General features: G+C 40.7%; 1 protein-coding gene across 3 annotated transcripts; it reads right to left on the reverse strand.

The window, feature by feature from the left end:
* Positions 1-46,009: 46,009 nt before the first annotated feature.
* UST (uronyl 2-sulfotransferase) lies at positions 46,010-328,277 on the reverse strand. 3 transcript variants are annotated; one of them, XM_036906918.2, is made up of 9 exons: positions 327,549-328,277; positions 217,140-217,183; positions 173,538-173,693; positions 162,427-162,506; positions 153,364-153,517; positions 112,629-112,726; positions 110,482-110,639; positions 60,112-60,391; positions 57,473-58,584 (listed from the first exon to the last, which is right to left on the reverse strand). In XM_036906918.2, exons 1-9 carry the CDS (start codon positions 327,790-327,792, stop codon positions 58,485-58,487), a joined length of 1,314 nt encoding a protein of 437 aa, XP_036762813.1. In that variant the 5' UTR covers positions 327,793-328,277; the 3' UTR covers positions 57,473-58,484. The 3 variants fall into 3 exon arrangements, with proteins under 3 accessions (XP_036762817.1, XP_036762813.1, XP_036762814.1); XM_036906922.2 differs by lacking the exons at positions 57,473-58,584; positions 60,112-60,391 and adding an exon at positions 46,010-46,156; XM_036906919.2 differs by having other exon boundaries at positions 57,473-60,391; positions 327,549-328,251.
* Between the last annotated feature and the right edge of the window lie 132,794 nt (positions 328,278-461,071).

A 461,071-nucleotide genomic window follows, 5' to 3' on the forward strand; every position in this document is an offset into this window, starting at 1 on the left:
ATTTACAAGCAGAATTCAAACACTTATAAAAACAAATTCTTAACTTATAGCCTTAATAAATTGAATACCAATTTTAAGGCCTGCTGCAGAAAGTCTTTCTAGACACAAAATCTCTGACTTTTAGATACTCAGTTGATCGTTGCCATTGTGGTCTCAGAGACATAGAGTAACAGAAGGCTTGAGATGGAAAAAGCTCAGGGAAAACCTTAAAGTAGTTTGTCCTTAACTTTAAAAATCCCTCTCTGATTTCCAGGTTAATGGCATCTCATTCCATCTTTGTAATCCTCATGTTGAAGAGTGCTTAGAATTCATCTTTGCTCCCTTCTCCTTGAGGATGCCACTGGAGGGCGGGCATAAGTACAGGATTTCATTTCCCTAGCTGTCTTCTGAAGAGGAATTAATTGCAAACATGTCTATTCCTTGGCCTCTTGTATTGGCTTTTCTAACCTCACTATTCGCCTTCTGCAACCATGACTGTGAAGCAAGTCACTGGTACACAATTTCTTATGGTTCATGAAAAGGTACCCACAAGCAAATAGGTGTATCCCAGAGGCCCACATTAGGGGGACATGAGATGGAGGAGGCATTTGTGCATTTGCAGCTCCTAAATCGATTAAGTTGTTTCTTGTCTCCATGATGGCTATGTTCTTTCTTCTCTTTGTCTAACTCTCTCCTTTTTCAAAATCTCATCTTTCTTTGGTTACTTGAATATGTTTTTCAGGACTTATTTTTCCCTCCTCAACATTACTGGGGCTCATTTATGAGGCAGTACATAGCTACTTGGTATTCTTTTCTATGAATATATCACGTTTTATGTTCATTTCACTGTTGATGGAAATTTTAGGTTGTTTTCAGTCTTTTTTCCTTGCTACAAACAATGCTGTTAAAAATAATCTTATACTTGTCTCCTGGTGTATATGTACAAGAATTTTGCTAGTGTCTAAAAGTATGTAGGAGTAGAATTGGTGGGTCAACTTTAATAGGTGATGTCCAAGGTTGTACTGATTTCTGTTGCATTGTAGTGCATGAAACATTGTGTTGCTCCCCATCTTTGTGAACACTTTTTGAAAGTTGAGATGTAATTGACATGACATTATATTAATTTCAGGTATACAGCATAATGATTCAGTATTTGTGTATACTGCAAAATGACCATCACAGTACGTCTAGTTAACATCTGTAGCCATACATAGTTACACAATTTTTTCTTATTATGGTAACTTTCAAGACCTACTCTTGTAGCAACTTTCAAATATGCAATATTATTAACCATCATCACCATGCTGTACATGTGAACACTTGGTATAGTCCAGATTTTTAATATGAGTTGAGCATATTTAAATGTTTATTAATGTTTGGTCTCTTTTTTTGGGAAATACGTGTTTACTTTTTTGGCCTATTTTTACCATTGTGTTGTTTATTTATTTATTGTTTTGAAATAGAGCTTAGAACATAGGAAAATAAATAAATGTTAGCATATATATATCATAAGATATATGTATTTAGGTATTTATGATCTTATTCCTCTGTCGGTTTTGTGTGTGGCAAATAAATTAATATATGTCAGTTGATGGCTTGTATTTTTCACTCTCTTTATGGTATCTTTTAATGAACAGATATTGTTTAATTTATTTTTTCAGTATTTTCCTTTATGATTTTCACCTTTTAAGTTGTGCTCAAGAGTGGCTTTTGACCCCCAGGTGCTAAAGATTGTCTCATATCTTCTTCTAAAAGTTTTTGTAAAATTAAAAACAAAAACAACCTTTTTATTTTGAAATAGCTTCAAGCTTAGAGATAAATTGAAGTGCTAAAAATAGTACAAAGGACACCGTACAGCCTTTAGCAGATTCACATATTGTTTACATTTTACTTCCATTTCCTTTTGCATTCTCCCTCTCACTTTTTTTCTCTTGCTCTTGCTCTCCTGAAATATTTAAAAGGTAAATAAATCATGACTTTATCCCTCAAATACTTTAGTGTGTATTTCCTAAGAATAGGGATATTATTCTAAAAGTTAAAATTTTGCTTTCTCCCTTTAAATCCTTGATCCTTCAGGAATTAATTTTTGAGTAAGTTATGAGCAGGAGATCCAAGACTCGGAGAATAGTTCAAGCTTCCTCTGTATTGTCACTTCCAAGTCAGTTTTTACATATGTGTGGGTCTGAGTTTGGGTCCATCAGTCTGTCCCATTGCTCTGTTTATCTTATCTTATTAGACAGACCATACTATCTTAATTACTATAGCATTGTAGTGAGCCTGGCTGTCTGGTTGAGAACACTCTCTTTTGGTACTGGCACAAGAACAGACCCATAGACCAATGGAACAGACTGGAGAGCCCAGATATAAACTCAACCATATATGGTCAATTAATATATGATAAAGGAGCCATGGATGTACAATGGGGAAATGACAGCCTCTTCAACAACTGGTGTTGGCAAAACTGGACAGCTACATGCAAAAGAATGAAAATGGATTGTTGTCTAACCCCATATACAAAAGTTTTTCAAGAGTGTTTTGACTATAATAAGCTCTTTGCCCTTTCATATAAATTTTAGAATTAGATTGTCACCTTCTAAGAAAAATCATTTGGGGGATTTTGATTGGAATTTCATTAAATCTATAAAACACTGTTCTAAGAACTGACATCTTTGCAAAATTGTGCCTTCTGATCTACAAAGTTACTATTTTCCTCTATGTATGTAGGTAAATGTCTTTTAAATACATTTATGGAACTTTTTTGCCGAAAGTTATTGCATATATTTTTTGGATTAATTCCCTAGTAGTTCATATATTTCTTGATTTGCAAAGAAATCTTCATAAAATATAACACTTAATATTTGTTATTAGTATAGAGAAGACAATTGGCTCTTACAAATTGGTATTTTATCTAATAACCTTGCCAGATGCTCTAGTGTTAATAATTTGTACTTTTTTTCAGGTTTTCTTTGCAGATAATCATATGATCTGCATACAGTAATAATTTTATTTCTTCCTTCCCAATCTTTGTATCTTTTATTTCTTTTTCTTGCTTAGCTAAGATGGCTAGGACCTCTAGAACAAGATTAGAACAGGAGTAGAAGTGAGAATGGATGTCCTTGAATTATACCTAATGTCAAAGGATATACTTTTTAATATCTCAACATTTAATAAGATACTAATTCATTTTTACGGGTACCTTTGAACAGATTAAGGATGTTCTTTTCTGTTCTTAGTCTGCTACATGTTGAATTTCACTGAATGCTTTTTCTGAATCAATTAAGATGATCATATCTCCTCTTCCCTTTGATCTGTTATGTCAGTTATATTAGATTTTCTGAGTTTGAACTAACCTTGCATCTCCAGAATAAACCTAACTTGATTCTGATGGAGTGTATAAGAATTCAGTTTATCAGGATTTTGTTTAGGATTTCTGCTTCTGTTTTCATGTGTGAATTTTTTTTTTCTTCTGCTTTTGGAAAAAAAATTATACTAACTTTGTAAAAACAAGTTGAGGTAATGTTTCCTCTTTTCTGCTTTCTGAAAGAGTTTGGTAAGATTGAAAGTATCTGTTCCTGAGTTGTGGGAGAACTCACCTGTAAAACATTGAGGCCTGGAGTTTTATTGTGGGAAGATTTTTAACTACTGATTTAATTTTTATTTATAGTTATCAAACCATTCAAATTTTCTATTCCTGCTTGAGCGATTTTTGGTAGTTTATATTTTTCTAGCTATTTGCCCATTTCATCCAAGTTTTCAATTTATTTTTATAAACTTGCTCATAATATTCTTTTAAAAAATATTTGTAATCTCTGCCACATCTGTGGCTTGGCCCCTTTTTAACCCTCGGTCCTAATATTGTTTATTTATACCTTCTCTCTTTTTTCTTGACCAGTTTTGCTAGATGGGTATCCACTTACTAATCTTTTTAAAAGTCCAGCTTTTGGTATTTCTACCCTCTTTACTTTTTTCCTATTTCATTAATGTCTGCTCTGTCTTTATTCTTTCCTTTTCCCCCCCTCTCTCTGGGCGGATTATGTTGTGTTTTTCATAGGTAACTTCTTAAACTGAATTCTTAGCTCAGTAATTTTCTATTTTTCTTTCATTTTTATATATATTTCAGTGTCCCTGCTATTATTGTCAATTATTTAATTCTGTCTTGTTTAACTTCCCAATCTTCACAAATTAGACATTGTCATCTCTAAGTTACTGCTGATAGTAATATCATCACCAGTTTGAGCCCCAAGTTAATTGTTTCACGTCCTAAGCCAGCCAGCCCACTGACCTACATTGGCTCTCATAGCCCTAAAAAGTGTGGACTTTTAGTCCAGGCCTGGAGGATACCACAGACATTTAAAAATTCAGATTCATGAAATGATTGCTATTTCTGAGAAGTGTTTGTCTCAGACAAATTTCCCCTTGATTGAGATGATCAAACAACGGCTACTCTCTCACCCTTTCCTGTTTTCATGCCCTGACACATACCGCACTTTCTTTCTAATGAACCAACTCTAGGGGAATTTTCTAGTACCCTTGAAAGCCTGATTTAAAAAATGTAACTAATAAAAGATTTCCCTTTTCCTGGGTTTCCACTAATTTCCACCGGTTCCCCTTTCCTTTGCCTGTGGCTGAAGTCTTGAATCTTTATTGGCAAATAGAGGATTTGGGTGAGGCCTGAGATATTTGATCCGTGGAAACAAAGAGCCTCAGTAAACAGTGGAAACGTGGGTTTGACTTGTCAGGGTGCAGTTCATGTGCTTCCTAAGTAAACATTTCAGAAAAACTCTAAGACAACAGACTCTAATGGGACAGCACACACATAAAGGGCCAAGGAAAACCTTAGATAAGAGCAAATTAGGAGTATTCTCTCTAAAAAGAAAGCTGTATTTCAGAAATGGCCTCTGGAGGGCCAGAGCAATTTGCTTCTTTGTCCTTCCAGTACTGCTGTCAGTGAAGAAATGCTTATTTTCAGAATGACCTCTCGCTGTCCCGCTCTTGAGCCTGCGGCCTGATTCAAATGACCCCTTTTCTGGTTCCCTAATAAACCGCTTTAGGCTCTTGATGTTGGTCTGTCTCAAAGTTAATTGCATGTTAAATTCATAACAGGTCTGGAAAAAAAAAATAGAAAAAGCCCATCTGTGACTCCATGAGGAGACAATGCAAATGTCACCTGGATGTGACGGCAGAGGACCATCATCAAGCCCCACTGCGGACGCAGCGTGCTTCCAGGCAGAAGTCCCGGGACCGAAGACGACAGGGCTCTGGAAGACAGCTCTGCAAAGCTGAGCCACAAAGTGACAGTGAGGACTTCTGATTGAGGAAAAGAAAACTGGGGCAAAAGTTCATACGTGGGCAAGGAATTCTGTTTGCAAAATCTACATTCAAAATAGTCTTTTTGGCTTTTTAGAATCCTTAAAATGAGTTTTTCTAAGGTAAACATTCATCTCTTTGTTCAATAATGGGGAGATTTCTTCCATGAATCTGCAATAATAGGGGATTTTTTTTCCCTTTCTGAGAGTTCACTGCTTATAGTATCTTCAAATCTCAACCTCTGAACATGAGCGATATTAAGATATTTTGCTTCACCCTTGAGTGTTGCTTTTCCCTTCTTGAATGGGACCTGCCTTGTCTACCCTCTGGTTCTGGTATCTGTCAGATGGAGGTTTGGGGCCTCACTTGCATAAGCCTTTCCAGAATCCTTTTAGATTTCATCTTTCTTAAGACTGAGGGCTGCTGTCTTTAACACATTTTTCTTTCTTGGTCTCAAGTAGAAAATTCATGTTAATTTCCAAATGAATACAAGCTATGCTTTTTGAGAGCAGACATTTTTGCTTTCTTCATAATAATCAGTTCAAAATATTCAAGTGTTTCATGAGAATAAAAATGTTATAATATTACATTTAGACGTATGTTCATGTATGTCCTTTATTTTAAATTATATTAATATTTGTCCAATGCTGACTATGTTCTGGGCAGTGTGCTTTACATATAGTAACTTATTTTATCCTCACAGAAGCCCCATGGATATGCACTGTCAATTTCCATTTTACTTGTGAGGAAGCTCCGGCACAGAGAGTTTAAGTGATTTGCCCCAGGTTGCACAGCTCGTAATGCTGGACCCAGGCTTTAACCCCTGGCAGTCTGCCTCATCTGCACATTCTCCTCATCCTTTGCTGCATGATACTTCTCCAGCCAGATGCGCTCTTTATTTAACCTGTTCCCAGGCTCAGACACGTGGAAGCTGCATTAAGTTCTAAAAACCACTGGCACATCATACTGAGCCAAGGAAGCCAGACACAGACACTGTGTGATTCCACTTATATAAGTAAGGTCCCAAGAGCCATCAGATTCATAGAGGCAGAAATTACCAGGGGCTGGGGAGGAGGGGAGAACAGGGACTTGTTCAGAGGGCACAGAGTTTCAGTTTTGTAAGACGAAAGTTTTGGGGATGGATGGTGGTGATGGTTGCAACACATGTGAATGTACTGAATGCCACCACCGGTGCCCTTAGAAATAGTTACAATGTTAAATTTTATGTTACGCACATTTTACCACAACAAAACATGCAAAACAAAAGCAAAACAAAACATCAAAATAAAAAAACCAAAACACTCCTTCAAGGGCCAGTGTTTTCAGTGAACACAAAGTATCTACTTGTCATTTGGAATGCCAGGTAATGCAAAAATTGTCTTCTTTAAGCACCTGAGAAGAAGCCAGTAGAATATATTCTTGAATGTTCCGCTTTCACTGCAGTAGTGTAACAATAAATTCTGTTTTATCAAGCAGCACTGTCCACACACAAGCATGTTTACTCTTCACAGCAAGCCCTCTGGCACAGTGCCAGTACTGTGGGCAGATGGGGAAGATGAGGAAGGTGGGCAGATGAGGAAGTTCCCTCCAATTTCCCCAGAGGAAAACAGGCCCCTGAACACACCCTCTCATAGTGCCCCTCATCGGATGCACAGCATTCTCGTCAATGTGCATCTAGGGATTTGGGTCAATTAATGTCTAGCTCCCCTGTTAGACAGTCAGCTGCATCCCTCTTTTGTTCCCAAAATTATTCCAGCAAGAAGCACAGTGCTAGGTATATATTAGGCATTTCACAAACATTTGTAGAATGAAAAAATGAGTCCAAGGTTACATTGCTAATATGCAACATGTTGAAGAATAGGATCCAAATTAAACCTGTAACACAGTTCTTCCTTGTGCCCTATGTTATAAAAATTATATGCACACACTCACATACACATATGAAATTTTAAACAGTAGAGCATAATGAAGAGAAAAGGACAAGGCCAGGGACACCTGCATTCCCCTAAGGGAGGAAACACATGGGGGCAGGGCACTGATCCTTCACGGGTTATCATCCCTCAGTGATGGACAGATGGCTAACAGGCTCGGTTCCAGGGCCTGGCTTCTGGCCGCGGCAGCAGAGGCCCTGGGGCTGGCAGCCTCCTTTCCAGGGCAGGGCTATGTCCAGAGTCAGGTGGAACTATTTTCACCTATCGAGTCGTGCCTAGTGCACCGTGCTCAGCTCTGCTGTTACACTGACGAGCCCACAGCGGCCACTGCTTGCCGCACCTGTGTTACCCACCCCAACACTAATGCACAACCCACACATTTCATGCACACTCAGATGTGACACACATGCACGAAGACATACTCACACACATCCACACCCACACATTTATACACACGCAGACACACACACACACATATATATATGCTCTCACATGCACCTCCCACTCACATCAAGGCATGCACACCCACACAGTCACACATACTTGCACATGTGTGAATCTGCAAAGGTTATTTATTGTGCTTTTGGAGGCTTCCCAACACCTGTGGAGTTAGATTCCAACTTCTTGGCTTGGCATCTGGGGCCTGCCACACGGAATCCCAGCTTGTCTTTCCAGCCTTTTCTCTTCCTACATCTCTTTCTTTCTAACCTCCATGAGGAGTCTGGCATGTGACAGCCGGGACCGTGCTGGTTGGCAGGAGACTGTGAGGCGGGAGCCGGATGCTGGGATCCTTCTTTCCTTCTTTCCACCATCTAGGCTCCCATCATGGGCACATCCCCGAGGACTTTTTAAGGGACTTGCCCCCTGTCAGGACCCTTCCCATTTTGGCTTGGACTTTTTTTGTTTGCGCTAATCCTCCTGACCTACCTTGTGAAATCTGATCTTTTTTCAAAACACAAAGGCATTATTTTGGGCATCTATCCCCAGTCCTTCCACCCAGCAAGAACCTTTCTCAATCCTGCCCTTGTGCCACATACCAGCCTTGCATCAAAGTCACCCGGCTTACTGCCCTCAGTATGTCTTAAATCCTTGGAGACAGAATGGTGAAGTATTGCATTTGTGTGGTTTCAAAGACTTTACCTTGTACAGGATACTTGCACAAATTAGGTGCTCTAAAAACTCATTTACTCCTCTAAGTTATAAAAAGCTACTACATTATTTTAGTCAGTACATTTTTTCATAGTTATTTAGCTAAATTTATGGCAATTATGTGTTGAATGCATTAAGGCAACCATTTCAACCTAAGTATTATCTGATAGGGGTAAAACACTAAACCAAAACCTCCTTCCTGTGTTGGTTGATGCGAGGACCCCTTTCCTGGGCAGGTCCCAGGAGAACAAAGTCTGGGGAGATGGGATATTGGGAGATGGAGCATCATGATCAGGGTAGGACACTGGTCCTTGGTAGGAAGCCGGAAGACGTAGCTAAGTTACAAGATTAATGTGAGAAAGTCCTAGAAAAACAAATGCACAGAAGGAAGGGAACAGAAAGATACAAGGGTTTAAAAGATCATTTCTCTTAATTAAGTTTTTTTGCCTAGGCTCAGCATGCTAAGCTGAGGGTCAAAACTGAACTAAGATGTTTATACAGAAGGATTCCCATCACCCTTTCTATGTACTGAAGCACAAATGTACTCATTTGAACATTCGGCAGCTGGTACTTCTGTGTCTATTATTATTAAAATGAATAGCATATCAGCCTCATAAAAGCTACCATGGGTTATGGGCTTGTGAGAGGAAAATGTCCATCCAAGTGAAAAAACTATTGTTATTGCTACTTTATTACTTTCAAATTCAGCTGTAGCTCCGTGTTGGGGCCATTGGGACATCTTACATGCATGGCTTTGATCTCTACATTATTTATTTCCAAATCAGCATGAGTTTTTTTTCCAGGGGAATCTCTGGTTTCTGGCTCAGGAATTCTTTGGCAGCATAGATGCTGCGTCAAGAGTGGGGCCCTGGGATTTGCCATTTCAGCTCAACATGTAGATTTACCTTCGAAGGCTTAAAAAACTGTCCAAACGGGGAGGTTGGGGAGGAAAAGAGTTATTTTTTTTCCTCCTACCTCCGCATCCAATTACCTAATAAAGATTCATCATTCCTTTTGTCTGAGGAGCTCTGTGACCTAATTTTGCTCCTTGTCTTATTTCAGATATCACAACCCATTTTTATGCATTCAGTTTTCCTAATGAAATCCACATGGCTTAAATCAATAAAGCCATTGTTTAGCTTCCTTCTCCTTTTCTCCCATGCCTTTAGCCTGGGCTATCATGTTTGCATTCTTGTTTGCAGGAAATATGCTCTTTATCCAGATTCTCCCCATCCCCTCTCTTTTTTGGGGGTCATTTTCTTATCTTTCCTTTTAGTGACTATCAGTTCATTGGTTTGCAGCTATTAAATGTACAGCTCTTTAATGGGCTGGTGTAAAGAAAATTTTGTTTATGCAGGTTTTCTTTTGTGTTAGTTGTTTTAGATAGGTTAAGAAATCAATGGCGGAAAACTCCACATCTTTGTTCAGTAACTTTCTATGCATGTGGGATGTAAAAGCCTCCCTTATAAACTTCAGAAACTCAGCTTTTATTGCCTGTCAGAAGCCCTAGAAGCCCCAGTCTGTCCCTACTTCCACTCAAGAGCCAAGCATTACTGAGAATGTAGATCTTTTTAGTCTTGAGGCCCCCAGATCACGTAAAGACGCTCTTTGGTGGCTTTCTGCTCCTAGTGAACTGTAAACCCATGCAAGTTGCCCAATGGATGATGGTCAGGCTACTTTGATAAGCAGCATTTTACTTACTTGGAGATCCAGGACTTCAAAATAGAACACTACCCACATCCCCAGAGATTGTACTGAAGGATATTATCTTCGTGAGCAGCTCTTTCTGAGTCTCCCCTTAAATTCTAAGTGTTCTCCATCCTATCAATGAGCTTCAAGAGTCAGGCAAGGACCAGCCAGCTGCATCTCCTGTGATTTCTCCAGGACTCCTTTTCTCATTTCTCACCGTCTCATGTGGGCCATGTGAGCAAGCAGGCCCTTGAATACAGAAGCCTGATGGGGATGGTGGGTCACCAGTTTCCATTCAGTAGTTAAGTCACTAGTGTTTGATCATTTTTCGCCAAGATCTCTTAAATTCAACCTTGCCAAATAGGAAAGAGAGAAGAGGAATAAATAAATGGAGAATTTAATGTTCAGACATCCTCCACGCTCTTGCTGTTTTCATATTTTGTGGTCTTTCTTGGCCTGTTTGCCAGTTCCTGCTTAGGCCTCCTTTTTTTCTCTTTCAGCACCTTGCCAGAATCATGGCAGTTTTTCTCTTCCCACATCACCTCCTTTTTATCTGCAGTTTTATTTAAATCATATCCTAAGTATGAAAAAGTCTCCCCCCGCCCCCTAGAAAAGCTCTATTGTTACCATTCTGGACTTCACTGAGAAGGTGAACTTGGAATTAAATCTCCAGAATGTAGCATATATAGAGCTAGCTAGCCACTTAGAAAAACACAAAGGAAAATTCAAACCCACCCACCATGGCTTTATTGGTATCTTTCCTTGAGGGGAAAGAGTTGGAAGGGAAAGCACTGAACACACACTGTTCTGCTTTGTGCCCTTGAGAAAGATCGCCAGCTTGCCAGTTTCCTCTGAGGAAGACAGAGAGAGAATCTTTCTGTGTCTGCTGAAACCAAGGGTGGATGCCAACCCCTTTTTCTGTCTTCTACCTTCTCTCCCTTCAGACTTCAGAAACATTTCCCCTTCAAGGTCTAGATTACATCTCAGTCACTTTTGCAAACTTATCCTGCGAACCAGTTTCCAGCTCTTTTGATATGCAAACATTTCCTGTGGGCGGGCACTCTTTGGCTCTTGAGACTTATTTCCCTTCCTTGAGTGGGAAGGTGAGAAGAGAGAGAGGGGTGACTGGAAAGCCGCGAGCTGGTTTCACTGGCGCTGAATTATAAAGAGGACACTGTATTTGAAAAGGTGGGCGAGTTCCCTGGAGCAGGGCCCCGGATGTTCTGCCCCTGGCTGGTGACAAGCTCCCTAGGCTGGTTTGTGGGCTGGAATAAGGTGGGGAAAGTGCTCACAGAGGCTCGCCCCTCTCCCAGCCTGGGGTCTGAGTAGCACCCAATACCAGCCTGAGGCCAAAGGCCCCCACCCTCTCTCCAGCACCCTCTTGTCTTCACATGGGTGTTTGTGGGTACTCCTGTCAGTAGTTGGCACAGGCTGCAAAAAGGGGTGTTCTTTGCTAAGCGATTCTGAGTGTTATCCTGGGATGCCCAAGGATTGAAGAAGGGTCGCAGAGGCTGCAGGGCTGTGTGTGACCAGCTGCTCTCGCCTTTATTGACATCGTGATTAGCTGAGTAGGTCCTTCTGCTAGATGCTGTTATGCCTGAGTTATAAGCGGGTTTGAGATGCTTTAAAAGAAAGGCTGTGTGTCAAGTCAGGAGTAACGAGAAAGCCTCATTTTGCTTGCCAGTTCCAGTGCTGTGCTGACAGAGATCTGGAGGCTTTGTTCTGGCTCAGTGAGAAAGCGGGGGAGCTCTGTGGTGGGCACGGGAGGGAGAAGGGGCAGCAAGAGTCTTGGCCCTTTGGACCTTAAGATTCCTTCTGCTACCAGAGAGGGACGCAAATGGAAGGCCAAGGGCATTGCCTTCCCTTATGCTTCCCAGAGTCGAGCTGGTCTAAGCCTCACGTGTTTTTCCTAGGCTCCTCTGGTGCTTCTCAAGCATGATGGATCTCACCCCAAAGCTCAGCGGAAAAAAAGAGTGAAGAGAGAACCAAAGAAATGATTTGAGAAAGGCAAGAGAGACTCATTGGCACATCCCTGGGAAGTTTAGTGACTGCATGTCCAGCTGGCCGGAGACTGAATGATCTCTAACCTCTTGGTATAAATTTCATCACAGTTTTCTAGGGTGGAGATAATGCATTGTTGTGAGGATTAAATGAGATAACAGAAAAAGCATTTGGGATATTTTCCTGGCCTGTGCTAAGTTCTCCATACATGTCAGTTATTAGTAAATTATATATAAGCTCTTCACATTCCATTTCCTGCTCAAATGTTCCATTCCTTCCATGGTGGCTCCATACCATGTACCACTAATGATCACATTTTATCCTTATCCATATCAGGCCCCCCCCACCCCTTGAGACTCTGAACTTCTCTTGAAGACAGAGTGTGTAGCTTTTTGGGAAATAGAGGTATCCCAGAATCAGAAAATGATATGTCTAGAAAGAATCTTGACAACCGTCTAATTCCTACATTATGTAGAAATCCCTAACATGCAACCAGAGATGGGCAGAGGATTTTAGTGTTCCTCAGCAGTTGTATGGGATGACAGAAATTTCAATAAGTCACGAAGATGAGGAGTGATTTTGGGGTCTTCCTGCTTCCCTTTTACCCTTTCTGACCTCATCAGCACCCTTTCTTTCTGGTACCTAGGGCCCAGCTCAGCGTGTGGACCGGGAGGGACCCAGGCCTTTTCTCCTGAGTTCATTGAGCCTTCCTTCCCTGGGAGCGGCATCGTGCTGGGGTTGTAGTGGGTTTTCTAATTCTGCTGCTTTGCACCGTGAGGAACGGCTGATAGATATGACCACTTGACAGTATTTACATCTTAAAAGAGTTATTAACCAAGATCATGGGAATGTGTGGTATTTATTTTTTTGGTGGTGGGGTGTCCTGTGGGTCTTTCATTCTCTACCAATACTTCAAGAACTCAGGAGTTAGTAAATAAGTACCCCCCTCTTTGGGGATGTTGGCTGCAAATCGCTGATTCAGAGAGAGCTTTCGCCCCCTCAGCCCATGTTGAGGTTTTTAAAAAAGAAATTCAGAGAAGAGTGTTCTACATTTCTCCACAAAGCTCTCCCCAACTGTCCCATAATTCTTATTGTCAAGATGTTTTCTCTTGTATCTAAGCTGAATCCTGCTGTGCTGTTTGATCCATTTTATTTCCTCCTGTTCTGTCCTCAGTGGAAACAGAAAACAGCGGGTGACAGTCCCTTGCCCACAACAAAGGATTCTGGCTTCTAAGGTATTTCATTAAAAGGTAACTTGTTAGAGCAGGCACCCTAACACAGATCTCTCGGGCTCTAACTCAGAGGGCTGGGCTAGGGTCTTGCACTTCAGAAGAAACGAGGGCACCTTCATACACCAGTTTTAGATCGTTGCTGTGTGTGTGTGACAAATCCTGTGTTTAACTTGGGTGAGCTTCAGAAGGTTCTCACCGCACCACATTCCAATTAAGAGCCTGCCACAAAAAGCCCGGTTCAAAAAAAAATTTGAGCCCTGTTAACATTCTCCACAGCCTTTCACATTTCCCGAATATAGCCAACAAAGTAACCACTGTGGAAGACATGCAGAGGGCCACTATTGTCAAAATGTAGAATTTATCCATTTATTAGAAAGGGGGAGTGTAGAAAGTGTTGACACACAAAATTGCAGGACCCAAACTCTGTGAATTCTCATTTATGTTACTCAGTATTTTATGGAGCACAAAGCCTTTGCCAACTTGGTGGTAGATGGAGACAGTTCTCGTCATAGAAAGGATTCAGAGCTCTCGTATCAAAGTGGGTGTGGGACCAGTCTATGCCCATTCCTGCCAACACAACAAAAATGTATTGTTGCATCTTTGAATTCACTATCCTGAAATAGCAATCATTTTTCAGGTTTTTTTTTCACCTTGCAAGTCTTTATCTACTGCTTTTCAAGTGGGATATATGTACTAGTGTGAAATGCCAGAGAGTAACTCATAAGGATAAAAATTAACATCTATTGAACATGTATGCTGAGTATTTGATGCTTATTAACTCTTTGAACCCTCCCAACAGTGTATAATGTAGGCATTGTTATCTTCATTATATAAATGAGGAAACCAGGGCATAAAAAGATGAGGAACTTGACCAAGGTCATCCAGTTAGCAAGAGGCATGGGTGGAATTCAGGCAGTTTGTTTCTAGAGCCCAGACCCTCAGCCACAGCATGACATGACTCTGTACCCAAGGCCATGAGCTGAGCATGAGCGTCTCTTTGAGAGGTCAGGTTGCTTGATGGTGAGTAATTCACCATGTCATTTTTTACAATGATAAAACAGATACAGTATGGAGTCTTATGCAAATACACAACTTCAGAGAACTTTTTATTTTGTAGTGTATTCCCTCAAGCTGTACCATGGGATCCCCTTGAGGGTATGGACTTCCTCTCCTCTATGTCTGGGGCACGAAATTTGGTGAATAAGAGGTACTCCGGTGCATCTTATCTCTTCCTGGTTTCAGTTATTTTGCCCTGAAGCCATAGGCCAAAGATCAGACGTTCCTCGCTGATAATAGAATCTCTCAACATTTTCCTTAGACCTTTGCTCTATCTCATTCTCTATTGGCAATGTCAAGGGTAGGGAGTGGAAGAGGTAGGTTGTGCCAGTGGTCTCACCTGCAGGGTGAGAAAGGACCATTTCCTTAGATGTTGGTGCCATGTTCCAGGGCTGAGTAAAGTCACTGACCAGTCAGTCCCTCTGCCCTTCCTGGGGTAGTGTCCTGATGCCCCACCCCCTGGGCGGGTACGGAGGAGGAGCTCTTCTGCACCTGGGCTTGCCTCTGCCCCATCTGCCTGCTGATGATGCCGTGAAACTGGACAGAAGTCAAAGATGAGCTCCTTTCACCATTTCAAGAAGCAAAGATGGACCCAATGTTTCGACAGAGACTGAAGGAGAGTCTTTTCAGACCGTGAGATATGTCTGCCATTCTTGCCTCCTCTCTGGGAATCAGCAGAGAAAAACAGGACCTTTATTGTATGTTTATGAGGAGATGCCACAGAGGTGGTAGGGCATCTTCTGGATAGACTTTGAGAGCCACCGAAAGCTGCACTCCATTTCTTATTGAAGGATTAGTTGAGGAGCAAGTTTATGTTAACAAAATTAATTTGCTCTGCTGGTGTCGTCTTTTTATTCCTTTCTCTTCCATGCTGGATTTTACAAACTAAACTCTAAGAAAGGTTATGTTCATAAATGTACCAGGATCACAAAGAATATGCTGAACCAGAGTCTATTTTGAGAAGATTTTCCTTGTACAGTTTGTATGACCTTTTTCTCACTTGTGCGTTTTTTTCAATTAAGGTTTTTATTTGGAAATAACTGCAGATTCACATGCAGTTGTAAGAAACAGTAGAGATCCCGTGACCCTCACTCAGTTTCTCCCAAAGGTAACATTCTGCAAAACTATAGTACTTACTAAAGTCAGGATATTGACATTAATGTGATCAAGGTACAGAACATTCCCATCCTACAAAGATCCCTCATGTTGACGTTTGATAGTGAAATCCACTTCCCTCCCTCCTGACCCACTGTCAACCATTAATCTGTTCTCAGTTTCTATAATTTTGTTATTTCAATAATAATGCTATCTGTGGAATCATATACAGGATTGGCTTTTTTCCCTCAGCTTAATTCCCTAGAGATATTGTTATGTGTATCAATAGTTCATTCCTTCTTATTACTGAGAAGTATTCCATGGTAAGCATGTGCCACAGTTGTTTGACCATTCACCCATGAAGGTGTCTCGGTTGTTTCCAGTTTGGGTCTATTCTGAATAGAGCTGCTATAAAAATTTGTGGCCAGGCTTTTGTGTGAACGTAAGTTTAATTTCTCTGGGATAAATGCCCAGGAATGCAATTGCTGGGTCACATAGTAGTTTCAGGTTTGTTTTGTATTTTAAAGAAACTGCCAAACTATTTTCCAAAGTGGCTGTACCATTTTACATTCTCATCAGCAATATATACAAGTGATATGATTTCTTAGCATCCTTTGCTGTCCTATTAGGTGTGTAGTGATATCTCATTGTGGTTTTAATTTGCATTTCCCTGGTGGCCAAGGATGTGGAACATCTTTTTGTGTGCCTGTAATCTGTGTATCTCTTCTGTGAAACATCTCTTCATACCTTTGGCCCATTTTCTGGTGAGGCTTTTGTTTTTAGCTGTTGAAATTTGAAAATACTTAAGTATTCTAGATACCAGTCCTTCGTTAGATATGTGGTTTTCAAATATTTTCCCATGATCTGTAGCTTGTCTCTTCATCCTCTTAACCTGGCCTTTGGTAGTACAAAATTTTAAATTTGGGTGAAGTCAAATTTATCCATTTTTTTTTTATGGATTGTGCATTTGGTGTCAACTCTCAGGCATCTTTGCCTAGCTCTAGATCTTGAAGATTTTCTATTTTTTTCCTAAAAGTTTGATATTTTTACATTTATATCTGTGGTCCATCTTGACTTTAGTTTTGTAGATGTGAGGCTGAGGTCCAAGTTCATTTTTTGTCTGTGGATATCAAATTCTTCCAGTTCCATTTGTTGTAAATAGCTACCATTACTCTTTTTAATTGTCTTTCCATAATTGTCACAAGTCAATTGTTCATAGTTGTGTGAGTCTATTTTTGGGTCCCCCATTCTATTCTTTCATTGATGGATCTATCCCCCTGCCAGTATCACCAGTTTTGGTTACTTATTGTATAATATTACTTTTTACATAATAAGTCTTGAAATCAGATTCCTCCTTTATTTATTCTTCTTTTTCAAATTTTTTTTAAAGGTCTGTCAACTTCCTTAGCCATTTCCTACACATTTTGCAATAATATTTAGTTTAGACCTAAAAGAAAATCCTCTGGGGTTTTGATAGAAATTGCATTACACCTATATACCAATTTGGAAAGAACTGATATCTTTACTATGTTGAGTCTTTCAATCCATCTACAATGTATGTCACTCCATTTAGTTAGTACAAATGGTATTGCATGTTTAATTTCAGTGTCCACATATTCACTGCTAGTATATAGATATGCCCTTCCCTTCCCTTTTCTTGCTTTCCTGCTCTGGCTAGTACCTGTAGCACTATGTTGACTCAGAGTAGTGGGTGTGGACGTCCTTGCCTTATCCCTGATCTCAGGTGGAAGGCATTCAGTGCATGTAAATGGCCCAAATATACCAATTAAAAAGCAGAGAAAGGCAGAGTGAATTAACAAACATGACCCAACTACATGCTGTTTACAAGAAACCCACTTCAAACATAATGTTATAGGCAGGTTGGAAGTAAAAAATAGAAAAAGATATATCCTGCAAACATTAATCAAAGGAAAGTTGGAATAGCTATATTAATATCAGATAAAGTAGACTTCAAAGTAAAGGAAATTGCCAAAGACAGATAAGGAGATTATTTAATAATTGAAGGGTAATCCCCTAAGAGGACACAGCAGATATTGTTTTATTTCCAAGAGTCTGGAGACTTTTCCCCTATCTTTCTGTTGTTGTTTTCTAGTTTGATTCCATTATGGTCAGAGAACATGTGCTGTATCATTCAATTTTTAAAAATTTATTGAGTCTTTTTTTTTTTAATGGCCCAAGATATGGCCCATCTTCATATCTATTCTGTACACACTTGTAAAAAATATGCATTCTGCTGCTGCTGGGTGATGTTTAATACTACCCAGTGGGGTGAAATCCCGACTCCCTACTCAGCTTTTTCTGATATGACCGCTGTGCAGGATAGGGGAGGGAATGCGGTAGGGGTACCTCCTTGCAGCCTATAAATATGAAAGTCTAGGCTTCCTGCTTGGCCTTTCCTGGCATGGGTAGTTCCGCAGTTTTTTCTGCAGTGTTTGACTGGAGTAGGACAGTTATTGTCTAAAATGACATGTCTTACTAGGTTCCCCTTCCCTGGCCTTTTGGCTAGAGAGCAGGCTTTTTCTGGCAATTACTTTTATCCGTCCCTTGGTGATTCCCAGTTGCTACTTCAGCTCCATGTCTGGGAAACATGAGGCAGAAAGAAAACCCATGAGCTCACTGCTGTGTCCTGTGGGTCCCAAGTTCTCTAGCCCATGTCCCTTCTTCTTTCCACCTTTCATGGTTTGTACACCGCATCCAGCAAGAGCAACAGGGAAAATGACATTTCCCCCGCTGCCTGGAGTAGAAGTCAGTCCCTCATGATTCTGACAATGTTAACATGAAAAACACAGCTCTTTGTGGCTCTAGATCTCACCTGCTCCATCACCCACTTCTCTCCTTTTTTTGAAAATAGTTCCTAAATCTGGCAGGACAATCTCATCTCTTCGGAAAAGGCCTGAACTAAGGAGGCTGAGATGTTGCTGAGTCACTGAGAATTTGTTAAACTCCGATCCTCTACCTTTTCTCTTTTCCCTCTTTCAGAAAATGGGGCTTGGGCTCCCTGTGTTTGTCTAAAGTGGCTTGTTCTTGGAGTGTGTCCTGGATCCAGAATGCCAAGTATCTTCTGGAACTGAGACCTGGACGCAGATTAAGGACAAAGTTAAGGCTCCTTAGGTGAAGAAGCCACAGTTGGCCAGAGGCAAGAGAAGGGACGTGCTTCATCCCAACCAGGGGAAGAACCTGTCTTTGCTCAGCCTGCCAGAGCAAAGCACCGCACACCAGGTGGTTTAAACAATGGAAATTGATTTCCTCACAGTTTTGGAGGCTAAAGGCTGAGATCAAGCTGTCTGCAGAGTGGTTCCCTCTGAAGCCTCCCTTCTTGGCAGGCAGGCGGCCGTCTTCTCCCTGTGTCTTCACATGGTCTCTCCTGTGTGTGTGTCCATGTCCTGATCTCCTCTTCTTCTCAGGACACCTTTAAAGACCCTATTTCCAAATACAGTCATGTGGGGGAGGAGGGTTAAGGCTTCAACACAGGAATTTTGAGTTTTGACACAATTCAGCCCATAACAAGCTGAAAATATGAAAGCGGAGGGCAGAAAGGGTAGCGGGAGCCCCGTGCTGAGACTTCAGAATGGGCCACGTCAGCAGAGGCAGTGTCCACCCGCTCCACTCAGTGGGCTTTCCAGCTGATCCTGTTCTGATGTTCAGTCCCTGCTCCCCTCCCAAAGGGTCCTGGCCTTGCCTGGTTCACCTTCTAGCCTTTTTTTTAAAAGCACAAGGGAAAGTTAGATCACTAGGGGGATTTTCCTAGGCACTACCTACATGTCAGATCTATTTTTCTTTTTTATTACAATGTAATACACATGAAGGAAAGTGCATAGAATGTCCAAACTGAAGTGTGCTGCTCAGTGTTAAATATGTGTTTACCTTCATAGCCACCACTTAGATCAAGACATAGAACATGCCTGGCACATGTGTCCAGAAGGTTTCTTGTTCTCTTTCCTCTCAATCCCTGGCTCCCCACCTGGAGGTAACCACTACAGGTAACTCTTCATAAATGTCATATAAGTGAAGTCAGACAATACACAGTCTTTTGCCTTTGGCTTTTGTTGCTCATCATAATTGTGTGAGGTTCATCCATGTTTTTGAGTGTGTAACCATTATTGCTAAGTAGTATCCTATATATGGATATAGCACAATTTATTTATCTATTTTCTTGTTGATGGACATATGGGTTGTTTCCAGTTCAGGATTATTATGAACAAAGCTGCTATAAACATTCTTGTATATGTCTTTTGGCTATTCCATGCACAAATTGCTCTTGGGTATATAAATCTAGGAGTAGGACTTCTGGGTCATATCAAAACCACTTATTAAATTAAATTTGATAAACAGATATAAGCAAGTTTAGATCACTTCTTTCTTTTGTTAGGTTATTTTTAGTAGTGGTTCTATGGACTGCAGTCAGGGATATCATATATCTTTATGATATCTAGTTATACCATAAATTTAATTGGAGGTACAATCAATTATTAAAAATATGTCCACTTAAAAATGTATAGATCCACATTTTACATTATAACTGAGATGTGCAAGGTGGGATCGTCCACAATAAAATGGAAGATAAATCCTGAGACCTTTTGGTTGGTTTGTCTCATTTCACAATAAAGCAGCTTTCTTCCAAAGAGTTCATGGAAGGAAGAGATAATGTTCGAAATGCCCAGTAACATTATGAGTCAGAGACAAATTCTCTTCCTTCATATGCCTTCTCTACTGCACTGTTGACATTCTGGTTATTTGAGAAAAACATAATTGATAATGTACCATCAAAATGACCCTTGCTCAAGGTCAGGAGATGGGTATTCCTCAGGGATTGGACTCAGGGGGGTCGGTTCTAGGCTCAGAGAAGGGAGATTTAGAAGGTTGTCTCAGACCTCACGTAATTGTGTTGGTTCCTGGGCTGCTCGAGGGAGAAATGCCTACATCAGTCGCAGTGGCGGTGAGCTCCCCTGCCTTTTCATCAGCCCATTCTTTTGACTAGTTCACGGTCCGCAGTGGCATGCTCAGACTTTGGCCCCTCAGTTCTTGGGGTGGGTGGGGTCTGGGGCTTCCAGAGCTTCCTGGTCTGTTGCTTCTGGCTCTGAGCGGCCAGTCCTCTTTACCTTGTCCCTCAGTCTGGGGCTCAAACATGATCCTGTTCTCTGTGTACTGTGACAGCAAAGAGGATGGGGAGCTCCGTACTGGACTGTATTCCCTCAAAACTCTTTTTGAAGAGCTTATGTTTAAAGTGTCTAGGACAGAGCCTGGCACACAGTAAGCTTTCCGAAATGTCACCCTCTCATGTCACAGTTTTTCTGTGCCCTCATTTTCTGGAGAATGAGGAGAAAAGAGAGAGAGAACAAATGAGGGGGTGTTGGGGTTCTACTCAGCTCAGGACTGACCCAGAACCCTCATCCTGAGCCATTGGCAAGTGGAGTAGACTCCTGGGGAGGCTCCAGAGAGGCCCGGGTATAGCCTGAACCCAGCTGGAGGGAACACAAACACAGGGACCAGCAACAGCCAGCAGCCTAACTAAGTGGCCCTAGGAAGGTGAATAATAACCCAGAGGTCCAGGCCAGTGTTAGTGACCTCCTGTCTAAGTAAGCAATTTACTTCCTGATAGGATCAACATTTTCACTTGAAAATCCTTTCAGCTCCTTGAAAACACTCGAGTAACATAACATTTGGATAACACCACACATTTCAATCCTTTTGGTGAAATATTAAAGTACAAAATTTTAAACAAGTAAACAACCAGCTAGGGACAGTGCACACCAGCAGGTCAATAAGCAAGTATACCAGAGGACCCAAGATTCTTTGGCAAAGGACCTAATAATATCTTGTCATTGTGTCCCAGTGGTCAGTGGTCCCAGGACCGTGGCTGCTTGTCACAGACAGGGAGAAGCTGGGCTGTAAGGCAGGTAGCAAGGGAATCAGGTAGCAAGGATGTGCAGTGAGGAATTAGGAGATCCTTGGGGAATTCTTCAACTCCTTGCAGCTCTGAACATGTCGGGGAACCTCATGTCCCACTTGCTGTGATTATAGCCTCATCTTCTGCTTCTGCTGATGATTCCTGGGGGCCCTTGCTGACCTCCTCATAGACTCACTTCTTAACTTTCCTCTCCTGTTCCTGGGCGGAGGAAGGGCTGTGTCGACGGCCTTGTTCTGACTATAGCAGTGCTTACAGTGCTGAAACTGGGATTGTGTGTGCTTAACCAGTTCTTAGAACATAGCTGGAGTCTATATTGAATTAAAACCCTTTGAAATGCTTCAGATTATACGAAAAAAAATCTTCAAGGAGACCTTCTAAAGTTAACATGGACTAAACAATAACAACACCAAACTCTATTTTCAAATCATGGTAGAAAAGCCAAACAGAAAACTGTTTTCAAATGTTTTATGTTAAAATGCACAAAATTGACATTTAGAAGTGGTCATGGAAATCTTGGTAATGAGTTGAGGCTACTCCCTCACAGAAGGAAAGAAGTTCCTACTCTTTGAGGTGGAAAGATGGAGTCTCCCAATTTCCTGGTCTGTAGGGGAAGCCCCTGCCCTGGGGGAGGGCTCAGAAAGGCCTCTCTTAACTTCAGGCTCATGCCATCAACAGAGAAGAGGTTTGTCACAAGTGAGGCACGTGTTGTCCGCCCGCTTCCATCAAGAAGGCTCTGCAGCCTGGTCACAGCAGGAGGGGTTCCAGAAATGGAGGCAGTGGGGGTCCAAGTAAGGGAGTTCAAAGGCCTTTGAGTGTCCGCTTAGAAGTCACATCCCCTGAAGGATCTTGTTTGGTCCTTCAAACTGAATGCACCTCCTTTGGGTTGCTATAGCACTATTTGCCCCTGCAGAAACACACACCACATGCTTCTTTTCTGGAGTAAAGTATTTTTAAGAAAGTGAAAATTTCAAATAAACCCACATGGGCATGCACACACACAGGGAGACACACACACACACACACACACACACACACACACACACACACTCACTCTTGCCAGCATGACAGGGCACCTCTCAGCCTGGATCCCCTTCCAGGGCCTCTCATGACAATACCACTGGCCTGGTCAAGAGTGTGAGCCTTGTTCTGTGAATTCATGTTTCTGGAGCATTTTTACACTATTGAGTGAATGTATAACCAGGAAATACCAGTGAACATTGCATGCAGGCTCCCAGATTAAGAAGTAGTGAAAAACAATCCTGACAGGAGTCAGTAAAAGTTTTCAGCTGCTTTGAAAAAGGCAAAGGGTTATGACATTGCCCACATAGTTCATTTTGTTGAAATACTCCATGGGGTAAAAGTACTGGGCTTGGAAGAGCACTGAATCGTCTGCATACACATACACATTCCACTAACAAAGACGATGGAAAACAACACAGCCACTGGTTGAAGAATGATCTGCAATATGATCAGACATTGTTAGTGAATTCTGATGCTTGTTTTATAAATGAGCCTTTTCAATATGCACATTTCCCACAACTGGTTTATTTGCTATTATGATAATGTGATGACCAAGTGCACACCCAATACTTTTCAACCTACTAAAGCATCTCTCGAGCCCTTTGTTAATTTCTTAGGATGAAAGAATTTCAGTTTAAATCTTTGTAAACTACCTGACACTTCTCTGGATCCCAAACCTGTAAATCTGAACCCAGAGTATTGTAACTATTTGTGTGCGTGCATCTCCCCAGTGGGCAGCAAGGTCCTCCAGGCCAGTGGGTGGGCCACTCACTGCTTCTGCCCAAAGCTTCACACAGTCTCTGGCATGTGGCTGGCCTTGGAAATTCCTGGTAATTGGAAGAGAAACTCCAATACTCTATGGGGAAGCTGGTTCTCTCAAAGGATGGCACAAATTTGTGCTCTTGTTGGCAGTTGTCTACAACTATCTTAGCTTGATGCTATTTTCCCATGAAGGTCTTCTTATTGAATTTATGTGAGTCAGCAATGGGTCCAGTGAAAAAACTAATTCCCAGCCTCACTTTCAGCTGGGGTAGCCTTGAAACTCAGCAGTTTCAAGTGAGAAACTGACCAGTGAGAACATGAGTCAGTTGGAGATTTCCAGACTTTTGCTTTCCAAACACAGGTATTGTCCCTTCCTCTTTGGTGCTTCCTGCTCTCTCTGCTCAGAATATAAATATGATAACAGGCTGCAGCAAAAATTGGCAGTGATCTCAGCCTCTCCTCCCTAAGTCTCTCCACCAGCACTAGCAATGGTGCCAATAAGGAAAATGAAGCCTCCTGACTTGTTCAAACCATTGTTTAGTCAAGTTTCTATTACCCGAAGTTAAAAACTGACCCAGAATGGGGTGATGATGAAGGAAGTCCTAGAAATCAAGGAGCAAAACCAATCAAGTACCCAGGTGATGAGAATGAGTGGGTTGGGGGAGGTGGAACAGGTGGCCATCTGCATTTTGGGGGATACAGAGATTTTATGACCATCCAGAGTTCTTCTGCATAAGTGCTCAAGCCAGATGGGTGTCTCAGGGGGAGAGAGGTCACAAGCAGTCTGATTGACTGGGCAGTTTTATTCCTCCAAGTGAATGAGCACTGTGTCTTTGGGTTTATCAGTCCATAGCTAATGAATTTAGTTTGCCTGAGGCCTCACCCAGGCTTGGACACACCTAGAGACATTTAGGATTGCCAGTTTCCTAATATAATCTACTTTTAAACATATTACTATCACTCTGAATGTAACAATATGCTCTTAGTTTTATTTCCACAGTGTCCTGGCTGGGCTCCGCTCACTGGAACTGAGCCCCAGTTGGGCAGTAGAAAACCAAGACTTGGAACCACACCCACCCACTTCATGCAGCTCCCCAGCTAAGCAGCTCAAGACCTGGACCAAGCCACTGAAACACTCTAAGCTTTAGGTTCCTCATCTGTCAAAAGACGACAGTAACCCTGACTTCACTGGACTGGTAGCAAAGAGCCACGGTGTGTTATGTATTTCCTGCATCCCCCAGCAACCCTTTCTCATGCTAACTGACTTTGAGCCTTTTCTGCTCTTTTCAGTCCAACACCAAATCAGGAATGACCACTTTGAAACTCTTCCAGATGTAGTCTCTGGCCATGCCAGAACCTGAGATTGACTTCTCACACATCAAGTGATTGAGTTTGGCCCCCTTCCTTTGCGCTCCCTGGGTCCTCTGGGCTATTGCTTATCTAGCTGGCATGTAACAATTGTTATGGGTCAGCGTCCCCCCATATGCTGAGGAGCTCTTGGGCTTAGGACACTTTCTGTTTATCATTCTATCAGCCCTTAGAACATTTCTTGGCCCATAATAAATGCTCACAGATTTGTGAAATAAATAAGTGAATGAGCTCCTTGAGCTCTATAGACAGCGTCGTAAAACACAAGGGTCCTAATAAAGTGCTTTGTGCAGGCAAATGCTCCCATGTGTGTGGAATGAAAACATTCCAGCCCTGACTTCCCAGCTTTTGGAAATGCTCTCTAGTTGCTATCAAATAAATCCTTATCACTTCCGTCTCTCAGTGTTTTGTAACTAGGGCAGCACAGGAGCCCCTACAGCTGTACAACCCTGTAACTAGGTTTTAGAATAGTTCTCTGTTCTTTCACAAATCTTCATATACCTGTTCCCTCTGCCTACTCTAGGCAGGGAAACTGGGACCCTCATCAAAGTAGAACTGGCTAGTCTACTGAATGGTCCTGGCTCATCAAGGTGAGCATAGCAAGTTGTACATTTAAGAGATTATCATGAAACCATGCCATCACACTTTCTAATAATGATAACGGCCATCAAGACTGACATTAACAAATACAACTATGTGCCAGGCACTGTTTCAAGCATTTCACTCAAGTCTTCTACCTTATGAGGTAGGTAAGATAATTATTCCCATTTTACAGATGAGGAAACTGAGATACAAAGAGATTAAGATACTTGCCTCAAGTTATTGGTAACTGGTGAAATTGGGATTTGAGTCAGGGCAGTCTGATCCAGAGCTGGAACTCTTGACCACTGAGCTATGCTACAATTTATTATTTTAGTGAAAGAAATTGTTGACATTGATCTGATCTAAAGGACTCCCACTTTTTGACTTACTGGATGAAACTCCTGAAAAGACAACTTCATATACATGTCACTCCTCCCTGTCCCAGTTGGATCTCAGAGGTAATATCAAAGCAAATTTCCACATTGGCTTGCCTAGTCTTTTTACGCCCTCGTCGGTATTTTTTTGTTTTATTCAGAAGAACCTGTAATGTGGGTTCCACTCTCCCTTCTTTGCATATTTCACAGAATGCATCTTGTTTGCAGAGAGACCCACCCACACCAGTCCCTATAGTGCTGTGTGCACAGTTGGGCCAGGAATGAAAATAACTCCACCACAGTAACAATCTGTCATTCTGTCTATCTGCCGTCCTAGCCCTAGAGGGCTCTTAAAATAGTACCAATTCACCTTTAAAATCCACTGCTCTATGAAGGGCTTGTAACACGTGGCGGCCTGAGAAGCCTGCCTGAGAAACAGGACTGCTATTCGGACTACTGGGGTCCAGCTGTAAGCCCGTTCAGAGGGAAACAAGCCATCCATTCATTGGGCCTTGTGAAATTTCCCTTCCCCACCAGCCATCCAGACGAGGAGGAGAATACCTGGAGGTATAGCATTCTGGAATTTTGTTCTTCCTAACGTGGGGCTTGATTTTTTATTTTATCTATTTTATTTTTCCTGCTTAACCCTCTTGTGCTCCCGATCCCCACCCCCACAACTTTCTCCTTCTTTTAGCTTTCCTTTCTTCAGCCCTAAAGCTGGTGGATTGGCATGGGTTGATGTTTAAAATCTAGAAACTTAAAATCAGTTAGCGGGGTGACTATTTAGAATGTATCACCCAAACCTGGACACTTTTGGGAATGAAAGAAAGTGCTATTAATAATTAGGGGAGGAGTACTGGAGTAAATGAGGACCTTCTTGGGCAAGCCCGGACATGTCACCCCCGGTCTAGCTCTGGCTCCATTGCATGGAACCAAAAGAACGTGTATGTGTGCACCACGCATCACCTGGAGAGAAGAGCGTGACCCTTTCTTGGCCTTTGGCTCTAGTGCCTCATTATGTTCTGGTCTTGAACAGAACATGGTCAGAGGGGATTAAGACACAACAGATAGTTCTTTTTTGCTTTCTGCACCTTTAGTCCAGATTCTTTTTTGTTCTAGTTTCTGCATTTTTCAAAAAGGTCACATTCTCAATATTCAAGGAGTTTAGTCTATTAGGTCTCTAGTTTGAATTTGAAAGTTACATTGTAAAATTTCAATCTCAAGCAGGATTTTTTCCCCAATTTAAATCTATTTTGGCTTTGAAATCTGCTTTAAAATAAACTTACAGTAATTCTAAGTATTCTTTGGGATGGCCACTTTCAGATCAAGAATATCTCGTGTGTAAAGTTTTGTATATTGGTGTATATTCTCATTTGGTATCCATACCAAGGCTGTGAGGCAGGAGGCAGAATTTAATCTTACCTTGAACACAGAATATACCACCTGGAGTTGGAATCAAATTAGGGCGGTAGGAACAAAGGGGACGTGGAGAATCAACACCATCAAAGTCCAACTGTATAATCTGTGCACACTTCTAGTTAAGGTATAAACATTTAGATAGATAATTCTAAAGCTACCATTTGCTCTTGGTTTTGTTTGTTTTTTATTAGTGAATAATCGTGACACAGTGAGTGGCAAACAGTTTTAAAACCTTATGGGTTTCGCATAAGTTTTAAAAATCTTAAGACTATTGCAGCCAATAGTCACCTTCCTTCCACATCCTTGCCAGCAGAGCCCACTGCTATTAATAATGAAAGGACTGGCTTTCCCACCTGTCATGGGCACCTAATTAAAACTTGGCGAAGTAAACCAGAAAGAAAGTTTTTCCTTGGAGCTTCTGGATAAAAGAGACTTGCAAGGGAAAATTAATGCTCTTCCTTTTGGATACAAACTGAGTAGCTGTGGTCTTCTTGCAACCGGGAAGGCACAAGCCCGAGGACAAATGCCAACACACTGCAGGTGGCAGACAGAAAGACAGAGATCACCTGGGTTCTTTTCCATCTCATGAAGCCACTATACCAATGGTGGAAACTATCTACCTCTGGGCTTCTTTTTATATGAAAACACTGCCATTATGTTATTTTTAAGCCACATTTATCATGCTGTTATTTGCAGTTAAGAGCATCCTTAATGATTCACCATTTAAATGGTATTTCCACAGTTCATCAACAGCCTTAGCCCCTTTTTGTAGTAATTTTGTTACATTTCTTTCATTCTCTTGAAGTTAAATGGATAATATAACATATGTATGTATGTATGTATGTATGTACGTATATAATTAAAAAATCAATCACATGCCCTTCCTGTAATATAAAAGAGAAATATTAAAAAGAACTTTGAGGAAGAATATGCATTTAAGTGTGTAAATGCTCAGGCACAGCTTTACTAGAAGCCATGATGTAGTATAACTTGCAGGTCTACGTAGAATTGCCACGAATATAATAGTTGTCCTGTGTGGCCTGCTGTGGTGTGCTGTGCTGCTGACTCCAATCCTATCAGAGGTTTAGACATTGGTGTTGTGATTTTTCAGGAGGTAAACAACTCTTGGTAAAGTTCCAAACCAAACAATGGACAATCTTGCATTGGCTTAAGTGGTGCTGCATTCTAAGAAAATTCAGGGTAAACCATGCATGAAATTAGTTTGTGATGATATGTAACATGGAGCTAAGATATGGGGTCACAGGATTATAAATATATTTTTACCTACATGAATATCTGATGGCACATTTGGAGGTCAGGTGGGGTTTTGGACAATCCTTTGCTATGTAAAATTTTCCTGCGCATTGCAAAATGTCTGGTGTCTCCCCCAGTAAATATTGATGGTGATCCACAACCAAAAAGTACCCCCATAAGGTTTTTTTTTTTTTTTTTTTTTAATAATTATTTTTTATTGAAGGGTAGTTGACACACAGTATTACATTACATGAGTTTCAAGTGTACAACACAGTGGTAGAACATTTATATACATAATTCTAGGTTCCAGCTATCACCCTACCAAGCTGTTACAATATCTTGACTATATTCCTTATGCTATACATTACATCCTGGTTACTAATTTATTTTACCATTGGAAGTCTGTCCTTTTTTTTTTTTTTTTTTTTTTTTTTTGTGAGGGCATCTCTCATATTTATTGATCAAATGGTTGTTAACGACAATAAAATTCTGTATAGGGGAGTCAATGCTCAATGCACAATCATTATTCCACCCCAAGCCTAATTTTTGTCAGTCTCCAATCTTCTGAGGCATAACAAACAAGTTTTTACATGTAGAACAAATTCTTACATAATGAATAAGTTACATAGTGAACAGTACAAGGGCAGTCATCACAGAAACTTTCGGTTTTGCTCATGCATTATGAACTATAAACAGTCAGTTCAAATATGAATACTCATTTGGTTTTTATACTTGATTTATATGTGGATACCACATTTCTCTCTTTATTATTATTATTTTTAATAAAATGCTGAAGTGGTAGGTAGATACAAGATAAAGGTAGAAAACATAGTTTAGTGTTGTAAGAGAGCACATGTAGATGATCAGGTGTGTGCCTGTAGACTATGTGTTAATCCAAGCTAGACCAGGGCAATAAAACATCCACGTATGCAGAAGATTTCTCTCAGAACGGGGGGGTGAGGTTCTAAGCCTCACCTCTGTTGATCCCCAATTTCTCACCTGATGGCCCCCCTGCGACTGTGCCTGTCTTAGGTTGTTCCTCCCTTGAGGAATCTTACCCGTCTCTGGCTAACCAGTCATCTTCCGGGGCCATACAGGGAAATGTGAAGTTGGTAAGTGAGAGAGAAGCCTTATTGTTTGAAAAAGTTAGCTTTTTACTTCTTTGCATATTTATGCCCTGTGGCTTCTATGCCCAGCATTTGTCTTGAGGTATCTTTACCACTTGGAAGAATTATGATACTCGGTAAATTTGATATGAGGCACGAATTCTATTTAAGGGTTGTAATTAGGAAGGAAGAAGAAAAGCTATAGAAGTAGCAGGCGGAAGAAAACATGGGAAGATTGATTATTTCTTTGATATATCTTCTTGTAGAGTAACTTCAGCATGTATAGGTTTTAAGCTACTACGTAAATTGCACACACACCTTAACATAATAGGAGTATAGTTACATAACCAAAGCATATCTGTAATTACCAGCCATCTGCAGTGAAACCAAGAAAACCAGTTAGGCACCTTAGGCATTTGTGAAAACTTATCTATGATATGGTGGATATTGTCCAACTGAACTAGAACAGTCTGAGAGAAATCAGACAAATTAAAACAACCCATTCCTGGGGACTGTTCACATGCCATATGTTCTTTTAACAGTAAATAGTTTTTAGTTGTAAGACTTTGGAGCGCTACAATTTGCACTTCTCCAAATTCTTGGTTGAGTTCCAACAGTATAGATCCAGTCCAATTTTGTTGTTTTACTGTATGCACAGGCCAGCTTAGATATCTCCTTCCTCATTCCCATGGCAAGTCCAGGAACTGGTGGGATGAGTGCATCTACAGCTGTAGCAGTGCGTGGATCTTTGTTGGGGTTTTTTGATGATCATCTTCTGGCATGAGTCTTCCAGAGAGTGCAGATGTTGGAAGTTCTTTTTCATATCGTATCTTAGTTCATTTTCGGGGTAGCCGAATTAGGCTTTGATCCTCTGTGTAAACACAAACAGACCCTTTGCCTACACTTTTATATGCCCTTTATACCCTTGTGTAGAACTCGTTGGAGGTTACCACACAGGAACTGCCCTTTTTTTTTTTTTTTTTTTTTTGCTATCACTAATCTACACTTACATGACGAATATTATGTTTACTAGGCTCTCCCCTATACCAGGTCTCCCCTATAAACCCCTTTACAGTCACTGTCCATCAGCATAGCAAAATGTTGTAGAATCACTACTTGCCTTCTCTGTGTTGTACAGCCCTCCCTTTTCTCCTACCCCCCCATGCATGTTAATCTTAATACCCCCCTACTTCTCCCCCCCTTATCCCTCCCTACCCACCCATCCTCCCCAGTCCCTTTCCCTTTGGTACCTGTTAGTCCATTCTTGAGTTCTGTGATTCTGCTGCTGTTTTGTTCCTTCAGTTTTTCCTTTGTTCTTATATTCCACAGATAAGTGAAATCATTTGGTATTTCTCTTTCTCCGCTTGGCTTGTTTCACTGAGCATAATACCCTCCAGCTCCATCCATGTTGCTGCAAATGATTGGATTTGCCCTTTTCTTATAGCTGAGTAGTATTCCATTGTGTATATGTACCACATCTTCTTTATCCATTCATCTATTGATGGACATTTAGGTTGCTTCCAATTCTTGGCTATTGTAAATAGTGCTGCAATAAACATAGGGGTGCATCTGTCTTTCTCAAACTTGATTGCTGCATTCTTAGGGTAAATTCCTAGGAGTGGAATTCCTGGGTCAAATGGTAAGTCTGTTTTGAGCATTTTGATGTACCTCCATACTGCTTTCCACAATGGTTGAACTAACTTACATTCCCACCAGCAGTGTAGGAGGGTTCCCCTTTCTCCACAGCCTCGCCAACATTTGTTGTTGTTTGTCTTTTGGATGGCAGCCATCCTTACTGGTGTGAGGTGATACCTCATTGTAGTTTTAATTTGCATTTCTCTGATAATTAGCGATGTGGAGCATCTTTTCATGTGTCTGTTGGCCATCTGTATTTCTTTTTTGGAGAACTGTCTGTTCAGTTCCTCTGCCCATTTTTTAATTGGGTTATTTGTTTTTTGTTTGTTGAGGCGTGAGAGCTCCTTATATATTCTGGACGTCAAGCCTTTATCGGATGTGTCATTTTCAAATATATTCTCCCATACTGTAGGGATCCTTCTTGTTCTATTGATGGTGTCTTTTGCTGTACAGAAGCTTTTCAGCTTAATATAGTCCCACTTACTCATTTTTGCTGTTGTTTTCCTTGCCCGGGGAGATATGTTCAAGAAGAGGTCACTCATGTTTATGTCTAAGAGGTTTTCGCCTATGTTTTCTTCCAAGAGTTTAATGGTTTCATGGCTTACATTCAGGTCTTTGATCCATTTTGAGTTTACTTTTGTATATGGGGTTAGACAATGGTCCAGTTTCATTCTCCTACATGTAGCTGTCCAGTTTTGCCAGCACCACCTGTTGAAGAGACTGTCATTTCGCCATTGTATGTCCATGGCTCCTTTATCAAATATTAATTGACCATATATGTCTGGGTTAATGTCTGGATTCTCTAGTCTGTTCCATTGGTCTGTGGCTCTGCTCTTGTGCCAGTACCAAATTGTCTTGATTACTATGGCTTTATAGTAGAGCTTGAAGTTGGGGAGTGAGATCCCCCCTACTTTATTCTTCTTTCTCAGGATTGCTTTGGCTATTCGGGGTCTTTGGTGTTTCCATATGAATTTTTGAATTGTTTGTTCCAGTTCATTGAAGAATGTTGCTGGTAGTTTCATAGGGATTGCATCAAATCTGTATATTGCTTTGGGCAGGATGGCCATTTTAACGATATTAATTCTTCCTAGCCACGAGCATGGGATGAGTTTCCATCTGTTAGTGTCCCCTTTAATTTCTCTTAAGAGTGACTTGTAGTTTTCAGAGTATAAGTCTTTCACTTCTTTGGTTAGGTTTATTCCTAGGTATTTTATTTTTTTTGATGCAATTGTGAATGGAGTTGTTTTCCTGATTTCTCTCTCTGTTGGTTCATTGTTAGTATACAGGAAAGCCACAGATTTCTGTGTGTTGATTTTGTATCCTGCAACTTTGCTGTATTCCGATATCAGTTCTAGTAGTTTTGGGGTGGAGTCTTTAGGGTTTTTTATGTACAGTATCATGTCATCTGCAAATAGTGACAGTTTAACTTCTTCTTTACCAATCTGGATTCCTTGTATTTCTTTATTTTGTCTGATTGCCGTGGCTAGGACCTCCAGCACTATGTTAAATAACAGTGGAGAGAGTGGGCATCCCTGTCTAGTTCCCGATCTCAGAGGAAATGCTTTCAGCTTCTCGCTGTTCAATATAATGTTGGCTGTGGGTTTATCATAGATGGCCTTTATTATGTTGAGGTACTTGCCCTCTATTCCCATTTTGCTGAGAGTTTTTAACATGAATGGATGTTGAACTTTGTCAAATGCTTTTTCAGCATCTATGGAGATGATCATGTGGTTTTTGTCTTTCTTTTTGTTGATGTGGTGGATGATGTTGATGGACTTTCGAATGTTGTACCATCCTTGCATCCCTGGAATGAATCCCACTTGGTCGTGGTGTATGATCCTTTTGATGTATTTTTGAATTCGGTTTGCTAATATTTTGTTGAGTATTTTTGCATCTACGTTCATCAGGGATATTGGTCTGTAGTTTTCTTTTTTGGTGGGGTCTTTGCCTGGTTTTGGTATTAGGGTGATGTTAGCTTCATAGAATGAGTTTGGGAGTATCCCCTCCTCCTCTATTTTTTGGAAGACTTTAAGGAGAATGGGTATTATGTCTTCCCTGTATGTCTGATAAAATTCCGAGGTAAATCCATCTGGCCCGGGGGTTTTGTTCTTTGGTAGTTTTTTGATTACCTCTTCAATTTCATTGCTGGTAATTGGTCTGTTTAGATTTTCTGTTTCTTCCTGGGTCAATCTTGGAAGGTTATATTTTTCTAGGAAGTTGTCCATTTCTCCTAGGTTTCCCAGCTTGTTAGCATATAGGTTTTCATAGTATTCTCCAATAATTCTTTGCATTTCCGTGGGGTCCGTCGTGATTTTTCCTTTCTCGTTTCTGATACTGTTGATTTGTGTTGACTCTCTTTTCTTCTTAATAAGTCTGGCTAGAGGCTTATCTATTTTGTTTATTTTCTCGAAGAACCAGCTCTTGGTTTCATTGATTTTTGCAATTGTTTTATTCTTCTCAATTTTATTTATTTCTTCTCTGATCTTTATTATGTCCCTCCTTCTGCTGACCTTAGGCCTCATCTGTTCTTCTTTTTCCAATTTCGATAATTGTGACATTAGACCATTCATTTGTGATTGCTCTTCCTTTTTTAAATATGCTTGGATTGCTATATACTTTCCTCTTAAGACTGCTTTTGCTGTGTCCCACAGAAGTTGGGGCTTAGTGTTGTTGTTGTCATTTGTTTCCATATATTGCTGGATCTCCATTTTGATTTGGTCATTGATCCATTGATTATTTAGGAGCGTGTTGTTAAGCCTCCATGTGTTCGTGAGCCTCTTTGCTTTCTTTGTACAGTTTATTTCTAGTTTTATGCCTTTGTGGTCTGAAAAGTTGGTTGGTAGGATTTCAATCTTTTGGAATTTTCTGAGGCTCTTTTTGTGGCCTAGTATGTGGTCTATTCTGGAGAATGTTCCATGTGCACTTGAGAAGAATGTATATCCCGCTGCTTTTGGATGTAGAGTTCTATAGATGTCTATTAGGTCCATCTGCTCTACTGTGTTGTTCAGTGCTTCCGTGTCCTTACTTATTTTCTGCCCAGTGGATCTATCCTTTGGGGTGAGTGGTGTGTTGAAGTCTCCTAGAATGAATGCATTGCAGTCTATATCCCCCTTTAGTTCTGTTAGTATTTGTTTCACATATGCTGGTGCTCCTGTGTTGGGTGCATATATATTTAGAATGGTTATATCCTCTTGTTTGACTGAGCCCTTTATCATTATGTAGTGTCCTTCTTTATCTCTTGTTACTTTCTTTGTTTTGAAGTCTATTTTGTCTGATATTAGTACTGCAACCCCTGCTTTCTTCTCACTGTTGTTTGCTTGAAATATGTTTTTCCATCCCTTGACTTTTAGTCTGTACATGTCTTTGGGTTTGAGGTGAGTTTCTTGTAAGCAGCATATAGATGGGTCTTGCTTTTTTATCCATTCTGTTACTCTGTGTCTTTTGATTGGTGCATTCAACCCATTAACATTTAGGGTGACTATTGAAAGATATGTACTTATTGCCATTGCAGGCTTTAAATTCGTGGTTACCAACCCCATAAGGTTTTAAAGCAACCCCTGAGTCAGTCCTGCAATCCTCCCCCTCACCGCAGAGGACAGAGTACTGAGGGCAAACTGGTCCAGGGCCAGTGCCCTGGGCCACTCACTCTGCACAGGTCTCAGGAGCTCTCCCTGTTCCTATTCTACAAATCGCAGGGATGCTCCCATTTCTTTGTGGGCATGTGGACAGGGGGAGAGAAATCACAGAAGCTAATGGTGCAGCATTTAGGATAACTGCTCTTGCTGCGTCTGGAGAGTCAATGGCTCACCCTTTTCAGTACTTGTGTATTTTTTCTTTAATCATCTCATTAATTACTTATTGAGCCCCTACTAAGTACAAAGAACCGTGATCACTAGACATGGGGCTGACCAAGATTCCCTTCCTGCCCTCAGAGAGGTATAAATCTAAAGCAGACATGGAGAAAAGTATCCAATTAAGATGGAGCAGAATCCCAGGAATGTATTTGAATGGATCCTTTGATCTCTTGAGATCACAGCAAAATTGCATGTGTATCTGTGTGTGTGTGTGTGTGTGTGTGTGTACTTTTGTCTATGTGAAGTGTGTGCTATCAATTTAATCACATTCTCAAAGAACTCCAGAACTATAAAATTCACAGAATATGCACAAGGCTGGCCCAGTGAGTAGGTGCTATCCTATATGATAGGTTTTCACAAGTTGTCTCTGCTCTAAATCTCTCTTTTACTCAGATACTCTGAAATTCTACCAGTGGAGAATGAAGGGATCATTAGCATAAGTCTCTGTTGGCACCATCTTTCTAAAAACATTCAGGAAATGTTTCCTGAGTTTCTACTGTGTGCCAGGCACAGAATGGAGCATGAGAGATGTAGGGAATGGAATAGGGCTCTCAGTCCCATGGAGGATGTGTCCTGGAAGAAGGATGCCAGCACGGTGGGGGTGCAGTCTTTCGGGAACACATGGACTAACCTCACCCACTCCAGGTCAGCAGAGGATTTCTCAGGAGGAGATACTAAGCCATCATAGGCTGCTAACCCCTGCACAGATGTGGAAGTGTGTATCAGCCTGCTGGCTGGTGGGAACAGAAGGTCCTGGTCCATGAGCACACTGCCTTGAGTCTACAGACATGGGGAGGAGGGTGGTAGATGGCTTCTGCCAGTGTCAGGCCTCAGCTGTCTCACCCAGGCCCTGGGTGACCAAGTCAGACCTTGGAGGATGACTCTGATAACATAACCTGCATTTTGGTGCATTTTTAAAATTCCAATTTCTAGGGGCTATTGCTATTTATTGCAAGAGTATGTTTGGAAAGCAGACTGTGGACTATCTGGGATTGAGTGTGAGAGGGAGGGTGGTTTATAACTGGGAAACTATGTGCTGACTATAACCGTGGTGAAAAGCACTGTAGTTTCTATGGGGTTCGATCGGGAACTAGTACATGTCACTTTTCCTCCTAGAACAAGGCCTTTGCCAAAGAAGAAAACATACCTTGGTCATTAAAATGCAAATACACTCTCCTTCTGCAGCTCCAAGCAGTTCTCTACACTTGAGGGCTAACTTGTCCTAAGGCCATCTTGTCTTTGGAAACTCCGAAGTAGCAAAACACAGATCTTTTTATGCCTTCCCCTCCTTTACTGAGGAGGACCAGGAATAATCGCCAATTCAGTAGGCTCCTTGCTCTTTTGTGCATTTTAAAGGCATTTGTTGTTTGAGACTTGGAATAAAATCATGAGAAATGAGAATCTCTCCCTGTCTTGGCTGGAAGCAGGCTCATTGTTTGCAGAGGGAGCTGGTTTCCATGGTTTTGGACTGTAGACAGCTGTGTTTTTTTCAAGAGTAGTTTTCTACTTGCAGTTGGAGCTCATAAACAGGCAAAGTAGTCAGTCTTCAACAGCAAAAGTTCTTGAGGTTATTTGAAAACACTCCAGCATGTTATCATTCACCACCAAGTGTGCCCGTGTTTCAGTTGTTAAAAGTCACTTATATTTTGTTGGCTAGGCTCTATTTGGTCCCAATTTCTGCTTCATAAGGTCAGCCAATCAGGTTTCAGGCTCAGTGTCCTACCCTTAAAAGTAAACACATTCCTGTCCTCAAACTACAGGAGGCTCAGGGGATGGTCTGGGAGAAAAGAGCAGGGCAGTCTCTGAAGCCTGAACAATAGCCATGGGAGTGGCCCTTTAAGTTGGCTCTTCACAGCTGTAGGGCACCACACGGCTCCCCTTCCTCCTCTACAGGAGCAGGGCCTGCCTTCCTGGGACTTTCTGTCACTAAAACAAGACACATTTTTGCTTCCTTTTTCCATGACATATAAAGAGCAAGTGTGGTAAAATGAAAAAAAAAAAAAAGCATTTTTTCTTTTTGTCTTACTGTGACATTAGCTTGGAATTAAGGAGAATCAGTAATGAATTTAACAATTTCCATGATCGGTAGCTGTAGTAGAGCAATGTAGTGTCTGCAGCATCTCTAGCGGCAGGCTCAGCTCAGCGGATTGAACCTGAAGCCTGGGTCTTACCACCATGGTTGCCCTATGGCCCTTTAGCAAAACTACTACTTTCTTTAAACAAGGGTGAATTATGTGGCTGCCATCAAAACTGCTAATACCACCATCAATTTTTTTTGTAGGATATTATGGTCTTTTCTCACTTTCCTGCATGTATGTGGTTGTTTTGGGTCATTTTCATTTCGTTGGCTTTCTTGATATTTGATCCTTACATTGCTATTTGATTCTTTTCTGTTTAGATCTTACCTTCCCAACTGGAGTGTCAGTTCCTTAGGAGCAGAGACTGCTGGGCCTTTTAGTTTTCCTATATATTCTGTTTCCCCACCTAGTTTTCCACAGTAAACTAACCGGGTCCATGTTGGATGTTCAAATGACATTTTAGTCAAGTAAAACTAGAGATGACTCTTTCCCACGTCCCCACCTCTTTTCTAAACATCGTGGTTGCTGAGGGTTAGGGGTTTTTTGAGGGTCACTGAAACAGAGTTGTTACCACCAAATGTATAAAATGTAGAACAGGATCCATTGGATAGATAAGCTAAAATTAGACTAATGGTAATTTAGAGTGGAGTTTAGGAAGTTAAAGGAAGGGATTATACTTTAATCTGTGATGTTAGCATTACAACGTCTTGTTTTCTGTAGCCACTTCTCATCCCCTTGGCAAGAAGAAGATTTTTCCCCAATGTAGCTTCATGCTTTCGCTCTTAATTGAAAAAAACTTTGGCTCAGGAACCATTATTTCTCTTCCTTGGGGACCAGCCTGAGAATACTACTACTAAATGAGCACTGCTGTTCAAGTAACAGAGCAGCAAAGCTTTCAGGGCCGGGCAGATACGGTCAGAGAAGTCTGATATCCTTGGAAGAGTCAAGAATGTGTCCTCCAGGGCACGTGCCCCAGAGACCCCAGGCCCAAGGCCCACCTCACCTCCCTCCCAACCTTTGTAGCTTGGTGGACAAATGGGGATCAACATCAGGAGCATTGCTCCTAACTCAGTTCTACCTTATAAAATGATAGAAAGCCAGTTTCTCAAGTGCACTTTCAGGTAATTATAAAAAAGTAGTTGCAAATTCTGCAGTAACACTCTTAAAGGAGTTGGTTTCAGTGTTGCTTTCACAAGGAGACTTCCAATTATCAGGAACCTAAATAGCTGTTATGGCAAGATAAAACGTTTCCCTCTGTGGCCTACAGATGTGCTTAAAAGAAGCATGCAGTTGGAGGAGGGGACAGGAGGGCAGGAAGCAAAAGGAGAGAGCGGGCCGGGAGAGACACCGTGAATGGACAAGTCTGCATACGGGACTGTTAGGAAGCAGCTCCACAATGTGCTTTGAGATGAGAATTGATTTTGTTCAACTCCCTCGCTGTAATAGTGTTGTCTTCTGTACTTAAGGACGATAGGTTAGAAGGAAGAATGGTGAGAGGGATTTAGAATCAGAAAACTTGGATTTGAATCTCAACTCTGCTTGTTGGTAAGCAATGTGAGTTCAGGTAATTTATTTCACCTCCTGAACCTGGATGTGCACATGTGTAAAATGAAGATAGTGTCTTACCCTTAGAATTGCTGCAAGGACTCAACTAGGTAGTGCATATTGCAAACATTGGAAAATGCTAGTTAATATCACATCTAGATTTGGAGCTCTTAAGACTCCTGTTGCTTTTTAAAAACTTAACCTGCATCCAACATAAATAACTGACACAGAATAGACACTTCCATTGCATGAAAAACTGTATAAAGTTTAATATCTTGAAATAATTTGAAAGAACAAAGATAATATTTTGAAATTTTTAATCACTAATGGCATTGCTGTAAGGTGTGAAAAAAATTAATTTATTCATTTAGTATGTATTTACCTAATGTCAGGCACTGAATACCCACTGGGAAGAGCAGGGAAGAAATGTGTCTAACAGGAGCTCATGGGATCGTTGGGGAAACCAAACATGAGTGCAGATTCTGAGAGCAATGTTAAGAGGGCTGAGTAGGCAGCTATTGAAATGAATAGACAAGTAGCCAGAATGCTTCTTTTTTTAATCATTTGGGATGAATGGGGGTTTATGATTTGTGATTCTTGAGCTTCTCATACTGAAGATGGATAAAAACACCAGATTTGAGATCCCCAGTTAAACAGCACATAGCTGAGTACACAGTGGTCAGAAATCCTCAGAATCTCCTTTGCATTTTCACTTTTAAGTACTTACTTCCTAAGATCTCAAAGGGAGAAATGTGTAACTTCAGGTCATTTTTCAGGCTGAACATTAGTCTTGCTGAGCTCCGGGCAGTGTTGAGGCTTGTTTCAGATGACTTCAACCAGGGCACCAGCCCCATGGCAGTTACAGTAGTGGGATGTTGACCTCTTTCCAGGAATTGCTCAAAAAGTACACAAAAGGTAGAGTGAATTGAGCAAATCGGTTGAAAGAAAGTATTTTTCAACTGAAATACATTCCTGCTTAACTATTGAGGATATCTAGATTTCCAGTCATAAAATGCCTGGTGACTTTCAGAAGTATACTCTCTTCCCCCGTGGGTAGTAACACTGTATTTGCTGAAGTTGAAGTACACAGGTATTTACTTGCTGTGTGACCACTGTAAGTGCTTGGGCTTGTTCTGTGGTCTAAGGCGGAAAGTTGTTTTTTTAAAAACCTCTGAAGAAGCTCTGCTGTTGAGTTATGATTTTACCTTTCACATGCCGTTCCTATCACACCCACTGCTTCCCTCTAGAAATAAATCTATGTGGAAGCCGCTGATATTTTTATCAAGGAAGATCAACTGAGATTCTAGAGGATTCGTACTTAGTCCCAATGTCAGTTAGCCTTTTCTTTTGCGGAATAGTTTATCACCTTGGTAGCTAAACATACTGGGTTTATCTTTAGTTTAACAATGTTTCCAACAAAGCCACTAATTAACAATTCAGTGGGTTCGCCAGAGCTGCCCCAACCATGACACGGTTGAAAGACAGCTTCCAACTCATGCAGGTGTCTTTCATACTTTGAGTTCTTGAAAAGCTCTACAGGCATCTCCTTTTCCTTTTCCTTTTTCATTCATTCATTCATTCATTCATTCATGTATGTGTTGTGTCAGATTTTGCTGCTGGGGGTTTTATGATAAATGTCACTTACAGGTTCTAATGTGTCCAATTTGCTCCAGGTTGAAGGTTAGTCATTTTTCTCAAGATGAGTGAATTCAGCATTCTTTCCTTTGTTCCTCCCCTGGGTGCCAGCCTACTGTCTCTGAAGGGAAATCAAGGTTTCACTTGGCTTTTCACACCTCCCACTATCCTTCATCCACACCACAAGTCCAAGGTTATGACTACTAGGAGGATTTTTTTGCTGGCAGTGACACAGACATGTGGGTGGGGGAACCTCTAATTCAAATAAATTACCAGACTTTGTTGTTCCTGTCAAATTTACCAAGAAGGGACAAGAGAAGAAGGTAGACATGCCCAAGAAGGGAGAGATGGGGAAGCCAAGAGCGGCGCCACGGGGGCGGGAAAGGTGAAGTTCAGCCTTTCTGCCCTGGAGGGATGCACTGGGCTCTAGGAGACAGGTTCCTTTTAGGGCCCACCTGCTAAGGGGCCAAAATTTCACGTTCAGATTGGGAGTCTGGCCCGCACTCTGCTTGGCTGCTTGGATCTAGCTCCCTTCTTTGGGCAAATGTAATTTATGTCCACTAAATGAATGCTTGCGTTTTCTCCCCACCCTTTGGAATATTACCAAAGCCAGAAAAGAAAATCCTATAAACCTTTGCTCATTGAGATCTTGTTCTCACAAGAGGCCCAGCACTAGTGTTTCATCAGCGGCACGACCTTCTCCGACTCCTCCAGCCCACACTGACTTCTCCCTTGGAGCCCCTACAGATTTGAGGCCTGAACCATGATATCCAGCCATTAATTATTGTCCACCACAGAGGAGCCGTGGCCCGGGGATATCTCAGGACACCTGGAGGCCAGAATACCCAAAAGGCAGGGTCCTGGGCTGACTCTGCTCCCGTTGGTCAACTTTCCAGTGTCCATTTTCACCTCTGCATTGTTAAAAACACAGGCTAAACATCTGTACGTGTTGCTCTAAGACATCAAGTTCATATATTGCCTTCTCACTGTTGCTGGCTTCAAGACAGAAGAGCAGAAATTTTGTTTTATATTGTTTCTTCTTCCTCTTCATATAGTATCAGAGAGCTGGGCATGCAGTGCTTTGCCTATTCATCTATTTGATAAGCATTTATTGCAACCTGCCGATACGCCAGGCACCATGCCGGGCACTGTATAACTAGTGAGGGACACAGACACACCAGTTGTCCTTAGAGCCGCCGGTGATTCACACAATCAAGCCAGCATCAGAGTCTCCCGGAGGCTCTTAAAACCCTGATCACTGGGGTGCCCCCTCAGAGTTTCTGGTTTAATAGCTCTGCAGCCCCCACATCTGTATTTCTAACAAGTTGCCAGGTGATGCTGATGGAGAGAACCATGTTTGGAGAAGGGGTTTGTTCCCACGGCAGTCGGTGACAGCGCAGTTCCAGCCCGGTGTGAATATCTTCACAGCTGGCCTCTGAATGCCTCTTCCTGAAGATTCACTCTGAAAAGATGCCCGGATGAACCAGCCAGGATGGGGTGAGACCCTTTGGATGTCAGCCAGCACCAAGATATCAGGGAGGGGAAGTCACTCTTCAGGAGATAATGCGAGGGGTTTGTGGGGGTTTGCACCTGAAGGGCAGGCGGGAGCAGGGCCGGGACAGAGGGCAGGAGAAAAGGGCCAGGTGAGGTGTGGCGCCAGCCATTCCTTTGAGGGCTTTTGTGTTGTGTGCTGTGCTGTAAAGCTTGGCTCTGTTCCCTGTCTCTAACCCTCCCACCCTCCCCAAATCTTCACCACCAAGAAGAGGAACCCAGGGGAGAAGAAACCCTGAGAAGATAAGGCTCTCTGGGGAGCAGAGAATTCCACAGGGGTCTAGGGATTCCACGGGCTGCAAAGCCGGGATTGGTGGTGAGCTCAGAGCCCACGCTGCCTGGCGTTTCCAGGGGCCCAAGATCCTCCAGGGCTTCTGGGTTAAGCCATGGTGGAAAGCCAAGTGTTCTGTGAGGTCTCGTAGACCTAGACAGGCATTTATTTTATTCAGTGTGGTTTAATTTTAAACCCTAGGCCTTTAAAGAAAGAATGAAGCTGAAAGTCCATTAATATTGCTGTAATCACAATAACACCGCATGGTATTAGTGCTATCAACTTTTTCAGATTTACTATGTTTCTTGGATCTTAACCATGATCTTGTCAGAGAGAAAGGGCTGGTACTCATCTTAGGCCCCTTCTGGGAAACTGAGGCAGAAAGAGAGGAACAGTAAAGCCACAGTTTATAGTCAGCTCTCCTGACAGCTGGCCACAGAGTTTTCCCCAAGGTTTCTTTGGGAAGAAACTTTGTTCTTAGTTCTTTGTTTTCCTCTCAAATGAGGTGGTTGCACCTCATTAGTTCAGTTCTAATGCTGAGCAAATCAACATTTAGAACAGTGCTTCAGAATATCCCAGTGAGGAGGTTAAATAGTTTTGTCTTGAACTTAGCATCTGACTCTCAAATCCAGAGCCTTAGCTTTTTCCTTTGAAATCTGCAGGTCATTTGTCTGCAGGAGGGAAGCAAGGGGAGTGTAATCATACCTTACTCTCTTTACCTTTTACAGCCACAAGTTACACTCTGATATAAATCTTGTAGCTAAAAAGGCCTATAGACTATAAGAACCAGCCAAGGCCACATCCTCTATGTTTTGGCAACACTTGCTCCATCTGTCTTTATAGCCGACAAACAAATTAATTTTATTCTAAATCAAAATGATGGCTTTCCTGGCAGGCTCTGGGGCTTCCAGCACTGGTCCTGGAGAATTCCGGGATGGACAGGACCCAGAGGCCCCTCCCACTGAGCTGGTCTCCGCAAGTTATCATCTTTGTTAGGCGAGATGGAGTTTAAATGAGAATCTAAGAGGGAAGAGGACAAGGGCCCACAAATCTAGGGAGGGAGGTTAGTGGCCCCAAAGAGGGGCAGTTCTTATTGGGGGCTGGGGTACCAAGAGGACCTTTCCTCTACCCTTGGCCTCAATCCCAACAAATACATATACTCACGCTTGGTCTTAGAGATAAAGGCGGGCCAAAATGATACGCCCAAGAATAACAGCAGCCACCATGTGTCAAGCCCTAACGTGCTGGATTCATTTCCTTCTCACAACTGCCCACAAGTCCATGTCCCAAAGAGAGAGCTTAAGGCTCAGGACTTGAAGCCACTTGCCCTAGTTACCAGGTGGTAGGATAGGTGTTTGAACCATGTTGCTTCAAAGCCCATATTCCATGCTAGTCTGCCGGTGAGAGAAGTGAGTGACTTTTTCCATAAATATTAATTCTTATCTTTTTAATTCAGAAATGATGTTCTTAGTGTTTTTGGTATTAAACTATTCATTTTTTTCTCAAAATCATGGTGATGGTTGATGGTAGTTCTCTTCTCCCCACCCCTTCCTCTTCCTCCTTCTTTTTTTCATGCTTTTATTTGACCAAGATAAAAAGAAAAACCCTGGCGATCATATTTTGGCTCCATGTTTCCATTAAGGTTTTTTTCTTGTTCCATAAGTTCCAGAAATCTGGGGCCTCTGCTCTATACAAAGTAACTCATCATCATTTAAGAACAGCACAGCTCTGGAATCCATGGCCAGGTAATATGCTGAAAATTTGATTTAGGATTCACTAACATAGTGCACTGCACTCAAGTTTGGGGATAAACTTCATAGAGCTACTAGGGACATCTTAGTAAGCAGAAGACTCTTATTCCTTTAAGATTGCCATTTTCTGCCCCAGATTCTCTGGATATCTGGTTTCTGGAATGGATAGAATATGCAAGTAGGCTAAGAGTCTTCCAAAATCATTTTTATCCTGTTTTATACAGTTATTTCCTTGTATGTGGTTATGTACATGAATGTGTACGCCTGAACATGCTTTTTCTCCATTCCAAGTACTCTGCTGATTTTTACAACAGTATGAAATTGTATTAGGCTGGATAAAATGTGACAGCCCCCTTACACTTACACAAAGCTGTGCAAATCAGAAACCAGCTGAGCAAACCCGCACCTTGATCAGCAACCTCCTCTTGCTGACTTCACATCCCACTGTGTTAATCAACTGTGGGACAAAACTGCTGGTGACTCCCCTGTTTCTTTGAAAAACGCTGTCACTCTGGGCAGTGCGAGCTGTCCACTCCCTCAGCCCTGTCTTCTAACACAGCCCTGACTGGGCCACCCCAGTTTCTGGCCTCTGGAGTGTCTTTCAGCAAGTCCTTACATTTCATTTATGAGTGTAGTAAATCATTCTACATGCTACGAAGCAGAGGCAAAGCTGGATTTATTAGATCTACCTGTCTGGTTCTTTTGGAGTAAGAATCCCATAGTGAATGATTTTCTCTCTTCAAATTATTTCTTCATATATGTTTTTTAAATGTTTAAATAAAATACCCATGGCATATTCTTTAGAAGCTGACTGGGGACTTGCAGGCCTATCACGGCCCTAATGATGGTTTCCAACAGGTGACAATGTCACTTTCTTTCTCTCTTCATCTCTCCTGGTCATTCCTCCTTCCTCTTTCTCATTGCATCTCCCCACCTCCCTTTGCTCAGCAGAAAAGGAATAGTTCACCTCACCCACTCACCCATTCATTCCGGGTGCTGTGCTAGGTGCTCCAGAACAGCAGTGAGCAAGGTGGGCAAGGTCCCTGTCCTCACAGAAGGTGTGGTTTAGAGGCAAAGAGAGTGGTTCCATGGAAGCTTACTATGTAGTGTTACAACGAATGTGACACCAGGAAGGGGCACCAAGGGGCCTAACGCAGCCTTGGCCAGGGCCAGGCCCAGCCTTCAGAAGGTTCCTGATAAGCTGAAGGCTGAGTCCTGGGCATTGAGGAGTGAGCCAGGCACCCAGGCAAATGCTGATTTAGATGGCCCTCTGAAATTATCTTGCTCTGCTTATGGGCTGTAAGTTTTATGTTCGGTGACTTTAAATTGTGGTTATCTGACCATGACAGAGAACTTGGTGGCAGATGTGACAGGTGGAGGAAACATGGTCTGAGCAGAAGCTGGGAAACAAAAATTGAACACTACCAGCTCCCTGGTTTTCATGTAATCAAATAAGCCAAAATGCAATGGCAATTTGAGCGTGCATGTGTATTTTGTGTTGTGTGTTCTCATATGTGTGTGCCTATATTGCTCACTTTCTGTTTCTTGTAACTAATGAATCCAGTTTTATCCAAATTAATCGTGAGAATTCTAAGCATCACCCAACTGAGCCAAGATGTTCCCAAAAACCAAAAAGAAAGTAATTGATTAAGGGTTTAAGAATTTAGGATTCTTTGGTTTCTAAATCAAGACCAACAATATCTCTTAACTCTTTGGTTTTTCTTTTTTCTTGAGGGGAACATTTTGGTATATTTTTGCCGTTGAGTGTTGATGAAAGACATCTAGAAGAAACCATTTGCCTTAATGTGTTAATTAAAGCATTAACTGTGATCAGACTGGCTTTGTTTTATACTCTCTACTCCTTGCATCCATTTTCATGTTTAGGAAATACACGGATTTCCAAAACAGGCTAAAATGAGACTTAGAAGGAAGTAGATGAGCATTCCATGTTCTACTTTAGGTATCTCTTCCCCATGGTTTAGACTTATTGTAGTGAGGCAATTGTAGTGAGGCAGCTGGGACTTCGTTTTCCTGCCTGCTGAGTTAGAAAGTGACCACGCATCCTTTAGTAGCTGCTCTGATTGTTAGCATCAATACAATTAAATTCCTAGATCATTTTCTTTAATCTCCAAAAGGGAGTGAAGATTGCCAATTGGTTCATCCAGTTAAATTATGGAAAGCAACTTAAAGATGCTTTTCAGTTGTTAGAAATTAGTGATTAAAAATCTAAACAAAAACCAACTTTAAATACTCTTTCTGGCTCCTGGAATAGTTTACTTGAAATTCATCCTGAAATTATAAGAATAGTTTAAACAAACTAATTAGCTTACCCACAAACTAAAGCTATCCCAATCCAATGTCATGTCACCCTGTTTTTCTTTATAATGTTTATATTATCAAATTAGCTTGCTTGTTTATTAGTTTACTTTGTCCAGGAAAGAAATGGAATCCAGGAAGGAAAGTGGAAATTGATTACCTTTCCCCCCTATGGCAGCTTGAGATCAGAGATTTTATCTTAGTCATGGGCGAGTCTTCAGCTTCAGCACAGTGCTTGACACATAGTAGGGCCTTCATAAGTATATGCTGAATAAATGAATGAATGAATATTTTCATCTGTAATAACTTTCCCAGCTGAATTATATTTTCTTGCTATTATACAGTCAAGATTGCCTAAATAATTATGGTTGGTGATGGGCAAAAAAGAAAAAATTAAGTATAATACGTCTAGGGATCAGGAACCCAGAACATGGTGACAACATTTATATGTAAGTTTTTGGCTAGAGACATTGGATTGAACTTAATGTCATTTTTGTATGAAAATGTGACTAGCTTTTGTGACATACTGATAGTTCTTGAGGGTTTTTATTAAATACAAGGCTATTGTTTGTGAGATTATCTATATTAGGCCTGAAAATATCCAGTTACTGAATAAATAAAACAGAAGCAAGTAGGAAGTTTGACATAAAATAGGCAACTTAATTTATAGAAATGGAATTAAGTGACATTTGAGGGCTTTAAAAAAATCACTAGTAACTATTTTGCAAGTGGATTCATCTTACTCAAACCCAGATTACTATACAGAATATTTCTTTAACTCAGTTCTAGGGTAAGAGACATTTTATTCATTATATATGCTTTGTGGAACTGAAAGTTATTTCAGCAGTGTGCTCTCACTTGATATTCGGTCATTTTCTTTGGAAAAACTCAAGCACTTTACCAACAGGATTTCAGAATCACTCTTCACATCTCAATGAGGAGATAGCAAAATTGTACCATCCAAAAAATGAGAAACTGAGGCCCAGGGGAAACTCTCCAAGTCAGGATGGAGTTATGAGGGGTCATTGAAATATAACACGGGCCTTAGAATTCCCTGCTGTCCCATAGGGTTTTCTCCGTTGTTTGGCTTATTTGCCTCCTGCCTGGCTAACAACCTATTTAGTCAATATGGTTTTTCACTCTTCAGAGTAAACTCCCCATTCTACTTCACATGTGCTGGGAATGGGGATCAAGCAATAAAAGGTAGGGTGTGAGTTTAGCTTTGAGAAACTTAAGAGAATTTTTTAATCGAGAAGTGGATCTTCACATTTCTGAGGAAAATGACTGTGATGAGCACCTAACATGACAGCAAATCAGACAATGGATTTGAATGGTGGAGGCGTTGACAGGAGGAGCGTTGGACAGACTCGATGACACAAAGCAGGTGGAAAGGTAATGGGTGCGCCTGAGAACATGACGTTAAAGAGGCAACTTGTGTTAGTTCACGCTCAACCTGAGCCCCCTGGGCTGGCACAGAATGGCAGACCCAAGCAGATCTAAAGAGACACTGTAGTGGATACTCTAGATAATTTGCTCAGTTTAGATGATTTACCAGTCTCTGGGATCATGGATCATGTGACCTATGCCATGGGAACTTTCCTCCTGGCCTTCTGATTGGTTGTGGGGTGGGCCCTGACTCAACTAACCAATCAGAGTCTTTCCCCAAGAGTTTTCCTGAACTGTAGTTAGCAAGGGAGCCAGTTCCTCTGTGGTGACAGTGAGTGAGGTCTGGCAGCTATGCCGTGGGGTAGGGGGACACAGTTCCTTCTGGACTGTAATGAGAAAGAGAGAGAGAGATGGAGACAGAGAGACACCAGTTAGCTCCTGGCTCCAGTTGACCTTGAACCCAGCTGCTCCTTAGTCCTTACATTTTGGTTTTTCAATTCTTCCTTTGATGTTATACCTTTCACTCTTCCAACAAATTTCCTTTCTGTCTGAACTAGTTAGATTTCTGACATCTGAAACCAACAAGCCCACACAGGTAACAGAAGTATATTTATAAGTACTCAAAAATAAAATTTGACCCAAGTTGTGAAATAAATGAAATCAACAATATTTCTTGACACAGAAGACAGCTGGCTTTGGGTGTCCGGCTCTGTGTAGAGCAGAGGGAGTTCAAACAACAAGGACAAATCGAGATTATTGGTTCAGATCCTTAGGTCATTCTGTTCATTTGGGAGGCAGAACTTATCTTGACTGTATGTAGGAACAAACAATAATGAGATTGTTCAAACTCTGGTTGTGACTGCAAAAATTGCAAGTCTCTTCTTTCACTTAGGAACGTGAAGCTTGGGATAACTAATTTACAAGTGAATGAAAGATAAATATTTTTGAATTCAATGATCCAGAAAATAATCCTTGCATTAATTTGGCAACCTGACTATATCTGAGCCCTTGCTAAAGAGTAAATCTCAGCAAACTGGTAGATACTCTATAAGAACAATCAATTTACATGTGGGTTTGTGGTCTCCATGGCCAATTCCATTTCAACGAATGTGTAACTCTAATGAAAGTTGTTAGAAATACTAGGACATGGCTTAATTATTCTAGGAATATTTGACATAGTGAAATTTTAGAATGACCTTCTTAATTAAAATATACCTCATCCAAGCAAAACACTCCAATTTCACATCCAGTCATATCTGTATCCCCACTGAAAATATGGAAATTTCTATTTTCTATTAGCAAATGAGTTCAGAAATGGCCTGCCCAGGATAATGTGGTAAGCAGGCCCTGATTCCACCTTTGGAGGCTGGTTAGAACGGCACAGCCAGAAGGAGTTTTGGGTTTACATCCAGACTGACTATAAAATAATGAATCAAACCTAGATTTAAAAAAAATCAACATACTGTAATTTACATACTTTAATTCAAGTAAAAACTATGTTCACATTTCTTGGAGGTTGAGTGATATCAGTACCACAGTATTTTAGATTGAGACTGAGTTATTTTAATTTATATGCCGACATCTTCAGATGATTCCAGATTTTGGATTTGATGCTATAGCTATGAAATCAGCAGGCAGGGCTTTCAAATTAGTTAGAACCTCAGTGTTCACATTGTTGTGGGTTTTGATACGAATTACTATATTATTTTTCAAAAATGACCCAGTTTTACTTCCATCATCAGAATATTTCATCATGCCCTTTGCTCATCTTGGGTATTAGCACACTTAAATATATATTTGTCATTAAAGTATCAACCGTGGTGTCACATTGTTTCAATTCAAATTTCTTTGATTATTCATAAGGATAAACATGTATATTCAAGTTTCTTAGTTTTTTGCTGAGCTAAGTTCTGAGAACTAATATGTCCTTTGTACAAAGTTTACTCCTTTCATTGATTTATGTAAATCTTTGTTGTAATTTCAATGTTTTATCTGCCATTCCTGTTACAAATACTTGCTCAGGTTGACGTTTACTTTTTTATTGTGATTCTTTTTTTTTCTGAACCTGATTCTAAAACTTTTTTCTTTGTAATTCCTCCTGTTGCGTCTATGTTTAAAGTCCTGCCCCATTCGCAAATCAGATTTCTCTGACTCATGTGCACCTGCATGGTATGACATAAATCCTGTCAGTTCACTGGAGCAAGGGAGTATATTTGGGGTAATAAGGTAAAATCACTTAAGTTTTAAATAGTATTTTTTATCTATGCTATTTTAAAAAAGACAAGGAGAGAAGCTGTAATAGGAGGGTGAGCATCTGAAGTCCCTGAGATCCGAGAGGGTTTGTTGGATGGATCTGAGTCTCTGTGTGGAAGGGGAGGCCAGCAGTGACTTGCCTCTGCCCTGGAAATGCTCTGGGTTTCAGGTTAGTCTTCTGGACAGTTAGAAATATAGCTAGAAGCTTGGATTTGCTAACAACAGCCCAGTGCAATGTAGAATGAAAACACAGATCTCTCCTCTCTCACCTGACCTTCACAGGGATTAAGTGCCTGGAAATCCAGGACCGAAATGAAGGGAAGTGCTTTTGGGGAGGGAGGTGAGTGGGGGGCAGAGGTGCTGGGAAGCCTGATTCCTGACATTTTGGGCTCTCCCCACCTCCTTCCTTCCTCTTATGCCCTGCCACCAAGTCCTGGGCACTGATTTGTAAGGAATAGAAAAAGAGGACATTTCAGGATTTCCTCTCAACCAAGTTTATGTCTTAATCCCACCTCACTGCTGGTTTTCCTCTTTATTTCCTTAAAACTGAAATTTGTGCTAAAAGTGATAGGTGAAACATACAAGAGGTCAAGCCAGGTACAATATAGGTCTTATTCCAGGAGGCCCTCCCCATGAAGGGCTTGTAAATCAATTTGCCTCTTGGAGGCTCAGTTTCCTAACCCATATATCTGTCTACACTTGGGGTGGATATAACATGTTTGAAAGCATTTTAAAACATGATATGGAACTACACAGATGTGTAACATATTATGTTCAACTGAAAGAAAATCTTACCTGACTCCCAAACTGTCCAATCAAATAAACTATCTTTTGTATTTTTTGATTTATGAATTCTAAAAATTCATTTAAAACTTTCAATTTTATGTAAAATAAATAAGTGACCAGGATGTAATGTATAGCATAAGGAATATAGTCAAAATATTGTAACAGCTTGGTATGGTGATAGCTGGTACCTAGAATTGTCATGTATATAAATGTTGAATCACTATGTTGTACACCTGAAACTAATGTAATGTAATACTGTGTGTCAACTACCCTTCAATAAAAAATGATTATCTACAAAAAAAAAAAAAAACTTTCAATTTCAGCATATAGATATTTCAATGCCAAATATTACACATAAAACCCTCTTTTAGGATGAATATCAAACTAGACATCAATCAGGATTTAGCTGGTCAACACTAAACATTTGTAAGCAGGGAAATCCTTTACCTTTTAGTCATTCAGTAGGAGACTCTAGATGTGCAGGTTAATGATCTTCAGCATGAGATCAGTAATAAGTGTCTGATTCTTATTTTTCTTGGAATATATGGTTGGGCAGTTTTATTGAGGCTGGTGCTCATAAGCCTGAAGTCAGAGATTTGCTTTTAGGTCAATTAGATTTACCATGTTCTCCGCCAAATAGGTCTGAAGCTGTCTAAGATGTGTAGATTTCTAATCCATCATCTGTGCTGGAAAAATTAAACAGGCCACCTTATTGATGATGAATCAGTGCTCTGATGTCTATACATGCTTACCTTGAAGTCCAGTGATAATTGGTTTAAAAGAAAAGTAGTTGCAGGACCTGGAAAGAAAAAATTTGCTCAAAGGAAAAATTCAAAAGAAAATACTCTGTGTATTTTAGGTAGAGTAAATTAGAGCTGGGCTTCCCAGCTTTTTTCATATTACGGCACACCTAGAATATGGTTGGATTTGTATAGCACACTGGCGTCCACTGGAGGGGATTGGGGACCGAGTCCCAAGTGCTTGTGTCCACGCAGAGGGCTGAGCTGATTGATGTGACCCCCATGGGGAGTCCTGCATGTAAGGACAATGAAACTGAGGAAGGAATGAGCAAGCTTGCTGAACTCAACATATCCACATGTCTCAAATGGAACTCCTCTGACCACGAGGTAGCTTTCTCTCCCTGTTGTCTCACTTGCATCTCTAGCCAAGCTGGAAATATCTGAGTTAATGCTGTATTTTCCTTTAGCTCCTTCTGGTGCATTCACCTCAACAAATATTTCCTGAGTATCTTTGTGCAGTGCACTATTTCCCATTGATTGAAATCAGTCATGCAGCTCTTCAAGTTCTGGCCCCTGCCTTTCTTTTTCTCCAGTCTCCTGGCCAGCCCTGGTCTATCCCCCAGGTGCACACAGGGACGACAAGAGAATATTGCCTTGCATTCCTTCAGCCATTATATAGTCAGAGGCAGAATTCCACTCAGATGTTTCCCATCACCCGTGTGCCACCCATTGGCCAAACCCAACTAAGAGGAAGCAGGCAGGGAGCTCAGGTCATACAATTCAGAGGCTCAACGTCTTAAGAAACAGAGCCTGTGGAGAAGAGTAGCGAATAGAAGAGAGGGGAGGGCAAAGGGAGAATAATCAGCTCACCTGTTAATTAATTTAGAAAAGGAAAAATGATTTCCTCACATTTCTTGCCTATTCTGAAATGTCTAAGGGCTCCTCATTGTCCCTACGATGAAATAAAAATTTCTTCCAAAATCCATGCAGAGTCTCAGTTTAATTTTGCCTTTGCTGATATGCATTCTGGCCCTGCCACCATGAGCTCATTGCTTAACTTCATGGGCTCTTTATTTCTTATGATACAAATGGTGCAGAATACCTTTCTTGCAGATCCACTGAAAGGGCAGAGTAATCTTCTTTGTGTTTTAAATCTGCTCTAGTTTTTCTGCAAATTCCACTATCCCTGGAGTGAGAGAAATCCCCAGGACATCTCTTCCCTATCTCTCTCCTTCTTCATGTTTAGCCCCTATGTGTGCCAATAAATTTGTGCACATTAAAAATATTTGAACTGACAGTTATCTGAATCTTTTCCTAGTTTGGACTGCCTTGATGACAGGGCAATGTGGCATTCTTAACTTCTTTCTACATCCTTGTTGGTTCCATTGTGCTTTCTATTCACCTTGATAGCTGTATGTCTTGAGGGTTATCATGACCATCAAGTCATCATATGAGTCACCTCTTGATTACTGAACCGGAGTTTCTATCACATTGTAATTATACAACACACCCAGGAAAGATGATCTGATAAAGCCTGATTTTAAAAATACTATACTAATTTCAAAATACTAGCAACAAAAGTAGACCACACAACCTGGGAAAGATAATAACTTATTATTGATCAATTGACAGTATGTCTGTTGTGTTTTAAATACACTAATCATGACTTCCTTCTGGACTATAATACTCTAAAGCATTGAAAATAAGCAGGTATGAGAAACCAGGTTTGGATAGACCTTGGGATTTCTTGAGTAAATTGTAATGGTTCCAGCTCCCCCTAGTGTACTGAGCAACACTAGTACCCCAGTGCACAAAAACTGAATTCAATCTCTAATCGCCAACCTTACCAGACAACATGACATCTCTATTTTGCCACTGTCTGCCTTCCTACTGCACAACCAACCGCAGCTCAGCAAAGAAATGGGACAGGCATCCTTTATCCATTTTATGGTGAGCACCAGTTGTCATGGAAGTAGTGAATTGATTTGAAGCACCCAAAATAACACTAAAAAGTATTTTCAAAAGTCCACTTTAAAAAGAGTTTCTATTTTCTTATGAGGCAGGGGAATGTAATTAGGGAGAACAAGCAAAATTGAAAGATGATGCCTTGTTAATTATTTTACTAAAAATGTCATTACCCCATCTTCTGTTTATCAAAATGTTAATCATCTGTAAGTATTGTTTCCTCAAGCAGGACACATGGACCGTTTGGAAGACCAAAGACTGAACCATAACAGAAAGAAAGGAACTGTTCCAATGGGGAAAAAAATGACTTACTAAAGTAATGTTTCTCAAAGTGTCATCTCTAGACATTAGTTCTACAGCTGCTAATGGGTCTTACTCAATTAGGGTTTCATGACAAATAGTTTTGAAAAATGTGGAGTTCAGCAAAGATAAACTGATTTTTTAAATCTGCACTCCTATTCCAAGCCCTTAGTATTCTCTTAAGATACCATGTACCGTGTAACACTACATTTTCACTGCAGCATTTCCCAAATTTTTTAACACATATATTTTTTTCATGCCTATCTCAGACACCTGATTTCTGTATTATCCTTTGGGCATAGGTATTGGATTAGAATTTCATTAAAGAATTTCAATCAAAGATGAAGAACAAACAGAAACATGTGTCAAAGGAGGAAAGAAAAGAGTAAATTCAATACAGGCAGCAAATAGGATGTTTGTGCGCTGTAGGAAGTTTGTGGGCAATGTTGTAACTCTCTCTTGCATGTGAAATTAGTAAGGCAACATATTAAAGACTATAATGGTGGAGCTGGAAGGCTTGGGCATGCTGGACACGTCACCAGCCCACAGAATCATGACCAGATTTCTCCCACAACGTCACGGCACTGACGCCACATCCAAAATGAAACACGACTCCAAGAAGCACAGAACCCCATCCTACCAGGTTTCCAACTTTTATTAAAACTCTTTCTTGTGCACAACCTGGACTGATTCACATGGATGTTTAGGCTCCTTATTATTAATGCATCACAGATTCACAGAGTCCTTTAAAGACGTTGGAGGAAGTCCGTATTGAGCAGAAGCTGTGCTTTCAAGAGGATTCCTCTAACTCACAGTTAGACAAACTCCTCCCAAAGAGAGTGTTGGAGAAAAATGGAATCCACAGTGCGGTTTATATTGGATGACAGTGTAGGTAAGAATTCTGACTCATGTCCAGCAGAACGTGCCTCTTCCTACTGGCTCCATTTACATTTCACAAGTGCTGCTTTCCGTGGACTCATTGGTACGTTGGTCAACAAAACTTGCAGACAAGAGGGGTTGGGGGCATCAGTGGACCTGGAATCATGTGTAATTCTATGCTTTCTTGCTGGAGACACAGCATTTTGTGGAGGAAACCCCAGCCCCAGAAGGACTGTGGCTCTTAGTCTCTTAGTAGATGGGGTGGAGGGTGGGACAAGGTTCTTCCCAGAAGCAGTTCTTGTTTTCAGTGGACCTCCTATTTTCTTCCTAATGCTTCCCAGCTGGGTTGACTTCAGGCAGGGGGCAGTCAAGTGATTTACTCAAGCGCCCAGTGAAATAGACCAGCTGGGACTTGAACTCAGGGACTACACTGGTGCACAGTCCTTGCCCTGGTAAGTCAACAGCTCTGCTTCCTGGTTTCAGCTGCTTCTCTAGTTGCACCACCCAGCCAGCATGCTGTGTCTGGCACGGCCCGTCCTCCCGGCTGTCTCTGCTCATGACTGGAATTAAGAGGCGTGTTACAGGTCAAGTCTGAACATTCTGGCAGTGCCGTGGAAGACAGATCGCTCCGTGCGTGCTCCAAACCTACAGTGTCTGGCGAAAGCCAGACTGAAGATAGCTAAACTCAAATGCCAAGATTCCAAAGGAAAAACTTAGGTCACATTTTTCCTTCGCATGGTGATTTTCCTTCCCCTCCTTTTCTTTTCTTTCTTTTTCTTTCAAAAGGGAATCCCCATGTTTATAAATTGAAATCCAAAATGCACAAGTAGTCAGTTCACAATTCTGTGACCCATGAACATCTGTGGGCCTGGCCATTCCTTGGGAATCCACAGTGTTGGGAGCTGGGAGCCAAGCCTGCCTCCGCAGAAAGGAATTCTCAAGTGAGAGAAACAGGGAACGAGGAGGCTGGTGGGAGCCCCAGCTATCCCCTAGGTCTGGGTTTCTGGGGCATGTCTGCACTCAACTTCAACTAGTTTTGAGGAGCTGCATGTGACTTTATGTTTAAGGGTAGGTCCACCTGAAACTCCTTACAGGAAGTAGCACATGAATCTTCATTTTGCATTAAAAAAAATAAAACTCTATGATCTGCAATGGGCAAATATAGCCCCGGTCTGTTTATCCAGAAACAGGAATCTGTATCCTTTGACTAGAGAGAAAAACCTAAAATAAAACATTTATTTTGACATCTGTCTCTCAGGACTTCAATGACTGACAATCAACAGGGTCTCCCTCTGTAGAAGGGGGTCCCACAGTCCCCATTTCTGGGGGAGTCACAGAGGGAGGCAGCTTTAGTGTGACAGGTGGTCCTGGGTGCTGCTGAATGTGGCTCATCAGCTCCCATCCGGATTCCAGGTCAGTAGATGGACTTCAGCTATATCATCATTTTAAAGTTTTAATTTGGTTGATACTCAAAAGTTAATCGAACACTCCTGGAAAATAAGTTCACATGTGCTGTGTTTGCATCTCCTGTCTGGACCTTTGGTGACTCATGCATAAAATGGAGGAATGGGTCAGATGACGGCTGAGCCCCATTGCAGCTCTATGGGTAAGGGACCTTAAGCTTGTCACCTCCCCAGGGGGTGTTTAATCCTCTGCTCTAACTTTTCTGCTGTGATCTGGGTGCTCTGGGATGACTTTTGGGGAGACACAGTTCATATGCTGAAGTCTTAACTCTCAGGACCTCAGAATGTGAATGCTACTGTATTTGGAGACAGGGTCTTTACAGAGGTAAACACATTAAAACGAGGTCAGTAGGGTGGGCCCTCATCCAGGATGAGTGGCGTCCATATGAAAAGAGGAAATGTGGACACAGATGTGAGCACAAATGGAGGGAAGACTGTGTGAAGACACAGGGAGGAGATGGCCACGCACCAGCCAAGGAGAGAGACCTCAGGAGAAACAGCTCTGCTGACACCTTCACCTCACCCCCAGAAGAGCAAGAAAATGAATTTGTGTCGCTTTAGCTACTCAGCCTGTGCAACCCTGACGTGAGAGCTTCAGCAAACGATCACACTGGGTTCCACCACAGCGACTTTTCTGAACTGTGGAAGAAGTTCCATTTATTTTTCTTAACAGACTCTTAATACTGGTTTTAGCCTAAAATAGGCTTTTTGGGGGGGAGGGGCTAGGATAGTCAAAATATGTAAAAATCAGTTCTTTCATCAGATGTGAAATAAGTCATTTTAGTAAAATAAATCTTCTGTATTTTTACTTGAAGAGAATTTCATAATGTTGACCTACAGAACTATTTCTCTGAATGGTTATGGATCATCATTCTGTCTTTTTAAAAATATCACCATTATCTATAAAATTCATTTAAAGCCGTATTTGGATATTCTCATTGGGTAAACTTGTAGGTAACAACAGTGCATTTATAAGGAATGTCACACTAAAGAAGCAACTCCAGATGGGGCGTAGTTCAAGTTTTGATGAGTACTTTTGTGCTTAAAGTCTGCTCAGAGTCAAACATCACGGGCCCAGGTTACAGCACACATGCCACAGTACAGAAAGGTAACCACTTGTCACTTTGCTGTTTAAGACTCTCTGATTCTTATTTGAAGTAGAGCATGTTTTTACCAAAAGGGATTTTTCTTTCATAATCAAGATCCATATTGTTTTCTTTTACAAAAGTTACATGTAGTTGGAACGTGGTGTCCAGTATCTAGAAACTCCCTCTCTCTCTCTGTAAGTTCCATTTGATGCAGCAGTGAAATTTCTCAGGGAGAGCATTTCTGGATAAAAATTGCTCATTTGGGAGGTAAGGATCAGCCAGCTTTCGAGGCTGTACATATCTGAGAAAGAGACCAGGGTTCATACTAAGCGATGTGACATTCTTCCTTTTCTACGTAATTGCAGACATGCAGAGTAGCTACCCACCAGCAGGGGTTGATGATTTCAGTAAATTATCCCAACACCAAGTTAACCGGTGGACAAGGCAATAAAGTTAGCTGTTTAGTGTTTTATATGCACAACTAGATGAACGAATGAGTAGCTCATTTTGTTCCAGCCAGCTTTTTTGATGTCATCTAATTACAAGAATGAGAACTTAAAGATTTTAAAAAGTACATCTTTCCAAAAATCACATGTTGAGAAATAAAGCTTGGCCAATTAAAAAGGCTGAGGGGGCTGATCAATAGAGTGGAAAAAAATTTCAAGTTATTTATTATATTCATTTATTTACATGGGTGATGAATAAGTTAAGGAGCACTTCATCTCAAACACAGATTGCTTTTATTTTAGCTAAGCTAATGTTTCAGTTCCATATATGTTTTTGAATTTCCATCAATGTCAAACACTATTTTTTTCTTTCTTCTTAAAAAAGAAAAGATTTACAAGCATTTTTACGGCACTCAAGGAAAGTAGGCTGAAGGTTCATAATAATAATTTTCCTTTTAAAAAACATCCATCAGACCAAAATAAAATCATTTTAATTAACTCCTTCCTGAGTAACTAAAACCTTGGAATGTGCTGAAAGGTTATAATAAATAAGGCAGTCAAAGATCAACCAGCTTAAAATGTATTTTTTAAATTAAACTATGTAAAATGTACAATATATTTCATGAAGTACAAACTGTGTTGGGCTCAGGGCCAAAGAAATGTTGTCATGTGTGCCAAATAAACTGATGAAGTGCATTGACTATTAGGACTTAGAAGCTATTTGTTGGGACAAAAAAACATTAAGGCCCTACAAATGGATCAGTTGGCATTTTTTGTTATGATGTTCCTATGATCATTGCTGACAATAAATGCCTTTGTACAGGCGGGTAGAATTGCTCATGTGAACTTCCACTAAGATGCAGTTTTAAAAATGATCAATTGTCCTGATATTCTGACAACAGCAGAGAACACTTAAGCAATTCAACTTAATTTTCAGACGGGGAGATTGTACAGTGTGTAAATTAATTATTATTCTTATACACAATTTCATAGAAATGACTCACAATGTACCAGGCATCCATTCTTGTCTTTGTTTTGAATATGGTAGCTGTTTTCTGGGTGACTTTTTAAGGTATACCTAATGGTAGGGCCCTGGTTTCTCTAAACAGGACAAAGGATATTTCCTCTTCTAAGAACATTTCCCTTAATCACTTCCCTGCCCCAGTTCTCTGAGGCAGAAAGGAGGCCCACCAGTGGCCAAATGCTGGACTTTGTATCTCTGTGGTGCCAGCCTTCACTGGACTCCTGCCGGGTGGAGCCTTCTTAATACATCTCATGATAAAGTAGCTTTAGTGCACACTCGACAGGTTCCAAATGACTTGCTTTATGTCTTGGCTACTGTCCAATTTTAGTGAACGAAGAAAAAACTCTAGAGAGACTTGTTGTTTTCTGAAAAGCAGAAAATGTGTAGCTTGTGTAAAGTCAGAGTCTTATTTACTATGAAGTATTCCCAACTCACACTTTGCTAGTGCTCTTGAAGGGCAAGCTCTAGGGGGAAAACCACAGAGGAGACAAAGTTTGTCACACATCCTGCCTGCCACCAGAACCTGCACCCTTGCTTAGCTAGCTCTATATTATCCACCCAGGAATAGATGTATTTATTTTCAGGGGTGGGAGGTGGTAGTTAAAGATTAAAACATTTCAGAATCCAAAGAACCAAGGCATCATGGGTAGGTGGGAGATGATGGGGCAAAGAGATATTTGGAACAATGGAACTGCCCAACACCTGCTGAAATCATGCTGGGGGCAGGCACTGCTCATAAAGCCAGCCAAGCAGTCTCTTACCCAGAAGCTCTTGCTTCTTCTCTTCTTGATGTCCTAGTAAGTATTCTCAGGAGTCAACTGCTCCCTTAGGAAATGCGATGGTTGTATCACTCCTGCCTGCACAGAGCTCAGTACTTCTTTTACCAAAACCAGGTATCACTTAAGGGACTAGAAGGTGAAAGATACCAGATACTTGGCCAGCGATGTGCCTGACAGATTATGCACTGTCTGTATGCAGGCTTAGAACTCTGCTGCAGGAGCCAAATGCCAGAGCTGTATTGGCTCTTGAGTCTCCAGTTAAAGCAATGCTGGGGAGAGAGGTGTTTCATATTGGAGGTAAATAACATGACTACGCCATTTTCCTGATGTCACGTGACCTCCAGAGTTGTGGAGTCTGTCTTGCCTAAATTCTTCCTTACACAGCAAACAAATTCTTTTCCCTGCTATGCTACTTCGATATCTGTCAGAAGGTGCTTGGAAATGGAATATCACAATGGAGCTTGCCATGCCCTTTGACCTTGAAAGGTACTCAAGGCTCTGCGGTGGTTGGGGGTGTGGCAACCCCCCCTCTTTCAGAGGTAAGTATGCTGCTCTTAGTCAAAGAGCCCTCCGAAATAGACTGGAGGCAGAATTCTACCCATTTGGGTAGAAACCATTCATCCAGGGACATCCTCCCTTTTGATATTCTTATCTGTTTTATCTTTTCCTCTTAGATCCTTCTAGAATAGATACCCTGCTCTCTGATGTGATTTTGTATTTTTACCAAAATATGCAAGTCGGGTTGTTTCCTACCACTGAGGTAATATTTTTACAAGTCATTTTACAAATGATAAGTTATTGGTCTATGGGCTGTATTTCTCCCCTTTCCTCATTATACTAGAGGGAAAAAGCTATTTTATGATGAGATGCCTTATGATAGAGCCATCTGGTACACCTGGGCAGGACCCAAAGAGCCAGGAAAAACACAGAATAAAACTAAAGAAAACCCGCAAAACCGGGCATCTCCCAACAACCCCAACATGTGGGAATGTTTTGTTCTTTTTAATGCAGCTGAGCATTAATTTAGTCCCTTAAGGATTTTTCTTCCCCAAATAAAAAACTTTCTGGAAAATGGAGATAAAGCCATTGGAGGTAACACGGTGTTGGCATCACCTCTTATAAATATCTTCTAGCCACTTCTCGTCATCTTGTTCCTCATCATCAATGGGCTCCTCTGTTTCCAGTGGTGTGGGAACAAAGAACTGGGGTCTCAGAGGGGGCTTGCTGACATGGGACTTCAATCCAAACTTGCGCTTCAGAAGGTGGAACTGCTCTTTGACGTAGTGGTAGAACTCGTACTCATATCTCATTCGCTGGTAGAGAATCTGCACAGCCTCGGGAGAGGGGACAGTCTTCTTGATGGTCACAGTCATATTTCCAAGTTTCCTATGCTCTGAAAAACAATCAGAGTTGCACATAAGCAACTGTCTACTGCTTGAGCTGAAAAGGAGTGACAGTGAGGCCCTGTATTAGCTGCATGACCCTGGAAGCTCCTAAAGAGAGAAACTCGACACCCAAGGAATAGAAGGGGAGAATGGGTTTCCAGCAACATGTGGCAAGACTTCATCATATTCTAGGTGTTCCGATCAACTTCACTTGACTAAACACAAACTATCTGACGTTCTTTTCATGGGATGTGAACTATGCAATTTGACCACAATTCAATTAACTGTCTAAGTTACATATTTTTTTGAAACAGCAAAAACTCCCCGTTTTTCCTCTTATTTTCTTGTTACATGTGTAAAGGCCTTTATTTTCTGGAGGAAGCACAGAAAGAAAGCTCTCATCACTTTCTAATCATCTTGCTTTTTTCTTCAAAAATACTCATATTTATTATTGCTAGTTTCATGTGTTATAAAATCTAATTGCATACCATTATTTCAACAAGGCGTCTGCCAACAAAAATAAAGGTTGTTAGACTCCTTAAATATAATTTTAACTGTTGTGCATTTAGAATGGTTATTTTTTCTATTGTGGTAAATTACAACTAAAATCTGCTTAATTTTATATTTTTATTAATTTTGTGTTAATGATTAATAACACATTATCGTATGTTTTATATTTAATGTTTAGTAACAAAATGTTACCTGTATCACAAAGTTTTAACTATTTTAAAGCACACATTTCAGTGAAATGAATTACATTCATACTGTTCGACTATCACCACTATTTGCAAAAGTCTTCCATCACTCCAAAGAGAAACTCTGTACCCATTAAACAACAACTCCCTATATTCTTCCTCTATCCACCCTTTCCCTCCCCAGGTAACCTCTAATCTACTTTCTGTCTATGAATTTGCCTATTCTAGGTACCTCAGATAAGTGGAAGCACACAATACTTATCTTTTTGTGTCTTGCTTTTCGTACTTGGGGTAATGTTTTCAGGGTTCATCCATATTGTGTATGTATCAGTTCTTCATTGCTTTTTATGGTTGAATGTTCCTTTGTGTGGATATGCCACTATTCATTTATCCGTTTATCCACTGATGGATATTTGGGTTGTTCGGACCTTTTGGCTATGAACATTTGTGTAAAATCTTTTGTTTGATTTCCTGTTTTCAATTCTTTTGGGTATATACCTAGGAATGGAATTGCTGGCTTATATGGTAATTCTGTATTTAACTTTTTGAGGAACCCAAAACTGTTTTCCTCAGCAACTGAATCACTTTACATTCTTGCCAGCAATGTGTAAAGGTTCCAATTTCTCCAAATCCTCTTCTACAATTGTTGTCTTCCTTTGTTTCAAAAAAAAAAAAATCATACCCATCCTAGTAAGTGTGTAGGCATATCTCATTGTGGTTTTGATTTTCATTTCACTAATGACTAATGATACATAGCATCTTTTCATGAGCATGTTGGCCATTTGTATATCCTCTTTGCAGAAATGTCTACTCAAGTCCTTTGCCTACTCCTCACATTACCTGGAGAGTACAGACTTGTAATAGATCTTGCAGGAAACAAGCAGAAATTTTAGAGGGAATGGCGAGTGGGTTCATAATTTGGAGGAAGGAAAAGGTTGATTTAAAAAAGAAAGTTGGACTAGGCCATTTCTGGGTCCTATCAGAAGGCTGATACCCAGTGTCAGTAGTGAAAACCAACACAACCATCACTATTTGAGACTTTCTCAGTTCCAGGAAGTGTTTTCCTGGGCTTTATTTAGCTTGAACTTACGTGTTTCTAGTAGGAAACATTTTTCAGAAACCCAGGCAGAAGTTGGCCTAAATCTATAGAGTTTTGGAAAAGTGCAATGACTGGTGTCTAAACTTGGTGTTCTCCATCAAGTGAGCCCTGGCCATCACACTTGGATCCCCTTACACTGACCTATTTCATCCAAATTTTACAACACACAGAAGTATCTCTAATAAAACTTATATTTGCTAAGATCCCAAGTGGCCTTTCCAACCAAAATTTAATCATACATCACCTCATTATCCTCATGAAAGCATTTGGCTATTTAGTAATACTAGTCAGAACAAACAAAAACAGACTGAATCCTTTGTTTGCTAGAAAACTCTACAGGTAAGACAGTCTTTTACTCTACAGGTAAGAGTAAAACAAAAATGTTCATTTGTGGCTGCAAGACAAGGTTTTGAGAGGTCCTTTTTTGGATAGCAACGGATCTCCAAGTGCGTTTTTGTTAGTTCAGTCCTCCTTACTTTTCTAAGCTCCTTCCCTAACACCCCCTGTCTAAACATGAGGGTCACTGACAGCTAGTTCAGAGGATGCTTGTGAGAGCTAACTTTTTACTAAGCTTTGGTTTTGCATTAATATCCAATTCTTGCTTCACCCATATTCCTTCTCACTTTCTCTCTCACTCTATTTAACTTCTCCCTCCTTCATTGTCAACCTTTCCTCAACTGGCTCCTTCCCACCAAAATTCAAATGTGCTCAAATCTCTCCCTTCTTAAAGAAAAGCCTTGTCTCCAGGTTCACCTCCATCTTTTATCTTCCTTTCTCCTGTCTATCATAGCCAAACTTCTTATAGAGCTGTCTGAATTTGTTATCATCAAATTTTCAACTTACACATATGATTGAAGTCATTAAAACCTGGTTCATAGCCTCTTAATGCTCCATTCAAATTACTCTTGCTTCCTCATTGATAACTCAGTGGGCATTTTTCAAGCCTTCCATGACTTCTTAGCATGACCCACAGCACTGCTGACAACACATTCCATATGGAAACACTGTCTTCCTGTGGCATCCATACAGCTTTTCCCTGGCTGTCCTGGCCTCCTGGTTGCTCCCCTTCAGCTCCCTACACCCCGTTCTCTTTCTCTGTTCTTTAAATGTCAGGGCCCTCAGGCTTCTGGGTTAGTCTTCCCTTCTCCCTTCCTTATTCTTTGATGACATAATCCAGCCCTCTACCCTTTACTTTTCATACCAGTGGACACAAAACCAAAAGTTTATATGAAATGATTACAACTTTCTTTTGTCTTTTTGTTTTACACAGAGCTGCCAAATTTAATAGGAAGGTTAATGATATGGCCAGAGGGTTATGCCATGGTCAGAAATAGGAGTGCTATTTTGTGACAGGAGAAGAGTATTCAGATTCAACCAACATTGATAGTGAACTATACCTACTACGGGCTTGCATGACTCCCATACATAGGTTATGTTATTTAATATAACAAATAATCCTGTGAGGTGTCATTACCCCTATTTTACAGACAGGGAGATAAAAGCTCTAGGAGATTAAATGACTTACTCAGAATCCCACAGCTAGTAAGGAAGTGACAGAGCTGGAATTTGAGACTGGATCTCCATTTGCGCTGAACTTTTCACTAAGTACTGGGCCATAACCAGTGGAGCTTTTGCGTGTCTGTAGAAAATTATCACCTTCATATGGAAAGACTAGAGGGCACTTGGAAAAGTACAAGACTATAACACAGGCCTTGTATAATTAGCAGGGAATTTTTAAAATCACCATTCAAAGACATATGGTTATGTGTCTTGCTGTACAATAATCAGTGCTATGGAAAAGTCATTCTATTGCTAAGTGTTCCACATTTTATAAAACGCCAGACTTTCCTTCCAAACAAAACAAGGCTACATGAACTACGGAATCAGCCTCTCTCCAGATTGCCATAACAGCAGTTATGGAGGAAGTTGTTAGGAGTTTTTGAAGACTGTTGTTATTTCAGCCACAAAACAATCATGCTTTAAAAATCTATACTTACTAGCAGCCTTTGGGAAGTGAAGTAGCCCTTGTTAGGTGGGCATATACTGTAGAACAATCAAGAAGTGAAGACCTAACCCCATTTCTCTTGAGCTCCTATTGAAACTCTCAGGGACTGATGTCTTTCAGAGGCCCATGTCTCGTACCCACTGGCGAACATTTCAAAAGGAAGAGACAGTACAGAGCTCCTTCCAGTAAGGCAGGGATGGCAGCAGGCAGCCTGAGATCTGACTGTCCGGCTATGTGTTATTTGGCCCATGGGGTATTTCTTTTTTTTTTTTTAGAAATTGACTTAGTTGTTGTAAGACTTGGTCTGTTTCACATGGAAGTCTGGATTTCTGGCTTCTTCCAAATGAAGCGATGTTCTTCTAGAGCTGAGTATGGCTGTCCCCCTGAGAGCAGTCAGTACTCTCCATTTTGCCCTAGACCCTAAATGCCAGCTCATTCTTTTATGTTACCTGATTGACTGCTATAGAAATGGGAGTTTCATGCTTTGCTTTTGATGTTTTGAGACCCTGGGTTTCATCAACTTGGGAAGCAAGTACTTTGTGTCAAAATTAAGGCTTCAGTTAGGCTTAGGCCTCATTCACCTTCCTTTCTTTTTTCTGCAAATATTTATGGAATAACTTTTCTGTAGTGGGCATCGAGGTTAGAAGAAGTGAAGAGGACCTAAAGAGCAGAAGCGGCATGATCCTCATTGTTCTCAGCAGCAGCATCAATAGGTATTTTTGAGAGATTTCTCAGAGTAAGGACTGCGAGGTATCTAATGTGCATTTAATCCTTCCAAGCTCCCAGTGAGGTCGGCTCCCTTATAATCACGATTTTACAAATGTGACACTGGAACTTTGTAACTTGCCCAGCTTCACACAGCTGGTAAGTGGAGGTCAGAAGGTGGGTCTGGGATAGCCTGACTACCAAGCCCACGCTCTCAACCCTTCATTTGCTTATGGTTGCACGTGACTCACAGCTTATGGGGAGAATCAGTCCTCACAGGCCCAGCCCCCATAGGCGCGAATAGGGCATCTCTCTCTGGTTGGTCTGATGGCGTGAACATTCCCTCTCCCTGGTCAGAAATCCCTAGTGGAGACACCAAGCCTTGTCTTGTCTTCGACCCTGTATGGACTTGGGGTTTTCACAGCTACTATTTGACTATTTGATTACAAAGACCTGCTGTGTGTGCATGTCTGGGAGTAGTGTGTAGGTGTGTGTGCGTGTGTGTGTGTGTGTGCGTGTGTGTATTTCAACTGAAAGATGGAATTAGGACGCATCTGAGGCACTAGGAAACTTCTGAAAAATTTTCCCAGTTTTTTTCTTTTCTAACCTCCCACCAGCTTGATCTAGCTGTCCTCCTAATGAAGCTTGTTATGCTGAGAGTGGCCAGGATAGGGGTGACCCCCCATTTACTTTGTGCTTTCATAGCTCAGCACCTGGGGAAACACAGCACCCACTGTACATGCTCGTTGAGGGAATGGAAGAAACCCACAGAAGGAAGACGGTGTTGTCAGACCCGGAGAAGGTGTCGCTGTTCCTGTGAGTTGCAGACATAGCCAAGTGGGGACAAAGGCAATATCTGAATGTGCTTAATAGAAAATTACAGAGACGGGTGAATGCTGCGCCCTTAGCAGGAAGCAGCCCACCCTCACACCTGCGGTTTTTCAGCTCCCACCTGGGTCTGTAAATTCCAGTGTTTGGTTTTGTGGCTCAGTTGCCTTTCTGGAGTAAGTGCTGGCCATGTTGTGTTTTTCTGCCCTGTCCCTTAATTAATAAATACATTTTGGCAAAGAGAAGCTGTGGTTTCAGGATGCTTCTGGATTTTTTCAGTTTTCTTATTTACCTTTAGGGATTGGCCAAAGAATCCCCTTAATTATTTTCCTGATAATTACAGAAAATGTCCTCAAAGTAAGCACTGGTTTGAAATGAGCAGAAGGGCAAACAAACAAAAACCAACCTCAGACCTTTCTATTTGAATAGCAAAATAAATATTATTTTCTCGTATAGACATATCCAAAGTCAGCTGTAGAGGCAGGACTGTGTGGGCACAGACTCTACCAGGCTTCCAGATTCTTTACTGTCTTTGAGGAGTGGTGCCAGAGACTCCACAGAGTCACTGTGGCCCTGAATGGGGATCCTATGTATACTGTTGACCCCCAATAACATAAAAATCTGTAGTTGGTCATCCATTGTCAATAGAGAAAAAAAATAACAAGACTGTAATGAGGTCAGTAGGGCGACTGCTGAATTGACCTAGCTTTTTTCATTTTTAAAGATAGTTATAAATATCTCACCCCACCCCACCTACATCAGAATAGCACCCCCTTCATTTGCATACAGCTCTGAAGATTAATGTGCTTTGACATGGCCTCTCATTACCTCACACATTTCTGGCCGCAACCCATTTTACCTACAGATACAAAGGGCCTGGGAGGAGGCCATAAGGCTGGCTCAGGGTTGTATGTCCAGTTAAGTGTCCACCTGAGATTATAACACAGGTTTCCTGACTCCCAGCCCCTGATGTAGCACCCCTTTCTGCTACATCACTGGCTGTTAATTTCTAAATTGAGTGGAAATCTATAACCACCCACTTCTCCTTGCCCTGTGTGTATTCTGGCATTAAGGGGAGCGGTTGAAAAGAAGGACTTGAGTGTTCTAAGTCAAAGGGAATGCTTTGGTAACTCTGGGAGGATCTGGTGAAAAAAGTTGCAAGCCAGCAAAAATGTTTTCAGACTGAAAGGGACTGTGTCTTTTTCATTTTTAGCTCCCTCACACCTAGCTCCATGCCTGGCACAAAACGACCCTCAATAAAGGCTTGTTGATTTGAAAGTTGTCTGTTAAATCCATCAGTAAGACTGGATTAACCCAAAGGGCAACTTTTTGGTGTTGACTATACATATGTTGTTTTTGCTAAATTCTTTCCTTATTTGAGGGTCCTTCCTGAGCACATTTTCCATTTTTAGCTTACAAATTTCTTTAGGGCAGGCTGATACAGGAGTTTGGGATCACAGGTTGCTCTGGAGAGGTAGTTTATTTTCTTTTCTTAGCCACTTCATGGAAGAACACTATGCAATGGTGACAGATTGCTTATGTCTACTTAGCAAAGCTTAAGAAATACCGTGATAAGGGACATTGTCACAAACATAAATGCCTATGTAGAAACATGGAGTATATGCCACGACCTTTTAGCGAATGAATTTATGTCACATGTTTTATTTTCTATAGCCATTAACTATAGAAATCTAAACACTGTTGGGGCAACAGATCACCTATGTGACCTAGTTTTGCTACACTAATGCTGTTTCAAATACTTAATTTGTCATCCTTTTTGGTACTTTTTCATGCTGTTTCTCCACTAGCAAAAGAAAATGTTTCATGTAGAGGTAAATAATTCATTCGGTTCACATGCACGTGAGGCATGTGCAAAGGGCTTTGCTGTGGATGTAATTTAAACTGTGGCTCTTTAGCCAGGCTTGAATGCTCTCTAGTGAAAGAACTTAGGCCAGGCCATTGAGAGTACCCTCAGAAAGCTGGTGTCCCAGGGAAAGGACTGCAAAGGCCAGCTCTGCAGAAACACCTGTCCCCTCAGCACCCAGCACAGCCACCTGCACGGGACACACGTACCGGTGGAAGGCATGCAGGCCTGGTGCTACGACTCATTGCTCCTCCCAAGGCACTCCCAGGCGAACACCAGGGCTTCCGCTTTTGAATGCGATGATAAATATCATTTACCAGTGACCCATTTGTGTGCGAGGTCAAGTAGTGAAACACACAGTTTCCCAACGTGGCCTCAAGGTGAAGCCATGAACAGATTTTTGCTTTACTGTCCCCAAATCTGGACATTTTTGCAAAAGAGGTGGCTCTTTCTACCTCCTGCTGCTTTGCCACTATGTTTGGACTAGTTCATACTCTTCAGAACTCTCAGAAATCCCTTTAATGTAAATGAAAAGGAAATCACAGACCTGCCCCATGAAATCCCCCTTCCTACCTCTCTTTGGCTGTCAAATAGTCATAATGGAAAAACGATGTAGCCCTGGCTGTAGGCCAAAATAAACAATCTGGAAATACTGTGTAAACCCAGCTGCTGCCCTGGAGGACAGAGGCCTCGCTTCATGACCTCCAGGATGGTTAACCATATGCAAAGCAAAAAAACCTCACGTCGACTCTGGGCCGGCTTTGGCGTTCCTTCCCCCGGACTAAGTGAATGGACACGCCACACCCACCAAAGCCCCCTTTGCTCAGCAATCCGGGCTTGTCTGAACCTTGTCCAGAAAAGACTCTGTGCAAACAGTGAATACAAGTTGAACAACAACCAGAAGTAGGGCCACCTTTTACCATTGGAAAAAAAAAAAGCATTATCAAAATATAGGCATCAATTCTTCAGCTTCAGGGGAGCTGAACAGTGATTAACCAGGAGGCTCTGTCATTATAAGGAACACTGTCTAAAAACTGCGGTTTACCAATCTCAGGTTAGATTCCATCCAGAAATTTCCAGCACAGGAGGGATGAGGTGCATTTTCTCAAATGACAGGTGTGGTGAAGGTTGTGGTCAGGTGGAGTGTGGCTGGGGCAGTAGTGAGTGTGAGGAGCACATGGCCTGTATCCACCCCAGGGCTGCTCCTGCGAAGCCCCACAGCCTGGTGGCGGCTCCCGAAACCGTGTGAACACGATGTTTGTTACAGATAGAGTAAATTCATTTCCTGAATTACACAGGGAGGCCACACAGTTCAAACACATGCCGCTCCCCTGCAGCTGTCTGTACCGGAAAAAAATGTGTGTCACAGTGACTCCCAGAGATGGGCTGGGCTGAGAGGGCTGGTGTTTGATTTGCCATTTGGATGATGGATGGCATGTGAAGACCAGCTTCTTGGAGGTACAGCAATCAGGGCAGAGAAGAACAAAAAGGGCTTCATGACTGACTTGGGGGCTTGGGGTTGGTAAAGTAAACAGAGGGTCTTTTTTTAAATTAAAAAATTTTTTAAATTCTCCTTTCAGATCTGGAAATACAAATAATTAAAAAATAAATTGAGCTGACTTTGAATTTCAAGAGAAGCTTTACTCTATGTAGCCAAGTGAAAGGTACATGAATTCTTTTTTTTTTTTAAATACCTGAAAGTGCTGAGGTCCTTTGATGAAAGAGATTGAAGCTTTTATAATGCTTCCAAATTGCTTTGGATTTTGGAAGCAGGAGCACAACAAAAGGAACCAAGGAGAAAAAATAATTGGCCTGGGTGGGGTGAGGGCCACAGAGCCCAGTGCACTGGCCTCTTCAGGGAGGAAAACGGCGGCCAGGCCTGCCTGGGAGGAGGCGCGCATCTCCAGAACCACTGCACAGGCGGGCCTTAACCCCATCGCATCTGGGGGTGAGGGTGGCCCATCGGAGGGTCTTCCTGGTTATTTGCCTGCATGATTCAGCTCCACACTACTTACCCTCAGAATGTGCCCCAACTGCTGAGGGGTGGGGATGGTGATTAGTCATTTTCTTGCCTGGCCTCCATTTGCTCCTTCATTTAGGCATTGAGCACCTACTAAGCACAAAGCATGATTCCAGGGACTGAGAGAACTACCAAAACTGACAACGCAGGCTCCCTCCTTCAGGAGGAAGAGTAAGCAATATAGAGAAGAACAGGCACACCATCCTTCCATAACTGCCCCGGCAAGCTGAAAACCCCGCTCCTCCTGGGCAGAGAATCAGAGGAGGTTGGAGAATCGGGAGTGGACCAGGGGTGGGTGTTGAGGGCTTTGTGTCCTGTTGGGTCAGGTGAGCACCTTGCCAGACAAATTTAACTTGAAATGAATCACCTGGGGAGCCTAACACCCATGGAAACAGTGCAACAGGGTCTGTGGCAGGGCGCTTGGAACTGCATTTTTGATTAGCCCCCGGGGCTCATGATGGTGCAGGAGCTGTCCAACCACACTCAGGGCCCCAAGTGTAGAATAAACATCAGGGCTGTAAGAGGCACCTAGATTCATCCCTTCCTGTTCAGACACTCATGTGCTGGGGAACCAGTTGTGGGGCCCCCTCAGTGCCCCAGGGTCTGCTGTCTCCAGCTTACTCTCCTTGCAGCTCTGGGTCACTGTGCAAACTGGCAATCTGCTCCTGCTTCTTTTCTCCCACTCTTTAGCATCACAATCCAATCATTAAAAAGTTGAACTATTTCTTTGAGAGTTTATACCACCTTAATTACACATGCATGCTTTCCCAACACAGCATTTTGCTATGAAAATATGGGCTTATGCATGAGAATGCAATAATGGAAGGGTTTATTTTCACAGGAAAACCTGAAACAAACATTTCCATTTGATGATAGCTACTGAAAAAAAAAAAAACCTATTGGAAGACTTACTATGGCATTATTAGTAAAATGTATTTCTTTGTTGGAAAAATATTTTTTATTTGAAATTATTATTGAGAAATGCATTTTTGTTACTTTATTTGGAATCACATTAGGGAGGCCCTTATCGATGATGAGGAATCCTGATCAAATGGTTTATCTGAACAAAGGTGATCACACACATGCTCTGTTGACAAGGAAGAGGCCTTCTTCTGGAGTCACACTGCGCTGTCCAAATCAAGCCCTGAATGATGTTGAGTCGAGTGCTGACACCCAAGGTCACCCCGGGCTCTCCACAGTCGGTGACATGCCCACAGGACTGTTCTTTGTCTATTTTGCTATGTTGATCCATTATTTTTTCTCCAAGGTTTCATAAAGATGAAGCCACAGATCAATATAATTATGTATAGGGTCATCATAAAGATCCTGGGCAGTTTAAAGCTTTTAGCTTTAAATCTTAAATCTTAGAAAAGTAACTTGAGGAGGGGCCGAAGATGGCGGCGTGAGTAGAGCAGTGGAAATCTCCTCCCCAAACCACATATATCTATGAAAATGTAACAAAGACAACCCTTCCTAGAATAAAGACCAGAGGACACAGGACAATATCCAGACCACATCCGCACCTGAGAGAACCCAGCGCCTAGCGAAGGGGGTAAGATACAAGCCCTGGCCCGGCGGGAGCCGAGTGCCCATCCCCCCAGCTCCCGGCGGGAGAAGAGCAGGCAGAGTGGGAGGGAGACGGAGCCCAGGGCTGCCGAACACCCAGCCCCAGCCATCCGGGCCAGAGTGCAGGGCGCTCGATACTAGGAAAACAGGGCAGCAAGAACAGTGAGCAGGCACTGGAGGCTGGGCGACAGAGGACACCAGAAAAGCGAGAGACCATTTTTTTTTTTTTTTTTTGCTGTTTTGTTTTGGCGAGCGCTTTTTGGAAGTCTTAAAGGGACAGGGACCCAAATACTAGGGAAATAGGGCAGCAAGACAGGTGAGCAGATGCCTGAGGCTGGCGCCGGAGAATAAAGAAAAACGAGCGGCCACCTTTTTTTTTTTTTTTAATTTAAATTTTTTTTTTTTTTTTTTTTGTGGTCGTTGTTTTGTTTTGGCGGGTGCTTTTTGGAAGTCTTAAAGGGACAGGGCGGGACACTTAATCCAGAGGTAGGGAATCCGGGGATCTCTGGGCACCCTAACCCCTGGGCTGCAGGGAGCAGGGAGGCCCCTTACCGAGATAAATAGCCTCCAGGCCACTCCCCCTCCAATGCGACTCCACCACTTTGGAGCAGCAGCCCGAGCCAGGCCACGCCCACAGCAACAGCGGAGATTAACTCCATAGCAGCCAGGCAGGAAGCAGAAGCCCTGTCTGTGCGCAGCTGCCCAGCACAAGCCACTAGAGGTCGCTGTTCTCCCAGGAGAGGAGGGCCACAAACCAACAAGAGGGAAGTTCTTCCAGCCGTCACTCGTCCCACCCAGCTCTGCAAACTATTCCTATCACCATGAAAAGGCAAAGCTATAGGCAGACAAAGATCACAGAGACAACACCAGAGAAGGAGACAGACCTAACCAGTCTTCCTGAAAAAGAATTCAAAATAAGAATCATAAACATGCTGACAGAGATGCAGAGAAATACGCAAGAGAAATGGGATGAAGTTTGGAGGGAGATCACAGATGCCAGAAAGGAGATCACAGAAATGAAACAAACTCTGGAAGGGTTTATAAGCAGAATGAATAGGATGCAAGAGGCCATTGAGGTAATTGAAACCAGAGAACAGGAACGCATAGAAGCTGACATAGAGAGAGACAAAAGGATCTCCAGGAATGAAACAATGTTAAGAGAACTGTGTGACCAATCCAAAAGGAACAATATCTGTATTATAGGGGTCCCAGAAGAAGAAGAGAGAGGAAAAGAGATGGAAAGTATCTTAGAAGAAATAATTGCTGAAAACTTCCCCAAACTGGGGGAGGAAATAATCGAACAGACCACGGAAATACACAGAAGCCCCAACAGAAAGGATCCAAGGAGGACAACACCAAGACACATAATAATTAAAATGGCAAAGATCAAGGACAAAGAAAGAGTTTTAAAGGCAGCTAGAGAGAAAAAGGTCACCTATAAAGGAAAACCCATCAGGCTAACATCAGACTTCTCGACAGAAACCCTACAGGCCAGAAGAGAATGTCATGATATATTTAATACAATGAAACAGAAGGGCCTTGAACTAAGGATACTGTATCCAGCACGACTATCACTCAAATATGACGGTGGGATTAAACAATTCCCAGACAAACAAAAGCGGAGGGAATTTGCTTTCCACAAACCACCTCTACAGAACATCTTACAGGGACTGCTCTAAATGGGAGCACTCCTAGAAAGAGCACAGCACAAAACACCCAACATATGAAGAATCGAGGAGGAGGAACAAGAAGGGAGAGAAGAAAAGAATCTCCAGACAGTGTATACAACAGCTCAATAAGCGAGCTAAGTTAGGCAGTAAGATACTAAAGAGGCTAACCTTGAACCTTTGGTAACCACGAATTTAAAGGCTGCAATGGCAATGAGTACATATCTTTCAATAGTCACCCTAAATGTTAATGGGCTGAATGCACCAATCAAAAGACATAGAGTAATAGAATGGATAAAAAAGCAAGACCCATCTATATGCTGCTTACAAGAAACTCACCTCAAACCCAAAGACATGTACAGACTAAAAGTCAAGGGATGGAAAAACATATTTCAAGCAAACAACAGCGAGAAGAAAGCAGGGGTTGCAGTACTAATATCAGACAAAATAGACTTCAAAACAAAGAAGGTAACAAGAGATAAAGAAGGACACTACATAATGATAAAGGGCTCAGTCCAACAAGAGGATATAACCATTCTAAATATATATGCACCCAACACAGGAGCACCAGCATATGTGAAACAAATACTAACAGAACTAAAGGGGGAAATAGACTGCAATGCATTCATTCTAGGAGACTTCAACACACCACTCACCCCAAAGGATAGATCCACCAGGCAGAAAATAAGTAAGGACACGGAAGCACTGAACAACAGTAGAGCAGATGGACCTAATAGACATCTATAGAACTCTACATCCAAAAGCAACAGAATATACATTCTTCTCAAGTGCACATGCAACATTCTCCAGAATAGACCACATACTAGGCCACAAAAAGAGCCTCAGAAAATTCCAAAAGATTGAAATCCTACCAACCAACTTTTCAGACCACAAAGGCATAAAACTAGAAATAAACTGTACAAAGAAAGCAAAGAGGCTCACAAACACATGGAGGCTTAACAACACGCTCCTAAATAATCAATGGATCAATGACCAAATCAAAATGGAGATCCAGCAATATATGGAAACAAATGACAACAACAACACTAAGCCCCAACTTCTGTGGGACACAGCAAAAGCAGTCTTAAGAGGAAAGTATATAGCAATCCAAGCATATTTAAAAAAGGAAGAGCAATCCCAAATGAATGGTCTAATGTCACAATTATCGAAATTGGAAAAAGAAGAACAGATGAGGCCTAAGGTCAGCAGAAGGAGGGACATAATAAAGATCAGAGAAGAAATAAATAAAATTGAGAAGAATAAAACAATAGCAAAAATCAATGAAACCAAGAGCTGGTTCTTTGAGAAAATAAACAAAATAGATAAGCCTCTAGCCAGACTTATTAAGAAGAAAAGAGAGTCAACACAAATCAACAGTATCAGAAACGAGAAAGGAAAAATCACGACGGACCCCACAGAAATACAAAGAATTATTAGAGAATACTATGAAAAGCTATATGCTAACAAGCTGGGAAACCTAGGAGAAATGGACAACTTCCTAGAAAAATACAACCTTCCACGATTGACCCAGAAAGAAACAGAAAATCTAAACAGACCAATTACCAGCAACGAAATTGAAGCGGTAATCAAAAAACTACCAAAGAACAAAACCCCCGGGCCAGATGGATTTACCTCGGAATTTTATCAGACATACAGGGAAGACATAATACCCATTCTCCTTAGAGTTTTCCAAAAAATAGAGGAGGAGGGGATACTCCCAAACTCATTCTATGAAGCTAACATCACCCTAATACCAAAACCAGGCAAAGACCCCACCAAAAAAGAAAACTACAGACGAATATCCCTGATGAAAGTAGATGCAAAAATACTCAACAAAATATTAGCAAACCGAATTCAAAAATGCATCAAAAGGATCATACACCATGACCAAGTGGAAATCATCCCAGGGATGCAAGGATGGTACAACATTCGAAAGTCCATCAACATCATCCACCACATCAACAAAAAGAAAGACAAAAACCACATGATCATCTCCATAGATGCTGAAAAAGCATTTGACAAAGTTCAACATCCATTCATGATAAAAACTCTTAGCAAAATGGGAATAGAGGGCAAGTACCTCAACATAATAAAGGCCATATATGATAAACCCACAGCCAACATTATATTGAACAGCGAGAAACTGAAAGCATTTCCTCTGAGATCGGGAACTAGACAGGGATGCCCACTCTCTCCACTGTTATTTAACATGGTACTGGAGGTCCTAGCCACGGCAATCAGACAAAACAAAGAAATACAAGGAATCCAGATTGGTAAAGAAGAAGTTAAAGTGTCACTATTTGCAGATGACATGATACTGTACATAAAAATCCCTAAAGACTCCACCCCAAAACTACTAGAACTGATATCGGAATACAGCAAAGTTGCAGGATACAAAATCAACACACAGAAATCTGTGGCTTTCCTATACACTAACAATGAACCAACAGAAAGAGAAATCAGGAAAACAACTCCATTCACAACTGCATCAAAAAAATAACATACCTAGGAATAAACCTAACCAAGGAAGTGAAAGACTTATACTCTGAAAACTACAAGTCACTCTTAAAAGAAATTGAAGGGGACACTAACAGATGGAAACTCATCCCATGCTCGTGGCTAGGAAGAATTAATATCGTCAAAATGGCCATCCTGCCCAAAGCAATATACAGATTTGATGCAATCCCTATGAAACTACCAGCAACATTCTTCAATGAACTGGAACAAATAATTCAAAAATTCATATGGAAACACCAAAGACCCCGAATAGCCAAAGCAATCCTGAGAAAGAAGAATAAAGTAGGGGGGATCTCACTATATAAAGCTCTACTATAAAGCCATAGTAATCAAGACAATTTGGTACTGGCACAAGAGCAGAGCCACAGACCAATGGAACAGACTAGAGAATCCAGACATTAACCCAGACATATATGGTCAATTAATATTTGATAAAGGAGCCATGGACATACAATGGCGAAATGACAGTCTCTTCAACAGATGGTGCTGGCAAAACTGGACAGCTACATGTAGGAGAAGGAAACTGGACCATTGTCTAACCCCATATACAAAAGTAAACTCAAAATGGATCAAAGACCTGAATGTAAGTCATGAAACCATTAAACTCTTGGAAGAAAACATAGGCAAAAACCTCTTAGACATAAACATGAGTGACCTCTTCTTGAACATATCTCCCCAGGCAAGGAAAACAACAGCAAAAATGAATAAGTGGGACTATATTAAGCTGAAAAGCTTCTGTACAGCAAAAGACACCATCAATAGAACAAAAAGGAACCCTACAGTGTGGGAGAATATATTTGAAAATGACACATCCGATAAAGGCTTGACGTCCAGAATATATAAAGAGCTCACACGCCTCAACAAACAAAAAACAAATAACCCAATTAAAAAATGGGCAGAGGAACTGAACAGACAGTTCTCCAAAAAAGAAATACAGATGGCCAACAGACACATGAAAAGATGCTCCACATCGCTAATTATCAGAGAAATGCAAATTAAAACTACAATGAGGTGTCACCTCACACCAGTACGGATGGCTGCTATCCAAAAGACAAACAACAACAAATGTTGGCGAGGCTGTGGAGAAAGGGGAACCCTCCTACACTGCTGGTGGGAATGTAAGTTAGTTCAACCATTGTGGAAAGCAGTATGGAGGTACATCAAAATGCTCAAAACAGACCTACCATTTGACCCAGGAATTGCACTCCTAGGAATTTACCCTAAGAATGCAGCAATCAAGTATGAGAAAGATCAGTGCACCCCTATGTTTATCGCAGCACTATTTACAATAGCCAAGAATTGGAAGCAACCTAAATGTCCATTGGTAGATGAATGGATAAAGAAGATGTGGTACATATACATAATGGAATACTACTCAGATCCAACTATTTGTAGCAACATGGATGGAGCTGGAGGGTATTATGCTCAGTGAAACAAGCCAAGTGGAGAAAGAGAAATACCAAATGATTTCACTTATCTGTGGAATATAAGAACAAAGGAAAAACTGAAGGAACAAAACAGCAGCAGAATCACAGAACTCAAGAATGGACTAACAGGTACCAAAGGGAAAGGGACTGGGGAGGATGGGTGGGTAGGGAGGGATAAGGTGGGGGAGAAGCAGGGGGCTATTAAGATTAGCATGCATGTGGGGGTAGGAGAAAAGGGAGGGCTGTACAACACAGAGAAGGCAAGTAGTGATTCTACAACATTTTGCTATGCTGATGGACAGTGACTGTAAAGGGGTTTATAGGGGGGACCTGGTATAGGGGAGAGCCTAGTAAACATAATATTCGTTATGTAAGTGTAGATTAGTGATACCAAAAAAAAAAAAAAGGGGCAGTTCCTGTGTGGTAACCTCCGATGAGTTCTACACAAGAGTATAAAGGGCATATAAAAGTGTAGGCAAAGGGTCTGTTTGTGTTTATACAGAGGATCAAAGCCTAATTGGGCTACCCTGAAAATGAACTAAGATACGATATGAAAAAGAACTTCCAACATCAGCACTCTCTGGAAGACTCATGCCAGAAGATGATCATCAAAAAACCCCAACAAAGATCCACGCACTGCTACAGCTGTAGATGCACTCATCCCACCAGTTCCTGGACTTGCCATGGGAATGAGGAAGGAGATATCTAAGCTGGCCTGTGCATACAGTAAAACAACAAATTTGACTGGATCTATACTGTTGGAACTCAATCAAGAATTAGGAGAAGTGCAAATTGTAGCGCTCCAAAATCTTACAACTACAGACTATTCACTGTTAAAAGAACATAAGGGATGTGAACATTCCCCAGGAATGGGTTGTTTTAATTTGTCTGATTTCTCTGACTGTTCAAGTTCAGTTGGACAATATCCACCATATCATAGATAAGTTTTCACAAATGCCTAAGGTGCCTAACTGGTTTTCTTGGTTTCACTGGAGATGGCTGGTAATTACAGGTATGTTTTGGTTATGTAACTATACTCCTATTATGTTAATGTGTGTGCACAGTTTAAGTAGTAGCTTAAAACCTATACATGCTGAAGTTACTCTACAAGAAGACATGTCAAAGAAATAATCAATCTTCCCATGTTTTCTTCCACCTGCTACTTCTATAGCTTTTCTTCTTCCTTCCTAATTACAACCCTTAAATAGAATTCGTGCGTCATATCAAATTTACTGAGTATCATAATTCTTCCAAGTGGTAAAGATACCTCAAGACAAATGCTGGGCATAGAAGCTACAGGGCATAAATATGCAAAGAAATAAAAAGCTAACCATTTCAAACAAGAAGGCTTCTCTCTCACTTACCAATTCTACATTTCCTTGTATGGCCCCGGAAGATGACTGGTTAGCCAGAGACGGGTAAGATTCCTCAAGGGAGGAACAACCTAAGACAGGCACAGTCGCAGGGGGGCCATCAGGTGAGAAACTGGGGATCAACAGAGGTGAGGCTTAGAACCTCACCCCCCCCTTGTTCTGAGAGAAGTCTTCTGCATACGTGGATGTTTTATTGCCCTTGTCTAGCTTGGATTAACACATAGTCTACAGGCACACACCTGACCATCTACATTTGCTCTCTTACAACACTAAACTATGTTTTCTACCTTTATCTTGTATCTACCTACCACTTCAGCATTTTATTAAAAATAATAATAATAAAGAGAGAAATGTGGCATCCACATATAAATCAAGTATAAAAATCAAATGAGTATTCATATTTGAACTGACTGTTTATAGCTCATAATGCATGAGCAAAACCGAAGGTTTCTGTGATGGCTGCCCTGGTACTGTTCACCATGTAAGAACTTATTCACTATGTAAGAATTTGTTCTCCATGTAAGAACTTGTTCGTTATGCTTCAGAAGATTGGAGACTGATGAAAATTAGGCTTGGGGTGGATTAATGATTGTGCATTGAGCATTGACTCCCCTATACAGAATTTTATTGTTGTTAACAACCATTTGATCAATAAATATGAGAGATGCCCTCACAAAAAAAAAAAAAAAAAAAAAAAAGTATACACTTCCAATGGTAAAATAATAAGTAACCGGGATGTAATGAATATAGTCAAGATATTGTAACAGCTTGGTATGGTGATAGCTGGTACCTAGAATTGTCATGTATATAAATGTTGAATCACTACGTTGTACACCTGAAACTAATGTAATGTAATACTGTGTGTCAACTACCCTTCAATAATAAAAAAAAAAAAAGAGAAGTAACTTAATACGTAAAAATTTATTTTTTTCTTGTTATATATAGTATGTCCATCACGCACATGATGTACATGTAGACACACATATACAAAAGTACATACCACTATGCATGGTGAAGTTTTTAGAAGATTGAAAAGATAAAAGGATTATAAATCAAGCCACATATTTCACTGTAGTAATATATTTTCTTCCAGTGTTTTTCTTATTTATGCATGTGAATTACAAAATAGAACTCTGCTATACTGTTGATTCAGTTTTAGATTCTTTTAAAATTTAACTGTTCACAAGTAATTTGCCTCTAGCATTAATTATTTCAAGTACATATTTTGCAATGTGTTTTTATGTGTTCCATTTTATGAATGCCTCAAAGGTCATAAAACCAATTTGCTACTGTTAGATAATCAAGTTGTTTTTCAGTTTCTATGACTCTAAATAATATAAGTAAACAACCTTATTCATAAGTGATCATGTGCCTTATTGCTTGTCTCCCTAAGATAAATAGCAACTTTAGATTTGAGTGAGGGATTTTCTTCTCATAGTTTATAAGGTTTTCAGTCTGACAGCTTAAGATCTCTGGTGTCATGCCAAACACTGACCACTGTTTCTCAAGAAAGTCAATGGTGTCATTTACTTTCTTTTGTCAGAGATCCTGAAATTTACATATCACAATTTCTCTATATTTTCAGACATTTTCTTTAACGTTCCCTGATGTCAAACTATAACCTAACTTACTAAATCTTTAAAATGCACAAGGCTTTTTGAAGATCCTGTATCTACTATCTGTGAGAATAGAAAGTACTAGAGCACTGCACTTAAGATGGGGATATGGTTGCTTGCAAAACATTTAGTGCACAAGAAATCCTTAGTAAATCACACGGTGTGATGACTAAAATGGCAGTGGTTATATAATTCCTCATTCTTGGATTGTATGAATTGGGTATTCATATTGGGCTACCACAGAACCCAGTTTTTTCTTTTTCTTATAGTTCATTCTACATACATTTTCCTTAACAAAATACAGTCTTTTTCATTATTGTTGTTGTAACATTCAATTTATCACACTGATTAACCTTGATGAGTGAGCCAGTGGTGAGTCCCAAGAACCAACAACCTGGATGTTCTTTCTGGAATGCTAAACATGGTGAGGTTTTGATAAACCCTTGAAGGGCTTTGTATGAAGTAGCTGTTCATGGAGGCCAAACATATAGATAAGTGAGATATTTAATCTCTTGCCCAGGCATTAAGAAGTTAGGTTAATAAGAGGTGCTATTCAAAATAACCATTCCCAAGTCAGGAAAGTGTGAAATGAAGTTGCAAGGATGCTGTCAATTCCAATGGGAGAGTTTGCAGTGTTACTTTAAAATTAAGTTGACTTTATCTGGGCAACCTATAGCACACTAGTGGTACCTGGTCTTAGGAGGATGCAAATTAACAACCTTACCTCCTACTGCTTTCCCTGTGAAACATTAGATTTTCAAATGCATGCTCTATGAGATAGTGCATACATCTAAAAGCATGTCCAAATTGCTTTTGCTTTAAACAAAAACCCAAGAAAGAACAAGGAGATGAAATTGCAATCTGTCCATTTGTTTACTTAAGGAAAGTTTGAAACTGACAGGCCAATACCAGCAGGTACAGAGACCGATCTGGGAGCAAAATGCTTGGGTGCCATGACTACTACTTTAAGAAACAGTGGTCATTGTTTGGCATGAACATTTAAATATGATAAAAATGTTACAGACAACAAAATTTACAAATGTACTCAGGGAAGAAAAAAATACATTTTTTTCATGATACGGTTTTTGAAAGGCTTGTAGTATAAACTTGTGTTTGTAACTGTATCTGAACTTAACCTATAAAAGACAGTAGGCCATAGAAGTTGCAAGTCTCTAAGAGGAAATATTGAAATGATTAAAAGCCTTTGAGCAGCAGTTGCTCTTAGAAAGAGATGGTGGAGGAGGAGTGTTTTTATTCAGGTAGAATAGAAATTTAACCTCCTTTTGATGTGGAATATTAAGCTCTTTCATTCTTCTGATATTAAGAAAGAAAAAAGGGGGTGCACTGATGGGTGTTAGGTGTTAGATCAACAGTGGGTTAAAAAGAAGGTGGTCGGGGGTGATGTGTTGAGCTTTCATCGTCAGTGGCTGTGAGAAGCTGTAGAAACCTGTGATGTTAGTTGGAAGGGTGAGGACAGATTGCCAGGAAGATTTTGATGTGACATGACCTTGAAATTGTGTAGTTGTGCACCAGCCTTTATTTTAGATAAATTGGCTGAGCCAGAGAGGAATTAAAAAGAAACAGTCTACCAATTTTGGAAAGGCCATGCTATGGATAGAAGTATCCAAGAAAGAGGTACTAATGTTTTCAAAAAATGTGTTCGTAGATACCATTATGTTCTTGACAGGATTAGTTTACTTTAGAAACTGCTTTAAATACAGGTGGGGGAGACGACCGAAGAGGATAATTTGAATTACATTCAAGACATTCTTTAAAAATCTGTTCAAAGGATGGAAAACTGAAGATGTCTGAAGGCGAAAAATCAACAACAGAAAAGCTGTCACCAATTACTTCTTAGTTTTATTGGGGCATGAAATGGAGTTTCATGATATTCTAAAAACAACTACATAAAATTGAATAAGTGAATTGGCATTAAATCCATCTCATATTTTTATCTCATTTTGATGTAATTATTGAAACTGGTTTGTTATGTCACAGGCTTCTCCTTCAAATCATATACAGTTAATGAAATAGTTAAAGCATTTTTTAATTGTTCCTACATTCTAGCAAAACCATACATAGACAGGGTGGTTGATTTATGACTTTCCATTAACCTTTACTAATGCTTTTTACTGAATGATTTATTTACATGGTTTATGTTGAGGTAACCTCCTGGTTGGATTGTCTGTGATCCTTACAAGCTCAGAGGCTAAGGGATGAGTCCCCTCACTAACACATCTCTTGAATTTCTGAGTGGGCTGTGGGCTCCCATTCAGAGAAATTGTCTTGGGTTCAGTTTTATAATGCCCCTCATCCCCCTGTCATTTCTTTTTGGATAAAAGAGAAAATCATTGACAATCTCTGACCCACTGAATAATGTAAAGTGGCTGAAGTTCCATACCTCTGTGAAAGCTGGTTATTTCAAGTTGCTGCTAGCTCTATAGCTCCGCTTCACCTTTCTCTCGTTTTTACTGGCCAACTTCCTCTCTTAAATCACAGAACCAGTCTACTAAATGCCACCTAAAATAGTCTTAGAAATAAGACCTGTATGAAGTCTTTAGCTTTCCTGTGAAGTACTAGTGTTCCCCTGATCCCAGCAGGGAAGATGTTCAAGTATCTGAAATTGCAAGAGATTGTAAAGACAATGCCAGTGTGTGTATGACTTCCGTTAGCTATGAGCTCAAGGAGATGATGTGAACATCAATGATGTTAAGGAATTAACAGCAATTAACATGTCCTTAAAAAGTTTTACTCCATTTCTACCAAAAAAGATTAAGTTCTAATTTCATGCTATTTAACTCAATCATCACTTCTTGAGTTTGTCTTGTGACAATAAAATGAAGACTTGACATGTTGGCTAGAATAGAAGGTGGGGGAAAGCTCTTTGGCTTTTCTTTGGGTAGTTTAACCCCACCTCCCTTTTCTGAATGTTGCAAAACCCTCTGGTGCATAAGAATTTGTCTTTTCTCTCCTCGTTTTCTTCCACAAAGTCCAAAGCAGCAGAGGGTGGGGAGCTGCCAGGCCTGGTGGGAAAGGTGAAAACAGGATAGGGAAAATCACTCCTGCTCTCAAGGTTTGCTGGTGCCCTGGGCAGGGATGACTGATAGGCGAGCCACCATCCCTTCTCTTTCAAGCCCGGGGCAGGGATCACCGTTGAGCTCAGCCTGATGATCCTCATGCTTGTGTTTCTGGCTGCTGTGACCAAGTATTCAAAACTGGCACTAAACGTAAGCCCCAATTCTTGCACTTTCTGGCTGACAGACGCCTTGAAGGAACAGTACACTGATGATTCCTGAAGGCTGCTAGACATATGCCCTCTGTACATTTCCTGAGGTATTTAGATCCAACTCTTTGATAAGTTAATGGTTGCAACTGAGCACGTAATTCTTTGTATGCACTTAGAATGTTTATGGCAGAATTAGTTTCTAGTTCCACATAACACTGTTAGTTTATATCCTGATTGGATAGAGACTGAACAACTATTTTTTGATAACATGATAAATACATTGACATATACTATCAAAAAGCTGAAATCAGTTGACATCCAAACTTACGCCTTATAGCAGCAGAAAGTGAAAGCAGCATATCCATAATCGTCATGGAAAACCCACACACATGAACTGGGTTTATAGGCACAAAGGTCTACAGAGCAAATAGTAAAAATGCTACAATTTTAAGAGAAAAAAAATCCTGAACATTAGCATGAGATGTTTTCAAGCTTATTGATATTCCCAGCCTTTAATCATAACATCTCAATGATAGTCACAAGCCACAAAGGCTTTGTGAAAATGTCAGAGTCAATAATTCTTTTTAACAGACATGCAGACTAAATTAATATTAAATTGATTTCACTCTCTGGTAACTGTATTATTTCTGGTAGATTATATATTTTAATAAGTAACTTTAAAAATAGATGAAACTGAAAGTCAATTCACTATAATTTTTACAGCAAATACATCATAGAATATTCTTCTATCTAAACAGAATAATGATGAGAGGGTCCTAAAAAACATCTAAAGAGGTGCTCATTAATCAATCACCTTTTTGTTCTGTATGGTAAATCATGTACTTTAAGAATTTTTAAGACTCCAACAGACATTTGCAGCAACTAGACTGGAAAGGATTCCCATTTTTGCTATTTTAGAAAAATAAGCGGTTTTCCCTGGATTGTTTGCTTTCTTAAATTCCATTCCCCGATTCATTAAAATCCTTATGAAAGCAAAAGTTGTTGACATGACTGAAACAAATGGCTTTACTGTTAACCTAATTGACTCTTTGCAAGTACTTTATCAAAGCAATTTTAGTAGTATCTACTATTAAAGTCTTTCTCCCAGAAAAAAATAGAAAGAGTAACATATCTAGAATGCCAATGAACATCATCTCAACACAACTTCTAAGCTTCCCAGAAAAACTGGGTTAAGAATGTAGCAGAATAAAATTTCCTCATCTCAGATCTGCATATTTCTGATTTTGTTCTTTACACGGAGAGGCAGTAGAGTGGTTAAGAGCAAAGGGTATTGAAATCACAGGCCTCAGTCTGAGTGGTGCCTTTGCCAATGACCAGGTCAGTGACCTCAGAAAATGACGAATCCTCTCTAATTTGCCAGTTTATCTGTAAAATGGGCATGACAACAGTATTTATCTCATAGGGCTGTTATTAGGATTAAATGAAATGATGTGTATAAAGGGCTTAAAAAGTGCCTGGGGCACAATAAAGTCCCAGGAAGTGTAAACTATAACAAAAATTACTATCATTATCTTTCTCAAAATCTATTGTCTTGGGACATCAGAATTCTGCCACTAAAATGGAAAAATGCTAATTTCCCCAATTGAAACAAAAGAATTTAAATTTGAATTTAAATGAAACTTAGTGGATAAATTATATTTCTTGCAATTACAGATATTAATACTTGAAGATGCTCTGCTCCTTCAAAAGTTTAAGAACTGGTAGTTCAGTGAAAGTAAAGATTCATATCCTGTACAGTATTGATGCACATTTGTAGATAGACTCTCCCCACCTCCATAGTCACTAGCTTTACACCTTTCTCAAAGTGCCTGTTGCTTACTAATACCACACAATCTGGATTTGATTATATAATGCTTTAAGTGTTACAGATATATTTTGGATGTTTCATGTATTTTTCTCTCCCCAAAGTTCCATTTGGGTAGGACTCTTTCTTTCCTATCCATTTTCTCTTCCATTGCATTTTGCCTGGGTTGAGCAAATAATAAACTTACAAAAAATAATTCATGACTGCAGAATCTGAAACACTTAAAAAAAAAAAAAAAGTTTTGTAAGAAACTGTCTCCAACCCATTGCTGGAATAGATAGGCAGTTTAGGGAAGTACCATGAAATTATACTCATTTCAGCAGGGCAGTGACTTGTCCTTTGTATTTCAACTAGTCAATCCTTTGCCCACTTCCCTGGGCTATGTCACTTGGCCCAAACCAATACAGACTAGCCTTCTTATGGTGTGACATTCTATTTAATGAAATAATGAAATATGGAGAGGATCAACTTGAGAGTGTGGGTCAGAAAACCTAACAGTAGCCATGAATTGGTGTTAGGAAAATCGGGTCCCTTCCCAAGCCCTTTCCTTTCCTGTGCTGGCTTTTCTATTTTTCCCAGAATACTAACCACTACTTGGTGGGAGCCCCCAAGGTATGTAGAGGGGCTGCCTGACTCCCTAGGTTTTTCCTGGTCTGCTGAATCCCCCACAGGGCTGACCACAGCATGGCTGAAGATAGTTTTGGAGTTCTCTATTTTTGAATGTAGGTGTTTCCACATGAATATGGCTGTAAAAGACCTATCACTAGTGTGAAACAGATTTCATTGACAATTAATTGAGAAGTTTCCTGGCTGCTCAGTCATCCCAGCTTATGGAATCAGGTTCTACCATAGAGACTTCTGGTCTGTGTTGGGGGGTAGCCCTTACTCTTACCATCATTCCCAACACCATGATCTTTCCCTAGGCTGCCTTCTTCATCTGTCTCCAGACTGCAGCCACCCGAGGTGCCCAGAGTTTGGGCTGCTCGCACCTCCCGTGCCAGCCGCCCCCCCGGCCTGGCTGAGCCACCCGCTCTGCTGTTTGCCCCGGCCCTGGCTCTGTGACTGGTTCTGGCAGGTGGGTCTTTACCAACACTCAAAACATAGTGGAAAAGACCTAGCAAGAGGTAGTCAAATAGTCACACAATAGTCTGACTCAAATGGGAGAAAAGGCACACCAGTTCACTTTCACATTCCATTTCCCACATCTCCAGATTCATCCATTTTGTACAATTAATCATTACTTTTATAAAAACTCAGAATTAATTTATATTAACCAGGGGTATGATGGTTATGGCTAATACACTTCCAAAGGGAAGTCCATAGCTTTTATTTGTGTCACTTGATTTTGAAGGATTTTTGAAAATACAATCTATGGAAAAATATCAACAAAGTCTGAACGTCACTCCTGAAAAATGCTGCTGTTTACCTCTCAGGAAGGATCCTCATCAGTCAAGAGGAAAGTAAACAAGCAAATGTCATTTTAACATTCCTTCAGTATTGTGCTAGGGAATGTGAGCGAGGCTGAACCGAATTTAGAATGTCCACACCTCCCAGACCTAATAAATCAATGACCTCAGGATATCATAGCATGAAGACTTTATTAGGTGCCATCTGTAATCACTCAATTAAAAACAAATAAAGCATGCATATTCAAACTTCTGTCCATGACATGAAAAAAAGTTATTCAGTTCACATATGGTTTGGTTAAACTGTGATGCTGACCTTTAATCTTAATGCTATGGCCTTTGGGGAAGGCATGTCAGCTACTACAGGGTTAAGTCAATTTGTTTCCAGATTAGGGATGGTCATGCAGCAATAGAAAAGATCTGTGAGTTATCCTCAGGTGATTAAGCCATCATAAATAGCTGCATAGTGACTCCAGATGGTCAAGGATTCAGGCCTAAGAAGCCAATTCCTGCCCTTATGGTGTTTATACCATAATTCATACGGCAAAGCAAAAATTTCAAGAGTTAAGTACAGAGTCACAGTATTTTAGTATTTGAGGACTAGAAACCTTCACACAATTTCACAGTTCCAATACATACCCAGAAAGGGCTGTGTGTGCATATGTGTGTGTGTGTGTGTGTGTGTGTGTGTAACTAAAGGTGGATTTTTAAAAGACCACTGGTTAGAATCCAAAGGAGAGTTGCTCATAAGAGGTTGAGAGTCTTTAGGGAGAGAGGCTGGTGGAGTGACTGCCGGTGTTGCCTACCTACTCTTTCTTTGAGTGGAAGATGGGAGGTTTATTTTTATTAATTTTGTTTTCTTTGAAATTCAAAATTTCGTAAGCAGAAAAATGTAATTGGTAACAGGAAAATCCATATTTTATTATTTGAAAGGCAGTATAGCATGGTGGCCAGAGAACTAGATCAAGGTGGGAAAAGTGGGGTGGAGTTCTTTCTCAGGTGCTAACCAGTTATTCTTGGGAGGGTTGATTAATCTTCCCTAGTCTTTTTCATTTTTTAAAAATAAGTGGACTAAATAACAGAACTAAAATTTAAGGATTTTAAACTGGTTTTATGATAAAATTTTGCTCATCAAAATATAAAAAGAGTTAGTCCCAGGATTCCATCTGTAGGAATCTATGCTGCCCCCCTGGAGAACAATGTTCTTTATTTGCCCCTCCTTTGTCAATGTTGCTATGTGTACACAAAAGTACATGGAAGAGAGGGGGGATAAAAGTTCTGTGTAATACTAGCAATGCCCTAGTGAACTAATGGGCATGGCTTCTGCCTGCCTCTTTCACATGTAATTTTTATCTGATCATTCAATTATTTTTCTAAAATTAATATTCCTTTTCCAAACTTTAAAATTCTACATGCATATCATATAATAGTTAGGGAATAAAGAATCATTAGTAATCCCATGACCAAGAGATATGACTAATAACCAGGAACATTTAGAGATGTTTTTATTTAATTGTATTCCTGTGCTTTTATAGTTTTTCTAATAAAATCGATATCATGTTGTAAGTACTATTTGCTTTCCTTTTCTCCCCCATTTCATGTTCCATCATATTTTGAGCCATTGTTTATGCCATTAAATGTTTTTGAAAGCATGATTTTAGTAGTTTAGTATGTGATGTCTTTCAAACTGATGTCTCTAAATTTAACCATTCTCTTGTTTTTTAGATAAAGTCCATTTTTGTTTTGCAATTGTAAACTATACAATGAAGAACATCCTTGTAATAGTTTTTATGCACCTGTCTGATTTTATTTTTTAGAATTAGAATGACTAGATCAAAGGCTATAGGTTTTTTTCCCCTTCCAGAAATCAGAGATAACTTAGATTTAATAAACACATCTGTTTAAATGAGTCTTGACAGTTACATCTACATGAAACCACTGCCATACTTAAGACACAGGATATTTCTCAGTCCCCTAGCAGGGTGTGCATGATGAAGGGCTCTTAATATGTATTATTAAATTACTTTTTACTCCAGGTTGTACCAATTTCCCTTCCCTCTAGAAATCTCCTAAAATGGCATTTTTCTGCATTATCCCCATTATTAGGAACTCTCATATTGGTTAGTGTTTGTTCATTTAATAGACAATAATAATTTAATAGAAAATAAGGTCCCATTGTAATGTGCATTTCCTAGATTATTAGTGAGTCTGGGCTTCTTTTATAATATATTTATTCACCACTGTCTTTCTTTTTCTCCATTTTTTTTCTGTTGGTGTTTTCCTTAGGGATTTATAGAAACTCTTTATATATTAATGATAATATATTAATCATATGATATTTTATCATTGTTGCAAATAGTTTTGCCCACTTAAGTATATTTTAAACATGTTTACTTTCAAGTTTTAGCCAAGTATATATATTCTTTGCTTTTTGTCTATGTACAGTAGCCCTGTCTTATCTGCAGTTCCACTTTCCTTGGTCAACCTGGGTCCAGACACAGATGACAGCATGTCAGCAGGGCAATTGCTAATACCTAATGCTAAGTAACAATGCCTCACTTCATCTCATCTCATTCACGTAACATTTATTACAGTATATTTTTATGATTGTTCTATTTTATTAATACTTATTGTTGTTAATCTCCTACTGTGCTTAACTTATAAATTAAACTTTATCATAGTATGCACATATATAGAAAGAAACATAGTGTATATAGGATTTGATACCTGTGGTTTTGGGTATCCACTCGGGTTGGCGGGGGGGTCTTGGAATGTATCCCCATGGAGAAAGGGGAACTACTGTAGGTGTTTTATTGCTTTTATGCTTAGTAAATCCTTAGCAAAACACTGCCATCACAAAAATGTTCACCTATATTTTCTTCTATTTCTTTTGTTTTCATTAAAAAAAATACTCTCTAGACCATCTGGAGTTTCTTAGGGGCCACGGTATAATGTGAGATTCTATTTTTTCCCTAAACATTTAACCAACTATTTTACACCTTTATTCTTTCTTCATTATTTGCAATGATCTTTACCATATAGCATGTCACTTTTTTTATACAAGCATCTGTTTCCGTTCCATTGACTTGTCTGCCTGAGCTTGTGCCTTTACATCATTGTATTCAAACCAGGAGCTTTATAATATCTTAGAACCTTGAAGGGCAAATTTCCTTTCATTTCTTTTAAAATAAAAATGCACTAGTTATCTCGCATGTTTATTTTTCCAGATGAGCTTGAGAGTCACTTTCAGATTAAAAAAAAATTATCTCCAAATTATATGCTAATTTGAGAAAAATGGTATTTTTACAATATTCCACACTTTCATGCATGAATGTGGAATGCCTTCTTGTTTCGCATTCCTGGGGTGGTGGCTGTTCCCTAAGTAAAGCTTGGTGCCCACATTTCAAGCAGAAATTCTGGGGTCTCTTAAGGTCTAGAACTATTGATGAAGAGTTCTGAGCTCAATAAAGGCACACTATAAAAATAGCGTACGGGTGGGACAGCTCAAAGGATTAGATTCCAGAAAGCCAAGAGGACTTCTACATCTTGAACTGCTTCATAAACTGGTTATGAAAATCTGTATCCATGACAGTGCCTAATGAGCCTTGGTGTTAAAAATCCTCGTTCTAGAACATGAAAGAAATAAGGGCCATGATCACAGCACCCTTCTGTAACATTCCTTAACTCTTCTTAAAAACTTGCTGTGAATTTGGCATTAGCAACTACTAGTAGAATACACCGAAGTATTAGCACCATTTTATTTTTGCCATTAGCTTAACTTGCACCATTTCACAGATAGGCAGAAACGAAGCCTGGCTTCAATTTGCAAGTGAGATGGGGTGTGCATGTATTTTTACTCTTGGTTTATATTAAAAATAAACTTAGAAGAGCAAGTGGGAATGTGCCACAGGATGTGGTCAGCCAACTTCATGTGGCCTCATCATTTGCATTAGAAAACAAGTCTAACGATTAACTTCCAAGGTAATTTTCAAAATACTGCAGAAGGAAAATAATTCCTCCCTAGTTCCAAACAGATACCTCCAAGAAGTCAAGGGCCCAGGTCAGTAGGTGCTGACTGAGCAGGTCATCTGCCCCAACAAAAGCTGAAGCCTGCAGAGACCTCAGGCCCCACCCCGCAGGAACCACACTGCAGACACTGGAACTTGGCGTTCTGACAAATAGGCTTTGCCTTTTTTTTGGGTTGGTGTCTCCTTTGCTGAAAGCCCCGCCCTATTAGAGACTGAAAGTGAGGAATCAAATGAGATGATCAGAAAAGTGCCTTGGGAATCATACATTCGTGCATGAGTACATCATCTCCAATTAATCCACAGAACAACTCTGGAAGGTTACCATCCTCTTCCTGCAAGCAAATTGAAGCTCGGAGAGGTTAAGAAACTGCCCAGGATTAAACAGCTGCTACCAATAAGGGTTGATTTCACACTCAAGTTTATTGACTCCGAAGCCCATGACTGTGACTTGTGTACTATACTGCTTCCTCATCTCAGGAAAGGAGAAAACCTTACTAATAAGAGAAGCCTTTTGTGCAAGAGCAGCTGTTAGCTTCCTAATAGACTGTTGAGGACAAGATCAAGTGAACCAGGCTCCCAGAGGCTCAGCCAACCCCTTGGCCAGCTAAAGGCAGTGATATCCTAAGCCGTGGTGAGTAGACTGGCTGAGGGACCAACCTATAACACCAACAGTGTGTGGTCTGTACAATCCTGACCAAAAGAGGCCTCTGGCCCTACTTTTCTTAAACTTTCAGGATAGGGCAGAAGCCCCTGCTGCTGACCAGTAGATTTTGTCCACCAAGTAAAACTCCAGGCTCCACAAACAGAGCTGCAATGATGCACTTCAGCCACATGCCTATTCTAAGTGCATTAAAGCTCTGCATGGATTTAAGAGGAAAATCTCTTTCCAGTTCTCTATTGAATATTTCTTGACTGTGGCCTGCAGAAAACAATAGTAATTGAGAGACACATGTCTGGTGCCCAGCAGTCTGGCATCTGTGCTTTTCTATGGTGAGATGGGAAAATTTCCATTATGTTCCCAAGAGGAATTTCTGGGGGATGGTTCTTTTTAGGTATAATTGAAAGGACTTCAGGCATCCAAATTGGGGTGGCTGGTAAAATGGTTGAGCTGTGAGATAATCTATCTTTCTCTAAACAAATAAAACAAGAAATCCCACAAAGGTAATTTTAAAAAATCACAGAACTGGAAGGGGTTGCCTCGCTTCTGAAGATTCTCAACCCTTGGAGAGAGCTGCTCAATGTATGAGGTGGCGGCACTGTGTTAGAGTCATTTGGGGCTTTAAGGCTGGCCCCTCCTATCCGCCTTCTTCTGCCCCACCCACACCCCCTTTCCCCCACAAACAAAAGACTCATGTGTCTTTTGTCCTCATGTGTCCATCAGTGCCCCTGGGGACCCTCACACAAACTATGAAACCCTTACTGGTGAGTCCTTCCTGCACCTAGCAGGGCTGGGCACGTAGCAGGTGCTCAAAAACACGTTTGTTGCACTGAATTGAGCTTGTGGACCAAAGAAATCCTTTGCCTATATTTCTCTGTAGGACTGCATCTTTAGAAAAAAGATGAAATTTACTAAAAAAAAAAAAAAAAATGAAGAAAAGCATATGAAAAAATAAGGAACATAGAAGCATCCCTCAAAAGAAACCAGTTTCATAAGAGAAAGATGGACTTTACATACACAGGTCTCAGAGCCCAAAATAGCTAATGATATCCCTTAATAGCCACAAAAGCCTGTCCGCACATCCACAACTCTATCTAAAGACTTTGCCCTGGGACTCAGCCTCAGAACTCCTAAGTCTCTCTGAATCTGAAAACAGTACCACATTAGTTCTACTCCTAATGAAGAATGGTACTTCCCAGCCTACAGAATTTGGCCCAAAATTGTTGTTGAGACATTGATTACCTCAGCAATGTGTACTCACTACAGGGTAAGATTCTTTCCCATTTTATAAAACAAAACAAAACATGAGGCCTTTGAGGCTGGACTGTTGGCTGTTTCTTTCGGGTGGATTCCTTCTCACAAGTGTTTCCTGCCCCACATTAATCTGATACCCAAAGCACGTGTCACTGGAAGAAGTTTTCGCTATTTGTGCCCACAGCATCAGACGACTGAGCACGTTATTAAGCAAACTTGGAAACAACTTGGATCTTTCTTAGGAGTTCGCCAGATGCATCAATGCCTTTCCGTGGAGCCCAGCATTCCTGTTTCGGGTGCTATTAAGCTGGAACCACAGGCACGTAGCAGATGCCATTTCACCAATAAATCCTATGGTTGAATGAGACGTGGATGGCATCTGTCATACTTAATATTAAGTTCAACCTATAGATGTGGAATTCTAAATAGCACTCCTCCCCACTCCCATCCCCTTCAGAAAACAAAATGTAGAAGTGTCAGAATGTACGGATTCAATTGGTACTTGAACACTGTGTTTCCTCACTGATAATAAGGAAAAAGGGAGTGGAAAATGGGAAAGAGCAACCACAATACCATAATTAAGGCTGCAAATAAGCTACTGTATGTCAACAGAAGTCAGATACTGACAACAGAATTTTTTTAAAGTGGAAAAACATTGGCATTTTAAAAGAATATGCTAGTATTTCTTAATGGTTAGGAACTAGTAGAAATCTCAGGCTAACCAGAGGGAACTGTTTAGCAGAACCCTCATGAAATTGACTTAAGTTTTACGAGGAATTAAGTTACAGTTTTTGACTGGGGACCATTAAAACCAATGATTCAGCCAAAAATGTATTTGGGATTTAACATTTTCTTTTGGAAAAACATCTTAAAAGTGACGTACCCCGGTCACTTTAAGCTGTGAAACTCTATTTTAACAATATGATGGGGCCCACTTTCTACCAAAGCAAAGTTAATAATAATATGGTCTAAGATCAAGACTAATAACATATGTGGTTTGGTATCTACTTATAGACACTCGGGGAGTTGTGTGGTCTTTCTTGATAGTCATCGGGGCTGACTCTGGGTTGGTGAAAGTAAGCTAATCTTCCATGGCCAATGCCAGGAACCAACTCACATGCCCTATTATACTTTGGCAAACAATATCCTGTGCTATAATGTGGAAACCTAGAGTGTGACAGAGCCAAAATTCCACCCTGAACAAACACAAGACTTCATCACCATTGGAGCGTCAGCTCCATATTCTGGCTCTAAAATAGATGGCAGACCGCAGCCCATCAGGCTGGTTGCTCCTCTGACTGAGCATTGGCTTGGGAGCCCTCCTGGTCTTCACCAGGCCAGGCCTGTCTGTGTCAAGGCTCACACCCACAGGGCTCACTTGTCTGTGGAAGGGCTCACAGTCCAGCTGAACAGGCATGTTGTCAGTGGGCAGGCTCTCCCAGAGCCCAGCCCTTGCGGCAACAAGTGTGACAAACCTAAAGAGCCGGACTTAAATGCAGACTATGATTCTCACCATGCCAGGGGTTGGGAACCCCTGTACAAATCCGAAATGGCTTTGCTTCCCAGAAACAAGCAGGCGCACAAAATATTTTCATGTAAAATGAAAGGGGATGGGGCAGTTTAAGGATTCCCTGAAAACCTCCTGGTGGCCTTCAGGTTAAGAATTTTGCTGTGGGCAAAACAGATAGTTGTATAAATGGTGTGGTTTTATGGGAGGAGGAACAGTGCTGTGAAAACCCAGCCCTCAGCAAAAGCTCTTGCTCTTAATAACATGGTCCATGCCTGGATTTCCACCATTAACCATTTTTTCCCTTGGAGTATCACACCTCAGGAGGACCCCACTGAGCCACAGGTGGCAGGTTGTGCAGTGGCTATGCCTGGGTCCAAATCCCTGTGCCGTATGGCCACAAGCAGGCTATTGGGATAAAGAGCCTATTACCATACCCCAGGGCAGCCAAGATTTCACTGTTGGTCCTTGGTACTTGCAGCTACTGCGATGAATGGAAATGCCAAAGATGTAAAATAATTAACTGGCTTAATGGCCGATGGAGGTTCATATTACCTCCCTGTATTTCTAACACACTACATTTAGATGAAAATAAAGCAATCCATTTTCTCCTAAAAAGCTCTTTAAAATCATTTCAGCACACATATAATAAAAAGGATTAAAAATGATTCTTTTCTTTCTAAGAAATCACCTTATGAAATGGCGATGTGTCATATATACTTCTTTAGACTTCAGTTTACTCACTTATAAAAGGAAGTACCTAGGTCATTGAGTTGTTCTGAGGATTAAATTAGGAAGTCCACATAAAATGCTTCTAAAATGCTTTCAATGTCAATTCAACAAATTTTTGTTGATATTCACAATGTGTAAAGCACTGTTCTAGGTGTTACTATTATTATCATTTCTAGAAATTGCTTGGGCAGGACAGATTGTGCTACTGTCATGTTAATACCTTTGTACTTCCAGAATTATCTACTAGGTCTGTAAGGCAGTGGGCCACAAGAAAGCTAAATTTTGGGAGAAGATGGCTCAGGTGCCAAGGCTGTTAGCAGGTAGAGGGTGTTTTAGGGTGTGGGAATGGCGTCCAGGGATACTGCAAGTCGGGAGGCAGGCACAAAGTGGGAGAGATCTATTTAGAAAGATGGAGTTGGAAGATGCAAAAGAAAAACTTACTAGGAGGACAGTCCATTCTGGTCATGGGCAAAGCAAGGCTGAGAGGGGGACTTAGGTCCCTAATTAGGGGAGAAAACAAACATCAAAGAGCCATCTAAACCATGGAGTGTGCAGTTTGCAATGGTCCATAGTCTCTATCATCCCGGAAAAGCCTCCGGGACTGGACTGAAGGCTGGTGCGGTGGAGCTCCCTGGGAAGAGGGGGACACACTCCAGAAGAGCAAGGAGCTTGGACCAGGGCCATAAGGCAGGACTGCCCAGCTCTACTCTTTCCCTTGGCTTAGAGCTGCTAAGCCACACTACCTAGGTTTATGCACCTGTCTCTGTGCCCTTTCCTCTGTGCTCCCGTGGGACATTTCAGGTCTACCTCCCTGGGCTGGGCTGGAGCTCTAAGAGGAAGCTACTTTGCATTCTATTGAACCGGCTGGGTAAGCCCCTCCCGGAGGGGAGCACAGGGGCCCTGAGGCAAGGACAAGGTCAGCAAGAGGGATAAGTCTCATGGCCATTAAATGGGTGAATATCTATAACGTGCTCACACAATGCCCATAATAAGTACAATATCAGTGTTTGTTAAATAAGTGACTAAGTTGCCTTTCCTAGCAGAAAATGTCATTCCTGGGAAGGATGAGCTTTACTTATGTTTAGCAAGGAAGGTGACATTTCTGTACAACTGATATCCACCCAGGCTCTTGGAGGAACACCACCACCTGTACCTCAGAGCAAGGAGGAACATCGTGCACAATTCAATCCCTGGGCCAAAGAATGTCTCCACTACAACATATTAGTAATACTGCTCACAAAACGTTCTCAGATCATGAAAACAGATTCCAGCGAGAAGAAGCCTCGGGTATCTTTCAAAGATGCGTCTGAGCCCTTAAAAAAGCTGTGCTTAAAAAGGAGTTGAGATTGTCAGGACCCAGAGAAATGGCATGCCTTCTTAATGGGGATGCATGCCAGGAAAGACCGAAATGAAGGCCTTTCACTGAATGAACTAGATAAAAAACAAGATTTTATTTTTACAATGCTCATCTGATAGTATCTGGAGATATTTTTCAGGAAAAAATACAAATAAAAATCAGATCAAAATAATGGAAACAAGAATCAGACAAATGAGAATTAAAATTCTATAATGAAACTATATGATATGTGAATGGAATAAAACTACTTTCAAACTCTATTTAAAAAGCAACTTAGGTCTATATAGCTAAGGTTTGAGTTGCTTAAAGTGGAAAGGTTCAGGGCTACACACAAAAAAGAGGGCAGTAGCAAATTCTTTTTCTTGCACTAACTAGCCTTCAGATTTGAGGATTGGAGGAATAGGACACCTGGTCACCCAGGTAGGCCCTTCCAGGTATTTGTCCCAGAAATGCTCAGTGAGTAGCTCTGCTTTCCAAGGTGTCCCCCAAACTCTGCCAGGAGAGGGCATCAGAAAGGATGGAAGGATGGGAGAAGGATCATCAGGTATGCCATCTAACGAATAGCAGTTCCCAAGGGCCATCAGGAAAGTAGCAGCCACGGCCTCTGTCTTCAAGAAGCCTCTGCAGACTTCATGGCCAGAAAGGATGACTCCTCTATCTCATGCAAATGACTAAGGATGAGCAAGCCCTGTCCCAAGGGGCCCACACTGAGAGTTTCTTGTTTCATCTCTGCTCAATTGCCCCCTTTCCCACTATCCTCTTTTCTTCATCTTGAAAGTGGAAGATGCCGCAAAGCTGGTGGAAAGCACACAGGGTTTGGAGCCTGACAGGCTCAGCCTCTTGCCAGCTGTGAGATCTCAGATGTAGTCCCTAGACTGCATGGTGTTTTCTCCTCTGTGGGTGGGGATCATCCTATGTAGCTTGTCGTGCCCCTGTGACAATTAGGAATATGCATGTAGAGCACAGAACATAGAGCCTGGGCATGGCTGAGGCTGATACACTGTGGCTATCTGTGATACGTATTTACTACACTAAAGGTAGACAATACAGAAAAGTCTACAGGGGAAAATTAAAACGCTCCAGAATCCATAAGCACAATGAACAACTGCTATTCTGTTGGTGTTTTTTTTCTTTCTGGTTTGTTCTTCTAAGCATGTTGTGTGTGTACTATAACCATGGATAGATACTATATAATATAAACTAATAGTATGTTTGATCTTTCATTAATTGTTTCTGAGTATTTTCCAGTGTCATTAAAAATTCTTCAAATGGCCTTGTAATATTTCATTGTATTACTGTAAAGTCACTTAATTTAATCTTTCCCCAAATTTTATATTCCCCCCACCTCAATTCCTTCCTTCAACAAAGAGAGGCAATCTGGCCTAGAGGACAGCACTCATCTTTGTTCAAAGCCAGGATCTGCTACTTGTTAGCTGCTTAGAACGTGGGCAGATCTCATTATCACTGAGCCTCCAGATCCTCATCTGAAAATGGGGGTGAACAGGATTTCCACCCAGTTTAGTTTCCTAGGGCTGCCAAAAATTGCCCTAAACTGGGTGGCTTAAAACAGCCCGAATGTATTCCTTCACTGTTCAGGAGGTTTGAAGTCTAAAATCAAGGTGTCAGTAGGGCCATGCTCCCTCTGAAGACTGTAGGGGAGCCTCTTTCTGCTTTCTTCTGTTTCTGACCATCCTATGGACAGTCTTTGGTCTTCTTTGGCTCGTGGCAGCATAATTCCCATCTTTACCTCTTTCTTCACCCGGCTTTCTTCCCTGTGTCTCTGAATCTCCCTCTCCTTACATGGACACCAGTCATTGGATTTAGAGTCCTGCTAATCCAATATGATCACATCTTAATGTTACTATATCTGCAAAGACCCAAACAAGGTCACATTCATAGATATAGCAGGTAACGTAGATCTGTGACATATCAAAAATGTATCTTTTTGGAGGACACAATGTAACAACAAAACTACCTAACAGAGTGGTGAGAAAGAAGTGAGCCAATGTACATTTAAGGTTCTTTGCTAATTGTAAAAGTGCTATCCTAGTATGAATTGCTACTATTAAAGATTTTAGGTAAAAAAGGCATCAGGTTCAGGAAGGCAGAGTTTCAAAGTACCCCATCTCTTTGAGTTTAGGTGTTTGATCATTGTTACGGGGCAGCAGTTTGAGCTTTGAAGCCAAGAAGGCAAAACTGCAGAGGAATCCTGGTGCTTCCTCGGCCCCAGATGCCTGGGGTGTGGTCTTTCCCACTGGATGGCCTTCCAACTCACTGACCCAGGAAGCTCAAGCCGGTAGGAGAATCTACAGCAGTGCTTTTCAAACAAGCTCTAATTTTTTTCCTTCCATAATCCATCACAGATTGATACTTTAGTAAACTATAATAAAAGTGAGTTTTTAGAAAAATGATCCTAGTTATGGCAAATTACCATTAGAGTTTTTAAAGGCTTAGTCTCCATTCCTGCCCTTATCCCATCATGGGCTGGTAGCAAGCAGCTTGTGGTCTGGCACCGGTCCCCAGACCACACTTTGAGAAGCACTGCTCGGCCATGGCCAGGCCCACAGAAGACCCAGGGGCCCCGCCAGAGCAGGGTCCCAAGTCCCAGGCCTCTGAGGAGAGGGGGTAACTGATTCCCAACCTCCAGCCCCATTCCAGGGGGCATGCCTGGCTGGGGAAAACAAACACCTCCCACACCTTAGTCTCAGTGTTTTCTTTGAGTTTGTTTTCCCACTGACTTACTTCCCTTTCAGTCTGAGCTTTAAAAACAGCTTTCTGAGTGAATGCAGAGATCCCAGCAGTCCAAACACCACGGCTCATATGGAATGCATTTACAGAGGAGGGAAAACTCGAACAGAGTGGTTATATGATTCTGAACTGGCTTGGACATGGCGTAGATGGAATTTCAGAGCTGGCTTTTGTTTGCGTTTGTCATGAAACATTTGTTATATGAAATGCTGCTACTGCTTCTAAAGCAGCTGCCGCCGAGAAACCTCAATGGCTGCTGCTTCTTCTGGACACTAACTGACAACGTTCCCAGCTGAGGGCCTTGACGTTCCCGCCTGCATGCCTTTCCCACTACCCTTGCATCAGTTACGGAAGACATTGCCCCGAAGTGACACGTGACAGCACACGAAACCAAGACTCATGTTTCTGCCAGGTTACATGAAAAGGGTGTCTCAGGAATGGCTGTGTGCTCTGCTTCTGGACATGAGGCTGTTTTTTCATCAGTTCTTATCATTTACTTTCTCTCCCCTTAAAGACATCTCCAAAAGGGCCCTGATTTGTCCTCCGGGTACTTTTTGAAACATAGTTTGGAGCTTCATCATAGCAACACCATTCGGTAAAAGCCCAATGGGGTTTAATTAATAAATTACCATGAAGGGATCTTGTTCTCATCTGTTCTCCTTTTGAAATTTCACCAGTACTATAATCCCAGGGTGCAGACACTGAAGGCAGTGCTCTGGTAGCTCCACTCACATCATAGCTATGCAGCTATCACATGAAGGAAACGTGTGTAGCAGATGTAGCTTAGGGCCCATAAACACAAAACCGGTAGCAGAATCTTAAAGTTCAGGCAGTTAGAACATTCTCAGCTAAATGTAGTAGGCTGATTACATGCCTTCAACTCCTTTCCTTTGAAAATTTAAAATGGCAGTACAGGATAATAATTTTATAAAAGACTGCAAGATCACAAGGAGATTTGTAAAAGGATGTCAGAACTGGAGGATGTCAGTGGAAAACAGCCCTCACCAACTTTCTGGAAGGTGAAAGCCATTAGAGTTATGCATTCAACATAGCAGAGCAGAGGAAGCCCATTTGAAGTGGTGGAAGTGAGGACATATATCAAGAGTGCCAACTCACCCTGCTGAGTCCCTGAAAAACAGAGTGGCAACTCCAGGGATCCCAGAGGGAAAGCTGAGCATGCAGGCAGTCCGGATAGGAGGTACTTGGGTCCCACATTCCCTCCACAGATGCATGTAGCCAGGTCTTTTGCAATGCTTCTCCCCCATTCTCTAGGAGGCGGGGGATTCTCCTTTGCCCAGCAGCAGGCAATCTTAGGATTAGCTTCCAGGGAATTTGGACAGAAGCTCCAGACTGATTTGCTAACCCAGAGGAGAGAAACAAGAGGCACGGGCTAAAATAAGAACAATCAGGTGGATGGTGTGTTGAATGTGGACCTTGAGAGTGGGGGACCCACATCAGCCACCAGATGTTTGCCCCACTCTCCTACCCCTGCCTCACTTCTCATCCAGCAAGCAGATGTTTGTAGAATTCTTCAGTTCAGAAACTGAACAAACTCCAGAGAAAAAAGACCTATAATCACGAACAAATGTTTCCCCAGCAAAACCTCTATTGCTGTTTGATTATCCCAAGTGGAGTCCATTAGTTGATAAGCCTCTTTGCAGAGCACTTTCAATGAGCTCTTTATTGTCTCACCCTTCAATGTAAATTCTGACAAAGATTAACTGAGGAAGCCTTAAGACTGAAAAAGAGAGGCCCAACCCAACCCAGACAGTAAAAAGGAATCCAGAGCAAATAGAGATAATGCAGTGAGTAGATTAAAACATTTTTAAAAGTCTCTATAATTTTGAGACATTTGAGGTGGTATTGCAGCCAATAAATATGAACAAGATATTATGTAAGAAGAAATAAAAAAAGATTTAAAGAGAGTTCTTTGAGAATAGAAAATTCAACAGAATGATTGGAATACAAACTGAGAAGCTCTTCTTCCAAAGCGAAAAAATTGAAGAGATAGAAATTATGAGAGGAAAAAATAATAAAGCACATAGAAAGGATGATTCTAGGGGTGAAATGCAAAAAAGGATGAATCAAAGGATGAAATGCAAAAGAGAAAATGGTGGCAATAAAATCATGAAAGAAATAAGATAAGAAAAATCCTCAGAAATGAAAGACATGAATTTTAAGCTTCAAAATAATTACTGAATACTCAGCACACTGAGGCATATTATTGTAAAATTTCATACAAGAAATAAAGGGAAGTCCCCAGGAGTGGGGAGGAGGGGGAACATTGAGAAAGCCAGATAAAAGGAAGTGGGAAATGGAATGTATGTATGAAGAAACCCAGAACCCAGCCAAACTGGCAAGCAAGAGAGGAGAGAGAATATTGAGCTTTTCAGACATTCAGTGACCCAGTGAATTTACCTTCCATGAGCCTTTTATCAGGAAGCAACTTGGGAATATCTTGGAGCAAAATAAATTATTAAATCAAGAGATAAGATCTGTGGGATCCAAGAGACCCAGGATTCAAAACAGAAATATGGTAAAGGGGAATTGCATGACAGCTGTACAGGCAGCCTCTGAGTAATCAGTTCAGACTGAAGTGGCGTGTTAGAGAGCTCTGCATGGGAAGGAGGGGGAAGGGGGGAAACTCATAATAATATTTTAAAAAATCAAAGGTAATACTGATGAAACAGATCTAATTGCACATAAGAACATTCTGATAGTTACAAATAAATTTAAGCAAATTTAAAAAACCCCAAGGCAATAATTAATTCCAGGAAAAACAGTAAGTTGTATAAGAAATGAAACAAAATCACATTGTACCACTGCTTGGATCAGAAGCAATCAAATGTATACAGTCATGGTAATGTAAACATCTAATGACTATGCATCTAAAATGTGCATACAACCATATTAGGAGGATCGAGAGGGGGAAAAGGAAGTAGAGGTGAGGGTGATAGAATAAGAACATGTCTCAAATAAATAAATCAAGAGATAGCAGCCTACTATTAGTAGCAGCCTACTTTAACCTACTAGTATGCTGCATACTATTTACAAATACCATGGTGATTATCAGAAGAAACAGCCAACTGTGCTCAAAGTGTTTGCCTCTGCAAAATCAGACTTTGTGATGGGAAGATTAGAATAGGAAAATGCGGTTTTTCATTATACATCTTTTTGTACTATTTGATTTTTTTAATTCTATACATGCATTACTTTAATAAATGAAATATGGTTAAAAAACAGGGAGGTAAAAGTTCTAGGGATACAAGTTTTGAAAAAGAACTCCAGTGGTGTCTGGCTGTGACCATACAGCAGAAGTCCCTAAGAGCACATGGTACTCACTGAGGAGGTAAGACTTTCCACAGTATCTGAAACTTCCCCTTAACAAGTAAAACTTTCCTATTCTCGTCGGTGGGGAATTATGCTGGCTTTCTCTATGGACTTGTGGACAATGAAATGCATGTGTTTAATTTAGCCCACAAAGAACTGCAAAAAAACCCCAGCCATGTTCTGTGCACAGGTATGTTTGTAGTTCTTCACTGTATTCCTTCACAGGCCCATATCCTGTGCAAGATTTGAAAAGCTAGGACATTGTATGTTGATAAAAATGTCTGAGACATTAAAAAAATACAGATCAGGAAATGGTATTTTTATTTGAAAAATATTTAGTTGAACAAAAATAGAAACTTCCATTATAAAATGTTGAGTCATGCAAAAATGGGTAAGGATTGCACTCCACCCCACTGGGGGTGCATTTAAAATGAAGAAAGTCTGAGAGGCAAAACCATGAGCCAAGGACACAGAGACAGCTCTGAAATGCTCTGTCCAGTCCTCTTTCCACATCACCACCTTAATTCATGTGGCAGACATTCACAGTTGGGCATGAAAGAGCAGGAAGATCACAGGGTGTGTTACAAAGACCAACTATCACCCCCTGGGGTCAGGTCCTTCTTAAACTTTCTTTGCTCAGGCTTTAGAAGCATTTCAGCTTTGTGGAGGTATCAGGAAAGTCCAAAAGTTGAAATTTGTGGTGACTAATTCCACCCCTTAGTAATACTCTTACTCAATGCAAAGCATATTCCTGTCAAGCTCAACTAAAAACTGCTCAAAGTAGAAGTGATCAAATTCTAAAGTAGAAGATATTCACCTCTAAACACAGAAGAATGCCAGTACCTCCACCACACACCGAGATATTATTAGCCAGCTTTTTGTTGGGGAAATGAATCATAACAGAGAAAACTGTACATCCCCATGCCTGGCTGCACTGTGGGGGGCATCTGGGGTTCTCCACAGGATGAGGTTGGGACCCAAGGAGATGAGCTTCTCAGGGTATGTGTGAGGGAGGCAGGGCTGGAGGATCTGCTCTGCCAAGGACTCCCAAGGAGGGGGGCCAGGAAGATGAGAGGCAGCGTCGGGGGACACGGCCAGCTCAGGCCTGGGTCAGGGAGTGACTCATAACAGACAGGGAGCCGACGCTGGTGGGCAAGGGGTGAGTCAGGTTGGTGAGGCAGGGCAGTGGTGGTGTCTGGAGGTGTATGGTGGGACCCCCAGGACTGTGCAAGGCACACAGGGCCCAGAGGAGCCGATGGCGGCTGGGTCTCAGGCACAGAGACAGGGAAGAAAGGAAGGAGGAACACTAGCGTTAGGAACTTGAGGATCTGGCAGGATCCCTGACCATCCTGAAGGAGGGGAGGATCCTTGGGTGGTGGTCAGGCTTGGTAGAGGGGAGGGAAACTGGAGTGGGGCTAGGGGAGTGACACATGGCCCTCTGGCAACTGTGGCTTGGACACTGGGTCTGAGATTGGCATGAATGACTCCATTCCAGGTTGTACCGCGTAGAGCGCAGAGCCTGCTGATACTTTTCCTGCCTTGGGAAGCATGTCTTAGCAGCGGGTTGCGTGAGCTGTGGGGAATTAAGGCACCCAGCTCCTAGTGGCGGGGTCAGCAGGCAAGGGCTGAGGGGGCCTCTTGCTGCCCTCACTGGGCACTTCTGTGCTTTTGCACCTCCCAGCCTACACTCGTGTCATTTTTATTTTTTTCCTGCCTAAAATGCCTTCTTCCATGTCCCCCGGGTGAATGCATATACACCCTTCATGGCCTGGCACAAACGTCTCCACGAGGAAATGCTCCCCAGCCCTGTCTGAGGGCTTTCAAGCTAGACACCGTTTTCAAGACCGTTCTACTGCCCTTCCCCCACACTGGCAAACTGCGCGTGCAAACCCCCACTGCATGTGTTACTTGAATTTTTCTGGCATGTTCAGATTATACCCGCATCTTAAATATTGGTTTTCACAGAAAAGAGATAATTTTGGAAAGTTGTTACTAGAAAAATAATGTCTGTAAATTGAGTTGTAGTTTCCTGTTTTTCTTAAAAAACAAAACTGGAGATGTCTGCCTGAAAGAATGCTGGTCCCAAGGCAAATTCATGAGCAAGTGAAAAATACATTTAAAAATAATAAAATTCAAGGCAATTATTATTTCCAGTAAAACAAACAATTATAGTTGAAATAGGTCAAAGTATATATATGTATATGTACTTTTAATTTGTATTACATATATAGGTATGTATATACATATGTACATATATAAATATTAAAGTACATAAAATGCTGCAATTTAAGCTTCCGTAAAATCAATTAAATGTGTCTAGAGGCTGAAACCTTGTGGGAAAGTGATTTTTCTGTAAATTGACTAAAGCTATCAGTCTGTAGTCCCCTCAGAAACATGCTCACTGAAAAACCCTAAGAATTTAGGAGTTAATTTAAAGGGGTGTTCTCATTATATGTTAATTTTAGCTATTAACTCAATAGCTATAGTTGAAAGATTTACATGCTTTCAGTTTTAATTTTTAGACACTATTTTAAACGTCTAGCACTACTGTTCCTATTCCCCAGCCCCTGGCCCCCAAAAAGGCATCAGGTGCTGCCAAATGGATGCATTTCAGAAGTATTTTCTTCTGTGTGGATTACTGCACACTGGTTTAAGCTAACACCTTAGTGATCCATGATGATTTTCTAACTCACATTCCTTAGTGAACAGACCATATATTGAATAGAGATAATCTATAGATTTTATTTTTAAGCTCTTCCCTTCGACTGCAATATATACTATGAATGCTTAATACCCACTAATCTCTGAATCAGTGATTAAATGGGAAGAATTTTTAGAGGGTCACAGGTTTATGGTATTTACGGTGGTTTCTGGGGACAGAAGCTTGAATGTCTGTGGTTACTTAGGACTTGGGACTGTGGCAAGTTGTTCAACTTTGAATCTCTTTGAATCTCAGCCTCCTTGTTAAGAAAATGAGACACAGACTGTCTTCCTCTACTTCAGAGGATTTGCATGAGAACCAAATGAGGTAGATTATCTATATCAAAGTGCTTTATGAACTGCTACTGTTATGCAAATTATTATTACTTAGGAACTGTTATTGTTTTCTGATACAAGGCTATTCACTCAGATATGACTGCTGTACAATAAGGGATTTAGTGGTGTGAACATGAATGGATGTACATATACAATGCAATGCCAACATGGTTAAAATCTGAGCCTAGGACATGGCTGGTGAAAAACTCTTCCCTTCAACTGCAATATATACTATGAAATCTTTATGGAGAATATTGATGCCAGAAGAACCAACAGCAAAGTGGAGTTCTGTTTTATGACTTATAATTGGCTTCCTGAAATAACTTCATTGGTCTCCATAGTTGGATGGTCTGAATTTTTCCTGTCAGTTGCATCTCTGTGAGGTTCCAGAATGTTTTTGAATTTTGTTGTAGCCCCAAAACAATAGGATATGGGAAATTAAAATGAAATTAAAAGGTGCATCTTTTTAATCTAGACATTGTAGAATGATGGGTCATTTTTATGTAGTTTTTAACCCCCTGAACTTATTTGATGGTAAAACTCTGTCCACATGCCCAACCCATTGGCCCTCATAAATAAAGCAGTTTGGACTGTTGCAATCAGTTTTACTTGGAATCCTTTTGATAATCAGGAACCCACCGTTAGGCCCCAAATTAGGCATAATTATATGTGTTCAAGCATTATGTAAACTGTCTGCAGATGCAAACTATTAGGAAAAGAGACAGGATTCCTTGAGAAAATGGAGAAACATTGCCACCTGTTGGACAAAATTTAACACAGTAACAGCTTTCAGAAGTACTAATTCTCATATGGAAAATAAACTAAAGGTTTTTCAAGAACTAAATCCTAGGATCTTACTAAGTCCACTAAATCTTTGGACACTCATCCTATATCTACTAGACAACATGATATATAACAGAAAAATTCAACACGCAGCACAAATTAATGGTAATTGGCTCCAATCACATCTCAATAGTGGGTTTCATTTAAAGTTGAACTCTAAACTCCCTGACATTTCTGGTAAGAATTCAGGCATAAAAACAGATAATTAAACATAAAAACCCTCAGTAATTTTTATGATGTGTGTTTCTGGGCCCTGAAAGTGTCACTAGAGTACTATTTCCAGTAAACATTCCCTATGATTGTTTCAGGAATAGGGTATTGGCCAGAATATAATTGTCCCCCTCCTCTTGAGTCAGAAATAGTATTTCCTAAAGGAACATGATTTAATAGTCTCAGGTCAGCTGTAACTGATAAAATAAGTCAAGGTTTATCATTACTTATTTATCTGTCTCTCTTTCTTTTTTCGTATAAAACTTACAAAGAGAAGCTCTACTGAAGCCGTAGTTTCTCATAGAGCGAGAAGCCACGTCTCTCTCCCATGAGGTGGATGGCAAGCTAGTTATTGAACACACATCATACATTAAGCTCTGGATCCGATCCATGGATTTACATGGATTCAAGCAGGCAACAATCTTGTGAAGTAGATGGTACTGCGTCTTTTACAGATGGGGAAACAAAGGTTAGAGGGGTTGTCTTGTCTCTGGCTATCTAGCCGGTAAGCAGAAGAGCAGCTACAGGTACCCAGACCGTTTGCTCCGGAGTCTGTGTTCTGGTCGTCCTGATAGCCTGCCTTCTCCCAGAAATGCATATGGTATGGAGTGGAAGGGATGGGCATTGTGACCAGAGAGTCTGAGTTGGAATCCCTGGCTTGATCAGCATCATCACCAGCTATAGGGAAGAGCGGCTCCTGAACTCATCACCCTCCAGCCAGGTTTCTACTGTGTCCTCTAGGTGGCAATAGCCACCAGAACTACACTTGGGAATTACTAAGGCAATGAGGACTGTCCAAGGACTGCTTTTTTGGGGGTTGGAGAAAGAGCACCCCCTAATTGTGCTAACCACCAAAAAGTAGAACAAACAGCTTTAAAACATTACGCTTGATACTTTAGAAGCATAATAATGCTGACCTTGGCGTTCAGCTACTCAAAGCTGAATTTGCCCTGGGTCACAGAGAGAACCACAGCAGAAAGAGGACTAGAAGTCTCTTCTAACTCCCAACTCACTGTTCTTTCCTTAAACAATGTTCATGCTTTATGATACATAGGCCAGGATTTAATCACTTAGTATTGGTTTTAACTCAGTCTGATATTTTTATTGATAGAGGGATGAAAACTAAAATATTTTCTGCAGCATACTATAGTAAATTTTCTCATTTACATATATGCTATCATTTTTTATGTAAATGTCCTCAGATGTGAATACTGCAATGCAAAAGAACTCAGAGAGTACAGTACTACACTTCTACTGGGAGATCTAGTTATGCATGGACAATACAAAATTTAAATTTGTACTCCATCATTTATAAAAATATTTAAGTAAAAATAAAAAGAACCAAAGTATCCAATTTGTGAATGAGCTTAAATCCTCAGAGTTAGTATGCAAATAATTTATTTGGAATTACGCATTTTCCTTTTGTAATAGTTGGTGTCCAGATTCTCAAGGCAGCCCTTTGAAGTCTAGTATATTCCCTTCCATGGCTCCAATGTTTACATTTGTAATGGAACTAGTTTAAAATGAATACTCATGTAATGCTAGTAATGGAAAGTATTTGAAATACAGGGAAAAGGGCTGGACACCTGAGCTTTCAAGTCCTCAGAAAGGAGGAAGGTAAGGGTTAATACTGATCATATAGTTCGAGATCTGGACACTAGGTGGTGCTATTGAACTAGAACAGCTCTGTTTGCCAAGTCAAGGGTTTATCATGAGAAATGTTCATCTAAGGACCGTTCCTATCACAGATATTTATATATGCTCTGTCATTTTTTGCTTACTTATTTTGGCCTTTAACACTATTGTTATTTTAGCTCCTAAAGAGATTATGACTAAGAAAAATAGTGAGAGCTCACAGCATGTTAGCTTCTAAGAGCTTCCAGCCCCTGAAGGTGTCCTACAATACTATTTCCAGTAAACATTCCCTGCGGAAAAAGCATTCATTACTCTCATGGCTCAGAAACAGGTGAGTTCTGCCCCTTCTTTCCCATTTCAGTGGATGCTTGTAAGTCAGTCTTTCTGCTTCTCTGGGTTGGCTCCAGTTGCTCATTTTTCAAAGGTAAGTAATGAGCAAATTGAGATTAATCACTAAAAAATGAGACTGTATTGGTTAAACCAGTGAGGTTGCTCTTAAGTAGTAAGTCTGTTTGTGGCTTGTTCTCCTAATTCAAACTCATACCCAGGGTGGTGGAGTTACTGACTGCTCCCCTAGGGTACTTGCCTCAGTACCAGCAGTTGTGCCCCTCCAGCTGGGAAGAAATAGCTGAGACTGTTCTCTTGGTTATCCAATCATGCTAAAGCCTTAATTTTTATTTCATTTTGAGTACTTATATCCTAAACTTTTTCTGAGATATTCTAGTGGGGTCTCCAAAGAATGCAAATGTTAATGTAAGATAGCTTTAATTAAAAAAAAAACTTCTAAAGACTAAATTTCTCAAATATTTTTGGTAGGAAACAAATTTACTTGTCAGCACACCTTCCTAAAGAAATAAATGCAGGTGGGAGAATGTGGGGGCAAACAATCAAGCTGTTATTTAGGGAAGTTGTCAACTTCCCAAAGTGGTAGATTATTGGAACAAGTAATACTGATTGGACACAATTAGTGAACAACATTCTAATCCAGAATAAGGGACAACCCATTGGCTAACAGACATCACTATTTTCCTAGCTCTTCAAAAAGTTAATGGTGCTTTTTCTTCAGTAATGAGACAGGTGTAAATGTTTTTCACATTGCTGGAAGGGGATTTCTAAAACTCAGCACACACCTGCATTTCTTTAAATAACAAGAGAAGCACTGGAGAAAAGCAGCCAGTGGAGTGTTTGCATGTTAATCCAGCTCCTCTCAGCTCCAAGTCAGTCAATCTACAAAGATTTAAGTTTCACTACATCCCTTTGTGTCTTTGATTTTAACGTCTCTAGGCTACTCAGTTATACAGATCTTTTATAAAAAGCAAGAGCAATGATTTTAGTGTACCATAATCAGTGAATCTGTACTAAAAAGGCACTGTCAAGGTGGTTCTGGTGTGAAATGACTACAGTGATTTGCTGCTATTCTTCCTTGAGCCAATCTGACACCAGCTTGCTGGTTTGTGGCAACAAGAAAACAGTACAGGTGCTAGTCTTTGCAGAGGCTAAAATATATTGAGAAGCTGGCCAGGAGCAGATGTTCATCTCCTATCTTCTGCCTCGAGGGGCATGGAAACTCTTCTGGACAGAGCACCTGTGGAGTTTCACCTTCAATATTACTGTAGAAGAATCTCTCACGAAGATGCCCCAGAGGCCAAAGAACATGGTGGAAGTTACTGAAGAATCACACGTGTGTGCAATACCACACGATAAAGGCCAAGAGTGGAAATAACAGTGAATAGTCTACACCTTTTCTTCAAAGGAGTCTAATTTAGGATAAGACCCCTCCGTGAACAAAGAACACAGTTAATGTTGTCTTGTAGGGCTAAAAAATGGGTCACAGCATGACTCCTTAAACTGCCTGTTGTTGAATGGGGAAAGGAAGGTCTAGTTTCAAAAACCGACTAGGGCTTATTATGGTTCTAGCAATTCACACCACATTTCCTGTTGAGGAGACACCGCTGCAGTGCACACCGTCGGGCTCTCAGTTCTGTTCTGCATGTAAGTACCTAGGATTTCTCTCTGAGTGACAGAGTTGGGGGACTGAGGCAGAATCCACCAGCCAGCCAGCTTCCTCTTGCAAGTCATCAGCGGTGGCAAGGACACCTATGTAACATGATCCAGGGCTCCCCTAGGCAAACACCAGTTTACCTGGGCACTGGTACCTGCCGAGGATGCAGGTGTGGTGCAGTGGAATGTGGAATGTGCAGCAGCGGTGACCTTTTTATCTGCTCCTTATTTCTCCAAAGAAGAACATTGGCTCCTGTTTCAGGATGACCAAACGAGATGATAACAGGTTAGTGAATAAGTAGGCAAAAGGCTTATTGTGGCAGCAGTAGGATATGGAGAACAGGAAAGAAACAAACAACCTTGTTTGTCTCTCAGGATAAAATAATGGGAAAAGTAAGTGATGGATTTCTGAAAGAAATTATATTTGCAGGGATCCTATGGGCAAACTCTGTAATCGCTCTGCTGTATTCTCTTTCTTGCTTCTATTGGGAAACCACTCCATTTGTTAGAAGAAAATCAGTTTGCTCATTTCAGTTTGCTCCTATTCTACTGCCAGGGTTTGGTATGCCAGAGTGTTTTTGTCACATGAAAGTCAGGACAGAGATATTCCATCACATGAAGGCTCCTTCACACACCCATGTTCCCATCCGTGAGCTCTGACCAGCATGTGCCTGGTCACTGGTCACCCTGGCAACGCTTGTCTGCAACACTTTCCAAAGGGAACCATCAAACCTTTAAATCATGGCAGTTTGAGTCTGGACTTGAAGCCCAAGATTTTGGCATGTGAATCTTGTGGTTCTAACCTTCCTTTGCCAGACAGGGGAGCTTCCCTTCATGCACACAAGAGGTAATTTCACGCCTCTGTTGCCTGGGCCCTTTGCAAAGTGAGTAACCCTTGAAACAGAGAGGAGTTGAGTTACCTGGGTCTTTGTAGATGCTGAGCACACCCTTGAAGTAATGAGGTAAAAATCTTTCCAGTAAAAGCAGCACATCTTCCAGCTCCTCAAGAATCCCCACGAGCAGGAAGTTCTCATTCACGTTCAGCTTCGCTCGCTCAAGGGCCCACTCACCAGGCTCCCTTTACGGACACAAAGATGATTTTAAAATCAAATATTCATTTTCAAAATGCAGTGACAACATGCTGAAAATCTCTCTCTCTGTCCACCCGCCACCACCTGCGTCAGTCCACATCCCATTCCTGCAGGACCAGCTTGCATGCGGCTGCCTCCAGCTGGCCTTCCGACCGGCCTTGCCCTCCACGGCTCTCACCGCAGCCACGTCTACCTGTGCGCAAGGCCTCACCCAAGGCCTTGCACTCAGTCTGCCTGAATGTTCATTTGGAAGAAGAATACAGGCATCAAGGGATGATTAGAATGGCTTTTTAATTGGAGGACCAAACCCCATTTACAAAATTATAAGTTTGAAATATGAAACTTACTGACATGGTATTTCTGGAGAAATCAAAATAGGTATCAGATCATGTTGGGTAATCCTCTTAGTCTTTTAAAGAGTTCAAAGACAAATCTTCTTTTTTTTTTTTAATTACAGAAGGAAAACAGCCTAATCTCCTTTGTAAGGCAGCTTGCTGAGCCGACAACAGTTACGTGACTGGGAAATTCTGATGGGGATCATAGGGGCTGGGCTCCAGGCCTGGCTGGCATTTACCATTCAGAGGAATTTGGGCAAGCCAGGGTTCTCTTTTGTAAAATGGTAATAATAAGCTTTACCTAGCTCAACTAATTATTGTCAAGGTGGAGCAATGTAACCATTTGAAAGAGGTTTGAAAATGATCATATGTGAACTGAGATAAGGCACCATGATACTCTCCCCAAGGGTAGAAAGTATATAATTTAAAAAAAAACAAACAAACACTTGAAGGAGTTAGAATCATGTTTCTTGGAACAAGTATCTTCATTGTGCCAGAAAGTGAGTCATCCGGCCCGAATCTTCCCAGTATCTGAAGCAGTAACCACCGTGAACCAGGAGGCATTTGTTACGGGGGTGAGGGTGGTGGGGACTCTTGAACCCAGGACGTTTATGACGAAGCACAAACCCAATACTTCTCGGTCCAGAATAATGACTGTAAACAAAGCCTTGTATTGTGGTAAGCTCAGCAGAGCAGCGATAACAACAACACCTGGAATCATTCAGCAGCAATTGGCCCCGAACAAAAACATTCAAGGAGTGTACTGGGATTTAGAAACAGGTGTCTCCCGTCGTTCTCAGGAACACAACCGACCTTCTGATCAACGTTCCCTTTGGGAAAAAATGTCTCTTCTGGGAGCAGGCTTTATTTTTCTCCAAGCAAAGATAATATCCCTCATCACTACCATTTCTTCTCGAGGCTACACCTTTGTCTAGTACAATGGATTTCAACTGTAGCTAGACCAGATCCCTGAAGGGGTGGTTTCAAATGCCTGTGCCCACCTCTGGGACTGCGATTAGGTGTGTGTGGGGGGGCTCCTGACTAGTACCCCAGGGACGCTGCGCAGGAGGTGGGCAGACCGCACTTCCAGGGCCTTACTATCAGAGCGAGTCATTTTCTAAATAAGGTCTTGCTTCCAAGGAAGCCTGAGGGGTAAGCATGAGCAAGCACTCTCCTCTTTTTCTACTGTGTCTCCTAAGAGAGACAGTACGGGATTTGGGGTGTGAGCGCCCAGTGCCTCAGACCCAGCTGGACATGCCGTGCAGGCCAGCACAGTTGTTGCTGAAGCCCAGTCCCTGTGGACGAAGGCTGGGCGCTTGCCCCGGGCTTCACTCTCTCAGGAGCCGCGGAGGGACAACCACGAGTCAAGCGCACACACAAAAAAAGTGTTTGGTTGGTATTCCAGCTACAAAGCTTTATGGGGTGGTCCCACATCCTCTATCAGAGCCTAATCTGTTAATTTCTTTGCTTATAGGACATCCAGAATCTCAAATGCGAACCTTAAAGATTAACCGCAAATATTAACTGAATTCCAGAAGGTTGAGAGATGAGAGATTCCAAAGACACTGGCCAGTGTCAGCTGGTGGGTTTTCTGCCTTTGCTCTCCACATTAGCATGCTGTGAGCCTGTTGTAGTCTTTACCTGCATCTGGGATGCTGTCCACAGAAATACGGGATGATGTAAAATAATCTGGGGTTGGAACACTCAGGATAGTTTTCAAGAATACACTCATTGATATCCTAGAAGAGAAAACACGGCAGTCAGATGTCTTGCCGTCTCTGTGGTGCTTTGTCAAATGCTGCAGAGTGGTAAGTATAATTGGTGCTTAAATCACATGGGCAAGCCTTGAGGAGATGCAGAGAATTCATGGATTTCATGAGTAGACTCCCTTTTTGCCTCACACCATTCTGTTCCACTGGCCACATGTGGTTAGGGCATTTCTGAGAGGGCCTATTTTGCTGAGTAAACTGCATTTCTGCATTTCCCAGTGGCCTGAAGTCTTTAGCTGGGTCACAGGCACCTTGAGAGAACTTCTACCCAGTGCAGTTTGTTGAGCCCCAGAAGTTACCAGTCAACTGGTATACAGCTGGCACCGAACAGACATTTGTTGAATGGATTCAATGTGATGTAATCCTTAATAATTCTGAATTAATCAGAGATCCTTGTATGAGCAACCCTGTAGAAATGTGTTTCCCTGTGTATCCATGCATCCTACAAATAATTGTAAGTACCTACAGTGGTCACTTAAAGGATCTGTAGGCTTTGGAGGGGCTATAAAAGCATTACTAATGTTATATTGGATTTGAAAGTGACAGCATGTTTGTGTACGGACATTTCCCCACTTTCAAAGCCACAATTGTAATTTCCAGATTTTCTATTTCTCTTCTATGAGGTTGTACATTGTGTTTCTGTTCATATCACAAGGGCTTACACTGGCTTGGTGGGGCCTAACAGTCAACTTCTATCAAGGCAGATGACACTGGATACCCCAGATAAGACATGCCTGGTACTTAAATATTTCTAAGGAGAAAAGATAACTCAATGTATAAACAAACTGAACAGCTCTGGGATGTTTTTCCAGAGACAATACTGACAAGGCAGAAAAAGACGGGATGGTACTTGCAAACATGGTCACATAGTCAATGGTGTTTATAAGGCAGTTGAAGCCACTATATCTGATATGACTGGGGTAGGTGATTAGTTCAAATTGGGAATCACAAAAATATATCTCAAAAAAATTTTTTTACAACTTTTCTTTTCCCTTCATACTTCTTTGGTTTATATCCCAATTACATGAATTATACAATTACAAGGACATATTCAACTGGAATTAACAAATTCAGCAACAAACACACTCTAGCTAAGCACGGGAGTCTACTGTGGGAAGCAGAGGTACACACTATACAGAGAGGAATATACTAGAAGCAGAGTATACTACAGTAGCCATCCAGCCATCCAGCCATGCGCTAAGTGAAGGGTGACTAAGAGCACCTCATTGTGTATGAAAACCATTAAAAATGCATGACGTTAGACCCCAAATACCTTTCTAAGCATTTGATACAGAGAGATGTATGTTCAGATCTTCCTCAACTTACAAGGGGGTTCCATCCTGATAAACCCATCTTAAGTTTTGAAAATATTGTACGTCAGAGTGCATTTAAGTACACCTAATGTACTGAACATCACAGTTCAGCCCAGGGTAGGCTACCTCAAATGTGCTCAGAACACTTACCTTACCCTACAGTTGGGCAAAATCATCTAATACAAAGCCTATTTTATAATAAAGTGTTGAATACGGCATGGTAATTTATTGAATACTGGACTGAAAGTGAACAATGGAATGGTTGCATGGGGACAGAATGGTTGTAGGTGTACTGGTTGTTGACCCTCGTGATCCTCAGGTGACTGGGAACTGCCACTGTCATAGATGATTGTCCTGCATATCGCTAGCCTGGGTACAGATCAAAATTCAACACCTGAATTACAATTTCTACTGAATGTTTATTGCTCTCACATCACTGTAAAGTTGAAAAACCATCAAGTCAAACCATCATAAGTTGAGACTCTCTCTATAAGGATATCTATCCATTGCCACAAGATCATTGCAACAAAATATGGCAGAACTTAAATGTTCATGAATGGGGGCTTGATTCACAGAGAACTTAAGCTACATTCCTACAATGAAATACTGGGAAGGATAAAGAGGATCTACGTTTACAATCTTGAAAAGTGTCTGTGATGACATTTTCAAATAAAAAAGTCAATTATGGGAAAATATGAGCATATAGAACAGGTACTGTCCTGAAAAGTGTCCACGATGAATTTTCAAATGAAAAAAAATCCAGTTATAGGACAGACAGTATGAACATGAAAGACAATATAAAAATAAACAAATATATTTACATAAACACAAACATCTGGAAGGATCAATACCAAACTGCTCAAAGTAGGTATTTCTGGCAATAGATGTAAAGGAAGATGGGAATACATTGAAATTTCACTTTATACATTTTTGAAATGTTAGTTTTTATTATAATGTATGTATTTTACTTTATCATCAGAAAACTGTAAGATGATACCAAAGTTTGTGTGGAAGATGAGCGGGCTTTGACGTGAGGATGCTCTGTCCGCCCTTCCTGCCCACACTCTGGCAGTGTCCTCAGGCAGTTGACCTCCTGCAGGGACCTGAGGGTTGTCAGATGGACCCAGCAACTGGGCTGTAGTCAGAGGAAGGAGCGAAGAGTGCAGGGGAACTCCACCCGGGCGCGTGTGGTCAGAGGCACAGGTTCTGTTGGTTGGAGTGGAGATTTCACACTAAAGGGTGCAGTAAAATGACTGTGGCTTAGAGGGTGTCCAAGGTCTGTTCCATACACAGGCAGCCCCCCAGAGGCCTGCATGAACAGGAAGGGTGGGGCAGCAGAGTTCACCAAAGCCTTCCACAGAGACTCCACAGCACCTGCGCTTCTGCAGGATTCATTTTTAATAAGAACCTGTGTCAGTATTTGTTTGGGTGGTGATTCTGTGAGAGCATAGACTGTCTGTTCAGTGTGTCTCCACTGCTTAGCACCCTGCCTAGGAAAAGCTGAGGTGAGATCAATATTCAGTGAATGAATGAACAAATGGCAGAAGAAAAACGCCAAGACACATGGCCATGAGTCTGTCCCCAGTGTTCCTAGGCGGGAGCTTGCAGGAGTGGCAGAGGACATCACTGGTGGGGGAGGGCCAGAGGGTGCAGTGACCCAAGCAGGCCATCTCCTTTCTGGGATCCACAAATAACCTCACAAGGTCAATTCATGGGAAAACATCAATTCCTAGTTTTAGAAGTGCCGTTAACAATTTTTTTTTCTTATAGATCAAGGCATGCTTTGGGGGATTTCAAAGATTTGAGCCCTCTTAGGTTGATGAGTGCTGTTGGTCACAACCATCTAGAGTGAAAACACTCTAGGAGAACATAAATAAAAGATGATGCAGGTGTAAGGTCAAGCAGAAGCAGAAAAAACGCTCTGAAGACCCACATACTTAGCTGCCTATGGCTTAGCCACAGGGAGCAGTGACGCTGCTTCCCACAGCTCTGGGATGAGGGGCCTCAGGAAACTCCTGGCCACTCACACAGTCCACAATTATTGGAACTGAGACCTTCAGTGAGTGACCTTTCAGTTTCCTGGGAAACTGAATGAGACACGTGTCAACACCACTGTTCCTACAGTGTCCTGCTCTGACACGTGTCATTGATTCTCGAGGACCATCTGCTTCTCCTGGTGTTAATGGTTTTATCATTGGTATAAGGCTTCATGATCCTGTGTTGTTTTATAGTCATCTTTTTATTCTGAAGTTCTCTTCACACACATATATTTTTAGACGGTTATGCAACTTCATTTTTTTCTTCCCATGCAGAGCATCTAGGATAAACTTGCTTTAATCCGGGCTTTAAGCTTTGCTCTAAGATTGTCATGATAGTGATGACTTTAGCTAAGCTGACTGGCTTCCCAGCCCCTGATGTGACTTGCTCGCTGGCCCCTGGATCTTGGTATATACTGTGGGCACCTGCAGAGCTCCATGCCACACGAGCCTTCTTTTAGGAGTGGGTCTGACCATAAGACCCTGTTCTGCTCATATTCTCACATTAATAGGGAAATGAGATATTCTCAAAAAAAGAACTTTCCAGGTAATTAAGAGATGCCTTTTAACTGCCAAAACTACAGAGAAAATTAAAGCATTTTTGTTGAAATTTATTCTAAGCTATTTAAAAGTACTATTTAAAAAAGTACTCCCACCTTCTTGGTTGTCTTTGTGGGTTCGTCTTCCCCTTTGGTCTTACAGCAAAATCATCTTTTGTGGATGTGCTCCTGGTGACATTTTCAGATGACGGATCGTGATGAACAGCACTCACCTTTCAAGCACCAAAGGGCCCACTGGATGCAGGGGAATCCCTGGTCACTACAGCCAGGCCTCCGGAGTCACCTGATGCCTCTCTCACTGTTCCCCTCCAGTCCACTCGAGTGCCTGGCCCTGCCATTTGACCCCCACTGTCTTCTAGCCTGCATTCTCCTCGCCATCCCACCACGGCCTCTGTTCTGCTGCCCTCCAGTGAGTTAGTAGCTTCCTCCCACCTCTTCTCCCCGAATGCATCTCCACATAGTTGCCCTGTGCAAATACATCCATGTCATCTCCGTTTTCAAAAATATGAAGGATTCTTATTGACAATGCAGTGGGCAGAACAATCCGTTAGGGGCCCTGTTAAAAATGCTAATTCAGAACCCAAGAATGGACTAATGGTTACCAAAGGGAAAGGGACTAGGCAGGAGGGGTGAGAAGGGAGGGATAAGGGCGGGGAAAAAGAAAGAGGGCCTTACGATTAGCATGTATAATGTGGGGGGGGGCATAGGGAGGGATGTGCAACACAGAGAAGACAAGTAGTGAGTCTACAGCATCTTACTACGCTGATGGACAGTGAGTGTAATGGGGTTTGTGGGGGGGACTTGGTGAAGGGGGGAGTCTAGTAACCATAATGTTTTCCATGTAACTGTAGATTAGTGATAATAAAATGAATTTTAAAAATGCTAATTCCCCAGCCCTACTTGTGGAGTGTTTGATATCCTAGGTTTGTCTGGAACAAGGCTAGGAATCTGCATTTTAAAGAAGAACTTCTGGCTCTTTTGAGAAGATGGTCACTCTTCAGGACTGTCAATACTGTGCCATGAGGTAATTCCAGCATTTGCTCATCTGCCTCCCATGCCTGGAATTTCCTTCTGCCTCCTCCCCTGGTCCCAAGAGCAGGCCCATGTTTTGGAGCCATTCCTGGCAGGATGAGTGTTAGCGTGCTTCAGTCCACCTGGGCTTGTGGCTCAGGGCATGGGCATTGGGGCAGCTTTGACTACACTGCCAGCCACATCCACAAGGTGTGGTCCTGGGATGGGCCTACAATGCCCCTCACTGCACATCCTCTTTACTGTATAAGGAGGGCTATCAGATTACAAGCTTAATGGGTTAGTCAGTTTAGGTAAATGGGATGGATGTGGAGTAAGCTGACTTTTATTGTATCACACACTTTTAGCCTTTCTCAAGATTTACCAAAAAAATTTGGGCCAGAACCAAGAGAGTCAAGTGACACACTTCAGTGAGGCTTAATGGACTTGGAAGTGGCAGACAGCCAGATTCCATCATTTTCCCATTCCACGCTCATGGCAGTCATGAATCATTGATGAAACACTCTTTCTAGTGGAGATGGGAAGTGTCCTTCAGAATCCTTCTCAACACAGCCCTCTAGGAAGTACCACGATCAAGCAGAGCAGCATTGTGTTCTCCCTGTTACGAGCACAGTGCATAATATTGGATAGATAACATCTGGGGCGTCTATTTTGGTGGCTTTGTGGCCCTCTGTACCACTTCTGAAAATATGGCTGTGTGTTTAATTGCAGCATGGCAAAAAGGACTGCTGGGTCAGTATCAGTCTACATCTATTTCAGCCACCATCCTTACTCCTGGGGGCTCTAGTCCAGCAGAGCTCTTAAATCCTCAAACTGAAGCACTTAAGGACACAGAGACAAATTATTTTGTTGAAGTCCTTCATTTGGATTTCAAGATTGTGAATTTCAAGTTTCTATTGCATTAAACTAAAGAAAAAGAAGCAGCCACAGTTTTATCCTGAAATGTTTTAAGATGAGGATCAATCCACCATCTAATTCAGTTTTCATAAGAGTTTTCATGAAAGGAGGCCCTTTCAGTAACTTGCAACAAACTTTACTGAGCATTCACATAACTGTATGCAGGGTCCTGTGCAGGCTATAAATGCTGCTCCCCAGAAATGTCCTTGCATTTTTTTCTACACAAAGTGTTTCTAAAACAAGGAACCATAGTCTTTGAGGTCAAGGGGTTTTGGTGCTTATCAGAAATGTGGGGACCATAACTACAGTGATTTCATAGCCTGGAAAACCTGGGAAATCTAACCAAGTAAAATTAGCAACAGTTAAATGGAGACAGGCTGTCAGACAAATGTTACTTCTACTTTTATAGCAAAATATTTACCACAGTATTATTTAAAAGGTCAAAAAATTATAGACACTTCAATTATAGAATTTAGATAAGCTGTAATATATCTAATTGTAAAATACTTGCAGTCATCTAAAAAGTTTGCAAAGGATATGTAACTGTAAGAAAAGTGGTTATGTGAGAAAATAAGGGTACTATATATGCAGTATGACCACACTCCTGTTTTTTCTTAAAAGAAAACCCTATATTTAAAAAATAAAAAATATAGACTAAACATTTTAACAATGGTTTGGTTTGAGATGGTGAAGTTCCGGATTCCCCCCCAATTTTTCTTTATTAGTCTCAAAATCTAATTTAGGGTACCTGTGTGTGCTACTTAAAAAAACATTTTTTAAAGTTTTTGTCAAAGTAATACATGCATGTTGTCAAAAAATGTTATAAAAAGGGTTATAATGAAAAACAACTGTCTCTTGTTCTACCCTTCTCTGCCTCCCAGTTGTGCTCACCAGAGCTAACATACCACTTAACTAGATTCTATGTTCTACTATAACCTTGTTTTGCTGGAGCACCTCCTCAAGTAACATTTTGCTCTGTTTTCTCGTTTACAGTGCTGCTGATAAGGAACTTGTCACCAGTAACATTCTCAATAGTTTGTAGGTGATGTGTGTGTGTGTACGTGTGTGTGCATTTGAACATCAGAGGAGACGTGTACTTTAACATTTTTCTCTTTACCCTCAGTGTTCTGAAATTTCACTATGGACCTAGCATTGTGCTGAGCACTTAGTAGGCCCTTTTAATGAGCTTCATGCCTTTCAGGCTTGAGATGTACTTTTGTAGTGTGTGTGTGTGTATTTAATGGTTTTCTCTTTGTTTCCTCAGTTCTTTAATTCTAGATTTCTTTGTAGTTGTTATTTTGGAGCTTGATCGATCTTTTGTCACTCTTATTCTTTCACCTTTTCCTATTCTTTATCTTTTTGTTCTTCAAAGAAATTTCCTTTACTTTATCTTTCATATCCTTGTGTTGAATTTCTTATCCTAACAATTATATTTTAATGCATAAGAATTCTTTCTTGATACATGCTGATTTCTTTTTTTATAGCATTCTGTTCTTTTTATGGATATAATATTTTCTCGAATCTCTCAGAGGAAACTAAATAGCACTCCATTTTAAAGCTTTCTTCTTTTCCCTGAAGTTTCTGTTTCCCTTAGAATTATTGTTTCTGTTAGCTTTTCTTAGCTTATCTCTTTCAAGGTATTGTCTTTTTTTCAAATATCTACGTAGTTTTGCTTGTCTGTGCATATTTAATAATGAGTCAGTAGAAACAGATGGAGAACTCTGCTGACATTGGAAGGGTTTATTTCCCAGTGGGCTTCACCATTTTGCTGGGATTACTTAATTGCCAGACAGGGAGCAGGGGTCTTTTCTCAGAGGACATTTTCATTCTTTGGGAAAGAACCAATGTTTCACCTGGGTCCCAGCTGCTGTACTTTCCCAGGTGGGAATGGTTAAAGGACTGCTTTTCCACATAGAGATCTCCAGTCAACCCCTTTGTGTCTGGCGTTTCAGCATAAGCCCACCCAGCACTCCGGCAGACTGGATTCTTATCCAGCTGTATTTTCTCCTGCAAATGCTCTCAGTGCTGTGGCCTTACTCCCACTTTGTCAGATCCAAATATTCCATTCCCTCTCCCGGTTCAAGTGTTTCAACCTTTTGTTCTCCTCATTGCTGTGTATCTGCTCTTTTAAAAGTCCTTTTCCATTATCTTAGTGAGGTCTTAGGAGAGAATTAAATGCTGTGATCCACTTGCTTCTTGAACTGAAAACTGCCCAACAAGGGCTGGTTTTCCCAGCCCACAAGCACACATTTATTGATATAAAGATGAAGAAAGTGAAATAAAATAGATAGCAAAAGAACACTCAACTGCAGATATCTAGGACCTCCGAAATACCCATTTCAAGTCCCCATTACTTAAAAATACTGTATTTCAAATCAGATACTAATGTAACATTTTTACATGTTAAAATGTCTATAAATATTAAGTATGTTTTATTTTTGCAACACAAATTCCTGCCTTAGTGGGAGATTTCTCCTTTTCTCCCTCAAGCCTATGGCAAATAGACAGAAAAACTTCTCACTAAATAAGTCGACTAAATAAGTGCACAGCAAGGCAGCCTAACCAGCAGAAACTACACTGCACCAACAGTGTACATTATCTCTGAAAGAAATTAGGAGGCAAATTTAAACAGATGTTGGCAAGTAAGGGCAGCACAGGAAATCACAGACTCAGTAAATGGCTCTGGGTGCTCCAGGTGCCTTAAAAAGGGAAATTGCATGTCATAAAGTAAGAAAGCAGCGAGGGACCACCTGGCCTCTCAGCCTTGCGGGCTCCTTTGCTCTTTAGGGCTGGAGACAGGTTGCCATTTCTCTGACAGCCAAGGAAAACCTTCCTGTCTCAAATGTGAAGTTGGGAATGGCTTCCCGACCACTTTTTGAGATGTTTAAAAAAACACCAGTTGAACACATGAAGTTAACCTTCACTTTGTGGTAGAACTCCAGGTAGGAGGAATAATTCATTCATTCTCTCTGCGGGGGTCGGAGTTCTTAATGGTCACTTAGAGAAAGCTGTAGGGTAATATTCAAAGGGACTACTGTGGACAGGAGGCAGCTCAGGGACTGCTTGTGCTGTGTACAGACAGAAGACGGTGTCAACTCCATAGCTATGGAATGTGGGGAAGATGCAGGATGGAGAACCAGGGTGTATTTATGGCACAGGATTAGCATCAGATTGCTGTGAGTAGACCACAGGCACTGGCGCTGACTAGTTGTTTTCAGTTGGTTACAAGGATCTCATGGGCCATGGTGGAGATACTGGTTGAGGCCATTCTCTCAGGTTTGTGGCAGTGATCAGGTTCAGCCAGGGAATGGAGCCATGCACAATGTCACAGAGGGTCAAGCCACCCTCAGGTTTGCCCTCCCCTCCTAATATGCCACTTGACTGGGTGTGGTCATGTATCTGAGGAACTTGTCATTGCTGTCAGCTGCTCAAGGGCCTGCCATCTCTCCGTGGGCACCCAGTGCTCTCACAGTGTCTCTGCTTCCTCCCATGACCCTACCCATCAAAACCAGCTCTCAGCTTGGTGTCTAGTGGAAATGATCTAAAAATTTAATGCATGCAGAGATATAAATAAGTGATCAAGCTTAATGTGCTTCCCAGATATATTTACATTTTAATAAGGAACAGACCTTTAACCCAAAGAAGGAAGGTTCTAGCAATGGGGAAAGGAGGAGGCGAGGAGAAGCAAGGAAACTAACATTTGTTGAACATCTACCACTTTATTCAATGAAGGGATATGGAATGAATAAGAAATACACTGGAGAAAACATATTTTACCTTATCAAAAGAACAAACTGCACAGACAACTGTCACCTTGGTGAGAGGTAGGAAGATTGGGGATTTTTTTTTTAAATGAGAACTATGTCCACTGAGGATGCCATAAACCACACTGTGTAAACCATGTGTCTACACAGAAGGATCACCAGAGGTCACCTTGAACTTGCTGTCAGATCCTGAATTCTTCTCCAGGCTCTGGAGCCTTCTTTCCTTTATAGTCAGGGTCACTCAACCCTCACCAATCCTATGGTTAATCCTGGGACTGGTAGTTGGGAGTTAAGGAAAAGTTGAGGCACACACAGGGTACATGGGGTATGTGTGTGTGTCAGATGGGTAGGGCTCCAGGACCCCCAGCCCTACAGACACCAGAAGAGCTATGCTTCACTTAGGTTGATCTATTGGATTCTGTATAAGATCTCATTTGATAAGAAAGTTCTAAACCTGAAATTCATGCAGAGGCTCAACATACTGGAACAACTAGCTTGACCCTATACCTGGGCAGCCGTCTGTTTCCAAGGTGCTGGCCCACTCTGCTGTCTGCTTCTGCTAACTGAAGCCGTGTTTTGCTGCTTGTGTCTGTGCCTCTGTCCTAGCAGCTTCCTTAGCACGCTTGGTTCTTCTCACTTCTAGAAGAGGATGCTCCAACATGCTTACCCTCAGTAGCTCATCCTAGGGCATAGCTTATTTTGCTTCTGAATATCAGGTCTGTCACCAGGCTTTGTTATGCATGTGAGCTTTTAATGTTGTCTATTCCCAAATTCTGGGCCATCTATGGGGGCCTTACTGGTATTCCATCGTGTCACCATTTTTTCAATTTGCCACTGCCACTTTATGTTCTTTTTGTTGGACTGGTTATGCTCCATCAAGGTCCCGCACCCTACTCCATGACACCGCTCCTCCCTTGCCCTCTATGAGCAGATGATTCTGATTGTAGGTCCAGGAAGTCTGATCGTACTAACTGGGTCATGACTGCTTGGGCCCTACAATTTAAAGAGCACCTTGTGGGAAAAACAGAAATATGAGAAAATATTTTTCCTCTTTCTCTCCTTCCTAAGGTCCAAGCTGTTGAGAATTCTATTCTTTCCTCAACCTTACTCTTTAAGGGAAAAGAAAGCTACCAAACTCATGTTAACAAGGGTAAGTGTGGGTATTTTTAATGTGTACAGTAGTGTTAAATACTTTGTAATATCTATATTCTAAATATGAAAAATATCATTTAAAGCACATGGTGTCTTATTTAAAAAGAAAGTTAATCTGCTGTAATTTTGGTCTATAGTGTCAATATCAAGCATTTCCAGCAAAGTACGTCAATTTCTTGATTATTTTGGTTTTCATTGTCCATTGTGAATGAATAGAGACCCTTTGAGCCTACAAAAAGCTGAGACATCAACCTGGCCTTCAGGAAGGCACATTGCACACAGGTGGGGTACTGGGCAGGCTTCCTGAATTCAACTCTCCGAACCTCCTAAAAGCCACATCTGCTGGGTCCAGCACTGTTCCAGGCTCCAGGGCATGAAGGGCTGCCAAGTATGCAGAATTTTGCCAGATTGTGTGGTTATTTTATTAGGCGGATAAATGTCTACAGATTTTAGTGTAAAAACAGTGGGTCCAACCCAGTTTTGTACAAACACTTTCAAAAGTAGAAGTGGAATACATTATCAGTCACTAGTTCTCATAATTACAGTTTTTTTGGCTAACAATCATTTTTCCTCCTTCCACATACAATGTCTGGAATGTTTGCACAAAGACTGTCTTTAAGCAGAGGTTAGCTTCAGTGGGAGTTATGTAAGAAACCACTGGACAACCTACATTTATGCAAGTGGGACACATGTGTCTATCTTGACAATTTTGGGCATAAATTTTATGGAATCATAAATTATGAGGACTGAATTCAGTGATTAGTTGAAGGAACACTGAAGAAAAAGAGGTAGAAGAGGGTGATCATTTTTTTAAATGCTATTGATTATAAATGAAACACAAGGTAAACTTCATCTGGGATTCTAAATTTTCAACTAGAATTTTCTTATATAGTTTACATCTATGATGCCATTATATGGTCTAATGCAATTTTATTTCAGAGAATCTTAATATGGGGTAGCTCAAAATTGGTTGCTTATTGTTTTTAAATAATTCAAGCTGAAATATTCAACAAACTAATGCCAAAATTCTTCAATTACTAATGAATTAAGGCATCTACTGTACATAAAGTACCTTGCTAACTACCTCGTCCCAATTAGCTGACAAATGATTGTGTGTCTTCCTTTATTTGTAGTTTATAATTTGTAATCTCAATAATTTTTATATAGGATATCTTCTTGGTAGCTGGTTCCCTTTATTTGTATGTGGTATCCCTTTTTATCGATGCTCTTGCCTTATATTAAATTTTATCTATGAACTTACTTCTAGTATTTAAATGGTGATCTTTCCTCATGACACTATTTTCAGTCTTCTATTTTCAATAGATGACCCCCTCTGTTTTTGATAGATGAATTGAATAATTTATCTCTACTGTGTTTATTAATATATTTAGATTTATTTCTGCATCTGACTTTGTGTTTTCTGTTTATTTTTTCTTTTCATGTCTTCTGTGGGTTTAATAAAGTTTTTAATTATACCCCCTCTCTATTGTCTACTGTTTTAGAATCCAAAGGTTACATTTTTACTATTATCCTTTTTTAACATTCTAAGAATTTTTTTCAAATATATAGTTCTGAGAGTGTAAAAAATACAAATAATAACAATAAGGTTTAAAATACTTTCACTATTTGGGAAGTTTTGGGTAGGTGTGCAATATTTTTAAAATTCTTTTATAAGTGGATGGTGAGAAAGATGAGCACATGCAAAGCCACTTATATATTTTTAATATTCAAATTTGACTACATTTTTTCTAATAAAGCATGAAGTAATTTGGTTTTCCAGTACTCTTCCCAAATCTTGATGATCTTAGTACTTTTAATTTTGCACTAACCACCAACCACCCCATCTTGTCAATGTTGTTCAATTTTAATCTTCTTTAACATAAAAAGACCTTCTCACACTCAATATTCAACTAATTTTTATCAACATCTTTTAATCAATAATTATGTTGACTATTGCTTCTTGTACCCTCTACCCTACTTTTCTTCACAATCCATCTGTTAATAGTGCTTTTAGTAAAGTCAGTAAGTGGTAAACTCTCTCTTTGCCTGCAAAAGTTTATGCAGTGATTGTTTAGCAGGATATAAAAATTCTAGGTTGATCATTATTGTCACTTAGCACTTTGAAGATATTACTCTACTGTCATGTGGTGTCTATTGTTACTGATCTGAAATCTGCTATTAGCCTAATTGTGGTTCCTTCACTGGTCATCTGCTTTTCTTCCTTTTCCTTAATATCCTACAGTTTCACTTGAACTTATTTCGGTGGAAATTTAACTTTGTTTATACTCTTCAGTACTCATGGTACATTTTTAGTATGAAGAATCACATCTCTAATTTTAGAATATTCTATCCTTTAATTTCTTCAAATATTGCTTCACTACCATGTTACCATTCTCTTTTTCTGGAACTCCTATTGAATGACTATTGGAATCTTCCAATCCTTTTCCATATCCCTTAACTGCTTTATCTATCTGTCTATCTATCTATCTATCATCTATCTATCTATCTATCTATCTATCTATCTATCTATCTATCTATCTATCTATCCATCTATCATCTATCTATCTATCATTTAATTTTTATCTCTCTGATTGCATTTTTGGTCAATTCCTCATACCTACTTTCTGATTCATAAACTTTCTGTTTAACTTTACTCAGTTTAGAGTTTATTCCATTTCTTAATTTTTTATTTTAATGATGATATTTTGTGTTTTTAAGATTTCTAATTAATTATTTTTTACTATCTTCATGTTCTTATTTCATGCTTTTGTTTTATAATTTCCTGTTCTTTTTTGATGGAAACTATTCATCCTTGTAACTTTTCAAACATTGAGGCATACTTTAAAGTTTTTGTTATATTGTTCTGTAAAACCATCTGGAGTGAATTTGTGTTCCAATTGTAGATTTCAATGCTGTCTTTCTTGGTATTAGATTTTTTTTCATGTGCTTAGAATGTTTGGCCTATAGGCTCATTTTGAGTGGGAGATTGTCTTACTCTTTCTGCCCCTCATCCCTTCCTCCTCTGCCCATGTCTCTTCCTTCCTCCCACCCTACTTCTGTCTTTCCCTGGTGGTTTTGTGGTTACTACCTTCTGAACTCCTGTGTACTTAGTCATATTTGAAGTTCCCATCCAATGGGAACAATGGGGATATTACAATTCTTGTTGCAAGTGGCAAGAATTTGGTTTACTTTCTACCTGTGGTGCTGTGGCTTTGTTTTCCCACCTTCAGGACTATAGACTATGGTTCCAGTAACAAGCTAGCAAGTCACTTTGTTCAGCTTCCTTTGCCTGGAGTGAGAGCAAGTGTGGCTCCCCACCCCAGGCTCTGGTTTAAAGCACTGAGCCTGGTTCTGGTCCCCATCTTGACAGGGAGTACATTTAGCCCCATTTACATTGCAGGGACCTAATTCCTGGCTGCCACTGCCTGATCTGTACCAGAGACCATCAGGCCTGTAGCTTTACCACTACACATCACTCTGGTATTGTTCTACGCATGGGGATGATATTCTTCTTTTTTAACTGGATAGGTCCTTTGGACTTCCTTTTTAAAAATAATCTACCATTGTTAAATGTTTGGGGCAAAGGGAATGTGAAATCATCACACTATCTTGACTGAGGATCCGTATGGACTATTCATGCTTTTTCTCTACAGGTCTACCAGAAGGGATACTCAGTACAGGTACAGGGGTGTGGGCAAACTAGAGTATGGAAATTGCAACTTGCTCAGTTGGAGGAAAGAAGCTTGGTAAAATGGCAAGTCTGCACCAAAGGTCAGATGTTTATTAAGATATGATAATAATTTCTGCTTCACTAGTATGTCAGAAAGCACAAGGCCAATGCTGTTAGGGTAGACATCAGTGTGTTCCCTGAGGATTCTTCTTGCAGACCTTGCAAGACATTAATATATTGTAGTAATGACTTTACTGTCATGCTGCTCTGAATCTTTCAATCACTTCAAATGTGTTGCCAAAATTTCCAATATTCAAAGCACACTATGAATACACAAAGGATATTACCTTTGCTCTACATATTCTTTATTAGTAATACAGAGACTAAACTTTTGGAAAAAAAGATTCACATCTCCTCTCTGTACTACGGTACTCACCCAGGACCAGGCAGGTGCTTCTTAGAGCTCATAAAAATAGCCTTTGAAGATGATGAAACTATAACTTCAATTGTGCTATGCCTAGCAAATCACAAGGGAATCTGATACAAGCTTTCAGAAAACAGTACTTTCAGAAAACTGTCTTTCAATAAGCAATGTCATAAAAAATTCACCAGCAGAGTGAAATCCAGAATGCAAGTACTGGTACGTCTTAAACAAAAAGTACTTAAATGATATTGTAGGTAAAGATACATCATTATGGATACTTTCTTTTAGTAGATATCTGCATGACTGAAATGTCATAAATGACCTATAATCCATTTCCTGACAGAAAAGGTGCATTCCAGGTGTGGGTTTCACTTAAAGGAATAATGAGGGGATTTTGTGATTTTGTGATTCTAATATCTGAGGCCCAGGAAAAGCCACGTGGCCAGACCTGTGCTATGAGCAGCTCTGCTGTGAGCTGTGAAAGTGCTGTCTTGGTTAACCAGGCGCACACCAGCCCCCTAGCTCAGGGCTCTTCTGTCCTGGTGTATTTAGTCAGTGCATGGATGGCAGCTGCCTTTGCAGGAATGGGCTATGTTGATTATATTTAGAAGCATACAGTTAATGGGACTGGCTATCCTTCTAATATGACTAATATTGAGATGCTGATCAAACCCTTAAATTAAGCAGGAAGTCAGGTTTATGGGAAGGCCTATCCCCTCCCTCCTACTTCGTCACATGGTAAACAGATAGGTAACCATTCCGTGGGCTTTCTGGAAGAGTGATAGTGTGAAAGCATTTGAATGACTTGCCATTGAATCCTATGGGGTCTACACTTTCACCATTTCTAGATCTTAACATAAACATGGAAATGCATTTTGACTTTTGACTGCTGTCTATATAATACCAGAAGGAAAGATGTTGGTAAAATCTTAGGCCAGAGATCAGAAGGACGACTACAGGTTGTATTTTAAAGGTGAATTATGAAGTGGAAAGAAACAAATTATCCACCCCAAATATGTTCATTTCGCCTGTTTAAAAGAAGCCCAAGAGGTAGGCCAAGTCCCAACACAGTTTAGTATTTCCTGGAGGCACTACTGAGCAGAAAAATCAGGTTCAAACAGATCTTCTCAACCAACACTACACTTTGTGAGTGTGAGAATGGCAGGAATTCCTGGGAAACCAAGTAAGTTCTTTAAGGGTTTTAGACCATAAAATTTATTTATGACCCATTTGGGCCACACAAGTTTCTAAAAAAGCCACAGAAACTGTCTTAGCCTTATAGAATTTTGATGATTTTGTCTTCCCAGCTGAATTCCTTTTTCTTTCTTTCATATTCAATAGTCTTAACAGTTTTGACCTACAAGGCCAAAACAACCCACAGAAGTTACACTTTCAACTTCTGGTTATCCAGGCTATAAACAGCATGTTTGTGGATTTTATTTTTAGGCCCAAAACCTCTCCTTTCTGTGGCCCCACAGTCCCAACTTAGAAGGTCACAAAGGATCCATACTAGGTTCAATAAAGAAAAGTTGAAACTTAATAGTCATAACGATTATTTAAATTAACTAGGAATTTCAGTTTCTTAAGACCTTATTTTTATGACTGACTAAAGTTTATCTGTATGATGGAGATTCACTGGACTATTCTCTTTTATGAAAAATTTCCATTTTGTATAGTAAAAAGCAAACAAAAAATGACCCCCACCCCAAATAGTACAAGTATAGTTGTATCTGCAGCCACATGCCTCTATTTTTTTTTTTGCCTTCTTTGACCCTGGGCCTCTTTTTCTGTAGTTCATTTGTTTCTTCATTCATTCATTCATTCATCCTTCCCTCCATCCATCCATCCATCCATCCAGTCACACTCAATCTTGCTCTCACCACTTCAAGGTTTCTAGGACTGTTTTCCAGTGGGTAAGGTAGGCTTTATGAATCCTCAGACATTCTCTTTTAAAACTTTCCATCTTAAGTTTGTCTAGAGACTTTGTTTCTGACCCTACCCTTGGCTCTGCTTCCTGAATTCTTCTGCTCTAGAATGAAATACAACTACACAGAATCAAGGGAGAAAAGAGCTACTAAGTCAGCCTCTTTATTATGCTGGTTCTTGGGATTTCTCTCTTAGCTTCCTTAGAGGATGTTCTCTCATATTTTTAATATGTGTAGCCGTGTTTAAAGGTATGACATTTATCAAGCCAATGTCAACCCAAAGGCTTATCCTTTAAAGGCTGTGTTAAATACTTCGTCGTTTATTACTTTTTTCTTTCTCTTTTTGATGTTCCCTTCATTGCCACGTGGAATTTGTGCCAGGGTTGTCCAACCTCCTGATTTTTCAAGAGAAGCTAGAAATCTGGGTTTTTGTGCACAAAATTTGGGGGTTTGAGTAAAACAGGGTTATTACCTGCCCATGGATCAGAGGAAGACTCTATAAGTAATGAAAAAAAATTCAAATCACCATAATAATTTCTACATACCTAAGTATAGCATTTATTGAAATGAACTACTAAAACAGTGTTTCATGGATCTTTTTTACTGTAAGTCTCTCAAATTGAGAACCAAAGGCAAAGAAAAGAGCAGGTTTTTTATATTGAAAAGCTCAATTTAAAATAAATGAGAGCTGCATCAATGATTCCATAACCTAAATGTATAAACACGTTTATCATTTAGATAAACACATGAAATAATCTATAGGAGGAAAAGCACTGTCTTCCTAGTGAAAAACTAATTAAACATATTTGGAAGGGGACATTTCTCTCTCTCTTTCACTCTCACCATGAACAATCTATTAAGCCACAGTCAACTTAATAAGTTTGGGGGGGAAAACTGACTCTTTGTAATGATCGGTATAAACACTTCCAACACTTAATGTCTTAACCCTCAATACATGTGACAAGCTCCACAGCAGTCATTCAACATTGCCCTCAACAGGCTGCCAATATATGCCGGGCACTGAGTTATGCACAGCCCGTTCCCTGCCCCACACCCCAGGAAGTCATGTTCTCACACACCAATGCCGGCAAGTGCCTGTCAGGTAACACGAACACAGAATGGGGCCCTGTGCCTGCAGACACTGTCTGAGTGGACAAGCCCGGAGCAGACTGGGAAAGCACATTCCCTGTCACTGGGGGCCAGTGCCGCTCAGCTCAAGCCCATCATTGCCACCTGGAATTTGTGCCAGGGTTGTCCGACCTGATTTTTCAAGAGAAGCTAGAAATCTGGGTTTTTGTGCACAAAATTTGGGGGTTTGAGTAAAACAGGGCAAATATGACCCACAGGCAAACAGGTCATGTGCCACTGTTTTTGACTACAGCCATCAAATTTGGGTATCCTCTGAAAAAGGACAAGATCTTATAATTTGCTGTACTGTGTCTGACAAGAATGACATTGATACATGAAGGACAAGTGGGCGTTGTAACGAGACTAGACCAGGCAAGAGCTGTGGGATAAAGAAGAAAACACTGGGTTGGTCATCAGATGACCTGGGTTTGAGTCTTGGTCTCTTGTTAAGTGGCTGGATTCCATGGACCCAACATTTCACCTTTTTGAGCATCAGTCTCCTCAGCAGTAGCACAAGGACAGTAGTACTTCTTTCATAGATAGTTGTGGAGATTAAAGAAAATCTATTTGAAAATGCTCTATAAACTACAGAGAGAATTCAAGGAGCGGGCAGGCAGTTTGAGTTCTGAACACATTGGTTAAGGCTTATGAAGGATTCAGCAACATTGGATAAAGTGGTCGTGGTAAGACAAGGGCTTGATCATTCACTTCACCCCTAGAAAGAAAACTACGCAGTGAGAAATACAAAGAAAGCAGGGTGAAAACTTAAAAAGCCCGGTAGCAGGGACAGGAAAGAGAGCTGTGGTTTATAGGGAGCATGGCTTCCTTCATGAGAAAACCTACTAGGACTATAAAGTCCACAATGAAACCCTTGACTAACAGAGAGGTGAATACCCACCTGGTGGGTTATCTGTGGCAAATTTAAAATCACAGTCTGGCTTCCTACTCTTGGGACATTTTCAAACCACCAACTTACTCTCCACCCTTAAGTCAAAGAAAAAAAATTCATTTCAATATTAGCCCAAGAACAACATAACCAGAGGAGATTATGATGCTGGACTCTTTCATTAATTCCACGACTAACTATAGATGCTTTTTGGGTTATCGGCTACTTTCTATGATTAGCACCAAACATTCTTTCCTATGAAAGGGAATAAACAAGTCATTTTTCAATAATTCACAAAACTTTCACCAGGAGAGTGGAAAATTTCACTACGGAGTTATTATTGGTTTGATTATTTAGATAACTGCACAACTCTAAATTCTTTGCTTCTTAACTTTAAGCACTAAGGGTAAAATCTTAAAACACTTAAAATCTTGGGTAAAACTTTCAATTTAAAGAATTGGAGAGCAGACTAGAGACACCAACAAAGTTTTTATGCAAATAGAGTCTTCTGAGTGATTCCAGTGCCTAAAATAATGTTCATACTTGTCACTTAATCTAGCACAGTGGCTCTCAAAGTGTGGCCTGCAGATCCCTGGTGGGACTCTGAGACCCTTTTGGGGATCCATAGGATCAAAACTGTTTTCATAATAATACTAAGTCTTTTTGATGGTGTCAACATTCGCATCGATGGTACAAAACTGGTGGTAAATGACTGGCTCATTGATGTCAATTAAGATAATGGACCATACCGTATTAGACACAACGGTACATTTCACCACCACAAACACTTGCAATAAAAATATATTTTCACTTAAGAATGGGTGGATCAGAAAAAAATAATTAATTGTACCAAATTTCAGCCCTTTAGTACACATCTCCTTAAATTTTGTGAAGAGGTTCAGGAAGTTTGCAAAAAGCACTTCCGTTGGCCTCTTGGCAGTTTGGGGTAGTCTAAGGACTCACTGCTCAGGTCAGCGTGCTTAAGTGTACAAAATAAAACAGATAGGGTTAGAGAGGAGACCAAACATATTGAATTACTTATGAAAATGCAAAAAATTTACGGTTAAGTTATATTTGTGCTAGCGTAATGTATTAAATAATAAGACTTCTCAGTAGGTCTAACACTTATCATAATACTGATCCAAATATTACCGTAAATGATTATTTTGTTATAGTTTCAATAATAGTAATAGATATAAAATATCTATGAATTCTTTGGTGACATTTTAGGTATTGTTAGAACCCAAGGGTTATGTGTCTGTCTCTCCCTTTTAGACTGATTTCCTGAGGGCAGAATCTACCTGGTTTCCACAGTGACAATGCCCGACTGGCTGAATGAACACGTTTGATGAATGAACACGTACACATGTGATGAAGACCAAGAGGGCTGGAGCAAGGGACGGAATCGAATGCAAGCTCCACTGCAGGAGCAATATTTGTTCCACTCACCGAGGTTCCTTAAGTGCTAAGAAAAGGGCCCGGCCCATAGTAGGCACTAAAGAAAGTATTTTTCAACTATATTAATACAGAAGAGGCATTTTCAGAAGTGGTGTACGAGTGATATTTTACAGATTCTTTTGCAATGTCAAAAGATTTCAAAGAGCTTTGCTGGAAGGCAAGGGCTGCTTTCATGAGAGATCTGCTTTTTCATCTGGAAGCAGGCTTCATGGCATTAGCTCCTTCTGTAGCTTGTTCATGTGCACTAGAAATATTTTTAGTAGCTCACATGTTATGCAGTTTGAAGTGACCCCAAGCCCGAACCTTCTGACTTCCTGAGGTCACTTAGGGCACATTATTTTCTACAGTGGCTGGAGTCCCCTGAGCAGCTTCTTTCCATCCTGATCTTTCTAGGGCTGTTCTCTGGAGATGCTGCACTCTCAGACACTGTGGTGCATGACACAGTGAGAGAAGAGTCCAGGACTCTGAAAGTTCCTGCGTGCCTCCCTGCTTCCAGGCAGCATGTGTATTTTATTTCCTAGACTGGAGAGTGCAGAGGTAGGAGGATAAATGATTTCACAACAAGATGCCAGTGGCCAGGCAGGCAGGTAATTAATCTAACTCCCCGTTTGTGGGTGGGAGTAGGCAGGAAGTGTATCAAACACATCACTGGGTTGTAATGGCTGTTACAGTCCTCCTAAAAGGTCATCTTGAGGTTGAAACACACTTTCCAGTAGTGGCTGCCTTTACAAATGTAAGATTCAGGAATTAGAGTGGTGACAGACACAACTATGTGGAGCACCACATTTCATATTATTTCATGGATGTCACCGATCTCTAATCATCAATATAGGTGTGTACGTGTATCAGCATCAACTTTGACAGAAGTACTTCTTAAGTGGTGTGGTCGTGTGGAGGGGCTAGGAATACAGGATGTGTAAGACAATCTCTCTCCCTGTTCTGGAGAGATTTTCTGCCTGGGTGTGTGACAGGACACACAAGGGTGACAATGGAATGCAGGGAAGGGCAAAACATGGGGCGTGACAACCTCTGCTGCAGGAACTCAGAGGAAGTGGGGACGCTTAAAGAATGCTCTGTATCAGAAATGCATCGGGGAATCATTCAACCAGTTGCATGTAGCAAGAGGTTGGGGGGGCTGCTCTGGAGTCATTTGATCAGGTTCAAATCAGTGGTGCACTCATAAATGTATAACAAACGTCTTTCAAAAAAAAAATCAAAAGTCCTGGTTTGTGGATTTGCATGGTGTAAATACTCCTACCATGGCCAGAGTCAAGCTACTATCCTGATGACAACTGAATAGCACAATTCCTGAAAACCTAATGATTGCTTGGAGCCAGCTCCAGCAGTCCACTGGTTGGAATATAGGCTCTGCTCTTTTACTAGTGTAATTTAGGCACGTTACTTACCTTCTGTAATCCTTGGTAATCATCTGTGAAATGGACATAATTATATTAATAAGGATTAAATGAGATAATGTACATGTGATAGCCATGAACTTCTGCTGCAAGAAGAGTAGTTGGCCACTGGTCCCAGATGCTTTGCTCTGAATCTGTCATCTCATTTGTGCTGAGGCCATGCTTCCCATGGGCTGCTCTCAGCCTTTGGTAGGTGGTAGGCCCATCCCTGCAAGACACAGGACTCCTCTGACAAGCGACTCTGGCTTGAAAACTCCCCACTTGTCTGGCCAAAACTTTCTTAGAACTTCATGGTAGTCTGAGCTTCTGTCTACACAGTTCTTCCTTCCCTGCTTTTCACAGGGTCAGACCTACAGCAAGTCTGATGGCTCTTCCCGACTCCTTTTTCCCTCATAGGTATTTCTCCCAGTAAATCTCGGCATGTCCAATCTCATCTTGACATCTGCTTCTTGGAGGACCTGGGCATGCTAATCACTTTGGAGTCTATGTAGTAGGAAGTGCTCAGTAAGTACTTTTTATCAAGAGGAGTGACGTGGAGTTCCCTTACCTCTTAGTATTTGAGGACCACCTCTTCCCTGGGTAAGCAGTCCTGAAAGAGAACATCCTCTTCGGGAGGGGCAATGGCTGCCAAGCTGGGCCATGCAGACCAGCTCTTCCCACCACTATCTCCATTTTTCCCATGTCTTTCTTGCCCTCAACTCAAGTTCATCTGGTCCCTACCCTTATCCCTGAATGGAAATTATTCTTGCCATGCTGTTAAATCCAAGATGGCCACATTTTTCTAGTTTTTATTTTACTTGCCCTTTCTAGAAACTTTCAACAATGATGAACAATCCTCCCTTCTTAAAACTGTTGTTCTCTGATTCTGAGATGTCATACCTCTTCTTGAGACTTTTACTTAGTTTCCTTTGCTTCCAACTCAAGGGTGGGTACTAAAAAATGGGTGATCATAGGCTCTTTTATCCTCATTGTTGATTTGATTTCACCCCATTGGCTTTAATTCAACAACTTTGAACAAATAAGTACTAAGCACAAATACTGTTCCAGACATGATTTCCCCTCTCATGGAATATGTATTTTATTAGGTTAATTACCCTTTCTCTGGACACTGATAACTTCCAATTCCATATATCCAGCCTGGCTCTCTCTTCTGCCTGCTGGATGTCTCTACTAACATATATTTCAGGCCTCTGAAATTCAGCATATTCAAAGCAGAACTTTTTTCCTCTCTGTCCCTTCATTCCCCATCCTCAGCAGTATCAACCACTGAATTGCTCCAACCAGAAACCTGGAAACTTCCTTTTCTCCTCTTCCTCCTTTCAGCTCCAGGTCCAATCACTCATAAGCAATTGTTGATTTTATCTCATAGATGTGTCTTAATCTATTCATTTCTCTCGGTATCCTCTACCATGGCAACCGTATTCCAAACCAAAATAACTTATCTTGTTCTACTCCAATTACCTTTCCCTTGAAAAAGATTTCAAATGCAAATCCGGCATGTCATTGCCTCCACTCCCCACTCAACCACAATTCAATCTATAACTTTTCATTACCTTCTGCATAAAGCACTACAATCTTCAGAATATTTTTTAAGGCCTTTGATGATCCAGCCCCTGCCCACCTTTCCATCTTCATATCATACCCTCATACTCTGCTTTCTATAATCCATCCATAAGAGAGTCTTGCAGTACCTGGGACTCTTGACCTACATACATACATACTGTTTCTACAACTGGATTGTCTCTCCCAGTTACTTGTTCAATGTCTGTTTCCTGTGATAGACTGTATGCTCCATGAGGGATGGACCCACATCTGTACTTTTCATTACTGTGTTCTCAGTCTCTGCCAAAGCACTGGCTGCAGAGTATGGTTGAATATTTGTTGAAAGAATGAATGAATGAGTGAACCACATCAGAATATAAATAGTCCAAATATCTATGCACATGATGTACATAATCAGTTGTGGGTAGGTAGGTTCATGAAAAAAAATAATATTAGTAACAAAGTGCCAGGTCCACCAGGTTTATTTGTAATTAAAAAAAAAAAAACTCAAGAAGAGGGGTTCAATTTTAAAAATAAAAAAGCTTTACATTGCAGTCACCGTGAGTATGAGAGTAAGCATGTGTGTGTTTGTGGGGTTAACAGGTGTCCTCCCAGGATAATCCGATCATCTTGAGGTGAGTGTCCCCCCTCCCTGGGCAGGTGTAAGACTGAAGGTGAGGTGTGCTGGTGTAGTAAAGACAGTGGTGAACAACAGATTGGAATAATTTAGGAGATAGCCATCACTTCCTGGCTTTATAATTTTGTTTCAGAACTTAATGTACACCCTTTTAGAACATCCTGCAGTTCATAAATTTGTTCCTGACATTGTATTTTCTAAATTCACTTTCTCTCATAAACACTCGATTTGGCTCGGCCTTTGCAGCCAACAGCAGCGTGATGAGGGCCGACTCCACGTGGCTGTCCTGATCTTCACACTCCCAGACTACTCAGATGAGTGGTCAAGATAAGATCACTCTGTGCTTCTTTCCTGCCTTGAAGTACTATGACTAACTGAAGTCGGGGCTTTGTTCCTTTTCCTTCTTCTCAGCTCCCTGGGCTCCCATGTTAAAAGGGCCCTGGTGACAAATCCTGCTCTTATATTTGGCTTCCTCCTTGCTGATGACTTCCCCTCCTGTTTGGTTTTTGGCCTTTTCTTCTAATTTACCAATGATAGTTTGATCATAAGTCAAGGCCCTACCCAGTATGACTCCATTCCAATAAGCCCTGGTAAAGATATTTCACCGCTTCTCACCACAATGTTGTCATTTGCAAAATGGGACTAATCAGGCTATTTTGGAGGACAGCACATTTTTGGAAGACTGTAAACTGAACGGGGTGCTCTGAATTTCTCTAAAGAATAGCCCTTTGAAAACTTGGTGTTATTCAGCCCTTGATGTAATGTCATTTATTTTGTCTGAATTTTAGAAGTCTCACTGCTAAATGTGGCTTTGCAAATAAATTAAATACCTACTATGCTCTGCAGAAGCCTGAATAACTTCCACTTAATAACATTTAGAGAGAGTTACATGAGGTATCTTGTTATCTAAAACTCTAAAATTGACATTGGATGCAAAGTGGAGACCAAAGTAGTTTTCAGGCCTAGGGTATGAAATAATGCTTTCCTCCAGTTTAGAAGAGCTTTTTCATGGAGAAGAAACATTTCTGAAAATTTAATTTCGAAGATTTGTCAGACTAATGATACCATTTTACTTACTTATAAATAAGCAAGTGCTATAGACCTCAAGTTTGAAAGTACTGTTAGGTGGCTACCCCTAACAGAAGTGTCTCTTTCTGTTTTTGATAATAAAATAGTAGTTTAATTAAATTGGTGAACTTAATTTAATTAGCTCTAACAGATGAACTCTGAAACCCTTTAGATCTGTAGAGACAATAACTAACTTAGCTAAGAACAACTAAGGATCTATTTTATCTAGGAAAAAGCCCACTTAATCACCAATCACCAAAGATGGCCTGGAGGCAACTGAGAGACTTATACATAAAATACAGATGTGAAAATTTACATAATGGGAAAACTTGAAAAGAATGCATTGACAAGACTGTATATTTGTCAAACTATGCATCAAATATTCATTTAGTCATTTATTCAACAAATAATCTTCGAGCAGTTATTATGTGCCAGGCCCTGTTTTAATTAAAATTAAAAAAAATTTTTTTAAGTACTGGAAAAACTACTAGGGAGTAAGACAGTTAAGTTCCCTGCCCTCATGCAGTGAATTCTATTAAGACCTTCTTATGGGATGGTCTCCAGGGAAGTGATGAATGGAATGCATACATATATAAGGAGGATGACACAGGTCCTTCAGGAGCTGACAGTCATTCTGGGGAATGACTAAGGAAAAATTAGTCACACAGGTCAAAGAGAGGCAGTTTTAGCATAGTGATTAGAAACATGGCCTCTGAAGCCAGACCACCTGAGTTTGAATTCTAGTTTTAACACTTAAGGGATATAACTTAACTCTGGGCAAGCTACTTGACCAACCTCTGAGTCTCAGGCTTCTCATCCCTAAAATGTGATCATAATAATATAATAATAATCTCATAAGACTGTGTTGTGATGATCATATTAAGTATTCAAGTGCTAAACAGTACCTGGAATAGAGTGTGAATTCAAGAGTAATATACACGGCAGAGCACACAAGTCACTGGAATTCTAGAAAAGGGGCAGCACCCCAAAAGCTGGGATTAAGATGAACTGGACATACGATTTTGAAGGATGGATGGGATAAGGATGGAAAGAAAAAAGAGAAGAAGGCTTTCTAGCTTGGGGTAGCAACATAAGGAAAGAATAGAAACAGAGATGAACCTGTTGGGGAAGAGGATGTGGGAAGTGTGGTTTGGTTAGTGTTTATTGGGAAAGCAGTAAGTCAAGGCTGGCAGGATAGGTCTTCATTACTGAGAGTTTTGAAGGCCAGAGAAAGGACTTCAGAATTCATCATGGAAGGCAGGAGTCACCCACCTTCTTGAACAAGAAATTAAATGACGTGATGTGAAGTGCGGCTTTGGAAAACTGGCCTAGCAGCTCCACGCAAGGTGAAAGAGGAGCAGGTTGGCTGGAATCAGAGAAGAGCCATTAGGAGACTGTTGCAGAGTTGAAACCACTAATGACTGTGGTGTTGGCAAATGGAACGGTGGAAATGCAGGGTGAGGAAATCTGGGAGACATTGTAAAGGACAAATAAAAATGGTTCCAATGCAGATTGGACTGAATGAATAAAGAACTTAAAAAAAATCAGGATAATGGTATATTGGTGAGGTATGCATATTTTTAAAAAGCTTGAAATAATGTAAGTGATCAGATTGGGCAAAAATGGGATAGGAAGATGTATAAACCTGACTACATCACACTCTTATAGGATACGCAAGGCAGACTGAACATTTGTTCCTGATAAAGATACGGGTCAAAGGATTTATGGGAAGACAGAAATACTGTGAGGCAGGAGGAGCCCATCTGTGAAGGGCCAGAATGGACCCACCCCACAAAATCAATAAAGACTTTCTCAGGCTTTCACATCTGGGTTTGGACATAAAGGTAAAAGGCATATACTAATTTATGATGTTAATGATCTGAATTTAATGAAGGGAGCAGCTGGAAATGACAATGTTAAGGTCTCAGATACATACTAAGTCAAAACAATTCAAGTGAGGGGGGTTATTCCCTCACTTCACCTAAGTCTCCAAAAGTCAAGGAGAAATAAGAGTCTCAGTCATCGGCAAGCTTGGGCTAAGACACCCATGGCTAAGGGCCATCACGGCAAGAAGCGTGAGCCACTGAGGTTCTCCCACAAAGCCTCTCAAGTCCAAAACATCCCTGAGAAACACCACCCAAGTCAAATGTCCACAGCCAAGGTTCCCCTCAAGGATCTTGGCTTATTTGCTTCCATGTTTGTATTCAAGTGGATTGAAAACTGCTCAAAGTACAGGGTCCTAATCAAAACATCCTTGTGTTTCTAATGTCAGGTGTACTCAGGTTCATGTCAAAAGCTTTTCTGGTCCTTTTGTAGCAGCCCCACAGTAAGTCAAAGAAGACCATACAACATAAATGGGGGAGACATGTGGTTGCAGTGTCAGAGACGATTTCTCGATGTGGAAACACTTCCTTTTTACATTTGTTCATAATTCAAAGCAAAGTGAAATGTGTACCTAATGCCACCTTCAGCTGCCAGCTGTTTTCCATCTTTCCTTTGTATTGCAAAATTGTGAATGATGACTCTACTCTGCGTTTATTACAGTTTGTTAAATGTCATCACTGAGGACCTGATTTCCAAGGAAATCCTGCCCACGGAAAAAGAAAGAAGATGACATCCAATCCAGAGACCTCCGGAAAGGGCTCTAACATCGAAGGTCCCACCAGCATGGCGTTTTCCCTTCACAGATCTGAAGAACAGGCTGTTGAGAAATCAGCCACGCTGGAGTTGGTGGTTATCCACACCGGCAGCTAAGTGACATGCAGGTGGTGGTGGAGGGCTAGCAAGACAGTCTCTGTCTTTTCCTGAGGCTTTTCTGTCATCAGACATGGAGATTTATGCTGTTTATCTTCTCCCTGAAATGAAATTCCAGATAGTCTGCATCCTAAACATTACAGTCTAGCAGAAAAAGGGGGAAATCAACAAAAGGTGACAATTAGTGATTTAATTTTTCTTCGATTACCTGGCTTCTATAAGAAACCAGTTTTTATCACCATTATATTTAACCCTATTCAAGAGATGCCAACAAAAATAGTTGGGTAAGATTCATAAAAATTGGGAAAAAGAAAGAAAAAAATTATCATTATTAGCTGGGGATATAATTTTATCTGGTAAACTGGAAAGAATTTCCTGCAAATCTATTAACAAACAGAGAACTGAGTAAGTTGGTGGAGTTAAAAATAGTATACAGAAGTTAATAATAGTAATAATACAACAAGAACTACAACAAAAAAGATAAAATGCTTAGAAATAAACTTAAGAACTGTGTAAGATCTAAAGAAAGAAAACTTTAAAACACTCTTAAGGGATATAACAGAAGCTTGAATAAATGGAAAGGCAAAAGATACTCTCAAATAAGACTCAACATAAAAATGTCAATTCTCTCTATGCACATTTAAAATGGAATGTAAACCCAATAAATAATAATAGGATTTTTTGGGTATGCACATGGGGAGGTGGCTTTCAAGATTCTTACTAATCTGGACCTATCCTGCCAGCCTTGACTTACTGCTTTTCCCCCAAAAATGCTGATCAAAGCACACTTCGAGCATCCTCTTTCCAGAACTGGCTCTTTCCCATTTCCATTTTTCCTACATTGTGTATTAATTAACTTATTTCTTCTCTATTGGTTTATGATGCCTTTTTTGCATTAAAGATTTATTGAGATAATTGTAGATTCACATGTAGTTGTGAAGTTCTTTGGTTACACAATAATGATAATATGATAGTAATATTGATAGCTAACATGACATCTAGGAAGCAGAAAGACATAGAAGAGTTTTAAGCAGGAGAACGACAATGTCAGCACTGCACGTAGATGCTGTGACTTTGACAGATGAACTGGAGACAGGTTTGGCTCTGAGGCTTTCTCCGATAACCAGGTGAAAAATGATGAGGGCTTTATGGACAACCACTGATGGGGACTGATCTGAGAGAAGGCAAGGAGGAAGAACCAACAGGCTTGGCAGCCGGACTGGACACGCTTGTGCCCTGCCGTCCTCCTGGCCACCTTTTATCCTAGGCATTGTTGCAGCCACAAGATTTGTGCGGAAGTGGCCTGAGAGCAACCTCAGAGCTTGACACATCCCTTGGGTTTGCTCCTGTGCTATACCTGAGAGCCCGCCTGGTACCCATGTGCGCACAGCCCCGATGTGAGGGAGTTAAGGTTTCACGGGGCAAATGTGACAACAAAGGATGAAACGGGTGGTAAAGGCTCCCCTCTTCCTTTCCTCAGGCAGCAAAATTCTAGGGTAAGTTCTACTATCGTCGGAGATCCCAGCAGGCCTGAGCCTTGGTTTCCATGGGAGCAACCAGTGTGAGGACATGCCCTCGTACTGGCCTGCCCTCCTTCCGTTTTCTCTCTCCAATCCCTCATTCTTGCTCTTGGCATCACCATCCAAGTTCTCACAGCATTTGCCTAAGCCCTTGCCTCAGGATCATTTTCAGGATTCTTGCTAAGTTGGAGACTGGCTGAATATGGGTTGGGGGTTAGGGACAGAAAGCAGGCAGAGATGACTCCAGAGTTTCTTGTCTGGTGACTGAACAGATGTGAGGATCACTCACTAATAAGGGAATACAGGAGGCGATGGTCTGTTTGGGTGTTGTAGAGGCAAGAAGTAGGAACATACGCCCATCTTGCCAGAGCTACTGCCATTCAGTGCTTGGCACATTGTGAGTGGTCAACATGTATTGAAGTTGCACAGGGAAGTGAAGGAAAGAGGCAAACACATGGGTACTCTGGACATACTTGCATCTGTTTATTAAGTATGTACTGAAAGGTGGGCTGGGTGTTTGCCCAGGAAGCTGTCGTGGGTGCTAAAATGAAAAGGAAAGTATATCTTATCATTTGAGAGAGTTACGTTTCAGTTCAAAATATAAAACTCATACAAACATGAACAAATTTGAAGGATTTAAGAAGCAATACATACTAGCAAGTGAGAAAAAAATACGTTAGTTATATTAGCAAGTAAAAAATAAATACAATCGATACTGAGTAATTATTCACTTGGAGCAATAAAGATTAGCAGTAATCAAAGCCAGTTGAGGCTAATCTTATTGACTTGGTTTAGAGCACTTTTCTGAAACTTAGAGGCATTTGATTAGTAGTGATCAGATATGGAATACCATAATTGTTGTGATTTGTTATCATCAAAGCTTTTCCATTTATTATTGAACTTGTAACCTTCCTTTATACACCTGCTAATTCTTTCTACAAGTCTAACCCAAGAGGCCAATTTATTTCAAAAACTGGAAATGAAGGTTTAAAATTCTGTAGGGTGGCAAAGGGGCAGTCATCTTACTATAAAAGCCATACCACTGTGACCTTCCCTTTTAATGCAAAAGGAAATGACTATAGAAAGGTTTAGCTGAATGCTGATACAATTCCAATGTGTTTTGGCTTTGTAATATGAAATGCAGAGCCATTTTAAAAAAGCTTTATTTGTCATGAAATTGAGAGGGCTTTGGTTAAAATTCTTTCACTCAACCATGAATAATATCTGCATGTGTTTAGGGTCAGAGAAAAAGTGGTCTGTGCCTAGAGATTTTATAGCCAGCTCATCCCCTACCTGTCCCATTCATTCCTGGCTCCTTTCCCAGAAGATCAACGAAAATGTCATGTGGGATAAGATCAAACTTCCTACTAAACTCCTAAAACCACATTTGCTGGTATCATTTCTACCCTGTCTGTGACACTCATTAGTCAGTCATAAAAGGGAACTGAAGTGGTTTGTTAAGTGTGTTCTGCAAAACTAATTATAGCTAAGATCATCACAATTTCCAGACTTGATTATTTATTCTATAACTTTCCCAAGCATTTAAATTTTTTGATATTTTAAAGTAAGTTTGATCTTCCAGCTGCATTTCAGGAGATCTCTGTGATCTGTTTCTGCTGAAGACAGACTCTTCCTAGAGTCCAGAAGCCCCAAGGCCCTCCTTAGCAAGCTTTTGGCTCCCCATCCCTCAGCCCCATCTACCCGCTCCCTTGTAAGAATACGCTCATGCAAATATCCTTATTGTGCCCCATGCTTTGGGAAGAGGCCTTTGATGAGGCACCAAATGGTCAGCCATTCTCACTTAGTTTCTATCCTCCTTGCAGGCAAAAGTACTTGATCACACTTCAATTTCCAGCCATTAGAGAGCAAGGTGCAAAGAACAGATTCTAAGACTTTTGAGAAAGCCTGAGCAAAGCAAGCATTTTTCCAATTACACACTATCTAATTCAATTTACATTTATTAGAAAAACCACCAGCTATTTCATGTTAATATTGACATTTTCATAAGTACTTGCAATTAGAATTCAAGCTGAGATTCTACTAAATCTTTTAGATGTTTTGCACTTACTTTTCCTGTCTTCAGACTTTGCAAAATATTTTTAAGAACATGTTTGGAGGTCATTCTGTCTTTGGGAAACTTACACTGTGTATGTAAAACAGTTGGGCAGAGAAAAAATATTACACTTTGGCAAAGTAAATTGAGGAGAACTACAGAGGTATGCCAGGTTCAGAAAAACAAGTGTAAGGTATGAAATTCAAATTTTTAAACAGATAAATTGAGCCATTAATTTTTCCCTTGACATGAAACTTCACCCCATAACTTCTTTGAATAGTAAGATCCCTGACTGCATTTAAAAAATATTATTTTAAAGAACATTTCCTGACTGGATTTAGTGTAGTTTTATTCACCTATGTCTTTTTATTTATAAGTATTTGTATGAACTGGCCTGCACTTAAAGAGTGACACGTGTCTTTGAAGAGATGGTAATGGAGTCCAAATGCCTCATTGACCAAATAAAAACCTGTCTTCATGCTAAAATATTTCATTCATTAAAGTGCTTACTCTCTGCTTTATTGTCTAAAGCATGGCTTCTTAAAGGGAGATCTTAAATATACAGTATAATATACTCTTTGGTTTCTATACAATAAACATTACCCACTTCAATTTAGAAGAAAGTCTGACTTAAGACATGTATAGAGTATTCATAAATACAATAAATCTTGTACTTCTTTAATTACACTTAATTATTAGTGACATTTATCTGTACATGCCAATAAAAGCCTTACAAATTGAAACATTTCTGAAGAGAATGACAGCTTTTTCCAAATGGGCAGGGGGTTCAGAAAGAAAGTCTCCAGAAGATATTGAGGAGGTGTGTCTCTCAGTGACAGCAGTTCCTGCTGACACAGAGAAGGGTGGATGTGCTGTTATTCCTCAGTGGTTACCAACCTCAGCTAGATGGTAGCCTCACTTTGGGAGTTTTTAAAAGAAGTCCCAAAGCCCAGGCAACAACCCTGACCAATTAAACCAGAATCACTGGCTGTGCAGACAGGGCCCCCAGGTGATTCCAGGGATCACCAGGCTGAGAACTGCACCTTCGTAAACACGAGCCACCTGTCCCAGCAGGGAAGCAGGGCTGGACTCTCAGTGAGAGGACAGCTGCAGCTGGGCTGCTGACTCACAGTGAGGGGTGAGGGGCGGAGCAGATGAGCTCAGCTGACAGGTGGCCAGGGGGATGCACCTGGCGGTGCCCTGGCAGCCCTAAGGTCTAATGGGACCATCCCGGGAGTGAGCAGGCTAAGCAAACCTGATTCAGCAGCCAGTGGAGCAGCTCTGCTTCCCCTCCGTGGGGACATCGGGAGAATAGCTTGACTGTCCCAAAGCTCCTTGCTTCCCTAAACCGTCTGCTCCAGCCAGGCTCTGCAGTTTACCATAGAGCCAGCTTCTGGCTTTCAGGCTTTTGCAGAAGTACTTGCCTCTGTGTCCTCCTGATCCTCACCCCCACCTTAATCTGCCTATAAACTGAGCTCCCACCCTCTCTGGGAAGCCTCCCCCAGGGATTCTGACTCTTACTGAATTCTTTCTTCACTTGCATCCTCAGGTTGTAAGGGTTGGCATCATTTTTTTGTTAATTAAACATAGCCCAGCCAATGACAATTCCTGTGCTGCTGAGCTATTACCTCTCTCCTTATCGGTGTTGGGCTTTTCCAGTTTCAATAGTTACTGAATGGATGGATGGATGGATGAGTCACTAGTAGAAGGAACAAAACCAGAACATACGCCTGGCCACTTGGTTTGCAGACCAGGGAGAGGAAAGCCATAGTTTGGTGCCACTGCAGGTGGCATACCACAGTGGAAAGCAGATGTGGGCTCCCCACTGGTGGGTGGGACAGGCCAAGTTTCAAAATGCCTGTCATGCTCACATCAGCTCCACAGTACCCTCAGCACCTGCAGCCCTTAGCGACACTGTGGTAGATGTCACACTGTGAAGACATGCACACCCTTAACCCTGGTCAGTGTATATGGTACCTCACATGGCAAAAGGGATTCTGCAGATGAGTCTAAGGTCACAGTCCTGGAGATGGGGAGACTGTTCTAGGTCACCTGGGTGGGCCCACTCCAGTCACATAAACCCTTAACCGTGGAGAACCCTTCTCCACTGGGCTAGAGGAATGAGATGGAAGAAGGACAAGAGATTTGAAGCATGAGAGGGACTTGACCCACCACTGGTTGTTTTGAAGATGGGGGGAAGGGCCACATTTTAAGGAATGTAGATGCCTCTTGGAAATGGGAATGGCATTCATCTGACCACCAGCAAGAAAATGGGACCTCAGTCCTACAACAACAGGATGTGGATTCTGCCAACCGGAATGAACAAGGAAACGGGAGCCTTCAAAATGGAATGCACTTGTGCCAACACCTTGATTTCAGCCCAGTGTCAGACTTCTGAGCTACAGAACTGGTGTAGAGACCAGAAATTTCTGTTGTTTAAGCCATGAAGCATGAGGTAAACTGCCGCAGCAGCAACAGGAAACTAACACAGGCACCATACACACAGGAGGCTCCTTCCTGGCCCGTCCATCCGACCACCCCCTCTGCTGCAGCAGGGCTGGGGGCTGCTGGACAGAGTGACCAGCTGGGTGGATCAGAGTCACTCTCAGGACCTCAAGTGGAGAGAAACCCCAGGCAGCATCATGGGAACAGACGGGGAGGCTGCTGACAGAGTGGAGAGGAGAGCGAGTGGCTGACGGGCCAAGGGCAGAATCACAGCAGAGGGAGCTGGGGCCCCTGGGCAGCCTGGACGCCAGCATGACCTGGTCGCTTGCCCCGGCTCCAGTTCTGACCCACTTCTGGTCTCCTCCCAGGGCAGTGGGTTGCCCTCTGCTCTTTGCTCTTCCCATGTGGCCTGGCTCTGTGTGGTACTCCCTGGTCTTTGTGGGCAGGTGTGGTCCTTCTGTCCTGATTACCAGACACACCCCTCTAACTACTGCCACATTTCTCCTCCTCATGACCCATTACCTGAGGTGCCCTGAGTGGATCCGAGCTCCCTGTAATGAAGGCAGCCCAATCGAAGATCCTCGTGTCCGAGGTTTGATCTTGTCCCCCTAGCCTCTCTGAGCTTGCCTTCCTAGCCTACAGAAGGGGGGTGAGGGGTGGGTGCTAAAGCCTACACCAGGCCAGGTGAGGATGAACGAGCTAACACAAGGAGAGCTACGCCTGCCCGCGACACACCACACACTGGCTGCACCACTGGTGGCAGCTCAGGTGGTGGCTGGCAGCCTTCTGTCCCCTCACCAGGTTCCAAGCTGGCCACCCTCTCAAGGCTCCTCCTTTTCTCCAAGGTCCCTTTGTGTTTTCCTGCCCCCTCCTGTGCCATCATCTTCTCTGTCCACTGGAAGCCCCAAGAGGCTCTTCCAGGTATTGCTAAACCTCAGAAGTGGCCTTTGGTTCTAAAAACAGCTGTGACCCCTGCTTCCAATACACCTCAGGACAAATGGGTTTCCCAGATATTTCTCTCACATGGGGACTCCTCCTTGGTGCCCTGTACCTCTGCACGGCTCACACAGTGGTCAGGGCGCTTCAGCCCTGGTGCACCTTTCCTCGCCACCCCTTGGGGGTGACAGTGTGCCACTCTGTGACTTCACAACCCCGTGCCTACTCCACCGCAGGCTTCCAAGTAAATAAACACTGGACAAATGTATGCAAGCGGGCTGGGATCAAAATGTGTCTCCAGCCCTTGGGAGCACAAAGAGAAACAGTTTCCTCAGAAATGAATCCCCAGGGATAGGGGTCTAGTGGGGCCATTTGCGATCTTTGCAGGGGCGGACCTGACAGTTCAGGACACGGCTCCGGGGGGCCTGAGCCGCATGAGAACAGCAGTCCCTGCTGGCTCCCCACAGCACAGAAGCCCCTGTCTGGAGGGAAAACGGTCTCTTTAGGTCACCTGGAGCCACTGACAGAGCCAGGGATAAAAGCATCAATGCTGTGTCATACTTTGGAGTGTTTTAGCTTTCAAAGCATTTCTGTGTAGAGTGTTCAATTCATTCTCCAACCATGCTGTGATATAAGCAAGGTAGGTAATATATTCCCATTGTATAGGTGAGCAAAGTAGGGTTCCAAGAGGTAAATCACTGGCTGATTCACCCAGCGAGGGCAGCTGAGAATGGAGAATAAGTACACCATGTCCTTGGCTGCTATCTCAGACTGCAACCAGAAGTCAAATCTGAACTAGTTGGAGGCAAACAGCATTACTTTCTTACCTTCAAAGATTTGGAAAACAGCTATTTACTGAAACACTTAAAAAAGCAGGTCATCCAAATCCCTTACTCATTTCTTTCATTAAAGTTATGGTTTAGGTACAGGCAAAGCCTGACGTTTCATTCCCAGGACAGCCTCCGATGGTCAGGACAGAGTGGAAATTTCCAGGACAGAACATAAATTTCATATATACAATTTCCAAAGCTAAAGGATTTCAGAGTCCAAAACTTTCAAGCAGATTGAAATGCACAGCTTTCTGAGGACCTTTGCTGACGCTGGCCAGTTTTCAGACTTACCCAGAATCCAACAGGGCCAATATGATTCACTGAATTCTTTATGAATTAAGAAGCTGTAAATTACGCATCTTTTCTTTTAAACATGCATTGCTTTCCTCGCCTTGTAGCCAAGCCAAATAAGCAGCATCACACAGGCAGGCTTTTTTCCTGGGAAAGTTTCCCCCTCCCTCTTCCTACTCCATCAAATGGAGGATCATCTACCCAGGTTGCAGTAAGTTTGGGTGAGGAGCCCAACTTGACATTTTTTGGAGTTTGAAAGTGCCAAGTGGTTTCTCTGCAGGAGATTTCCCCATGAAACATCCTAAGGCCAGGTTTTAGGCAAAAGCAAGCACAAATCACACATGTGTGATTGACAGAGAGGAAATGGCAACACAAGAAATCCATTTTCGGGCAAACTCAGTGGCTGGAAAAGGGAGTGGTTTCAGCAGGAATGAGATGTTCTCCCTTGCTGTAAATCACAACAGTTGCTTCTCATTAGCAATCATTCAGTCTTTCATTAGCTGTGCTTTGGGTGCCAGGTATTTCCCTGCCCTGGAAATAAAGGAGGCCAGACTCCAGCTAGAGATGAGTCTCATGGGCTGGGACATACCCAGTGCCTGGGCTCAGATCTGCCCCAATTTACGATGCTAACACCAAGAAAGGAGGCAGCCACCTGTGTAAGGGGGAGCAGAGTTTCTGGCTCTGGACAAAGAGAAATGAGCCTAAGAGAACTGCCTTTCACAGTGTGGCTTGCTATAAGTTGATTACTTTTCAAGCAATAATTTACTTTAAAATTATTTTCTGGTAAATACAGAAGAATGGTTTGGAAAGAAATGGAAATTTTTAGAAAATCTAATTGTTTCCAGAAAATATGGGAAGTAGAAGATGCTTGAATACATATATTTTTTGATTGTTATAACAGCTCTGTCTTTGTAAAGATATGTCGGATTTTGCCCAAAAAGCATGGAAACTGGCACCTAGTCTTCTTCTCCATTTACCATTCGGGAAGTAAAACATAAAGTCCAAGTGACAGAACAACGCAGCTGTGGAGTCCGGAGGCCTGGCTTCTACCCCTGGCGGGGCCCCTAACTCGCCCGTAGACCCAGGTCCTGCTCTTGCACCTGTGAAAGGGGAGTTTCCTCCTGACCTCAGGGGACCCTGCAAATCCTACATCCCTTTCCTCTTTTCTGCTTTCCTCCAAACCACCCAGCACCACACGATGATATTATTTCACCCCATGGCAGGCTCAGAGGCCCAGGCCCCTCTCAGCTGTATGCTAAGCAGTTCTGCAAGGCTCAGGGCCAGGAGCAGAGCTGCCTGATTTTTGGCAACTGGATAAAGCAAGTGGCTTCAGAGTGCTGCGACGTGGAGTAACGTGAGCACATCAGTAGGCCCTCTGTGAGCCAGCACCCGTGACTCTGTGTGCGTGCAGTGTGTAGGGAGAGGCCTCCTGGCCGCACGGGCTCTGAGGGGGTGGCCTGCCTTGCCTACCTCCCCAGGCGCGGGGTCCCCTCTCAGGCCCTCAGCCCCAGGCAGAGCCTCACTGAGGGGACACTGGTGTCCTCACAGCTGCCCCATATCCCACCAAGACAGAAACAACACCCTCTTTTAAGTCAAACAACTGACCACCCAGGCTTGCCAAAATAAGGACAGGCTCTGAAAGTGGGCAGTTTTATATCAAGGGTCTAATGGGACCAAGGAGATGGAATAAAAAGTTCCAGCTATCAAAAAAAAAAAAAAGGGCAAGAGAATATCTTCTTCCGAATAAACAAACATCCTTTGAACAAGGAAACAGCCTTTTAACTGGAACAGGCTGGGGCTGGAGCATGAAGGCATCACGTGTCCCTTGCCCATCCCCCTTCCTGCTCCCCCAATTCCTCCCTCTGCTGTTTTGGAGATGCAGCGCTCTCCGGCTGGGGCCTGCCAGGGAAGAGCTGAGCTGTCCTGACCCAGGCCCTTCCCAGGACACAGCTCTTACAAATGGAGAGGGGGCCCCCGCAGATCTCGGAGGGTAGAATTTCAGGCAGGGAAATTTCTCCGGAATCTCTCAAATCACACCATAAAGTCAGCTGCCAACTTTCAAAAATATAACTTGCCTGCACTACCAACTTCCAACATTTTAGGGTTTTTTTAAAAAAAAATCTAAACTGTGTTTTTTTTCTCTCATGTTTACAAATGATTGCAACTTATTGTTTGTGTGAATATATGAAGACTATGTTATGTGAAACGTTTTACAAGATGGCAAAACTTTGACAGGGTAGAAAACCCAGACAATTTCCCCCTCAAGTCCTATATTAATATTTTATTGTTGTTTATTTTATTGTATTGTATTAAATAGCTACTTTATAAAATAAAGAAGCACTCTATTTTGTTAATTAGAGTGCTGCTGAGGTTCCAGTATTTCAGCCTTTTTTCTAGGTATCAGGGACATAGATCGGACTGTAATCCTATATTGTCCCCCAAGAGCTTATGAGCTGTTCAGAGAAGAGTGAAGTTAAGACACTATGCCACCCAGAGAAATGACATAACCAGCACAGAACTTGGTGGAAGCACAGAAAACATTAGGAGCCCCGTGCAACAGCTGTGTAGGTTGTGCACTGCACAACTCTAGGGTCACCATCCCACAGACTCCATTTGCAGTAGAGGCTCCCCCTGCCCCTGGAAATTGTGAGTGTGAGGACCCTTGTGAGACTTCCAGGACAGGCATCTAAGGCTCAGCCAGACACGGCTCTAGAGGAGGGAGAGTCCTGACTCCTCTGAAGAGAGGAGAATTGCTGAATGTGTTTGAAGGCCAGTGGGATGACACATCCCCTGCTGGGTGAAGGGCTCAGATTTCTGGGGGCATTCAGGAATAAGAATCACTGATGAAAGGGTTTTCAAGTTGGGGTCATTTATGTTACTTCCCCCCAACTCAGACTAATTGCAGGATTCACACGGCCTTATATGATCTGTTGCCTCCAACCCTTACGTCTCTGAACTCACTTCCTGCCATATCCCTGTCCCCACCCCTCAGCCCAATACCACCCAAACTGTCCTCCCTGCTGATCTTTGAGTGAGCTGAGCACGCATCTGCTGCAGGGCTTTGTCCGGCTGCTCCCTCCCCTTGGAGCTGCGTTCCCCCAGTTACCACCTGACCATCTTCACCTCTCATTCTAATTGTTGCTATTTGCTAAATCCTCATTGCCTTCCCTGACCCCCTGATTAACACTGCAGCCTGTCCCCACTCCCTCAGGCATTCTGGGTCCTCAGGGGACAGCCCCTCCACTTTCTTGCTTTTCCAAATCACCTTTCACCTTCATAGAAGGCTATGAATTTACTTATTATCTACATTAATATTTGATGAGCAGGACTCATCAAGCTTGTTTCCTTATCTTTGGTTTTTCAACATCTTCTGCTAATAACTGGGCTTTAATTTTCTTAGTGTCAGGATTGAGACAGACACCTGTAATAGGTTTTGATGAAATGGAATTTGTTCTATGTTTTTAAAAGAAAAAATAAATGCTAATCAAGGTCTAATACAAACTATAAAGGCAATCCAAGTAGATATTATTCCTCTAGTTAGTGGGTCTATACTCTGAATACATACTTGTCACTGAATAAAAACTGTAGAGTTATATTCATAACACATAGTTTAAAGAAAAAGACCACATATTTGTCATCAAAAACTCAAAAAAAAAAAAAAGTAAAAGCCACTTAAAAAATATCCCATCAAAATATTTTATTAAACCATAGGTAGCTGAGCAAACACTGAACGGTGAGGCAAAACCCCTGGTTTCTGGTCTTGGTTCATCCCTAGACCAGTTGCACAGCTGCGGATAAGACACTTCATTTCCCTGCACCTCGGTTTTCCCAAGTCTAATCATGGATTTTAAGAAATGAAAGTGACATCATCCCCAAATGCTCCCATCTTCCAGCACATGCTTTTGTTACATTTTAAAAAATTAAATGAAGAAACAGAAATGTTGGTGTTGTGCTGGAGATGCGATTAATGATACTTTCCTTTAGCTACAAGGGTGCTGCTGAGGAGCAGTGGGCGTGGGCTCTGCCTTAGAGGCCAGTGGTGGGACTAGCTGGGCACTGGTCCCTAACGAGTTTCTTCTCTTTCTGCTTGTGTGTGACAGCCCAGGGTAGGTCTGGTGACCTGAGTGGGCTCGCTCAGACACAGAGACCAGATTTCAGCCTCACAGGCTCTCAGCTACTCAGCAAGCTTTTGCTCGCAAAGAGTGAGAAATCTATCTTCTATTCTGGTGCTGGCAGCCAGATGCATTGCTCTGCAACCCCCCCACCCACTTTTGTTACTAATTCCACATTGTGGGAACAATTACTGGGGTCAAAATCAGCAAGGTCCAGAAAAAGCGAACAGTTTCAGCCGAGATGGCCTGATTCTGTTGTGCTGTGCAGGAAAGAACCCTGAACCTGGAGTCAGAGGACCGTGAAGGGAATCCAGGGCCATGGCAGTGCCCACACCCTTTCGGAATCTTGGGGTCCTCATCTGAAAACCCCTCCCTCACAGGACTGCAGGGCAATTGAGTGGGATGAGGTTTGGGAAAGCACTTTGTGACCCTCTAAGAGACAGTCCCTAACACATCCAACCGACAGTAGTGCTGGTTAGGATTCCCTGGGAAAGGTGCTTTCTTCTCTGGGACCTAAAACCTAGCACCGAAGACAGACTGAGGGAAACAAGACTAGAAAGTCATTTGAGAAAATGTTCATTAGGACCTGAGTCATCTGGAACAATTAGTTTTTCACTGGCAAAAACTCCCTCCCTGAGGAAGTGACCATGCCCCGTGGAGCCCCGTGGAGATGCCACAGGAAGGGAGGTGGTTGGGGGATGGTGGAGGGGAGCTGCTCCCAGGGCAGGGGAGGGACCTTCTCGTGGATCCGACGGGACTTACCAGGTAGCGCTCTTCCTGCCTCATGCTGGGGGTGCGGATCATGTGATTCTGTTCCCCTCTCCAGTCTCCAAATCGACGGAAAAAATAGTTAGATAAAAACCGGTTGACGGGGTCTCTAATGATGTTGATGTAGACAGGCTGGTCTCCTCCAAACCTAACACACGCACACAAACACGGAGCTGGTTACAACCCATCGCTTCTGGAGGAAACAAGCCTAGGGAGATACCGCCTCCCCTCTAGGTTAACACACTGTCATCGGATCGCCCTGACTGCTGAGGTCCCAGCGAACAATTTAATCAGCAAGCAGTGTTTCTGGATGGACATTTATTATTGTACAGGAAGTATCCGTCCAGGTACATGTGAGAGGCTGGGAAGACTAGTCTGCAGAACTATACAAACAACGGTATTTGTTGATGTGAAGATAAAGATATCTTTTTTCTTATTAGTAGGTGAGCACTGCCATGCTACCGTGGGTTTTGTATTCCTTGACCCACTGTACTAGCATGTGGTTGGTCCTCAGGGAATGTTGAACTGATTGGTAAATTCTGATTGCTTCACTGGGTGAAATGGTACTTATCCTACATCCTGATTTGAAGTGTGTCAGGTTACGGTGCTCTGTGGGAAGTGGGAAGTAATAGCCAACATTTATTAAATGCTTGCTGCTCACCTTGATGTAAATATTTTTGTGATCAACTTGCCAAAGCCTCATAACGCCTCAGGGGAGTAGAAACCATTATTATCCCCACTTACACCTAGGAAAACTGAGGCAGGGAGGGAGGGAGTAACTTGTGGCTGAGCCAGGATATGAACCCAGGTGGTCTGGCACCACAATCTGTGCTCTGAACCATGGAAAGAAGATTTCAGAGTTGAGAAGAGTAACAATGTAAAGGATACCATGAGTGCAACAGAAATCAATACAATCATCCTCAAATGATGGCAAGTGGGTTTCAATAAAAATAAAACAAATATCTAGCTGTTCCATTTTAATTCCTTCCAGAAGGGGATTAGACAACGCACTGATGTTGGCCCAAGAGCACGGCCTTCCCAAAACAAAATGATTCGGTTGGCTGAGTTTTTCTTAAGGATTCCTCCCCTTTCTCTTTGAACTGCCTGAGCGCAGTGCGCATGAAGAAGCCGGGAGGATGCTCCAGGCTCTGCAGAGGTCTGGCTCTGGGGACCTCCTGAAGGACCCATAGGCTTCTCTCACCCCGTGACCCCATGACCTTCTGATGCAGATGCCCAGACATTCTGTCAGGGATCAGAAAGAGCTCAGAGAAAACAAACTGACGTGGCTCTGCCCCTCCTGCTGGCAGACTCTGTTCACCTTCCAAACCCAGCCCAGAATCACAGTTACATCCTTCAGCTATGAAGTCCTGTCCTCATGTCAAGCCCTCACTCAGCTGTGTACTGTGTGTACATGTGTGCCTCTCCCATCAGACTGTGTGCCTCCTGACACCAGGAACGATGTCATTAGCGCTGTGCACAGCACACAGTAGGTGCTCAACCAATGAAGACATGAATGCCTGGGTGTAGGCTTCTAATTTTGTAAGTGTCTGCCAATATCCCAGGCTCTGCTGGAGAGGAAGGTAGACGTAACAAGCCACCCATTCTTTTTGTGTATTAATTCATATAATGCTGTCCCCAGTTCATTTGCATTTTAAAACAGAATCTTCAGAGAGAATAATCCAAAGGAGTGAAAAAGAATAACTTTCCAATTGTGGAATTTCAGGCACCAGGATGTGCAAATGATATTCTGGGCTCAAATATACCACATAGATTACACACTGCTCGTGAATAAGGTTAGCTGTGGCAATATGAATCTTGTCAGTTCCCAGATGTACACAAGGTGACATTCATCAAGCTGGATGAAAAACTAACTAGTCCCAGATGTCAGCTGCTCCACTGACCAGCTAACCACCATCACCCTGGATGTATCTTCCACTTTTTAATTAAATCGGGTTTCATATCTATGCTAAACAGCAACTCAAGTAATGTTAGGATTAGGAAGACAAAGCATGTATACCAGATGTAAATGAAATTGAACCCTCAGAAATTGCACCATGCTTTTAAAAAGATCAACTGTACTTCTATTGTCAGGTGAAGAATGGCTACTATTGCTCATTCACAGAAGCGGCCAATCATGTGAATCAATGCACAGCTCCCCGCTAGGAGACGGTTCTCAGCATGGCCACTCCCAGCTTCCACAGAAAGCTGTACATGTGAGGACTGACAAGGCTTTGCTGAGTGTGGGTGACTTGCTCTTATTTGCACATTGTAACCCAATGCAAGATTTCTAGATAATTTTCCAGAACAGAATTTTTAGATGGTTTAGAAATTTACTGTCAATATCAGATAATATAGTAGCACCTCTCTAGAAGTTTCTGAATATGAGAGGTGTCTCCTCTTACCTCCTCCTTTCCAGAAAATGACAGTAATAATGGTTTCAGGCCACCAAGCCCCATCCTTTTCCTAGGACACACAGCTCCCTCCCAATCTGCAAGATCTGGGGTGGCATGTCAGTTATATATAATATGCCAGAATACCACCCACGTGTCCCAGTGCCTGAGAAGGGACACACTTCCTATCCTCATCCCATCCTCTCTCCAGAACAGTTTCTCTTCTCTCAGTAATTTCTAAATTCTAATTAGAATTCCTGGTCACCCTTAGGTCTCCGGGTCACCTGAATTTACCGTCTGCAGATTATTCCTTTCTAGAGTGAGAATGCTTTGTACCACCACCCAATACATGTGGCACAAAACTGCCTTACTTTTAAAACCTTTGAGAGAAGACTTCCATGAAGTCCATCCTCTCAGTCAGCCTCGCAGTTGAGGAGTCTTTGGTCAACCCAGCCAAATCCCTAATCTTCCTTCTATGTACATTTCCTTCTACCTGATCCACTCAACATAAAGGATTCACTTCTCCTCGTATGTTTTTTTTTACAACTGTAAGCCTTTCAAGTTCAATTTTAATTCAACTTCTTTTTGCACGTGTTTCTTTTTGAAATTCCTTTAGCGTTTGTCTTGAGACTCTTTTCCCTTAATGTGATAATTACAGCTCTAATTTGGCCTTTATCAAGCCCTAAAAACATTGCAGCGAGCAATGCTGATGACAGGTTCTGTGTGGGGGACACACTAGTGAGCCAGGCCATATTTTGCTTTTCACTGAATACACCCTTGTCCCTTGGTCCTCACAATATGATGGCATATTTGAATCTCTCTGTTAAGTCATCCTAAAAGAGCAGGTATTTCCAATTTCTTTGACATTTGTTCAAAGGTCAGATTTATCAAGTCTTTCCTCCCCACTGTGAGTCTCCTTCTGACCTTCTGCAAAGTTATTGTATTTTTTAAAATTTTTTGTCTTTCTGATGAGAAGATGAAGATCCAAAGGAGGGTATAATTCTCTAGGAAAAACACCTGCACGGTCCTCACTTTCTCATGCATTCCTAGTATCTCATTCCGAGGATTTTCTTCAATGTCTGCCTCAAGCTGTTACCTGAGTCAACAACCCATCAATACTGGTCACCCCTCCAGTAGCTACAGAAAGTGCTGGGGTAAAAATGTCAAGTACACTTTCAGCAAATAGCTGGCAATATTCCTCCTGGAATATTTTTGTATGTATTAAATAATAAGTCTTAAGACCAAAATTATTCTAGGGAATTAAGACTGTCTTATCCTCCTACTATAGTGTAGTTTTCTATGACTGGAAACACTCAGAAAGCATATCCTTTTTTTTTTAAGTTATGGTAAAGTATACATAACATAAAATTTACCTTTTTCACCATTTTTAAGTGTAAAGTTGAGTGGCATTAAGTACATTCACACTGGTACAACCATCACCACCATCCATCTCCAGAACATTCTCATTACCGCAAACAAACTCTGTGCCTATTAAACAATAAATCCCTTGCTCAACTTCTCCTAGTCCTAGGAAATTTCCATTCTACTGAAAGATTATCTTCTTTTTTCACCTCTGGCTTAAAAGTAGAGGTCATTGTCACACTGTCACATTAAAAGATAAGAAGTGCCCCAAGGCTAGGCCCACACTTTGGTTCCCCCGTTTGTGACAGAGGAGCTTCTGTGAAGAGAAAGAAAGTCCATGAGGAAAAAGGATGGGATTGTTTGGGGGCAGGGTGAGGAGCTGCCTGCAGGAGGTAGGCAGAGAATTATTTAATTGTCCTTTGCAGGAGTGGGTGGAAGGGCCCCATCCATCCTCACAGCCTCACAATGCGCAGTGAACACATCTGTCCTTGGCTGCCCAGGACAGGGAGTCCCAACCCAAAACACAGGCAGAGGAGGCTGAGCTGCTCTCTCTCTGCTCTCTGGAGCATCTTGAGGGAAGCATCTGCCAAGGGGGAAGTGGAGACAGAGGGGGTAAGGACAGGGGGCAGCTGGGCCACCGGAGTTAGGGACCCTGCTGGGACAGCAAGGTGATGTGACAAGGAGGCAGTAAGTAGGTGACAAGAGAGGGATTCTTCATGGTGAGGTGGCTCCTGCGGCAGCAGATCTCCTCACCATAGAGTAACAAGAGGGATGTGAGGAACAGAGCGCCGTTCTCGGGGTATCAGTCCAGCAGTGCTTAAATAAGGTAAACAGAGAGAGCTCTTGTTTTTAAAATCAAACTTCTGGGCTACATTTAAGGCAGTAAAGAAAATATTCAAGAACACTAACATGATTTTTTATTTTGATGTTCTCTCCAAAGTTTGAGTCTTCTTTCACTGTTACAAAGGATTTGCAGGGCCCAGAATTAAAATGACTGACCTCGCTAAGGAGAATAAAAACAAAGTCAATATTTAGAAATAGGATGTGGGAACCCAGCTGAATTATGGAATTAGCTAGATCTGATTTGTTTTGTTAAATAGTGCCATCAGAGGGCAGACTTTGCTCACATCAGTAATTAAGACTTTACTTTTAAGAGGAGAAAAGTGTCCGTGCCCCTCCCCAGCCTGCTTCTCCAGGGATTGATTTATATTTAATGTTTTGTTTTTGCAAGTTAGTGTTGCCCTGGAACCACCATCTGAGATCAATGAGGAAATAGAAGCAGGAGCAAAGGAGGGTGAAAGGGTCATGGGTGAGAAAGGCGGAATGACATGAAAACAGGTGAAGAGAAATGTTGGTTTGCAATTATTTTGCTTCATGATATGTCATATAATTAGCGTGGGCTATTTTGATAGCACTGTGTTCTGACCCAAAACACCAGTTTTCCCTGAGAGACCCAAGCTGGGAGTTGAGGAGGACTGGAAATTAGAAAAAGATTACTGCCACCCCCCGTGCACCTCTCCCTGCAAAAAAAAAAAAAAAAAAAAAAAAAAAAACTGCTTAGAAAACAAACAATGGGGGCAGGGGGCACAAATTGTCTGTCTCAGCCTTTCCAGTGCGTGGATCTGAGACATAAAGAGATACGGTTGGTGTTAGGAAGTTGAACTTTTGAAGTGGACAATAGAACAGACACACAAAACCATGCAAATATTGAAAATCCTACTTCAACATCTCAACAGAGAGTAGCATCTTTTAGGTGAAGGTAATTCAGACTCAGTTCTCTAGGTAGTCCAGGTGAAAAACATTTATCTGGCCTGAGTTTTCGGGCAGTTCAAGCACTGTTAAAGAGCGTTACAGTGAAAAACCTGAGGAATCCCAGGTGGCCTGGACTTGCTGCGGAGTTAGCAGTGTTTATCTCCTCTGGCAGGAAGCCTTCCTTGAGGCAACTATAAAAACATCAGTTGGGTCTGGTACTATTACTTTCCATGGTTGAATGAATAAAGCTGGATATAGCAAAATAGCTCCTGTTACATCTGAAAATAGGGAAAAGAAGGAACAGAGCAAGATACCTAGATGAGGAATAAATGAAGTAAGTCAACTGTCAAATCTCCAAAAGCTCATGTGATAACATTTTGCATCATTCAGAGAATCTGAATTTCAAGATAAGAATGCTGTACTTAATGGAAATAAAAGAAATAAAGGGCGATCTGTTTGAGTATAATGCCACACACGTCAAAAAAACTCCAGAATTTTTATGTGCAAGAGGAAGTATAGGCTTTCCTTCCCAGTTTCTGCTTGCCAGCAAGTATCTTCCTGCACACTAAGAATGGAAGGAAGATCAGAAATAAAATCCCAACAAAGAATATTAGATTGTAGTATCAATTCTTCTCCTAATTATCTCATTATCTTGAAACAAGCCACTAGATGCCCATCAGCAATGATCAGGGTAGGTTTCTTAAGAGCAGCTTAGTTAACCCATGCCTTATAATTCAGAATAGAGAACTCATTTTAAAAAGTATGTGAAAGCCCTTTTAACAAGCCTCAACTTAGCTGTCTTTCTCTTTTAATTGCATATTTGGGGGCATTCTTTGTATGCCCGCAGTGTGCCATTTATAGCTAAGAAATTTTCCTTAAATAAAGCTTCTTTTGAAAACAAAAAGCTGATGTTTAGCTTCCCATGTTCAACAAGTATAACATAATCTTGTAATGTATTCATGTTCAATTTGTCATTCTGAATAGAATGTTAATGGAGCTCTTGTACCCAAAGCCCCAGGCCTTGTGTTTCGTGGGATGGGAAAGAGGGTAAACTGCCCATGGATTGGCATGAGTATTTTAAAGGAGCTGATCATGCTGGTCTCTACTTCTTTCTGCCTCAAACTCCTGACTGCCATCCCATTCCTGCTGTGTCCACCCTGGAGGCCTCTGTTTCCAGGACTCCTTTCCTTCCCCTCTTTGCTGGGCTTTGGCTTACGCTGGTCCCTGTGTGGCCACTGCCCCTCCTCTTGGTCTAAAATGGGCCCCCCCTCACATCCCAGCAGCAAGGGCTCCCACTCCACGGGCCTTCTGGACTTCGCCGTCAGGGCAGGGATGGCCGTGCCCCTGCTTCCCCTTGGGGAAGACCCTGTGTTGCTTTCTCCTAAAGCTCTTCATACTTTGCTGTCACTTCCTCTTCAGTGGGAGAACTTACACCTCCCCAAAGGCAAGGGAAACATTTCTTGTTCATTGTGGAAGCTCCAGTGCTGGTGCAGTGTGCAGATGATGTGGGGGCCTCAATAAATATGTGCTTAATTGAACAAAATGGGCTGGAGGGATGAGAAACCAGCCAGAGCAGGGCCCTGATCAAGGCACCACAATAGAGCCACTTCCAGGCCATGTGAGGACGGGAGCTAACCTGCAGGCTGAGACTGTGGCTTCTCCAGAAATGCCTTTTAAATGCCGTTTTGAATATATGTAAAATCCTCTCAAAGAACTTGAAGGGTTTTCCTTCATGGATTGAGCATTCCTACAAGCATCTAAAAAACATCCCTGTTTTATAGCTGGAAAAAGAGAGACCTCCCTACCCCCAGAGGTGAAATTGCCGGCCCAGAAGCATGGTCGGTGGGAAGGTCTGACACCTGAAGGCCCTAAAAGCCAGACCAACACTGTTTTCTCAAGATGCGGTGTCTTCTAGAAACTATCCTTTTTTTTTTTCAGAATTAAATCAATTAAGATTCAACTCTTGGATATGCATCTGAAAGTGGAGGCCGTGATATAATATGGTCACCAAGCTGTGCCCAGCTCTGCTGATTCAGTTAAGATACTGGCTTTGGCTTGTCATTAGTTACACTGTCCTGAGCTAATTATTAAAATTTATTGCATTGCAATTTGTTTTGGTTGTAGAGATTTGACCTACGAAGGGGGAAGAGTTGAATGAATGGGGTTTGAGGAATACCGGGGTGATACAGAAGGGAGCTCATGAAAAAAGCAAGATATGGAGGGGCTGCGCTCTGCTCTCTGCAAGTCATAAAACTCAATGCTTGAAATAACAAGTAAGTCTTCATAATCTAATTATGTCTGATCATCTTTTCTTGGCCTACTGGAAGTGGGAGGCAGGACACATACCCTAGGCAATCCAATAACAAGCCACTTTATACATGCGGTTGGAAGCACACTCCAGCTCCTGGGTGCCATGGCCCTGCGTCACTGAGGATGGTTTGCAGGTGTCCTATTCACATATTCACCACCCGGGGAACTCTGGTTATCAGGCAGGCAGAGGAAACATCATGGGAAGCTTTTAAAGATAAGGCAGCAACTTCTCTTTGCTGCTTAATAACTTGCTTTTCTGAATCTCATTCTCTTTGTACTTAATTTGCACAGGGCCTGTTGCACAGCAGGGAAGTCCTTTGAAGGCTAAAACCTTCTCCCAGGCATGCTAGTAGGACATTCTGGTGCTTGCCTGTTGACCCATGAGGTCCTATTATCCGCATGGGAAAAACAGAGAGGAAAGTGGGTCAGATGGCTGGTTGGGAAGACCTGGGGTTGTGGGCTGTTCAGCAGATCTGCCCCTGGACCCAGTGCTCGGTCAGCTGAGGCCAACTGTGAGTGCAGGCACGTGCCAGTCTGAGGAGATGGGCAACTGACTAATTTACAATAAAGCACAGAGACAGGGAGCTATGCTAATGCATCCTTGGGGAAGAGAAGGCCCAGAACTTGAAGTCAGCAACTTAACAGATCAAAGATCTAAAAATGTAAGTTTGAAGATTTGCATTATTATCAGAAGGTCCCTGCAGCAGAAGAAAAAACATATTTGTAAAATACCCCATCAACATCAAACGTGCAAGGCTTAGAACAATCAAATGGAGTATTAAAAAGTAAGCAGAGAGGCTGGCACTGGTATTTCAGATCCTATAAAATATACCTCACTCCACTACTAAGTTATTCTCAGCATCCTCTGCAAATTCAAACTGTACAACAATGTGCAATGGAATTTTTCTGTTAAAAATACTCATTTCTTGACTCCTGATTTATTTGTTTCAATACAAATGTGATTTTTTTTTTTTAAGAGAACTATCAGGTCAAATGACATTGTATTAAAAATAATTCCAACTTTTCAAATGATTTAAGATTAGTATTCTAGAAATAAATGAAGCTCCTGTCAGATATTTCAAATTTTGATTCCTCCACAGCAAAAATAATGGTTTAAAAACGTCTTTTCAAGGGTAATTACACTACCCTGAAAATTAAGGTAGATTTTAAAGTAATTGTTCATTAGAAGGAGTTTCAGTACTAAAAAGAAATGAAATCATCATTAAACTGGAAAATCTCTTACCTTGAGAAGTTGAGGAAATGAACATGTCGAGTGAATAAATAGGGCTGTTCTGCAGTACTTATATTTTTAATCAGTTCCATCTATTAAAAAAAGTACAAAATTAGCATATATAGGGTCTAATTTCCCAAGCTATATTAAGCAAAAGGTTATCTCCCCAATGCCTTTTATCCTTACTTATTACCTCTTAGACCAGAGCCAAACAGCTGTGTTTCGTGCAACATTTACGAACTTGACATAAGGTTTCTTTCTGAATGAAAGAGTGCTATCCAAATTTATAGCCCTGCATTTAATTTAGTTGATTGCTACCATAAAAACAATGTGACAGATTAAGTAATTTTAACTGGAGAAGTCATTGTTTTGCTGTATTGAAATGTAAGTAAGAAAAATGCCTTTAATCCCCTCTTTTAAAGTCAAATCAAGACAAAAGGTTAAACATTATTTTACTTTTCTGTAACGATATTTCTGGGATATACAGAAATATTTGACACTGGCTCTGCAGAATTCAAAAGTGGGACTAAAATGAGACAAAACCTTATGGTATTTCTCTTTGATTATAAAAAGTTACAAAGCAAATAATTCTTAGGAAACATACAAATCCCCCCAAATTCTTGGTTTTTTGGTGGGTGGTCATCTGAAGTATTTATTTGCAGTTATCAGCAAGGCAAAAAGGAGTTTATATTTGCATAAACTAACATTTATGGTCTTCTGGAACGTGTCATGATACAGAAAACGTTTCGTAAAATCTGTTAGAAATTCCAAGCATTCTTATGACTCTCTGACTTCCTGAATTCCATTTTTTTAAGATTTTCTAATCGGCCCCATCAAAACCGACACACTGTGGAATTTTTTAAAAGCACATTGAAAATAACTACTTTGGATGTACATCGGAAGGGCAGCATTTCATATTTTATGAAACAGTTCAAGTGGAAAACTGGAAACAAAAACTGGTCACTCACATGTTAACCAGAGTAGCAGAGGCAACAATAAAATCAGTTTGGAGCTCAGGGACCATCTCGAGCAGGACAGAAATTCTGGGTCGGCCTCATCCCCTCACGCCTAGCACACATCGAGCACATTCCTAAATGCTCAATGAATATTTATTGAATGAATTAACTCTAACTAGTGTGGGCTTTATAGACTGTTATGCTAGGATCTCAGTGTCTAAGCCCTTTAATTAGATGTTCACACTCACTGTGATTGTTTGAAGAAATGAAATTGAATTTTAAAAGTAAACGACTTGCAGTTCATAACCCTGTGTTCCTGTTCATCAGTGACAGGCACGGGTAAATAATGGCCTGCCTGTCCCCAAGCTTGAGCATAAAAGGAAATTGAATCCTACCTCTTTATCTACTGTTTATCCTCTATATCCCCGCTACATGCCCCAGTGCTGGTTTTTGGTAATAAAACTTCCTGCTCGGTCACACTGTAAATTTTGATTGTTGATGGATCGGACAATAGAATTACTGATTTGGAAGCACAAGCCAAGGTGACTGACCTCTGAGGATGTCTGCATAGAAACATAACTCTTCACTGTGTGGATGTTTAATATAAAGACCACTTAATGCTTTAATCTGTAGATGATTTTTATTCTGTTATTTCTCTGCAAACATAGGAGTAATATGAGAAAGCCCCTACCCCCAGTATTGTACAAGAAGACTTGAAGAACAGGTCAGAAGGAAAACCATTTTCTTTCCCATATTCCACATTACATTACATTCTCTAAACACATGTCAATGTGTTAAATTTAATGGAAGAACAGTAGTGGTTAGGTTTTGAGAATAGTGTCATAATAGTCATAAAGCTGTCTATTTCACAAGGAAAAATGGATTAGCGGTGACAGTGCATAACTCTTTCTAGACATATCTTTAAACACAGAACAAAAGTACTAATGCTCATGTTTATTGCATTAGAGCAGTGAAGTCCAAGAGCACAGTTCAGATTTCATACATTCTGCCATTGCACACCAAACGGTAAAGCCACTTACGACATACCATGGGCACAGACTTAAGGCATTATGTTCAAGGTGTCATTTGATCATCTTCACAAATGCTGACTTTCCCCATTTCTCGTGACAAGCAATGGTCTCCTGAACCCCTCTATCCATCCCCTGAATTTCCTTTCCCTGTCCTCCCGTGGTTGCTAGCAACCTCCCTTTTCTCTGACCTGAGCCTTATCTGCATGGGTGGCATCATGGGGGACAATGGTACTACTAGAAATCATCACAGAATCCACCTTTCCTTCATTCCCTGGGCTCATTCGGGACCACTGCTGGTCATTATTCTAATTCCTCTGCAAACATTTATTCAACATTCGTGCATTTATTGAGCACTTACTAGACCCTGAAGAACAAAACATGAGTAAGATGAGTGGGAAGACACATCAAGGCAAAGCAGTGGAATGTGCCCCCCAAATCCACCTTGACCAAAACTACACTCCAATCCTCATTCACCTTCATGCCTCATCCAGTTTATTCCATCTCTGGAGAGTCTGGTCTTGGTTACGTACTCCCTATGTTCTCGCATTTATTTGATCCAGGTCTTTTCTGACTCCCCTATTTAACCAGTAGCTAAGCCATGTTAATTCCATCTTTAGTATCTTTTAAAGGTAGAATCAACTGACCCTCAAGTGTCTTGCGGCCAGCCAGATTCGATCCCTCCTTGGTCCTTCCCCACACCACGTTCAGCTCAGGCTCAAGCTTCTTCTTCTGGAATGTTCTTCTCTCTGCATGTCCAAATTCTAACCACTCTTATGTCTGGCCGAAATGCCTACCTCCTTCAAGTAGCCTTCCTGGATCTTCCTTTTCTAGCCTGTGGTAGACTTGTAGGCAAGGTGGACTAGCAGGCAGGTACCAGCACGTGATAACCATTATGGGGTAGAAGGCACAGATGTGAGGCACCTGTGCCTGCCTGCAGATGGAGAGGTAATGTTTTCCCAAGGAGTGGTTTGCAAGAACTTACAGGAATTAGCAAGCAAAGAAAGGGACTCGCAGTATTTCAGACAGTGTACAGCAAATGCAAAGGACAAAATACGAAATGACATGGATATCAAAACTGCCAGGAGTTCTGTGTGCCAGAGGTCAGATGTGGTATCAGCAAGACAGCCAATAAGACTAGAGAGGAAGGTGGGAGCCAGGTAACTGAGGGGTCTGCAGATCATGTGAGGTATTTTGACATTTTTCCTCTGGGCAATCCATAGCCAGACAGGACTTTTTTTTTTTCCCCAGATCTGAGATCAGGATGGAGAATGTGAAGAGTAAGGGTCAGAGACAGAAAGCTGAGCTAGGAAGACAGGGCAATAATCCCAAGAAACGATGAGGTGATGGACCAAGACAGCACCTCTCAGTGTGGTCCCCATACCAGCAGTACCTGCGTTGACTGAAAGCTTGTTAGAAATGCAAATTCTCAGGCCCCACCCAGACCTACTGAATTAGAACAAACTCCGGAGGTGTGGCCTGTCAATCTGTGTGTCAACAAGCCCTGCAGGAGATGCTAAGGCATGGGAGTTTGAGAACCACGAAATAAAGTCAATGGAAATAAAGAAAGATGGGGACTTTAGGGACATTATGGTGGGGGAATCTGCTACCTTGTGGCCAGGTGACAGCGAAGGGAAGGAGAGCAAGCGGTCAAGAGAGCTTCCTTCTCAGCCCTGGCTTGGATCTGAACTCACGGCGATCCTCATCCGTGGGTGGAGATGGCGAGCGCTACAGGAGGAACATCTGGCTGCAGAAGTTGAGTGGAAGTGGGTTTGGTTTTGAAGTGGGTTTGGGTTTGGCTAGAAATGGTGACTTCCCATGGCACTTCGAGGATTTTCCAGGACATGCACTTTCTATGTTACTTTGTAGTTGTGTATGCCAGCTTCAAACCGGACTATAAGCTCCTTGAGGGTAGTAGTCAGGCTTTATTTATCTTCCAGAAAGCCAATCCTGGGTATCTGCCAGAACATGTACCCCCATGATTGTTTATGCAATGAAGATACCCCCTACCTTGAGAAAATTTTTCTGGAGTCAAGAAATGTATATAGTTCACTATGACAGAATTGCCACTCAGGCAATGAATTTAGCCTTTCTGGGACAGACCTGTGCATTCATAACTGTGAGGTCACATGGAGTTAAGTATCATTACCTACACTGTATGGGCTAAGAAACCATGCACAGAAAGCCTGCATAGATTGCTTAAGATCTCACCATTAGAGAAAGGGAGAGCCAGGATTAAAATCCAAGTCTGCCTGACACTGAAAATCCTTTACCACTGAGCTGTTAACTCCTCGCCATTCCCACTGCTTTTTGATCCATACAGAATCTCTTAAAATGGGAGGAAGGGGTTGGTTAGCAAAATAACTCCAGAGACCAAAGAGGGTTTTATGGAGATATAAATCTTCTACCTTTCATGTGATATGCCGGAAAAAAATAAAAGAAAGTTCTAACAGGTGCAAAAGCATGAAAAATAATACAAAATAAAAGCATTACCAGAAAGAATATATTTTTTAAAGTTCTAGGTGGGAAAACAGTATATAATAACAAGGAATGCATCTAAAGAAAGAAGTTAAATCACAGTGCATCTCAGAATAAGATAGAATTGAGTTAAAATAAAAGGCAAGAATCAAATAGAATTTATAAGGCAGAGGATATGCCAGGCAGTGGTTTTTAATCTTTTGCTTTCAACCTGTCTGGGATGGTAGAGCAGAAAATCTGTACCTGCAGTTCTACAAACACAGCTAGTTACTCAAAAATTTTGCTCCTGACTTCTTTAGGAAATGCAGTAATTGACAGAATATTGACCCTACTCTGGTCTGAATTCTTATATCACTTGTGAATTTACAATTTTGCAAAACATCTGTCATGAAAGAAAACACATGCTTTTAACATATCAAAGCCAAATAAAGAGTAGCTTAAACTCTATTATCTCTTTAACTTTCAAGGCTGGGAGAATGGCTGTAGGCCCAGCATATCTTTCCCTCTTCTTGCCGCCGGGGGAAGCCCTGCTAGCAGGAGGCAGGATTACATTTAGCTCAGGGCTGCTCAGTCAGTGTGAACATATGCCTGCAAAGCAGAACAAGCCCACCAGGGGGAGCAATGGCACGTGCAAGGCAAAGAGGCTCTATTACAGCTGGGTGGAGAGGAGAAAAATATTTAATTTTTCAAGCCTTGTTATTTCTTCCACTTTTTTCCCTTTTCTTTCCACCCAGCTTCCATTAGTGGACTTATCTTTCGTCTGTAAGACTCCAAGATAAGCCCTTGTTTGCAGAGCAGGGTGGGCTCACCCCTCTGGAGCTTGGAGAGGAACTCACTAAGCCTTTTTAGTTTGGTCCCAAGGTCTGGACTGATGCCTGTGGACACGGACCCTCCTACTATCAATTCAGGAAACTCTGAGGATCATTTGAAGGAGAATTTTCCAAAAGGTCTCAAGCAAGGGTAACGTTCCTGGGATAAAATCTATAGGCTCCTGAGAGACACCACTCAATAAGATTTCAGGGGAAACATGATGTATTCAGAGGTTGGAGGGGTTCTCAGGTGAAGAAGGAATTTTTTTTGCTTAGTGGAGGTTTTGCTTTAACAAAAGGAAAGTTTTCTAATAATTAGAGCCTTTTGTGTGATGATTCTTCAGTGCAGTTGTGCACGAGGACCTCCTCAGTTTTTTTTCTCCAAAAAAGAACAGATACTTGGGCTCCACTTTAAAAAGTCTAACTCAGAAATGTGCAGCAGGACTAAGAAGCAGGTGTTGTGAGAAAGTTCCCGAGAAGATCCTGATGCCCATCAAGTTGAGAACCGTTTTTTTTAATGGCTCCCCAGGTGCCCACTGGATAAGATTCCAGCTCCATAGCCTGGCATTCTCCAGGATTTGACCCAATTCACTTCCAAGTCTAATTTGCCCATGTTTTTCTTGAACTCTCGTTCTTCCCTATAAAATGGGGTGATATATTGTCCTGATAATGTTACTTAAAGGAATAGAACTGAGGTGCACAAACATATAGCATGCTGTCTGGTGCTCAATATACAGCCTGAATATAGTAGGTCTTGGTAACAGTCATTAAAATGAAGAAACAAAGGAGAGGCCTGCTTCCAAAATGAATGCGTGAACCTTTGTTACTCAGCAGAGGCCAGATGACCCTGGCTTAGAGACACCTAGGAGGAATCCCCATGGCTTCTATAGACATTTGCCAAATCTAGAAGGGTTTTCTTTAGGTGAGTTTTCATTTTGAGAGTCACTGCTTTATCATCACAGTCAAACTTAGGACTTACTAAGTTTGACACTGGCTCTGCAGAATTTAAAAGTGGGTCTCAGTGGTGAGAAGGGAATAGGAAAGGGAAGCTAAAAACAAGAGGCTAAAGCAATCTAGAGTGCACGGGCATAGCATCTCTGTCTCCTCCACCCTTTGAATACTTTTCAAGGTTTTAATAATTTGAATAACTGTTGACTAGAGTCAGAGCAGATGTAAAGTTTATAGTGTAATAGAAGCTTTTACTGGTATGACTGACGGAAGAGTATAGGCTAGTCCAGCACTTTCCAAACTGTGAACCGGAGTTCTGTGGGATTCAGATGAGAGCCACAGACACTCAGAAATGTTCCCTGGCCAACTGAGACTGGGAAACACTTGGTGAAAGCGAGTTAAACATATTTTTCATTTTGTTTTTAATTGAAAGAACTCTCAGTCTTTAAAATGTGAACAATTACTGTGAATCTCCTAGAGGGAGATAGGAGGCAGCATTTCCCAAATTTATTTAACCATGGTATTTTCTTTTATTTTCCGGTGCCTTAGGGGACTAGGATTCTCAGGAACACACTTTGGGAAATGCTGGTATAATGGTTTTGACTGGCATTCTTAACCTTGTCTATACTGTAGGATCTCTTATGTCATATCACTTAAAGAAATAAAAAACGTTTTCTGAATTCCCGCCACCCCAGAATCTCCAGAAGAGCCATTGCAACCATGTGGTTCAAAAGGCTCTGCTGGAGTCTTCTGTGCAGCCAGAGTGGATCACCACTGCATTAGGAGAATGGCTTTTGGATCTGAGAAATGGCCTATATTCAAGACCAGGTGCCGCAGACTCATTCTATTATATTATGTTTGGAAAGTGACTTAACCTGGTTGTCTTGGTGTTCTCATCCATAAAAGAGGTACTCACAAGCACTCACTGGTACAGCTTTAGGTCCAAAAGAGTTAAATGAAATAATGAAGTAAGACAATTAGCATGTGGTATGTGCTCTTTCCAATTTGCAATCCTCAGTATCTTCAAATTAAATAAAAATAGTAAAATTATTTGCTTTCTCAATTTTTAAGGCTCATATGTCAACAATTTTTGCCTCTTTCCAACAGAATGAAATAATATTGAATTCTTATGTCTGTGACATGCCTGTGGCCCTTTGATCCTTATTGTATTTAGAGCAATGTTCTGCAAGATAGCAGCAGACCATTAGCAAAGACAGTTACAGGTGTTTTGGCAATCACACCCATGTCTTCTGCAAAATTGTTCCCTCTCCTTCACATTGCATGTAATCTCCATTTTCAAAGAGATTATCAACGCCAGCCCAAGAAACTGAAATCTGGTTTCAGAGCATAAATGAAATGATATCATCACCGACTTGCATTACATGCCCTGAAAAGGTCCTACATTTGACCAGCAGCAGCTGTCCACACTCTTCCACTGGGAGAGCTTTTAAAATATAAACTTCAAAGGTATTTCTATTTCCATAGGAGCAGATGTAATGGGATTTTTAAAGGCTTTATAACATTTGGTGGCTTCATGCTCGTTTCCTTTTTAATAATCCCTTCAGTGTCTTATTCCATTAGATTTAAAAAATATAGTACTGTGTGTGTGTGTGTGTGTGTGTGTGTGTGTGTGTAATAATACGTACCCTCCAGGGAGAAATCTATGCATGAATTTAACTCTGGCTTAAAGAGGTACCTCTGTATATGAATGAAATGGTATAGATAATTCCAGTCTTATAGTGGATATTATTCCAAAGTTCATTTGTAAGTCAGTAGTTTGGAACATATTTTCTCGTAAAAACAATGTTCTACATGGTGGAGAGAGTCCAGCCCAGGCCACATGAGCCTGCTGAACTCATACTGCACCTGAACTAGAACTGTTATTAACTGGAGAGAACAGTGTTTCCATGGGAACACATTTTCAGAGTTCTACTGTTTAAGGTTGAGAACCACGGACTATAAAAGTTTAGCTCTTCTTCTAAATCGCTTCCTCCTTTTTCCTTTAATAAATAATCAAGCAGAGGCATTATTCATACCACAAATTATTTCTTGCATACATTAGGTTAAAATAATATTTTTTTCTCTGCTTGTTTTATGCACCTCGGAAGTTTAGTAAAAAGGATACCTATAACAAGGAAAAGGGTTCCTTTAAACACTCTTGAACTTCTAACTTGTGTCTTGTCATGACGTTGCCTGGCTCTCTGTGTGTGTCACAGCCTGGTCAGCAAACTGCAGAGAAGTAACTGTCACCGTTCCATTTATTTTTACATCCAAACTGTTTGTTTTCTTCTACCTTATCTTTTCCTGAAGTATTTAAAACTTGCCTTATAATTGAATAGGAATCTGGAATAACTAAGTAATGAAATTTATTCTAGGTCACACTGACCACAGGAATCAGAAACGTTTCAACTACACTATACACAGATTATGCTAGAAGTTGTATAAATATATCACAGAATCACAGGGCTAGAAAGAACCTTAAAAGATTGTCTAGTCTGTTCCCTGGCTTCCAGACAAGCCAATCATTCCAAACAGATGAGAGCTAACCTCTGTTTTAGACGGGATGGATGACTTGGTCTTTAACCCTTTCTAGACGTAGCAATTTATGCACCATTAGTAAATTCTTAGGAAGTTATTGTTAATATTTAATCTAAATCCTTCCCTCCCCAGTTACAACTGTATTTTACTTTCTCATGTTTGCTTCTCACAGGAAACAAAGTAGATTTATCTGTGTAAAATCCCAGTATATTCAAATTATTAACTTTGTGCTCCGTCTTCCAGGGCTTTCTTGAACATCTCAGGGTCTAGTTACCTTTGTCCTGTTCTCTCTGGGTTGTTTGCACCTTTCAGCAGTGGGAACTCAATGGAGCTGCTGTGAATTGAGCATAGTTTCCACACATAGGAATATTTAAGTATAATCTGATAAGCAGACCCTAAGACTCAGACTCAAAGGGAAACCAAATTTAATAATTATAATAATATTGCACTAACATAGGGATTTATTTATAGTCACTTTCAGGTAGTAAAAAGGGTATAACCAGCCTAATCATATTAGCTTCAATCAGATAAGGACACCAAAGAGAATCTACCCCATTATAGCTATTCATAAATGTGATCTTTTTAAATCTCATTAAATATAACTTTTTTATTGAGAGCCTACTATAGGACCTACAAGGGGTGGTCTCCAAATATTCTTTGCTGATTAGTAATGACTACTTACATTTGAGACTCAGAGGTTCTGTAATGAAGGTTTCAAAGGGTTCGGCATTTTGGTCTCTATGTTGCGGAATACGCTAAACAGACTGGCTCTATAGCAAGTGCTCTTGGCTCTGTTACTGTCTTCAAACAGTCCTACTATCTATCCCACACAATAAAACAGAAAGACAGGCTGTTGTAAATTATTAATGAGATTTCTCCTATTTTCGAGGTTTTTAAATGTCTCAAAGATGAGGATTATGTCAGAAATAAGTGGACATGCATGGAAATTTCCATAATTATGGTCTCAACCTGAGAGTAAAGCATGTGCTTTACTTACGCCCCAAATATACATACTCACTGGGTGGTTTAATTCCATGTGTCACCTTGACTGGCCACAGGACATACAGGTTAAGCAGTATTTCCATGTCTGTGAGGGTGTTTCCAGATGGGATTAGCATCTGAAGCAGTGGACTCAGTAAAGTACATTGCCCTCCCTAGCGTGGGTGGGCATCATCCAATCTCTAAGGACTGAATAGAACAAAATGCCGAAAAAGGAGAATTTGCCCTGTTTTTCCTGCCTCCCTGATCAGCTGGAACATCTTATTTTCTCTTCCCCTGCCCTTGGACTGGAATTTACACCATCAGCTCCCCTGGTTTTCAGGGCTTTGCACTTGGACTGGGACTGAATTACACCAGGGGCTTCCCTAGGTGTCCAGGTTGCAGATGGGTGGGTCATGGGACTTCTCAGCCTCAATATTACATGAGCCAATTCCTCATAATAAATCTTTTATGTTATCTATCTATCAGTCTATCAATCTACCTAGCTACCTAGCTACCTACCTACCTACCCACCTGCATCCTACTGGTTTTGTTCTCTAGAGAACCCTGATGATACTGGTGGCTACTCATCCATCCTAAGCATCCAAGGGACAGGAGCAACTTTTTGAGACCAGGCTAACAAACTTGACCCTGCAAAATAGCTGTGAGAGCATTGGGCCTACCTTTTCTACATTAGCAAAGCACCTCGATGGAGGTTGTTGACCTTACTTTTGTATAAACGTACAAAAGTAGAATCTGTCTTCATAGCTTTCTGGCAGAGTAAAACACTCCTTCTTTACCCTGCAGCATGTCTACTTGTATGGTTCAGCTATCTCAGGGAGGAATTATTCCTGGGGAATGGGGTAATTCTTTGGCTACCACTGAATATGCCAAATGCTGCTTTGGAAGCTCAAGATTTCCTGAGCTCACCATAGCAGGAAGCTCATATTCCCAGAGACCCATAAGATTCCTGGCCCAAAGAGGGTTTTCTCTATTAAAACCACAAAGTTTCAGGAGCAAATGCAGAGGAAGAAATATTAAAATAAGTTTTCTTATTTTTGCTGTCAGGGTGTCAACATTTTTTTATAGCTCAATGGTATATCTATTCGAGATTTATGCATTCCTAATTTTAGCTGAATAGGTAGTGATGAGGGTACACTGTCCTTCACTGGTCTTAATAAAAGTATCCCTTCAGGGAAACTTCCTGCTTAAAGATTTTTGTTAGAATCTTTAACTTAAATTTCCTTCCACACCCTGGCAAAAATACAGTAAGAAATTGCCACCCTGGTATTCATTTGTGAGGGGCTTGAAGGATGTCTTGTAAGGTATCCACTAATTACACAAATGAATTGATGTGAAGAATTGAACCAGAGGCAAAGACAACTTACTTGTTCATTTTTAGTAAGCCTGGTTTTGTTGTGAATGTCTGACGTGACCAAATTGAATCCGTGCTTCTCTGATAAGATTCTCAGGAGCAAGACCACAGTCCGGCTCCCACACTTGCCCACTCTGTTGTACACCACCTGGCTTGGGAAAGGCAGCACCTGGGAAAGAACAACAGAGCAAATATGAGACTTTGGGCTTAAAATACTTAGGAGTCTTCTCTCAGTTTCAGAACAATAAATGTCTGATCAATCTAAAGAAAAGGGTTCATATCAAGTTAATGAGAGAGCCAAAGTGATAGACTCAGGTTTATCTTCAAGGTTAACTCGAGAGAAATGTTAGATGTCTCTCTCTCTCTCTGCACTGATATTTAAAACTGGTAAAATTTCATGCCAGTTATAAGATTGATTATGAAGTCCATTTCGTTTCTTCTTAGTATCAGAATATATAAATATGTGCTTTATGGATAATATTCTTTTGCAGATTATATTATGCTTTATTAGAACTTGCTATGTAGAGTGCTCAAGGAAAAATACAGTAATCTTAAAAATTGAGGCATAATTTACATATGATACAATTCACCCTTTTAAACAGTACAATATGGTGGGGTTTTCTATATCAACAAAGTTGTGCAAACATCACCACCATCTAATTCCAGAATAATTTTCATCACTCCCCAAAGAAACTCCATACCCATTAGTCACTTTCCATTTCCTTCACTATCTTGGTGCCTTGAGACCATTTATTTACTTTTTGTCTCTATGGTTTGGCCTATAGCATTCTGGACATCTCACATAAATGGAATCACAAAATACATGACCTTTTTTGCCTGGCTCCTCCTTTACTTAGCATAATGTTTTCAAGATTCATCTCTGTTGCAGTATGGATCGGTGCTTCATTCCTTTACACGGCTGAATAATAATATTACACTGAATGGACATACCACATTTTGTTTATACATTCATCAGTTGATGGACATTTGGACTGTTTCCACTTTTTGGCTCTATGAATAATGCTGCTATGAACATTTGTGTGTAAGATTTTGTGAGAACACATGTTTTCGATTTACCTTTTGTATATCCTAGGAGTGGAATTGCTGGATCATATGGTAACTCTATGCTTAATTTTTTGAAGAGCTGCCAAACTGTTTTCAAAACAGGTACCCCATTTTATCTTCCCACTAGCAATGTATGAGAGTTCCAATTTCTCCACATCCTTTCCAGCACTTGTTATTGCCTTTATAATAATAATAATAATAATAATAGTTATTATTATTATTATTATAGCCATCCTAATGGGTGTGAAGTAGCATCTCATTGTGGTTTTTGACTTGCATCTCCCCAATGACTATTGTTATTCAGTGTATTTCTTATGCTTATTAGACATTTGTATATTTTCTTTGGAGAACTGTCTACCCAAAGACTTTACTCATTTTAAAATCAGCCTATTTGTCTTTTCATTATTGGATTTTAAGAGTTCTGTATTTATTCTGGATTTGCAAATATATGACCTGCCGATATATTCTCCCATTCTGTGGGTTTTCTTTTTACTTTCTTATAGGGTCCATTGAAGCACAAATGTTTTTAATTTTGATGAAGTTAAATTTATTTAATTTTTCTTTGGTGGTTTGGGTTTTGGGTATCATATCTAAGACCCATTGCCTAATAGACAGTCACAAAGACATACACCTATATTTTCTCTTAAGAGTTTTATAGTTTCAGTGCTAATGTTTAGGTCATTGATTCATTTTGAGTTAATTTAGTGTATGGTGTGTGCTAGTGATTTAACTATATTCTTTTGCATGTGGATATCCATTTATCCGAGCACCATTTGTTGAAAAGAATACCTTTTCTCCATTTAACTGTTTCACACTCTTGTTGAAAATCCACTAATCATAAATGTATGGGTTTATTTCTGGACTCTCAATTCCACCCCATTAATCTATGTATGTTTACTCTTATGCTAGTACCACAGAGGCTTAATTAATATTGCTTTAAATTTTGAAATTGAGAAGGATGAGTCCCTCCAACTTTATCCTTCTTTTTCAAGATTGTTTTAGTTAGTCTGGGTCCTTGCATCCCATATGAATTTTAGCTTGTCAATTTCTGAAAAAAGCACAGTTGAAATTTTGATAGGGATTATATTGAATCTGTAGATCAGTCTGGGGACTATTGCCTTGTTTATATGAAATTTTTCAAGCCATGAACATGGAATGTCTTTCTACTGATTTAGTTTACCTTTGATTTGTTTCATTGATGTTTCGTAGTTTCAGTGTATCAGCCTTACATTCCTTTTATTCTTTCTGATGCTATTATAAATGGAATTGTTTTCTTAATTTCACTTTTAGATTGATTGCTTACTGACAGACATACAGTTGATTTTTGTGTATCAATCTTATGTTCTGCAATCTTGCTGAATTCATTTATTAGCTCTATTAGTTTTTCTGTGTGTGGCTTATTTAGGATTTTCTATATACAACACCATGTCATCTGCAAACAGAGATAGTTCTACTTTTTCCTTTCCAATAGGATGACATTTACTTTTTTTCCTTCCTAATTGCCTTTACAATGATTTTGACAGAGTAAGAAGCTATTATGAAGAGCATCTGATTAAGTATTTATATTCCCAGTAAAGATATTTGCATTTCGAATGCTCAGCACTGAGAAACAACTGACAGATGATAATCAAAAGGTTCCCTCCTTCAGCACATACCCATAACAGAAGGCCATAAAAGAGCCTAGAGCTAAAGACTATAGTACAATATGAACATAAATGTAACCCCAATTTGCCTATGGTATCTAAAATGAATTTTTGCCTTGAAATAATAGGTTTCTTTATTTTCCTAGAATATTTTATATGCAGAGTAACATGTCATAAATCCAGAGCTTAAGGCCTAATTGTCACTGGAGTAAAGTATACTATCTTTATTACTGACTTGGCACCCAGCCATATACCATTTTGATATAATTCTCCCAGCACATTTTTTTAATGAGCAATAACTTGTTTCTTTAGGGTCACTCAGTATCTTCTATTAGGTATCTTCACAGTGCCTAGAACATGCCTTTTACACAGAGGGGGCCTCAACAGACCCAGCTGGTACTCGGCTGTTCCGAGGGATCTAAGGTGCTGTTTACCAGTAATTAACATGAGTCTGCTGAAATGTGAGACCAGGAGAATCTTCAAATACAGCTGATCTTTCTGATCAAATACTAATCAAAGGCATCAGAGTAAAAAAGACAGTCATTATAATAGGTTATTTTACTTATGGTTTAATCAGTGAGTACCCCCAAAAGCCTGTTTGCTGGTGACAATTGCAGAAGTCCAGATATTCTGATAAACCATTTATGTTCCAAATTATGAGGTTATGACCCAGGGAGGCTGAACTGTATGGATTATGAGGCTGGAGTATGGATTATGGTTGTGACAGAGCTGCCAACATAAACATAAATTTTAATTTCTTTGGAGACATTAAACTGCTCAAGAATTGGGGTGAATGTGCTTTTCCTTGTCTTTCAGCACAGCACAGAGCAGTAAAGGAGAGCTGTTTGTTACATCTGAACTAATGACTTACAAGATGTTAGTTACCACATATGTAAATACTTCATTCATTCCAAGAGGGCAGATTTATCTTGGAAGATTTAAATAAAGACTTGAGTATTTAAATAAATACTACACCATCAAATGGTGAAAATGATTTGTAGTGTGACTTCTGCAACAGATATACTATTTCCTTTTTTTATGTCTTGAATGAGTCCAACCTCATTAAATGCTATTTTTCAACACCCAGTTATTACAACCAGCATCACCAACCATTTCTCATCCATTACATAGAAATCCTAGGTGAAAAGACTTCTTTTCTCCTGAATTCTTGGGTAATCACATAATAGCAGGCATAGTATCTGTTTATTCCCTTTTGCTGATAACTAAAAATATTATTTGCCTTTACCTTTAGGCTACTGTTAGTTTAAAAAAAATGTTCATTCCACTTCTTTCATTATTCTTTATGTGAAGCTCCCAAATTATGGTCATAAATATTTGTTATTTAAAAAGAACACTTTCCTTGTGACAAGAAAAAAACTTTTTAAACTATGTACAGTGATGGATGTTAATGACACTTACTGTGGTGATCATTTTACAAAACATACACATCATATCATTATGTTGCACACCTGAGACTAACATGTTATATGTCAATCATACCACAATAAAAAACTTGTGTAAAACAAAAATCCCTGCATCATTCCTGCATCTGTATCTACAATAATATTTAAAAAGAAAAGAAAGCTTAACATCCCCACTGTGACTCCATTTTTAACATTTATTTAAACACCAGTGTACAGTTACAGCGGATGAACTTAGAGCTAGGAAATGCATTTTCAGATAAAGCTTCTGGAATCAGTCCTGTGACTTTTAAAGACACAGCACACACCATCACAAACAAAAACCTCTCTCAAAGTTAGGATGGGGCTTTTAAATCATTTTATTGAAGAACTCATGTAAGGCACTGAAAATTGAAAAATTTAGGCAGGCTGAAGCAATGTGTTGATGTTGGGTAAGGTGTTAAAATTAACAGCAGCAACAAGTTGATTCATCCCTGCTTTGGTAGAGCTATAGGTTGGCTCTTGATGAACTGCTCTAAAAATCACTGTCGTTTTAACTTGAAGTGAACAAAATTTTAGGAAAGATGGTGAAAAAAGGGACTGATTTTTAGGGAGGGCTGGCCCTCACCCTGTTCTAGGCTCTGAGCTATATAAACCCTTTTAATCCTCGTTAACAATACTAAATCAAATAGCATAATTGTCTTCACTCTAGTTGTACATTTCTCCAGAAATTTAAATTATCAAATTTAAAGCATCCCTAGTAGTACCTAAGTGACTCCCCTGTGTGTCCCCCTCTTCTCCATAGATCATAGATTCACAGAACAATTCTAGAGCAATTTAGAATAATCCATTCATTCGGACCTCCTTTGCACCCCTGCGCTACTGCCTTCCATTGTTTGGCTATGGCTTTCTTTCATGTCTTTTTCGTCTTCTTAAGTACCCTGAGAGGCAGATAGTATTACTATTTTAGATGAGTAAACTGGACCAGAGACATCATTTGGCATTTTCAAGGTCACAAAGCTATAAAGTGGCATGTAACAGCTAAAGCCCCCTCACAGCTCTCCTGACCCTGAAGAGAATACTCTAACATAGTACACCATCAAATGGTGAAAATGAATTTTAGTGTGACTTCTGCAGCAGAGATGCTATTTCCTTTTTTATGCCTTGAATGTGTCCAACCTCATTAAATGCTATTTTTCAACAGCCAGTTATTACAACCCGGCATCACCAACCATTTCTCATCCATTACCCAAGTCCCTAGGAGGATCAGGTGGAACCCACATGAGTTGATTAGCCTCTTTCTCCTTCCTGAGGGCACATCTAGAAGCTACTATAAGCCCAGGGTTTTTTCCCCTTCACTCCTCCTAATCTATAGAAGGCAATCACAGCTGCCTCAGATATTGTGAGCTGCTTCCACTGGGAAAGAAAAGAACAGGAGGCAGTAAGTCATAGTAAAACATATATGAAATCCTAAATACCCTTGAAATGTTTATCAGGACAAGCAAATGCCCTCAAATGACAAACTTAATGACCATGAAAGACTTATAAAAATCTCTTCCGGTCAACCTCAAAATCCCCATTTTCTTCAACAGATATCTGCTGACAGCAGAAAACTACATCTCAACTTTAACATTCCTATTTATCATTTGCATACAAATTTCAGATACTTACTTGTTCTTTGGAGGTCCTATAAGGAAGTACACACTAGAAGCCCTCATCTCCCCACCCCCAAGTGATTCTTCATTCTTGGCAACTATGGTTATATGAATGTTATGTCTGTGGTTTCTATTTTATGGCCAATTTGTAAAAGTGAAGGGAGCTCCAAAATATTTCACTTGATGAATTATATATTTTTATGTTGCCTGCCTTGTAAGTTCTGCAAATGCCACAAATCCCCGGGGGCTGACAGGCTGTGTGGAGCATGCCAAATAAACAGAAGTCTTTCCAAAATCCTGAGCACAACAGTAAGTACCACCAGATGACGTCCACAATTTCAATAGCTTATCCCTGGTTTGAAATGGGGGAGGGGGAAAGAAGACCTTCTAGGTAAAAAGCAAACTTGGTCTGGACCAAGACTTTCATAGTTTATGATTATAGGACTCTGGGGACTGGTCTTATTGTTAGAATTAACATCAACCCTGCTTTAAAGTCTTTGCAAAATGACATGTAGTATAGTATAATACAAGCTGTGTTTCCCAAATGGTTGTATTTTCGAATTACCTATGGAGCTTAAAAACTGAAGATTACCTATGGAACTTTAAAACCACTCTAATGCTAACCACAACAGAAAGTCTAGGTTGAGGTTCAGGAGTCCAGCTCTAAAAACGTCTCCTGGTTCCTCTGTTACCACTAGGTCTGGTTTCAAGGAACCATTATTACAGAGGACTCCTAGCCTTCTGTGTTAAGCTGCTGGGAGGTTCCAGGCAGCCCCAGGAGGGACAAAGTTTGGGGAGAGGGTTGCCTGCATGACACTGGAGAGAAGTTGAGGTAAAAGGCAGCATTGCATCTTCCTTGGGTCTCCCTGAAGTGCAGATGGCCTCCAACCCCTAGTTAACAGTCATGATTAACGTGACAAATATGCTCACACTATAAAAAATGCCCACTCACCCAGAATGGTTAGAGAACAGGTGTGCTGGTTAATTGACTGTGCAGGTTAATTGACATTTACATGAAACATGGTCAAAGAATTAGCCCCTTTGTGCCAATATTATACTGAAGAGGAGATGACTTTCTTTGATGAGTGAAATTACACTTTGTGATTTAAAAGCACCCCCATTCCATGGTCACGTGTCCCAAACAAGGGAAAAGTCATGGCCAGGGCTTTGTGAGGCCTGATTCAGGGACATGTCTGCTACTCACAGTCCTTATGATTTTGAGCTGTGTGAATCCATTCAGTGAATGCTCATTTTAAAGTTTCCTAGGACACTGTGGTGCTAGGAGCCAGTTGTGTCACACCTCAGCTTCCTCGCCTGCAAAAGGGTTGCAGCTGGGTTCTAGCCCAATCGGTGGTCCTCTCTTCTTCAGCTACTGAATTATTAATTTTAATCTGTATTGTAATCAAGATAAAACCTGGAAATGCCTTAAAAATTAAAACTAGATTCTAACATTTTTTCCTCATCAAATAAATTCATAAAAGAAATAGAAAAACAAAAGTTGCAGTAGCATGTGCACAACATGGATTCCAGCTCTAGAGTGTTTACGGTTCTCTTTTGGGAGCTTTAGCATTTCTGTCTATGTCCCACTCTTGTTTGGGCTTGTCATGTAGTAAATCCACCTTTATGTTGCTGCCAGGTTTCTCTCTTTTCCACAGTTTTAATCACTTTAAGTTCTCTGATTTTTTAAGACCTTCATCAAACACCAAAGCCTACCCCGGGCTTCAGGCGTCTAGCCATCAAGCCATTCTAGGGCTTCTGACAAATGCATCTCCCTTTGCTAATCACCATTAACTCTGCGGACCCCTGGGCTCATTTCCTCTGTTCTAAAGGAAGAAACATACAGGACCCATTTAAGAACTCTATTTCCCCTCATTGCTGTGCCTCCTGAATAGAAAGCTCTTTCTACCCAGAACTCTCAAATAATAGTCCTATATCTTCTAATTATTCATGACCTATCTTTTCCCAGAGGCCTTGCTAAATATGAACCTTATGCTTTCTCCTTTTCTCTGACTTGACACAGTTCATTCTCTAATGTTGTCTACAGAAAGACAAATAGCTATAAATCCATTATAAACCCACCTGTTTTATTCCTGTAATAGACTGTTATAGGCATAGTGGATAATTAATAAATATCTGTCTATGAAATAGATGGATTGTTGGGATGAAAATGCTATTAAATGTTGTTTTAGAACCAGTGCTTCATATCTGTCATTATAAAGGATGCTCTTTTGGTTGTCTCTACAATTGTAAGGGAAATCTGTCAATTTTCCTTAACACATTTTGAAATATTCTTGTTTGCTATATTACATAAGAAAAAGTCTGGTGAAGTGGAAAAGTTTCCTGGACTAGAAGTCATGAAACTTTGGCTTTCTTTTTGGCTAAATTAGCTGACTGACCTTCAACAAGTGACCCTGAACAACTTCTCTGGGTCAAAGTTTCCTCAAGTGTCAAGTAGGGGTATTGAAGCTGGTGATTTCACGAATCATGAACTTCCTGTTCATGTCTCACTGATGTTAAGTCAGGATTGCACAATACTTATGTTCTGGGGGTTATCTGAAGGGCAGCCTGCACTTCTAAATATTCATTCCTTTTCAGTCTATCTAATGTCCTTATCTCAACATGTACAACATCATTACACTATTTTCAGGAATCTAATACCCTGCACACTGTAACAGAATCCTCACACAAAGAAGCAATTTTCACAAGGAGCCAGAAGTAATTTTTGGATGTGATGATTAAATTATTATAGTTGGAACTTTGACATATTCTTCAGAAAATGACTTCCAACTTGTTCAAAACCTCAAATTTCAGGTGACCTGGGGAGAATGTCATAAATGCCATGGACAAGAAGATGAATGCTTTCAAACTTTAACCTGACAGATGTTTAGAAAATATACATATTAACAAAAGGCAAATTTTGCTTTTAATTCTGTGGCATTCTTCATACTTCTGTCTCTGCTCAGTATACAAATCATGGGCAAGAATTTTTAAGTCCATAATCTGGGTCTCTTCTTACTACAGTATGTCACAGTTTCTAAAATTCAAACCTCAGTTTAGGCTATAGAAAACTGAGTCTGTGGAATACTTGAACATTTGATCGAAAAGAGAAATGAAGTCCACCTGCCCCATATATGAAACATGAGCAGAATGAGGCAGGTGCAAAAGCCCTGGAGGCTTAACTATCCTAAAGGAATTTTCCCAAGTGTTTACACGGGACTTGGTCTTGCTCCCGGATATGTAAGGTAACCCTACTGCACGTGTGCTTGGAACCTCTGTCCACTCTTCAAACCTTTCTCTATGGCTTTTATAATCAAAATGAAATGGAGAAACTCAGGAGGTAGGCATTTGACATTTCTATTTAACCCTCATCTTCCTGTGTACATGTGTGTGTATGCGTGTGTATATATGCTTTGTGTGTTTTGTTAAGCTGAAAGACATTATAAGTGATACTGTTGTAGTAAATCTGAGCCAGTTTCAGCCATTTCTGACACTTCCTTATAAGCTGCATATTCAGGGATCCAAAAGTCCATATTAAACAAACTCTGGGAATGGGAGTCACAGGTTTCCTGGTAAAAACAGAGAAGGGCTCAGGATCCTCAAATTACTTCTAAGTCTGGAGTTGTTTCATTTGTAGTATTAATCAATTCAATTGACTTTTTACATTACCTTTTGGACCAGAATATGGAGGTATGTAGATGCCTTTGGATAGATAATAAAAAAAAGACCCCATGCTTAGTTCAATTCTCCATTCAGATCTAGAACACATTTCTCTCTTAATCACATGCATCTTCAAATAAAACATGCATAGACATTTTAGATTTTATGGGCTTTTAAGATTTAAGAGTCTTCTCTAAAGTTAAGCTTTATTTCTTTATACCTATCCTTTTTTTGAGTTAAGTATTTATACTCTGAACCCAATCTAAAAACTCCTTTGTTATGATTCAATAAATGGAGAAGTATCGATTATTGATTTAAGTGTCATAATATAGAGCAGGTATTGCTGGCATGGGTCAATCAGTCAATTTAGAATGGCCTCCTCTGGATGTTGGGGTAGTGGAGTCAATCATTTTCATTACAAACTTCACAAGAGAAGACTGCCCTCACTGTAAACAGTACAAAGGCAGAGGAACAGGCACACTTGGCTGCCAATACTCTCTCATCAAAGCACTGTGTAAAGATTTTTAGACCAAAGGCTCATATCCACTGTTCATTGTGAACCATATCATTATTTTCCATTTAAAATGTCTGAGTCAAGTTTTGTCTTGAGTGTGAATTTGTAGCAAGAAACTTACTCTTGGATTCAAATGGTTATTGTTAAAATTCCTTGGATTCTGACTTTAAGGTTTTTATAACATAACCCACAATTTAAAACAGTGTGGCAGGTTGGTACAGGAATGTCTCCCAACTAATCCCACTTCCCTTATCCATGCAGAGTGTAACCTCTTTCCACATAGATCTTGGGCCTGGAAACGCAACTTGCTTTGGCCAATGAGACATTCGCAAGCACAATGCAAGCAGAGGCTTGAAAAGAGCTTGCACACCTTACTTTCCTCTGTAAGTCTTTCCCCCAGAACCTAGCCTAACCTCCAGGAGGGTAAGAGACCCTGTGGAATATTGAAAATTCTGTGGCTGAATTCAACAGATACTTACTGAGTTCCTATGAAGGCCCATCATTTGGTTTTGGCAAGAAATGAATTGATTACAGTGATGATATGATTGTCTCTGAGTAGAGTCAGACTTCCATGACTGTAGGGACCTATCTGCTCTTCCTTACTATTGTATCTTCAGTACCCATCTCAATGCCTGGTACATAATAGATACTCAATAAATAGTTGTCACATGAGTGAACACAACAAAGGCTACGCTAAGTCCCCTGCCCTGTATGAACTCACAATTTAACAAGAGAACCAAACACTGGTTCTTCTTGTTTTGATATCTTGCAGCAAGTGACCCACTAGGGATACAAATACAGTAGTGAGAGAACAAGATGAAGGTGGGATGAACTTGGCCTGGGGGACTAGGGAAAGTGTGCCACAGAGAGCATGACATACGAGGTGGGCTTTGGTTTCTCTAGAAATTGTATGGCCTCAATTTAGTCATTCTTCCTTTGCCAAAATCCACTCAATTCTTGTTGGTTTGAATTAATAAGGAACTTTCTAGCTCTCCATGCTTGATTTGGCTAGTGGAGCTCCCTTGTTGGCATTTTTCACATTTGGTGAGTGTGTATATATGTGTGTCTGTGCACCATGGACTATTCATCAGCTCTCCGAGCTAGGGTTGCCTCTCATGCCCACTGGATTTAGAGAGACAGGCCATGAAAACTGAGGAGCTGCAGCATCTGAAAACAACTGGCTTAAACATGGCTGAAGCATCTCCGTGACTGCTTTATGTCATAGCTCCCTATATCATGGAGGGTACTTTTGTCTGCAGGTAACAGAAAATCCGACCCAAGTTAAACAATGAAGAAAATGTATTCTCTTTCAAAACAGAAGTTGTTAGGTATGGAGGATTTAGGATCCATTTGATATTTGTATTGTATTTTTCTCTGCCATTGTAGAATGTCAGTATTGTCCTTACACTAGCATTCCTCATACTGCATGGTGGCTACTGCAGTTCCAGCCTACACATGCAGAATGACAAAGTCCATGGAAAGAAGGACCATCTTTCTTGGATGTTTCCTTTAAGGTCTAAAAACATTACCTAAAAGACCCTGAGAAAATTTTTCCTCATGTTTCCTTGAATAGGTCTAAGCTACCAGCCACATCTCAGCTAACCATTAGCAGATGAAAAGAGACAAACATCACAGGCTTAAATTACTTAGGATTCACCTTGAGCTGGGGATAGGATTACTAGCTTCCTCATAGGGTATAATTTGAGCAAAGTGAGATTTCTGCTAAAAAGCAAAAGACTGTGGGAAAATGGTAGGCAACTCCATGAGTGAACACAACAAAGGCTACACTAAGTCCCCTGCCCTGTATGAACTCACAGTTTATCAAGAGAACCAAACACTGGTTCTTCTTGTTTTGATACCTTGCAGCAAGTGCCCCACTAGGGATACAAATACAGTGGTGAGAGAATAGGGTATGCTGTATTAGATACTCAAAAGAGAATAGGGTATGCTATATTAGGTACTCAAAAGAGAATAGGGTATGCTATAGTAGGTACTCAAAAGCTCTATTATTCTTGATTCTTCAAACATCCATTCATGAGAACTCCATTCCTCAGTGGCAGAAAAGAGAGAAAGAGTGGCAGACACAAAGAACATTCCTCAACAACAGCAGGTAGTGTCTTATATATACCACCAGACACAAAACTGCTCATAGCTGGAGAACGGGAGAGACAAAATGCATTCCCTTTCTACATAAAATGTCATCAACACCCTCCAATACACACACACACACACCACACACACACACACACACACACACACACACACACTGAAATGAGATGGAGAATTAGCAACAAGGTGAACTTGAGCTGGAAGATTAACTCTACAAAAGGATCTAGAATTCACAAGGTATTTTTAGCTAGAGATGGTAATAAGATATTTAAATTGCTCTCAGATGAAGAATGTCATACTGCCTACATGTTGGAGGATTTTCACAAGTACATCTTTTTCATAAATGAATTAATTTTGAGCAAGCGCGGCATGTAATATAGACCAAATCCACAAGCGTGGATATGATCAGCGAGAGTGTCTCCACAGGTTCTGAGGCTGGTTTTCATTTGTTTTCATTCCCTACTTGGAGCTGAGGAAACAGATTTTCAGAAATTTCCACCAAGCCAGATGAAGTATCCCATTTCCCATAGGGAACTATTATAATCAGGCTATCAAACATGGTTAAATAAAAGGGATCATTATTCCCAAAGAAAATTTTAAAAGAAACAGCACATATATTCACCATCAGGGTTTTATTATCTTATAGAAAGAGGAAATGAGGAAGATAATTCAGAGAGTGACACCATCTTTATAGCTAGAGGGACCCCATTGGATGTCAAACGTCTGATTTTTCCCCATAATTGCCAAGAAGTTAGGCCTGAGTAAGCAGTAAGAAAATCTTTAGCACAGTTTATCTTGAGAGAGATAAATGTGGTAAAATAAAGGAAACGGAAGTAAGGAGAGGAGCTGCAGGTTTTAAGAGCCCACTGCTGATTCTCAGTCTAGAGCTGTCCTGGAGCAGTGGGGTAAAATCCAGTCCTAGCCAACAGGATGACCATCCTCCTAGACCAGAGTGTCAGTTAGGCGTGATGTGATCTCCTTGAACAGAGAACCACCCCAGCATGTCAGAAGGCTGGCTGAAGGACATGATATATATGGAAGCCTGTTTGGAGGACCTCTTCTCTGTACACTCTGGATATTTAGTCCTGGACCAATCTAGGCCATTGACAAAGCTGTCTACTGGGCCATAATTTCTTGGCCCTATCTAGAGATGCCCTAGTGATATTTTGTCATGTCCTTGAGAGTCATCAAGGGACACTACAAGATAAAACATTACACAATCGAGTTTTGTGTTTGTGATGGGATGTAATTGACCACACTTTCTTCTCTCCTAACTTCCTCATTTCTTTCTCAGGGCTCTTATTTGTTGGTACCTTACATGCAATTATCTCACTTAATTTTTAAACAACCTGATATCATGAGTACTAGTTCTCCCATATTAAAGATGGAAAAGCTGAGAGTTAGACGGCTTAAGTAAGTTGTCCAAGGTCAATTGCAGAGCTGGTACTCAAGTCAAAACTCATCCTTTTTAATCCACTATACTATCTGAAAAACGAATATTTTTCTGTTCCATGGAAAATGAGAACTACATGACTCCTTGTGGCCCCATTTTTCCTTTGGCTACCAGGAAATTCAGAGTAAAGGTTGTCCAACTACAGCAATCTTTTTGGAACTTATGGCCTGTCTGTATACCAGCTTCTGTTTTAATTTATATTTTCCATGGCCTTGATATGGTTTCATTTATATTTTATCACTTTCTTTTACATTTTCTACAAATGGCTTCAAATTGTTTGAAGAATGAGAAAAGTATTAAATAAATCCACTAATAAACAAATAAATGTTTTCCCATTATTTTGTTGCCTATTAAAACATTGGTTTGTGGTTTATCTTTCTTTGCCTATGGTTATACCCACAAGCTCATGGTAGACTAGCTGCCAGTCTGACTTAGTTAAGAGTCATTTATTATAATTAACGACAATTGCAAATTTTCCTTCTTCATCTGGTAACAGCGTCTCTATTTTCTTTTAGAGAATTACCTTCTCCCTTGCTCTGTCCATGGGATCGTGGAGGGCTGCCTTCAACCCCTGCTTCACAGGAGGCTGCTTGAACTGGGCATGATTAACCAGCACGTTCCATCCATTACACATGGTGACCAGTTAACAGATGGGCACCTGACTCTCGTTTGTCCAGTGAGACTCCAGTTCAGGATTTCGCAGGCCTATTGAAAGTCAAGCTCTTTTTTCTACTATAATTGCTGAGTGGAATGAAAGCCTGGGCCTGCACACAACAACCATTTAACCAAAAGAGTGGACCTACCTAAAAGTTAGACTGCCCAAGAACTGGGACATTAAAAATAGATTGGGCCCCTGGATCCAGCCATACCTGATTGAGATGCTTTAGCTATGTGGGTAAATATATTATCCCTCCCCAAGAAGATAACCCCATATATGTACATGTACACACACACATTTTTGTGTTTAAGCAGTCTCAGTTGCGCTTTTATCATTTATAATCTGAAGACCTAACATTCTAAGAAACTGGCAAACAAGCCTGTGTTGAACATCTTCCATAATGTCTCTCATCTCTGAACTAAAATTCAAATAGAGTCTACCCCTAGTGACTCATCCCTTAGTTAGACACATGATGATTTGTATAATTCTTTAATTGGCCTTATGACCAGTTATGCCAGCCTGATGCACTCACTAGACTGTAAGGCTTTGGGAAGGATAAGACCAAAATATATTGCTGTGATTCTCTTTCCCCTTTCTCCCTCCCTTCTTCTCTCTCTTCTCTTTTTTCTTTTTTTGTTTTCCCATGGTATCTAACCCAGTACATAACAGTGATGCCATAGCTATTATTTGATTAATCAATTATTATTGTATTCCAGCATTAGTGTCTTCAGTGAATATTTTATTTGTAGGGTAAATATATACCATTTTTTTATTGTTGGTTGTTTTCTTTTAGCCCCAGTCTCCTTACATTTAATATGGAAGATCAGTTTTTCCAAACCTATTACCAACTATATAAAATGTTTTGAAATGATGACCATCTCTGTGGTAGGTTCTGCTTGTTTCCTACTCAATGTCTATGCTTCCTCTCATCCTAACAGAACCATGGTTTCATTCTAAGTAGAAATATACCCAACTAAATATATTCACCTTCTTAGATTCATCTAAAGCTGTAGGTGACTGAGTGATCAAATTCTGGCTGTTTATTCAACAAATGAATGAGATATAAATGGGTGCTGCCAAAGCAGCCTTCTGGGAAATGTTTTACCAATAGACAGACTCATCTGGCATTCTTTTTCAATCTTTTCCTTGACATTAAATTCCTTTCCCCTTCCTGGAATGCAAATACCATGCCTAGAGAAACAGCAGCCATCTTGTGACCATAAGGAAACAAGCATGAGGACCATCCCACAAACTAAGAGCTACATGCTGATGAGGACAGTGAAAGAAAAGAGATGTATCCCCAGTGACATCATGGTGGCATTTTACCAGACTGAACTGCTTATTGCCTGACATAAATAAGCCCCATCATCTGTTTAGGCCACTGTAGTTCGGTTTTGTGTTGCTTTCCACCAAATGTGAACCTTTCCCTTTTAAATTTTTTGATGATTTCATTAATTTTAAGAAATGGCATTATTATCCTCTGAGGAATTCAATAGCACACATGGTGTAAAGAGTTCCAGGTCTCAAAATATTCCTCTGGGGTCTGAGATACACCAACATTGCAGAGGAGCAGCACCATTAGCTTAAAAATTCTCTATCTGTGATCAAATTATGCCACTGGAATGTTCTTTTTTTCTTTCTTCAAGTACTTTAGCATCAAAAGTCCTTCGTATAAGATGGGGCTCTTTTTTCTGGGGTAGTTTACAAAACTGTTATTGTTGGAAGTTAAAGGTAGCTGGATAGGGAGACACATTCGTGTGGATGTCATCTGCACCAGCAGGTGTCCCTCACTGCAGTGTTTCATCTGCTTGGTTACCATAACGACTCCCTCCTGAAGATGTATAAGGTTTACTTAAAAAAAAATACACATGGATGAATCTAGAGGGTATTATGTTCAGTGAAATAAGCCAGATGGAGAAAGACAAATACCATATTAGTTCACTTACTTGTGGAGTATAAAAATAAAGCAAAACAGAAGAAACAAAATAGCAGCAGACTCACAGACTCTGAGAAGGGACTAGTGGTTACCAAGGGGGAGAGGGATGAAGGGGCACAACAATTCATAATCATAATATAAGTTGGTCACAGGGATGGTAGTACAGCATGGAGAAGATAGTCAATGATTCTGTAACATCTTACTGTGTTGATAGATAGTAACCACAGGAGAGAGGGTGAAGATTTAATAATATGGACAACTGCTGAACTGCTGTGTTGTATATTTGAAACCAACATAAGATTGTATATCAAGATATTTTAATAAAAAAATGGAGGAAGCATAAACTGATACACTCTATTGCCACTTCATATAAATTTGAACTTGATCATGATCTACAGCTTAGCAATTTTTCTCCAGTGTCCATCGAATTTATTGTGCTTTTGAACTTGGAAACTGATCCAAGATTACTAAGTGCTGTATTTTTAATAAGAATAAAAATTAAACTTGAAAAAGCCCAATGACTCTAACCATTGGAATGGGGGAGTAACTAGCATTTGTGAAGTAACATTGCAAAGAACCAACCAAAAGTCACCTGAATGTAATTTCATTAGTACTCATTTATTGAAAGGTCAAAGCAGGCAAAACTAAAAGAACACCTCTTAGGGAAAAGAACAGATGGTGAAGGTGTGAAGACTAACTAAAGAATCAAGACCGAGGTCACATATGGTGCAGGAGGGAGATGAGTTGGAGATGAACATAAGGAGACTCGAACCACCACCCAAGACCCACTTATGAATCTTGAGGATCCCGAAGACGTTTATATTGTTATACTTATTACATTTCCAGCAAAAAAAAAAAAATAGAATACACTCAAACAAACAAACCACAGCTAAGGAGTCCTTCAGCCCGCTCATCCCCCCACTGCCTTCAGGGTGAGTGCATAAAGTGTATACTTTGCATACCTTGCACCTGGAAAATCATGTGGTCAATAAACAACTCTTGACCTAGTTCTGTGAGTTGCTCTCCAGGCCAAACTATGTTCTCCAATCTGCCAGGGAGAGTGATCTCATCCAGAGGATCCCTTGCCTCCAAGAGAGGAAATGCAATTTTATTTTTCTGGAATTTATAAACAATTCCTTTAAAGCATCAGAGGAGTAATACTTGGTAAGCTTTGACATAAATAGTTTAGAATTGTGACTTGGCCATCTTTCCCTACTCTTTCCACTGATCGGTCTGTTTGCAAACAACCTACACAACACAAACCTTTGGAGAAAAACCTGCTCTACACTAGAGTGATTTCTTCTTTCTTTCTTTTTTTTTGGCAGAAAGTTAGCAAATCATTGTGAGCGGCAAATCCTTCATTTGCGTTTGTCATTTTCCTTTTAAAAAAATGTTTCCTTACCTGTTGAAAAAGTCTGTGCCTGTTTTTGCACAAGAGTTGTAAACTGCTCAATTCAGATTCCTGAAAGTGCCTTGAACATCTATTCCCTCAGACATGGGCCCTTCCGGTCTCTTTTTAGGGGACAAGTATTTAGGGTACAAATCAATCTCTTGTTTTCTCTCACATGGACAGAGCTCAAATTCACAGAATTAAAATTTTAAAATCATGTTCAGTATGTAAGAAACCAAAAAATGAAGGCATATCATGTCAACACAGTTTGTGTGGCTAATTCCATAAAACTGCATGAAAGCTCAGTGGGAAAATGCAAAGCCTCTATTTCTGCCTGAAGAATTTAACATAAGTGGGAATATTAGAAAATAAGCAGAGATTTAAGAAATTCTTTTGAAGGCCCCCAAGGTAATAGAAACAAGCAGGCAGAGTCACGTCTGCCTCTCTTATTTATACTCAAAAAACACTTGGTGTACCTTCTTTCAGTTCAGCTCTGTCCAAGATAGTGCATATCCTGAATTCATGAGGCCTAGCAGAAGGCCCCTTCTTCCTGGGAGTGGCAAAGGACTATGGGATTTGGGCCCACTACCCACAGGCCAAGCTCCCTTTCCAAAAGGAAATTGTGAATTACGGAGAAATGTGTTTCTGGGAAGCCCACCCCATGTAAGATGGCCAAAGGGAAATTCAGAATGTCTGTACACTAACATACTGGGCAGTTTGCATCATATTTGGGATAAAATTGGGGCCAAAGGTGTTGCTCAGCTAAAACAAAAAGCATAGGCGGACAGTCAAACTCAGAGGCCATCATTTTCTCACATCAGGACTTAGGCATCACTGTGAAGTTAAGAAAAATGGTCCTTCAGTGTCTCTGGTCCTCACTCTCATTTCTTTCCTTAAATTAATTTTATTAACTTCCTACGATGTGCCAAGGGATTTAGGGATAAAGAAGTTTCCTGACAGTCTTGCAAGGGATTCTGTGTGAAACAACAAAGACAGAGACAGCAAGCAGAGGGAGTCCTGAGTAGGAACATCTAGTCTGGCGTGGGGGTGGGCAGGTGGGAGGAATGGGGGCTGTCAGAGAAGGTTCTATGACAGGGAACAGTAAACTTCATGTACAGGGCCAGATAGGAAATATTTTGGGAAATGCTTTAGGCCATAGAGGGCATATTATCCATTCACATATTTTTCTTTGCTTCACAGCCCTTTACAAATGTGAAAGCCATTCTTAGCCTGTGAGAGGTATAATATTAGGCTGAGTTGGCCCAGGGGCCATAGGGTGTTGACCTGTCTTCTGGAAGAAATAATACCTGTACTGAGTGGCTACGGACAAGACATAAAATTAACTTCTGTTAGTAAGCACTTTAATTTTTCAGGTCCTGGACTAGGTGCTGTACAAAGCTGATTTCATTTCACCATTGTAATACCATAAGAGGGTTCTGTTATGATCACTATTGTCTACCAGCAAGGAAACTGAGAACAGGGACAATAATTTACTTGTCCAAAGTCACAGCCCCAGAGTCTAGTTGAGTCTGGAGCCCAGGTCTATCGGCTTTAAAGTGGCCAAGTGCCAGCTACATATGGTTGTGTGGGTCATGCCCTGGACGAAGGCACCCACAGAAGAGATGAGAGGGGCTAAAACCTACCCAGCATCTCACTGGCCAAGCTGTGAGTCTGGGTCAGGAGCTATGTCCAGCCTAAGGAAGGGAAAGGGTAGGTGCCTTCTTCACACCGAGGTGCCAGCTACTCACCAAGCCATGTGAGGCTTATGAGGTTGTGTAGGTGAAGGCTTGGGAGAGTACCTATTCCTAACCATCCCAAAGACTATCATTCTTAGGACTGTAACTAGGAGTAGCTAGGAAGGGACACTAGGGTTTTGCCTAGATCCCTCAAATACAGAACATACCAACATCTTAAAAAATAACTTGAAAAATATTATATAATCACAAGAGATAAAACTTCATATCCACTAGAGTAGCTATAATTAGTAAGTTGGACAATCACAAGTGTTGACAAGGATGTGATGAAATTGGAGCCCTCATACATTGTTGGTGGAATATAAAATAGTGCAGCCATTCTGGAAAACAGTTTGGCAGCTCCTCAAAAGGTTAAACATAGAATTACCATGTGGCTCTGAACTTCCACTCCTGGCTATAAACACACAAGATATATTCCACAAAGTCTTGTACATCAATATTTATAGGGGCATTATTCATAATCACCAAAAGTGGAAAGAGCCCAAATGTCCACTAAATGATGATGAAATTTTTAAAAATGTGATATATCTATACAGTACAAATAGTATTCTGCTCTATAAAGTACTGATATATGCTGCAACATGAATGAACCTTAAAAACATACAGTAATTGAAAAAAAAACAGATACAAAGGGCCACATATTGTATCATTCTATTTATGTGAAATGCGCGGAATAGACTAAACCATAGGAAACAGTAGATTAGGGGCTGCCAGAGGCTTGGGGTCAGGGGGAAGTAAGAAGTGAATGACAATGGGTACAGAGATTCTTTTGAGGGTGATGAGAAATGCTCTGTGATTGGATAGTGGTGGCATTGTGTAACTTTGTGTCTATACTAAAAACCACAGAATTGTACACTTTAAAAGCAAGAATGTTATGGCATATGAATAATATCTCAATTTAGACGCTGTGTACATTATATTTCTCTTCCCCCGCCATGAGGCTTTCGCGATCTCTCTTTCTCACTCCCTTTATGTTTGCTGGGTCAGGTGTCCAAGTCACTGGCTCTGGCTCTGCCGATGCTGGGTGCAGAAGGAGAGCAAATGGTGCTGGGCCACAGTTTGGGCATAGGCAGCGGGCAGCATTAGGAAACATAACCTGGGGAGGCTGGAGCACAGAGAAGCGTAGGGGTGCTGGGGACAGTGAGGCATAAGGAGATGGGGTGGCACAGGGGCAGGCTACAGACTCTGGTGGGTGAAACTCCATGACTAGGCTGGACGCTGAAGGTCCTCTGTCCTCTTCTATGCTTCTGCCACCCACAAGGCTGCCCCAGACCCCTCCCATTCGGAAAGCTTCCACCCTGGAGCGCTGGGTGTCAGTGGGGTCCCTCTCCTCGGGGGCTGTCTTTTCCAAAAGAGGACTCAAGAGAGAGCAGTGCTTCACTCTAACACAACACCTTGTTCATGGTAGAAGGCCAGGCCCCAAGCCCCTCTTGGAGAGGGAGAATCTTTGCAGGTGGAGTCCCAGCCAGGATAGACCACTGGGGTTGAGCGTTTTTTCACAAGAGACCCACAAAATACTGTGTGTACTGTATGGCTATAAAATCACTGGGAAAAGCAAATTGTCATTTGTGATTCGTGCTCGATCCAAACACATCTTCTCCAGCTTTGGGCATTTTCCTGTCCACTCACAGTTCTGATGATCACTAGGACCGAGTCAGGCACTAAGTTATTTTTGACTCCTCAATCTACATGTATTTGATCTTCCCCCAATCAACTGCAGGCTCCCAGAGGCAGTAGCTCTGTCTTGGGGACTGTTTTCCCTTCAGGAAAGATGATGATACTCAGCCTGGAGCTCTTCATTCTGCCTGGCTGCCACCAGCAATTGGCTGTTAACTGATGGTATTTAAACCTTCCTTGTTAGAAATAATTAATAGATTCATCTTGTGTACAATCAAGAAAATACCTCTGTGACTTCTGCAAGTAACTGCATCTAATTAACTCTCAAGCTGTCTATTTTAGGTACGAGGAATGCCTAATGAGGAAGCTTCCAGAGAAGTGTGTAACACCGGCCTGGTGTGGGGTCAGGTGGCTGTTGTCTGTCCATTTGACACACTTGATGGGAATCCAGCCAAGGTACTCATGGAAATTTGATAAAAATAGCCCAGACAAGTCTCCAATCACTTTCTCTTAAAGAGTCTCACTTTAAAAGAACAGGCGATAAATCAGTGTGTTATTAAAAAACAAAAGCAAACAGAACCCCAGGGCAGGGAGAGGGGTTAGGAATGAGGGTGGGGAGAGCCTCAGGTCCTTCTGGCTTCTCAGTCTTTGTCCCAAGGAGAGTCAGAATAGACTGAAGCAGGGGGTGGCTGGAGCACAGTTAGGCCATGGCATTCAGTGTGTGGAGAATGGGCAGAAGTCGGAGAGAGCTGGTGCCAAGATCTGCAAGATCTTCCTCAAAACAGAAGAGCAATTGAGAACAAGAGGCTCACAGTGCTAATATGTCCACTAAACATCAACAAAGAGCATAAAATCCCTAAAAAGTAAGCAGTCTACCATATATTGAAGCACTGGATGTTGCTCTCTGTTAAATGTGTGAGATAAAGCTTCCTCAGGAGATTCCAAGATGATGTGTTTGGAGGCTGAGGGGTGTGTGAGGAAGCCCCAGGGGTTGGTACATGGCAGGACTGTGCTATGCACCTATGCGCCTGCTCTCACACCTCATCCCAGCTCTATAAGGTAAGGGCTATTGTTACTGAAATTTAGGGATGAAGGAAACCTTGGAGAAGTTAATTACTCACCAAATTCACATTGCTAGTAAATACAGAGCTGGCCTTTAAACCCTTGTCTGCCTGACCCTGGGCCTTAAACTCGGTCTTAGCCATTTTCAGACATAACAGTGGTCTGAAGTCACCTACAAACATGCTAAAGCTAAAGGTCTAACAGCCTTAACTGACACCAAAGCTGTAAAAACTGAAATGCACTTAAAACATAATGGCCATAGATTACTTGCTTCATCAATGATGATGAAACATATAGAAGAAACACCCCAAGAAAAAATTGGAACTTAGTAACTCTTCAAAAGACAGACTATTTTGAAAATGTATGGGTCCTGCATTTTGCCATACCCACCACGATACTTGAGGGAAGATATTATTAGCCTGATTCTCTCATTATGTAGGAAAACTGCATATAAACTTCCTCCCTACTAGACTGAACTCACTACGGTAACAGATGTAGGTATTCACTGTCCCCTCTCTGCAGCCTCTGCCACCAGAAGTGTCCTCACACATACGTACACTGACACACAGCACACAGTCCTGCCCAGAGACCACTGTGGAGGGAGGGGGGAGTTCCCGGAACTCCGAGGTAACTCAGACATTTCCCTTTGCTGGGCTGGAGCCACTTTGGGGCAGCAAGAACTACGGCATTGTTAGCTGGTGAGGTCTTTGGCAGTGGCAGCCATGCCCAGTGACACTGAGGAGTCAGTCGGCCAACAGCATCTTTGGAAAGGACGTGGGGTCACCCCCTGGTGGTAGGGCTGTTGGGAGGAGAAAGACCCATACTGACTGAGCTGGGGGAGGCATTTGAATGTGGGGGATATTTGCGATTTGGAGACTGGAGTTCATCTCTCTCGGAGAGATCACTTTGGAGGGCACACAGGCCTACAACAATATCCTCGCAAAAATAATGCTGGGAGTCAAAATGAATGAAAAGTTGACATAGCAGGAGCCATCTGTCTGAGCCTAATCATAAAATAGTTAGGAAATATGAACTCAATCACACACATTTTCTGTGATACTTTAATCATCATATGAAAGCAAGTTAAGAATAATAAAAAGGAGGGTATTTTTCTTGACAAAGAATTGACAAAGAGAAGAAGATGGCCCTATAAAATTTATATCAAAAGCACTGTGAAGGCCAATTTTTAAAAAGCACTCTGCAGACAAATTCAGGTGTTGCCTGATTAAGATTCACTGCAGAATGGGAGTCATTAGGTACTATATTAAATGAAATGACTCTGTAATAGTTGAAAGTGACAGAGAAAAGTTGGAAAAAAACCTATTAATTTTTATAACGTATGTAAGGCAGGAAAAAAATTCTTTCCAAGCACGCTTTCAAAGAAAACAAGTCTTTATAAGCTTTTGACATGGAAATGCTGTCTTAAAATTCACTTAAGGGCATTAAATGATTCTGAATGGGAAACCAAAGTTCAATTGATTTGGGAGTAGTTCCAGATTAGTATTCAATTCATAAAGCAATGCTTGTTTTCCTTACAGATTATTTTGCAGCAAATGCTAAAGCCGCTCTGGAATTTGAACTGCCTGAGGACTCAGTTTCCATTCTTAAGGATGGGGTATCCCAGTCACAAAGGGACCCCCTTTGGTGTGTGCCCCAGGAGGCTTGTGGCCACCAGGAAGCCACAGTTAGCAATGTATGGAGTGGGCCATTATCAGAAAGAGCGAGAACTGCTTAGGCTGTTTCTCAAAGTGAGTTCCACAGCCTACCTTCTTTAGAACCACTGTGAGCACATGTTAAAAATTCAAATCCCCGAGCTCCACTCTGTCTGCCCCTGAAGGGGGCTCTCTTGGGTGGAGACTGAGAATCCGTATTTTTCACAAGCTCCCAGGTAACTGTTCTGTCCATGAATGTCCAAGCAGCCTTGCTGTGGGATACCATGGGGCTTGGTTGTTCATAGCAGTCAGGGGTTTATGTCCAGTCAGGATGTGACTGTGATAGTAAGTAGTGAATTTTACTCATTAAATATTTATTGAGGGCCTGCTAAGTGCAGGACGCTGTTCACTAGGCATGGCGGCAAATGCAGATGTTAAGGTGAATAAGACGGTCTCAGAGGGGCCGGGGAGAGAGTGGCAGATTCTCCAGAAAACTGACATGGGCTGGGGCAGAAAAAGCCAGAAGGGGCTGTTGCCTTCCACTTATAAGCAGTCTTTCCTCCCAAGCCAGTGTTTCAATCTGGAGCCCAGAAGGTGAGAGGTGCCACTCCAGAGCCCTGCCAGGACCCCTCTCCTCCTCCAACCTCCCTCCACTCCCCTCTCCTCTTTGCACACCACACGAGGCTGGACCACATGGTCAGATCAGAGGAGCACAGGGATGGGGACATCATGGGAATCGGGAAGGAAGAAAGGAGGGAAGGAGAGTGTGAGAGATTGACCAAGCTGTGCGACTTGATCAGCAAAGAAGGAAGACCTTTCCTCTGCTCTGGTCACTATTTTCAGCCAAGGTTGGGTCCTGCTAAATAGCTGTTAGAATTATTTATCACTGAATCTCAGTGCAAATCATAGGCCGAATACAAATCATAACGTACACAAAACCTGAGTGAGGTCTGCCAGATCTAGGCAGTGGTGTGCTCAAATGCAAGGTGCTGGGTGTGTTGTGAGGTGAGCCCCGGGGCTGGGGGGGCGCTACTGCATCTCCTGGCAAGTGTGTAACTGTCAAGACAGATCTCAGAGGTGGAGGAAATGAAGACGCAATGCTGGAGAGGATAGAGAGCTTAGAGGGATGACACAAGCTGTAGAGTCTTAAGATCTCCTACTGACCTTACTTGGCTAACAGCCACCAGAGGGAGTGCCCTCCTCCCAGCATGCCTAACGGGCCATCTAGGACCCAGAACTACGTTCGCATGTTTGTATATGTTTAAAATTTCCTATAATTTAAAGGAAATACTTATAGATAATATTCAACACAATTGTATTCTTTAGTAGATTTTTTGTAATATGGCAGATTCTTCTTTGTAGAATCAATAATTAACAGAATCAGAAGCTTAATGAATAACTAATAGAATCAGAACTGGCACAGGAAAGCCATAGCATTAGAATCAGGGTTTCATGTTAAGGAATCAAAATCCTCAGAGATGTATAAACTACTCACTGTTATGGCTTTCCACTGAAATTCCTTGTTATCATGTGTTTAAACCTTCCAGGGCCATTCATCATTGACAATGAAATGATCTGTTGATGAATCAGCGTAAGTACATCTAATCCATTCTAGTTGGTTTTTTGGGTCACCCCAGTCCTCACAGACGATTTTTGGTCCCTATCATGAGACTGGACAATGGCAGAAATTGCTTGCTCATATACATACAAGATTTTATATAGTCCTGGCAGGGAGTCCTGCATCCTGGAGGTGCAGAGAATCTAGAATAAAGGCCTTCTTTAAGTAACCCTTCCAACAGGCAGGTCAGAACGTCAGAACCAATTCAGGATGGACCTTTACAGAGGTGCTGCTCCAGCCCGCGGCAGAGCATTTACAGATTATCCTCGCTTAAGCTCTTCATTTCCTATTGGGTGATTTCTTTAATGACTGACGGAAGCTGCGGGGCCCATAAAAGCCACTGGCATTGCAAGTCCTCACTGGCTCCACTAATTCAATAAGGAATGTCTGCACAAAGCTATTTGAGACTGTAAGTTTCTCTAAACCGTTGCTGTATAAAGTGAAAACCAGGCACCAAGAGCAGTTTTTAATGTAACTTGGGAACATGTCAGAAAATACAGAATCTTGGACTCAGACCTACAACACCCTAACAAGATTCCCATCGGTTGATAGGCATACTATTGTTCGATAACTGATCCTTTAAATAACAACCTAGCTGCCCCTCTCCACTCTATAATAATTAAGTGAACAGTTCATAGTGAAATGATCACCAAGCAAGCATTCTTTAACAGTATTAAATACTTATTTTCCAAAGAGATATATATTTTTTAAAGTGCTATCCTCTGGGTTTATTTGCGGGTGATTCATCACAAGATAAAAATAAACACAAACTCCCAGGGATAATCCACCACACCTGATGACTCTTTATCTTTATTTCTTGCCAAACAATCTATGAACAGGCTCTGATTGGCCAGTGAGGAATTTTTCCAATTGCTCGTTTCTTCCTGTGGATGAATTATGGAAGCCATTACAAGCAAAGACAATGCCAATAAAAGAGTTCCATCTCCTTGATCCTGGTGTTCTCTTAAATTATACACTGCGGGGTTAGAGTTATTGATTAACAACAGCAAGGCCTGAAATTCCCCGAAGTACAGCATTTAATGAAACGTAGCTCAGGACTGATGCAGTGATACTGGCCTTGTCTCCCTTTGTCCTTTCCTTTTATTCTGGTTATGTGTTGTTATATGTCACCTGATAAGCAGCCTTGAGATGAAAAGAAGTAACTCATGAGCTGAAACTTTCATTGGGGCATTTTCTGGTGAATTACATGACCTCAGGAAATGCACCCAAGATGCCACAAAAGAGACCTTAGGTGGGGCATTTGAATCTATTTTTAAATTATAATCTCTGCTGCCAAAAAGGACTTGAGGCAGTATACCACTGTCTTCTCCAGCCCCCTAGTCCTCTAAAAAAACACAGAACCAATAAAACAACTAAAACAAGAACAAAAGACAACAGGTAAGAAAAAAGGAAGGGAGACAATATAGAAAAAGAAGATGATTTATTTTGAACCTGATTATTTTCTCTGATGATTTCTTTTTATGTTTCCCTTTTGAGTTTCTATGTTTTCAGTTGTGACTTTCTAGAAAAGCTATTTGTTTCAAAAGCTTAATTTTTCCAAAGCCAAGTGATTTGGAATTCTAAAAGCTCAAAAGGAAAGTGTGAAGGAAGAAGACATCAAGTTTATCAACTAATCAATGACTGGTAAAAGAATAAAAAAGAGCTAGCTGCTTCCCAATAAAGGTTTAGTTTGGGTAGGATGAAGATGAAGAGGGACAGGACTAAATCTTAGAAGCTGCCTGGGTCCCTAAGAAAAGGTTTAGTGCTGTGCCCCCTGGGCCAAGGATGAGGACTGGAGCAGGTTAATAGAAAGCCTAGATCATTTGCTGGGAATCCCAGAGAACAAGGGGCAGAGGGCCGGGACTCTAGGCCATATAGAAAGGCCTCACTTCTACCAGAGCTTGAGATTCAGGGCGCTGATGGCTGAGGGAGCTACTCAAACACAGGGTCCTGGGGAAGTTCACTCTGAGAAGTCTGGAATTTTTCTTAAGCTATGAGACAGGGCCAGAGGGAGCTGGGGTAAGGACAAGGAGGGTAAGGACAAGCAGCATCTGTGGGCTTGTTGAGCAGAGGCCATGATGGGACCAGGGTTACAGGAAAAACAGGCTGACACCCAAGACCCAGCCTGGTGACCTGGGACCATCCTCAGCAGAGGAGAGCATCTGGACAAGGTACCACTCCCCTAGCGACACAGAACCCCCAGGGAAACAGATCAGCCACAAGGAGAAAGGATGAATGGAAAGGGAGAGGGAGAGCCCTGAGAAGCTGATTTAAACTGAAAAAAACCTGAAATACCTTGCTACCATCTGTGGAAATGGGGATTTCTGTGCTAGGTTTATTTATATTAAGGAAAAATCTAAAATGTTACATTTTTGCACACCCAACCTCATCCCTTTTGCAATTGTATATGTATATGTATATGTATATGTATATGTATATATCCTTAAATACTAGAAAGTTGAACTATAATGGAGAGATTGGGAAAGAGAGGCTCATCTAACAGTTCTGAGTGAATTTTCTTAACTTCCTTTAAGATTGTGAGCCTGTGGAGAGAGAGAGAGCTCAAACTGTCCTTCACACCTAGAACAGAGCTCTGGAGGAAGGGAAGGGCATTAGGTAAGAGATGTGTCAAAAATGCATTCAAGGTTACCTTAGAAGGTTTAAGTAACTTACTTTGATTGTGAAATTTATCTGTGCTTCCCCAAGGCAAAGAAACAAACCCAGGGCTCCATTAACTGGAAACCGAATTCCAAATCATTTAATAAACAGCAGATAACCCCACCCACAAATAAAGCAGAACAGCAGCCTATTGCTTTTCCTCAGTAAGATTTGTTAGTTCTTTCTACATTTGTATAATTAAGGCAGTTGTTCTTAACATAACACACCCCATTTATCCTGTGAAAATGGAAACTTGCTTCTTTAGTCCACCGAGCACATCTGCCATCATTTTTGATGGTAGCAAAAGTACTTAAGGAATTTCTATCTAGCAAAAGATTAATCTTCTTGCCAGATACTTTGACCATAGCAAAGCAATCACTTTGAAGACAGGAGCACAGGCTGGCAGTTTTCTAAGTGAAAATGGAGGTGGTCTGCCAGCACACGTCCCCTCTGCTAACACGCAGTCCCACGGACAGCACCACTAAACAACACTGCAAGGATAATGTAGGTTCTGAGGGCTTCTGGGCCCCTAGGGACTGTGGGTTCCACTGAAAAAAAAAGCAACAAAACAGACTGCCCAAAGCGCCTCCAAAATGGGAATATTATTAGAGCCTTTTTAGAGAAAGATGGAGAATTTCTATCTTTTTCTGTGTAATATATATGGAAGAACCTTAAATCACATACTTAAAAAAAAATCAATCACCTATTTTTAGTGCCATTAGCATAATTAGGGAACCATTTAATTTTCTCTTTCTTATCTGGTGACTTCTGAGAAATAGGAAAAGAGTTTTTCTCTAAGCTGATGGTAGAACTTTTGAAACTCTGTTGTTCAGCCAATTAAAGCTAAAAGCAGATGGCACTCTCCAATTACATACTTTAGCATCCATCACAATTAGAGCATTTTAAATTAAAAAAAGTTGAATTACTTTCCATCAAATTTGAGTTTCAGACCAAAAAAAAAAGAGAAATTTCACTAAACTTACTCTCAAAAAGAACATTGTAAGATAAATATAATTTCCAATAAAGTAATATTTGAATCAGTATATTATTATAACATTTCAAGTAAGTTTTATGAAATGATAATTCTAAGCTTTAAAAATTATGAAATATAGGATACATGCAAAAGAGTGTATGAGAACTCATCCTTACAATCCTTAATTTTGAATGAATTATAGCTTTCAGCCATAGCTCAGACATTTGAGGATCTTATAACCACAGTATCAAGTGTAAATAATAAGAATATTAAGAGTCAACTACTGAAAATACTTTTGAAAAAGTTGAAGAACAACCTAATCATGGGTAAAAATATCAGAATAGAAAAAAAATAAACTGATCTGGGCTTGTCATCTTTCCATTTAACAGACAACTTAATGAAGGTTATCCAGGAAACATTTCTAACATTTCAAAATTTGTTGAGATAGTCATTGAGGCCATCATGGAGATGAACAGTGAGGAAAAATATCTTAACATGATTAACTTTGTCATATAGTAGATGAGAGTTCAGCTTCTAGAGCTTAGTGAACCTGCATTCAGATAAAGACTTCTAACTGTGTGACCTGGAACAGATTTCTGAATATCTGTTATCCCCAGTTTCCTCATCTGGATAATAGAGACAGAATTCCTTACTTGATAGATTTGTTGAGAGGATTAATTGAAAGAAACCATATAAAATGCTTAGCACAGCCCCACAAATTTCATTACTGAAGTTATATGTTCTACTGCCACTAACTGATGAATTGTGTTTTACTGGGTCCTGATCTGAAATGTTAATATTTGTAGCTATTATTTTAACAACTGTCCATTTATAATATCTGCCAAGGCCTTTCAGAGTAAATGTTTCAAATAAATCTGATTGCATATGTTTTTCTGGCATGTGGTTCAAGCCAGATCAGTTTGTTTTAGCCAAGTTTTTTTCTTCCTAGCAATAATGTGTTTTTGTTACTAACCATTTACTTACCGCACTAGTTATATGCAAGATAAAGCTGTAGCACAGAATCAAATTCTAAATCAAGAAGCTTGAAATCTTCATGAAACTACACTCTGCACATTTCCCTTAATGCCCTGATATACATCTTCAGGGGCATATTCTTTTTGGTCAGCACAGAGGGGGCATCTAATTTTGAAGAAGGAGGAAAAAACTGGGAGACGCATGAGAATCAAAGTTGGGGAAAGAAGTGAGTCCAGGCAGGAAGCATCCCCCTTTCCAGGACACCTCTTACTGTCTGTGTTCTACAGCACAATGCTAAACAAGAAATGCATCATGGAATCACACTGGCTATAGCTTACATAACTGACCAGCCTGTTTTGGATGCCTGTGATGCCAGATGAAAGGATTCCTCTAGGTACGTATCATTAGTACATGTCCATTAAGCCAAAAAAGATGTATAAGACACTTTCCAAGCCCTTAAGGAATTCTAATAACGTAGTTGGTGAGATCAAAATATTTATATACAGGTGACATTGCAATGTCTAATGATATGTGCCAACTATTGTTATAGTATTATAAGATCCTAAGTAACACTTTCAGTGTTTTAGCTTTTCACACCATCACCTCTGCCTGGAGCTCAAGGTTACCTTCTTGGTGGAGGAGGGGTCCTTACAGTCACATATTCCTCAAGCACAAAATTAGGCCATGATGGCAAGAAACAGTGCCCTCAAGGTGTGGTACAAAGGTTTTTAAAGCTGTTTTCCACTTGGTTCCCTTTCTTAGTCTCTTCCTGTTGTTGGCCTGCCTCACATTGCTCATCTATCTTATATGTCCCACATAACTAGTGCAATAAGCAAATGGTTTCCAATTTCCCTCTACTGGGGAGGAAGAAAGCCAGGATGGAGTCTGGGTAGGCCACAGGGAAAGGCTGTAAAGAGAGTCAGATGATTCTGCTCTGCTTTGGGTCCTAAGAAGAGAGAGACCTGCCCCTTCTCACCTTCAGGTGTAATAAAAGTTCAAGACTGAGATGAGAGTTTCAGCCTGGAAGAGAATTGTCAGGATTTCACTCAGCCTGCCTTTCGCTAGCCTTTAGAGGCAAAAGGAACCTTATAGCTCCACATAGTCAAACCAGCTCGCCAGAGCTGCAGGCCACTCTGGGGTTCATTTGCAGGGTGTCCCTCAGGAACCAGGGAAGAGAGAGGCAGCTCCCTGAGGACTCAGAGGTTTGGACAACAGGCCATTCCCATCTTTACCCATCAGTAACAGGGCCTTATAGATCCAAAAGCACTTTTACAAACATTAATTGATTTCTTCTTCACAAAAGTGCAAACGTGAAGAATACAGAGAAATCATTATTACTTTCCATTTTATAAATGAGAAAAACAAAACTCAGAAAGAGTAGTTCGCTTTTTCCAGGTCTAAGAACTAGTAAGATTTGCAGCAAGGGCTGTATTAGGATCTTCAAATTCCTAGTTCTAAAGTCTTCATGCAATTGAGCTTCCAGCTAAGTCAGCCACGGAAGGTGCAGGATTTAGGCAGAGCCCTGCAAGACGGGTAATCTGCACGGTAGCACTTCAGTGAATGATTTGGAGATAAGCATCAATAATTACTAAATTGTAAGGAAGAGTCAATAATTACGAAATAATATTCCTATTGGGAAAAAGAAAACATTCATTTTCTATTACATATAAAATAAGAATGTTTTACTGGATTCAAGAACATCAACACTGAAACATTAGGCTGTCCCTCCCAACAACCTTGTTCTCTTCCTAATCCATTGTGGATTTGTCATCCATGAATAAGCTTTGATGGGGACAGTTTTATAGTTTTGGCCTGCACTGTCTTCATTTGGGCAAATGAAACTCAGTTGTTTACTATCCACCATAAGCAACAGAATACCCTTCAGTGTGCCTTTGATAAACCTGATCTAAGATTTGAGTGTTATAGCTTCTACTTACTTCAGACCAGAGATGTGTTTGAGGCCTTGGTGAACAGTTTTGTGTTTGCCTTAAACTTATTCCTTGTGTCTTAATAGACTGATCATTTTCCCGAGCCAATGCTTTCCCGACAAGAATCATCATCGGTTCAGTCTTTTCTTCCACCGTCCATGATCATTCTAGTTACTACATTCTGGATGTTCTCCAGCTGAATTATGCCTCTTTTGATCTTTGTTGACTAAAACTGAGTATGATCTTTCAGGTGGGGATTGTAGCTTTTAGGGGGCACAGTTGTATTGTTTGCTGGAGGACATCCAGTTTTTGGTAGCCTCTTTGGGTTGCAGTATTACATCGGGTGGAAGCTCCTGGGTGACAGCTGATTATGATACTAGGCTTCGTAGATAGCCCTGTGGTGTATATTACTCTCCCATCCCCCAAAATGACTACAGTCACTTGAAAACTCAGAGATTTTTCTGAGCATTTCCTCTTCCAAGTCACCGGTAAATTTGTTAAGACAAATCAAACACTGATAAAAAATGATTAATACCTCTCAACCTATTTGTCCCCATTAGTTTTAAAATTAAGTGATTAAATTAATTTAATTCAACACACTTGTTGCTAAGGGCAAGATCACAATTCACAAAGGAAACATGATTCTCTCAAATAATTGTATGCTTTCAGAAAATTAAGACTATTTCACTAACATGATAGAGAGTACCTACCTTAAACTAAATAGCAAATTATACTGAGTGATAAAACACTTATAGTATTATCATTAAAACTTCAGATAGAATAAGGATGCTGTCTATAACCACCATTCATTCATTTGACAAGTATTTAGTGAGTGCTAGTATGTGCCAGGTACATGTTCTAAATGTAGGTGTCGTGGTGGTAACACATACTCCCCCACAATGGGCTTTACTTAATATTATCCTAGATAATGCTATAAAACTTGAAACAGAACTATATAGGAGGAGATAAAATGAATGTGATTTGTCAGTTATGTGATTTCCCATTAAGGAATAAAATTAAAATAAATAAAGAATTGAAATTAAGTTTAATAACATGAGTTATATATATAATGCATACAATCAATAACTTTTTAATATTACAACTTTAAATCATTACAACTTTAATATTACAATTTTAAATCAGTTTAAAATATAATGGGAAAAATGCACCCAGAATAGCAACCACAAAATAATAAAATATCTAGGAATAACACTTTGTAAGAAACATAAAGGCCCTACATAGACCCAAAGAATACTATAATAAAGAATACTCAGAGAACAATAACAACAAAAATCTCTTAGAAATTAAAAATGTGAGAAAAATGAGGAAGAAACTCAATAAAAAGATTGTAAGACAAAGTTGAAAAACTATTCCAAATAGTGGAGCAAAAGACAAAGAAAAGGGATCAAAAATAAGAAATACAGAAAACTATATGGAGGTTCAACATCCAAATAAGAGGAGATCCAGAAAGACAGAAAAGGAAAATTCAGAGAAAGAAATCATCAGTGAAAAAAGTCAAGTAAATATCTTAAAACAGGATATAAATTTCCAGAACAAAAGATGCACTGAGTGTTTCCAGAATTGTGCCTGAAAACTGACACCCAGTAGGCACAAAACTGTAAAACTTTAGAACACTAGGAAAAAGAAGCTTCTGTAGGGACAGATTAGATTTTCTCATGAAGGGTCAAGATTCAGTCTTCTTAACAGAAATACTGGAAGCTAGAAGATGGTGGAGAAGGGCCTAACATTCTCACAGGAAATGATTTTGTGGCAGACACTTAATGTTCATGTTACCCATGTGCCCGATTTCCCAGACCCCTTAAGTTGAGCAGGGCCTTGTGACCATTCTGGCCAAAAGACTGCTCACAGAAGTGACATGTGTCACTTCCAGGCTGAAGGAATGAAAAGTCTCTACCTACCCCTCCAGCTTCTCTCTTTCTTGAGATTTTATATTACCCTGACCTATCCTGATTGACATAGATTACTAATCTGGAATTTTATATCCTGTCAAACTATCCATCAAGGCAAGAATAGGCACTTTTCAGAAATGCAAAATAGTTCAGAAAACTTCCATATAATGCACCTTCTCTCAAGAAGCTACTGGAGCCTGAGAGAAGAGAAAGATACACATGGAAGGCAGAATAAGGCACTTCCCCAGGAAAAAAAAAAAGATGTTCTAGAACTAATCTCTAGAATCTGTGAATATGTTACTTTATGTGGCAAAAGGAATTTTGAGATGGGGAGATTATCCTGAATTACTCTGCAGACCCAACATAATCACCAGGGTCCTTATAAATGGAGGAAGGAGAGAGGAGAGTCAGAGTCAGAGATTTGAAGATGCTGCAATGCTGGCTTTGAAGTCAGAAAAAGGGCCCACGAGCCAAAGAATGCAGGTAGCCTCTAGAAGCTGGAAAGCTCCCTTAGAGCTCCCAAAAGGATTGCAGCCCTGCTGACTCCTTGTTTCTAGCCCCATGAGACTCATGTCAGACTTCTGACCTCCGGAACTCTGAGATAATAAATCTGTGTGGTTTTAACCACCAGGTGTGTAGTGATTTGTTACAGCAGTGATAGGACACTTAGTACAAGGGATGCAGGAAATGGGACTGAGGCCGAGCAGAGGGAAGGAGCTCCCGAGCAGCAGGCTGGTGCCGCCAGCCCAGGTGCGAGCAGAGGAGGCCAAGCAGAGACTCCACCGACTCACCACTGACAAAATAACTAACGTGTTTGGAGGCACTGAGAGGAGATCTGTGCAACTGAAGAAGGGTTTGAGAATAACTTGGAGACCATAGAAAAGTATGAAAATACATTTGCCAAAGGACAATTCCTTCTTACAAACAAAACAAAATGTTGAAGAGGAAAGGAAACATTATCATAACGGTGTAGCTGCTGCTATTATTTACTGGTGTCAACAAAAACACTGAGTACCGAGGTAGCCTGAATAACACACACCCTGCTCAGGCAGATGAGGGATGGGAAGGGGCTTGTGTGTAGGAGGCGGGTGGCCTGCTGTGGAAGAACTAAATCCTCCTAGTCCAACGGAAGAATTACAGACTCTGGTCAAAGAGTTTAAATAATTGTTTCTGAAGAGCAGAAAGTAATGGCATACTTCTGCATAGTCGGGACTATTTTCATAAGAAGTTAACGAGTCATTTGGAGCTTTAAACTCTGTGTATTATGCACATGCATGCCATCGATTAAATATAAAAACTGCACACAACAGCTGGAAAAATATTTACGACAATGATACATAGGCTTTAATATTCTCGGTATACTATGAAGACTGGACAGATAGTGAAAAACTCTTCATCAGGATTGCCTCTGAATGGTGATATTATGGATGCTTATATTTCTTGCTACTCTATGGTTTTCTGTACTTTCCAAATCAGAACAAAAATAGGAGCATGTATAATTTTTAAAACAAAGAAACCAAAATGGTCAAGGAAGAAATAGAACAAACAAAAAGAATTAGGTAACTATATTGGGAGCTGCTAAAATGATTAAGTTACCACAATTTTGAAAACCCTGAGGCAACTGCTACCCTGCCAAGGAATAGTGGCATGAGTTTTCTCAAAGTACTGAAGTAATTTCTTGATTAAATATGCTTTTCAACAACAATTTGCAATTTAAAAATTTTATGCTTTCTTTAAAGCCCTTCATTTCTGTTAAAGGCAGTGCAAACCCAACAACCATTGGATCAGTGATTGTAACTGGTGCCGGTTTGGATAAGGTTTATAGAACATCTTATCAAGATAACTGGCCCTTGGGCTCTGGGGAGTAGGGTGGGAAAAAGGCTAAGAGAACAATTACATAAGCCCCATATTTTTAGACCTGTGGCTTCACAGAATTACTTTTAATAATGAAAAAAATAAAAAAAGACAAGTGGAAGATGTGCTTAACAGCACTAAACATTTGTTGAAAAAATGGATTCATTATGTTCTTGGGAAAGAGCGGACACATTACACGCTCATAAAATCGATAAACTTAGAAGTACTGTTTCTGAACTTGGATGCTGATCTCCACGGAAAGTTGAAATCTCAGGGGGCCGCTAGCTGGGCCGAAGACTTCCATGTTAATGGTTATGAACTGTGATGAGTGCAAAGAAGAGTGAAGCAAGAATACAGGTGACTTCAGGATAAGAACAACAGCCCTATTATGTAAGGCTGATTTGTTCCCTTTTTTGCAATTTCTTTTTTTTTTACCTTCTGAACTATGAATCATAAAAGAGCAAAATCAAACAAAATACCAAAGCATAAAGTTCTTCAGTGCACCCACTGAGCTCAGATGCTCTCAGAGTTGTTTAAAAATAAAATATTCAAGTCATTAATTTCCCTATCATTTGCAATGATCAAAAAAATGAGAGGGTGGAAGGGTCCCCTTCAAGGTCATGCTCATCTGGGTGAAACTGATTCCTGACTCCCTACCTCATTCTTTCCTGCTAGTTCCCTCTTCCTCTAAATCTAATGCATTTATCATGAATCATTAAACACAAGCCTATTACCCAGTGCAATTGATTCTCCCATAAATTGAAAAGCAGCTTCACTTTTGTAGTGCTTTTTTCAGAAAGGAGTTTGGGTAAAGTCAGGTGTGAATACAGAGAACAATATATGCTTAAGAAAAGCTAAATGCTAAGGAGTTGTGGAAGGCCTTGCTTAGAGTTTTCAACTAGCCCAAGTAATAAAAACAGGGGTGGTCACAGGACCTGAAAATTCTTGTTAAGTCAGGAGATGGTATCTGGTATGCCAATGGATATGTAATTAGTTGCTTTTTAAAGTCCAAAGAAAATAGGATTGCAGGGTTGGAAGCCAGGCAAGTTATAGCAAATTGAGTTATCAGAATCTGTCAAAGGCTGTGTAAAGGAAATACCTATAGTGCTAAGAACCACTGCTCTGGGAGCTAACATGTGCCTGGCTAAGAGCTTTCCATTTATCTATCACATTTAAGGCTCACAACTCCAGGTGGGTCTCTATCTTTTAGAAATTGAAGCTCAAAGAGGTATAGTATTTATTCGAGAGCAGCTAGTCACATAACTAGGATTTGGACTCAAATCTGGTTCCCAAATCCATGCTTGTTAGCTTCCTAACCAACAACAGTAAATATGAAAGCAAGAGGGAAGATTGGTTAGTTAAAAAATAGTAACGTTTTAAATCTAAGGGGTGGGTACCTTGGGTATATTAGGGGCATGAGGTGCATCTTAGTTGTCTAATTGTGTTTGGAATATTTCATAATTTAAGCTTACCTATAAAGAAACTTCATTGTTTCCACCTTAGATAAAAAATAAGAAAGAAGATAGAAACTTCTCAAGAACGCCATTTTTTTCTCCAAATAAAATCCGACAGCGTGGGTCTTCACCACATCTGATGTTATTTACAGCGATGAAAGGGAGATAAAATCAGGAGGTTCTCTGATCAGCGGCAACGGCTTCAGTAATTGTTGGGTTGGAAGCAGCTAGACAAGGTGGGCCTGGCACACAAGCCAGTTCTGTGCCAGGATTTATTTGTTTCTTGCAGGTCCTCACAGACAAGAGGAAAACAAAGTAGACGGTCATGTCTGTATCCTGAAAAATTGTTTCTAAGGTTTTGGAGGATAAAAACAAGAAATGCTTTTGGACCTCAGCCTTACTCTTCTAAGGAAAAAGTTATTTTCACCAAGGAGACCGTGTGTGCACATAAAACTCAGCAATCCCGCCCTAAGGGAAAAGGAGAATTTTGGAACCAGAAACCCTCTCCAAGCTGACCGATGCTTGGTCAAGACATGTGAAAGTCATTGTATGCCTGGTATCTCCTGGAAGAGTCACTTACCTACTATGACTATTCAATATGTGGGTTTCCCTCTTTCAGCTCCATGCACAGAATGTAAACCATGGTTTCTTTACTAGAGAATATTAAAAAATCTCCTTTCATCTAATGTTTAAAGGAGTTACTGAAAGGGAAAATCAAACAGAAAAAATAGTCTTTCTTAGAGACTCAGGGATAGTGGTGTTAAATGGCAGGCGAACATACATCCTATAGAAATAGGGACATATTATTTAAAGGGCAACAGATTTTTTTTATTGTTTTTCTTTGTCCCAGGTTCTGTGAAAATAGAAAGTTCCCTTTAAGTAACTTTCTCTTTAATGAACTGTCACTGAGGTCCTTTTAAGAAAAACATATAATGCAATACATAATACAACTTGAGTATATTAAAAACAGTTGAACAGTAGAAATGAATTTCAAATGAAGAAAGCTGGAGAGAATATTGGGGCTAATAAAATAGTTAAAGACATGAGATCCAATGGGAAAAAAAGAATTGCAAAGAAAAGTGAAGAGGGAGTGTTGGGGGGAAAACTTGAGTGGGTAGTATTGAAGTGCACTTACATTTTCCTAATGATAGACTTCTAAGGATGGTTTCAATGTTTATTAAATCAAAGCAAATAATGCCTAGCAGGGCTGAATACTCAATGCTATCCTGGTAATTGAAGACATTAAACTCAGCCCATTTGGATGACTTTCCAGGGCTGCTGTAACAAAGTATCAGAAACCCGGTTTTAAAACAACAGAAATGTATTCTCTCACAGTTCAGGACCGGCCACAAGTCCGCAGTCAAGGTGTCAGCAGAATTACTTCCTTCTTTGGGGGCTCAGGGAAAGAATCTGCTCCATGCTTCTGTCCTTGAGTCTGGTGGTTGCCAGCAACCCTTGGTGTCCCTTGGCTTGTGGGCAGCATCACTCCAGTCTCTGCCTCCACTCTCACACAGCACTCTCCCTGCATGTCTCTGTCCCTGTGTCTAGACTTCCCTCTTCTCCTAGGGATATCAGTCATGCTGGGTTTAGAGCCCATCCCCCTCCAGTAAGACCTCATCGTAACTTCATTGTGTCTGCAAAGAGCCTATTTCCAAATCAGATTGCATTCACAGATTCTGCTGGTTAGGACTTTGACATATCTTTTGAGGGGATACATTTAATCCATAATACCATTCAGAATGGAATTTGTGACTTGTCACTCACTCCCTTCCTCCTGTTCAATTTTTTTCCGCTATAGAATGCTGCTGACATGGTTCCCATCGCCTAGAACAGAATGTTCTGCTCTGTGCTGCCCAATACCGTACCACATACGGCCATAGAGAATTTGATAGGTGGCTAGTGCAACTGAGAAACTGAATTTTTGTTTCTTGAATTTCAAAAATTTAAATTTAAATAGCTACATGAGCCAAATGGTTACTGTCCTGAATAGCACAGGCCTGTGAGATCGACTCATTGTCATTTCTGTCTCACTCTTCCTATTTTATGTGTTGCCCAAAGTATTGTATCATCTTTCAAAAGATACAGAACACTGGAGACACCGTTTGTGTAGTTTGCTTTTAACTTTTTTGACTAGAGGGGGAATTCAGAATTTTTCACCTTGCCTATAACAACAAAGAGAAGAATGTTTACAGAAGGGGTTTCTTAAGCAGTAGAGGAATCATAGGTAAATGCTGAGTTAGACAGACGGCAGCACTCAAGACTGATGATGATGATGAAATTGATCATGAAAGTGAGACCTTAGACTATGAATCTTGAGATGATGATATTCTCGATTAATTCTCTCAAACTCAAGAGTCAATGAGAGAACAATATAATTCTAAGGACTGAAAGAAAATATGGTATTCTCACACAGTTAGTCATCAAGAGAAAGGACTTCATCAAACTCTTTTGTGACGATGAACCTGGGCCACCCCATTTTGCTAAATGAACATGGGACAGTATTCTTTCATCTTTTATGATGTTTGTACACCAAAATTCACTCTATATACAATTTGTAGATGGACAAATGTTGAAGGTAAGTATGTATGCAAAGTGGACTGAAAGGGAAAAGATGAGGCAGAAATGAAAAACATTCACTGGATTGATAAGAAAAAAATAAATTAGAAGTGTCTAAGAGCTATAGCGTAAATAGTGATGACTTTTTTTTTCTGGTATACTAAGAATTAAAACTTGTTTATTGTACTAGTCAAGGCACCAGATAGCTTATATAAAAGAGTAGATCTCCAGAAATAAGGTAAAGAAATTATTGTATTTCTGCCTAAATTAGTTATCTTGAAATGGTGAAAGCATGGACGCGGATCTTCACAGCCCTGGGCTGGAATCTCAAGTCCAGCACTTAGTGCATGACCTTTGGCAGTTATTCAGCCTCTCTAGATCCAGTTCCCTCATCTGTAAAATAAGGATTAAAAAATTACTTCCCCTTTCATAGAGTTTTATGGAGACTAAACTTGCATACAGAGCACTTAGCAGAGTGCTCAGCAGATGGGAAATGACAGACATCAGCTATGGACGGTGATCTTCTCCTTGAATGGCTTAGACCGGCTCTCCTCATCTATCAGATCTGGGAACCCAACGTCTATGAAATGATAACTGTGTCTATCCTGTTTGCATATCTCAGCAGTGAGTACTGCCGATGCCTGCTGCTCACATCAGGGACCCAAGGTCCAGGCAAAGGGGAGCCAGGAGGAGAAGACGTCAACCTCCAGAGGTCAGGCTGCTCTGGGGTGTCAGCAGACCTGCAGAAGCTGCTGCAGAAGCCAGAGCACGGCAGGCTGTCAGCCTGAATTTAATCTCCATAAGAACTTTTCCCCCTGATTTTCACATTTGAGCAGGCATTAACTTGATGAACTCATACTATATAGAAATATATAAGGGAAAGATTAAAAATCACCTGAAATCTCACCATAACTGATGAACTTATACTATACAGAAATGTTAAGGGGAAGATTAAAAGTCTCCTGACATCCGACCATCCAGAGAAAACACCATTATCCTGCCAGGCTTGTCTCTGCACACACTCATACACATGTACACAGTTTTATAAGAAGTTTGATCACACTATACTTGCTGTTTCAAGTCTGTTTTTGCTCTCAATAATATCTTTCTAACTTGTTCAATCGAGATCTACACGCTCATTCTTATTAGGGCTCTAACCTTAAACCACTGAGTTCTGTGCACGAAGTGGTAGTAAAAAGTGGTTTACACAAGGAAATATTAACATCTGCCCTTAAATAATGACTTAGATCAAAAGTGAGGTGAGCTGTGAGGTTAAAGTACATTTGAAAACCAAGTAAATATCAGAGGCACTGGGTTCTTCCTTATGAAAATACTGGAGAGAAGGATGACCTGGGCTCTTTCTGTATGTGCTGTGTGGCACACGCCCCATTCCCTGAATGGCTATTACTTCTGGAATGTGAAATTTGTGGAACTGAACTTTTAATAAAATGAGAACTCGCCTATAAACCTCAGTACATTTTCAGGCTTTAAAAATCTTATTTTATCTAGATCACAGCTCTTTCGATCTTGGCACCAAAAAGTTATTTCTGAGTACTCAGCAAATATGAAAACTGTGGGTCTGGACTGCATCCTGTTTTCCCCTGCCAGGCCGGGGGTTCACTCCAGAGGCCACACATGTGTGAGTCCTTATCCTCTGGATGCCACCAGGTCCCTGGGGATACCAGTGATCAGTAGACCTAAATAACTGAGACCCACACTCAAGGGTCCTTTTCTGAAAGTCTGACCTCACTCATCACTGCTGGGATTCATTTCTACCACACCAGAAGTAATAAGCATGGATGAAAAGATGTTAACATACCAATATTATTTTTACTCATTTTAATATTCTTCTTCTTATTTTGGCTACTGCTTAGAAAGTCAAGAGTGTTTTTGCTACCCCACTCCTAGATAATGAAAATACAGTTACAGTGAAAGATTAAAACTTCTGCTGGGTAAAAGAGGTTATATTCACAATTTTCAAACTTGGAATAGAGTTTATAAAACTGGATTTACTCTGAAAGTGGTCTAAAATGGTCTGCTATGAACTGATCATTTTTATGTATCACAGGGAACCTTAGCTGGGGCAGGGGGATGCACGGCTGGGGAAAACCCTGCAGGGGCAGGGAGAGAGAGCCCAGCAAACACAGCACCCAGACCCCAAGGACGCTAACAAAGAGGCAGGCAGGATGGCCACCTCAGCAAGAGCGGCGCTCCAGGCAGACTGAAGGGGTGGCCCCAGGCTAGTCACCCAAGCCTGAATTCAAGGAGACAAGTTTATACGAAGTGGGCCTGGGGCTTGTGACCAGGTAGAGCCCCATTTATCAAACCTGGAACGCAAGGTAATGTCCTAACGCACTACTGAGGGAAACAGCTGATGGGTCCCACAGGCTGAGCCACCCAGCCCCCCGTCCTGCAGAGCTGAGGGGTTGGGGGAGGGGGTTCATTCACACTTGGAAATAAGTACAGTTAGTGCAGAAGGAAACTCCCACTTATTTTCCCTTCTAGGCAAGTTCATGACCAAGGAAAATATGTTTTTACTACAAGGAAAGTTATAATAGTGAGTCATCATTATATTAATAAATAGCCTTTATATAATAAGCCTCTATCACTCTCTCTAGGCTATTAGCAATAAAAACAACACAGAAAATGTCCAAGAAAATGGTTTTCTTTTACTCACAGCCTTTAGAGCAGTGGTGCTCTAATGTGGTCCTAAGGCCAGCAGCATCAGGTCACCTGGGAGTTTGTTGGAAATGGTCCCTAGACCTGCAGAATCAGACACTCCGAGGTCTGGGCCCAGCAATCTGTGTTTTAACAAGTCTCCTGATGCAAGGTAACATTCGTGAACACTGGCCCAGTGCAAAGAAGCTGGGATGAGACTCAGGGGACCTAATTCAGCCTCCAGCTCTGGATTCCATGGTCCAATTCAGTGCAATGTCGTGAACAGTCAGTTCTGATGCAAGGACGTGAGGATACCAATGTGAGCTAGGCATGGTGTTATCCACGAACCCTCTATATTCCTTTCTTCTCCAGGGAAGGGGCTATTTTGTTGTGGTTGCCCTTTTTTTGTTTCCTATTTGTATCACAGGCACCCAATATATATGCAGTGGGCCAAGCAGTAGAGCCATTCACCACTGTGATAAATACTACTGAACCGTTCATCAATAATCTTAATGTTACTCCAGTCTGGTTAACACTAGCCACCATTTATTTAATGCTTATCGCATGCCAGGTGCCGAGTGCTTGTCATAAATCAGCTTGTTTAATCCTTTTAGATGTCCTGTTCTATAGGTGATATTTTTAACCCCATTTTGAGCATCAGAAAATGGAGGCTCAAAATGTTAAATAATTTATCCAATGTTATACACTGAAAGTAGCAGAGCCAGTGATGAACCCAGAAATACCTTATGTCAAAGCTCAGGTCTTAAATGTGGTAGAGTTCTTTAAATCCCACAAACTCCAAAGCCGACTTTGGGGTGAATTCCCAGACTCCAAAGTTAGTGATTATCACCTCACTATATATACTTACAACTGTACTTTGTAGGCATCTCCCTTAAGTGGTCAAAGCCTGTCTTTATTTGTCTCATTTTTTGTTTAACAGGTTGACATTTGGCTTTCATTGAGCTCTAGGAAGTAGGTAGTGGTGGGGAACTACATTAATACCTTCCTGGACTATTCTGACCCTTTAAAGTCAGGCCAGGACGACTTCTACAAAGAATAAAAGTGGGTACATAGGCCAGGTCTGGGCAGCTTGGAACAACAAAGGGGTTGGGCAGAGGTGGGTCTAGTCCCAAGGCCCTGAGGCAGGGGGAGGCCAGGGTATGGGCAGCAGCTCACAGGCCAGAATGGATGCCGACAAACGAGGCAGCGAACCGGGGAAGCTGCTGACAATTCAAGTCAGCCTAAGGGCCGGTGCTGGGGACAATCACAGCTGTGACAGTAGCTCCCTTACCACGCTGGCTCTCCTCATGCGCTTTCCTTCCTGTAAGTCACGGATGAATTTGGTATCTGGCATATACTATTTTCTTGTGCCCAATTCAGGGCCAGGACAATTCTGGTTGGGGACGTTGAAAGCTGTAGGTACTAAGACTAGGAAAAGGGATTTAGAGCACAAGCAACGACCTTACCTTACTAGGAGGTGGCCCATGGTCATCCAAGTAAGTGGAATTTCCTAGAAAAAAAAAAAAAAGAAGAAGAAAGTGGCTGAATAATAATTTTAAACCCAAAATGAATTTAGTGCAAAGTCACTGAAAATAAGCATTGTAGACAGATTTCTATTCAGACAATTGTACCAAAGAAAAATGGGTAACTAATTGCCAGTTTGGTGGCATTTTGCTGATACTACATGCTTGGTTAATAGTTTCAGCAGTTATAAACATCCTGTATATGTGGGTATGCACATGGACATACACATGCAGAAACATGCACTGTTATTCCTAACCCAGCATCCACTGAGTTTATTTTTGACCATGGTTCTCAGACTTTAATGTGCATCAGAATTACCTGCATGGCTTGCTACACACAGCAGATTGCCTGGCCTACTTGCAGAGTTCAGTAGCTCTGAGAATCTGCACGTCTACCAAGCTCCCAAGTGACACTGATGCTGCAGGTCCAGGGACCACACTTTGAGAACCACTGCACTGTTTTCCACATCATCTTGATTGTCAAGTTCCCTTGGTCTTTTCAGTCTAGCTTGCTTCCGAAGTTTGATTTGTCTTCACTAATAGCCACTTACTGGCTTGTATGTTTTCAGAGTGCCTCGTTATTATTTCCTGGTGAATAAACACTCAGAGGGGGCCAGATGGGAACTAAAGGGTATAGAGTTCCTTTTGGGTGCCAGGGATTCTGCTCAGTGCTTTACAGGTATTCATTCTCAATGCAAGTATTAGAGGTGGGTTATAATTATTCCCAAATACAGAGAAAACACTAGAGGCCAGGAGAAATCCAGTGATTTGCTCATGGTTGCACAGTGTTAAACTGCAGAGAGGAGAGAAAATTGTTCTTTTTTTTCCCAGAAGCTGCTTTGGCATCTGAAAAAGCCTACCTAGAGTGTTGCCACCTCCAGCTTTTGCACAGCCCAGGCACTGCAACGTCACCACCTGGCAACTCCTTTGATAGAGTTGGGCAGCCAAAGATGTGGCCAGTATGATCAGGAGGCTCCTCTCCAAGGGGGTGGCACTTGTTGGTCTAGGGGGAATCATCTCCACAAAGGGTGAAGATGGCCAGACTGTCCAACAGAACAACATGTAGAAAATACTGGAAACACAAAGATACTTAGCGAAAACAGTAGCTTAGGGAATAAGATAAAAGTTCAGTTGGAGTAGAAGAAAGGTGCTTTTTCAGGAGAGAAAAAAGTGACTTAAGTTGGAATAAAAAAGGGAAGTGACCTTAAGCCAGGGATATTTCCAGTGAGGAGACTTATCCAAACATATGAGTGGGTTTGGCTTAAAGGGCTTTTTCTCCCCATACTGAGGCATCATCCCCTTTTCTTTGTAGTCCTCTGATTTATCACCCACCTGATGTCCACACTGACTGTACGACTGTACTCTGACTGGCTAGTTGTTCATGGCAAAGGACAACAGGCCCAATTCTCATGTATAAAATGCTCATATGCACACTCCTTGGCATGCTCGTGATGGGGTTATTTTCAGGACCTTTTAAAACGTGCACACAATTAACAATTTGTTAGATCTTAATCCTGTGTGACCCTCCACTGGGAACATACATAAGTAGGAAGTGAGATCTATATTTGACTTAGGAGGAGGATGGGCATAAGAGAATTCAAAAATAGTTATCTATGTCTAGAGAAATTGAGAACTATTGTGCCACCATGCCATGCGCATAGCTGCAGAGGGTTCCTATCTCCTCATAAGATGAAGGAATATTCTCCAGCAGGGATGGGAAAAATTCCAACACATGCCATCCAGCATGTTCTGCAGGCAACACTTTCAGGGGTCAAAGAGGGCTCACACAACTAAATGTCCCTAAAACATCTGAAGTTTCCACAAGAATCAAAGTTCCAAAAAATGAATGACTTCAGTGCCCAAAAGCAATTTCAAACTTCAGACCCAGCTACCCTACTGATTCCTTGGCACCTGGGACAGGAGGTCTATAGGCATCTCACACTTTGCCTGTCCAAACAGAACTCTATTTGCCCAAATTCTACCCCTCAGATTGTTGCCTTCCTTTTCTTCCTAACTGGTTACAAGGCACATCCCTTTCCCCATGGGCTCCAAAGCCCAAAAGTCATCGTTGGTCCACCTCTTTGCTTTACCCCATCTGTGCCAACCCACTCCAAGTCCCATTGGCTCAGCCTTCAAAATACCACTCAAGTCCAACCACTTCTCACCAGCCCCTCTGGGCCACCCGGGAGCCCGTTTGTCTCTTCGTTAATTACCAACTTTCTCCCCCACCCACAGAGCACCCAAAGGGATCTGTTAAGCTTATCAATCAGGCCATGCTAGCCTTCTACTTAAAATCAATTTCTCTAAGAACAAAATCAACTCCTTGCCATGGTGCATACCCTTACATGGCCAAGGTCCTGCCTCCTGCCACCGGCCGCCAGAGCCTTCCCTCTGCTCTAGAACACACCAACCTCTTGTCAGCAGGGGACGTTTCAAACTAGGTCTTTGCGCTCCCAGTAAAAGTTCTTCCCCACCCATTCATTCGGGATCAGCCCAAATGTCCTCCCTCTGTCTCCCTCCCTCCCTTAAAGAAGGCTTCCCTTCCTTCCGCACAAATAAAGGAGCAGGGTTGAGCAGTGCTGGCACTTGTGCCATGGACCCCATTGTTACTTCCACCGGCAGCTCCCTGAGCTCCGGCCCATAGTGATGCTCCTGCAGTTTATTAGAACACAGAGGCTGTAAATGCTTGTGACAAAGATACCGAAGGGGAAAGAAAAGCTACCGAATTTCTTAAGCTGGAGAGAGACAGCAAGTTTTCATTTTCCTAGGGTATAATCATGATTATTCGGTACCTAGGTCGACTTTTCGTCCTAGGATCTTGTGCTTTCATAGTGCAAAGTAAACAAAACTGTCAGAATTTTCAAACCAAAGTTGGTAACGTGTTGGCTGTGAAGATAAAAGGATGAGCAGAACTATCAAAACAGGTTCCCCTGAATGGCTCTGGGCATCAAAGAAGCTTTTGGGTGCCCTACCTTGTAGCAGATTTTACGGAGGGTGTCAAGTGGTGGGAAAGGAAGATCAGACCCAAGCCTTCCAGGCCTTTGGGTTTGGAGCTCAAGACATAAATTTGGGAAGAAAAGGTGGAGGAAGGCTGACGAAGGATCTGGAGCCAGACTGGAGGACCAGTGCGTACTTGCCAGCCCCACCGCTCATCCTGGGAATGTCCACTCTTCATACCCCAGTTTCTGACCCCAGGTCACAGCTCCCTGTGAGGCAGCACCTCTTATTTTTGGAGGATTATAGGGGCATATCACTTCATTTCTTTCTAGAAAGTACCCACATCTATAGAGCACTGACTCATGTCTCAAGCCCTTACTTTGAGAATCAAGGATTACAGTATCTTGTTAAGCTATAAAAAAAGGAAAGGCATACACCCCACATGTTTCCATTCCTACCATCAGTCAAACTTTCAGAAGGGTCTATCTTTAAGTTGCTTGGGCTGGCATCGAGCTAAACCTCCTGCAAAAAGTCAAGTTTGCCCAGGCTGCCTAGGTAAGTGGAGAGACAGGTGGCCACTATCTGTAGCAATGCTCCAGCCCTCCTAACTCTATGCAGCTGGTCTATATCCTGATGGTGTTGGTGGTTACATGGCTCTATATGTGGGTTAAAATGTATGGAACAACACATCAAAACCATCAACAACATGGTTTAATGGTTTTTAAAGCCCTGACTAGAAAGCAAGTGATCTCAGGCTTTGCAATCAGCTCAATTACATTACGTTCTAAATCTCACTTGACCTGTCTAGCCCTTCATGATAGAGCTCTCCCAGGGAGGTCATAAATATAACACAAGAGATCATGTGGAAATGCACCAAGTAAATCTAAGTTCTTAGGAGTTACAGTTTGCACACTAACTAGGGCATATATGTATTACCAGAGTCTTTGCAGGGCACTAGGTTACCAATGTCCATCTACTTCACCCATCAGAGGAACTATCTGCAGCAAAGGTGCATTTCAGGAAACTCATGTGACTCCTAACATTAGGAGGCTAGGACTGTGAGTTAGGCACAGAACTTACCCCTTAAACTACATGGGTTGCCCAAACCTTTCTGGGACTCCACAAATCTTTTCAAGATTAATTTTCAGGGCTTATATTTTCAGAATGATTGTTCCTGCAAATGATGCTTAGCATGTGCTGATCTGTTGAACCTCTGGTTTTCAAAGTAAAAGGGGAGGTGTAAGCATGATGGCCCATCTGCCCAGTTTCCCTGACCCCAATTGATTTAAATAACCAGGGGGTATTCCATTAGTCCTGGGGACACTCATATTTGATCCCTACACACACCTTCAGGGCCCACAAAGATCTGAAAGGAAAAAGCCTCTAGAAAATCTGAAGCAAAGACGCTGTCTAGCCCCAGCCCAGTGAGGCCCCCTTCTTTCCAGGCTGTGGGCCTGGACTGGACAGGAGGTCAGGGAACCTGGTCAACACTGAGGAGCCCACTGCTGTGTCCATGGAACTCCAACAAAGACCAACAGCTGGATAAAGAAGAAACTGCTAGAAGCACTAGTGGTGTGAATGCAGAAGGCCTAGAGAACAGAATTAACAGGGAGCCATGCACTTAAAGTGGCAAGAGTTGCTCTTAGGTAAAAGGGAGAGTGGACTGGAGCCCCAGAGGAATCATTTAAAGGATTCAGGAGGATATCGCTAATAGAATTCGCTGTCCCTGGTGACAAAGGGCAGCCCAGGGGTGACAGAGGGAATGCTGCAGGCTGCAGAACAGAAGACCTGGTTCAAGTCTCAGTCTTATCTCTGACTAGTTGAGTGAACTTGGAAATATTACCTAATTTTTCCCTGAGGTTTAATGTCCCCATTTGCAACATGGGGACATTAATAATAGCAGCTAAGTGACAGGGTTGTCACTGAAAATGAAATAAGACAGGCATAAGGCGCTTAGTATACCACCTGCCTGGCACATAGTAAGTGCTTAATGAGTGCTAACTACTTCCTCATCTTATGTACTATCCAATTTTATCATTTATCATATTTAGTCAATGTTACAATTTTATTTATTATTGAGATATCAAAAAGAATTATGAGGCCAGGGGAGTAGTTTATCATATTAAAGATGAATATTAATATAATTATCTGACATTTTCTATTGCTTTCTCATAGTGTCTTTGATATGTCTTCAAAAATACACACAAAAATTTTTTCCAATTGTTTGAAATACCTTTAGCAATGTGCAAATGAACTTACAAACCTTCAGGGGATATAATTTATTCTTGACTCTTAAGTTGTGCATTAGCAGATCTATTTTTGTCTGAATTGGTCCCTGGAGAATAAAAATGTTTTAATTCTAATTCCTCTTATAGAAACCATCATATGCATTCGTGTCAATGTCATAAAAGCCACCTCTACACTGTGTTAATTTTTATCGAACACCAGCAATTCTTTTCCGAGTCTTTCTTCAGGCCCCTTTTAAAATCAGAATCACTTCAGGCAACTGAAATCCTGTCCTTTGTGTCCCAAAGCCATTTCACACATGGCTCTGGTTACCTACCACACAATCATAGGGCTGCATCTCCCCTTCTGGAGTCCGAGTCTCCGATATACCGTTTATCAAGGAGTCACTGTTGAAAGCAACACCGAAGCCCCAGCTCTGTCCTTGCCAAAAAACTATGCTAATGCCACACTTTCCACCCTTAACCATGGGTTACATTTCTCTAAGAGGCAGCTGTCAGCACACCCCAGCCAGTGCTTCACAATGAGGAGTCTGTGTGCTGAGTAAACATTCCCAATAGCTCTATTTATTGTAATTAACGCAGCCCCAAAGACACTGCAATGAAGGAAAAATTACTTGCCCAGCTTTATTTAAGCTTAAATAAAATTATTTTCCACTGCATTAAAACTAATGGCTTTCTTAAATATATTTACAAAAATATATCAATTCTTAAATAAATTTGCACAATATACAGCTCTTAAAAAAATCAATTCTTAAATGTTTACAAAAATAACTTAAAAAAAATTGACTGCTTACTTAGCCAGCTAACAAAGGCAGAAAGATCCTGAAAGATCCTTTCTTGATCCTAAATGATAAAAATAAGCATTCAAGACATTGCAAAAAAATATCCAAATTAATTGTTATCAATCATGATTTAGAAGGCAGCTTCCATTTCTAATAAATTTGAAAAACAAATTAATGTTCTTCTCTTTGTATTTCAGGCTCAAAAACACTAACATGTTTCATAATCTCTCTTTTTTCTCCATTAAGTCTGAACATACATTTTAGGATGTCAAGGGTACATTTGTAGAAGGAAATTACTTTTGGAATCAAATGATCAGTGCACTACTGCTACAATAACAATCTAAATATAAAAATGAATTATTGCCAGACTCGCTCGGGAATTCATCATGTTACAAGATCTCATGCAGGTAGGAATGGAGTATCAAAGAGAGATGGAATCACTTAGGTTTCTGTTTCATTCCATTAGACTTGCCTCCCAGAATAATTACTACAGTCAGCTAATCCCACCTGCGTAACTGCGATACACCCATTAACAGAGCAGCCCCAGGGCCTGCGCTCCCCAAGGCTCTGACCTGCAGCCATGTAAGTCCTCGTCCTCTCTCAGGGCGTAGCCACCATGAGAACTGACACTTCCCATCTCATGCTTACCACATGAAACACTCCCACTAACTTTCGTAGAATATAGGCATGATGAAGACAGTAGGAATCAACCCTGGGGGAAACAAGCCCAGGCCAAAAATATCCGCACCTGCAGGGTCATCATCGATGGTTAGCATGGATGCTGATCTAAGCTGTGCTAAGCAGACCTCACCTGTTGTGTTTCTGCAACAGCCATCCTGGTATCCCCATTTTACAACACAGGAAGCTGAGGTGACCTGCACCATGTTGGACAGCTAACCAGCAGCAGCTTCTGGATTTGACCACACCTGCCCAACTCCCTGCCTCACCCAGAGTCCAGCCTGGAAGCCACCATGTGCACCGAGATACTGAGCCCTTAGCTCTCAGGGCACCTTGGGGATGGTTGAAGCAGAGTGGGGTCTGAGCTCTGAGCAACATCCTGCCCTCACTAGCTAGACAGGACCTTGGGGAGAGAGTCACCCACCCTCAGAGACAAGGGGCCTATGGCCTATGGGTGCTGAAGAACCTAATATACACAAAGTCCAAGGAGCCAGCCCAGCACTAGAGGGGTAAAGGGGGTGGGGGTCAAACGGACAAGTTAGGTGGGGCCCAAATCCCAGTTATCCTCTGCTACCTTGGGTCCATTTTTCTAGCTGATGGTCTGTTTTAGTGGGTCCCAGTTAGCTAGAGGATGACTATTCTGTGAGTGCATGCCCTCTCTGCAGTCATCATTATTTTGAAATACTTGCTATAAAGAGTTAGTTTGGATTAAAAATCCATTCGCATTGTTGCAAGATATTTCAACATTACATCTGTCAACTATAGAAATGGAAACTGTTTGATTCTTTAAATAGAACTTCAGTTGATTCCATTTTTGAAGGTTAATGGCCCCACAATGCTGTCCACATCCTAGTCCCTGGGACCTGTGAATATGTGGTCTTGCATGGCAAGGGGACTCTGTGGATGTGATTAAGTTAGGAATCTTGGGATGGGAGGATTATCTGTGAGTATTGGGGTGCTCAGCATAATCACAAGGGTCCTTATAAAAGGGAGGCAGGAGCATCAGTCAAGAGACGTGATGACAAAGAAGAGGTTGGTGTGGCGTACTTTGAAGATGGAGGGACAGGTCATGAGTCCAGGAATGCTGTCTGCTTCTGGAAGCTGGAAAAGGCAAGGAACAGATTTTCCCCTAGAATCTCCAGAAGGAACTCAGCCTTCCAGAATGGGACTTGAACCCACTAAAACCCACTGCAGACAAACTGTAAGATAATGAATTTCTGTTGCTTTAAGCCACTAAATTTGTGGTAAATCGATAACAGTGGCAACAGGAAATAAACACACTTGTGAAAATGTTTTTCACATTTTTTAAATCACCTCTTTCTATAAACAACTTTTCTCGTCAGTGGTCACTCCTAAGAATTTGAAGAAATCTTCATCAAAAAGGCTTACAGAGAATTGGATGAAGTCTGAAAAAATCTCATCACTATGATACATTTGAAATGTTTTTATTTGTAAGTTTTCTACAACTTCAAATTTTGGTATTTTCCCTAACATTTTGTATCTTGTTTTTCTAACAATTACATAATAAAAACAAAGTGTGATGAATGTCTTCATCAAGCCTCATGCAGATGACCCCCCACCCTTACCAGTTTACGTCAGTGTGCCGTAAAAATGTCATCCTTTTCGAAGTATTATGTGATTGGAAAAGTTTCAATGCATTGCTATACTTGACAAACACAGGACATCCATCAAATGCAGTGCTGTCTTTGAAAAAGGGCTTTAGTCCAACCAAACTGCCATTTTCTAAGTCTGGAATTTTTCTTTGGCTTTGCTATCAGAGCCATTATGGGTCACACCCCATCACACACACACACACACACACACACACACACACACACACACACACACTCACACATTCACCCCATATGATTTCAGAATTTCAGAACAGGAAAATAAAACCACAGATATCATATAGTCCAACCTTCAACTTACAAAGGAAACAACTGAATAAAAAAAGAGGTCAAGAAATTAGGCCAACACATATGGCTGGTTAGTTGCAAAGATTAAAAAAAAGAATAAACCTAGGTCACAGGTGCTCATCCCACAACCTAACAATCTTACTATATGGCATTTTTTCCCCCAATTGGTATTTTCAAGCTTGATCACTTTGCTTCCTGTCCAACCTTGAACTGGAATGACTTTGGGTTATCTTACATCATCAAATTCTTTCTCTAAGGATAAACATATATCATCATTGAGAGAATTAAAAAAATACATATGCTTCAAATGCTGAAGACAATTCCCAAGGAGAATATTTTTGGAGCCTGGTAGTCAGCATAGCTGAGTTCTGGTGGAGACCCTCCTCCTGACTTGGGGATGGCTGTTATCTTGCTATATCCTCACATGGCAGAGAGCTCTGGTATCTTCTTCTTATAAGGACACTACTCCCATCATGCAGACCCCATTCTATGACCTCATCTGAATCTGATCGCCTCCCAAAGGCCCCACCATGAAATGCCATCACATTCGGGGGCAGGGCTTCAACCCTTTAATTTTAGGGGAACATGGATGTTCCATCCATAGCACTGGGTCTCTGAAATTTGCAGTAAAAGGGGATGACAGATATTACACAAATGATTATAAACCAAGTATTTAGCTGGGATTGTGATGAGTCATATAAGAAATAAGTTCAGGGTGGCATGAGAAGGAACAGAAGCTCCTAAGGAAGAGAAGTCATAGCATTTCAGGCAGAGGGAGGGCAGCCCGTGTTGAGGCCCCAGGTAAGGGAGGAACCAAGAGAAGACTGGACTAGATGCATCTCGTAACACAGTCAGGCACAGCTCCATGTAGAGGGGGTCTCCCAGCTGTGGCAAAGAAAAGGGGCAGGTGCCTCTGGCCAGGGCACAGGAGCCTGCACTGCACTGGACGTGTGATACTCAGAGGCGGGCATATCCCTGCAGGGTGGCGAATCCAAGTTAGAGATGTCCTTGTGAGCTTGAAATCAACGTCAGAAGTTAAAGAAACATTTGAGAGGCAAGGGGAAGGTTTTGCAAAGATGCCAAGGGCTTTGGGGCACATCTGAAATGAGCGTACATGAGTATGGAGCTCTGATGTTCCCGGGCATCGTCTCAGCAGGTTCCCAGCCGCCCCCCAACCCCACCCTCAATCAACCCTGGGAGATGAGCAGGGCAGAACAAAGATACCCTCTTAACCTGGAAGGAAGCTGAGCCCAAGGTCACATGGCTGGGAGGTGTCAGAGGTGGATGTGGACTTGGGCCAACCTCGTGGGAACCCCAGCCTGCACCACCTCGGAGCTCTGCGCTCGGCGGGCCAGTGGGCCCCGCTGTAGTCGCCGTGTGTGCTGAATCATCACTGCTGTGACTCTGGAAGAAGGCTGAACCCAGGACCTGGGTGGAGGAAGTCTGTGAGGACTAAGCGGGAAAACACTACGGAGAGTGATCAGCAGGCATCGCTGGTCTCCTATGAGTGAGATAACTCTCGCTGGCTTACGGACCATCATTTGCTTGAAGATTGGTGTCAAAGCATATATATTTTTAAATGAACAAAATAGATTTTGTATTTATAGCTCTGTCTTCTGCCTGATGGGTGTTTGGGCCTTGGCCTGAGGCCATTGGTAAATGAGCGTCTGTGTCTTCTGTATTGTAAATCAAACAGTCATATGTTTGACAGAAAAACTACTTGTCACTTGACAATTCTTTTCATGTTTTAGGGAAATGAATTTGAAGGAACATTCTACAGGGTATTTCAAATAAACTGCACTAAAATGATATGCATGTGAACAAGAGATATAAAGAGTTCCTCGTAAACGCTGATGTTAATTTGGAAAGTGTGTGGATGCAATAGGTTTGATGGCAAAGTTGGTCTTGTACACATGTTGTGGTGCAGAGAGAACTGTCCCATCTGGGATTAGACTTTCATATAAACTTTCAAGTAACACAAGGAAGAGATCATAGTTTCTTCTTTATTAGGTCTTCAAATGTAAAAGAGGATTTTTAATAGAGCACAGAAATTATTGAAATCATTCAGAACAGTAATCCCCACAAAATTAACTAGCAATCTAACACATGAGCCTGGCGGTGTTTATGAAAAGAGAGTGGGTTTGAATAAATTCACCATCTCTCCTTTTTCTGTCATCTCTCTCGCTCTATTCGGTATCAGATTTAATAGGATTTAGGTGAGATTTTGTGGTTCATAGAACTATAATATTATACCTCCATATGTTACTCTGTTAATCTGTAGGCAAAGATAAACACCTCTGAATACAAAGAGGCTAAACAAATAATGCTGAAAAATCAGAAAATCCTTGCCAAAGATGAGCTGAAGGTACAGGGGAAAGAATGCAGGGGAAGGAAGGAATGTGGGATTTGCAGTGAAACAGTCTATGGTGGCAATCCACTTACTGGAAGCGACCTTTAGCAAGGTCTTAAAATTTCTGGGTTTTAGTTTCCCCATAGGTAAAACAGGAAGAATAAAATTTACCTCATAGGACTGTGAGGATTAGCATTACCATTTATAAACTGCATGGTGTGCATACAATGAAGTGTAGCTCTTATGATTATATTTAAAATAGAACCAATTTAAAGACATTGTGCATTAAATAAAACCTCTTCTAAGAGATGACATACATAAACATCAGTTCCAGCACTGAAATATGCATCCCTCATTATGTGCTGGAATGGCCTGTCACTCTCTTCCTCCACCTTTTTCAGGATTTATGATGGGAGGGTATACCTGGGCATGAATGAAATGTAATTTTTAAAACCCTTGCAGGATTTGGGTATTACTATACTTGTATTATTATTCTGAAAGATAAAGTGTACTGGAGGTCATAAGCACTCATTAACACATAGTAGATGAATTTCTTTTCTAGCAAGTCTTAATCCTGCCTTTCAACAAAATGAGTGGGGGAACTGTGCTTTCTCACACCCAGAAAGAGGAGTCCTCCCTAAAAGCCTGGCTGCCTTGAATTCACCGTAGATCTGGAAGAATAATGGTCTTTCAAAGCTGCAGTGAGCCACTCTTCTGAACCACTTAAAGACAGTCTGAGGGTGGAGGCAGATACAGGACTTGGGAGCAAAGGCCAGCATGAGATCAGCTGGAAGATAATTGGAGTTCATCTTTGCATTAAAACAGCTACTTTCCTGGTTTTCACACTCATGAATTCCTAATCTATTCAAGCCTACTTAATGCCACCTTGCTTATTAGAAAATGCTTCTTTAGAGAAAGTTTTCTCCAACAGCAGAAAACATCAATCAAACAAATCTATGCCTACCCAAAATAACTAAATTGTCGCAGTGCAAGAGGGATCATCAGCTCATCAAAAGACAGAGTTTTCAGTCTAAAGAGTTGTCTGAAGCGGCATGGGGCCTCTGAGCAGCATCCTCCTGCTGCCAGTGATGAAACCAGGCTGATCAGCGCTGGCCAGAGACATTAAGGAGAAGACCCCTTCACTGGGTGGGAGGAGATGCCTGGTGAACCTCCCAACCTTCTCTCCAGTTCTCAGATTCCCTGAAGACCCCTTATGGCAACAAGCAAATGAAACTGCTTATCTTTAAAAAATCACTTTATTTATCATGTAGATTTCAACGATACATCTAAGTGTGAATACTATCAAAAATAGGGATATCAACAATATCAAGAAGACATTTTAATATGGAAATGACTCTTTTTAGCATAGAATTTGACAAATGAAATGGTTCTATGAATAAAACTTCAGCACTGCCTTAAAGAAAGGTAGAAATGGGAAGGGAAAGCTGGATACTGCAGAATGAATTTCAGGAACAACTTCAGCCAGGCAAGGGACATAAGGATCATAGATTTTTCTCTGTTGTGAATACCAGGCAAACACATAAACATGTCTTGATTTATGCCCACTGCAGTGGTAGGAACTGGGATTGCATGAAGATGAGATAGTCTAATTTCAGGATACAAGGATGGAAGTTGGATTTAAATATAGAAGAGTCAAAGGGCTCTCATTAAGGATTTTGTAGCTAAGGTTTTAAGAGAGAAGCCATAGACCAGGCTGCAAGAACAAGACTCTGGTTGGTCTACAGGCCTGGAACACTTCAGACACATGCAAAGCCATTTCAAGCCTAAAAAAAAAAATTCATGCTCTGTGAGGGCCATAAAAAGATAAATCACAGAGGGGAATGTGCATGCTTTTATATGTAACCAAGAATAATTGAAGAAACCACTCAGCAATGGAGGAACTATATTTCATGATCGTGCACAGAAGCATTGGAGCAAAAATAACTTGCAAGGATTATAAAAATAATAATGTGGGGCTATAAATAATAGGAGAAATTGAATATGCTAATGAAACTGTGATGATGAAAGCTGGAAAGAGAGAATTGGGTTACACTAGCTAACAGAAATATGAAGCAGTGGAAAATGGATTTTAGGTGGGGAACCTTTGCTCTCTCTTCCCGAGGTTATGGGAAATAAGGGGAGGAATGAGCATTGTTACGGCAAATGGTGTAAAGCGTGAATCACGCATTAGGCAAAGCGTACAGAGCTCTCTTGTTCAGTCTTCGAGCAGATGTTGTTTTATCATTTTGCAGGTGAGGAAACAAACCCTCGGAGAGGTCAAAAGGCTTTACCATGAAGGGAGAGTGAGGCAAGGGCCGGACCAGGACAGACTGGGCACAATCTCCCTCCACAGCCCCCTGCAGATTGCCCTTATCACTCAGACCCACCACATACCCCTGGTGCTTCTGCCCATGTAACAGCAGGAATTTAATAATATCAGGGATTCTGAAGTCTTTCAAATCAGTGGAAAAAATAAGGTTTGGGGCCCATCCCATGTTTTTAAAAGTGTGTTATTTTATTTCTCATTTATGACATGCAATAACCAATATTAATGGTTGTAATGCAATAATAACCAATTCTTCCCAAGTAGGGAAGAATTTTGAAACTCTTTATATATACCATGCATATTCTAAAGTTATATAAATAATACATATAAAGCTGTGCATATATGTAAGAGATATTTGTCTAGGAAAGATATCTGTCTCAATTGAAAAGACTCATTCTATTTTCAAGTAAGATCCATGCATATTCCCAAGAACATTGGAGTCAAGTTTACAAAAGATGTTTTTTGCTGTTTCCTCACCGAGTGTTTTATCACCATTTTTCTACCATCTACATTTTAGCCATTCAAGCCCTATTTTACTTCTTTCCTTAAGTCTGTCTCGGAAAACTCTAAGCCACATTTACTTGTCTCCTGTCTGAATTTCCACTATTTAGAAAAACACACACATGCACATAGAGAGACCTCTTTTTAAAAATATATTTATTTATTTATTCTTTTTTCCACAAGGAGAGAAGGTTCTATATTACTACCAGCTAGTAATCAAATTTGATTGCTACATGTTCCATTTCACTTTGGCATAGGCCCAGCTGGTCTAACAACCAAGTGTTCTCTCTTTCTTTACATTCTCTACACTAAAAATAAAAAGTAAACAACTTTGAAAAGCCAAATAATTTAAGAACATCATCAACTTTCCCCTGCTGTACTTCTGATCACAGAATTAGATGCCATACTAAAAACTCAATGCTTGACTCATTTCCCTGGGGAATCATTCCAAAGCTTTAAATACGATGACCCTGTGCCCCGAAGGGCACTTGGAAGACAATTTCAAAAGTAGGTCCCACTGTAACTCATTTCCAGGGTTCATTTTGAGCATCTATTCCAATCACTAATGTTACAAAACCTACCTGAATCCCAGCAGAGAGGGCTGTATTTTAAGCCAAATTCTTCTACCAATAGTCATCCTTGAATGTGCCCCATCAAAGAAACAGTCATCCAAGCATTGTATGTATCACCTGTACTTTATCAACACATCCAGATGACATTTACAAGAGAGGCCGAATTAATTTTTTTAATGTTTGGACCACATGATGTTCACAATCATGACCCCTTCCAGACCTAAATACTGCAGAGTATAAAATGGCATTTTTAAAATTTAGCTTACCTAGATTTTAAATCTTTTATGAAGAAAACAATAATATGCATAATGTGAATCAAATTCATAAATATTTCTACTGGCACTTACATCAGCCTTTCGGAACACTGTTGGTTTGGAGTCTGGAAGCACTGCGAGTGAGGGAAAAGCAAGAGGAACCAGAGGAAAGAATCTGGACCCACCCACTGCTCAGTAACTGGACACAGAACCATCCTATTCGGTGGAGTTACAATTCTTTCCTTTGCTATGATTATTGATTCTGTCATTTTTAGAAATAGGTGAGGACAAGTACTAATTATTACATCATATAACCCTCCCACCCAGTTCTTGCCAAGCGCTGTCAGAGTCTCAGGCGTCAGTGCGTGAGTTTGCTTTATACAATATCATTTCATACTGTTGCCAGTAAACACTACTCTCTGCACTCAATATACGCTCAGATTTTTCCATTTCTTCACTGGTCCTGGATTCTCATCTGGTGAGCATCCTTGTCCACGTACAAGGAAACCACCATCCTGTGGTTTCTCAACCACTACCCAACCAGGCCTGGATCAGACAGAAAAAAGTAAACAAGGGTCGGGGAGACTCACTAGGCTTCTTCCTCTTACAACATCTGGGAAAGTTTGTAAAGGAGAAGAGCTCTTCAAGGACACCTGGAATCTGGGTGCCGGCTTCACCATCAACAGGTTGTGTAATATCAGGTCATTTGGCTTCACTGAGTCTCACCTTTTTCATATGCAAAATCAGGTTTCAGATGAATATAATCAGGCATCTAAAGCCATGGGGTAAACACTCTGTACTGTGAGCTCTGTCCTTCTGTCCTTCTGCATCTGACCTCTAGTTATACTTAGTAAGCTATGTTAATTCATTGTAAATTCAGAGGAAGAACTAGAGATCAAGGTCGGCAGAATTTACAGTGAACATAATACCTAAGCTGTGCCATCAAGAGTAGACATGATTCAACTCCCATGTGATACAGGGTAGGGCATTTCAGCTGGGGAACAGCACAAGTAATGGAAATGACAAGCAGCATCAGCTTGGCCTGTATGCGTCCTGGGGAGTCAGCGAACACACAAAGGAGAGAAAATTGTAAAGAAAAGACAGACATACTAGTGTCTGCAGCTCTTTTTTGAGCACTTGTACAATCTGTCGTGAACTTGTGGGTGAAAATTTACCCTTGAAGCCAAGTTCTGTTCACTGACTGTGTGCACCAATTTCAAGATATTCTTAATTAAGCTCATCATAAAAAATCAAAAGCCCCCCAAAACCTAACATGACAGATTACTACACCTACATCCCCTCCTTCAAATATGCAAAAGGCATATAGTATATAATATATATATGTAGCAGAAAGTTCTCATTGTGCGATTCTCTAATAATCTAATTATAAGAAATTATCCATTTAAAAATTTTACCTCTGGGGGTCAGAAAAGGAGGCAAAGGAGAAGTCAGGGATCTGACCACAGTAACGCAGTTTAGATTCCAATTCTCTGGTATGAAAACCAACCCGAAATGTAACTCAGCAAGTTTATACTTGTCACTCTTCTAATCAGTTCAAAGGCAGCACTCATGACCAAGTCAACTAGCTTATGCATAAATACTAGATTTACCTAAAAATTCCTGATATTACCAAAGGTGATGACATGGGGGAGTCCACCCCCCAACTCTCATCTCATCCCTTAAAAGAGGTAATGGGGCCTTGGTCACAGGCAATTATGTGACTAAAGGAAAAGGTACTGCTAAGGACATTTACATAAATAGCATCCTGAATATGCAGCTGAGCTGTGGCTGCTTCCCATGACTAGAACTTAATTTATACATAACCTTGATTATAATGCACAATGTTATGCTAATGAGTTTGGTTCTGGTTTAGTTTATTTGTTTAGCATGGATCATTTCTGTGCACATTTACAGTATTTATCTTATATAATAATAATCAAAAGTTATTTTTCAAAGTTGTAAGTAATTTTCCTAGGTCGTAGGAGGTTGACATTTTCCCCCAAACACAAAGGAAGAAATGTCGAAAGACTTTTTGTCAGCTCTCAGTGCTGCCCTAGTTGCTGCTGGTTCAGTGTGAATGGTTCGCACAGCACAACTATCGCCCAGCATTTGCCCCAGGACCCAGCCCACCCCAGGGACACACGTCTGGCTCAGCTTTCTAGCTCATTGCATTGTCTCTACGAGTCATCTTTTCTCCTCAAGTAATATGATCATTAGTGAACAAAACTCAGGTGAAAACACTATGTACAGATTTCTGTCTACGTGATGAATGTGCACTACAGATGCAACTGGCCTCTGCTTCCAGATACAAGTCCCCACCTGTCTCAGATTCCTCTTCATTCCATGGAAACTGCCACTTAGTGTCCTTAGTCACCTGGCACTCGGGCCTCAAATAGATCCTCTCCAAGTAAGCAGAAACCTTTCCAGACCGCGGCACATTCCTTCTGTCCTGCCTGTCCCGGCCAGCCTTCCCACCTGGCCTTCACAAGAAGTGGTTCCTTTCTGATTAGGACAATATTTTGCTGCCTTCTGGGCATGAATTCTTCCCTTGTGCAAAGCTGTGCTCTGGGACTCAGAGCAAATGGTTGGAGCGCTGTGAGAGAAGGTAAGGAACAAACCCATGGCAGGGCAGGTGGGCAGCAAAAGAGTGACTCCCTCCAAGCACACTGTGCAAAAAACTGGAAAGCCTACTCGTGGACAGTTATCCTTGGAATAGTTGATGTCAACCATGGTGCCAGAGTATTTGGACAATAGAGGTACTAATACATTTTTCTATGTCTAATTCTACACTCTCCACGCAAGGGTTGCACTGTGATCTATACCGTCCACATATTAACTTGAATTTATCAGGAGGCAGGACCTTTTCTCTCCCGCCAGTCTTGTTTCTTCTCTCCCCTAACATGTCTATTCCAGTATAACATTTGCCTAAAATGTGATTACCCTGACTTCTCCTAAAGCGTGGTAGTATTAAAATGAAGATTTGGTCCTTAATGAATAACCTTTTCCTAAAATGAAACACAAGGACACAATCAGTGTCATAACATGTCAGCCAGCATACCGCAGTGCTAGGAGCATAAACAACTCAGAGGAAAAGCACATTTAGATGAAGTTTAATTCTCAGTTCTGCAAAAGGAGAAGAGAAGGAGTAGGGAAGATCTCTCGAAGGAAGCAGAATAGACTTTCAGTAAGTGTGTAATTTACTGTCCTGAAATAGACTGGGCAAGTTCCTCCCCAACCGCACATTCACAATCATGTCCACCCGCCATGGGCTTGGAATGCCGAAGTTCATCCCCCCCAATTCAAGATTCTACAGAATGTGCTCAGCGGTACAGAGAAGGGAGCCGGGCTCCAAGCCAGAAAGCGACAGAGGGGCTGTACTTGGAATGCTCCCCACAGTGTTTTCAAGCCGTAGGTTCTCTAATTCTGACAATCTTACCTAAAGATGACAGGTTTGCTTTTGTTTTAAAAAATGTTTTTTTGATCAGTTACCTGCCATGAACTATCAGACTTAATCATGTATGATACCTGTTACGGAATAAAGATTATTTGTTACGTGATGCAAAAATTGCACATTTTTGTCCTACATATCCAGTGGAGTGTAAATCTCCAATGTCCCACCACAGTTTTGGGTGTGCATGGGGTGGGGAGGTGGCCCCGGGAGCAGGGAGTGCTGGGGACATGCAGCAGGCCTCTACTAAAGGCCAGATGCCCTTGAGAGGACAGGTGTCCTCATTCATTCGAGAGATGTTTGCTAAAAACACGTGGCAGGCACTGTTCCATGTGGCGTTCCTCTGATCCTCACAGACTAGAGGCCTGGCGAGGGGTGGAGACAGGTTGTGGGTAATTGTGACCAGGTGTGAGAAGCGGCAGGCTGGAGAAGCACAGGAGAGGAACAGCCCCCTCGGGCTAGGAGGGGGTCAGCAAGGGCTTTCTGGTGAAAGGGCCCCCTGCGCTTCAATGACAAGATAGACAGGAATTCAGAGATAAAGAAGGGGATGGTGAAAAGCAGCATTCTGGGCAAGGGGACAGAGGTTCACTAGGCAGCTCCCACGTTCCAGGTCCTGCAGGCAATTTCTTATGCTTCCAGCTGTTCTGAATATTATGGTATATTTCCTCACACAAATGGATGAAGAAAAAAATGGATTTGATTTACACAGTGACACACAGTAATATCTTTTTCAGTAAAATTCCCACGTTGGAAACCAGAAAGTCTGAGAATAGGAGCCTCAATGTAACATAAACAAAACCAGGCCCTTTCCCTGGACTCTCGTAGTTCAAGCATAGGTCCAGCTCCAGGCCGTGCACCACAGGCTTTGGCAGCTGGAGAGTAAACAAGAGATTAGCATTTAACCAAACACAACATGTGTTTTTAATAGATTCAGTATAATTTCTCTATTTACACAGACTGTCACTTTTTCCCAAAGGTAAAATCAGTGGTCTTTGTCCACGTTTGTTTCTAAACATTTTAAACACAATGGTCCTGACTCTGCTTTTGCTTTAGGCCCTTTCTTCATTACGATACTGGCATTTATCACCGATTCATACCAGGAGTACAGTTTAAAAGGCATCCTTCCTGGAGAGAGATGAAAGAATCTAGTTGCTGGTTTGCTCGATTCCTTTGGCTGCTTACTAAATCAGTACCAGCCATCGCCCTAGGACTCCTCGCCCCTTGTAGGAATGAGAGTAAAAAGTCATGGCTCCAAACCTTTCCCAGCCCCATGCAGCCTTCGCCTCACTCCCAGGGCCTCCTCGGGGCCAGCTCCAGGGTCAGCACCGCAGGGCGAACACCAACCCAGCGAGCCAGAGGCGCCCTCCCGGCTTTGCCTCTGTCCTGCAATACTTCTTCCTCCCTGCGTACCTGAAGGTCTCAAAGATGCTGGAAAATCTGCACAAACCCGGAAGTTTTAAGAATTCTATTCCTGCTGTCTCCTCACCCCAAGAATCCTAGTCACAATACTCTTCTTATTTCTGCTGGCAAAAATGATGATTTGGATCAACACTTACTGACCATGGAAGACTCCATACACCTTGCTGGGTGGGGCAGATTACCAACAGCCTTCTTAGGAAGGCTGAATTCTCATACCATAATCCGTGTATTATGTAGGTATGTATGCACAGAGATTTGCATGAAAGGCTTATTTAAAATGTTAATGTTCACTTTTTAGTAAATACAGCAATATCTGTGAGTGACTGGATTTCAGGGAACTTTTACCTTTCGTTTTTATAAATTTCTGTGATGTCTAGATTGTTTTTATAATGGGAATGTTTGATGTCAGTAAAAGCTAGAAATAAATACATATAAAAACTAAAAATGCACAGTTTTACATAAAATTTACATATTGATTTTATTTTAAAATAAATAATTATACATATTTAGTATATATAATTTTATAATATATAATATGTATTAATTTTATATAGTTTTTATAAAAATGATAAATTTGTATTATTAGACATATAAATAAATATGTGACTTTATGCATATATACTCATTTACTTATTTATAGGTTTTTTTAATATGTCTAGTAAACAGGGAGTTTACTATTTTGAAGGGCGTCTGGCTAGACTGTGCCCAGGCTGTGTTTCAGGGACAAATGCTGGTCTGCTTCGCAAGGATAAGTTCTGAAATGGCCATTTCAAGCCATTTTCATACAGTAGCCTTCAAAGACAGAAGCCTGCAGGTCCCCTGGCTCTAATCAACCTCCAGGAATGCCCCAGTGCCATGTAAGTTGCCCACAGAGTGTCCACGGATGCATCTAGAGGGACGTTGGCTGGCTTCCGACTCTGGTTGCGTCGAAGGCCTCTTCAGAGGAACTGTGGTGGGAGCAGGTGTTATGCAGAGATGGAGACACCAGCGAGGCCACACTATTCCTCAGCAACTGTTCATTTCTTCTCACTGTCTTCAATTTTTTAGCTCCTCTGTAATTCCATATGTCAACCTGGAGAGTCCACTTAAAGAGGCCCACTGAGATTTTTTGCAGAGCTCCAACCATTCCTGCAACTTTTGGTGTTGGTTTTTACTCCCTTCAGGAAGCATTTAATGTTGCCCTTCAGAATCATAACTAGCCATTATAAAATAATGAAATGTGAGCTTTCTTAGATTGGTTGTTCTAGCCCAGAAGCTTGGGCCTGGCTGGAATGAGGGTGCTTTTCTGGTGTATTTGTTTTCTTAAGGTCGGAATGCCCTGGTCTGTCTTAGATTCTTGTTGCTTCTGCTTTTTTAGTGTTGGTGAGGGTGCTTAGGGCTTATTGGCAAAGAGAAAACAAATTCCTCCAGACTGGGGATAGTGCGACAGGTAAGAGCAGAGACTCTGGTCCAGGCTGCTGGCGTTCAAAAGTGGGCTCCACTAGGGACTGGCTGTGACTCCCCGGACAAGCTCTCTCTGCCTCTCTTGCCTCTTCTATACACTGGGAATAATTATAGTATCTACATCAGAGGGTTTATACCAGACACAATTTTCAAAAAGTTAAAACACTACTCTCATTTAAGGATAAAGTGAGCAAGAATCTCAAATGTTTATTTCATTCATTAACAACAGAATCAGCAGGATGAGACCTCTGGTTCAAAAGAGAGTATGTGGGGCTGGTGTATATATTTTTCCAAGTTTGGGGATTTATTTTTAATAGGTGGTCATGTAGATTAAATTAGCATGTGTTTGTGTGTGTGTATATATATATGTGTATATATACTAACAATATGTGTATATACGTTATATCATACATATATTACTATATATGTATGATATACTATATATATACTGGGTAGAACAGTGCCTGGCACACAATAAGCACTATATAAGTCACTATTATTATTTTGAAACAAAAATAAATTGCTCTTTCAGTCTGCAACCATCAAATGAGGAAGTTTTTTTTTTGCTTTCACCGTAAATTGCCTAGAATGAATTTGAAATGTGGCAAAATCAGTTTTTAAATGTCTAGTAATACTGTCTTCCTTTTATCACTAGAATAGATAAATATATTATTTTCCATTTCCTTAAAATAATTCCTATATCTGAGGAAGTAGGTTATACAGCTCATTAAAGAGATGATTTAGAAACAAATGCTTTTTTAAGTCTAGCTATGTGACCTTTAGCTTCTCAAAGGTTTCTAAACTAGGAAAGGGTTATAACAATGTTTCCCAAAAGTCTGGAGATGCACATTGTGCTTGGTTTGAATGGGAAAAGACCTTTAGGGCACTAAAAATCCTCAAAAGTCATTAATGATAGGCAGAATAAATACCATGTGGTCAAGACTGGACAAAAGTCTGCTGTCTTCCTCAACTGTTTTAACCCACCAACGCTAAGGGTTAAAGTCTAAAGAACCCTCAGGTATTTTCTACTGAATAAAATATTTTGTTTGTTCCACTTTTTATACATGTGGCTTACTTTTTAAACTAAAAATATTCTCCCTGAAAGTATGGACAACTTAGTTTCACAGGACCCTCAGGTTTGTCTGAGGTTTGATCTGAGTTAATCATTTGATTCCAGTTAAGCAAACTCATTGCCAAAATGTCTGTCTTCTCACTTGGGCTACAGGGGTCACTCTGCCAGTCTCTCTACTTGTTTAATCCATGGCAAATTGCAGAGCAGAAGCTCTGAAATGATCTGAAAGCAGATCACAGAAGAGACTCAATTCATCTGCACTGAATGAACCCACTGAGAAGCATTTATCCAGAACACACGTCATGCTCTCCTATCAATCCCCTGTGCCAGTGGACATTAACTGCAGATAATTCATCCAGAACAGCGTCTCTGTGCTGGGGAAAAGTTGGAGCCTCTACACCTGCCTACTACACCTCTACTAGAACGGTAATAATGTAACACCCTCTTACAGTTGAAACAACTACTTTCCTCTTAATATCTGTATTTTAATTCACCATCTGTGGCAGATAAATGCCAAGATGGCTTCCCAATTATCCCCACCTCTTGGTATTCATATCCTTGTGTAATCCTCTCTCCTTGAATGTAGGTGATATCTGTGACTTGCTTGTAACCAAAAGAATATCAAAGGTGACAGGATGTCACTTCAGTTATTGTGTTAAATAATACTGTAACATCCACCTTGGCAGGCTATGCTCCCTTGCCAGCTTCGATGAAGCAAGTAGCTGCACTGTGGAGGCCCACACAGCAAGGAACATGGGTGGCTTGTGGCTAAAGCTCATAAGAAACTGAGGCCCTCAGTCCAAAAGCCCACATGGACCTGAGTCCAGCCAACAACTAACTGTCTGAGCTTGGAAGTGAATCCTTCCTCAGTCAAGCCTTGGGATGAGCCCACAACCCAGCCAATGCCTGGACGGCAGCCTTGTGAAGCAGAAGACCCATTCACACTGTGATGAGACTTCTGATCCACAGAAACTATGCAATAATAAATACATATTGTTTCAAGCTACTCAGTTTGTTGTAATGTTATTATGCAGCAACAGGTAACTAAAAAATTTTCCTAAAAATAGGACAGAGGTCAACCCTAGGCTTTCAGTGACATCCAAGTGGACTTCCCATGTCAGATGGGCCTATTGCTGGTGAACAGCCTCCTAGTAGGGGGGTTCACCAGGCCACCTCACTCAGGAGAGCCAGTTCGTGACTGGGTACTCACTTCCTCACTAGCGATCTCCAATCTGACACCTTCCTTTTGAAAGATTTCTACTCTCCGACAATGATTGTCCAAAGCTCTTTCAGTTTAAAACTGTCTGCATGCCACATGCCATGAGGTTAGATTTCTAGATTTTCATCGCTAGAAGGGACCTTGCCAACCATTTTTGCAATCCTCAAAATTAGTTTCATATGCATCATATTTGTACCAGACCCTGAGTTAAGCACGTAGATACAGAAATGAATGGCACCTACTTCCTGACCTTGAGAGGCTCACAATCAGGTAGCAAAGAGGGCATTTTAAAAGGTAGCATAAAACTTAAAAAGCCTGACAATATCAAGTGGCAGAGAAGATTCAGAGTAGAACTCTCATACATTGCTAATGAGAGTGTAAATGGAACAGCCACTTTGGAAAACTGGTAATTCCTTATGAAGTTAAATGTGTTTCCACTCTATGGCCCAGTGAATCCACAGTAGGTATTTGGCCAAGAAAGTGAAAACAAATGTCCTCAACAAGAATTTCACAGTAGCCTTATTCACAATAGTCAAAAACTGTAAAGGATTTAAATGTCAATCACTAGCAGTGGATACATAAATAGTGATACATTCATAAAATGAAATACTCCTCAGCAATAAAAATGTATCATTGATAGGATGGCTATCAGTACATATTCCAACATGGATGAATCTCAAAAACACTGTGTAGAATGAAAGAAATGATAGACCAAAAAAAAAAACAAAACCCAATACATACTCTCTAGTTCAATTTCTGTGAAGTTCAAGAACAAGCAGCCTGAATCTTGAGTGTCTGGACCTGACAGAGAAGGGGCATAAAGGGATTTTCTAGGCAGTGGAAATGTTTGATATCTTGACTGAGTAGGCACTTACACATACGTGTGCAGTTATCAAAACTCATCAAACTGCATACTTACGATATGTGCACTTCACTATAGGTAAATTCCTCAATTAAAAATAAAAGAACAAATTGAAAGCACAGGCTTAAGGATTCCGTTACATGAGGGTTCCTACTATGTCTCTGGAATTCACTGACTGTGACTGGGGATAAGTTATTTCATCCCTCTGAGGCTCACTTTCCTCACCTGGAATATAGGCTAATGGTGCTTATGGTTTGTTGTCCCCCAGCGTTGTTTTGAGGATTAAAAAGAGGTAATATTTATGGAGTATTTAGCTTAAATCCTGGCACAGTGTACAATAAATGAAGGTTGTCATTATTGTCTTACTTTAAGAAAATCTACATGACAGTATATATAATGTGATAAGTCACACACAGAAGAATAAGTTTTTCTTCCTCAATGACAAAGTGGGTCAGAGAAAGATACATAAATGAGATTATGATATGAATTAGTCCTTGAAATTGGATTTTAGCAGGTGGAAGAAAGGGTAGAGAGAATCCATGTCTGCCCCTTTTCCAATCAAAGTTACTCTGAGCTTTCTAAGTTAAGTAGCTTTCAAGGGGCTCAAGATACCTGAAAATAGATTGATTCAGCAAGTATTCATTAATTAGGTGCTCTTTACAGAACGTCATGCCAGATACTGTAAGCAGGAGAAATAACAAAACACAAAAATAAACCATAAATACCTGGATTCTACTGGAAGGGTGGTTAACGTCAGGTAAATGGAAACCTTAGCCAAATTACAAATGTATTTGAACCTGCTAGGCCCCTGTGACGTTGAATCATGGCTATTGAGATATTTAGGGGAGAGATATGTTGTTAAGCAGAAAAAGCTGGGTCTGGAATCTGGACTTGGCCACCTTCTTGCCATGTGGCCTTTTATAAATTACCTTGTCTCTTACAGCCTCAGTTTTCTTACCTGCAAAATCCGTAAGAAAGTTATCTGAGAGACTAATGAGATAACCCGAATAAAAGCATCTAGTACAGGAGATCTAGTATAAAATAGAGTATTTAGTATAGGAGAATCTTGAAAGACTTTCACTTACTTCTCATGGAAATGGCTACAGAAAAATTCAGACTTAAGTTAGAGTGTAACTGTGGGAGAAGGATGTCTGTTAACCACACACACTGTAATAGTATAGATTGGATCACTGTCACTAAAAATTAGCCTTTTTAAAAGATAATCTTACTTTAAGATTTTAAAGAGAGCAGTATTTTAAATATCACAGAACAATTCCACCATAATGATCAGTAACTCCTGAGCTGGCCAGAAGTCTGCCTATGGAAAAGATGGGACGTTGCATGGAGGGCTCCCTTTGCAGTCTAACATCATAGTAGATGGAGTCACTCAGAAGGAGATGTTTCTTGTGTGGGCACCTGTCTCATTCAACATCTGCAACCCATTTCTACTATGATTGGTCAAAATATCTTCAGAATATTTTATCTAAACAAGACACTTGATAGAGACGTTGCTTTCCTAAAAATTTCATCTGGGAAATGATGTTTGTTTATCTGCAGGATCTTCAGGTGCCTAGACCACACTCAAATTTAGGGCTTCAAAATTTCATTTCTGGCAATAATTACATACGTGTGTTCTTTATTTTATTTAGTATCTCTTTCCTGTGCTTTATTTAGCTTCCAGAACCACAGTGAGTATGTCATCACTGCGAAGAGTGGTTTTTAAACCATCTAAGTGCTACTCACCAGTGTCACCACAGACCAGCCCTGTTCTAAGAAACCTCTTAAAATACACAGGATAGGGCCACGCCGTATTCGCTACCCCCAAGGGTATGAATTAAGGCTAAGTGCAAGCATATGCCTACCAAGGAAATGGTCTTACACTTTTTAAACATATCAAACACTCCAGCAAAATAAGTACACGGGTTAAATAATATTCTCACTTTGTTAGGATAACCACAGGTGAAGGGATGTGCAGATAGGAACAAAACTAACAACCTTCCCTTAGGCGACTACTCACACCTTTGCAGGAATGACACCCTTCAGCTCCCTCCTGAGAGCCTTAATATTCTTAACAACCAACAGCCTGCAGGGCAACCAGAGATCATGACCTCTGTCTCCTTGCTCTTCTCATTTGAAACACAGAAAACTGAAACCATAGTCTTTGCAATGAGATCTGTCAAGTAGCTGTATCTTGTAAATAAAATCATGATTGGCATTACAGTAAATACATGTGAGCGACTGACTTTTCCTCAAAGCATAGATGAGGCAGGATGATTGAAAAGCAGGATGGTCTACACAACAAATTAACTGAGGCTTTTTTTTTTTTTTCTGGAAAGCAATGACAACAAATCTTCAGTATTTTACTGATATTTTCTGTACCCTAATGACAGCCTTTAAACACCCTAAGGATGACTTCAAAAGCATCAAGTAATGATCTGGGATGCCCTCAGGATTTTGAGTTGATGTGTGATTAACTCACTCACTGTTATCATAGCTTTTTGGTGGTAGTTAAATGTTAAGCCATTATTTTTATTTCTCATAGACTGTTATTTATTCTAGGTTGACCAAATGAAGTAATTCAGAAAAACTGCTCAGATACATACAGAACTAGGGCAGAGCTCTAGCAGGAAAGCTAGCAACAATACACTGTCTATTCAAACATACAATAAGCAAAATTAGGTCTCCTTGGGCAACTTATAAAGCACAGCTGGGAGAAAATGAAAAATCCTTTAAAACTTTTAAATAGCAATTATCAAGCAGTAATTCAATCACAATGGAACATGAAATAACAGAATCTATTAATTTATTGGGATTTTTCTCTCTCTCTAGTTCCAAAGAATAGAACTTCTCACAGATGGAAATTGGGAAAGGGTGAAATTCTGGCAGAAAAAAAAAATTTACTTCAATAATTTAATCATAAGAGAAGGAAATTTTGTAAATAAATGCAGGAATGGGAATTTGTTTTATGGATACAAATTAATTACTGACACCATAAGAAATTTTCCTACTTCATTTTTCAGTGTATGACTTAACAAAAGGTGAGCTTTCTCTATTTTTTAAAAAGATCTTTTTCATGAGTTGTAAGATACTTTATTTGCTTTTAAACCCTTTTAGTCTTTTATTTTAATGTACCAAGAAGAGCCATTATAATTTTATTGTTTTCTTTCCTTTCAAAAGTTGTGTCAATTCAATTGAGTTTCAGAAGGCAGGTTCCACTAACAAACACCAGCCAGGACACACACTGCATGATAGAGAAAGAGCAACCACAAAAGAGGTAGTAAACACAGAGTGAAGACGGGGAGCAGGATGTCCAGTTGCTGGGGTTCACCAGGTAGAAACCCTCTGCAAGGCAAGGGCCCAGGGGAAGAGGGTCAAGATCCAAATGCCAAAGAGCAACATCTGCTTCCGCTTGATGGTGACCACTAGGACATGAGCAATAGCTGCACGTTCCAGCGTCCAGAGCATCTATCACATTCTGTCCCATTCATCAGACACATTCTAGCAAATGAGGCCTTCAAATGGAACACCTAAGTCAAACCCACTGACAATCCTTTTCAAACGGGGCTTGGATTCAAGTGGGGATGGAGTTTCGGTGGGGCACAGGTCCAGCGGTTGCAGCATCTCTAGCAGCGCACACCAGATGCAGACTAGGAGTTCCCCACTGAGGACCATATTCCTGGTCCCAGGAATATCCCTTCTGTGGATAAAGTGAAGGTTCCTGTGGCCAGGATTCTCACCTGGCCCTGGTTGTTGGCTAGTTCACCACACAGGTGTGGGCAATATGTCATTATTGACTCTATATAAAGAGCTCTGCCCAGGGCTCTGGGTAGCACTGTGGCAAAGCTGCAGGAGAGTAGAGCTGAGACTGGAGTGGTGGCAGTGCCGAGGACAGAGACAGATGGCTGCAGGGGCAGAGAGGCACAGAGGCAGAGACAGTCTTGCTGCATGTAGGCTCGCTCTGAGTGGATGGGACTCTAGTGACTGACCTGCCACCGTGGGTATAAAGTTGGGAATAACCCTTTCACCCCAAGAACGTTCTATTGTCATTTCTTTGGTCTCAATGAATCCATAGTGAACTTGGCTGGGGATGAAACCCACTGGCAAGACACCTTCATTTTTTCCTTTGCCAACTGTCCCTTCCTCTAATGCACCCCTCACCCCCAGCACCATTGTAGCCAGTCTCCTGTATTAGAGACCCTCTGTTCAAAATATCTTGAGTTTCTGCTTCCTGATTGGACCGTGCCTTATACAATGTTCCCCTCAAGAGCTAAGCACAGTGAGTTTTGCCCCAAATAGGGCAGTAAGGAATAGCAGGGTGCTATGAAAAAAAGCACCAAATTTGCAGTTAGAAGAACTAGCTTGAGATCTCTGCTCTATCACTTACTGGCCACACACCCTTAGGTAAGTTAATTAGCCCCTGTTTACTTGCTCTGTGCAACAGGAACAATAGCCCTAGCTACCTCCCAGGGAAATGGGGTGAAAGTAACTCTGACAATCTCAGCCTTAAATACACATTGGCATCACTGGGGAACTCCTTTAAAAGAATCCATGTCTGGGCTTCTGCCCCAGAGTCTAATAATTCATCTTAAATGTGATCCAAATGTTGGAAGTTTTTATAGCTCCCCAGGTGACTCATCCTTGCAGCACAGTTTGAAAACCACTAACGCTGAGCTCAATGTGTGCTCTGCAGACTAGCTGCATCAACCTCACCAGGTGGAAAAGCAGACTGCCAGGCCCCACCTGAGACCTATTAAACCAGAGTCCACACCTTACAAGATCCCGAGGTGATTCCAATGTACATTACAGCTTGGGGAGCACAGATCTAGAATGTAGCAGGCACTCAGTGAACAGTGGTAGGACCTGAATATTATTAGCCTTATTAAAATACTCAATGATATTGTATATTTGGTTGCTTCATATTGGGGCACATACCCGTGTGGTGCCCTACTGGAATCTCAGTTCTGGAATCTCAGTTCTGGAACAGCATGCCTCAGCCACACCATCTCGAGTGTCTATGCCCCCTAACCTGCTACAGTAGCTTCTAGCTGCTCTCCCTGCTTCCACTCTTATTCGTCTGCAATTCATTCTCCACTCACCATAGGGCAAAGTGATCTTTTAAAACATGAATGAGAACTTGACAAAGTTGGGTCTGTAAACCAGCATTGACAGCATCACCAGGAAGCAGTTAAAAATGCAGAACCTCAGTTCCCAGCCCAGGCTTTTTGAGCCAGTCTTCATTTTCACAAGTTCTCCAGGTGGCTAGAATGTATTTGTATCAATATTCTAATGGCTTTCTATTCCATTAGGAGGAAGCCTCAAGCTCCTAGATGATCTGGCCCCATCCTTCCTCTCTGACTTCACATCTTAGCACTGCCACCCACATTCACTGTGCTCCAAGCACATTAGCCCTCCTTCGGCTCCTGTAGCCTACCAAGCCCATCCCTGCCACAGGCTCTTGGGACTGGCTGCTGCCTCTAATCTTTGTTCCCCAGGCCTTCACATGGCTGCCTCCTCAGCTCATCTATCACCTCCTGACAGTGGTCTTGCCTTTCTGCTCTATTTTGCGAGTTCCCCTTCCCTCAACCTACCCTCCATTGTTCTGTATCATATCTTCCAGTTTTAATTTTTTCAAGGCACTTATGAATACTTGAAATTATCTTATTCATATGTTTACTTATTTATTACCACCCCTCCCACCCAAGAATGTAAACTCCACAAGAGGGACCTTGTATGTCTTATTCTCTGCTCCCAGAGCAGAGCCCAGAAGAGTTCCTGGTAGGTGTTTAACAAATACTTGTTGACTATATACTTCTTCATATTTTTTTACCACAGTTCCCAATACAACAGGAGTTTGATGCTAATTGTTAGGAGGAGTCTCCTTTTTCCACACCTTGGGACTCCAAGTGAAGGAACTTCAGCCAGAGAACATTCCTGGTCTGACATGCCTTCCACCTCCTTCTAGTGTCTTGTTTAATGGATGAGTTTGGGAGAAAATAACTAGTTCTCTGCCATGAGGTTCTCTTAATGGGGTAGGCTTTGTCCCAGTAAAGTGGGGTCAGGGGTCAGGGGGCTAGTCCATAAGTTTAGGAGGATAAATTCAATTTAGAAGAGAGTTAGCAAGCTCATTTGGATGCAAATCTAAAGCCATTTTGATCTCATATTGCCTATTTCTAATGGTTTAAAATTGGTCTCAAATTCAGAAGTGGTCAAAGGGGTATTATTTATAAGCCACCTAAAATCCTAACACATATCACAAATCATATCAAGTATACTGATAAAATCCCTCAGTATAAATGAGTATCACTAGTGAGCTAAGTATCTTACTCAAATGCCCATGGAACTATCTAGAATTCTGTTTTCTCCTCCATTCTTTGCCCTCATGAGTTACCACCTGAGGAAAATGATCCTGATTCAAGTGGATTCCCAATACTTCTGAAGAGAATTGCTAATCTCTTCTTCATAGCACAGCAATCCAATCGATAAGATCTAAGTGCTTTTAACTGTTTTACCTGGAAAGTGTCCTGCTTTCTCACCCACCTTAGGGAGAAATTTCTGGGCTCCCCAGGGGGATCACCTGTGCACCCCTCAGACTGTCCACATTCCTATCTTGTATACTTGGTGGACCCAATGCCCCTGTTTTTGCAGTGTCTTTCAGTGTTTCCAAAGACACCCCAAATGATAACAAGTCCCTGCGAGTACAACCTTACCCTAAGAACAATTAGAGTATGTTCATTCACTCCAAAACCTCCAACTTCCATCAGCGTTAAATGGAATCTAGAGATTTTCTAATCCAATCCCTGTATCAAGAATCAAATGCTCAGCTAGAGTGCAGCAGGGCCTAGACACCGTTATCAGCTCAGGATGGTCCATCTTTACTATGAATTTCAATCAAGAAATTAGGTAGTTGTTTAAAACACTGCCAGATGCCAAGCAGGTTCTATGAAATTAATGTTTGTTTGGGTTTTTGTGAGATGGAGTTAACACACACTAACATGAGCCAGACATAAGAAAAATGATGCAATGCTGGCAAGTCATTACAGTACCAATAACAACTACTGCTAAGAAAAGTAACTCATTACTCAGAATAAATAATTTCCACACATGTTAAATTAGCACTGGCTTTGGCGAGAACATATTTGCGTGCACGTAGCTGCAGGGATTAGGTGAGGATGCCGTCAAGCAGAGGCTTCCCCCGTGTGTGCTTGGGACTGCTTCTCCTTTCCCACAAAATGTCATGAATGCTGACAGTTCAGATTAAAGAAAAAAAGGAAACTCTCAAAAGTTCTGCTTTCACTCAGGGCTACCAAGGCATGTAAATCTGCACTGCTCATTTTAGCAAGTTATTGGCTAGGCAACAAAAAAGGGTGGTTTCTTTTCGTCTTTACTGAAAATAATTGTGTGTCATCAGGGAAGGAAAATACATACTCATCTTCAAACCAAAGTTTCTAACATCCCTTTTTAAAAATAGCCATGAATTGAAAAGGAAAAATATTTTCCAAGGAAAACTGATTGCTCTGAACTTCCTGACGTATACACTCCCATATTTTTACACAAATGTCAAGACTTGAGATTCAGACATGAATCAAGCAGGCATCATCTTGGAAAACTGTAAAGGCCCCCAACTAAGCAATACTCTCTGGGGGCCAGGGAGCTGCTCAGTGCACAGAGGGGGCCCATTTTGCGACATGGCAAATGACAGACTGGAGATTCGGAAAATGATGGCATCTGAGCCTTTCACGACAAGACCGCTTCACCAATGAATCACTTAAGTCCTAACAAGCCAAGACAAGAGCTGAGTGGGTATCAGAGACAGGCTTCATTAAGGCACAGACTCTCTGAGAAAGCTTACTAAGTCATTACCTTTCTCCCGGCATGAAAAATAGAACTTCTGTGTATTGCAAAAGGACCACAAAAATTTTGTATTCCTCTTTATTTAATAAAAAGTCTTTGGGACTTTTTCCCATCCATTCCTGGGATGGAATTTAGAACTGGTAGCAACATACTGCCTTAAAGAGTAACTATTTATTTGTGCACTTTAGGTATGCATTTTGATAAGTCATGTTAAACGGTCATTTTCTATTAGCAAACTTCAGATGAAATTTATCTTTAAAGAATGTGAATTTCATGATAGCAGGATGTTTTACTCATTTAAGTACCCCTGCATATAGCATAACACCTAGCTCATAGCATGCCCTCAGTAACTGTTTAATAAACAATGGACTAAATGAATGAGTGGCTTGCTTCTCAGAATGCTGTTTCAGCAAAGAGAATGCTTTCTCAAAATGGTTTCTTAGGAAATCTAAAGGTTATCTACTAGCAAGGGTTTTCCTTTGAGAAGAGACTAAATGCTAATAAACTGTTTTTTTTTTTTAAGTTGGTCATAGTATGATTCCTTTGACATTGGGTGTTTTTATTCTTTGTTTCAATGTATTCAAGGTTAAAATGAAATGGATCATATAACTTAGGTGATTTTTTTTTCTCCTGTGTGTATCAGTACTGTTCTTTTGAGGTCTTTTTAAAGGCTATTCAACAATGAAAAACTATGGAGACAACAGATAGGAAAAATTACATGTTTGAGACAGACTCTTACCCATATTGTTTCAATAAGAGCATCAATTTCTCAATTGATTGATAAAAGGTCAAACAAGATTGATAAAAGGTCAAAAAGGTAACCGATCCTCTCAAAATCAGTCATTTTACAGAATGCTCATATTGATAAGAAAAAGACTTCATTCTTAAACCATGAGGATTTTATGACTCTGCTTAGATCTGGAAAAATATTTTTTCCTTTCACTTTTTTGATGAAATGACCGGTTTTAAAAGTATATTTTAAAAAATATTCAGATTTCTGCATGTTGAATTTCTGTCTACTTCTCTGAGCTAGAGATCTGTTCAGTGGACAACTCTGTGTAGTCTATAGGTGAGTGGCTGGCTGGAAAGGTGACATATTTCCAGCAAAGTTAGAACATCTATAGTTTATTTGTCCTCTACCTAAATTTCCTCAACCACAAGGTAACCTTTTCATTTGGGACACACACTTTTTCTACTGGGAACTTTTTCTGATTACACATAAAACTGGAGTTAAATCTTTCTTCTTTACATAGGCTCCACAGCCTATGTTTTTAAAAACCTGTGTTTGATGTTTCCTGTCATTGCAAATAACTGTTTTGTTATACCCTACCACTAATGTCTTGAATGAACCAGTGTGAGAAAATCTCCAAAGGTCTGGTGCTTTTTCTGGGGAGGAGAAGAGAGTCAGGAATGACTGCAGCAAATGACTGAATAAGAGAGCTCCTATAACTTCTTTTCTTGTTATTCAAGTCTAAAGATGAAGGCTCTTTCTCATCATTTCCCACGATTTGTTCTGACAGTTATGACAAAAAGAAGACAGAAACACAATACTGACTTGGAAGTGCTTGCTAAGTATAAGCAAGTTGAAAAACCCTCAAGGAATATAAATAGTTCAGAAGTTGTGAACCCTTGCCTAAATATGAAATAAAACTCACTCAACAGGGGTCTGATTATAAATTTACTATATTCCTCCACTCAGTATCCCAATTCTAGTAACGTCCAGGTTCTATTGATGCAGTTGGATTGGCATTTCTTGATTCATTTTTCTGGACACAAAAACTTTGACCTTTTTCCACCTGGAAATGCTCCTCAAAATCACTAAATCCCCATAAGGGTTATTACCAACTCACCACACAATAGTCTTGACTGCTCTACCGCTATGTTGCTGTCTGGGCGGAACAGATCTAGGGAGCTGCTATAAGTGGTCCTTTCACTCTCTTGGATGCTGATTACTTTTTAGGTGTCTCTGAGCCACATCTTTAAATGATCCTCAGGGTTTCATACTAAGACATGTAAATCACATCCATATGCAACATGCTCAGTTAATAGACTTTTTAAGGGCTAATATGCACACTGTTGTGGACTGAACATTTGTGTTCCCCTCAAGGTCATTTATTGAAGTCCTAATCCCCAGTGTGATAATATTTGCAAGTGGTGCGTTTGGGAGGTCATTAGAGTTAGATTAGGTCATGGCGGGATCCCTCATGATGGGAATAGTGCCTTTAAAAGAAGAGGAAGACAGATCTCCTTCTCTCTAGGTACACACACCAAGGTAAGACCAGGTGAGCGCACAGCAAGCAGGTGGGTGTCTACAAGCCAGGAAGAGGGTTCTTACCAGGAACTGAATGTGTAGGCATCTTGATCTTGGAGAAATAAATGTCTGGTATTGAAGCCACCCAGTCTGTGGCATTTTGTTAAAGCAGCCTGAGCTAAGACACACACTAAAACCTGGCATCCAATTTCAGCTGATTTCAATAAGGATTGAGCAATATCTTTTAGACAGATAATAATGTACCTATCTCTTGCATTATTGTAACAGTCATGTGAGTTACTATTTGGAAGGCACTAAGAACAATGCCTTGCTCCTAATAAGCACTATATGAATATCTGCTAAATGTAAACAGAAAATATTCCAATGCCAGGCACACAGAAGGGATTTTTCTAAATCTGAAACCAATAGTAATACAGCCTAAATAAAACAACACTAAAACTATAAAGCAAATTTCCTATAATAACGGGCCTGATATGATAGAAAGAATAGTCTTCCAGGAATCTTGAAATGACTCCCATTCACAAATATACCCTGTGGTATTTGGATAAGACACTTCCTCTCTGCACCTGAATTTTTTCATCTGCAAAATGAGAGATTTGTACTGTAGGAGTTTCCAGATGCAGGTGTGTGGTTGTGAGCCAGCCAGTACTGATCCAGTTGGTGACAAAAGGGGAAAATGAAGGATTTTGATGTGAACATTTCTTTTTTTTAGGAAACAGTGATAAAAATGGATGGTAGGTTTGTTTTTATTGTGGCAAAATATACATAACATAAAATTTACCTCTTTTAAGGGTACGGCCCAGTGGCATTAAGTACATTCTCACTGTTGCACAAACATCACCAGCCATCTTCATCACCATCATCGTCACACACTGAAACTCCATCCCCATTAAATGTTAACTCCCTATCCCCTCCTTCCCCCAGCCCTTTATCTCTATAGCCTCCTGAAGATGCATTAGAGCTTGTAGCCCTTGATGTGGCAGCTCATTAGACATATTTTAAATGTAGTATCTGGTGATTTTTTAAAATGTTTTGGAGATGATGTGCAAGTCTTTACATATGCTGCTAACGCCAGGATGTTCTGTACTTCAGGTCAGAAACTATGAAATTACTCAAAAAAAAAGAAAAGAAAAGAAAGAAAACCAGCTCCCAAAATAATATTCTGTAGGTCATACCAAAGTAAGTAGAGAAATACATAATGATGGGTGTTGTAAAATTGTTTCATTTTTGGAACTGAAGCTACGAGTCACTATTTGAAAGAAGAGGCATGCAGAAAAGAGTAAGAAAAAGTCTTAAAATAAATGTTTTTGAACTCACAAAAATTAGTCCCTCCCCCCAAATTAAAAACATTCAGAGGGTAAAAATAACTAGTGAAGACAAGGAGAACATGAGGGAAGGCTGGTACAGAGCCCAGCAAAGAGATGATAGACTGAAAAATGCCAGGTGGAGAGGCAGAGACTATAATAGAATTAGGCTGGGTCTGGAAGCAGATTGAACAGAACACAGCATAGTTAAAAATACTTGCACCTGGACTTTCACATAGGATACTGTCAGCCCCTGCACCCTCCCAGCTTCACTATGGTACCTGGACATGCGTGACTATAGGTGTATTGTCCAGACTGGGAACTTGGGCATGGAGAGAGTCACTAGAGCACAGGAGCCCTGCTCAGATGGCTGGGTGGGAAGGACAGAACAGGCAACATGCATATGTGGGTAAAGGGGACCTGGGGACAGAAGATGCACACACATATCAAGGCCTAAACTGGAATCTATTCCTCTACCACTGTTAAATGTGCCTGACTAGGGCTTCACTTGAAATATCCACTTTGTCCCTGGGCACCCTCAGCACAATCAGGGACACATCTCCTAAATGGATTTTCTACTTCTGACTTTAAGGAATTAGTGACATGGTGTTTCTGATAAACAGTGTATATTCTGAGTAACTTCTGCTTATTCCCTCCCTCCCAAATAAATAGTGTCTGTTCTCTAGTGCTTAAGAAAGAGGGAAATCTGTTTTTAGTTGACTTACTCAAATGGAGTACTAATAAAAAGTTAACCACAATGTACTACTGTTCATGAAATGTTATTGAAACATTAAATCATTTCTATTGTCAATTTGATTATTGATTTGTTAAGCCTCAAAAAGTGGCGGATACTTCACTATATACATTTGCCCTAAAGCTTAATGATAATAGCAATAATCATCAGCATAGCAAACACTTTTATATACTTAGTATGGATCAGGCATTTCTCCAAGTTCTGTATGTCTATAAATTTGTTTTGTTTTCCCCCTCATTTTAGAGATGAGGAAAATGAAACCAAATGGGGTAAAGGGCACAAAGCTAGCAAATGGCGGAGCCAAGGATTTCAACCCGGGCTGTCTGGTTCTAGAGTCTATGCTCTTAACATTACACTATCCTGTCCTTCTTAAGAAAATTATTTTTTTTTCAAATCTAAGGAGCATATGATCATTTAAGTGTATTCCCAAAATACTTTATTTCTATAACTAGCTTAACTTTTCTAACAATAACATAATGGCATGATTAGCTTAAGTTATTGCTCTTTCTGAGCTCTTGGCTATATATAATTCTTGACTTCAAATCTGGTACTACAATGAGAATCAAATTTCTAAATAGCACAGTTACAGTTTTCTTTACTTTAAAAAAGTTACATGGTCTAACAAAGTATTTCGGAGCATTAACCTGTTACACCCAGGTTGAACAAATAGGTGATTTAAAAGAAATCCAAACCTACAGCATTACCCAAAATCCAGGATAATTCATTTTTAAATGCATGGAAACAATTGACAACCTCTGTGAAAAGCCTTTTTTCCCCCAAATAACAAGTGAAAACAAATTGTAACAGTAAGAATTTCCCTGTCTTCTTCATCTAATCATTTCAAAAAAGGCATAGAAAACACAAAAACACCTTTAAAAATATATGTGTGAGGGTAAAAAGTCCCTATCACATATTTTAGAAAACCACATATGCTCATCTAAATATCATATCAAGTTTATTTTTTAATGAATACAGAGTAAACTCTTAATTTATGTTTACAACTAACTAGAATAATTTAAAAATTGAGAACATGGCAAGGTGACCAGGATCCTGATGAATATTCTTGCTGAGATAACCTCATTTGAAATTTAGACATTTGTTTTTCAATAGGAGGCCACATACTCATCTCTTAGAATAAAAGAACAAATCTTATATAATCTTTTATTCAGAATCTCGTTTCACTCTCTAAGCAGAATTAAATTAGTGAGCCTATTTTGATAATAACTGGATTGTCCAAAGGTCCATTTGCTAGGAAATCCTTACGTATGTCCTGTATATGAATTGTTCATAATGAAGAATAAGCAAGATGATCTGCATTTTAGTCATTATCAATAATGTCCTTATTCATTGGGAGGAAGAATAATGGCCCTCAATGGTGTCTGTGTCCTAATCCCTAGGACCTGTGACTATGTTATGTCACATGGCAAAAGGGACTTTGCAGAAGTGTTTAAATTGAGGACTTAGAGGTGGAAAGATTGTCCTGGATCATCAAGGTGGGCCCAATGTAATCACAGAGAAGGGCAGAAGAGAAAGTCAGAGATGTCATAACCAAAGCAAGGCCTCCCGATGCCATGGGAGAAGGCCCCAAGCTGACATTGCTGGCTTTGAAGATGGAGGAAGAGAGTTGGGGCCTGAGCCCAGGAACGCAGACCACCTCTGGATGCTGGAAAAAGCAAGAAAACGAGTTCTCTCCCAGAGTTTCAGAAAGGAACACGAGCCTGCCAAACTCCTCATTTTAGCCCCTGTAACCCTTTTTGGACTTCCTGCCTCCAGAATTTTAGGACAACAAATTTGAGTTGTTTGAAGCTACTGAACTTGCAGTAATTTGTTACAGCAGCATAGGAAACTAATACAGGTACATGAAGTTGAAAGTTATGTTCATGGCCAACAGTTTCATAGAGAATTGAAATGGCTCATGACATTTAGATATATAGGAGGCATACTGCTCAAAGAAGAGTGAAATTGTAGAAAATCCAATTTTAAAAGCACACATCCTTTTGGATATCCACAATGAAACGAACACTGCTACAATCTATGTAGGTAACCATTAAAAATCATGATGGATAGAAACAGATGCTCTTTGGCAGAACTCAGTTATCTAGTAGCACTCAAATCTATGCTCTTGTCACTGATTCCCAAGTCCCAATATCAGCTCACTCCATAAATGATACCTCTCAGGACATCCTAGCTGTTCTTAGTGTCTCTCGGTTATACCTCTTAAGAATTCTGTCTCCTTCCCACCTCTATTTCCACAACACCCTACTTCTCATAACACCCTATCTCAAACTCCTCTTCTCACAATCAGTGAAGGAGATACAATGGAAATCCACACTGAGCTTGCCCTTCCCTAACTACAGAGCCTTCCCCTTTTCGAGTATAAACATGAAGAAGATAGTCACTCTCTTCTGCATTTCATAAGCTAAGAATGCCTCCCTTCAACATAAAGGCTGTGAGTCAGCTTTTCTGAGAAGATGGTGAAGTTATGCCAGTGTCTTGCACTCTTGAGTGTCCAGCACATTTAGATACCAGCAGGTCAGTGGAAAGATGGATAGTTCCATGATACACCACCAGAACCCTTTCCTGGGACAATTTAAGACATTTTTTGAGTTCTAGGAGGTGCTTGACACTCAGGAAAGTGAAGAGAATAAATGATAAGTTATTTGAAGCCATGCCAAGGTACAGTCTTCAGCCTTTAGGCCCTAAGTGGCTCAAATCCTGTATTAGAAAAAAGTGTTTTGTATCTAATTTCAACTCTTTGGGCCAAACGAGCATCCATTGCTTAATCAACAATGTGTTCATACAAAGGGAATGTACATCAGACAAGTGGCCCCATACAGGCCATGATCAAAGCAAATGAGGAATTTCAAGATGGCTTGCCCAATAAAGTGACTTCAGATTCTAACTAGGGTGGCAGAATGAATGGGCCTACCATCAGGGGACGTATTAGTCAGACCAGCCTGCCAGCTCACATCTCTCCCACTCTCAGTCTCCCAGTAGTTGCCTTTCATATCTAGAAGGGATGCTGCATCCCCACATTCTGCCACAGTGAGTCCAGTGACCCAGGCAACTCTACTGACCAGTCCTGGTACTAAGAAAATGCTCTCTGTCCCCATCAAGACTGATCCAGAGATAGTGAAAAGAAATGAGGAGTGTACCTTCTAGCAAAAATCATCTCCTAGTATTTCATAGCCCCTTCAGTGTGTCAATGTTCTCTAGTGATGATGATAAATGGATGTTTCGAACTGGTACCCACCCCACCCATCCAATAGAGTATGCAGAAGTTGATCTTTGAAGTTCTTTATTAGTAGCCAGTTGTTTATACTGCACAATGTAAGCCTTCAAAGAAGGCTTGTGTTTGCTAATCAAGTAGAGTATGTTGCCCCTGAGTTTGCTGAGCAGGAGACCAAGGAATTGCCTCTTACTCTATCTGATGGCATAATCAACTAGTAGCTGGGGCACAAAACTTGGCCCAGTTAATTTTCTGTTCAGAGCCAGACAACAGCCAGCTTTATCCAACACATTCTTATGATTCAGCCCCAAAATCTAACTTCCCTGGACCATCTGCATGGTCTGGATACAGTTCATCAACCTACCTTGAACTTAGAACTCCAGAAATATGATCTGAAATTCATGAAGCTAAATGAGCTCAGATGTTCATAACAAGCCAAAGAGTTGAACTGTAGGTAAAAATACTCAGAACGGTAAGTACACCTTTAGATTCCCTGGTGCTGTTGGTCCTTCATTCTCATTTCCTACCTCAAAATTTCAGCTTCTCTCTGTTATCTCCTTGTATTAATCAAAACCATCCTCAGACTTACAAATCCACTTTTTAAACCTAACATGAATTCCTTTTTTGAGCATTTATAAGTAATAGGAAAATTGCTTTCAGGCAAATAGTGAAAGACTAGAAATCTACCTAGAAGAGTAAAAACATAAAACATGCCATATTGTCACCTATAGGTATATTTTCAGGTTTTTCTTTTTTCATCCATTCTGATTCTATTTTGTTTGATATCAGTGTAACTACCCCTGCTTCCTTTTGTTCTCCATTTGCATGAAATATCATTTTCCATTCCTTAATTTCAGCCTATATATATTTCTTGACAGTCAGCATATAGTTGGCTCTTATTTTTTTTAATCCATTCAGCCAACTCTGTGCCTTTTGATTGAATAATTTAATCCATTTACAGATAAAATAATTATTCCTATGTAAAGACTTATTATTGCCACCTTTTTCATTGTTTACTGGTTGGTCTGTAGTTCCTTTATTCCTCCCCTGCTATCTTCCTTTTTGAATGATGACTTTCCACAGTGGCATATTCTGATTCCCTTCTCTTATCTCTTGCCTGTCTACTATACATTTTTGATTTGTGGTTACCTTGAAGCTTACTTGAAACATCTTATAGATATAGCAGTCTATTTTAAGCAAATATCAGAACTCAGATCACATACAAAAAATTCTGTTTACTCCCCCCCATATTTTGTTTTTGATGTTATGATTTACACCTTTTTATACTGTATATCCATTCACATATTATTGTAGCTATAGTTATTTTTAATGCTTTTGTCCTTTAACCTTTATACTAGAATTACATAGGTAACACACCATCATATTATAGTACTAGAGTATTCTGAATCTGACTCTATACTTACCTTTATCAGTGTGTTGTATATTGTCATGTTACTAGTTAACATCCTTTTGTTGCAGGTTGAAGAACACCTCTCAGCATTTCTTGGAAGGCAGGGCTAGCCTAGTGGTGATGAACTCCCTCAGCTTTCATTTGTTAGGGAAAGTCTACCTCTCTTTCATTTCTGAAGGACAGCTTTACTGGATAAAGTGTTCTTGGATGGCAGGGTTTTCTATTTCAGCATTTTGAATGTATCATCCTACTCTCTTCTGGATTGCAAGGTTTCTCTCTTCTTCTCCACTGAGAAATCTGCTGATAGCCTATAGAGGTTCCTTTGTATAAGAGATTTAAATCTTTTCTGCTCTTAAAATTCTCCCTCCATCTGTGATTTTATATAGCTTTATTAGAATGTGTCTTGGAGAAGATTATTTAGATTGAAATGTTGCTGCAACCTATCAGCTTCAAGACCTTGCATATCTAACTCTCTTCCCAGGTTTGGAAAGCTCTCAGCCATTACTTCTTTCAATAAGCTTTACTACTTCTTTCCCCCTCTCTTCTCCTTCTGGGACTTCAATCCTGCGTAGACTGATTCTCTTAATAGTGTTCCCTAGATCCTGTAGGCCTTCTTTATTTCTTTTTATTTTTTGCTCATCTGACTGGATAATTTCAGGTGCTCTGTCTTCAAGCTCTTCCTTCTGTCGGCCCGGTTACTATTGAAGCTGTCTATTGAATTCTTCAGTTCAGTCATTGTATTCTTCAGCTTCAAATTTTGATTCTTGTCAATGTTTTCTTTTTTGTTGAACTTTTCATTTTGTTCTTCTTGTATTGCTTTCCCGATTTCACTAAATCTTGTTGTTCTCTCAGCATCTTTAGAATAATTCCTTTGAATTCTTTGCTGTGAGACTCCTGTATCTCAATTTATTTAGGTCAGTTACTGGAAGTTGACTATGTTCCCTTGGTGGAGTCATGTGTTTCCCTGATTCTCTGTGACCCCCATAGCCTTGTGGAGGTATATGTGCATTTGAAGACACAGTCACCTCTTCCAGACTTATGGACTGAATTTAATAAGGAAAACCTTCCCTCATGAAGGAGGGCATGCTGGAGCATGCTGTGACTCTGGTGGGGGATGTGGTAGCTCCAGGTTCAGGGGAATATGGTGACTTGTCACTTCAGGCTGGTAGTCTTCCCAGAAACCACAACTGCAGGGTCTTTGGTCTGTGAAGGTTGACAGGGCTGTGGGGATGGAGCTGAAGCTGGTCCTCCATGGGACGCCCTGAAAGGCTGGGGAAGCTGGTTGCTCATCCTGTTCTCCCTTTCCCTGCCACAGGAACTCTTCCTATTCCTACCTGAGAACTTCGCTCTTGGAGCTGAGTGCTGCTGGCTTAAGGAATGGGACTATACAGGCACAATGAAGCTATCCTTCCTTCCCTTTTTGTGTGGTTATTCTCAAGTTTATTGTTCTATTGTGTTGTTAAAGTTTCTTACGTGGACTACAGAGCTCTCCCAGAGCTGCTTTAGTTTTTCAATGGCTGGTAATTGCTGATCTCTGTGGTGTAATGGAGGCTGGGATCTCTAACTCCACCATCTTGGTGACGTCACTCCATTCTGAATTTAAAATTCTGTAAAAATCCCTCTCATCTCAGTCTACATACCCACAATAGAATCCATCAGAGAGCAAAGTTAACTGAAACTGTAAACATACAGGCTAATCTTTCTAATTAAAAAGACAGTTTTATGAAAGCTTTTATTTCTCATCCTTCCAAATTAAGGTGGATTGTTACCAATCCTAATACCACATTTCTTTTTCTGTGCTATCAATTGAGTGACGAAAAGGAAGTATGGGTAACAGGATAAGGCAGAACCCGGAGCTAATAATTTAAGGAAGAAAATATAATCCTCCTCTAAATTACGTCTATCACAAAGTGCATAATTCCTCTGTAGCTTAAAACACAGGAGGACAAGTGTTCTCTGTAGGCAATCAGATTATTATCGATTTCAAGAATTTCTGATACTAGCTGGAGACATAAAAGGCATTCATTGAGCAAAGGGCTGCAGTTGAATTCATAGGTCACTTTTTTCCAAGGGTAATTTTATATCATCAGTAATAAACTGTGTTTTACATTTTCTTTATTTAGATAAGAAAGCTTGCTAAATCATTCTTTTAGATTTTGTCATAAACTTCTACATAGTCTAAAAGAGCATGCAGTTATGCAAAGGAAAAAAAAAGACGCTCCAAAAATCAACATTTCATCTGACATTTAACATTTTCCAACTAAAAGAATGGTCTCTCCATATCTCCTCTTCTAAAACTGAAGTGAATGACCTATCCCTCTCTGGTGCTGTAGGCAGTTGTGGGGAAACTTACATGCGGGTACACACCCCCACCCCACCTACACAACTACAGATACCCACGAGTCACGGCAGAGCCATGAATACACTGTGTCAGCACTTTTTCATGGCCAGTTGATTTAATTAGCTTGTTACTAAAAACAATTAAAATATTACTTCTCTTTACAAAAATTTTTTTCCACTACCCATAATACTATAGTTCGCTTTTTCAAGTTCTTCCAGTAGGATTTTTACTCTCAATGCTGAAATAATATTTTAGGCTTATTTATTAATTTTTTACCTGAGACTACAAAGACTCTTAAAAGAAGGGTAATAATCAGTTTTGTTCACTTTTGTGTGTGTGTACAGTCATGAATTTTCTAGCTCTGTGATGACAGTACCCAGATCTTGGTTTTAATATACTATTCTCTGCTCAAAAAGAAACCAGATACAGATGAAGAAATGGTTGATTCCAGGGCAGGGGAAAGGCAAGGTGAGTCTGGGACATCTTTTTGGACCATGAAGTGCTCAAGAAATAATAGGGACATGTCCAAATGACGTAGGAGCTAATTTGAAGGAGCCCCTGCCAGGCCAAATCTAGGAAACTTTGATCATTAAAATAAATAATAATAGCAATGGATTACAATTCATTGAGTTAAAAAAGACTCCATGAATCTATATTTAAATAAATAAATAAACAAATAAGAAATGTGTGTCTTACAGTAAAGTGACAAGCAATAAAAACAGAAAGAATGAGAATGTAGAAAATCACCACTTGGCAACAATGTTTTGTATGTTTTTTTAAACATATTTGGTAATGATTGATTCTGTCAATAATCACCAATGGATGCTAAAATAAGTGGATGAGTCTGATGACCAACAGAATATTAACATAGCTTTCAATGTCTCCTCATACAACATTTATTAACTACTTATTAGTTATTAAGTACATAATACTTGCTACTTAAATTTATTTGTAGAAATCTGGCACATGCCATCTTAGCAGGGATAAAAGGCAACATCACCAGTGGTGAGACAGGTCAACATCACATATCCCCTAACATGATACACTGGAGATTCAGCATTGCTTCTCTGGTATTTATTCCTACTCTAAAAAGCATACCCTGAATCTAACCATGAGAAAATGTCAGACAACCTCAAATTAAGTGGCATTCTACAAAGTTATTGATGTGGACTTAAAAAAAATTGCTCCAGAAAGAGTCTAAAAAGAAATGGAAACTAAATGTAATACATAATTCTGGATCAGAACTTGGACCTATAAAAGATATTACTGGAAGAACTGATAATATTTGGATAGGTTCTGAGCATAACTAGGAGAATCATCTCTATATTAATATTCTGATTTTGATGGTTGTCCTGAGGTTATATAAGAGAGAATTTTTTATTTGTAGGAAACATATACTAAAGTTTTAAAGCATAACAGGGCACTATATTTAACCAATCTTCAAATAGTCCAGAAAATTAAATAGCATATAGAGAGAGAGAGGATATATGTATATGTATACACATACACACACATAGAAAGAAGAAAAGGATGAGAGAGAGAAAAGTAAGTATGGCTAACTGTTAATTTGGGGGGAATCTGAATGAAAGGTATGTAGGAATTTTTTCTTTTATTCTTGCAACTTTTCTGTATGTATGGAATTATTGCTAAGTAAGCATTTTTTAAAGGAAAATGATTGGGGATTTTAATATATCAATACTTTCAGGTGAATGGTGCTCCTAAGCACTTATTATGTGTCAAGCTCTGCAACACACTGGGGATGCACAAAAGAAGCAGCCCTAAGCTTGAGGCTCACACCTTAGAGGGACAACCTGGCATGTGCAGTATGATGTGAAACACCTAAGACTAAGCTGGTACCCAGAAGGGGAAGCTACCAGCCTGCATAAATGAGTTTTGTGGTATTCTAAAGAAATAACAGGATGTATAAAAAAAAGTCTGAAGGGTAGAAAAACCCAGAATAGTTGGGCATAAGAAGCAGAGTTTCATGGAAGTAGTGGATAACAAAGCTATTTTTAATTAAAGAACTTCAGTAAAAGATGCCTCTTTTTCCTTTTTTATTCACAGAAAGGTGTCTGGCAGGCTGCATTACATTTATAGCAATGAAAGAAGAGACTGTTATTGATTTGACCATCATGCTCATTATTGACAAACATAAGTTACTACAAATACAAATACAAAATAATGCTCTTCAACATCCACAACATATTGACTTTAAGAAACAATATGTGAAAGATACAATTCCAATTTTTAACTTATTTTTGAGCATGAAAATGCATTATTATGCTATTGGGACACATTCAATCAGAAAACGTACAAAACCTGTATAAATTGTCAGTAGGTAAGTAAGAGAAAGTAATGTAAGAGATTCCTAATATCTTTCTATCTCTAAGTCAATAGATTTTCCAGTCCAATTCGAGTCATAGTCTTGATTACTTTTGCAAATGTAAGAAGTATGAGGTATGAGGGCTTAGTTTTCTGACTCCAGGGTAACTACACTATGAACATTATGTCAAATCATACTTTGTTCTACTGAGTAATGGGAGAGAGTAAATCAAGAATCCACAGTGGTATCTTTACTGTCTCTTTTTAACAGTTAAACCATACTTGCTTTGCATTTCATTATTATCTCTGCTAACAGGGTCAGTGATTGAATTCAGACTATTTTTCAGGCTGAAAGCAACCTAAATTGAAATCTATTACATTCTGTTGCAAATCTGCTCTGTCTTTTGTGATGCGAGGTTCACTCACAGAACCCAGCGGGACTCTGCTTCAAATGTAGTCTCCTCGTGGAAGTGCAAATTAAATGAATGTACTAGCACTTTCTCAGTCTGATCTATTTCCCCCCAAAACAGTGGTCTTACATTAGAGCCCAGGTTTTGATTAGCCCCCAAAATAGCAAACCAGGGCTGGACATAAAGTACTATACGGACCTGAATGCCTTAGCAGTTAGGCACCAGAATGTGGGAAAAGAAGAACAAACCCCCTTCTTTCTCTCCTCCTCATTTCTTTTTTTGCTTTGAGATAATCCTCTGTACATGAAGCATAAGCACAAATACACATGTATCAGTATTTAGAAATATATAATTTGAAAGTACTCAGACGATGTTAATTTATCATCCCAATCACATTCAATGAACAATGATCCTATCCTCATATAATATAATGTTGCTTAGAGTAGTTCACATTTTTCTTAAAATTTGGCAAATACTCTTTGAACTTGGCGACCAGCCTAAAACCTCCTTACAGTCACAGAATTTGCCCTGGGGTTAAAAGCCAGCCACCCACGTTTGAAACATTTATGTCTGAACCTGCAATTTGTTGGCCACCCACACTTGCTCATTAAAATGTTGGAACCAAATTTGCTTTGCCAGCTTAATTATCAAAGCCAAGAAATCCATTTTCCACCACGTGAATTAGTGACAGCATTCCCTCTCAGTGTAAAAACGAAGACCTATGTGTTTGCCCCTTCTCGAGATTAGTTGACGCACCTGTCTGCTGCCAATGAAAACTGAGATTAGGACAAGTCTTGCGTACACACCGGTAGCCAAACCCAGCACGCGGCCAGGTGTGTCCCTCACCCCAAGTCACACTTTGGGAAATGAAACAAACCATTTATTTCGGTGGCCTGAGGCATATTTTCTCTTTCAAAATATATGCCACTTTAATCTTCTATTTTAAATTTACTCCATTCTGAGTCTTTCTAATTTTCATGGCTAATTGAAACAGACTGCTGTCTGTTTACATCAAATATCTAAATAGCTAAAGGTCAAAAGTCTTCTGGTGAAGGTCTTATTTGTTCTCAGGGAAATAAATGTAACATATCAGGTACGTGTTCATCCTTTACACAGTGGTTGGAAAACTTTTTTTGTAAAGAATCAGATGGTAAATATTTGTTTTTGCAAGGCTATGTGATCTCAGTCCCAACTGCTCAACCATGCCATTACAGTGCAAAAGCAGCCATACACAATACGTAACAAGCGAGCACGGCTGTGTGCCAATAAGGTTAGATTTACAAAAAAGGGGAAGAGGGCCAGATCTGGCCCATGGGCTCTGGTGTGTTGATCCCAGCTTTAATATTTCTTGGCTTTGCTGTCTAGTGAAAGTAAGCCTTTATACAGCAAAGAAAGACCACAGAAACACTAGAAGAGGGTGTCTGAAAGAGAAGTTCATACACCAACTACATTGAAATCTTCTAGCATTGTTGAAGACCATACATATTGTTAGGCTCCAACCTGATTTACTAAATCAGGACCCCCAGAAGTGGGGCCCAGGAATCTGCATGTTTACAAGCAGTTAACTCTTACAGAACCAAATTTAAGAGAATCAGGGTATTGACTTCAATATAAAATTCTGCATCTACTAGGGGTGATGTTTTTGGGGAAAACTCTATTATCCAAACCTTAAGCCCAAAAGAGAGATTCACCCTCACCTCAAGGACCACTTCTTATCCCACAGACGAGGTTAACAATTCAGCCGTTTATAAAAAACTTTTAATACAACAAACAGGAAATAAATACTCAGCTGTTCTCCATTTCTCCTATGTAATAGCCATTTAATCTCAGCTTTGGTTTCCTAATAGGTGAATAACTAGATGTAAACCTTAATTGTTTAATACTCTACAATCCATTCTTCATACATCTGTGTTCATGTACTTGATAGCACAGCTCTTTCATTCTGGTATCTCCAAAAACGTCTATTTCAACTGGAATCAGCTATACAGCATGCAGACAGGCTCACCCAACTCCATTAACTTCCTTTACACATTAGACTTTGTACAAAAGCCTCCACCAAGGGTGACAGGGACATTTCCTTTGTGCCCTATCTCTTCTTTGAGTAACACTCACTCTATTTGGAATTTATCTTCCTCTGCCAGAATGAGAAACAACTCTCAAGTGGGTGCCAGGGTGCCCTCTTTCCATCATCCACTTGTCTGTCTGGATGTCATAGTCACATTTCGTCTGAAACTTTGTGCTGATATCAGATGTTGTTCATTCTCCCCACACAGTGACTCTGTGGCTGGAATTCACTCTTTGGGACCAATCAGGGGACTCTGGCACATTACAAGCCGTGGCTTTTCTTGGTCTCTCCTGAGAATCTGAACTCAAGTGTGCAAATCTGGGTGAAAATAACACAGTACACAGTTTCAGTCACTCCATTTCAGCCAGTCCATCCCAAGGCACGCAGCAGGCCCCTGCACCACAGCGTCATGACGCCTTAGGGCGTTATTTAGGTCACAATCAAACCCTTCAAGAGCTTTCTCTGTTGGGTTGCTCATCAGGTCTGTCGCTTATGAACAATGAAATGTCCCAGGCAGGGAGATGGGGAGAAAGTGGGGAGTTTAAAGGAAAGACACGTGGACTCGGGACTCAGCCTGTCTTTAATTAAAAGTCTATAATCACCTAGTTAGCAATATAATTCTCTCGTTCTATAATTCCAGTTCCTATAATCAACTATTTATATCTGAAGACAGCGCTTTATATAGGAATGGGAAAACTGTTGAGAAACATTGATGAGAAGGTATTTCCAAACCCAAACTCATTTTCTCCTGAACAAGACAACTTTTCATTCTCAATTCCTTGTTCTGTTTTTGTTTTTCTTTCTGACCAAGATGACTGTCATATTGAGTGACTTTGGTTTTTAAGTATGTAGTATATACTTTAAAATAAAAGCAAAGGGTGGTTTTCCACATGGCACATATTTTTTCAGTTAATATTTATTAAAGATATGCCATGTGGCAGGCACCATGCACAGGGAATATAACAGTAAAAAAAAAAAGGTGGGAGAGGGCTTGATTCTCTGCCCTCTTAGAATTCACTTTGGTCTCAAGTCTCACTTCCACCAAAACTTGCTTTGTTTCCTTTTTTTTTTCTGTTTAATTTATTTGGTTCAAGAATCAGAAACACAGAAGGCTATACAGTGGACAGTATCCATCCTACTTCTGTCTTCCCTCCCTGGAAGAAACCAATATTATTATTAGCTTCTTATACAGCCTTCTAGAAAATGTTACACCACTCAAGCAAACAAGTATATACTCCTTCTTTAATTACAATAAATACATAATTTATATGCTCTGTTTTACTCCTTGCTTTTTATACTTGACAAGTTCTGCAGTTCATTCCCAAGTAGTACATCCTGTTTATAGCTGTATAGTATTCCACGGTGTGGATATAATTTCACAAGCACCACTGATAGACAGTTATGACACTTTAATCTTTTATTATTACAAACTATTATCATATTTGATCATTCACACACACACATAAATCTTAATATAAAAATCCATCCTTAAATGGAGTAACTTGGTTTAGTTTTATTTCTTGCACATGCAGGCAGTCTCCAACCCACAGCAGAAACAACACGGGCTGACCCTGTCCCTTCCACTCCCTACCACTCCTGAAGAGATATTTCAAAAAGAACATTTTGCCATTCAGATCTTGATGTGCTATGTATCCTGGAAAGTTTCCCTGTGAGAAGGGGAAAGTGAAGAAGCCAGTAGAGATTCTGGAAATCTGCGAATAACCATCTTGTTTTTAGGAGGTTTACAAACAACCACACAAACTGCACCAGGCCCTGGAGCAGCCAGAGGCTGACTGGAAGGGCTACAGGGTTAAGAGCTTGCAGAGCTGTAACCTGGGTGCCACAGACAGAGGTCAGGCACCGGGCGTCATGTAAGATTTTCTTGGCCAAAGGCCCTCTAGCCACAATTTTTATTTCAAAATGCTGTTAAATGTTCAGAGGTTTTCCTTCTCCCACCACGCAGCTGCAAACTGGGCTCACTTACATGCCCCTACAAGAAAACATGCCTGGAGTGTTTCCTTTTAAACCTTTTAAATCAAACACCTTCTATAGGTACTTTGGCACGTCTTCTAAGTCTTTAAAAGCAGAGGGGGCAGAGAGAGGACCACCCACACACAACTAGGTTTATTTACACAGCATAATCCACATGGCGGGTTTTAAGGGCACACTCCTCTTATAGGTGCTCCCCCTGCCCTTGGTAACTGGGACTTCATTATAAATGCAAACCTTGTCATTAGTATAAATGCCTAGAATCCTGTCCGTGCTACCCCATCATTTAACTTGGTAGTGGTAATTTATTGAGCGCCCACAACATGGAAGGTGCTATAAAATGTATTAAATTTTGAAATGACTGAAAATGCATCATGTAAATGAACCCAGATGGAAAAGCTGAAAAGATTTTTACAGACATGAAAATGAATCAGTTATATTTTATCTCCCATAAATGGCCAATGGAGGCAGTGTATGAACTCACAAAATGTATGTGTATTCATTTATAACAGATTAAATTAGTGCACAGGTCGTAATAAAGACTTTAAAAATCACCTGACATAGAACAGCCTTTCAGTACATTGGTCCAGAGCGTGTTTACTTTATACTGTCTCAACAATGCGAAAGACAGCAGAACTGTAACTTAGTATAAATGATGAAGGACATGTTCTCTCCATGTTCTCTGCCATGCAAAAGTAAGAAACAGTCTCTTTCCTCACCTTTGAACTTGTGCTTGATTTGTGGCCTGCTTTGGCCACCAGAATGTGACTGAAGTTGTGGAGTTTTAGTTCCAAGCTTAGGTCTCAAATGGCCTTCTGCCCTTCCACACTCTCAGTGCTTTGCCCCGCTGTAAGAACAAGGCTGGGTTAGCCTTCCAGAAGATGAAAGACCATGTGGAGGGGAGCCAAGTTGTTGCACATGTTCCCAGACCAACGAGGTTCCAGCTGACCCACCAGCTGTCTATGAACACATGAGTAAGCTCTCCACTTAAGACTGGAAGAACTGTCCAGCTGACCAATAGCACTAATAAATGTAACTTTTTGTATGCCAGTGAGCTTTTGTGGTTGTTTGTTACACAGCATTATAGAAGTAATAGAGAGCCGGTACAACAATCTCATAAAAGCAATGTTTTTGATAAAGTGATGTATCTTTTATACAACTTAAAAATGTCAGCTTGCAAAAGCTCAGTAATGTTACATTGCATATGTCAAAATGTCTTTTATGACTTAATGCAAACTAATTAGTATATATCACTCCCAACATTGGAGTAATGATTAGGAATTATGATGTAGCTTAACTGTAACTCACGATGATGTGCGTAAAGGGACATGAGTTTAAAAGAAGTAGTTTAATCCCAGAATTAGGATTACTGGGAAGGCACAATGCTAGCAGTAGCAATTTGGTGGGTTTGGGTTTTTTTTTTTAATTACTCTCCCTCTCTGGTGATACTTCCTATTGGAGTTTTTGGGGCTATAGAGAAAAGACAGAGTTAAGCTCATCCCCCAAAAGGCCAAGGTTGGACCTACCCTAGTACTTAATATGACCCTATATTGCTTAGCAGATAGGCAGTAAGGTTTAGACCTAAACAAATAGCAGGGTTGATTTTTACCCACACAATTTTCCTAATAATAGCCATGCAACAATTAGGTACCAGACTACTGTAGTGATCTATTTAGATAATAGAAATGGAGCTGTCTACCTACAATACTTAGTACTCATAGGAAAGACAAAGTTAAGTACTATTTACATCAATTCAGATAATGCATTACCACTAAAGCCAATAGTGAACCATATAATAAAGTGTCGAAAGGACAAGTTTTGAGCCATATTTAGGGCCTTTATTTTAATCCTGATCCATGGCAGCTTACCAAGAATTTCCAAAGTGCTATAATTCTAAGCAAACTAAAAATACATTGCTATTCGGTCTGCCCTCTTTCTAACCCTTTAACCCCAGTATGGTCAGCCATAATGTTCAATATTATGGTTAGAATTCAAAAGATTTAATGTTCAGCTTACTTTGGGCTACTGGGTTTTCTCTTCCAGCTACTAATTTAAACCCACCCTAAAATTGACCCTGGCAATACATTAAAAAATGCGGTCAAAACAGATAAGATGGCTCTGTCTCCTCCTTGACCTCCAGCAGGGAACATTCCTTCTCAAACTGATATCAAATGTTCTGTACATGATACTATTACAGATCTGATTCTAAGCATCTGATACACAGCAGCAAAGCTGGGGTGAGGATGGACATATAGGCACACTAGGCTGAACAATATAAGATTCAAATAAAAGGTCAAGACAATCGTTAGAAATATGCCACAGGGGTGTACATACTAATTTAAAAATAAAATATGGCACTGGATAAAGTGGCATTTATGGGCTCCTATAACCCTGAGCCTTGCTGATGAATATCCACACAGATGGTAAAGGAGTTTGGAAGCAGGAAAACTTACATCAGGCTGAGATGTTCAAGAAAAGCTAGACCTGCTAGAAACAATGATACTGCAGTGGCCATCAGCCTAGCTCTTCGCTTTTGTTTTCTAAATACCATTTCCCAGCTCTCTTTCTGCTAAGGATATAGACAGCTGCAAGAGGATGTTGCTCCCACCCAACCACAAGAAAAAGAAAAACATATAATCCAGAAAACCATAATTTCTGGAGCCTGTTAGAATGTTGGAGTCACAAGGCAACTAAGTGAACTGAATTCTCTAAGGGGAGAAAGGACACATAACTGCTTCACCTTTAATAAAGCCTGGGAGGAAGGGGCAGCAGCCAGAAAAACAGATAAGAAGGAAACCAACAAGATTTCAGCAAATTCTGTGTGGGTGGTGCAATAGCTTAGGACGGCTGGGTCCCTACAAGGGGAGTCTGGCCTCCACCTAAACGCTCATGAGAGACTCTGGGAACAAGGCCAAGCACTGAGAGAGCCCCGTCCATGCACAGACCTTGCTGAGGTCTGAGGGAGAAGCAGGGGTGTTGGGAGAGGCCCACGTGCACTCGGGCCTGGCATAAGCACGCAGCAGTGAGCAGTTGCAATTGAGGGAAAGGTCTGAGTCGGCTTGGCCCCCTATCATACACTGGTTGGCGTAAACAACAGACATTTATTCCTCACAGTCCTGGAGGCTGAGAAGTCCGAGATCAAGGGGCCAGCAGATAGAGTTCTTGGAGAGGGTATGTGTCCTGTCCACCTTCTCATGTGGTAGAGAGAGAAAGCATTCTGGTACTTCTTTCTCTTCTTACTGGGATACTAACTCTTCACGGGGGCCCCACCCTCATGATGTCACCTAAACCTGATTACCTCCTAAAGGGCCCACCTCGAATTCCACCATATTAGAGATCAGGGCTTCAACATTCACAGGGCATATGGATTGGACACAGATATTCAGTCCATAACAGACAGACACAAAACCTGCCCATGTCCCAACCCTTCTCTCTAATATCAAACAAAAGCAATCTGCTGCTATGGAGGGACAAGAAACTGCCCGGGTTCTAGAGTTGACTGTGTTCTAATGTGGGGCAAAAGCAGTCGCCGCAGGAGATGGGGCGGCACACCTTATCCCATCAGGGTAAGGATGGCTGCCTTGGAGGAGGGAGAGAGAGCCTCCCCCCTGACTGGGACTAGGCAGAAGCCATCTCCCCCTGGGTTCCTGCCCTGCTGCAAAACTGAAAGGAGAAGGAAAGGTAGGAAAAGGTTGGCCTGTGAGGGCGGAAGACTAGGGTGTCTGCATCCCCTGCTCTCTGCAAAGCCAGGGGACATGAGTGAGTGGGTAAGAGGACTCAGTGTCCCCAAGGAGACCCTGCTCGCCACAGACACTAGGTTTCCTCGAGACCTGCCTGGAACCCCCTTTCTGTGTGTTGATACCAGAGATTCAAGCACCACTAGCCCTTATGTCTATCTCCCTTCCAGCCCCTGGAACAAGGGTGCCTGCTCAGTGGAAATCAGCCTTAGTACTGATGGCTCTGACCCCACGCCAGCCCAGCCCTGCCTACCGCCCAGGCCTCCCCACCAGCTCCTGCTGTTGACTGCTCATGAGTTCATCCACCAGGACCCTGGTGTAGTGCTAGAAATCTGGTGTCTTCTCCCTGCTTGTTGGTTTCTTCTCAGCTGCAGAGTGAGTTCAGTAGGCCTACTCACACTCCAGTCTGATGTCTTTAAAACCACAACATTGCTTTCCATACCTGACATCTCCTTTTATAACAGTCATCTGGAGTGACCCTGTAATATCTGTCAGGCATATGATTGTGACCACAGGCTGCATCATCACAATTTTTCAATAGGAATAGATGGCTTTCCCCACCTGCTTCTTATCAATTCACCCAAACACCCCAGCTAAAGAAATCTGCAGCTATCTCTATGAGCATCCTGCATAGTAACTTGCCCTGAGTTCCCCTTGGCACAACTCATCTTACTGCTCCAGCCCTGTCTCCTCACTCCTGACCTGCCTACCTCTGGAAGAAAAGGAGCTAGCATTTACTGCACATGTCCTAGGCAACAGGTGCTTTCACACATATTCAATCCTCATGACCTCCTTATTATTCTCATTTTGCCCCCCAGAAAACAAAGGATCAGAAGCTATAAATGGCCAATGGCTGGGAAATAGAGATTTGTGATTGAAACCACTAACCCACGGCCCATATCTTTCCCTCCATTCCCTGAGGTCCCATTAGAAGGCCTACAGAGGTAAGGACAATGAGGGAAACATGGCATCTCTCCATCGCAGTCAGGCCATGCAGCAGAGGCTTCCTGGATGTTCTTCCAGCCACCTGCCAGAATCATCCACATCAACATACCTGCCAAGAGGTTAATACTGGTTAATACTTCTCACTCTGGGTAGCTGATGGAGGCACTGGCCAGACCCACAGAGAGGTACTTTCCAGGCCCAGGCTTTGACAAAGTGACTCTCCCTCATTCTGGAAGCCTTCCAATTGCTCCTCTACTTTACATCCTCAAGACTCCAATACTGAGCTATGTTCACTATGTAGACATTAACAAAGGAAAAAAGGGAAGTTAATCTAAAAGATATTGGGAAGGTAAATCCTTTTCCTTTTAATGTCAAGAATATACTTGGATAGCAATACCTTTTAAAATAATATAACCACTGGGTAAATATCTAAAGATTAGCTTAATTATGAGCCTACAATAGCCAATAGGTTAAACAAATTCAGGATTCTCCTCAAAATTCAATCCGAATAAACTCAGTTCAGATAATAAACAGTAAAGCTCCATTTTTTTCCAAATCAGCAATTCCATGCAAACACGGACAAGAGGAAACTGTCCCTTTGATTTCTCAAAAAATATGTTTAGGCTAACAAGGAAACTGTTCCCAGTTCCTATAAAATTGAGTCCCCATCGTCTTTTTTTCCTCCCTTGAATAAGCCCTGGAACTTCTATAAAGATAATGGAAAAAGAACAGGACTGCTTGAGCACCTAAAAGAGAATCCTGTAGTTGAAGTCTTCATTCACTGGCCCCATAAGGTTTTCTTGCAGAGATAAGAATGTAAGAAATGTTTTGAACTTATAAAATGTGTTTTAACCTCCTTCATCCTCTGAGTCTTCTGGATATTCACAGCTTTTCAAGATAAAACAGAATAAAGTTACAGTTTCCAAAGTGTTGACTGATTTGAAGGAATGTGAAAAGTTTAAGAAAATGTAACTTGAAAGCCTAAATTCTTAAGTGTTGGCAAAGTACATCACCTTTCAATTTCGTCTCCAGATGTGAAGAGCCTTAAGAAGAGATGTACTGTTTTCCAGGGACCGTAATGCAGAAATCCTTACCATGTTGTTGCTACTTTACAATTGTCACTTACAATTGAATGACTTTTAGTTCACTGAGTTTTTAAGAAAGAACTTTTTCTCCCTGTTTTCTCATGTATTTTCGATATACCTTTTAGAAGAAAAACAAAACAAAAGACTTCCACTGATTTTCCAATATCTTGGGTTTTTTGCAGTTGACTTTGGATGGATGATCATGGAATCAAATCTACAGGCAGATTATTCATTTCCTATTCTTTTTCTAATTAACATGATTTATGAACACTTCTACCTAACATAACAAATACTGAAATAATTCTTCTGCAGAATCCCTTGACGACATTTACAAAAACAACCAAATTGCATAATGACTTTGGGATATTGAAGAATATCTTTCAAAAGTGAAATAGGAAATAAAATTATTCAGGAGAACAATTTGAAACTCTTAGCTACATAAAATGGTCTGTTTTGTGCACAATTTACACAACCCTTCAGACGCAGTCTTTGTTCATGTGTAAATCTAAAAAATGAATACACACACACACACACACACACATACACTGGAAAAGTACTATAGTTTAAACAAAGAATTTCACATATTTGTAAGTATATTTTCTTTTGTGACTATTCAAAAAAATTTTCATCTTATGAATTGTAGATATGTATACATATAAAACAGCATACTGAAAAAACTATTAGTAATTATAATTTCATATATATCCTATTCAATATTTGTTTTATGAACCTGAACTCAGGTCTCAAAATAATATGAAATCACCTATATTTCAAATGTATTACACTCTCACACAAATCTTAAAGACAAATGCCTTTAACACTCATCAGAAAACAAATCATAAAATTCCAGCTAAGACTTCCCCTTTTGAAACACATTTCCAGAAAACCTTACCCAATTAGTGACTAAATGTAATAACGGCACAAAAAGCATGCAGGTTGGTTACAGGCACTCTTTGTTAATTGAGCCTTGTGAAAAAACAAGCAGGAGTACGAGGCCACTTCACCTTGTGTGTGGCTGGGCAGCCACAGCAGGTGAACAAGAGAAGCTCTGCTCCAGGGTAAGGAGTGGAAGCCTACACCCCCTGCCACACACACACCCAGTGCAGGAGGGCAGCAGAGGAACACGGAGCTGAGTGCTGAAGGGGGAATATTTGGAAGGGATCATCTTGCCTGGAAGGTTGATAAGCACCATCAGATTGTGTCTCCTAAATATGAAAAGGAGAAATTTCCCCTTCCCATCCCTGAGACTGAAGCACGGTCACTTGCAAAGCTCTGCATCAGCCACTCCCTCTGACACCTCCTGACATGAGAATGGCTCAGAGGTTCACAGAAGTCAACTTCATCTCTTGAGTTGCACAGGAGGAGTACCCAAGGCTGGATAAGTTGCCTTATTGCCTAGTTCCTGCATTTCCCTCATTTCCTTGACTTAATTTAACAAATACTGTGTCTTGTGTGTTAGACCCTTGTAGGCCCTGGAGATACAGTGGAGACCAAAAACAGATATCTTCTCTGGCTTCATGGACCATATAATCAACAGGGGGAGATGATGAGGAGCTACAAAAGCACATAATAGGACAATCTGATCCAGTCATGGATTCCAAGAGGGCTCTCCTGAGATCCAAAGGACAAGTAGGGGTTAAGCAATGTAATGGGACTTCCCTTCAGTGGGGAGTGCGTGTGCAAATGCCCTGTGGCAGGACAGAGCAAGGCAAAATCAAGAAGGCCAGTGTGCCCAGAGCCAGGACACCAAAGTAAGGAATGAAGTAGAAGCAGGAGAGGCAAGTAGAGATGCATGCCAGGGACTCATCTGCTCAGCTGTGCTGAAGGAGCTCTAAGCCATAGGAAGCCGTAGAAGGGCTTAGACAGGCTGGGGAATGGAGGTATTTTCTGATTGCCACTGTAAAAATTTCACTCTGGCTCAGAGTGGAGAACATTCATCATGGAATCTAAGTGGATATAGGAAAACTAGTTAGAAGACCACTACATAGTCTAGGGGAGAGAATTTTGTGGCTTACATTATGGTGTCAGAAGTAATAACACCAGAGGTATTTAAGAAGCAAAATCCACAGAGCTAATGATAGATTGTGTGTAAATTTTGTTAGAGATGAGTTCCAAACTTGAACATGGGTGCTGGCCAATATAGTTGACTCTTGAAAACACAGGGGTTAGCAGAACTAACCCCCACACACAGTCAAAAATCCATGTATAACTTTTGACTCCCCTTAACCTTAACTCCAAATAGCCTATTGTTGGCTGGAAGCCTTACTGATAACACAAGTCACTTAGCACATATTTTTGTATGTTACAGGTATGTGTGATATACCATATTCTTATAGTAAAGTAAGCTAGGGAAAAGAAAATGTTTTTTCAAACTGTCACAAATCTCCAAAAAGTTTTCCAATCTATTTATTGAAAAATACCTGCACCTACACGGGCCCACACAGCTTAAACCCAAGTCATTCAAGGACCAACTGTATATGGAGAAGGAGAACCATGGCAAGTTTCTCAGAATATTGCAGTAATGGTGAAGAATTAGGGACCAGGATCCTGCATTAAGTTTGATACCATAGCCAAAGTTTCCTTCTTTCTTTTTAAAGAAAGGAAGTAGAAGGGACAGGATGGAAGAATTCCATCTAGGAAGTACAGTCTTCCTTAGCAGAGAATTCTATTATCAGAAAAGCCAACACTTGAAACATCATCTTACTCCACAGACTTTGAAAACCGGAGCTCTAGCCCCAGACAGGACAATTTATCATGAAGACACAGTCTCTAATGATGAGGAAAACGACGACCATAAAATTTTTCATACCACGATCATCAATAATAAAAAGGAATTATCATTTATCGGGAGCCTCATAGCAGGCAATGGGACAGGAACGTTTAATCCTTCCAAAATAATTACCATATAATAGACACAGCAAACGAAATTCAGAGATATTGAATCAAGATCCGTCCTGGTAAAGGTTTGAAACAACCTCCTTCTGTGTCCCCCATCCTGCTCAGAACTCTAAGATCCCTCTCACAATTTTAGTTCTAGAATTCTTCTTGATCATTCGGGTAGAGAGCCATGTTCATTCCTCAGTGTACCTCGGTGTCTTTGAATTCCTCGGTACTCTCCAAGCACAGAATCTGGGACACCACATTAGCATTTCCTCCCACTCTGGCCCTCAGTACAGAGCAGTTACAAATGTGGCTGTGGTTTACAGCCAAGAGAGTGTATATAAAATTCTCCATAATTTATAAATGAGTTATAAAAGCTCCCTAGAAACAGAGTCTGAGATAGGAATTTGGGTGCAGTTCTCCAGAAAAGGAGCAGCTGTGAACCCGGGCAGTCCAAACCCATATTGAAGCTGGGGAATGGGGGGCACCAACGAGGACAGGGACCCGGGCAAGGCACCAACAGCATGCACGACAGGCTGTTTCTACAAGGGGAACCTGCTTTCTTATAAAACTTTTCAGCCTATGGAGGGCCCTGTGAGGGTATGATGCCCCTCTCCCTTTACAGGGAGAACACTGCAATTCAGAGGTGGAATCACACGTACAAAGCCAGAGAATCAGTTAGTAGAGCAGGTACTTTAACCAAATCTTCAAACTTCCCTTTCCATTTATCTGACCTGACAACCTGAAACTTTACCAGTATAAAATACTTAGAAATGTTGGATAAAATAGAATAAACATCATTTTACAAGCTTGGTTGAGCTCAAAGAGAGAACATGATCTGTTCCAATGCCAAAAAGAAAGAGGACATGGACTAGTAAGCAGGTGCTGGTGCTCAGGCAGCCCACTGGGGTGGGGGTGGGGAACTCAGGAATTTGGGTGTTAATGGCCACAGAAGATGGAGAGTTTAATCATGGACCCAGAAGTGGGGTACAATGAGAGCTGAGAACCCCATGAGGAGCTGAAAACTTCACAGGGCTACACGGAAAGCATGAACTAGAAATAGGCTACCCACTAGCATAATGAGATAGGAAAGAAACTCATCTCAGGGTGAGGTCCCAGTGGAAAAAAAAAAAAAAGAAAGAAAAAAGAAAAAATCTCCTTGAGAATTCATAATTGGGAGCTGACCTTCATTTGCCTTTGGAATCTATGCTGCCACTGAGTCTAGGGACCCTTGGAACAAGAGATTAACGTAAGTGATCTTGGTTGGTGATGTCCTGGAGCTCTAGTCAGAAGTAAACATAAAACCTCTCTGTATAGAAGGACCCTTAACCAGACCCCAAGGAATCCCACAGATAAAGTCCACTGAGGATGAGCCCACAAACACAAAATACCCAAGGGAGAAAAATCCACCATGACTACATCAACTCAACAGATACAATAAACTAGATCCTCATGATTTCAAAATTCAAGCGTTCTTCCTACCATGTAACTTCTAAGGGACTAAGCTGAAAAGGCAAATTTGCTCCTGAATATTATTCATGTAAATGCAAGCCATGCTCTATTTCATTAATTTGAAAGACCTATTCAGTTATTTGAAAAAGTTTCTCGTTGATTTTGGTTTTAAGGGAAAAATAGACGTGGCCTTCTAATTCTTAAACATTGAAGGACTTACCAATATCTTTCTCAGATAACTTAAAAATAGACCTAGCTAAAGGCAAGCAAGTAGAATAATTTTCTTCTTGAACTGCCCTAGAGTTTTAGAATTCTATGAGGATTGCTCTAGAGCCACGTGTCTCAATCAGCTTTCCAGAAAGAAAAGCAAAAATGTTATGCAATCATTGGCTGTAATCAAAAAGTGGGTGGACAAGGAGGCTGCATTCCAACCAAAACAGTAAATAGACTAGAAAACCCAACTCCTTTGTATGTGGCTATCTCTCTCATTGTGAATCACAGATTATACAAATATTCCCTGAAGAATTCAAAGTAGCCTATTGTAAATAAATATATAGTCATTCCTTATAACCATTAATGCAGACCACAGACAATAGCCAAAGTCTCAGAGTACAAGACAAGGACACTTTCCAGCTCAAGCTCAAAGCCAGCTCCTTAAACAAGTAAGAGGAAAGAGAGTTCTTTTCCTGCACTAAAAGATTATTTGACTGATTTTCAGTGGTTTGTTCTCATTAAGAACAAAAGATGGGAGAAGAAGAAAGTCAAAGTAAAAATATGGAGTTAGGACAGAAAGGGGGCTTTAAGTGCTGATTATGATACAGGTTCTGTGCTAATCTGCAAATATTAATTCATTGAATCCTCAAAAAATATCTGTGGCTTTTGAACCAATTTACAGACAAGAAAACTGGAGTGAGGGTGAGTAATTGCCCATAGTCACTGAGCCACTGAGTGGCAAGGCCTTAGCCAGGCCTTTCTGACTCAAAAGGCTAGAATTTTCAAGAGACTGGGTTCATGAAGTCCGTCTTCAAATCAAAGGCTCACAAAAGGTTCAGAAAGCTCTGATACTTGTTTCAGGAATTTCAATTTTAATGAACTATTTCTCATATTGGCTCCTGACAGGCTTGATAGCAGTAATATTACTGAAACATAAATGCTCCTTGACAAATTGGTATGGAAGGAGCATATCTCAACACAAAAAAAGGCCATATACAGCAAACCCATAGCTATCATCATACTCCATGGTGAAAGACTGAAATCTTTTTCTCTAAGTTCAGGAACAAATCAAGGGCACCCACTCTTACTACTCTACTCAACATAGTACTAGAAGTCCTAAGCAGAGCAATCAGATAAGATTTTTTTAAAAAGGCATCCAAATCAGAAAGGAAGAAGAAAAAATTGTCATTGTATGCAGAGGATATGATCTTACATATAGAAAATCCTACAGACTCAACCAAAAGATTATCGGAACCAATAAAAAATTCAGTGAAGTTGCAGGATAGAAAATCAACATACAGTAGCAGTTGCTTTTCTATACTCTGGTAATGACAGAATATCTGAAAAAGAAATAAAGGAAGCTATCCCATTCACAAAACATCAAAAGCAGTAAAATACTTAGGAATATAACCAAGGAAGTGAAAGGGCTATACAATGAAAACTACAAGACTTTAATGAAAGAAATTGAAGACTCAAATGGAAAGATATCTTGTATTCATGGATCAGAAGAATTAATATTATTAAAATATCATACCACTCATAGCAATCTACAGATCAGTGTAATCCCTATCAAAGTTCCAATGGCATTTTTCACAAAAATAGAAAAAACAATCCTAAAATTTGCACAGAACCACAGAGGACTCTAAATAGCCAAAACAAACCTGAAAAAGAAGAGCAAAGTCAGAGGCTTACTGATTTCAAACCATATTACAAATGTATAGAAATGAAAACCAGTATAGTGCTTACAGAGAAATAGACACATGGACCAGTGGAATAAAATCAAACAACTCAGAAATGAACCCCCATGTATATAGTCAACTAATTTTTTATAAAGGAGTCAAGAATATTCAGTGGAGAAAGGATAGTTTCCTCATTTAATGGTGTTGAGAAAACTAGATAACCACATGCAGAAAAATGAAACTGGACCCATATCTTACACCACTCACAGGCATTAATTTGAAATGGACTAAGAGCTTAAACATAAGACCTGATACCATAAAACTCTTAGAAGAAAACAGGGAATAAATTCCTTGACATTGTTCGTGCCAAAGATCCTTTGGATATGACCTCAAAAGCACAAGCAACAAAAGCAAAAATCAACATGTGGGACTACATCAAACTAAAATGCTTTAGCACAGTGACAGAAACAACCAACAAGATGGAAAGGCAACCTAGGGAACAGGAGAAAACATTTGCAAATCATATATCTGCTAAGAGATGAATATCCAAAATATATAAAGAACTCGTACAACTCAATAACAAAAAGAACAATCTAATTAAAAAATGGGCAGAGGAACTGAATAGACATTTCCCTAAAGAAGACATGCAATGGCCAACAGGTACACGAAAAGATGCTTGACATCACTAATCACCAGGGAAATACACATCAAAATACACACAAAAAAATCAGATATCACTTCACTCCTGTTAGAATGTCTATCAACAATAAGACAAGCGATAACAAGTGTTGGTGAGAATGAGGAGAAAAGGGAACCCTTATGCACTGTTGGTGGGATTGTAAATTGGTGCAGCCACTATGGAAAACAGTATGGAGGTTCCTCAAAAAATTAAAAATAGAATCACCATATAATCGAGCAATCCCACTTCTGGATATAAATCCAAAGGAAATCAAAACAGGATGTTGAAAAGATATCTGCACCACCATGCTCAACAGTAGCAGTATTTACCATAGCCAAGACATGGAAACAACCTAAATGTCTGTCAGTGGATGAATGGATAAAGAAGATGTGGTACATGTAATCAATGGAATATATTCACCATAAGAAAGAAGGCAATCCTACCATTTAAGACGACATGGATGGATCTTAAGAGCATTATGCCAAATGAAATAAGCCAGACAGAGAAAAACAAATATTCTATCACTTAAACGTGGAATCTAAAAAAGAAACAGAGAAACCTGTAAAACAGAGAGTAGAGTGGTGGTTACCAGGGGCTTGGGGAGGGGCGACTGGGGAGAGCTTGGTAAAGGGTACAAACTTGCAACTGGAGGATGAGTAGGTTCTAGAAAGCTAATACATAGCATAGTGATTATAGTAAAAAACACTGTATTATATACTTTGAAGTTGCTAAGAGGCTAGGGCTTAATTGTTCTCACCACAAAAAATTAATGACAATTATATGATGAGATAGAGGTGTTAGCTAAAGGTAAGGTGGTAATTATATTGCAATATATACACATATCAAATCAACACATTGTACTTACAAAAGGTTATATGTCAATTATACCTCACTTGTAAAAAAGCACTTACACAGTACTTGGTTCATGCCAGGCACTGTTATAAACACTTTACAATATTAACAAATTTAATCCTCAAAATACTCCAGGATAGAATAGCATCCCATTTTGCCAATGCAGAAACTAGACCCATAGAGATTATGTAACGAATTTAATCCTCAAAATACTCCAGGATAGAATAGCATCCCATTTTGCCAATGCAGAAACTAGACCCATAGAGATTATGTAACTTTGTGCAGGTCACACAGCTGACTGAACGGCAGAGACAGGATTGACACCGAGGCAGTGTGGCTCCTGAGTCCATGCCATGAAATGCTACTCTGTGATCACCTACAGAATAACAGACCCAAGAAGGCGGCTTTTAGTGAGAAGACACAGGCTGCTCAGTGGGCCATCATATGTGAGCCTTGCTGAAAGGATTGCTCACTGAAAAACTCCCAAATTCTTGTTTGATTCAGATTTGATAGAAAGCGATTCTGGTAAATAGGAAATAGGAAATTTCCCTTCACACCTTTGGGCATTCAAAAGTCCACTTGATGACTATACACACCCATCCTGAAGTTGTCTGAAGAAGGATAGTTCTCAACTGCGGATGGCATTTTAGATTCATTCTGAGAGCTGGTTAAAGTCCACAAACCTCGGTCTTCCTCTGACCCTGCCACCAAAAGCACACACACAGATTCTGATCTGTACTCCCAAGGATGTTTGGAAACACATATGTTTAAACAAACCAGCAAAAAACGTGTATGTGTGTGTGTGTATGTGTGAGAGAGACAGAGACAGAGAGAAAGGGAGGGAGAGAAATGCCCTGCTATCTTCTAGTTCTATTTCACATACAGGCCTGAGTGAGATCCCAAGTATTTCACACTGAGTGCTACTGCCAGTCAAAAGGATGCCACCTGTACTTTGCATATGAGCAAAAAGTTACCTACACATTTTGAGTTTTCTGGATACCTTCTGATAAGAAGAAATATACAAATAGAAATTGGGAGAAGAGGAAACAGATTAAAAATAAACCGGGAACAAAGAAAGAGGGAGGGTGGGCAGAGGGAAAGAGGAAAGGAGGAAGGAAGGGAAGAAAGAAGAGTGGAATGGAGAAAGGGAAAGAGAGAAAAGGAATGAGTCAAAGTGAAGATAAAAGAAGAGGTAAAATAGAACCAGTCTTTTCTTGGGTGTTTAAGTAGGGAGGCATGCAGATGAGTTCCCTGAACAAGAAGGAAGGCAGGAGAGGTGAGCTTTCCCACTCGTGTGACGTACCGCCAACCGCTCCCACTTATCAATCCTCTCGACTGGCATCTATCAACTGACCACTGTGGGCCAAAACCTGCACCACATGATTGACAGACACAAAGAAAAACAAACTACTGCCTGAGATTTTAGGGAGCTTAAGGTCAGTCTGGGAAGATTTGAGTTGTAAAACAAAAAACCACAGTACATGACAAAGAGTGGTAATGTTCTCATAGCAAAATGGATTAAGTGTTTCAGGTAGACAACAGGAAGGAGAGAGAGCCCCCAGTCTGAGGGAAGAGAAGGCAGGATGGGGATCAAAGAGGGCCTCACAAAAGAGATCAGACTGCAGAGGCCCTGAAGGTGGGGCTGGCCCTCGTTTCCTATGGGTCCCGAACACAGGTGTCCACTCCTGCTGGAGAAGTCTCCGCAGAAACCACCATCACTTTGTCACCGCCACAGCTGTGCTAAGTTGCTGCCTTGACCTGGGATGTCTGCACACCTTCCCTCCACATCCACGTTCTCTCTCTATTTTAAAGTCTTTACCTCAATCCCTTCTCCTCCTGCACTGCTTTTCCTGGCCACTCCAAGCCTCAGTCATGTCCCTCTCTTCTGCATTCCAAGGAGTCAGTAGTAATAAATGTTTACGGGCATTTACTCCACGCTAAGCACCACGCTAAAGCACCTTCTGCAGCATCTGGCCCTGGTGAGCACCCTTCTGCGAACTCCTCTACCCTGGTTTGCATAACGTCAGTGTCCTGCTGGCCTCTTACGATGATGTCCTTTTGAGGCTCCTCTTGCCTGGTTCGCCAATTAAATGTGGGTAGTCTCCAAGCATACATTCTTTGTCCTAGATATTCTCCTTCTCACTCTATACCTACATCCTAGGCTCCTTGGTCCATGTCCTCTAATTTAGAGGGCAGTCATATGCTGACGTCTCCCCATCAGTATCTCCAGGCCAGAGTATGCTCCCGAGCTCCTGATCCAGACCCAACCATCTATGATTCACTTCCTCTGAAATAAACTATACCTCAAAATCCACATTCCCCCAGAACTACCCATTAACCTCCCTGTCACTCCCTCCCCATTGCTAAGCCTGCTCCTCTTCATGTATTCATATCTTAGCAAATGGGGAAACAAACAAACAAACAAAATCCCATCTTTCTAAAAATCCCACTGTTCTGTCATCCTGGCTCTGAGGCAAGTTCAAGTGCAGCATGGACGAACCACCGTGCACACTCAATCCAGCGAGGCCAGTCGCCCTACTTCTCTGAGTCCCATTCTGTGCTGGCCAGTGTGCCTGCCCTGCCTCAGGCTCTTTCCTTCTCCCATCTGGATTATTCTTACATCTGCTCCCAGGCTCCATGGCAGCCTCTGTCAAACCACTCCCCACTGTGGGCTAATGGGGAACATTCTAGAAATTCAAATCTGCCCATGCTGACCCCCTACTTAAAATAGTTTGCCACCCTTCAGGATGGTGACCAGACCCCTACCTCCTCAGAGGAGTACACCGATGTGCTCTTTATGAACTGGCCACTGCTTATCTTTCCAGCCGCATCACTTGCCACCATGTCTATGCTCCCTGACACCCATCTCCTCATCCACTAGGCTCTGGGCAGAGTGAATGATGGGCCATCCCCTAAGATCATCACACTGGCCATGACACGTGTGCTCCTTCCATCTGACTGTCTTCCTTCCCTCCTTCACATGAGCAACTCCTCCTTGTCCTTCAAAACTCAGTGCAAGTATCAGCTCTTCTGGGAAGCCCTTCATTATTACTCCTTCCTCAGACCCCCACACCTCTCTGTGTTCCCATAACATCTTATGTGCACCAGTTCCATCATCCACTTTATCACCCTGAATTCTGAGCACTCACTGATCTCGCCATCTTCCTCTCAGGACATAAGTTGAATCTTTTTAGACTCTGTATTCCCAATGCAACACCAGGAGGTCCAGCACATAGTAGGTGTTCAATAAAAGTTCATTGAATAAATGAAGAAAATATTAGGGCTGTTTTTTTAAATATGACTCTTAACTGTTCCAATATATTAACCTTTGGATTAATCTGTGAGGACTAAAATAAATAACACATATGATGGTGTTTTTTAAACCCTTTTATATTAACAGAGAACATTGGCTTATAAGAGCAAAACTGTAGTGAAAGAACCTATACTTCGGAGACAGGTGTCTCTGGGTTTTGCTTCTGAGGCCTGTGAGCAAATCTCAGGATGCATCACTGTCTCCCTCTCAGCTCTTAAACTATGATTTGATTTACAAACCTTCAACTTAGGGACAATTATCAAGAAATGTTTGTATTTTTAGCAAAACCCTACTTCCCTTCTAGATGCGGATGCCTGGGCTGAAGAAAAGAGCCAAGTCCCATGTGGATTCTCATCTCAATCCAAATCCTGGATAAGGATTCAAAACCACCTTTTTGTTTCTTGGGCTGTGAAAGTTCCCCAGGAGCACTCTGCCTGAGGTCTCAACGGGAATAGTGCAATTACCCACCATGCTGTCCTGTCTTGCCTGTTGAGTGATTAAACCACAGGTACTTTAGGCCTAAACAATGTGAGCTGAACTATAAATATTTTCCTGATGATAGTATATTCAGCTGTACTTAAAAGCCAACCTTTTGTTTTGTTTATAATAAACTACCTCTGGAAATAAAACAAAAGGAATGGCTATGTATCACTTTAACCAGCCCACAATGAATGGGAAGAATGAATGAATCAATATTATTACATAAAAATTTATCACATATGACATAACAGTTATACACATCTTGTCCACAGCATGGTTTTATAGCTCCATTAGAATGCAAAAATATACAATCTGAGCAAAGAAAACTAACTGTAGACTGTAGACATGAAGAGACCCATGCCTCTCATCCATTCCTCAACTCCACCTAAGGAAATCATTCCACTTAAGGCCAAGTTTTTTAAATTCCTGAGTAAAATATGGCAGGTGTTGAGAGGATTATTTTTTTCAGTAGCAGAGATAAAAGCTTCTTAAACCCTAGTACAGAGTTCTGAGTCCTGCCCAAAACCTACCCTTTAAGAAAATATATTCACACTAAGTCCAAGAAGTCAAACAAGGAAGCACTTTGTGTCACAAATCAGAGTCACATCCAGGATATGCATGAGCTCATGAGCAAGATGACCTTCAAGTTAAACAGCCATGAAGACTCTCACTACGTCACCCAAGAACGCCCAGGGAATGCCCTAGACCAGAGAACTCAGCCTCTTCTCCCTCCCGTGCATTTACACCATGAGCCAGTGACACCCTTCTGTCATCGGTGCTCTCAGCTCACACCTCCTTCCTAACCCCAACACTGTCAAATATTTATGACACCTTTGCAACATTTTGAAATGTATTTTTCCATCATTAAAAAAAAATTACAAATTGCACTACAGAAAATTAGAAAAATGATTTGTTGCAATTTGACCAGAAACATGTCAGGAAAAGTCCAGATTCGTTAGGCTTTGCACCAAGAACCAGTGCCCTTTAATATTTAAAAGCAACATGAGTCAGTGCTTAGGAGACTGACTGCCTTTCCTTATGATGTGGAAAAGACCACGCAGCCTTCAAAGAGAACTGGAGACCTAAACATTCAGGGACAGAAAGAAGTTTTAAAAAGATGAAGGCCCATGGCAGTGTAGAGAACATGGTAAAAACCGATGAAATAAGTGTTCCTAACTTTATTAATTATTCCATGTATTTATGGGCCTCAAGTGAAAGACCTTCCACACAAAGCTTTTGTTAGTTCCTCAGATGTTCTGCGCAAAACGCCAGCAAACCAATTCCATCAGGGTCTGGCCAGTAGAGTAATGTTTTGGCTCTGGGTCCAGAGCAAGCATTATATGAATTGAATCTTCTGCCAGTGGGTCTTGCTTGTCTCCTAGCAGTTTATCCAGTATTTCCACTTCTAAGTGGGGAAACATTGGCTTTAAAAAAGTCATCAATTAGATCATCAAATCATTGGCTCCTAATCTAAGACTGACAATAATTTACATGAGGATTTTGTACCTCGAGCCATACCACTCTACCATTTTTTAGCTCAAGAAAGCAACTTCCTTATAAGTAAAACTCTGCTCATGGTAATGAAAGAGTATGATACCCTAGCAATTCAAATAATATAGTTATTAGCAGAAAACCTTTGTTGCCTGTTCTTCAATCACAAGAGACATAAGCAATTTACAGCTCTTCTGAGCAAAGAGAAGGTTCATCCTGAACCATCAAACACCACTTACCTAAACATGTAGACAATGACTCAGAGTTTTCTGGACCATCTATTTCATATTCAAAGTATAGCTAAAATCATAACAGATGTAGAAATTATTTCAAATATGACAGTACCACATAATTCAGGAGCATTCAAAGCAGCTTGGGGGAAATCTTGCCATCAGTATTAGAATATACAGAGGGGAAAAAAACCCAGACATATGAGTTGCTACAACCACTTTGGAAAACTGTTCGGCAGTAACTACTAAAGTTGAACAGATGCATACCCTATGAACCAATATTTCCTTTCCCAGGTGTTCCCCAACAGAAATGTGTACTTGTGTTCACCAAAACTGTGTTCACAGTAGCACCACACATAATTGCTCCAATCCAGAAACAACCCAGACATTCATCAACAGCAGAATGGATGAATTAAAGGTGATAGGCTCACACAACAGAACACTACAGAGCAGTGAAACCTGACAGACTGCAGTTACACACAATATGAAAGACTCACAAATACAACGCTAAGCAGAGAAAGCCATGAACCCAACAGGACATTATTGTATTATTTCAACTATATAAAGTTCAAGAGCAGGTACTCAACTCTGCAGTTAGAATTGAGGACAGTGCTCACCCCTGGCAGTAAAGGAAAGGGATGTTTTAGTGATTGGAAGGTGCCTAAGGAGGTTTCAAGGATGCTGGTATAGCCTATTTGAGCTGGGTACTGGCTATGGGTGTATTTGTGGTGTGACAAGTCAATAAGGGGAACTCTTATGATTTGTGCACATTTATATGTGTGTTTTGTGTAAACAACCTTCATTTTGAGTATCTTTTTAAAATTTGATCTCTTACAAAAAACTCCTATTCAATGTAGAATATATAGAAAATACAAATGAAGGGGAAAAAATGACCTCCCTGTAATGCCATCCCCTAGAGATTGGTACTAGTTACATTTTCAGAATAACTACACAAGGGATCACTGTAATTGTTTCACTTAAGATCATAAAGCATTTTATGTCGTTAAATCTACTACATCTTTTCAATTGCCAAATGACATCCACATACCATTCATGTACACCAAATTATTTAACTACCATTTGCTTTATTGGACATTTAGGATGTTTACAATTAATCATTATAATCAATACCATCATCATAAACATATCTATAGCTAGATCTTTAACCGTATCTATGGTCATTTCCTTAAGATAAATTCCATAAAGGATGTCTGGATCAAAGGGTATGAAAAAATTAATTATCCTCAGTGAAAAGTTTTGCTCATTTACGTTCCCCACAGCTATGTTTAAGAGTTCTGACTCACATGTCATTAATTTTTGATGAGTGCAGCAAAAGATAAAGCTTTCTGCTTCAAATAGTAGATATGTTTCCTCTTACATACAGGATTTTTAAAACAGATCCCAGAAAATGTATAAAGAGGTTAAACCTAAAATTTCCCATATAATTGAAAACAACAGTTAGATGAAGCTTAAATGAGTCTCGACTTGAAGTAGGCAGTTTTGGACAGTGTCACGGAGTCACAGCTGACAGCAAAAAGGTGACATATGGGGGAGGCAGTTGACATCCAGACGGCCCTGACACATTCCCTTTTGGAGGATTTTCTAAAATTGCCTTGATCCTTCAAATCGGAAGCATCTAGGAGGCTGAGTAGTTTCCACAGTTCAGGCCCAGGGGACTTCAGGGTTTTGCTGCACACAGAAGCCTGTGGCTTGGAATTAGCAGCAAAGTAAGTTTGTGAGCTCTCACTGCCAGCAAAGGATCAGCTCTGGATGAGGCGATAGCCTCTTGCTTTTTTCAGTTTATGAAAACTCGAACAACTTGAATGCCTTTTGGTCTGCATCTTGCCAAGGTACATTTACTCGAGTGTAGATAATATTTTTTCAACCCCACTCATGGGAAACAGATTATTGTCTAGGTCAGCAGCAGCAACTAACCCCAATATCTGAAATCCAGCAAGATTTCAAAGTATCTGGGGAGGGCCTGTCCCTCTCCTTTGTGCAACCTGCTGACTCCTCCGGCTCTTGTCATTCTTCTCAGGCACTCTCCACCCGCTGTCTCTGAGAGCTGTGCAATCCATTTCCTCCTCACCAAGCACCACAGGTAATTAGAGGAACTGTTTCAGAGTGGTATTTCCATTTGAATGTCCTTAAGTCAACCTGAAGCTGAGATACAGCGTCATATGTCCTGTGATGGAAGCTTTGGTGCTGACTTATTCATTCCTACAACAATCTCTTCTTGACCCCTGTACTAATGAATACAAGTTCCCATTTAACACATGAGACTGTCAATAAAAAAATAGGAAACCTTAACTCCAGGATCCTGGTATGGAACTCCCAGATTCGCATTTCCCCTTTAAGGTTACTTTAGACAGAAGGCAAGAGAAAGGATTTATTATTTCCATCCCAAGAAAAACAGAAAATCTAGGACAAGTAGTCATAAGACTCTAGGGCAATGAGAGTATTGTATTCAAATGTGTGTCTTCACAGTGTTTAGTGATCAGAACTGCTGGCAGCCTCAGGATTGCAGAGTAGAACCTATTTTACCCCAAGGAGTCAATGAGTGGAAATACTGACTTCAAGTGGCATTTCGATGACCTTACACACTTCCTATGCATGGGCGTTTGGTTATGTGAACTATGCAAAACATATGTCACAAACATAAATGTATCCACATAATAGTTTTAATATGGAAGATTTTTAAAAAACATTGAATCCACCCCCCAGGAAAATATGATGGCAGTGCAGTATGTGACTCTTAGTTCTCCTGTCTCATTCACCCACTGAGCAGGGTTCCTCAGCACCGTCACTATTGACATTTGAGGCTAGATAATCCTTCATTATGTGGAGCTGTCTTGTATATTATATGATGTTTAGCGGCATCTCTGGCCTCAGTGCACTGGATGCCAAGTCTCCAGACATTGCCAAATGTCTCCAGGGAAATAAATGCCACCTGTTGAGAAACGCTGCACTGGAAGGTGTCAGAGTGGTGGGATTGGAAAAGTATCTAGCTGAGACAGGTGCTAATGTAGATTCGGCAGTTACCTGTGTCACTAAGGCTCTTTGGGTGTTGGGTAAAGCAGCTTGTTTTAGCTGATGCTCAGCCGTGAAGGCAGAGATGTGCATGCACTCAGGTGTGACCTATAAAGAAATGAGGGAAGCAGGACTGGGCAGAGAGAGAAGGTAAACTACAATGTAACAGTGATGGAGACCTCAGCTGGTCCCACGATGAGCTCCAGAACTGAGCTGTCCCAAACTGAGGCAAGGGGATGAGGCCTCTGCACCCCCACATCAACCAGCCATTGGATGTGGGCTGCCCTCAGAGAAGAGGCATTACCTTGGACAAGGAGGTTTGCTTCAGCACAGGGCAAGGCTGACAGAGGGACCCAGCTGGGAGCCATCAGCAGCCAAGACCCAGAGGCTGAAGGACTCAGTGTCTCTCTGGTAGTGGCGCTCAGAGCACCCACTACAACCTCTGAATGATGCATGAATGAGTCACCAGGCACGGAAGCACACGTGGAGGGGAGTAAGGGCAAGGACTTCGGGCTTGGATACCTAGGCAGGAATCCCAGCCACCCTTGAGCATGCTGAGTCTCTCCATTTTGAATTACTGGTCTCCTTTTCAGACACCTGTGGTTCCTACCACGCCGGTAGCAAATATAGAGTGGTGATGACTCAGTACCAGCCAGGCATTGGTAGGTGCTGGAGGTACAACAGGGGCCGAAAGTTTCTACTCACCAAGGGCTTTCATCCTTTCAGAAAGGTATAGAGAACAAGGAGTGAAAATAGCGTAGGCACGAAGTGACCCAAGAAAACTGCTAATCCACCCACAAGGCTGCAGGCCAAGGCGGAAACGATGAGTACTCTCGGTGAACACATCACTGTAGGCCACTAAAGTCTGAAACTGCTCTAAACATAAATATGACAATAATGTGAATTTATTATTTCCAGAGAAAGAAAAATGCTAAAGGAATCAGCTTTCCCAGAGAAAAACACTAGGAGCTTACAGCTGAAAATACTTTGAAATATTGATGACTGAGAAAAAAAAACATTGGCTTTTAGCTAATGTGTGACATTTATGAGTCTTAACTATTGTACTATTTCAGTGTTGCATTATTTTCTTTTAATTGAGCAATCAAAAACATTTTTAAAATAAATAAAATGAAAATGCTTCTGGAAAACAGTACCCAGTGTGTGTAATCTGTAAGTGCATAGATTCTTGCTCCCCAAACTTATGGTCCGATAGGGGAAGGATGGCGTCATTGCTCTGAAGTTCTACACAGATATGCAGACATTCTTTCTTTATGTGTGTGCACAAACCACTCAAATTTGTCTACTGAGAGGTCTCAGCCCAAACCCCAAAGCTACCAAAAATTTCAATTTATTAGGCTCTTATGCTAAGTGCCTCCTATTAATAAAGAAAAAATATAACATCTCTTTATTATTATTCAGATACTGATTGGCTATTTTGGGTGCTTATGCTTATAAAGGAGCAATAAAAACAGTGCAAATTTGTAATGTTTCTGCTCCTAGGAAACATTACTTTGGGAAATGAATCACACACACAGCTGCTGGATTCAATAACACTTCATTGATAGTCACTCTGGAAATTATTTGTTAAAATTTTCAAGCTGCTAATTCTAAAAAGGGAAAAATGCATATTCAACACCAAATAAGTATTTTTCTACATGTTATCAGCATTTGAGGGGGGAAAAAACACTGTGAAACTATGCATTATAATAAAGTGAATATTGTGCTGTCCAAAAAAAAAAAAGGTCCAAATCACACAGTGTTCATAGAAGATTCTATTAGAAGCAGATTCTAATTCAGTGGGTTTGGGGTGGCCCCAGAGTCTGCATTTTTAATCAGTTCACTAATTTTGATGCTGCTAATTCATAGACCACAAGTCGAGGAGCAAGTTTCTAGATCATTCAGCTCAAATAGCTGCTAAAGTTCAAGTGAAGAAATAGTAATTGGGCATCCTGGAAAGAAAAAGAAATGTGGAAACAATATTGCACTAAGAATCTGGTAGCTTAAACTCTGCTGTCTTAGCAACAAAGTGAATCCTAATTAAAACCTTAAACAAACTAAAGATATTTTCTTCAGCATTTAAATATTGTATGTCTGGATCTAAGATAACACTAGGTAGGTACCATTAGCTGGCAGGCACAGGGAGTTACACGGACTTTGGATATATTATTTACAATATAAATACCACAAAACAAGACCTGAATAATATTACTCCCTGTGAAAATAGGCCAGCCCTTAACCACAGCATTTTCCTGAACTAAACTGGCATTCAAAACCATTCCCTTCAAATGTCAGAGCCGATCCCTTAAGTAAAAATAATTTGCTACAGACATCATGTTGATGAGATAGTTACTGAACACTTTTAAAAAAGGAGTAAGAAGTTGGTCTTAAAATTAAACAAAAACTGTTAGAGCCAGAAGTAGTTGAGTTTCTCTTGACATTTTTATTCTAGATGCCTGGTGTCATTCAAAAGTTTTATCATTTTTTGAAGAGCTCATAAGACATATTATAAATCAGCATCTTGGATCATATTTTTACTGTACTCCTCCAGATTGGATACATCAGATAATTACTATATGAGGATGATGAGTCATCTGTGGAAATGGTTAAATTTTATGGACATGAGCAGAACTTTATGAAATGATTAATAGCATATTAAAAGCATTTTTAAGAGAAATTCTTAACATGCTTTAGCAATCTTTTCATATAATAACCCTTCCTCAAAGTGGCTCATATCTATATTATTGAAATACCCTGTAAGCTTATCCTGAATAATTAATAAAAATAACTATCACTAAATAAGTATGTGCACACACACACATACATATTTTAATAAAATAACTATTTTATTAATAAAATAACTATCACTAAATATATATATTAATAAAATACTATCACTTAATTTATATATACATATATATATATACACACATACATATATATATATATTAGTTTAACAATCTTATTAAAACTTGACTGAAATTCAGGAGGTAAATTATTTTTAAAATGACTTAAGAGGAAGAAATTACAAAGATTTACCATGTATTATTGGTAGCTTTGATTACAGTTTTCTAAATAGTACTGTCACTACTGGAATTATCAAGATTTGTGGTGGCAGAATTTATACCAAAAAAAAGTCTTAAGATTGGGTCCTAGTTGTGTTGCTGGGCAGCTGCGTCTGGGGAGGTCTCTCCCTGCGCACTAGGTGAAGCACTAGGAGAAAAATCAACCTCGACTGAGGAGGGTTCTTAACTCTGGGTGAGAAAGAATTCTCCAACAGGTCAGACGAGTGTAGGTAAGGAAGGAATTCATTAAAACAAGAGCAGCAGAGAATGGCAGCCGCTTGCGGGCAGTAGAGAACAGGAAAGTGCAGAGAGAAAGAAGGAAAATTTTCATCATAGGGCAGATTCCCTTGCCAACTCCTGAAGCCAGAGTCACCTGGCATCCTGTGTCCGCTTGGATCGGCATGGCACAGGGACTAGCCCCTACCATTCCAGGATTTGGGGGAGCCACAGAGCACAGGATGGAATGAGATTATGATTTGAGAACTTCCCAAAGAAAGGAGACTTTCAGGCAGGCTAAAAGCAGATGGCACAGCGGCAGTTTTGTCCGGGTCACCCAGGCGACAGAAACATTCTGGCCCAAATCTGAGCTCTCAGCAGCCTTTTCCTACTTATTAGGAGTAAAGCAGGGACAGAGTGAAGACTTGGAAATAAAATGAAATAGCAAAGAGACAAACCACGATAATCTGAGTAGTGAGAAAGCTTTATTTGAAAGTACACACTTATAGAAAGAAAAGTGTGGGCATCCTCAGAGAGGAGGCATGCTGAAAGTTTGGGGATTCTGTCTTTTAAAGCTTTCAAGAATGGGGCAAAGGGCAGATGGAAGGCTGTTGGACATAGGCTTGAATTGTGGTCTCAAGATGCTTATCTCTGGTGAGAGACACCATGTCTCCTCTCCTCTAATTATCAGTCCTCTAGCTAATTCTGCTAAAGAAGCCCAACACAAGGGATTTATTTATCCTGTTCTTCTCCAAGATAGTAGGCACTCTTAAGCAGTGGGGACATATCAGTTAAGACTGCCTGCCCTGCCTTAAGATAGGCTGTTGGGTTATTGTCTGATTACCAGAGAATATGTTAGGAATTTTACTTCTCAGCTCTCTGCTTTTTTTTTTTTTTTACTAGACTCCCTCCATTAAGTCCCCTGCCACATACCCCATTACAGTCACTGTCCATCAGCATAGTAAGATGCTATAGAATCATTGCCTTCTCTGTATATACTGCTTTCCCATGTCCCCCCCCCACCACATTATGTGTGCTAATCGTAATGCCCCATTTTCCCCCCTTAACCCTCCCTTCCCACTCACCCTCCCCAGTCCCTTTCCCCTTGGTAACTGTTAGTCCATTCTTGGGTTCTGTGGGTCTGCTGCTGTTTTGTTCCTTCTGTTTTTGCTTTATTGTTATACTCCACAGATGAGTGATATCATCTGATAGTTGTCTTTCTTCGCCTGCCTTATTTCACTGAGCATAATACCCTCTAGCTCCATCCATGTTGTTGCAAATGGTAGGATTTGTTTTCTTCTTATGGCTGAGTAATATTCCATTGTGTATATGTACCACATCTTCTTTATCCATTCATCTACTGATGGACACTTAGGTTGCTTCCAATTCTTGGCTATTGTAAATAGTGCTGCGATAAACATAGGGGTGCATATGTCTTTTTCAAACTGGGCTGCTGCATTCTTAGGGTAAATTCCTAGGAGTGGAATTCCTGGGTCAAATGGTATTTGTATTTTGAGTTTTTTGAGGAACCTCCATACTGCATTCTGCTCTTTAAACTGAAACCATAGCCTTAAGATGGGGTCCCTCTTGTTCTCACTATACTGTTTATATCTCAGCACTTGTCGTCATTGGCAGGAAAAGTTAATCATGATGCTTGTTCCGTGTCCCTGCCCTACCACAGTTGTACTATATAATGGGAAAAAAAAACTGATATAAATTTTATGTGTGAACAGGGCAAAATAAAATAATATCTATCTCCAAAGATATCCATAAAAAGCAAATTCTATAATTCTACTTACCTTCATTCCATGTCAATTCCTCAATTCATATACTTTTTCATGATCAGGGGATCAATAATAAGCAAACATGTATTTTAAGAAATTATTTTCTTTAAGTGTGTGGTTTAGGACACCCAGCTAATTTTCCTATATTTTTCTTCATTTAATATGATTCCAATGTTCAAGTGTTGGTCATAAAATATATAGCAATACCTCAAGTTCTTACCAAATGATTTTGTTCAGTATAGCTTTGATGTTAAGGATATTGTATTATAATCTCTTTTAAACAAGACAGAAATTTAGTATATCCTTATTACCCAGAATAATCAAATAATCAGAGTACCATTTTCTCCAACCATTCTGTGTAAATGGCAGGTTAGTGGTCATTTTAATAGTAGGTAATTTCAATAAAGACAAATGAGTATAGGACTTTAGTCTTTAAAAAGTGATTTTCATATGCATTTTTCCATTTAATCCTTACAACAACCTTTGAGGTAGACATAATAATCCTCACTTTTAGATATGAGAAGTCCCACAAAAAGATGATAGAAATCTCCCCAAATTGTCTACCCATTGGGTGGTAAAATCAGGATTCAAATCTGGGTCTTTGCTGCTGTTCTCTTCATGATGCACTGCCTCTCCAAGATAACATGAAGGGAAGACTGATACAGAGTTTATAAAAGACAATGGTGTAAGCCTTCTGAATGCTTAAATGCATATGTGCTCTTAACAATTAGTTAAATATCCCGTGTCATGCTCTGCTGTTACTGGTTACTTCCCACTTCACATCCACTGTCAAGATATTTCAAAGTTACTTCTTCAGACAAAAAACTTGTTAGTACCATGGGCTATTGATTCTACCTGACTTGATATAGCACTTTCTATTCATTCATTCATTCATTCAACAAATATTTATTGGTCTACTTCTATGTAGCAAGCACTGTGCTTTGAGTTTTTCCAGTGGTTCAGTGATGTATGCCCAACATAAACAGCCAATATATATACAACTTCTCATTTGCTCTTCTTTCTGGTGGCATATGCCAATTGCAACTAAGTCTATGATCTTATTACTAGTCTGGAAAGAAACCAAGCTATGATTTGCTTGGCAGGGCCCACCATTTGAGGGGAATAGCACGTAATGTAGGGGACACAGTCCACTCTTTGGTGATACTTGAGAGGATTTTAGATGATAGGTATTGGTAGACAAACATCACCTAGACTTAACATGGAGAATATTATTTCCTTCACTATCCTCTTTCAATCTTTCTGATTACATGAAAAAAGAAAGGCATAGTTTGGAGCTAGTATATCTTTGAAACACTTCTACAACTGGATAATCTCTTTTTAGCAGAGAGAAAGCTTCAGGTTCAGAACTATGATTAGGTAACCTTAGTTAACATTGAGGATGTCACAGTTTCTAGGGTTAACCTTTTCATAGCAAGTAAAACTGGTTCTTGTATTTCCATATAAAATAGTGATATAAACTTTTTATAAATTATTTACATATAAAAGTCAGCCTACATTTAAAATTATGATGTTTTTGATGGGAGATGGGGTACATGATGGTGCGTGAATTATGCAAGTAGTACAGAAACCAGTGCCATTTAGGAAAAACTCACAGGGAGAAAGAGCAGTGGATCGATCAGCAGCAGCCTGGCTCTAGGCCAAGTTGGGTGACTTTGAAGAAGTTATTGAATCTGGTGGCCTCACCATCTTCACCCATAAAATGTGGGGTTGGGTTGGATCTGTAATGCAACATTTTTCTGTCCCTGGTCCCCTAGGCTTACGGCACGCTCTCATTGTACAGAATGACCTCACTACTGCAATGGTGGTACAGCAGTCACTAGAAGGTTCAAAGGAAATGTGTACGTTTTAAAACTTCCTCAGGCTTCCACTCCCAAGTGTATTCTTTTTGTCATTTTAAAAACTTGTCTTGGAATTGAGAATCACCAGACAAGACAATCTCTTAAGGCCTCTTTCAGATCTAAAACTCTACGAAGCTCTGATTTTACATATAAATGTTAGTGCTAAAATATCAGGACCATCTGGTAGATATGAGAAGAAAACATGCCCATAATTTTACCAAAGAAGGAAGAATTGTCTAAAAATAATGAAGAAGCTCTGCTTTTTAGGGAAAAGGTGTGCATAGTTCCAGACTCCAAGAGAAAAATACTCTATGCAAAGTTGGTCAAACTTGATCTCTGTCCAGCAAAGACTATATGACTTATCTGAATCTGGCAAAACATCCCTAACTAGTTAGAGATGTGTGTCTGTATCTGGATACATATTGGTAGATACATAGTATATAACAAAGCAAGATAGCACCCCATTGATCCATAACTCAGTGCCTGCAGACCTCTCATATTGGGAACAAACCTGAGAATCTATAAAGAAGTTGCAAAATAAATATCAAAAAGCCCTTCCAGAAGAGTTCATATGCCCACTAAGAACTCCACTCACAGCAGTTAAAAGAGGCAACAAGGGAGTGAAGAGATCAGAACATGCCACCCCAAAAATATGCCACTTTGGGGTAAGAATTATTTTGAGCTAAAGGCAACTGAGAAATAACAGGGACAGGAGGAGTTCTCTATCCTCTCTCTTTCTGTCTAAAATCAGGGAATAAATTTTCCTTTGTAAAGGTGATATAAATTTCCACTTGTAAATGTATCCTCCTTTCCCATCCCAGGAAGACAAGACTGACTTTGAAGATGATTCTTATCACCAGAGAGAACTTAAATCTGCATAACAAACTATACTAAACAACTCTTATCTACCATACATTTCCTAGTCACTTTCTCACAATTGGCTGCCCACCCACAAAAGCCCAAACCCCTTTCTCTTTTGTGTAGTCAGTTTTGCACAATTTATCAGCCTTTGTTAAAACAGCATATAAATCCCCAGGTTTAACCACCTTTTTTGGATTTTCACTTCTGTGAAGCCCCCATGCACATAAAAATATTAAAATGTATATGCCTTTTCTCCTGTTAACCTGTATGTTGTCAATTCAATTCACAGGCCCCTGTGACTAAACCTAAAAGGCTGGAGAGAAGTTTTCTTCTCCTCTAGGAGAAAAAAAACATTGTGGAACACTGAGTAACTTAAACAGAACTGAATAGGATCCTTACCCTGCAAGGCTTAAGGGACGCTTTAATATGTTAAAATGTGTTGTGAATTTTCAAGAAGAGAATAACTCACTATGTCGTAAATTTATTTGCTCATTTACCTCAAAGCCATATTAATATTTCCAGTAATGACACCTGCATTTCTAGAGCTCCTTTAACTTCTGAATTTTCCAAGTGCTTTTACATATATTGTGTCTCATTTTCTCTGCACAATATCTCACAGAGTGGGCTGAGCAGGAATCATCCCTTCTTTGTGGTGGTGGGAGAAATAGAGGCAGGGCCAGAATCAGAACCCCCTCAACACCTGCCCTTTCCTGCAGATTTCAACATTCCCACTGGTGTCAGTTAATGAAATTCTCCTGTCCTTCGATCACAACTCTTCTACAGAGCTGGCGATTTCCTTGAAAACATCCAGTGAGGAACCTATATTGGGGATTAATGTTGAGGACATTTCTTTAAAAACATCCTAAATCTCCAGGAATATTCTTTGAGAGATCTGTGATGAAAATTTAAAATTACATAATGCTTGCCTTCATGTCTTTTTTTCATTTCCTCAATGAAATCGAGAGTGTCTGAAATCTATACTTGAAAACTAGACAGAAATGCTGAGTTAATGGAAGCACAGTGATGTTTCTGAAATAATGAGGAATTTTCCAGGAGGTTTTAGGGAGACTTTCTGGTTGAAAAAAAATGTTTCACAAAAAGCATTCTTTGGTAAAGCAAAAGCTTAGTCATTCAGAAGAAAAACAGAAAAGTCCTACATAGGCCCCACAGTTGGGGAGGACAGCCACAGCTGAGGGCCATGGCCCAGGGGCATGGGGCAGCCTTACAGAACGGGGCAGAGAAGCTGCACTGCTGTGCCCACCATGGGATGGAGAACAGGGAGAAGAGAGTGCAAAACACGCTGCAGCCAGCGTCTTCTGACAGGATGGAGCAGATAGGCCGTGGGAAACACCAGAGAAGCCCAGGGCGCCACCCCACCAGACACTGGCTTTATAATCCTCTGCAAGTTGCCTACAGCCCCTGCGTTTCAGTCCTGAGGTCAACAAAGTATCAGGGATGATGCCTCCCGTGCCGCAGACCACCAGATAGGCTTCGAAAGCTCAGGACTCAGACGTGTGACCTTCTGATGGCCCCCCTGCCAGGCCCCAGCGTGACACTGGGATCCTCCCAGGACCACTGCCTGCAGCAGGGTGCCCTGCACAGGGGGGCCTGGGAGGAGGGAACAGAGCTGAAAGGGGAGCCAGTTCTGCTCAACAAGCCATAGCACCTGCATCCTCTCTGAGGAAGGACACCTTTGCACAAGTAGTTAGTCCCAAGGGGGTGCCGTTTTCTACTCCCCACAAAGGTACAGTATACCTACAGCAGGGGCCCAGGATCCTCAGGACTTTAAATCATTAAGTCAAATCATTTGATGTAAGAAAATCGGGCAAAATGTATCCTTAATAGGCTAAATCTCCTTCCTTCCTTCTGGAAAGTATTGCTTAAGAGAGAAAAAGAAACTAACTGCACTGCATGAGAGAACTGGGGGAAAAAAAAAAAACTGGGACCTGGGACTCTGCACTCCAGGAGCTCCTGACAGAAAAGAGGCCAGCCCTGTGCCCAGAAGTTATCTCTCCTGCCTTTCTAAACTGAAAATTAAAGCTAAATTTTATTATTACTCTTTGCATTATTTTATTTTTAATACTTCGATTTTGTGGATATGTCAGTATAAAGACTTTGACTTAAAATACTCATACTTTGACTTTTGTACAAAAAAAGATCTTTTATGTTTGGTTTCATGTTTGACTTAGTATTATCTGAGAAAAAAACCTATCAAATCGCACAGTTCAGTCAAATCCTACTTATTTATTTACTCAGTTTTCCATCCGGCTCCCCTATGCACAACACAGCTGAACAGAGAGGAAGGCAAACAGACACAGTAAGCAAAAGGCGTCTGATGAGCTAACGGCCTAACTTCTCAGAGCTCAAGATCAGGAATGCTGTTCATTTATTCATTAAATACAATCGCTATTTATTCTGGTAAGTGAGCCAGGCACTGTATGTGGGGGATGAAATGACAGCAAACCCGACGTGGTTCCTGCCTGTGCGGAAGGAAACATCAGGCCTGCAGTTAGAGGGCTACTGAAAGCCATTCCCCCTTGTTTTATAAACAACTCCAATTACGCTCTCTTATTCACTGTCTACACTCACTGCTGATTCACAGCAGCAAGTTAGCGGGGAGAAGAGCCGCTACTGCCAATTATCTGAGAGCAGGGAAAAGCCACGCGAAAATGACAAGAAACAGCAAAACTACAGAGACAGACCCAAGAGTTCCCAAAAGCAAAGCCCCGGAGGGCAGGCAGGGTGTCACAAGCCCCACCTGCAGCAACAGAAAACAGGGTTGAAGAGCAGCCACCTGCATACATGCTGCCTTAGCAACCATGGTTAAAAAAGCTCAAATAATGACTAATAGCTACATTAGAGGAGAAAAGAATGTGTAATATATTTTTAAGAAATTTCCAACAAAATGGTTAAAGAAGTGTGTGTGTGTGAGGGGGTTACAGGTGGTTAAAGGAGCAAACCCTTCACTTTCTTGAAAACCTGGTTGGTCGTCTCTGTGGTGTTCCAGATAACTACTGTTTCATACTACGTTTTATTACAAGTATGTCCCTTTACCTCTTTTCAAACTGCTCAACTCCAACTGCTGAATCTCATTAAACTTCAAGTTTCACTTTAAACTAACCACGTACAGAGAAGAATTCAATGATTCTGCACAAAATTGGTTGTCACAATAAAACAACTCTACTTCCAAGTCCCTGAAATCCTCAGTTACATCACAGACCACACTCTCACCCTCCCATGCCCACCACAAAAACTTTTGCTGAAAAGAGATTGAACACGTTGGAAAATGTAAGCTAATGGTCATTTTTTTTTTTTTTAATTTGGAGGAAGATTCAGCAAATGCCTGCCTGGGAGCCAGAATGCACGCCTCTGCTGGAAAAGAGCACCAGAGGTCTCAAGCAAATGGCACAACTGCTCCAGCCCAGAATAACATCAGGCTGCAATTTAAAGATAAGATCTGTCATTTTTGCTTGATTCTTTGAGATAAGGTGAATTTGCCCTATTAATTCAGCCTAAAGAAATAAGAACGATTCTCTGAAATTCACATATCCTTTAAAAAATGCAGAAAGTATAAACAATAAAGTGTTCAGCCTAGAGTTTCTCAAAGTTAAAAAAAAAAAAAGACAAAGATAGATGTCTTGTTCTCAGAGAGTTCTAAAAGATAAAATTCATATTTTATCAAGTATAGATCATTAATTGTGACTTCTTAAAAATAGTTGCTATGTTTAGGATTATTTTCCAATAAAGTTAAAACTATAGCCAACTGGCCTTTATTTGCCAAAGACTATCAGTGGAGTGGTACATGGCCTGGGGTAAGCTGCCTGGGTTCAAATCCTCCATCTCCACTTACCCAGCAAATTATTTGACATCTTTCAGCCTCAGCTGATCCATCAGTAAAATGGAGTACTAATAAGCTCACAGGATTTTGCAAAAATCAAATGAAATAAATGATACAGTGACTGAGTCCAGAGTAAATCTATCCACATTAGAATCTTTTTTTCACTAGACTATAAGCCCCTTGAAACTCCCTGGCACATAGTGGTGTTCAGAAATATTTTTGAATAAATGAGTACATCAATACCATTTAAATTCAATAAAATTCCAATTTAATTCTATCTGTATTGCACTTTCCCTGCTGAGTACTAATATGGCAACAGATGCTGTGACGAATCCAAAAAGGTATGTGAGGCAAAGTCCTTGCCTTGTCATCAAATAATTTACAAACATAACTGGAATAAGCCACATGGCACAGTTAAATAACATGGAGTAAATGTTGGCAGGATCAAGTGAACTTCTACCTACCTCACCGCCCCCCCCCACCCCCCAACACAATGGGATGTGATTTTTACCAGGACAGTGAAAAGAGAAATGATGTGCTATTTATAATCTCTGCTGCTTCTAAGAAACTGGCAACTCAAGTTTTGCTGAGTGAAGGGATGGGTGTAAGAATGTCAAGGGAAGGGTTTGTAGAAAGTTAAAATGCTCCAAATGAGATCAAACAACCTTGCACAAAGAAACTTGCAGTGATTCATTTTTGGTTTTACTCAAAGGTGTAACTCAGAGCAGATAGGCTGGGGAGGTGGAAGGATGAACACAGGCAGTAAGATGAGGGAGGGATAGATGTATGCAGGGAGCTAGTTCTTCATGACTCTTGGCAAACAGATGTGGAATGGGGACATGTCTCAATGTGCAGTCCCAGGAGTTGGTGACAGCTTTGGTGACCAGGACAGTTTCCTCCATTCAGGAATCTCTGAACACACTATAGGATTCACTCCCAGCCATGGTGGTCAGCTATGTACTCTCTCAACAGAATCCCAAGTGTTAGAACAGCAAGGACTATTCTACACCGCAATGGTCATCAAACTTTGGTGCTCACAATTGCTCCCTAACAATTTTGAAAAAAGTATACGCCTGAGCACATTTTAAGTTAACATACAGAATTTTTCATCATGTGTTTAAAAAGATGTAAGGGATGTCATTTCAAGCAAGATATATATTAACATTTAAAATAAAACAATTATATCATTTCCATACATACATCCAACAGAATACACACACACGAGCAATATGATGCCTGTCATTGTGATTGTAAAAATTTGTTTCACATATTAAAATCAAATAAAGTTGAGATGTAGGTGTGTGTATTTGTGTGTCTGTGATCTATATAAAGAGAGTCACAGCAAAATTACTGAAGTTTAAGCCTCAGGAGTCTTGCATAAATAAGCTTACTAGCAATAAATTCACTTGGTTGCACGTTTTTTATAAAATGTGCAAAGATAAACTATTTAACTGCAATTAGATGACCACTGTTTCTTTCTGCTCTCAACTTCCCAAACCTTACATATCCCCTTGGATTGGGTGACACTGAACTGTTTGGGCATTTTTAACTGATAATTTTTTATTCCTTTTTTTCTAAAGAAAGCTCTCAAATCTGCATAATATGAAAGCCCCACAAAACCTGGCAGAGAACAGTAAATGACAGAGCACTAGTTACCTAAGTAAGGAAGACTAAGAGAGTGAGAGAGAGAATAACGGAGGTATTTATGTTACCCTCAGAATGGGAAAATCCTTATTAGAGGAGGAAAGGGGAAGAGGGAGGAGTTGACAGGCTTTTCTTTCTTTCATTCATTCATTTTTCTCCAGTAACTTTAACTTCCATTCTACTTACCTCTCCAATTTTTGTGTTAACAGAATGTATTTTATGTTTAAGAATATTTTTGATCACTCGATTCTATTTTGTATAGTGAAAATACGTATGTAAACTGAAATTCATTTTTAGGATTTCTGTGATCATAATAATCAAAGACTTTTAAAAATATATTCTGAATAGAGTTAATATTAAGATCACTATTGGTTCACAATTGATCAAAACAACAAAGATTTTTACAGATTCCACAAATTGTTATTAAAAAGCAAAAGTAATCGGATTAAAGATGGCAGCGTGAGAGGAGAGACAGAGGCTTCCTCCTAAAACTGGATACAATTAGAAAATATAGTTGGTGCAACTAATCCTGAGAGAGCAACAGGAAAGAGGACGCGTCAGACTGCACACACCTGGAGGAAAGAGCAGACCTCAGTGAACAGGGTAAAGTACCAGAGCTGTGGCTCCGCGGGACCCAAGCCCCTCCCCCACCCCAGCTCACCTGCGGGAGGAAGACAAACGGAGCAGGGAGGGAGTGGAAGGCCTGGGCCTGCTGAATACCTAGCTCCGGAGATCTGCTCTGGGAGCACAAACCTACATTTCATGGTGCTTTCTTGAGACTTGCATGACTACTGGGTTGGAAAGTTAATACAGGCAGAGTTCCTGGGGAGACTGGGATTCTGGCTGCTTGTGGAAAACAGGGGTCCATATCCGGTTGCTCTGGGACAAAAACTTATACCTGTGTGACCGGCCCACTGGCTCAGGAAGTGGAGACACGCACAGCAGCCAGGAGGCGAAGAACAGCTCTTTCCTACCCCAAGTACCGCTCCCCTGTGACCCCCGACATTGCTTCAGGGGCTCAGCAGCTCCAGAACAGAGCTTCTGGACACTAGAGGGTGTCATATACAAACATGAAACGCCAAAGGAACCTTGTCCAGAGTAAAATTGTTAATACAACTCCAGAGAAAGATTTAAATGATATGGACCTCATGACTCTTCCTGAAAGGGAGTTCAAAATAAAAATCATCAACATCCTAATGGAGGTACAGAAAGACATCCAAGAACTCAGGAATGAATTCGGGTCAGAGATCCAATCGTTAAAGAACACAATGGAGGGTATTAAAAGCAGGTTGGATACGGTGGAGGAGACAATAAATGAAATAGAAACTAGAGAAGAGGAATACAAAGAAGCTGAGGCACAGAGAGAAAAAAGGATCTCTAAAACTGAAAGAACATTGAGAGAACTGTGCGACCAATCCAAGTGGAACAATATTCGCATTATAGGGATACCAGAAGAAGAAGAGAGACAGAAAGGGATAGAAAGTGTCTTTGAGGAGGTAGTTGCTGAAAACTTCCCCAGTCTGGGGAAGGAGATAGTCTCTCAGGCCATGGAGATCCACAGATCTCCCTACACAAGGGACCCAAGGAAGACAACACCAAGACACATAGTAATTAAAATGGGAAAGATCAAGGATAAGGACAGACTGTTAAAAGCAGCCAGAGGCAGAAATAAGATCACATACAAAGGAAAGCCCATCAGACTAACATCAGACTTCTCAGCAGAAACCTTACAGGCCAGAAGGGAGTGGCATGATGTACTTAATGCCATGAAGCAGAAGGCCCTGTAACCAAGATTACTTTATCTGGCAAGATTATCATTTAAATTTGAAGGAGGGATTAAACAATTTCCAGTTAAGCAAAAGCTGAGAGACTTTATCTCCCACAAACCATCTCTGCAGTCTATTTTGGAGGGACTGTTATAGATGGAAGTGTTCCTAGGGGTGGATAGCTCTCACCAGAGGTAGTAAAATCACAGTAGGGAGGGTGGAGCAGCTGATTGCGAGGCAAATGCAAAATTAAATTGACTATCTCCATAGTCAATCAAGGGATAGAGAAAAAGTATAGAATTTGATACCTAATATAAAAAGAATGAAGGAGGAAGAAAAAGGAGGACAAATAGAAAAGAACCTTTAGATTGTGTTTGTAACAGCATACTAAGTGAGTTAAGTTAGACTCTTAGATAGTAAGGAAAGTAAACTGGAACCTTTGGTAACCACAAATCTAAAGCCTGAAATGGCAATAAGTACATACCTATCAATAATCACCCTAAATATAAATGGACTGAATGCACCAATCAAAAGACATAGAGTCACTGAATGGATAAAAAAACAAGACCCATCTATATGCTGCTTACAAGAGACTCACCTCAAACCCAAAGACATGCACAGACTAAAAGTCAAGGGATGGAAAAACATATTTCAAGCAAACAACAGTGAGAAGAAAGCAGGGGTTGCAGTACTAATATCAGACAAAATAGACTTCAAAACAAAGAAAGTAACAAGAGATAAAGAAGGGCATTACATAATGATAAAGGGCTCAGTCTAACAAGAGGATATAACCATTATAAATATATATGCACCCAACACAGGAGCACCAGCATATGTGAAACAAATACTAACAGAACTAAAGGAGGAAATAGACTGCAATGCATTCATTTTAGGAGACTTCAACACACCATTCACTCCAAAGGACAGATCCACCAGAAAGAAAATAAGTAAGGACACAGAGGCACTGAACAACACACTAGAACAGATGGACCTAATAGACATCTACAGAACTCTACACCCAAAAGCAACAGGATACACATTCTTCTCAAGTGCACATGGAACATTCTCCAGAATAGACCACATACTAGGCCACAAAAAGAGCCTCAGTAAATTCAAAAAGATTGAAATCCTACCAAACAACTTTTCAGACCACAAAGGTATAAAACTAGAAATAAATAGTACCAAGGAAGCAAAAAGGCTCACAAACACATGGAGGCTTAACAACACCCTTCTAAATAGTCAATGGATCAATGACCAAATTAAAATAGAGATCCAGCAATATATGGAAATAAATGACAACAATACAAAGCCCCAACTTCTGTGGGACACAGTGAAAGCAGTCTTAAGAGGAAAGTATATAGCAATCCAGGCATATTTAAAGAAGGAAGAACAAACCCAAATGAATAGTCTAACGTCACAATTATCAAAATTGGAAAAAGAAGAACAAATGAGGCCTAAAGTCAGCAGAAGGAGGGACATAATAAAGAACAGAGAAGAAATAAAGAAAATTGAGAAGAATAAAACAATAGCAAAAATCAATGAAACCAAGAGTTGGTTCTTTGAGAAAATAAACAAAATAGATAAGCCTCTAGCCAGACTTATTAAGAGGGAAAGAGAGTTAACACACATCAACAGAATCAGAAATGAGAAAGGAAACATCACAACGGACCCAACAGAAATACAAAGAATTATTAGAGAATACTATGAAAACCTATATGCTAAGAAGTTGGAAAATCTAGAAGAAATGGACAACTTCCTAGAAAAATACAACCTTCCAAGACTGACCAAGGAAGAAACACAAAATCTAAACAAACCAATTAACAGCAAAGAAATTGAAGCAGTAATCAAAAAACTACCAAAGAACAAAACCCCTGGGCCAGATGGATTTACCTCGGAATTTTATCAGACATACAGAGAAGATATAATACCCATTCTCCTTAAAGTTTTCCAAAAAATAGAAGAGAAGGGAATACTCCCAAACTCATTCTATGAAGCCAACATCACCCTAATACCAAAACCAGGCAAAGACCCCACCAAAAAAGAAAACTACAGACCAATATCCCTGATGAATGTAGATGCAAAAATACTCAATAAAATATTAGCAAACCGAATTCAAAAATATATCAAAAGGATCATACACCATGACCAAGTGGGATTCATCCCAGGGATGCACGGATGGTACAACATTCGAAAATCCATCAACATCATCCACCACATCAACAAAAAGAAAGACAAAAACCACATGATCATCTCCATAGATGCTGAAAAAGCATTCAATAAAATTTAACATCCATTCTTGATAAAAACTCTCAGCAAAATGGGTATAGAGGGCAAGTACCTCAACATAATAAAGGCCATATACGATAAACCCACAGCCAACATCATACTGAACAGCAAGAAGCTGAAAGCTTTTCCTCTGAGATTGGGAACAAGACAGGGATGCCCACTCTCCCCACTGTTATTTAACATAGTACTGGAGGTCCTAGCCATGGCAATTAGACAAAACAAAGAAATACAAGGAATCCAGATTGGTAAAGAAGAAGTTAAACTGTCACTATTTGCAGATGACATGATATTGCACATAAAAAAACCCTAAAGACTCCACTCCAAAACTACTAGAACTGATATCGGAATACAGCAAAGTTACAGGATACAAAATTAACACACAGAAATCTGTGGCTTTCCTAAACACTAACAATGAGCCAATAGAAAGAGAAATCAGGAAAACAATTCCATTCACAACTGCATCAAAAAGAATGAAATACCTAGGAATAAACCTAACCAAAGAAGTGAAAGACCTATACCCTGAAAACTATAAGACACTCTTAAGAAAAATTAAAGGGGACACTAACAGATGGAAACGCATCCCATGCTTGTGGCTAGGAAGAATTAATATCATGACTGTAATGGGGTATGGGAAGGGGGGTACTTGGGGTAGGGGAGAGCCTAGTAAACATAATGTTCTTCATGTAATTGTAGATTAATGATAACAACAAAAAATTTAAAAAAATAAAAAAAAAACAAAAAAAAAGCAAAAGTAAAATTTGATTGAAAATGCATCTATTAATAAGATGAACAAGGCTGTGTTGTTGAACTAATTCACATATCTATAACTGACTTTTACTTATTTCAATTTTTTCTGCCTTTTTAAAAATTTTAACAAACTTAAACAGTGAGAAACCTTGTTCACATAAATTAGCAGATGGGACTGGCAGAGTTATAGCAAGATGACTCGTGTCTTTAACGTCTTTGATGACATACCTGAACAGCTAACTTGATTTCTTGATAGCTTGAATTCCTTCACTTGGTTGAAAGCAAAGAACCAAAACCAATTGTAAAAGGGTTTGTTACCTTCATTAGTCATACATTTTCTCAGCATTAGCCTTGTAGAGTCTTCCTTGAGCACCTGGCAGTGTTTGGCACTCAGCACCATGTAACCAAGTAAACCTCTTTCACACAGTCAGGTAAGGACTTTGAGGGTAAATGGGTGGGAAAGGAGGACCGGCATGCCAAGTTCTCAGGGAGATCAATTTCATAAAAGAACACTTGGGCAACTGACATTTGAGAAATTGATTCTTGATGGCAATCCCTGCTCAATACCTCCTGGGATGTCTTTGTGTGCACAGTGCCCAAAGGTGTACAACATCTATTGTGAGATGCCACCGACTCCTACATTTGGCATAGGGTGCAAACTCACAAATTTACTCCCACATCTGTCCCTTACACTGTCCATTTCAAAAGGTAAAAATATGAATGTTTTGTAAAAATATTTAAACAAAATGTCACCCAATGGAAACGACTTAAATATTTACCTTTTCTAATGTACTAAAAAATCTGTGTGTGTGTGCATGCCTGTGTCTGTATGTGTGTGTGTAAAACAATCTCCTGGTGTTTCCTAACACTTGAAAAATATACTCCTAATATGCATGTCATCTTATTGCAAACATGTATAAAAGACCATTTTCTAATTCATATAAAATTAGGTGCAATTAAAATGTACAGAAAGAAATTTAAGTCCCAAATAATAGCCCACTTTATAACTGATTTCACAATATCCCTCATTTTCTGTGATTTTTTTCAAAGTCCTTCTTCATGTACCCAGGAATGCTAAACATGGCAGGACCAACATGTTTGATTAACTGAAAAGGGTTGTCAACAATTATTTTAAAAGTTGTAGAAGAAAAGCCAGTAAAATGAATTCTATACTTTCATGACAATTGGAAGTGTGTTTGACACATTTTAAGAGATCAGGTCTTAAAGCATTCAACATGTTTATTCAGAACTTCTTCACCTGAGAAAGATTCTGGCCTGGATCTCAGCTGCCAAGGCCCATTTCCTGCCAATCAGGAATAATGCTGAGAGTCCAGGAAGGTCCCAGCCAAGGCTTAGCCCCCCAACAGGACCAGCACACCCCAAGCAGGCTGCCCAGCAAACAATGACAAATGACCAGACCATTGTTCGTGCTGCTAAATGATCCACGTTCACAACATGCCAACTCACTCGCCCACACTGAGGTTCTATCTCTTAGCCCTTCACATCTCTCAGCTGCCTGCTCTCCTGTTGCTGCCAAAATAAGGCTGAAGAAACTGATATTTGAGACAACCGATCAGGGCCACGCTCAATACCCCTTGCTCTGCCTTTTCTCAACACATAAACCCACTGGAAAGTGAGACACCTAAACTATAACAGCTCAGCTCCCCAGGGAAATGCCTTTGCTGACCTGTGATTTTATATTGAGCTTTTCACTTTTACAAAGAGCCAGTGTAAGGCACAGACTCATGAGGAACAAGTCATTTTCTGGGGAAAAAAAATACCGTAGAAGATATTGTCCATTTTAATATTCTAAGATTAAATAAATTTCTCCTGTAATTTGAAGGCAGGAAAAGAGAGGTCAATGAACAGGTGTGCCTCTTACTTTATATAATGACAACTGATACATTTTAGTCTCTTTTCACTTGGTCTCCAGAAAATTCAGGTATATGTATTTAATGTACAGCTACAAGAACTCTCACTCCAGGTACATGTTCCAATTCCTTCATAAACACATATCACCCAATAAGGGCCAGGCCCTGGCACATTCCGAAAGGCTCATTCAAGGAGTAGAGCACTCATATGAGCTTTTTTCCTTCACCTCTTTTCTAAAAAGGTGTCCTGAAATGCAAGCGGTCAGTTTCAAGACTACTTACCCACCCAGTATACTCTTAACAGGGCTCGATTTTTTGCAACCCAGACCCCTCTCCTGCAAGTGTGATTTAACAAAATTGGAGATTTAGAAATCTGTTTCTGGTTAAAACAAACAAAAAAATGATTCACCCGTTTAACTTTAAACCTCACAATGCAGCACAGGTAAGGCTGGATGTCTTCCAGCAAAGGCTGGAAGGGCTGAGCTGTTCTGTCAAAAGCTACAGTCAGAATGCAGGTGAACAGCCCCAGCCTCCTGGACCTAAGATAAGACCTCAGTGGAGTCACTTTTAAAGAATCTTCAATGAAGTCCAGGGAAAATAAACCTGCCATACTCAGTGAACAGTTATTTTTAAAACAGCAAGAAATTACAGCCTAAATGCCAACTCAGTTTATGACAAAATGGCATGACTGAAGTTACTAAAATAAATGAAAGATAAATCCAAGATATGCTATAGCTTATTCTAATAAAAACACAGTGGGGATTTTTTTGTTCCTCCCATTTTAGTTAATCAGAGAAAATAAACCATCATCTTGTAGAACGCTAACATAACAGGAAAAAGGCAGCGAGGAAGCAAATTGACATGAATATATTATACTAAATAAATACCTGCAGGATAGGAGTTAAGTTGATTTTCCTGTCAAACTTTCTTTATCAGATTAAAACCACTTTGAAAGCTCTCCTTAAAAGAGTTAGAAAAATACTGTGGCACTTTTGTTGAAGTATGCTTCCCTCTGCCTGAGGTCGAGGAAAAGCTGCCTGAGAAGACAGGACCGCAGGCAGGCGTCCTCCTGCCCCCACCGCACCTGCTGGGCAGCTCAGAGCCTGTCATGCATCTCTGGGCTCAGGTTCCTCATCTACAAAGTGAGTTGAACACCCACCACGCTTGTAAAAGCACTTGGGCAATGACTTGATAAACTTTAAAGGCTGTTCAAATCGGAGGACCGTTTCAGACCTCTGCAGAGGCCCTTCCATGGCTTTCTGCTGCCGCAGTTATCTTCATGAATAAATCCGCTATCACCCTGCAGCCTAAAAATGTTCAGTGCTTTCCCCATTGCATGCCAGTTAGTGTAATAGACACATTCCTTCACAACCCACCCTTTTACCTTGGGAGCCTCCCTTACAGCAAGCCCACTCCTTTCCCTTGCCACCATCTCTCACCAGCCTCTCCACACTGCTTGGAGAACCCAGATGTGCCCACTTGCTTGCCTGTGCTAGTGCTGTTTCTTCTGTTTTGGTTTTTCCTTCTGTTCTGTCCTTTTCCCATGTCTCTGCCCAGCAAACTCCTATTAATGCTTCAACACCAGCTCAAGGGTCACCACTTCCATGAAGCCCTCTTGTAATCTCCAATTTTTCCCTCCTGCATGCTCCCCAAGGCATATGGATGAATCTCTACTACCAAAAATATACATATGAAAATGATGAATTTACATATCCATATCAGTGACTAGACTAGCAATTCTTGCTAGAACTTGTCTTTAGTACACAAATTAAAAAAAAATTTTTTTGAAAAAATCATCTTATCAAATGATCACAGGGTATTTTAGAACTTTTAATCATCATTCTTTATAACTTAGCAGCCAGAGGTGTTAGGACATACAGAATAATCTTTACCTAGCACTTTGAGAAAACAGGAAAAGAATAAAAATATCCAATAGGCTAAAATACAATTTATGTTATTTTAGGAGGTCTTCCGACAAAAAAACATAAGTGACAGAAAGGGCAGGAATATATATAAATAGCCACTGTGTGTGAATGCCTGGAGGCGAATTTTGATGTTTGTTTGTTTGTTTCAAGATACACACACACACACACACACCACAGTAAGTTACACCCCCCTGCCAAGCTCCTACATTTAGGAGTGCCACCTGCTCTGGCTAGGATTCTGCCTGGATAATTAAAATGAAGATGTGTATTAGAAGGTATTATAAATGCAAATATTCACAGTATTACAGGCAGCAGAGTACCAGATAGCACTCTCTTTATAATCTGGTGGTTGTGCTAGAACAGAAAGCATCCCTCTAAAGTTCCAGCAGAGACTCAGAGAGGTTAAGTGAATTACCCAAGGTCACACAGCTGCATGGTAGCCCTGCCAGGACTCAAACAGAGGACTTCTGATTTGAGGCCCAATGCTCCACTACACTACACAGTCTTTTGTAATATTAAACATCCTGTTAAAGGCAAATGAACAGAAGAAACATGATTTCCTAAAAAGAAAATGTAGCTCTGCTAGACCATATGGTTGGCCTCTAAATGTCTGTGTTTTCAAATTGTGGTCCTTTGATTTTTATAAACATCAAAAAAATAACAACCCACAAAATAAACAACTTATTATCATCCAGCTGCTTATAAAAATAGTGCTAATGTGAGTGCCGATCCCATTACCAAGATGCAGCAAAGGGCTGTGGGCTGGTAGAGCCAGGCTGTCATTAAGGTGCTCACCCAGCATCCCCAACTATGGTCACTAGCCAAACTGAAAAGTGTGCATGGGGCTGTCAGGGGCCTCATTTTTTGCTGGAGACCTGGTAGGAATCAAAGAGACTGAAATTTATAAATTGCCCAGTCCAACTCTTAGGAACTCAAGCAGAGTGGCCGCGTCTGCCTGATCTGTGTGTGAGTGACTATGTGATCCATTGACACATAAAGTCCTCTCAAGAAACAACAGCAGCGGGCTGGGGTGCTGGGAGCCCTGCACTAGGAGGCAAGATTGGGAGGGGCAGCCAAAGGAGAAGAGGCGGGACCTGGGTTTTAGTACTACAGAGACAAGACCTGCTGGACGGCCTCAGAAGCCCTCCCAGCCGCGGAAGTTTAGGACAAAATGACTTCAATCCTCTAAAAGGAGGTAAGGTCAAGTCAATTCATTTCAATGTTTGAAAAATGAATTTACTGTTCAAGAACAGCAACATTCAAGTACGATGATTTTGTTTCCGGTGAGGCTTGCAAAATCATTGAGTTAATTTACACCAAAATAAATGCCCAATGGATTTAAGAAGTAAAAAAAAAGTGAAAAAACAAAGGAACTGGAAGAGAATACAGAGACTATGCATTTGATGTCAGGATATATATAAGGCCTTTCTAAGCATAAAAGCAAAAAAAAAAATGGAAAGAAGTTAATTAGTGTACAGGAAAAATAAAAGATACTGATTTTCAAAACTACAAGGCTATAAAAAACCAGAAATTATTATTTCACATATGGTGAAGTGCTAATAATTCTTCATCACTAAAGAGCTCTTATGATTGATAACAGAAACAAGAACACATATAGAAGATAAAGTGGGAAAGGGTAAAGTGGTAATTCCCAAAAGAAGAAAGAGAAAGAGATCTTACAAACATAGTCAAAGTGTTTAATTGCACTAATATTCAAACAGATGTGAATTAGAGCATAAGAGTATCATTTTTCACCAATTGATTGGGTGAGGAGTTTAAGGTTATATCTACTGCTTATAAGGTTACAAGCAACACTGCTAGTGGAATACACCAAAAAATACGGCAATTTGTATTAAAAGCACTTTAAAAATGGGTACCCACTTTAGCCCAGCAATTCCAAAGCCATGAATTTATCCCAGGGAAGAAGAAAAGCATGCAGAAATTTAACAATGTTCACAGCTTTATCTAGAATCTTGAAAAACTGGAAAGAAACTAAATATCAAAAAGCCTCTGCCAAAGGGGTCATTGTACATTCACAAGGTCACCACAAAAACCAGTATTGTAGAAAAATATGCCAAGACACAAAATGACAGTTGTCATACCACAGAGTGGAGGAAGCATTAACTAAACAAAGAGGTTGTGAGTAAAGCAATCAACATGTTTTTTATTTCCTTCTTTGCCCTTTTCTCTATTTTCTAATTTTCTATAATGAGCATGCATTACGGTTTTAATTATTTCTTAAAATTGTGTTTTTAAGGCACTACACCATGTCATTCTAATTATTTGCTCTATTTGCGTCTGATTATTTGCTTTGGCCATTAAAAAACTTTACCTGGAGTGTTTGGCTAATAGGGACACTTGGCAATGAGTTCTGATACTATACTTCAACACCAAAATGCAAAACATGTAAGAATCTGCAACTACTTAAAGAAACTTCATACTCAAGACCAAATGAGCTTGACGTTAGATCAAAATCTTTTCGGTTCACAAGTCTCCAAACAGCCTACATTTCAGTACTGTGCATTGTAGAGATTTCTTTTTTTAAACATTTTAAATTTAAATCATGAAGTGTGTGTTTCTCTCTTAAGGAAAATCTGATTTTCTCAAATTGGTATAATCAAATTGATGGATGCAAATTCAATTAAAAAGAAATTTATAAAATGTTCAATAGCACAGATCTCAATGGGCGAGAACTCCTTTGTCTGTTTACATGTATTAATTACTTCCTAGAAATGCTGAAGTATAGACCCTTGTTCCTCAAAGTGTGGCCCTCCAACTAGAGCACAGACAATACCTGGGAGCTTGCTGTAAATGTGGAATCCCAGACCCCACTAGAGACCTATTGCACTGGAATCTATAGCTTAACAAATCCCCAAGTGATTTAAATGTGCATTAAACTCGAGAAGAGCTGGTACAGAGAAACTGAAAGCTGAGGTGTTATGTCACCAGCAAATAAAAGGTTTCAGATTAAGTATAAGTATCCCCAAACAGTACTGTAAGAGGACTTCCTGCACACACAGAACTGTCAGGCCCTGTACCTACCACACAGGCTCTCAGGTTCTCCACCTTGGTTGCATATTAAAATTATATGGGGAACCTTTAACAAATGTAGATATCCAGGCCCCACCCTGAGTAAATGAATGAAAACCAGTATTTTCCAAGCTCTCCAGGTAATTCTGTCATGCAGCCAGACTTGAGAAGCCCTGATTGACATAAACATAACGCATAAACAAGGCCTGAACCAAAGAGAGCATACCTAACCACAGCCAGGCACAGCTAATCCCTGCCTCTACTCCCGTCCCATAGCTTCCCATAGGCCCCTGGTCATCACTCCTCATATTAACCCAAGTCCTTCTCTGCCACTCCAAGGAGGACGCAGGCTCATGGGTTCGGAGACACTGTTATTAGGCTACCTCCAGCGCCCTGCACATAACTGGAATTTGATGAACTTCCGTTGAAGGAATGAACCTAACTAGAAGGAGAGAGGACTGCTCCAAGCCAAATGTGAAGGAGGGTGGGCATATGACAGCAACAGGAAAACACATGTTCTCTGATCCTTTAAGTCTCACTGATGTGAAACATCAATGAAATATAAACCTTATGGGCAAGACTTAACTTTGAAATTATAAAAATAATCACCTATCATTCTGATAAGTCACCTACAGTATCCAGGTAAAATCTGGCCAATGAGGGCTATATTTTGAAACTGCAATGCATTATGCCCTAAAAGAAATGAAACAAAAAAATAGAAGCTCACATGGTAATCAAAGTATGTTCTAGAAGGTTCTCCCTTCCAAGCCACAAGCACACCTTACAACCTGCCCACCCACACACTCTCTATGCAATTTCAGGTCAGAAACAGAGTGACAACATCCAGAGTCGATTTCAGGGCACACAGCACTTACACACCTCTCCCCAGCCACAAGGAACAAGAGGGCAAGACACAAGAATGCTTGAATAAATTATTGTCCAAATGCATTTGAAAAGTTCAACAAGCTACAAACTTACAAGACTCAAAATATCACTCAGTGGTAGGTAGAGGTTATGGACGATCACAAGTATTTCCTTCTCCCTCCCTTTAGTTTCCGGAAGCCCTTCATTTCACAGCAGGACCAGAAGAACATAACCACAAACATTTCAGACTCCAAGAGGCCTTGGATCTGTGCTGGGCAAGCAAACAAGAACAAACTTCTGAGCTGGGAAAAGCAAGAGCAAAGAAAATAATACAGCCTCACTCCTGTCATCTGCTAAAGCAAAATAAAGACACTGAGTCATTGGGTTTTTATGTTTATGTAGCTTCCCATAAACTTCTCTTCCTTTTTCACCTCTGTGTCCTGTGTGGCTCGTGGTTAGAGAGTGGCTTCCATGGAACTTGCTGTGGCAAGCACACAGCACATCTCAGGAGGTGCCAGTGCTAACGCCACACTGCTCAGACAGGCGTCCTACTGGAGGTTCCATCACCATTCCGCAACTCTGGGCAGGTCCTCCACACGACCTGCTCGGGTGACCACAGAGCGGTCTCCACGCCAGTCTGGCAAGACGGCAGAGATCAGCGGGGCCGCACCGGAGCTGCTCAGACACCTCGCCTCCCCCCTCCACCCTGCCTCGGCCTCTCTGCCAATCCTCACTTTCTGTTTTCTTCCCCACTGTGGTAAAAATAACTTCCTCTTTAAGTGTCTAAATCTGTATGTGACTTTACACCCATTTTTTGGCACACTGTTGGATAAATTCTGACGCTGAAGCAGAATGAAATCCCAAGAAATCCGCAATCACATATCTGTACAACTCTGACCAGATGAGTCAGTTCCACTGTTGTCTCGGGTACTGAGAATACTTCCAGGCAAGATGCTGCCTTCTAAGCACCCACATTAGTTCCTCTGTCCTCTGCTTCTCACAGACTCAGCGAAGTCTCAGAGCTGCAGGCAAGCAGAGCAGTGGGCAGGGCACTGCCTGTTGTTACCCATGCTTGCCTGCTGCCCGCGGTTCTGAGACAGCCACCCAGCGGCCAGACCATCCAAACACCACGGGGGCTCCGAGAATCAGCAAGACCTTTGAACTTAGGACCTGAGACAGGGCTGCAGAGAGCTGCCCCAGTGCCACTCACCTGTCACAGCTACACAACAGTGGCAGATGTGGCCCAGAAATGCTCAGAAGAAGGCAATTTAGAAGATAGTCACTCCTGGTAGCGACTCCTCTCCACAAAGCAGGCTCACAGACCAAAGGAACTGGAAAATTCCTCAGCTCCACAGGCCAGCCACTAAAGGGCCATATAGACAGAAGAAAGTGGTTAAGGTGCACAGGGAATGAAAATCATTTCCCCTTTTCATATGCCTATTGGCCAGTTGTGTTTCCTCTTCTGTGGACTCCCTGCTCATAGTCTTTCTCCGTTTATCTCATGAATTGTTCCTCTTATTCTTATTGATTTATTGAACTTTTAAATATCTGCATATTCACCCCATTTCCTAAGGAAACACCTGGCCCCAATCTGGGTCTTCTTGCTTTGTTTATGGGGTATTTGTGCAGAAGGCTTCGCTCTGGTGTCATTTTTTTTCCTTTGTTGTTTTTGCTTCCTGTGTCTGAAAGTGACTTCAGTGAGGAACTACTGGAAGATAGAGCTGTTTGTCTGGACAACATTTATGTGCTTGGTGGGTGGACACATGAAGACGGCATCTTCATATCTTCAATTCTTTGAAAGATGGTGAAGTCCAAGAGACTATCGTATGCAGGTCCCAGAAGAAGAACGAGCAGAAGTAGATGGAAGCTGCAAGGAAGTAGCTCAACTCCCTCAGCCGTTGGCGCCGTCTGCACTGGAATGGGACGACCGGCGGCAGGCAGCTGCGCAGAGGCAGTGAGAACCCTCTTTGAACCACCCAGCTTTCTTGTCCCTACTTGGGTTCATTCTTTTGTCCTGTCACATTGTCAGTCTGGTTTGGGGAAAGCCATGTCTTACCCTACTTTCTCCCTCCCTCTTCTTCTTTCCCTCCTTCACTCTCACTCTCTCTCTCTCCCTCTGTCTCTTTGCCTTCCTAGGGACAATCTGCTTCCTATAATTTCTGCAACAAGATTGTCACCTTATAGCCCAGATACACTGGGCAAACTGGTGGTGCTGGGGAAAAGTGCTACCAATTTTAATTAAGACACCCCCCCAAAAATACCTATGATTAAGACCTTGAAAATCATGGCCTAAAATGGCCTAAAGGGGATCTTAGAAAGCATATAATTCAGTGATTCCAAAGAGAAAAGAGGCACCATCCCCTGGGGCAGCCTATAAAAGTCACCTACAGAACTTCTTTAAAGAACCATAAATCCACCCCCATTGTCCCTCTCCTGGCCACTAGGACATGTTCCCAGGGAGACCATCAAGATCACACAGAAACATGGCTGCTGATGGTGGTCCTAGGAACGAAAAGCAACTGAGAATTATGGGCCTAATCAAACTTCTTCATTTTAGACATGAAGAAAAGTGAGCCTGGGAGGCTCATGTGACTTAAGAACACTAGCTGGTCCGGACCCTGGTCCAGGGCCTCATCCATCAAGCCACATGGCCACCCCTGACAGTTCTGCTAACCAGTGGGAGGGCACTCATGTCAAAGCAGGAAGCTCTGAGGTGGAGCTGCAAGGGCATGGTTTTCCTAGACAACATTTAACTTTCTGTTAGATCATGTAAAATCACATTTGCTTTCAACTTCGCAAGGAATTGCGTGACCAGCTACACCAGATGGTAATAGCCTTGCGGCGCTCACTTACCCTAACACCCATCAGAGACTTGGCAGGTCAAGGCAACATGAAGAAGCAGAGAATGGAAAACAGGCAAGTTCTTTGGCAAAGCCATGATCCACTGCTTTGGTTCACTGCTCTCGCCCTGACTGCCAATGGAAGGTAAGTAGGAACCAGAGAAAAGGACGTGGCTGTATTACTGGGCATGGCAGTTCCATCACAAACGGGAGGAGTTCTCATGGCAATCAGAGCATTTGCCTGGCCTTAGGATTGCTTGAAAGGGTACGACTTACGGATCACAAATCCAGTCCTGGAACAGCAGGCGATCCCAGAGAGTAAGCTGCACTATACTCCCTCTGCAACTGTGTTTATTTTATGAATGCAGGGGATAAAAAAGAGTGGATAAATTTAAAACAGAGGAAAGCAGGCTGTGCAAAGAATGTGTTCTTTCAAAACTGTTTCCAAGAAGCAGAAGAGAGGATAAGAAGCAGGAAGGTTCATGTGTGTATTAAGTAATAGGGCAAATGACTGGAAAAGCCCTCAACAATGTGAGGGTAGGGGTGACAAGATAAGCCACAAAAATAGTGGTTTAGCAATTTCACATTTCTTGGCAAGATTAGTCCTCTCAATGGGAAGCCGAGCCATGAGTGAACTGGCACACTCCACATGTGTGTGATGTGGGTGTGTGTGTATGAGTGTGTGTCTTGGTGCACATGTGTATATGTGCCAGAAGAAAAGGGCGGCTGAGAGAAGCCAAGAATAAGGTGAGAAAATAGACATTTGTTGAATTTAAATTTGAGATGTTGGGTCAGATCATTGCCCTATCAAACAGCAATTATTATTAATCCCAAACACCTGAACTTTAGAGATATTAAGAAAATTGTCCCAAGTTCTCCCAGCTGATAAGTAGTAGGATAGGGATTCACACCGAGATCTCTGCTCTAAAACCTATATTCTTTCTAATGTCTGATGCATCTGTTCCACAGAAGGCCTTCCATGAATATTTGTTGAGTGACTTTGAGTGACTGAGCAAAGGAATTTACGTTTCAGAATACTTTCATTTTTATTTTCATTAAGGCTGTGAAAGTCATACTCACTAAACTAGAAAAAAACCCAATCGTGTTTCCAGAAATGCAGTATAGTTAAATGTAAACAGTTATTTAAATCATTAATGAATGAGCTAATTACCTAATCAAAGCCATGACTTAACGTTATTTCAATCTTTCATCAAACAAGGGTCAGTGGGTGTGTGCACTGGGTCCTAATTTTACAGTCCATCATTTTGCAGTTCTAGGTTAAAAAATCATTCAGTCACTATTTCAAAAACCACATCATCATATGGTCTCATCTCCTTAAAGACTAAAAGTCATGCTTGAAGTGTACTAGCTAATTTAACACAAATTCCTACCTAAGGAAGACACTGGCTTAGAGAGAGAAATAAATGGCTATTCTGCAAACTCCCCAAAAAACTGTCCGGGGTGGGGTTCAGGAAAATGACAAGAAACAAGAAGTTTACATTCTACTTGTAAGCAGCCAAAGCTCTAGATTGGCCTCAGGTATTCGTAATTGCAGGGAGAGCTTTATAAGTGTAATACCAAACTCCCACAGATAAGAGGTGGATAATTATCCTTATGCACAGAAGGAAATGTTTATAGAACTCTATGTCAAAGTGATTTAATCTCTTTTCTTGGATCATACACTTCAAACAGCCAGAAAAAGATAGGCTGTAGACATCAGCTGAACTTGAGTCTTTCCTGGCACCCCTTCCCATGTTCTCTACTTAAAAAGGGGGCCAAAAAAGCAGGATATGGAACCCTAGCGAAAAACAGTCTACTTAGCAAATGTATTGCATCAACAGATACTTCCTGAGGACCTGGGCATAGCACCCAGGAGAGGTGTCAGAGTAGAGCTGGAAAGTACTGCATAAGCTGCCTCCTTTCCAGGAGCTTGCACACAAGTCATCACAATATCAAGTAGAATGTCAAAACGTCAGATGTGATCACGGAATAAACACCACAGGAGTTAAGAGATCATCGTGGGAATATGAGCTTCCTAAACCATCCACATAGATGCAATAGCAGAAGCAAAGGCAGGTAGGGAGACAAGAAAAATGAGCTTGGTGGTGTCTTTGGGAAATTACAGATGCCTGATATAAACCTGAGTGAGACCAGAAGGTACAGCATACTCAAAATAGGTATCTGGTTCCCTGGTAATTTTTAATATGAGAGTGTTACAAATTATTCAAATGGAGCCTCTACCAGGCAGCATGGAATTGATTGCACCCATTTTAAAGCTGCTTATTTTGATAATATATGTATTTTTAAACCTACTAAAATTTTTAACATATTTGAAGAAACAATCAATATTTTTAAAACTCATAAGATATGTTAGTAAGGAGAGACACATATAGGAAATACTGTTTTTATACATTTGCCCTATATATAATACCATAACATGAATAATAAATGATGTGCATATTAATTCCAATTTTATGAGAATGCTCAAGATTTCCTCTGTAGCCTCTCAGTACCTTTTATAAGGAACATAATGTGCCTAAATATATTCCCTGCTGAGCTTATCAGCTTCATTCTAGTGAGCAAATACAAGACAAAATACAACCATTGTACTATAATCTGCTGTTCAAATTTGGCTTCACTCATATTCCACATACAAATCACAGTAATCTTTGTGACATCTGTAAAATAAGTAAGTGCTTGCTGTCCATAATGTTTCATATGTTAAAGCTAAATGCAGACAACCAGTGTTTACTATTCAAAGTAATCCATAAGTGTAAACAAGACCCCCCAATATTCTTTTAAAGAGGTCCTTGTTTTCATCAACCATTAGAAATTTTTTTCGGTTTTATTATATGCTCAGACACTGTACTGAACACATTGAAAGTGACTAAACCATAATTACCTAATCTCTTGCTCCTTGACAAGGTACACACCTATGACAGAGAAAACAAATACGCAGTAGTACCATGTTTCAGGCAGTATAATTTTTTGCAAATTCATATTTTCATAATCAAAAATCATATTTCCTCTATGGTATCCAGAATATAGAAAGAATACTTAAAACTCAAAAACAAAAGGACAACCCAATTCAAAAATGGACAAAGGATGTTAATAGACATCTTGGCAAAGAAGATATATAAATGGCTGAAAAGCACATGAAGAAATGCTCAATGTCACTAATCATTAGGGAAATGCAAAATAAAACCACAATAAAATATCATGCAACATCCATTAGGGTGGCTATAATCAAAATAATGGAAAATAACAAGCGTTAGTGAGGATCCAGAGAACTGTAACTTTGTACATTGCCAGCGGGGCATACAATGGTACAGCCACTGCGGAAAACAGCTGGGAAGTTCCTCAATAAATTAAACATAGAATTACCAAAAGACCCAGCAATCCACTCCTAGGTAGGTACCAAAAGAACAAAACAATAGGTGTTCAAACAAAACCTTGCACACAAAAGTTCATAGCAGCACTACGCCTAACAGCCAAAAGATAGAAACAACCCAAATGTTGATCAATAGATGAATGGATAAACAAAACATGCTATATCCATACAATGGAATATTATTCAGCCATTAAAGGAATGAAGTACAGACACATGCTACAACTTGAATGAACCTTGAAAACAATATGCTAGGTAAAAAATGTCAATCACAAAACACCATATATTACATAATTTCATTTCTATGAAATGTCCAAACTAGGCAAATCTATAGAGACACAAAGTAGATGAGTGGTTACTTAGGGCTGAGGAGATAGAGGAATAGTGAGGTGACATTGAAAGGGTACAGGGTCTCTTTGCGGTAATTAAAACTGTCCTAAATAGACTTTAGTAATGGTTACACTTATCTAGGAATATACTAAAACTGTTGAAAACCGTTAAACTATTAAAAACTTTAAATGTGTGAACTGTATGGTTCATAAATTATACCTCATTAAAGTTTAAAAATTAATATGCTGAAATGTCCTTATCTGGATTTTTCTTGCACTACATTCTTTTTACTTTTGCAAATAAGAATTTTTGGTGAAATGGTAGTGTTTCTGTCCCCATTTCTGATAAAGGGGTGTATGTATATAACTGCTTCAAGTTGAGTTTCCATAGTAAAGCTAAGATAGGTAAGACAAAATGTATTTGTGGTCAAGTCTTACATTTTTCAAGAAAACACCTAAGTGTTAACTCCTAATAATTCTAGTAGCTATAGTCTGTCAGGTAAGATGCCTTTCCAGGGTCCATCACTGACACCTTTCAGTACAGCTGCAGGAAGCTACAGTTGCTGCTCCCGCAGCTTCCCTCTTGGGAAGCAAAAGCGACTATTTCTTTTGAGACTCAAAAAGCTGGACCACTTTCATTCTACTTTCCCAAATACAAAACCAACTAGTGTTTTAAACCTCGATTGATGACAGGGAATTGGAAGACAGACAGTATCCAGATAATACATATTTATATGTATTTTTAAACAATTCATACTGAGATTAGTCTACATTAAAAATAGTTTACAAGGCAGAATGTTTTTCACCATTCATGCTACGTGCTTATAGAACAGCCTGCCATAGTGGGGTTCCATTTTCTGTCCTTCCTCTAATACAGCGCTACTGCGTCTCCAAGCCTATAAGATAAACTTGCAGTTATGAACAAGAATCTCATTTTCTTTTTGTGTCAACAATTTCTATTGATAATATCCTATTTGTATGCATTCATTTCTTAGATGGGTGTCTGGGGCCTGGAGTATTGCATTTAAACCATGAGTGATTTGCTGAAGAAAAATTAAATTTGGCTTTTAAGGTTTAGAGAAACTAGTCTGAAACAAAGCTGGACCCCTATTTCCACATTTTCCTTTAAATTCATTTAAACTTTTGATGTGGGAGATATGAGCACACAGAGGTTCACTGACTTGCTGAAGGATATACAGCAAGTCAGGTAAGACTTGAACCCAAATCTGTCTGAGTCAGGTACCCATTGCACGGCACTAAAAGCAGTTGAGATAAAATGGAAATACAGTCAAGATGCAAGTGGGACTCTATAAAGAGCTGACTGGCTACAAATGAGAATTCAAATTCAATAAAGTTGTATCTTTTTCTCTCTCATTCTTTGACTCAAAATTACCATGCTCGTACATAATATATATAAAGACTGGCAAGTCTGAAAAGTGAAGTACTCTATCTCTGGTTGAAGTAGTATAAATTAAAAATGGAAAGGAAAGCATATCAACTTGAGATCCATCCAACAAATGCGGTTTCCATAAGGCTAGATCACATACCCAAGGCTTGATGATAAAGCATTTGTTTGCCGGTTGCATAAGACCAGTAGTAAGCCATCTGGTCTGTTCAGTTTACATCAATGTATCGAGTGTTATTCCAAGTTTTTGATATTTCCACAGCTCATAAGTAATGAGGCTCCTGGCAGAGGCTCCATCATAACCTAATTTCTGGGGAAGATTTTATTTGATTTTTGTTTGTTTTCCATAGCAAATCCAAGACTGAATGCTGCTTCAAGAAAAAAACAAAAGGGAGGAATTTCCCTGAATTGGAAAGACTATGGTCCCCAAGTTTAAGTATAGCCATGTGCCATAGTCCTCTACTCAGCCCACTGTGTGTTTGTGTTCTCCTCCCCAACCCATTTCAAGGAGGAAAGAAGCAAATTACAGTTATATCTGTATATTTCCCCCACCCCCATTTCCTTTCCTTTTTTTTTTTTTTCAAATTTGTTGTATCTGAAAGTATCTTTAGGAAGACTAGACCTTGCCTGTCCCTAAGCTGACTAGAAAGAAGGAACTGTGTGACCCCAGCTCCTGTGGAACAGAAAGCATCATTACTGACGCCTTTCCCTTCCTTCCCCACACTGTACTTTCTGGTTGCCGACTTCACACCCATTCTGTGCATCTCCCAACCTGAGAGGATCTGAAGCCAGCTGGGGCTGCAGCTGTTGGCTGGTCCTTCCCTTCAAACAATGGAGCTTAAGCAACAAAGCAGATGTCTTTTTAAAAGCTTAGATTGAAAGAATGACACCGTGTCCATCACCTTTAAAATACTTTATAAATTTCTTCACTCTCTCCAGCTTTCTCTCCCCGCAACCCTTTCACCCAAATACATAGGCAGCTACCTGAAGGCAACATTTTACTCTAGAACAATGGTTCTCAAACATTAGCCTGCATCAGATCACCTGCAAGACCTGCTAAAACATAGATTGCTGGGTCCCACACCCAGACTCTTCCACCAGGTAGGTCTGGGATGAGACCTGAGAATCTGCATTTGTAACGAGTTTCCAGGTGATGCTGATCCTACAGATCCAGGGCCCACATACTGAGAACTACTCACCAAAACAGAACAACTGACAAGGAAAGAAAGACAGAATTTAAGGTTCCAACTCACATCAACTTCAGCTGTGGGGCCCTGGGAGCACTGACTTCCCTCATACACAGAGGCAACATGGTGGGATTAATACAGGAAGGTGGAAGTAAGGGCAGCCCGGCTTGAATTATTCCCTGTCTCTGTTGGCCCCAAAAACACTGAGAGCTATAGTATCAAGAAAAGGAAAATGAAATTATGGAAATAAATTTATTTCCAATGGCAAATTATTACAGAAATTAATAAACAATCATTTTAAGCCAGTCAGCTCTTTAGAGTCCCACTTGCATCTTGACTGTATTTCCATTTTATCTCTTAAACTGCTTTTAGTGCTGTGCAATGGGTCCCTGACTCAGATCTGGGTTCAAGTCTTGCCTTACTTGCTGTGTGTCCATCCTTATGGGGAAAATCGAAGTTCCCTATGGCCAGGATCCTCACCTAACCCTAAACTCCTTGATGATGTAATTGGCCAATTGCTAGGTTGATGTTTCCACACCTGTAGGCAATAAGCTATTATTGACAGAGTCACTATATACAGAGCTCTGCCCAGTGCTCTGGGCAGGGGCAGAGACAGAGGTGGATTATGGACCTGCAGACTGCTGGATGAAGATGTGATTCTAGTGCTCAACCTAATGCCGGGGGAATAAATCCAGGTATGTTGTTATGTTCTGTTGTTATTTCTTGGTCTCACTGAATCCATAGTGAACTTGCCAGGACTGAAACACTCAGGCAAGACAGTCCTTCAGCAAGTCAATGAACCTCTGTGCCCTTATTTCTCCCATGTGAAAAATGGAAATAACAATCATATCTACCTATAGTATTGTTATGTGATGGATACCGGTTTATTTCTCATGTGCGTGGGCTGGCACATAAACAATATTTATTGTATGACACACTCATACAACTTTATCATGAATGGTCATATCTCTTGGCTTTCCTGTGAGAATATTCAAGATGTTAAATATCACACTATTTGATGCAACTGGTTCAGTCATTACTTCAACAAATATTTATTTAGTGGCCACTATGTGTCAGATGTATAGTATTTTACAAGTATATAAAAATAATGTCTTGGCAAGAAAAATGTTTGCTATAAATATTATCTTGATTTGGAAAATTTTGACTTTATGTGAACTTGTATTTAAGAAAAATACTTGCTTCCAAAATTGGCTAGCTAGGGAAATGCAGAGGATGTGTTTACTAACCCCAAATTTGTTTTGACAGACACTAAAATAATAGAATGGAGGAAACCAGGGGAAAGTAATTCTGCAGATGCCTTGGCCTTCTACTTTTAAGGGTATATTTTAGACCCTCTTGAAGACCACAAGCCCATTTTTCCTGAAAACCATTATTTATGTAACAAAACAACAGGGAATAAATTTGGCCAAAGGTATCCTATTTTCACTTCACAAGGATATCACTTTTTAACCTATCACGTATGTCAGAATCTTAATTGACAAGTGAGTAACAGGAGCAATGTTCATTCTTCCATTCTTTGCAGTCCCCTGAGTGAATGCTGTAAATTCACCCTGCCACCAACTGACCCCCCAAAATGTATCAGGCCTTGCTTTTTTGAAATATATAAGCTAGCACTAAATTCTGGATACAACACATATTTGACTGAATTTTAAAAGGTTAATGTGCTAGACATTGAAGATTCTTGATTTTGCCCTCATTAGTGACTTTGTCCCGTCCCCCTCCCAGGTTTTCGGGCCCCCAGGAAGAAAAGCAGAACCACAAGATCTTAGGAAGTGGGTGGAGGTGTGAGAGACAATCTAGTCCCACCTCAGCATGCAGCTTTAGTAGCCTTCCCATAGCCAAGTGCTCTTAGGACACTGAACATAGATGTCTTAATTCCCTGTTTAGAAGTATTTTCTCTACATCACTGTCCTCTATATTTTACTTGAAAGGAACTTCAACAAAGAACCCATTATCAGATTTTATGGAGAAAGACCGAGCTTCAAAAACACTTGCCTCCCAAAGCCAGTGTGAACAGGGATTGCTGGTGGTGGTTAAAAAGAAAAAAAAAAAGTTACCTTTGTGGCACTAGCAGGTGACAGAGCTTACGAAGATGAGATTCCAAAATACAAAACTCAGGAAAAGAAGAGATTTGACTCTCTAATAAAAGCATACATTATTCCAAATCCTCTACGAAACCAGATGCTAAGGATTAAGTTTTGGTAATCTACTTAGCCAATATTTTCCTTCAGTTTTCCCTAACGCATCTTACAAAACCAGAGTTTCCTAAAGTTTCTACTGAAATCGAAGTGTAACTTTTAATATCTGAGTTTCTCTACACGCTAACAGCATTATTTTCTCAGCGTTCGCGTTTCAAAATGCTCTGACACTTTTGTCACTTTGCCGAGTGGTTATTTTCCCTTTGAAAACAGTCTCCCATCTAGCCCCGTGGCTTCTGTGACGGAGGGGCTTTCGTGGGTCAGTGTGGCAGCCTCCAGCCGGCTGGAGCCATTTGGCCCCTTACTGTTCCAGCTCCTAAGGGTCTTCCCTTAGCGCACCCGCCCCCGTCCTGCATATACGAGGTTTGCCGGGTGGCTCAGGTTTATCACCTCGGACGTCAGCCCTCCTAGCCTCTCTCTTCGCCCACGTAAAGACCTCTTCGGACCACAGACGTGTGAGGTTTGCATCCTCTCTTAGCCAGGGCGCGCGAGCCAGCGTCGTAGCGGGGACCTGGGCGTGCGCTCGCCGGCCTGGCACCGCTCCCTGCGGCGGGTCACGCCCTCTCTCTGGAGCCCCTCTTTTCTCTCTCGGCACAACTCCTTCTTTACCTCTGCTAAAATAGGCGGCCTCACTCCTAATAAACCAAACTCGGACACTCCTAAAAAGTTCTAATTTGAGACACACACTTGGTAGAGGATCGTAGGGTCAAAGCAGGCGCTCCTGGCAGAACCGACCGTGGAGAGGAGCTAAACCCACCCGCACGACCCTGCGTGCTGGATAGGACAGGACTACGGTCACTAACGATGCCATGGAGGGGCTGTCCCGTGGGGAGGCAAAGGCCTCCCCACACTGTCAGGCCTGAGCATGCACACACCCTTGCACACCCACAGACGCACACGCGTGCACTCCTCCCCAGACCGGGAGGCAGAGGCGAGGGAGGTATGCAGTGTCCCGCCCGGGAGTACCTGCCCGGCAAGTCAACGCAGCGGCGCCCCGGCCTTTGCGCACACTGACGGGCGCGCGGGAGGAATCGGGCGCTCCGGGCCGCGGCCCAGGTGCTCGCGGGCGTCCCACCTGGGGAGCCTCGGGGCGGCGGCGGCGGGCGGTGGGAGCACCACAGTCCCCGGCGCGTCCCTTCTCCCCGCTCCCCAAGTTCGCGCCGCCCTCGCGCCCGCCTCCCTTCCTTACCCAGATACTGCCGCAGGTCGAGCAGGAAGCGAGGGGGTCCCCCGCTGAGCTGATAGAAGAGGGAGCCCAGGCAGAAGACCAGCAGGGTGGCCATGCAGAAACCGTAGTCCCGGAGGGAGAAGCGCAGGAAAGGCAGCAGGGAGACCCGGCGCTTCCAGCTGCCCAGGCCCGGAGGGGCGCCCCCCAGAGCGGCCCCATGGGGCCAGGGATCCGCGCCGCCGCCGGGATGCCGCTGCTGCTTCATCGCCTGCTCCGCCGCCTCGCGCAGCCTGCCCGGGCCAGGGAGAGGTCACCCATCCGCCTGCGAGGAGAGCGCGGCCGGCCGGCGGCACATGGGCAGGGCCGCTCGGAGGGGCAGCCCGGGTGGGGGCGGGGAGGGTCGAAGTGGCCGGGCTCAGGACACTTTCCTCGGCATGGTCCCCGCTGCCGCGGCCCGAGCGGCCGAGGTGTCCGGCCCCGGCTCGGGGGCGCTGCCCGCGCTCCGCCCGCGCCCGCCGCCCAGCCCGCTAGCGCCCCCGCGCCCCGCGCCCTGCCGCGCCTCGGGCTCGCTCGCGGCCGCCGGGGCTCGCCTCCAGCGCCAGCGTGGACCCCCCGGCTTTGTGTCTGTCGGTCTCGGCGTGTTTCGTCCCGGTTCAGACTCCTCTACAAAACGGCAGGGAGGAACCGGAGGCGGACACCGTCCCCTCGCTCCACCTCCCCGCCAGGGGTTCCCTCCTCTCCTCCCCTTTCTCTCCGGCTCTCCTCCGCAGCCCTCTCTCCTCCCCGTGCCCTCCCTCCCTCCGCTCGGGTCTCCGGGCTTCTCTCGGGTGTCACGTTACGGCCTCTGCCTGGGGGGAGCAGGGGGGCGGCGATTATTCGCAACAAGGAAGAAAGTTTCTGGGTGTTTTTTTCCTTCCCCCTTTCTCTGCAATCTGGCCTCAGTGCCTGCGCCACCAGCGACCTCTTGGGGGCCCCGCTGCCTTCCCTCTTGTAAACAGTCACGGTCAGGAAGAAGCACGACTTCTTCTACTATATTTTTTTCATTTCAGAAACTTGATGCCCCTTCTGTATCGCGAACTGCTTACAAACGGCCAGTTAAGGGGACTTGGATATAAGTTCAAGATTTTGCTGAGATGGTAAAAGAGCAAGTGGTGTCGATTATAATTAAACACGCCCCGTGGGGCCAGGCTCATCGTCCCGACCCCTGGAAGAGACACAGAAGAGGACGCTTGCTTTTCGCTCAGCGCCCTGGGTACACGGCTACGGATCCACGTAGCGACCGAGAGGAGGGTGGGGGCGGGGCATGGTACCGAGCCGCCTCACGGAGGTCCTCCCTCTAGCAGATAGGAAAGGATCCCTTACAAACGCGTTTCAGCGCTGCCTCCCTTCCTTCCAAGGGAAGCTTCTGGACCTGAAAGAGAACCTCCCAAAGCAAAAAGGTTGCATCGCGCCCAGATCCACTGACGGGGTGGGTGTACTAAAGGGCTGCCCTATCAGCCACACTTTCAGTAAGAACAGTTTAGTGTTATATGCCGAAGCTGTACCACCTGAGCCTTAAGTGACTTGCCCAAGGTCACAGAGCTTATGGGAGGGGAGCTGGAAGCCACACTCAAATCTGTTTGACCCTAGCCCACAATACTAACCACTACAATCTCCCAGCCACGGCCCTTTTCCTCATAATTTGTGCGGTGATTGGAGGATGAGATACTCTCAACCTTGAGAAAGGGGAACCTCCCTCCGGGTTCTGATGCCTCTCATCTCTGGCATCCTTTGCCCAGTTAGTGACAACTGGTTTAAAGGAAGAATCAGAAGCCACGGACCTCTAGGATTCTAAGACTGTTTTCCTGAAAACCTTTACAGAGTTGGGAATCTGAAGAATTTTCTATGGAAAATTAGGGAATGGGATCCTGAGATAGAAATAGAGCATACATTTTAAGAATAATATGGTTTAACCATAATCCAGACATAAGCATCTCTGGTTCATGATTTGAGATGAAGAAGACAGATACACCATAAGCTGGAGAGAGTTATAGATGAAGTGGGTGATATTACATACATTCATACACATCCACACACTCACACGTGCGTGCAGACAAATTCTACTTCCCAATTTTATACTTCCCTAGCCCACTTTCTCAGGAATAGGAAGGTTGCTTTGGGGGTCCAAGAGAAGGGAAGACCTTTTGTTCTGTCACAGAAAATCCTGGATAAAGTGTAAATGGTTCGTTTCACATTTATTGTATGAATCAGAGATTTATTTGGATTAATGCACACATAATAGAAATGTGACTGCCCCTGAGAGAATTAAGCCAATCAGTCATTGTCCATTAATGTGAATTACTTTAATCAGCACACTAGCCCAAAAGAGGCTCCCAATTAACAATTTTTGAGTTAATGCAGAGGGCCTAGGAGATGGGAGAAGCAATGAAATTTTCATAATGCCTCAGAAACCACCTTTGAGAAATTGGACCTGTACCTGAGGCCTGGTTCTATAATCTGAATATTTTTTATTAGATGTAATATGATGTGCAAGAGCCTCCTTACTTATGAGACCCACCTGGGGTCTAGAAACTTCTCTCACAGAATGTGTTGGGAAACCTCCCAATTCTTTCTCCTAAGGAAAGGAGTTCCGAACAAGAGTGAGTTTATAACAGGGAGATGAAACAGGAAGAAAGGAAATAAACATCTGAAAAAAATAAATAAATAGAACAAAAGTTTTAACAAATAATGGAAAGGTAATGATGAAAGCTCAAGCGGGCAAGGTCTGGCTTAAACCTTAAGCTATGACATGAGGAATTGTGAAGGTAAAAATGGGTCAGTTCTTAAAAGATGTGTTAATGGACTGCCTAAAAAAAAAATCCACAGAAGGAAAAAAAATCAATATACAAAGAAATTTCACGTGGAAAAAAATGCTTTGTATTTTCAGTTTACAAAAACTTAGAAATTTGGGTAAAACTGAAGTCCTGTCAAATGTGAAAAACACCTTTTAATTTAAAGTACTTATACTGATGAAGAGCATCATTATTCAAACTTGTTAATAAATCTAATTATAGGAATTTGCAATTTTTATTATTAGCCTTATAATCTAATATATTTTATTTAATACCTTGATCTCCATCTGTTATCTTGGGCTTCTTCACCCCTTCTCACTCCAGTGACTTTCCCCCTCGGACCTGAACTCCTTATTTCCAACAATCGCACCATCTGGCCATTATCACTTTCTGTCCTACTGCTTAGCTTCTCAAGGAGCCACATGAGCAATTTTTCAATCTTTTCAGGAACCCTCAACTTTTTAACCCGTCACTCATCTAGTGTTAAAGAAGTGATAAAGAACTTCCTTCTTTATCCAGTTTTGGTTCCTGATCCATCATTGAGACCCCTGTCTTGCGGACACCCTTCATTCCCTGTTCCTTTCATCTTTTATCACACGTATTTGCCTGGCAGAACCCAGCTAAGCCCAACAGTACCACTGGACCAGATTGCAGAAAGACACACAGCATTGCTTTAGTTTTATGTTTGATTAGACTTTAAATCAGCACAAATTTCCAATGGTGCTGACTCATGGCTACCCAGCAATCCCACTCTTCAAAAGGACTATTTCACACATCTCTCTCTCTCTTCTCCTCCCACCTCCACCCTCTTCTTTCATTCCTGAAGTCTTAGCCTATGACCTGGCCTCATACTTCACAGAGTAAACAGAAGCAGTAAGACAGGAGATTATTCCCACATCAATCTGTGCCCCATGCTCTCTGCCTTTGCACCTGTCTCATTGTGTCCCTCCCTGTGCCTAGGAGGGTGAAACTACCCTCGACTCACTCCCATGCTCTTCACCTTCTGCATCCCTGTAAATAACTATCAAACTCTTCCTTAGTTTTTTCCCCTCTCACTCTGGCATCTAACCCATGTGCAAATCCTAGAGGCTCTACCTTCAAAAAAATACTCAGAACCTGCCTTCTTTTGCTACCACCTTCTCCCACCTGGATTATTTTTGCAATGGCCTCTGAATCAGTAATGCCTAGGCTTAGTTGTGATTAACTGGGAAATCCGAAATAACAAGGGCTTAAACAAAATGGAAATGCATTTCTCTCTCAAGTGAAACAGTCCAGAAATAGGCAGTGCAGAGCTGATCAGGGACCTGTCGGAGGTTTCTCTTCCACCATCCTCAGCACGTGGCTTCCTTTAAAAGGCCACTTTATGATTCAAGATGGCCACAGGACCTCCAGCCATCATGTTTCTGTTGCGACTGACAAAAGGAGGAAGCAAAAGAGAAGAAGCCTCCCTGGCAATGGAGTAGGCTCTTTTGAAGCACCATTCCAAAAATGGGACTACTGGTTTTCTTACAGCTGTTTGGCAAGAACATAGTCACAGGATCATCTGGCCCTATTTTCTTTCTGATCTCATCTCCTATCACTTTTCCCTACTCGTCCTGCTCCATCATTGCTCATCAGATGAACACAACTTGTTCCTTTGCATGTGTGGTCAGTTAATCCTCCCAACCACTTTGTGCTGTAGGTACTATTATTTTCCCCATATTACAGGTAAAGAAACAGACAATGAGAATAATGGATATTAGCTGTGGTAGACCTGGTCTACAAAAGCATCCTGGAAGAGGTGGTACATGAACTGGATTGTAGGATGAGTCAGATTTACAGCTGGGCAGTGGCCCAGGGGCATTCCAAGTAATGAGAACTGACTGAGAAAGAGTACCAAGCTGTGGGAGGGGGAGGGCGGGTGGTGGGGCACAATAGCAAGTCTGCCTGGGGAAGGAAGACAGAGATGCATGAAGCATGTCATCGCTAAGAATAGGAGACCCCAATCCCAGCAACCAACTGGAATCTGCCCAAAGACTCTGTACAGATGTTCCCCTTTGTGCCAGTGCCCACAGGCCTCTTAGCTCTTAGGCAAGTGTTCTGCAGAAAGTCTTGATTTTATTTTGATTAAATGGGTACTGCAAAGAAAACAATATTAATATAGGCAGTGCACAAAAAACAGGCATGACTTAGATTTTCACAGAAAGAATTACTCAAAAAGGTATTGTAACTACCATCCTTGTTTCATAGTTCTAACATAACAGGCAAGTCTAATTGATGAAGCTTGGTGCTATCTTCTGACTCTGAGAAAAGAGAAGGCCCACACAGGTATTTTTCTTTCCATAGTGAATTTTTCTTTACATAAGTCTTTGTTTAGTCCACATAAAAAGCCTAGAAAATTAACTGTGTTTACAGTTAAAAAAAAAAAAAACCCTGTTAACAAGTGCAAGTATTGAATGCTTTGCCTTAACAGCTAAAAATTATATCCCTCTAACAGTGAGGATTGCTGTTGGGACCATAGTTTTAAATCTCTTGGCAGTACAAATTATTACACTAATTTTAGAGTGGATTGTCTGGCTGATTCATTTTCACCCTGTTCACAAGAGGCTCCAAACTGCATCCAATTTTTTGCTTATATTTTTCTTATAAAATTTCTTGACTGGACTTTCAGTCTATGTTAATATAGTTTAAAATCATATTCCTTTCAATCAAGCAATATATATACAATTTGTGCTATTATGTGCCTACCACTCTGCTAATTGCCACTAAAGAAAATAGTAAAGTGGAAGACCAACTGTTCAGCCTTCAAAGAATTTGCAGTCTTTTCAGGAAGACAGGATTGTCATAAATGAAGAAATCTGACCATTATGCAAGACTGTGTATAATTAAATACTAAATTGTTATACCCTGCAAATAGTAAAGTCATTCAAATGTTTAGAGAAGTCCGATTCTCAGTTCATTTTCAAAAGGAATAATTTTTTCTTTATTTTTGAAATTGTCTTACAAGCCTTGGTGTGAAAGTGATTTTTAGATTTGAGATTTAAAAGCAAGTAATGATGGATGCAGTAGACAATTGAAGTGGTGATTATTTTTGGTCCAAGAGTGGTGTTACTTGACGTCATGGTTATGATTTCCTTGTGCAGCTTTTACATTGACTGTATCTAATGCACATTAGTGGTGGGGAGGATGTCAGGCCAGGGTAATGGAAGAGCCTGCAGGGGGGAAAAACAGCCTGGAAAAGTGGGAACATACTTGGAGTCTCTAAAGGCATCATTTCCCATACTAGTTGATCCTTTTTCAGATGAACTTTCTGTAATGCAATGTTATTGGTCTATTATGAAATATGCCTACTGATTTTCATGTAGCTGAGGACAAATATGAATTCCGATATATTCATTCATCACATTTTTTTTGCCTTTAATTAGACCAGAAATTTGATTGACTTATTTGCCTTACTTAAAAGGCATGAAAAATCATCTCCATAGATGCTGAAAAAGCATTCAATAAAATTTAACATCCATTCATGATAAAAACTCTCAACAAAATGGGTATAGAGGGCAAGTACCTCAACATAATAAAGGCCATCTATGATAAACCCACAGCCAGCATCATACTGAACAGTGAGAAGCTGAAAGCTTTTCCTCTGCGATCGGGAACAGACAGGGATGCCCACTCTCCCCACTGTTATTCAACATAGTACTGGAGGTCCTAGCCACAGCAATTAGACAAAACAAAGAAATACAAGGAATCCAGATTGGTAAAGAAGAAGTTAAACTGTCACTATTTGCAGATGACATGATAGTGTACATAAAAAACCCTAAAGACTCCACTCCAAAACTACTAGAGCTAATATTGGAATTCAGTAAAGTTGCAGGATACAAAATTAACACACAAAAATCTGTGGCTTTCCTATACACTAACAATAAACTAATAGAAAGAGAAATCAGGAAAACAATTCCGTTCACAATAGCATCAAAAATAATAAAATACCTAGGAATAAACCTAACCAAGGAAGTAAAAGACCTATACCCTGAAAATTATAAGACACTCTTAAGAGAAATTAAAGAGGTCACTAACAAATGGAAACTCATCCCATGCTCCTGGCTAGGAAGAATTAATATCGTCAAATTGGCCATCCTGCCCAAAGCAATATACAGATTCAATGCAATCCCTATCAAACTACCAACAACATTCTTCAATGAACTGGAACAAATAGTTCAAAAATTCATATGGAAACACCAAAGAGCCTGAATAGCTAAAGCAATCCTGAGAAGGAAGAATAAAGTGGGGGGGGATCTCACTCCCCAACTTCAAGCTCCACTACAAAGCCACAGTAATCAAGACAATTTGGTACTGGCACAAGAACAGAGCCACAGACCAGTGGAACAGAATAGAGACTCCAGACATTAACCCAAACATATATGGTCAACTAATATTCGATAAAGGGGCCATGGACATACAATGGGGAAATGACAGTCTCTTCAACAGATGTAGCTGGCAAAACTGGACAGCTACATGTAGGAGAATGAAACTGGACCACTGTCTAACCCCATACACAAAAGTAAATTCAAAATGGATCAAAGACTTGAATGTAAGTCATGAAACCATAAAACTCTTAGAAAAAAACATAGGCAAAAATCTCTTAGACATAAACATGAGTAACCTCTTCTTGAACATATCTCCCTGGGCAAGGGAAACAAATGCAAAAATGAACAAGTGGGACTATATCAAGCTGAAAAGCTTCTGTACAGCAAAGGACACCATCAATCCATCAATAGAACAAAAAGGTATCCTACAGTATGGGAGAATATATTCGTAAATGACAGATCCGATAAAGGGTTGACATCCAAAATATATAAAGAGCTCACACACCTCAACAAACAAAAAGCAAATAATCCAATTAAAAAATGGGCAGAGGAGCTGAACAGACAGTTCTCTAAAAAAGAAATTCAGATGGCCAACAGACACATGAAAAGATGCTCCACATCACTTGTCATCAGAGAAATGCAAATTAAAACCACAATGAGATATCATCTCACACCAGTAAGGATGGCTACCATCCAAAAGACAAACAACAAGAAATGTTGGCGAGGTTGTAGAGAAAGGGGAACCCTCCTACACTGCTGGTGGGAATGTAAATTAGTTCGACCATTGTGGAAAGCAGTATGGAGGTTCCTCAAAATGCTTAAAAATATAAATACCATTTGACCCAGAAATTCCACTTCTAGGAATTTGCCCTAAGAATGCAGCACTCCAGTTTGAAAAAGACAGATGCACCCCTATGTTTATCACTGCACTATTTACAATAGCCAAGATATGGAAGCAACCTAAATGTCCATCAGTAGATGAATGGATAAAGAAAATGTGGTACATATACACAATGGAATATTACTCAGCCATAAGAAAAAAACAAACCCTACCATTCGCAACAACATGGATGGAGCTAGAGGGTATTATGTTCAGTGAAATAAGCCAGGCAGAGAAAGACAAGTATCAAATGATTTCACTCATATGTGGAGTATAAGAACAAAAGAAAACTGAAGGAACAAAACAGCAGCAGAACCACAGAGCCCAAGAATGGACTAATAGTTACCAAAGGGAAAGGGACTGGGGAGGATGGGTGGGAAGGGAGGGATAAGGGTGGGAAAAAAAGAAAGGGGGCATTACGATTAGCAGGTATAGTGTGGGGGGGCACGGGGAGGGCTGTGCAACACAGAGAAGACAAGTAGTGATTTTATAGCATCTTACTATGTTGATGGACAATGACTGTGAACGGGGATGTGGGGGGGACTTGGTGAAGGGGGGAGCCTAGTAAACATAATGTCCTTCATGTAATTGTAGATTAATGATACCAAAATAAAATTTTTTTTAAAAAGGTATGAAAATAAATTAATAGGATGGGTTGTTTAAAAAATATATTAATCCAAGTGAGCTGTCACCTTCAAATTATGAATATTTAAAAAATCCCAACACCATTGCTTAAAATATAAAAATATGATATCTTATTTCCTATAGCTGATCACATATTACTCCAGAGTCCCATTCCCTCAAGATTCAGGGGTTAGAGATGGCAATGAACTGAGATCACTCAGCCTCTCCTGGTTGGAAACAATCCCTTCAGGTTATACTTACTACACTTAGACACTTTGGGGTCAATATTCAGTCAAATTCAAGGTCCAGACACCCTACAAAGGCCCCCCTCTTCCCAGCCAAGACAGTCTCTGTAAGGAACGTGCAGTGCTTCACAGAGAGATGTGCAGATGCTGTGGATCACAGACTGTCCAGAAGCTTTACAGGCGGCTGCAGTCCCCCGCGGTGACGTCTCCACTGTCACTCTGCTTCTCAGTGGCGTGGCTCCTCCTATCTGGTCCTTACGCAGAATCTCCTCACTGGTATGAAGTCACCTTCAGCTCCCAATAACCAGTCACCTTCTGTGGTCCCTGCTACCTTGAGGGAGCCCAGGAGCTTTTCTGCCCACAGCAGAGACATGAGGGGCCATCTCAGGCACTGTCTGCTTAGGATCCTTCCTCCACCGCTTCTAACCTCTGTCTAGTTGGCACTGTGTTAATCCAGGGATCCTTCAGGAGGCTTACTATATCTCGCGTCCTTTCCAAGGAAGTACAAACAAATCCCACCACTGTGGGAATGCCCCGGCCTTAGTCAGCTCAGGCTGCTATAAGAAAAATGCCATAGACTGGGTGGCTTAAACCACAAATATTTATTTCTCCCAAGATGAAGCATCAGCAGGTCCAGGGTCTGATGGGAGCCTGCTTTCTGGCTTGTATCCTCACGTGGCAGGGAGATGGAGGGAGTGGAAGACTGGCTGATCTAGTCTCCTCTTCTTATAAGGGCACCAATTCCATGCATGAGATTGGCCTGATCAGCCCTAAAGGATCCCCCACCAGCCACCCGCACACTGGGTATTAGGGTTTCCACACATAAACAAAACTTCAGCCCAAATTATCTGGTTGTTTCTAAACTTCCCTGAACAGGATTTGGACCTGGAGTGGAACAGCTAAGACCAATGTTTCCCAGTGCGTTTTTCTCTCTTCCCTGTCCTCCTGCTTGGCTTCTGTGAACCTAAAGTGCTTTCTTGGTCAATGTTAACAAAGGAGCTACAAGGAAAGAAACTAAAAAGCCAGAAAAAATATTTCAGAGAAATAGTTCAAACTCTTATCACCTTCATTATGCACCCCTGGGCTTGTTATATCTGAATTGCCTTTGGTGCTGGCAGTTCCTTGAAGGAAATACAGCTTCACCCTTTGAAAGATTTGATTTTTAGAGACAATGAATATCTATTGAATAAAATAGATATTTGACCAATAGAGTAAGGCACTGATAGAAGAGAGAAAAAGGAAGCGAAAGAAAGCAAGCCAGCAACTGGGGCTTTGCCTGGTATATGGGGCAGAAATGCACTGGAAACAGTCAGAGCCTGCCCTTTCTTTCCTGAACAGTCTCTTAAAAGTCCACGTGACTTAAGTATATAATTAGGAGGTATATGTGGATGGAAGGAGAGTAAAAATCAAACAGTCAAAGACCAACAAGCAACTGTTTGTATTTAAACTCCTATGCACTGACACAACTTAGGAAAACTTAGCTTTTAACTTATACTCAAGGATAAATGTATTTAAAGTCATTGCCCTGTGCAGCTGTTCCCTAGGACTGGACACTGTGAAATCACTGGCCACCTAAAGGCTTTGCTGCAAATTGTCTCAATATTTTCTCTATTTTCTACAAATTGTAGTAGACTATTGCAATAGAGTGAAAGGATAAACAAATTCAAGTCAAATACTCATCTGTCGCTTTCATATTAACTTCAGGTGCCTCTTACTCAGCTATGTAGCTGGAGAGTTGAACCTCTGACCGACCTTAATTTCTCATTTCCAACATCCATGCCCATTCACCATGTAAAACTGGCACTTTCCTCATTTGAGAGGTCATTGCCTAGTGTAAATGTGTAAGAGCTGAAATTGATGTAGAAGTGATGTCCTTTTTCCTCCCTTCTTAGCAATATCATTAGTCCTTGTTCAGTGGGCATGTCACATACCTTCCTGTCCTCTTAGGGAAAAATACTGCTCAAGCTTTGTAAAGTACTTTAAAATAATTTTTTGAAGAACAGCCCAAAACTGAACTATGAAGATGGAGAGCCAGCTCTCTAGCCAAAAATCTTAGTTGAATAAAGATTCCCAAGGTCATCTTAACAGAGTATTTAAGAAAATATTAGAAAGTATAATCTTCCAGCTCTGAAAATTACTAGCTTTCTGACCTAAGGTCAATTACTTAGCCTCTTTGCACCTCAGTTTTTATTTCTGCAAAGAATGGATGATAAGTTCTGCACTCCTGGGCTCACAGGGCTCTTGACAGAATCAGGATGAGACTTACATGGTAGGGAAGCACCCCACTGTTTTCCTCTCTGTGCAGTAAGGTAACCCAGAAATTATCCTATCCATAGAAACTGTACTGCAAAATGCAGTAGTGCAAACCCTTTAAAGGGCTGGCAATTTAGAGGGTGGGAGAAGCATGGGTCTTGGTCTACAACTTACCAGGGGACAATGGTGATCTTGGGCAAGTGACTTTATTGTGCTCTGAGCCTCATTGTCATTATGCATAAGAGGCAGTGAAGTGCCTGGCATTCAGTGATGAAGTTAAATACATTTTTAGGGTGCCAGATACATGTAAGTTGGGATATTAAAGGTCATTTTTAGAGATAAGAAAAGTAGAATTCAAATGGATTACATAATCTGCACAAATTTATATTATTTGCAAATGGTAACACCAGGACTTAAATACAGATCTTATGAATCCACCTCTAATACTTTTTCTACAGTGAACTTCATTTATTTGAGCCACTAACCCCTCTGAGAATCTAAAAAATCTGTGAACCCATTTCCCAATAAAATGCACATAATTTTTGCATATAATTTCAGCTCACCCATGGACCTCCTAGGGGATTATAAACCCAGATTAAGAACCTCTGTACTACAGACTGTGATGTCTCCTAAATACTTCTGGATGCATTTATTAATTGAAAATATCATTTCTATTCTTATGTTAGAAGAGTAGCAAGAGAGAACCAAGATGGCGGCATGAGTAGAGGAGCGGAAATCTCCTCCCAAAACCACATACATTTTTGAAAATACAACAAATACAACTCTCCCTAAAAGAGAGACCAGAAGACACAGGACAACAGCCAGACTACATCCACACCTGCGAGAACCCAGCACCTCGCGAAGGGGGTAAGATACAAGCCCCGGCCTGGCGGGACCCGAGCGCCCCTCACCCCAGCTCCTGGCGGGAGGAGAGGAGTCGGAGCGGGGAGGGAGAGGGAGCCCAGGACTGCTAAACACCCAGCCCTAGCCATCTGCACCAGAGCACAGACACACAGTGAGTGGGGTACTGGAAACTAGTGAAACAGGACAGTAAGACCTGTGTGCAGGTCCCCACAGCCGGCGCACCCGGAACGAAGAAAAGAGAGTGCTTTTTGAAAGTCTTAAAGGAACAGGGACCACACAGCTGGACAGAAGTGCCCCGGGACACCTAGCCCAGCAGCAGGGAATCCTGGGGAACTCCGGGCACCCAAAACCCCACAGCACAGCTCGGAGGCCCCTCACCGCGATAAACAGCCTCCCGCCTGTTCCTCCTCCAATGCGGCTCCACCATATTGGAGTAGCAGCCTTCCAAGCCCACAGCAACTGCAGAGCTAAATAAACTCCATAGCGCTGGGCAAGATCAGAAGCCCCGTCTGCACGCAGCTGCCCAGCACAAGCCGCTAAAGGCTGCTGTTCTCCCAGGAGAAGAAGGCCACAAACTGGCAAGAAGGGACTTTCTCTTACCCAACACACACGCCAGCTCCCCACAAATATATCTATCACCATGAAAAGACAGAAGAAATTGATACAGACCAAGATCACAGAGGCAAACCCTGAGAAGGAGATAGACCTAACCAGTGTTCCTGAAAAAGAATTTAAAATAAAGCTCATAACCATGATGGTGGAGCTGCAGAGAAATATGCAAGAGCTAAGGGATGAAGTCCAGAGGGAGATTACAGACGTCCAGAGGGAAATTACAGAAATGAAACAATCTCTGGAAGGATTTATAAACAGAATGGATAAGATGCAAGAGGCCATTGATGAAATAGAAACCAGAGAACAGGAATGCATAGAAGCTGACGCAGAGAGAGATAAAAGGATGTCCAGGAATGAAACAATATTAGGAGAACTGTGTGACCAAACCAAAAGGAACAATATCCACATTATAGGGGTACCACAAGAAGAAAAGAGAGAGAAAGGGATAGAAAGTGTATTTGAAGAAATAATTGCTGAAAACTTCCCCAAACTGGGGGAGGAAATAATCGATCAGACCATGGAAGTGTACAGAACTCCCAACAGAAAGGACCCAAGGAGGACAACACCAAGACACATAATAACTAAAATGGCAAAGACCAAGGACAAGGACAGAGTTTTAAAGGCAGCTAGAGAGAGAAAAAAGTCATCTACAAAGGAAAACCCATCAGGCTATCATCAGACTTCTCAACAGAAACCCTACAGGCCAGAAGAGAATGGCATGATATACTTAATACAATGAAACAGAAGGGCCTTGAACCAAGGATACTGTATCCAGCATGACTATCATTTAAATATGAAGGAGGGATTAAACAACTCCCAGACAAGCAAAAGTTGAGGGAATTTGCCTCCCACAAACCACCTCTACAGGGTATTTTAGAGGGACTGCTCTAGATGGGAGCACTCCTAAGACTCAATAGATGTCACCAGAGAAAATTAAATCACAGCAAAGAAAGCAGACCAACCAAATACTAACTAATACCCACAAAAGCAGTTAAAGGAAGCACAAAAGAGCACAGAATAAAACAACCAACATATAAAGAACGGAGGAGGAGGAATAAGAAGGGAGAAAAATACAGAATGACCAGAGAGTGTTTAAAATAGCTCAATAAGCAAGTTAAGTTAGACAGTAAGATACTAAAGAAGCTAACCTTGAACCTTTGGCAACCACGAATCTAAATCCTGCAATGGCAATAAGTACATATCTTTCAATAATCACCCTAAATGTAAATGGACCGAATGCACCAATCAAAAGACACAGAATAACAGAATGGATAAAAAAGCAAGACCCATCTCTATGCTGCTTACAAGAGACTCATTTCAAACCCAAAGACTATAGGAACAAAGAAAAACTGAAGGAACAAAACAGCAGCAGAATCATAGAATCTAAGAATGGACTAACAGTTACCAAAGGGAAAGGGACTGGGGAGAAAGGGAGGGATAAGGATGGGGAAAAAGAAAGGGGGCATTATGATTAGCATGTATAATGTGGGGGGGGCATGGGGAGGGCTGTGCAACACAGAGAAGACAAGTAGTGATTCTACAGCATCTTACTACACTGATGGACAGTGACTGTAATGGGGTATGTGGGGGGGATTTGGTGAAGGGGGAACCCCAGTAAACATAATATTCTTCATGTAATTGCAGATTAATGACAACAAAATTAATTAATTAAAAAAAAAAGAAGAGTAGCATAGATTTCATGTTGCTAATGTGATATGAAAAGCCTTTAAATGACATTGGAAATATAGAATCTTTCTCCAGATTGTAATGTTCTTTAAAACACTCCTGAACTGCTAAGGATATTTCACAGTTTGATCTGTATTCAACCATTCATGCAGCACAGACTTCCTGAGTCACAGTGGGGCCCAACACAGGCCCTCAGGAGACAATAAACAATAAACAAATATATTATGTTAAAGGCCATCAAGAAAATAAGGCAGGCTCAAGTGACAGAGAGCTGTAGGTTGGGATGGAGGGTCTACGAAGGCTGTGTGGACAAATAAGCCTTCTCCAAGAAGTTGGAATTTGAAATGTGACCAAAAGGATGAAAAGGAGCTGCCTGGGGACCATCTGGGGCACAAGTGTTCCAGGCATAAGCCACAGCTCAGAGACCCGAAAATGGAAATGAACTTGATGTCTGCCACTGTGGTGGGAGTGTGCTTGCTAAGAGGGCAAGTGGAATGAGATGACACTGAAGGGGCAGGTAGATGGTGCCTGTCCCTGGAGGACTTTGTAGACCAGGGTAAAGAGTCTGGCTTTTATTCTATGTGAGGTGGGATATATTGGAGAGGTTCTGTGAGTCACATGATCCGATTCATATTTTTAAAATATCCTTCAGGCTGCTATGTGAGAATATTTTGTCCGGGGGGCAGGAATGGAAAAAAAGGAGATGAGTAATCCAGGAAAGGGATGCAGTTGGCTTTGCTCAGCATGGTAATGATGAAAATAGAAAAAGGGTAACAAATTTGGGGTGTTCTATGGAAGCTGGGGGTATAGGACTTGCCAATGGATTGGATGTGGGGAGGTGAAAGAAAAAGTAAAGCTAGGATGATACCTAGGGTTTTGCCAGAGCAAATGGGTTGATGGTAAAACTATTTGCAGAAGTGCAGAGACTGGAGAGGAGCAGGCTTGGGGGAGGGACACGGGCGGGGCAAGCAACCAGGAATGGTGATCAGTTGTGTTAAGTACGCAGTTAGATACACGAGTTTAGAGCCCCAAAGTGAGGTCCTGGCTTTTAAAAACATAAATTCAGGACATAGCCCTGCAGAAGTCCAACATGTAGAGATCAAGGAAAAGAACCAGAGCCAGCAAAGAAGCTGAGAAAACATAGGCGAGCGGCAGGAGGATAACCAGGAGTGCTGCCACTGAAGCCGAGGGAACAAAAGTATTTCAAGAAGGAAACCTTCTTGTGCTCCTAAATGTTGTAGCAGAGACTGCTGATTGTCCCCTGTACTCATTTTCCCCATTTTACTTTTACTAACAGAAATCGTTGAGTTCTAGCTTGGCACAAAGCCACCCATATAGAGACTGCATTCCCCATCTCCTTTGCAGCTAGGTGTGGCCTTGTGTGTAAGTTCCAGTCAGTATTCTAAAGAATATCAGAGAAACTAACAAAAGGAACCTGGATTCCTGGATGCTGTTGTGGAGCAGAGCTGCCCACCTCCCTCTGGATTCTGTTGTGAAAGAGAGAAATTCTCTCTGAAATCACTGTACTTTGGGATATCTGTTGCGGCAGCTTAGCCTGTAGCATAACCTATCCAGATATCAGGAATATCAGAGAAGCAACATGTAGCTTGTTGGTGACTTTCACAGTTTCAGAGGTATTACTGAAACAGAAGCCTGATAGCAGTATATTAAAAAGATAATCAATTCATTCTCTATTTCATTCATTCAAAATATTTACTGAGCTTTTATGATATGCCATGCACTGTCCTAGGGATACAGCAGAGACCAAGAGAGCCTATGCAGTTGCCTTCTTGGGATTTCCTAGTGGAGGAGACAAAGAGCAAATGTATAAACAGGTAACAAATAGATAAAGACCAGGCAGTGTCATGTGCTAAGAAGAAAACAAAGCTTAGAAAGCAGATAGGAAGTGTTAACGTAGATAGAGAGTCCAGGGGAGGATTTTTAGAGAAGGCCGCTTTTGAACAGATTTGAATAAGTGGGCATTAAGGAGAAAGGTGCAGGGAAATCATGGGAAAGAGTATACCAAGCAGAGGGAACAGAAAATACAGAGTTCCAAAGGCAGGAATTCCCTTGTTTAAGGAATAACAAGAAATCTGATGTGCTAGGGATAAGAAGAAGCAAGAGATGAAACTGAAGACGAAGAAGGATGCCAGATCATGCAAGTCCTTGTTGACCAGGGCAAAAAGTTTCAATTTTGTTGTTGGCATGATGTGAAACTATTGTAGTAATTCATGAGAATTTAACCAGATTTTGCATTATACCACATTGATCTTGCTGCTACTTGAGGAACTGAATACAGGGATTAGGGGAGAATCAGTTGATTGACTGAAGTAATCCAGGCTGGAGTTGATGGTGGCTTGGTCTTGAATAACAGGTGTGGAGGTGGTCAGGAGTGGTCCGATTTGGAGAGTGTGTGTGTGCATGTGTGTGTGCTGGGGTTGACTATAGAATAGCTCCAGAAACCTTTTTGGAGATGATCCGTTACGTAGGAGAGCAGAGAAATGGGGCAATAGTTGGGAAGCTCATAAGGGTTTAGAAAGTCTCTCTTTGCTTTTCCTCTCCCTCTCCTCTAAAATCAGGCAATATTAGAGTTACTGTGGTGATGGGGATGATCCAGTAGAAAGAATAAATTGATGATGCCAGGAAGACAGGTGATATTTGTAGGAAAAGGATGGATCTGGAAGTAAGTGGAGGGTTTGGTCTTTAATAAGATCAAAGACATTTCATCCATTGAAAAAGGCAGCATGTGTTGGAAATCTACTGGTGAGGAAAGAAATTCCTGCGTGGTGGCTTCAGTTTTATCAATGGAGTATGAGGCAGCTAAAAATGAAGATGTGGGCAAAGGAGAGGTAGGAGGTTTGAATAAAGTGAACACACTGTGGCATGATTATTTCCAAGAGTGTGAAGCACGCCAAGGAAGAAAATTCAGTGTGGTTGCTGAATGGCTTTGAGCTTATTTTAAATGAGTAGTTCTGAGTTTAAAGTAAATCTAACAAGCTCCAGAATCGCATTTTCCTTTGGCCCAGTTCAGTGACTTGAGGGCAGGTATGCAGTAGGTGGTGATGGTGCTCCACCCCGGCTGGATTTTACCAGGGAAATCAAGAGAAGACAATGGTATTAAGGGGATTTGCAAGAGAGGGGCATGGTGATGGACCCTGGGATCTAACCCGAGTGAGAAGAAAAATAATCAAATGAGGGGACAGTGATGCAGATTTTGTGGACCCAAACTAATACAACTTGGGGGGCCCTCTTAGAGACAAGAATACAAAATAATGAATACAGAATTAAGTATAGGAGTTAATATTTATTTAGAATGACAAAAATAATTACAAGAAGTTATGTATTTTTTAAAGCTGACTGTCATGGTTAATTTTATGTGTCGACTTGACTGGCTAAGGGATGCTCAGATAGCTGGTAAAACATTATTTCTGGGTGTGTCTGTGAAGGTGTTTGCAGAAGGGATTAGCATTCAAATTGTTGAACTGAGTAAAGTAGATTGCCCTTCCAACGTGGTGGGTATCACCCAACCCATTAGGGTCCAAATAGAACAAAAAGATGAAGGAAAGGTAAATTTGCTCTCTTCCTGCTTGAATTGAGACATCCTCCTTCTCCTCCTCTTTGAACATTGGTGCTCCTGGTTTCTGGGTTTTTGGATGCAGATTGGGACTTATACCACGAGTTCCCCCAGTTCTTAGGACTCTGGACTCAGACTGAATTATACCTCCAGCTTTCCTGGTTCTTAGCGTGCAGACACAGATTGTAGGACATCTTAGCTTCTGTAACCTTGAGTCAATTTCTATAAAAAAATCTCTCTCTATATATATATATGTATGTGTGTGTATGTGTGTGTGTATATATATATATATATATATACACACACATATATATATATACACTATTGGTTTTGTTTCTCTGGAGAAGCTTGACTAGTACACTGACCTATACCCTAAATGAACAAAATCTGGAGAATTTACATGATATTTTATTAATTAAAAGCCTGAAACACCTCTATTCTATGATTTTCTTTACATATTATTTGTATAACCTTTGATCGTCTCTTCACGTCACAACAATTTTTTAGTAATTTTTTACTAAATAGAAATATACAAAGATAATTCAGTCCTTCCTCTAGCATAGATAACTGGAAGGTTTATTGATATCTCGGATACAAAAATCATGTGACATTGCACACAGATACACTTGTATTTTGTAATACAGCTACAGATTTCTGCTCTACTATTATAAGAATCTTGATAAATTATATTTTAGATAATTTCTGTCATAAGAGAAAAAATTTTGTGTGGCATTTTTCTATATGTGGCATTATCGAGAATATTCAGGACAGGAGAGAATGTTTTGACCTGGCATCAGTGCAAATGAAAGGCGCCACTTACACAGTTTCACATGACAGGCTTCCCTACAGATTTAACTGTGTTCCTTCTTCACTACCCGCAGGGTGCTGGTACAGGCTCTGTGGCCCAAGGTCATGTAGTGATGAGTACCCTTGTCCTGCACCTTTGTGCCATGTCACAAGGGGAGATGGCCTGGCAGGCTGTAGGAGGAATCCTGAAGCCATGATTGCACTGTCACAGCTAGAGATTACGTGACCATACTCAGAATTGATTATGACGCCTATATCCCAGCTAAACCCAATCAAAATGTATTCTTGAACAAAATTTACCCTTAGCTGTATCCCCAAATGCCACAGCCACTCTGTCACCATCTATTTAAAGCTTAGTGTGACAGAAGGGAAGGCAGAGTGAAAGGAATGTCACTCTTGATTGTTACTGTTAAATATATCTAATAGCTTCTATTGAATGTCTCAGTTTAAGTCCTTTGCCCATTTTTTTCTTGAAGTGACTGTCATTTTCCTTTTAGATTTTAATGCATTATTAATCTTAAAACATTGACTTATATTTTAAAATAAGGAGAGCAAAATATGGCACCCCAGGATAGGCTCTTTGGCATATTATTTTAAACTGATTATTTTTAAGAAACACCAGACACAAGTGAAGTTCTGAAAACTGAGTACTAACAAGTTACCCTCTGGTAAGAAACATTTATGTTGGCAAGTAAACCTCCATTTTTAAGGATGTCTCCCTCTCTGTTAAGAAGATGATTCAAAGTCCCTGAAAACTCCGAAGTGCACAAGGCAAGGACTTAAATCTGCACAACAACCTTATCCTTGTTCACTGTGCTTTTCCTGGTTGCCTCCCATAACTGGCCTCCCACTTCCCACATTTTTTGTCTTTAGCTGGAGATGATATTTAGGGATAATTCAGTCATCTCAGAGAGTTACTCCATTTTCCCAGCTCAGTCCCATGTATACAGGAGGTACACATGTTCTTCAACTTTAGTTTTTTCTCCTGTTAACCTGTTTTTGGGTTTTTTTTTTTACAGGGATATCACAGCCAAGAACCTAGGAAGGTAGAGGGTAAAATATATTTCCTCCCCTACAAAAGCATGTAGAATGGTCCAAGAGTCACTCTGAGAATTTGCTTACCATAAAACCCATCTCACCTTGTGAACAGGTTGCTAGAGCCCCTTCCAGGCTTTGCAAATGGCTGTGCTGGGAGCGGCCTGAAGCTTAGTTAGGCCTGGTGAGCTTCTTGGTAAATCTGTATCTGGCTCAGACCAAGATGTCACAGGTAGTAAGGGCGTTTTAAAAGCTTTGTCTCTTTGCTGAGAATCCTGTCCTCTCCCCAGATACCTCTGCTGCTCCAGGTGACTCTTACTTATCCTCCGTTCAGGCCCCAACACCCCCTGTGCTTACGGTGGGGGGGTGTGCAGCAGGCAGAGGGAATGTGAGAGCAGATGGGGACTGACTAGGAAGGCCTAGACCCGAGTCTTTGGGCCTCACCCTTAGGCTAGGTTTCTGCTTCATTATGGGCTTGGTATGGGTGAGGACGCACTGGGAAGGGAAACGATGGGAAGAGAAAACCACGTGGATGCTTTGCACTGCAGTCCTGCCACAAACGGAGAAATGAATCGAGATAGCTCATGGGAATTCGATTTCTCACCAGATTAGCAGCCCCCTATGTGTTATTGCTGGTGATGCTGTGGCTCTCACTAAATGTCTGCAGGGCCTGCCTTATGGGAAGGGACCCCGACATGCTCTCCATCTTGCTCTACGAGGGCAGCCTTAAACCTTCCTCTTCAGGGCTCCTGCATTGTGGATCCACTAATGTCCCCTTACATTCCTCCACAGGCTGGTTAAACTGTAATTGTTTATCTGACCCAAACTTACTACCTTAGTTTAGTTTAGTTACTCCTTAGTTTCTAAAGTCAGTTTAGCAAGTCGACATGGAATACTAAGGAAATGAGAGGAAACAGGTTCTGACACTGAAGGCCAGTCTGGAAAGCCAAGATCCATGAGATAGAGGAGGGGGTCTAGAATCACAGAAGACAGATCACGTTTCCCAACTGAGCCCAGATCTAAATGTGAACCTTCATCTTACAATGAACTAACTGGGAAGAGACCTTACTTATAAAATTAGGAATTTGAAGGGAAGTACTTCAGTCTGAAAATGTAAACAACTCCATTAAGCTGAAGTGTCATTTAAATGAGGTATTTCTTCTTCTATTAGGGGAAAAAAAGAGACAAACCCCAAGCCCCTCCACTACCAAGTTAACATCTGTAGAAACACTAGGCAGTAGTAACTGGTGTATATGCCTACATATAAGTGAAAGCTTCCCTCAGAAAGTGGATAATTATATTCCATCCTTACAAAGTTCCTCAGAATATGGGATCCTCTTGCAATTGTCTTGTTTAGAACCAAAATATGTTTTGAGGAAGTTCTAGCATTTGAAAACTGGCTAAATCCATGTGGGTTTCCAGTGCTAAAAGAGTAGGTGAGATGCCAAGGGATTTTTTTCAGTTTAATTGAAGTATAGTTGATAAACCATAAAATTCACCTGTTTTAATTTTGGTAAGCTTTAGTAAACTTATGGCATTGCAGCCCATCATTACAATCATGTCTTAGACCAATTCTGTCATCCCCCAAATGTAACTAACTTCTGCTCCCACTGCAGCACCAGGCCACCACTGACTGACTTTCTGTCACTAAGTTTTGCCTTTGTAGACACACAAATGACAATTGTCCAGTGTACCCTCTTCTCTTGCTCCTTTAATTCAGAAGGAGATTCATCCATAGTTTGTGTAATCGTATTTTGTTTATCTAATTTTTGTACTTAATTTTTTTATTGTGGTGAAATAACAAAATGTACCACTTTAAGGATTTTTAATCATGGTTATGATATTGTAATTTGTAATAAGAAATACATATTTGGTCTTTGTCTCTGTTTCTGTCAGCACTCCTCTTAAAACAGTTGGAATTTCCTAAGTGAGGAGAGCCAGTAAGGCATCTTCTTTTAGGTCAATCAGGCAACTTTGGAAAGCATCCCGGTCCCCTAAGGGTGGGGGCTGGTTGCCAAGGGATCCCGTCCTCTGATTACAGAGTTGGAATGTTCAATCTCCTAACCTCCCCTCACCTCCGTGGATGGAGATGTCTGAAGGATGAATCAATCAGCAATGGCCCATGATTTAATCTATCATCCCTGTGAACTGAAGCCTCCAGAAAAAGCCAAAGGACAGGATTTGGAGAGCTTGCCTGTTGGTGGACACGTGGAGACGTGAAGAGTGGTGTAGCTGGGAGAGCCTGGATGCTCTGATCTTTTCTGCAGGCCTTACCCTATGTATGCATCTCCTCGTCTGGCTGTTGGTTCCTACCCTTAATATCCTTTGTAACAAAGTGGTAATTTGATGAGTAAACTTGATTCCTGAGTCCAAAGAACTGCTTCAGCAAATTAATTGAACCCAAGTGGGGGATTGTAGGAACCTCTGATTTATAGCCAGTCCATCAGAAGCACAGGTGACAAGGAGGACTTGTGATTGGCGTCTGAAGTGGAGGGCAGTTAGCTTTCAATCTCTCTTAGGAATGTTTTGTGTTTTCAGTACAAAAGCTTTGAAATATTTTCTTAATTTATTTCTAAATATTTTAAATGTGATTATGAATGAAATTTTTTAAATCTAAGTTTTAGATTGTTTCTAGTGTACGGACCTCCTAAGTTATGTTTTGTACATTCTCCACAATATTCTAATAAATGGGTGTTAGAATTTGCCAAATACTTTCTGTCCATTGAGAATTTTCACTATTGTATTATTAGAGGTATATTGTATTCATTTATTTTTGGATGTTCACTCAGTCTTGCATTTCAGTGATAAACCCTACTTGTACATGGTTTGTTATCCCCTTTGCATGTTTTAGATTTCAAATTATTCATATTTTGTTAAGTATCTTTGCACCTATGCTTATGGATTATATTACTCTGTATTTTGTTTTTTCCCCTTGTGATGTCTTTTTTGGCTATATTATCAAGGAACTTACGGTCTCATAAAATGAGTTGGGAAGATTTTTTCATCTCTATTTCCTGGAATTTTTTTACTTGATATAGGTCTTTTCAGATTTTCTATTTCTTCTTGAGTCAATTTGGTCATTTGAGCCCATAAATCTTCTACCTTTTCTTGCCCAAACTATGTGTGGGTTGAGGAATACTTTCAAAGGCACAGCAAATTCTGAAGTCTCCATTGGACCCCACTTTTTGCTACACTCTCTGGGATTTCACCCATGCATACTCAGCTTAACAATCACCTAAGGGATTTGTGGTTCATTTAAACTCAGCCCTTCCATGACTCTCCTTTCCTATATCTCACATTTAAATTTCTAGCTGGTCACCATCTGCCCTGAACTGAAATAGGGGATCTGACTGGTAAATCTACAAGTTTTGTCTCCTCACCCCAAACTGAATCTGCCACCTCCAGCTGGAAAATATACATATTTTTGTCACCTATGGATAACAAGTCTACCACTACTGGATAATGGTTTTTCAGTACGTGAGCCGGGGAAGGGAAAAGATGGGAGCATCTTGAGGTAAGTCTTACTAGTCTTACCTGACACAGTAACAATTTTTCATGAGAAGACTCTCCTTAACTTGTTGTCTGCCTTTGGTCATTCTCTAGTGCCTTCTGATGGTTGTTTTTAACACATTCATCCAGTTTTTCTACTAGTTTTCTGCAGAGGGACATGGAAGAAATTTTACACATAATTTTTTTTGATACTTAGGAATTTACAAATATAATTACATAATTGCAAACCATAAAAACACAGTTTTTAGTAGCAGTACTGATAATGTTTAGCTTGTGGAGATCTAAGAAATACAGAACTTACAGGCTGAACAACAGTAACCAAAGTCTATGCTAATGCTCTGGAAATAATGCCATCGGTTGTGTACAAAGAAGCTATTTTCTCCACTTTTTCCTTTCTTAATAGCATGTGTTCCTATTTTGTATATGTTTCATAAGCCTCTTCTGAATATTAATCAATCTTAGCCAATCATTGTAATTCATATTTCTTGAGGGTTATCATAGTGATGGGCTTAACAAAACCCTGGCCAATGAGATAAAAGGAGAAGCCTGCTAGCTGGCTTTTGGAAAGGATTTTCTTTCTCATATAGAGGCATAAGACAGGAATTCACTCACTGTCCTGCTTTTAGTAGTTGTTCAATGAAGATACGATGCTTAGAGCTGCTCCAAATGAACAAAAACCAAGGACTAGGCCCTTGGTAAAATGACGTGGTTACCAATCATCCCAGTTGGCACAAGACTGTCTTAGTTTGAGCACTGAAAGTGCTGTGTCCCAGGAAACCCCTTTGCACTGGGAAAGCCAGGAAGGTTGGTCTCCCTCCACTGCCCTACCACTGAATTAACCAACACTAGCATAATCTTATCATACAGACTTCTTGAAATATGAGTAATGAACTCCCTATTGTTTAAGCCATCTTTAACTGAATAGTCTATAACTTAGAGACCAAACAACCTAACTTTGACAGTATGCAAATCTTAAGTTCTTTAACCAACTCACCATTGTTTACCCACTCTCAACAAATTAAAAGAAGTCTGCCCTAGGAACTTCTCCAGGTCAGGAATAGAAATGTATGTCATGATTGCAGTGGTGAGCCAACATTGGCTGTCCCTTGACAGAAAACAGCAACATAAGCTTTATGAAATCAAAGACCTTACCCATTTTGTAAGAAGCCATATTCCCCATCATATACCACAGTGCTTAGCACATGGCAGGTAATCAGTAAATACTTGTTGAATGACTATTGTTCCTAATTTTTACTAAAATGTCTCAGTAAAATGTAGTCATATCCCTAGGTACCAGCAGAGTGAATTAAACAGTGAAGTTAATTCCTTTAAAATATTGATTTCTCTATCAACCTTAGACAAATATAGTATATCACAGATCAGAAAGAGCTAGTGGACCTGATATCTCATTGGGGAGGAGTAAACCAAGAGACAAAGGGCAAACATGCTAAGAATTTTGGAGTATGGAGATGAGGAAGATGTATAGCTAATGACTAACTCTAGATTTAAATGAGTAATGTGGACGTTGAGTTGAGAGCTGACAGGTCAGCCATAGGCAATGTGACCCCACAGTGAAGGTTGGGAATGGACTGCCAGTCCAGATTGCTGGCTGGAAACCCTGGCAAAGGCTTGGAGGCATGCAGCCAGCAGGAACTACGGCAAAGCTGAGTCAGCACAGGGAGTGGTGCAGGCCACAGACTGGAGCCAAAAAGACAGATCATCAGTTCAATAACTGTAGACCTCAGCTTCAGAGACCAACCAGGTGCCCAGCAATCAAGTGGACAGTACGCTGCCCTAGAGACCAGAGGACGCCTTACTTAAGGATTCTGAGTCCCCCTTCTCTGCTCATACAATGGCATTATCTTATGGAGAACAGCAGGGGAGGGGAAATCTGTGTAAGAGTCAGAACTATTTGACTTAATAGCCAATATAAAATATTGGGTCAGACTAAGCTTTAAACCACATTGGGCATTTCATTAGTCTTTCACTTCTAGCCAGTAATTGGGAACTTGAAGAGGAAGACATTAATTATATAGACCAAATAAAAAAAAATCTTATTTTTTTAGTACATGAGTTACAGTTGAGTTAAATTTTGTGACTCTCATCTCCCCCACATACATATTACATGTGTATGAAAGGGAAAAAGGAGCCTAGCTTTCCAGGAAAGCTGGAGTTGGAGAGGAGAAGCATTAGAAACAGAGTGACATTAAAAGACTTCCTGGATTGCTCAGAATGAAGGTCTCTAAGGCCACAGCTGTAGGAGTTTTGATCCCAGAAACATTGGAGCAAAACTTAAGTTTGCTTTAGTGATTCAACCCAGTGCTTTTGGTCGATGTCGTTCAGCTTCCCTCTGCTCCTAACTTCTCTTTATTATTCTTTATCATGAAAGATTGGCTATGTGGGCATTTTCTACCAATGTGACCCACTGGTTGGGCCAGAGTTAATGTTTATGTGGTAACACTTCCCCCTCCACTCTTGGGGTCTCCCCTACTCCTTGGGTCTCATTTCACTGTTCTGTTTGGAAAACTGGTTGAAAATGAAAAAATCAGTTCATTTGTGCTAAGGTATCTGGTAATAAATGGTGCTTTAATTTCAAAGGTATTTAAGTGAAAACTTGAAAAAATCATCAAAATCTAGAGTAATGTATGTGATAGGTGACTTTGTGTGGCAGTTTTTAAGTGTCCAATATACATGACTATCCTGGGACATGTGCTTAAAAATGCAATTCCCAAGTTTTGCCCCCCCCCACAACCTGAGAGTCCTATCTAGTAGGGCCAGGAGTGGCCCTCAACAAATTCATAGACACTGAAAGTAGAACAGAGGTTACCAGGAGGTGAGGGACAGGGGAAGGGTTTTTTAAATGGGTGTAGAGTTTCTGACAAAAAAGTTCCAGGCTTGAATAGTGGTAATGGTTTCACAACATTGTGAATATGCTTAATTCCACTGAACTGAACATTTAAAAGTAGGTAAAATGATAAATTTTGTGTTATGTATATTTTACCACAATGAAAGCACGAGAGATAAAAAATGAGTTAAAAAAAAAAGCTTTGAAGATTTTATGGAAAGAAGTGAAAATTTTAAAAAAGAATAAGAAAAGAACATTTACAAATAAATAAGGAATCTCTACAATAAAAAAAGGAGTGCACCTTAGGAATTTGCAACTTAAACAGGTGTCCCTGGTGGTTCTAATGCAGGAGGTCCACAGACCAGATGGAGACATTATTGATTAACCCTCATGACAAAATCAATGGAGAGTTCTTTATGGTCTAGGCATCTGGTCTGCCTCTCTTACTTGTTCCCCAGGCCATCAGTGACCTCCCTGGGACTCAGTCCTCTTGAATTCCTTCTCCTTGGTGTCTTGTAAATTATTGTATTCCATCAGGTTCCCACCTGGCTTCATGACTTCCAGTGGGGCCAGGGCTGACACTTCCGGTGACCCGAATGTGGCAGAAGCCTGGTTCTGCCTTTGACTGTTGCCTTCACAGTAGCTGTGAGTGGATTCTCCTGTACCACTTTGAAAAGATGCTTTCTCCTTATTGGTGGTACAGTTGTGTTAAGACTAAAAGCAAGGATGTCCTGTGTCCTTCCAATTCACAGAGAAACTGGGAACGCCAGGCTTATTTCCTTGCTTTTTGTTAGGGTGCTGCACCAGTCTACCCAGGAGTCTTTTTACCCTGGTCCAAAAAAGAACTGTCTGATAATCAACAGAACGTACTCAGTAGGCTCTTCTTGGCAACCCTAAATATTTCTCCAGCCTCTTTCTTTATGGTGAGCCCTTCCCTACCTGACATATTGTGCATGAGATAAAAGGGTGTCCCTGGTTTCCCAGGGGCTCAAGGGTCTTAGAGACTTTCCCACAGAAAGGACAGATTTAAAACACAAAGGCCTCTTTCCTTTGCACATCACATGCCCTGGGGTCTTCATGCCAATATCTTCCTGGAGGTCTTAACCTCATAGCCCTTTACAGCAGCCTGGGGACGTGAGGACTTCTAAATCTATATCTTTTGGGTCCACAATTTGAATTCTAGTTGCATGTGTCCAAAATTCATGACTAAATATATCATGTGGCCGGTTCGAATGTATTGGGTTCCTGCTTTCAAATAGAAGTTTAGAAAGTTATTAACAGAAATAGCAGACATGTACCAAAGTTTTTAACACATTTAAATTTTGTGGTTTGAAAAAAAGGCCTTCTAGGTTTAGGATCCTCCAAATGTGGATTAAATTCCCTGTGTTTCAAGGTAAATTGCTTATAAAATGGATTTCTCTTTGAATGTGAATTAAATCTTCCAAAGGTGTATTTTGGTGAATGATATTTCAATTATTTAAATGTAGACAAATTTATTTTAATTCTTAATGAAATATACAGGGGTTTGAAAATTAAAAGTGGTTGCTAGGATGTTTTTAAAGTTTAAGTAACCGTGTATTGGTTTGTATAAAATACTTTCAAGTTTCCCCATGGCTCTTCCCATTCTCCTAAACATAAACCCAATTAAAGGATCTATAAGTTATGTTTTTATGAAGTATTATTAAATCAGATGTTCTCAATGTTCCAATTTATCATCAGTTATTTTCAAGTTATTAAGAAGTGAGAGAAAGACTCTAGTTTCTTAACTAGCTGTCCTCACCTTTCCCTTTTAGTTAGGCTAATTCTTATTTTTACATCACTAGAGTAAGATACGAAGATTTTGCAGAAAGCCCATAGTTAGCACTTCTTTATAAATACATATCTTCTATTAAAATTTAACAATGGTCTCTTAATACAACTTTGTTTGAACTAGCTTGGCTTCCATTTGCTACATTCTTAGTTCTACATATGTTAGTTTCATAACTTGTATGACTAAACTATATATGCATTTTATTAAATATTTGAGAGATTATTTTACTTAAGAATGAGAGAACTGCCAGACTACTTCTGTCTCATTCATTAAACACTCACTTCTATCAACATTCAATCAACAAATATACGTGAGATCCCTTTTATGGCATTGCTATGGATATAGAGTCAAATAATCCTGGCTTCTTGTAAATTGCCTAAAGGTTTTGTATACTAGTCTGTTTTTGATTTGAAATCTTGCAATGCTTTTCATTTAAGAGCAACAAAGGACCAATTAAGTTACTGAATCTTAGTGTTTTCATTATTCTTTCCACAAAAAGTTTTAATTTAATTTCTGTTTATGGTATTCCTCTTCTCTCCCTTTGTCATACCACACATTCTTCTGATCATTATATTTTTAGTATGATGTGGTAATAGCAGAAACATCCCAATTAAAACAAAAGTGATTCAATCCTTCATTCATCAACTACATGTTTCCTGATACAGATCAGGCATTGCGATAGGCATTGTGGATATGGATGTGAAGAAGACAGGTAAGGCCCCTGTGTTTAGACAGGTAAGGTCTGCATGTTATGAGGGAAGGAGGACATCACTAGCTGCCTGTCCAGTAACCTCATTCTGCCTGATTCTTAGCTATCAAAGCCCTAATTTAGTTCAGAGTGACAATGTATCCAGTTAAAAATATCTGCCAAGTCTTCCATACAGCTGAGGCTGGCAAAGTGACCCTTTCTGGTTATTATGAAATAATTATAAGTTGCCAGATATGACTTCTTCAAAAGTTTTAAAAGGCACATTCCTTTGTCTTTTGCTCTTCACTCTCTACCATTCTTATCTAGAACATGAAAAGAACATGCCTGTAAGTGGAGCAGCCATCTTCTTATATGGAAATGAAAACCACAGTCCAATAGTGCTGTTGCATGAAACTAGAAGGAAGGTAGTTCCTTGATGCTGCTATGGAGATGATGCACCACTTATTTAGAGATGTGTAAATACCTATCTCATGTAGCTATGATGGAAGGGTTTCTGTCACAGAAGCAAGGGCAATTCTAAGTGATTGGTGCAGGTTGGGTTCCCTGGAAGAAGACTCTGAAACGGTGATTTTCATGCAAAAAATTTATTAAGGAATATCTTTGGAACTAGCACCTATGGACAGGGAAGAGGGCAAAGTTGGGCTATGCAGATATCTGAGCTTAGGATGGCCCTTCAGTCTTGATCCAAGTTGGGTAAATGGAGCTGGGCCTTTAAACACTCACAATGGCCAGTCATTGCATACAGGTTGCCCTGGAAAAGGAGTGTGCTTTAGATGAGACTACTCTTCTCACCTGAATCACTTCCTAAAGCAGGATGACAACAGGAAGCTATCTGGGGAAACAAATCCTCCATTCCTTTAGTATGTCACAGCATCCACAGCTGTCCATCCTATATGGCCCTTGAATATACCTTTTAATATAAGGTCCACAAGCAGCCCTTTTGGATTCCATTAGGCCTTTTTGTCTTGGGATCGATTTGTAAGCAAAAGGTTAATGGAGTTAACTACAGCCCTTAGAATATTTAATTGAAAGGGAGAACGGACCTTGTCTTGGAGTTACACCTGAAGCCCACTGAATGCTTCCTCCACCATCCATTTGACATTCCCCTCACCTCCGGCTAGCATCTCTGCTTATCTGGCAGTGTGGCCCAGATCCTCATCACTGAAAGGTCCGAGCTGTTAGTCACCATGCCTTCCTCAGGCCATCAGGACTGCACTTGTCCATCAACCATTCAAACTGGATAAGGGACTTCCACAAGATGCCCAAGTGGATCGCTAAGTGCCAAACATTTTCTTCCCTGCCCTCACTGTATAAGAGCAGCCCTACCTTCTTCTAATAATCAGGGTCGATAGTCCTTGACAAGATAATAACTACTTTTCTTTGGCAGCCAAATCGCAATTATTCAGGTAAGCGTCAGAAGAGTCAAAAGAAAAAGGAAAGTGAACAAAAATAGGAAATCTCAGAAAATAGGCAATTGTAGGTTCAAACACATCACAAAAAACAGAAAAGGAAGTTCCAGATCAATGAAGTTGAAAAGAATAAAGTTTAGGAATAGTAATTTCAAATAAAAATAAAAAACATAAAAATATTAGGTTGAATCCCATAGAAAGTCATTAAAAGAAAAGAACATACAGGATAACATCCCCCCCAAAACAAGGAAAGCAGTCCAGAAAAACATGTCATCAAATAGGTGAAAAATATAAACTAGTATTTTAAGACTATATAGAACACATTAAAAAATGATTCAATATATGAAAGAACAAAATAGATGAGAAGAAAAACTCAGGGATGAGAAGAGAACTCAGGAGAGAAAAACAAATGTATTTCTGAAATAAGTCCAAGCCTGAAGAAACATAGAATGTATAAATAGAACAGATAAAGCTCAAAAAAAATTTAAAGATCAAAAAAATAAAAATATTATAGAAAAAAATTAAAGAATGAAGAAGTTTAAAAAAGATTAGAAAGAAAATGACAAAGTAAATGAAGAAGATGCAATGTGCATATAATAGGAAGAAGACAACCAAATTAAGGAATAGAGTAATAACAAGAACTACAAAAAAAGAAACAGAAAGGACAAGAAAAAATACTTTTCTGTACTAGATAACAACAATAATAAAATTGGTACACATATTGAAAAGGCATAGTGCAATCCTGGGAAAACTCAGCTCAGAATGACCAGTGTTGAAATATGTTCTAATAAAAGTACTAGACTTAAAAAAAAAACAGACCTTTTTGGGGATTAAGCAAAAGACTAAGTCACTTACATGAAGGAAACACAATCGTTTGGTCCTCAAAATTTTGGACAGCAGGGCTTTGTGCTAGAAGAAAAATGGAATAACATACTTAAGATACTTAACGAAAGAAAATGTGGGCCAAGAATTACATATCCAGCCAAAATGGCTCTCAAAAAGGCCACATACAAATTGTGATAAAAATTTAAGAACTCAGAAAGTACTATTCCCATTAGTATTTTCTAAAGAAACTGGAGAATGTGTTTGGGTTCAGATATCCAAAATTAGAGCAAAAACATTAACACAAAGACTAGTCGTAAGGGTAAGGTCTAAATATACACTTGTATAACAAATTAATGCTAATTGAGAAATAGAAGGGAAAGAGTGAAGTATACAATAATTATATGGTCTGATAATATAGAAATAGTATAACTGTAAAAATAATGGAAAGGCTCTTGCAAAAATAATTTTTAAAGAATTTCATCATCATACTGCTAAAACAATCATATTGTTAATTTTAGATTGCTTTATATGCAATTTAGAATAAATCAAATGAGTTATTATGTGAAACTCTAATTCATCGTCTCCAGTGTTCTTGACAGTCAGGATTTGTGGTATGAATGAAAGAAATAAATTTCATATTGAAAGATTAAGTAAAAACCCTGTAGTCTTAAATTAGAAGTCATGGTATCTTTTAGTGGGAAACACTATTTTTAGGGCAAAATTGTTCTTACATTGGTCATTCTTTCCAGGCCTTTCAGTGTTCAGAGCTGAAAAATATGCTTTGTCTTGATTACACTATGTAAATGCCCTGGATCTTAAATGCCACTCTGGGAAGAATAAAGGAAAGACAATAGTCCTGAATGGACTGAGTTTGGAAGTACTGAGAAAATCCCGAAGTGACCAGGGAACCTGGAATTCAATTTTCTGCCTTCTGTGGTATGAGAGTTAGGGGTCAAACTCAGCTCAGTTATAGAAAAATAAATGTATTTTTCACACCTGCATTTATGATTGTGAGGTTTGTTTCTGCCATCTTTCTGTTACTTCAGTGAAAAATAAGACAAGGTCATCAGCTGAGAATGGGGAGGGAAAGGGTGCATGCAATACAGAGGCAGAAGGGAGATTTGAAACAGCCATTCCAGAGTAGTAAACTTATTAAGGACACTTACTAAGGTTGGCAAGCAGTACTGAGTGACTTGGGGGTCCGTGGTTATGAGTAAAGTATTGATAGTCAGCCTGGTGGAAAGAATATTTTCAACGATTTGCAAGGAGCAAGGTTGACCTAAGTTGGGGTTTAGCCAGTGAAGCATTGTGTAATGGAAGGAAAGAGAGGCAAGTTGATGAGAATTGAGAATTTTGATGTATCATGTTTTAGTATGTTTGATTCAAAGCTGCAATGTAGTGTTTCAAAGCAAATAGAAGATATGGATGCAGTATTTGTTCACAGATATTATTCTTTCAAAATAGCCACTGTGTGCATTGCAGAAATATCTTGAGCAAAAATAGGAAATAACTTTGTTACCTCTAATTTGTAATTTAAAAACAGTGTGTTTTAATTTTACGTATGAAATTTCAAAGTGGGTTGAAGAAATTGCTTTGTGATTTATTATGACAATTGGGCTTAAAAATCATTGTTTCATTCTAACTGAATTTGAACCATGTGGCTAAATGGTTCCCCAGGGAACCATGTGGCTAAAATGAACATATCTATATCTTGCATAAGAAAAATAAAGTATAAGAATAACTACATAATAAGTATTGCTGGACTAAATGTTTATCTTCTCCCAAAATCTATGAACTGAAGCCCTAATGCCCAAGGAGATGGCATTTGGAGGTGGGGCCTTTGGGAGGTAATCAGATTAAGACAAGTTCATGAGGGTGGGGCCCCATGATGGGACTGAAGCCTTACAAGGGAATGAAGAGAGCTCTGATCCTCTCTGATCCTCTTCCATGTGACGATGCAGCAAGAAGGGCCTTCTGCAAGTCAGAGAGAGGGTCCTCACCAATAACTTGACCATGCCAGCTAGCACTCTGATCATGGACTTTCAGCCTCCAGAACTGTGAGAAATAAATGTTTGATGTTTAGTCCACCCAGTCCATGGTACTTGTTACAGCAATCTGAGCTAAGACAAGTTTATAAAGTATTTCAAAATCAGGAGTACAATTTATATTGCCAATACATGTAAATCCCTCAGTTTTAGAATCTGCTATATTTATATCTTCTTTGTCAAAAGAAATCAAATGTTTATAGGACATTAAAAATTGTCACTGGCGTTTTTAAAAAGATTCATAAAATATGTTCATAGCACTATATAGTTTAATTATGTACCCTTCCACAAACAGATGAAAGAAGAACACTATTCACTAAGCTAACTACTTGTCTACTGTATAGGTCTCAGCTGTCTGCCATTTACTGTGGGAACCTGTTCCTGACCCCCTGAGTTTGGGTTAAGGGCCCCTCCACTGTGCTCTGTGGCACCATGTATTTACCTCTGTTCAGGGGGCATGGGAACTGCCTGTTTCCCTGTCTCTCTTCCTACTGAACCGTGAGCTCTTTGGGGATAGTGTCATGACTTTCACATCAAGACGTCTGTCGCTTCTGCTCAGCCCTGCATTAGAGTTCTGTGTCGATTTGTTGAATGACTAAATTAATCTTCTCTAGAAAAGCCAGACTCCAACTTGATAATTGTAAAGTACACTTTGGAAAAAGTAAAGGGTTCCCCTGCTTTCTGTGTTTTTTAATCAAAATGAACAGAAAATAAAAAAGGAAAAGGCCACAGTTTTAAAAATTGCCCATGTGTTAGAAATGTTGCAAACATTAAAAAAAAATTAGAACACTAAAGCAAAACAATGAATTTTGCCAAGAAGGAAACAAAAATGGAACGTTAAAATTAGCATACGCATTCCATAATTTGAAAAGACAAGTATCAGAGGAATTTTTGAGAAGGATAATAAAAGGCTTTGCTAATACAGACTGAATAAGTCCATACACAGCTCATACAGAGATTTTGTTCAGCTCATTTGATTTTATGCAAACCAGCTAGTGAGCCCGTTTTGGCACTTTTGTTTCTTACTGTCTTTGTCCAGAGTCATGTGCTCGGAGTAAAACTATGAATTGCTTTAAACATTAACAGATGCTGGATTTAAAGAGTGATCAACTTCTAAACTGCTGATTATCACGGAAAAAACTAAATACATACTCTCTGCTCTGTATCAAGTTTGAAGCTATTATCCTATGAAAAGGTTTCTTATGTTTGAGAAAATATACAATGTGTGCCATAAAAAGCGATGGTTTAATGGCAGTTTGTTTCTCCTTTGTATTGGGACTTAGTTGACGTCTATCAATTTTTGATAAAATGTACCCAGCATGATGATAATAGCTAACAGTTGTTGAGGGCTTACTATGTGCCAAGCAGTGTTCTAAGGGCTTTCTGTATCTCATATAAACTCCATGAGAGGTATTATTTCCCTTTTACAGATGAGATACCTGAGTCATGGAGAGAAATTTGCTTAAGGACACAGGCCAGTAGGTGAGACATCTGGGATTTGAACCAAAGCGGTCTAGCTTTTAGAGCCTGAGCTCTTCTTAGTTGCAAGGAAAAACAACTTTGTTCAATTTAATAGAAAAGAAGTTTATTCCAAGGATCACGAACAGCCCAGAGAACTTTTGGGAATGCTGGAGAAGTAGGCACGAGGCTAGAGAGTCAGGACCGATCTCTGAAATCACAGTGCAGAGCTACCCTGGTGAGAAACCCACTGCCACTTGTGCCATGACTGACCACTGGATGAGCTGTATGCTGGGCATGATAGACCTTTTTCTTGTTTTTGACAGGAACAGGCAACTGAAAGTCTCCTTTGCTCTTTTTTTATTTCATATAAACCAAATTGACTATAAATCGCTATTTTACTAATGTCATTCCATCTTCTGCTGAGGCAGAAAATTGTACTTATCAGCACAATGAGTAAGCTGGATCATATAGACATGGTAGAAATTGTTCTCTATGGTGAAATACTATTTTTGAACTAAAGAGGTGAGGAATGTGACCTAGGCTAAAAAGATGGCAGGAAGACTGTCAGATCCAGCTGTTTTTAAAGCCTTGTTACGTTTTCTCCACCATGTTTAGGGAGCTAGTGCATGCAACAGAGATGCATGGGTAGATTTACAAAGGCTGATTTTAAGAGACAGGGAACCCCTAGGAGCAGGGTTCTAATCAAAGATAAGGTGCGAAAAGGGATGAATCCCTCCTTGTATGAAATAGTTAGACCTACTGTCTATGTCATTCAGGAGTCTCAAAGCTAACTGTATGCATCTCTTCCCAATGCCACATTCAGTGACACCATGGTGGTGGCTTGAACTAGGTGGTGGGGGAGTGTTTATACCACAGAAATTGGCAAAAATGTCCAGAGTTAAACATTTACCAATTAGGTAGATGTACTGTTGACACAACTGCTAGCGGAGGGGCTCCACCCACGGTGGTTCCACTACCCAAAACCTGATACTCTACTCCCAAACAGGGTATCTGTTGTGCTTATTCACTTAACATTTGAAAAGTCATAGAGCAGGATGAAGCACAAGCTGGTTGAACATTTATTTTTAAATGAATGACTAGAATAGCGCCACCATTGATAACTTTAACAAGTAATGAGATTTCAATGTACTGTACTTCATAAATCTAATAACTCAAAATATGGTCAGGGTCAAAGGTTAGTTTGAGGGTGTTCATTTGGAGAATGAAGACTAGGAAAGAGACAAAAATGAAAGAAAGGAATATTATCAGTAAGCAGTAACAACCAGAGCACTAAAATAAGAAGAAATCAATCAAGATGTCACTGATTATTGTAAAAAAATGAACACATCACAATGAGGCTGATACCTGCAAGTGTCTGTCCCCTTATCCAACCTGCATATACTCCCCCTGTGTTGCTCCTAAAGGGAAGAGGCTAGTCAATAACTACCTTAGCACAGGCTGCAGAAGAAAAAATGAGGTGGTGAGGAGCGTCAGGGAGAACCACAGGCTCTGATGGGGGTAAAGATGTCAAAACAAATTCTCTACTTTGTTGCCAAAAGTGGCACCCAAGGACCAGGTAGAAAAGCAGAGTTCAATTTCCAATCCCTTGTGTGTCTTTCCTGATCACCTACAGGTTGCTCAGCCTTGGTGAAAGTTACTGACCATCTGTGTCCCATCTATAAGATGTTGTGATAATGCTTAACGTGTCTAATTTTTGTTATGAGGCTAGAGCAGCCTCCATTGCATAAGCTAAGCAGACAGAAAGGCAGTCATTGCCCAGAAGTCACGTTAAAAATGCTGTTTTACCTCTGTGGCATCTTACTACACTAATGGACAGTGACTTCAGTGCGGTATGGGGGAGACTTGATAATATGAGCGAATGTAGTAACCACAATGCTTTTCATGTGAAACCTTCATTAAGAGATACCTTAATAAAAAAAAATAAAGTAAAAAACCCTGCTCTCTTACCTTGGGATTTCCAGACATATTTGTATGTATGGGAGACAATATTATCACTGCAAATATGAAGGTCAGTGATACAGCTTTTTTTCTTGCAGACTTCTAGGACTGCCAAGGTTGATACCATCTGTGTCAGACAGAAAGCATCTTATGTGATGACTGTCTTCCTCTCTGAGGGACTGTTGTGCCATTAACTAGTCTGCTGTGGCTGCTGTAAGAAAACACCTGAGATTTGGGCGGCTTAAACAATAGGAATTTATTTTCTCACAGTTCTGGAGGTGAGAGGTTCAAGATCAAGGTTCCAATTGATTTGGTTTCTGGCAAGAGAACTCTCTTCCTGGGTTGCAGACAGCTGCCTTCTTCCTATGTCCTCATGAGAGACAGAGATAGAGAGACAACAAGAGAGATTTCTGGTGTCTCTTCTCATAAGGAAACTAATCCTAAGGGATCAGCCCACCCCCACCCGACTTATGACCTTATGTAGCCTAATTACTTCCTAAGAGATTCCACCTCCAAATGCAGCCACAGTGGGAGTTAGGGCTTTAATACATGACCTTGGGGGGACACAAACATTCAGTCCTTAACAGCCATTGTCCACACCAGTCTGGGACAGAAGGTTACTCATAATCTGGAGCAACCATTGAGCATAGCAACTCTTATTATTGAAATTCAGCCCTACTATAGATTTTTCCCTTGCAATGAGGAAATAGACTCAAGACAGAGATTTTCCCTTTTGTCTCCTGGGTAGTCAGGGCTCGGGAAGGTGGGGTAGGCAGTACAAATAAAGGGGTAAGTTCCGAAAGAGGGGCCAGGGAAAATCCTACACAATGATTTTACCTGTTCAATCATTGTTAGGAACATCTCCCCCAAATACAGGACTTCTCACTGGGGCCCAGCAAACGTAGGGCCTTGTGAAAACTAAACCAGCGCTGCTGTAAAGCGAGGCAGTCTCTGCCCGAGTCTGCCCTACAAGATCTGACTGCAAAACATCAAAGGGAACCACCATGCCATACAATAGCACCCATGCAATGAGGTTGAGGAAGAACTCAAAAGCTTTAAAAATGGTCCCCATTTTTTAAAATTAGGGATACATTAAAAAATTTTTTTTAAATAAAAAAATTTATTTTAACTCCTCTTCCAGAGAAATCCAAACTCTGCAACTGCAGTGATAAGCCCTGACCAAGTCCTTGGAGTTATTACTGACATCCGCCCAGTGACCACCATCGGAAGGGCCTGGATTTTGCTCTGGGAGTTTTCACTGGGGTCCTAAGCCTGACACTCCCTCAGTTTTGCTTCTCCAGATCTTTCATTTTCTTTGAGCAGTCTGAGTTTTGTTGTTGCTTGCTAACACGTGGGCTTTGCCCAGTATCTAATTATTATATTCCATCATCACAGAGGGTAAGTCTGTACTAGCTATTTGAACAGAATGCAATGTTTTATACTGACATTTTAATCAGTACAACTTACTGTCATAAAATCTCTGTGAGACGGTCATGATTTGCAAAAATCTAATATTACATCTTTTGTAGAGCCTGGCATCTGTATATAATTGACCGATTTATTAGATGCTTGTGGTTCATTGATTTTTCTAGACAGAAAAAAAAAATTGGGTTGCAGTTTCTAGCTGCTATTTTCTTCGAATTGATCGTGTTGGTTTTCATCAATGTTTCCTTGTCCTCTTGTTCCTACTTTTGCACAAAAGAAACTCTATTATGTACAGTGTAGTGTCATTGGCCTTGGAACTCAAGTCAGAGGGTTGTTTTCTGTTTTTTTCCCTGCAGAAGCTCTTTTTTTGGGTTGTTGTTGCAAAGTATGTTGAAGGCAGTTTTATTCAAAGGAATTTTCCTTACAAAAGGCTGCTTATTTTCTGAGTACATATCTCTTCAGTGTAGAATTATCCCTATGAAGGGAAATGTTCTGAAAGCTACTCCACTTGATTTACAGTGATGCCAACAAACAGACAGACATTTATTGACAATCTTGGGACCATGGCCAAGGCAAGGATAACTTCCAGAAAATTTTTCTTTTTGCTCTTGCTGATAACAAGGTATTTCTGACTTGAATGGGAGTTTTACTAAAAGAAGTCATGGTGTTGAAACTTAAGGCCACAAAATGCTTTAAAGTAAATAGTTGTCTCACATAAAATATAATGGCATTAATGGGAATGAGGCAGTCCCTTGTCTGACATACATGAGTTTAGGATTATTGACTCTTTTTGCGCTTTTGAAAAAAGGTAGATGTAAACAGAAATAAGGAGAACATAGAAACAGGGGTAATACTTGTTAACTAATTCTATGAGGCTAGCATAATCTAATACCAAAACCAGACAAAGACAGTATAAGAAAGAAAACTACAGACCAATATCTCTCATAAGCACAGATGCAAAAATCCTCAACAAAATATTACCAAATAAGGTCCAACAATGTATAAAATGATTTATAAACCATGACCAAGTGGGATTTATTCTAGGTATGCAAGGCTGGTTCAACATTTGAAAAATCGATTAATGTAATCCATCATGAAAATAAGGTAAAGAAGAAAAATTACATGATGATATCAACAGATGCAGAAAAAGTATTTAATAAAATCCAGGATGCATTTATGATTTTAAAAAAACTTAGCAAATTAGTAATAGAGCGGAACTTCATCAAACTGATAAAGAACATGTAGAAAACTCCTACAGCTAAAATCATAATTAATGGTGAGAAATTAGATGCTTTCCTTCTAAAATCAGGAACAAGGCCAGGATAACAATGCTCATCATGCTTATTCAACATCCTATTGAAAGTCTTAATTAATGCAATATAACAAGAAAAGGAAATAAAAGGTTTATAGATTGGGGAGGAAGAAATAAACCTGTCTTTGTTCACAGATAATATGTTGTCTATGTAGAAAATCCAAAAGAGTCAAAACGACAATACCAACAAAAACCTAGAACTAAATTGCTTTATTGTATACCAGCAATTAATAATTGGAATATGAAACTAAGAACACAATACCAATTAAATTAGCACCCCAAAAATGAAATACTTAGGTATAAATTTAACAAAATATGTTCTTGATCTAAATGAGGGTATCTAAAATCCTTTGGTGAAAGAGGTCAAAGGAGATATAAATAAAGAGAGAGATACTCCATGTACACAGATAGGAAGATTGTCAGGATGTCATTTCTTCCCAACCTGATCTGTCTACTCAACGCAACCCCAATCAAAATCTAGCAAGTTATTTTTTTTAATACTGATAAACTGATTCTAAAGTTTTTATGGAAAGGCAAAAGACCCGGAACAACCACCACCATACTGAAGGAAAAGAACAGTCAGAGGACTCACACTACCCAACTTCAAGACTTACTGTAAAGCAACAGCAATTAAGAGAATGTGGATCAGAAAAAGAATAAACAAACAGAAAAACAGAAGAGAGTAGAAAGCCCAGAAATAGACCCACACAGATAAACTAAGCTGATCTTTAACAAAAACACAAAAGCAATTCAAAGAAAAAGGGTTGTCTTTTCAGCAAATGGTGCTAGAACATTCTCATGGACATTCACATAGAAAAATGAATCCAGACACAGACCTTACTCCTTTTACAGAAAAATTAACTTAGAAGAGTTCATAGAACTCAATTTAAAATGCAAAACTATAAAGCTTCTAGAAGATAACATAAAATATACAGGTGACCTAGAGTTTGGCAAGGACTTCTTAAAAATTTTTTTAAAATCGAAGTATAGTTGACATGCAATATTACACTGGTTTCAGGTGTACAACATACTGATTTGACCGGTATCTACACTACTAAATGCTCACCCCAGTAAGTTTTGTTACTATCTATTAACCTACCAAGGTATTACAATATTATTGACTATATTCCCTATGCTGTACTTTCATGGCAAGGATTTTTCCATATAACACCAAAAGCATAATCCATGAAAAAAAAATTGAATTTCATTAAAACTTAAAACTTCTGCTCTGTGAAAGACATTGTTGAGAGAATGAAACAACAAACCACAGACTGAAAGAAAATATTTGCCAAAACACATATCTGGTAAGGGACTGGTATCCAAAATATACAAAGAACTCTTAAAACTTAACAGTAAGAAAAAATGAAAGAACTCAATTTAAAAATGGGCAAAAGATCTGAACAGACACCTCACCAAAGAAGAGATACAGATGGCGAATAAACACATGAAAAGATACACATCACATGTCTTTAGGGAATTGCAAATGAAAGCAACAATGAGGAATTTCTACACACCTTCTAGGAGATTAAAATCCATAAAACTGACACCACCAGCTGCTGTTGAGGATGTGAACTGGCACGGTCACTTTGGAAGACAGTGGGCATTTTCTTACAAAACTGAATATATACTCTTACCATATGATCCAGCAGTCTTGCTCCTCGGTATTTAACCAAATGAGCTGAAACCTTACGTCCATGCAAAAACCTATACATGAATGTCTACAGCAGCCTTATTTTTAATTGTCAAAACTTGAAGGCAACCAAGACAGCCTTCAATAGGTGAAATGACACACACTGGTGCATCCAGACAATGGAAAACTATGCAGCGATGAAAAGAAATGAGCTGTCAACCACAAAAGGACATGGAGGATCCTTAAATGCATATTGCTAAGTGAAAGAAGCCACTCTTAAAAGGCTACATAGTATATGATTCTGACATATAAGACATTCTGGAAGAGGCAAAACTATGGAGACAGTACAAAGATCAGCAGTCTAGGGTAGGGCGTTAGAGATAGCGAGGTGGAATCTAGGGGACTTTTAGGGCAGTGAAACTATTCTGGATGATACACTAATCGTAGGCATACGTCATTACTCATTTGTCAAAACCCACGGAATGTAGAGCACAAATAACATCCTAATGTAAACTATGGACTTTTGTTAATAATAGCATGTCAGTATTGGCTCACCAGTTGTAATAAATGTACCACACTGATGTGACATGATAATAAAAGGGAAAACTGTGGGGAGAGGGGGCAGATGGGACTCTGTATTTTCTACTCAATTTTTCTGTCAGCCTAAAACTACTCAATAAAATAAAGTCTGTTAATTCATATGTAAAAACAAAAATTTCAAAGTCAATTTTGTAAAAGAGTAAGGGAAGAAACACAGTTACATAAACCTATAAAGTTTTAGACAGAAGGGAAGCTTTGGCCTTAAACAAATCAACACACAAAAAGAACCCAGGCACATGAAAGAACATTACTAGGAACATCTATGTGGTGTGGTGCATGGGACTCAAAAAGAAGAAGGTAGGAAAGTAAGCAGCTAGGAAGACAACAGTTTTACTCAAACAGAATAAACATAAGCTCAAAGCAACAAAATGAGCATTCTAAAGGGTCATGATGCAAGCAAAAGCCACAAGAACCTTAAGAACAGCTTCTTCACTGAGTCTGTGCACGAGGGAGGCCCACAGTCCACTCTACAGGTGTCCTGTGAAAATCAGGGGCAGCAGCCCATTTCCAGTTCAGGAGAAATCTCTGGGTCTCTGCCTTGATCTCAGTAGCATATTTGAGAGGACAGAGGGCTCTGGAGCCAGATAGAGAATGTGGCAAGCCTGGATTCCCACGTATTGTTAGTGGATGGCCTAGGGCAGGGAATGGGCTCTCAGACCGGAAATGCGAAGGCAGTCGAGCGCTGATAGGATGTGTACATCTGGTCACACTGCACGGGTCAGTTCCAGCTTTGTCTCTTCCTGGCAGTGAGACTATAAGTAGAAATTGAGAAAATGAGCAAATATGTTAGCTGTTCGTATTTTCTGGTTTTTGCTATCCAAGCAATTCCGCTTGGCCCCTTTGGACTATTAACACTACTGGACAAGATGGATGACTTTTATACAGCTTCCCTCCGCAGGATGTTGCCTCATATCTCTGTTCCTTTCATGCAGTGCAGCTCCATCCTCTCCTCAGGATCTCAGTCCGCAAATTCCAGCCACGACTCAACAATCCAATGCTGCTTATTTTAACAAGAGCCACGTTCCTAAAGCTGCAACGCCAATATCGCTTCACTGTACCTGTGGGGTTAAGACGACAATTATTTAAAAACCAACAGAAAAAGGTAAACAACCTTCTCTATGGAGTAGCAATGTGGGGGTTGAATCAAAATGAATATGAACTAACTTTAAACAAAAAAGAGGTCCTAGTGGTTATTGATAGGCAATTACATGGACGGTTCTGTAGATAATGCATATTGAACAGGCTCCTGAATATAGGAATACAGAATCTATTTCTAAGAATACAGAAATAGAATATATCCTAAGGAATACAGGTAGAAGAAGTATGCTTTCTTGGACTCTGACTCTGATGCCACACAGCAGGGCAGCAGGCAGTAGGAGCAATTTTGTATCTGCTTCTTCAGAGCCTAGTGACTGAGCAGAATTTTATGGTCACTAGCAGTTAAAAATTTGGCAACCATAGAGGCCCAGGAACTGAATCAACAAAACAATGCAGGGAAAAAAGCAGACAAAAATAGTAGAAATAAAACTCACCCAATGACTGTAAATTAAGATAAAGATCTTTAAAATATAGAGGTTTGGGAGAAGGGCATATACACTTTTGGTCAAAAACAGAAAGGGAATTACAAAAATGAATACAGGCTTGTAAGAAGAGCATTGCAGGGTGAAATAGTTTCCGGGGTTCAGGAAACAAATGGGGCATATTTCAAAGACCCAGAAATTGCACAATTGTTCTTTGGAATTAGTACATATTTAATTAAAGATGTAAAGATAAGGGAACATCTAGGACAGCGTGACTATTTCTCTGTATCTGAAATAAATACTTGCTTTGTTAAGGAAAGAAAATAAGACAAGAAAGAAAATAAAAACCACAAGTGTTCAAGAAGACTTTTCATTTAAATAAACGTAACACTGAAAGCACTAAAAACTATTCCAATATTTACTGGCATCCAATTAAAATCAAAAGAGGAAAAGACACTGAGATTAGCATATCTAATTCTGAAGAAACCACATTTATTTATTGTACTATCATACCAGTGGGGTTGATGAGCAGCAAGTCAAGAAAATCCCTGCTGATAGTAATTTAATTATAATAGTAGTGGATGTTGCTTTTTGATGATGAGTTAGATTAACCGAATAAAGGATAATCTGGATTGTCCAAATTATTGAGTGTCAGAGTATCTGTTCATGACAGAAGAATTTTTAACATCTAGGTAATTCATTTAAAAAAGAAACTTCTTGTTGAATAATCACATTTTATCAGCCTAACTTCAAAACTTTGTCTGTATAATGGTTCAGAGTACAGACCCTGATCACAGCCTGCCTGGACTCAAATCCTGGCTCTGTCCCTTAATTTCTGGGTAACCTCAGGCAGATTGCCTATTTTCTCTTCCTGTTTCTTCATCCATAACTGAAGGATGTTAATAGCATCTACTCTAGAAAGCTGCGAAGATCAAAGGCGCTAAAATGGAAAACCTCTCAAAGTCGAGAGAACCAGGTAACTGGTGAGTGGTGTATCATGGGTTTAACAACTTAAGAAGCAACTCCTCCTCCACTCAGTCCTTTCACCTCGAGTTCCTTGGTGGTGTCTCAGAGGTCCAGACATTTCCCAGGGCCTGGCAGAGTATGCAGACTTCAACAGAGCAGTAGATCTGCCAGGAAGTGCCCCCCAGAAGGCAAGAAGATCCCAAACAGAGCTGAGAGGCGAACCCTTTCACGCTGGCCTGATTCTAAATAGAAGTGGACCACAGGGGAACTGCAGCCCTGTGGGGCAGAGAGAGCAGTGCGAGTGACCACTGGGCTTTGAGAATGCTGCAAACAAACTGGGAGGCCCTCCACTATGACCACCGTCCACTGTAGCTGGGTAGCAGACACCATAAGGACAGAGTGCCACGCCTAATGACCAGAGCGTTGAGCTGCCCATCAGCCCAAGGGCGACAGGGACAGCAGGGGCTGCCCAACAGCCCTGGGACCAGAGAATCGTCACTTATACCCACAATCTCAGGAAACTTCTCCAACACCCAAGAGAAGGGAAGGAGGAGAGATGAGCGAGAGTCTGAGAGCCTCAGCAGTTGCCCTTCTAGGCTGGGTTAAATTTTAAATCTGAATCAAATTCTTCTTAAATGGCAAAATGAGTTTTTCTTTTAACTGTCAGCAAAAATGGAGGCTTAAGGAAAGTCGAGATCAGTATTTCAAAAAAAGAAAGAGAAACTGGCCACTGTGTTACTTCTCAGAATGCCTGTGATCACTAAGGCGGTCATCAGGGCGGTTAGCCCAGGGTGGTTCTGACTCCTGTCCGAGAGCAATCAAAAGCGCCCTTTACTCTCAAAGGGTCCCATTTGGGATGATTTGCAAGGGCACCCTAGTCATAACTCACCCAATTTTACAGTGCTTTGTCCAGAATTTCCAAGAATGATTATAGTTTTACATCACTGAATAACAAATAATCCTCCGTATCAAAGCAGAGCTGAGCCATTGATCAACAGGGTGCAGAGTAGAGCAAGGCTGAAAACAGCTGTTCTACCCCTGGGGAGGTGCCTGGAGAGGGGCTTCCCCTAGCATGTAGCCCAAGGGAGTTAGACACACTGGACTAAAGGCAAAGGTAGAATTTAAAGCTTAAAAATTCTATGAGTTATTTATTTATTTATTTTCCCCCCAGGATTCAAAGACTGATCCATACATGACGAGTGGAGTTTGTGGCAATTCCCAGAGAGGCCAAACCAAAAGGCACACAGGGGCCAATCAGATGAAGAACTGACCTGGCCCTTGCTGCTACTGCCCGGGGACAGACACAGGCAAGGTCCTCAAAATTATGAAAACCAGAAAGAGAGGAATGCGATAGGCTTGAGAAGAGGACAGAAGTCCTGGGATGGAAATGTGAAACTGGCCAGTGACTGAGAAAGTATCTGGCCCTGACCAGGTGCTGTGTTGCTCTGGGGAGTATGAACTGCTGTAACCATGAAAAGTCATCAGTATTGCAGCAGGTCTTGGAGAGGGCCCAGGAATTTGCACTGGGTGGTTCTGAGGACATGTGGTCTACATACCCACGCTTGGAGGAACACTGAATGTTGCTGGAGTTGAGTTTTGAGACCAAAAATTAAATATCAAATCTGGTGATTCTCCCTTGAATAGGAGAAAAAAAAAATCCAGCAGTCATGTTAACCTAAGCGATCTCTGTCAGCAATCTGAGGTCGGATTTCGTTTTTGATACTTGCCAACATTTTTCCACCTCTATTTTGCAGCCTGCCTTCATCATCTTACTGACTGCATTTATTTTGCATTTTTGTGTTTCTTATTTTGTACCTAATTATAAACCACATCGTAAATGATAATTATTGAGATATTATGTTTGGCTCTTCCTGTTTACTGTTTTTTATCCTTTTCCAAGAAGGGAAATGGACTTTGGGATGTTTTCTTCTTGAGGAAATTTGTGTTTCAAAGTGGAAGTTCTCTGAAGACAACCTCTCTTTCTGGCTTTTGGTTTAGAAAATTTAAAAGAGATTTTGACAGGGGAAAGAGAGGCACATGTCTAGTGGGAGTGACGGAGAAGTCAAGGACAAGAGAGAATGATTAATACAAGATATTAATACTTATGGATTAATGAGCACTAATGGATTAATACACAATAATTAATACACAATGAGCAATCTCCAAGACCTATGAAGTCATGGACAATAGTAATATCAAGAGTGACCAGAATGGGCCTCCAAGTAGTGGAGTTTCCCAAATGTTCAGCTTTGTTACAAGACCCCAGAGGCTCTCAAAAGATCCTGGCTGTAAGTGGGAGAAGACAGTGGAAAACAGAGAATCAAGTCCCAATAATGACTGTTGTTAGCTTTCCTCTCAGAGTTAGATTTAATTTGATTTTTTGAAAAAATAAAGTAAATGATATACTTCAGTCCTTAACACTTCGTACAGTAGGGTAGACATTGATCACACTTAAAGGAAATTTACCAGGAATAGCACAAATAATTCAGGTGGATAAAAAGAGCCCCAAATCTATTAACATTTTAAATTCAGCTCTTTGAATCAGAGTTGCAAACAGCTATTAAAATTGATGAATTCAAGTTTTAGTTTTCATTTTTATCTTCCTCCTAGTGGATGTTCTAGGGAACCATGTATTTAGGAAGAAGGGAAAGTAAGCATGACTGGTAATGAAACAAGGCCTGGGCAGATTGGCAAACCAACCTCTGAGTTATTGAGAGGAAGCTCCTAAGCTGTTTTAATGCTGGCATTATTCATATTCCAGTAGCGCCTAGTGACAGTTTAGCCATAGCTCTCCCCCTGAATGCGCTTGTATTTTCTTAATCTTTGTTTTCTGAATTAAGGGTCTTTTTTATTTTTATTTTTATTTATTTATTTTTTGTTTCTTTTTTTTTTTTTTTTTGAGAGGGCATATCTCATATTTATTGATCAAATAGGGAACTCAATGCACAATCATTAATCAACCCCAAGCCTAATTCTCAACAGTCTCCAATCTTCTGAAGCATAACGAACAAGTTCTTACATGGTGGAAAATTCTTACATAGTGAATAAGTTCTTACATGGTGAACAGTACAAGGGCAGCCATCACAGAAACTTTCGCTTTTGATCACGCATTATGAACTATAAACAATCAGGTCAAATATGAATATTCATTTGATTTTTATACTTGATTTATATGTGAATCCCACATTTCTCCCTTATTATTATTATTATTTATTTATTTATTTAAATAAAATGCTGAAGTGGTAGGTAGATGCAAGATAAAGGTAGAAAACATAGTTTAGTGCTGTAAGAGGGCAAATGTAGATGATCAGGTGTGTGCCTGTAGACTATGTGTTAATTCAAGCTAGACAAGGGCAGCAAAACATCCATGGATGCAGAAGATTTCTCTCAAAACAGGGGGGTGAGGTTCTAAGCCTCACCTCTGTTGATCCCCAATTTCTCACCTGATGGCCCCCCTGCGACTGTGCCTGTTTTAGGTTGTTCCTCTTAAGGGTCTTTTTAAATTAATGCTATTTTAAATATAATTGACACAAGGCCTCTAATACAATTTTTCTGACTCTGTGAAGAATGGAACCCTGGCTCTTTGGGACAGATAGAAAGGTAGCATGGCTTATCATGAAATTCAAACAGGCATGTTCAGCAGAAACAAAGACTATATATTTTGCTACAACCTTTGAGGAAAGGTGCTATGGGCATATCAGTAACAGTTAACTTTAACAATCGATAAGGAAAATGAAACTGAGAGGCAGGCAGCCATGCCCACATGAGAGACTTCTACTTTCAGGTTAGTATTTAAGTATCTCAATATAATTTTGCTCTTTTTTTTAGAGATATTTGCAGACTTTCAGTTGGATTTTCCAAAGTAAGAAATTACCCAAACTGAGGATTAATCTTTAGCATTTGTCCCTTTCTTTACACATCCACATCAATTAAGATTACTGTGTAGACAAAAATGGCTATAAAATCTAGAGGGAAGTTTAGTTCTTGAGAGATAGAGTTCTTGGTAGCTGAATGTGTTTGTAAAAAATCATTTTTGAGAGAAAAAAATTTTTAATAGCTGCTTGTTATGAAGTTTGCAAGAAAATAACACCACGATTCATCCATAAGCAAATAAAAAATACCTGATTTCTGCCAAAGAACCTCTTCATCCATATTTTCAGTAATATCCATACTTTGTAAGACCTTAATAGGAGTTTTGCTGGGGGAAAGGATAGAGGCTTTTCCGAGCCTTAGTTTAATTCATATTTCTCTATGTATGGCAAAGCAGACTAATTAATTAACACTAATTAACATGACTGCTGGATTTAGTTAGAAGAATTTTCTGAGGAAAAGAGCTTTCTAAGTGAGGACTCCTGGCTTTACCAGGCTTACCCTGGTGAACTGGGTCTTCTCTGGGCTACTAAATCTGGGACTGTCGGCATGAACCAGTTTCTGCAAGGCTGCAAGACTTTCATCAAACCTGGTCTTGAAGAGATAAACCCTGGAGGTACAGCAAAGTGAAAAGCGATTAAACTCGTTGCCTTCCACACCCTGTGGGTCGTTAGGCTAGTTTTGTTATTGAAGTGAAGCAGAAGATGAGCAAGCAATCTAGACTTGCTAACCCCATTTAGCCTCTGCTCTGTCAGCATAAAGTACAGAAAGTCCTCATTATCCAAGAATAATTGGAACCAGAAAAGAGCCACTTAAAAGTGATCTGCACAAGATGGGAACCAACATTTAATAGTAAATAGAAAATAAAAAAAGAAAGATTGATTGGGATCTTATCTTAAAAAATGAAGTTATGAAAATTAGTTTTATGTTACATTAAAAATTTTAGGCTATCATTGCATCTGCATGATCATTCTTAGGATAAGAAAGGAATTAATTATTGCTTTTCAGGGGGTGTAATTTTTTTCCAACAAAGTTATCTGAAAGCACAGTTTGACATTCTTCCCATTTGACTTTTGCTGCAAACTGCAAAGAGGGTCATTTTTCTTTGCAAATATCTTTAAGGATTTTCTCAAATTTTATATGGCTATTTCTTAATCCTTTGATATTCAAGTCATTCTCTTTCTAAGTATAACCATTCTTGTCAAATTTCTCTTCTTCAGTTGTCAACTCTTCTGACTGCCAGAAACATATTTGCCAATGGCTTTGTGAGTGAGTAGAGTGGTTCTTAGCCTTCTCAATGCCTTTATGAAATTCTAAATATATGGCAAGATTTGCCATCTTTCTTTTGAGTTAATGTACTTTGTATTGTATAACGCTGATAAAATCAAACCATCATCAATACTCACATAACAGAAGATTTTGAACCATGTTTGAAACTGAGTAGGAACTCTTTTATAAATGTGGTCAATGTATTGTCAAATATTTTGAGGTTGTGACATCTTTTGCAACCTCACAGCATCAGGGATTCGAAATGAATGAATCTATAATGAATTACTCGATAATGGAAATACTTCTGTACAACCTAGAATCTGAGAGGAGTGTGGGTGGATGGGAAAGGACCCAGAGCCAATTGTGAACTGTTTAAAAAATAAATAAACAAAACATTTTTACCCCTCTATTAAAAAGTAATTGAAAGACTTTGACCTTTCTTTCCTTCTAGTTTTCTCCTGCTTTTCAAGCAAGTCAATCAACATAATGGAATGGGAGCTCCTTTCTAGATGTCTGTCTGTGCAATGACAAAACACATTTGACAATTCTTTGAAGACATTGCCAATTTTATTTTGTTTTATAATATTCTGCTGACCTTCCCAGTTGTGGCTATTTTACTAGAAGTAGCATTACCCCATAAATTTTAAGAACACTGAAAGAAATAGCTTCTCATTAAAAATGTATATATATAAAAAATTGTTTAAAATTGCTGGATGTCAAATTTTCTGTTTGACATGTATCTACAGAGAGAAAAGATGGCTTCTGGTTTGGAACAACTTTGGGAGTTCATCTTGGGAGGATACATGTGTACATCCTGTAGACACAGCTGAGTGCTCTGGGTAAGAACGTGGGCCCGAGAGTCACACTCTAGGTCAGGTCCCATTTGGCCTTTTACTATACGTGTGATCTTGAGCAAGTAACTTAACTTTACTGTTCCTCACTTATTTGACTTAAACAACAGAAATTTATTACTCATAGTTCTGGAGGCTGGAAGCCCATTATCATGGCATCAGTGTGGTTAGTTTTGTTTCAGGGCTTTTCTCCTTGACGTGTAGATCACCTTCTTCCTACGATTTTCCTTCTGCGTGTCTGTGTCCTAATCTCCTGTTCTTATAAAGACACATGTGTTGGATTAGGGTCCACCATAATGGCCTCCTTTTAATTTAATCACCTCTGTAAAGACCCTGTCTCCACATACAATGATATTTTGAGATACTAGGGGTTAGGGCTTTAACTTATTAATTTGAAGGGACACAATTCAGTCCATAACATCTGGGTACAGAAGTCTAATTTTGAAATTACTTTACTTCAAAAATTGGAAGGCATTGACCTACTACTTTACAGTTTCCCATAATGCTATTTGGAAGGTTATAAAGCCATTCTGATTTCATTTGTGCATGACATCATCTATCTGAAAGCTTTAGTATCTTCTCTTTGTCCCCACTTTGTTGAAATTTCACAGTGATGTAAAGCCATTTTCAATCATTTGGCTAGGCTCTTGGTGGGCCTTTTCAACCTCAAAAAAATTTCTGACCCAGCTTTACCAAAATATAGTTGACAATGTGTCAGTTTAAGGCATACAACATGACAATTTAATACAGGTATAGATTGTGAGATGATAACCACAATAAAGTTACTTAACACATCCATCATCTCACATAATTTCCTTTTGTGTGTGTTTGGTGAGAACATTAAAGATCTACTCTCATAACAACCTTCAAGTATATATAATAAAGTATGGTTAACTATGGTCACCATGCTGTACATTAGTGCCCCAGAACTAAGTCATCATACACCTAGAAGTTTGTCCCCTTTGACCTACATCTCCCCTTCTCCCCCACTCCCCAACCCCTGGCAACCACCATTCTACTCTCTGGTACTGAGTTCAGCTTTTTTTAGGTTCCACATAAGTGAGAACATACAGTATCTGTCTCTCTGCCTGACTTATTCACTTAGCATAATGCCTTCAAGGTCCATCCGTGGTGTTACAAATTGAGCTTCATTTTCTCTCCACAAACAGGAATAGTGATAATGCCCATTAATTATGGTTGTTATAAAGGCCAAATGAATTAGTATTTGTAAAGGAACTAAAATAGTGATGAGACATAATTCACAAATAATTATTTTTAAAATAAACATAACTATACATAAAGCACAATCCATTATCTTCTAAACAAAGGGCAGGATCAAGGACAACAAGGGAAGGGCATTCTCAGAAGGACTTCTGGTAGCTTCATATTAACCTACACGAAATCCCTGGCAATTTTACCAAAGTGAACAAAGTACATAAGAGGTATTCAAATTTCAGTTTAAACATTCATAGAGCATTGTACATTTCTGTAGCAGAACCGTATCATTTATTTAGAGAGTGGGCTGTCTTATGCACCGAGGACCCAAGTTCGAGGCTCTAGGCTTCTGCTGGTCACCACACATCCACTATCTGCCCTTGGAATCCAGTGTGGGCAGGATGGGCAGCTTTATTGGTTCTTCCATGCACATTCCGGCCACAGAGCCACCTCTACTCTATAGCAAGGTGGTGGCAGGACTTATTTGCTCCATGCATCCCCTGCAGCTGGTACCCAACTCAGGCACCCCACAAAGTCCAGTAAAACCACTGAGACTCATGAAGCCAGTTTTCACAGGGAGCACATGGATAATGATGCACCATCATGAATAATGATGTAAGCAGCATGAAATAAATGGTAGTAGGGACCCAGAGAGGACATAAGATCTATGTTGTTTGAGTCAGAGGAGCCATGGCATTGAGTCATAAGAGTCTTGCTCCTTTCTTCTCCTAGGAAATTAGCCCAGGATGGACGACTTGACAGTAAGGTATGAGAAGATGGTCCTTGTGTCTGCACAGGCTGAAATGGTGCCTGGACACTAAAGAGAACCTTCTTCTTCTGATGTGAAGATAAACAAATAGGTATTTCCTCTCTGCTCATTGTTTCAAATATTCGTTGATAATCTTCATTTGCTCCTTACATGGACCTATGAATTGTGAAACACATTTTTAATAAAACTATTTATGTAGATAGAGACCCCATCAAAAATGTCTGCCCAGGACTTGCACATCCCAGTGGCTGCCCTGGTTAAAGGTCCTGGCTTTGGAGTGAGACTTGCATTGCTCAAATTCCACCTCCCCCACTCACTAGCTGTGTGCTCTTGAGCAAGTTACTTAATCTCTCTGTTTTTCAGTTTCCTCATATGCAAAGTGGGGGTGATACATAATAGGTTGTTGCAAAGGTGACATAAATTGATCTCTCTAAATCCAGTGCCTGGCCCACAATATGAACTCAATAAATACTATTATTTTGTATCATCTCTGGTGATTTTCTTATGATAAATTTCTAGAGGCAGAACTGCTAGTTCAATGACTATGTAGTCAAGAGGCTTTCGATGGTACTGTAAACAGCTTTCCTGAAAGTTTGGTCATAATACTTTTATAGTCTGTGATTTCATCACATCTTCAAGTGGTTTATTTAGATCAGCCAAAATAAGATGGAAGAACAGAAAAGAAAAAAAAGAAACAAAGAAGAAAGAAGTAAGAGCCAAAGTTGAAAGAGGAAAAGGAGCATATGAAGAAGAAGAGGGAAGATTAAAAAAAAAGAAGGTATGAATGAAAATGAGAAATCATCGTTAGCATTTTGAATAGTTTGTGACTGCTAGTGTGGTGTCCTGACCTGCCCATCAGTCTGATACTTAAATGCAGTTGGTCTGTGTTGCTCTCTAATCGTCCTCAAGCCCCCAAAGATGACCCTTTGGGAGTCAGACCTACCTCACCCAGACTCCACAGTGTCTGCCTGGAGTCTAGCTCTCTCTAGGAACTAAGAAGGAAAAGTATTTATTTACTCTAAGTAGCCTTAAGATAAAAACATTCACCTGAGAACATTAAGTTGAATTCTTCATCCTCAAGCTTATGTAAAATTTCAGGAAAAGAATTTATTAGGGGATTTATTTATTTTTCACAACTTATGCTAGCTATAGAATTTTTTAAAACAATGAATTTACCCTTTTTATTTACAAAATACGTCCAGGTTCCCTTGTAACGAGATGTCCTGGATCTGCAAGAGCCCTAGGAGGGGTCTTCACTGTAACAAAAAAATCATGGGAAAAAATATGACTAAATGTACAGGCCCTTAAGTCACTTTCTGTAAAAGTAATATGACTTTTTTATTTATACATCATTGAGTAAGGCTTAGCTTTATTTAATTTTTTTTATATGTTGCTCATTTCTGGAAGAAAAACCGAGTAAGACCCAAGCACAGTTAATGCTATAGTTTCCATTCTCAGTCTATTCCAAGCACATCCTCAGTTCTAAGACATATACCCAAAGTTCAACTGTTGGAATGAGTCAGGGTATCATAGGAAAATAGGATATCTTCAGAGGGATTGAACAGAAATTAATTTCCAACATTGCAAAAGATCTTGTGCAACAATAAACATTAATATCCTTCAGTTTCCTACCCAACCTCTGCCAGCCTCAAAATCATCGTTGAACAAAGCGCTCTAAATTATAGAAATGGGCAGATGTATACCGCCAGTCTCTGCAAATAGAATATGTTTTAAGATTGCAAGTATGAGTTAATCCTTGACAATGTCTCTCTCACATGTCTGCTTTTCCTAGGTAGTACAGATGTTCGTGTTTTCAAGTTGTCCACCTGCTAATGTGGATCCCCAGCTACTAGAAAGCCTCACTTTGTAGCTTCCCTGTCTGAGCTTTCCAGGTGCTGAGAATCATGTTTGGCTGGTGGTCAGATCATCTCCCATCTACCCACCCTGATGTCTGGGTCAGTGAGAAGAAGGTCTGCCACCCCAATTTTGTCTCTTTACTTCTGAGCATTTCCTTTCTCTTCTCGCCCCTGTATCCTGTTGGGACCTCCAGCAGTTTGGCACCGCTGTTTCTCAGGTGAGACCCCAGACCACACCATTTTATTTTTTTTTAAAGAACAGACTCCATTTGGGACTTAGAATGTGTCAGGGCCCTCCAGAGAAACAGAACCGCTAGGGTATAAATAGGAATAGATTTATCATAAGGAATGGGATCACAGAACTAGAGAGGGGGAGAAGCCCCACCACCTGCCGCCTGCAAGCTGGGGACCCAGGAAAGCCACTGGTGTGATTCAGTCTTGATCCAAAGGCCTGAGAGCCAGGAAAGCTGGAGGTGTGGATTCCAGTCTGGGTCTGAAGGCCTGAAAGCTAGGAGCGCCGAGGGGAGAGCAGACAGGTGTCCCAGCTCAAGCCATCAGGCAGGATGCGTGGAATTATTCCTTCCTCTGCCTTTTTGTTCTTTTCAAGGCCTCAGCAGGTTGGGTGATGTCTGCCCACATCAGGAGGGCAAACGGCTTTATGGAGCCCACTGATTCAAACGCTAATTTCATCTGGGACTACCCTCATAGACACATCCCGAAATAAAGCTTAGCAGAATACCTGGGTACCCCATGATCCCGTCAAGTTGACACATAAAGTCACCATCACAGAACGGGATGGCTTGTTTCTGGACACTTCCATGCAGGGAGACCTCATGGCGTTTAGAGCCACTGAAGTATGAGGAAGGCAGAGGCGGTAGAGGAGGCTTAGCCAGACTCTAAACTAAAAGTCAACCCACCCGGCTGAAAGTGATTGCCGCTGCTTTCAGCTAGCTGAGCACGGGTCGGTGGTGTCAGTGTGTCTGAATGGCTCTTTACTCAGCTTACATTTTGCTAAATTTTATACCGAATTTATAGATTAGCTTTGACATATTGCACATGTGTTTTCTGAGCTATCCTGGGAAGCTTAATTATGAAATCCCAAAGGAAACTGAAATATCTCTCTGCAACTTACAAAAATCGACCTGTAATTCAAATTCTGTGCGATAATGTATACTTACACCACAGACACAAACTCGCACACACCACGTGGGTGTACATTATAAAACAAAGAGTCTATCCTACCGAGACCATTACTGGGATTTCGGCTGCTGACCAGTCATACTCCTCCTCACTCGGATGCTGACCAATCTGATACGTTCGCAGGCGACAGAGGGGAGGACCCAGAGTGCAGCGGGGGCTGGGGAGGCGCGGCTGCCTTCTCCTCCCCCGCTGAACGGGGCTTGCCCGGCAGCCACAGGCGGTGCAGCTGGAGAAGCGCAGACAGAAGGGGCAGGTGGAGATGGGCCCACTCCCTGATGCTGGTTCCATTTCAGCATCGGCCCCTTTCACAGCCTGTTGGGTGGGGCCTCATCTCTCCGGTCAAGAAAGTCACTCCTTCCAAAGAGAGATGCTGGTGAACAGATGGGAAGGTGTCAGAAGCCCCTCACTCAGTACGACCTGGAGATGGTGGACATATCGGTGGAAAGGGAGGAAGCTCTTATTTTGTTCATTCAACTGAGTTCAAGAGAAGAAAAGTGCCTTCCTTCAGGACAGATCGTTGAAGCTAACAGGCAGTTTAGTTTCTGATATTTTATATAAAATATAGAGAGGTATCTTTATAACAGCATGGTACAATAAAACGTTAAGTTTTCATTTTACATCTAGAACTGAACCATTCTATCTTAACCTGTGACTTTTTGCCACTTAAACTTCTGTCCAGTTTGTCATGCCCAGGCCCATGTGCGCGTGCACACACACACACACACACACACACACACACACACACAAATAGACAAAGGAATGGAAGGAAATACACAACCTCTCAAAATACACAAAATTGGGTGATCAAATTAAAATATGGCAATTTTTTTCATCCTTAGGTTGAGATATTTTTTTCTAAGATATCCAAAACATTACTTTTCTAATAAGAGAAAAAAAATAAGTCTGTTTAAAGAAAGAGTGTATTCTGGAGCTTCTGAGCTAAATCTGACTTAATACTTGAAAGCAGGAAAAAACAAAATCAACCCCTCAGTGTCCTGGGAAAACCCTGGAGGCAGATGAAGGATTAGGGAGGGCAAGAAGGTAAAAGCCAACACGATTGAGCAAGAAGAGCCCTTGACAGCCTCAGAATGAAGGCTGAGCATGGTCACATGTCCCCACAAGACACATACAAGTACATCTGAAGGCTGTGGGGGAAATAAATAAAGTCCGTGGTAACAGTGATGACAGCTGAATTAATTCTGTTGTTGACATTTTGGGATGTTTGCAAGTTGGGCTTTTATAGCCAGTGGACTTTCCCAAAATATTCTTCTATTTCAATTGTTTATGAAATCCTTTATCTTTCCTTGCTAAAGACATTTTTAATTTGCAAAATTAGAAGTAAACATTTACAGTCTTATTTTTTATTATAAAATATAGAAATGTAGAGAAAAGGAATAAAGTTGCCCTAGGACAAGCACAGCCATTGTTAATATTTTGGGGCAATATTTTCAGCCAATGGCATTACCTTCCTGTACCAGCACAAGGCCCGGCCACATACACGCCTTATATGGCGATGGCCAGGAGAAAGGAGAAAGCATGGACATTTACAGATGAAGGACAGATCAGGCAAAGCAGATTTTCTTCTGGGTAGAAGATGCTAACTAAGTTTTCTGCCTTCAATTTAATATAATATTCATGACAAAGACATAGTTGTTTGGGTTGATTTTTCGATGGTTATTCCTATAGACAGGGACATTGTGTAGAAGGTAATGAGTTAGAGTTGGAGTCCCAGCCCTACTATTTGTGACTCTGAGAACTTGAGAAGGTCACTTATACACTCTGAGTCTTGATTTTCTTCTCTGTAGGATGGAATTAATAATACCTGTTTCATATGGCAATCTAAATATGATTACACTTTAAAATATGAGCACATAGTACCATATTTTCTTTAAAGATTCTAAAAGAAATCTAGTTTCACAGGTAAAGTCTTACCCACTCATCTTCCCACTTAATGTCTTATGCTTAATTTTGGCATTTTAAATCAGTGTACCTGTATTTGATACCTAAAGAAAGAATGAATGTTCTTAATGTGGCTTAGCTGCCTTTCACTAAATTACCTATTTTTGGTCATAGAAAAGCCCTCTCTAAATGTTCGATCTATGCAAATACAACTTCAAACATCTGAATCAGTGACTATAGGTGCCAGAAAACAGGGACCATTCAGCCAAGTGTCAGCTGCTCCTTTATTTCAAGAAAAGGAAGAGTGTTACTTAAGTATAATTTGAGGATGACTTTTTTCCTAGATGCCAACAAAATGAATCTCCTTGTAGTAGTTGCTGATAGTAAAGAATGTTACCTGAGCTCTAATTTATATTTATCTCTCCCTTTTAAATATATCCTCAAAATTATACATTAAAAAGTAAAGAGTATCCGGGAATCCAAGAAGGGACTAGCGGTTACCAAAGGGAAGGGGGTGGGAGGGTGGGTGGGGAGGGAGGGAAAAGAGGATTAAGGGGCATTATGATTAGCACACATAATGTAGGGGGAGCACAGGGAAGGCAGTACAGCACAGAGAAGACAAGAAGTGACTTTATAGCATCTTACTATGCTGATGGACAGTGGACAGTGACTGCAATGGGTGTAGAGGGGGCTTGATAATATGGCTGAATGTAATAACCCCAATGTTGCTCATGTAAAACCTTTATAAGATGATATATCAGTGACGCATTAATTTTTTAAAAATGGAAAAATATTTTAAGGGGTATCAATAAGCCATTTAGAAAAAAAAGTCAGTAAATTAAATTTGATTTTCATCTGGGAGAGTTTACTGTGTACACTCATTCCAAGAGAAAAATTCAAACATGATGAGATCAGCTGTCAGTTGTGAAATCAATTATTTAGATACTGCAGGGCAGTAAGTGAAATATCTGAGCTTTAAAAACTATGGTAGTTGGACTCTTTTCAGCTTATCCAGAATCATTAAGAGCACTCACTATGTCACCATTTCCTTTATTCTGTTTTTTGTTCTTTTGTTTTTAATTTTTGAATAGCCTGTCACCAAGTGAAGTCCCAGAGGGTCCCCCAAAACTAACCAATGCAGAATGCTTTTCTTAAGACCTGAGGATGAGCATCTGTTAGTGAGCAGATATGTTTAGCATAGTAAAAAGATGTATGGTCAAATCAAAATTGTGATGAAAATTGGGAGAAGTGAGCCATCAAAACCTATAATACACATGCCTTGGATAAACTTGAATTGTTTACAAATCCCAGTGGTTACATTGTTAGTATTTACTCAAAAGATAGAAGTGTTAAACAGAAGAAACATCACAAGCCCCCACCTGAGCTGATGGGAAAGGGCATTCAGCAATGTCGCTAACAGAGGCAGGACCCCTGCCGAGCTGAGTTCCTGACAGTGTAGTGACCGTGTTGGATGCCAGCCCTTGGCAGGCGACACACAACTCTGGACCCAGACTTTGGCAGCCACATCTCCACACCAAAGCCTGTTACCAGTAAGTAAAGAGTCTCTTGGTGTTCACAGCTTGTTTCTATAATCTCAGGACTTCTGTTTTTAAAAACTGATAATATTTATAGTTTAACTTTATCAGAGTAGGAAAGAACATTCCAATGTTATATGAAAGTCATTCACCTTTAGAAAATCCTTTCTACCATAATATATCTATAGAGACATTATTAACACATAACACATCAGTAGATTTAAAGTGTATAATATGATGATACAACACATGTATATATTGTGAAATAATTACCACAATAAGGTTAGTTAACCCCTCCATCATCTCATATAATTACCTTGTGTGTGTGTGTGTGTGTGCGCATAGTGATAACATTTAAGGTCTAGTCTCTTAACAACTTTCAAATATATCATGCGGTGTTGCTCATTGTAGTCACCATGCTGTATATTAGATCCTCAGAGCACATTCGCCTAAGAGCTTTGTACCCTCTGCCAAAGTCTCCCCACTTCCCCCACCTCCTAGCCCCTGGCAACAAGCTCTGAGTTTGGCTCTTTTAGGTTCCACATGGAAGTGAGAGCATACAGTATCTTTCTTTCTCTCTCTGACTTATTTCACTTAGCATAATTCCTGTAAGACCCATTCATATAGTGGCGAATGGCAGGAATTTCTTCTTTTTTATGGCTGAATATGATTCCATTGTGTGAGTGAGTGTGTGTGTGCATGTTCACGTGTGCATGTATGTGTGTGTGTGTGTGACAACTTCATTATCCGTGCACCCACTGATGGACACTTAGGTTGTTTCTGGTCTTGGCTTTCGTGACTAATGCTGCAGTGAACATGGTTGACATAGCGATTTAATTTTCTGAGGACTTTTGTTCCTCATCTTTCGCCTTCCCGCCCATCTGGGCCTCTGGCAGCGTTTGGGTCCCTGAGGGAGATGCAAAGACGACCGTCCTCCCCTGAGTGTTCTCTGGGGGCTGAGGTAGTGGAGTCCGCAGAGAGGTGCCAGTGTTGCTGTGAAATGTACCTTCAGGGTTGAGAACATTATTGCAAATCTCTCTCCCGTGCCATCCCTTTGGCCTCTGGTGTTGACAAAAGCTTGGCTAAATGACCCGAGAGCCCTGCGTGGCCTGTGGTAGTGTCAGGTGTCCCCACTGTCCGTGACCCCTGAGGCTTTTCCCCAGACAGCCTTAACTGAAATTAGCTTTTCATGAAGGGCTAATACATGAGGTAGTGATCTGAATTAATTAATGCAATTACTTACGATAAATCATGCCCTAAGGAATATAGAACAAAGAAGGGGAGGTCTGGAAAGATCTGGAACACAACCTATTATGTGAGGAGAAAGCCACTTTACCATGAAAGGAAAGGGTGATCTCTCCATTAAAAATTCCTTGTTTCTCAGAAGCATCTCTACCACCCAGGTTATTGATCTTGCTCACAGGCTCATTCACTCAGCACAGATTTCCAGGATTTCTTCTTTTCCACAGGAGCTAAATTCCCCTAAGCCAGCAGCAGTCCTGTGGTTGGCTCCTTCTTTCTCACATAATGTAATTATTTCCTGTGAAGATAGATTTGAGTGGAAATGTTATAATGCTGCTATAATATTTCTCTCTCACTCTCCTAATTCACACTTGCAGTGACATTTGGGCCATTTCTGTCTCAGCATAATGCATGGTCTTGCCATCCATAAGGCCAAGGGCAACTATGAATGAAATGCATTAAGCACATTCGTTCTTCAATGCTATTAAGGCCATTAAGCATATTAGCAGGCCCATTCCTTCATTCTCCTGCAGATGTTTTAGTAATAGTGCCCACTGTGATTTCCAGTCATGAAGAAAGTGTGAAGCCTCCCCAAGCAGAAGCTGCTCTGGATGTGGACAGGAGGTGAAGTTCACACAGATCATTCATGGAAAATTACACCGGCCCCATCCTGCAAGATGACAGTGATAAGCATAAGATACCCCGCAATGAAGGAAGACTCTAACCTGTGTCCATTTTGTCACCCACCTAGTTGTATACAGCTCATTAATTTGAAAACCAAAAACAGAAAGAGAAATTAGAAATTTCAGTCTTAAAGTACTTCTCTTCTGCCCTTCATATGGCAACTATAGAAGCAGAATAGCCTGAAGTTCCAGAAAAGTGTAAAATCTTCTTGATTTAAAAGGAAAAAAATGGATCGGAAAGCTTTAAAGAAACCAAAAGTTGAAAGAATCATTTCAGAATAGACCTTGGGAACATTTAGCCTATTCTTTTAATTAACTTTTTCTAAGGGCAGTGCTGAAAAAATATTTATCTACCTCATGGCAAAAGGAAAAATTTCCCAACTTTGCCTTTTGTCTCGATTTGTTTTACCCTTACTGAAATGTCTAGATTATTCATTACAGGACAAGCACCTGACTTAACATCTTTTTGGAAATAATGTACCCAAATGTGAAAGAGGCATTCGGGAGCAAAAGTGGTAGACATGGACAGCAATATTTTAAAACTTTGCCAAATACAGTTGAAAAATGGAAAAATTGGAAATTTAAAAGTCTAGCTTCAGACTTGAAAATTCCGTTTTGCTGGTCTTTCATTTGTAAAAGTGAGAAACACTGTCAGGTGTAAATAACTGAAGACCTGTTCTTAACCATAATGACATTTGTGGTTTATTTAAGAGATTGGTGGTGTCACTGTTGGTACAGCGGCCCATTTAATTTCATTAGGGAACCAGACCTCTTCCATATTTGCACTCTGCCATTCTTAATAATGTTGGCTTATTGGCCTCATGACTGCTGTCTCATTATCACAGCATGGCTACTGAAGTGCTGGTTATCACATCTATAAGCCAAGTCCAAAGAAGGAGGGAAGAACAGCCCAGCAGCAGGAAGAACAGGCCCACTCCACTGAACTGCAAAGTCCTCCGAAGAGACTATCTCTATTTCATCTTTGTATCCCCACCTTCCCTGGATAAACCCAGTAAGAACACAGAGTAGGTGCTAAAAGCTGGTGGACTTAAAGAAAAAACTGAGTACTATCCCCAATCATGCTTGTCATCAACTATTAGTCAGAAGCTTTTTTTCCCTCGGGCCACTCCTTAAGTGCCCTGCCCAGTGCCTCCATGTTCTCATCAGCCCAGGACACATAGCCACAGGACATGCCATTTATAAAGTGGATGACATGGCACACTACAGATCACACAGCCTGAACTTCATGAACAGATCCCGTAAGAGGAAAGTTCTTCCTAAAGGAAATTCTGCCCTGTTTAAAAATAAAAACCATGAGTTAACACGAGGCAGGGTTGGCTTATTACCACAGCTTTATGCTCATAGTGATGTTATTACTTTAGGACACAACACAAATATCTTTGTTTTCAACTTAAAAAGATTTCTTTTGCCCTCAGAGAGTTAAAAATAAACATGGCCAGCTCAAAGCCAAGCTGAAAATGCAGAAAAGCTATGCTCCCTTTCTCCATTTTTAGGCTGTTAGGTCAAATGTCATGTGCTCGTAAATTTGTTGTCAGATTGCCTTTCCGAAATGCCCCTAAACAGAAAGATATGTATTAATTGTTTATTCTTGTATTTGATGTCCTCACTTTTCTTCTTCAATATGCTAAATTAGGTCTGACTATAGTTAATAAGCAACAGTTACCGATGGAGTTTGCTGTCATTGTTGCTTTTAGCTTTCTGCACCCCTACTCCCTTTATCTGTCGCCAATCAGCAGTATAAATCCTGCCTTGGGGAGAACCATCCGAAGTCTGTATACAAATACAAGTACGGCCTTGCTCAGAAACAGGAACCCCTCTCTTGCCAGAGTGTTTCTTTTCCCTCCCAATCTTGGCCAAGCAGATCCTCTCTCCTGAATCTTATGTGACTCTTGCAAGGCCAGTAAGTACTGTTGGGATTTATTTACTCAGTGAAACTAGTGGTGTGTGTGGATCAACTAGTTCTTTCTATCTAATTCTTCTGAATTTTCTTGGTCCCTGACTGTTGCTATCAACTCAGTGAAACTTTCATATCCTTCCATCAAATGCCTTTTTTTCCATAAGATAGTCAGAATGAGTTTCTGCTGTTGCATACATGGATTAATAGGTCTTCTTTTTAAAATTCATGATCACAAATTTCAAAGGGCCTCTCAGTGACACCCAGAAATCTTCTATGATTCCCAAGGAAGCTGTTCTGCCACTCTGAGACAAGCGTTTTATACCTACCCTTTTCTCAGGCTTCCTTTCCCAGCTCTCAGCCCAACCACTTAGCCTTATACTCCTCACAAACAAGAAGACATAGAACTGAACTTCTATATACCCCTGTCACCAAACTGACAACCTCATCCATGGCTGTATGAGCTTCTCTGCCTTCCCACCAGCCAGAATTAAAGAACTGTTTCTACTCCCCTCAAAGGCCACCTTGGGCCATGGAGTAGAAGCCACATGTGTGGAAGGCAGAGCAATACAGTAGAAAGGGCTTGAGTTCTGGCAAAATACATGTGGTGGACGCCATGGCACACTGCACAGATAGCCCCCTTCAGGGCTGATGTGCTCCTTCTCCCAGCTTCTAGGGGTGTTGGCAGTTGACTGTTGTCAGTTGGTTCCCTGTCTGGAACTTGCCCTCAGCTGAAGAGACCAGCTGCCTATGGTCAAGTCTCCTTCTCTGGAGCAACCCTCAACCAACGACAAATCAATGCAAAGGTACAAAGTTCCATCCCCCTTGCCCCAGTATGAGGTAACGCTGTAGGGCTGTCCTAGCTCCAGAATGACCCATAGGAGAGGATGAGCTCTTTGCACCATAATTCAACTTTTCTCTTTGCCAAAGTTCTATTTCCTTCACTATGAGAGCATGTCCTAACACGCTTATTGTCAAGAAATCTCTTATCAGAGTATGCTTTCTGAGGAAACTGGCCAGCAACAGTTACTGAGGGAAGTGGTTTGAGAAAGAAGACTCAAAGATGGGATTTTGGAGTTGGAACCTCTGCAGGCAACTGGCAATGAAGATCTCATCACTGGTGGTAGTTACTGATAGATCCTAGCATGCAGTAGCCATGCAATTGTTTAATACTAAAGTGTTAAAATTTTTACTGTGATGAACGGAGATGTGACACTGATGGGAGGTCATGTACTGGCAGCTGTAGTGTATAAGGCATTGAGGGATAGAGGAAAAGGGTATAAGGAATATGGAATAAGAAGGCTGTTACCAGGGGCAGTCAAAGCTTTGGAGAAAGCTTTGAAAGGCAGAGTAAATTAATCAGCAATTAAAAGCTGCATGTGAAAGCCAGAGGGTCTCTTTGGCCACAAAGGAGATTGAATTCTCAACTTCGAAAAGTCAGTTATGTCAATCTCAGGCCCTTCTTGGGAAAGGAGTGGGACCCTGAGAAAGGTAATTGGGACATCAGGACCACACTTAAACATCTTGAATCCCTAGATTCTCCTAAATCCTTTGGGTCTTCAGAAATGGCCCACTCCTCTTTATTAAAGGTTAGCACTCCTCTGTTGCCTAAGGATGATACAGCAACCACTCCTCTACAGGACAAGATATGCCTCTTTAAGTGTAAATTTAAGAAAGACTAGTGCCAGAAAAGTGAAGTGGAGGGAAAACTTCCCAAGGGTTTATATGAGTACAGCATTTCTCTTATAGCAAATGTGTGTGCGCTCCCCTAAACAAAGACGTTACAAGAAATAAAACCGTAGAGCAATATCTTTCACGATCATAACTTAAAAACTCTTAACAAAATTTTATATTTGTTGCAAATTGAACCTAACAAAATATAAGATGATAATATACCATGATCAAGTGAAGTTTGTCTCAGGAATTCAAGTCAGTCTTTAACATTTAAAAATCAATGAATGTTATTCACCAATATTAACATAGTAAAAAAGAAAAATGATATGACCATCTTGATAGATGCATAAAGTGCATATAAAAATATTTAATATCTATCCATGATCCAAACTCTCAGAATAACTAAGAATAAAAGGGAACTTCCTCACTCTGATAAAGAGCATCCACAAAATATGTAAACAGTGGTGGTGAAAGAGGTAATAAATTTACCCTTAAGATAGGAGCCAGGCAAGGATGTCTGCTTTTACTCTTTCTATAAAACATCGTATTTTAGATCCTATCTAGTGCAATAAAGTGAGAAAAAGAAATAAAGGGCATCCAGATTAGAGAGGAAGAGAGCAAATTGTCTTTTTCCACAAATATGGCCACTTATGTAGAAAATCCTACAGAAGCTACAAAAAAGATTCTAGAACGAATAAGATTAGAAGGTTGCAGGATACGAGGTCACTATACAAAAGTCAGTCATATTTCCATATAATACAAATGAGCAATTGAAAATTGAAAATTTTAAAAAACATCGTGTATAAAATACTTAAGGATAAATTTGACAAAAGCTATGTAAAACCTCTACATGGAAAACTTTGCTGGTAGAAATAAATGAAGACAAATAAATGGAGATATGTATCCTGCACATAGTTTGGAAGACTCAAAACTGTTAAGATGTCAAGTCTCCATAACTTGATCCATAGTTTCAATGCATCTTAATCAAAATTCCAGAAGGCTTTTTGTAGAAATTAGCAAGCTGACTCTAAAATGTGTACGGAAAGACAAAGGATCTAGAATAGCCAAATTTTTTTTCAAAAGAAGAACAAAAATGAACTATTTACACTCACTGATTTAAAGGTGTATTTAGAAGCTAAGGAACCGACTTAAATATGGTATTGATATAAACACAGATATAGAGATCAATCATATCAGTGGAATAAAATATAGAGTCCATAATAGACCCAACCATATATAGCTTATGGGTTTTAGTATTCTCATAGGGTTGCATGATTCTAAGTTTAGAATATGTTTTTCACCCCTCAAAAGGATCCCCATATACATTAGCAGCCACTCTATCTCCCCTCTTCCCCCAGTCTTCAGCAACTAACCAGTTACTTGTGTCTTTATGGATCTGATTGTTCTTGACATTTCATAAAAGTGGAATCAAACAATATGTGGCCTTTTATGTCTGACTTCTTTCACTTAGCAAAATGTTTCAAGGTTGATCTATGCATGTATCAGTATTTCATTCCTTCTTGTTGCTAATAATATTCCAATGCCTATATGCCTAATTTTGTTTATTCATTTATCAGTTACTTATTTATTCATCATGATATTTCCAGTTTCAGCTATTTTAACTAGTGCTGTTATGAATAATTGTGCACAAGTTTTTTTTCTTAGAGATATGTAGTATATACATAAGTTTTAATTTCTGAGGAATAGATACCTAGGAATGGAATTGGTGAGTCATATGTTAACTCTATGCTGAAACTTCTGAGGATTTCCCAAAGTGACTGCACAATTTTACATTCACACTAACAGTAACTGAGGATGCCAATTTTTCCACATCCTTACCAAAACATCTCAATGTCTGTCTTTTTTATTATAATCATCCTACAGTGTCTGAAGCAACAACAAATTGTGGTTTTGATTTGCATTTCCCAAATGATTAATGGTGTTGAGTATCTTTTCTTGTGCTTATTGGTGATTTGAAAAATTTCCGTATTTCTGTGCCAACTGGGGTAGTCATATGGGTTTTGTCTTTTGTTATATGAATATAGTATATTTGTTTTTCATGAATTAGATCACTCTTGCATTCCTGGAGAAGTCCTGTTTGGTAATGGTGCATAAACCTTTTTACATGTTGCTGGATTCATTTTGATGACATTTTGCCTAAAATTTTTACCTTTCTCTTAGTAAGGAATAACAACAGTCTGATTTCTTGTCATGTCTCTACTTGTTTTGATATCAGGGTAATACTGGCTTTAGAGGATGATGTGAAAATGTTTCCTTCTCTTCTGTGTTTTGGAAGGATTCATGAAGGACTGGTGTTTATTCTTTAAGTGTTTGGAAGAATTGACTAGTGAAGCTCTCTGGAACTGGACTTTTTCTTTGTATGAGTGTTTTGAATTCCTAAATCAATCTCTTTACTTCTTAGAAGTCCATTCATATTTTCAGTCTTTCCTGGAGTCAGTTTCAGTAGTTTGTCTTCCTAGGCGTTTATCCATTTCACCTAAGGTATAATTTCATTTCATCTGTTGCCATATAATCATTCTTAAGGCCTTCCTGTCCCCTTGGGCAGAAACTCTGCACCACTGCCCAGGAGCTGAGATACAAATAACAGCCTCCTGTCCTGGAGTGACACCCTTGCTCTACTAATGGATGCAGGAGGGGGCCTTCTCAGCTTGCCTTCTCCTTGTGGAACCTCTGTCCTGTGAGCAAGCTGGAGAGCACCAAGGGTGCTCTAGTGTTCTCAGACTACTGGTCCTGAAATGGTTTTCCCACCTTGTGGGGAGCTTGAGTCCTTCAGGCCATGTATGATAGGAATAGAGCTTGTGCAGCACAGAGCTGGGGGCAGATGAGAAACACCACAGCCTGCCCCTCCCAGGGTGAAGCTGTAGCCTATTCTGGGACATGGCAAGGAGAGGGAGCCGTCATAGCATTCTAGGCTGCAGCTGCTCGAAGTACAGCACACAGAGTGGGGTTGCCATAGGATGGAGCTCGGAAGTGGGACGGGAAGAAGCAGGTCATGGTTCAAATGCCACAGACTCTTGCTCTTACCAAGATTTAGTAGATTTTCTTAAATGAATATTTCTTCATTTGTTGTATACCCTTAAGACAATTCTCAGGAACCTTAAATGATTGAGTTTTAAAAATAATTCTCTTCAGTAAGACAGTTGTTATACTGGGGAAAGGAGCTGCCCCATTTCTCACTTCTCCATTTGGGAAGTCTATTTACCCACCCCATGCCCTGAAATCCCCACCCAGTCAATTGATTTGATTTTTGACAAAGGTAGCAAAGGAATTTAATGGGGTGGGGAGCAATGATAATTTTTTCAACAAATAAGGCTGAAACAATTACTCATAAATTACCCTTGTTCCTTACTTCATACCATATACAAAAATTAATTCAAAATGATTTTTGAATTAAATCATTAAAATTTACAGAGTTAAAACTGTAAAACTTCTAGAAGAAAACATAAGTAACCTTGTGTTTAAAAAATTTTCTTAATCAGGACACTAAAAGCAAAAGTATAAAAGAAAAAAATAATGGATTTCATAAAAATTAATAATGTTCAGACTTCAAGAGACAGTTAAGGAAGTAAAAAGCCAAGCCACAGACTGGAAAAAAATATTTGAAATTATTTTCTAATAAAAAATCTGTATCCAAAATATATGCAGAACTCATATAACACAATAATAAAACACAAAGCCCAACCAAAAGTGGGTGAAAGACTTGAACAGACATTGCACTGAAGAAGATATACAGATAGAAATTAAGCACACAAAAAGCTGCTCTACATCATTGGTCATTTAAAAAAATGCAAATCAAAATCACAATGAGATACCACTAGACACCTATTAAAATGTTTAAAACTTAAGAGACTGGTCATATAAAGGAAGTAGAGCATTTGGAATTATGGCACACTGCTTGTGGGAATGTAAAATGGAGCATCATTTGAAGACAGTCAGTTCCCTAAAAATATCAATCTACTCTACTACCTTGCCATTCCACTCCTAGATGTATCTACTGAAGAGACCTGCAATCATATGCCCATAGAAAGACTTGCACACAATGTGCATAGCAGCTTTACTTGTAATACTTAGTAAATGGACAGAAATAAGATGTCTATCAACAGGTAAGTGAATGAATAAATTATGGAGTAGCAATACCAAGAAGTACCACTCAGACATAATAAAGAAAGGACTATTGATAAATAAAAATGGATAAGTATCATAAGTATTATGCTAAGTGAAAGAAACCAGAAACAAAAGCTTATATTCTAAATAATTCTCTTTAGATAAAATTCTTTAAAAGGCAAAACTAAGCCAGAGACGGGTAAGATTCCTCAAGGGAGGAACAACCTAAGACAGGCACAGTTGCAGGGGGGCCATCAGGTGAGAAATTGGGGATCAACAGAGGTGAGGCTTAGAACCTCACCCCCCCTGTTCTGAGAGAAATCTTCTGCATCCGTGGATGTTTTATTGCCCTTGTCTAACTTGGATTAACACATAGTCTACAGACACCTGATCATCTACATTTGCTCTCTTACAACACTAAACTATGTTTTCTACCTTTATCTCGTATCTACCTACCACTTCAGCATTTTATTAAAAATAATAATAATAAAGAGAGAAATGTGGTATCCACATATAAATCAAGTATAAAAACCAAATGAGTATTCATATTTGAACTGATTGTTTAGAGTTTATAATGCATGAGCAAAACCGAAAGCTTCTGTGATGACTGCCCTTGTACTGTTCACCATGTAACTTATTCACTATGTAAAAATTTGTTCTCCATGTAAGAACTTGTTTCTTATGCCTCAGAAGATTGGAGACTGACGAAAATTAGGCTTGGGGTGGATTAGTGATTGTGCATTGAACATTGACTCCCCTATACAGAATTTTATTATTGTTAACAACCATTTGATCAATAAATATGAGAGATGCCCTCTAAAAAAAAAAAAAAAAGTACACACTTCCAATTGTAAAATAAATAAGTAACCGGGATGTAATATGTAGCATAAGGAATATAGTCAAAATATTGTAACAACTTTGTATGGTGATAGCTGGTACCTAGAATTATCATGTATATAAATGTTGAATCACTGTGTTGTACACCTGAAACTAATGTAATACTGTGAGTCAACTACCCTTCAATAAAAAATAATTATCTACAAAAAAAAAAAAGGCAAAACTATAGTCATATAAAGCATATCAATGATTGTCAAGGGCAGGTAATAGGGGAGAGAAGTGACTGGGAAGGGGTTGCAAGGGCATTTCTATAGCATGATTGCTGTAGTTGTCACACAACAGCAGACATTTGTCAAAGCTCATCAGAATGTACACTAAGAATTGCTTTTATTTGGAATGTAAATTATACCTTAATATTAAATTGATTGGAATAAATATCTACAGTATGGTATTTATATAAAATTGTAAAACATTGACCTAATTTATAATAGTATGTATTTTATAAATTATAAATATGGAATTTATAAACACCAAAAGGTTTATAAAAGTTATGAATACATGTGTATATGTTACAAATGTAAAATTATATATGGGAAACCACACCAATTTTAGTACCATGGTTACCACTTCAGGGAGAGAGAGGAAGAAGGAAGGGGTTTTGGTAACTCTTATCCATATTTGTAATGCTTTCTTGCTCATTCTTGCTCACTCCTTCTCTATTCCTTCCTTCCTTTCTTCCTTCCTTCTTTCTTTAGTAGACTTTTATCATTTATATTTAGTAGACTTTACATTTTACAATAATTTTAGATCTACATAAACACTGAGCAGACAGCTCAGAGAGATCCCATAGAACCCTGTACCCATCACAGTTTCCACTATATCTTGTATTTGTTTTATACTAGTTACAATGAATGAACCAATACTAATACATTATTATTAACTAAAGTCCATAATTACTAAGATTTACATTTTGTCCTGTACCAGTCTATGGCTTTTGACAAATAATAATCTATATCCACCATTAGAGTATTATACAGAATAGTTTCATGGTTTGCCCTAAAAACCCCTGTGCTTCACCTACTCATTCCTTCCACCCTTCCCCTGAACCTGTGATAACCAACAGTCCTTCTACTGTCCATTTTTTTGCTTTTTCTAGAATGTTATACAGTTGGAAACATACAGCCTTGGGTCTTCTTTTTTTTTTTTAATTTTGAAAACCATTTATTCAAGTCCTCCATCATCATGGTTTTTTAAAATTAAGGTATTATTGATATACACTCTTGTGAAGATTTTGCATGAAAAACAATGTGGTTACATCTAACTTCTGTTCTTCTGATCCTGTTTTAGTTTCCCCTTTTCTTTAGGTAGATACAAGCTGGCATTTCTACTTTAGCCTCAGAACAAACAACAGAACTGAAGATCAAAACACAGGAAGAGTGAATATCTACCTTTCTTTTATTTTTCCTTTTTAAGTCTGCTCCTGAATCTTCTCCTTTGAGGAAGATCTCTGTCCACGACTTACAGTACAGGTGATTCAGATGGAGGGAACCCTCCTGAAGCTAGAGCTGCAAGAATGAGCATGTGGCACAAGGCTGGCTGACTCACCTAGAACGCCATGCCTTCTGTGCTAAAGTATCTTCTTTATATAATTGTGCTCAGTTAGAGTTTCATATGTCTAAATTCCAGAAATAATAACTGGAAACAATCTCGTCCTAGACATCCTTTGAAAAGAGTCTTCTACTTCACTTTACAACTACAAAATACTTCAACATAGGGTAGATATCAGTCCCCTTTTATATGCTGGAAAATTAAGGTTCAGGAAAATCGGCTCATCTCATCTTGCTATATCTCAACTCTATAATCTACTGACTATACTTTGAAATTCCATCTACTACTCCTTGCCCCTCCCCTACTAAAGACCTGTCAATGACCATCCAACGACTAAAAATTAAAAGTGAATAACAAAAGTGACAATGCAAAGATGAAAAAGCCAGGGAACTCTGGTAAGAATAACTACACAAGATGGTGAAAGTGTTAAATTAGTGTGGTAGGCAGGAATGTTTTACTTGAGGTTGGAGAACATAATAAAAGGAAATTCACTGAAAAAAAACAAAAACAAAAACAATGTGGTTACTACATTCACCCATAATATCGAGTCCCCCCACTCCCATACCCCATTGCAGTCACTGCCCATCAGTGTAGTAAGATGCCACAGAGTCACTATTTGCCTTCTCTGTGCTACACTGACTTCAGCCTGGGGGTCTTCTTTCAGACTGGCTTCTTTTATTTAGAAATATGAATGTAAGTTTCCCTCATTTTGTGGGGGTTGGCAACTCATTAACTTTTATTATTGAATAATATCCCATTGCCTGGATGCACCACTGTTTGTCTATCCATTTGCCTAGGACATCTTTGTTCCTTCCATGTTTTGGTGATTATTGATTAAACTGCTATAAGCATGCATGTGCAGATTTTTGTGTGGACATATATTTTCAACTCAACTGTGTAAATATTTAGAAGCATGGATTGTATGGTATAAGACTATTTCTGGCTTTGGATGAAGCTGCCACCTGACTTCCAAAGTGGCTGTACCAGTTTGCTTTCCCACCAACAATGACCGAATATTCCTGTTGCTCTACATCCTTGTTAACATTTGGTATTGTCAATGTTTTGGACTTCAGCCATTCTATTAAGTGGTATCTCATTACTGTCTTAATGTGTAATTCTCTGGTGAAAAATGATGACAAGGTTCTTCTCCTTTGCTTATTTTCCATTTGCATATCTTCTTTGGTGCAGTATCTGTTCAGATTTTTTGCCCATTTTTAACTTGGGCTGTTATCTTACTGAATTTTCAGATTTCTCTGTATACTTTGAATTCAAGTCCTTTATCAGATATGTATTTTGCACATATTATCTCCCAGTGCTAGTATTTCCATTCTCATTACAGTGTCTTTCACCAAGTAGAAGTTTTGAATTTTAATAAAGTACAACTTACTGATTTTTTCTTTCATGCATAATATTTTTGCATCACCAAATCCAAAGGCATCTAGAGTTTCTTCTAAAAGTTTTATAATTTTCACATTTTACATTTAGATCTATGTTGGATTTGCTTTGCTAACATTTGGCTGAGCATTTTTGCATCTATGTTTATGAGAGATATTAGTCTACTGTTTTCCTTTTTTGTAGTGCTTTCTGTGGTTTTGGCATTAATGTAATGCTGGTCTCATTGAATGAGTTCCCATCTCTCTGCCTGCATTACTCATCAGTTTTTGCATATTGCCTACTTTTATCCATTAGAGCTCTTCACATATTAGTTATTTATGTTAAATGAGATAAGTTGATAATTCCAAAAGCTGTGACATATCTGAGTCTGGTTTTGATGATTCCTTTTCTCTTTTCAGACTGCATTTTCTTCTTGCCTTTCAGCATGCCATGTAATTTTTTGTTGAAAGGCAGACAGGATGTATTGGTTAATAGGAACTGAGGCAACTAAGCTTTTAGTGTGAGGTTTTATATTAAACTGTTTAGAAGTTGGGCTGTTTAATGTTTTCTGTAGCTATTGGTGCCAATGGCTTCAGTTTCCCCTAGCTCCCTTTTTTGTTTCTCTCCCCTGTTTTCTTTGGATTTCCCTATAAACTCCTTCTTAAATAGAGTCTATCTCTTACAGCTTTCTCAGTTGTAACCCACCATATTATACTGGAGCCCTATTGATGTGCTGTTAAGATGTTGGGGAGGGGAAGCATTTATAATTTCATGATTAAATATGTCTTTTAGTGGGCTGGAGTCCCTGGGCTTTGGACTTCAGAATGGTTTCTTAGCCATTCCCCTGCTCCCAACTTATATAATACTAGAAGGATAGAGGGGCCTAGAGTTGTCTAATCACCCATTCCCCAAGTCAGATAAAGCTCTGGTAAAGTCGGTTTGCCCTGGGGGACAGGTCTTTGTCCTGGAGAACTCTCTGCCTGCATTTCAAAATGATTAGTTTCCTCCATGGCATAATTCAAAGGGTTACTTGTCTCCTCTTTCCTGAAACAGGAGGGGATTCTCCCCTGATCTTCACTGATCTCACTGTTCTCCTCTGATCTTCAGGAGAACCTGGTGGGACCCCTGAATGTGAAACCCACAAAAGTAGTGACCCTCCCACCAAGACTGAAACATCTCCCAGGATTTTTTCACTTTCAAAGTAGTCCTCACTCAGCCACCAACAATTTTTCAAAATACCGTTTATGTGTTCCTGCCAGTTTCTGGCTCCAGCAGCTTCTGCTCTCAGTAAGCTGATCTCAGCTACCATTTCCTTATTTTCCTTTCTCTCCATTTTTGTGACCTCAGTTCTCTGATGGGTCCAAGAAAAGTCACTGATTTTTGGTTTGTTCAGTTTTTCACTTGCTGTGAGAATGGGAGTGATGACTTCCAAGCACTTCACTTGTTGGAACTGAAACTGGAAGTCTCTCTCTCTCTCTGTTTCTCTCTCTGTCTCTCACTCTCTCCCCGTTTCTCCTTCTCTCCCTCACTTCCATTCTTTTGAAACAAATATGGCAAACTGTTAATATCTGTTTAATATCATGATTTGTATTCCCTTAAATTCAGGGTAGAGGCAACCAGTGGCATTCCTTAAGGAGACAGTCCTGTTCCTGGAGAGCTGAATTTACATTCCAGCCTCCTTTGCAGTCATTAAAATAATATGGGCTTTAGTTTCTATTAAAAAAATGCACAGTAGCCAAATCAGCAAGAAAATGCACAGACTTCCGAGGCTCATCGCTAGTCCTGCAGCGCACTGGAAAGCATCTTAAGGCATTTCAATAGCTGACACTGAAGTGTGCTCCAGATGGGCAGATGCTGCTTTGACTGTCATTCCCTGTGCATCCCATTCACCTGCCTTCCTTCCAGGAAGCAGTAAGTTGAATGAGAGTTTCAAATGATTCAGGCTGGTAGAAAAAGGCCCTGAGATGGCTACTCATGGCCATGCAAGTATCACATCGAAGCACCTTCCTAAACCAACACATCTGGATTTTTAAGTCATTTAAGATTTTTATCATCACTATTAGTCATCGCTGTGACAATGGCAATAGCAGTTGAATACTTTAGTCCCCTTGGCATGCAATTCCAACAATGTCTGGCTTTATGAATAAATTGTTTAACATGACCACTACTAAAATTTTAATTTTCTCTCATCCATAGGGAAAAGATTATATTCTATCAAAGACTTACATCTTGTTAGGATTTTGTTGACTAGCTTCACCACAGTATTTGTTTTTCCTTCATACATTATACAACAAATGGTTTGGCATGAGCTTAGGTTTCCCTAGAATGCATGTTACCTACAAACTACAGCTCCTTTTGGATAATCAATTTCTCTCCCACGCTTCTCCGTACACCCTTCTGCTGGAAGTAGGGTGGGGGTCGGTGTTTATATTAGCTTGCTAGGGCTGCCCTAACAAAATACCATAGACTGGGTGGCTTAGGCAACAGAAACGGATGTTCTCATAATCCTGGCTTCTGAGGCTTCTCTCCTTGGCTTGTAGATGACCATCTTCTCCCTGGGTCTTCACATGGTGCCTCCTCTGTGTGTGCCTATGTCCTAGACTTTTCTTCTTGGAAGACACCAGTCATATTGGATTAGGACTCACCTTAATGACTTCATTTTCACTTAATGACCTCTGTAAAGACCCAGTCTCCAAATATGGTCACATGGTGAGGTATTGGGGTTGGCACTTCAACATTTGAATTTGGGGGCGACAGTAGCTGTGCTGGAGGCAGGGAGAGAAAGGTCATTTTTAAAATTCTCACTGTGTTTGGGGCACTCTATACACATTATCTCATTCTTACAAAATCTTATGAAGTAGGGGTTATTTCTGATTTACAGACGAGGAGATCAAAACATAAAGTCAAGCTGTAAGGAAGTGGTAGAGAAAGATGAAAACCCAGGTCTGTCCAGCTTCCCAGTCAGTATTCTGTCCACCGTGTCACATTACTTAGCCTTCCCTTTCATCCAGAACCCTTTACTCTATGTCTCATCCGGTTAGACCCCCGCTACTGAGTGACTTGTGCTCTGGGCACCATTGCCCACTCCCCAACCCAAATTATCAGTCAACAGATTTGGGGAAATAAAGATGGCTCATCATTGAAACAGGTAATGGGCTCTCGTCCGCAGGCCTTCCTTACAACCTCTAGGTCAGCAGAGATTCAATAACTAGAGCAGGGAATTCGTTTGAACAGCTCCCCTTGATGTATCTTCCCAGCGTCATTTAAAGCAAACCAGTGCTCAGGGATCAGATACCAGGTTCCAAAACAGTAGCTTTAGGGATGTGTGTTATTCCTAGGCACTGTGTCCCAGAAATATCTCTTCTGAGTTTAGCACATTCCTGGCGACTAGGACTCATGGCAAAATAATCCTTCAGTACAGGCCCATCATACACCGAACACATTAATGAAACATTTGTATTGCTTCTTTTAAAACCTATAAATAGGACCATCCTTGAATATAGACAAAGGAGACCGGTGCCTCTGGAATGACTTCAGGATACTCAGGAAAATGTCCTTGGTTAAAGAACTTTGTCTCCCACTGGATACTGCTTTTGTGTTTTGTGGGGCTGTTTCTTTTTGTCTAAATTTTCCAGTTCAGTATTGAGATAAATTATTTTTGTATTATTGAGCAATTAAGTCACACTCTATTTACAGCTCTTGGACTAACTGCCAAGCAATTGCTTCCTCAGAATCTCCCCATCCTCAAATGAGCTAGGTTGATTTGAAGACAGTTCAGAGCTAATTCAACCATTTGATTAGTACTGTTGCTGACAGAAAGCAGAAAGAGAACTGGACTTCAGTCTTGAGCTCTGTTGCACACAAACACAAACAAATTATTTCACAGCTATTTATGCAGGCAGTCCTCCCAAGCTGATCTACTTCATTTTAAGGAGACTTTCTCAGTATTTGCACTAGCAAGTAAATATTAATCTATAAAACCTGGGTTTTTGCCTCTACATAGAATAAATAATAACTATAGACAAAAATCATTAGAACTAGAAAGGGATTTAGAGATCACTTATTTCAATCTCCTGATTTTGTAGCTGATAAAATGCAAGTTTAGTAAAAATTAAGAGATTCAGCCAAGACTTCACAATTAGTTAATGACCGAAATAGACGTTAGCTCCAAGTCCTGGCCTCTCTCTACAGCACCACTTCCTGCTGTACCTTAACTATGCATTAAGTTCACACATATGCTTGTTCTAAATTGTCTCTACCCGCCTCCAAAATTGGACTTCAAAAATACACTGTTTTTTAAGACTAAATATAAGTCACGAGAAAGCTATGTCTTAGTCTTTAAAGACATTCAAATAACTGAGTTATGACTTCTGCCAGCTTAAGAAAGAGGAAATGGGATATTTTAAATGGCATACTAAAATACCATCTTTTTCCTAAGTTTTATTTCAATTTACAGTAAATATTTTTAAATCTCTATGTGTAGTTCCTGTACTTGTATGATGCAGCTCTGAGTCTTAACTGACAGCTGAAAAAGAACACACCAGGCAGTTATGCAATGCCCGAATCAGGGTCATTTACAGAAAATGCCTTAAAGGGTTCCGAAGGGACACTGTCAAGAATTATGGACCTAAAATTAAATCCACTTGCTTCATGGACACACACTGACACAAATTATGTTGATGCTCTTCTGCCAAGCTAAGCTAACCTTCCGACAGCCTGCATCATTCTTGGGAGCTGGTGCTTATTAGGATGCAAAGGACTTGTCTCAAATCCTGCCATCTGGGTCTTCCTCATCACATTTGGAAATGAGTACTCCCTCCCTTCAACTTTATAGTCGCTATTATTTGTGTCTCCTGTACCCTATTGATCAAACAAACTGACTAGAACCATACTTACTTATGTTCCTGTCCTTGCTCCCTTATTAGATTATAAGATGGTCTTTTTTAGGTGTTTGTGTCCCTTACAGGACCCAGGGCAGTACTCTGCAGGTCATATGGGGCTTGGAAATATTTATGGAATAAATAAATGGCTAAGGGCATATTGCTTAAGATGAAAAATCACATCTCTTACAAGCTAGTTGAGAAACAAAATACAGTATATTTAATGTGCTTAAGAATTTAAAAGTTTAGTATGAAAGTATTTAGTATTTCTTATAAATGTGTATTGATGGCCACTGTTCTCTTTAATCACACTCTTCTGACATGTTGGTGGGTTTACCTGTTGCTCTTGTCTCTTGGCTTATTATGTTAGTGAATATAATTGACACTGAAGATGTCTGTGGGAATGCCTAAAATAACTGTGCTTCTATTTGCAGCAAGAGTAATTTAAAATAGCCCATTTCTTAATTTACAGGTAAGGCAATCAAGGCCTTGAGAATTATATTTGTTCAAGGTCAAAAGTAAAAGAAAGGCAATGGCAGACATCTATACTTACTGTAGATATCAGGTAAGGATTTTTTCCCCATATTTGTGAACTTGTAAAAATGCATGCACCTGCGTGCATCTCTGAGTTTTCAACCTATCTGCTGAAATTAACTTTTAGGAAGGAATTCAAGTTTTAACTAGAATAAAGATCCTGCATAAATGTGCCATTACCTTAGCCTGACCTGTGGAGAATGCCCTGATAATAAAGGGTCTTAAATGTTGACCTGGATTATTGGGATGGGGGAGAAGGACACAGAGTGGCAAGCCTGGTGTTCTAATCTCTCATGAAGCCCAGCTCAAACGTTCTCTCCCTTGGGGAATTTATTCTAACTCTCCATGTACAATTACACACTCCTTTCATTACACTTTCACCGATTTCTTCTGCTCATAGCTGGCTTTTATCCAGAGCCCTAGACCCTCTGCACTAGAGAACTGTCACCAGCTCATATGGCTCTGAGCTTGGTCACAGTCCTGGATATAAGTCCCAACTCTGGGCTTCCTCTCTCCTGACTATTGCTCTCAGTTGCTTCCTATCTTCTCCTTTCTCTCTGTTCCCAAATCTTTGCACTGTATATTCTGGAAGCCATTCTACAGTAGCTTTGAAGATATTTTGATTATAAACCAATAAAATAAGTCCTTGCCTTTTTCAAAACTCAGAAAACACTGGAATATATAAACATTTTCACTCCAGTATCTTCCATTATCTTTATAAAAAATAATACTGGTTGTGGGAGAATTGCACATCCACATGCAAAAAATGAAATTATATCCCCACCTCATACCATATGCAATGTTTAACTCAAAATGAATCATAGATAGACCTAATTATAACAGCTAAAACATAAGAAAACATAAGAGAAAATCTTGGTGACCTTGGGTTGAATGGGTTCTTAGATAAATACCAAAAGCAAAACTCTGTAAAAGAAAAACTGATAAAGTAGACTTCATTAAAAACGTCTATGCTTCAGAAGACATCATTAAGAAAATGAAAAGACAAGCTACAGGCTGGAAGAAAATATTTGCTAATCTTATATCTGATAAAGGAATATATTAAGGATTCTCAAATTCAGTATTAAGATAAACAACCCAATTCCAAATGCACAAAAGATTTGAAGACATATGAAAGGTCAATGAGCACATGAAAATGTGCTCAACCACATCAGTCATTAAGTAATTAGACCCACAATGAGATGCTACAATACACCCCCTGGAAGAATTATAATCAGACACTAACACTACCTATTAGAGAGAGGGGAGCAACTGAAACACTCATATATTGCTGTTGGGAATGTAAAATGGTACAACCATACTGAAAAATAACTGCAGTTTCTAAAACGTTAAACATAAACTTTTCATATTCCACTCCTAGGATATATCCAAGAGAAATGAAGATATTTGTTTACCCAAAGACTTACACACAAATGTTCATAGCAGCATTATTTATATTAGCCCCAAATTGGAAACAATCTAAACATGTATCTACTCACCAGTGGATTACACAATATGGTATATCCACACAATGGACCACTCAGCAATAAAATGGAACAAACTATTGACACACATTCAGCATGGATAAACCTCAAAAAAGCTATACTAAGGGAAAGAAATCTATACAAAAGACTACATATTTTATGATTCCATTTATATGAAATATCCAGAAAAGGCAAATATAAGGAGACAGAAAGCAGATCATGGTTGCTTAGGGCTGAAGATAAAGCAGAGAAGAACTGCAAAAATCACAAGGAAACTTTTTGTAGTATTGGAAATATTCTAATACTGGATTGTGGCAATTACTTTGCAACTATAAATTTATTACAATTCACTGAATTGTACACTTACAGTAGGTAAGTGTTATGTGTAAATTATACTTCAATAAAGCTGCTTTAAAAATTAGATATAATTCTGGTGAAACCCACTAAATTGATTTCTTAATTCACTAATGGTTCATGATCTGTTGTGGAAAACAATTGCCTTATTTTGTAGTAAGCAAACTCTCTCAGATCCTTAAACTTCTCCTTGAAAGTTCTCTCCACTTCTTGCCTTCACTGGAACCAGGACATCAGTTTTATTTCCCAGTGTTATGTCCAGATCTCCCCCAAACATGGGCTTACTCCCTTCCTCTGTGGAGTTCCTGTCGTAGGGTTTTTCCCTCCTCTACCCCTTCCTTGCATCTAATCAGTGGCCATGTTCTCCATTGGTACTTCCTCAAACCTATTCTTGTATCTCCATCTCCACTCCTCTGCCTTAGTTCAGGCTGCTATCATCTCTTGCCTTGATTTTGAAATAAACTTCCGTTTGGTCACTTTGACTCTGTTGCCACTTTACAACAGACAGGCCCTTCTAAAGGGCTATGCCTGTCATGCTAACGCCTGTTTAAACATTTTCATGGCTTGCAGTGCCCAGAGGATGAAGTCTGAGCTCCTTAACAAGGCAAGCAGGGTGTCTGGCCGACAATAGGTGATTAGTAAAATTTGTTGAAAGATGGAATAAATGTGTCTTGTGGAACTGATTTTTTTTTCTTCAATTTCATCATATCTATTTGTATATGTGCCTGTTTTCCCTAGTCCCCAGCACACTGTACTACACGCTATAGGAATCTGACATGTATTTGTGAGTGAATGAATGGAAGTGGGCTTTACAAAGAACTATACTAGGGCCCAGGAGTTTCTGATTCCCTAGGAAGTTCTTGGCTTTGGTTTAACCAGCAGAGCAAACAAGACACTCCTGGTACAATGTGCAAACTCATCAATTTAGGACAGTAGATTAGTTTGGTTCTAGACTCCAGTCAATAGCCCCTTCTTGCCAGGGACTTCTAGAATCTTCCATAAAGGAAGAACACATTTTACATTTACATGGAACATAGAGATTTGAAAGATGCTAGTCACATGTGTGATCATGGTTTATACTCCAAACATCTCTAGAAGGGTGTAATCCATCTCACTGTCAAGTCTGGTGAAGTGAAAATCTGCCCTACAGGGATAGTACAAGAAAGAATCTCTCTGTCCTTTCCTTTCTACCAACTTGAAAATAAACTCTGTCAAAGGGCAGCTTCTTAGTTCACTGCTAAAACAGAGCTGGGCACCTTCATGAATTACTGGCTGCTTTTATCTAAAAAGGCCATTTTCATTTGATTCTAAAAGTTCTGCTGCATTTTTTCAGCAGTGTTGAATAACTATTTTTTACCAAGCTCTTACTGGAAAGAATAATTATCACTGCACATAGCCAAATTAAGCCTGCCTTCTGTTAGAGAAGAATAGAATTCTTATAAAGGACTTTACAGGTGGCCATTTTGACACTTACGTTGGCCTTCAAAATGGTGAGTTTAATTATGGCATGTTCTTTAGAAAGATAAAGAACAAAACCAAACAGCCAGGATTCATAGAAGAAAATTCCTCCTTGAACTGACTGCTCAAAAGGAACCATTTAAAAATATTAAATTACCTTGTGGGTCATATTTTAACATGTTTTAAGATTATTTTCACAGTTTAATTTCCCTGCACACTATGTTCTGCCATCTTCTTGTTTTTGCTTATGCTTGTCCTTTATTCTGCAACACCATTCTCTCTGTTCTTTGCCTTCAGTGCCCCTTTTAAGTGCCATTTCCTCTAGGAGGTCTGTCCCTGAAACCTGAGCCGTCACTAATGTTTTTCTGGAAAACAATTTATTGCATTTAAGCAAAGGCTGTCAACTGGGAGTAAAGGTTAAGGAGAGGGAAGTACATAAGAATCTTAAGTGTAATTTTAAAAGAATATTATATTTTCTAATGAAGGAAAAAAACTATTAATACTGATTTAGTGATATGAAAAAAGGAAATACTCTTATCTTCTCAAGAGAACAGAAGGTAACCTCTCTTGCACCCACTTCTCTTCATATCAGAATTTCTAAGTGCAATGCTTTTTTTTTTAGTTGAGGAAAACTCACATGATGTTTGTTTGCCCCACACAGTGCCCTTAATATGTAATACTTAATATGTGTAAAGTTCTTAACAGTGTACAAAGGGCACAAACAGTTCTCAACTGGCCCTCCTTCTAATCTCATAAGTGGGTTCAGTAGTATCCTCTACATCTTAGATAAGATAGCTGAGTGTCAGAGACATTAGACACCATGGGTAATTAAACATTAGTAGTAAAGGGAAGACCCAGGCCGGGACCTCTATTTAGTTTACTCTCTTTTGCACCATGCTGTTGAAGGAGATTAGAGCATGCCATCCCCAAAATATACCACTTTGGCATAAGGATTATTTGGACCTGAAAGCAACCGAGGAAGCAGCAGACACGCAGGAACTCTCTCCCCTCCCCCTTTCTGTTTAAGAGCAGGGCCCACATTTCCCTCATGGAAGGTGTTCCCCTCCCCTCTCCCCTACCAGGAAGAGATGGCCCTAACCACTGGCAAAGCACTGCCTTGAGTCTGCAGAGCAATCTTACTAACTAACCCTTATCTTCCTTTAGTTTCTCCCAGATAATTACCTTTCCACGGTTTACTGCCCTAGAAGCTTTGACCCCTTTTCCTTTGTCCTTACAAGGTCACTTCTCCACAGTGTATCATCCTTTGTTAAAATGATATGTAAGCTCCCAGACCTAACCACTTTGGGCGGGGGGGTTACTCCTTTTCTGTGAGGCTCCCCATATGCATATGAAATAAATCTCTTGTCCTGTTAGTCTATCTTTTGTTGGTCCCCAGCCCAACAGGGTCACTGGACAGGGTAGAGGAAAAGTTTCTCTTCCTTTATACCATGATCTCAAATGTTTTGTGTCTGATATCTACAGATTTATTGAGAGTTGTTTCCCTCAAACTTCTCATTGTACCTAGTACAGTTGTGAGTGAGGGATGGCTAGTGGATGGATGGATGGATGGATGGATGGATGGATGGATGGATGGATGGATAGATGGATGGATGGTTTGGCTACAAGTGATATTTAAGTTTAACAGATAGCTGTTCCAAGCTTACAACTGTGGGAATAAATATTTTGGCCTCCCCAACACCTTGTTAATATTTTTTAAACTAAAAAAATCTGAAGGAGCCTGGAAGCTATTTAGATTTTAATCATGATTATTCATTTGATAGAGCCAGAAAGATTCAGAAAATGGATTTTGTTCAAGGTCATACGTCACTGGAAATTACTATTCAATTGTTCAATTATGGCATTGGACATTACTGTGCATTATTGTTCAATGAACATTTATTATTCTTTTGAATTATTTCTCTTCTCAATACACATTTGAATATACTTATTTCAAGTACTTCAAACAGACTTCTCAAAAACTGACATGGTATTTGAAAAAGTATTTGCAAACTAACATGGTATTTGATGAACATGTGAAAGCAATCAGTCAACTAGACATCAGTTATTATTTTTTCATTTATAGATTTCTTTCCACTATATGAAAGGGAAAATATGGGACAAAATAGCTGGACTAAGAACGTCTGTACACAATAGAGTGGTCTGACGTTTTTGTACATGAAAATAGAGTACCTGTGCAATCTGGCTGTGGCCACTGTGTGAATTTACAAGAAGTTGATTCATGGGGTGGCTTTGCCTCCAGATCATGATTTTACCGAATTTGAAGTAAGTATTGCAATCTAATCAAGGTTGACTTCTCCTTTCTCAGCTAGGGCTGAAAAAACTATGTCTCTTGTCAGCTTTTGCTAATGAAGATAAAATAAACAGTGCTTACAGGTACATGAACTACACTGCTGTGGGAAAATGGCATGTGGCCCCAAGGTCTCACCAAATGCCTAAGTACACAATGTATGTCTCCAAAGTTTGGAGCCAAGTCAATTTTAAGATTTTTGAACTTGAAATTTCCAAATCTATTCTTTTTTCCAATAAATGTCCAGCTCCATGAAGAATTTAATGCTTGGTTGTTAAGGGTCTCCTTACACACCAGGAGCTTTCAAGGGCATCAGTTTATTTTCTCTCAATTATTACAGTAACTCTGGGCTTTTGCCACAACACTATAGTTTTCAACAACCAATGATTGGCAGAAAAAGTGCAGATATGTTTTTAAAAATGAAAAACATTTAGGGGGGCCTCCATAAGATTTTTTTTTTATTGTCACATTTGACAGGTGTCTTCCATGGAGGAGAAAAATCAGAACTTCATAATTGTTTTAAATATTAAGATTATCTTTATTAGAACAAATGGTGAAAATAAATGTGCTGCCAAGACAAATCCATTTGCCTCTAAAAGGGATCATGTATTTATCAAATTCCCTGCATTTATTTCATGCTAATTATTTTATTTCAGAGTTGGATGAGTTATAGTAATTACATGATAATTATTTTGAACTCAGATGTTGAAATTTATGCTATGAAACTATGGGAAAACTATGGGTTCCCTAGTGTTACCAGCCTCTAACTTTTCTCTAAATATTTAAAAAATTTAACATCAAGGTTTAGAAAGCTTTTTCAAATGTCATATTTGGCACTTTGTCCCCAAGGATTATATCATCCTTTACTACTGAACCAATCTGATGGCTTCTGGCCAAAATAAACTCTTTCGCAAATTCACACTAGTATATTTACCATGGTGTAGTTATTTAAACAGGAAATGAAGTTTTAGACCATGTTCAGGTAAATACTTTTTAACATTATCCAAATGGCTCTGTTAACTCGATGTACAAAATTATTAGCAATTTCTATTGCAAAGCAAACTTTCATTTCAGCAGAATGCTACTCCACCAGTCTCCTAAGAATAACTCATACAGTGGGTCATCCCAATGTTCAGTTCTGGAGAAATTTAAAGTCCATCTAAATAATTAATATATAGCTATTCCCCAGGGACACAGCATAATTAAACTCCAGACACTGTTTACAGTCAGGTTGCCCAAGTTTGAATGAAAACTGTCAATTACAACTGAGATCCTTTAACTTAACTGGGATGATACCCATTTTGTGCAACTGTTTGAGGCTTCAATTTCATCATCTATGTGAACACTCTTTGTAAATGGGCATTCACAAATTATTTGCTTAACCTGGGGTGAGAATAACACAATTGCGACCAAGCCAATAAAAGTCAGCTGGAACAACAGACCAACTCTGGGTTGAAACTCATTCTTTGCCTTAGCCCTTGAGTTGGGATTTTTGATGTGCCTCAGAAAAGAGCAGAACCTACTCAACTGGAAAGCAGCCACTGGCCGCCTGCCTGCCCGGAGCCCTCTCTGGGTTGAGTCTACCTGTTACTCAGGCCCTCCACCCTACCCCATTCCTGGCTTCTCCAAGTCCCCCAGATAACACAGTCTTTCTCATCTGCATTTTCAAATTAGTTCATTTACATGAGAGTACTTGGTTTCCAGAAAGTACAGGCTTTTACAACTGATTCCCCTGGTAATATTTCTTAGTATGCTGGCAAAAATTAAAATACTGTAAGATAATCACTTATTAAATAGTAAACTTCATTACTGGATTACACACACAAAAAAAGGGTAACATTATTTTTCTAATGTATTTAAATTCTTGTTTATTTTTATTCTCTTAATTATTAACCATTATTGCTTAAATCATTTTTCAGAATGCCCAAAAAGCACTTCGAAGGAAATCCCACTGACCATCTACATCAGAGTCATACGGGGTGTTACATACAAGGCAGATTCATCTGGGGGACTCAGCAGTTGGCTGGCCACGTGAAGTCCCCACAGAAATGTCCCCACGCTGACGTTCAAGCAAGGCGATGGCCGTGCAGTCAGCACTCGAATCCATTCAGATATCTGAGGAACCAGCATATGTGACTACAATTTGACACTTCTCGCCTTTATTTCTCCTTTTCTCCCACAGTATAAACACCCTTTAACCCACCACTGCCTTTTGGGGCCACTTTATCTGACCCCAAAGCATGTGAGCCCCGCATGGTGGGGGATGGGATCTGGTTGGAAAATCAGTCTTGAGGGGCTTGTTTGCATTTGCTCAGACCTTATCCTATTCTGCTTCTGAACCTCAACAGAGATGTGGGAAGTAAATTAATTTTAGAAGGTGGTGATATGGGGGAAGTGACAATGACTCATGACAGTAGGGCTAGGTCTCTACATAAGTGGGCAGAAGCCAGCAAGAAGTTTTATGAGAAATTTCAGGTTAATGTTACTCAGTCAGCTTATATGTTTCAGTAATGTGAATTAAAAGGTTTATTTCCAGTATGTTATTTTGCCAATGATATCGTCATTGTAAAAAAAAAAAGAGAATGCAAGACTCCAAGAGGAACTAGTGGTTACCAAAGAGGAGGGGTGTGGGAGGGAGGGAGAAGGGGACTGAGGGGTATTATGTTTAGTGCACATAGTGTGGGGGATCACGGGGAGAACAGTGTAGCACAGAGAAGGAACATAGTGGATCTGTGGCATCTTGCACTGATGGACAGTGACTGCATTGGGGTATGGGTGGGAACTTGATAACATGGGTAAATGTAGTAACCACATTGTTTTTTCATGTGAAACCTTCATAAGAGTGCATCTCAATCATACCTTAATAAAAAATAAAAAATAAAAAAAAGAGAATGCTTTAGGACCTCTGAGATATATATCCAAAAACAAAATGAGGAAGTATAATGACCAAAAAGCCAAGTTATTCAAGGTAAGACTAAATTAATAAAGTATCATTCAACCCTCAGCTGACTGGGCAAATTCCTTTATAGCGTTGCTGGGTCTATGCGGCTCCTTCAGCTTTGTTACCGGTTCTAGATAAGTAACTACCAGTCAGGTCAGGCCTCTGAGCTCTCTTCCTTCATGACTCTGTAAAAACTTCTTTTAGATGTCACGCACCAAACAATAAGCATCTGTGCTCTCTGACGTCCTTGGCTGGGCCTCAGAACTCACCTATAGTAGTGCCCCTAATCCACGGGGGGTATGTTCCAAGACCCTCTGAAACCATAGACAGTACCAAACCCCATATATACTGCTTTTTCCTACACATTCATACATCGGGTAAAGTTTAATTTTTAAATTGGGCCCAGTAAGAGATTAACAACAATAACTAATAATAAAATCAGACAATTACAACAATATACTATAATAAAAGTTATGTGAATGTGGTCTCTCTCTCTCTCTAAATATCTTTTTGCGCTATACTCACCCTTCTTCTTGTGATGTGAGAAAATAAAATGCCTCCGTGATGAGATGGAGTGAGGTGAAGGACGTGGACATGTGACGTAGTGTTCACCAGAAAGAGGATCATCTGCTTCCAGATTGAAGTTGACCTCTGGTGACTGAAACCGTGGGGGGTGAAACTGCGGTAAGGGGAGACTTCTGTATGGCTAATGCATCTGAGACCAGGACGGCTTCCCCGTGAAAGCCAAGAAAGCTGCTAACAACAGATGAAGTTAAACTTTGTACGGAAGCACTGAAGGGCTAAGACTGTATTTTCTTTGAGTGTCTAAAATTTTATGTATTTGTTTATTCCTTCCTTCGAAAGTTCTGCCCTGTTTTATCTTGAGGAAGTTGCTATGAGAAGTGAGCATGGGCAGAAAGGATACCATCCTAGAAGAGAGAGCACAGGGGAAAACCCATTACAGACCTCATAAGTTTTCTTTGCTTCTATTTTCTGTCTTGATGAAAATGATAATACAGAAACAAATGCAAATACAAAACGCAGCTGATGTCATCCTTGCTTGTCAAATCTATTAGGGACCGTATCATCATTTGGTAGCTGATGACACAGCTCATTGTCTAATTATTTCTGTGCTGTCTTACCCCGCTGGCTTATTGCCTTCCTAGCCATGACCTTGGTCCAATTCTCCACACTGACCATATTATTTCCTTTACTGATTAAGCTCAGGAACATCTGCCCTGGCATCATTTCAGGAATGACCCTCTCACCCAGAATCCAGGTCACTATCACCACTTTAGAACTGTTTCCAGAATGTTCCTGGGAGGAAACACTGTATTCAGCACAATAAAGTTTATGAAGTATAGAGGAAAACATGGAGTAAGAAATATAAAGAGGAAATCAGATAACAAATGGAGATTCTGAACACATACTTCATAGAGATTCTATGTATATATTCTGATGTTATATACCTAATTCATGAGAATTAAAGGAGATTGTTTTGTTTCTTGAATTCTTGATCTACATAATATTATTCAGCACCTCAGAAACACTGAAAGATTAATTACAAAGATAGGGAGATCCCTGAGTAGCCAGATGCTTCATTTTCTTGTGAACAAGATTAAAAATACAACCAATTTATTATAAAGCTAATATACTTTAACAAAATAAGCCAGGTCACTGATCTTTCTCCCCTTTCTCCTAATCCTTGTCATTGCTATATAAACATGCTCCAGGAAAATGGGACGTGTCACCTTGGCAATGATCCCCAGCTCCTTTCCCTAATGGTCCCTGGCAGCAGAAGGGGAAGAAACTCCACTTTGTGGAGGATCCCTGGAAACCCACAGGTCACGGGGCAATAGAACTGATATCATCCAAGGAACCAGCAATATGTGGAGAGAGAGCAGGCAAAGAATTCTGAGGGTTTTCTTGCCACTCTCTGGAACCCAGGAGGAGCTGAATGGACACTTGATGCCACTAACTATGCCCCAGAACAGCAGGCGGCAGGGTGGTGGAATCTGTCCCAATGAAAAGCAAGTAGTTCTAGACTCTTCCCCAAAGAAAGGAAGTAGACCAGGAACAACCCAAAGAGGGATGCATCGGCTCTTCTGGATCCCAGGATACGGGAGGAAATAAAGCACAAATTTTGAGGCAAACAGACTCCACTTCTGATTCACTACTTGCTCACTAGGTGACATGACCTTGTACAAGTGGCTTTTCCATATTAATTTTCAGAATTTTTAATAAAATGGAGTTATTTATACCTTCTTCCCTGGGTTGTTGTGTGATTTAAGAAAGATAATATGTATGAAACGTATGGCATGCTGCACTCCTGCTTCTTACAACTATATGAACTAGGCAAGTTATTAAACTGAATCTTCATCTGCTCACTGACAACAAGACAATAATCATAGTACCTGCCTCCTAAGGACCTGTGAGTATTAAATGAGATAATACATGAAAGCACTCAGAATCATTCTCAGTAAAAGATATTAACTATTTTTAGTAATAGCAATAAATGTTAGCTATTAATATTAGGAGTGAGAAAGCTATAATCATTATCATTATCATCATTCAGAGACTGTGTAAGTGAATTAGAGACATACTCATTATGGAATTTTCCAAACTCACCAGATCTGCCCATTGCAGAACATAATCTGATCTTCCTTCTTCTTAACCAACTACCTTTAGTCATAATGCCGTCAAAGTGTTTATAAGTAGAAATCTCCAGGTCAGGGTATGGGGTACATTTGTGAGACTTCTTAGTAAACTTATACCAAGAAATACAAAATAGCTCCCAGAAGCTACTTGAGCCTCTGTAGCAACAAGAAGTACTTGCGTAAAGATTACATTTATACAAATGTTGACACATACATAAGCACAGGCACTTTAATCAACTTGGTCAGAAAGTTCAAATTTCCATGGGCTTTGGCAGTTTGAAATAGCTAGATCCCAATGAAACTGTCTACTTAGCTATTGGATGCTTGTAATACCTTTTAAAGGTCAAAGAGTTAGAGGATCTTAACGATAAACCAGAGTTCTTGGTAGTCATCTAATTCAGCTTCCCACTCAGCGGAAGATTCTTCAGCAGCAAGAATTCCTGGTCAGTCTCTCCCTCCCTCTGGGGAGAGTTTTCTCAGTGACTGTTGTTGGTCAACTTAAGTCATTATGAAGTTTTTTTCACATATGGAACTAAAATTAGCTTCCCAGAATCTTCTACCTAGTGATCTTATTTCTGAATGTGAAATTCTGACTATAAGATGGAGTTTGTCACTTCTTCTCCATGAAGGCTCTTCACTCTTCAGCAACTTTAAAACAAGTTCTCATGCCTCCCTTAGTTTTCTCATCTAAAACTAGTTCTCTTTGAACCATTTTTCACCCAGCCTTATCCAGAATCTTTGTGCATAGTATCAAGGGAATATTACCTCCAGGGTGGATATCTATTTTATTTGTGTATCCAGTACCCATTTCCCTCTGCTTCTATTCATAAGATTCCTCTTTCATCTGGGACCCTACCTCATGTGTTTTAGATAGAAATAACTCTACCTTTGGCTACTAACACTTCCAAGTGGAGAATGGGCACACGACCTCCATATGGCTACCCCGCCCTGTCCACAGTGATTGGTTAGGGATGTGACCTAAGTCAGGTGGACAAGAGCCCACCTTACAGCTCTGCTGGAACCAGGGGGAAAGGAATTTGGGTTCAGCTCAATGGTACTAGAGTGTAAGTCATAATATTAAGGGTCATGCTTGCCACCATTTGATGACAACCTGTCTAGGAGGTAAAACTCAAGAGACTGAGAGATGCAGATTTCTCCCTACAGTGGGCACTTGGCTCCAACTATCCGCAAGTAGGTTTATCTCTGAAATTTGTAAATATGACATCCAATGCATTTTTGTTGTTGTTTCTGAGATTTATTTATGTCACCTTCAACTTCAAACAAAATTGATTAACACACCTCCTTACCTATGCCACCGTAAGAGGGCAGACCAGGGCACAGGGTCCAATCTGCTCCCCTTATCCACTCCCTCACAGCTGCACTGTCCGTCCCCTAAGGACAGGCCCTCTGGGAAGCTGACGTGATCAGTTGTTTGGGTTTGGGATCCCTTGGCTGCTGAGAAATTGACATAACCATCACAAAGAATGTTTACTAGGATACAGCAGTGCGATCATAAATAAGGCTTCCTCCCTTTTAAGTTGGATCTGATTTATTTGGTGCGATGACCCAACATATTGAGATGACCATAAATCTTGATTCCATTGTCATTTGAATTAGTTGTTTTTGGCAAGTGTATATTTTCTATGTATTTTTATGAGTATGCCTTCTACTACATTATTAAATCATTAATACAAAAGCTGAAGAAGACAAGTTTTCAGAGCCCTCTGGTCTGCCACTATGCAGGCTAACCCAACTAATCATTAATATCTTTTGGATCTAGTCAGGCAGCTACAAAAGTGTCAGTCATTTCTCTAATCCAGCTCACATCTCACCCTTTTGACCAGAGTGGAGGAGATTTTGAAAACTCCGTTTTTTCTTAAAAAAAAAAGAAGTAATAGTTTGCACCTGGCATCCACTACCCCCTCACTACTTTTTCGTGGCAACTTCTGCTAGAGAACGTGTCATTCTGAAGTGTCACTTCTAGCTTCCCAACAAGACAGACTATCAGTTCCTTGAGTGGCCAAGCTCAGTGTCTTGGCATTCCCTGAGCCATTAGTTGTCACACTTGATTTTAAATATTTTATTTTATCATGCATCTTGATGCTGGAGGGGAAAAAAAGAAATAAAAAATTAGAAAAAAGAGAGACATTGTGGGTAAGGGTACAGGGAGAGATGGAGACTTCTACAATGATCTAGAAGAGATTATCTTGGCTATTTAAAGAATTTATAAACCGATAACACAGTTTCTGTTACAGCAATACTTAGTTTTCCCCCAAATTTCCTTAGAATTATTCTTATAAGCCATGATTAGGAAATTGGATGATAATAGATTAGGTAGAAAGGGAATGAGAGAGAGAAATAAAGGAGATAGGCTGAGATGGAGTGAAATGAATCACAGAGCAGCAAAAGACAGAAAAGGCTAGAAACAACACAAAACCTGCCCTATCCTCTGTAAGTGGATAAGCCACAGGCCCAGACACAGGAAAGATTGCTTTGGCTGCTGCGGCTCTGTCCTCGGGAGAGAGAGGTGCTGAGCTGTTCACTAAACGGGAGATGCCACTTGCAACAGACTGAATGCTTTTATCCCCCCAAATCCACATGTTGAAACCTAATTCCCAGTGTAATGGCACTTGGAGGTAGGGCTCTTGGGAGCTTCTTAGATCATGATGGTAAAGCTCTCATGAATGGCATTTAGTGCCCTTATAAACAAGGCCCAGAGACACCCTCACCCCTTCCACCAAATGAGGACACAGTGAAAACACAGCTGACTATGGTCCAGGAAGCCGGCTCCACGGACACTGAGTCCCTGGCACCTTGATCTCACAGCCTCCAGGACTGTGAGAAATACATTTCTGTTGTTTATAAGTTGGTGTTCTGGTACAGCAGCCAAATTGGAGTAAGACACTATTTGGATTTCGTAATTTAGGGATTTGAATGTGGTTCAGATGAACTGGAATATATAGCCATACATGTGGGAACACTTCTACCAGCAGAGTATTGAGCGTTTATAAAATCTGTATTTTAATTTCCATAGTAACCCTAAGAAATTTTACTATCACTTTTTTTTCCCAGATACACTGTGGCTGGGAGATATTTAATAACAGCCTTAGGCCGGTGTCTAATGTGTAATGTCACCAGAATGAGATTCCAGGCCATCCTTGCCAGGGCCCCTGTGATTACCCTGGACTCTGAGGCTTCAGGACTTGATTTACAGCTCACCAGGAACAAACAGGTGAAATGTGTTTATCATTACCTCTTTTGAAAAATGCCCATATTTTTTTTTAAACTGTGACATTGAGCTGTACTTTATCACTCACTGTTTTTTCAATAAAGGTTTTTAATAATTTTCAAGGTTTGAATTCTGATTTTAAAGCAAGAAAGAAATCCCTTTGTAACCAGGGGGTGATATAATTCTGATGTTGGCAGGCTGTTGGCTTGCTCACATGTTAAAAGGCAGTGTGGCTGCCTGGAAGGACTCCCTGATCACAGACACGGGGAGAGATGGGAGAGGCTCTGATCATAACAATCGGAACATCTGGGCGAAGAACTGAGATTTCCCCTTCAGCTTTGGCCTCTCAAGTGCCATTGCTTAGCCTCTGATGATCACTTAGGATCCTGGGAAGTAAAGCCAAGTAGTTGGTCCTGCTTGACAGTATGTTTTCTGTACTATCATCTTCCATGTGAAAGCCATCATGAAGCAAACAAACAAACAAACAAATAAATAAATACCAATAAAAAGACTACTTCCCTCAGGAAGTTTGAAATTCACAGTATTTATAAAGGCAATTCAGGAACTCTGTAACTGGATGTGACTTCATTTCTTTAATAAATAATCAAGTATTTAAGGAACGCATTATTATGGATAATTATTTAATGAAACCATATAGTTCCTAAAAGCAGAGTGTAAGCTACTCAAACTGTAGCTCAAAGAAACTAGTTTACAGACAAGGTAGTCGCTAAAAAAAAATGTCCCTTTCCCAGGAGAAAAACACCACATCTCCTGCCATTTTGCCAAGGGCCATTTTTCTCTTCTTCTTTTTTAGGTCTTACTTCCCCTTCTCTGTTTCAGCACTTCTCAAACCACTGCTACAGAAGTTGATATGAAATTTGGAGCTGCATGACAGTTTCTGATTCTGAGCTTTAGATTCCAGATATCAGACCTGGCCCTGGACACTTGCCATCCTGGTTATTGGGAATGAGTTGGTGGGGAGAGGATTTAAGGTTTCCCTTCATCAGACCTCAAGGCAAATCAATAAGGGAGTCCCAAATCAATAAGGGGGTCCCAAATCAATAAGGGGGTCCCAGATCGATAAGGGGGTCCCAAATCAATCATTTTATTTTGCTTCAGTGTGGTCTGGGCCCTACGGAATCACTGTCATTGAAGAGCCCCCAAAGGACAGGCTCCTCCTCAGGTGGCAGAGGCAAGGTTAGGTTCCCCAAGCCTTAGGCGGGCTTATATTTGTTTGCTTAAAAGCTTCGTTCTCTGCTAGTCCTTTTTATCCTGTTTGGTTCCCTGGAGACTGTGGAGTATCAGGAGCTGTGTGGCATGTGAGAGCCTATGAAGTAGAGGAAAAGGACAAGGAACTATGGGAGAAAAGTGGTTAAAAATAAAACAGGTTAACACTTGATGGCAAAAGAATGGGCTCAGTAGGTATGAGAGAAAGAAGGTTGAAACTGTGAAAACCTTGTGAACAAGAAGAAAGCCCATGAATTTAAGAAATAAGGCAAACTGTAGCTCTATTTGACAAGGACAAAGTGGTCCTCCCAGGCCCAGGCGCAGAGTCGGTGTGATGCCAGGCTTACCTCACCCACTGTCTCAGCAGCCCTGCCAGAACCGTGGCGGGAAACTAAGAGTAGACCTTCCAGTCAGAGCTCGCTGAACCACCAGGAAATGGAAACCCACTGAAGCTAGCGAGTGCAAAGGAGACATAGAGGGACACTGAGAAGTGTCAGAGAATTTAAGGTTGATAGACAAAATATAACCCTGCCTTTCAGGGTCTAGAAGCCCCGAGGACTAGAATATCTGTTGTGTGGAATGATCCTTCCTCTCCCGGTCTCTGTGTGCCTCGTCCATCCACCTTCCTCTTCAGCTTTGCTTCCTTAGCTCACTCATTACGTTTCACATGAACTTGAAATGCCCACTCTAAGTTCCATGTTTTTAGTACCTTCTTGTTTCAAAGTTTTCTTGACTGATAGAAGTCTCTATGCAAAATGGCTAAATTTTGAGAAAAATACCTGATTGGGATAGCTGACTGGTCCTACCCAGACAATACAGGCTAGCTGTATGCTCAGACAATATAGGCTGCCTTTGGAGTTTATTCCTGGTTCAATTAGTGTGGTCCTGTGTGGTCTAGGGCTACTCCTAGAAGTTATGAGTGAGACAGGCCTCTTGGAACAAAGCTATTATAGGGTAAAGCTAGGTGACAGTGAAATAAATGGTAGCATATAAACATGATGAAGAGATGAGAATAAAAGAAGAGCAATCCTTCAATGAACATGGGCTAAGAACTTTATGTACAAGACCAGTGCTTTGTGCTCAGAATATACCCTGCAAAGAGCTTATCATCTAACTAAAGCAATAAACTTTAATATAATAGGATAATATAATATATTATCTATATTATAATGGATAGACACTTTAAAAGAGGTTTGAATCGACTGCTATGAAAATGGAGGAAAGAGAATGAATTCTTACTGGGAGATGAGAAAATCTTCAATGGAGCTGATATTACTGGAAGGCCTGGAAAAGCCTGAAGGACTTTTATGATAAATAAGTTTGGAGAAGCATTTTTTTAAAACATTATGTATTTGATTCTCCTAACTGTGCTGTGAAGTATATTGAGCAGGTTATTTCTATTATATAAATGAGAAAACAAGTTAATTTAGAAAAGTTAAATTAACTGACCAAGGCCACATGGCCAGTGTGGGGTAAATTCTAGTCTAGACCCTAAGTCCTCTAACTCCCAGTCCACTGTTTTTTCTATTTGTTTGTGCCTGCTCATGGTCATCAATAGCTCTAGAACCAGAAATAATATTACTATGATTTTAACTTGCCTCTAAGCTCAGTCTCTATCACTTCCTTTGTAAAAACTCTTGTATTTAGAACATATATCTTTCCAAGTCTTGGGAAACCAATGCACACTCAAACAACTTGATTTGGGAAGAGTTTAATAAAAGGACAACTTACAGAGGTGTGGGCAGGGTATAAAGGGACCAGCAGAGGACAGTTAGAATCCCAGAGTGACAACAGCAAAAGTCCATGATCACCATTACCACCTGTAGGTCTAAAGGGCCAAATGGGAGTGGAGTCATCAGAACCCAGAAAGGGAAGCATGGAGAAGCCCCCTGGCAGAAGATGCGGTTTTCACAGGAGGACCATCAGCCTCTGCCAGCTATAACTTCACTCTCTTCTAGCTTCCAGAAGTCCCACCAGTGGCTTCCACTGGCCAAACCCACTGGGAGTCAGAAGGCATGGGGACCCATTGATGAGATGCATACAATGTGAGCTTTCCAGGGCAAGATCCCATTAGAGAGGGTGAAAAGTGAATATAGAGAGACAAACAAGAAGCCTCCGACGCAAGGAATTAAGGGGGATATTCAATGTGGGAGAGGAGGTGTGGGTTCTAATCTGTTTTGTGTCACTCTCGTTTCCCACTCACACACACACACACACACACACACACACGCACACACACCCTCCCCCTTGCTATTTCGTTTCGTATTTGGACATTTGATGACTCAAGTCAGTGCCCCGTGTTTTCAGCCAGGAACCCACTCCAGTGGATTCTGACGGAGCCAAATCTACTTCATCTCAGTCTCCTGGTCATTCAAAGTCCTGAACTGAACTTGAGGATGCGTGCCTGCCAAGGTGAGGGATGAATTGCAAGGGAAGCACTTATATGATTCTGAAGCATGCCAAACCTGTCCTCCTCAGGACCTTCTCGGTACAGTCAGAGCGGCTGCTCTATGGAGTCATTTTGAGGAAAAAATCTTGGAGATCCAGGCCAAAGTTTTCCATACGCTCTGAGTGAATGTGCCAGTGACTCTGTTGTACCAGCTGTAATCAATCTGCTCTCCTCCGTACTAGGCAGAGAGAGCCTAGGGGACCAACCTGGTATGACAGATGACTGCATCACGGTAGCCAAGATGCTCTGAGAGAAGCCTCACTGGAAAAATACTTTCTTATTTTATTTCATCTTTTGGCTCTTAATGTAAGCAGGGCATCTAAAAGTTTAGTTCTATGGAGAAACAATTTCTTGGTTTGTTTTGTTATTGAATGAAATTTGCCTTGATTTCCATTTTTGAAAAACAATATTATAGATACATGAATTATATTCTTACTATAATCTTATTCAGTGATATTCATCCTGTCAGAGCCTTGATTGGAGAGCCAATTTTTTTGTAAGGTAGACAAGTGATCGCTTAAAAGCAGTGGGAGGGTGGGAGAATTTATATTATATGATGAAGATTAATTTCACAAAATCTGATGTTTTAACCAGTAACTATGTGCCCATCACAGTAAAACAAAATCTCATATTCAGATGATACTGAAAATGTTTTTTCAATCAGAGGTCTCAGCTCAACAGTGAGAAGGGAGGGTGTTTCTAGAGAATCATGTGCTGTGGCTTATTGTTGGGGGTCTCCATCCCCTCCCTCATGCAGCGGTCGGAGCCCTACCTACTGCATCCAGCCAGCCATTCCTCCAGGGCGGGGATGACCCACCCGCACTAGTCCCCATCACGAACTTTGCTCAGTCACTTCCAAATACTTTTTTTGAGTTCCCCTGCCACAGGCAACAAGGAGTTCAGCTGCCCTGAGATTCTTCTATCCTGGAGATATGAGAGAGGCATGCAGGGAGGACTCCCAGGGAGTGTTAAGGTAGAATTACAAAGGCATCCACAGTAGGGCCACATTTGCAGGAAAGGGGGATTCCAAATGAAAAAAGGAAGCTAGATTTTTGGAAACAGAATGGCTCTTTTTTGTTTTTATCCTCCCCTCTGCCTTGCCTTTTAACTTCTTTTGGCTTGGCTGAACTTTTAGAAAGTTTGGAGGAAGTTTTGAGTAAGGTTCTAATGTGTCAATTGGCAAAGCTGAAGGGCTTCACGAAATAGTGGCTAGGCACTAGTCCAGTGACATCTGGTGTGTGAAGGTACAATACAGGTCAGATACAGCAAAGTCATGAAGTAAGAACTTACTTCTTCTTCCATATTCTTCTTTTTGCCCTCATTACTGTGGCTACTTCCTCAGGACACATCCTTGTAACTGTTTTATCCAGCCACCAGTATCTCAAGGTCACAGCTTTTGCATTTTTGAAACCATCAAAACAGCCAACCCCTTTGACTTCAATTCCTTCAGTACCTAAACTGAGGAAGCAAGCCAGTCCTTACAGATGGGAGCAGAGAACTAAGGAGTCAACAGGCAACTAATTCCAGGTTATGTATTCATTTGTATTTAAACTGGGACTTCTTGGAGACATTGTCCAAATATACAGAAATTACTCTAATGGTAAGGATTTGGAAAACTTAAGCACATGACTAGGCAATTGTATTTTGGGTGGGTAAGAGCCTTCGGAAGCTTTCAATTATTGCCATTTCGACTCTAGTCATGCCTCTTTGGCATAGAGGTGGCCCTTACAGTTTTACTGCAGGACTGTTGGGAGCCGGGGTCAGAACCTCCAGACTTCAGTGCAAATATGGGAGAAGCTTATAGTTCCCCAGCTTTGTTTGGTCTTTCAAACACCCAAGCCAGATGGCACTCCGTAAGCTCCAAGATTAGTGGCACTGCTGCTTGGTGACTAATGCAATTAAATAAATCTTGGTGCTGGCCCAGCCCCACAATAACAAATCCCATAGTGTCAGATGCTTTTGCCAGATGGATTGCTCAAACCTTTGGAAGCATTCTCAAGTACACATCCTTAATCACTGCAGGCCGAATTCATGGAAAAATGACATGGTACTCGTGTGGGAGGAAGGTTCCTGTCACTTCCTTTGGGCAATCAATCCCATTGTCAGCTTCTACAGCCAATATTGTCCTGATTTCCTCTCTCATGGGCTGGTAGTATTGAAGCATTAGAAATATGATGAATATAGGAGATTTGACAATTTTTTTCCCAAATATCTTAGATTTTTCTAGAATAGGCCTGGTCTCAAATATCTTGCCCCATTGCCTTTTAAAGTACATTCTGCTTTGTTTTATTTTTTACTTTACCAATTTTTACTTGAAAGTAGGTTACAGCATTGCCTCTATTCATTAAATTTAAGTTTATTAAAGAATGCAACTTACCTGACCAAGAGGGATGTACATATTGAAAAGTAAGATAAGCCTTGTCAAAGCCTAATCAAATCTAGTGTTTGATTCACTTATCCCAGTAAACCAACATGGTATTCAATTTTTTTTTCAATCAATATTTCCCACATGCAAGGAACCTGAGACAGAGATTTGGCATGATGTGATGTCTCTCCTCATGAGTTTATAGGTCAGTTGAAGAGGCAAAATTGACACTCTTGAATGATGGCGAGCAAGAAGTATGGGTAAATAAGTAATAACTGCATAGCACAGACTGTCAATATTATAGAAGTTCAGGAAGAGGGAAAGTAGAGGAAGGAACAGTCAGACAAGTCTTAGAAAGGGGGTGGCTTGTGACTAGACCTCTAAGGTCTGGTTTGACTTGGGTATGTCCATGTAAGGAAAATGTGCCAGCAAAAAGACTGTGGTGGACCTATATACCAAGACTAGGCTAAAGGAGGAGGGGATGACTAGTGAGAAATGAGACACAAAATAAAAACATGTAGAGTTAGAATATGGAAAGCCTTAATGAGACAGGCAGAAGCATTCAGACTTAATGGTGTAGTCTATAGGAAACGTCTTCAAGAAAAGCTTTATTTAGGGACCCGTAGGCTGGATTTCCATTATGATTTCAGTGGTAGTGAGGAGGCCTTAGACTAACTTGGTTTAAGGGATATGGAAAAGGAAGGAGAGAAGCAAATGATACGGAGTAAGATCTATCAAGACTAGCTACAAGGAATGAAGAAGACTGGGCCACAGGTTATTTCAAACCCAGTGACTGTGACCATGGGAGTCAGTTAATAAATGTAGTTACACTGAATTGAGAGGATACTGATGCCACTAACAGGTGGGAGGCATTAGAAGATCCTCTATTTGGGACAGGAGATGAATTGGGTTTTGAATTCATGGATGGTGAGATGATGAAGGGAAATTCAAATGAAAATCTCTCTTAGGTAATCAAAGAGGTACATGGATATCAGGTAAGAGGTCATACAAATAATCACCTGCAAGAATGTGATCCTGGAGGAATATACCGGCTGACCATTCATAGGAGGAGAGCATGGCAAGTGAAGAGCAGAGGCCTAGGGCAAAACTTTTCTGTTGTTCTCCCTTAAACCTGAGGAACACTTATATTCTATATGGATGGTCTGCCCGTGACCAAGAAGTCTTAGAATAACATAGCTGTGTACGTAATCCTACCGTACTTGATCAAATGGCATTTTATTATTGAAACTTTGAGGGAAAGCCCTTTTTAAAATGTATTGACTTGGGCTAAATTAAAAAAATAAGTTCTCAGAACTAATGGAATGTGTTTCAACCTCCCCGAAGCACTACATAAGTCGATGAAACATTATGGCATAATTTTCATCTTTGATCATCTCTGCTTCTAATCTGACATAGATTATCATGCAACCGCCTTGCTAACTTGCAGAGTTGTTATTATTCAAATGTGTGCTTTTTCTGCTATGTGATGAGAAGTCATGTTCAGCAGCAGTGCAGAAAAACCTCTTCCAAAAAGCTAAATGAACAAATTCCTGCAATGCTAGATCTCACGAAGAATCTTCAAAGGAAACAGACTGCTAACTTCACTCCATTTCCTATATCCTACAGTGCATTCTCACATGCACATGCAAATACACCTTCTAGACCTCCTCCTGAAAGGCCTGTCAAGGTTAGAAATTGAATTACAGTCCATCGCAGTTACTACCTAGGTGTGGGATATATGGGCAGTAATTATGCTGCTCCAAATTCATACTTAATAAATATTAAGTGCTTCTCTACTTACAAACATTTAACTCACACCATCCATACAGTTGAAAAAGGCTGTCTTTCAGAGCAAAAGCCACCCTGTCCCTGCACTTCACCAACAGATGGCACCATGGTTGTGCGTGGGTATTTCAGTCTCAACTAGAGTTTGTGAGTCTGCAGCAAAAATCATCAATTCAGGCAGGTAAAGTAAATGCGGGAAGTGAGACCAGTGTAAGACAAAAGTAAGGCTCGTGACACACGGAGTACTGTATGCCCTGAGCATATACAGCATATACTAGGCTGCCAAATCTCAGCCTAGCCGGTTATCATTGTGAGGGATTGGGGACCCACAATTGCGAGGTATTCTGATTTTTCAAGACACTGTTCAAATCCTGATTTTTACATGAAACCTCCTGGTTTTAAATTTTGCAGCTAATTCACATTTTATAAAGCATTGTGCAGACTAAACACCCCCACATCTGCAGGCCAGATTGTCTGTGTGCTTTCTGGAATTACTTTATTAACGTTATTAACTCCGTCATGTCTAAAAAGTGCAAAGCTTTGAAAGAGCCATGAAAGAGATAAAAAGAGAGCCAAGAAAGCCCCCAAATCCTGAACTCATGCCACCAATATGCACAGTGCTCTGGGGGAAAACTAGCTTTACATAACTGGATACACGAGCTGATTCAGAAGTGATGCTCTGGACGCATGAACAAATGGACTTACAAACAGCTTTTAAGAACCTTATGCGTTCTCAAGATAGAAGCATCAATGAACATTTATATTACGACCCTGTTTATAAAGGGATTTTCCTAACATGTTTATAAAAGGAATACTGCTCGGCAACTTCAGGGAAGTTGAAAGGGATTAAAAAAAACAAATTACATCAAACATCAGTTTTGAAGGCAAGACTAATTGAGAAAAAACAGGTTGACAGCTAAGTAAGAGGGACTGCAGGAAAGACTTTGTGGTATGGTGAAAAAGCGATGTGACCTTTGGAATCAGAAGACCTGGCCTTTGGTCTTAGCTCTGTTATTATTATTCATTTTTTACTATTACTAATATTTTGGAATATTTATTACATATATATATTTTTTGCAAATTCCAAATCACAAGTACGTATGTAGTTTTGAGTCTGTTCTTTTCACATAACATTTTATAAAGTGACACAATGAGATTTTATAAGATTTCAGTAACAGCATTGTATTTCTTTCTGTTCACATGCCATTAGCTCTGTTATTAATATGTGCCTGACCTTGGGCAAGTATTACATTTGTGTAGTTCCATTTCATTTTCTACAGAGTAGGAGTTAATAATTGCTTTCATCACAAAATTGTGTTCATTATAATAATGTAATATAGTTTACAAATTGTAAAGCTTAAATACTTTTTTTTTTAATGTTACTATAAAATGATAATGACAATGAAGAAGTAGATGATGTGGGGGGTGGAGAGTAAACATACCAGATAAAACTTTGCATGAAGCAACAATTATTTGTACTCTGTGAAGAAAAAAAAATCTCTCCTGGCTCTTTTTAGATTGAAAGAAAATGCAGACTTCTTAGGGACCTTGCTCTAAAGGACTCTAATTACATAATAATGTGACAATGAGAGGACAGGCACACCAAGGCAGTTCAGGCAAAGCAATTTTCAAAGCAAGGACATTATAAATCCTGGGTAGTGGTTTATAAGAGTTTACCCTTTGATAGTGAAATCATTTGACTTGCATTGAAATTGCAATCAAAAAGTTGCATTGGAAAAGGTTGACCAGAGAGTGGCTGTATTTGGGTGCACACATGTGCACCAGGACTTGCAAAAAAGAAAGGCGCAAGAGATAAGAAGAGGCCAAGTCCCATGACCGTGAGAGAGAGTCCCGTGCTAGGATGTGGGTAGTAAGCCCGGGAGTGATAGTGAAGTGGATACTATACTGCCAAACTTCTACCATTTTACACTAAATTAATACTTGATCAACTTACATCACTTTATTACAAGCATTTGACAGTATATATGTCAAGATTTCTTTAGCTAGCTTATTAATTTTAAAAGATATTGAGGTATACTTCCATTTGGCCTATGACTGAATAACTGGGATTAGACTTACCCTCTCACTATAAACAACAAAAAATCTGTACAAAACATATTTGGGATATTAGACAACAAGCAACACAGGACTGGACCTCTCAGAGAATGGGAACATGTGAGGTGACACCTGTGGTCACCCTGGCTATCTGTTTGGAGGCTTTTCTGGACCATGAATCATAGAGCAAGAGATGCCAAGTAGAGCATAGCAATCTTATTTATTTGAGGCAAGAGACTGAAGTTGGGGAAGGTTGAAATGGCTGGAACTTGAGCGGCAGAGTACCACTCAGGGTGGGGGATAGAACATGGAGAAAGAGTTCCAGAAAACTCCATGAGGATCAATACTCAGGCTAAATGTAAATTATCTATACATGCCAATTAAACGTTAGAGATTGTCCAATTGGATAAAAAATAAAGACCCAACTATATGCTGCCTATAAGAAATTCACCTTACGTATAAAAACACAAATAGGTTAGAAGTAAAAAGGTAGAGCAAGATATATCACATTATTACTATAAAAAATTAAATAAATAAACTGAAGCTAGACTTTCTTTATGAATGTCAGGCACAATAGATTTTACCTCAAAGAATATTTCCAGAGATGAAAAGGTTATTTCATACTGATAAAGGTTAATTAATCAAGAGAACATAACAATCCTAAATGTTTGTGCAACTAATAATACCTCTTCAAAATACATGGAACAAAACTGATAGAACTGTCAGGAGAAATCAACAATCTACAATTATAATTAAAGCACCCAGCACCCCTTTCTTAACAACTGATCAAACAAGTTGACATAAATTCAGTGAGGATACAGAAACTTTAAACAACTCTCTCAGCCAAACTGACCGAATTGACATTTATGGAACACGCCACTGCAGAACAGCAGAATGGCACCCTTTCTTCTCAAGTGCACACAGATAACTTACCAAGATAGATCATATCCTGGGTGCAGAAAAGAAGTCTCAAAAACTAGAACAGAGTTCAAGTCATACAAAGCATGTTCTCTGACCAAAATTAAATTAAAAGTCCGTTACAAAAATTTATCTGGAAAAAAACTTCCAAATATTTGGAAACCAAGTCACATTCTTTTAAGTAACCCCTGGGTCAAAGAAGAAATAAAAACATAAATTAGAGAGTGTTTTGAGCTGAGTGAAAATGAAAACACAACAGTTGCCATGTGTGGTGCAACGAAAAAGGCCTGCTAAGAGAAATGAAGATACATATTCCAGAAAGACATATGCAACTATTTATAGCTGCTTTCTTCATAGTTTCTAAAACCAGAAGTTACTCAAATGTTAATCAACAGATAAATGGATAAACAAATTGTGGTATCCTCATACAATGACATGCTGCTTAGCAATACAAGGAAACAAATTACTGATACACACAACATGGATGAATCTCAAATATATATGGCTGAGTGAAAGAAGCCCATCTAAAAAGGCTACATACTGTGTGCTTACAATTATGTGGCATTTTGGTAAAGGAAAATCGGATCAATAGTTCCAGTAGCTGAAGGTGGAGAAAGGGACGGACAGAGGAAACAAAGAAACTTTGGGGGTAACAGGAATAACCTCTACTTTCATTGTGGTGGTGGTTATAGGACCACGTAACATTTGTCAGAACTTATTGAACTGTAGTACTGCTAAAAAGGGTCGATGTTGCCATTTGTAAATTATATCAAAATAACCTGACTTTAAAAAAGAAGACTATGGAAGGAAAATGGTCAGTACAGGGAGTGATGGATGCGGTATAGGGAGCTGTTCAGGCTCATACAGATGCATAGGATCTTGATCATGGAAACTGTTTTGGTTACCTGTCACCTTATATTTTGAACAAGTCTGGAAGCTATTATTAACCAAGGTCCCCATTTAAACTCAACTACAATAACTTAAATCCCACATTTGGAAATAATACCCTGAAATGTATTGTCTGTTAATACCTAGCCTTTCTCATTCATTCCAGGAAATGAAAGAGCTGCAATTCTCTGTTAAAGGGAAAACATAGAACAGAAGCGTGTTCTGTGAACATGAAACAAAACAAAACCACACCAAAGAGACACCTCTTAGGCACCTGATAGATGAGTTAAAATTTAAAAGACAAGATTCACTGGAACTAATGTGAAATGACTGATACTCACATCCATTGCTGGTGAGAATGTCAAATGGTAAAAGAGTGGTACTGCATGGTTCCATTTACATGGAGTTCTTTCATACGAAAATCTATTCTACAGCGACAGAAAACAGTGGTCTAGGGCTAGGTGTGTGGAGGGGTGTCTGTCCAAAATGAGGCCCAAGGGAACTTTTTGGGGTGCTGAAGTGATCTTGATTATAGTGCTGGTCACATGAATACATTTGTCAAAACTCATTAAACTCTACACTTAAATGGATGTATTTTATTATATACAAATCATGTCACCTAAATGTAGTGCTTTTTTTTAAAAAAAAAAAAAGGTTTTTAGAGGCTTCTATCCCCTGCATTACAATGGACTAGATACACTTTTAAGCCCCACCAATTCAAGCAAATAAAAATATGTGTTAGTATTTAATGCTTACATTGATTATGAAATTGCTGCTTACAGCTATGTCTCATAGTAGATGACCGTTGCTTTTTCTCTTCAATGCATTCAAAAATTGCTCTCCTCTCTCTATCTCTTTTGGCTCGATTTTGTGGAAATAAATGAAGATGAGCCTAAGGAGAATAAGCAAAGGCTATTTATTCAGAGCTCACAATAGCAAGAGTCAGCCACCATCACTTGCATTTTGGCAGAAACTCAAAGATAGGCACAGGAGCGGGAAAGCTTCCTGGTGGAAAAAGGGACGGCTCCAGGTGTGCCGTGGTGGAGCTGTTGGCCTGGGGAAGCTGTAGGCCAGCTACCTAGAAGCTGGGGAACTATGCAATTGGCTGTGGGATCCATGTTTGGCTTTCTCTGTTTGGTCCTACATTGGAAGCAGGAACAAAAATTAAAAAGGCTGTTGTTATTAATGAAGTCCTGGCTGTTCAGGGCTGATTGTTATGTAATTATTGTTTGGCTTCCTGGGCCATTGCTAAAGATAGTGGTCTGACTTCCTACAAGTCTCACTTATAGATAGCAGGCTGGCTTCCTGGCCTGGTTACTGTTGTTAGCAGTGGGTTTCCTGGTTTGGTTGCTGCAGACTGTGGGCCAGAGTTCTAGTTTTATAAGTGGTCTGGCCATTGCCCATTCCTATACTCAATTTTTCAGGTTCCTGACCTTACCCTTAATTTAAGCCCTAAATCATCATCAAATAGCTCAATCTCTTCTTAGGGATTCTATCATTTTATCTTTGTAATGAAAACTACCGCAAATCTTTAAGCCTGTTTGTTTGCTTACTTTTAATCAGATATAATTGTCATAGAACATTATGGAAGCTTAAGGTGTACACATGTTGTTTTGATCCATTTATACATTGCAATATGATTACCATCTTAGTGTTAGCAAAAATCTCTGCCACATCACATAATTATCATTTCTTTTTTGTGGTGAGAACAATTAAGATCTAGTCTATTAGCCACTTCGAAGTTTATAATACAGTATTGTTGACTATATTATATTGTTGACTATAATCACTATACTATAGATTAGATCTCCAAGACTTATTTATCTATTAGTTGCAATACCTCCCAACTCCATCATGCACTAGTGCCTGGTAACCAGCATTCTACTCTATGTTTTTACTAGTTTGGCTCTTTTATATTCCACATCTAAGTGAGATCATATGGTATGTGCAGCCTAAACTTGCTGTTTAAACTTGGGCACACCTGTGATCTTGGAATTAACATTGCTTGTTCTCCTAGAGATTCCTCTTCCCTCTTTCCTGGATTACATCTCTGTGCCTACATTCCGTGCTCTCCTCTCTTTATATCTCTCTTGGCTCATTCCCCTATTTTAGAGGCACACATTAACTTTTTGAGAAAAATTTCACACTGGTAAAATTTGGGGGACTTAGATCCAAAATTCTCTTTAGCCTTACTTCAGATACAAATGATAGCTTGCAAAGGTATAATCTTTATTGGAAAATATTTTTCTTCAAAAAATTTTCCTTCAGAATTTTAAGGCATTTCTCCACTGTCTTTTCACCTTCAGATGTTGCCATCATTCTGATTCCTGGGGCTTAAATGCAACCTATTTTGTTCCTCTCTGGAAACTTATGGGATCTCTTTTAGCCCCTAATATTCTAAGAATTAACAATTATACATCTTAGTATGGAAACCTTTTGACTGATGGTGTTGGGCACACAGCGGGCCCTTTTAATCTGGAAGCTACTGGCAAATTATCTTGAATTATTTGGTTATTTAATTCCTCCCCTCTCTATTCTTGGTCCTATTTTTAGAACTTCCTTTTTTCTTCCTTCTTAATTTTTTTCTTCCAATTATTATTTTTTTCTTAATAACTGATTTCAGGGATTAGTTCTTTAATTTTCTTATATTTTCCTTTCCCCTTTTTTCATATCTTCTTGGTCTTTTGTTCTGTTTTCCACTAGATTTCCTCAGATCTATCTTCGGATCATTTAATTGAGTCTTTCATTTCTGCCACTCAAACAATCACCCTGTTTTTAGCCCGATCTTCACATCCAGATATTCCTGATATCCACACCTTGGAAACACTTTGGGGGTTTTGCAACATAAATTGGTTTGTTTCTTGGTTTTTTCATATAGCCAGTTAAGGGATTAACCATCTCAGTCTACCAGGAGTTTGTTTCTCCTTTTAACCTGCTTTCCAGTTTCCAAAAGTTTATTACTATTGTTTTAAGCCTTAACAAAAATATTTTTGCTAGCATTTTATCAGGTTTTGGGGAGAGAATGAAAGTAAATGTATGTGTTTAATCTTCCTTCTCTTCCAAGAGGTCCTGACCAAGACAACCTTAACATTTCCCTAAAGTTGACTAAACTTTACATAGGCTTCTTCCTGACTCTAGGTCACCGACCTTCCTTTATTTAGAGCATTTACTTTAGAAAACTTGCCACCATAAATTATTTCCCTTTCCCTTAGAAATGTAAATCTTTTCTAGCCTTTGCCACATTCAGGAATGTCTTTCTCAAGGACCTGGGAGCCATTCCTCTGAAACGTAATCATCAAGAAGACAGTACCCCTGTATCTTAAGTCTCTGTGGAAACTAGGGACCTAACAGCAAACCCAGATGGCCCACTCACATTGACCTACATCTCCACCACCGTCCCCCAGTACTTGTTCACTAGCTCACCCCAGCATTTGAAAATGATCCCATTTTGTTTCAGCAGAGTTGAGCTCTCTCTCTCTCTCTCCTCTATTTCAGTAGTCTTGAACAAAGTCTCCCTTGACTGCTTAACTCTGTTTGGAACAATGTTTCTTTAACAGTGCATGTGCATTGTTATTTTTGAAAATTATTTGGATCAGTAACTGATAAAAGCAAATATTGTACCTTGAAATACATTATATTTTTGATACATTGTCCAACTCAGTAAAAATTTCTTGAGCACTTTTAATTGTGCTTATATTTGTCCAGGCATTGGCATACCCCCAAAAGGCAATATATTCAGTAAAAGGCAACCATATCTAAAAACATCTATTATAGTCATTGAGTCTGATTTGTTTACTTAAAATTAAGACAAAGACTAGCTTTGTGATCTCAGGCAAATTCACTCTTTTCTCTGTACCTGTCTTATTCTGGAAATAATGGTATTGGACTACATGGTTTCTGAATTTCCTATTTGGCTCTTAGTTTCTGAGAAGAGTTTTAAGGTTTTAAGTAATTCAACAATTTGGCAGTAGAATTACAAAAATGATTTAAAATTTTTTACTTTGGTCAGCATTTATTTAAATATGTTAATAACTTATTTAAAAGAGTGGTAGAATTGAATAGGATTAATACAGGATTCAAGTACACATAGCTGAGTTCTCTGAGAGATACTTACACATGAATATTTGAGCCTTATTCAAAATCCTAGCAATTTTTTTCTCTTTGCAGGACATAGTTTCAAGGTCCAGAAAGTACCTCTGGAGAGTATTACATTTTGGAGCTTGCTAAAATTTCTTCTATAAATACTCCAGCAAAGGAAAGAAAACAAGCCATCAGCAATCATTTTGACAGGGCTTTATCGAGCAGCCCAGACTACTGGACTATGGTCCCAACTGCTGTCAGGGTTATAAAGCCTGCAGAGTCATCATTCAAATGGATTTAAGAGCCCATTGTGCATAAAAGATTTTCCTCACCCTTCAGAGAAAACAAGTTAAGATGGATAACACTCAGTCTTTTAGCTTTAGGGGTGCTTGGCACAGCAAAATTCAGACACAGTAAAGATAACTTCACTCCAATTCTTGGTGGAGTTTAGCTCAATAGTACTGGTGAGGCTGTGAAGGACCAGAAGTATCTGCAGTGGTATAGAGTTGAGTTAGATTCTTGGTCCGTTCCCAGTTAGTAGGTGTGGCACTCTGGGTACCAGGTTTACTTAGCCTCTTTGAGCCTCATAGAATCATGGGAAGAATTAAATGAAACAGTTTATATGATATGCTCAGCACAGTGCCTGGCACATAAAATGTGCTTAATAAATGTTAGATGAAATTATTAACAGTAAAAGCTAATATTAGAGATAGCAATGGTAGTCTACCTTGTATGCATTGCAGGAGAAAAGAGTGTGCCACCCCAGAATACACCACTTCAGCATAAGGATTATTTTGAGCAGAAGATACTGGAAGATATAGATGCAGGAAGGGCCCTCTGACCTCCCCCTTTCTACCTAAAAGAAGGAAATAAAATTTCCCATGAGAAATGTGCCCTCACAGTACCAGCAAGGGCAGAATGACTTTTTATCACCAGAATCTTATCAGCCCAGAGACAGAATCTACATAACACACCTTCCTAAAACAACCCTTATATTCCCTCCCACAGTTTGCCACTTCTAAAAGCCTAAATGCTTTTTTATTTGTGTCATCACTTCTATGGATTTATTATTCTTTGTTAAAATGCTATATCAAGCCCCAGATTGTAACCACCCCTTTGAGTTACTTATCACTGAGTTTCTTACATGTGCATTGCACTGAACAAGTTAATAAAACCTGATTTTTCTCTGGTTAATTTGACTTTTGTCAGTTTAATTTCCAGAGCCCCAGTCACAGAACCTAAGAGGGTGGGTTTTCTCCCCTACAGCATGTATATATGCATGTGTTAGGCAGAAAGACAGACATGTGCATGGTGGAGAGAGAATGAAGCCAGCAAAGCCCACTAAAAGGGACTCAAAGAGTTAACAAGATAAAACCAGAAAGCCAGAAAGTCCTCACAGAGTTCATTAGTTAATTAGTTCAAGGTTCAAAATCCAGGAATGACTTGGAATGTCGGGATAGTGTCCAAATGAAAAACAGTTCCCCAGATAAAGAAAAGTATCAGAGCACAGCCCATGTCTTCATTGTACCAATTAGATCATGCCATCGAAAAATCAACAGCCTTCAAAAGAGGCCCAGCTTATTCTTTAACTTAATCTATATTCTGTTCTTCCTCTTCTTCCAACCCCTTAATCAATTAAGTGACCTCGTAACCAGGACAGAAGATAGACCTCCAAAGTATAAATGAACCTATGTGGATAACGAATGCTGAGATCCAGACCCACAGTCATCTAAATAACCCTATTCTTAAGACAAAACTTCAGAAGAAGTATGAATCACCTGAATACACCATGCCTTATACTGACTCCTAGCCTAAAAGCCCTATAAATCCCAAACCCTAAACCCTTAAGGGCGCTTCCTCTCCGAGGTTGCCCATACTCCCCTTTCTTCAAGTGTGCACCTTTTTGTCTTAAAGACTTCTTATTGCCAAACTTACTACATTTTGTCTCTTCCAGTGGTTAGTGTCTTTGTTATGTTGCTATTTCATTCTGTTCTCCAGACTTAAGTACAAGCCTTCACTCTGTCTCTGTCCTACTTCAGACAAGTAGGGAGGGGCTGCTGAGAGCTCTGATTTGGGCGTGCAAGTTCCCATCACCTGGGTAACTTGGACAAGACTGCAACTGTACAGTCATGCTCTTTAGCAGCCTAAATCTCCTTTCTTTGCCTTTGGGAAGTCCCTAGAACACAATCTCACTCCATCCAGCTCTGTAACTCCCCCAGATCCTGGGGTTGTAGAGACTGTGTTCCTGTGCTGTGCAGATTCAAGCGGACACTGGGCAGCAGGTGACCCTGATCTTAGAGTTGGCTGGGGATCTGCCCTGTGCCAAGCAAGAGTTCAGTGAGCTTCCCTTTCCTCCCTCTGTTCTTCCTTGCTCTCTGCTCCCTGCAAGGCAGCTGCCATTCCCTGCTATTCTCCCGTTAGTGAATTCCTTCCACTCTGACTTCCCCATGTCCCTAAACCGAATTCTTTCCCAGCAAATATATGTATGTGATAATGTATCTATCCAGAGGACATTGATCTCATTTTTTGATAGAGGAAGACTTTTATGGGGAAGGTAAAAAGTCACAGGACTGATAGCTTATTAGAAAGGAAGGAACTGAGAAATCTGAGGGAATTCTCAAGCAAGAGAAGGGTGACCATCCCCAGCTGTGTCTTTCTTTTTTTTTTAAACTTAAAGGACTTTTAATCAAGAAAATAGATACAAAAAGGCATCTGTGGAAAAACAATAGAATAATCCCAATTCATATATAGATTCTTATCTAGAGACTACATGAAGTTTTCTGTTTTGTTTTTTATTATTATTATTCTTTTTTTAAAGGTATCATTGATATACAATCACATGAGCAACATGTGGTTACTAGATTTCCCCCCATTATCAAGTCCCCACTACATACCCCAATACAGTCACTGTCCATCAGCATAGTAAGATGCTATAGAGTCACTACTTGTCTTCTCTGTGCTATACTTCCTGACCCGTGTCCCCCACCTCATTATGTGTTCTAATCATATTGCCCCTTGATCCCCTCATCCCTCCCTTCCCACCCACCCTCCCCAGTCCCTTTCCCTTTGGTAACTGTTAGCCAATACTTGGGTTCTGTGAGTCTGCTGCTGTTTGGTTCCTTCAGTTTTTGCTTTATTGTTACACTCCATAGATGAAAGATATCATCTGATACTTGTCTTTCTCTGCCTGGCTTATTTCACTGAACATAACACCCTCTAGCTCCATCCATGTTGTTGCAAATGGTAGGATTTTTTTTCGTATTGTGGCTGAATAATATTCCATTGTGTATATATACCACATCTTCTTTATCCATTCATCTACTGATGGACACTTAGGTTGCTTCCATTTCTTGGCTATTGTAAATAGTGCTGCAATAAACATAGGGGTGCATATGTCTTTTTGAATCTGGGATCCTGTATTCTTAGGGTAAATTCCTGGGAGTGGAATTCCTGGATCAAATGGTATTTCTATTTTAAGTTTTTGAGGAACCTCCATAATGCTTTCCACAATGGTTGAACTAGTTTACATTCCCACCAGCAGTGTAGGAAGGTTCCCCTTTCTCGGCATCCTTGCCAGCATTTGTTGTTGTTTGTTTTTTGGATGTTGGCCATCTTAACTGGTGTGAGGTGATATCTCATTGTGGTTTTAATTTGCATTTTCCTGATAATTAGTGATGTGAAGCATCTATTCATATGCCTGTTGGCCATCTGAATTTCTTCTTTGGAGAAGTGGCTGTTCAGATACTCTTCCCATTTTATATTCTGATTATTTGCTTTTTGTTGTTGAGGCACTTGGGCTCTTTATATATTCTGGATGTCAACCCCTTATTGGATATATCATTTATGAATATATTCTCCCATACTATAGGATGCCTTTTTGTTCTACTGATGGTGTCCTTTGCTGTACAGAAGCTTTTTAGTTTTATATAGTCCTACTTGTTCATTTTTGCTTTTGTTTCCCTTGCTGGAGAGATATGTTCATGAAAAAGTTGTTCATGTTTATATTCAAGAGATTTTTGCCTATATTTTCTTCTAAGAGTTTTATGGTTTCATGACTTACATTCAGGTCTTTGATCCATTTCAAGTTTATTTTTGTGTATGGAGTTAGACAGTAATCCAGTTTCATTCTCTTACATGTAGCTATCCAGTTTTGCCAACATCAGTTGTTGAAGAGGCTGCCATTTCCCCATTGTATATCCATCGCTCCTTTATCATATATTAATTGACCATATATGCTTGGGTTAATATCTGGACTCTCTAGTCTGTTCCACTGGTCTGTAGGTGTACTCTTGTGCCAGTACCAAATTGCCTTGATTACTGTGGCTTTGTAGTAGAGCTTGAAGTTGGGGAGCAAGATCCCTCCTGTTTTATTCTTCCTTCTCAGGATTGCTTTGGCTATTCAGGGTCTTTTGTGGTTCCATATGAATTTTAGAACTATTTGTTCCAGTTCGTTGAAGAATGCTGTCAGTATTTTGATAGGGATTGCATTGAATCTATAGATTGCTTTAGGCAGGAAGCCATGTGTGTCTGACTTTCGCAAGTGGTATTTATTATGTGAATCACTGAACACAGAAAATGACCTGAGTGCCTCTTTTCTCAAGTCTTTCAAGGATGTCACATACTAGTATCATCCTAGAGCCTTAAGAAGTAATTTAACCCATTACATACAGTGGATGCTTTAGGGCAACAGGGCTTAATCCAGGTCTTGGACTTGATGCAGTAGTATAGAAAGTAGTTCAATGACCTTCAGGCTCCAATTTAAAAAAAAAGCACACTGTAAAATTCTATGCAGCTATTAAAGAAGAGGAAGTAGGCTTGTATATATATGTGGAAAATATATATGATTTACTGATCAATGCAAAAGGACCATCTTGAATTATAAGCATAGAATGTCTTTTTATTTCCAACTTTCCCAAGAGGTCATTACTATCAATATTCCCAACTTGCAGATGAGAAAAACTAAGGCACAGAAACATTAAATAATTTGCCCCCTGCTGATAGAGGAGGGATATAACCGTATAAAATGCTACATGCAAAATAATTTTACAGGACGATAGGCAAATTTCCAACCTGTGCTCTCTTCAAACTCTTCCCAGGTCACAAAGAAGGAAAAAGAAGCCAGAGGTTTTATGGGCCAGAGCAGGATGTGCCAGCTTTACTTCCTCTCACATTCCGCTGGCTAAAGACCAGTCACATGACCACTAGGAACTGCAAGGGAGGCTGGGAAACACAATGTAGCTGTAGATCCACGAGGAAGAAGAAAAAGACGAGTGAGCGTCTAGGAGGTCCATCTACTGTAGAGAAAGACAGTAAGTGATCCAAAACATACTCAACTTCCTTGGAGAAAAAAAGCCATTTTCTGTGTTTATTTGTTTTTGAATTACACATCCAGGAGGGCTAAATGACAGTAGTTGGTGAATTTCTTCAGCAAATGGCATTTTCTGAGTAGCCACGTGCCCCAGGACAGAATTCACAGAACTTACTGCCTGTGCCTGTACCACGGGTAGGCAACGTGTGAAAGCAATCAGCATCTCCTTCCCTTCTCTCTGGGCCTGCGCTGCGTGGGCCCCTGCTCCTGCCCTCTCAGCCACATTTCCTGGCCCCGCCCCCTTGCCTTTTCATTCCTGTTTTATTCCACTCTGACCTGGTTCACGTGTGACGCTGGGCAGGGTCACTGCGGCATAGCCACCTTGGGTGGCTCTCAAACGAAAAAAGCTGTTTGCTGCCCCTGAGAGAGAGTTTCAGAGGGCGTGGGGGGACCAGGGCCTGCGTCTCTCTACCAACACCTCCCAGTTCCTCTGACTGCGGACAGCTTTGCTGCTCTGAACCTGTTTCCCTGCTGACTATGGTGGGGTTTACACACCGAGTCTGAGAGGAGGGTCCCTGGCTTAGTCAAAGGACCATGTATGGATTGACATCAGGTATTACAGAGGACCAGGGGGTGGGGGTGAAAGTCGGGGATACTTGGGGATAGGAGTCCACTCAGGACATCGGCAGAAGACAGTGACAAAGATGAACAGTCATGGGGAAGAAGTGGCTGACCCTCACCACCACCCCCACAGAGTCGACCGAAGCACACAGTCCGGTCTGAGAAGGCAGTGAGGCCTTTCAGGGAAACCTAAGGCAGGTTGCGTCTGGGGACTGTAGGGAGACGAGGCAAGCCCCTAAAGATGCCAGGCTGGCCAAGTGGGGTCTGGGCTGAACTGAGGAGCCCCAGCCCAGCCCAGCCCCACAGCTGCCCTGTAGGAATTTGGGGCCATTGCTGCAAGGAATACCTGTTTTTTTAAGACATGAAAGATTGGGACTCTGTGACTCTTTTCATTCTAAATTATTGACATCTCTTTTAAACCACTGAAGAAACAGTACAAGGTAAACAAAACATGTCCTGTACAGGCCAGACCGACCCCCGGCGGACAGCCTGTGACTCGGGATGAGGTCCACAGGCGCAGCCACCTGCGGGAACTGCCTGTCAAAGCGGAGCCGCTCCGGACGCCTCCCCACGTGTTGGCCAATGTCCTGTACTTGCGGGCCGGAAGAGCGATGCCCTAGGGCTCAGTAAACGTGAGCCGACGGAGACGAAGATGAGGCGGGATGGCCTCGGGGTCGTTTCCGTCTGCAGAGGCGTCCCCACCCTTCCCGAAGACTGCAGAGCGCGTGGCGGCGGCCTCGCGTCGCGAGAAGGCAGCGCTCCCTCGCCGGTCGCAGCGCCCCGGACTTGCCCGCGGAGCTGCGCTGGGGCGTCCCGGTGTCCCCAAAGCGCGGCAGCGCCCCTGTGCGGCCGGGCTGGGTCAGCTCCGCAGCAGTCCGCGGGGTCCGCGAGGCCGGCGCTTATGACGATTGGTTTGAATTAAAAATACACTCAGAATGCTTGCTGTTTATACATATGCTGTGGGGAAACCTTCTGTAAGTCAAAAATCATCTGGAAAAATGGATAAGCCTTGCCCCACTTCAATTTCCCCTATACGTTCAGAATGTGACAATCAGGGCACAGAAATCTCAAACCGGACCGTGTGGGTGAGGGGTCCCCGGTGATTCATGGACCCTACTTCAGAAGTAGGAATCCCCCTCACTGATAACCCCGTGATCATCGGGGTGGAGGGGTCGGGGGCGGGGTGGGGGTCCCATATGCAAGTAAAAAGAATGAGCTTTTCTAAGAAAAAAATAATTTTACTTTTAAAAGTCTTCATTATTTAAAATATTATTTAATTACTTCAAATTAAATTGTGTATAATTATTAGAATATAAATTGCCATTATATTTTCATTTATATTTAAATCATAGTAACAAGATAAACTATCATTAAATAGATATCGTTTTACAATTATTAAAATTGTTTTTTATTTAAAATAATTAACACTAGAAAACAAACTATAAATATGCTAAGCAATAGATTCCAGAAATAATAATATGGATTTGTATGGAGGAAGATTTGGAAGTGAGATGGGAAGGAAAGACAAGGCATTGTGGGGAAAAGTTAAAACATTGTTGACAGTTGGAAAACTACTCTTCCAAGCTGTTGAGACCCCTGACCAGCTCTGGAATTCTCAGCTAGCCATTAAACCTCTCCTAGTCCCAGCTTCAAACTTACAAAAATGGGATTTATACTACTGATCCCATCTTGTATCTACCTTATGTGCTGCTTAAAGTCTGAAGAGGATTTTTTGTGAAAGCATTGGAAAAATTATAAACTACATAAGACAGTAAGATAGTTATGATAATATAATTTTAACAATAGAAATGAAAAAAGCACAGAAAAGGACACAAGCAGGTTGGGGGAGGGGGCCCAAAGAGTGGGGGAAGTGGGACAGTGGACTGGCTCAGCGGGTTCTGCCTGCTGCCATGTTGCCATCAGGACAAAGATTCTCCTTTCTCTGCCTTTTGAAATGCAAGGTTTTTTTTGGGGGGGGGGATCTCTTAATTAGCCTTTTTTCACTTCAAAGTTTACATTTTAAGTAGATGCTTGCTCTCACATGGATTTTGGAAAGTACTGAATCTATGAAGAAATGCCAGGATTTAAACTGGCCTGACCTGTGAATTTCTGTGATATTGAAAATTCCTTATCCTCAATTTTTTATCAGAGATTGTTTTCCTCCCATCAAAAGTGTCTCAATATTAGATTTGGGACCAGCATTTGTTTAATTATTGTTAAGTCATTGTTTTTGCAGCCTGAGTGTAGATGGTGGTTCCCAGGAAGGACCGGGTGCAGCTCTGAGCTGACCTTCAGCAGAGACATGGTCTCCTTCACTCTGAGCTTCGCAAACAGATTTCTTTTTGGCACTTATGATTCTCCAGTAACTTAATGAAGTCCAACCTCCTAATTGTGGCAAACCAGCCCTTGACAATCTCGTTGTAATCCCTTTTCCATCTAGTCCCCTAATAAGCCTAGGATAACACAGGATGATCTGGGGCGACAGGCTTAGAAAGCAAACAGTCCAGATTGGATATGGAGGATGAAGGGTGCTGGTGGGTGGGGTGGGGTTGGGGGATTTCCAGGAAAAAATATAATAAAGTGATATATCATCATCTGATGTGTTTGACCATAAAAAAAAAGTGATTGATCTATAAATAACCTAATAGAGAGAAAAATGAAGTCTCAGTATATAGAAAGCAAAACAATTTGCAAAATTGAATGCACAATAATAGTGGATTACTTAGGTTTTGCAATCAATATTATTTACAAGACCATACTAATGGCAATATCTTTAGTGCCCTAGCTAATAATGGGATATAATTAGTGGGAGGATGGCAAGAAAGGAAGTGGGAGTAGGAAATACAGGTGCACGAAATCTTCATCTAACATAACAGAAAACCAATAAATGATGCCCAAGTTTAAAAAACAAACAAAAAAAAGAACTACAGAAATAAATATTCCCTTCAGCATACCAATTATCGAGGTCTTTCTTCGTATTCTAGAATCTCAGTTTGAACATGTCTTGTTCTTCCAGGAAACATTTGTAGCTGATAGCATCTCAAGACACAATATACATTTAGGTTAAGGTTCATTATTAAATAATAGATGTGAATCCCTTTTTTGGGTCTTTCCTTGAAATTTTTGAATTTTTTTATCAACTTCTAACAAGGTAAAATTAAATGACCATTGTTTTTTTACTTTATCATTATAGGGTCTAAAAAGAAATCATTCTGAGAGCATATGTCCACTCTGCCACATTCTGGTTGTCTGTTGTGCTTACATTATTTAATGCTCACTTGTCTCTTTCTGTGAGGGTTGTTCCAGTTAAACTCAATGATGTATCTTGAAAACTACATTAACGGTCACATAGAAACAGCAACACCTGGAAATTCTTCAGAGAACAAATGACTGAAGGCCATAGTCACACCCACCCTGAAATCACTGGGTTATGGAACTCTTTCCTCAAGGCTCCAAATGACACAAGGCAGTGACAAAGGGACCTAATGATGATGTCAATGAGGAGTCATATATAATAGCTAATTCATTTTAATATAAAAACATAAATACAAATAGTTCTAATGTGTTTACTCTTTATGTTAATGAGTTGTCTTTGACGCCCCCCTCAGGGGTCCCAGGGTATATCTTTTTAAGAGCTCCCTTCAATTCAGTCATTTCTCAGCCTCTCCTGAAAGGTCCATGAGGCAGAAGGGAGAGGGTAGGGGCCATCAGGGTCTGTAAGGGAAGGGGAAGTTTGGCCAGTGCAGTATGCAAGGTATTTCCTTGAATCCTTTTGTTCTTTCTTAATGTTTTATGTACATTTTGTCTTCCATTTAAGAACAGTATACCTCTGCATGTTTCAATCAAATGCATAGGTATCAAAGTCAGGTGACTAATCTGACTTAAAGGGATAGTCCAGACAGAGGGCCACGTTTGGCTTCGTTGTTCAAGTTACATCACTTTTGAAGCATGTTAGCGGGCTGCAGGAGTAATGCCGACCTGAATTTATCACTGAAGAAAGCCAGCTTTTGACCCACGTGTTCATTCACATGTTCCACAGGAGCCTCTAGCTTCCCAGAAATATTAATAAGAACTCTAAATCTTCCAGGGAATACCTTTTAACAGTCACCTTTTCGTTACACAATGGCCACAAGCAGCCTCAAGCTTAGATAAGGGTGGTTGGCTGCTTATAATAACTCAACAGTTTAAAAAATAAGTGTAAAATATACAGTGAAAGGGAAGCACGGGACATGCATGGTTCTAGGTGTTAGTCTTCGGAGGAGCAGCAAAGACCCAGCTGGGAGAAGGTTTCAGTTCGATTTTGCACTGAATTAATATTACCTTGTTGCAGAAGCCCCTTATTTTAGAAGTACATTTATAGGATAAAGGTGCTAATTGGAAACTAGACCTTTTCTTCAAGACATGGACATAAATAATGCAAAGCAGAAACTTAAAAGGTCATAAATGAAGTGTGGCTCCAATACTACAGGACTTGAGCAAACGAAAAGATCTCTTCTAACTTGGAGAGAGGAGAGGAGTTAAGCAAAGGTCTTGAAAGCTTGAGGGAAAGTCCTGGACCTTGGCCTAAGAAATCCAGAAAAGGGCAGAAAGCAAAGAAATCATGCACGTAAAGCGCTAAAGCAATAGTTTCGGAAAGGGCTGAATGTATTTATTTTCAATGGATAATTTACTTATTTATTTGTATATCTCTAACCCTTTTTAGCTCCCATAACTGACTACATGTGGTGTGATAAAAACATTTTTATGTTCATCACCGTGGCAGTTTACTCTACAAATATATTTGCAGCTATAAATGTAATTTTAAAGCATGATACAGAAACTATAATTGCTAGTTCATAGGACTTCTACTTTATACATATTGTTTGAATTAGACTTCTTTTTTTATAGGAGCAAAGAAATTGAATAGTACTAAATGGTTTATAAAAAATAAACAGTTGTCTCTGCTTGACCCCTCCACCTCCTCCAGCCCTGGTTCTGATGCCCAGAGGAGGTCATTTAAAATTCTTTAACTCTTTTGTTTGATACTTATTTCTAGATATCTAAATAGTATGCTTATGTAAATTTTTTAAAACTTGGAAATTATCTGTTGGTTTTCTGTTACGCTAGATGAAGATTTAATGCACCTATTCCCCACCCCTGCTTCTTCTCTTGCCATCTTCCCATATATCCCATTTTTTAGCTAGGTCAATAAAGGTATTGACATTAGGATATTTGTATAAATAATATTCACTGTAAAACCTAAGGAGTCTACTATTATTATGTTTTCTTTCTTGCAAAATGTTTTGTTTTCCTGGACTTATAAATGCCTTGTCAATTTTCCTTTTATGGTTTTCTGTATGTGGAAGGCTTAATTTTCCCCTCTAAAAATGTTTATATGTCAGCCAACTTTTTTTAAGCACTTAAGCATATCAGATGGTCTATTTATTACTTTTGCTTTTTCCGGGAAACCCCTCTCCCAGCTTCCTCCATGCCCCTCATCCAATCTGATCTGGTTGCTATTTTTTTTTCACCGCATGCCCCCCAATGTGGTTCCTTTTCGAGACTGCTACGCAGTCATCCTGGGGCTTCTCTGTTACTTTGCTAAGCTGGAGTCTCTGTTTTCTGGCTGTTGTTATTTTCTTTTTCCCCAGCCTATTCCTTCATTTTCCTGTCATGTTCTGTGGTTGCCAGCCTCAGATCCACACTTGCTGAGTTTTTCACCCTTATGCGGTCCCCTCCTATGCTGAATCAGGGCTGACCTGTGTGGCAAATGGAATATAATGAAGGGATGGTGTGCGACTTCTGAGACAAGGTCACCAAGGGCACCTCGGCTCCTGCAGCTCCCGCCTTGCCGTCTCAGATCACTCGCTCGCTCTGTGAGAAGTCAGCTCCGTGTCAAACACAAAACCCTGCCAAGGGGGGCACAGGTTCATTTGTTCCTAGTATCAGCTATAGGGGAGCAGGAAAGACACCAGTAAGGGAATTTTTCATTTCAATTTTGCACTGAGTTAATATCCTTAGATTTGTTGAACATTAAACACATGAATGCACCCTCGTTTTATAGGTATTTATTCATTTCCAGGCAAGTCTAAGGAGATAGGGCACCACGATGGTGCCATCAGACACCATTTGGCCTCGCTGAGCCGCCGCTGGTTATTAGAATTTTAAGTTCACCCAGTGACACACTTCTTCCATTTGCATCTTTTGGGAGGGAGTGACTTCAGCTGCTAATGCCATTAAAACCAGGCTTACAAATGAACCTCCAAACCACTGTCTCACAAAATGTAAATCAAGATTTTCAGAAGTGATATATATATATAATCAGAGTGCTCTCAGAAAATGGCATTTCTGATTGGTGATAGATCAGCTGCTTGTGGCACCTCCAATAAATAAAGTAAAACAATTTATTCTGTCTTCTCACACTTTTATTTATTTATTTTGTTGGACTATAGTTGATATACGACATCTCATACTTTAAAATCCGGTTTATATTTCATAATGGGTAGAGTATATTGGTATAGTAATAAAGTTACATAATCTGTTAATATATAAATATACCTATATTTGTGTTGTCCATTCAAAACTTTGTAACTAACAGTTCAGTCAGGAAAGAGAAGGTCAGTATAGAGAACAATGATCTATTAACAGGGGGTTAGCTACAAAGGGGGAAAAAATATCTCTAAAGAGAGCCCAAGGCTGAGAGACAGAGTGCTGAAGGAAGGAGCAGAGTTAAAAGGAGGTGTTATGGGTTGACTTGTGTCCCCGCAAACCCATAGGTTGAGATCCTAATTCCCAATACCTCAAAATATGACCTTATTTTGGAATAGGGTCATTGCGTATGTAATCAGTTGTTAGGCTAAGGCTACAGTGGAGTAGAGTGGGCCCCTAGTCAGAACGACTGGTGTCATATATGAAAAGGGGACATTTGAACACGGACACACACAGGGAGAGCCACATGAAGGTGAAGGCAGAGACCCAGGTGATGTGGCAGAAGCCAAGGAATGCCAGAGATTGCCAGTGAACCACAAGCTAGGGCAGAGCCTGGAGCTGAGCCTCTCTCCCAGCCCTCAGAAGGAACCAACCTTGTCAACACCTTCACCTTGGACTTGCAGTCCCCAGAACTGTGAGACAATAAATTCCCTTTGTTTAATCCACCCAGTTCATGGTACTTCATTATGGCACCCTATAGAATTCAGGCCTCACTGGGGAAGGTGTGGCTGTAGCCCTGTGGATGATAGACTAGTTTGGCTGGATTGTCCCATGTCCAGAACTGGTCCAAGATACAGGGCTGAGGCTGGCTGGAAACAGAGCCCTCCTCTTTCAAGCTGGCAGCTGAAGGCCTCCTGCAGGAGCTAGTGGGCAGGAAAGGGCAATATGGAGCTCACTAAGAATTTCGGGGTGCCACTGAAGCGTGATGGGGGTGAGCACCAGTGGATGCCTGCTCCTACCCTCCACATCACTGGTAACCATGCATAGGAGCAACAAGAAAAAATGGAAGCATGCTGGCCTCGAGGAAGAGAAGCCCCTTCTTCCAGCAATGGACCGTCCAGCAATGGACTCCCAAGCCTCTGGGAGTCAGTCTAGTGAGGGACTCAGGCAAGCAGGTAAACAATCACGGCGCAGCATGAAAATAACAGAGGCTCCAAAGTCGGCCCTGGTGCTGTGGGAACCGGGAGGCTGGGGGCCCATTCATCCCATTAAAAAAAGTGACAGGAGTTGAAAGTTGCTAAGAGAATAGATCCTTCCTCCAGCAATGGACCCTCTAGCGCCTTCTACTGACAAGGTTTAGCATCATGAGAGCTGCAAAGGAGAAAAGCTTAAGGTGTCCATCCAGTTCCTTGGCCAAGTGAGCCATGGAGGGTAAATTTAGAGTTGAGAGACAACACACTGATAACTGGTGTACTTCCCCTTCCCTTAAATGTATTGAAAGACATTTCAATGTAATGGAATACATTATTCTGAGAAGGATTTGTTTCCTCCCAGGAAGTGGGCAGAGGCAGGTAGCCATGAGGCAGAGTTATTCCCATAGGGGTTCTTAACAGTTTCAGGTGTCATGAACGCTTAGATGTCTAGTGAAGCCTGTGCACCTCTTCTAAAATAATTTTAAAATGCCTAATCTCAAATACATAGAATTACAAAGAGACCAATTATATTGAAAAATACAGTAATAAAAGTAATTTTTTAAAGAATCAAGTTCACAGTGTGCTGGTTAAATTTATATGTCAACTTGACTAGGTCATGGGGTGCCCAGATATTTGATTAAACATTATTTTGGGGTGTGTCTCTGCAAGTATTTCTGGATGAGATTAGCATTTGAATCAGTAGGCTGAGTAATGCAGATCGCTGTCCCCAGTGTGTGGGTGGGCATCATCCACTCCATTGAGGGCCTTGAAATAAAATGAAGAAACAAGAGAAAGGAGAATTTACTCCCTCTGTCTGACCACTTGAGCTGGGACATCATCATCTCCTCACCTCCACTAGGACTTACACACCTTGTCCTTCCGGTTCTGAGGATGACACCACTGGCTCTCCTGGATCTCTAGCTTGCAAATGACAGATCATGGGACTTTTCAGCCTCCATAGTCACGTGAGCTAATTCATGCATATATGGATAAAACATGTATCCTATGGGTTTCGATTCTCTGGAAAATCTTGATGAATACCCATAGTAACATGAGTGCTTCTTTATCAATGCTTTAAAAAACAAGACCTACCAGGGTCTAATAGCTACATAAACTCAAAAAGACATGGTAGCCAGCATATCTGTAACCACTATGAAAGGATGTGAAAATACCTGCTGTGTGTATCAGACAATGTCACAGATGGAGCTATTACTGAGGGTGTTGCTTACAGCATAACTGAAGGAAATGCTAAATTTCAGTTAGAGGATCGCGGTTGAAGAAAAGGATGCAATTCTTCCATTCAAGCTTGTGGGCCCTCTGAGTTCAGACCCTGTCAAGGAACAATTCCAGCGTCAACACTGAGGTTGACCTAGACCTCCCTACTCATCAGGCAGTATTTTTAAGGCTCACACCAGGGGAGTGAATCACCTCAACACAAGTGTCAGCCATTCTGATGCACATGCAGTACTGCTGTGCAAGTGCAGGTGCCTCTCTGCAGGAGCTGTGGGGGCCTCGCTCCTCCTGCCTCTCCCCTGCCAGAGTTGCAGACACATGCAGCCTGAAAAATGAGAAGGGAAGCTCCCAGCTTCATGGTGCTCAGTCCCATGAAAACACAAGACATCCTTCACAGTTTTTGGTGTAAGGGTCACACGGTTCTGCCTGCTCCATGGCCAAGTGAGTCAAAGAGGAAACATATGCATGGGTGGTGCTGGCCAGGACCCCTGACCCACTGAACACTGGCTGGCAAGGATAAACACAAGGCTGACTTCTCTAACTGTTCTGCAGCTTGTAAACCTATGTCCTGGAAACCAGACCCAGAAGAGAGGGCAGAGTGGCCTGGACTGCCCAGCACAGGCTGAGATGCAGACCTCAAGTCTGGAGGCTATGCATTCGCTTTTTGCCCAATTCCACTTTTGCTCGGGGTAGCTTCTTGAAAAAGAAAAAAAAGCAAAGTGCTGGCATACTTTACACACTATTGTTCTATTGGGCCCCTGGAATGTGCCAGACCCTGAGCTGAATGCTGGAGAAATAATAACGAACTATCCCAAGCCTCTGGGTGTCAGTCTAGTGAGAGACTCAGGCAAGCAGGCAAGCAATCATGGTGTAGCATGAAAACGTCAGAGGCCCCAAAGTCGGCCCTGGTGCTGTGGGAACTGGGAGGCTGGGGGCCCATTCATCCCATTAAAAAAAGTGACAGGAGTTGAAAGTTGCTAAGAGAATAGATCTTAAAAAGTTCTTGCCAGAAAAAAAATACTTGTAACTATGTGAGATGATGGATGTTGACTAAGCTCATTGTGGTGACCATTTCACCATAGATACAGATTTCAAATCACCATGTTGCACACCTAAAGTGAAGATAACGTTATATGTCAATATGTCTCAATAAAAGTAGAAAAAAATGAATGTGCATAAGGCAGATATATTCAAAGTAAATGCTTTCACCCACACAAAAAAGAGAAAAAGAAAAAACTGACAAGCAAAATGCTCTGCTTTAAACTATGAAAATGAAACCTTCCAAACTTCAAGTCACCTTCCATTTTTAGGGGTTTTACCTAATATTTGACCTTATAGTGTTTTATCTTCTGTTTTACAGAAATATGAGCAACACATATCAAGTCAAGAGGAGAGAATAAGGGCCAGGTTTCTTGTCATCACCCTTCCCACCACGTCCCACTCCAGCACACCTTCTCCCCCAGGCCCACTCCCTGCCAAAGTCATAAAAATGCCAAGTAGTGAAAAAAATGAGAATACAACAGTTTATAAAATTCCATAAGGCGATTACATTTGAAAGCTAATTCTGGTTGCCAAGCCTCTGAGAGGAGTGAGCCAGGAACTACCTGGGGAATGAATGAGGGGAAACTGTGACAGAAACGCAGCCCTATGAGGTATGAGGCACCGTCTGCCAGCGCCACAGCCCAAGGGAGTCAGCAGATGCCGAGGACAATGCCAGCACTGGTGGGGTTCAGTGCTCTGCTCCCAAGGAATCTGGCAGGAGGAAATACAGGGGGAGGCCTCTGGGTGAAACACGGGGCTGTCTCCAGCCGTGCTGACGGAGGGAGAGGCGCTGAGAGCGGTCCCAAACGAGAACCCCCAGCCTTCCCGGGTGGACAATGGGAGAGGGAAGCTGGGGCTGATGGCCTGGGTAGCCCTCGTGGCCCCCAAGTAATTAATACGCTTCTGGGAGGGCCTGTGGTAAGGTAATGGGCCCTGGCAAGTCCTCCTTTCCTTCCCCTGCCAAAAATAAAAGAGTAAATTGTCCAATGTGTACATTTTGAGAGTGTTAGGAGCAAAACCAGCATTCACACGGTTGGCCCCACCAGGCTGTCCTAACCATGAGCCTGAAGAAAAGATTTGCTTTCTTGATTTGGGAAAATCATTCTTTCACTCTCCCTTTGAATAGATTCCCCAAAATGGACACTGTACATTTTCTCGAATTTTGGGGAGGAAGTAATCTGCAAGGAACATGTATTTGTAATATTCTTCGTGATCCAACCAACGTGAACCCCTCATCAAACATTCTTTTGTGGGCAACCCCCCTTCAACCTCAAAGCCAGCGGGGGAGCGGGAATGGGAGGGCCCCGAATGGCTTGGGCACCACAGTCTCCGTCTGTCTTGACAGCACAGGGAGGTGCTCCGGTGTGCCGCCCAACAACACCCTATTCCATACATTCCAAGCCTGGGACCAAATAGGAAGCGCCCAGGTGCCAAAGTAAATGAGGCTCCTCCCCAGAGTGATGCCAAGGCCCTGAACTGAGGCCAAAGCTGGAAAACCTTTGGAACCTCCCGTAGGAAAATGGAAGAAATTCACACACTGTCCCTGTGTCCAGTAGGACGGCACCGAAACTGCTCTGCATGCAGCGGCGGGCTCTGCAGGGAGCTGCAGCTCATGGACGTGGGGCCCTAATCTGTCCCAAGGGGGCCCCTGACAGACACTCAGGCTGCTTTGGAGGTAGTGAGCAGTTCCAAGGCAACAAACCCAGACCAGGAGAAAGGGGGCTTCTCCAAGAGGCTCAGGCCCCAGGTCTAGGGCAGCTTCTCATCTGTCCTCACTTCTTTTCCTTCCCTTCCACTCCACCATTACCAACTGCTCCATACACACCCCTTTGAAAGATATTTTCAATTTGGCACCAGCGATGGAAGCCGAAGGGAGGCTTCTTGGAGCTCAGCGAGGGCTGGTGTCAGCCACAGGGACTAAAACTAACTTCAGAAGAGCCATATGAAGAGTACAAGTGGGTGGTGGGGTTTAACCTTCCGACGGGCCATGTTGGCCCAGGCGTTGCATCTCCAGGCCCACACCTCCCAGCCATCAGCGTGGCAGAGGGGTGTGTGTGAGCAGCCTGCCTCCCGCGGCTTTCTTGGGTCCAGCTCCAGCCCCACCTGGCCTTCTGAATCCCTGCAAGTCCCTGGATCTCAGTCTCCCTACATCGCTTGTTATCTTCTGGAGGAATGTAGGTAAATTTGAACAGGGACCCAGTTGCCACCTGGGAAAGAAAGAGGTAGCATCTTCTAAGTCCTTCCCTTTCAAGAACGGAATGTGACCGAACATCTTAGACTGAGGTGGGTCAGATGGGAGAGGACACCTAGGACCCCCAGCAAGAAGCCGGTTCCAGAGAAGAGTGTCTGGACAATAACTTGGGCCCAGTGGCCCCACCAGAAGGCCTGTTTGGGAGGTGCTTTTGGCTGATCATTAGACTGAGGCTCAAAGTGCTCCACCCAGGCAAAGAGAGCCTCCTGTGGGGCTCGGGTAAACCTTCTCTGGGGCTTTCAGCCCCAAACAGACATAACTCTGAGAGACTGGGATTATCTTTTGTTCTCCTGCAAAATAAAATACCACTATGGCTTTTGAGTTAACTTGGAGGGGTAAAAGCAAAGACACACTGCACAACAGGGCCACAGTTTTCAACAGTGATCCTGTAACAGAAGAAATGATGATGGCAGAAAGTTGGAACTTGTCCAGAATTGACTTTTCTGGCTCTAATGTTGGCCTATTGTTTGAAAGCAAGAGAGGCCTCTTTGAGTGGAGGAAATCCTGAGACTCTTGGGCAGTTTCTTCAGGCACATCTTAGGGAGAGATACAGGATGCCTTGTAATTGGGGTAGGTGGGAACTGAAGCAATTAAAGTTAACAGAAAAAGACTATCCCAACATGGTGAAAGAGATCAGACTGGTTAGTTATTTTCAGAGATGGAACACACTTAAAGTTGTTATCAGTATTCTCTCTTATTTCTATTACTGACCCTTTAGATGAATGACATATTTAAGGAAACTTAGGAGCATGTATGAGAGACAGCAAACTGTCCTTGATCAGACCTTCAGGCAATATGTGGCATTTTCAAAAATGGTTTTGAATTGATTTGTGAAGAATTGGTTTATTAAGAGGAAATAAGGGGAGCAATGAGCCCCATTTGATCTAGCAATTCTATGTCCAGGTATGTATCTGAAGGAAACAAAATCACTTTCCTAAAGAGATATCTATACTCCTGTGTTCATTGCAGCATTATTTTCAATAGCCAAGACATGAGAGCAACTTAAGCATCCATAAACAGATGAACGAATAAAGAGAACATGGTACAAATACACACTGGAGTATCATTCATACAAACTGGAATACCATTCAGCCATAAAGAGGAAATTCTGCTATTTGTGACAACATGGTTGGACCTTGTGGGCCTTATGCTAAATGAAATGAGCCAGACAGAAAAAGACAAAACTGTATGACCTAACATGTGGAATCTAAAAAAACTCATAGAAATAGAGATCAGATTGGTGGTTCCCAGAGGCAGGGGATGCAGTGGGCAAATTGGGTGAAGGTGGTCCGAAGGTACAAACTTTCCATATAAGACAAATAAGTTCTAGGGATGCAATCAATATACATCATGCTGACTATAGTGGACAATAGTATTTTGTATATTTGAAAGTTGTCAAGAGAGTAGATCTTAAAAATTATCACAAGGAAAAAACTTTGTAATTATGTGAAGTGATATATGTTAATTAGACTTATTGTGCTGATCACTTTGCAATAAATACAATATGGCAAATAATTATGTTCTATATATTAAATAAGTATGTTGTATGTCAATTGTATCTCAGTAACACTGGAAAAAATAAAAAGAAATGAATGCATTGCAGTTTTGAGTTGGTGTTTGGATGCCACCCTAAGAGAAGGTGTTCCTGTAATTCTGAGCCCAAATGCTTTAACCAAGGACACCATGAGAAGGGCTCTGGGTTGTCAGGAAGTGGGAAGTGGGTGGTATAGAGTTACTCATGTCTTGTTGGAGGGGGTTGAACTTCAGATGATGGGATTCAGACAGAGAAGGATGAGGAGAGGATTCTATGTTGGGAAAGAAATTCAATCTATGATGAACAGGAGCTATCACCATGGAACATTCCAGAGACATTGAAGAGACATGGCCCATCTGAATGGGGTAGGGAATGGCTGTATTGTGGAGGACCTTAGATGCTATTTTCAGGATCGATTGTTATTTTCTGGAAGAGCCTGTACTGAAAAGAGGTTTTCAGGCACCTAGAATCAGATGGAGGACATGCTAAGCTGGATCACTGAATTGAGAATTGTCTGTCTCCAAATCCTACTGTCAGCCTCACAAATACCAAATTTCTGGGATGAGACAGCTACAGAATCATTCTCTTTCCCTTCCTTGACTACTGCTTATCAGGGCAGGTGTCCTCAGCAAATATTTTATAATCACAGGTAGGAAATGGTACCCTGGCTCCAGAAGTCTAGCCTTCTGAATTTCCTCTTTGCACGTGGGCTCTGCTCCTCGACTTGGGTCACATGGGGCTGCCATCATGCTAGGGCTCTCGTCCTCTCACTGCTGCATGTGGCACAGAGGGAGGGGTTTCTATTTGTGAGAGAAGCATTACCCCAAAGGCCCTTGCCAACTTTGCTGGTGTCTCATGGGCCAGAAGTGAGTCCTCTGCCCCCTGCTGGCTGTAAAGGAAGGTGTCGAAGGAAGGGACCCAGGGAAGAGGGCTGACACTGCCAGGACTGGTTTGGGCCAATCACAGTTCATCCTCAGACTGGGAAGAGTGAAGCCAAACAAAACTGAGATTCTGACATGGCTGACATTCTGGGATGGCTGTTGGGTAAAGGTCAGTGGGGTAAATGGAACCTTTCTCCCTATTATTCTCCTTTCCCACATGGTGACATTGAGGCTGGGTGGTGGGGAGACCTGGCCAGGATCACAGAGCAAGCACAGAGCCAGCACATGCTCTCTGCAGGATGGGTATTGATGTGACCCCAACATGGTAAACCAAGCCCTGGTGGCTCAATCTAAACTCCAATGGCCCTGAGCTCGCTGACAGTACTCATATTTCTCAGCCCTCACTATGCATCAGAATATCCTGGGCAGCTTTACAAGAAAAAGAAAGAAAATGTATGTCCGTGTCTCCACCATGAGATTCAGATTCAGCTGGTTTTGGGTGGGGTCCAAGAAACCAGCTTTTCAAAATCTTTCAAGGCACAGAGGTATTTTATCATGTGTCATCTTGGCTAGGCTACTGTTACAAACTAAATGTTTGGGTTCCCCCACAATTCATATTTTGAAAATCTACTCCACACTGTGATAGTATTAGGAGGTGGGACCTTTGGGAGGTTATTAGTTTTAGAAGGGGTCATGAGCTAGAGCGCTAATGAATGGAATGAGTGCCCTTATAAGATGTGGGAGAGCTTGCTTCTTCTCACTCTTTCCGTGAGAATACAATGAGAAGTCAGAAGTCAGCCGTCTGCAGCCTGAAGACGCTCTCACCAGAACACGACAATGCTGGCACTCTGATCTCAGACTTCCAGCCTCCAGAACTGTGAGAAATTTCTGTTGTTAAGCTACTCAGTTGATGGTATTCTGTTGTAGCAGCCTGAACGAAGACAGCTACGGTCCCCAAGTATTTAAGCAAACCGGCTCCAGACTTAGGTGTTGTGGTAAGGTATTTTGTAGCTGTGATTAAAGTTCATAATCAGTTGTCTTTAAGTAAGGGAAACTAAATCTGGGTGCACTTGATTCAGTCTATTGAAAGGCCTTAGGGGCAGGACTTCGTTTCCTGATGAAGAAGAAACGCTGCCTGTGGACAGCAGCTTCAGCATGCCCAAGAGTTACGGCCTGCCCTTGCTGACAGTCTGCCCTGTAGATTTCAGACTTGCGGAGCAGCCCCTGCAATCACAAAAGCTGATCTGTGCCATAAGCCTCTTAATACATAGCACTACTGGCTGCACTGCTCTGGTTGAACCCCAATGATTCACCAGGTGATTTCAATAGGCCACTCAGGCTGAGGCCAGGGAATCAGTCAGCAGCAGAGAAGCCACAGGGTATTAGGATAAATTGACCTAAGGCCAAATCTCATGTCTTCTCCTTGCCCTTCTGTGACTGCAGGTCCCTCCACTGTAAAGTGAGGATCACAGTATCCACTGCATGGGCACAGAGCATGTAGACGTTCAGGGAACATCTGCACTGAATGGTGGCTGCTGCTCTTATAATGTCAGACCATTCTAGGCTGTGAGCAATGTCATTCAAACACAAAAGGAATCTGGTTTCCCATTTCATTGTTGACATCTAGTTTAGGACTTTGTCACCTAACCACTTCCTTATCCTAACCTGCTCGTATGATGTCAGGGGGCAGCTGACACCCAACCCCAGAGACGCAGCAATCACCCTGCTCTGGGAATTAAGAGTAATGAGTAAAGAGTGAAGGCTCCACAATATTTATTAAGTTTTACCAGTTCGCCCAGCAACGTTCTACAACGGTGTTTTAGTAGGTGGTTTGGTTACGAGGCTCAAGGGCTCTCAGGAAATCTGAATAATCGCGGAGGTCCTGCTCTCTCTCCCACCACTGCATTTCGTTTGGAGGCTGGCAGCTCTGAGGATGGTCTCTTTCCTCCCTGGGAAGTTCGTCCGCCTCCTGCCCTCTGCCTGGCTGCGTTCGGCCTTCATTCCGTCGCATCAGTGCCCTCTAGTGGTCGCACGCTGCAGAAGCTGCTCCCTCTGCAACGGCTTGTTGGCCAGAAGCATTTCCAGCATCTTCTGGTTTGCTCTGATTTCTTTTTATTACCACAGATGTTCACATGCTCCAGTGAAGTCTTTGATAGTGTTGGGAAGAGTTTCCCTCTACCCTTCAAGCCTCCTCTGGCTGGCTTAAAAATTAAATTGGCATGAGACAGATTAACAGGGAAAATCAAATTTAATTATGGACATATGAGGAATCCACATAAACGTGAGAGATTCCAAAGACAGGAGCCATCAGGTATATGTGTCATTCTGAACTAAGGACAAGGGAGTAGGGGTCTTGGACTTCCGAGAGACGGAAAGCAATTCACAGGAGGATGAAAAAGAGTAACTATTTGATAAACACATGTTCCCTGGGCCATATAGAAATAAAATAGTACACATTTTAACAAAGTTTGATAGTTCCTCCCGGTGTACTGCCCTTATTTCATATTACACTGTAGTTATCTGTGGTGACAGCTCCTTCCTGGAGCAGACCCTCCCTCCAAATTCTTTCAGGCGCTTTGGAAGGGTTCTTGAGTCTTTTGGGTCTTGATTGCTTTCAGCGCAGAATAATCCAAATGCCAAAGGGGCACATCTTGGGGTGACAGATTTTGCTTCCCTATGCTAGGGAGAGAGGATTTGCCTCTTTATCGATTTGCTCTGTCATCAGCCATCTATATGTGGCTTCAGACACTCCCGTCACTTCTCTGGGGCTCTGTTTCCTCACCTGAGAATAAAATACATCATCTCCAGTTTTAACACTTAGGATTCAGGGCATGTGATTCAGGAACAGTCATTTCTTCAACGAATACTGTGTCAAATGTAGAGGTTCAGGATCATCAGAGAGCAGACCTGTGCATCCCTGCACCTTCATTTGTAGCAGGAGACAGGTAATAACAATAACAAAGAAATAAACGCAATAAAGAAGAAACTAAACATACAGTCGAAGCTGATCGATGCTAGAGGCAAAAATGGAGGATGTACAGCGATCAGTAGTGGTGGCAAAGATGAAGGCTGATGAGGGCACAGTCATAGGTGATGGAGTCAGGACAGGCCCTGAGAGGCCACCTTTGAGCAGAGTCCTGTAGGGGGAGGATGGGAGGGAGTTAGTCTTACACATTTTCTGGGGAGTGACTCTACCAATCATTCCAGAAACAGCCTCCCCCAGCCTTACAAAGACCAGAAGTGAGAGCTCGACGGATGGGTCTCAGGACCAATAGAAGAGCTGTAAGGCTGAATTAGAGATGGAAGGCAGTAACGTAGAAGGGAGACCAGATGGGAAATGGGGGACGATCACATACAACCTTGCAGGCAATTGCAAAGGAGCCACTGGAGGGTTTTGAGCAGAGGAGTGGCATGATCTACCTTGTTTTAATAATGTCTTTATGAATCTTCTCTGGCTGCCAAAATGAAGCACTGTAGATTGAGGGGCTTAAATACAGAAATTTATTTTCTCACAGTTCTGGAGGCTTGAAGGTCTGGCAGGACTCGGTTTCTGGTGAGACCCCCCCATCCTGGCTGGTAGAGCACAGCCTTCTCACTGCATCCTTACGTGGCAGCAATAGATGACGCCCTGGGATCTCTTCCTCTTCTTAGGACATGAAGGTCATCCTGGGGGCTCCAGCCAAGGAATCTCGTCTAATCCCAAGGCCCCACCTCCTAATACTACTGCAATGTGGGGAAGGGCTTCAACAGATGAATTGGGGGGACATAAACACTCAGTCCAGAGTCACTCAGGCTGCTGTGTGAGCTGGATGGCAAGGGGAGGGCAAGGATGGGAGCAGGAAAGGAGGCCACAGAACAATCCAGGCAGAACTGGCATGGCTGTGGCTTGGACCAGCACAGTAGCAGTGGAGATGGCGAGACGGTTGCTGACCTTCACAGGCTCTGTCGGCACCACCATCAGACAGTTCAGTCCCAGTCTCTTATGTGCCTGCCTTTCAGCAGTTCTGGGGAAATGGAGTCTGAATGGCTTGGCATATGCTCTCACTGCTCAGAGGTGCAGGGGTACACAACTCAAGGTTCCACCAGGATCCCTTGAAGTGTGTGTGTGTACAATTCTTCAAAAGAAATACAATGGGATTATCCAGAAAAGGATTTGGAAAGCACAAATGCCTGCCGCAGCCACATTCAAGAGAAGTGAGGGAATACATGATGGCTGGGGACCCCAGGACAGGATCCAGAGCACAGGTAGAAAGATTAGAATGAGGGACGCCTCTTTTGTCATGGCCAGGGCAGGGAGGAAGACTAGGTGAGGATGTGGGGTGGTTTGCAAGTGGGCTAAAGGTCCACAGATGAGGCCCAGTTGTTGGCATTCAACTATTCTGCTAAGTGGGAGAAGAGATCGTCCTCAGGATGAGAGGCAGGTGGACCAGCAGCAGTCTGGGGACGCCAGAGATACTGTCTCAATTATTTAGTTTTTTTCAAGACTGTGCTGAGAGTAATGCTGTTAGCACGTGGGCAGTTACAACCCACACGACTGCCTCTGGCATTTCCTCCCCCTGGGACGAGTCAGTTTTCCCTCTGGTTCCCACAGCCTTTCTGTACCTTTCTTACAAAAATGACCATATTCATGACTCAAGTGCTGGGGACGGATGTGGATGCTGGTAAGTTCCAATCAAGTGAGCCTGAACTAATGTGGCTTCCAGACATGCATCCTGGGGCCCTCCCATATTGGACCTAAATACGGATTGATGAGGACCTTCAGGTGTTTTGGTCAAGAGTATGAGGGTGACTGTTAATTCCCTTTTCAGAGAATTCTTCTCTATATAGTGTTGGAGGGCCACTGGATGAGAAAGGGGATACTTCCAAGTAATGCTACATGTGGTCCCCTGCTGAGGCGTCCAGACCCACCCGAGTGGGTGTTCACCCTCTCCCCTCCCACTCAAATACTTACACATGCTCCCGGGAGTACTGTGGACACAGTCTGTCCTGAGTGGGCCTCATAGCTCGGAGTAAATAAAGTCATCATTCTCAGGCCTCCAAGATGAGTTGTGTGGTTAAATGATAACCAGACGTCTCTTTACTCCTCTCCCTCCTCACATTTATGCTCTTTATCATGCTAAGTGAATGCAAGATCAGTATCCATATATGAAGTGAGGTCAGAACAAACACCAGGAGTCTGTTCGAGGTATTTTAGGATCACAATAAGTATCTTCTTTGAGTCGAATGACTGAATCCTGGGAGTCGGCTTGACAGAAATAAGATTTGAAGTTTACGGTTACATAGATATATGTTATCATTCCGATATGGAAAAATAAATATGCAGTTATATTTGTAAAGACATAGAGCATGTCTGAAAAGACATGTATACACTGGTTATACTATTTACCTGCAGTGAGAGTGAGAGCTGGCTGGGAGGAAAAGAGAGGGTGTTTTTTTTTTGGCTTGTCTTAGTTCTTGTATTACCTACTCAAATTTTTATTTCAAACACATTTCCTCCTAATAAAAACATGGTTTTACATCAATTGTGGTATACCAATGTTGAAAAAGCACTTTTGTCAAGTCAATTAATTTCTAGAATATCCCAACCTAGACTTTTGGTCTCAGTGGAGCACGTGGGTTCTGTTGCCATTTAACTGTGTATTAGGCAAATCAGCCACCCATGTGGACTCAGACTCTTCATCCAAAAATGATGGGCTGAGGTGACTTCCAAAAAAAATCTCTTTCTGGCCTAAGATGCTGCAATTATGGCTCGATTATACA

This window comes from Manis pentadactyla, chromosome 12 (genome assembly GCF_030020395.1).
Source record: "Manis pentadactyla isolate mManPen7 chromosome 12, mManPen7.hap1, whole genome shotgun sequence".
Classification (NCBI taxonomy): Eukaryota; Metazoa; Chordata; class Mammalia; order Pholidota; family Manidae; genus Manis; species Manis pentadactyla.

Coding starts and splice junctions, on each gene's coding strand:
- UST (XM_036906918.2), bottom strand. CDS start 327,792: ATGAAGCAGCAGCGGCATCCCGGCGGCGGCGCGGATCCCTGGCCCCAT. Junction 112,727..153,363: donor GGCAGGAAGAGCGCTACCTG/GTAAGTCCCGTC, acceptor TTTCTCTTCTAG/GATATCAATGAGTGTATTCT. Junction 58,585..60,111: donor CTAGAAGATATTTATAAGAG/GTGATGCCAACA, acceptor TCTGCTTTTCAG/AAAACAACAAGTCTCTCTAG.